This window comes from Scyliorhinus torazame, chromosome 3, assembly GCF_047496885.1.
Source record: "Scyliorhinus torazame isolate Kashiwa2021f chromosome 3, sScyTor2.1, whole genome shotgun sequence".
Lineage (NCBI taxonomy): Eukaryota > Metazoa > Chordata > Chondrichthyes > Carcharhiniformes > Scyliorhinidae > Scyliorhinus > Scyliorhinus torazame.
In genome coordinates, this window is record NC_092709.1 from 295,932,580 (window position 1) to 296,481,182 (window position 548,603).

Here is a 548,603-nt window from a genome sequence, read left to right on the forward strand (position 1 = left end):
TTTGGCATCTTTGAATTTGTCGATATATGTGTTTCTGGAACAGACCTCTGAGGAAGGAGCAGCGCTCCGAAAGCTAGTGACATCGAAACAAACCTGTTGGACTTTAACCTGGTGTTGTAAGACTTCGTACTGTGCTCACCCCAGTCCAACGCCGGCATCTCCACATCATATTTTGATAGAGACATGGAGTGGTGGGGAATGGAGGGTTCAGATTGTTTGGGCAATAGGTAGTAGGTCTAAATAAGGAATCTGGATCGGCACAGGCTTGGTGGGCGGAAAGGCCTGTTCCTGTGCTGGAATGTTCTTTGTTGAGTTCCTATAACATAGTGCAGGGGTTTATTTACAAGATGCTGCTCAAACAGGGTACAATGGTGAACTCCACAAAGATCTGGGAAATGCTCTGATGATGTCATTGCATAACACATGACATTACGCCAGCCAATGGTGTTACTCTGACGCAACACCCCGCCCTCTTTACACCTTTAGTGCCCCCGGCATTTTTACTCAATCAAACACTTTAACACAGATCCAACACATTGTGCCATAACTAACATTGTTATGTTACGGATACATATGTACGTTAGTAAGACAGTCTCTTGGGTAGATGTCTGATTAGTTTTGGAAGAACACGGCATTCAGGAATTTGGCTCTTAGGGGAACTCGTAGTGTTTTCCTGTAAACTGGTCAGTGTTAAATCTGGCAAAACCAACTCAGGAACTGACTTTGGTTGTGTGAATGATCCTGTTGTATCAGATTCTGTTATTTTGGCAGTGGAAGTCCTCAACTCGGGCATGTCACTGTCCATACTCTCTGTGGTGAAAACATCTGGTACAGATTCTGTACTGTCTCTGCGTGCAGACAATAATTGGTCAGAGTGCCGACGCCAAATTCTTTCATCGTCAGATTGTACAGTATATGAATTCAGACCATTTTTCTAACACAATTGCTGAAGTCCATTTTTCGCCCGAGGTGTAATTTCTCGCAAGAACATGTTCCCCACAGTCAAAGTCTCTGCTTTTGGAATATTGTTCCCTTCCAGCCACTTGGGGCTGATACTGTTGCCTGACTATCTCTGAAATTGAAGGGGGTGTCAAAAGGTCGACCTGTGGGTGCAGTTTCCTTTTGAACATCAGTATAGCCAGTGAGCTTTGTATTGTTGAATGTGCAGTGCTTCTGTATGTACATAGAGTACATAGAACATACAGTGCAGAAGGAGGCCATTCGGCCCATCGAGTCTGCACCGACCCACTTGAGCCCTCACTTCCACCCTATCCCCGTAACCCAATAACCCCTCCTAACCTTTTTTTTGGACACTAAGGGCAATTTAGCATGGCCAATCCACCTAACCTGCACGTCTTTGGACTGTGGGAGGAAACCGGAGCACCCGGAGGAAACCCATGCAGACATGTGGAGAACGTGCAGACTCCACACAGACAATGACCCAGGGGGGAAGCGAACCTGGGACCCTGCCGCTGTGAAGCCACAGTGCTATCCACTTGTGCTACCGTGCTGCCCTTAAATGTCATGAGAACACTATTGGCACATTTAGGTAGAGGGCCTTTATCCCTTGAAACCTTCACTGCATGTTTGAACAATTTTAGGAAATGTTCAGCTGAGCCGTTGGTAGCTGGATGTTAGGGGGTTGATTTGATATAGCGGATGCCACACCCCTTCAGGTAGTCCTCAAATTCGGCTAATGTGAACTGAGCACTGTTATTGCTCATGAGTTGTTTAGGCCTCCCAAATCTTGTAACTATCTCATCAAGCCTTTCTATGGTCTGTTCTGTAGTTGTCGATTTCATGATGGCAACATCCGGCCGCTTTGAATGCGCACCAACCAAGATCAAATCATGTGTCCTTCGACTGGCCCTGCATAAATGACATGGATTCTTTACCATGGCCTGGTAGGCCATTCCCATGGATGCAAAGGTTGTAGTGGAGGTACAATTCTTAACACAGCACAGGATTGGCATAACCCCACTGTCTCCTCTATTTGGGCATCCTACCCGGGCCACCAGAAGTACCTTCTCTCCAACGCCTTCATTCTGACTACACTGGGATGGCCCTCTGCAGCTGTCCCAGGATTCTACTTCGTACACACGGCGGAATGATTACTCGAATACCCCACAACAATACTCTACTTTGTATTGCCAACTCAAGATGCCTGGTAAATAATAATCTTTATTGTCACAAGTAGGCTCACATTAACACTGCAATGAAGTTACTGTGAAAAGCCCCTAGTTGCCACACTCTGGCGCCTGTTCGGGTACACATGGGATGAATCAGAATGTCAAGTAGGGCTTAAGAACATAAGAACTAAGAGCAAGTGAAGGCAATTCAGCCCCTTAAGTCTGCTCCACCATTCAACACAATCATGGCTGATTTCATCTCCACCTCAACTCCACCTTCCACAACTCATTCTCCATAACTCTTCAACCCATTACTAAATCAAAATCCGTCTTTCTCCTCCTTAAATTTAATTAAAGTCTGGATTCTTTCGGCGTTCTTGCGTTAGAGTACCTTTTGAATCATGTTCAACACCTTCCCCATCATCAGTTCAATTCGGGTAAATTTTCACACCTGAGAAGACATTACCGTCACATTTTCTACATGAAACAGATAGATTATGTCGCTGAAGTGTTCATTAGATTCATGCCTATCTTTTTGGTCTTGGTGATCTTGAAGCAGCAGTCGAGAAAAGCACCCATGTTTGTGTTCTGTTCACACATATGCTATTCAATTACAATTGCGTGCCAACAAGGTTAACACCCAATCTAATCGACTAGCAGCGAGTGAAGGGATCCCGGTAAGCGGCTCAGAGATTGTTGGTTTGAAAATTTTTTTTAGAGTACCCAATTATTTTTTTTCAATTAAGGGGCAATTTAGCATAGCCGATCCACCTACCCTGCACATCTTTGGGGTGTGGGGATGAGACTCCCAGAGACACAGGGAGATTGTGCAAACTCTACATGGACAATGACCCACGACCAGGATTGAACCCAGGTCCTCGGCGGCATGAGGCAGCAGTGCTAACCACTGTGCCACCATGCCACCCTCCAAAAGTTGTTATTAAGGGACGATAACCATTCTGTGCATGCGCAGAAGATTGTACATGCACACTTGAAAAAAGAGCGCACTCCGGACGACGATCAATTTGCGCATGCGCAATGGAATTCTGCACATGATGTCACTGACGTGATGATGTGTACGCGTTGTGGCCACGCCCACTTAAAGAAAAAATGCCCTAAAAATGCCCGGTAATCGGAGAACGATGTTTAAACTGAAGCAGACTGGATCATTTAGCCTCACAATGCACAACAGAGATGAAATTTAAACCAACAGCTGAACAAGAAGTTTGCAGCATAGAACAAGAGGAAAATCTTAACAAATCTAAACATGAAGAGTATAAATTCAATATCATCAAAGATAGATTTGGAAGATATATTCTATATGGATCTAATTGAAAGTGTAGACAAAGCTACACAGGAAATTTCAGATGCTGAAAAAGCCAACCCAATCCCAATTGTTCCAAATCTCAATAAATGGACAATTCCAGTGATGCTGAATGCCACATTAATCAAATGCAAGCTTGTCACAAGTGACAATTTCCTTAGCCTCCTGATTTGAACCGCTTGAGAGTTCAACCAACAGTTTAAAAAAAAAATATCGTGATTCAAATTTTCAACAGATTTTCAACAAAATCCACCCCCCCTGCAGAAAAAAACCCCCAAGAACATAAGAACACAACCCGCAAGAATGATACATAGAGTTTCCCCAAACTACAATAACTCCCCATAAAACAATAAAAACACAAATAGGGAAACACCCCACACTAACCCAAACACCACCTCAGAAGAACCGCCCCCCCCCCCCCCCCCCCCCCCCCCCCGGAATGCTGCTGACCTCCTCCTAACGCTCCGCGAGAAAGTCTAGGAACGGTTGCCACCGCCTGAGGAACCCTTGCACAGACCCTCGCAAGGCAAACTTTATCCTCTCCAGCTTGATGAACCCTGCCATGTCATTAATCCAGGCTTCCACGCTAGGGGGCTTTGCATCCTTCCACAGTAACAAAATCCTCCGCCGGGCTACCAGGGACGCAAAGGCCAGAATACCGGCCTCTTTCGCCTCCTGCACTCCCGGCTCGTCCGATACCCCAAATAATGCCAATCCCCAGCTCGGCTTGACCCGGGCATTCACCACCTTGGACATAGTCCTCGCAAAGCCCCTCCAAAACCCATCCAGCGCAGGGCACGTCCAGAACATATGGGCCCCCTGAGCATCTCACACATCTGTCCTCCACCCCAAAGAACCTACTCAACCTCGCCCCTGTCATATGCGCTCTGTGAACAACTTTAAACTGTATCAGGCTGAGCCTGGCGCAAGAGGAGGAAAAATTAACCCTACTCAGGGCATCAGCCCACAGACCCTCATCTATCTCCTCCCCGAGCTCCTCCTCCCATTTGCCCTTTAGCTCCTCCACTGAGGTCTCCTCCTCTTCTTGCAGCTCCTGGTAAATCACCGAGACCTTGCCTTCTCCAACCCATACCCCCGAGATCACCCTGCCCTGAATCCTGCGTGCTGGAAGCAGCAGGAATTCCCTCACCTGCATATACCTAAAAGCGTTTCATGGGGGTAGCCCAAATTTCTCCTCCAGCGCCCCTAGGCTCGCAAACGTCCCATCTTTTAATCTCTGCCCGATGCCAGCGCAGAAACCCCCCATCCATCCTTCCTGGGACGAACCGATGGTTCTCTCGAATCGGGGACCAAACCGAGGCCCCCACCTCACCCCTATGATGCCTCCACTGCCCCCAAATCTTCAGAGTCGCCGCCACCACTGGACTCATGGTGTACCTTGTCGGCGGGAGCGGCAACGGTGCCGTCACCAGCGCCCTCAGACTCGTGCCCACACAGGACGCCATCTCTAGCCTCTTCTACGCCTCCCCCTCCCCTTCCATTACCCACTTACGGATCATCGCCACATTGGCTGCCCAGTAGTAGCCACATAGATTAGGCAACGCCAGCCCTCCACTGTCCCTGCTACGCTCCAGGAAAACTCTTTTACCCTCGGGGTCTTATTCGCCCACACAAATCCCATGATGCTCCTGCTTACCCGTTTAAAAAAGGCCTTAGGGATCAGAATGGGAAGGCACTGAAATACAACGAGAAACCTCGGAAGGACTGTCATTTTAACCGACTGCACCCTACCCGCCAGTGAGAGTGGCAACATATCGCATCTTTTAAAATCCTCCTCCACCTGCTCCACCAACCACGTCAAATTGAGCTTGTGCAGGGCCCCCCAACTCCTAGCTACCTGGATCCCCAGATACCGAAAACTCTTTTCCACGCTCTTCAGCGGAAGCTCGTCTATCCCCCTTCCCAGGTCTCCTGGGTGCACCACAAAGAGCTCACTCTTTTCCACGTTAAGTTTATACCCAGAAAAGTCCCCAAACTCCCTAAGGATCCGCATGACCTCCGCCATCTCCTCCACTGGGTCGGCAACATACAATAACAGGTCATCGGCATCCAGCGACACCCGGTGTTCCTCTCCCCCCCGAACCAATCCTCTCCAGTTCCTGGACTCCCTCAATGCCATGGCCAGTGGCTCAATTGCCAGTGCAAACAACAAGGGTGACAGGGGACACCCCTGCCTCGACCCCCGGTACAGCCGAAAGTACTCCGACCTCTGCCGGTTCGTAGCCACACTCGCCACCGGGGCTTTATATAGTAGCCTAACCCAACTGATGAACCCCTCCCCGAACCCAAACCTCCGCAGCACCTCCCAAAGATACTCCCACTCCACCCGGTCGAAGGCCTTCTCCGCGTCCATAGCCGCCATTACCTCCGCTTCCCCCTCCCCGAAGGCATCATAATTACATTAAGGAGCCTCTGCACATTGGTGTTCAGCTGCCTACCCTTCACAAATCCCGTCTGGTCCTCATGAATCACCCCTGGGACACAGTCCTCAATTCTCGTGGCCAGAACCTTCACCAGCAACTTCGCGTCGACATTGAGGAGCGAGATCGGCCTGTACGATCCTTACTGTAATGGGTCCTTGTCCCGTTTCAAGATCAAAGAGATCAGCGCCCTGGACATTTTCGGGGGCAAGGTCCCCCGCCTCATTGAAAGTCCTCACCAGCAGCGGGCCCAGCAGGTCCACGTACTTCCTATAAAATTCTACCGGGAACCCATCCGGCCCCAGGGCCTTCCCTGCCTGCATTCTCCCTAGTCCCTTAACCAGCTCCTCCAGCCCAATCGGTGCCCCCAGCCCAACCACCTGCTCCTCCTCCACCCTCAGGAACCTCAGCTGATCTAGAAATTGGCGCATCCCCCTCTCCCCCGTCGGGGGCTCAGACCTATACAGATCCTCATTGAAGTCCCTGAATGCCTCGTTTATTCCTACCGCACTCCGCACCGTGTTCCCCCCTCTCTCCCTAACTCCACCAATCACCCTCACTGCCTCCCTCTTCTGAAGCTGATGTGCCAGCATCCGACTCGCCTTCTCCCCATACTCATACGCCGCCCCCTGCACTTTCCTCCACTGCGTCTCTGCTTTCCCAGTAGTCAGCAAGTCGAATTCCGTCTGGAGGTTCCGTCCCTCCTCGGGGGCCTCTGCATAGCTCATGTCCATCCTTATTATATCCCCCACCAGTCTCTCCCTCTCTCTCCTCTCTCTCCAACCGACAGTTTTTGATCGACAGAAACGGCTGATCGACTATAGTGGGAATGCGATTGAAACGTTAGAGATATGTAACCTAGAAGCATGGGTGCACAATCAAAGTCACACCATGCACATTGTGGACACAAAGCAAGAGTCCATATTGGGAGGGAATGCGTGCGTAGCCCTAAACATCGTTAAATGATTGCATGTTCCAGACAGTGTGAAGACAGAATATCATTGCAACTGCCCACGAGAAATGATACCGCAATCATCCGATGAGGACAATAATCTAACAAATGAACAACCAGAAAAAGAAGACTATGAAAGTCTATCCACTGTATTAGCCAGTAAGGACAACAGTGACGAAACAGATAATTAGCAACAAAATGATGGTCTATCCACTAACTAATGACGAATGATCACAAGTAGCATACAAGCTGTGCAGGACAAAAGCGAGACTGACAGATCTCAGCTGGACTGTACAAAGGCTGACAATCAGAGTGCAACAGTGAACAGATCAACTGAGAGCACATCAATTGTGAAGAGCCTACAACAAGAGCTCAATGATACATCAGATCATCCAGAAAGGACTAATGTCACGAAGCTCAACGGTGCATCAGATCAGCCACAGGAACCTGAGATCATAAAGCCTGACGAAATATCAGATAATACAAAGGACATTGATAGTATAAAGGTTGAAAATGAATCAAACAAGCCAGAAGTAACGTATCTTGAGCACACAAAGAGCAACTACGGAACAACAGACTGTACACAAAGGTATGGCTGTGAAACTGAAGGACAACTAAACAGCACAGTCCAATGCAATGACAAGAAAGTGTTTGAACTTGACAGACCATACTGAATGGAAAACAATCCATATGGCAACAGAGCAAGAGACTGCAGGACAGTGCGTGCAACACAGCTACCGGTCAAGGTAAAATGGACAAATGCATATGTAGACAATACAAAATTCACGCATAATGGCACCAATGTCAGGAAGAACAGGATATTGTCAAGACAAAAAAGAAGTCATGGCAACGAAGAGTAATAATTTTTCTTTAAAAAGAAAGGGGGATGTGGTATTATCATACATGAAGGCAATGCAAGGGTTAATGAAGTGTATACAGACAGCTACTAGAGGGAGCTAGTCCTATGAGTGTATAAGGGATGATGCTGAGCCTTGTGGGGCAGAATGAAGAGGACACAGACAGACAGAGGCGGCATGCGAGAGAGAGCAGTTGTGTACTTCAGAGTTCTGCAGGTAGAGATAGCATAGTTTAATACAGTAACCTTCTACTTTAGGAATGTGAACGAATCTTAGTTACTATTATAATTAGTGTAAATAAATTTATAGTTTTGTTCGTTAACTAAGTTTTGTGTTCTTTGTCCAACACTACGCATCCAAGCCACCCAGGTAAAGCAAGGCAGTAAACAACACGGGTTGCTGAGAAATCCATGGCCCTATCTGCTATTTATTATTTTGTGTGTTTGACCACAATTTGCCTATTAACTCAGTTACACCTCAAGCTAATTCTGAACATTAGAGCATAAGGTAGATATTTTAAATTATTTTATTTTTCTGGCTTTGAGGAGTAAAGTTTATTTTGATTTTAGAAACCATGGAATTTTGTGGCTTTCTCTATGTAAGTGCCTGGAATTTCAAACTTTGTCCACATTAAACAGAGGCTACTGGCCCCCAACTGGATCATTGCAGGTGTAGCTCACAGCACGATATGTTCCAATGAAGTTAATGTTTTTCTTGCCTCAGTAGAACGTAATTATTCTGTGTTGGTACAATGAGACCAAGAATATTACAGGGACAACATAAAAAGAAACACAATGTTATTCATTGACCTACGAGCACAGTCAGCCAGATGGATGATAAGCTATTATTGATCGATTGAAATTGAAAGACAGTTTGTGGTTGTTCTTGATAAGTCCCTGTCTAAATGCACAGCAGAAAGAAATCAGGAAATGTAGGTGAGATTGAACGTTGAGATTTAAGTTTGCTGAAGATGAAACTTAATTAAAAGATATTTATATAACTAATACATCTGTAATTTATAAAATTGATTGTTTTAAATCCATCTGCATCGCGAGACAAGCAAGTGCAAAAATGCATTTAGTTTATAAATCAGACCTTTACTTTAACTCTACCCATCAGGCAGACTGGGCAAGCAAGTAGTTAAAATGGCTACAATGACGTACCCCTCTGATTCTGATGCCATCCCGCAGGGTGTAACTTTTTTTCAAAAAAACATTTCAGGTATTTGTAATTTTATAATAATAACAATAACAACAGAAAAGAAAGTGAATCCCCACCACCCCACTCTTTAGATTTTTGCCTCTGCTGACAGTTAATTTTCCCCGAAGAAGTCTTTTAAAAAGCATTTAGATAGTTACATGGGTAAGATGGGTATAGAGGGTTATGGGCCAAGTGCGGGCAACTGGGACTAGCTTAATGGTAAAAACTGGGCGGCATGGACTGGTTGGGCCGAAGGGCCTGTTTCCATGCTGTAAACTTCTATGATTCTATGATTCTAAATGGCTGCCACCTCCTGACGAACCCTCGCGTTGACCCTCTACCCCAAAAAACTTGCTCATCCGGGCCATCGTCTTGTGTGCCTGGTGAACTACCTTAAATTGTATCAGGCTAAGCCCGGCACATGATGAGGATGCGTTAACTCTGCTCAAAGCATCCGCCCATAGACCCGCCTCTAACTCTCCCCCTAGCTCCTCTTCCCACTTGCCCTTTAGCTCCTCTATCTGCGTTTCCTCTGACTCCATAAGCTCTTTCTAAATGTCCGATACCTTCCCCTCTCCCACCCCCATTCTACTGACCTGTCCTGTATCCCCCGTGGCGGTAGGAGCGGAAAGGTCGAAACCTGCCTTCGCAAAAAATCCTGTACCTGCAGATACCTGAATCCATTTCCTGCTGGCAGTTCAAATTTCTCCTCTAAATCCTTCAAACAGGGGAAGCTCCCATCTATGAATAGATCCCCCATCCTCTCAATCCCTGCTCTCTGCCATCTCCCATCTCCGAAATCCCCCTTCCAGCCTTTCCGGTAGAAACCGATGGTTATTGCAAATCGGAGCACGGGCCGATGCTCCCTCCACTCTCATATGCTTCCTCCACTGCCCCCAGACTCTCAGGGCCACCATTACCACCGGGCTTGTGGAGTGCCAGGTCGGCGAGAACAGCAGAGGTGCCGTTATCAATGCCCCCAGACTTGTGTCCTTACACGATGCCGCCTCTACTCGCTCCCACGCCAAACCCCCCCCCCCCCCGTACCCACTTCCTAACCGTGGCTATATTTGCCGCCCAGTAATAGTTGTTAAAGTTCGGCAATGTGCCAACCCACCCTCCCCTTGACTACGCTCCAGCAACACTATCTTCACTCGCGGGATTTTATGCGCCCACCAAGCCCAAAATCACCTTATTTGCCCGTTTAAAAAAGGCCCTTGGGATAAAGTTGGGGACGCGCTGAAAAACGAGCAGAAATCTGGGGAGGACCGTTATTTCACTGTCTGTACCCCCGCCGCCAGTGATAGCGGGAGCATGGCCCACCTTCTAAAATCTTCCTTCGTTTACTCTACTCAATGGGTCAGATTTAACGTATGTAGTGTCTCCCATTTCCATGCCACCTGGATTCTCACGGAGCGGAAGCTCCTTCTTACCATTCTAAACGGCAGTTCCCCCAGGCTCCTCTCCTGCCCCCTCGTCTGTATTGCGAACATCTCACTTTTCCCCATATTCAATTTATACCCCGAAAACCGGCCAAATTCACCTAAGGTCTGCATAATCTCCCCATCCCCCCGAACAGGTCAGAAATATACAGGAGCAGGTCGTCCGCATACAGCGAGACCCTGTGTTCCACCCCCCCAGACCAACCTCTTCCAGTCCCTAGATGCTCTTAACGCCATCGCCAATGGCTATATGGCCAGAACCAACAACAGTGGGGAGATGGGACACCCTTGCTTTGTCCCTCGATGCATCTTAAAATAGCCCAACGTCAGCCGATTCGTTCGCACACTCGCCACCGGTGCCTGATAGAAAACCGAACCCAATTAATGAAGCCCTGCCAAACCCGAACCGCCCCAACACCTCCCACAAATAGTTCCACTCCACCTGGTCAAAGGCCTTTACCGCGTCCATCGCAACCACCACCTACATCTACCCCACGTCTGAGGGCATCATGATAACATTCAAGAGCCTTCTAACATTAGCCATCAGCTGCCTGCCCTTAACAAATCCCGTCTGGTCTTCCCCTATCACCTCAGGGACACAGTCCTCTATCCTTGAGGCCAATATTTTAGCCAACAGTTTAGCATCCACATTCAGTAGGGAGATTGGCCTATATGACCCACATAACTCTGGGTCCTTCTCCCGTTTCAGGATCAGTGAGATCGAGGCCTGTGACATTGTTGGGGGGAGGACACTCCGCTCCCTTGCCTCATTAAAGGCACTCACCAGCAGCGGGCCCAGCATCTCCGAGAATGTCTTGTAGAATTCCACTGGATAGCCGTCCGGTCCCGGGGCCTTACCCGACTGCATGGCATCCAGCCCCTCTACTATTTCTTCAATCCCGATCGGGGCTCCCAACCCCTCCACCAATCCTTCCTCCACCTTCGGAAACTTCAACTCACCCAGGAACTGCCTCATCCCCTCTACCCCAGCTGGGGGTTCTGACTCATATAGCCTGCTATAAAGCTCCTTAAACACCCTGTTCACCCCTGCTGGGTCCAAGACTGCATTCTCACCTCGGTCCTTCCTATCTCCCTGGCCGCTGCCCTTTTCCTCAGCTGGTGCTCAAGCATCCTGCTGGCCTTCTCTCCATACTCGTATAACGCCCCCCTCACCTTCCTCAAATGCTCCACCGCCTTCCCTGTAGATGACAGACCAAACTTCAGATGTAGCCTCTGCCGCTCCTTCAATAGCCCCGCCTCCGGGGCCTCCGAATATCTCCTGTCCACCTGGAGTATTTCCCAAACCAACCTACCCATCTCTGCTCGCTCCACCTTCTCCCTATGGGCCCGTATTGAGATTAGCTCCTCCCTAACGACTGCCTTCAGCATTTCCCAGACCGTTGCTGCCGAGATTTCCCCCGTATCATTTATTTCCAGGTAGTTCTGGATGGACTCCCACACCCGGCCGCACACCCCCTCATCCGCTAACAGTCCCACATCCAACCTTCATTGCGGGCGCTGCCCTCTCTCCTTACTCACCCGTAAGTCCACCCAATGTGGGGTATGGTCCGACACAGCAATCGCCAAATACTCGGTCTCAACCACCCCCACCAGTAAAGCCCTGAAGAATTAAAAAATTGATCCGGGAGTATGCTTTGTGCACATAGGAGAAAAAAGAAATCTCCTTCATTCTTGACTGTCCAAACCTCCATGGGTCTACTCCCCCTATCTGCTCCATGAACCCCTTTAGTTCCTTCGCTATGGCTGGCACCCTCCCTGACCTTGACCTCGACCGGTCCAACCTTGGATCAATGACCATATTACAGTCCCCTCCCCATGGTCAGCTTATGCGATTCTAGGTCCGGGATCTTCCCTAACACCCGCCTCATAAATTCCACATCGTCCCGGTTTGGTGCATATATATTCACAAGCACCACCAGCATCCCCTCAAACTCCCCATTCACCATGATATACCTGACCCCACGTCCGCCACTATTCTCCCTGCCTCAAATGCCACCAGTTTGTTGATCAGGATCGCGACCCCCCTTGTCTTAGAATCCAACCCTGAATGAAATACTTGGCCGACCCATCCCGTCGTTAATCTGGTCTGATCTATTACCCTCAGGTGTGACTCCTGTAGCATTGCCATGTCTGCCTTCAATCCCCCTAGATTCGTGAACATGCGAGCCCGCTTAACCGGCCCATTCAGCCCTCTAACGTTCCATGACACCATCCTAGTCGGGAGGCTTCCCACCCCCCCCCCCCCTCCCCCGCCGCTGATCAGCCATCACCCTTCATAGGCCAGCCTCCAGCTCGCATCTCTCGCCTCCGTGGACCCGCCCTCAGGCATCCACCGTCCTTGACCTCCCATTTGTCTCCCAGAAACAGTTCCTCCCCCGTCCAGGGTGTAACTTTTAACTAGTTCATGGTTCATAGTTAATGCTTTAAAGGTTATTTTTAGTTGTGGGATGATTCAAGTTTAACTCTGGAAAATGGGATGAATGCAACTGAAGCAGGTTGGAGTCTACTATACTTAAAAAGTTGGAGCCATGTTGACTTAAGGGGTAAACTGCTAGAAAGATTCTAAAACAGCATGTGGACTTACTGAGCTGGAGAGCAGGAGACACCATTTCTATACTGTTTGCAAAGAAATGCAATCCAGAGAGGTGTCTTGTTTTGGGAGTATAAGGGTCCTTCCTGTTTTTTCCCCTTGATTCCCTGATTTCCCCTTTCTTTTATTTTTGATCCAAGGATAATTTATGGCCATGTGTCTTTAAGGCATTTCATTCAAGCAGAAGGAAGCTGTGGCCTGTGCCTATAATGCAAGCAGAGGATTTCAGTAGCAGGAGAGATCAATGATGACTCGGTTTGATTGATTTGGCTTGTAGCCAATGAATTGGCCTAAAAGGCCGTGCTCTGCTCGGCAATATGTGCCGATAGGATCTGTTCCCACTGAAATGGTTCAGAGACCTAAACAGCTTTCAATTTCGCTTTGGCAGCTAAGGGAGAAGACCCTTTTTTTTCCCACCCTGTTTTATTCAGAAATAACCCACTATTTCTCACCAAGTGTTCACTATGGGAGCCAATTCACTCTGCAGAAAAGGCTGATGCAAACAGAATCCAGAGTCTCATAACTTTCCCTGTAGAACAGGCTGATATGAAGCCAGGGGCCTCCCCTGTAAAAGCTGTGAGTCAGATATTGATAACTGCAATGCAGATCATTACAGGCTGTAAACCAGAGACTTTAATCCACATTCATACTGTGAAGAAAGTGCACCAATGAACTCATCATCTGAAGCAAGGACTCTTACCTTTTGACCTTAATCTTTATTTTTTTTACCCGTTTCCACCCTTCTGTGTTTGTCTGTCTTATGTGTGTGGGTAGAGGGCAGTTAAAGGGAGAGTCAGGTATTAGCTTGTCTTTAAGCAGCTGTATTTATCGCATATTATGTATTTGTTCTTGTTATAAATAAACAGTAATTATGTTTAAACTTACAAACCTGGTGACTACAATTATTGGACAGCCAAGGGCCAAAGATTTCAGGCATTTTTATAAGAATTATTGGTTAATTAATTTGTGTTGTGACTCCAGGGTGAGTAGGGCTGGAATTGACTGCGCACTTGCCCAGGGTAGAAGTGCTTACCCTGTCGAACCAGTGCCCTCCATGATGGGCCTACATCACCACCAACATGGCTAGTCTTCACAACCACCCTCTTCATTCCAAAATTAAGTATTTATACATTCTGCTCATCATGTTTCCTCCTTTGTAGGATAATGCAGCCTTGGGGGAATGTGTTCTTGCTGAGATGAGGTAGCAACTGCAGGAGGTCGTTCCGGCATCACACGGCACACGACACAAGGTGCTAAGGCAGCCTACAAGAGGCAGGAGTGGCACTGCAGTCTTCAATGGAATCATGGCAGTATACCTTCAGTCTCTCAAACCATCTAGAGGAGATCCAACTGCTGCAACGGAACAGTGTCGAATGCATCACTTCTAGCCTTGGGCCAGGACAAACTTGGGGCAAGGCATGCAAGGATGTTCAATTGGTGCTAATACTTATGTAAAACACTCAGTCCTCAGAATGACCTTAAGCCAATTACATTGAGACCCACTACTTTCAGTTAGGGATGTAGAGCTGGTTAAGATCCCCTCCAGGCTCACCATCCTGACTTGGAAATATATCACCGCTCCTTCCTGTTGCGGGGTCAAAATCCTGGACAGCACTGTTGGTGTACCTACATCATACGTACTATAATAGTTCAAGAAGGCAACTCACCACCACCTTCTCAAGAGCAATTAGGAACGGACAATAAATGCTGACCTAACCAGTGACACCCACATCTCATGAATGAATAGAAAAACACTTACCCACAAACAGAGGGAGTGGTCCCAGACCAGAGGTGGGATGCCAGAGATCAGGGCCCTCACCTAGTATGAGGAGCATACAGTATACCTGGCTAGAGAGGATGGGATTGTGCCTGTAGTGATGGTGAGGTTGGGGGCGCATACCCAAGTGAGGACCCTGCACTAGCTGATCCTTCAGACAGCGAGTCTCATAGTGCAATGTTATGTCTTGGAGTCTGTTATCATGCACTATCTCTACTCTCTTTCAGAGGCACCATGGTCAAGTGCCCCAGGACACCAGGAGCCAGTCTCACATCTCCAGCCCTCAGATGACGATTTTGAGGACACACTTGTGGAAGACCATCACAGTGCTCATCCACACCCTGCTTGATGCAAACATATACCACGATGGGACCTAGATCTAGAGCAGGATTGGTGTCACAATCTTGTGAGGTTCTGGTCCACAGAAGGTGGAGGCAGAGACATTGAAGATCATCAACTGCTGGAGGACTGCTGGAGGCTAGGATTCTGCTCAGTCCCAATCAGGTGATAAGCCTGCGGACTTGTAGATGTTGGAGCTGCAACAACAGACACGGGAATATCAGGCAGGGTTTTCAGCTGCATTCCAATGATTGCAACATAGGATGGGGGAATCCATCTGCATTCAGTCTGAGGTAAGTGTACCAGCATGCCAGTACACCAAGGTCAGCACTGGTAGAATGGAGGACGGCACTGTGGCGCAGTGGTTAGCACTGCTGCCTCATGGCACTGAGGACCCGGGATTGATCCCAGCTCCAGGTCACTGTCCGTGTGGAGTTTGCATATTCTCCCCATGTCTGTGTGGGTCTCACCCCCATAACCCAAAGATGTGCAGAGTAGGAGGATTGGCCATGCTAAAATGCCCCTAAATTGGGGAAAAAAAAGAATTGGGCACTTTAAATTTATTTTTAAAAATGCTGGTTGAATGGCGGCCCTTCAGGAGACTAGGTTCAGGATACAGCACCTTTGCTGCTGTGGGAGCTTCAGCCATGGTTCTATTTAATGGCAGAGCAGGTTTGCGGGGCCAAATGGCCTACTCCCATTCCTATTTCTTCTGATCCTTTGGGAGCTGCACTCCATCATTGCAGACATGGAAAACATCCACTAGTGGCTTCGTAAGAGGGGGCCAGGACATCTCAACCTCATTTGAGGTGCCCCTTCTCCTCAACAGGTCAGCCATGAGCCTCAGCCACCCACAGGTATGAGGACCAGCAGCTAGACACTCCTGGTCCATTCACCTCGGAGTATCTGACCCATCCCATTCTCAAGTCAGAAAAGAAAATACTCATGGAGCTTCTAGATGCTTGCTCACGGTGCAAGGGTCCTGGTCCACAGAAGCTGCTGGTTCTTGAGTTTTTTCCATTTGAAACAGTGATGTTCATTCAGGATTCTCTTTAAAGAATTCCCACCATGCAACAATGAGGTCTTCTGGTGGATTTTCCAAATCACAAACAGCTCAGTTTAATGAGTGAGGTTTCAGAAGAAAGAGCGATGGGGGTGAAGGATATTGCCCCTGTGGCAGTCTCTATATTTTAAATCCAGAATCTATTTTTACATCCAGGAACTAGATCACACATCCTCTCTCTAAGGACTCCATAGACTCTTTAACTTGGATTTTCTGCTGCCCCCCACGCCTTGCAGCAGGTTTTCCAGTGGTGGAGGGCGACTCTCCATTGGCCGCTGGCAGGATCTTCCGGTTCCACCGGAGTCAATGGCCATTTGTGTTGCCTGCTGGCCATGCTGCTGGGGAACAGCTGTAGGGTGATTGCCTTCGGTGGGACAGATCCCACCGGCAGGAAGGGCAGATCCCACCGGCAGGAAGGGCAGGAAAATCCAGCCCTGTGTCTTTGCTTAGGAAAAGTGGTATTTTCAAAGAAGTTCAATATATATGTATGCCCAGCCAATGGCATTATAAAGTAATTGTTCAATGATTACATTTTACATTATTATGTATAACACATCTTCACGGAATGTTTACAGTGCAGATGGAGGCCATTCGGCCCATCGAATCTGCATTAGTTCTCAGAAAGTGCATTCTGCCAAATCCCTCTGCCAAATCCCACAAATCAGGCAGAAGATATTGAAGTCTGAAGACTCACACATCCAGACATAGGAACAGCTTCTTCCCCACAGCTACAAGACTCCTTAACGACTCCCCCTCGGACTGATCTGTTCCCTGTAAGAACACTATTCACGACGCCCTATGCTGCTCTTGCTCATGTATTTGCTTTGTTTGGCACCTTGTTCCGCACTGTAACCAATCACTGTTTTGTCGCTATACCATTTGTCAATGTTCTCTGTCGATTATTCCTGTGTCTACTATGTACGTACTGTGTACGTTTCTCGGCTGCAGAAAAATACTTTTCACTGTACATCGTACATGTGACAATAAATCAAATCAAATCAAAATCACTCCACTGTCTCTTGAGAGGCAACAGTTTCTCAGGATCTTGAAAACCTCTATCAAGTCTCTTGATGCTCTCTTGAGCGGGAACAGTTTCTCACTGCTTAACATGTCCACATTGCAGGATCTTGAATACTTCTATCAAGTCTCCTCTCTGCCTTCTTTTCTCCAATTAAGGAAAACAGTCCAAATCCTCCCAAACTATCCTCATAGCTATAGTTCTTTATCTCTGTAACCATTCTTGTGAATCTGGTCTGTACTCTCTCCAATGCCTTCACATGCTTCCTCAAGCCTGGCACCCACAAATGGACACAATGGTCCAGATGAGTCCTAACTAGTGTCTTATATAGGTTTAACATCACCTCCTTACTCTATTAATAAAGCCAAAGATTATGGGCGGAATTTACCAGCTGTTCACGCCGGTGGGAAATTCTGGTCCCACGCCGACGCATGGGTTTCCCATGACAAGGGATGCTGTGACCAGGAACTCCCGTTGACAATGGTGGGATCGGTAGAACCCGCTGAAATTTTAAATCATGTTCTGAACACCAAAGTCTAGGTCAGGGATTCCTAAACCTTTCGAGTTGCAGAAGCCCTAGTGACCTCCCAAGACCCCAAGCATTCTCATGATGTTGATGCCTTTTTTGCTGCGAACACAGAAATCAAACATAAACAAGTCTTTTCCAGCAATATCTGTGCAGATATTAGGAATTAGGAAGATGCACACCATCATAGCTACATTCACCAGCTACATGGCTCTCTCACATTAACCCTTGGCCAAGCCATCCACCCCATGCCCCTTAATGTTAACTCCTGGAAGTGGTAAGCACTTCAGGAGTGGGTAATCTGATAATAATTTAAAAGTTCTCTTTTTAAAAAATACTTAAGTTTTACCTTTTGCAATATTTAATGGGAGGAACGATGCTGAAATTTTCATATCGGACACATGCACCTCTCTCTCGCTGATATACATACACACACACTCACATCTCTCTCCACATCCACTCCACCCGCCCACACACATGAACACTTGTCCCCTCCACACACACACATATTCATCTCCCCACATACACACACCCACCTCCTTCTCTCACATACACACTTGCCCCCTTCTCTCACACACAATCACCCACCTTCTCTCACACCCTCCCCTCTCTCCCACGTGCCTCTCTGAGGCCCAAACCCCAACATGCACTCTCACACATGCAAATCCAAGGCACAAACCACCCCCCTCCATCTCTCACACACGCCTCTCCATGGTCTGAATGCCCCACCCCATATGTCTCTCCATGCCCTGTCCACCCTTCACACACCTCTCTGACCACTTCTTGCTGTCTCTTTTTCCCACAGCTCTATTCTCATGATGAATCTTTGTTGTTGGCCACTGGCTTTTCTGCCCAGCAACTGTGAGATGGATAAAATCATGTAGGCCAATTAGAGAAAAGCTTCTCAAATCACTGGATGCTGATAGGAGCCTATCAGCATCCAGTGATCCAAGAGGCTTTGTTCTGATTGGCCTATTTCATTGTTGTAATTATTTTTGAAATGGGTCGCTGGCTCCTTTTGAACTTGATTTTGGCAGTCACGTGATGGCCACCATTCCAGCCCCCCCCCCAAGACCCTTCATGGATCCCCCAGGGGACCTGGGTCCCCATTTTAGGAACTCCTGGAGTAGGACATTAAAATATATCAAGAACAGCAAGTGTCCCAACACAGAACTCCATTACAATCTTCCTGCAATTTGAAAAACAACTGTTTACCACTACTCTGTTATAATAATCTTTATTAGTGTCACAAATAGGCTTACGTTAACACTGTAATGAAGTTACTGTGAAAATCCCCTAGTTGCCACACTCCGGCGCCTGTTCGGGTACACTCAGGGAGAATTCAGACTGTCCAATTCACCGAACAAGCACGTCTTTCGGAACCTTGTGGGAGGAAACCGGAGCAACCGGAGGAACCCCAAGCAGACATGGGGAGAATGTGCAGACTCCGCACAGACAGTGACCCAAGCCGGGAATCGAACCCAGGTCCCTGGCGTTGTGAAGCAACAGTGCTAAACACTGTGCTACCTTGCCTGTCACTCATCCAATTTCTTATCCAAGTGCCTACTTTCGCTTTAATACCACAAGCTAGAACTTTGCTCACAGATTTGTTGTTTGGCACTGTATCAAATTCTTTTTGAAAACCCATATACACATCAACAGTGTAGCCCTTATTAATCTTCTCTGTTACCCCCTGAAAAAACTCCAGCAAATTTGTTCAACATGGTTTTCCCTTAATGAAATCATACTGACTTTCCTTAATTATCCTGCACTTGTCTAAGCGATTACTATTTTGTCCCGGATGTTAGTTTCCAGAGGTTTCCCTACCACTGAAGTCAAACTGACTGGTCTGTAGTTGCTAGCTTTATTCTAGCAGCCCTTTTTGAATAAGGTTGTAACATCACAATTCTCCAGTCATCTGGCACCACCCCTGCATCTAAGGAAGACTGGAAGATAGTCACTCGCACCTCTGTAATTTCCATTCTGACCTCCCTAGGTACCTTGGATGCATCTCATCCTGTCCTGGCACCTTATCAATTTTATGTAAAGATAGCTTTTCTAACAGCTCCTCCTTCTCAATTGTAAACTCTTCTGGTGTACCAATTACCGCTTCTCTCATCTCGGCCTGTGTAGCATCTTCCTCCTCTATAAAGATAGATGCAAACTATTCAGTTAATACTGCTGCTATTTCTCCTACCTCCAAGAGCAAGTCCCTTTTTAAAAACCTCTAATCAGCCCTACTCTTTCTTTTACCACCCTTTTGTTATTGACATGTTTATAAATTACCTTGGGATTCCCTTTTATGTTACCTGTCAGTCTCTTTTCATACACTCTCCTTACTTTTCTTCTTAGTTTCTTTCACTTCCCTTCTGGTCCTTCTATATTCAGCCTGATTCTCCATTGTATTTTCTACCTGACGCCTGCCAGACACACATTTCTTCCTTTTCAGCTTCATCTCTATCTCTCTCGTCATCCAGGGTGTTCTGGATTTATTTGTCCTCCCTTTCCTCTTCAAGGGAATATACCTTGATATTGCCTGCAACACTTTTTCTTTGAAAGTGGCTCATTGTTCAGCCATTGTCTTTTCTGCAAACATTTGATTCCGACTCTCTCGATTCAGATGCATTATCGTCCCATTAAAGTTGGCTTTCCATCAATTAATTATGCTCTGGATTGTTCCTTGTCCTTTTTCATGGTTAACCTAAACCTTGTGATACAATTGTCACTGTCCCGTTGTGCTCAATTGTGCTCTCCCGCTGATATTTGATTCATTTGGGCCAACTCAATGGCTACGAAGGTCATGCAGTGCTGGTCCGAGGAAACAGAAGAGCTCTTACGTGACTGCTTAGAGACAGTGGACTGGTCCATATTTAAGAACTCAGCGGCCAACTTAAATGAGTATGCCACCACCTTCACAGACTTCATCAGCAAATGTGTGGACGACTGCATGCCAAAGAAAGCAGTATGTACTTTCCCAACCGGAAACCATGGCTCAATCGCGAGATTGACTCCCTACTGAAGGACAGGTCTGAGGCGTTCAAGTCAGACGACCCCTCCTATGCAAGAAATCCAGGTACAACCTCCGCAAAGCCATCTGAGATGCCGAGAGAGAATATCAAACCAAGCTAGAGTCACTGACTCTCGGCGGTTGTGGCAAGGACTAAACTACATAACGGGCTACAAAGCGAAGCCGAGCAGTATCTCCGGCAGCAGCGTACCCCTCCCCAATGAACTCAATGCATTCAATGCTCAGTTCAAGCAGGAAATCAACAATCTGCTGTTGAGTGCCCCAGCAGCCCATAACTCACCCATACCCACCATCACAGCTTCCAAAGTCAGATCGGCCTTCCTGAAAGTGAACCCTCGGAAGGCGACGGGCCTGGATGGGATCCCTGGTGTTGCACTCAGAGCCTGCGCAGAGCAGCTGGCAGATGTGTTCGCGGACATCTTTAACCTGTCCCTACTCCACTCTGAGGTCCCCACCTGCTTCAAGAAGACCACCATCATACCGGTGCCAAAGAAGAGCCAGGCAATGTGCCTCAATGACTACCGTCCGGTGGCCCTGATTTCAGTCGTAATGAAGATACACCATAGAAAGCATCCTATCGGGCTGCATCACAGCCTGGTATGGCAACTGCTCGGCCCAGGACTGCAAGAAGCTTCAGAGAGTCGTGAACGCAGCCCAGTCCATCACACGAACCTACCTCCCATCCATTGACTCCATCTACACCTTCCGGTGCCTGGGGAAAGTGGGCAGCATAATCAAAGACTCCTCCCACCTGGCTTACTCACTCTTCCAACTTCTTCCATCGGGCAGGATGTACAGAAGTCGGAGAACACGAACGAACAGACTCAAAAACAGCTTCTTCCCCACTGTTACCAGACTCCTAAACGACCCTCTTATGGACTGACCTCATTAACACTACACCCTGTATGCTTCATCCGATGCTGGTGCTTACGTAGTTACATTGTATACCTTGTGTTGTCCTATTAAGTATTTTCTTTTATGTATTTTCTTTTATTTCCTTTTCTTATCATGTACTTAATGATCTGTTGAACTGCTCTTTTCACTGTACCTCAGTACACGTGACAATAAACAAATCCAATCCAAACTCATTCCCCAGCACCAGGTCCAACAGTACATGTCCTCTTGTTGGACCAGAAACATATTCTGCAGAAATTTATCTTGAACACACCCCAGGAACTCGCACCGCTCTTGTAATTTTGCACTATTCCTATCCAAGTCTATATTTGAATCACTGAAGTCCCCCGTTATAATTACTTTACAATTCTGTACCTCTCTGTAATTTCTTTGCAAACTTGTTTCTCTACATTCCTTCCATTAGTGGTTTATATGCTACACCAATCAATTCCTTACCTCTAGCCAGAGATATTCTGTCCTTGACCCCTCTGGAGCATCCTCTCTCTCCAGTACTGTAATGTCATCTTTTGTCAATACTGCCACAACCCCACTATGGTGTTCTTTGTGTTTCTTAATTCAGGATGGTTGGCGTAGTGTTCACAAAGACCACAAAATACCTTGAACTTAAACAATGCTATGAATTTATTAATACTACAAATTTGGATTCGACATGTATTCCTAAAGAATACACAGTTGATTATTAACATTTAAACTACACTCATCTGCAGCTAATCTTTGTACTGATATAAACTATGATCTGCGCTCGCTCGCACTATTTATACTTCTGACTCTCCAGCTAACTCCTGCACCCACTCCCCCACAAGGCTTAGCATCACTGAGAGTACTTGCAACTGTAGCTCCCTCTAGTGGCTACAGTAGACACTTCATTAACCCTTGCAGTTCTTACAGTTATACCGCACCACCGAGCCCCCTGCCCACCCCCACTCTACCCTCTTCCCTGTTTCTCTTGAACATTATCCAATAATAATTATATTATTTATAATCCAATATATTAACGGATATTTAACACCCGTCCTGTCCTTCTTTGAGCTAGGGCTCTGTTGTAGCAATAATAGCATAGTTCCATTTGTCAACCTGTGCCTGTAGCTGACCAATCTTATTAACCATACTGCATTCACATTAACCCTGATTTAGGTTTTTTTAACTTTCCGCTTTACTCTGACCCTATCTAATGACTTATTAGTAACCTGCTCTAATTCTATCAAATTCTCCGAGCATTTTATTTACTTTGATACTATTCTCTGATATATCCTCCTTATCAGGATGGGTGAGTAAATTTGCAGATGACACTAAAGTCGGTGGAGTTGTGGACAGTGCGGAAGGATGTTACAAGTTACAGAGGGACATAGATAAGCTGCAGCGCTGGGCTGAGAGGTGGCAAATGGAGTTTAATGCAGAAAAGTGTGAGGTGCTTCATTTTGGAAGGAATAACAGGAAGACAGAGTACTGGGCTAATGGTAAGATTCTTGGTAGTGTGGATGAGCAGAGATCATGTACATAAATCCCTGAAAGTTGCCACCCAGGTTGAGAGGGTTGTTAAGAAGGCGTACGGTGTGTTAGCTTTTATTGGTAGAGGGATTTAGTTTCGGAGCCATGAGGTCATGTTGCAGCTGTACAAAACTCTGGTGCGGCCGCATTTGGAATATTGCGTGCAATTCTGGTCGCCGCATTATAGGATGTGGAAGCATTGGAAAGGGTGCAGAGGAGATTTACCAGAATGTTGCCTGGTATGGAGGGAAGATCTTATGAGGGAAGGCTGAGGGACTTGAGGCTGTTTTCGTTAGAGAGAAGAAGGTTAAGAGGTGACTTAATTGAGGCATACAAGATCATCAGAGGATTAGATAGGGTGGACAGTGAGAGTCTTTTTCCTAGGATGGTGATGTCCAGCACGAGGGGACATAGCTTTAAATTGAGGGGAGATAGATATAGGACTGATGTCAGAGGTACGTTCTTTACTCAGAGTAGTAAATGCGTGGAATGCCCTGCCTGCAACAGCAGTGGACTCGCCAACACTAAGGGCATTCAAAATGGTCATTGGATAGACATATGGACGATAAGGGAACAGTGTAGATGGGCTTTAGAGTGGTTTCACAGGTCGGCGCAACATCGAGGGCCGAAGGGCCTGTACTGCACTGTAATGTTCTATGTTATCAGTTAATACTTCTCAACTTCCCACTGGCAGTTTTTCTCCCTTCCACTCTGAATTTTCCCTCAGGTTCCCATCCCCCTGCCAATCTAGTTTAAACCCTCCCCTACAGCAATTTGTACAGCTCATAAATCAAGCAGATGAAGGAAAACGTTTATGTTTTTTGAAGTCCCTATGATTTTTCTCCTAAAATTACTCACAACAGTGACCAGTAGAGTAATCTTTAAATCAGTGAAACTCGAAGGGACAATCTCGAACTGGACTTGACACGGACGAGAGTGGGTGGGGGGTGATGCAGAATCCCATCCCACCCAGGAGCCGTGGTGCTGGGGAAAGGGAAGACGCAGGCAGGGTGGGGAAAGAGTCTCACAACAACACTGTTCAGGTGGAATCGGCAGCAAAGACTGTCGCAGTACTGAACCAATTCCTGGTGCTGAGTCTCAAAACACGGAAGTCGCCAGCAGATGTCTCACCGTCAGTTCCCAGCGCCTTGGTGGGGGGGGGGGGGGGGGGGCTGGAGGCTGGGTTAGGCGACACCAGAGAATCTTGCAAGCAAGGCTTTTTTTTCCAACACAAAATAAACAAACACACAGGTTCAAACTGGCATTGCACGTTTCAAGAGCAATTTGTTATCCTTTGCTGTTTTAACATTCTGTACAATTTTATTTCGGATTGTTTTTAAAAGAGAGAGAGAAAAAAAAACCCATCCCATTACCAGGTAAGGGGAGCGGCTTAAAACCTGGGCGGAGATCGCGACAGCAACTTTACACCTGAGTGAAAGATTGCTGGAGAGAGAGAGAGGGAAAGATCGCAGAGAGCTGCTGAAAATGGCGACCAGGGAGACATCGCTTTGCCAATGTCCAGTTTAGATGGCAACTGAGGCTGTCCGAGGCGGCCACATCGATCTCTTCGTTTCTTCTTCGGCGGGCGGAGGAAGGCGGGCAAAGTGCGGAGCGACATGTCAGCCTCGGAACTTTACAGCAAGGTGCGTTCGAGAGAGAGTGTAACCATTTTAAATGTGTCCGTCTCCTGGATACCACACTGCCAACCTGTATCAAAATGTAACATCGAGCCCAATAATAACTAAAACATCGTACGCAATCCCATCAGCATTTTAAAAAAAAGTCTAATTTATATATTTTTTTCTTCAAAAATCGAGGTCTCTTCACCTGGCTGATTCTTTTCGCCCGTGTTGATGTTCGGAAGCTGCGGTAAACATTTGGCTTCCAAGCTCCGCTGTTGAGATTTAACGTCAAGGTGGTGCGGGGGTCGCTAAAGTTGATTTAATTTTCATTCTGGCGGTGCTTGTGTTTTAAAAAAAATGTAATGTTGTGCCCTCGAAGCTTGCAGTGCGGAACAGGTGTTTAGTGCAGTTTGGATGTGGGGAATAGGGAGTTCAGCAACATTGATAACAGGTAAAAATAATCACAATAATCTGAGGCTCGGCTACATTGAATTTAAACCCACCATCCAGTTCAACCTCCCGCAGTTGTAAAATTCAGCTTTCCGCGGTTGTCCCTTATTCGGGAAGGCGAGAGGAAAATAAATGTTGTCGATCCCTTTTTAATTAAACTTTGATTCGATGGAATAGTTCTTCATTGATCGGGTACAGTAGGAATCTCCTCCTTTGCTGACTTTGATTTGTTTATTTGTATCCGTGTATGGATTTCACAAGATCTTTGCAACTACTGACATGTCAGACATCATAAAACTGTAGAAACTGCCTGGATTAAAGGAAACATTTAAAAAAAACTTTTACTTTGCTTGGGCTGTTGTTGGGGTATCTCCATGGGGAACAGCAGCACAGTGGTAATATTATTGGAGGAATAAAACTCTGCAGACATGAGTTAAATTCCACCAAGGCTGGGGGAATTTTAAATTGAATTAATAGCATTTGGAATTTTAAAAAGCTGGTTTTTTAATGAGCATGAAATCACCAGATTGATGTAAAGCTCATTTGGTTCATTAATGCTCGAATGGAAGGAAATTTGCCATTCTTACCTAGTCTGACCTACATGTGACCCCAGACCCACCGTAATATGGTTAACTCTTAACTGCCCTCTGAAGTGGCCGAGCAAGAAACTCGTTGCATCAAACTGCTACTGATAAGATAAATATGAATAAAACAAGACTGATTACACACCATTGAACTAAAGCATTGAATACGACAAAGGCACACCCTGCCCAGTTAATCCTGCAAAATCCTATTCGTTAATATCTGCGAATTTATGCCAAATCCGAGAGAGCTGTTCTACCCAGCCATTATCCCAGACTCCTCCATTACTATCCCTTGGGTAAGTCCGATCCCACTGTCAGGCACTCCAACCAGGGATACAATGATATATGGTTGGAAGCAAGATGCTTTGGAAGCCCTCAATATTGACTCCAGACCCCGTGAAGTCTCGTGGCATCAAGTCAAACATGGTCAAGGAAACCTACTGTCCCATGGCAAATCAGTACTTCTCCATTTTAAAATTTATTGATCCACAGGATGAGGGTGTCGCTGGCTAAACCAGCATTTACTTCTCATCTATAATTGCCTTTTCAGAATCATAGAATCCTACAGTTCAGAAGGAGGCCAATCACCCATCAAGTCTGCACCGACTCTTCGAATTAACACTCAACCTATGTCCACCTCGCCCTATCCCCATAACCCTGTAACCTAATCTGGACATGGCCAATCCACCTAAACTGAACATTTTTGGACTGTGGGAGGAATCGAGGAAACCCACACAGAATGGGGAGAATGTACAAACTCCATGTAGACCGTGACCGAAGGCTGGAATTGAACCCGAATCCCTGGTGCTTGTGAGGTGGCAGTGCTAACCACTGTGCCACCCTGCTGCCCCAAGGTGATGGTGGGCCACTGCCTTGAACCACTGCAGTCCATGTGGTGTAGTTATACCCAAAGTGCTGTTCGGGACTTCCATGATTTTGACCCAGGGACAGTGAAGGAATGGCAATATAGTTCCAAGTTTTTTTTAATGAGAACTTGCAGGTGTTGGTAGTTCCATACACCTGCTACTTCTAAGTGGTAGAGGTCACCAGTTTGGAAGATCATTGGAGGAACCTTGGTGAATTGCTGCAGTGCATCTTGTAGATGGTACACATTGCTGTCATTGTGGGTCAGTGCTTGGGGCAGTGAATGTTTAAGGTGGTGGATAGGGTGCCGATTTAGTGGGCTGCTTTGTCCGAAATGATAATCTTTATTGCCACAAGTAGGCTTACGTTAACACTGCAATGAAGTTACTGTGAAAAGCCTCTAGTCGCCACATTCCAGTGCCTGTTCGGGTACACAGGGAGAATTCAGAATGTCTAAATTACCTAACATCACGCGGATCCTGTGATCCTGAGAATAAGTGAAATGACAATCGCTTATTGTCACGAGTAGGCTTCAATGAAGTTACTGTGAAAAGCCCCTAGTCGCCACATTCCGGCGTCTGTTCGGGGAGGCTGTTACGGGAATAAACCCGAGTCCCACCAGCACCGTCTACACTTGCTCTCAGCCGGCGGGAACTCGGCGTGGAAGGGTCCGGGGGGGGGGTGGCCTGTGAGGCGTGGGAGGGGAGTGTTGACGCCGTCAGAAACGCCGTCTCATTGCTCGACGGCGTCAACACGGCCTCAGGATCAGACATACAGGGGACCAGCACGGCACTGGAGCGGTTCACGCCGCTCCAGCTGCTGATCCCAGCGTCAACTGGGTGCACCGGCGCCAACGCGCACATGAGCAGTGGCTTCCTTCAATGCGCCGGCCCCGACGCAACATGGCGCAGGGCTAAAGGGGCCGGTGAGGAAGAAAGGAGGCCCCCAGTCAGAGAGGCCGGCCTGCCGATTGGTGGGCCCTGATCGGGGGCCAGGCCATATCGGAGGCCGCCACCTCCCCTCCCCCGCCTCACAGGCCAGCCCCCCCCAGACCCTTCCACGCCGAGTTCCCGCCGGCTGAGAGCAAGTGTGGACGGCACCGGTGGGACTCTGCTTTATTACGACGGCCGCTAGGCCCATCTCGGGCCGAGAATTGGCGGGCCGGCCGCTTAGAGCGGCCCCCGATCAGTGCCGCGCCAACCCCTGCAGAGAATCGTGTGCCGGCGGTGTGGCGCAACCCGCGCCGGTCGGGGGATTCTCCGGCTCGGCCCAGGACTGAGAGAATCCCGCCTCACGTCTTTTGGTACTTGTGGGAGGAAACCGGAGCACCCGGAGGAAACCCACGCAAACAGAGGGAAAATCTGCAGACTCCGCACAGACAGTGACCCAAGCTGGGAATCGAACCCGGGACGCTGGCGCTGTGAAGCAACAGTGCTAACCACTGTGCTACCATGCCGCATGTCAAGCTTCCTGAGCGTTAATGGAGCTGCACTCATCCAGGAAAGTGGAGAGTATTCGATCACACTCCTGACTTGTGTCATTTAGATGGTGGATAGGTTTGGGAGTCAGGTGGTCAGTTGCTCACAGAATTCCCAGATTCTGGCCTACTCTTGTAGCTACAGTATTTATATGGCTGCTCCAATTCAGTTTCTGGTCAATTGTAACCCCTTGGATGTTGGGAAAACCACTTGGAAAAGCACAGAATGTACCCTATTTGCCAACTTCAGTGGCCATTACCAAGAGTGGCTTAGTAGCACCACCAATGACTGAGCTGACTCAGTCCTGAATGCCATATTTACCAGACTGGGCCTGCAGCAGATAGTGTGAGCACCAATATGAGGGACAATTCTGATCACGTGACCTATTTTGGATGCACCTTCCCATGACAGTATTGGTAGAAGTGACCGCCATGTAGACATGTGCATCCAAAGTCCCATCTTCACATTGAGGACACCCTCCATTATGTTGTGTGGCACCATTGTGTTAAATGGGATAGATTCAGAACAGATCCAGCAGCTCAGAAACTCGGCATCAGTAAGGAACTGTGGGCCATCATAATCTGTGACCTCATGGCTTGGCTTATGCTCATTCTTTGTGGTAACACTTTGCTGACAAGCCAGAAAATTGTAGATTCAGGTCCCACTTCCAGTGACTTGAGCACAAAATCCTCACGGACACTTTCTCAGTGCTGTAATGTTAAACTGCCCTTTCAGGTAGATGTAAAATATATGTTGACGCAGTTTTGGAAAAGGTCAGTGAGTTCTCCCCATTGTTCTAGTCAGTACTTATTGCTCAATCAACATCACTATCTGGTCATTTGTTTCATTGGTGTCGTCAGTAAGTGTGCTGATCCCTTTTTCTTAATTGTAATGTATTGAGTGAAATATCAGTAAGTACAATGGTGGGTGTGTGAAATGGCCATTTTTGAGTCTGCATTGCAATGGAAGCAGTTCTCTGGTTGCTAAATATTTCCAGCTAGTGAATGTAATTACTACTGCTACAGAGTTTGCAACTTTGTCATTCAGGCTACAGACCACCAGGTGACAGAAAAATACATTTTGTGTTGTGTGAGGTAACACTTTTGCCTACAAGTCAGAAAATTGTAGATTCAGATATTAATGTATGTATTTATACTGGAATTGGTAGACCGTGGGCTATCACTAAACACAGCAGACCTATCTTGTTAAGAAATATGAACATAGATCAGAGTTGGAGTTACATGTTGCATTTGTATTACACTAGTTCCAGTGTTATATTGACCATGGACATTTTGGCACATGAGAGTTGATTTTTGACAAATATATTTTTTCTAGAAAAACTGTGTGAGACTTCGATAGGCATTACAAGCAATTCGGCTAATGTAAGAAGACCAGGGTAGCAAGTGAGTTACATACAAGGTTTTGATCTTGTACAGTTTATTTTGGATAGTCTAGGTGGATTCTTGGAAACACACGGGATACAGACACTTCCCTTAATCTCTGGGACCACTAAATATATCCAGCTTTATTAAATAAAAGCCTGATTTGGCTGTGATGGTCCTTTATGAAATTAGTTTGGAACAGTCTCAACTAGTTCCATGGCCACATAGGCATGGAACCATAAACATGATTATTTGGCACTGAATTGACAATTTCACTCCAGAATGGCTGGAAAGAAAAATGGAAATGTATAGAAGAGGTGCTCTTCTTCATTGTAGCTGAAGCAAATTATTGGGACAGTGGAGAAGAAGATTTCCTGAGTACTTGAAAGTGTAATCCAAGTGAAACCTGGAGTGACTAACTTGTATTTGGCCCTGCCTACCTCAGAAAATGGAGGTGGCCCGGGTTCGAATCCCGGCCCTGGGTCACTGTCCGTGTGGGGTTTGCACATTCTCCCCATGCCTGCATGGGTTTCACCCCCACAACCCAAAGATTTGCTAGTTAGGTGGATTGGCCACGCTAAATTGCCCCTTATCTGGAAAAGAAAAATAATTGGCTACTCTAAATTTTAAGAAAATGGAGGTGGCATATATTCGTGCTGTGGGTGGTGGGAAGGTGAAAGTATTCAAAAGACTGGGGTAAGGAGAGCTGTGCAACTCTAATTTAGTTATTTTCTTTGCAACATTTGTACATTTTTAATTGGAGGCACATCAATTGTGCAACTACAATATTAGTTCCTTTAGTTAAAATTATTTTTTAACATGCTACATTTGAAGAACGCTACCTCTTATCCTGGAAAAGCCAACTTAATCACAGGCGGTTCATTATATAATTTGGCTAAGTAAACCGGAGGCTGGTTTAGCTCAGTTGGCTGGTTATTGATGCAGAGAGAAGCTGGTAGTGTGGCATTATTTACCGCACCGGCTGAATAACCCCGCCTTCTCAACCTTGCCCCTTGCCTGAGGTGTGGCAATCCTCGGGTTAAATCACCACCAGTCAGCTCTCCCCCTCGTAAGGGGAAAGAAGCCTATGGCCATCTGGGACTATGGCGACTTTATTTTACTGTTTCATCCAGTGCCAACTATTAAGGTCAGATGTTTTTAAATCAAGAAGCTTGGTAAAGGAACCAAGGCCCACACTATGGAATACCATCAAATTTCAAAAAGGCAGAAGAGAAGACAAGGTAAAGTGAGAAACAATAACTAAATTGGGTTTTAAATGTTGAAAAGATTGAGGGAGGTACAGAGTTTCACAGTTTCAAGGCCTTAGAAAAGAACAAGTTAGTGCGGGTGAGGGTCTGTTGAATTTTAAGATGGTGCGGACACAGGGTGGAGAGTGAGTGCAAGTGTAGGATGATTTTAATAAATTATATTAAAGCAAAACATTTAACTTTTTCGTATTCTGCACCACGACACGAACTACAACTTTAGATAAACAAAAGAGCAAAGGAACACCTACTATAGTGACGGGGATGCGTAATAATGGCATGTGTAATAATTCTACAGTTCAACTGAATCCAACTAGATGTTACTCTGTTAGCTTGCACACAATTGTCACATGATGCATAAGAAAACTTCCCTTATCAACATTGTATTACCAGACTGTTTTGAAGGTTTTTTATGTATCCTTCAATGTAATAGAACATCCCAAAACACTTTGCCGAGGTATTATGAAACCGTATATGCCTCTGAGCCACAAGGATATTTTAGGACAGATGTTCAAATAGTTGTTCAAAGATTTAGGTTTAAAAGAGCACCTTTAAAGGAAAAAAGCAATGTGGCGAGGCAAAGAAGCTTAAGGAAGGAAATCCAGAATTCAAGGCCTCTGGAGTTGAATGCATTGTGAGGCTGGAGAAGGTTAAAGATGAGGAAGGATGAGGTCATAGAGGGATTTGAAAATGTTTAAGTTGTGGTGTTGTTTAATTGGGTTGCAGTGAAAGTCAGCAAGCACAAGGATAATGGATGAGTGGGATTTGTCGCGTGTTATGACTGGGATCACAATTTTGAATGACTCCAGTTTATGGAGGGTAGAATGTGGGAAGTCTGGCCAACAGTGCTTTGGAATAGTCAAATCTACAGACAAACTGGCATGGATGAGGGTTTTGGCAGCAAAAAAGCTGAGGTAGGTGCCAGATGGACAAGACTATCAAAGTGAAAGCCATTTTAATTTGAAATTGGACCATGATAATTGCTCCTTCTTCACCCTTTACATTTTAGAGTTAATCAAATCACTTTATGAGAATTGCATACAATATTGAACATCAGACAGCATCTTTTGATAATACTAGGAAAGTAACAGCATCATTGTTGCCTTGCTCAATAATTTCATTTATTTATTTTCAACTACTGTTAGCTCCAGGCTCTGGTGGAGGTTTGGATGATCAAAGGATCATCAACTGTGATGTAGTATCAGAGATCAGTCCTGCTTGCTGCAGCTGCTTGCAAATGTTCTGGGTCAGCTTCAACCTCTTCCAGTGCAGTATAAAGGGTTAACCGATGGGCTATAGTAATGTATGATATAGATGACGAGCAGCATTATTTTGGTTTTATAAGTAGCTAATGGTTTCCATAAAAGAGATTTGGGTGGTGATTCCTGAAAAGCTTATGGACCTCAGCTGAAGCTTGTACTTGGTAGCACGTCAAAGATGGACACGTTCCACATTTGTTAGGTGATAAATTTTAGGTTGTGCAAGGTAGTTATCCACGATGGTTAATGCTTTTCAATTCTCGCTCAGAATCTTCCGTCCAGAGATTAACTTTTACAATTAATGTACACTCAACGCATTCAGGAATGTCAATTAAAAAGTTAAAAAATGTTACCAGGGTCGTCCGTTGGTTAAAAAAAATGGAGCAAAAAGCAGGTGACTTCTTCTGTTCACAAAAATGGACAGATCTGAGAAGCTTCCTCTGAACAGCCAAGATGTTTCAAAACAATATCTTGCAGTGGCTGAAGGCACCAGTTTCCCTCCCTCCAGCATCCCCCAGCCCCAAAGGCAAAAGCTTACAGAAACTTCCGGTTTTAATGAGGGGGAACACTTTACAAAGCTGGCATTTTTGAAGTGATGCAAGCAGATTTGATGAAAGCCACCCTTTTCTGGGGTCACTTCATTAGCTTCTCTGCCCATTACCTCACAAGTTGCAGCAAGAACCATTTTCCATCACTTGTTTCAATCCCAAGTTGACTTTAGAGAAATCACTAAACGTGCCAACCTCTGTGATTCTGTTGGCTTTTTCCAGTAAAATATATTCTGAAATTTTGGGAAAATTGCGGTCAACCCTTGCAATGAGATATTTAGGACGTACAGTTTCAATGTTGTTGGCCTGGATTTTGGGTAGTAATCACAGTGAAACTCAACATTTGTCACAGTTGTTACTCTAAAACTGACAGCTTCTGGAGTCACATCTGTGCTGTTAAATACTGGAAATTCAGAAGTTGCTATCAGTTATTCTATGTTCTCCCATACTGTTAAGTGCTTTTGAAGGCTGCAACCAATTGGAAATCACGCGCCCTTTGACGCTATTGTTCTCACTGGTTTAAAAAAAACGTTGAAAAATATGTAACCTTGTTAGATGAGCTGTAACTCAGTTTTTAAAAATGTGTTAAGTTCATTACTACTGTTAAACAACCTCACTAGTCTCGAAGGATTAATTTTAATGATTACAGTTTTTTATTTGTGGAATGTCATATTTTCCATTCTGATAAATTCACATTAAAATTCCTTTTTAAGTTTGATATTTCTACTTGCACTGTAATCCCATGCATATGTTCCACTCATTCATTGCACTCTGTGTAACATTTTACTTCAAAGAGAACAGGAACAAAGAATAATACAGCACCAGAACAGGCCCTTCGGCCAATCATGATGCCTGTCTAAACTAAAACCTTCTGCACCTCCGTGATTCGTATCCCTCCATTCCCAAACTATTCATGTATTTGTCAAGATGCCTCTTAAACGTCGCTATCGTATCTGTTTTCACCACCTTCCCCGGTAGCGCGTCCCAGGCACTCCCCACCCTCTGTGTAACAAAAAAAAACTTACCTCGCATATCTCGTCTAAACTTTTCCCCTCGTAGCTTAAACCTATGTTCCCTCGTAATTGACTTTTCCACCCTGGAAGAAAAAGCGTCCTGACTATCCATTCTGTTCAAGCCACTCATAATTTTATAAACCTCTATCGGGTCACCCCTCTGCCTCTGTCGTTCCAGTGAAAGCAATCCAAGTTTATCCAACCTCTCCTCATAGCTGATACCCTCCATCCTGGTGAATCTCTTTTGTACCCTTTCCAAAGCATATGCATCGTTCTGGTAGTATCGCGACCAGATTTGTATGTGATATTCCAAATGTGGCCTAACTAAGGCTCTGTGCAGCTACAGCATGACTTGCCAATTTTCATACTCAATGGCCCAACTGATGAAGGCACGCATGCCTTATGCCTTCTTGACTACCTTATCCACCTGCATTGCCACTTTCAGTGATCGGTGGACCCACAACTCTCTGCCTGTCAATACTCCTAAGGGTTCTGTCATTTCCTGTACAACTCCCACTTGTATGATACCTTCCAAAATGCATTACCTCGCATTTGTCCGGATTAAACTCCATCTGCCATTTCTCTGCCCAAGTCTCCAGCCGATCTATATCCTGCTGTATCCTCCTCACTATCCGTGACTCCGCCAATCTTTGTGTCGTCTGCAAACTTATTAATCAGACCAGTTACATTTCCGTCCAAAATATTTATACATACTATGAACAACAAATCCCTGTGGAACACCAGTAGTCACAGCCTTCCATTCAAAAAAAGTACCCTTCCACCATTATCCTCTGTCTTCTAATACTGAGCCAGTTCTGTATCCATCTTGCCAGCTCACTTCTGATCCCGTGTGACTTCACCTTTTGTACCAATTGATTTGTGTCAATTGAAAAATTCAGTGCAGTTAGAGTCTGTGAGAATGCTTCAATGTTATTGGCAGGTTACTCTGCCTGATCGCATCATTGTTTCTTGATGCCTACCAATGCCCTTGACTTGGTGCCAGATTCAAGCTATGGTCAGGGAGGGAGAAATCCATGCCACAGAGTTGTTGGACCTTTATGGACAACTTTCTTCGAGGTCAGCAGCTTCGCAGTTGACTGTTAAATCCGGCCATTGCATTAAGAAGTGTGCAACAATTCATGTTAATTCTGCAATCTCCAACTCTTATCTTTCAAATCGGAATCACATTGCTGGTTGTGAATATTGCTGATGGCTGCTTGAGTGATATATACATTTGCAACTGAGGCAAAGGCTTGTTTTAGTGCTCTATTTTTTATGTATGTAATTCAGATTTAGTCTCTAATTCTGACATCTTGTTCAGTGCAGAAATAATTTTGTTCCTGTAGCTCAAACACAAATCTGTGTGCTTTTTAACAAAAAAACATTCATCAGGAAAATTGCTAGTGTTATGAATGCTAATATGCTGTACTGTAATAATTCTGTTAAATGAAGGCTGACACGGGGAGAAAGTGCAAACTCCACACAGGCAGTCAGTCGAGGCCAGAATTGAACCTGGGTCCCTGGCACTGTGAGGCAGCAGTGCTAACCACTGCTGTGCCACCATGCCGTGACTAAAATCAAAACATTTCAATCTGTTGTTCTTGCTTGTTCTGGTCTACATGTGACTCCAGGTCCATAGCAATGTGGTTGACTCTTAACTGCACCCTGAAATGGCTTGGCAAACCACTCCATTGTATCAAAATCACTACAAATTTGAGAAGGAATGGAACTGACCAGAAATGACAATGGCAAACTCAACCCTGTCGACCCGGCAAAGCCCTCCTACTGATATATTTGGGCTAGTGCCAAAATTGGGAGAGCTGTCCCATTGACCAGTCAAGCAGCAGCCTGACATCATCATACTCAGGGAATCATACCTTACAGATAATGTTCCAGATACTATGTCCCACTGGCAGGGCTGACCCTGCAAAGGTGGTGGCACCACAGTGGTATACCGTTGGATGGGAATCCTCAACATCGACTCTGGGCCCATGAAGTGTCATGGCATAAGGTCAAACATGGGCAAGGAAACTGCCTGCCAATCACCATGAAGTCTATCTTCACAGTGAGGATAACCTCGATTGTATTCTGTAGCATGGCCACCGTGCTAAATGGGATAGACTTTGAACAGATCTAGCAACTCTAGATTGGCATCCATGTGGCACTGTGGACCATCAGCAGAATTGTCGTCAACCATAATCTGTAACCTCATGGTCCGGCATATCCCACAGTCTACAATTGCCACCAAGACAGGGAATCGATGCTGGTTCAATAAAGAGTGCAGGACAGCATGCCTTGAGCAACACCAGGCACACCCAAAAATTACACATCAACCTGGTGAAGGTACAATGCAGGATTTGTACCTATGTGCCAAGTAGCACAAGCAGCAAGTAATTCCATAACCAACGGCTCAGATTTAAGCTGCTGTGCAGTCCTGCAAAATCTAGCCAGGGATGTTGGTGGCCAATTAAGGCTCCATAAATATCCCCATCCTCTATGATGAGAGACCCCAGCACGTTGGTGCAAAATATAAGCCAACCATCTTCAGCCAGAAGTGATATGTGAATGATCCATCTTTGCTTCTTCTGTAGGTCCCCAGCATCACAGATGTCAATCTTCAGCCAATACTATTCACAGCTAAAGGGAATGGCTACTGCAAAAGCTATGGGCTCTGGCAATGTTCTGGCAATAGCACTGAAGACTTGTGTTCCAGAACTTGCCGCACCCCTAGCCAAGCTGCTCCAATATGGTTACAACACTGACATCTACTCAGCAAAGTGGAAAATTGCCCAGGTTGATCTTGTATGCACAAAGCAGGACAAATCCAACCCAGCCAATCATTGCCTCATCTGTTTACGCTCAATCGTTGCCAAGTAATAAACTACTCACCGACCCTCAATTTGGATTCCGTCAAGGAAACTCAGCTTCTGACGTTACAGCCTTGGTTCAAACATGGACAAAAAGTGCTGAGCTCTAGCGGTGAGATGAGAGTGATTGCCTTTGACTGCAAGGCAGCAACTGACCAAATATGACATCAAGGTGCTGGAAGTCTATGGGAATTCGGGGGAAAAGTCTGCTGGTTGGGGTCATGCCTCGCACAAAGTAAGATAGTTGAGGTTGTTGGAAGTCAATCATCTCAGTCCTAGGACATCACTGCAGGGGCTCCTCAGGGGAGTGTCTTGGGCCCAACCATCTTCAGCTGTTACATCATTGACCTTCCTTCCATCATTAGGTCAGATATGGGAATGCTCGTTGATGGTATAATGTTCAGCACCATTCGCAACTCCTCAGATACAGGAACAGTCCACGTTCAAATGCAGCAAGATCTGAGAAATATCCAGGCTTGGGCTGACCAGTGGCAAGTAACATTCATGCCACAGAAGTGCCAGGCAATGACCATCTCCGACAGAAGAGAATCTAACCATTGCCCCATGTCGTTCAATGGCATTACCATCGCTGAATCCCCCCATGACCAACATCCTGGAGGATATCATTGACCAGAAACTGAACTGGACCAGTCATGTAAATACTGTGGCTACTACAAGAGCAGGTCATAGGTGAGGAATCCTGTGGTGAGTAACTCCCCTCCATGAAATACTCACCACCATTCACAGGGCACAGTCAGAAGTGTAATTGCATACTTTCCATTTGCCTGGATGAGTGCAGCTCCAGCAACACTCAAGAAGCTCCGTACCATCCAGGACTAAGCAGCCCGCTTGTTTGGCATTCCTTCCCCAAAAATACACTCTGGAAAAAGCAGCCGCTTGCTGGGCATCCCTTCCACAAAAATACACTCCTTCCATCACTGATGGAGTGGTAGCTGTGTGTACCATCTGCAAGATGCACTGCAGGAATTCACCAAACCCCTTTTTGTCAGCACCTTCCAAATCTACAACCGCTACCATCTAGAAGGACAAGAGCATCAAATACAAGGGCACGCCATCACCTGCAGTTTCCTGTACAAATCACTCGCCATCCTGACTTGGGAATATATCGCCGTTACTTCACTGTTGTTGGGTCAAAATCGTGGAACTCCCTCCCTAACAGCACTGTGGATGTACCTGCACCACAAACTGCAGTGTTTCAAGAAGGTAACTAACCACCATCTTCTGAACGTCAATTAGGGATGGGCAATAAATGCTGTCCTAGCCAGCCCATGAATGAATTAAAAAACAATTGTGTGTAGCTATAGGTGACTTAATGTTATGCAATAATAACAGCAAAATCTGGAAAATCCAGCTGGTCTGGCAGCCTTCGTGTAGAGATGCTGCCAGATGTGTTTGAGTTTTTCCCCAACATTTTCTGTTTTAGATTTCCAGCATCTGCAGTATTTTGCTTTTATTTTAATGTTCAGCAAATTTGACTGTGGCTTACAGTGTATCAAAGATTAAATAAAGCTGTGAATGATGTTTCCGGAAGGCGAACATGTTAATTAGACTATTGTGATGCTGTGCAGTTTCTTTCTATTGTATCCTGGGATAAGAGATCATGGTCAGATGTTTTTGTTTGTTCGTTTCCTTCTCGATGAAAGAGAAATCCACCGAGCATCAATTATGTCCATTAAAAATATTAGTAGCATTGTAGATCAAATCTACAGTCTTTTTTTAAACAAGTATACAGCTAACCCTCGGATCACCACTTGCACTGTTTAGTGAGAATGATTGAGATCATTAAAGGTTCCGCCCTCTATTCTAGGTTCTGGTGAGAGCCTTGACTAATTAGTGGAGGGAGCAAGGGTGATTAAAAACCATTCCAATATCTTCACGAGAAAGGAGAGAAACAAAATACTTTCAGATATCATAAACATGCAAACTTTAAAAAAATAAATTTAGAGTACCCAATTCATTTTATCCAATTAAAGGATGATTTAGCGTGGCCAATCCACCTACCCTGCACATCTTTGGGGTTGTGGGGGCGAAACCCACGCAAACACGGGGAAAATGTGCAAATTCCACACTGACAGTGACTCAGAACCGGGATTGAACCTGGGACCTCGGTGCCGTGAGACAGCAGTGCTAACCACTGTGCCACCGTGCTGCCCTGATAAACGTGTAAACTTACCAACAAATTTGTAGTACATCAGTTTTATTTTAAAAAAAAGGACAATCTTTCTGTAAAAGGATGGCACAGTGGTTAGTGCTTCACAGCTCCAGGGACCCTGGTTCAAATCTGGCCTCGGGTGACTGTGTGGAGTTTGCACTTTCTCCCCGTGTCTGCGTGGGTTTCCTCCGGGTGCTCCAGTTTCCTCCCACAGTTCAAAGATGTGCAGGTTAGGTTGGTATCCAAAAACAAAATGGTTAGGTGGGGTTACAGGGATAGGGTGGAGTCGTGAGCTTAAGTTTAAGTAGGGTGCTCTTTCCAAGTGTAGACCCGATGGGCCAAATGGCCTCCTTCTGCTCTGTAGGGACTCTGAAAAAGCATCCGAGGAAAGGAAAAATGTTATTCTATTGGTACAAATTGGCTGCTACACAATAGTGTCTTTAACTGAGAGCGGCAGCTTTGATCTTTACATTTGTTAATGTAATATTAATGCAGTTGTTCTGAAGTATTCGAGCATTAAAGATCCATCTTGTGAGCAACCCATGAGAAAAACAGGTTTTATAAATCTGCGTTTTTCACATATATTTTCTTCCAAATTTTTTTTGTTTATTACTTATGAAAAGTTTTTATGGAAGGGGTAGGGATGTTGAGGAAGAAGGTATTTTAATTTGAGGCGGGCACTGGAAAGTTGTAGGTAACATTATGAAAACTTCAACATATGTCCAGCCTACTGAATTTGTTCCTGGGAGGAGAGGATTGTCTTTTGATGAGAGGTTGGGCAAAATGGTGCTTATGCTGTCTGCAGGTTGGGAGAATGAAAGATAATTTTCATATTGAATGGTGGAGCAGGCTCAGGATGCATATCCTCCTACTTTGGCCTCTAACTAGAGTTGGCAATCCTATTGTGTATGTCACTTCAGGATTGGCCTCACAGTAGTTGAATGAGCTAATTGGCAATCACTATAAAAAATTGGATTTTCCTCAAAACAAGCAGGGTATAATCAATTGCGTTTCAGTTCTCATTATTATAATAATGCAATCCAAAATCCTCTGACTTGATGTTTCAGAACTCTATAACTGTAAATCTTGGTGTATTTTAGAAAATAGTTACACCCATTTGGGATCAATGTTAGCAAAGGCATGGATGAATGGTTGTGTGACTACTTATATAGGATAACAAATATGTCAAGCTCATACAAGCTGTATAGTATCCAGTTAACGTTGGTAAAGCGCTGTTTTTGTACGTCTAATGCTGTCGTGTAATGCATTTATCTTTTTTGAAGGGACAGTACGTTAACTGTCATTATTTTTCCTCATTTTCTTTTCCGTTTCATCTGTCTTAGTCATGCATATACCGTGACAAGCGAGTAAACATAAAATCTGCTCTGGGGCCTTCCCTTAAATTTGATACAAACCGACTTTGGAGGGATGAGTCTAATCAGGAATTACAGATTCTTTCTGGAAGAGGGGTGACAAGTGTCCCCTTGGCAACAGAATTAAGGGTAGTAACTGAGGGGAGCACCATGATTATAGAGGGGGAGAGTTTAAAACCTGCTTTCTACCACTCTGCGCAGTACATTGGAGGTAGAGTGCGCTGCACAGAACAAGGAACCGACAAAAGGAACTAGAAAATTTACAAGTTAAGAGTCAAATTTCAAGCTCAGTAAGGGGAAATTGGATTCTCTTGTACGAGAAAGTGGAGTCCTTTTTTAATGCATTTGTTTTGCATTGACTTCCCACCATGCAGCTTTGCTCTTGTGTACCAGCCTTTTGAAATTTGATATTCAAATATGGTTATTCATTATGTCACGACCTCGCATATGGAGATCTCCCAGTTAGCATTCATGCAATTTTTGACTCTCGGCATACTAACCATAGAATTATCATAGAATTTACAGTGCAGAAGGAGGCCATTCGGCCCATCGAGTCTGCACCGGCTCTTGGAAAGAGCACCCTACCCAAGGTCAACACCTCCACCCTATCCCCATAACCCAGTAACCCCACCCAACACTAAGGGCAATTTATCATGGCCAATCTACCTAACCTGCACATCTTTGGACTGTGGGAGGAAACCGGAGCACCCGGAGGAAACCCACGCACACACTGGGAGGATGTGCAGACTCCGCACAGACAGTGCCCCAAGCCGGAATCGAACCTGGGACCCTGGAGCTGTGAAGCAATTGTGCTATCCACAATGCTACCATGCTGCCCCATCTAAACATTTCTCTTTTTTTCCCTTTCGATTTCAAATTATTACCAATTTGTCAGTTGTTAAAAGAAAATCCACTTGGTTCGCTAATGTCCTTTAGGGAAGGAGATTTGTTGTCCTTGCCTTGTATGGTGTACACCTGACTCCAGACTGACAGCAATGTGGTAATTGCTCTCAAAGGACAATTAGGGATGGCAACAAATACTGGCCTATCCAGCAATGCCCACATCCCATGAAAGAATAAAATGAAGTGTATCACAAGAATAGGAATTATGAGTGAAAAACAGCAGGACGAATAGTCTATTTTTTTTTAAAATGTTGTGTTGATTTCTTTTTTTTTGACAGGCAGCTAAGGTCAGTGGATAGGGGACAAAGTCTATTTTTCTTTTCAAAACTGCTCTCCTGTTATCTGAATCCTAGGTTTAGAACTATCTCAGGTTTTATGAGAACATTTACCTGATTGTTCACAAATTATCCCTCAGTCACAAAAATAAAATTATGCTACTTAAAAAAAAAAAGAAAAGAAAAGTCTTTTACTCAATATTATGAGATGTGTATTTTTCTTTTTACAAGTTGCAGCCGATGTCTTCATCAGGAACTTATCATGTGTGAATCTCCCCTTTTGCTTCCCCCTCCTCTCCTCCCCTACCTGGGAAGTGGGTCTATTTATTGCCTCCAACTCAAAATGCTTCGAATTAGGTACTGGACCGACTGCCAACCATTACTGCTCCCAACACTTGTTAAGAATTGGGGCAAATTAAATTTGGATAAGATTAAATTTAAAAAGGGAGTTGATAAGGGCAGCTGTCTGAAGAGATTTAGATATGTGAATTAGCATATCAGTAAGAAAAGCAGATGTTTACTTATGTGACTAGAGGAACGCAATGGGGTGTAGAAGAGGAAACTTCAAAGTGGAGAGATAAGGAAATTGGCAAGTATGTGCTAAAAGCTGGATCCACAGGGTGGGTAATATCAAAGGAAAAGATTGATATATCCATAGCACACTAACTGGACAGAGAGACACACAGTAGCAGCAATTACCATCACAACTATATCGAGTTGCAGAAACAGTCTCCCGAGTTATTGCTAAACGGGTAGCCGGTTAAAATCTAAAACACAAACTGAGAAGATTTTGCCTTCGCTGAAACTGAGGACGGTTTTCCCAAATGTGGCCAAATAACCTGTGCATGGCAATTATCTGCTGGATTTATCTCAGAGTTATATAATATTGGTTGTTTTTTGGGGAAAAGGGGCATCTCAGAGTTCAGGAAATATAGGTAGTTGGAAGCCAAGGAGTAACGTCCGTGTAATACTGTGTGTGTAATTAAGTATTGTGTTGTAGTGTATTATAGTCCTTCATGTCAGGTGTTTTTTCCCTTTAAAGTTAATAAATATTCTTTATTAATTGTTCACACCCGATTGGACTATTCACCCTAGTTCACACATCTTTTCTCACAGTATACCAAATTGAAATTATACACCGTGAAAACCGGGGTTCCAGGTTACCCTTCTGGGTTTTGGGATACCCTCGCATTTAACATCAGCAGGGTTCTTAACACTAATTTTAGGGCAATCGCTCATTTAGTGGCACCAGGCTCCTATGGAATCAAATAATTCTTTAGTGGAGCAGCCTTGCTGCAAGTTGGTGAAATGTGGATATTTAATGTTGAAGAGGTAAATGTGGTTACCAGCTGGAGGCTATTAGGCTGACATTGTGCCCTGTAATTTCCAGTGATCTCTTTTTGTCTGATTTTGTTTTTGTGCAGTGCTAATCAGACACAATCTCTCCTGACTTTTCCTCATACTTTCCCTCATACTTTGCTTCCAATTGTCAATCTTGACTTCAACTACTCTGGGTACATATCTGGAATCCTTTCCCAAAATGTTACCACCTCCCTTTTCTCCTTTTTTAAAGATTTCCCCCTCCCCACCTCTTTTCCCAGGCCCCCAATATTTCCTTATTTGGCTTCCTGCCCATTTCTATCTGATTACACCCTGCATGAAATTATGTTATCAGTGCTTTATAAATAGATTGGACTCGTGTAAAATTTGCCCATCTCTGGACAGATGCTTTCGAATGAGGTGGCAATGACGCAAAATCATTCTCTGCCCCTGTTATCACATTTCATCTCATTCTGAATAATGCCATAACTGCCCAGGGTATGGGCAATATCTAAATTTAAAGGGATGAGTTTGCACATTTACAAGTGCTGTTAAAACCTTTATTATGACTGTATTATTTTTGTAGATTGAATTTTGCCATTTGTGGTTCTGCATTCCTCGATTCAACCAGCCAGCTGTAGTGAGCCTTTTGATACATTCCTCATTTTATTTGTTTTCATCCAAGGAAGTTGTTGATAAAGTGGCACCAGGCTCCTATGGAATAGTGGTGGGGAGAGGGATTTTTATAAAGGGAAAAAAGGGAGGTGATTAAGTTTTGTAAAAGGATTGCAGAGTTTGTGCCCTGAGTGGCTGAAGTCCAGTTGACAATTGGAAGCAAAGCATGAGGAAACATTAGGAAAAGTTGTGTGGGGTTCCCTGCCTGACTAGCACCACACAAAAAATAATTACTACCCGCCCTTAATTGCTCTTCATAGGTTATATTTAAGGTGCTTCAGTATCACCTTGAGTGGCTTGTTAAGCCATTTTAGACGGCAGTTTAAGAATTGCTGTGGGTCACATATTGGGAAAGAACAGTAGATTTCTTTCTCTAATCGATATTTTATTGTCACAAGTAGGCTTACATTAACACTGCAGAAAAGTTACTGTGAAAGTTCCCAAGTCGCCACACTCTGGCGCTTGTTCGGGTACGCTGAGGGAGAATTCAGAATGTCCAATTCACTTAACAGCACGTCTTTCGGGACTTGTGGGAGGAAACCAGAGCACCCGGAAGAAACCCACGCAGACACTGGGAGAAGGTGCAGACTCTGCACAGCCAGTGACCCAAGTGGGAATTGAACCCGGGTCCCTGGCGCTGTGAAGCAACAGTGCTAATCACTGTGCTACCGTGCTGCCCTGAGGAACAGATGGGTTTTGATGTCCACATTACTTTTATTCCAGGTTTTAAATGTAATTAATTAAACTTAAGTTCTCCAACTGCTATGGTAAGATTTGAACGTGCAACTTTGGGTCATTACTCCAGCAACATAACCACTGTGCTATCATAACTAATATGTGCCCAAGTGCTTCATGCTCCTCTTTTAAACACAAGACCCATCATCAGCAGGAGGAAACGCGACCTGACCATGTGATTAACAGTTCCACAAATTCCATCCCTGGTTGTTCCTGCTTGGTCTATAGATCAGACTTGCTGTTTGTGTAACCCACTCCGCTCTAGCTCGTTCTCTCCGCTCTAACTCTTTTTCTATTTCTTTCTGGGAGGTGTGATGCTTGCAAGGTCTTAAGTGATATTACACACCACAACGTCCTGGCAGAACTGATTGTTGTAGCTGTGACTCTTCCCTCCCTCTTATGCATGATCTAATATAATTACATTCTAGAGATCTGTTCTATTCTATTCTATAAAGAAGAATGCGATATTAGAATGGTTGCTGAGGTTCAAAACAAATGTGATATTTCAGTGGTAGAAGTGCCGTGAGAGTTTTTGATATAGTTACCTCATCAAAATTGAAGGCACAAAAGGATAGTAAGGAAGAAACAAAATATATCATGATAAACTTCCCAATTCCCCACTTTCTTGCCAGCTGGTCTTTAGACCATAAGACGTATGAGCAAAAGTCAGCCATTTGGCCCATCCAGTCTGCTCTGCCATTCAATGAGATTGTGACTCGCCTGATATGATAATCCTCAACTCCATTTTCCCACTTTATCCCCATAACCCTTGATTCCCTTACTGAGTAAAGGGAAATAGTTTTGTATCTTTAGTATGCCATTATCCTAATTCTGATCCGACCTGAACATTTATAAATTATCTTTGCATCAATCACTATTGGATCATAATATCTAGGCTACTCTGCCATGGTAGCCTGCGCAGCCTAATTTAGGTTCTGGCGGTGAGCTCTCAGAATGATAATTATCAGTTAGTCATTCAGAATGTGTGAACTGCCATGCTACTGCCAGATTTACGAACATGCATCAAATTGAAAGGGCAGAATAGTTTAATATTCACAATAGAGGTTCTTGCTCCAAGAATGTCCCCCAAGTTTGTGATGTCTGCAGGAGGCCCTTTGAGAATGACACTTGATATAGAATATTGGAAGCTGACATAAAGAACAACCCAACTGCAGTGACATGAGGTGGCCAGTGAACACACATTCCATGATTCCAATTTGTTAAAAGCTTAAAAGATATTTTCAGAGAAGGCACGGCGGGAACTTCCAACTTCACCCCTCTAAGCACACCTCCCACTTGCAATGCTCTCCCCTCGCACAATAGTCTAGTGTTTAAACTGTTTACTATCAGTGCCCAAAAGGCAGTACTGGACCCTTTTTACATCGTTTGGAAGAAGTCATTCCATTAATTTTGCAACAATCCCACTAATATTCTTGAGGAACCTTAATTTTCTGGTGCATGCATCCATCACCCAACATGGTTACTGCCTAATAACCAAAGGTAACTTGCTTGTGGCATCCTATGGGTGAATCTTCCGGTCTTGCCAGTAATGGGAAGCTTGGTGGGCAGGGGAACTTTATTTGGTGGGAGGCCAAAGATCGGTTTCCTGACGATGGCGGGATGAACTTTTCATGGGTCTTTAAAGGCAGGTCGAGCTTCCCAGGGCCAGCTTGCCAGAATTAAGTTCCCCCTTCAAATTAAGACGTGCCAGCGAGAAATTACACAAGTGACGTGCACCTGGCAAGGTTGACTTCTTCCATGGTTAATGGTGAGTTGCCGCCACTTTGTCCTCCTTCTAGCTGGTATTTACAGACATTCTGCAGTGCTTGAGACTGGGTGACGGTAGTGCAAGTTGTGTGGAGGTTGACCAAGAAAGAGAGTAAGCGTTAACAGGGGATGAAAGGGATTGTGGTGTTGGGTGCTCTGATGCACAGATGAACCAACACAGTTGTATTTGGTACAACTCTATTTTATTTTAACTTCTATATACAGTTCGTTCTGGATACTCTGCACGTTGTGTCTCCCTGAGTGTGTAGTGTAACAGGTCTGTCCTTGTCCTGGTCTCCAGCTAATACTGGCCACCAGGTGTCGTGTTTGTCCTTTTATACTGTCCCTGTCCTTGTCTGTGATTGGTTGTGGTGTTGTGTGTTCTGATTTGTCTGTTGGTGTGTCTATCATGATGTGTGTGTTTGAATATCATGACCGGGATAGTGCAGGCTGTTCGGGTGCTCCTCTTCAAATATGATGCCAGGACCTTTAAATGCCATCACTGTTTAAAAAAGGAGGTAGGCAGAAAGCGGGTAATTATAGGCCAGTGAGCTTAACTTCGGTAGTAGGGAAGATGCGGGAATCTATCATCAAGGAAGAAATAGCGAGGCATCTGGATGGAAATTGTCCCATTGGACAGGCGCAGCATGGGTTCATAAAGGGCAGGTCGTGCCTAACTAATTTAGTGGAATTTTTTGAGGACATTAACAGTGCGGTAGATAGCGGGGAGCCAATGGATGTGGTATATCTGGATTTCCAGAAAGCCTTTGACAAGGTGCTACACAAAAGGTTGTTGCATAAGATAAAGATGCATGGCATTAAGGGGAAAGTAGTAGCATGGATAGAGGATTGGTTAATTAATAGAAAGCAAAGAGTGGGGATTAATGGGCGTTTCTCTGGTTGGCAATCAGTAGCTAGTGGTGTCCCTCGGGGATCAGTGTTGGGCCCACAACTGTCACAATTTACATAGATGATTTGGAGTTGGGGACCAAGGGCAATGTGTCCAAGTTTGCAGACGACACTAAAATAAGTGGTAAAGCAAAAAGTGCAGAGGATACTGGAAGTCTGCAGAGGGATTTGGATAGGCTAAGTGAATGGGCTAGGGTCTGGCAGATGGAATACAATGTTGACAAATGTGAGGTTATCCATTTTGGTAGGAATAACAGCAAAAGGGATTATTATTTAAATGATAAAATATTAAAACATGCTGCTGTGCAGAGAGACCTGGGTGTGCTAGTGCATGAGTCGCAAAAAGTTGGTTTTCAGGTGCAACAGGTGATTAAGAAGGCAAATGGAATGTTGTCCTTCATTGCTAGAGGGATGGAGTTTAAGACTAGGGAGGTTCTTCTGCAATTGTATAAGGTGTTAGTGAGGCCACACCTGGAGTATTGTGTTCAGTTTTGGTCTCCTTACTTGAGAAAGGACGTACTGGCACTGGAGGGTGTGCAGAGGAGATTCACTAGGTTAATCCCAGAGCTGAAGGGGTTGGATTACGAGGAGAGGTTGAGTAGACTGGGATTGTACTCGTTGGAATTTAGAAGAATGCGGGGGAGGTGGATCTGATCGAAACATATAAGATTATGAAGGGAATAGATAGGATAGATGCGGGCAGGTTGTTTCCACTGGCGGGTGAAAGCAGAACTAGGGGACATAACCTCAAAATAAGGGGAAGTAGATTTAGGACTGAGTTTAGGAGGAACTTCTTCACCCAAAGGGTTGTGAATCTATGGAATTCCTTGCCCAGTGAAGCAGTAGAGGCTCCTTCATTAAATGTTTTTAAGATAAAGATAGATAGTTTTTTGAAGAATAAAGGGATTAAGGGTTATGGTGTTCGGGCCGGAAAGTGGAGCTGAGTCCACAAAAGATCAGCCATGATCTCATTGAATGGTGGAGCAGGCTTGAGGGGCCAGGTGGCCTACTCCTGCTCCTAGTTCTTAGTTCTTATGAGGTAATGGCAAGGATGGTGACTTCCTGCTTGCCCCCACTGGGAAAATCGGCAAGCTTTTTGTGGATCCACATGTAATGAGCTGAATAGTGGTGAGCTGTCCCACCCCACTAGTGGAAATTCTCCCACTTCTGCGCAAACCACCAAACGTAGACCCCAGAATGGAAGATTCCAGCCTTTGTAACAGAAGAGGCTGTTTATGCTAGCAGGGAAAGAATATCAACAGATGATGGGCACCAAATTTCTATCCTCTCACTTCCTAAGAGAAAGGGGCTTTGCAGATAATCGTCACAATATAAATCGGGCTGCCCCGGAATTGTGGAAGAGTTGGCCTATTGATGTGTAGGTGTGAATCACACTCTGCCATTTATCTGCTCAGGGTTTTAAGGAGCACAGTGGTTAGCACTGCTGCTTCACAGCACCAGGGACCCGAGTTCGATTCCTGGCTTAGGCCACTGTCTGTGTGGGGTCTGCACGTTCTCCCTGTGTCTGCGTGGGTTTCTTCCGGGTTCTCGGGTTTTCTCCCACAAATCCCGAAAGACATGCTTGTTAGGTCAATTGGACATTCTGAATTCTCCCTCTGTGTACCTAAACAGGTGCCTGAGTGTGGTGACTAGGGGATTTTCACAACAACTTCATTACACTGTTAATGTAAGCTTATTTGTGACAATAAAGATTATTATTATTAACCAGTCAGCGAACCGAGATCATTATGCTCCACTGTGAAGATCGTTTATGAATGGTCTGGCCCCATCAGAATTAGGATGATATCTGCTTTTATTCTTGCATTCTGCAATCATCTTTATGCAATATTTATTCTGTAGCTCCTGTTCAAAGGAACTTAATTGACACAGCATCAATCGCAGAAAACACAGTATGCCTACTGCTAGCTTCAGATGCTTACTTGGAATGTGCAGGTTTGCCTTCAGAAGCAGTAATAATATAAAGCAAAAGGAGAAACTGGAGATTAAAATAAAATCCTAAAATGTTGGATTGTTAGGTCTGTTGTCATCTTAGAAGGGAAGAGGTGTGCTCATGTAAATTAAGCTTAACTTGTGTTCCTCTGTCCAGGCTACTGATGGCTTTGCTGTCAATTTCTAGGATATTTGTATGATATTGATGAAATGACGTCCGTGCCTTGAGATGCACAGAGGTTAAGCAATGGCAACAAGGAAAATGATCAATTTATTCAGGTGCACAATTTTATGATCATGGATGACTGGAAATTTGCAGAGAGCTCAATTGACTTGTGCAGCTAGGCGATGTGACATTAACACCTTTATGGATCTTTCTCCCATATTAAACACTAACTAGCGTAATGTACATATTTTGTGCATGTGCTGGGATTTCTAATAATTTCTGAATTTGGCATGGACATAAATTGGATGAACTTATCACAATGCAGTATCAATGGGTTATGCATGCACAGCAGTAGATGTTAACTAACTGCAGTGCCTGGCTCCTGCATTTGCGATCTACCTATCTTTGTAGGACATTTCTATTTGGCAAGCGTTTGATTACATTGACTGCTGAGAGATTTAAAGGACTATGTCATAAAGAGACATTTTAATTAAGGATTCAGTCAGCATACAGACAGGATAATCTTTCCCTACTAATGCAGTCATCAATTAGGTTCATTTACGGTGGCTATAAGGCAGATAAACCGTAAGCTTTCGAGAAAGGGACACCAATGTTTGGATTGCATGACGACAAAGATGCACTTAGAGCAAAACACGGGGTAGACATGTTAATGTTCGCTGCATTATTAACCCAATGTTTAAGATATACTTTGTGGCAATTTAGGTGGGATACTGTTTATATTTTGCTGTTGAATAAAATTGCAATTCTTTCAGATTAAGCAACAGAAATAAGAGATTTCAATTTATTAACAGTACAAACAGGTTGATTGTCAATGCATGTAAAATTAACATTGCAAGGGGTGCTATTAATTTTCTAATTCCACCTGTTTACTGCACATAAACCTTCATGTAAAATTAATTTACATTCATGCTGCAAAAGTAATGGGCAATGACCATCTCTAACAAGAGAGACCCTTGACACTCAATGGCATTAACATTGCTGAATTTCCCACTGTCAAGATTCTGAGGGTTGCCATTGATCAGAACCTAAACTGGAACAATCACTGTAATACTGTGGCTACAAGAGCAGGCTTGGAATTCTGAGGTGGGTAACTTGCCTCCTAACACTCCAAAACCTGTCCACCATCTACAAAGCACAAATCTAGTGAGGTGGAATACCCTCCACTTGCCTGGATGTGTGCAGCTCCAATAACACAAGAAGCTCGACACCATCCCGGACAAAGTGGCCTGCTAGATTGGGTCGCCATCCACCAATTTAACATTCACTCCCCTCACCACTGATGGACAATAGGTAGCCATGTGTACGATGTACAATATACACAACAGCAACTCACCAAGGCTCCAATGACAGTACCTTACAAATCTGTGACCTCTACTATCTCGAAGGACAAGGGCAGCAGACAGATGAGAACACCACCACCTGCAAGTTTCCCTCCAAGCCACATACCATCCTGACTTCATATTATATCACTGTGGCTGGATCAAAATCCTGGAACTCCCTCCCTAACAGCACTGGGGGTGTACCTACTGGAGCTGTTCAAGAATGCAGCTCACTTTTAGATTTTCAAGGGCAATTAGAAATGGGCAACAAACACTGGCCTAGCCAGTGAGGCCTGCATCCCATAAAAGAATAACAAACATGCAAGAAATGAAGAAGTAAGAAAGGTGTGGAGATTGTTTCCTCTTTTGAGCTCAATAGAGAAAAACTGGGTTCAATATGGAAACTTGAAATTTGTATTGTTTATGCACATAATGTAAGCTGATGGTGCAATACAGGAAGGAGTGCTGTGCTCAAAGTGACTTTGTTGGCCCCTCAGGAGGCCATAGCTGATTCTGTGGAACTGTTTGAAGATGAATGGTGGACTTCCTCCAATTGTATGACAATATTGGTCCCTCAACAAATTATCTGGTCATTTATCTCATTGTTATTTGTGGGATCTTGCTCTGCACAAATTGGCTGTCACATATCCCTGTGCTTTTGTTTAAAGAAGTAGCCACACTTCAAAAGGTATGTTATTAGCTGTAAAGAGCTTTAGAACATCCTCCGGTTGAGGTGGAGAGTCAATCATTTGTTCTTTTTTTCTGACTTTTGAATTAGTAAAGCAGAAGGAAGCATGAAACACTAATCTGGGCTCCACACACCCCACTCGGCAGAAGGTATCCTACCCCCATATCCTTAGCCAAGTGGAAATAGTGTAGACCGCACCAAATAGTGCTGGAGGTTATAGACTTAACTCCTGACAAGTGATAATCTTTGTTTTATTTAAGGTATAAATTTAATCCAATTTCCATTCAATTCCGCTATGGAAAGTTAATGAGTGAACCTCTGTATTGGCCAGCTGTTTTAAAACGCTTTTTTTTGTGGGGGCGGGGGGGCTGGTGGGGGGAATCCTCTTTTTGGAAAGAATTATTAGTTTTATCTATGCCTGGTGATATGGTGGTAGCCTAACCTGCAGTCAGGATGCTAACGGAGGCCTTGATATCCTAAGGTTTGGTAAGATAAGAAAATTGGGCAGAGTTCTCGATTGAGAGACACCAGGCATCTCTGCTGAAAATTGCCTCAGTTGGACTTTGGGTAAAAGCAGGATTAGGCGTAACTGTGATGGTTTCCATGGTTGAATAGCCGGGTGGTACTTGGGCACATGAAGAATGGTCACTTTGATAGATATCAGGGTGTGCAATTGCACTTCTGGAGAGTTTTTGACTTCTGGGCCCTAGAGGAGAAAATTGAGAAACACTGAAGGAAAAGTGTTTTATATATCTAAAGCAAAGAGAGGGAGAAAATATTGGACAGAGCGTCCTCTTTTTTTTTTTTTGAGTAACTCCATGCAATCTCAAATGTTCACTTGAACAGCAGGCGAGGCTTGCATTTAGTGTCTTATTCAAAAGACATACAAAATGCAGGAGTTCTCAGCACTGGGTTGCGTGCTGAACTTCTCGGGTGGAGTTGGGAATAGAGGGATACGGACCCAGGAAGTGTAGAAGGTTGTAGTTTAGTCGGGAAGCATGGTCGGCACGGGCTTGGAGGGCAGAAGGGCCTGTTCTGTGCTGTACTTTTCTTTGTTCTTTGAGACCTTCTCACTCAAGTGGAAATATGACAAACTGATCCAAGCTGACCATTTTGCTTTTGATTTGCAGCGTGCTAGTTGTTGGATAGGAGATTGTGCTCGATCACCTCGTATGGTAACCAGTACCACCCCTCATTGCCACTGCTTCGTCCCACAGGAAGCTGTAGCTTCTTGGAGTTGCCCTTCTTGAAATCAACTCTCCCTTTTTCTCCATTTCCTCTTGTTTCATGCTTTTGTAATTTTTCTCTTAATGCTAACGTGGAGCTCGCTTAGTGCCATCGAGCCACTTCTCGTCTAATACCCTCATGCTGTGTTTGATTTGGCATTTCTCTTAGTATCTCCAGTAATTAAATAAAAAGGAAAGATGTAACCAAATAACTGCAAAATTTGAGAGAATGTGCCGATCACTAGCTATGCTTATTTTCTTTTGCAGCCCAGACTCCTTTTATGTTAGTAAATCTGCATTGTACATTTCTCTAGGCTATCACGCACATAAAAACATGGAAAGATTGAGAACACAGAAAGAGGCCAGCGTGCCGTTGTGAGAAGCCAAACTGCATGCCGTACTCCAGATGCGGACTGACCTTTATTTAATACCGAGACTTCATTCTTTTTCCATTAAATTACTATTGATGGAAGCAGTTGAATTGAATGTCTGGGGTCTATGTGGATTTCCAAACCTACACTTCTTGATCCATTTCTCTTCGACGCATCAAGGCTTTTCCCCTTTAAGGCAGTGTTCTTTTTTATGAGCCCAGTCTTTTCTATTAGGAAACAGCTCAACAATCCATGTACTTCATTTCAATTTAATTTTTATGGCTATCAATGCTTTTCCTTCCAGATTTTCTATGCCCTCAAACAGCTATTTTAGTGGGTATTGTACAATTCTGTCCCTATTATTGTTTGGCGGTTTATCTTATTTTCTGTTTATTTTATGATCCTAAAAAAATTCGACAAGCCTTTCCCCTGCCTTCTCCCTGTAAGATGTAAGATGTGCACATTCTTCATTTTCGGGTAATAATCCTTGTCAATGTCTCAAGTGAACCTGTCTCCACCGTGCTCTTGGGCGTCGCTTCCTGATCCTAACCATTCACTGAAGAGGTTTCTCCTGGCCTCCATTGCTTCTTTTGCCAATTATCCTCAACCACTGTTCTCTCATTCTTGACCCTTCGGTCATCGGGACCCCCATTGAGGGGTCTATTCTGTCCAGATCTCTCATCAGAACGTCTCTTAACCTTTGTTTCTCCAGGGAAAACTGTCCCAAATTCTACCCACATTTCTCATTTCCTTTCATTCCGATCAAAGGCCAATTACTTGAAGCGTTGACTCTGTTTTTCTCCATTGAATGCTGCCTGACCTGCTGAGTATTTCCAGCATTTTTTGTTGTTGATTTCCAGATTCTGCAGTATTTTGCTTTTGTATTATATATAATATAAAAGTGGTATCTCTTAATATCAAATATACGTTTTAGAGAGGGTGATAAATTTATGTAACTTGGCCGAGAAATTTGGAGATAATAGTGGACGAGTGCTCAACATGTTTGGATGAAATTCCTTTACTGCCAAAGTGAGCCAACATCACTGCAAACATATTTAATTGTGTTACATATTTACCCACTAATATTGGTAATGCTGATTTATGGGTTCTACTGATAACTTTTCTGTTGAATGTTTTCTGCTCCTATTAAATTGCTGGATAAATATACGCCTGTGGTTTATAAGTGTCTGAACTAACTGTAATCTGAAAGAAAGATTCAACTGCATACTGTTGGAGACAATTTCCCTCAATCCGCACCCCTACCCACAAACTCTGCTCTTGGCTCCTTTCCTGAGGCTGATGTCTCATGCTACCGTACATTCTTTCAGTGTCACTGTCCTCTGGATCGTGCATGAGTGACCAGACTTCACTTCAGGCAGTGATTGTCGTCTATTTGACTGTGGACAGCATTGCAGCTGAGTCAGAACCTGTCCTCCCCCGACATCTAGCTCACGAGTCACCAGGGGCAGCACGGTGGCACAATGGCTAGCACTGCTGCCTCACCGTTCCAGCGTCCCAGGTTCAATTCCGGCCTCGGGTGACTGTGTGGAGTCTATATATATTCTCCCCGTGTCTGCGTGGGTTTCCACTGGGTGCTCTGGTTTCCTCCCACAGTCCAAAGATGTGCAGGTTAGGTGGATTGGTCATGATAAAATGCCCCTTAGTGTCCAAAAGGTTAGGTGGGGTTACTGGATAATGGAGATGGGGTGGAGGCGTGGGCTTAAGTGGGTTGCAGACTCTATGGGCTGAATCACCACCTGTAAATTCTATGATCTATGATAATCAGATGGCCAATTGTATTATTGATAGTCCGCCTCCGTTGACGTGAACCAACTCAGGACTAAGGAGGTCTTGTGGCGAGTGGGTAGCATCCCTGCCTCCGAGCAAGAAGCTCTGGCTTTGATTCCCACCCCAAGACTTGATGGCCAAAGAAGGTGCATTCATAATGCAGTCAAACAGTTTAAGTGTCAACCTGAAAATCCTTCCAAGCACGCTAATGCTTGGTGGTAAGAGCGAAAGAGACTCCTGGTCCGCCACGCTATAAACCCCTGGCAGCAGACTAACGACCTGTTCCAGGAGTTACTATCTATGGAAACAGACAAAAGTCTGCTTCAGTGCACCACTAGGTGCAGGAAGAGAATTGAATTTGCAACTTGGTACTAAATGGGAGAGAAATAAATGGCAGAAGTGATATTATCAGGAGACAAAAGGATGAGAAAATATAAGACTTGTGCCAGTCCAGAGTGGCAGAATAGTTAGAAATGGAAGCTTAAAAGAAGCAGAACAGACTCCAGGGGCCTGGAATACTTGTGGGAGAAGGGTAGGAAATTACCTCCTGTTATGGTGGGTGGTCCCAACCTCCAGTACCAACTTACACCTTCCCCTCATTCTTCCCTCCCAACCCCCATACCAGGACTCTTATTGAACATTGACCGAGAGAAAGTGGGAGCTATATTTGCAGTTTGAAGTGGAAGGCTAAGAGAAGTTGGAATTGTTCCCTTTAGGGCAGTGTGTTGAAATTGAGTGATTCTGATAGAGTAAATAGGGAGAATTTTTTCACTTGGCAGTTGGGTCAGTGTCAGAGAGTACAGATTATAATAATCTTTATTAGTGTCACAAATAAGCTTACATTAACGCTGCAATGAAGTTACTGTGAAAATCCCCTAGTCACCACACTCCGGCGCCAGTTCGGTTACACTGAGGGAGAATTCAGAATGTCCAATTCACCTAACAAACACGTCTTTTCGGGACTTGGCGGGAGGAAGCCGGAGCACCCGGAGGAAACCCACGCAGATACGGGGAGTCGTGCAGACTCCGCACAGCCAGTGACCCAAGCCGGGAATCGAACCCGGTTCACTGGCGCTGTGAAGCAACAGTGTTAACCACTGTGCTACTGTTTGAGGTAAATTTGCGAAAGAACTGGATGGGGGAAGAGAAGGATATTTTATTATGTTCTGCAACGCACTGCTCGAAAGAAAACATAATGGTAACTCTCAAAATGGAATAGGGTAAAGAGTTTAAAAAGAGGTAAAAATGCAAGGCAATTGGGGAAAAAGCAGGGCAGTGCACCGTTCTTTCAATAATAACTGGCATAAGCACACTGGACTCGATAGGCCCCTGTGCTAGATGACTCCATGTTGTTAAAGTCAATGCTAAGGTTAAAATGCGTCTAGAAAGAGGAAATGCCATTCTTCAGGCCTGCATTGAGTTTTATTGGATTAAAGGGCAGAGAGGTCGGTGTGTGAATGGAATGGAGGATGCTTGTGCAAACTAAATTGTTCAGTAAGACAACCACCCAATCTGTATTTTGTTTCCTTGATTATATAGCAGATAGTACCAAAGTGGGGATACCTGATCAAAGGAAATGTTTGGTGGCCTAGATAGTGGCATGGGAGGAGCTAAATGAGAAGTTATTACATCGCTTTGCCTGGGATGGAGGGAGGATGGTAGGGGTGGTGGAAGAGTGAACCAGGATGCCATGAAGGAAATGCTGAAGGGGAAGGTGTTTTTGATGTTGGGATTGCATTGGAGGTGAATTGGTGGAAGATCTGAAAATTTTGAGGCTGGTGGGGCAAAAAGTGAGGATAAGGAGAATCCCAAACTGTTCTAAAAAGGCTGAGCTCAGAGGCAGAGAAACTGGGACAAACTCATTTGAGGGAGTTTGTTCACAAAATAGCACAACGTACAGATCATTTGAAAGTGACTGGTGTTGCAAAAATAATTAAAAGTTTATAATTTGGCAAATGAACAACTGCTCTCAATTGTCAGCCCACGCAGCAATGAAAATATCCCTGGAGAGTTCATCCCACCAGTGGTGTTTCTGCATCCATGAGAAGACGTGCGTTTTGCAGAAAAACATGCCGAAATTATAGCTTTTTAAATAGACACAGCAAATAAGGAAAGCGAGTGTCAAAAGCTAGCACCATGCCTGCCCATTAACAATTTGTACTGATTTGAAAGCAGAGAAGTTTCAAGTTTGTGTGAAACAGAACCAGCAGGTTCTGTGTTTTCTCCCAGGGATGGAACTCTGCTTCCTCAGGTGATCAATTTGAAATGCATAAATGCATAAGAAGACTGTAGTGTAATGAGTCATGTTAGCCCCAACCAGGTACTATATTGCTGATCAGATTATTGCAAGAATTTCATACTTTCCATTTATCGTGTGTTTCCATTTGTGTGGGAATACAGGGAAATAAAAGGAGTAAGATTGTTTGCAAGAAAAAGTGATCTCTACCTGAAGACATTCCCACATTGTGGAAGTGCTTCTAAAGTCAAATTTAGCCCTTGGTCTTTGCAAACTGAAAACTATGCGAGCTAGCCTCCAAGGAAGGATGTGCCGGCCTTGGAAAGGGCCCAGAGGAGGTTCACAAGAAGGATCCCTGGAATGAAGAGCTTGTCTTATGAGGAATGGTTGAGGACTCTGGGTCTGTGCTCGTTGGACTTTAGAAGGATGAGGGGGATCTTATTGAAATTTACAGGATACTGTGAGGTCTGGATAGAGTGGACGTGGAGAGGATATTTCCACTTGTAGGAAAAACTAGAACCAGAGGACACAATCTCAGGCTAAAGAGACGATCCTTTAAAATCGAGGTGAGGAGCAGTTTCTTCAGCCAGAGGGTGGTGAATCTGTGGAACTCTTTGCTGCAGAAGGCTGTGGAGGCCAAATCACCGAGTGTCTTTGAGACAGAGATAGATAGGTTCTTGATTAATAAGAGGATCAGGGGTTATGGGGAGAAGGCAGGAGAATGGGGATGAGAAAAATATCAGCCATGATTGAATGGCGGAGCAGACCCGATGGGCCGAGTGACCTAATTCTGCTCCTATGTCTTATGGTCTTTTGGAATTATTCATATGCTGAGGGTATTCCATCATGGTGGAATTAAAATTCAGCTAATAAAATCTGAAATTAAAAAGCTAATTTCAGTAATGGTGATGGTGAAAGTTGCATCGATTTTGTAAAAACTCATCTGGTTCACGAATCTACTTTTATGGAAAGAAATCTGCCATTCATACCCTGTCTGGCCTACATGTGACTCCAGAACCACAGCAATGTGGGTGACTCTTAACTGCCCTCTGAAATGGCCGAGCAAGCCACAAGGAGAACTAGGGATGGGCAATAAATACTGGCCGAGCCAGCGACACCCTCACCTTGTGAATGAATAAAGGAAAAATATTATTTATATTTGTTCTGGTTTTCATTTTATCACCTCTAAGTGATACTTCGTTTCAAATATGAGTTGAATCTCAGATCCACAGAACTCTAATCGGCTATATACATGCAAGTGATGGACAGGGAAATTAAGGGCCAGAATCAAGCAGGGCTACAGTGGAAAATAGTGGCAACAGGATAAGTAATGTTATAAAGATGAGCATTAAGGCTTTGTGCCTTAACGTGCAGAGTATTCACAATAATGTGGATGAATTAATCATACAATTAGACAAATGGATTTGATATAGTCGGGATTATGGAGACATGGGGCGAGATTCTCCGACCCCCCGCCGGGTTGGAGAATCACTGGGGGCTGGCGTGAATCCCGCCCCCGCCGGTTGCCGAATTCTCTGGCACCGTATATTTGGCGGGGGCGGGAATCGCGCCGCGCCGGTTGGCCCCCCCCCCCGCCACCCCCCCCCCCCCCCCCCCGCGATTCTCCGGCCCGGATGGGCCGAAGTCCCGCTGCTAGAATGCCTGTCCCGTCGGCGTAGATTAAACCACGTACCTTACTGGCGGGACAAGGCGGCGCGGGTAGGCTCCGGGGTCCTGGGGGTGGCGCGGGGCGATCTGGCCCCGGGGGGTGCCCCCACGGTGGCCTGGCCCGCGATCGGGGCCCACCGATCCGTGGGCGGGCCTGTGCCGTGGGGGCACTCTTTTCCTTCTGCCTTCGCCACGGTCTCCACCATGGTGGAGGCGGAAGAGACTCCCTCCGCAGCGCATGCGCGGGGATGCCGTGAGAGGCCGCTAATGCTCCCGCGCATGCGTCGCCCGGAGATGTCTTTTCCGTGCCAGCTGGCGGGGCACCAAAGGCCTTTTCTGCCAGCTGGCGGGGCGGAAATTAGTCCGGCGCGGGCCTCGCCTCTTAAGGTTGGGGCTCGGCCCCCCAAGATGCGGAGGATTCCGCACCTTTGGGGCGGCGCGATGCCCGACTGATTTGCACCGTTTTGGGCGCCGGTCGGCGGACATCGCGCCGATATCGGAAAATTTTGCCCATGGCTGCAAGATAACCAGGATGGGAATTGAACATCCAGGGGAATTCAGTATTTGGGAAGGACAGGCCTAAAGAAAAAGGTAGTGGAGTTACATTGCTGGTTAAGAGGAAATGAATGTAATAGTGAGGAAAGTTATTAGCTCCGGCGGTGTGGAATTTGTAAGGGTAGAATTGAGCAGCACAAAGGGATGAAACTTTAGTGGGGGTTATATACAGAGCCCCAAGCTGTAGTGTTGATTTTGGGATTGGCATTAAACAGGAATTTAGAGATACATGCGATAAAGGAACATCTGTAATTATGGGTGACTTGAATCTGCATATGGGGCAAATCAAATTAGTCACAATACAGTAGAGGAGGAATTCCTGGAGTGGAAACAGGGTGGTTTTCTGGACCAAAAGTTGAGGAACCAACTCGAGAAGAGGCCATCCTAGACTGGGTATTGTGTAATGAGAATGGAATCATTGGCAATCTAGTTGTGGGAGACCCCTTGGCGATCAACAATCATAATATACATAGTTGATTCTGAGACTAGGGTCCTGAATCTTAATAAAGTAAAGTACGATGGTATGAGGCAGAAGTTGGCTATGATGGATTGGGAAAAATTATTTGAAGGGATGACAGTGGATAAGCAATGACAAACATTCAAGAGTGCATGAACAATTATTTATTCCTGTCTGGCACAAAAGTAAAACTGGAAAGGTGGCCAAACCATAGCTTACAAGGGAATTTGGAGATAGTATTAGATAAAAGGATAAGGCATTACAAATTGGCCAGAAAAACAACCGACCTGAGAATTGGAAGCAGTTTAAAATTCAGCAAAGGAGGACCAAGGGGTTGATTTTAAGAAGGGGAAAATAGAATACGTGAGTAAGCTTGCGGGGAACATAAAAAAAACTGACTGTCAAGATTTCTGTCGGCAAGTGATGAGATAAAGACTGGCAAAGACAAAAATGTAGGTCCCTTGCAGTCAAAGACGGGGAATTTATAATGGGGAGCAAAGAAATGGCTGTCCAACTAAATACATACTTGGTTCTATCTTCACAAAAGAAGACACCAATAATGTACCAGAAATGTTGGGGAACACAGGGTTTAGTGAAAAGCAGGAACTGAAGAGTGGCCCTAGAAATAATGGATGCATTGGTGGTCATCTTCCAGGATTCTATAGACTCCGGAACAGTTCCTTCAGTGTGGAGAGTAGTAATGTAACCCCACTATTTAAAAAGAGATATAAAGAGTAAACAGTGAATTAAAGACCAGTCAGCCCAGTGTCAATAGTGGGGAAACCTCTGGAGTCCATTATCAAAGATTGTATAGCACAGCATTTGGAAAACAGTGGTAGAATCGGACAGAGTCACCATGGATTTCTGAAAAGGAAATCATGCTTGACAAATATACTGGAATTCTTTGAGGGTGTAACTAGTAGATTTGATGTGGGGATGCCATGGATGTGGCTTATTTGGATTTTCAGAAGGCTTTCAACAAATTCCCACATACGAGATTAGCGTGTAAAATTAAAGTGCACGGGATTAGGGATAACGCATCAAGATGGTTAGAAAACTCATTGGCAGGGACTTCCGGGTGCGGCGATGACCAGCTAAGTCGCACGTTTCGGCAGCTCCCGGTGGAACGGACTTTTGGGCTCTTAATGAGAGCCCCAACGGCAATTTTAACGGCTAAAAGCACTGTGCGGTAAACCAGAAGGGAATCCCCCCTGGACACGGATGGAAAAAGGAGAGGAAAGTGGCTGGATTGCAGTGGATCCTTTAGAGCAGCGGCAAGGAAGGCAAGCAAAAACCAAGATGGCGTCGGAAGGTGGCAGTTTAACATGGGGCCCTGAACAACAAGAGTTCTTGAAATGCTGCGTGGAAGAACTTAAAAAGGAGATGAAGAAGGAGCTGTTGGCCCCGATATTACAGGCGATTGAAGGGCTAAAGGATGAGCAAAAGACCCAGGAGCAGGAGCTTCGGGTCGTGAAGGCAAAGGCTGCCGAGAACGAGGACGATAAACAGGGCCTGGTGGTGAAGACGGAGATGCACGAGGCACACCATAAAAGGTGTGTGGAAAGGCTGGAGGTGCTGGAGAATAATGCGAGGAGGAAGAATTTAAGGATTCTTGGTCTTCCCGAGGGTGCAGAGGGGACGGACGTCGGGGCATATGTGAGCACGATGCTGCACTCGTTAATGGGATCGGAGGCCCCGACGGATCCGTTGGAGGTGGAGGGAGCCTATCGAGTTATGGCGTGAAGACCGAGGGCTGGAGAAATTCCCCGAGCCATAGTGGTGAGATTTCTCCGATATAAGGACAGAGAGATGGTCCTCAGATGGGCAAAGAAAACTCGGAGCAGTAGGTGGGAGAACGCGGTGATCCGCGTATATCAGGATTGGAGTGCGGAGGTGGCGAGAAGGAGGGCGAGCTTTAATCGGGCCAAGGCGGTGCTTCATAAAAGGAAGGTCAAATTTGGAATGCTGCAGCCGGCAAGACTGTGGGTCACACATCAAGGGAAACACCACTACTGTGAAACGGCGGATGAGGCATGGACATTTATTGTCGAAGAGAAATTGGAATAAGTGGGTTATATAAAAAAAGAACGTTTGAGACAAAGTGGTGGGGCGAATATGGGGGGCGAAGAGGGGGAAAAAAGGGGGGAGAGGAGAGATGATTTTTAAGTTGTTAATCCTGCGACCCGGTAACTTTTCTCTCTTCCCCTTGTTGTGGGGGAGGGAGGGAGGTGGAGGAGCTGGGGGCGTCGGCCATTGGGGGCGGGGCCAAAAGGGAAGCGCGGGCTACGTGGGAACCGGGTGAGGAGCTGGTTTAAAAAAAAAAAAAGGGGATGGCTAGTCGACAAGGGGGGTGGTAAAGAGCCCCCCAACCCGGCTGATCACGTGGAATGTGAGGGGGCTGAACGGGCCGATAAAGAGGGCACGGGTACTCGCACACCTAAAGAAACTTAAGGCAGATGTGGTTATGCTACAGGAGACTCATTTGAAACTGATAGACCAGGTCAGACTACGCAAAGGATGGGTGGGGCAGGTGTTTCATTCGGGGCTAAATGCGAAAAACAGGGGGGTGACTATACTAGTGGGGAAGCGGGTAATGTTTGAGGCAAAGACCATAGTGGCGGATAGTGGGGGCAGATACGTGATGGTGAGTGGCAAATTACAGGGGGAGGCGGTGGTCTTAGTGAACGTATATGCCCCGAACTGGGATGATGCCAACTTTATGAGGCGCATGCTAGGACGTATCCCGGACCTAGAGGTGGGGAAGCTGGTAATGGGTGGAGATTTTAACACTGTGCTGGAACCAGGGCTGGACAGATCGAGGTCCAGGACCGGAAGGAGGCCGGCAGCAGCTAGGGTGCTTAAGGACTTTATGGAGCAGATGGGAGGAGTAGACCCCTGGAGATTTAGTAGACCTAGGAGTAAGGAGTTTTCGTTTTTCTCCTATGTCCACAAAGTTTATTCACGGATAGACTTTTTTGTTTTGGGAAGGGCGCTGATCCCGAAGGTGACGGGGACGGAGTATACGGCTATAGCTATTTCGGATCACGCTCCACATTGGGTGGACTTGGAGATAGGGGAGGAAAAAGAACAGCGTCCACCCTGGAGAATGGACATGGGACTATTGGCGGACGAGGGTGTGTGCTTAAGGGTGAGGGGGTGTATTGAAAGGTACTTGGAACTCAATGATAATTGGGAGGTCCAGATGGGAGTGGTCTGGGAGGCGCTGAAGGCAGTGGTTAGAGGGGAGCTGATATCAATCAGGGCACATAAAGGAAAGCAGGAGAGTAGGGAACGGGAGCGGATGCTGAAAGAACTTCTGAGGGTGGACAGGCAATATGCGGAGGCACCGGAGGAGGGACTATACAGGGAAAGGCAAAGGCTACATGTAGAATTTGATTTGCTGACTACGGGTAATGCAGAGGCACAGTGGAGGAAGGCACAGGGTGTACAGTACGAATATGGGGAGAAGGCGAGCAGGTTGCTGGCCCACCAACAGAGGAAAAGGGGAGCAGCGAGAGACATAGGGGGAGTGAGAGATGAGGAGGGAGAGATGGAGCGGGGAGCGGAGAGAGTGAATGGCGTGTTCAAGGCATTCTATGAAAGATTATATGAAGCTCAGCCCCTGGAGGGGAAGGAGAGAATGATGTGTTTTCTGGACCAGCTAGAATTTCCTAAGGTGGAGGAGCAGGAGAGGGTGAGACTGGGAGCACAGATTGAAACGGAGGAAGTAGTGAAAGGAATTAGGAGCATACAGGCGGGGAAGGCCCCGGGACCAGACGGATTCCCAGTTGAATTTTATAGGAAATATGTGGACTTGCTGGCCCCGCTACTGATGAGAACCTTTAATGAGGCGAGGGAAAGGGGGCAGCTGCCCCCGACTATGTCAGAGGCAACGATATCGCTCCTCCTAAAGAAGGAAAAAGACCCGCTGCAATGCGGGTCCTATAGGCCTATTTCCCTCCTGAACGTAGACGCTAAGATTCTGGCCAAAGTAATGGCAATGAGGATAGAGGATTGTGTCCCCGGGGTGGTCCATGAGGACCAAACTGGGTTTGTGAAGGGGAGACAGCTGAATACGAATATACGGAGGCTGCTAGGGGTAATGATGATGCTCCCACCAGAGGGGGAAGCGGAGATAGTGGTGGCGATGGATGCCGAGAAAGCATTTGATAGAGTGGAGTGGGATTATTTGTGGGAGGTGCTGAGGAGATTCGGCTTTGGAGATGGGTATATTAGATGGGTACAGCTGCTGTATAGGGCCCCGATGGCGAGCGTAGTCACGAATGGACGGGGGTCTGAATATTTTCGGCTCCATAGAGGGACGAGGCAGGGATGTCCTCTGTCCCCATTATTGTTTGCACTGGCGATTGAGCCCCTGGCAATAGCATTGAGGGGTTCCAGGAAGTGGAGGGGAGTACTCGGGGGAGGAGAAGAACACCGGGTATCTCTGGATGTGGACGATTTGTTGTTATATGTGGCGGACCCGGCGGAGGGGATGCCAGAGATAATGCGGATACTTGGGGAGTTTGGAGTTTTTTCAGGGTATATATTGAACATGGGGAAAAGTGAGTTGTTTGTGGTGCATCCAGGGGAGCAGAGCAGGGAAATAGAGGACTTGCCGTTGAGGAAGGTAACAAGGGACTTTAGGTACTTGGGGATCCAGATAGCCAAGAATTGGGGTACATTGCATAGGCTAAATTTAACGCGGTTGGTGGAGCAGATGGAGGAGGACTTTAAGAGATGGGACATGGTGTCCCTGTCACACTGGCAGGGAGGGTGCAGGCGGTTAAAATGGTGGTCCTCCCGAGATTCCTTTTTGTGTTTCAGTGCCTCCCAGTGGTGGTCACGAAGGCTTTTTAAAAAAGAATTGAGAAGAGTATTATGAGTTTTCTGTGGGCCGGGAAGACCCCGAGAGTGAGGAGGGGATTTTTGCAGTGTAGTAGGGATGGGGGGGGGCTGGCACTACCGAGCCTAAGTGAGTACTACTGGGCCGCCAATATCTCAATGGTGTGTAAGTGGATGGGAGAAGAGGAGGGAGCGGCGTGGAAGAGATTGGAGAGGGCGTCCTGCAGGGGGACTAGCCTACAAGCTATGGTGACGGCGCCGTTGCCGTTCTCACCGAAGAAATACACCACAAGCCCGCAGCTCCCGATGCAGGAGATGCATGATAGAGTGATCTCAGAGACATGGGTGGGGGACGGTAAGGTGTCAGACATATATAGGGAAATGAGGGACGAGGGGGAGATCATGGTAGATGAGCTGAAAGGGAAATGGGAAGAAGAGCTGGGGGAGGAGATTGAGGAGGGGCTGTGGGCTGATGACCTAAGTAGGGTAAACTCATCGTCCTCGTGTGCCAGGCTATGCCTGATACAATTTAAGGTGTTACACAGGGCGCATATGACTGGAGCACGGCTCTGTAAATTTTTTGGAGTAGTGGATAGGTGTGCGAGATGCTCGAGAAGCCCAGCGAATCACACCCACATGTTCTGGTCATGCCCGGCACTACAGGGGTTTTGGGTGGGGGTGGCAAAGGTGCTTTCGAAGGTGGTGGGGGTCCAGGTCGAACCAAGCTGGGGGCTGGCTATATTTGGGGTTGCAGAAGAGCCGGGAGTGCAGGAGGCGAAAGAGGCTGATGTTTTGGCCTTTGCGTCCCTCGTAGCCCGGCGCAGGATATTGTTAATGTGGAAGGAAGCCAAGCCCCCGGGTGTGGAGACCTGGATAAATGACATGGCAGGGTTTATAAAGTTGGAACGGATTAAGTTCGTTCTAAGGGGATCGGCTCAAGGGTTCACCAGGCGGTGGCAACCGTTCGGCGAATACCTCACAGAAAGATAGAGGGAATGGAAAAGAAGAAGACAGCAGCGGCAACCCAGGGGTGGGGGGGGGGGGGGAGGGATCAGAAGGACTCTCAGGGATGTTATTGTATATGCATAGGTATTTGGTATATGTAATTGTATATTGGATTGTTGGATTGTATTTTTGGAGAGTATTTATCGTGGACAAGGCAGTTGCCATTTAGTTTTGTTTTTGATTTTGTTCATATATTATTTATTTATTTGTTTAAAACTGGCCATTGTTATTTATATTGTTTTATTGATGTATAAAGGAAACACTATGTACTGTTATGTTTGGCCAAAAAATCTTGAATAAAATATATCTTAAAAAAAAAAGAAAACTCATTGGCAGACAGGAAATAAAGAGTAGGAATAAATGGGTCAATTTTGGACAGCGATGAGGTGAAATTTCTTCATCCGGAGAGTGGCGAGCCTAAGGAATTTGCTACCACAGAAAGTAGTTGAGGCCAAACCATTGTATGTTTTCAAGAAGGCGTTAGATATAACTGTAGGGGCTAAAGGGATCAAAGAATATGTGTGTGGGAGGGGGGGGGGGGGGAGCGGGAAACAGGGTCAGGTTGCTGAGTTGGATGATCAGCCATGATCATGTTGAATGACAGAGCAGGCTCGAAGAGCCAAATGGCCTTCTCTTGTTTTCTATGTTTCTATGCGCTTGATTTGTATCTTTTTTTAATCTCTTAAATATTGCTGAGTTTTGTAGTCAATTTTTCCTTCCCTTTAATCTGAGCTATGTATATTATTGAGATAGTACAGTGAACAGCTTTTCAAAAAGAAACAAATGCATGGATGGTTTGCTGGAAAAACAAATTTCCGCTTTTTGGGGCAGTTACTTGCATCTTGCGTGTTACCTCTGACATTTAAACTATTTGAGTTTCAGTCAGTAATTTGAGATAACGCTGATTGATGTGATTTGTGATCAAATAGTTTTTTCCTTTTCCTTTTCCCCATCACTTCTAGTGCTTTGCTCTTCTTGGTTTCATGAATGTGACTGATGGATGATATTTGATTACCTTCTTTACAATAAAGCTCAAATAAACACCCAAAGGACCTGTTATCCTGGAATTACCGGTAGTCAATTATTCTGTGCAATGATCTGAACTAGAAAAGCTTGTCTTCTTAAAAGCTATTTTACAGACTTAATCAACATTTGAACAGTTGTTACCATTAATTTGTATACCTGCCTTTGTCTGAAATTAAAATGCTGTATCAGCATTAAAATACTCATTATCTTCAAGGCCCTCCTCTCTTCACACCCCTCCTCCAAATCTGCAACCTCTTCCAGCTTGTATCCTCCCATCGTATTTGGTCCTCTGATTCTCGCATTTGATGTACGTACTCCCCGCCCACCCCCCACCGCCGCCCCAATCTTGTGGCAGAACCTTCAGATGTTTTAGCCGTGCAATGCGGCCCCCACCTCAATATCTCCATTGTACTTCTCTCTCTGTTTATAAAAAATTGTAAACATGTTACCAACCAAGCTTTCAGCCAATTTTCTCAAATATCTCTCCAATCCATTTTAAATATATTCCCTTATCTACGGTTTCTACAGCATCATCCCATGATATGTCCTATTCCACAGCAGGCCCAGCAGAGATGGTGGCACAGTGGTATACAGTCGGGAGGGAGTTGCCCTGGGAATCTTCAACATCAATTCCTGACCCCATGAAGTCTTATGGCCCCCCCCGCTCATCTGATGAATCAGTACTCCTCCATGTTGAACACCACTTGGAAGCACTGAAGGTGGTAAGGGTGCAGAATGTACTCTGGGTGGGTGACATAATGTGCATCACCAAGAGTGGCTTGGTAGCACCACTACAAATCGATCTAGCTTAGTCCTAAAGGACATAGCTGCCAGATTGGGCCTGCAGCAGGTGGTGAGGGAGCCAACAAGAGGGAAAAACATACTTGACCTCATCATCACCAACCTGCCTGCTGCAGATGCATCTGTCTATGCCCTTGTGGAGATTAATGACATCCTTCATCGTGTTTCGTGGCACCGCCGTGCTAAGTGGGATACATTTCAAACAGATCAAGTAACCCAAGACTGGGCATCCATGAGGCACTGTGGAACATCAGCGGCAGAATTGTACTCCACTACAAACTGCAACTTCATGACCAGGCAAATCCTTCACTTTACCATTACCACCCAACCAGGGAGCCGATGCTGGTTCAATGAATGAGTGCGTGCAGGAGAGCAAGCCAGGAGCAACACCAGGCATGGTGGCACTGCTGCTTCACAGCGCCAGGGACCCGACTTCGAATCCGGTCTTGTCTGTGTGGAGTTTGCACATGCTCCCCCCGTGTCTGTGTGGGTTTCCTCTGGGGTGCTCTGGTTTCTTCCCACAGTCCAAAAATGTGCAGGTTAGATTGATTGGCCATGATAAATTGCCCCTTAGAGTCCAGGATGTGCCGGTTAGGTTACGGGGATAGGGTAGGGTGGGCAGGGGAGTGGACCTAGGTAGAGTGCTCTTTCGGGGGGTCGGTGCAGACAAAATGGGTTGAATGGCCTCCTTCTGCATTGTAGTGATCCTGTAATTCCATGATACCTAAAAAATGAGGTCTCAACCTGGTGGAACTGCAAAATAGGGCTGCTTTCAGCAATCAAAACAATTCCACAGCCAATCGATCCGATCCAAGCGTGAGTCCTACCACATCCAGCCATGAATGGTGGTGGGCAATTAAATAACCCGCTGGACGAGGAGGATCTATAAATATCCCCATGTACCATGATGGAGGTGACCAGCACATCAGTGCAAAAGATAAAGCTGAAACATTTTAACCATATTCAGTCATGAGTGTCGAGTGGATGATACATCTCTGCTTCCTCCGGAGGTCTCCAGCATCACGGATGTCAGTCTTCAACCAACTTGATTAACACTACGAATGTTCAGCACAATTTGCGGCGACTCAGATACTGAAGCTGTCTGTGACCAAATGCAGCAAGACCTGGACAATATCTAGTCTTGGGCTGAGAAGTGGCAAGTAACATTCGTGCCACAGAAGTGTCAGGTAATGATCATCTCCAGTATGAGGAGATCTAACCATCGCTCCTTGACATTCAATGGCATTATCTTTGCTGAATCCTCCACTACCTGCATCCTGGGGTTACCATTGACCAGAAACTGAACTGGACTAACCATATAAATACTGTGGCTACTAGAGCAGGTCATAGGCTGGGAATTCTATGGCGAGTAGCTCACCATTTGACTCCCTAAAAACTGGAGTGCAGCTCCAACAACACTCAAGAAGCTCGACACCATCCAGGACGAAGTAGCCTGCTTGATTGACACTATTTCCACAAACATTCACTGCCTCCACCGCTGGCGCACGGTAGGAGCCGTGTGTACCATCTACAAGACAAGATGCACTGCATGAACTCTCCAAAAGTGCTTAGACAGCACCTTTCAGACCCATGACCGCTACCATTCAGAAGGACAAGGGCGGAAGACACGTGGGAACATCACCTGGATGTTCTCCTGCAAGCCACCCGCTATCCTGACTTGGAAATATATCACCTTTCCTTCACTGCCGCTGGGCATAAGTCCTGGAACTCACTCCCTAAAAGCACTGTGGGTGTACCTACACCACATGGAGAGCAGTAGTTCAAGAAGGCAGCTCACCACCACCTTCTCCTGGGCAATTAGGGGTGCGCAATAAATGCTGGCCTAGCTAGCGACACCCACATCACACGAATGAATTTAAAAATATATAGAAATGATCACCGTGTGCTTTTATGACATTGAAATTTGTTTGTTATATGCTTCCATGATTTGTTTTGTGGATTAGGATCCAAAGTAAAAAAATACTTTCATAGTCTCTTGAGTTCCAAGGAAAGAAGATTGTAAGATTGAGAAAGTATGCAGTAAGTCCTGATTCAACGCAGGAAAGTGATTTTTAATTTTAAAAAATTCCTTCATGGAATGTGGGCGTCGTTGGCCGGGCCAGCATTTGTTGCCCATTACTGAGGGCATTTTAAGAGTCAACCACATTGCTGTGGGTTTGGAGTCACATGTTGGCCAGACCAGGTAAGGATGACAGCAGAGTTTCACTTGCACCTCTTCCAATCTGGTCCATTGCATTCGCTGCTCCCAATGTGGTCTCCTCTATATCGGAGAGACCAAACGCAGACTGGGTGATCGCTTTGCTGAGCAGCTTCGGTCTGTGCGCATTCAGGACCCTGACCTTCCCGTTGCTTGCCATTTTAACAAAAGACCCTGTTCCCATGCCCACACGTCTGCCCTTGTCCTGCTGCAATGTTCCAGTGAAGCACAACGCAAAATGGAGGAATAACATCTCATTTTAGGCACACTACAGCCTTCCGGTCTCAACATCGAATTCAACATCTTCAGATGATTAGCTCTACCCCACGTCATAAGAGCATAGGAACATAAGAACTAGGAGCAGGAGTAGGCCATCTGGCCCCTCCAGCCTGCTCTGCCATTCAATGAGATCATGGCTGATCTTTTGTGGACTCAGCTCCACTTTCCGGCCCAAACCTTTTAATCCCCTTATTCTTCAAAAAACGATCTATCTTTATCTTAAAAACATTCAATTAAGGAGCCTCAACTGCTTCACTGGGCAAGGATTTCCATAGATTCACAACCCTTTGGGTGAAGAAATTCCCCCTAAACTCAGTCCTAAATCTACTTCCCCTTATTTTGAGGCTATGGCCCCTAGTTCTGCTTTCACCCGCCAGTGGAAACAACCTGCCCGCAACTATCCTATCTATTCCCTTCATCATTTTATATGTTTCAATAAGATCCCCCCCCCCGCATTCTTCTAAATTCCAACGAGTACAATCCCAGTCTACTCAACCTCTCCTCGTAATCCAGCCCCCTCAGCTCTGGGATTAACCTAGTGAATCTCCTCTGCACACCCTCCAGTGCCAGTACGTCCTTTCTCGGGTAAGGAGACCAAAACTGAACACACTACTCCAGGTATGGCCTCACTAACACCTTATACAATTGCAGCATAACCGCCCTAGTCTTAAACTCCATCCCTCTAGCAATGAAGGACATAACTCCATTTGCCTTCTTAATCACCTGTAAACCAACTTTTTGCGACTCATGCACTAGCACACCCAGGTCTCTCTGCACAGCAGCATGTTTTAATATTTTATCATTTAAATAATAATCCCTTTTGCTGTTATTCCTACCAAAATGGATAATGTCACATTTGTCAACATTGTATTCCATCTGCCAGACCCTAGCCCATTCACTTAGCCTATCCAAATCCCTCTGCAGACTTCCGGTATCCTCTGCCCTTTTGGCTTTATCACTCATCTCATACCAGGGGCTGGTTTAGCACACTGGGCTAAATCGCTGGCTTTTAAAGCAGACCAAGGCAGGCCAGCAGCACGGTTCAATTCCCGGACATGCCTCCCCGAACAGGCGCCGGAATGTGGCGACTCGGGGCTTTTCACAGTAACTTCATTGAAGCCTACTTGTGACCAGAGATTTTCATTTCATTTCATTAGTGTTGTCTGCAAACTTGGACACATTGCACTTGGTCCCCGACTCCAAATCATCTATGTAAATTGTAAACAATTGTGGGCCCAACACTGATCCCTGAGGGGCACCACTAGCTACTGATTGCCAACCAGAGAAACATCCCTTAATCCCCACTCTTTGCTTTCTATTAATTAACCAATCCTCTATCCATGCTACCACTTTACCCTCAATGCCATGCATCTTTAGTTTATGCAGCAACCTTTTGTGTGGCACCTTGTCAAAAGTTTTCTGGACATCCAGATATACCACATTCTCCGTTATCTACCGCACTGGTAATGTCCTCAAAAAATTCCACTAAATTAGTTAGGCACGACCTGCCCTTTATGAACCCATGCTGTGTCTGTCCAATGGGACAATTTCCATCCAGATGCCTCGCTATTTCTTCTTTGATGATAGATTCCAGCATCTTCCCTTCCAACGAGGTTAAGCTAACTGGCCTATAGTTACCCGCTTTCTGCCTACCTCCTTTTTTAAACAGTGGTGTCACGTTTGCTAATTTCCAATCCGCCGGGACCACCCCAGAGTCTAGTGAATTTTGGTAAATTATCACTAGTGCATTTGCAATTTTCCTAGCCATCTCTTTTAGCACTCTGGGATGCATTCCATCAGGGCCAGGAGACTTGTCAACCTTTAGCCCCATTAGCTTGCCCATCACTACCTCCTTAGTGATATCAATCCTCTCAAGGTCCTCACCTGTCATAGCCTCATTTCCATCAGTCATTGGCATGTTGTTATTTGTGTCTTCCACTGTGAAGACCGACCCAAAAAACCTGTTCAGTTCCTCAGCCATTTCCTCATCTCCTATTATTAAATCTCCCTTCTCATCCTCTAAAGGACCAATATTTACCTTAGCCACTCTTTTTTTGTTTTATATGTTTGTAGAAACTTTTACGATCTGTTATTATATTCTGAGCAAGTTTACACTCATAATCTATCTTACTCTTTATTGCTTTTTTAGTAGCTTTCTGTTGCCCCCTCGACCTATTTGTTTTCATCCCACTTCATTTTAACTGTCTTTTACCATTTCTTTCTTTCTTATCTTTCTTAATATAAATTTAACATCACCCCATCTTACCCAGCTTTCATAGATTATCATAGAATTTACAGTGCAGAAGGAGGCCATTCGGCCCATCGAGTCTGCACCGGCTCTTGGAAAGAGCACCCTACCCAAGGTCAACACCTCCATCCAATCCCCATAACCCAGTAACTCCACCCAACACTAAGGGCAATTTTGGACACTAAGGGCAATTTATCATGGCCAATCCACCTAACCTGCACATCTTTGGACTGTGGGAGGAAACCGGAGCACCCGGAGGAAACCCACGCACACACGGGGAGGATGTGCAGACTCCGCACAGACAATGACCCAAGCCGGAATCGAACATGGGACCCTGGAGCTGTAAGCAATTGTGCTATTCACAATGCTACCATGCTGCCCTTTCCTTACCCCTTTGCGTCCCCTTCCCCTCCCTCTCTTCCCCTCCCTCTCTTCCCCTCCCTCTCTTCCCCCCCCCCCCCCCCCCCCCCCCGCCCCCCCCCCGCCATCTCCATCTCTCTGGGGGCTGCCATTAGCACTCTTTTCCTTTGGTTTCTGTGGCTATTAGCACCCGTTTCCCTGGGATTCTGTGGCGATGACTCGCCTTTCATTCTCATTCCACAGTATCAATATTTCCCACTATCTCTGTCTGTTAGCTTTGACAAAGAGTCATTGGACTTGAAACGTTAGCTCTTTTCTCTCTCTACAGATGCTGCCAGACCTGCTGAGATTTTCCAGCATTTTCTCTTTGGTTTCAGATTCCAGCATCTGCAGTAATTTGCTTTTATAATTATGACAGATTTCCTTCCCTAAAGGACATTAGTGAACCAGATGGGTTTTTACAACAATTGACAATGGTTTCATGGTCAACATTAGACTTTTAATTCCAGATTTTCTTTTATTGAATTCCAATCCCATCATCTGTCCTGATGGGATTCAAACCCATGCCTCCAGAGCATTACCTGCATCCCTGGATTACTAGTCCAGTGACAATGCCATTACGCCACTGCCTCCCCATCTTCAGAGATCTAAGAAGGAGTTGGCATTGATGAAATTCAGGAAGAACAAAGAAGAGTGCAATAGATTCACATATTGCAGAGCTCTCAAAACTGCTATTCGATTTCTGGGGTGTAATTTCCCACATGTGCCCCACCACCACAGCAGGTGTGTGGCGGGGACAATGCAGCCTGAGTCAAAAAGTTATTTTCTTGTCAGTGTATAATGACATGGGAATGTGTGTTCCCACCTGTCATGGGGGTCGCTATTCCGTCAGAGGCTGGCATGAAACCATTTTGCATCTTGTTAATGGGATGCAGATGAAGGCCTGACTGGAATCATTCCCCTGCCCCACTCAGCTGCGCTGTTGGCGAGTTTTCATGCTGATCCAGAACACATCTGGACCAATGTGATGTGCAAATGTCCGATCCACCTGCAAGAAGACATGAGTCAGCTCACCGAGATCAGAAGGGAAAGATGGGGGCCTGCCGTGACCTGACTCTGGAACATCACTTGCAGCAGTGCAGCATCTATGATGTGGATCTCCTAACTTCAGCACCTTCCAGGAGATGGACCTTCCTTCAAAGGTGGGTAGGTTGATGACTCTCTGGGCGCCTTTTAAATATGGCACCCGGATCTGATGGTGGGGAGTGAGCTATCCGCGCGAAACATGGAGAAACCCTCGATTACATAATTACTTAGGCCAGCATCGTGTGCTATGGTGCGAATTCCCACTGGCCTCCGCAGCGGGAAATGCTCCCCGATCCTACCCCGCCATGGGACTTAAACTCGGAATGTAAAGTTCCGCCCTTAGTTACACTCTAAAACCTTCTCAAAAGAAGAAAAGGTTGTCAATTGTATTTAAAAGGAGTGTCTGTGCATTAGGGGTGGTCTGGAGATGTTGCACTGAGCTGGTGACACTGACGCATTATGACCCTTTAAGGGAAGAATCATGTCAGACACCTCAATCATTTCTGCTGATCACAGCCAAACAATTATCCTCTTTGTGACCTCAAGGTGTGTCTATTCTAAGCAATTATATCTTGATTTTGAAAGGACCAGTCCAACTACATTACCACAGTATCTCTGCATCAGTGTATAATGCATTTTTCTGAAACGATTATACTTTTGAAAAGAATGTCAAATTTTAATAAGTCCATTGCTTTTGGAGGTTGCCCAATTGCATAGAAGGAAATAATTCCAGTGAATATAAAGTGGAAAAATATGAAAGTGGTACATCTGGGTAGGGGAAGAAAGGGTGGTAGGAAACCAAAAAAAACCAATATAAGCTTCCTTAACTTTATTTTAGGTGGGTATTTCAGCTGGCTGCAGTGAGTTTGTTTTGCTTTGTGGAAGATGTAACCTCCTGAGAAAATAAAAGGAGCATATTTATAGGTGCAGCATTTTCACTTTCTGATCATTAGTCAGTGGACCTCTCCAATTGCTTTTGCAGCAGAATATGTAAGGCCTGCTTAATCAAAAGCTACAGCATTTAACATACCAATGCTTAATGCTAATTTGCCTTATTTTCTGTATACATTTTTTCTCAATGACCTACTCGGTTCTGTATTGTTCAGCTTCTGAAACTATGCCCCCAACAGCAAATTAACAACTTTAGGAGGTGGCTGAGAAGGGAGACTGTGAACAGATAAAGGAATGGGGAAGAATAAAATCTTGGGGATAAAAAATTATGAAACTTGGATTATTGAGAAATGGAAGAATGCATAGCTTTCCCCCCCACCCACTCCAATATGAACCAGTGAGAACATGCAGGGAACTTTTATTTGAATAAAATATTAAGATTAGGATAGCAAAACAATCAAAGCTTTTCCTTCCAGTCCTGTGGTTGTGGCTGTGAATAGAGATATTTAGAAACCACAAGAAAAATGAAGTTATCTTATTTCACCAATGTAAAATATTAGTATTATACTAATAGTAGTAGATTTTCAGAATAAGATAATAAGTAAAGCTATTGACTGGAGGTGAAGTAATTCATATAAATGAATTAAAAGAACAATTTGGATATCTTCCTAGATAGAGAGGGGATTGAGAAACATTATCAGAAAATGTGTAGGAGAGGTTAATTGTCAAAATGGGGAACTTAGGTCAGTGACTTTTGTAAAGTTTATATCCTTATAATTCATGGGTACTTTGAGCAGAACCAAATTTATAGTACACTGTATTTTGGCCAATGATGATCTATTCATTTATCTTTACTGCAATAAGTGCAAATAGTTCATATTGACCCTTCCCAACAGACCTCACCATATCGACTGGTATGGAACAATAAAAATGTAGGATTTTCATGAGTTGGGATTGGTGGGCCTGTCCTGATCTGGAATTCCTGACTCCATTCCCAGGCTGTCTGATTTTCGGAAGTGCCTTCGAAGGATGTGGGCTGGGTCAGGTCAAAACCCTGACCTGACGAGCTGCAATGTGGAGATGGACATGTGTGACTGCTGTAATTTTCATCGAGTTGGGCAAGGATTTGAAAGAATTGTGGTTCACGGCCCCTCCGAGAAGTCATGAACCCTATTCTGCATGATGGGACCTTTTACAAGGTGAACTCAAACGGTCTTCCTCATTCCTTCTGTCGGGTAAGATCCCCATCTACATCCACATGGCCTCTCCTGCCCCCTATAGCAAGCTGAGCCCTTTCCACAAACCCCTCATGAAATCCATGCCAAGGAATTGCAATTCCCCCATGGCCCCTCATGCCCCATGCCAAGCTATCATTTCCATGCCCATTGACCCATTTTATACTATGTAGAACTAACGAACGCTATAGTGACAGTATAATAATTTTTATTAATGTCACAAGTAGGTTCACATTAACACTGCAATGAAGTTACTGTATAAACGACCCTTTCAGGTATAAATAACTTAAACCTGTGTAAATAAACATTGTGAAATTGTCCACAGCGATCAGAGCCAGAGCTGTCAATCAAGCTATGTTTTCTCTGGGGTTCAGGTGTTTTAGTACTCTAATGGATTTTTGGGATCTCCGCCAAGCCTCATTATGTATAATTAAAAACCGAAAATACTGGAAAATCTCGAAACTAGCCCTGATGAGGAGTTATACTGACTTGAAAAGTTATCTCCTAACCCATTATGTATACTTAGCTGAGAACCCAGAAATCTATTGCGCTTGTACATACAGCTGATATATGCACTATTTATTATTGTATATGATGTAATTGAAGAGGTTGAATGAAGAGCTAAAAAAGCATAAAGTATCCATAATTAATAAGGATGTAGAGTACAAGAGCAAAGAGGTGATGTTGAATTTGTATATGTGACCAGTTAGACCAGCTGGAGTATTGTGTCCAGTTCTGGGCGTCACTTTTCAGGAAGGATGTAAAGACAGGACAGATTCATGAGAATGACTCCTCCGATGAGGTGCTTCAGATAGATTGTAGTTATGAAGATAGATTGAAGAAGTTAGGTCTGTTTTCCTTAGAGGAAAGAAGGCTGGGAGGAGATTTGATAGATGTATTGAAAATCATGAGAGGCTGGACAGAGTAGATGGGGAGAAACTGAAACCACTCATGAAAGGATCGAGAATGAGAAGGCACAGATTTAAAGTAATTAGTAAAAGAAGCAATGGTGATATGAAGAAAACAATGATTAGGTACACCCTTTAGGGCTACAACCACTCTCTCTATGCAGCCCTACTGGTGCAAATTATTCATTTCCACCTTCACTACGAGATTCTGCCTTTCAAGTCTGGCACGTGAGAAGTGTCAAAACCCTTGGTAACTTGTATATTGATAATATTTTCACTTCTTTTGAGTCACTCAGGAATATGATCTTCCCCATAGTCTTTCACAACTTACAAACCAGAGGTTTTGCATGCAAACAAGTCGCTTAGCTATCGTTATTACCCCCTAAATCACCGATAGATATTTTATTGGAACTAAATCCTTTTGTCGTGGGTTCATTTCCAAACTGGGGCAGAGCCCGGATGCCGGGAGTGGTGCCAGGGACCATACTTGCCTGTGAGCCTCAGGTGGCTTCCCTTCGTCTGGTTCCCGTGTTTGAAAAGCAGCTATAAACCTTGCCGACGGGGGATTCCGAATATGGCAGGGAAGCCCGTTAATTATATTAACATTTATTGAGATGACGTTCCCAGCCTTCCTGGGTGGGAACTTTGTTATGTCTCTGGTGAGATGCAGGGAGAATCGGAAAACGAGATCTTTCCGGCGAGGTTCTCGTTTTACAAGTCTCTTGCGATCTTATGCCCAAGTTGCCATTTGCGCTCACGGCGAACGTGGGAGCAAAATCACGGCAATTGACTCGGGCAGTAATTTGTTTCTATGGCGTGTGGGTTAGGTGGATTGGCTTTGCTAAAATTGCCCCTTGGTGTCCACAGTTACGGAGAGGGTGCTCATTCAGAGGGTCAGTGCAGACTCTCACCGCACGGCCTTCTTCTGCACTGTAGAGATTCGATGACTAGAACAACAAATTGTTACGTTTATATGGCGCCTTTTCACACACAACTGCTTGATGCACTTCAGATAGCATAATCCTTGGTAGGCGAAATGAGTTATGCGATTTGGATCTTTCTTGAAAGGAGATAAATGTTAGGGTACCTTGTACTAAGTGGAAATAAATAGATTAATCCTAGCATTTTCTCAAATTAATAGACCAGTAAATTGCATGTTCAGGACTGGAAATACTTCTTCACACAAAGAATGATGAATACTTTCAATAGCTCTTCAACTGGGACTCTGAAGAAAGACACAAGAATCAATCGAAGGGTACTTTCAAACATTTCAAGGCACTCTATACATGGAAGTTTTTTTACATGCTTTTGCCTGAGGAAAAATAAGTCTTGTGTCTAAATGGAAGTCTATAAATTAATCCAATGCATTACAAATTGGAGTTCATCAATGCATATAAAATAAATGGTTGTAGTAATAGAAAGTGTGCCAAAACAATAAAACTAGAGGACAGGAAGCCTATTCAGAACTGGTACGAGGTAAAACATCTTCACTCTGATCAATGTTTGGAAAATAATGGAGACAAAAATATTGGTTAATTAGAATGGAACTAATGCAATAATAAATGGCAGCTTTCCATCTCGTCAGACGATGTGTAGGAGCCAACTCTTATAGCACAGCAGAGGGATGAGCAACTTAAGGCGGTGGAGCAAAATCACTGAACATTTTAAAGGCAGAAATAGTTAGATTCTTGTTTGGCAGGGGAATCGAAGGTTCTTGGGGGTAGATGGGGAATGTGGAACTCCACATAAACTGGTCAGCCACGGTCTCATTAGTGGTGGAGCAGGCTCAAGTAACCGAATGGCCTACTTCTGCTCCTATTCCGTGTGTTCGTATCACCTGGTCTGACGCGAGTCCCACTGTGGCATGGGCCCACAATAATAATAATCTTTATTATTGTCACAAGTAGGCTTACATTAACACTGCAATGAAGTTACTGTGAAAAGCCCCTAGTCGCCACAAATGTTGCAGGGGAAGATGGCGGGCTGAGAAGGTGCAGAATTCTCTGGCTGTGTTCTCTGGGCTTTCTTCTTGGCCAGCTGAGCTTTCCATTTCTGTTTCCCTTTCCAATACCCTTCCAAACAATCAGTCTCCAAAGGTCACGGTCATTGTGACTGTCTCCCAGTTGCCAGTGTGAATGTCTGTCATTGTCATATCTCATTATATTTGGCTTTATTAAAATATAACTATTAACTTGATTTGACAATCGCGGCTAATGCAATGCAGGTAGTGACAGTTTTAGGCATTTCAGAACAAATGGATGTTGTGTTTTCTCTTCATGGAGGAGAGGAGGTTATACAAAATAAATAATGTTTTGAAAATGCATATATTTCACGATCAGATTATGAATTATTCCATAAGGTAATTGGACAAATGATTCTGAAGTAAAATGCTGAAATGTGCCACCACCACTTACAGGTTTTGTGTCTGACCTGTTACTTGGATAGGTTTTTAACGTAACTTACAATTATGCTGACTCAGTTAATTTTTATATTTTATTGTCTTTCATGCATGCATTAACATTTCATCTTTTCTAATGAAATAATTGTAAGCCCTTCCATGATTGCAGTTGTAATGTTTCAGTAACAGTGGACTTTGAGAACTCCTTTATGATGGTATAAAACCCCAATACTGCATGAAATGAAATATTTCCGATTTAAAACCTGTTGTCCGAAAATACCACACTTCTGTATGTGGAGCTTTATGTTCCAGCACACATGACACTTGAATGCAAGTAGAAGATGTTTGTCGAAACAGGAACAGAAGATGTTTGTCAAAACAGGAATAGGCTCATTAAATGCAGGATTATCATAAATATAGGGAACAACATCCTTTCTTTGCCAAATAGTAACGAAAGAGGAGGCTTGTAAATGATGTCACATCAGCCAAAATGGTTTATTTACCCGGTGATACCTTCACCTCCAAAATTGGAATAACAAACATTGGCGAAAAGTAAGTTTTATTTTTTTAAAAATGGCAGTTCGAAATGAAGATATAATTTGATATTTGAAAAATGTTCATTTTTTTGGGGGGGCTAGTTCCATAGTGAATTTATTTTTATTAATCCATGAAATAGTCCTGTTCACTTGAAGCACACAAAAACATATATGCATAAACATTTGCCGTAGCACATTTTGGTTTCAGTGCATGTACCAATGAGTGTTCTAGGTTAATGTATTTAATTGAGGGCCGTTTCCCACTCGTCAGTTACTTGGACTGTGGCAGCATCTGTGGCAAGAGAAACTGAGTTAATGGTCACGATTTAACAGAAATGTTTCTGAGTATTATTTGTGGCGGGTTGTGCTGGGGGCTTCCCACCGCTCTGCCAGTGAGTTTCCCACCGCTATTCAATGACATTTAATCACTTTTTTGGGCCCTGAGGAGTTTCTCACCGGTTTAGCCCACACTTCGAATTCATCACTGGGGAGCTGAACTCCGAGATCGGGCCGCCATTTTGAAAGCATGCTCAGATCTCGAAGAGAGCTTGTAGGCCCCCATATACCCCATGCATGGGCAATGTCAACCCCCACAAACATGGGCATTACCCCACGCACCCCAAATGAGGGGTCGGGGGTGAGGGGTCTCTTCAGGCCTTCACCTTCCAGGACCCCCACCCTCCCAGAGGCCCCTTCTTGCCTGCCATGCTTCCTCCTCGCCCTTCATTCCCCCCCCCCCCTTCCACCCTCCTTTCATGGGCATGGCTCCCCTCAGGTCTTGACCATTGGCACTGCCACCCTGGAACCTTAGCAGTGCTCCTGTAGCTTGGCAGTGCCACCCAGGCTGTTTGGTAGTGCCAGGGTGGCAGTTCCATGATGGCCACTTTCCAGGGGAAGGGACCGGGGCCTGCCCTGCACTATCCCCGACTGCCTAGAGGCCTCTGATGGCCCGGGAGACTCCCCACCCGGGTGCTGTTCCACCTGGTCTACATTTGTATGGATCCATACTGAACGGAGCCCAGTTGTGGCCTCCCTGGGGAGGCCAATAGATCCCGGGAGGCCAGTAGATACCGGTTAAGTAGGTTTAAGGTCCAATTAAGCGAGCGCGGCTTGGTCCCACCCATTATGGGCAGGTTCCTGATCCTAATGCTAGCCGAACTTGGGAAGATCCTGCGAAGTGTTGTGGCTGTCGGGAAGCCCGCGGGAAGCTTCACCCAGGATCTACCGGCCACTTCGTGCTCCCATTGGGGTGTGAGGTAGACGGTAGATCACACCCAACGTTTTGAGTCCACCTGACGCTTCAGAATCTTGTTCCTCTCTCCGATAGGTATGCCAGACCTGCTGAGTTCATCCAGCATTTTCTGTTCTTAATAACAATTTCCAACATCTGTAATATTTTGCTTTAATTTGATATATTTAATAAGGTCTATTTGTTGTTTAGGTGGATAATGCCAAAATAAAGAGCGACTAAAACTTGCGGAAGGATTTCTAAGTGTTTCGGACCTTGATGGTTTAATTGTGGATGCCATTGATAGGATGAATAGTGAGTGGGAATGTACAAGGCCACATTTGAGCTTATGCCCAATGTCTTCACTCTGAGCTAATGATTAGTATTTGGTCACTTATTTGGGGAGGCAGTGACGTAGTGGTTCTGTCACTGGACTAGCAATCCAGAGACCCAAGATAATGTTCTTGAGACCTGGGTTCAAATCCCACCATGGCAGGTGGTGAAACTTGAATTGAATTTTTATTTTAAACTTGGAATGATGATCATGGAACCCTTACAATAAACATAAAACATCTGGTTTACTCATGCCCTTGTAGGGAAGGAAATCTATTGTCCTTACCTGGTCTGGCCTACATGTGACTCCAGGCCCCAGCAATGTAGTTGACTCTGAACTGGCATCTGAAATGTCCGAGCAAGCCACTCCGTTCAAGGACAATTAGGGATGTGCAATAAATGCTGGGCCAGCCAGTGGCACCCACTTCTCTTCCATGAATAGAAAAACAAAGCAGAGATCAGGTGGAATTTTATGCTTAAAGAACAGTATATTTGAGGCTGGTAAGTCAAGGTAAGAAGTTACGAGTAATAGCAATAGATGTAAGAATTCACAATCAACTTTGTGGCTTAATAACTTTTACAACCCTTCAACCTAGGAGCGAGCTGTGATTTTACAGAGCTTGGTGATGATAGGGCAGTTCAGTCTTTGAAGCTGCCATTCAGTAAAAATAGGTGAGTTAATGATTAAAGGCATGACCTTGGAGGAGATGCTACTACAGATTTGATGAATGCACTCCGTACTCACGTTTCAAAGCCAATTACTTTCTCTTCTTGCACAATTTGAAATGCCATTCTTGCATAGATTAAAAACAGTTTGAACCAGGCCTTGATACGACTCCATTGACAGTTTCACAAAGTTGGTTACGAATATTTTATTCCGGATGATTAATGGTTCTGATGCCAGGAGCACAAACCCAAAATGAGGAATCTCATAGGAAAAGAGAAATCGGTTGGAATTGTCTTAAACAAGAAACCACTGCGACATCCTGGCCCAGTGAAGTCACTCTCTTGCCTCTAAACCGGATTGCTGAGGGCCTCAACTCAGTCCAAAACCTGAGCACATAATTTGGTCTGATGCTGGCGCAGAACTGGGTTGGGCCGACAATGTCTTGAGTGCTGTCCTTCGGAAGATACATTAAACTGAGATGCTGTTTGCCTCTTAAAAGGAGCAGGAACATTTCCAGGTGTCTTCTCCTATCAAGTAGATTCCCATTTGGCTTATTGCCATTTGTGGCATCTCATTGCTGGATTTGCCTAAATTACAAATTTGGGGCGGCGCGGTAGCAATGGTTAGCCCTGTTGCTTCACAGCTCCAGGGTCCCAGGTTCGATTCCCGGTTTGGGTCACTGTCTGTGCGGAGTCTGCACATTCTCCCCGTGTCTGCGTAGGTTTCCTCTGGGTGCTCCGGTTTCCTCCCACAGTCCAAAGATGTGCAGGTTAGGTGGATTACCCATGCTAAATTGCCCTTAGTAGCCCCCCAAAAAGTTAGGTGGGGTTTCTGGGTTACGGGGATAGGGTGGAGGTGTGAGCTTAAGTAGGGTGCTCTTTCCAAGGGCCAGTGCAAACCCAATTGGACAAGTGACCTCCTTCTGCATTGTAAATTCTATGACCGGATGGGCTGCATTTCAAAGTAATTAAATGTGTGTGAAATGCCATCTGAGAAATATGTTGATGTGCGACATGACTGTGAATCTCTTTATTTTACCAAGCCAGGGATGCAGTATGAAGGTGGAAACTTGCACCGTGTATCTAATAATGGATTTTCCTGTTCTTCACTTTCAAATGTTCTTCTGAACAACATGACGCTGTGCTTGGCAGAGCCAAGATTGGAGCTGTGATCTCGATTGAATGAGAGCTCTAGATACAGAATCCTTCAATTATAGAGTCATTAGAGGAAACTACACTCCTAGGCAACACATAACAATGTAAAGGCCTCATCAGTTGCAGAATGGTTAGGTTTTGGGTCTTTCTAACTGCCCTTGAGGATGGTGGTGGTGAGTCACCATGTTGAATACATCTGAACGACTTGCTCGGCCGTTTGGCAGCATTTAAAAGTCACTCCTATTACTGTGAATTTTTTAAAAAGTAATTCTCGGGATGTGGGCCAGCATTTGTTGCTCATACCCAATTGCCTTGAATTGAATGTTTTGCTCTGCCATATCGGAGTGGGACAGTTCAGAGTCAACTGCATCGCTGTGTTGGTCTTGAATCACATGTAGGCCAGACCGGGTAAGGATGGCAGATTTCTGTTGTGTTAATCACACGGACTGAAACTGGATGCAGTTGCACTTGAAAGTAGACTCCAAACTTTGATGTAAGTTCAATACGCTTTATTGAACTTGTTAAACTGTGCACACAGTTCGCTGTGGGTTTGACACTCTACTAATCGAAGCGTGCTGACTATAACTAACTAGACCAGACTAGCTCTGAGCCACGTGTAGTAGGTGCTAACTGATATACACACCCTGACTGTCACTACAGTTGTCACCAGTGGAAAGAGGCAGAGTGCTGATGCCTCGTGTGTTTTATAGTGCGAGACCACCTTCTAGTTTTTTCAGTGGAAACGCCCCTGTACGTCTATTTCCTGAAAGGAGATTGTATCACGGTAATCCAACCTGATACAGACAAGGGTGCATTTCCCCGAAGAGCTAAAACCCAAAGAGAATGTGGTTGACGTTCATTTTCTGGCGTCCGAGACACATTGGATTCCCCAAAATCGGGGCATGCGATCGGGTGGCGAATAGCTTCCAACACTAAAATCGCGGCAGGCGCCGGCTTGACGCCAAATTGCGATGCTCCGTCACCTTAAACGGCGTCCATGCGATGCATGGCGTGCATACTTGAATCACTTTGCATATCATTAGTGGGCCGCCAGCGATTCTCCGCCTCCGATGGGCCGAGTTCCCAATGGCGCAGACCACGTGTGCTCTCTCAAATCGTGAACCTGGCTGCTGAAAGAGAGAGGGAGAGCGTACGAACATTGTTCGGCACCGTTGTACTTCGCCGACAGTCGTGCCGCTGGCTGGGGGGCTTCTGCCATTGTTTGGTAATGGGGGGTGGTGAGGAGGTGGGTTGTGGGGTCGGGGTGGACGTGTACGTAACACGAATACCGCAGTCATGCGGCTGCGCACGCTGCTGATAGCCCGCTTTAAACCTGGTGTCCTGGGTCATATAGGTGACTCCCTGGTGCCCTCTGGCCCCAGCCGACCCATCCGTTGTATGGGCACCCCAGCACAACCTGTCCCATCTTTTTGGCGTGTGTGTGTGTGTCCGCGGCTTGCCAGCCGCCTGAGTGTCACTCACGGACCCGCCCGCACCCACTTAACCCTAAGGAACTACCATGTTTGGCCACTACATCATCCACAGAGCATTCCAAATCTGCATCCACTCCTAAGTCATCATAACGTCAAACACAACAAAGAACAACGCCTGTGTGCACTGTCATGATATTCAGGTAAATATCATAGCACAAACATGCATACCTACTGATGGACAGATCAACGGACCAATCAACACACACACAACACCACAGCCAATCACAGGCAAGAGCATACACAGTACAAAACAGGGAACACGACACTTCTTGGGCATTCCAGCAGAGCTCACAGCAAGCCACTCCGACATCCACCATGTGCTGAGTGCCACTACAAGATAGTATTAGGAATAGGTCCACAGATTCTAGGGTTATGATCCTCAGTAACCAGTTTACCACTGTAAATAAATGATAGTAATAAAACTGAGTTGTACCATTCGCAACCGTGTTGGTTCGTTTGTGTAGCAGAGTACCCAACACATCATGCACAACCACTTTAGTACAGCTATAATATTAACCAAAGCTCACAGTATGTGTGCCTGGCACTTCTTACCACTAAGATAGTGTGGATTCATAATTTTATCCCTAATCTCTTCTGTTCTTTATGCTCCACCCGAGTCTCCTCTGGTCTTCCCTCACTTTGTCCTATTCTTTTCTCCTATCTCGCCTCTCCTTAGATGCATCTGTACCGTTTGTCTACCGTTAATGAGGCAGTAGGTTCCCCATTTTCATCACTCTGTAGCTTCTCCTGAAGTTTGATGGCCCCAATTTTTTTTCTTATAAATTTAGTACCCAATTAATTTTTTCCAATTAAGGGGCAATTTCGGCCCTCCCAGCCTGCGCCGATCCAGATCCATTATCTAAACCTGTCGCCATATTCCATTGCTCCTGCTTCAAGAATGGGGAGAGGTGCAGGGCACTTAGCAACTCTCCTATGTAGCATCAAGGACGTGGAAAGTTTCCATGTATTTTGTCTTCTTCAGCACCCCTTGTCCCTGCCCCTCACTTGTACAGTTTCCGTTGTTACTCATTGGACAGAAATACCATGAAATCTATTGAATCTCCATATTGAATGAGTAAAAATCCCACTTGTTTGCTGTGGGATCAGTATTTCTTTTTTAATCACTGGGCCTTGCTGGAGGTCTGGAAGCAGATAACCTTCTACGTGATCGATGCAGCAGAGCTATCAGTTTGAGCAATCATGGGACTGAATTAGTAAATTATATATGTAAATTCCATGATTTCGAAGGGCAACAGAACTGAGCTGATGTGTTGCTGCGTTTTTGAACCACCAAAAACGAAACAGCGAGTAGCCAAAAAGGTGAAGGAAAGAAAAAGTAAAAGTATTTATTGCCCGTCTGTAATTGCCCTTGAGAAAGTGATTGTGGTAGTATGTATTAGGGGTCATGTGGGACTGTGAAGCCGTGATGCTATTGGCTGACAGATCCCGGGTCCTGGTTGACTGCTGACTCCTGGCTCCGCCCTGAAGGCGGAGTATAAGAACCCGAGCTTCTCCCCGCCGCTTCATTCTGTTGCTGAACTGCTGGGGACAAGTCTCTCTTAATAAAGCCTGAATCGACTTCATCACTTCTCGTCTCTCTCGTAAGTCATTGTGCGCTACAATTTATTAAGCGAGCTTAAAAGACTATGGAGCTCCGGATCGCCCCGGAATGCCTGCGGATCAGCCCCCACGCAGCGAACTCGGCAGCAGTATTTAAACACTGGCAAGCATGTTTTGAAGGCTACCTCCGAACGGCCCCCGGCCGGATCACAGAAGACCAGAAAATGCAGGTCCTGCATTCGAGGGTAAGCCCGGAAATTTACCCTCTCATAGAAGACGCAGAGGATTTCCCGACGGCGCTCGCATTGCTGAAGGGCATCTACGTTCGGCCCGTGAACCAGGTCTACGCGCGCCACCAACTCGCAACGAGACGGCAAAGTCCCGGAGAATCGCTAGAAGAATTCTACGCCGCGCTGCTAATTTTGGGACGGGGCTGCAGCTGCCCGCCGGTGAACGCGATGGAACACACGGACATGCTAATTCGCGATGCTTTTGTGGCAGGTATGAACTCTCCCCAAATCCGCCAAAGACTTTTAGAAAGAGAGTCGCTAGGACTCTCAGAGGCACGGGCCCTTGCAGCTTCCCTAGATGTGGCCTCGCAAAACCCCCCCCCCTCGCAGGCTTGCACGGTTAAAGCGCCAGACCATCCCGGGGGGGCCCGCTGCTATTTCTGCGGGCAAACGAAACACCCCCGGCAGCGCTGCCCGGCCCGCGCAGCTATTTGTAAAAGCTGCGGCAAGAAGGGCCATTACGCGGCAGTGTGCCGGTCCCGGGGGGTCGCCGCAATCCCCGGAGAAGAATGAGCCCAGCATAGCCCAAACGCACCCCAACCCCCCCAGCGCCCCATGTGCGACCCACGGGTGCCGCCATTTTGGGTCCCGGGCACCACGAGGGGAGGATGGGCGCCGCCATCTTCTGACCCCCCCCAGCCACGTGCGATTCATGGGGGCGGCCATTTTGTCCACCCCCGGCCGCGTGCGATTCATGGACGCCACCATCTTGGTTGACAACAAAGGACCCCAGCATCGACGGCTCCACGGGGTCCGAAGAAGACGCCGCGACACTACTACCACGACTGGCTTCGGTGACTCTGGATCAATCACGGCCCCGGACTCTCCAGACGACGACAACAACGGTGCTGATCAAAGGACACCGATCATCCCCTCCCTACCACCGGCGCACCCCGCGACCGCCCTCTTCCCGGGAGGATCGCTCCTCCTCCCGTGCCCGCCCAGGAGTGAAACAGGAACAAACACCGAAACGCTCCCGGAGACGACAACGCCTGAACAAGCACCTGCACCACCACCGGGGCTGAGGCGATCGACGAGGAAGACCAGACCGCCCGCTCGACTCGTGGCATCCGCGTGACACCAAGAATGTTGTTGTATTGTAACCAAAAACATTTTTTTTTCTCTTGCGAATATTGTAAATAGTTTCGCAAACTTTGTACATAGCCCAGTGTAGGGCTAAAACTGTAGTAACATGTCCGAAATTTTCCTTCCAGGGCCAGCCTTGTAAACCCCTACCACCATGCGACCCACCACCCCGCCGGGTTCCTTTTTAACAAGGAGTGAATGTGGTGGTATGTATTAGGGGTCATGTGGGACGGTGAAGCCGTGATGCTATTGGCTGACAGATCCCGGGTCCTGGTTGGCTGCTGACTCCTGGCTCCGCCCTGAAGGCGGAGTATAAGAACCCGAGCTTCTCCCCGCCGCTTCATTCTGTTGCTGAACTGCTGGGGACAAGTCTCGCTTAATAAAGCCTGAATCGACGTCATCACTTCTCGTCTCTCTCGTAAGTCATTGTGCGCTACAGTGATGATGAGCAATCTTACTGAACCGCTGTCGATAATCTGGGGAACACTCACTGTGCTGTTAGGCAGGGAGTTCCAGGATTTTGACTGAGTGACCATGAAGTAATGACGATATAGTTCCAAGTTACGCTGGGTGAGAGTTCCAAGTCAGGATGGATTGTGGCTTGGAGGGGAAATTGAAGGTGGTGGTGTTCCCAGGCGTTGTCTGCCCTTGTCCTTCTTGATGGTAGAGGTTGCGGGCTTGGAAGGTGCTATCGAAGTGAGTTGCTGCAATGCATCTTGTACATGGAATACACTGCTGCCACTGTGATGGAGGGAGCGAATATTTAAAGTGGTGAATAGGGCGCCAGTCAAACGGGTTGCTTTCTCCAGGTTAGTGTTGAGCTTCTTGAGTGTGGTTTTACCACACTCATCCAGGCAAGTGGAGATTACTCCATCACATTCCTGACTTGTGCTTTCTAGATGGTTATTCCCCACAGAATTCCCAGCCTCTGAGCTGCTGTTGTCGACACAGTTTGCATTTGGTTGGTCCAGTTCAGTTTCTGGTCAATAGTAACCCGAGGTCTCCCTAAAGTCTGTCCAGCATCTACAAGGCATGAGTGAGGAGTGTAATGGATTTCCCTCCATTTGACTAGACAAGATTAGCTTCAAGAACACTCAGGAAACTTGAGTAGGGTTACCAGCTCTAGCTGGTTGTATTCCAGGAGATTTGCAGATGTAATGTCACAGACTGAGTTTCGGAAACCAATAACAACATTCGAATGCCATTTGCTTGAGATTCACCTGAAGGATTTCTCAATTAAATTGGGATTATTTTAAAGTAACAATTTAGAAGCAAAAATGAAAGGAATTTAGCAGATTGTTGGAGGCATTGGATTTTTCCTTATTTAGCTTAATTGCCTGGTGATTCAGTGCCAGATGGCAGGGCTGCGGCTCCCAGCCATGGAAGTGGAGCAAGATTCCATCTTGGCCGCTGCCCAGGAAGGGATGAGTCCGTACTGCTGTCACCCACTATCGTGAATCTGGCTTTCTCCTCTGCATGACACCAGAGTAAGCCACCTGTGGGTGCTCCCTTCCCAAAACCATGGCCTCTCACCCTCGGTCGTCTGCTTCCAACAGAGTGTCAATTCCCTTGCCCGCTCACATTGCACTGGCCCCAGGGGAGTTGCTGAATAGCCCGCTGACCGAGCAAACCAGTAGCCAGAGATATAACCGAGCAAACCAGCAGCTAGAGATACGACGGTCACCATTCTGTTACTCGAGTCACTTCTGCAACTACTCCTGCTGCAGCTCGTTCACCATGCCCGCTGAGGGATTCTTGGAGGGCGAGGGTGTGGCGGTTCATAGTTTGCAGAACATTTATTGGGTGCAATAAGGCAGCTATGAGGAGTTCCCTCTGACGAGAGACCAGTTGAGCAGGAAAAAAATGACAATCTGCTTATGAGTGCAATATGCATTCGTGATGCTAGTCTGTATCGGTTTATCTATTATCTCGGGCAGCGCTGTAGCACAGTGGTTAGCACAGTGGCTTCACAGCTCCAGGGTCCCAGGCTCGATTCCCGGCTTGGGTCACTCTCTGTGCGGAGATTGCACATTCTTCCCGTGTCTGTGTTTCCTCCCGGTGCTCCGGTTTCCTCCCACAGTCCAAAGACGTGCAGGTTAGGTGGACTGGCCATGCTAAATTGCCCTTAGATTAGGTGGGGCTACTGGTTTACGGGGATAGGGTGGAGGTGTGGCCTTAGGTAGGGTGCTCTTTCCAAGAGCCGGTGCAGACTCGATGGGCCGAATGGCCTCCTTCTGCACTGTAAATTCTATGATTCTATTATGTCATCATAGAAAGAATCATAGAAACCTTATACTGGAATCAATATTAAAAGTGGAGCAGAAGCTTTGTTTAAAGGCGTTATTTGGAAAACCTAGTCTGGAATTTGGAATGCAAACCACAGGGAAGCATAATTTAAAAAGAAAATTTGAAAATGTGGCTGTTGAAAGCGGATTTTCAAATCACTCGTGTGGAAGCCATGGTTCAGTGAGACAAGATGGCTCATGGTACAAGAATCAGCTGGGGGCATTTTGAGGAGAAATCCACAGGCATTCACTTCGAATCAGAGAGGTGTGTGTCTTGCCACAGTCATCTTGTGTGCTTGAAAGGGACTGTGTATTAATGAGACCATTGTAGTTTAAAATGTGCTTTGTAATCTGTGTTAATCCTAAAATCTGTTTATAATTGGTTACTAAGGGGAGGAAGTAAAGAAGTATCATCATCCAATTTTTTCATGTTTAATCTTTTTTTCCTGTTAAAATGAATTAGCGGTCCTGTGACTCAGTTCCTCCATGTTTTATTAAAATAGTAAAAGATAATGGACGGCACAGTGGTTTGCACTGCTGCCTCACAGCATCAGGGACCCGGGTTCAATTCTGGCCTCGGGTGACTGTGCGGAGTTTGCACTTTCTCCCTGTGTCTGTGTGGATTTCCTCCGGGTGCTCCGGTTTCGACCCACAGTCCAAAGATGTGCAGGTTAGGTGGATTATCCATGTTAAATTGTCCCTTGCTGTCCAAAAGGTTAGTTGGGTTTACTGGATTGCAGGGTAGGGTGGAGGCGTGGGCCTAGTCACGGTGCTCTTTCCAAGCATCGGTGTAGCCTCGATGGGCCGAATGGCCTCCTTCTGCACTGTAGGGATTTTACTGTCTTTTGAGTTAGGGTTCCATTCTGGGATCTTCCCATCCAGCTATAACATCAAATGGAATCGTAACACAAGATGCATTGCAGCAACTTGCCAATCCTCCTTCGACAGCACCTTCCAAACCTGTGACCCCATGATCACATGTAAAGGTTGGGGTGAAGGCTGTAATCTCTGGAGAACAAATTCATCCGAAGAGATGAAGGAAAGGTCTTGAGAAGCAAATAGACTTTGAAAACTGGAAGAAGTGGAATTTAAAGGGGTCATGAGAGGTATTGAGACATTGTCTGATTCAGCTTCATGTCGTAATTTGACCTTTGTTGCTGACACTCGAAAGTCTCTCGCAATCATTTGGTGCTCTGTTATGACACAAGGGCGTGTGCAGAAACCCCGATTGTAATATGAGTCTTCACATAACTGTGTGCAATTCGTTTCACTTTGTGGTTACCAAGTGTAGGAGCCACCAGTGAAAGCTGGTGTTAAGAAGAGCAAAGCCAGAAGAAATCAATAAAATTGAGATAATCCTATTTTTTGTTGGTTTCTCTTGTGACTTGAAAAGTAGGAATGCACTTGGGCCCCAAAAGGAAACATTGGACTTTCTCTTTCTCTGACGCCCTCCATTTCTTGCAATGGTGATTTCCTTGGGTCTCCACGCTAACCAACTCCAACTATCAACACTTGCCTATGCCAAGGACTTGGCTCTCATGTGCAGTAATCCCATTGTTAAAATTAGACTTTTCCTATCTGTAGCGTTTGTTCAAGTTGCTCTGTGAAAAAAATAGCAGATCATTGGGGCCGCATCTGTACAGCTAATCATACGAGTCTTTGTAAAAAAATTTGAATTATGGTGTATAAGTGACAGAAAGGAGATGGAAACCTTCAGAATAATTGTTACACAACTAGGGATGGTGAGTAGAGAGAATCTCAGGTTGTTGCTTGTTCAGCTTTTTGAAGCGAAATGTCGGGAAAGTTTTCAGTTGCAAACTGGACACCATAAAATCGTTAATCGCCAGGTGTATTCTTTTGAGAGCAAGAGAAAGGAGGAGAAAAACGTTTGTAAATCTGATGACCAGTCTGTGTTGGGAGTTAGGGAAATACCGCTCAGGGAGTTGGAGAAAGTAAAACCGAGCAAGGGATTAATAGAGACTAAAGCAGGAAGAGGGAAGAACACCCTAAGGTCAACAAATACAATCCACTGCTTTTAAACATGTTTGAAGCCTTTGCTGGAATTGTTACCCAGGGTGTATGGCTCTCAACTGAAATCTCACTTCTAAAATGAGTGTTGACAGCTCTAAAAGCCATTGTAAGATTTCGAGATGTGAAACACTTGTAATCAAAATTTCTAGGTTCACAATTCTTAATTTCAACACGAGGGCCCTCGGCTGTACTTGACCCAACGAGGAACGAATAACTAGAATTTATAAATCAAGTAGAATTTATTGAGCAAGATTTACATATAATTTGAAGACCATATAGAAGTTCCTTATCCCCAATCCTGCACCCCCCCCCCCCCCCCCACCTCCAGTTCCTAGAATTCCATGAGCACAGGCGATGTCTCTCTTCGAAGTGACGGTGTGTCCAGAAGAACCATACAGCAGATGTCATGGTAACACTGCCAGCAAATATTCCAGTTTTCCAATTTATCCCCACTTCTCATTATTCCAGAATCCATTATTTGGAAATGGTCCAAATTCATCTCTTCCTTTGGCTTAGGCTGCCAGTAATATTTTGTGTCACCCCACCTCTACAAAGTAGAGCCATGTAAGATTAAAGATAAATGTCCATCCCTTGGTTCCCGGAGCCCCCAGAGTTTACATTTCTAATAACGCATTTCCTTTACATACAGAGCAGTAACAAATCATATAACCCAAGTCCCACAGAACCAAAACCATTAAGAACACATATTATAAACACTTCCTACAACAATGTCAAAATAGAACAGTTCCCTCTAATACAAATATTCTACCCTACAAATATATTTAATCAATGCAAGGGATTTGATCATCCAATATTCAAACTATTTTCCAGTCATTTCTTCAAAGCTGATTTTTAAAAAAGCTCTTGGTTACAACAGACTCTTAGAAACTTTATATTTTAAAACAATTAAGTGTAGATTCTCACAAACCGCCCTCCTGTAAAGTACCCCAATTACCTTCACTGCCCATTACACCTGTCTCAGTAACAGAAATTCAAACTGAACCATTTAATTTAAAATGTGATTATAGAATAAAATCCATAGATGTTAGCGACCAACCACAAACCCTAAAAATTAGTAGCATTATGAAAATCTTACACCGCATAGTGGGGGAATGGAGAGAGGCTGCAGTATCGGTAGTAGTCAATAGTAATTCAGACAGATCAGACGAACTAGACCTTGGCACTCGCTGGCAAAATAATTAAACTAAAGCTGTTGGAAACCTTCCTGTTTTTTATTCTGAACAAAATCTTTCATGGGATGTCAGCATCTCCTGGGAAGACCAGCATTTCTTTTCTCTCCATCCTTAAATTCCCTTGAGAAGGTGGTAGCGGGCCGTGAAGTATTTGAAGCAATATTAATATTGCAAGGACTATACGGGAGGAATTTTCCGGTCTATCCCGCCCCAAAACCGGAAATCTTTGTCGAGGTCAATGGATCTTTAAATGGTCTCAATTTGTCCATCCCTCTCTCGATGATTCCTGTGGCGAGTGGAACCAGAAATTCTACCCTTGCATCATATTTTAGATGCCGCAAAAACATTTTCAAATTAGCTTTTACAAAAGTTAAATAAATCTCCTCACAGAAGCTTAACGAGTTTGTGTGGTACAAGCTGGCAGTTTTCCAGTAATTCATTGTTTGAGCTATACCAATGAATATAATGAGCACAATGCCCGCAATCATTGCAATATTGCAGCGCAGTGGTTAGCACAGTTGCTTCACAGCTCCAGGGTCCCAGGTTCGATTCCCGGCTTGGTTCACTGTCTGTGTGGAGTCTGCACGTTCTCCCCGTGTCTGTGTGGGTTTCCTCCGGGTGCTCCGGTTTCCTCCCACAGTCCAAAGATGTGCAGGTTAGGTGGATTGTCTATGCTAAGTTGCCCTTAGTGTCCAAAAAAGGTTAAGTGGGGTTTCGGCGATAAGGTGGATATGTGGGGAGAGGATGAAGATATGGGCTTAGGTAGGGTGCTCTTTGCAAGGGCCAGTGCAGACTCGATGGGCGGAATGGCCTTTTAAGATCAGCTCTTTCAACTCCTCCTCCATTGACATTGGTCCTAGTTCACATCCATTAACTTGGCATAAACCACGAATCAAAACCTAGACTGTCCAAATCTGGGTAAAACATTGAGCTATCAATGGAGCCCAGATTGGTGACTGCTTAATATGTAGAAGCTGAAAATGCCATTTATGGGGTTTTTTAAGCACACTGCTGTGAATCAGCATATACAACAGCTTAGCACTATTAGTGGGGTGAAATAGTCTAAGAAGCACAATTGGATAAAAATTGACACTTAAATAAAGGAAGAAGCTATTACGGCAAGTGTCATGAATGCTAAACTTTACAAGATATCTATGTTTTAAAATATCCACATTTTAACCTAAAATGAAGCAAAATAATTTGAAAGCTGGGATGGATATGTCACTTCTTCTGTTTGTAGACAGGCCCACGTGATCTGGTTAACACAGGGGAAAAACTCAAACAGAAACCTTTGAAATGTCAAGTGACAGTTTTTGTGATTTAAGGGAATATGAAAATGATGTACAAGTGTAAATAAGGAGCCAGGATGTAAATCAGCATGTGTTCAGCTCTTGGATTGTGCAGCTAAGTGTGTTGCAGTTGTTACTGTGAATAATGGTAGTTGCTGAATTGTTGGATTAGACCTGTCTATTGACCTGTCTTTTAACATATATGCCTGGGCAGCACGGTGGTGCAGTGGCTAGAACTGCTGCTTCAGCGCTGAGGACCTGGGTTCAATCCCCATCCTGGGTCACTGTCTATGTGGAGTCTGCACATCTCCCCATGTTTGCATGGGTCTCGCACCCACAACCCAAAGATTTGCAGGCTAGGTGCATTGACCATGCTAAATTGCTCCATAATTGGAAAAAGAATTGGGTATTCTAAATTTAAAATGTGTGTATGTATGTTAGTTGTAATCTTCAAATAAATTTATACCAATGCTGCATTTGTGATTTGTAAGTTTGCAGAAACGGACCAGAAATGCAACAAGTCTTTGCACCTTTTTACAGTGCCAAGGACAGCTCTTTTTGAGAGGTAGGGAATCAAAGAAGACAATCTTTCCAAGAAGCAGAGAAGGATTATTTTGTGTTAACAACAAGCAGGATACTATTGAGAGTTCTGTTCAAAAGGAACACAACAGTCGGAGCCCGTGGAGATTTAAGGAACAGGCAGTTGATGAGATGCTGAAAAAGTGGATCCAGAAAACTCTGGTTGAATGGAACAATTTTTGAAGGACACTCAAGTTTTCACCTTGCAGGGTGGAGAACAGTGAGACCGCTGGAGAGCTGAGAGTTACTGTGGAACTGTTGCTGTAATACTTTCGATCTGACAGAAGTGCAGCAAGACGTATCTCAATTGCATCAGTTAATTAGTTGGTGTATTAGGTGCCTGTGAAGTAATGTTTGCCCTATATTGATAGTTTATTTGTTAGAGTAAATGTCTTAAAACATGAAATCTTGTCCTTCGGACCTTTCTGTCAGCTTCTAGCAAATCCAACTCCTTTTTAAAGGTTTTTGGACTCTACAGAGGTTGTAACAAAAATGACTAAAAGCTTGGTAAAAGAGAGAAGTAGGAGGTAAGGATGGAGAGGCAGAAGGGTTTGTGGAGGGAAACTCCCAAGCTTAGGGCCTAGTTCTGAGGGTATGGCCAGCAATGGTGGAGCAAAGGTGCACAAGTAGTCAAAGTTGGAGTAATGTGTGAGGGTTGAAAGCTGGAGGTAATTATAGAGATGAGGAAGAATAAACATATTTTCTTTGCTCGAGAGTGTGTTAGCGCATTTATATCTGAGTCAGAAGGTTATGTTTTCGAGCTCACAGTCATACTTGAGAATATAATCTATGTTGACACTGGATTTGCAAGCTGTGCCAACCATCAGATTTTGTATCTCCCTTTACCAGGCCGCTGAAATCAATTGTAGTATTATTATCACTGACCCAGTTTATGAACAAATGGTCTGGAGATAGAACCCAGAATCATCCTTGTCTGTACGGATCAACAACTCATTAGATGAATTTGCAAAGTTATCGGGTGAGCTTGTTTCAATCTGAGTTCTTGGTTAGCTAGCTGTCACAGAAACAAACTGATACGACTGACTTGTCTTTGCTGTGCATCTGTTCAATATCTCCACCATTAAATAGCGAAGGGAAAAACATTAAATTATGTTCTCAAATGGAGCTTGTTAATTCTTATAGCATGTGCTGAGCTTATTTGGAGGCTGGAAGCAAATTTTACATGATGCTTTTTGAAGTTGAATTCTGAGAACTAGCCTTTGGCATTTAAACCACTAATTCATGAGAAATTGTATCTATGGATCTGCCGCTTGATTAAGGAAATTGGATTTGCCAGTCTAAATGCAGGGAGCCGGGTTATTATATATGCTGATCTCCAGGCATCCAACCTAAACAAATCGTTGAGTCACTCAATTAGTTTACATCCACTTTCCAAGCGGTGACAGCTTTGAAAATCATGAGTCTACTCCTATCAATCATCAAGAATAATATTTAATTTTAAAACTTGATTTTCATAATGCTTTAACACATAAAGATATCTTTGTCGCCCGGCAGGATCTACCGACCCTTTGCGCCGGCAGGGTCTTCCGGTCCCGCCAATGGCAACCCTGGCGGCAGGTTCCCCAGCGGGCGGGAAATGCAGGCCATGCAAAACCTGTAGACATTGGTAGAACCAGAAGATCCCGCTAATGGCAGATCAACACTGCCACTGGAAAACACACGGTGGGGTGGGGAGTCTTTCTCCCCCCCCCCCCCCCCCCCCCCCCCCCCCCCCCCCCCCCCCCCGCCCCTTAAGATCCACTTAGGTCTATTGGTGAGCCAATCTTTCTTCCAGTATCAAAATAATACATGTTAAACCAATCTCTTTTAATTTAACTTGAGTCTTGCCAACACCATAATGTTCTCTTATTCTTCAGTCACAATTAAAGTTGATTAGTCGTTTGTGATGAGATTAGCTGTGCTGGTTAGTAACTTGTGATGTAAATTATATTCCTTTGGGATCTTATCAAAGGGTGGGATTTAACTAAATGGGAATAAAGTCCCATAGCGAGCGTGCTTCCCGACTCTTGCAGCGCCGAGAAACACAATGTTATAAAACGGCACCCGAGTTAGATAGGGGGCTTCAGCGGGGAACATGTGGCTAAGGCCGTGCATAGCCCCATTTCGTGCATTAGGAGCTCTGCTTGCACCCCCCCCCCCCCCCCAACCCCAAACTGCCTCGCAGGGCACCCTCGGCCTAATCGCCGCTGTGCAAAAAATGGCAGCTTCCACCTTGGCAGTGCCAGGCTGGCAGTACCAGGCTGTCCAGGTGGCACCAGCAGTGCCAGGGTACCACCCTGCCCAAAGGGCATGTGCCTGGGGCCTCTAATGCCCTGGGAGACCCCCAACAAGTGTCGTTCTTTCTGGTCCCTGTTTGTGGTGACCAGTACTAAATGGTGCTCGCCCTAGGTCTCAACGTTTCGGGTACATCGGGAATCGGCACATGAGACAGGCTGTCTCACTTTTTAATAGACAGATTTGCCAAAAAGTAATCCCGCCCACAATGGGCAGGATTTACGTCACAAATGTCTGGCGAGATCACATTGAACCTTGCAAGGTGTTGTGAGCTGGGTAGATCCTGGGAGCGGGGTCTCCCAACCTCTATACAAAAGCATATTCATTTTTAATAACTTTTTATTGAATTATCAAATATAAACAGTAATATACAGATAGGCAAAGATATACACATGAATTTCATAAACAAAAAAAACCAACCGAATCAAAAAGTATGAAGGCAATTAACGAAAGCATTGGAACAAAGAACCCCTATTACCAAATGAACCCCCACTAACTCAACCCCCCTAACGTGTCCAGATCTTTAAAGAAGGAAATGAATGGCCGCCATCTCTGGTAGGACTTCCCCACCGAGCCTCTGATCTTTTCCACATGCAAGATCAATATCATATCTTCCACCCATGCGGATGCCTCTGGTGGTGAGGGAGATCTTCAGTTAAGTAATATTCGCCTCTTGTCTATTAAGGAAACCAAGTCAAGAACGTCCGTCCTCACTCCCAAGTAGAAAGATGGGAGTCCGAAACCCAAATATTGCGACCATCGGGCAAGGTTCTAGGGCTATCTGCAAAATCTTGGATATTGTGTCAGAAAAGGAAACTCCGTATCCAGCAAGCGTAGGACAAGACCAAAACACATGCATGTGGTTAGCCGGTGTAAGTGAACAGTGGTCACACTTGTTCTCCACGTCTCAAAAGAATCCACTCATCCTTGCCTTGTCCAATGCATTCTATGTAGCACTTTGAACTGAACCAAACTCTGATACAGGATGAAATGTAATTCATCCTGGAGAGGGCTTCTCTCCAAACCTCCTCAATGAGCACAGAGCCTAGCTGCTCCACCCATTTCTTGTATACTCTATCCAAAGGGGCAGGATCCGAAGATAAATGAGATTGTACAGATTAAAAATTGACCCTCTCCCCTGCCGTGCCAAGGCCAATACCTTTTCCAGCAGGGAAGGAGCAGGGGTCAGGAAGAAAAGAACTTGTGACAAATCCCAAATTTGAAAAAAACAGAAAAGGTTGGGACCAGACAGATTGTATGGAGTCCACCAGCCTTTGTCGTTCCTCTCTCTCCTTTTTCACAATGTGAGCTTTATATGAGATAATCTCAACCCCCACCCTCCCATGACAGCCTTTAGGGTATCCCATAGTGTTGATGGAGAAATTAACTCTGTTTTGTTGAGTTTGATAAGTCTGCTATAGCAGGAGACAATCATTCACAAAATTTGTCATCAAACAATAAGGTGGTGTCTAGTCCCCAGGGTGGGCCCTCGGGGGGCCAAAATCAAAGCAAAATTCCGCAAAATGAGGGGCATGATCCAAGATGACAATTGTCGAGTATTTGGCTTCACTGACTGAGGGGAGGAGGGATTTGTCAACAACAAAATAAATCGAATCGTGAGGCGACGCGGTGAACATACGATTAAAAGGAAAATTCTTGACTGTTTGGATGCAAAAATGCCACGGATCAACCCCCCCAATCCTATCCATGAAAGAGGTCAATACCCTAGACATCCGAATTTGGGGCTGGGATTTGGACATGGAGCGGCCCAGTTCAGGATCCAATGCACAGTTTAAGTCTCCTCCTAGGGTCATCCGATGTGAATCTAAATCGCGGAGGACATTCACCAGAGGGTTAATGCAGCTCGGTTCGTCCAAATTGGGAGCATAAATATTCACCAGTATGACCGGAGTGTTTTCCAGTGAACCATAGACAATATTGTAATGCCATAATCTAGGAGGGAGTAAATTGTATTTTTTTGAGGATTAGTACTGCCGTGCTTCTAGCCCTACCATTAAAGCCAAAATGAAAGACTTGTCCCACCCAATTTTTGCAAAGCCTTGTCTGGTCCTTCATCCGCAAGCGGGTCTCCTGTAAGAACACAACACCTGGGTTAAGACCCTTCAAATATGCAAGACCCTTGCCCACTTCACTGGTCCAGTCAAGCCCCTCACGTTCCAGGTTACAAGGCGGAAAGGAGACCCTCTACCCCTCTCCCACCAGGGTCAACAAATGCATATTCTTAAGAACAATTTTCCCATGAGAGGTTTTTCCTATTTATGTTAATCGAGATCTTTAATAGAGTGAATCATAGAATTTACAGTGCATAAAGAGGCCATTCGGCCCATCTGTCTACACTGCCCCTTGAAAGAACACCCTAAAAGAACACCCTACTTAAGCCTGCACCTCCACCCTATCCCCGTAACCCAGTAATCTCATCTAACCTTTGGACATTTAGGGGCAATTTAGCATGGCCAATCCACCTATGCTGCACATCTTTGAACTCTGGAAGGAAACCAGAGTACCTGGAGCAAACCCATACAGACACGGGGAGAAAGTGCAGACCTCAGTTACCAGAGGTCGGAATTGAACCCAGGTCCCTGGAGCTGTGAGGCAGCAGTGCTAACCACTGCACCACCGTGCTGCCCACCGTGAACAGAGACCATTTTCTTTCTGGTTGGGTGCTGAGAAGGCATGAATTATAAATTGTCCTAAAAATTTAGGAGCGAGATAAGGAGAAATTCCAGATGTTTCTTTGAGCATGCAATACTTTGCCACAGGAAAAACGAAAGAAAGTATACAAAGCAGATAAATGTACAGGATTATAGAGATGGTGAGGCAGTGGGATTAGTTTTGCATCAGTCTGGCAGTGTTGACACAGATCTAAGAGACCAACTGACCTCTGCCTTCATTTTGTTTTAAACGTCTGTCTTTGTACGTTTCCATGTGAGAGATGCTAATACATTGTGATTGCGATATTTTGCCATTTGGGCATGAATGCCAACTTCGAAAGTTATCAAAAGATGACACAGCTTAAGAAAAGCTGACATCTCATGAATTGCTTTTAGCATTTACACTTTTCAAAATTTATTTATTAATTCATAAGGTGTGGGCATTGCTGACGAAGCTGCATTTATAGTGCACCCCCCAGATGCCCTCAAAGGTAGTGGTGAGCAGCCTTCTTGAACCACTGCAGTCTGTTATGATCTTTTATAATTTTTTTTAAAATTTGGAGTACCCAATAATTTTTTTCCAATTAAGGGGCAATTTAGTATGGCCAAACCACCTAAACTGCACATCTTTGGATTGGATTCATCACTGGGAGAATGTGCAAATTCCACACAGATAGTGACCCAGGGCCGGGATCAAACCCAGGTCCTCAGTGCCGTAGGGTGCAGTGCTAACCACTGTGCCGCCCATATCTACTATAATCTTTATTATTATTGTTGCAAGTAGGCAAGGGAAGGACACAAATGAAATGTGGAACTTGTTCAAGGAACAGGTGCTACGTGTCCTTGATTATGTATGTCCCTGTCAGGCAGGGAAGAGATGGTCGAGTGAGGGAACCATGGTTGACAAGAGAGGTTGAATGTCTTGTTAAGAGGAAAAAGGTGACTTATGTAAGGCTGAGGAAACAAGGTTCAGACAGGGCATTGGAGGGATACAAGATAGCCAGGAGGGAACTGAAGAAAGGGATTAGGAGAGCTAAGAGAGGGCATGAACAATCTTTGGCGGGTAGGATCAAGGAAAACCCCAAGGCCTTTTACACATATGTGAGAAATATGAGAATGACGAGAGCGAGGGTAGGTCCGATCAAGGACAGTAGCGGGAGATTGTGTATTGAGTCTGAAGAGATAGGAGAGGTCTTGAACGAGTACTTTTCTTTTGTATTTACAAATGAGAGGGGCGATATTGTTGGAGAGGACAGTGTGAAACAGATTGGTAAGCTCGAGGAAATACTTGTTAGGAAGGAAGATGTGTTGGGCATTTTGAAAAACTTGAGGATAGACAAGTCCCCCGGGCCTGACGGGATATATCCAAGGATTCTATGGGAAGCAAGAGATGAAATTGCAGAGCCGTTGGCAATGATCTTTTCGTCCTCACTGTCAACAGGGGTGGTACCAGGGGATTGGAGAGTGGCGAATGTCGTGCCCCTGTTCAAAAAAGGGACTAGGGATGACCCTGGGAATTACAGGTCAGTTAGTCTTACTTCGGTGGTAGGCAAAGTAATGGAAAGGGTACTGAAGGATAGGATTTCTGAGCATCTGGAAAGACACTGCTTGATTCGGGATAGTCAGCACGGATTTGTGAGGGGTAGGTCTTGCCTTACAAATCTTATTGAATTCTTTGAGGAGGTGACCAAGCATGTGGATGAAGGTAAAGCAGTGGATGTAGTGTACATGGATTTTAGTAAGGCATTTGATAAAGTTCCCCATGGTAGGCATATGCAGAAAGTAAGGAGGCATGGGATAGTGGGAAATTTGGCCAGTTGGATAACGAACTGGCTAACCGATAGAAGTCAGAGAGTGGTGGTGGATGGCAAATATTCAGCCTGGATCCCAGTTACCAGTGGCGTACCGCAGGGATCAGTTCTGGGTCCTCTGCTGTTTGTGATTTTCATTAATGACTTTGATGAGGGAGTTGAAGGGTGGGTCAGTAAATTTGCAGATGATACGAAGATTGGTGGAGTTGTGGATAGTAAGGAGGGCTGTTGTCGGCTGCAAAGAGACATAGATAGGATGCAGAGCTGAGCTGAGAAGTGGCAGATGGAGTTTAACCCTGAAAAGTGTGAGGTTGTCCATTTTGGAAGGACAAATATGAATGCGGAATACAGGGTTAACGGTAGAGTTCTTGGCAATGTGGAGGAGCAGAGAGATCTTGGGGTCTATGTTCATACATCTTTGAAAGTTGCCACTCAAGTGGATAGAGCTGTGACGAAGGCCTATGGTGTGCTCGCGTTCATTAACAGAGGGATTGAATTTAAGAGCCGTGAGGTGATGATGCAGCTGTACAAAACTTTGGTAAGGCCACATTTGGAGTACTGTGTACAGTTCTGGTCGCCTCATTTTAGGAAGGATGTGGAAGCTTTGGAAAAGGTGCAAAGAAGATTTACCAGGATGTTGCCTGGAATGGAGAGTAGGTCTTACGAGGAAAGGTTGAGGGTGCTAGGCCTTTTCTCATTAGAACGGAGAAGGATGAGGGGTGACTTGATAGAGGTTTATAAGATGATCAGGGGAATAGATAGAGTAGACAGTCAGAGACTTTTACCCGGGTGGAAGATATAGGAGGGATATCAGAGGTAGGTTCTTTACCCAGAGAGTAGTGGGGGCATGGAATGCACTGCCTGTGGAAGTAGTTGAGTCGGAAACATTAGGGACCTTCAAGCAGCTATTGGATAGGTACATGGATTACGGTTAAATGATATAGTGTAGATTTATTTGTTCTCAAGGGCAGCACGGTAGCATTGTGGATAGCACAATTGCTTCACAGCTCCAGGGTCCCAGGTTCGATTCCGGCTTGGGTCACTGACTGTGCGGAGTCTGCACGTCCTCCCCGTGTCTGCGTGGGTTTCCTCCGGGTGCTCCGGTTTCCTCCCACAATCCAAAGATGTGCAGGTTAGGTGAATTGGCCAATGATAAATTGCCCTTAATGTCCAAATTGCCCTTGGTGTTGGGTGGAGGTGTTGAGTTTGGGTAGGGTGCTCTTTCCAAGAGCCGGTGCAGACTCAAAGGGCCGAATGGCCTCCTTCTGCACTGTAAATTCAATGATAATCTATGATTAATCTAGGACAAAGGTTCGGCACAACATCGTGGGCCGAAGGGCCTGTTCTGTGCTGTATTTTCTATGTTCTATGTTCTAGGCTTACATTAACACTGCAGTGAAGTTACTGTGAAAAACCCCAAGTCGCCACACTCCGGTGCCTGTTCGGGTACATTGAGGGAGAATTCAGAATGTACAATTTGCCTAACAGCATGTCTTTTGGGACTTGTGGGAGGAAACCGGAGTACCCGGAGGAAACCTACGCCGACACAGGGAGAACGTGCAGACTCCGTACAGACAGTAACCCAAGCCGGAAATCTAACCTGGGACCCTGGTGCTGTGAAGCAACTGTCCTGTGATAGGGTGCTCCCAGAGTGCTGTTAAGGAATGCGTTCTAGGATTTGGACCTGGCGACAATGAAAGGACGAAGAAATATTTCCAAATCTGAATGGTGTGAAAACGTGGCATGAGACTTTGTAACTTGAGCAGTAAATGTATCCAGTATCCCTTCACTGGTAATCAGGAAAGTAAATATACGACAGCCTGAAGGGAAAATCTAATTTTGAAGGGACAAAACTATTGCTGTATTCCTAGGGGCTCCAGGATCTGCTGTGTTTGGAATTTGGGAACTAAATATGATGAATTGTGGTTTGGTCAAGGTAAGATTAGAAATTTGCCTTTATGAAACAAGAAAAATAAGATCATTGATTTTTGGATTGATAACCGACAAGCCAGAGCAATACTCAAAAATTCACTCAACAGTCACTGTCTTGCATCTTACTCCAGTTCTCAGAAGCACCTTGCATGCTCTGGACCCACTTCACAGAAATGATGCACCCTATCCAATTTCCTACTTATTGCAGAGATGGTCTGGGCAGAAGTGGGGCAGCACGGTAGCATTGTGGATAGCACAATTGCTTCACAGCTCCAGGGTCCCAGGTTCGATTCCGGCTTGGGTCACTGTCTGTGCGGAGTCTGCACATTCTCCCCGTGTGTGCATGGGTTTCCTCCGGGTGCTCCGGTTTCCTCCCACAGTCCAAAGATGTGCAGGTTAGGTGGATTGGCCATGATAAATTGCCCTTAGTGTCCAAAATTGCCCTTAGTGTTGGGTGGGGTTACTGGGTTATGGGGATAGGGTGGAGGTGTTGACCTTGGGTAGGATGCTCTTTCCAAGAGCCGGTGCAGACTCGATGGGCCGAATGGCCTCCTTCTGCACTGTAATTTCTATGAAATCTATGAAACCCGGCAACAGGTTTAGAGTTGTGGTGGGCCATTTAACCTGGTGGAGGGTCTGAGTTGGGGACTCCACTGCCTTCCCATTTCTACCCGATTTTAAGTCTGGAGTGGGAAGGCTAGTGGGTGGCATTTCTGTCCAGATGCTAATTCTGACCCTCAGGTGAGCAATTAATTACCTAATTCAGGGCCCCTTCCTCCCACCACCGCTGATGTTCAACCAGCAGTGGGCTGGAAAGTCACCAAGCGGGGAGCCGATAAAACAAATCTCCATTGGGTTTGTTTGTGGACTTCCGGGATGCAAAGTGGTGGGATCTCCACCCCACACCCTCCCACTAGTTTTTACAACACCCATGTCATTTTGCACACAAACCATATAAGTGGCTTGTTGGAGTAAAGTTGAGACCATTTTATTTTTAGTTTATGATCTCTTGAAACAAAATTGAAACTATTCAATCTGCTTCAGACAAGAGGTGAGTATGGAAAAGTGAAGCTATCAGGAAATGTTTAACAAAGTGATCTTGTTTCTTTTGGATAACTTCAGGATGGTCGAATTAGAGTGATTTAGTGCAGGCAGTGCTTTTTTTTTAGTATGAATAACTGATTCAAATAGCAGAGGTGCAATTTTCAGAATTAGACCGGGAATAAGTCCGTGAACTGGGTGGAATTCCTTCCACCTACAGGGCAATACAGTTGTGCAGTTAGTTAACCAGAAAGGCTGTTGAAGCAGATGTCATAATTTGATTCTGGAGACAATTGATTGTGTTTTTTTTAGAGAGGAGATTCTGGGATATGCTGAGGTGATGGGGTTAATCTCTGGGAGAGAGACACACTCATTTTCTTGAGGCTCTTAGAATGATAAAGAAACAATTCCATCCTATCTGTCTGAGCTGGACTTGACACCAAGTCTCTCGATATGTTTTTCACTGAAGTGGTCTTCTACGACATAGCTTTGACCACTATCCTCTTTTTCTTTTAACGTGATATGTTAGGACCCAATTCTTCAGTAGGAGTGGAGGTGATTTTGAGGGAGACATTTGCTACAAGGATGATTTGAGTAGGAGTGATGTGCTGATCAGTTCAGGGTGGAATTTATAATGATGCTGAATTGGCATCAACATGAGTCATGCTCCCATGGTGGGTCTGGTTTGTGTTGCTAGTTTCAGCTTGTATTTATGGCAAAGCACGCAGTTAGATTTTAGGATGTGCCCCTTTTGAATAAAATCATTGAGGGTGGTGAGATGGGGGTGTTAACCTCTGTTTGCCATTGTGCCATTATTCATGCATGTCTAATATGGTGCAAAGAGCGCAGTACTCTGTGGTTGTCATGCTGTGAATAAAACCTTAACACAAAATCAGTAAGTTAATTAGGAATACCAGCTGGCACTTCACACTAAAATGCTCACTGGGATACGGTTTTGGTAATAAACCGCAGGTAATTACTGCATATTCAGATTAAGCCATGATCTGGAGCTATGATACCCTTTGAGTTCAGCATGGGTATTGAGGAGATCCTAGAAGGACAACTTTCTGCGTACAGATGGTGGTTCTGCTTATGTCTGCAAAGTAGCACATTTAAATATGTTTTTGACATGAGGGGTAAGGGCATGAAAGACAATAATGGACCCTGGTGTGCTTTTTGTTTTAAGATGGAGGATGTTGGGGGTTTTTCTGCTTGTCCTGTTGTCGTCTTTTTATTACCACCCATCATTGATGACTTAACTATTTGTATACTGCACATTAAAAGTCCATTATATATGGATACATTACTTGTTATAGTAATGAGTTTGTAATATTTCCCTCAAGTCTATGACCGGCAAACCTTTGAAACCTCACATTTGGCATTACCTAATTTCTGCTTCCTGATTAACATCACTTTCTCTAATACTCATTTCAACATGTTGTGCTGTTGTGCATATGGACATTGACCCATCGCCTAGCTGTGTCACTTGGTTATTCATTGTTAGTGAATACAGAAGGTTTTATTTTGTCCAAATGGTTTTAAAAAGTGCATATTTCCACAGCAAAAATAGAGGCTTAAAATGCATGTTTTGAAAGTTAATAAATAAAGTCCCTCCCCTCAGATATTTGAAGAGTTGATTCCATGGGACAGGAATCGTCTGCTGGCTAAATGTCTGGGGACGGTGGGGAACAGCCCCCTCACGATCCTGACCCCCTGTTCTACAGCAATTTAATGCTGGGGGCAATGTAAATTGCTTTAAGGTGCTGCTTTCACCCCTTTTCTCGAGAGGAAGTCCCATGTTAAAGAGTTGATGGTCAACCAAATGGCTGGCAGCTCTGTAGTCTTAGCAGTGGCAGCTGATTGTAGTTGCCCCTGCTGGGATTATAGGAGGTGCTTGGGGTCTTAGCGAGCGAGTGCAAGTTGTGGGTGAAGGTTTAAAGGGATTGAGATTGGGGGGGTGGAGGGTGGACTCCGATAAGCCCATGGAACCTGCAAAGGAATTTCACCTCCCACTTTCTTACCTGCCACCAGCGTGGCAAGCTAAAGCTACCAGGCTTCCCACATGGCATGGGGTTCCCCCTGCTTTGGGTGAAATACAAACAGCAGTTGGGTGAGGTCCTTAAGTGATCATTAATTTGCCATTTTAAAAGCCCCACTAGTTATCCAGGCCAATCAACGTCTCCCGTATAATATTTCAGAAAGGGCGGGTGGGCAATGTTAGGAATGTCAAAGGTTAACGAGATTAACAGTGAATTTGAGATGGAAACAAAATAGCAGCAAAGTAACAAGATTAGCAGGAGACTAGAGACAATGAGGTATGAATGGCGATATCAGAAACATTATTTACCTGAGATCAGTGGGGCTATACAAATTATAACTTCTAACGGCAAGGGGTGGGATTCTCCAATCCCGCGGCAGAGTGTCCACACCATCGTAAACGCCGTCGCGTTTTACGACGGCATGAATGGGCCGCTCCCATGACTAATTCTGGCCCCTACAGGGGGCCAGCACGGCGCTGGTGTGGTTCGCGCCGCTCCAGCTGCAGATCCCGGTGCGAACTGTGCACTGCGGGATCCGAGCATGCGTAGTTGCGCCAGCGCCACGAGGACATGCGCAGTGGCACTGGCGCCAACGTGCGCATGTGCAGTGACCTCCTTCAACGCGCCGGCCCCGATGCAACATGGCGCAGGACTACAGGGGCTGGCGCGTAGGAAAGGAGGCCCCCAGCCACAGAGGCCAGCCCGCCGATCAGTGGGCCCAAATCGCGGGCCAGGCCACATCGGAGGGCCGCCACCTTCCCGGAGTTGGACCCCCCCCCCCCCCCAAAAGGCCACCACCTGACCCTTGCACGCCGAGGTCCCGCCAGTCCAGAGCAGGTTAGAATGGCGCCGGCGGGACTCTGCACTTTTCTTATGGCCGCTCGGCCCATCCGGTCTGGAGAATGGGCGGGCCGGCCGTGTAGAGCGACCGGCGCTGCACCAACCACGCCGGCGCTGATTCGCCGCAGAGCGGCGTGGCCCGTTCATGGGGATTGCCCGGCCCAGGGCTGGGAGAATCCCGCCCAAGGAATTTCAAAGAGGTAGACACACAACCCACAGAGGGGAATATCAAAGCAACTGATCAGTATAACTGCGAGCACCCTCATCGGGGAAAGAGGCTGGTTCCCCATTGAACAGTCAGGCAGGCCAGTTCTATTTGTGATGTGAGCCACCGAGGCCTGTTCCATCTAACATTTAAGAGCCATGGCAGATTGCAGATATTCTCCTCATTTCATTTCAAAAGGTGCAGTTTTTGCCTTTTCTGAATCAGGAAGAGATGTGTTCCCAAACTTGGTCACCTAAGCGGTATTTTGTGGTAACTATTAACTGGATTTGACCTATAAAATTGGATGCTGCTTGGGCAAAGTGTGTCGCAATGAGTTCAGGGAACATGGGTATATTTTGGGAATAAGTGGCAACGTCAAATAAAACAAGGTGTTTTGTTATTCATGTACTTACGGGTCACAGTGTATATTAGTCTTTTGTTGTGTTTTTTTCTTTAATAAATATTCTTTATTAATTGTTTACACAATGACTGGATGGTTCCTCACGTTATTCCAAACAAAAATAGACCACTAAGAACCAGTATTTCATGTTATCATTCGAGGTTTTGAGACACTCTCACCGGTGGCGTCAACGAGTTTCTTGACATGAGGTGGTGCCTCGCATTCGTACCCCTTAACGGGCAGCATAAAATCCATCCCAGTGGTTCTATTTATATCCGTTGGAAGGTATGTATGAAACTAAGTTATTCAGAGACCTAAATTAGATACTACTTTAGAGTGGGGCTTAAATTCACAACTAGAGACACAAATGCATAACCTGGGCCGACACCACTTGCCGATTTTTCATCTGGGTGTGGAGGTGTGTTATGCCCATACTTAGTTATTGTTTGGAGGAAATCCAAATTTCCTCTGTTTTGCTGACAGCACCATTTTCCTTGGTTAGGAATGCCTAGTGTGCAAAATGCACATCTGTTCACACCCGAGGTCGGGTTCCCCATTTTTCATGCGGGACAAATATCGGATTTCCTTCCGCGCACAATTTTTGTCTGGTGGTGCGAGGTTTTGGAACCCCATTTCTAGCACACCGGATTTGACAATTCATGAAAAAAGAAATGTACAGTCTGCTGAGGAAACTGGAACAGTCTGACAGGTTAGTGTAAAGTGTTTTCACACCTTCGGATCCCACTATTTGATGTTGCATTCTGAGTTAGATGTGTCTTTTATGCTGTGGTTCATCATGGGGCTTTGATCTTTAAAGGTAAGTTGACCCTTACGTTAACCAATGTGTATTTGTTCACATGCATTACAGTGTTCATTCAGTGGAGAAAACACCAGAATGCAGTGAAAAATGTGACAAAATGTTGTGTTAGCCTGTGCTGTCATGTTTTCTCTTGTGATTTATATGGTGCTGGTTGATTGTTTTTGTTTTTTAAAAAAAGGTCCTGGTTTTGATTCTTGAAAAAGTCTAACCACCTGAAATTGATTGATTTAACAGGCACTTGCTTTGAAATTGTAATATTCCGTTCCATCCATCCGAGAGAAGTTTATGGTTTGGACAGCTGTAGGCATTATCAATGCTTGGTTTGAGTTTAAAATGCTAACGGGTTTCAGTACAGTAGGTGCTGAATTCAACTGAGAATGATTGACTGTTTCAAGTATTTGCAATAACAGATTGTCCCTTTGATTTCTGGTTTGTTGACACAAGCTAATATAATTACAAGTATTGCAAGTTTTTTTAATTTAGGTGGCAGACTGCATTTATTCCTCCGAATCAATGAAAGCTTTTAGTAGATGGCAAGAGGTTTATTTTTTCTCAAGATAATGGAAGATATTTTCCATTGATAATGCATGGAATCTGAAGATTGCAAATAGTGCATACCATGTGAATGGCTACATGGGTACATGGAGGTGGTGTAGGTGATCTGAGGGAGCATGGGCTGACATTTGGGGGGGGGGGGTACGTGATGGGGGTGAGAGAGGTGAGGTTTAAAGGGTTGTTGGGAGCTGGGATACTTTGTTGAAGAACTGCCCCTCCCCACAACTGCACTCCACCATGGATCACAAACTGCACTGTGAACCTCACCTCTGTGTGAAAAGATAAAAATAGTGTGAGAAGTCATCTGTGGGTCAGGTATGTAGTTTGCTAACCGCAAAAGTGAGTAGATAGGACTTTGCTGAGGAGGATTCAACCCACATTACGGCATTGAGGGTTGCTGCCTTGTCAGTGGTGCTACCTTTCAGATGAAGCATCAAGCAGGGATCCTGTCTACCCTATCAATTTGACTTAAGATCCCACTTTTTGAAGAGAAGAGGAATTCTCCATGTCCTGACCAGCATTGAACACTCAACGAATATAAATTTTGAAAACATAGATTATCTGATCATTTTTCATGTTTTGAGACTGCTGTGTGAAGATTATAATCCCCATTTCAATCAATGCTCTTTACAGTAGAGAACTGTTAATGTGTCTCCAATTATTTTTAATTTTTTGAAATCCAACTTGGCGGAGTATTGTTCAAGAAGGGCAACACGGTGGCACAATGGTTAGCATTGCTGCCTCTCCGCTCTAGTGACTTGGGTTCGATTCTGGCCTTGTGTGACTGTGTGGAGTTTGCACATTTTCCCTGCGTCTATGAAGGTTTCCTCCAGGTGCTACGGTTTCCATGCATGGTCCAAAGATGTGTAGGTTAGGTGGAATGGCCACAATAAATTGCCCCTTCGTGTTCAAAGGTTAGCTGGGGTTACAGGGGCAGGGTGGGGAAGTGGGCCTAGGTAGAGTGCTCTTTTGGAGGGTTAGTGAAGACCTGATGGGCCAAATGGCCTCCTTCTGCACTGTAGGGATTCTATGGTTCTATGAAATATACTCAAGATAAGGCCTTTATACCGAAACACTCCCTTGGTTCAGGAAGGTCTCTAGCTAGGTTCATGGAAGGTGCTAAGTTAATAAACCTCATCCATTGTGAATGCTGTAACTGCCTCATTGGCCTTGATGCCAAGTGAGAGTGTTTTGATATTACAGTATGGGGAAAGGGCCATTCATCTCAACCAGTCTGTGTTGTCATTTACCTTTCGTAGAAGTTAATATTTCTAATCACATTTCCGGACAGTCATCCTGATTTCCTTCAATTTCTTCCCACCCTGGGTGAGGACATGGCCAGGCTCCGTATTGATGGCACCCTTGGTGGCATAGTTTACCAATGGCCATTATCTCGCCTGGTATGAACAATTTGGTTATTTGAATGAGGCGAAAGCGGACTGGAAATGCAAAGACCAAGGACACGAAGGCCCATGAAGATGCAAATTTATTTTTGAATACTGTGAATTGACAATGCACACTGCAGATTAAAATTATTATTGAAAATACCTTTACACAGCATCTGCTTCTTGGTTCGTTTACTGTCTGCATGACATCATAACATGGACACTGTAGGAAGAATCTTTGATTATTTATTGACTAAAACCAGGGTCAGTCATTCTGTGAAGTCAAAAGACACTACAACCGCAGTAAAGAAGCTGCTGTTGCTCATCTTTTCTCTAATTCGCTCTGACACAATGAGGTTGAATAACTAGTTCAATTAAACCAGCTATTCAGGCACTTCCACCCCACCCTGTGTCACCATACCAACATAAAACAAACAATTCTATTATCTGCTGATACTTAAATAAGTTTTACCAACCTCAAGTTCTTTAGCCCACATGGAGGAGAAGAGCAAGTGTTCAGATGTGACCAGATTCCCCATTCAACCACTTTCTTTTCAGTGCGTCAGCTAATGAAGGGATGCAAAGTGAAATAATAGGCTGGATTCTTCCGTCCCGCCCGCCGCAAGAACACCACGGGTGAGACCCCACCAATGGAAAAATCCATTGACCGCGGGCGGGATTCTCCAGTCGCTGAGCAAAGGTGGCCGCAGAATCCCGCCCTGTTTCACCTTGTGTGAAAATCAAGATCCAGTCTAGCACAGGTTAACTTTCTTTCACTTGTTCTGTATTAATGTGTCATAGCGCAATATTTCCCTCGTTTCTAATCCATTTGTATCAGTAAAACAAATGAGAGATTCAGACCAGTTGGCTTTGCTTTAACTTCAAAGTCCCTGTGTACACATACACCGACAGCAACTTGCATTTATATAGTGCCTTTAACACCGTACCATCTTTAGGTGCTCTACAGGAGGGTTATCAAAATAAATTTGACATTGAGCTACATACGGGGATATTAAGACCGGTGACAAATGCGTGTCTGAAGAGGTAGGTTTTAAGGAACATCTTTAGGGAGGAAAGGGAGGTAGACAGGTGGAGTAGTTTACTCCCCACAAATAACTTAATTTCTCATATTCCCTCCTCCATGTCACATTTTTGTTGCTCCATAGCATTTTTATTTGGGGAGTCTCTGGGTAAGATTGCTTAGCAATCTTGGAAGGAGTCACTTCATGTTTATACTGGCAGATTGCATGAAGTCATCTCATTTAACAAACATTGAGTAGACGTCAATCAAACTTTTGAGTCCATCTCCAGCCTGGGTTTCGGTGAAAGAATAAATACTTTGGGCCGGACTCTCCGGCCCCCGGGGGGGGGGGGGGGGGGGGGGCGGAACCCGACCCCAACACCGATCTGCGGGCGGGCTTGTTCCGTGGGGGCACTTCTTTCTTCTGCGCTGGGCCCCTGTAGGACTCCGCCATGGCCGGCGCGGCGAAGAGAACCCCCCCGCGCATGCGGCAAAATATGTTGGTCGATCTGCGCATGCGCAGAATCACGGGCGGCAGATCCGCGCATGCGCGGAATCACGACGGCAAGTTCGCGCATGCGCCGTCCCTTCGCCGTCCACCTAGCTGTTGACGCCGGAGTGGGGACTTAGTCCCCGGAAGGGAGAATCCCGGCCTTTAACTTTGAAAGCCAACCTCTTTTAAGGACTTCAGGGATTGCAGAACAAAGAACAGTACAGCACAGGAACAGGCCCTTCGGCCCTCCAAGCCTGTACCGGTCATGATACGACCTTTGCTAAAACCCTCAGCACTTCCTTGTGCCGTATCCCTCTATATCCATCCTATCCATGTGTTTGTCAAGATGCCTTTGAACGTCGTTAATGTATCTGCTTCCACAACCTCCCCTAGCAACGTGTTCCAGGCACTCGCCACCCTCTGTGTAAAAAAAAAAAAAAAAAAAACCCTGCCTCGCAGACAGTTCAAGCAGGCTGCTCACCTCCATCTTCTCGTGGGCAACTCTGAATGGGCAATAAACCCTGGCTTAGTCGGCGATACTCACATCTTGAAATGAATTTTAAAAAGGAAATGCATTATGTTCAGCAGAGATTACATTGGTTTATTTGAACAAATTTGACCATTGTGCCATTTGCAGCCACTTCCCCTTCACGATTGTTGAATTGAATATTGGCAAATCCTTTAGGAAGACAAATTGTTATAAAACCGATGGTCACGCCAGAGTCATCCTGTACCATTACATTCCCAATATATTGGACAATTGAGTTGAGTAGCACTGGCATCACTGCAAATTGTCTTATGTTGTTTTTCAAGGAATGATGAATTATTGGTGACTATGATACATCAATTCACCAGTCACATTAAACACACTGACCATTATCATTTTAAACTTTTTTTCAAAGGTTTTCTCTCTAATCTTACCTCCTCCCCGCTACTCTATTCCATGTGAATTGACATTATTCCAGTGTTTTTCCACCAATACCACAATCACTTAACCATATTTAAGCCTGGGCAGTGAGTGTTGTTGAGTTATGGAATTTTGTGGACAACAGAGTTGAGCCCAGGCCATTGATCATCACTTCACCACTATTCTGTTCATTAGGAGTTACTCTAAATATTAATGAAGACTAGGGTTGTTGTTGTTGTTGAAACGTGTCTTTTACTGACATAGAAGCTAAGATGGCCTACCAGTGAAGTGCATCAGAACCACTACAAGGACTGTGAGGAACCAAAAGAGAAAATGCTGAAAGATCGCAGCAGGTCTGGCAGCATCTGCAGGTAGAGAAGAGAGCTAACCTTTTGAGTCCCGATGACCCTTTGTCAAAGCGCAACAGACATGTGGGCATGGGAGCATGGTCTTGTGTTAAAATGGCAAGCAGCAGGAAGGTCAGGGTCCAGAATGCGCACAGACCGAAGATGCTCGGCAAAGCGATCACCCAGTCTGCGTTTGGTCTCCGATATAGAGGAGACCACATCGGGAGCAGCGAATGCAGTAGACCAAATTGGAAGAGGTGAAAGTGAAACGCTGCTTAACCTGGAAATGAGTGTTTTGGGCCTGGGATGTTAAGCATGGAAGAGGTGATGGGGCAGGTGTTAAACCACCTGCGATTGCATGGGAAGGTGCCATGGGTGATGGGAGAGGAGTTGGGTATGATGGAGGAGTGGACTAGATTATCTCGGAGGGAATGGTCTCTGCGGAATGCTGACCGAAGATGTGTTTGGTGGTAGCATCATGCTGGGGTTGGCGAAAATGGCGGAGGATTATGCTTTGCATACGGAGGCTGGTGGGGTGAAATGTGAGAACGAGGGGGACTCTATCCTTGTTCTGGGAGGGAGTGGAGGGGGTGAGGGTAGTGGCGCGGGAAATGGACCGCACGTTGTTGAGGGCCCTGTCAATAACTGTAGGTGGGAAATCACGGCTGAGGAAGAAGGAACACATTTTCAAAGTACTGGAAAGTGGCATAATCGGAACAAATGTGATGGAGGCGAAGGAGCTAAGAGAAAGGGAGTCCTTACAGGGTGTAGTAAAACACCACTCATTTGGACTATGAGGATGCTGTCACATGCAGACCAACCTGGGGCTCAATGGAAGCACGAATAGCTGATATGGTGTCAACCCCCCCCCCCCCCCGAATAAATGGGTGAGGCCATTCTGTTTGAAATCTGTTAACGTAACATGAACAGGTGATCAGATCTGGGACCTGAAATGACAGTACCTCACTGGGTGGTGCATTTACTTTCAAAGCCTTCAGGGTCACAAAAATATTTTGCTCAAAACATTAAATGGTGTTTTCTCAAGCATAAATTTCTCCAGTGTTCAAAAATGCCTTTTAGCAAATTTGCTAGAGGCTGAATTACGTTTGAACTCAGTAAAATTTTGGATCATGTGTTTGGAAAATTCGGTTTTAAATTAACAACTTTTAGCAAAATTTCATTCAGCTCCCCCCCCCCCGCCCCCCAATTAATATATCTGTTATTGAAAGATTTCTATGTCTCTTCTAATATTGTAGGATTGTACTCTGCATGCAGCGGAGTTGATTTACGGATAACATTTCCGGTCCTATCCGCCACGGGAATTGTCATGGATGGGATGGAAAATTTGATGGACATTTTAAATGTTCAGTTGACCTCGGGCGGGAATTTCTGGTCTCTGGACTTGCGCAACCAGAAAATCCCACCCATTAGTCTGTGATATCATATGGTTAATATTGCTTCATAGGGTAATTGGCAAGACTGGTTAGGGTCATCTTCAATTGCAGTGATAGGACCTCATTCCCCTTCATGTAATCCTTCACACTGCCCATATCCCAAACCTTCCTTTGCTCCACTCCTATGCCAGTTTATGGCCTTGTCTTTGGCATTGAGCCACAAGTGCTCCAGCTCTGACCCTCTCTTTCCCACCCTCACGCTGCATCCACACTGTGGGTGCTCTAAGTCAGACTTTGCTCCCTCCGCCCACTCGGATGAAGCCCCAAGTAATGCAGCTCTGCAGTTTTGCAGTAGTATCAGGTATTTCCTACTGTCAGACCATGCATCCTGTCCTTATGACTCTGCTCAGCCCTACCCAGCTTAATCTCATCTTTCTGCTGTCCCACTATGCTGTTTAATATTTTGTTTCCTTCCTCCGAACTGTGCTGCTTCACAACTGACCTCTCTCTGACAGGAAGAATGTGATTGCTCGGCTGTGGGTTTCTCCTGAGACTCCAGGAATTAGATTAATCTCTGAGGCACTGCTGCATCAACCCAGGAGAATAATCATAAAGGCGTGTTCAATTTATTTTCTTTTGTAAGTGTTAAGAATATAGGATTGGGAAGAAAATAGTTTTCTGGGCAGTTGGAGACAAGAGACCAAATGAATATGTCCAACCACCATATTTGAAAGCTTCTGCCTGCTATTGTTGCCACTAATCAGATGCTAGTATTATCAAGTTCTCCGCCTGTGCTCCGATGCTATATTTAAAGGCCCTGTTGTATTTTGCTAACATTTCGACTTCATTCAACCCTGCTCCCTCAACAAGTCTCGGCTTCTGAATCAGAAGTTTGAGTGTTCGAGGCTAATTGCAGAGATTTGAATGCCGAAAGGAAGGGCGGTAAAAAGAGGGAAAATCGACCGTGGATATCTAAGGAAATAAGGGAGAGTATCAAATTGAAGGAAAAAACATACAAAGTAGCAAAGATCAGTGGGAGACTAGAGGACTGGGAAATCTTTAGGGGGCAAGAGAAAGCTACTAAAAAAGCTATAAAGAAGAGTAAGATAGATTATGAGAGTAAACTTGCTCAGAATATAAAAACAGATAGTAAAAGTTTCTACAAATACATAAAACAAAAAAGAGTGGCTAAGGTAAATATTGGTCCTTTAGAGGATGAGAAGGGAGATTTAATAATGGGAGATGAGGAAATAGCTGAGGAACTGAACAGGTTTTTTGGGTCGGTCTTCACAGTGGAAGACACAAATAACATGACAGTGACTGATGGAAATGAGGCTATGACAGGTGAGGACCTTGAGATGATTGTTATCACTAAGGAGGTAGTGATGGGCAAGCTAATGGGGCTAAAGGTAGACAAGTCTCGTGGACCTGATGGAATGCATCCCAGAGTGCTAAAAGAGATGGCTAGGGAAATTGCAAATGCACTAGTGATAATTTACCAAAATTCATTAGACTCTGGGGTGGTCCCGGCGGATTGGAAATTAGCAAACGTGACACCACTGTTTAAAAAAGGAGGTAGGCAGAAAGTGGGTAATTATAGACCAGTGAGCTTAACTTTGGTAGTAGGGAAGATGCTGGAATCTATCATCAAGGAAGAAATAGCGAGGCATCTGGATGGAAATTGTCCCATTGGACAGATGCAGCATGGGTTCATAAAGGGCAGGTCGTGCCTAACTAATTTAGTGGAATTTTTTGAGGACATTAACAGTGCGGTAGATAACGGGGAGCCAATGGATGTGGTATATCTGGATTTCCAGAAAGCCTTTGACAAGGTGCCACACAAAAGGTTGTTGCATAAGATAAAGATGCATGGCATTAAGGGGAAAGTAGTAGCATGGATAGAGGATTGGTTAATTAATAGAAAGCAAAGAGTGGGGATTAATGGGTGTTTCTCTGGTTGGCAATCAGTAGCTAGTGGTGTCCCTCAGGGATCAGTGTTGGGCCCACAACTGTTCACAATTTACATAGATGATTTGGAGTTGGGGACCAAGGGCAATGTGTCCAAGTTTGCAGACGACACTAAGATAAGTGGTAAAGCAAAAAGTGCAGAGGATACTGGAAGTCTGCAGAGGGATTTGGATAGGCTAAGTGAATGGGCTAGGGTCTGGCAGATGGAATACAATGTTGACAAATGTGAGGTTATCCATTTTGGTAGGAATGACAGCAAAAGGGATTATTATTTAAATGATAAAATATTAAAACATGCTGCTGTGCAGAGAGACCTGGGTGTGCTAGTGCATGAGTCGCAAAAAGTTGGTTTTCAGGTGCAACAGGTGATTAAGAAGGCAAATGGAATGTTGTCCTTCATTGCTAGAGGGATGGAGTTTAAGACTAGGGAGGTTCTGCTGCAATTGTATAAGGTGTTAGTGAGGCCACACCTGGAGTATTGTGTTCAGTTTTGGTCTCCTTTCTTGAGAAAGGACGTACTGGCACTGGAGGGTGTGCAGAGGAGATTCACTAGGTTAATCCCAGAGCTGAAGGGGTTGGATTACGAGGAGAGGTTGAGTAGACTGGGACTGTACTCGTTGGAATTTAAAAGGATGAGGGGGGATCTTATAGAAGCATATAAGATTATGAAGGGAATAGATAGGATAGATGCGGGCAGGTTGTTTCCACTGGCGGGTGAAAGCAGAACTAGGGGGCATAGCCTCAAAATAAGGGGAAGTAGATTTAGGACTGAGTTTAGGAGGAACTTCTTCACCCAAAGGGTTGTGAATCTATGGAATTCCTTGCCCAGTGAAGCAGTAGAGGCTCCTTCATTAAATGTTTTTAAGATAAAGATAGATAGTTTTTTGAAGAATAAAGGGATTAAAGGTTATGGTGTTCGGGCCGGAAAGTGGAGCTGAGTCCACAAAAGATCAGCCATGATCTCATTGAATGGTGGAGCAGGCTCGAGGGGCCAGATGGCCAACTCCTGCTCCTAGTTCTTATGATCTTATGTTCTAATGTAAGATGACATCTCGGTACAGTAGTGAGGGAGGTCTGGAGGGTCTTCTAACGAGGAGATACTAATGGGGCTTCATCTTCCTTTAGGTGGCTGTAAAAGATCCCATGCTGCTTTTTAAAAGAAGAGCGGGGGAGGGGTTTTCCTGTTGTCTTGGCCAACATTGATTCACCAATCAATGCCACAAACAAATTATTATCTAGCCATTTTTCTGATTGCTATTTTAAGGGTGGGATTTTCTGCGCAATCTGCCGTGTATTTTGCAGTGGTGGAGGCAGCCCGTCATTGGCCGGTGGTGGGATCTTCAGGTTCCGCTATTGTTAATGGGGTTTCCTGTTGAATGTGATGTGTTATGTACTCTGGGATAACACAGGCTGCAACTGGATGCAGCTTTAACCAAAAGATACTCCAGGCCTTGAAGTTAGTTCAATCTGATTTATTGAACCAGTAGCACAGTTCTGAGTTTGACTCTCTACTAACCTAAGCGTGGTTACTCTGTCTGACTGAACCAGACAAGCTCTTAGCCACGTGCTGGAGGTGTGATACTGTAAATACACCCTGACTCACTCTGTAGGTGTTCATCAGTGGAAAGAGGCGAAGTGTGAGTGCCTCGTGCCTTTTATAGTGAGATAGCACCCCTGAATGTCCTGCCTGCTCATTGGTCATGTCCTGTTCTCTGTGTTCACTATGCCTGTCTGTGTATCATTATCTGCATGTCTGCATATCATGACCGAATGTACCCCTGGCTGCTGGGAAACCCGCGCGCAGGTGCGTGCCGTTGGTGGGACCGGAAGATCCCGTTGGCATGAATGGCTGGAAAATTCAGATCAGAGGGTTGTATTTCTTTGCATTGCAGCATTTACAATGGTTGCACTCAGTGTGGCCGTGTGTTGGATGTGTTACTGAGGTATTTATACAAATAGACTGAGTTCAAATTCCAGGAACAATTATCTTTGAAATGAATCATCAGTTTTATCAAATTTGGAAATTAAATACTCCTATTCATAAGAAAAATGTGACCATGAAGCTGTCACACTGTTGCAAAACCTCAGCTCGTCTTAAAGAGAAACCCAAACTTGCAGTCCTGTCTTGCTGTATATGTCACTCCAGACTCTCTCCAATGCCATTTGAGTCTGAACTGCCCCTGCAGTGGCCTAGCAGGAAACTCTGTTTTATCATTGCCTTGAAAGGACCGTAAGGTGGCGCAGTGGTTAGCACTGCAACCTCACGGCGCCGAGGTCCCAGGTTCGATCCCGGCCCTGGGTCATGGTCCGTGTGGAGTTTGCACGTTCTCCCCGTGTTTGCGTGGGTTTCACCCCCACAACCCAAAGATGTGCAGGGTAGGTGGATTGAACACGCTAAACTGCCCCTTAATTGGAAATAAATGAATTGGCTACTCTAAATTTAGGGGGAAAAAAATTATTGCCTTGAAAAGCGCAATGAGAGATGAGAAACTGGCACTCACATCCCGATAATGGAGGAAAAACAGCTATATTGGCAGTGAACCTCTTTAGGATGTTCTGAGGTCATGAAAGGTATAAAGTGCAAGTCTTTCCTACCTTTCATCGAACCATCCATCCTTTTCTTAGCCTGAGCTTTTGGTCATGTTTCACTCATATCTACAGCTGCTTCTGTATCTCCCAGTCAGCCTTTCTCAAAGAATGGAACAAAAGCAGGACATATTTGCCAGAAGCGAGTCATAGTTTTATTTGTGTGTGATGCCACTAGAGATCAGCCAGTCTCTCGAACAATTGATATGTTTTTCAATGAAACACTTAGCTTTCTGTTGGAGAGCTGAAGCTGACATGAAACTGATCCTGCTCCTTGATTAAGGTTTGCTCAATACCTTTATTAGTACTATGTTGATACTCTGTTCCACGAACAACTCATCAGGACTTGTGTCTCAATGTGTTAGTTCCTCAGTTAATAAGTATTGGCTGGTACCAGTAATTGAGTAATGTCGAGGGTGTGCTTTACTACTAATCATGTTATTCCAAACCTGGTATATAATTGGAACCCACAGGAGTCATCAAGTGTAGAATCCATGCAGTTCTACACTCTTTTGTTTATGCAGTAGGATGAGGTGTCCATTGAATGAGTAACCTATTTGAACATGATTTTGACTAACTATGTTCTTTGCTGTAATTGGTGGGCAGAAGCCAATTAGGGACTGTAGTGGATTGAAGAGAAACTGGGCTGAACGTTGAGCAATGATGGACCTGGTTTGGAGAGCTGGCGTTTGGAGGTGGAATCTTGTTGAGGTGTCAGGGGGTCTTGCCTGCCAGTTGCCTCTTTTTGGGTTGGGAAGACCCCCCCCCCCCCCCCCCCCCCCGAACCACAAATCAATCAGGCAGTGGGGAGGCTACTGGCAGGCTCCAGTGACAGTGGCCCTGGGGTGAAGACTTGCTTACCAAGAGCTGCCAACCAATTGAAAGCCACAGCTCTTGTGCTCAGCAGTGCCATAGGAGAGGTCAAGGCTGCTGCAAGGACAGGTTTCAGTGTCCTGGCATTGGGGACCAACCCAGGTCAGAGAGCTGAGTGTTGGGGGTCACATGGAGAGTGGTGCAGAGCTGTTGGCAGCTAGAGCAGAGAGATGGGTGGCTCTTGGCAGGCTCACCCCTCCCAATGTTGAGTCCCTTGATTAGGAACCGAGTGCCTTTGATCCAGGGAACCTAAGCCGCTGGAGTCGGCATGGTTTTGGCAGCTGCGCATGCCACATGGTGACAGGCCCACCTGCAGCTGGGTTAATATTGCGGTGGTGGGATGTGACCCTTGTGTGGTCACTTAAGAGCGTCTGCAGGCAGTAGTGCGACAAGATCAACCATGGGCCTGCCCACCCAAAACCTAATTCTGGTGGAGGCGGAAAGGTGGCAGGGTTCTGTTATGCTGCTATCGCATCTAATTATACGCCCTTCCTGCCTTCAAACTCTCTACCTGTGAGAGAAGAAAACTCCACCCTGGGAGGCAGGATGGATGGGGCTGGTGTCTTCATCGGAAGGGAAGTCTTGAGCTGAAGTTTCTTTCAGCCGTTATATCTGATATGTTATTCCGGAACTGTATTCATGCCCTCTTCACCTCGAGATTCAACTATCCCAGTGGCGTCCTGACCAATCTCCCATTCACCACCCACGGTAAGCCAGCTGATCCAAACCTTGCTGAGTCTATCCCAGCTCTTGCCGACACGCACTCGCCCATCTCTCTTTTCCTTCCTGTTCTACATTGGCTTCTGAACATGTGTTTAAAACCCTTCATAACCTCTGCCTTCCTTTTGTGTAACCTGCACCATTTCTACAATTGCCCATTGCTCAGTTCACCCCTTTTCCTGCCTAACCTCTGACTCCAAACTCTTGCACAATCCCCCAAACTTAATCCCATGATTAACAACCATTCCTCCAGCCAGTTTGGCCTTGCCCTGTGGAAATCCCTCCCTTAAACACCTTCACCTCTCTTTCCTCTTTTAACACCTTCCTTGTAAAATTATTTATTTGAACAACCTTTTGATCTGCTGCCCCCCCCCCCCCCCAAAAAAAAAAAACTATATCCTTTGGCATGGTGTACCTTTCTTTAATCATGCCTCTGAATGGTGGAAATATTTTTACAAATTAAATGTGCTGTAAAAATGCAAGTTTTTAAAAAAAAAATTCAGGGGATGGGCATGTTGCTGTCTGTGCCAACATTTGTTGCTCATCCCCAATTGCCCTTGAACTGAGTGGCTTGCTTGGCCATTTCACAGGGCGGTTAAAGCGTCAACCACATTTTTAAGGAGCTGGAGTCACACGAAAGCCAGACCAGGTAAGGATGGCAGATTTCCTTCCCCGAAGGACATTAGTGAACCAGCTGGGTGCTTATGACAATCGATGATAATTTTGGTGTTTCTGGTGATTGAATTTAAATTCCACTGGCTGTCATAGTTGGATTTGAACCCCAGAGGATGAGTATGATTCTTCCAGTGGCATCACCTCTGTGCCATCATAGTTACTATTCTACTGCCATTATTATAACTACATGAAGGGTGTTTTTTACAGTTTCTGTTTTCAGCAATGAGTTCTCCAATATTTAGTAAAAGTGCTGGCATGTCATTTCACAATCCTCTTGCTGTGGTAATGTTGGCCAACTTTCTTGAAGGGATTGAATTGAATGAGCATAACACTTTGTTTTACCACAAGTCGTCCAACGATTTCCATTTAAGTTTGCCCCTTTGTTCTATTTTAGAATTACTATTGATTGAATTGCAAAATTTGCACAGGCTTGGCTCTGAATATATTGTCAACCTGTCTTTGTATGGCTCGATTGCCTGAATTGGCCGTGTCAACCACACTGCTCAAAATATTGGTACAGCACACTTTTAAATAGCTGACAATGCTGCACTGACACTTACATGCTTATTAAGGCACTAATACTTGAGACTGGTAGAGCACTTGGAGAGTGAGGAGTTTAAATCATTCAAAGTAGATGAAATCTACACCAATACTCATTGCTGCTTTTTGCTGAGGTATTGCAAATTGTGATTAAGTGCAAAGCATAATCTTGACCGAATGACTATTCACAGGCAGGAGTTTTCAAATGGTGGAGTTTCTTGCTCCGTCTCCTGAAGAGTTAGTGGGAATCACATCCCCCACTGATACTAGCTGTCCTGCAGCCATTTAATGCTCCAAGGAATGTTCATTGACTGGAGGTGGGTGGCCTGGAACACCTGTCAGTCTGAAAATTGACGCTGGGTGTGAAATGGCCTTAGGGCCTCAACTGGGGCAAGGCCTAGGCTTTGCCCATCCCACTATAAAATTATGGACTAGTTGGTGCGGGAGGGAGAGCAGTTGGAAAGTCATCTGGATCCAGATAATATTACAGGTAGAAACCAGTAAACCCAGTGGTGGGGAGTGTAAAATCTAGCCCCACCTAATCATGTTCCTGGTTACTTTCCTGTCCGCGAATTGGTTTGACCTCTTTCATTTCCACATTAAACCTCTGCTACAGCATCAAATGGAGCATTTGTGAATATTATTTCACTCCTGTTTGTCTAACATAGAACATAGAACATTACAGCGCAGTACAGGCCCTTCGGCCCTCGATGTTGCGCCGATCTGTGAAACCACTCTAAAGCCCATCTACACTTCCCTTATCATCCGTATGTCTATCCAATGACTATTTGAATGCCCTTCGTGTTGGCGAGTCCACTACTGTGGCAGGCAGGGCATTCCACGGCCTTGCTACTCTCTGAGTAAAGAACCTACCTCTGACATCTGTCCTATATCTATCTCCCCTCAATTTAAAGCTATGTCCCCTCGTGCTGGACATCACCATCTGAGGAAAAAGGCTCTCACTATCCACCATATCCAATCCTCTGATCATCTTGTATGCCTCAATTAAGTCACCTCTTAACCTTCTTCTCTCTAACGAAAACAGCCTCAAGTCCCTCATAAGATCTTCCCTCCATACCAGTCAACATTCTGGTAAATCTCCTCTGCACCCTTTCCAATGCTTCCACATCCTATAATGCGGCGACCAGAATTGCACGCAATACTCCAAATGCGGCCGCACCAGAGTTTTGTACAGCTGCAACATGACCTCATGGCTCCGAAACTCAATTCCTCTACCAATAAAAGCTAACACACTGTACGCCTTCTTAGCAACCCTCTCAACCTGGGTGGCAACTTTCAGGGATCTATGTACATGGACACCGAGATCTCTCTGCTCATCCACACTGCCAAGAATCTTACCATTAGCCCAGTACTCTGGCTTCCTGTTATTCCTTCCAAAATGAATCAGCTCACACTTTTCTGCATTAAACTCCATTTGCCACCTCTCAGCCCAGCGCTGCAGCTTATCTATGTCCTTCTGTAACTTGTAACATCCTTCCGCACTGTCCACAACTCCACCGACTCACCCATTCTTCTACGCCCTCCTCCAGGTCATTTATAAAAATGACAAACAGCAGTGGCCCCAAAACAGATCCTTGTGGTACATCACTAGTAACTGGACTCCAGTCTGGACATTTCCCATCAACCACCACCCTTTGTCTTCTTCCAGCTAGCTAATTTCTGATCCAAACTGCTAAATCACCCTGAATCCCATGCCTCCGTATTTTCTGCAGTAGCCTACCGTGGGGAACCTTATCAAACGCTTTACTGAAATCCATATACACCACATCAACTGGTTTACCCTCATCCACCTGTTTGGTCACCTTCTCAAAGAACTCAATAAGGTTTATGAGGCACGTCCTACCCTTCACAAAACTGTGTTGACTATCTCTAATCAAATTATCCCTTTCCAGATGATTATACATCCTATCTCTTCTAAACCTTTCCAAGATTTTGCCCACAACAGAAGTAAGGCTCACTGGTCTATAGTTACCGGGGTTGTCTCTACTCCCCTTTTTGAACAAGGGGACAACATTTGCTACCCTTCAGTCTTCTGGCACTATTCCTGTAGACAAAGATGACTTAAAGATCAAAGCCAAAGGCTCAGCAATCTCCTCCCTAGCTTCCCAGAGAATCCTAGGATAAATCCCATTATGCCCAGGGGACTTATCTATTTTCACACTTTCCTGAATTGCTAACACCTCCTTCTTTATGAATCTCAAGCCCTTCTAGTCCAGTAGCCTGAATCTCAGTATTCTCCTCGACAACATTGTCTTTTTCCTGTGTGAATACTGACGAAAAATATTCATTTAGCACCTCTCCTATCTCCTCTGACTCCACGCACAACTTCCCACTACTGTCCTTGACTGGCCCTACTCTTACCCTAGTCATTCATTTATTCCTGACATATCTATAGAAAGCTTTAGGGTTATCCTTGATCCTACCTGCCAAAGACTTCTCATGTACTGAGCAGTTGTCCATTAAATGCCACTGCAAATATAAATAATATAAATAAATCTTTATTGTCACAAGTAGGCTTACTTAACGCTGCAATGAAGTTACTGTGAAAAGCCCCTCGTCACCACATTCCGGCACCTGTTCGGGTACACAGAGGGACAATTCAGAATTCTCAGCTGGTACGGAAAATGAACCCACGCTGCTGGCCTTGTTCTGCATCACAAACCAGTTGTCTAGCCCACTGAGCTAAACCAGCCCGATATCAGCCTCAGTCTGTGTGGTGTCTTGTAGGCGAAAGGTGTTTTGTGAAACAGGTCAGTTATTCTTTATTAGATCATTTTAGAGTTTCCAAACTTCCTCCCAACAAAGCATATTGGTCACCAGAAATGGAAAAGTAGCACGATATGCCTCTCTCCCTTTTTATTGGTTGAATGCCGTAATGGATATGATTGAGCTACAAGAAAATAAGTGACAGTCTCAACTGTACAAAATGCCTCATAAACCCGCTGGCTAGAGAGGGCCATATGTAAACTGGAGCTAAGTATATCTGAAGATTCTGAATTGCTTATATAAGGCTTTTAAGGAATTGGGTTTGAATACACATTTCCCATCCCTAGGCTCATCTCTGAATAACAAACAGGGCACAGATTTGAATGGTCATTCAATTCACAGATGCAGATGGCTGTTTTATATCCATTGCACGACATGCCAGCATCAGTAGTTACTTTGCTAGCCTCTCCATTCCCATCCACAACAAATGCATTGCTGATTTGAGGAAAAACTACTTTCTGGTCTTTACCGTTTTGGGCTTTTAGCTGGAACTAGCATTTGAGAAAACTGAAATTGCTTTTCAGTTCTACAGTGCCAAACCTAATGATGTGGCAGCTTGAAGGAAGTCATGAATATAAGCTCAGACTCTGCTGCAAATACCCTATATGTCACAGCTTGCTTTTTCTTGCATAAGTAACTCTTATTCTGAATGGGTAGAGAATCTACATTCAGGTATTTGTCAATCACACTGTAATTATTCATTAAACTAATTGAGTGGCTGCCTCTCCACCCTTAAAAGTTTCCCAGACTCAATTATATCTTGTCGCTCACCATAGTCATTTGTTTAAATGATGAAAAGCATTCTGGCACTTTGGCTTGTTTTCTTTCAAAAGGGCAAAGCTTGCAATATCTCATTTCAAATTTCCAAAATTGAGAAAGGGTTTGACCAAAAAAGATTAAGACAAATTGCTTTTTATGATGAAGCATTCAAACTTTCAGGTAGCCCAATATGGGAAAGCCGGCAGGGAAATTGGGGCAGTATCTTACTTTGTAACAAATTATATTAATAGTTATTCTTGTAATGGGCCTGTTCTGATCCTAATCCAAGGAGAACAGCATCAACTAGGTGATGCCCAACACGTATTCTGCCAAATCCAGCTATGTTCACTCACTGGCTCTGTAGACCTGGAATTTTGTTGCTCTTGGCAGTAGTTTAATAAGGTTAGGAAAAAACAGAAGATTATTTCTTCCTGCACCACTGCAATCACCACCTTCCCCCAGCCAAATGGCTGAGTGATACAGGCTTATGACCTAAATGGAAAAGCACCTAGATCAGGTGATAGGAGTTGCCTGTAATACAATGACGTTATAAATTAGGCATTGGGAAAATTGAAGTAGCTCTATGTGAAATAATGGGCAGTGTGGATGGTTAAAGATTGATCTGTCTTGCATGGACCTTGTTAGAGGGGGGATGGACTTTGAATTTAGTTCTGCTTTTTGGGTGATTATTTTTCTAAAGTGATTGTTGCTTCACTTTTGTTTCTCCTGTTTGTTTACAGGGGAATGTGATGCTTTTAAAATGTTTATTCATGTGGGGGGGGGGGGAAGAGGAGAGTACAATAGGGAGACAGACTGCTTGATGCCAGGGGTGGGAGCTATTGAGTCTGCATGGGTCAGCTGACTCTCGGAAGTGCAGTGGGGGGTGGACATGTGTTAAGCTGGAGCTTGACTTGGGAGATTGGGTTGTTTCTGGGGGGGGGGGGGGGGGGGCAGGGGGGAGAGCTGCTTTGCTGACAGGGGAGGAACTGTTACTAGGGGATAAATGGGAGGTCGGCAATGGCGACAGCCCGAGTAGGGACTCGAGGAAACGGAGGGCGCAAACTCGAGGCTGGCCTAAAAAGGGTGATGGCTAGTCGGGAGGAGGTTTGGAAGCCCCCCGTCCAGGCTGATCACGTGGAACGTGAGAGGACTGAATGGGCCGGTCAAGAGGGCTCGCGTGTTTGCGCATTTGAGGGAACTGTAGGCTGACGTGGCAATGCTACAAGAGACGCACCTAAAGGTTACAGACCAGACGAGTTTGAGGAAGGGGTGGGTTAGCCAAGTGTTCCACTCAGGACTGGACTCAAAAAACCAGGGGGGTAGCGATCTTGATCAGCAAACGAGTGGCATTCCTTTTTTTCACCTGTGCACAAGGTATACTCTCGCATCGACTTTTTTGTTCTGAGCAGGGCGCTAGTACCGAAGGTGGTGGATACTGAGTACTCGGCAATTGCAGTGTCGGATCATGACCCGCACTGGGTGGATCTACGGGTTAGCGTGGAGAGAGGGCAACGCCCGCTGTGGAGACTGGGTGTGGGGTTGCTAGCGGATGAGGCTGTCTGTGGGCGGGTTAACAAGTCCATCCAGAACTACCTGGAAACAAATGATATGGGGGAGGTCTCTGTAGCGACGGTCTGGGAAGCTTTGAAGGTCAGAAGGGAATTAATCTTGATAAGGGCCCGCAGACAAAAAGGTGGAACGGGCTGAGAGGGATAGATTAGTGGAGGAGAGCCTCCAGGTGGACTCTGACGTGGGGCTACTGAGGGAGCGGCGGAGGTTACAGGTGGAGTTTGGGCTGTTGACTGCAGGGAAAGCAGTGGAACAATTGAGGAAGGCAAGGGGGGCATCTATGAGTACGGGGAAAAGGCAAGCCGAATGTTGGTGCATCAGCTCAGGAAAAGAGAGGCGGCCAGGGAGATAGGTAAAGGAAAGAGAGACGGGAATATTGTCCTGGGTAGGCTAGATGGTGGGTTCCGGAGTTGGCAGAGGGCAGGAATTAGAAGGATGGGGGATCTATTTATAGACGGGAGCTTTCCCAGCTTGAAAGCTTTGGAGGATAAATTTGAATTGCCAGCAGGGAATGGTTTTAGATATTTGCAGGTGCGTGACTTCCTGAGAAAGCAGGTGCCGGCCTTTCCGCTGCTGCCGCCTCGGGGGATACAGGATAGAGTAGTCTCCAGTACCTGGGTGGGAGAGGGGAAGGATTCGGATATTTACAGGGAGCTTTCGGAGGTGGAGAGAATTCCGGTGGAGGAGCTTGAGGGCAAGTGGGAGGACGACCTTGGAGGAGAGATAGAGGCAGTTCTCTGGGCGAATGCCCTAAGCAGGATTAATACCTCCTCATCGTGTGCCAGGCTTAGCCTGATACAATTTAAGGTAGTCCACCGGGCACACATGACAGTGGCTAGGATGAGCAGGTTTTTCAGGGTAGAGGATAGGTGTGCGAGGTGCGCGGGAAGCCCAGCAAATCATGTCCACATGTTTTGAGCATGCCCGAAGCTTAGAGGGTTTTGGCAGGGTTTTGCTGAGGCAATGTCCACGGTGCTAAAAACGCAGGTGGTGCCGAGTCCGGAGGTAGCGATCTTTGGAGTGTCGGAAGAGCCGGGAGTTCAGGGGGCGAAAGAGGCCGACGTCCTGACCTTTGCCTCCCTGGTAGCCTGGAGACGGATCTTATTAATGTGGAGGGACTCGAAGCCCCCGAGTGTAGAGACCTGGGTTAGTGACATGGCTGGGTTTCTCAGTCTTGAGAAGATAAAGTTTGCCTTATGAGGGTCAATGTTAGGGTTCTCCTAATGTTGTTCGTCGACTTTCTCGGGGAAAATTAAAAATGTCAGCAGATGCAGTATTCCAAGGGGGGGGTTGTTGTATGGTTGAGGTGTGTGAAGATTGGGCTGGGGGTGGGGGGGAGAAATGTTTATTATACCATGTTGAAGTCATTGTTTTTGTTACTGTTATAGAAATTTTCAAATACCTTAATTAAATATTATTTAAAAATAAATAAATTAGGCATTGGGAAATGAAGACAGCTGACTTTGTTCCTTTGTAGGAGACATCAAAGCTGCTGCAGATTACTCATACCTGTGACACACCTGCAAGTTTCTGAATAAAAGGCTTTCGTTTTCTGCCTGATGGCTTGGCTTGTTTAATAACTATATTGAGCAATTTAATGAGAGAATATCGAATAAGACGCGCTGTTACAAAATTGAGACTTCTGGAAGAGGAGGGCCAGTGTGCAATTAGATTTTTTTTAAATTGGCTTCTATTATCGACATTAGCAAGTCATGGTAGATGGTTGATTTTTGAACTGGAGGATCGTGAACAGTGGCATTCCCCAAAGATCAATGCTCGGATTAATGCTTTTCTATAAATGACTTGGATCTGGAATACAGAGTAAAATTAAAAAATTTGTTGATGATACCAAACTTGGAGGAGTAACAAATAGGGAGAATGACCTAAATTGCCTGCGAATGGCAGACAGAATTTAATGTCGAGAAGTGTCACAAGAGATGGTAGAAAAAGTGTGCAGGAGCAGAGGGACATGAGAGTGTATTTGCGTCGATTTTTAAAGGTGGCAGGTGGCAAAGGAGAGCACAGTTAGTAAAGTACACGAGATCTTGGGCGCAGAGTTGAGATTTTGGGAAAGAGATGCAGGAGGAATGTGAGGAAGAACATTTTTTATGCAGCGAGTGTTATTGACCTAGCTGCCCACTAGGTGGCGAAAGCGGAAACAATCAATGACTTCAAAAGGAAATTGAAGGAAATAAATTTGTCGGGATTGGGCACCGAGCACGTGGGTGGGACTTACTGGATTGCTTTGCGGAGAACTGGCATTGACTCTGACATGTTGGTTTCATGCGAATTTGGATAGAAATAGTCCTCTCAGAAAACCTAATGGGAAATGTACTACTAAGCTCCACATAGCCGGCAATCTTGGAATGCTTCTGTCCGGTTTTGAGTTAGATTATCTTCGCTTTTACAGCTATTGACTTTGTCACACTTGGTTGCAGGAGAACAGAAAATACTCCATGTTCTCACAAACAGCTGGCACACACAGTTCCGGGCCACTGTCTAGTGACAGTGTGCATGGATGGTCAACAGCTGAGATTAGTAATAATTTCCAGGGGCTGTTTTAGCACAGTGGGCTAAACAGCTAGCTTGTAATGCAGAACAAGGCAGCAGCGCGGGTTCAATTCCCATACCAGCCTCCTTGAACAGGCGCCGGAATGTGGCGACTAGGGCCTTTCCCCAGTAAATTCATTGAATCCCACTTGTGACAATAAGCTATTATTATTATTATTGTGGTAAAATTGCCTGTCAACACTTGTTTTAGCTCATGTTTGACCAGTGGCCCGTTGTGGGGAATATTGAAGAATCATGGAACTGCCTTCGAACATGAGTCAGTAACTCCAAGAGACAAGTGGAGGAAATTACAACAATAATAAACATTTTGTGCGCCAAAGCAATTAACCCGTGTGTTTATCCATCATATGTTGTCATGTGGCTCACACATGGCTGCGTGGCAGGTACTGGAAGCTTGCTGGTACCTTTGGAACTGTACTCCAATTTAGCAGAATTGGCTCTAGCACACTAATAATAATCAGAGTGACAGCTGAACTGGTTGGTAGATGTAATTAAGGTGCACATTCCCTTTCGTTCCTTTGTGTTGATAAAGATGAATCGTATGGTTTGTTATCGAATGCAGAATATGAGTTATTTCTTTTCCAGTCCATTATTTGAGAGCCATAGCTATTATTGTTATATTTGTAGCAATAATTCCATGAGTGGAATTTAGAGGGCCCGTTTGTCATGGGCACCAATCCTGCTATGGCCGCTAAATTTCATGAGAGGGTCATAATGGGATTTGCGCCAGTGAGATCTCAATTGAAGATCTTCCCCACCCACCGCTGGTGACGTGATCCGCTTCATGCTCAGAAATGGCATGAACCTGATTTCCATGACTTTTAATAAAATTAAATGTACTTAAATGGCTTTATGCTGTAGCATCTGCCCACGATGGATCCCCCTCCCCCGGCGGCGTGCCATCACGCTGGCACAAATCACAATGGTTCAAAAACAAAAAAAGTCGTGGTGACCATGCCTGGGATGCTGAGATGCCTGGAGGCTCCGAGGGTTGCGGGCCAAGGATGGGCATTTTCCACTGGCACTGCCCCCTGGTACTGCCAGGGGCACTGAAGTGGATACTGCCAAGTAAGCTTTGGCATGGTGAGAATAAACCTCCTCATCCATTGTGGGTTCGGGGGGGTGGGGTTTCCCCATATATGTGGCAGGGGGGTAGAGGGGGAGCCACGATGACAGCGTGATGGACTGTTGGTGAGAGGGAAGAGTCCCAATGGCAATGCGGGGGCAAGGCGGGAGGGAGGGGACATGTTATGCGCCGATACCTTTTGAGGTGGGGTGGGAGTTCGCCCCAAAGCTTGTGGACAGGTCTTGTCTGTGGAGGGAGGGGGAAAACTTATTTTAAATGCAATTCGGGGCGCCCTTTGAAGATGATGCCTTGATCTCTGTGGAGCCAGCCTTGGCAGCTCTATCAGGCCCTGATCGCCAGGGTGACGGTGAAAACCACGCCCCCAAACGTTCTTTGCACGAGTGCCAGGAAATCTGTTGTGAAAACTCAGCTGTGTTTCTCTGAGAGACACGCTGGTCTTCAGCCAGACCCTGGCACTTTGCCAATTTTTGTGAAAATAGGTTGTGTAATAGGGTGGGGCAGGAGAGAGAATTTGCTCCATTGTAGTAACTAAACCATGAGCAGAAATTGTATTTCCAATACACAAGTGCAGACAAGGTATTTGTATTTGTCATGAAATCCTTCTGCTGCCTGGTGTTTCCTTTTATACATTTCATCAGGGTCACAGCAGTCACGACTTTTGTCTCCCAAAAAGGAATAAAAAAAAAAAAAAATGCTCACTGACTTCATATTGGGCAACAATGCCACAACACTTCCCAGTGCCACTCGTATCTCATATTACACTAACCTAAATGGTGCATTGTGGTTCAGATTCCCCAAAGCAAAAATGGTGGTTGATTACCATCCTTTAGTTTACTCTATCCGCCGCCGCCTGTTGGACCAAGGAAGCGATAAATTCTGACTTTTTCGGGCATTGGGGAAAAGCTGCGTTTACGGTTTAAACTTTGGAATGCCAATATCATTTTATTGGGTGATTGCTATTTGAATAGATCACACTAAAATTCAGCTGCTGAGTTGACTGATGATGGCCGGGGTCGATGTCAATGCCAATCCTGGCTCGGGTGAAAGGAAATCTCAGGATGGCAGCTTCTGATTGTTACCCATCCACCTGTGCCAGAAATAGTATCAATATTGATGAAGGGGAAGGCAGGATCACCCTGCAGTGAGTGCTCCTGCTTTCTAACACTCGCTGCCTGGATGCAAACATTGTCACTTGCCAAGGTACAGAAAGGTTGCTGATGCACGCGGAGCAGCAGTCCAATTTCACAGATTAAATAAAGGTGTTTTTTTCATGCCCCCCTTTCCCCCAAACGTACTAATATGCGAAATTAACCTAGTGACAACAATTGAGATATTATAATTTTGTTAACTGGGGCTGGTTTAGCACACAGCTAAATCGCTGGCTTTGAAAGCAGACCAAGGCAGGCCAGCAGCACGGTTCAATTCCCGTACCAGCCTCCCCGAACAGGCGCCGGAATGTGGCGACTAGCGGCTTTTCACAGTGACTTCATTGAAGCCTACTTGTGACAATAAGCGATTTTCATTCATTCATGCCAACGATGAAGTCAAGTTGGATACATTGGGTGGGATTCGGGGGTTTCCAGGGTGGGGGGGTTACGTTGGTGTGGGCTGTCCTGAAGTCTGCTGTACGCGTGTTGTTTAAAAGTGCTTTTAGAGCTGTGTTAGTCTGCTGTCTGTGGCATGGGGCGGCTGCAGGCCACATGGGGCCAAGGAGTCAAGGAGCCGGGCCTAATGGGCTGGGTAAATGGCAACACCCCAAAAGAGAAGGCAACACCGTGTCCAGGTGGGGGGCACAACCGCTGGGAGTAACTGTCCAGGAATCTAAGTGTAGAGCCATGAAAGCAATGAGATCTCTGAATGATGCAGCCTGCGAAAGAAGGGTGCCTATAGGTTTGCCTATCCTTGAAGCATAAAGCAATTGTTCCTTCTAACATTCCTGAGACTCCTCGTCAAATTAATTAGCCATCAAGCGTTAACCCTTAACAATGTCAGCTGGCCACAGTCTCAAACTCAAGGAATGGGATGAATACCTGGGTTTTGGGCTCAACGCTTGGTTGCAGGGGATGAAGAGATACTGGCCTCGCTTCTCTGCCGGGCCCGCAATGCCTGCCAGTCAGGATCCATTCGACTTCAGGGCAGACATCACCGTCTAGTTGACCCTGCCCACCAGAAATTGCGGGAATATAAACCTCCTATCCTAACCCCAAGTTATATGGAGTGTAAGGGAGGGGAAAACCAGATTGCAGCCCATCAGCCTGTCTTAAGTAGTGAGGACTTAGACCGGAGCCCTGTAATAGAGATGGGAGGGCATCTGAGCTGTGAGTAAGCAGTCACTACCAGAAAGTCTGCGACTGGCTGCTTCCAGGTCAGGGAGGTCAATGGGTCGGGGGGGCCAATGATGTTAACCTGACTCTCATCCCTCGCAGGAAACCTATTGATATCAGTATGGAGCCAGTGGAGATTATTACAGCACTGGAGGAACACAGACTCCCAGCAGCAATGTGCGGCGGTACCCGAGGAAGATCCTGCGGCAAGAGGCAGCACTAACTGTGCAGGGACCCAAAGGCACAAAAGGAGACCAAGGGTGCATAGAACCTGAGTGCCCTTCATGGAGCTGTTGGGCAACATGTGTGGTAGAAGACTCAACCTCACCAGTGAGTTTGTGCAGTACCTCTGCAACACCTTTGCTGACTTGGGGCCACGTGGCAGCAAAGGACATCTGCTCCTTGTGGCCATAGAGGTCACAGTTGCTCTCAAGTTTTACGCTACAGGGTCGTTCCAGGATCCACGGGTGACCTGTACATCCCCTGTGGACTTTGCTGATGACACCAGTGAGGTGGCCTGAGACCACAGCAGAGGCTCAGTCAATGCAGGAGGCTAATAACAACTCTCGGTGAGGAATGCTCTGTGATGTTCCACAGTTTCTGGTTATGTCTGACTTCTGCTGCCAGCAGGCTGATTCCCTGGCTCATGTCCGACTGAGGTTCTGCCCTTTTGTCCCTTTGCTCTAGAGCGGGATTAGGGACTGGGATCCGGGTGCACTGAGTCATGCCCGAGTCCTATCACTGCGAATGAGAGAGACTAACCATCTGGCGGGCATGGAAGGCCAGTGAGAACAACAGTGTCCAGTTGGGGAGAAGCTCAATGCCACTGGTAGGAGCGTTAAAGAACATGAAAGGGAGTGAAGAACAATAACATTTAATTCTGTGATGTGCAGAGTGTAAAAGTGAGAATGCCCCCCTCCCCCCAACTACTGTTGCCTAACATCACCTGTGCCCACGCTGTGCTCTAAATTTCCTTCTGGACTACGTCTGGGTGTGTTCCCAGGATGCACATTAGAGATGGAGGTGGCTTTTTGCCTTCCACGCCCTATTGCCTGAGATGCCCTTGGTGGGTGTCCTCTGGAGGGCCTGGATTTGTAGGGCTGCGGACTTCTTTCGGGTGACACTGGTAATTGCTGCGTTACCCTGTTCTGCCTGCAGTGCCTGAGTTGCGCCGGTCTCCGGGAGGGAGGATTCCGATTGACTGGTCACTCCCAAGGTCTCCTGGGTGGAAGTCCACGGGATGCTCCAGCAGGTCCTTCTCCAGCAGACCCTCCTCCCTCCAGGCGCTGTAGGGCCCCTGGGTTACTCCATGGGACGGAGGGGCAGCTGGAGTGAGCTTCAGAAGCCTCAATGTCATCTGGCGCTGCCATTGTCTAAACCGTACAGTTGAAGCACTCAGCCATGGTCTTCGGGCACTGAGCCATGCTTCGAAGTTCTCCTTTCATGGATCTGACCTCTTGCCCCAGGCTTTCCACTGCAGACCCCACCCTTGCAGTGTTGGCCTTGGTGCCATGCATTGCAGGCACAATCTCCTCTGACAGAAGGCTTTGGGACTTCTCCATTTGGCTTTGCAGGCGCAGGACAGTTTTTCATCTATTGCTTTGAGGCTTGTGCTGTGATCAGAACAGTTCAGATAAATTAGAGAAGACTTTTTTTCCCTTTAGAGGATAATGGGCTAGACACTCAGAAGAAGTAGTTAATTGAGTTAATTGACATCTTTAAAATGGACTTGGATCAATATTTGTTGAGTGGGGTGATGGAGGGTTATAGAGATGTTAACGAAAGAGCTTGATTTATTTTCATGCTTTGTAGAGGAAATTAAGTGTATGGTGGGGATCGACTGGCAATGGTAGTAGGAGATGTGTACAATAATTATATCCTACATCAGTGATCATACATGGGCCGTGATTCTCCGAGCCTCAGCGCCGCAACGCGCTCGGCGCGGGGAATGGGGTGTCAGACCCGCGATCAGGTCCGACGCCTTCCAATGATTCTCCGGGGGCCGGCACAATGGAGATGGGGCCATTGAAGGAGGCCGCCGCGGTGATTCTCCGCCGGCAACTGGCCGGGTTCCCGCCGGCGTGGTTCACTCATGGTTCCACCTGGCGGGCACTCGGAGTGGCGGCTGCGGCCACAGTCCGTGGCCACCCTGGTGGGGGCGGGGGGGGGGGGGATCAGTCACTGGGGGAGGGCCTCCAGGATGGCCAGGCGCACGATCTGGGCGGGGGGGGGGGCTATTTTATCGGGGCTGGCCCACTGTGTGGGTCTGCCATGTAGCGCGGGGCGCCGCGGCCGGAAGTGCAGGGCTCCGTATCGGCAACCGGAGCTGCGTGGAATACTCCGGGGCTCTGCTAGCCCCCTTCAAAATGGAAAATCACTCTGGACTTTCTAGAAAAATAAGTCCAGAGTGATTTGCGCCTGTTTTCTCGTGGACGTGGGGACATAGCCCCATTAACAGAGAATTCTGCACATGGGCTCTGGGTTCAGTCATCTTGACAAGTGAAGTGGTCTTCTTGCTCTACAATGTATGCTTTTACTTCAGTGTCAAAGAGCTATTATTTTAGAGATACACTCGCTGAGAAATCCACAATGCTAAGGGCAGTAAAACATGCCACAAGTCCAATATCCTGGGAGGGAGGTTTTCTAGTACTCTTCGGGAGGGTTTAAACTAATTTGGCAGGGGAATGGGAACCGGATTTGTAGTCCAGCAACTAAGGTATCCGATGTTCAGGACACCAAAGCATGTGGTGAGGCAGTGGGGAAGGTAACACTGACAAAGGAGAGTACTTGCAGGCACGGAGATGGGTTGAAGTGTGTATACTTCAACGCAAGAAGCATCAGGAATAAGGTGGGTGAACTTGAGGCATGGATCGGTACTTGGGACTATGATGTGGTGGCCATCACGGAAACTTGGATAGAAGAGGGGCAGAAATGGTTGTTGGAGGTTCCTGGTTATAGATGTTTCAATAAGATTAGGGAGGGTGGTAAAACAGGTGGGGGGGGGGGGGTGGCATTGTTAATTAGAGGTAGTGTAACAGTTGCAGAAAGGCAGTTCGAGGAGGATCTGCCTACTGAGGTAGTATGGGTTGAAGTCAGAAATAGGAAAGGAGCAGTCACCTTGCTCGGAGTTTTCTATAGGCCCCCCCAATAGCAGCAGAGATGTGGGGGAACAGATTGGGAAACAGATTTTCGAAAGGTGCAGAAGTCACAGGGTAGTCGTCATGGGTGACTTCAACTTCCCAAATATCGAGTGGAAACTCTTTAGATCAAATAGTTTGGATGGGGTGGTGTTTGTGCAGTGTGTCCAGGAAGCTTTTCTAACACGGTATGTAGATTTTCCGACCAGAGGGGAGGCCATATTGGATTTGGTACTTGGTCATGAACCAGGGCAAGTGATAGATTTGTTAGTGGGGGAGCATTTTGGAGATAGTGACCACAATTCTGTGACTTTCACTTTAGTAATGGATAGGGATAGGTGCGTGCAACAAGGCAAGATTTACAATTGAGGGAAGGGTAAATACGATGCTGTCAGACAAGAACTGAAGTGCATAAGTTGGGAACATAGGCTGTCAGGGAAGAACACAATTGAAATGTGGAACTTGTTCAAGGAACAGATACTACGTGTCCTTGATATGTATGTCCCTGTCAGTCAGGGAAGAGGTGGTCGAGTGAGGAAACCATGGTTGACAAGAGAGGTTGAATGTCTTGTTAAGAGGAAAGAGGATACTTATGTAAGGCTGAGGAAACAAGGTTCAGACAGGGCGCTGGAGGGATACAAAATAGCCAGGAGGGAATTGAAGAAGGGGATTAGGAGAGCTAAGAGAGGGCATGAAAAATCTTTGGCGGGTAGGATCAAGGAAAACCCCAAGGCCTTTTACACATATGTGAGAAATATGAGAATGACTAGGGCGAGGGTATGTCCGATCAAGGACAGTAGCGGGAGATTGTGTATTGAGTCTGAAGAGATAGGAGAGGTCTTGAACGAGTACTTTTCTTCAGTATTTACGAATGAGAGGGGCCATATCGTTGGAGAGGACAGTGTGAAACAGACTGGTAAGCTCGAGGAGATACTTGTTAGGAAGGAAGATGAGTTGGGCATTTTGAAAAACTTGAGGATAGACAAGTCCCCCGGGCCTGATGGGATATATCCAAGGATTCTATGGGAAGCAAGAGATGAAATTGCAGAGCCGTTGGCAATGATCTTTTCGTCCTCTCTGTCAACAGGGGTGGTACCAGCGGATTGGAGAGTGGCGAATGTCGTGCCCCTGTTCAAAAAAAGGGAATAGGGATAACCCTGGGAATTACAGGCCAGTTAGTCTTACTTCGGTGGTAGGCAAAGTAATGGAACTGAGGGATAGGATTTCTGAGCATCTGGAAAGACACTGCTTGATTAGGGATAGTCAGCATGGATTTGTGAGGGGTAGTGTACATGGATGTTAGTAAGGCATTTGATAAGGTTCCCCATGGTAGGCTTATGCAGAAAGTAAGGAGGCATGAGATAGTGGGGAATTTGGCCAGTTGGATAACGAACTGGCTAACCGGTAGAAGTCAGAGAGTGGTGGTGGATGACAAATATTCAGCCTGGAGCCCAGTTACCAGTGGTGTACCGCAGGGATCAGTTCTGGGTCCTCTGCTGTTTGTGATTTTCATTAATGATTTGGATGAGGGAGTTGAACGGTGGGTCAGTAAATTTGCAGATGGTACGAAGATTGGTGGAGTTGTGGATAGTGAGGAGGGCTGTTGTCGGCTGCAAAGAGACATAGATAGGATGCAGAGCTGGGCTGAGAAGTGGCAGATGGAGTTTAACCCTGAAAAGTGTGAGGTTGTCCACTTTGGAAGAACAAATATGAATGCGGAATACAGGGTTAATGGTAGGGTTCTTGGCAATGTGGAGGAGCAGAGAGATCTTGGTGTCTATGTTCATAGATCTTTGAAAGTTGCCACTCAAGTGGATAGAGCTGTGAAGAAGGCCTATGGTGTGCTAGCGTTCATTAGCAGAGGGATTGAATTTAAGAACCGTGAGGTGATGATGCAGCTGTACAAAACCTTGGTAAGGCCACATTTGGAGTACTGTGTGCAGTTCTGGTCGCCTCATTTTAGGAAGAATGTGGAAGCTTTGGAAAAGGTGCAAAGGAGATTTAGCAATATGTTGCCTGGAATGGAGAGTAGGTCTTACGAGGAAAGGTTGAGGGTGCTGGGCCTTTGCTCATTAGAACGGAGAAGGATGAGGGGCGACTTGATAGAGGTATATAAGATCAGGGGAATAGATAGAGTAGACAGTCAGAGACTTTTTCCCCAGGTGGAACAAACCATTACAAGGGGACGTAAATTTAAGGTGAATGGTGGAAGATATCGGGGGGACGTCAGAGGTAGGTTCTTTACCTAGAGCGTAGTGGGGGCATGGAATGCACTGCCTGCGGAAATCGTTGAGTCGGAAACATTTGGGACCTTCAAGCGGCTATTGGATAGGTACATGGATTACGGTAGAATGCTGGGGTGGATTACGGTAGAATGCTGGGGTGTAGATTGATTTGTTCTTAATCTAGGACAAAAGTTCGGCACAACCTCGTGGGCCGAAGGGCCTGTTCAGTGCTGTATTTTTCCATGTTCTAAGTCATCTGAATTGGGTGCGAGGATCTTTCTAGAAATGGTGTGTGACTGTGTGTCCTGCACATACATATTTATTTAGAAGGAGATGGTGGCATCATGATGTCACTGGACCAGAAACGCAGGCTAATGCTGTAGGAACACGGTTTCAAATTCCACCATGGCCAGGTTGTGTGTATATAAATATAATATATGTAACACAAGAAAATCAATGACCATCATCAGCTGGATTGAAAATGGAAAGCAGAGAGTGCTGTTGATTGGAGGGAGATTTGTTTGCTGGGATATTGAGTTGGGAAGCTCGGCATTCTTGGTTTTGCACCACCCTTTTTTTTGCTGACATTTCCTCAAATGAGTTGGAGGACGGTGTTGGACCACTTTCTTGTTATTTTAATCATTAGAGTCGAGTATCAAATCTTTTATTGCGAAATCATGATTCACAATTCCAGGATGAATGCTGCTATGTAATGGTCCACTCACCTCTATTCTGTCCTTTTGAAATCTCTACACCCCATACATACCATCAACAAATCATTAGAGATCAAAGATACATAAAACAGAACAACTGAACCATCCGAATGCACCTGTCACTTCTCCAACTCTCCCAGTCATTTTATTACCTCAGTTATATTCTCCTTGCAATTGTTTCCATTTTATCGCCATGAATAAATATGATCAAATTAACCTATTCCAGACCATCACAAGCATGACTTGCACATTCCAAGAACCTCTTTTGTACCTGAGACATTTTTGCTTCAAGCCTGTTGACACAATGGATCCTAATAATAATAATAATAATTGCTTATTGTCACAAGTAGGCTTCAATGAAGTTACTGTGAAAATTCCCTAGTCGCCACATTCCGGCGCCTGTTCAGGGAGGCCAGTACGGGAATTGAACCCGCGCTGCTGGATTGTTCTGCATTACAAGCTAGCTGTTTTCCTACGATCAGCAGAAAGTTTAACTAATGAAGTGCTGGTCCCATAGATGGAGCTGGGCATAGAGATACTTGGGTAGTGTAAAATTTCATTCCAACGCCTTCTCAGAATATATTCTTTAAAAAATCTATTGATAAGCAAACTAGGAAAATCACACCAGGTGACTGGTTAGTATTCAGAGGGGTATTTTCTGTGTATGCCATGGTCATGCTCGGAGGGTGGATCTTCTTCAACGGTGCATGTAGTTACTCTGATTCATGTTCATTCAAGCAACATCTTTGTGTTATATTTCAATAAAACAGAAAAGGCAGTACTGGTTACTGTGGTGTACTCCCTGTAATTTGATGCTTTTTGTACACTAATCTGCCTGAATTTTATTTGCAGTACACAAAGGTTTGGATCCCTGATCCAGAGGATGTTTGGAAATCAGCAGAAATCACCAAGGATTACAAAGATGGCGATGAGGCCCTTCATCTCAAACTGGAAGATGAAATGGTCAGTATGCCTTTGGATTTGAAGGGAGGTGATGGGAGGAAAAGGGATATTTACTGTCATTTACCATACGTTGGGGGTTGAACATGTTGCATGTGAGGTGGCTCTAAACTTGTTAGCTTGAAAGGGAGAAAAGCTGAGGCTGCGATGCAACAATGTCATTTTCAAGTGACCTTACTCCAAGACTAAAACACAACATGACATACACAGGACATCCCATATTTCTGTGCAGAGGAAGGTAAACAGTCATGATGATCTTTGTTTTGATGTTTATGTTTGCCATCGTACAGTCAAATATCACCCATTTAACTTCGATAAAATGTATATGAACATGCTGTGAGATTACCTTGGCCCTCAACACAATTTTTGACTGGTACAACATAGGAAGCATCTAGTGAAGTAATCTTTGAGGTGTAGGGCAGCAGATGGGAAGCGAACAGAGAAGGAAGAGTCATATCAGAAATGATGTGCATTACTTCCTGATCGGTGCAAGGGTCTGTAGTGTGACATCTGTGATGGCCAATGGGCAGGCTTGGACATCCGCTAACCTGCTTTCAGCTATTTGGCGCAGCTGGTTAGTGTTCTGTGAATAAGTGGGGGGTCAGGTTCCACTCCAGAGATTGCTGATTTGTGCAAAGTTTACTGTTTCAGATGATATTAAATCAAAGCCTCCCCTTCCTGCCCTGGCAGGTGTTACCGATCTCAACTCGCTCTTTGAAGATGAGAAATTCGTTATCAGTGTTCTGGCCAGCAGTACCACCAAAATGGGGTTTATGGCACTTTGTGTGCCTATTAGCTGCCCCATTTGATTTCATAATAACAGTGACCGATTTATTGTCGATGAAGAGCTTTGGGACTTCCTGAGATCATAAAAGGTGTGAGATGAATGCAATTTTTTTTTCCTCTTCGTGGAGCATTGGTGTGAAGACCGGATGGAATTGAAAAGGTGAATAATTTTTGACAGCAACTATTGCTTTAAATGAAAGGTTTTTAAACCCAAATCTTTTCATAAAAATAGAAAATGAAGGAAATATTTTTTTTTAAAGTGCAGACTGATCAGCATGAGGAGAAAGGTGGGTAACTTTTTCAGATGTCTCCCTTCAGTCCAAAATTCAGGAGGCGTTTAGTTGAGAATCTTCAGGGTGAACATAAATCCAGCTAAGCCAGGCAGGTAGATAGACACCATCTAATTAATAAAGTGCAGTGTCTGGAGACCAACTTGGAGAATGGATAGAGGTGTATGGTATTTGAATGTCTATTTATGTTGAAACTGACACAACGGGTGCCAGGAAAATGAAATTCAGCAAAAGAATAGGTGGGTGGAAGCTGAAAAGTAGGAGAGAGATGGGAGTCTGATAAAAGGTCCCAAACAAAGCATTCATTTACTCTTCTATTTTACATGGTAACTAACTGCAACCGTTTTCTTTTTTCATGTGAATATTTTTACTGAACATTTTTTATGTATACAAAACAAATTAACTCCCCAAAGGAAAAAGCAATCCTCCCCCTAACATCTGACGGTGACCAGCTCCTTGAAATACATGACAAATGGCTGCCATCTTGTATAAGAGCCCCTCGGCGTACATTTAATTTTCTCAAGGTACAGAAACTCCATGGAATCCTCCAGCCACACCGAGGCACTGGGTGGAGAAGCTGACCTCCACTGTAACAGAACCCGCCTGCGGGAAATCAGCGAGGCAAAGGTTAAGACGTCTGCTGATCCGGCTGACCTGACACCCCGAAAACGGCCTCTCGGGAACCAGGCTCGAATTCCGTTTGTAAGATAGCCGACATGGTGCTGAAGAAGGATCCCCAGAAGTTCGCCAGCTTAGGACACGCCCAGAACACATGGACATGATTCGCTTGGCCCCTCCCACATCGCTCACACGTTTCCTCTATCCCTCAAACAACCGACTCATCCTAACCCTTGTTAAGTGCGCTCAATGAACCACTTTTAACTGTATGAGCCCGGGCTTCGTATAGAATGACGTGGCATATGTAGGGATTCACACCGCACCCCCTCCCACACCGCCCTCCCAACTGTTTCTCCCATTTGACCTTAATCCCCCCCCAGGATGCAACATCCGCCACCAAAATCCTCCTGTAAAATCCTGAAGTATTCCCCTCCTCCACCTCCACCAACGACAGGACCCTTTACAACACCGATGATGACGTCATCACCGGCAAAGTCGGGAAACCCTCTGAGCAAAATCCCTAACCTGCAAGTATCTAAATGTTTCGGACTGTGCAAAGCCATACTTCTCTACTAGCTCCTCCAAACTTGCAAACCGCCCCTCCAGGATTAAATACCTCACTACCTCCACCCCTTTCATCCCCCCCAACCTCTAAACCTGACATCCAATCTTGCAGATTCGGACAGGTGATTATCCCAAATTGGAGCTATCTTTGACCCTGTTCCAATTTAAAATGCTGCCATAAGTGCCTCCATATTTTTAATGTGGCCACCATCAATGGATTCCCCGAAAATCGTCCTGGAGAGAACGGAAGTGGGGCGGTCACTAGTGCCTACAACCTTGTCCCCTTGCACAACCTAGCCTTCACCTTCAACCAGACCTCCTCCTCACCCCCACATAAACTCAATACCTTCTCTGCCCAGTCAAAATAAATCCGGTTCGGCAGCACCAAACCCCCTGACTGCTGGTCCCTCTGCAGGACTAAACAAAAACAAAGAACAAAGAAAAGTACAGCACAGGAACAGGCCCTTCGGCCCTCCAAGCCTGTGCTGACCATGCTGCCTGTCTAAACTAAAATCTTCTACACTTCCTGGGTCCGTATCCCTCTATCCCCATCCTACTCATGTACTTGTCAAGATGCCCCTTAAATGTCACTATCGTCCCTGCTTCCACCACCTCCTCCGGCAGCGAGTTCCAGGCACCCACTACCCTCTGCGTAAAAAAAACTTGCCTCGTACATCTTCTCTATACCTTGCCCCTCGCACCTTAAACCTATGCCCCCTAGTAATTGACCCCTCTACCCTGGGGAAAGGCCTCTGACTATCCACTCTGTCTATGCCCCTCATAATTTTGTCGACCTTTATCATGTCGCCCCTCAACCTCTGTCGTTCCAGTGAAAACAAACCGAGTTTATTCAACTGCTCCTCATAGCTAATGCCCTCCATATCAGGCAACATCCTGGTAAATCTCTTCTGCACCCTCTCTAAAGCCTCCACATCCTTCTGGTAGTGTGGCGACCAGAATTGAACACTATACTCCAAGTGTGGCCTAACTAAGGTTCTATACAGCTGCAACATGACTTGCCAATTTGTATACTCAATGCCCCGGCCAATGAAGGCAAGCATGCCGTATGCCTTCTTGACTACCTTCTCCGCCTGTGTTGCCCCTTTCAGTGACCTGTGGACCTGTACATCTAGATCTCTCTGACTGTCAATACTCTTGAGGGTTCTACCATTCACTGTATATTCCCTACCTGCATTAGACCTTCCAAAATGCATTACCTCACATTTGTCCGGATTAAACTCCATCTGCCATCTCTCCGCCCAAGTCTCCAAACGATCTAAATCCTGCTGTAACCTCTGACAGCCCTCATCGCTATCCGCAATTCCACCAACCTTTGTGTCGTCTGCAAACTGACTGATCAGACCAGTTACATTTTCCTCCAAATCATTTTTATAGAAATATACTAGGAACAGCAAAGGTCCCAGCACTGATCCCTGCGGAACACCACTAGTCACAGCCCTCCAATCAGAAAAGCACCCTTCCATTGCTACTCTCTGCCTTCTATGACCTAGCCAGTTCTGTATCCAGCTTGCCAGCTCACCCATGATCCCGTGTGACTTCACCTTTTGTACCAGTCTGCCATGAGGGACCTTGTCAAAGGCCTTACTGAAGTCCATATAGACAACATCCACTGCCCTACCTGCATCAATCATCTCTGTGACCTCTTCGAAAAACTCTATCAAGTTAGTGAGGCACGACCTCCCCTTCACAAAACCGTGCTGCCTCTCGCTAATACGTCCATTTGCTTCCAAATGGGAGTAAATCCTGTCTCGAAGAATTCTCTCCAGTAATTTCCCTAACACTGACATGAGGCTCACCGGCCTGTAGTTCCCTGGATTATCCTTGCTACCCTTCTTAAACAAAGGAACATGTTTGCTATTCTCCACTCCTCCCGTACATCACCTGAAGACAGTGAGGATCCAAAGATTTCTGTCAAGACCTCAGCAATTTCCTCTCTCCTTCAGTATTCTGGGGTAGATCCCATCAGGCCCTGGGGACTTATCTATTTTAATATTTTTCAAGACGTCCAGCACCTGGGGCGTCATTCTCCGACCCCCCAGCGGGTCGGAGAATGGCCGTTGGCCGCCGTGAATCCCGCCCCCGCCGGTTGCCGAAGTCTCCGGCACCGGATATTCGGCGGGGGCGGGAATCGGGCCGTGCCGGTTGGCGGGCCCCCCCGCTGGATTCTCCGGCCCGGATGGGCCGAAGTCCCGCCGATAAATTGCCTGTCCCGCCGGCGTGGATTAAACCACCTTTTGAATGGCGGGACAAGGCGGCGTGGGCAGGCTCCGGGGTCCTGGGGGGGGGTTGCGGGGCGATCTGACCCCGGGGGTGCCCCCACGGTGGCCTGGCCCGCGATCAGGGCCCACCGATCCGTGGGTGGGCCTGTGCCGCGGGGGCACTCTTTCCCTTCCGCCTCCGCCACGGTCTCCACCATGGCGGAGGCGGAAGAGACTCCCTCCACTGCGCATGCGCGGGAAAATGTCAGTGGCCGCTGACGCTCCCGCGCATGCGCCGGCCCGAGATGTCATTTCCGCGCCAGCTGGCGGGGCAACAAAGGCCGTTTCCGCCAGCTGGCGGGGCGGAAATTCCTCCGGCGTCGGCCTAGCCGCTCAATGCTGGGGCTCGGCCCCCAAAGATGCGGAGCATTCCGCACCTTTGGGGCGGCACGATGCCCGTCTGATTGGCACCGTTTTGGGCGCCAGTCGGCGGACATCGCGCCGTTTCGGGAGAATTTCGCCCCTCGTCTTTTTGGATCTCAATGTGACCTAGGCTATCTACACCCTTCTCCAGACTCAATATCCACCAATTCCTTCTCTTTGGTGAACACTGATACAAAGTATTCATTTAGTACCTCGCCCATTTCCTTTGGCTCCATAGATAGATTTCCTTGCCTGTCCTTCAGTGGGCCGACCCTTTCCCTGGCTACCCTCTTGCTTTTTATGTACGTGTAAAAAGCCTTGGGATTTTCCTTAACCCTATTTGCCAATGACTTTTCGTGACCCCTTTTAGCCCTCCTGACTCCTTGCTTAAATTCCTTCCTACTTTCCTTATATTCCACACAGGCTTCGTCTGTTCCCAGCCTTCTAGCCCTGTCAAATGCCACTTTTTCTTTTTGATGAGGCCTACAATATCTCTCGTTATCCAAGGTTCCTGAAATTTGCCATATTTATTCTTCTTCTGCACAGGAACATGCCGGTCCTGAATTCCTTTCAACTGACATTTGAAAGCCTCCCACATGTCAGATGTTGATTTACCCTCCAACATCTGCCCCCAATCTGGGTTCTTCAGTTCCCGTCTAATATTGTTATAATTAGCCTTCCCCCAATTTAGCACATTCACCCTCGGACCACTCTTATCCTAGTCCACCAGCACTTTTAAAACTTACTGAATTGTGGTCACTGTTCCCGAAATGCTCCCCTACTGTAACTTCTACCACCGGGCTCATTCCCCAATACCAAGTCCAGTACAGCCCCTTCCCTAGTTGGACTATCTACATATTGTTTTAAGAAGCCCTCCTGGATGCTTCTTACAAACTCTGCCCCGTCCAAGCCCCTAGCACTAAGTGAGTCCCAGTCAATACTGGGGGAAGTTGAAGTCTCCCATCACAACAACCCTGTTGCTTTTACTCCTTTCCAAAATCTGTCTACCTATCTGCTCCTCTATCTCCCTTTGGCTGTTGGGAGGCCTGCAGTATACCCCCAACCTTGTGACTGCACCCTTCTTATTCCTGATCTCTAACCATATAGCCTCGTTGTCCTCTGAGGTCCTCCCGTAGTACAGCTGTGATATTCTCCCTAACCAGTAGCACAACTCCGCCACCCCTTTTTACATCCCCCTCTATCCCGCCTGAAACATCTAAATCCTGGAACGTTTAGATGCCAATCCTGTCCTTCCCTCAACCAGGTCTCTGAAAAGGCAACAACATCATAGTTCCAAGTATTAATCCAAGCTCTAAATTCATCTGCCTTACCCGTCATACTTCTTGCATTAAATCATATGCACTTCAGGCCATCAGACCCACTGTTTTCAGCAACATCTCCCTGTCTGCTCTTCCTCGGAGCCATACTGGCCCTATTCCCTAGTTCTACCTCAATGTTTTCACCTGCTGACCTATTGCTCCGGTACCCACCCCCCCCCCGCCATACTAGTTTAAACCCTCCCGTGTGACACTAGCAAACCTCGTGGCCAGGATATTTATGCCTCCAGTTTAGATGCAACCCGTCCTTCTTATACAGGTCACACCTGCCCCGGAAGAGCTCCCAGTGGTCCAGATAACGGAAATCCTGCCTCCTATACCAGCTGTTTAGCCACGTGTTTAGCTGCTCTATCTTCCTATTTCTAGCCTCACTGGCATGTGGCACAGGGAGTAATCCTGAGATTGCAATCCTAGAGGTCCTGTCTTTTAACTTTCTGCCTGGCTTCCTGAACTTGTGCTGCAGGACCTCATGCCCTTTCCTGCCTATGTCGTTAGTACCAATACGTACAACGACCTCTGCCTGTTTGCCCTCCCCCTTCAGGATGCCCACTACCCGTTCTGAGACATCCTGGACCCTGGCACCAGGGAGGCAACATACCATCTTGGAGTCTCTTTCACGTCCACAGAAGCGCCTATCTGTGCCCCTGATTGAGTCCCCTATGACTATTGCTCTTCTGCGCTTTGACCCTCCCTGCTGAACATCAGAGCCAGCCGTGGTGCCACTGCTCTGGCTGCTGCTGTTTTCCCCTGATAGGCTATTCTCCCCAACAGTATCCAAAGCGGTATACCTGTTCAAGAGGGGGACAACCACAGTGGATTCCCGCACTGAGTGCCTGCCCTTTCTGGTGGTCACCCATCTCTCTGCCTGCACCTTGGGTGTGACCACGTCTCTATAACTCCTATCTACGATGCTTTCTGCCACCTGCATGCTCCTAAGGGCATCCAATTGCTGCTCCAACCGAACCACGCGGTCTGTGAGGAGTTGCCATTGGTTACACTTGCTGCAGATGTAGTCGACCGGAACGCTGGAAGTGTCACAGATCTGCCGCATCTCACAGTTGGAGCACTGCATCCCCGCTGAGTGACATTTAACCATTAATGAATTAATTTAAAATAAACACTTGAATTATTGTTAGATTGAGTTACAATTAACTATATGGCCCTGGCGCTAGATGATTTTTACTGTAAAATTAAATGCTAAATACTGATCACTGCCCTCCAGTTTAGTTACTCCACTATCTAGTTAATCAATTAGATTTGTTTTGCATTATTTTTTTTTCAAATTTAACAGATTCCCAACCAGCCAATCAGGTCTCAGCTTTACTGTGATGTCACTTCAGTTTTCCCCCCTGCACAATTTGAAAAGGTAATAAAATCACTTACCTTCCCAGGATGCTCTCTGGTTCTCTCCCTGCAGATTAACAGTTACAAGCCAGAAGAAAGAAAACAAAACGGTAGGGAAAAAGCACCTTTTCCCACTCTGCATCGAATTACCTCACTGCACCAAATTACCAAGTTCCAATTCCCACTCTGGATGTGTCTCACTCACTCAGGATGTGTCTCCTTCACCTGCGCAAAGCTCCTGAATCCTCGCCATCTTATCTGCCCAAATGAACCACAAAATAAGCTGTTCCACCCCCACAAAGAAGGCCTTGGGCAGAAACATGGGAAAGCACTGAAATAAAAATAAAAACAAAAACCTTGGTAGGATATTCATCACCAACTGCACTTGTCCAGCCAGAGACCAAGGGAGACTGTCCCACCTCTGCAGGTCCGCCTTAACCTTGCTCACCAAACTTGTGAAATTCAGTTTCTTTCGCTGTGCCCAGCCCTGGGCCCTTCGTATCCCCAAATATCTAACATGAGAACTCGTCAGGCGGAACGGCAACACCCCCAAATTGGCTCCCTTCCTCAGTGGAGTGACCGGAAAACATTCACTTTTTTCCAAATTCAATTTGTATCCAGAGAGAGCCCCAAACCGCTTTACCAGCCCCATCATGGGAACTGGGTCCGTGATGTACTGCAACAAGTCATCAGCATATAACTGTATCCTATGCTCCTTATCCACCCCCCGACCTCCCCATTATACCCCTCCATTTGTCCGACTTCCTCAAGGCGATGGCTAATGGCTCAATCGCTAATGCAATTAGGAGAGGGGACATGGGGCACCCTTGCCTTGTTCCCAAAAATACCCCGAGCTTAGATTGTTCGTCTGAACGCTGGCCTTTGGTTCCTTGTACAACAACCTGAACCACCAACTTAGGTCCAGTCCGGAACCACTCCAACACTGCTGACAGGTACTCCTATTCTACCCTATCGAATGCCTTCTCCACATCTAAATCTACTATCACTTCTCCCCCCTCTGCCTGGGACAATACCACATTCAGGAGACGCGCACAGTGGAAGACAGTCGCCTACTTTTAACAAAACCTGTTTGAACTTCACCAACAACCTGCATGAGACACCCCTCCAACCCGAGTGGCAGCATCTTTCCCGAAGTTTTTGCATCCATATTCAGTGAGATTGGTCGGTATGATTCACACTCCACCGGGTTCGTGTCCTTTTTTAATAGGAGCGAGATAGATGCCTGACTCAGTCTCCAGGAGTGACCCGCGTGCCATCGAATCCTCAAATGCCTCCACCAATAACAGCGCCACCCGATCTGCAAACATCTTATAAAACTCCACCGGGAACCGATTAGGTCCCGGTCCTTCCCCCATCTGCATGCACACAATCGCCTTCCTAATTTCCTCCAATAATAATAATCTTTATAATCATCATCTTTATTGGTGCCACAAGTAGGCTTATATTAACACTGCAATGAAGTTATTGTGAAAATCCCCTAGTCGCCACACTCCAGCCCCTGTTGGGGTAAACTGAAGGGGAATTCAGTATGTTCAATTCACCCAACAAGCACATCATTCAGAACTTCTGGGAGGAAACTGGAGCACCCGGAGGAAACCCACGCAGACACGGGAAAAACGTGCAGACTCTGCACAGACAGTGACCGATGCCGAGAATCGAACCTGGGTCCCTGGCACTGTGAAGCAACAGTGCTACCCACTGTGCTACTGTACCGCCCATCCCCAAAGGCTTCAACCCTTCCCATTATTCTTCCTCCAACCTGGGACACTCCAATGCCTCCAAACCCTCCACCATATCTGACCCTTCCCTCGGCAGCTCCATGCTGTACAACGTCTTATAGAACGCCTCAAACACTCCATTCATCTCCTCTGGTGCTGACACCAGCTCCCTCGCCCGAACCAGAACAATTCTCCCCCCCCCCTCCTGAAATCTGGCTCAACCCCTCCCCTCCAATCACCGTCAGCCAACCTTCCCCTTCCCAGAAAACCCCCAACCACTTCCTGTTCAAACTGCCTCATTCCCCATTATCCCCCACCACCATTCACACCTCCAAATCAGGTTCAGCGTACCGTAGTCTCTCCCCAACCCGACCTCGCTCCCGTTCACTAGTGAACTGCAGCTAACTAGTGAGGGAGCCCCTCCACCGGAGTCCCCTTCTCCCCACTTCCAACAAGCAAACTAGATCAAAATCTCTCCATTCTCACCCAACTCCCCTGCCTCATCGAAAGTCCCCACCAAAAGCTAAACTCCCACCCACTTTCACCCCATCAACTACATTCACCATCAGCCTTAAGGGCACCAAAACCAAAACACCCCGATGAACCGAAACATAAAAATTTATCATAACATTTGTCCCCACCCAACCTGTGAACAGCAACAAAGTCTCTCTTCCACCATGCTCAATCCAGTCCCAGTCCTTCCGCCTTCGCGAACATCTCCGCCTCCTCCACTATCTCGAAGAAATAATCCCTCTAATTGTGCGTAACTTATAGCTTCGCCGGGCAGACCGCTCCGAAGCGCACTGCACTCTTGTACAATGCCGCCTTTACCTTGTTAAAGGCCACCCACCTCCTCGCCAAGTCCACAGTGAGATCCTGATATATCCGAATCCCAGCTCCTTCCCACCTCACCCCTCACTTCTGCTTGGTCCACCTCAGCACCTTTTCCTTCGACTGATCACTATGGAAGCAAACAATCACTACCCTCGCTGACTCATTCATGGTTTTGACCAGGGCGAGTGGTAGGCCCTATCCAACATCAGGGGGGAGGGTGGGGGGTGTTGTCATCCTCCCCCATCAACTCCTTCAGCATCGCCAACACAAATTCTGTTGGCCCAGGGCCCTCCGCGCCCTCGGACAGCCCCACGATCCTCGGATTCTGCTGTGGCAATCTTTCCCCAAGGTCCTCCACCTTGGGTCTCAGGTCCTTATTTCTGTCCTCTACCATGGCTGGTTCAGCCTCTAGCGAGGCGAGCTGGTCATTGTGCCTCGACAGTGCCTCCTCCATCCGTTCAGCGCCTCACCGTCCTCCTGCACCACCTCCGCTCTTCTTCCAAACGTCTCCCTTATCGGGGCCTGCAGATCCTCCACCGAATGTTTGAGCGATTCCAACATCTTCCTTGACGCTCAAAGTGCTTATTAAACCGACGATCAGATTCCACAACCATCACCTCTGTCAGTGTATCGACCGTTATAAAGGCACCCCTACCTGGCAAGCTTGACTCTGACAACCTTTCCCTGCGCTCTACCTTGCCGATGTGCTAGCACTCAAATCTTCCTCCCAGCAACTTTCTGTTGGCTTCTGGACATTCTTTACCAACTAAGTCTCTCTGGGGATTTCTCTCTCTCTCTCTCTCTCTCTCTCTCTCTTCCCCCCCCCCCCCCCTCAATTGTACCAAAACCCCAGGACTCTAGCAGGAGCTACCCAATGTGCAACCTCCTCTCACTTGCCGCCACAGGAAGTCCTGCTACCATTTTCTCAGAATAGTTTTGTGCCAGTGTCACAAAGTTGTAACTGAGCTTTAGGAGCTCATTATTCTGAATTATTGCAGAATCTGAGTTTGCCTTTTATATGTTAGGCCTTTGTCTCTTTTATTGATATTTAAAAATATTGAGATCTGTGATCCCAACCGCTCTGTAAATGTATTTTACAAGTGCTGATTTAAAAATTAGTTGGCGGCTTTATTGACTCAGCAACCCAGCACTTGGGAATAATGGTTTGCAAGCTGTGATTTAAATAAATACAGGGCAGAAAGTAAGTTTCACATTCAACAGTTGCTTGTTCTGCCATAAAAGTTGCAACGTGGATCTTTTTAGTTAAAGAAGAAGTGAAGAGGTATGCAGGGTGGCACGGTGGTGCAGTGGTTAGCACTGCTGCCTCAACGTTGCTGAGGATCCGGGTTCGATCCCGGACCGGGCCACTGTCTGTGTGGAGTTTGCACACACTCCACGTGTTTGTGTGGGTTTCACACCCACAACCCAAAGATGTACAGCTTAGATAGATTGGCCACACTAAATTTGCCCTTAATTGGACAAAAAATAATTGGGTACTCTAAATTTTTAAAGAAACAGAAGACCTGTGTTTCCATTCTGCCCTTTCAAACCTAGGTTTAAGTCTCATTTCTTTGAGTGTCAAATTCTACATGAGAACGAGCTCTCTGGTGGGCTCAATCCCTATCAGTCCACAATGCAGTACTACTCATTAGTTGCCAGTTACAGTCAGAAAAAGAAAAAAAATTGATAGTGTGAAATGCAGGATTATTACACAGAAGGTGTACTCTTCAAAGGTTAGAGTTGAGACACATTATTGAGGCAAAGTAAGGAGTCTGCTGGGTTGGCCTCGGAATGCTTGCGCTGCTAGAATAGAATAGGAAATCATAGAATTCCTACAGCGCAGGAGGCCATACAGCCCATCGAGTCTACGCCGACCCTCTGAAAGAGAACACTGTCTTAGTCCATTGCATTGTCCTATCCCCGTAACCTAAAACCCCACCTAACCTGCACATCTTGGAAACTTCAGAGGCAATGGTGTGTCGCTTGGAGGGGAACTTGCAGGTGATGGTGTTCCCATGTATCTGTTGCCCTTGTCCTTCAAGGTGGTCGAGATCACAGGTTTAAAAGCTGCTGTTGAAGGAACCTTGGTGAGTTGCTGCAGTGCATCTTGTACACCAGCTGCCAATGCACATCAGTAGTGGAGGGAATGGATGTTGAAGGGGTGCCAATCGTTATCCTGGATGGTGTCAAACCTCTCAAATGTTGCTGTTGCGCTCTTCCATGCAAGTGGAGAGTATTCCATCACACTCCTGACTTGTGCCTTGTAGGTGGTGGACAGGCTTTGGGGAGTCAGGAAATGAGTTATTGACTGCAGAATTTCCAGCCTCTGACTTGCTCTTGTAGCCATAGTATTTATATGGCTGGTCCAGTTCAGTTTCTGGTCAGTGGTTGTACATCTCTTGGGCTTGGTCTGAGTAATGTGTGCAGTTCTGGTCACCGCACTATAGGAGGAATGTGATTGAACTAGAAAAGATGCAGAGGGGATTCACCAGGATATTGTCTCTGCTGGAGCATTTCTGGTGTTGTTTCTCTTGCAGCAGAGAAGGCTGAGGGGGGAGCTGATCAAAGTGCACAAATTATGAGGAAAATTTGTTGGAGTATCAGGCTGTGACTGAAAACTGGTGAGTTTCTCTCCAGAAACATAGCCGAGTTCTCAGACCAGGTTTTCTGGCACTTGGTGTCCCCTTGGCACTGCTCACGTCATGTTCTCCTCGCAGTGCAGTGTCGTGGAGAGATGCTACGGTGTAAAGCTACATTCAAATTCATGGAATCACGTCACCGGGTTGTGGGGGGGGGGCGGGGGGCTGCGGGTACATCTAAAATTGAGATCTCGCCAGTGCAAATCTCCTGCGATTTTAGTGGCCATAATGAGATTTACGTCTGGTGAATGGGGTTGCTAGATCTCATCCTATGCCTAAGGGTGAGTAGCCAGGGAGGGTGAATCTAAAGCGTCCAGGATTTGCAGTTTATGGATCACCCAAGAGTTGCAGTGATGTGTTACTAGGATATTTAGATTTATTGTCACATGTACCGAGGTGAAAAGTATTGTTCTGCGTTCCTATTGTATTCAATGGATATTATTCTGCTGGCTGTGAAGACTCTTTGATTTATTATCACGTACCGAAGTACAGTGACAAGTATTTTTCTGCTACCGAGGAACGTATGGTACATCGACAAAACCGTGATTGGTTATAGTGCGGAACAAGGGGCCAAACAAAGCAAATACATGAGCAAGAGCAGCATAGGGCATCGTGAATAGTGTTCTTACAGGGAACAGATCAGTCTGAGGGGGAGTTGTTGAGGAGTCTTGTAGCTGCAGGGAAGAAGCTGTTCCTATGTCTGGATGTGCGAGTCTTCAGACTTCTGTACCTTCTGCCTGATGGAAGGGTCTGGAAGAAGGCAAAGCCTGGGTGGGAGGGGTCTCTGATAATGTTGTCTGCCTTCGTGAGGCAGCGAGAGGTGTATACAGAATCAATGTGGGGGTGGCAAGTTTGCTGAGTTCACCACAGTCTGTTTGTGAGAGTCGATGAGACATGCCAAATTTCTTTAGCGTCCGTCGGAAGTAGAGACGTTGTTGGGCTTTCTTGACTGTTGCATCAATGTGAGTGGACCAGGACAGACTGCTGGTGATGGTGACCCCCAGGAACTTAAAGCTATCGACCATCTCCACTTCGGAGCCATTGATGCAGACGGGAGTGTGTGTCGTGCTGCGCTTCCTGAAGTCGATGATCAGTTCATTAGTCTTTCCAATATTTAGAGAGAGGTTGTTTTCGGTACACTATGCAACCAAATGATTTATCTCCCTCCTGTAGCCTGATTCGTTATTGTTTGAGATGCGGCCCACCACGGTCGTATCATCCGCAAACTTATAATTCTGGTTACTTTTCAATCCTGGTTACTTTTTGGAGGACATCTCAATAATACAAAGTCTGTGCCACAATTTCCTGGTCCTTGGTTAACAAAACACTGTTTGTACAGCCTTTAACCACTGATGTTGCTTTGCCATGTACATTGTATCACATGAGGTGGAGGCACAGTGGTATTGTCACTTGACTAATAATCCAGAGGCATGGGATAATGCTCTGAGGGACCCAGGTTCGAATGCCACCACGGACGTAGAATGAATTCAGGGTGGGGGACTTCAGTGTCCATCACCAAGAGTGGCTCGGTAATGCCATCACAGACCGAGCTGACCGGGTCTTAAAAAACATAGCTGCTTGACTGGGCCTGTGGAAAGTGGTGAGGGAACCAACAAGAGGGAAAAACATACTTGACCTGATCCTTACCTGCCTGGCGCAGAGGCCTCTGTCCATGATATTATCGGTAGAAATGTTCACCGCACAGTCTTTGTGGAGACAAAGTCCCGTCTTCACATTGAGTATACCCTCCATCATGTTGTGTGGCACTACCACCGTGCAAAATGGGATAAATTTTGAACAGATCTAGCAGCTCAAAACTGGGCATCCATGAGGCGCTGTGGGCCATCAACAGCAGCAGAATTGTATTCAACCACAAACTGCAACCTCCTGGCCTGGCATATCCCCCACTTTATTATTACCATCGAGCCTAGTTCAATGAAGAGTGTAGGCGGGCATGCCATGAGCAACACGAGGCATCCCCAAAATTGTGGTGTCAACCTGTTGAAGCTACAAAACAGGACAGTTGTGTGCGAAACAACATAAACAGAAAGTCATAGACAGAGCTAGGTGGGCAGCACGGTAGCACCGTGGTTAGTACAGTTGCTTCATAGCTCCAGGGTCCCAGGTTCGATTCCCGGCTTGGGTCACTGTCTGTGCAGAGTCTGCACGTTCTCCCCCGTGTTTGCGTGTGTTTCCTTCGGGTGCTCCGGTTTCCTCCCACAGTCCAAAGATATGCAGGCTAGGTGGATTGGCCATGCTAAATTGTCCTTGGTGTCCAAAAAGGTTAGGTGGGGTTATGGGGATAAGATTAGGTGTGGTTACAGGGATAGGGTGGAGGTGTGGGCTTAAGTGGGTGCTCTTTCCAAGGGCCAGCGCAGACTCGATGGGCTGAATGGCCTCCTTCTGCATTGTGAATTTTATGATCACACAGCCAACAAATCAAATCTGAGCTGTGCAGTCCTGCCACATCCAGCTGTTAATGGTGGCGGGCAATTTGGAGGAGGAGGCTCCGCAAACATCTCCGTCCTGAAATAATGGAGGAGCCCAGCACATCTGTGCAAAAAATAAAGCTGAAGTATTCACAACAGTCTTCAGCCAGAAGTGCCAAGTGAATGATTCATCTCGGCCTCCTCTGCAAGTTCCCAGCCTCACAGTTGTCAGTCTTCAGGCATTCGATTCACTCCCATGTGATATCAAGAAATGGTTGAAGGCGTTGTATACTGAAAAGTCTATGGGCCCTGATAATATTCAAGCAACAGTACTGAAGACATGCACTCGAGAACTTGCAGCACTCCTAGCCAAGATGTTCCAGTACAGCTACAACACTGGCATCTACCCGGCAATGTGGAACATTGGCCAGGTGTGAAACAGGACAAATTCAACACTGCCAATTCTTGCTCCATAAATCTACTTTCTATAATGTGATGGAAGGAGTCATCAACAGCGCTTTCAGGCGGCACTGACTCAGCAATAACCTGCTCACGGACTCTCAGTTTGGATTTCACCAGCGTCACTCAGCTCCTGACCCCTCTTTTCTATTCATTCACGTGGGCATTGCCGGCTGGGTCTGCATTTATTGTCCATCCATATTTGCCCTGGAGTGCATGTCAGAGGGCATTTATTAAGAGTCAACTACATTGCTTTGTGTCACATGTAGGCTAGACCGCTGGATTGCTACCCCTTCCACAAACATTCAATCCCTCCACCACTGATGAATGTGGCAGCCATATATACCATCTATAAGATGCAGGAACTCACTAAAATACCTTAGGCAGCACCTATCAAACCCAAGACCACTACCATCTAGAAGGACAAGAGCTGGGAACACCAGCAGTTGGAGGTTCCTGTCCAAGTCATTCACTGTCCTGACTTGGAAATATATCGCCTTCCCTTTAGTATTGCTGGGTCAAAATCCTGGAACTCACTTCCTAACAGCATTGTGGGTGTACCTACACCCCAAGGACTGTAGCGGTTCAAGAAAGCAGCTCACCATTACCTTCTCTTTTTTAAAATATATTTGTTTTAAATTTAGAGTACCCAATTCATTTTTTCCAATTAAGGGGCAATTTAGCATGGCCAATCCACCTACCCTGCACATCTTTGGGTTGTGGGGGGGCGAAACCCACGCAAACACAGGAAGAATGTGCAAACTCCTCCACATGGACAGTGACCCAGAGCCGGGATTGAACCTGGGACCTCGGCGCCGTGAGGCAGCAGTGCTAACCACTGCACCGCCGTGCTTCCCTACCACCACCTTCTCAAGGGCAACTAGGGATGGGCAACAAATATCGGTCTAGCCTTCGACACCCACATCCCGTAAATGAAGTTTAAAGAATGAATGAGCGGGAGGGACATTTGGTGCTGATGTTCCCTATTATTTCAGCATTTGGCCTCAGGAAGTTTGTTTGTTTCTTGGGCCTAATGACTCCCTGTCTGTTTCCTTGTCTCCTTAACTCCTTAATAATAATAATAAACTCTCACAAGAATGAAGTTAACTGTGAAAAGCCCCTAGTTGCCACATTCCGCCACCTGTTCGGGTCAGCTGGTACAGGAATTGAACCCGCGCTGCTGGCCTTGTTCTCCATCACAAACCAGCTGTCTATTAAGTTTTATGGCTTGTGGTTTGCAGTTGGTTCCCACCGTGCTGGCTACATATGCCTGCAGTGTTGGTATATTTCCCATCATTTCTAGAAAGAGCTCTCATTAGTACATTTGTCCATAGTCAAGATTTGCTTGTGTGTCTTGATGTCAATCTCAGTATGAAATGTTACCCCACTTCAACTGAATGTGTTTTTTGTTCCTGCTTTGTTTCCTGCTTTTTTTTGTAGCCGCTTGAGTATCCCATCAACTTAAAGGCAGAGCAATTACCCTTCCTGCGCAACCCTGATATTCTGGTTGGCGAGAATGATCTGACTGCTCTCAGTTATCTTCATGAACCTGCCGTGCTCCACAACTTGAAGGTCCGCTTTCTGGAGTCCAATGCCATATACACTTATTGTGGTGAGTAAAATAAAAACAATCCCAGCAAGAATGACTGACGCAAGTAAGATGAGGGGCTGTGCCACGGACAGGAATAGTGACATGTTTGTTCACAATGTCACGCTGCAGATGTGTGAATTTAGCTGGCACTGTCTGAGGGGAGGCAGAGAAGTCGCGCAGAAACAAATAATTTTTCACCCCCTCAAATGACTCGTGAGTTTATATAGTAATTATGTGAGCCATTGTTTACCAAAAAGATTATAATCTGCTGTCTGGTAAATCAGCTCTACTCCGCACTCATCGTATTCCAGCTCATCCTAATTTGTCTTGGGTTAGGAAATAAATAATTGAGCAACATTTCAACTTGTAATAGCAATCAAGTGACTCCGGTTTTAAAATGGGCTGGTATTGATTTTGGATGTGGGCACAACTGACGTTGCTAGTAGTCACATAGCTTGCTCCTTTCCACCATCGGGGCTAATAATATTTATGTTCCTGGACTAGTAATCCACACATTTAGATTAATAATCTAGAGAATATCAAATCCTGCAATGGGGTCTGAGGACATGAATAAATCCAGAGGTTTAAAAAGAAAGCTGCGAACTGTAAAACTGACCATGAAACAATCTACTTTTCACAAAAGCCCAACTGTTTCACTGATGTCATTTATGGGAAGGAAACATTGAATCATTGCATGTGTATATTATTAAGATTTCCAATGCATTTGGGTACTAAAAAAGCAAAAGTCAAGAGCCACAATTCCTGCCTCTGATTGGTGCTGTATTTGGGCAAAGGGGATGCGCAGTCTTGTCTTGCATCTGTTTTAGACAACTCCGGCCCAGGAAGCTCCCTACGTATGACAGCGCAGTTTGGTGGAACAAGAGACACTGTTCTATTACAGCATCGTAATCCATTACTAACCAGGATGGATTTAGCAGATCTTGGTGGTCATTCAGAGATTTGCACGTATCCTTTCTTCCACTTGTGTCCATGTCAGATGACTGTCCATTTAAAGGTGTTTTCACACCGGTAAACTAGAATGTAATTGATGACATTGATTATTCACACATTAACAAAATGACAATGTATGTAATTACATTGCATTGGATCTTGCTAATGCTGCACAATGAGTTTAACAACAAATTGAGCGTCTCTAAAGCAACACTAACAGTGACTTCTTTGAAACAAATTAAGACATTTTCAGTCAATGTTATTTTCTTCTATTAGAAAAAATACTTTAAACCATTAAGAGTAGAGATACCATCACTGGAACTAAAACACTTATCCATTCTTATACCTATTATCACCAATCTCTCTCTCTTTAGATCCATCTAGCCAGCAGCCAGAGACTATTTTGGCTAATTGGGTTGAATGAGATTTGCATGCAGACTGTGGAGGTGAAACTGACAGTGGATGTGTTCCTTGGATGTGTTATAGTGACCTTCTATGTTTCTAGGTATTGTCCTAGTTGCTATCAATCCCTATGAACAGTTGCCAATTTATGGAGAAGATGTCATTCATGCTTACAGTGGACAGAACATGGGGGACATGGACCCCCATATCTTTGCAGTGGCCGAAGAAGCATACAAACAAATGGCCAGGTGAGTGGTCTCATGCAAATTGTCATTGACTTTCTTACCTTTTATGTTGTGAGATAAATAAAATTCCAGTGTTAAGCATTTTTAATACCTGTGCAAAAAAACTACATAATGTGAGCTGCTGATTGGACACATGAGGTGTGTAATCAAACTGCTATTCTATTGATGTGATGTTGGCGAGGGCATTGTGAGAAGTGAAAAGAAATGGAAGAAAATTATGCCTCGTGTTATGAAAGAATACCAGGGGCAATTTTAAACTGGGTGGTAACCAGTGGAGTGGCTCACTCTCCTAATGTAAAATTCAATTCAATTTCATTTCATTGAAAATATTGTGGGTCCCATAAAGGCGACCAACCGGATAGCCCTTTTGATCGAGGATGAATTACATCCATTCTGGGATGGCTGATCAGATAAATCCCGATGAGCGATATGCAGATTCTCATGTACTTGGGGCAGGTGGTGCTTAAAGGGTTAGATAGATGAGTTGGTCGGAGGTTTGTGCACTCTCTTCAATGCCTCAGCTTTGCCCCTCTGTGTTCCTGCCAAAGTGTCTCAATGTATTTGGTGTTTTCCTGAATAAACCTGCTCCATTTAGGTTGATCACAAGCCAGAGACTCCCACAAGTCAGTGGGGATGTTTGATCTCTTTGGGAATGTTTTGAAGAAATACCTAAAGCTTTCCCATTATTCTCCTGGGAGCCTCCGAGTTCCACGTCAGGCAGTTACATTGCGAGTCGGGTGTACAACGTGTCCCATCCAGTGGAGCAGGTTTTGGCGTGATACCGCACGTGTTGACTTGGGAGAGGATGCTGCTGTTGGACTGTCTTTCTTGCCAATGAATTTGGAGGATTTTGTGAAGGCACCATTGCTGGGCTGGTTTAGCACAATGGGCTAAATAGCTGGCTTGTAATGCAGAACAATGCCAACAGCGCGGGTTCAATTCCTGTTCCGGTCTCCCTGAACAGGTGCCGGAATGTGGCGACTAGGGGCTTTTCACAGTAACTTCATTGAAGCCTACTTGTGACTATAAGTGATATTATTATTGTTATTACTTCTCTAGTGCTTTGAGGTACAGGCTGTAGAGGAACACTGCTGCTTGCAAACCATGACCTTCGTCCCGGGTATGAGATCCTGATCCTCAAATACACTTTTCCTCAGTCGGCCTAAGGCTGAATCATTGGCACATTGGAGGTGATAATAAATATTGGCACCAATGTCTGCCTTTGTTGCGAGGAGACTCCTAAGCTATGGAAAATGTTCTGTAGGAGGACCATTTAGATCCAAAACATTAACACTGTTTCTCTGCACAGATGCTGCCAGATCTACGTTTCTGCAGCATTTTCTGTTTTTATTTCCGATCTCAGGCATCCTCAGTATTTTGCTTTTATTATTATGGGAAATAGTCCACCTTTACTTTTTATCGATGTGGAGGGAGTGTGTTGGGGGGTGGGGGTGGGGGTGGGGGGTGTAGTCTAATGTTGTGCCATAGGAGCTGTCTACCACCAAGATGTGCACAGTGATAGCATCTGTACTCTGGTAACAGTTGGAATTTCATTTCGGGGGGTGTGCTTTGATGGAAGATGCTGTGCTCCTTGCTGTAGTTCTTTTTTCTCCATCATCTGCTGACAGCCCGTCCTAATGTTGTGTAGCCACCTAAAATGGCTGATTCCCGATTAATTTGGCCAAACCCCGATGTAAAATGGCGAACTGAAAAGGCTGATGGGAAAATCAGCCAACAGGACTCAAACGGACAGCTGCAGACAGGACGGTGTATTCGGCTCTGGGGAAGTCGGCCCAGACCGATACCTGCAACCATTAGCAGCACATCAACCCAGCCATCTGCAGTTTAATCGGCTATCCCCGGGAACAATTGCTACAAATTAGCAATTGAAAGCCGATCCAGACCTCTCGGCGCCAGCAGTGGCCGAGACAAAGAAAGGTGAACTACCACCCCCCGATCAAGGAATCGCCCCATTATTGGATCATATCGAACCCAGTGATTGGGACCAAGTCCAATCACTTGGGACCAGGGTCAAGGTCCGCCCAGAGAGGCGGGAAGTCCCTGGGAACTATAAAGATAGGGGCCAAGTTCAGATCGACCCTTCTTCTCCTACTCGCAACCTTCGAGACCCTTCGACGAAAGAACAAGTAAGTCTTACTCCAGTGATCGCTACCAGATAGATGTTCCAGACTATCGACCCGTACCAGCCTTTTTGAATCCCGCAGGCCAGACCCAATTCGATAAGCCATTTGTTTCCCTGACCTGGTGGGCCATCACCAAAGTTAAGTATTGGCCTTTAGTGGTATGTAATAGTCTAGAAGTAGGATTATTGTATAAGTATTGATTGCTGTAGAGAATAAATGATCGTTGATTTAACATTTACTAAGCGGTGTGCTGTATTATTAATCATTACTTGAGCTTGAACCACGTGGCGGTATCAGAAAGATACCTGGCGACTCGTGAGCAAAGGTGACAGAATTAGAGCTAGTAAAACTAAGGCTAACAAGAGCAACAGTTGTATGAGCAGAATTTGGTGAATGTGGAAAGTTCAAGAATATTTTCTTAGTATGGGGGAGATATACTAATTTCCATTAATTTGAGAGTTTGTTAGTTCGTTCTCGCATTTCCATTTTAGTTTTGATAAAATCTTTAGGAGTTTCTTTGCAATCGTTCTTTTTCCCTTTCTGCTGCCACCTCTGCCTCCCACCACTCTAAAGAATGTTAATTTGGCCAACATCTAGAGGGGCTTTGAATTGGACACTAGCACAAGACCGGAAAGTTTGGGGAAGTTGCAGAAAATTGAATCCGTTTAAGGAGAAGATCGAGAAAGGGAAAAAAGAGGATTGTTGGCAGCATTGAATGACCTGGTGATTTCTGCTTCTCTCTTCCACTTCGCATTCTGTCTTGTCAAGGTTTCTGACCTGATTACAAATCAAATTGAAACCTGCTCTCGGCTACTAATTTTTCAAACTCTTTACCCACCTTTGTGACAATTCACCAAACCTTGGGTGCCAAAAAAGTAATAGTTTACATTGTGTTAGATGTATATCTATTAGGAATGATTATACTCGGAAAGCTTAAATCTTCAGTGCAGCCTGTCCAATAGAACCACATAGTGAATTCATTTGAAGATACCAGCTGAAAACATAAAATGCAACAAACTGCCGCAGTTATTTGTTCAGAGCCTTCATTCTGCAGTAATTTTCACACACATCTTCTACTTCTTTGGAGGCAGATAATAAATGCCTAGATTCACTTAAGAAGCACACATGCATTTTGAAAAGAATAAAAACCAGGAGAATAATATCGGATTCAATTAAGTTCTAGCGGTTGTAATTAGCACTGGCTTGAATTTGTTCCGCACAGATGGAGATATGATTTATGCCTGGTAACATCAGTCATCAGAGGACTGGAGGAGACTCTAATTATTTTTAACAGAGCAGCACCTTTTCTTTCATCCTCCTAGTTTATTTTTTTCAACTGGAAACATTGTTGTGTTAAGGGTCTGTGGCCAATGGCTTGTCCTCAAAAGTCTCCCCCACCTGCTGTCATCAGGGATATCCCTCCATATGTGAGCTTGGAAGTGAATGTTTGCAGGCTGTTTATTCTGGGAGAGGCAAGGGCTGCATCACAGACAAGCCTAATGTTGTTCTCATCAGTCAACAAAGACATGTACCTGCTTGTAATTGAATGCTGGCTGATACTTTCGAGCCCTGGAATGCTAACGCCATTTCTGGTACCCCTATCCCAACCCTGACTATCATCACCCGTGACATTCCGCACAGACCAAAGAATGGATTTGGGATCTAGTTTGTGGTTCCCGATTGGTTAATGTATTTGCCAGGCATTCAAAAAGGAAGACCTTTTTGGCTGTAGCTCAGGGTGGCACGGTAGCACAGTGGTTAGCACTGTTGCTTCACAGCACCAGGGTCCAAGGTTCGATACTGGCTTGGGCCACTGTCTGTGTGGAGTCTGCACGTTCTCCCGATGTCTGCATGGGTTTCCTCCCGCAAGTCCCGAAAGACGTGCTGTTAGCTAATTTGGACATTCTGATTTCTCCCTCTGTGTACCCGAACAGGCGCCGGAGTGTGCCGACTAGGGGCTTTTCACAGTAACTTAATTGCGGTGTTAATGTAAGTCTACTTGTGACAATAAAGATTATTATATTAGAAAGTATTCTTTCAAAAAAATTGAAACCATAAGAGCCAAAATGGTTGGTAAGAGATTAAAAGAGGAGGATTATCAGCCATAGTGTATTATGCTGCATCTATTGTTTGCCACATTCTGCCTTGATTAATAAATAGAGAATGTTGCTGTCATAATATCCACTCGTGTATATAATGAGATGCAGACAGGCAGTGATTGACACATCGGATGACCAGTAAGCACACAGCACAGCCAATCACCAGACAGGACACTACCACTATAAAGCCAGAGGGCACTAGGTTTCCCGCTCTCTCGGGATCCAGCTGCTGAGACAGTCAGAGTCCACGAGCTAGCAAGCACAAACACCATGCGGTAGCTAGTAAGTCTGGTCAGGCTACTACAAGGTCACTAGTCAGATCAGTATAGTGTCGACCCACAACTGAATATGTACAGCAGTTCATCTAGTTGAATAAAACAGTGTTGGATCTTCTCTTGTGTTAGACGTCTGTTTCTAACTTTACTGCATCGAGTGCAGTCCACATCAAACCAACCTGCCTAACACATCAGTTGCAATTTTGTTAAATGGTGACACTTTCTATACAATAGAATAGCATACTATAGAATTCCAACAGACTGATTATTACTTTGTTCGTACATCATTTGAGTGTTTAAGACCAATCTGAATGCAGAGGGGATGCCTTATCACAAGACTGTCTCCAGCAAGTCATGCACAACAAGGAACAGAAGGAGGATAAGCATGTAAAGCAGCCCCTTGGAGAAATTAAATTATTAACATATGAAACATTCAACAATCTGCCTTTTCTGTTTTGGGATGCATTTTTAGAGATTTAGATTTATTATCATGTGTACTGATACAGTGAAAAGTATTGATCTGCATACAGTCCTGGCAGATCATCTCATACATGAAAAAAACATAAGACATACAATAAATACACAATGTAAATACAGAGACACAGACATTGGGTGAAGCTTACGGAGTGTAGTGAATTAAGTTTTAAAAGATTAGTACGGTTGTAAAAGATGTAGGAAGAGGATCTGTGGGGGACAGCTCGCAGAGATCGCTGCGCTCCGTCGCCATCTTGCTGCAAGTCATTTGTCTGACATTGACCGAACGATCGAAAACTATGAGGACAAAGGAAAGAGATGCTCTTGTTACATGGCAGAGTTTAATATGAGATATTTTGGTCAGATGAGCAGAAAAATCTTTACCAACAAAGGCAAAGGGTCAACACCTCTTAATGTAGGCAGAGGCAAAGAGTTAATTCTCCTTCCACTTAAAATTATGTAGAAATGACTGGCTGGTTGGCACGGCGGCACAATGGTTAGCACTGCTGCCTCACAGTTCGATTCCGGCCTTGGGTGATTGTGTGGAGTTTGTTCGTTCTCCCTTTGTCTGCGTGGGTTTCCACGGGTGCTCTGATTTCTTCTCTCAGTGCAAAGATGCGCAAGTTAGGTGGGGTTGAAGCGCAGTGGATCATCGTAGAGTGCTCTTTTGGAGGGTCAGTGGGGACTCGATGGGCCGAATGGCCTCTATCTGCACTGCAGGATTTCTATGGATATTCCGACGTAGCTCTTGGCAGATTGTAATTAAATGTAATGTATATCATCTCTTTTAAATTAACAATTTTCACCATCATTCTTTCTCCCAGCCGCAATTTTCTATCGATTTATCTTGAAGGCATTGATCCACCTTGGTTATAGTTCATCAGTAACTGATGGCCCTTTCAGTACAGACACATGTCCCGGAATTTTGCAGGATGCCATGGCCTATGTAACACTTCCTCGTCAGTACCTTTATTTTATTAAGCAACTCACATGGCCCATATTCTTCAAAACGCAGCAGCTGGTTACCACTAAATAGATGATGATCAAGCAGCAGCACAAGGAAAATGTGTGAAATAAATCAAATTAGTCTTTAATTAGCCTCTGAGTGGCTAGACTCTGTCCACCAGCACACCGTGGCTGTACTATCTACAGGACGCACTGCAATAGCCCAGCACATTTATTCCAGAGTATTTCCCAATCTCAGGCCATTTTCCCAGGGTTGGCACTGCAATAGCACAGCGCCAGGGACCCAGGTTCAATTCCAACTTTTGGTGACTGTGTGGACTTAGTACGTTCACCCCGTATCTGCGTGGATTTCCTTTGGGTGCTCGTATTTCCTTCCACAGTCCAAAGATGTGCAGGTTAGGTGGATTGGCCATGATGAATTGCCCCTTAGTGTCCAGGAATGTGCAGGTTAGGTTATGGTGTAACGGGAATAGGGCAGAGTGATGCTCATTTGAAGGGTCGATGCAGACCCGATAAGCCGAATGAATGGCTTCCTTCTGCACTGTACAGATTCTATGATTTTACCACTGAGAAGGACAAGAGCAGCGCCACCATGGGAACAACTTTGCTGCAAGTTCCTTTCTGAGTATCACACATCCAAACTGGAACTTTCATTGTTCGTCCTTGAATAGACTCCGGATCAAAATCCTGACAATTCATGGGAGTACCATCAGCACGGTTCAAGGGGACTAGCCCACTACAGCTGCTTTGACTTTTCATCCAGGAGTCATCAATCAATGGAGCCATGCCTTTGTCGTCCACATCCTGAGAATAATTTCCCCCCACCAGTCATAATGTGCCTCAAAACGAGCTCCTTGCCAACCTTGGGATGTAGTCATTCTCATTAGTTAAGCTCTTGTGTTGTTAAAGGGACAAGTAAAATTAAACACAGCCCCACCTCGGCTGCAGAGTGAACAGCATAGATACCAACCTACAAAATATGGAAACACTAATGAACAGCTTCAAAGAAACTGATGAAACTCCAAAGGAAGCTGAGAGTTCTCAAACCAATATACAACTTAGAAATAGTGATGAATAAAGGCCTTTGACCATAGCCACTGCTTCAAAGCAAGTTAAAATATCCTTTTTATTTACAGATTTATGTCCGTATTTTCCAATCACATTCCACAATTCAGTTTGATTTTCTGTGAAAATTGAAACTCTTAATTGATGTCTCATTTGTTCTGGGGCTTGAAACCTCCTGAAGGCAGAACAAAAGGCTTTTTATGTGAATGCATCGCCAATGAGCTGCAAGAACTATGCACAATAAAAAGCTAGTTCAAAGTTACGCTTCAGAAGTAGGTCATTCGTGAAGCAAAAATAAACTGTACGAGCTGCATCACCAGCACCTAATATAACTTCTATCCCATTGATAGGAGTGGCACAGTGGTTAGCACTGTTACTTCACAGCGCCAGGGTCCCAGGTTTGATTACTATTTGGGTCACTGCCTATGCGGAGTCTGCACGTTCTCCCCGTGTCCGGGCGCTCCGGTTTCCTCCCACATGTCCCGAAAGATGTGCTTGTTAGGTGAATTGGACATTCTGAATTCTCCCTCAGTGTACCCGAACAGGCGCCGTAGTCTGGCGACTAGGGGATTTTCCTGGTAACGTCATTGCAGTGTTAATGTAAGCCTACTTGTGACACTAATAAAGATTATTATTGTAAGACTATTAGCGAGTGCAGCTTGGAATTCAGGTAGGTGTTTAAACTTGCCCCCAGGTTCCAGCGGCCTTCATTTTCAGGAGCGGGAGAGAGAGAGGGAGCCGGAGTGCAGTGAGTGCAGCTTGGGATTCAGGTAGGTGTTTAAACTTGCCCCCAGGTTCCAGCGCCCTTCATTTCCGGGAGCGGGAGAGAGAGGGAGCCGGAGTACAGCTTGGGAATCAGGTAGGTGCCTAAGTGTTTGATTTTGACCTCTATTTAAGTTGGGCGGCTGCTAAACCCGAGATGCTACACTTGGTAGTGTCTCCCACCTCCTCTAACCTAAGGGTGTGAGTGAATATCAGGTAAGCTCTATCTTTTCTTTTTCTTTTATTCTCAAGTTATAGCTTCAGATTTTCATTGGCGCAGTGGCCAGGGGTCTGTCGGGAAGGTAAGTTTACCCTTTAAAAAGTTACCTTGCAGGAGAAGCGGCCTTCAGATTTTCGGTGGGAGCAGTGGCCAGGGGTCTGTCGGGAAGGTAAGTAGCTGGGAGAAATTTAACTCTTCGTGGGTTGGTAAGTATTGTGATTGGTAAGTAAAATCCTTATTCCTTTCACTTATTCATTATTTGATATTATATTTGTAATCAGTTAAGGTAAAGTGTAAAAGTGGCAGGAGATCCCAGACCCTTGTTATGCTCCTCGTGCTCAATATGGGAGTTCAGGGACTCGGCCGATGCCCCTGACTCCTTCATGTGCGGGAAGTGTGTCCAGCTGCAGCTCCTGTTAGACCGCATGACGGCTCTGGTGCTGCGGATGGACTCACTTTGGAGCATCCGTGATGCTGAGGAGGTCGTGGATAGCACGTTCAGTGAGTTGGTCACACCACCGATTAAGATTGGTGAGGGCGACAGGGAATGGGTGACCAAAAGGCAGAGAAAGAGCAGGAAGGCAGTGCAGGTGTCCCCTGCGGTCATCTCCCTCCAAAACAGGTAATTGGATACTGTTGGGGGAGAAGACTCACCAGGGGAAGGCAGTAGTAGCCAGGCTCATGGCACCGTGGCTGGCTCTGCTGCACAGAAGGAAGGGAAAAACACTGGCAGGGCTATAGTCATAGGGGATTCAATCATAAGGGGAGTAGACAGGCGTTTCTGTGGTCGAAAACGAGACTCCCGAATGGTATGTTGCCTCCAGGGTGCATGGGTCAGGGATGTCTCAGATCGGCTGCAGGACATACTGAAGGGGGAGGGTGAACAGCCAGTTGTCATGGTGCATTTTGGCACCAACTATAGAAGTAAAAAACGGGATGAGGTCCTACAATCAGAATTTAGGGAGTTAGGAGATAAGTTTAAAAAGTAGGACCTCAAGGTAGTAATCTCAGGATTGCTACCAGTGCCATGAGACAGTCAGAGTAGAAATTCAAGAATAGTCAGAATGAATACGTGGCTTGAGAGATGGTGCAGGAGGGAGGGGTTCAGATGTTTGGGACATTGGAACTGGTTCTGGGGGCGGTGGGACTATTACAAATTGGATTGTCTATACCTGGGCAGGACTGGAACCAATGTCCTAGGGGGTGCTTTTGCTAACACTGTTGGGGAGGTTTTAAACTAATGTGGCAGGGGGATGGGAACCAGATTAGGAAGTTAGAGGTCAGTAAAGAGGCAGTAACTCAAGCCAATAAGGTACCAGATAATAAACTCAATGTGACTAAGGGGAAGAGTAGACAGGGAAGAGATGAAGAACGCAAAGGGACAGGTGGTCTGAGGTGCATTTGTTTCAATGCGAGAAGTGTAGCAGGTAAGGCAGATGAACTTGGGGCTTAGATTAGTACCTGGGAATATGATATTGGCATTACTGAGGACAAGACTGGCAACTAAATATCCTAGGGGATCGATGCTTCAGGAGGGATAGAGAGGGAAGTAAAAGGGGTGGAGGAGTTGCATTACTGGTCAGAGATGATATCACAGCTATGATTAAAGAGGGCACGATGGAGGATTCGAGCACTGAGGCAATATGGGTAGAGCTAAGAAATAGGAAGGGTGCACTAACATTGTTGGGACTTTACTACAGGCCTCCCAAAAGCGAGCGTGAAGTAGAGGTACAAATATGTAGACAGATTATAGAAAAATGTAGGAGCAATAGGGTGGTCGTGATGGGAGATTTTAACTTCCCCAACATTGAATGGGACTCATGTAGTGTTGGAGGTGTAGATGCAGCATAATTTGTAAGGAGCATCCAGGAGAGTTTTTTAGAGCAGTATGTAAATAGTCCAACTCGGGAAGGGGCCATACTGGACCTGGTATTGGGGAATGATCCTGGCCAGGTGGTTAAAGTTTCAGTCGGTGATTACTTTGGGAATAGCGATCACAATTCCGTAAGTTTTAGAATACTCATGGACAAAGACGAGAGTGGTCCTAAAGAAAGAGTGCTAAATTGGGGAAAGGCCAAGTAAAACAAAATTCATTAGGAGCTAGGGAATGTGGATTGGGAGCAGCTCTTTAAGGGTAAATCCACATTTGAAATGTGGAAGTCTTTTAAGGAAAGGTTGATTAGAGTGCAGGACAGACATGTCCCTGTGAAAATTAGGGATAGAAATGGCAAGATTAGGGACCCATGGATGACGGGTGGAATTGTGAGACGAGCTAAGATGAAAAAGGAAGCATACATAAGATCTAGGCGACTTAAATCTGATGAAGCTTTGGAGGAGTATCGGGAAAGTAGGACAAATCTCAAACGTGCAATAAAGAGGGCTAAAAGGGGTCATAAAATATATTTGGCTAACAGGGTTAAGGAAAATCCCAAAGCCTTTTATTCATATATAAGGAGCAAGAGGGTAACTAGAGAAAGGATTGGCCCACTCGAAGACAAAAGAGGGAATTTATGCGTGGAGTCAGGAAATGGGTGAGATTCTAAATGAGTACTTTGCATCGGTATTCACCAAGGAGAGGGACATGACGGATGTTGAGTCTTAGGATGGATGTTTAAATACTCTAGGTCAAGTCGGCATAAGGAAGGAGGACGTTTTGGGTATTCTAAGAGGCATTAAGGTGGACAAGTCCCCAGGTCCGGATGGGATCTTTCCCAGGTTACTGAGGGAAGCGAGGGAAGAAATAGCTGGGGCCTTAACAGATATCTTTGCAGCATCCTTGAGCACGGGTGAGGTCCCGGAGGACTGGAGAATTGCTAATGTTGTCCCTTTATTTAAAAAGGGTAGCAGGGATAATCCAGGGAATTATAGACCTGTGAGCTTGACGTCAGTGGTAGGCAAACTGTTGGAGAAGATACTGAGGGATAGGATCTATTCACATTTGGAAGAAAATAGACTTATCAGTGATAGGCAGCATGGTTTTGTGCAGGGAAGGTCATGTCTTGCAAACCTAATAGAATTCTTTGAGGAAGTGACAAAGTTAATTGATGAGGGAAGGGCTGTAGATGTCATATACATGGACTTCAGTAAGGCGTTTGATAAAGTTTCCCATGGCAGGTTGATGGAAAAAGTGAAGTCGTATGGGGTTCAGGGTGTACTAGCTAGATGGATAAAGAACTGGCTGGGCAACAGGAGACAGAGAGTAGTGGTGGAAGGGAGTGTCTCAATATGGAGAAAGGTGACTAGTGGTGTTCCACAGGGATTCGTGCTCGGACCACTGTTGTTTGTGATATGCATAAATGATCTGGACGAAGGTATAGGTGGTCTGATTAGCAAGTTTGCAGACGATACTAAGATTGGTGGAGTTGCAGATAGCGAGGAGGACTGTCAGAGAATACAGCAAAATGTAAATAGATTGGAGAATTAGGCAGAGAAATTGCAGATAGAGTTCAATCCAGGCAAATGCGAGGTGCTGCATTTTGGAAGATCTAATTCAAGAGCATACTGTACAGTCAAGGGAAGAGTCCTGGGGAAAATTGATGTACAGCGAGATCTGGGAGTTCAGGTCCATTGTACCCAGAAGGTGGCAACGCAGGTCGATAGAGTGGTAAAGAAGGCATACAGCATGTTTGCCTTCATCGGACGGGGTATTGAGTACAAGAGTTGGCAGGTCATGTTACAGTTGTATAGGACTTTTGTTTGGCCACATTTGGAATACTGCGTGCAGTTCTGGTCGCCACATTACCAGAAGGATGTGAATGCTTTAGAGAGGGTGCAGAGGAGGTTCACCAGGATGTTGCCTGGTATGGAGGGTGCTAGATATGAAGAAAGGTTGAGTAGATTAGGATTGTTTTCGTTGGAAAGACCGAGGTTGAGGGGGAACCTGATTGAGGTCTACAAAATTATGAGAGGTATGGACAGGGTGGATAGCAACAAGCTTTTTCCAAGAGTGGGGATGTCAATTACAAGGGGGTCACGATTTCAAGGTGAGAGGGGGAAAGTTTAAGGGAGATGTGCGTGTAAAGTTTTTTACGCAGAGGGTGGTGGGTGCCTGGAACGCTTTGCCAGCGGAGGTGGGCACAATAGCATCATTTAAGATGCATCTAGACAGATATATGAACGGGCGGGGAACAGAGAGAAGTAGATCCTTGGAAAATAGGTGACTGGTTTAGATAGCGGATCTGGATCGGCGCAGGCTGGGAGGGCCGAAGGGCCTGTTCCTGTGCTGTAATTTTCTTTGTTCTTTGTTATTACTCTAATTGACCAAACCTAGGCAATTGCAACCAGTGTGGATTCTTTTACCTATATGTTTAATCTCTATACACAAACATCATCACTGCTGTAACATTACAGAAAGTTCTGTAATAAATATTCACAAGGGAAGATAAGAGAAACGTGTCTTTCACAAACTGACTGAAGCTAAGTAAAGTTAATAATCTGATATAATGGAATGTGAGCCACTTGGGGTTGAAGTAACTACCTTCCAACAGCCTGAGCTATCTTCCTTTGCAGCAATACCGTCTATTCACTGGGTTTTTGTTTTCCTTTGACTCCCATTGGCTTCAGTTTTGCTGGGGCTGTTGGCTGCCGTATTTTGTTGAATGTAATTTTGATGTCTCGAGCATCTGCTCTCACCACTCCTCTGACATTCAGCTCCCGTGCCCATGTCAGTATCAAATTTACAATGTGGTCATGATGTCAAAGTGCTTCTGAGCATCAGTGAGCAGATCATTGATGAATACGTGTTGCTCGATGGCACTATTGATTCCTGTTGCTTTGAATTTACTGGTAATTATCTGGAGGCAATTGGGAGGAGAGTTGGGTGGGTTAGATTTGTGTGGATAAGACATATTGAGGCAAACTTTGCTGCTCTGAAGCACAAGTCATCCATTGTGACAGAGTACTGCTGTCGAAGTCTGCAACAATCAATCAGTTTAACTGTAGTAAATTAGTGGAAGTTACTTCAAGCTCAGAAATTACTGACATGATAGTATTATGGTCAGGTCCATATTTTAACAGTAACCCATTCACGAATACTGCAGAAAGTACAACAGCTAGGATCAGCTTCTTTCCAGAATTGGATATGATTCAACAGGTCATTGTACAGTTTGGAAAAAAGAACTTGCATTTCTTATATAGCCATTTCCAAGGTCTCCTACAGCCAATGACTACAGTTACATTTTACACCAAACGTCCCCAAACGTCCATCAACTAAATGACTCCAGTCAACATAAGTTGCTGTTTGATTATGGTCTGTTTTAGCCTCCATGTATCTGGATGAACATTTAGAACTTGTCTTCATCCTTTGCTTCATTGACATTCTAGGCGAGCCTAAGTGGAATTTTGAATTTTATTTATTAGATCAGTTCACTTCCAACATGAGACACCCAGGGAAAAGAGAAACATCTTTGGCTACTTAGAAGATCTTAACATCCCTCGTTAACTTACTGTTTGGGCACTTCGAAAGTGGCGATTTTAAAAGATTATAAAGAACATGCTTATGCTCTTCCATCATGTGTGGATTGTATTCTGTAATAGTCATGCAATGAAACTATGAATTTTTGCAAGATATATTTTATTAGAGCCATATTAATAAAGAATCTGCATTTATTTACTCCAAAGGTTCCATTGGCAGAGTAGAACCTCCTTGTGGTTAGTCATAAAACAATGTTGTTGAGGGACAACATTTAGATAACAAATGCAAGGGACCAAGGATGGATCCTTGGGGACACCAGTGATAATTGTGCCTGAACAGGAAGCAAAGCTATTGCAAGTGGCTGCTTTCACTTAATTAAGAATGAAACCAGTGAGAGTAGTCCCACCCAGCTGGACAACAGTGCGGGTGCAATGGAGGAGGTCGGTGTGGTCAGCCATGTCGAAGGCCTGTAGCCCATTATGTTGCTGAATCTTTGCTAGGACACGTTGAAATTATGAAAGGCACTATATATAAGCCAATGAAGTACTTTTGAGTGTCATAACTTTGTGTAATGTAGGAAAAGCGACAATCAATTTTTACAGAGCAAGTACTCTGGACCAATGAGATAATCAAATAATGTGTTCTTGTGATAATACTTGAGGGACAAATTGGCCAGGATTGGATTGGATTGGATTTGTTTATTGTCACGTGTACCGAGGTACAGTGAAAAGTATTTTTCTGCGAGCAGCTCAACAGATCATTAAGTACATGAGAAGAAAAGGGAATAAAAGAAAATACATAATAGGGCAACACAACATATACAATGTAACTACATAAGCACTGGCATCGGATGAAGCATACAGGGTGTAGTGTTAATGAAATCAGGCCATAAGTGGGTCATTTAGGAGTCTGGTGACCGTGGGGAAGAAGCTGTTTTTGAATCTGTTCGTGGGTGTTCTCAGACTTCTGTATCTCCTGCCCGATGGAAGAAGTTGGAAGAGTGAGTAAGCTGGGTGGGAGGGATCTTTGATTATACTGCCCGCTTTCCCCAGGCAGCGGGAGGTTTGGATGGAGTCAATGGATGGGAGGCAGGTTCGTGTGATGGACTGGGCGGTGTTCACAACTCTCTGAAGTTTCTTGCGGTCCTGGGCCGAGCAGTTGCCATACCAGGCTGTGATGCAGCCTAATAGGATGCTTTCTATGTTGCATCTGTAAAAGTTGGTAAGAGTCAATGTGGACATGCCGAATTTCCTTAGTTTCCTGAGGAAGTATAGGCGCTGTTGTGCTTTCTTGGTGGTAGCGTCGACGTGAGTAGACCAGGACAGATTTTTGGAGATGTGCACCCCTAGGAATTTGAAACTGCTAACCATCTCCACCTCGGCCCCGTTGATGCTGACAGGGGTGTGTACAGTACTTTGCTTCCTGAAGTCAATTACCAGCTCTTTAGTTTTGCTGGCATTGAGGGAGAGATTGTTGTCGCTACACCACTCCACTAGGTTCTCTATCTCCTTCCTGTATTCGGACTCATCGTTATTCGAGATCCGGCCCACTATGGTCGTATCGTCAGCAAACTTGAAGATGGAGTTGGAACCAAGTTGGAAACCGGGGTGGACTCTATATGCTCTGCGGTAGCACAGTGGGTAGCACTGTTGCTTCACAACTCCAAGGTCCCAGGTTCGATTCCCCGCTCGGGTCGCTGTCTGTGTGGAGTCTGCATATTCTCCCCGTGTCTGTGTGGGTTTCCTCCGGGTGCTCCAGTTTCCTCCCACAAGTCCCGAAAGACGTGATGTTAGGTAATTTGGACATTCTGAATTCTCCCTCCGTGTACCCAAGCAGGCGCCGGAATGTGGCGACTAGGGGCTTTTCACGGTAACTTCATTGCAGTGTTAATGGAAGCCTATTTGTGTCAATAAAGATTGTTATTATTCAAAATAACATTGGGGTATCTTTAATGTCACCTAACGGGTGCCTTGGTTTAATCTCCCAAAAAACAAAAGTGGCTGCTATGTAAGTGTAGTATCCCACAGTTCTACATTGGGGCGTCAATCTGGATTATGAGCTTCAGTCTCGTGAGTGGAACTTGAACCCACAATCTTCTAAATCAGAAGAGAAAATGCTAACACTGAGCTTTGGCTGACACCAAATCACCATACAGCCAATTGTAGTGTTGCTAGAATCATTGCTAGAACAGTCCAAAACCAAAACCTCAATCAAAATGTTAAGTGAGTTACAAATTCCATTACATGCTTTTTAGCAATTGAGACTAGGCATTGTGGAAAAGTGCATTGGGATCATTTTTGAGGTTGCGCTGCTGACAATGTTAACTCTGGAAAGCAGCTCTTTAGTTTATTTTGCAGATACTATTGACGCAGAGAAAGTTTGCATACGCCACTGAAATGGTTAAAAAGTAACTAAACTGTAATGCGAGCCTCGACTTTGGAAACAAATGCGTAATGAATATTCTCGTCATTCACGTTATATGTTTCTGAAGGACTTGGGTTCCAGTTTTAAATTATTTCCTGTGCTCTAACAAAGATTCAGACATATCCCCGAGTACAGCACTTGGAGCATCAAAACAATCTTATTTATTCTGTAATACTGAAGCCTGAAAGCATTTCACTAACCTTTAGCAAAGGGTGAACTCAAGACAGGGAGCCTTTCTCAAGAGTTTGGTCACATAATTTTAGTGTAGGGTTGACAACCCTTCAGGATTATCCTGGATTTTCTACAAATTCATAGAATCATAGAATTTACAGTGCAGAAGGAGGCCATTCGGCCCATCGGGTCTGCACCGTCCCTTGGAAAGAGCACCCGATTTAAGCCCACGCCACCATCTTATCCCCATAACCCAATAACCCCACCAAACTTTTAGACACAAAGGGCCAATTTCGCATGGTTAATCCACCTAACCTGCACATCTTTGGACTGTGGGAGGAAACCAGAGCACCCGGAGGAACTCCACACAGGCACGGGGAGAATGTGCAACCTCCACAGAGACAGTCACCTGAGAATTGAACCTGGGTCCCTGGTGCTCTGAGGCAGTAATGCTAACCACTGTGCCTCACAGCTCCAGGGCAGTTCAGAGTCAACCACATTGTTGTGGGTCTGGAGTTACATGTAGGCTAGACCAGGTAAAGATGTCAGATTTTCTCCTCTAATGGACATGAGTGAACCAGTGGGCTTTTACAACAATCAATGGTAGTTGATCTATCCCTGTGGCCCAGCAAATTTATTTCTCTCGAGTACCCATCCAACTTTCTTTTGAAATCATTGACCATCTCCCCCTTTCACCATTTTTGCAAGCATTAAAGGTTAATCTCCTAGGAAGTGCTTAACAACAAACCTGGAGAAAAATTATTCAGGACATTCAAATGTTTTTCTTCATTCTCTTCGAACACTCATTTTATTTTCAGTTTTTAACTATTTTGAAGGGAGGGAGGAAAAAGGTTACATGGACTATTTGGACTATTAATCAATCATTTCAAGGAAAGTCTGTTCGCTTTTCAATTGGCATGGGAAGGCAAAGCCTCTTGAGAAGGAATGTGCCCTGTAACCGATGCTGAAAGTGTGCCTGTTGCAGACCGGATTGGCATGTACCTGTGAGACTTTACGCAACCAAAGTTGGGAACCTTGGGAGAGATTCTCCGACCCCCCCCGCCGGGTCGGAGAATCGCTGGGGGCTGGCGTGAATCCCGCCCCCGCCGGTTGCCGAATTCTCCACCACCGGATATTCGGCAGGGGCGGGAATCGCGCCGCGCCGGTTGGCGGGCCCCCCCCTCCGCGATTCTCTGGCCTGGATGGGTCGAAGTCCCGCCTCAAAAATGCCTGTCCTGCCGGTGTAAATTAAACCACCTACCTTACCGGCGGGACAAGGCGGCGCGGGCGGGCTCCGGGGTTCTGGGGGGGGCGCGGGGCGATCTGGCCCCGGGGGGGTGCCCCCTCTGTGGCCTGGCCTGCGATTGGGGCCCACCGATCCGCGGGCGGGCCTGTGCCGTGGGGGCACTCTTTCTCTTCCGCCTTCGCCACGGTCTCCACCATGGCGGAGGTGGAAGAGACTCCCTCCACTGCGCATGCGCGGGAAAGCCGTCAGCGGCCGCTCCCGCGCATGCGCCGCCCGGAGATGTCATTTCCGCGCCAGCTGGTGGGGCACCAAAGGCCTTTTCCGCCAGCTGGCATGGCGGAGATTCGTCTGGCGCGGGCCTAGCCCCTTAATGTTGGGGCTCGGCCCCCAAAGATGCGAAGCATTCCGCACCTTTGGGGCGGCGTGATGCCCGACTGATTTGCGCCATTTTGGGCGCCAGGCGGCGGAAATCGCGCCGATACCGGAGAATTCCGCCCCTTATATTTAGTGGGTCTTTTCTAATTCCAAATGGCGCTGAGACCAGTGCGGAAGCTGACAATGTTTCTGAGTTGGGACTCTTGACGTTGGTGTACTGTCACCTATTCCATGCTGACTGATGTGAATTGCCAGGGAAAGCTCTGGGATTTTGTTCCATATGTTCTTAACATTTTTTTCAGCAGATTTAAACTTTGTCCTTTGCACCGAGAGGGGATTCATCTTGGAACAAATTGCAATAAAGAAATTGTATTTTAGAATTAATTATGTTTATGACGTTACTTTTTGAAACTGACCTGACCTTTGAGCCTTAATTTGTTTTGTAACCATGGCTGGCGACGCTCCGAGTTTCTGTGCAGCATGTGCTGTTCAGGGCCATAAAAATCAACATCACACATGCAGAATTTGCTTAGTAACAGCACTCTTGCCTTTAGGTCAGAAGCACATGGGTTCAAACAGAATTTGGGCACATAATCTCTGGCACCCCTATTCAATACCGAGTACAGCACTGTCGGTGGTGGCTTCTTTTGAATGTCCCCTTTGGGCCTAAAAGATCATGTTAATCATTGATAAGTAGCAGGGAAATGTCACATTGTCTTGGCCACTATTTATGTCTTAACCAACACTTAAGCCGAATCTGGAATGAGGATGAACCTGAGAGAGTGGTTCATGGGGGCTGAGGAGTGGGGGAGGGGATTGTGGGCATCTCCAAGTTGGCAGTGCTGATGCGGTTCAAGTCCCAAGGCAAAATGCAAGTGCTGGATCTTTGCCCCAAGCTCCCTGGAATGTTAGTAACCACTGCCTCCATGTCATATCCATTCTTGATATTCAAGTCTAATCAATGAGTATTGACCACTATTTGATTATAGCCATGTTGTCTGATTCTTGTTTTGCATAATGTTCAAACCTAAACAGTTACCACAGATAGCCATTGATAAAGATCAGAAGGTAATCTGTTTCTTGCCCTCATCACCTTGCTCAAGCACCCACTGAGCTATCAAAGTTAATTGTATTGTTGATGCCATTCATTCGTTCATTCACGTGTGCTTTGCTGGAAGGAAGGTACTTGACTCATGGTCTTCTGATGATTCTGGAGCCATTTACTTGGCAGTTTTTTTTAATGGTGATTTTGACATTGCCTATTGTTCGCAGGGGCAGGGTATTGGGACAAGTTCCAAATCTACCTTGCCAAAATGGGAACCAAACCCACATTATTCTGAACCACACACTTCTCTTGTGCTGAGATGTTTCTGGCTGTTGGGTGAATTCAGCCCATGGAACAAAAGGGTCAGTAGCAGCATGGCCACAACAGGAAATAGTGTGGAATTGCTGTTTTTTCAGACTAGAGGAATGTATATAGTGGGGTTCCCCGGTGGTTGGCGTTGGAACCCTGCTTTTTTTGATATATATTGCTGACCTAAACTTTGTGTCCAGTTCACCAATTTCAAAATTTGTGGATGATACAAAATTTGGAATTATTATGGACTATGAGGAGGATAGAGAAAGACTTCAAAAGGACAACTATGTGGCAGATGAAATTTAATTCGGAGAAGTTGTAAGTGATGCATTTTGGTAGGAGAGGCAATAAAAAGAATGTAGGAGCAGAGGGACCTGTGATAGATGTCCAGAAATTACTGACGATGGTGTGGCATGTTGAGAGCACGGTAAATAAAGAGAATGCCGGATCTTGTTCTTTTTAAATAGAGGAATAGAGTACAATATCAAGGGAGTTATGATGAGCCTCTATAAAACACTTATTCAGCCTCAACTAGTGTATTGTGTAATGTCTTTAGGAAGACATTAGAGAGGGTGCAGAAAAGATTAGCAAGAATTATTCCAGGATGAGAAATTTCAGTTATGTGATTAGATTGGAGAAGCTGGGCCTGTTCTCCTTGGAGAAGAGAAGACCGAGGGGGAAATTGATGGCAGTGTTCAAAAACATGAGGGGTTTGGACAGAGTGGATAGGGATAAACTTAGCATTGTTGGAAGGATTTAGAATGAGAGGACACAGATTTAAGGTAATTGACAAATTACTTTTTATTTTACTTAGCAAGTGGTTAGGATCTGTGTGTGGTGGAGGCAGATTCAAATGTAGATTTTCGGAAGAGATATTTGTGTGAAGCAAAATGATTTTGAGGGCTGCAAGGAAAAGGTGGGGGATTGGGATGAGGTAAATTGCTCTCAAAGACACAAGGGGCTGAATGGCCCCCTTCTGTGCTGTAATCATTCTGTAACTCTATGATTAATTATTCTTGCTCTTTTTACATGTGGTTGGTTACAGACAGGTACGTTTCTGTGGATATGCTTCTCTTTATTCAAGTGGAAAACTCCCCAGCAGTCTGAATCAGAATGAAGGAGGAAATGATATTTTCTTTGCAATTTTGAGAAAAACTTCCAAGATTCAAACAAAGATCTGTTCAATATTGTAAAACATAGAAATATATAGTGGTTCACATAGAATCTGAACGATAACTACTATAGCAATTCATGAGGACCTGTTATCTAACTAAATATCATAATTGTTGTGAAAATTCCCTTCAGTTGGACCATATGCTTCTACAGATGTGCAGCTTAGGGTAGGGGATAGGGCGGAGTGGGCAGGGGAGTGGACCTGGGTATGGTGCTCTTTTGAAGAGTCAGTGTGGATTTGATGGGCCGAATAGTCTTCTGTTGCACTGTGGGATTCAATGATTCTATGATAAGTCTTGTAATCATGTAAAGTAATATAGCGCCTGAAAGTTCTAGAAATATTACTGTGAGGCATAAAGAAATTGAGAAACCTCCACCTGTGCAATATTCTTTTTAAGCCATAACTCCTGTAATGCAGCTTATTTATATTCAGCTGCCCAGTGCTGTAAGAGTGTTGAAGAGTTGATGATGAATCTGTGAGGGATTTCCTGTGATTTGGCTAAGCATGTGTAAATGTAGTAGTTTAGTAATCAGCATGTCAATTCTTTTTGCTTTTTTCTCTTGTGTTTATGACCAAGCCAATTAGTTATGTGATAGAGACAGCAAAGAAACCCAAAACAAGTCAGATAGATGCACAGGGCTGCGGAAGGTAGTGTAATCAACAGGAAGCATGCGATATTTAAACTTGTGTTAAAACCAAATGAACGTATGAATTAGGAGCAGGAGTAGGCCATGCACCCCCTCGAGCCTGCTCTGCCATTCAAAAACGATGATGTGGAGATGCCGCGTTGAACTGGGGTGAGCACAGTAAGAAGTCTTACAACACCAGGTTAAAGTCCAACAGGTTTGTTTCGAATCACTAGCTTCCGGAGCACTGCTCCTTCACCTGATTCACCTGAGAAAGGAGCTCCGAAAGCTAGTGATTCGAAACAAACCTTTTGGACTTTAACCTGGTGTTGTAAGACCACCAGGTCTGTGTTCAAAAACAAATCATGGCTTATCTGAATCTAGCCTCAACTCTGCATTCTGCTAACCCTATTAACCTTTGACTCTGTTGTAACCTCCACGAAAACAACCCGATTGATCTCCTATGGGGCTCATGGAGTATGAGCTCCCCCTCTGTGGGTTGGGGGGGGGGGGAGGGTGGGAGGGTGGGGGCAACAGCGGGCTTGTTAATTCCCCAAAATAAAAGCCGGCTCAGGAAGGAGCCGGTATCTCAGGATGGTCCCGGCTGGGACTTGGACTGTTGCTTAGTTGCTGTATTTCCTGGCTGTGAGTAGGAAATAAACTACCTTTGATTCATCTTTTCGGGACTCCTCATTAACTACAATGGACTTGCTTGATAGTGAAGACTTTTTCTTACCTCTGCCTTAAAGATATTCATTGTCACTTCCTCCAGTGCTCTCTGAGGAAGAGTTGCAAAGATTCATGTCCCTTGCTGAGGAAAAATAATCTTCAGCAGCCACTTTTAAGATCCTTGGATGGAGTCCATCAGGACCTGGCGGCTTGTCAGCTTTTGGATCTAATAATTTTCTCATTATACTTTCCCTTGTGATTGTAACTGTGTTTTAAAAATCAATTTAGACTACTCCATTCTTTTTTTTCCAATTAAGGGATGATTTAGCGTGGCCAATTCACCTACCTTGCACATCTTTTGGATTGTGGGGGAGACCCACACAAACACTGGGAGGATGTGCATACTGGTGATTGTAACTGTTTTGGGTTCCTCCCTCCCTTTCACCTCCTGATTCACAATTAAATAGAACCATTGAATCCTTACAGTGTAGAAGGAGGCCATTCAGGCCATCGAGTCTGCACTGACCCTCTGAAAGAGCACCCTACCTAGGCCCACTTCCCCACCCTATCCCCGTAACCCCACCCAACCTACAAATCCCTGGACACTATGGGAGAATTTTATCATAGGCAATCCACCTAGCCTGCACACCTTTGGACAGTAAAAGGAAACCAGAGGACCCGGAGGAAACATGCGGGATATCATTTGTATCCTCTGCAGTGAAGACAGATACAAAATATTAATTCATCCACCATTTCCTTATTTTCAATTATTAATTCCCCATTCTTGCTCTGTAGAGGACCAATACTCAATTTACTCTTTTCTTTTAAAATATCTGTAGAAACTCTTACAATCATAGTTCTCGCTAGCTTTCTCTCTCATTCTCCCTCCTTATTAATTGTTTAGTTATTCTTTGCTGTTCTTTATATTCTCGCCAATCTTTTGCACTATCATTTATCTTTGTGGAATTATATACTTTTTCTTTATCTTTTTATCTTATCTTATCCCATCTTTAACTTCTTTAGTTAGCCATGGACAGTGTGTCCTTCCCTTAGAGCCTGTTTTGCTCATTGGAATGTATCTTTTCTGAATATTCGGAAATATCTCCTTAAATGTCTGCCACCACATCTCTACTGACTTGGGCAGCACGGTAGCATTGTGGATAGCACAATTGCTTCACAGCTCCAGGGTCCCAGGTTCGATTCCGGCTTGGGTCACTGTCTGTGCGGAGTCTGCACATCCTCCCCGTGTGTGCGTGGGTTTCCTCCGGGTACTCCGGTTTCCACCCAGTCCAAAGATGTGCAGGTTAGGTGGATTGGCCATGATAAATTGCCCTTAGTGTCCAAAATTGCCCTTAGTGTTGGGTGGAGTTACTGGGTTATGGGGATAGGGTGGAGGTGTTGACCTTGGGTAGGGTGCTCTTTCCAAGAGCCGGTGCAGACTTGATGGGCCGAATGGCCTCCTTCTGCACTGTAAATTCTATGATGACTTAATCCTTAACCTAATTTTTCAGTTCACTTCAGCTAACTCTGTCTTACTGCCCTTAATTAAGTTTGAAACTCTGGTTTTAGGTCCACTTCTCTCTCCCTCAAACTGAATGTGAAATTCAATCAAATTATGATCGCTGAGGGGTGCTGTTAAGAAAAACTGTCCAAAAAACATTTCAACTCATCATCCAGGCTGCCTTCATCCAATCCATATGTAGATTAAAAGTACCCAACATTTCTCAAAAGCCCCCATTATTTATTTGTGTACGCACCATCCTACAATGTGGCTACTGTTAAGTGGGCCTATAAACCACTCTCACTAATGACTTGCTATTTCTCATCTCTTTCCAAACTTTAAAAAAAAAAATTTTTTATTAAAGGTTTTCATAAAATATCAATAACAAAATGAGAAAGAAAAAAGAACCCAACAGGGTTAAGTACAAAACACAATCTAAAAAAGCAACCATCCAAACCCCTCCCATGCCCCCCCTGTACTTAAATAATAAATTAACATTAACACCCCGACTTAAGGAACAACAGGTGTATACACCCCCTCAGACCCTCCAGTGTAAATAACATAAACAAAAATAAAGTAACCCCCCACCCCCGAGCTGCTGCTGCCATTGACCAATGTCTATCGTTCTGCCAGAAAGTCTAAGAACGGTTGCTACTGCCTAAAGAACCCTTGTACCGACCCTCTCAAGGCGAATTCCACCCTCTCCAATTTAATGAACCCTGCCATATCACTGATCCAGGATTCCACGCTTGGGGGCCTCGCATCTTTCCACTGAAGGAGAATCCTTCGCCGGGCTACCAGGGACGCAAAGGCCAGAATTCCGGCCTCTTTCGCCTCCTGCACTCCCGGCTCCTCTGCCACCCCAAATATTGCGAGCCCCCAGCCCGGTTTGACCCTGGATCCTACCACCCTCAACACCGTCCTCGCTACGCCCTTCTAATATTCCTCCAGCGCTGGGCATGCCCAGAACATATGGGTGTGATTTGCTGGGCTCCCTGAGCACCTAACACACCTGTCCTCACCCCCAAAGAACCTGCTCATCCTTGTCCCGGTCATGTGTGCCCTGTGCAGCACCTTAAACTGTATGAGGCTGAGCCTCGTGCATGAAGAGGAAGAGTTCGCCCTCCCTTGGGCATCTGCCCATGTCCCCTCTTCGATCTCCTCTCCCAACTCCTCCTCCCACTTACCTTTCAACTCCACCACCGAGGCCTCCTCCTCCTCCTGCATCACCTGGTAAGTTTCCGAGATCTTCCCCACTCCCACCCCCCCCCCCCCCCCCCGAGAGCACCCTGTCCTGTACTGTGTGTGGCAGAAGCCGTGGGAATTCCACCACCTGCCGTCTGGCAAACGCCCTTACCTGTAAGTACCTGAAGGTGTTCCCCGGGGGAGCCTGTACTTCCCCTCCAGCTCACCCAAGCTCACGAACTTCCCGTCCACAAACAGGTCCCCCAACTTTCGTATCCCTGCCCTGTGCCACCCCGAAAACCCTCCACCTGTTCTTCCTGGAGTGAACCGGTGGTTCCCCCGTAATGGGGTCCACGCTGGGGCCCTAACTTCCCCCCTATGCCGCCTCCACTGCCCCCAAATTTTGAGGGCCGCCACCACCACCGGGCTCGTGGTATACCTCCTTGGAGGGAGTGGCAGCGGTGCCGTTGCCAGCGCCCCCAGACTCGTACCCACACAGGGCGCCGTCTCCAGCCTCTTCCATGCAGCCCCCTCCCCCTCCATCACCCACTTGCGCACCATTGTCGCATTGGCGGCCCAGTAGTACCCACAGAGGTTGGGCAGCGCCAGCCCCCCCTATCTCTACTCCGCTCCAGGAACACCCTTCTCACCCTCGGAGTCCCTCGCGCCCACACAAACCCCATTATACTCCTGTTAACCCGCCTGAAAAAAGCCTTCGGGATAAAGAAGGGGAGGCACTGGAACAGGAACAAAAACCTTGGGAGCACCGTCATTTTGATTGACTGCACCCTACCCGCCAGGGACAGCGGCAACGCGTCCCATCTCTTGAACTCCTCCTCCATTTGCTCCACCAGCATTGTAAAGTTAAGCCTATGCAGGGCCCCCCAGCTCCTGGCCACCTGGACCCCCAAATATCTGAAACTCCTCTCCGCCCTTTTTAGTGGGAGCTCGCCAATCCCCCTCTCCTGGTCTCCTAGCTGAACTACAAACAGCTCGCTCTTCCCCATATTGAGCTTGTACCCCGAAAAGTCCCCGAATTCCCTAAGCATCCTCATTACCTCTGGCATTCCTCCCACCGGGTCCGCCACATACAGCAGCAGGTCGTCCGCATAAAGCGACACCCTATGCTCCTCCCCACCCCGCACCAACCCCCTCCAGTTCCTCGACTCTCTCAGTGCCATAGTCAGGGGTTCAATCGCCAGTGCGAAGAGCAGGGGACACCCCTGTCTCGTCCCTCGGTGTCCCGCGCCTCCTCCTACTTGTGGCCACACTCGCCATCGGGACCTCATACAACAGCCTAACCCACCTGATAAACCCCTCCCCAAACCCGAACCTCTTCAGCACCTCCCACGGGTACCCCCACTCTACCCTATCGAAGGCTTTCTCAGCGTCCATCGCCACCACTATCTCCGTCTCCCCCTCCCTCGCCGGCATCATGATAACGTTCAAAAGTCTCCGCACATTCGCGTTCAACTGTCTCCCCTTCACAAACCCCGTCTGGTCTTCATGGATGATCTGCGGCACACAATCCTCAATCCTCGTGGCTAAGACCTTTGCCAGCACCTTGGCATCTACATTTAGCAAGGAAATCGGTCTGTAAGACCCACATTGCAGAGGATCCTTGTCCCGCTTCAGGATCAAGGAGATCAGTGCCCGGGACATCGTCGGGGGTAAAGCCCCCCCCCTCCCTTGCCTCATTGAAGGTCCTAACTAACAGCGGGCCCAACAGGTCTATATATTGTTTATAGAACTCGACCGGGAAACCGTCCGGCCCCGGTGCCTTCCCCGCCTGCATGCTTCCTATCGCTTTGATCAGCTCCTCCAGCCCAATCGGGGCCCCCAGTCCCGCCACCAGTCCCTCTTCCTCCTTTGGCAACCTCAATTGGTCCAGGAAACGGCCCATCCCTCCTGTGGGGGCTCGGATCGGTACAATTCCTCGTAGAAGTCCCTGAAGACCCCATTGATGCCAACCCCACTCCGCACCACACTCCCTCCCCTGTCCTTAACTCCCCCGATCTCCCTAGCTGCGTCCCGCGTCCGAAGCTGATGCGCCAGCATCCGGCTTGCCTTTGCCCCATACTCGTAGACTGCCCCCTGGGCCTTCCTCCACTGCACCTCCGCCTTCCTGGTGGTCACCAGGTTGAATTCGGCCTGGAGGCTGCGCCTCTTCCTCAACAATCCTTCCTCAGGTTTTTCCGCATACCTCCTGTCTACCCTCCCCATCTCCCCCACCAGCCTCTCCCTCTCCCCCCCCGCTCCCTCCGCCCCTTGTGGGCCCTGATGGAGATCAACTCTCCCCTCACCACCGCCTTCAGTGCCTCCCATACCATCCCCACTCGGACCTCCCCGTTGTCGTTGGTCTCCAAGTACCTCTCTATAATTCCTCGGACCCGCTCGCTCACCTCCTCGTCCGCCAACAGCCCCACCTCGAAGCACCACAGCGGGCGCTGGTCCCTCTCCTCCCCCATCTCCAAGTCCACCCAATGCGGGGCGTGGTCCGAAATGGCTATTGCCGAATACTCGGTATCCTCTACTCTCGCTATCAGCGCCCTACTCAAAATGAAAAAGTTGATTCGAGAATAAGCCTTATGGACATGTGAGAAGAATGAAAATTCCCTAGTCCCCGGCCTTGCAAATCTACAAGGGTCCACCCCTCCCATTTGGTCCATAGATCCCCTCAACACTCTAGCCGCCGCCGGCTTCCTACCCGTCCTAGACCTGGAGCGATCCAGTGCAGGATCCAACACCGTGTTAAAGTCTCCCCCCATTATCAGGCCCCCCACTTCCAAGTCTGGGATCCGACCCAACATACGCCGCATAAAGCCCAGACCCAGTTCGGAGTATACACATTGACCAGTACCACCCTCTCTCCCTGCAACTTACCACTTACCATTATGTACCTACCGCCATTATCTGCCACAATGCTCGACGCCTCGAATAACACCTTTCCCACCAAGATCACCACCCCTCGATTTTTGGCATCTAGCCCCGAGTGAAACACCTGACCTACCCACCCTTTCCTCAGTCTTACATGGTCTGCCACCTTCAGGTGTGTCTCCTGGAGCATAACCACAACCGCCTTGAGCCCTTTCAGGTACGCGGGCCCGCTTAACCGGCCCATTCAGTCCCCTTACATTCCAGGTTATCATCTGGATCAGGGGGCTACCCGCCCCCCTCCCCCGCCGACTAGCCATGACCCCTCCTCGGCCAGCCACGCGCCCGCACCCCACACCCAGCCCGTTCCCCACAGCGGCATACCCCCATCTCGACCCAACCCACTCGCTCCAGCTCCTCCTTGATCTTAGCAGCAGCAACTAGATTCTTGATTCCCCCCCCCCCCCCCCCCGGGCTAGGACCCATCCTAGCTGGTTTACTCCCCCCATTGCACTTCCGCAAGTCAGCTGACTCCTGCTGACCCCGGCCACTCCCGCCTCCCCTTTGACTCCTCCCATTGTGTGGCACACCCTCCTCTCCCGCTCCCCATTCACAGGCTCTCCCCCTCCGTTCTAAGCGCGGGAAACAATCCTCGCTTCCCCGCCCCCCCCCCCCCCCCAGTCTTCGGCGCGGGAAAAAATCCCACGCTCTCCACCTAACAGGCCCTGCCACCAACCAAAACAGTGCCCAACCCGCCCCATCCACCCTCCCCAACCCGAAAGAGAAAAACACAGAGAAAAAGAAACCCAAAACAATGCAAAGGCCCCCCCCCACCCGAACCAAAAATAGGCATAACATATCCACCGCAGTCCCCAATCGCCCATCCCGACCCTCAGTCTGTGTCCAGCTTCTCGGCCTGAACAAAGGCCCACGCCTCCTCCGGAGACTCAAAATAATGGTGCCGGTCCTTGTAGGTAACCCACAGTCGCGCCGGCTGCAACATGCCAAACTTCACCCGCTTCCTGTGCAGCACCGCCTTCGCTCGATTGTACCTGGCCCTCCTCTTCGCCACCTCCGCACTCCAGTCCTGATATATCCGAACCTCCGCGTTCTCCCACCTGCTGCTCCTCTCCTTCTTGGCCCACCTGAGCACACACTCCCGATCGACGAACCGATGGAACCGCACCAGCACCGCCCGCGGAGGCTCGTTGGCCTTGGGCCTCCTCGCCAGCACTCTATGGGCCCCCTCCAGCTCCAGGGGCCCCTGGAAGGACCCCACTCCCATCAGGGAGTTTAACATGGTGACCACATAGGCCCCCACGTCCGGCCCCTCCAGCCCCTCCGGGAAGCCCAGAATCCGCAGATACTTCCGCCTCGACCGATTCTCCATCTCCTCGAACCGCTCCTGCCATTTCTTGTGGAGCGCCTCGTGCGCCTCCACCTTTACCACCAGGACTAAGATCTCGTCCTCCTTGTCAGAGATCTTTTGTTGAGCCTCTCGGATCGCCACCCCCTGGGCCGTCTGTGTCTCCAGCAGCTTATCAATAGAAACCTTCATCGGCTCTAGCAGGTCCGTTTCAGTCTCTCTGAGGCAGTGCTGGATACCCTCCTGTTGCTCCTCCGCCCACTGCCTCCCCGCTGCCTGGTCTCCGTCCGTCGCCATTTTGTCCTTCTTCCCTCCCTTCTTCTGGTCCACCACCACCTTTTTTGTCACCCCGCTCCTAGTTAAAGCCATATACTGACGGGGAGCTATTATTAACTCCTTCCCACACCGGGAAACGTCGAAAAAGTGCCCTTGGGGGCCCTGAAAAGAGCCCAAAAGTCTCGAGAGGGAATCCTTTTGGCAGTGTTCGCTTCACCAATCTGCCCCAAAATGTCTGTGGTAACTCCTGAAAAAGGTCTAAGAGTCCGTTCCAGATGGGAGCTGCCGAATGCGCGACCTACTCCTCCATGGCCGCCACCGGAAGCCTCGTCCCCGCTTCTTCAGTGGCCTTGGTGAGATCTTTTCACAGTTGTTCCCTCTGCTGTTAGAATTCACTTTTGATAAAGGCCCTCATGTCAGTTTGCAGCTTTAAGCTTGCCCTTCCCCCGCTTGCATGCTGGAAGAGGCCCCGTTTATCCTGTTTGCAGCCAAATCTTCCACTGCTTCTGCTGGGTCTGGTAGCCAAAAGACATAGCACTCCTGTGGGACACCGTCAGGGGAGTGTTGCAGTCCTCTTGCCACACCGGGAAATGTCAAACAAATGCCGTGGGGGCCCTGCAAAAGAGCCCAAAAGTCCGTTCCAAGCGGGAGCTACCGAATATGCGACCTAGCTCTGCATAGCCGCACCCGGAAGTCCATCTCTTTCCAAACTTATTATACATCTTGACCTTCAGAACTAAGTTATCTCTCTCTGTTATACCAATGTCATCCTCAATTAACAGAGCTACCCCTCCACAATTACCTAGCTTCCTATTCTCCCTAAATGCCATGTACCTGTAGAACCCGAAAGCGAGAGACAAGAGGAATGCACGGTAGGGTAGAAATGAACAACAGGTTTATTATGGTATGCACAAAATAACAAAATTATGACTCCTCTCCCCGAAGGCCCATCCTCCCTGACCTGCATCCAAGTCAGGGTTTTTGTACTGAGTAGTTTCCCCTTGTTAAGGGGAAACCCTACCCCAATTACCATAGGGGTCGTAACAGTACCCTGGAATATTCAGGTCCCATTTTTGCTGTGCTTCAGCCATGTCACTCTAATGGTTATTGTAATGGTTATTAAATCCTACCACATATTTATTTCTATTTGTGCTATCAATTCATCTGTTTTGTTGCAAATGCAGCATGTATTCGGATACAGAATATTTTGTTCTGTCTTTATTTGTAACCTCTGGACTTATCTGCTGGTGCACACTTTAGTTTGTACACTCTGTCCCTTCCTGTTATGTTCTGATCGTTCCTAACCTGATCTTTTGCCTTGTCATTGTTTTAATTTATCACACCTTCCCAAACTTGATCCCCTCTATTTAGTCTTAGGTTCTCTTTGTTGCCCTACGTACACAAATTGTCAGAACATACCATAGAATCCCTACAGTGCAGATCGGCCTATCAGGTCTGCACCGACCCTCTGAAAGAGCGCCCCACCCAGGCCCACTTCCCCATCCTGTCCTTGTAACTCCCACCTAACCTGCAAATCCGTAGACATTAAGGAGCAAATTTATCATGGCCAATCCACCTAACCTGCACTTCTTTGGACCGTGGGAGGAAAGTGGAACACTCAGAGGAAACTCAAGCAGACATGGGGAGAAAGTGCAAACTCCAAGGCTGGAATCGAATCCGGGTCCCTGGCGCTGTGAGGCACTGTGCCCCCAAGCCGCCCAGAATGATTAGATGAAGACCATCCCAGTGGAACAGCTCCTGCTTTCTCCAGCATTGGTGTCAGTGCCCCATGAAGCAAAACCCATTTCTCCCATACCACTGGATCCTCTCCCTGCAAGTTCCTTTCCAGCCAAGAGCAGATGTCCCAAACCTTGGCACTGGGCAGGCAACATAGCCGCCTGGGCTTGGGCTGTTGGCTGTAGAGAAATGTGTCTATATCGCTGGATTTACTACCACTGCATTCCTATTCACTGGCCCACTTGAATGACTTCCTGCACCATGGTCAGTTCGTTCCATCTACTGTGCAGCCACCACTTTCATCCATATAGGCCGTAAAACCTAGAACCCGTTGGAGAATTGTTAAGGTTTCTCCACTTCTGCCTTGTGGGTTGTCATACTTATCTCACTCACAGTTACACCCACCTGTCCCTACCGCTGACCAAATCAGAAGACCACAACCTAAGGGTGTGACCACCTCCTGATACAAAGTGTCCTGGTAGCTCACCCTGATGCATCTCAGTGACTGCAGGTTGGCGTCTAGCTCAATGACTCGGTGTCAAAGCTTCTCAAACTGCAGATAATTGCTGTAGATATGTTGGCCCTGGATCACTTCAGGTGTCCAGGAACTCCCATATCCTGCAGTCGCAACACATCACCTGCCCTGCCCTCTTTATTATGTGTTAATTAATTTATTCCTAAATAATTAATAATGAATAAATGCTGCTCTGAAGAAAAGTCTTGTGGCGAAGTGGGTAACATTCCTGCTCCTGAGCTAGTTTTGAGTTCTACACCAGGACTTGATGGTCAAGGTACGTGTGTTCATAATGCAGTCAACAGTTTGACTATCAATGGAATGCAGTAAGAGTGGGGAATCTCCTGGTCAGCCATGATTGATGTGGAGTGGCCTGTTCCAGGAAATACTTGCTACTGTAACACGTGAAAATATGCCTTGTGCTCTACTAGGTGCAGGAAGAGAAACAATATCTCCCCAAAGACCTTTACTATTGCCAGTAAACCTTACTACAACTAATAAAACATTTCAATTCTAATAAATTTCAAGCATTTTGAAGATAAGCGAGTAAAATGTTCACTGACCAATCACTTACCTGTTTTCCTGTGATTTCGCACTTTAATTTCTTTCAGGACCCCAGCCGTTCTGCCCTGAAGCCACAGACTAGACTTAATTGGGTAGCTCTTCTCATGGTGGCTGCTGCCTCCAGGTCCTCTTTCCACCAGCTCTTTAAAAACTGTCTCCCTCACTTCCGGTTGCGGCGATGCAGAGCTAAGCCGCACATTTCGGCGGCTCCCGCTAGAACGGACTTTTGGGCTCTCCAGAGGAGGCCCAACGGAAATTTTTCGACCACTTCCCGTGTGGGAAGGTGAGAGCAAGGCCCCCCTTCCATAGTGTATGGAGGGGACCAGAAGTGGAGCAGGAAAAAAAGCGGCTTTGGAGCAGCGACAGAAAAGAGGGAGAAAAAACAAGATGGCGGAGGGCGGAGATCGAGCAGCATGGGGGCCGGAGCAGCAGGAGTTTCTCAGGCGCTGCGTGGAGGAGCTTAAAAAAGAGGTGCTGGCACCACTGCTGACGGCGATCATGGGGCTGAAGGAGACCCAGGAGGTAGAGATCCGAGAGGTGAGGGAGAAAACCATCGAGAACGAGGATGAGATCTTGGGCCTGACGGTGAAGATGGAGGCGCACGAGGCGCTGCACAAGAGGAGAACAGGTCGAGGAGGAAGAATCTTTGGATTCTGGGTCTCCCTGAAGGGGTGGAGGGGGCCGATGCCGGGGCGTATGTGAGCACGATGCTCCATTCACTGATGGGTGCAGAGGCCTCTCCGAGTCCCCTGGAGCTAGATGCGGCTCACCGGGTCCTGGCGAGGAGACCCAAGGCCAACGAACTGCCAAGGGCGATAGTGGTGAGGTTTCATCGTTTCGTGGACAGAGAGTGTGTCCTGAGATGGGCCAAGAAGGAGCGGAGCAGTAGATGGGAGAATGCGGTGATCCGAGTCTACCAGGACTGGAGCACGGAGGTGGCAAAGAGGAGAGCTGGTTTAAATCGGGCCAAAGCGGTGCTGCATAAGAAGACGGTGAAATTCGGAATGCTGCAGCCAGCGTGACTGTGGGTCACGTTTCAGCATCGACACCACTACTTTGAAACGCCTGAAGAGGCTTGGACCTTTATCCAAACGGAAAAATTGGACTCAAACTGAGGGTCTGTGGTTGTGGGGGGGATGTCGATTTTATACAGAGTTTTAACTATGCGTAAGGAATGTTCCACGGGTGGGGCGATGGATGGGGATGGGGAAGAGATTTGATGGGTAGACTGGGGGGGGGGGGGAGGAGAGGGGGGGAAATAGGGTTGCTGCTGCATTGGCCGAGGGGGAACTGAACACTGAAGAGGTGGTCGGGGCGGGGGTTCCCCGTCTGGGGGACTGGAGGGTGCGGGAGGCGCGGGCACGGGACTGGCCTAAAACAGGAGATGGCAAGTCGGCAGGGGGGGTGGGGGGTGGGAAGCCCCCAATCCGGCTGATAACGTGGAATGTGAGGGGCCTGAATGGGCCGGTTAAGAGGGCCCGAGTGGTCATGCTTCTGGAGGCGCATTTGAAGGTGGCAGACCAGGTCAGGTTAAGAAAGGGATGGGTAGGACAGGTATTCCATTCGGGGATGGATGCGAAGAATAGAGGGGTGGCAATACTGGTGGGGAGGCGGGTGTCGTTTGAGGCCAAGAACATAGTAGTGGACAATGGGGGTTGGTACGTGATGGTGAGCGGTAGGTTGCAGGGGACGTGGGTGGTATTGGTAAATGTATACGCCCCGAACTGGGACGATGCTGGATTTATGAAGTGGATGTTGGGGCGCATTCTGGACCTGGAGGTAGGAAGCTTGATAATTGGGGGGGGGGGGAGATTGTAACACTGTGTTGGACCCAGCATTAGATCGTTCCAGATCTAGGACCGGAAAGAGGCCGGCTGCGGCCAAGGTACTTAGGGGGTTTATGGACCAGATGGGGGGAGTGGATCCGTGGAGATTTGCCAGGCCTCTGGCTGGAGAATTTTCTTTTTTCTCCCACATACATAAGGCCTACTCCCGGATAGATTTTTTTGTTCTGAGCAGGGCGCTGATCCTGAAAGTGGAGGGAACGGAGTATTCGGCCATAGTCATCTCAGACCACGCCCCGCACTGGGTGGAACTGGAGTTGGGAGAGGAGAGGGACCAACGCCCGTTGTGGCGTTTGGATGTGGGACTACTGGCAGATGAGGAGGTGTGCGGGAGGGTACAGGGGTGCATTGAAAGGTATTTGGAGGCCAACAACAATGGGGAGGTGCAGGTGGGGGTAGTGTGGGAGGCGCTGAAGGCAGTGGTCAGGGGAGAGTTAATCTCCATCAGGGCTCACAGGGAGAAGACAGAGGGAAGGGAAAGGGAAAGGTTAGTGGGGGAGATTTTAAGGGTGGACAGGAGATCTGCAGAGGCCCCTGAAGAGGGACTACTCAGGGAGAGGCGATGTCTCCAGACGGAGTTCGTTGACCACAGGGAAGGCAGAGGCACAGTGGAGGAAAGCACAGGGGGCGACGTATGAGTATGGGGAGAAGGATGCTGGCACATCAGCTCCGTAAGAGGATGGCAGCGAGGGAGATAGGTGGAGTCAAGGATGGAAGGGGAACTACGGTGCGGAGTGCGGTGAAAGTAAATGAGGCATTTAAGGCCTTCTATGAGGAGCTGTACAGATCCCAGCCCCCAGCGGGGTAAGAGAGGATGCAACGTTTTTTGGACCAACTGAGGTTCCCGAGGGTGGAGGAGCAGGAGGTGGCTGGTTTGGGGGCGCCAATTGGGTTGGAGGAGCTGATTAAAGGACGAGGGAGCATGCAGGCGAGGAAGGCCCCGGGACCAGATGGGTTCCCGGTTGAGTTCTATAGGAAGTACATAGACCGGTTAGCCCCGTTGCTGGTGAGGACTTTCAATGAGGCAAGGGAGGGAGGGACCCTGCCCCTGACAATGTCTGAGGCAATGATCTCTTTGATCCTGAAGCGGGATAAGGACCCACTGCAATGTGGGTCGTATAGGCCGATTTCGCTCCTTAACGTGGATGCTAAGTTGCTGGCAAAAGTGCTGGCTACGAGGATAGAGGACTGTGTCCCGGGGGGGTGATTCACGAGGACCAGACGGGATTTGTAAAGGGCAGGCAGCTAAACACCAATGTGCGGAGGCTCGTGATAATGATGCCATCGGTGGAGGGAGAGGCGGAGATAGTGGCAGCTATGGACACGGAGAAGGCCTTTGACCGAGTAGAGTGGGAGTATCTCTGGGAAGTGTTGCGGAGGTTTGGGTTTGGGGAGGGGTTTATCAGTTGGGTTAAGCTCCTATATAGAGCCCCGGTGACGAGTGTGGTTACGAATCAGCGAAGGTCGGAGTATTTTTGGCTGCATCGAGGGACGAGGCAGGGGTGCCCCCTGTCCCCCCTGTTGTTTGCATTAGCAATTGAACGTTTGGCCATGGCATTAAGGGAGTCCAGGAAATGGAGGGGGGTGGTCCGAGGTGGAGAGGAGCATCGAGTGTCGTTGTATGCAGATGACCTGTTGCTGTATGTGGCGGATCCAGTGGAGGGGATGGTGGAGGTCATGCAGATCCTATGGGAGTTTGGGGACTTCTCGGGCTATAAGCTCAATGTAGGGAAAAGTGAGCTCTTCGTGGTGCATCCAGGGGACCAGGGAAGAGGGATAGACGATCTACCATTGAGGAGGGCGGAAAGGAACTTTCGGTACTTGGGGATCCAAATAGCTAGGAGTTGGGGGGCCCTGCATAAACTTAATTTGACGCAGATGGAGGAGGACTTCAAATGATGGGACATGTTGCCACTCTCGTACAGTCGATTAAAATGATGGTCCTCCAGAGGTTTCTTTTTGTGTTCCAGTGCCTTCCAATTGTGATCACCCAGGCCTTTTTTAAGAGGGTAGGCAGGAGCATTATGGGTTTTGTGTGGGTGAACAAGACCCCAAGGGTAAGGAGGGGGTTTCTGGAGCGTAGTAGAGATAGAGGAGGGCTGGCATTGCTGAATCTGGGTGGCTACTACTGGGCAGCCAATGTGGCGATGATCCGTAAATGGGCGATGGAGGGAGAGGGGGCGGCATGGGAGAGGTTGGAAATAGCGTCCTGCAAAGGAACGAGCCTGGGGGCGCTGGTGACGGCACCGCTGCTGCTCTCGCCGACAAGGTACACCGCTAGTCCGGTGGTGGCGGCAAAGCTAAAGATCTGGGGGCAGTGGAGACAACACCGGGGTGTGATGGGAGCCTCGGTGTGGTCCCCGATCAGAGATAACCATCGGTTTGTCCCAGGAAGGATGGACGGGGGTTTGAGAGCTGGCATCGGGCAGGGATTAGAAGAATGGGGGACCTGTTCATCGATGGAACGTTTGCGAGCCTAGGGGCGCTGGAGGAGAAGTTTGGGCTACCCCCGGGAAACGCTTTCAGGTACATGCAAGTGAGGGAATTCCCGTTCCTCCCGGCACAAGGGATTCAGGACAGGGTGCTTTCGGGTGTATGGGTCGGAGAGGGCAAGGTGTCGGCGATATACCATGAGATGAAAGAAGAGGAGGAGGCTTTGGTAGAGGAGCTGAAGGGCAAATGGGAGGAGGAGTTGGGGGAGGAAATTGAAGAGGGTCTGTGGGCTGATGCCCTAAGTAGGGATAATTCCTCTTCCTCATGTGCCAAGCTTAGCCTGATACAGTTTAAGGTGGTTCATAGAGCGCATATGACAGGGGTGAGGCTGAGTAGGTTCTTTGGGGTGGAGGACAGACGTGGGAGGTGCTCAGGAAGCCCGGCGAATCACACCCATATGTTCTGGTCGTGCCCGGCACTGGATGGGTTCTGGAGGGAGGGGTGTTGCGAGGACTATATCTAAGGTGGTGAAAGTCCAGGTCAAGCCAAGTTGGGGGCTAGCACTATTTGGAGTGACGGACGAGCCGGGAGTGCAGGAGGTGAAAGAGGCCGGTATCCTGGCCTTTGCGTCCCTGGTAGCCCGGTGGAGGATCTTGCTATTGTGGAAAGACGTGAAGCCCCCCACTGTGGAATCCTGGATAAATGACATGGCAGGGTTCATCAAGCTGGAGAGGATAAAGTTTTCCCTGAGAGGGTCTGCGCAGGGGTTCTTCAGGCAGTGGCAACCGTTCCTAGACTATCTCGCGGAGCGTTAGATGGAGGTTGGTCAGCAGCAGCAGCAACCCGGGGGGGGGGGGGGAGGCGGAAAGGGGGGGACGTTTCTTTCGGGGGGGGGGGGGGTAGAAATGTGGGCGGGGAAGGTTTTTTTTCCTAGGGGCACTTGAGTAAGGAAATACATAAACATATGGGAAAGTCGATATGTGCGGGAGGAACCCTTTGTACAAAGTTCTGTATTATGTTGAATTGATATGTTTATGTCTTGCTATGCAACTTTTCTTTTCTTTTTTTTTGTTACGGGGGGGGGGGGGTGTGAATGGGTGAAAATTTTTGTTGAAAAATTCTGAATAAACATATTTTTAAAAAAAACTGTCTCAAGTCTTCCGATGTGGATTTGTTTAAGCAAATCTGATGATCTGTATGTTGATTTGATATTTCAAACTGACTGGATTAGTACATCAGCTAGAGAGAAGGATGATATATTCTGAGCCATTGACCGATGCAGGCGAATGATTTCTTTTTTGGAGCTCTACTCACATATTTCTTGTGTTTCGAGAGCCACTCCTGTAATTGGTTGCTCATGCCTTATGAACTGGTGTTTGTTTATGTGTACAACGTTGTGTTTTCCAGGAGGAAATAACTTGCGTTTATATAATAAAGTGATTTTGACAACTTCAGAGTATTCCAAAGTGTGTCACAACCAATGGTCTACTTTAGAAGTCTAATTACTTTTGCAGTACAGGGAAATCCAGCACTGCAGGTTGCTACGCAGTCAGGTCCAACAAAGAGCAACGCGATAAGTGACTAATTAAACAGTTCTGGTAATGTTGGTAGAGGGAAAAAGATTGGCCAGAAGATCTTGGAGAACACCCCAATTCTCTTCAACCAGAAATGTGACTTCATCCTCGCTCCACAGAAGAGCGTAATGCCACCCAAAAACAAATGCACATACAAAATCTACCCATTGCAGTGAGTATGTCTGTAGCCTCTTCATTGAATCCGGGAAGTAGGGTGGCACGCTGGTGCAGTGGTTAGCGCTGCTGCCTATGGCGCTGAGGACCCGGGATCGATCCCAGCCTTGGGTCACTGTCCGTGTGGAGTTTGCACATTCTCCCTGTATCTGCGTGGATTTCACACCCACAATCCAAAGGTGTGCAGGGGAGGTGGATTGGCCACGCTAAATTGGCCCTTAATTGGAAAAAATAAATTGGGTACTCTAAATATATTTTTTAAAGAAATAGAATCCCAGAAGTATTATCAGTTGTTCTGGGACCCAACCTTGGAGATCCATTCAACAAAAACCACCTCCTCAGTGCAGTGACATATGCACCAGCCACAGGGGAAATTCACCCTTCCAACTGAATCCTCGCCACTACCCCAAATGCTAACAAACACCAGAATTCAGACCCCAAAAAACAACATTGTTCCCAGAGCAACTGGTCTAATATGGCATGATTTATAGGCAAGGTCAGCATTTATTGCCTATCCCTAATTGCCCTTGAGAAGGTGGTGGTGAGTGATGTGTTAGGCAGGTCAGTTCGGTGTGCACTGCACTTGATGCAGCGATGCGAGAAACAGACCTCTAACACTGTAGCAGATCCAACACGGTTTTATTGAACGATAGAACTAACATACATATTTAACTGTGGGTCGACACTATACTGAACTGACTGGAGACCTTGTACTAGCCTGACCAGACTTACTAGCTACCGCATGGTGTTTGTACTGTGCTAGCTCGTGGACTCTGACTGTCTCAGTGGCTGGGTCCAGAGAGAGCGGGAAACCTAGTGCCCCCTGGCTTTATAGTGGTAGTGTCCTGTCTGGTGATTGGCTGCACTGTGTTGTGTGCTTACTGGTCATCCTGTGTGTCAATCACTGCCTGTCTGCACTTCATTATATACATGCGTGTATATTATGACAGTGAATTGCCATCTTGAACTGCTGCAGTCCATGTGATGTAGGTACACCCACAGCATGTTAGGGAGGGAGTTTCAGGACTTTTACTCCGTGACAGTGAAGGAACGACGATATATTTCCAAGTCTGGATGTTGAGTGGCTTGGAGGGGAACGTCCAGGTGGTGATGTTCCCATGTATCTACTACTCTTGTCCTTCTAGATGGTAGCGGTTGTAGGTTTGGAAGATGCTACCTACGGAGCATTGGTGAGTTCCTGCAGTGCATCTTTTAGATGGTGCACACTGCTGCCACTGTGTGTCAATGATGGGGGGAGTGAAGGTTTGTGGAAGGGGTGCCAATCAAGTGGGCATCTTTGTCCTGGATGGTGTCAACTTCTGGAGTGTTGTTGGAGCTGCATTCATCTAGGCAAGTGGAGAGTATTCCATCACACTCCTGTCATTTTGCCTTGTAGATCGTAGACAGGTTTTGGGGGGGGTGCGGGGGGCGGTGGAATCGGGAGGTAGAATACTTGCCACAGGATTTCTAGCCTCTGACCCTCTCTTTTAGGCATAGAAATACTGTGGCTTTTCCTGTTCAGTTTCTGGTAAATGGTATGCCCCAGGATGCTAAATTGGGGGATTCAATGATGGCAATGCACTTGTGTGGCACAAATGTCACTTGCCACTTGTCAGCCCAAGCCTTGATATTGTCCAGGTTTTACCGCATTTGAAGGTGTACTGATTCAGTGCATGAGGAGTCGTGATTGATGCTGAACATTGTGCATTAATCAGCGAACATCCCCACCTCTGACCTTATCATGGAAGGATGGTCATTGGTGAAACTGTTGAAGACGGTTGTGCTGAGGACAGTGGTATAGTTCAGTTAGGATGAACTTCTTGAAGAAATGGTGAAAGAAGACATTTTCATAGAACCACCTTTCACTATGTCTCAAAGCACTTTGCATCCAATTAATTATTTGAAATGTAGTCGCTATTTATCTGCAAGTAAATATGCCAACCAATTTTTACACAGCAATGAAATATATGACCAATTAGCCTACTTTTTCATGGTGTTGCTTAAGCAATAAATGTTAGACAGAGACTGGGTGAACACTGTTTGAATTGTGCCATGGAATCTTTTGCAACTAGTATTACAGGTGCCTTGGCCCAAAGTACAAATGACTCTTCTGTATGAGAAATTGCACTCTTGTGAAACATCTGTGAATATTCATCTAGTTTATACAATTACCTCCGATATCTTTACAAGGGAATCTTTAATATAAAACAGGATTGGGAAGGGGGACTTGGATGGGGGCTGGATTTGTACTTGCAAAGTTTTAGGAATATGTGACAATTTAGTAGAATGTATTAAAGAAAAGCAGTTCTACTTTAATTCAAGGGCTGGTGGACCGCCAAGGTGGAACAATGTGGGAAAAATAGCTTGGTAAATCTAGCAGTATCGGTCCAATTATGTATTTTACAGGAAATCTTTGTATTGTTTTCTTGTGTATCTTCGAGATTGTTTGCCTACACCAACAGCCCCAAAGGGACTGCACTCTGTGCTCGTAAACAGGGCATAACCATAAAATATAATTGTGAACACATTCTTTTCGGAGAAAAATATCGCCTTTAGCTATCTTGCTGTTCTTGGTCGTCTTGTCTGAATAATGCCGCTGCCTGTATTAATTAACAGTTCATGAAAGAACCAAATGAGTATTTAGTTAATTCTTGGATTATATGTTTTGGTTCAATTACAGCTAGAAATTGATTTGGTTTTCACCAGAAATTTCAATGGACAGCTCTCTATCTCCCACTGTAACAAAGAACAAAGAAATGTACAGCACAGAAACAGGTCCTTTGGCCCCCCAAGCCTGCGCCGAACATGCTGCCCGTCTAAACTAAAATCTTCTGCACTTCCGGGGTCTGTATCCCTCTATTCCCATCCTGTTCATGTATTTGTCAAGGTGCCTCTTAAACGTCACTATCGTCCCTGCTTCCACCACCTCCTCCGGCAGCGAGTTCCAGGCACCCACTACCCTCTGTGTAAAAAAAACTTGCCTCGTACATCTCCTCTAAACCTTGCCCCTCGCACCTTAAACCTATGCCCCCTAGTAATTGACCCGTCTACCCCTGGGAAAAAGTAACTTTGGCTGAAGTTTAGTGGACACATGCAAATGTACAAATCAGAAGCAGGAGTCGGCTAGTTGGCCCTCAAACCTGCTCTGCCATTTGATAAGATCATGTCTGACCTGATTATGGCATCAACTGCACTTTCCTGTCTACCCCCTGTACCCTTTGACTCCTGTGTCAGTCAAGAATTTATCTGACTCCGCCTTAAAAATGTTCAATGACTCTGCCTCCGCTGCTCTTGGGGAAGGAATTCCATAGACTAACGATCCTCTGAGAGAGAATATTTCTCCTCATCTCTGTCTTGAATGGGAGTTGTCCCCTCATCTTTCATAAGGGGAAACATCCTCTCAATGTCCACTTTGTTAAGTTCACTCAAGAGTTCTTGTGTTTCAATAAGATCACCTCTCATTCTTCTAAGCTCTCAAGGACACAGGCCAACCTTTCCTCATAAGATCCCCTTCATCCCAGGAATTAGTCAAGTGGACCTTCTCGCACTACTGATGCAATTATATCCTTTCTTACCTAAAGAGACCAAAACTGTACACATCACCCTGGATGTGGTCTCGGCAATGTCTTGCGCAACTGTAACAAATCCTCCCTGCTTTTGTATTCCATTCCCCTTGCAATAAACAACAACATTCCATTTACCTTCCTATTCACTTGCTGTACCTGCAAACCAAATTTTGTGAAACATGTACTAGGACAAGACACCCAGATCCCACTGTACCACATTCCTCCATTTCAATAATATTATATCTCTGATTTAGAATTAACAACTGACCTAGCTCAAACTGCTGTTTGTGGGTGGGAGTACCAAACCTCTATGTTAACTATTCTTTCTGGTGGGTAACTGCTGAATTCCAAAATTACAGCTCGCGGTCAGGAGAGATCTGTGGAAATGTAATGCCTGTTTATTCCTGATGTTGGGCAAATGAGACAAAACTGACCTGTGTGCCATTGCCTTACATTTACACTTGGTTCCAAGCTCTGTGACGAGTTCGAACTTAGTAATGCTGAGAGCATTGTGATAGATGTAGGACCTGGTATGTACGAGCACCATGATGCAATATACTGAATTTACATTTATCAGGCTACAATGCGAGATTGTTATTCTGATGCATGTCACAGGATGCACAAAGATTTAGGTTTCCACTGATAGAAATGGCATTGACTATGGACTTGCAATAGAGGCATCAAGGGGATGATTGAATGCTTTGTGAATGATTGATTCTGGTTTTCTAAATGCAGTGAGGGGGGCAAAAATATGAGTACCTCGGTGGCAAAGTTAGAGCTTCAGGGGAACAGGAGAGGAAAGTTAAAAGGAATAATGACTCCAGCTGTGATAAAATAGGAGTAGAGAAGGTATAGGAACAGGAGTTGGCCATTCAGCCCCTCGAGCCTGTCCTGCCATTCAATGAGATCATGACTGATCTCTGACCTAACTCCATATGGCTGCCTTTGGCCCATATCCCTTAATATCTTTGCTTAACAAAAATCAATCTCCGATCAACTGTTCTAGTTTGTGGGAGAGTGTTCCAAACCTCTATCAAACTTTATGCGAAGAAATTCTTCCTAACATCTCTCCTGAACGGTCTGGCCCTAACCTTTAGACTATACCCCCTAGTTTAAAAATCTCCAACCTGGGAGTTTATCTTTATCTTTCCTGTCTTTTCCTGTTATGATGGAGAGGGACCAATTAAGTTGTGTGTGATTTTTTTTTTTTTTTTTTTTTTTCCCCCCCTACTTGTCAGAGATGAGAAGAACCAATCCATTATTGTAAGTGGCGAGTCTGGAGCTGGAAAGACCGTGTCTGCTAAGTATGCCATGCGTTATTTCGCTACAGTCGGTGGGTCAGCCAATGAAGCAAATGTTGAAGAAAAAGTACTGGCCTCCAGTCCAATTATGGAGGTAAGTGAGCTATTTTCTCAACAGGAAAGCTCTTGATCCAGCTACTATCATAGTTATTCAAAAGTAATTTATTTACTTTCCTACATACCAGCCTTCTTGTATTATCCATAGTCACAAGCAGGTTGACTGCTTGTTCTTGGGTCTCTCCCAGTTCCAATTGGAGATAGAACCAGGAGGTGTGAAAGGGAGGTTCCTGGATTATTTGCCATTTTGGGTTGTTCCTCTTTCCTGTGGATGAACTGCCTTGGTGCCTCTTTCAAATAGATGGCATGGGAATGGTCATTGTTCACACCGAAGAGTTGCATGGTCATATTCTGCTACGCTAGCATAACAGGTTCCACATGATGGCAGCAATTCCTGTTTGAACTGGGTCCAGATACCATTTGGGGAACTGTTTTATAGATGTTCCGGTCCATGGAGGAAGACATTGGGTGAGATCTGCAGGCTGATCACGCCGGCGGAATCTTCCAGTCCCACCAATGGCGTACCTAAGCCGGGGGTTTCCTGGCAGCTTGGGCTGGATTCAATGAGAAATCCCATTGACAGCAGTGGGACCAGAAGATTCTGCCGCTGGCCAATGGCGGGCTGCTTCCTGCCGACGAGAAACATGCCACAGGAAGGCCAGAGAATCTTGCCCCGGGTAACCAGACTGGAATGTGGTTGGTTGGTGCAGCAAGTTCCAATATTCACACATCTCTTGCTTTTCTAATTGCTAGTTTAACAAATGGCAGGAATTATTTGTAAAGAGTGGAGACACTTGTTAGGAGAATACCAAAAGCATGCATTTTTATGGAACTTTTAATCTTTAAAATACAAATTTGAAGGCACTTTGGAAAGGTTTCATTGGACAAAAATTGATTCCAAAACAATGAAGGATATGCTAGGAGGGATAACCATAAATAAGAGAAGCGAGGTGGAGAATCAGTGTTTAGTTCTGGAAGACTCTGGCAATGGGTTGGGGGAATACACAAAGGCCAGAGACCGAGAAATGGAGTTTAAGGGTGGGAGTGGTGAGTTTAGTGGCTGCGCAGGCGTTGGAGGCTCAAGATAGTAAATTTCCAAATCATAAAGGAATTTAAACATGAGCAAGAATTTTAAATCTCGAGTTGGGGGTACCTGGGATATGCAAGTCAGGACGAGCTATGGGAATATGAGTGGGACTTGGTGCTCGATAGTACAGAGGCAGCAGAGTTTAACCTAAACTGAAATTTATAGAGATGGGCAGCACGGTAGCATTGTGGATAGCACAATTGCTTCACAGCTCCAGGGCCCCAGGTTCGATTCCGGCTTGGGTCACTGTCTGTGCGGAGTCTGCACATCCTCCCCGTGTCTGCGTGGGTTTCCTCCGGGTGCTCCGGTTTCCTCCCACAGTCCAAAGATGTGCAGGGTTAGGTGGATTGGCCATGATAAATTGCTCTTCGTGTCCAAAATTGCCCTTAGAGTTGGGTGGGGTTACTGGGTTATGGGGATAGGGTGGAGGTGTTGACCGTGGGTAGGGTGCTCTTTCAAAGAGCCGGTGCAGACTCGATGGCCTCCTGCACTCCGAATGGCCTCCTGCACTGTAAATTCTATGACTAGGAGAGGGGATGGAACATTGAATTTAGCGGGCCTGAGGATGGCAAAACATGATTGAGAATTTCAGTGGCAGATAGCAGGGGACTGGCTGTAAAGAGTGGACATTTTTATAGATAGGATAAGCTGAGAGTTGATGTTACAGAAGTGGAAGTAGGTGCTGCTTGCGATGGGGAATATGTGGGATCAGAAACTTGGCTCATGGCTGAATTGGAGATTGTCTCAGGCTGAAGCTGAAAGCTTGCAATGACCAGGGAGCGAATGCAGTCAGAGGAGAGGTTATGAAGTCTGTTGTGAGGGCTCAAGATGACTGCTTCAGTCTTTTCAATATTGAATTGTAGAAAATGACAAAAGATGAGGGCTGGAATTCTCCAGCCGTTGGGATTCTCTGTTCCCGCTGGGGGTGCACCCCAGCCGGTGGGTTTACTGGTGGCGTGGGGTGGCTTCAATGGGAAATTCCATTGATGACTGGCAGGAAAAGAGAATCCCACCACCAGCGAACGGCATGCCGCTGAGAAGCACATGGCTGGGGGACCTCAGAATTCTGCCTTAGATACAAGATAATCAATCTGACAACCTGTATGCAGTCCAGGATTAGGGGAGATGGTGTAGAATTCTGAGTCATTACTGTATAATCTGAAAGCTGACGATCTGGTACACAATTTTGCATTTTTGACACATTTATTGGCATTGTATCCTTAATTTCCAAACTTTCAGTGACCAGGTGTAAACTGCCATCAAATTGATAACTATGTTCTCCGGGGCGATGGATCTACAAGTTTGTTTTGTTTTGCAGCATTTCTATTTTTTGTCTTTCTAATCTTTTAATCTTCCATTTCTCAGCTTTGACAAAAGGTCATCTGGACTCGAAACGTTAGCTCTTTTCTGTCAGCTTTGACAAAACGATCACCTTGACTTGAAACGTTGGCTCTTTTTCTCTCCCTACAGATGCTGCCGGACCTGCTGAGATTTTCCAGCATTTTCTCTTTTGGTTCCATTTCTCATTCTCTGTATTAGTTCAGGTAAAACCAAATTGACTGTGACCTACTTTGTTCCTGTAACTTGGTGCTCACTCTGAGGGGAAGTTGTCAACCTCATTGCTGATCGCCTTAAATTTGTGCCCTCTGGTTCTCAATCCTTCTGTCAAAGAGAACAGTTTCTTTCTCCTCCTACTCTGCCCAAACCTGTCATGACTTTGAACTCTCCTATCAAATCCCCTTCAAATCTTTTCTCCAAGAAACATACCCTCCGTATCTGTCCATGTAACTGAAGTTTCTCATCCCTAAAACCATTCTCGTGAATCTTTTCTGCACACTCTCTAATGCACTCCAGCAGAGGCAGAACCAATGTTTTGTATGGGTCCATCACAACTTATTTGCTTTTGTGCACTATGCCTCAATTTATTAAACCTAGGGTTCCATGTGCTTTATTAATAGTGTTCTCAATCTACCCTGCCACCTTCAATGATTTCTGCACATATACCCATGTGCCTCTGTTCCTGAACTCCCATTCAGGGGGCTGGCAGTTTATCATAGAATCCCCACAGTGCAAAAGGAGGTCATTCGAGCCACCGAGTCTGCACCAGCCCTTGCTCCGATAGAGCATCCTACCTAAACGCAATCCCCCGCTCCTATCCCCATAATCCCACCTAATTTTTGGGCAATATTAGCATGACCAATCCACCTAACCTGCACACCTTTGGACTGTGGGAGGAAACTGGAGCACCCGGAGCAAACCCATGTTGGCACCGGGAGAATGTGCAAACCCCACACAGACAGTCACCCAAGGTCAGAATCGAACCTGTGTCCTTGCCGCTGTGAGGCAGCAGTGCTAGTCAATGTGCTGCCTGCATCAGTTCTGAAGCCTCAGCAGCCCAGCAGCAGTGGTGGACATTGCTGAGGCAGGCTGGGATTGTGAGGATACCACAATATGGAGGTGCTCTGAGGAATAGAATAAAATAAAATATATTAACCAAAGCAGGAAAGTTGCTAGGCTACTCAAATTGGAAGGGAAACCGCTGTGAATTGCACAATGGGGCCACAGAGGTTGCCTTTTCTGCCCATGGCCCCGATACCATGTCTACGAACAGCCCCCAAGCTACTCCAGGAAGTCAGTTTCCCCATCCTGCGTGTAGCCACTCCGGTACTGGCAACATGGTCTCTAAATGTGGCCTTAATTATGCAAATTGCCTGCCCCCACCCCCCACCCCCCACTCCCCCAACCTCATCCCCTTTTTGTCTGTCTCTGTTTTGTTTTCCAACTTGGAAAAAAACTCAAATTAAAATAATCAATGCCCACCTTCGCAGATATCTTCAAGTTAATCTATAGTTATACACACTGAAATTAAAGACGTGCATTATTGTTGTTGGTCTAATGGTGAAATGGAAAAGGACAGAAGTTAGGTTATTGATTATTCAGAAGAAGAATCAGCCAGTTAACCTGCTGTTAAATGTAATCTGAGATTTATCGTAAAGGAATCTTATTAGAATCAAAAGAACCCAATTGCGATCAAATCTTAAATACGTGATCAGGAATGTAATTGAGGTCTGCAGGGAAACTTAAGGAGAGATACTCGAAGACCGTACAGAAGATGCCATATGCTAAGGCATTGCAACTGCCAAGAAAGACAAACAACCAAAGAATGATTTGAATTTATATTACACCATTCATGATCACCAGATGCCACACAATGCGTTGCTGCTAATGAAGTACTTTTAATATGTAGTACTGTTATAATGTAGGAATCAAAGATAAATATTTAAGCATCCTGGAGTTTGATCCGACCCTTGACTCCTCTGTAAATTACCATGCAATCCCCAACCTCCCTTTCCTCTCCAAAGCCCTTGAACGTACTGTCGCTTCCCAAATCCATTTTCATCTTTCCTAGCGCTCCATGATTGAAGCCCTCCAATCAGGTTTCCACCCTGCCACTGTACTGAAGCAGCTCTTACTGTATCAAGGTGTGACTGTACCAAGGTGAACTTTCGCTCCTCATCCTGCCTGCAGCCTTTGGCACTGGTGATCATACCATCATCCTCCGATGTCTCTCCACTGTCATCCAGGTGGGTGGGACTGCTGTCAGATGGTTCCATTCTAATCTATCTAATCATAGCCAGAAATTCACTTACAATGGCTTCTCTTCTTGTTCCAGTAATGTTACCTCTGGTGTCCCCAAAGATCAATGATCAATTCTTGGCTCCTTCCTAATTCTGATCTGTTGCCTCTTGGCAACAGCGATATCACCTGACGGCATGGTGTTAGTTTTCACACAAGCTCTGACAACACCCAACTCTACATCATAACCACCTCTCTCAATTCCTCCACTGTTTCTAAATTATCAGATTTCTTATCTGGCATCTGGTACTGGATGACCAGAAATTTCCCCTAATTAAATATTAGAAAGCCTGAAGCTAATGTTTTCAATCTGTGTTCCAAACTCTATTCCCTAACTATCAACTTGATCCCTCTCCCTGGCAACAGTCTGAGATTAAGTCCGTTGTTCGCAGACGGTGAAGGAGGAAACTAGACACCAATCTTTGACATAATACTAAATTTATTTACAGAATGCAGCATTAAAAATATTTGTCTCCTCCCTATCAATCCCCAGTCTCCTAGAAGTCTTTTTTTTAATATGTGGTCATAATACATAAGCGATCAATAATCCTTTCTACCTGTATATCCTTGACCTTATTATACAATTAAAGCACCATTAACAGTTCGTGTCACATTTTATCCTGGGATGATCTTCTGGCCTCTTGTATGTGCCAAATCTAAGACCACCTGTTTCCACCTCTGTAACATTGCTTGACTTTGCCTCTGCCTTCACTCATCTGCTGCTGAAATCTTCATCCATGCCTTTGTTATCTCTAGCCTTGGCTATTCCAATGCACTCCTGGCAAGATTCCGACATTCTACTCTCTGTAAATGTGTGATCATTAAAATTGTGCTGCACTTGTCTTAACTCATACAAAGTCCCATTCCCCTATCATCTCTGTGTTCGCTGACCTACGTTGGCTCCCACTCATTCACTGAATTTTAATTTCAATATTCTCATCCTTATTTTCAAATCCTTCCTTGGCCCGGCCTCTCCCTATCTCTGTAATCACCTCCAACCTTCCAACCCTCTTGAGACATCAGCTCTCCTTTAATTCTGGCTCTTGTGCATTCCTAATTATAATTGCTCCGCCATTGGTGGCTCGGCCCTCAGCTCTGGAATTCCCTCTTTCTTTCTCTTTACCCCACTTTCTTCTTTTAGGAAAGACTACCTCCTTTGATGAAGTTTTGGGTCGTCAGACCTAATCTTCCTTTGTGTCATACTTTGTTTTTATAATACTCCTGTGAAGGACCTTGGGATGTCACATTCAAGGTGCTATGGATATAAGTTGTTGTTGCTCCTCCAATGTGATCTTGGGAAATAAGGTTGGTTGGTCTGCAGAACGGGCTTGCAGCTGTACCGCATCTGTGGGAACGCAGTTGATTCTGCAGAATGCTGAGCTTATTACTGTGGCTAGTTTAGGACATCCTGACCAGGTTATAATAATTGTGTTTTCTTTGTTTCTAAACAGGCCATTGGTAATGCTAAAACAACAAGGAATGATAACAGCAGCCGCTTTGGGAAATACATCCAAATTGGTTTTGACCGGCAATATTATATAATTGGTGCCAATATGCGGACCTATCTACTAGAAAAGTCCAGAGTGGTGTTCCAGGTTAGTACAGATGTTTGCAGCAGAATTTACTGGGTCAACCACATCATAACTGATCAACTTTTGATTATTCTCTTTAAAACAAGAGGGAATGGAACAACTGTTGGCCCTCCCTTTCCTCTAACTTTTATAACCAGCCAGGAAGATAGAAACCCAACTGCTTCGCCTTCCCTAACCCTAGATCAGGGATTGATCAGCTGATCTCCAAATCAACTGGCTGCCGCCTTTCAGAAAGTGGGCTTTGCTGACGTAATTGAAACTACTCAAATTTATTGCATGCATATACGAGAATGCACAAATCATAAAGTGTTGAATTATAATCCACATTCCCCAAAACTCAATTTAGCTTAACAAATTTATATATAAACTACTTGAAATTCTCCCTTGGTTAAATGATCTATAATCCCAAGGCTTCATATTTAATAAAGCATGCTAGTGACACTCTGATTAGGTTCTCCCCCTACTTTTTTCCTTTTTTTTTGTCCTGCATCTTTGTCTGCTTTATCTGTGTATTGAGGAAGAGCCTAACAGAAACAGGTTTTAGCCACGCTGATAGTGAGAGTGCAATTGCCCAACAAAGTAGAGATAATAGTCATTTTGCTCTTGCTGCGTGTCATATGAGATTTATTTCCAATGTATGAAACTGACACATTTTCACCTTGAAGCAAAGCAGGATATTACCCTTCTATTAGTGCATTGGGCCTTTTGGAATGATGACTATAATTATTAATCTTTCTCGTGACAACTTTGGGAAGCATTCATCATCTCTACCACCAATTAGTGTACCATTATCATTCCATGTAGCTTGCCTGGTGTATTTTAACCAGTGTAATTATTGGTCTGAAATGATTGCAATCCTATTTACAAAAAAACACTGATTAATGGGTGACTCTGCTTATATGATTGAGAATTGCTGGTACCAATTAACTTCTATTGACATTGGAACAATGTATTTCTTTTCAAGCTGCCTAACTACAGTGGGATGATGCTGCGCCACAAAGCAGTAAAGTGTAGGTACATGTCTAGAATCTGTCATGAGTGAATTTTCAGATTCAATTAGAAATTGGGTTGAAATGGAAATTGGTGTACTTTGTGCAGTTTTGGTGTCCATATCTAAGGAAGGATATACATGCTCTGGAGGTGGTACAGCGAAGGTTCGTTCGATTGATTTTTTGATTAGATTGATGAAAGGGTTGTCCTATAATGTGAGGCTGAGTAAATTGGAGCTGTACTCTCTGGAGTTTAGAAGAATTAAAACTGATCTCATTGTTACATCTAAGTTTCAGAAGGGACTTTGTAGGGTAGACACTGAGGTGTTGTTTTCCCCTGGTTGGGGTATCTTGAACACGAGCACAGACTGAGGATAAGGGACCGATATTTTAAGACTGAGAGGAGCAGGAGTTGTGAATCTTTGGAATTCTCTACCTCAGAGGGCTGTCGGGACTCAATCATTGAAGAGCTGAGATTGTTAGATTTTTGGTCATTCAGGGAATCGAGGGTTGTGGGGAGTAGGTATGAAAATGGACTCGAGGTAGAAGGTCAGCTCTGATTGTATTGGATAGCAGAAGTGAATCAAGGGGCAGAATGGCTTACTCCTCTTCCTGTTTCTTTTGTTGTTATGTAGGCAAAGAGGGCACAGTACCAGAAAAAGAAGTGGGGCGGCGAGTCATTGGACTCAAATGTCAGCTTTCTAGTGCTTGCTTGACAGAGCTCAAAATTGTTAGTACCAATAGTCCATTCTCAGCTAACTGAACGGTACACTGCACAGGTTGAAAGGAGAAACGGAGCCAAATGCATGTCCCTACTCAACCTTATTCAGTAGCATTTTAAATTCATATTCTAAACACTCAAAACACTTGACATCTAATGAAATAAATTTTACAATCACTTTACAGTCTTGTTTTACTTTTACCATCACCAATATTAGACAATTGAATAAGATCTACTGTAACCAATTTTATGATTTTAAAATTGCTTTGTTGTCCCCTTCGAGAGGACAGCATTCCAGCAAATACTGTAAAATAGTTTGAGTTCTCACAATCCTCAAATTCAAGAATACGTACTTTTGAAAAGTGATGCCTTCATAAAAAGAAAAGCGAACCCATTGCAGCCTAGTTATAAAGTGCCCTGAAGCCCCCACACCCCTCTGAGAGTGAAGGGCAGAGCTCAACTGAGTTTTGATCACAGGTATGGCTTTGCGGAGAATAGTTCAAATACCTCCAGATACACGAGAAGAAAACCCATTAGAGAGAAATGTTGCCCTGGGTAATTCTAATTTCATCTCCCCTGTGAAGCATGGGAATGGGAGAAAAGAAACATTTTAAGAAGGGAGATTCTAACCAACAGAAACCATTTGTGTTTTTGTCTTCATTAGGCGGAAGATGAACGCAACTATCACATTTTCTACCAGCTGTGCGCCTCGGCCAATCGACCTGATTTCAAAGGACTGAACCTAAGTAAGTTTGCTTGTCCAACTCGTGTTATACTAATGCAAAAAGATGCAAACTCACTGTCCATTTGCCATTTGAATTTAATCTCAGCAAAGCCACTGTCCAGGGAACTTTCTCGCCATCATACTGGTTATTAGAAATCAAAGTGTTAGTCTGAGAAGATGTTTATTGGCTGCTGATCATTCAAGGAGCTGTTTAGCACAGTGCTAAATCGCTGGCTTTGAAAGCAGACCAAGGCAGGCCAGCAGCGCGGTTCAATTCCCGTACCAGCCTCCCCGAACAGGCGCCGGAATGTGGCGACTAGGGGCTTTTCACAGTAACTTCATTTGAAGCCTACTTGTGACAATAAGCGATTTTCATTTCATTTCATTTCATGTCTTGCCAACATATTTTGTCTTGGTTGTTTTTCCTCAATATTTTTTTTTTGAATTTAGCGTACCCAATTCTTCTTTTTTCCCCAATTAAGGGGCAATTTAGCATGGGCAATCCACCTTGTCTGCACATCATTGGGTTGTGGGGGTGAGACCCACGCAGACACTGGGAGAATGTATAAACTCCACACGGACAGTGATCCGGGGCCGGGATCAAACTCGGGTCCTTGGTGGCGTGAAGCAGCAATGCTAACCACTGTGCCACAGTGCCACCCTTTCCTGAATAAAATAAAGAAACCGCATTGTAGTAAGACCTGGGAATTATCCCAAGTGCTTTGCAGCTAATTAATGGAGTGCTGTCATTGTTCTTATGCAATACACCAGACAGTTTGTATACAGCAAGGTCCCATAAACACCAGTTACAAATTTTTCTTGGTGTCGTTGGTTGAGGGGTTAACAACGAATAGGGCATCCACAGGATTCCCTGCACTTATTCAGATACTGCTGTAAAATCTTTTACATGTTTACTTTATAGGTACCTTAAACTATCTTATTTAGTTTAAAAATAGAGAAACCCAGAGGTGTTTATGCACAAATTTTGAATTGGCAGGACGGGTTAACAAAAGAATTAATAAAACATGGGATCTAGGACTTTATAAATAGAGGTATAGAGTATAAAAGCCAAGAAGTCCTTCCACAGTTTGAAGATGTATATGTTAGGTGGATTGCCCATGTTAAATTTTCCCTTAATGTCTAAAAATGTGCAGGTTGAATGAGGTTATGTGGATAGGGCAGGGGAGTGCGCCTAGGTAGGGTGCTCTTTCAGAGGGTTGGTGGCGACTCGATGGGCCGAATGGCCACCTTCTGCATTTCTATGTTTCAATGATTCTAAATCATGCCAAATCTGTATAAAACACTAGTTTGATCCCAGCTGGAACATTTGGTCCAATTCTGGGCACCACAATTAAGATAGGCATGAAGGCTTCAAAAACATTACAGAAAAGATTTTCTGGAACAGTTCCAGGAATGATGGATTACAGTTACATGGATAGTCTGGAGAAGCTGGGATTGTTTTCGTCAGAGAACAATGAGGGGAAATTTAATAGTGGTGTTTAAAATCATGAAGGTTTTGTGGGCTAAAAAAGGAGCTGTTTCCAGGGGCTGAATGGCCAACAACAGAGGGCACCAATTTAAGATGATTGACAGAAAAAATGAGAGACAAAATGAACAAAAGTCTTTATTGCACAGCCAGTGTTTAGGATTTGGAATGTAGTGGCTGATTGTGTAGTAGATACAAATTCAATAGAAGCCTTCAGAGGGGAATTGAATAAGTACTTGAAAATAAATTGCAGTGATATGTGGAATGGTTGAAGGGTTACGACTAACTGGATTGCTTTTTGAAAGAGCCAAAGCAGATTTGATCTGTTCAATTCTCTGATTCTATAATAGGAATGAAATCTGACTTTGGTAGCACAAAATGAGCTCTAGTGAATTGGCAGCTATTCTGAGAATAAAAGACACAGTTGATGTGATGTTCCACATGTAGATAAAATCATACATAGATGCAGACGTAAGTGTGATTATTTTAAATTGATTTTGTTTCCCCAGTGGACAGATGGCATTAGATTGAAGGAAGTACAGTGTTAGCTGTGTCTCTTCTGGGTACCATTCTCTCCTCTGAGTTGCAACGTTGTAGGTTCAATTCCCACTTGAGCACAAGTCTAAACTGACAGTCCAGACTGACTGAGGGAGAGCTGCATGGTCAGAGGTACCAGTTTTGGTATTAGACATTACACCAGGGCCCTGCCGACTCTCGGGTAAACATACAAGATGGTGCCATTTCTAAGCAAGTTATTTATCCCCAGTATCCTGGACAATATTCATCCCTCAACCATCTTCACTCTAAACAGATTATTTGGTCATTTTTGCAATATTGTTTGTAGAACCTTCCTGTGAGCAATTTGGCAACTGCATTTCCTGTGATATAGCAGTGACTGGACTAAGATATTTCAGTGGCTCTAAAGTGCTTTAGGCCACCTGAGGCTGTGCCAGGCACAATATGGAGGTCAAAAAGCTGTTCAACAATGCTTGGTTTGGGTTTTGCCACTCAAACCCAGACCCCATTACAGCTAATTCATCAATGATCCATCATAAGCCAGGAGTGAGAATGTTTATTAATGAGTGCACAGTGTTTAGTACCGTACACAGTTCCACAGATACTGAAGGAATCTGTATCTGCATGCAGCAAAATATGGACAACATTTAGGCTTGGGCTGATAAGTAGAAGGAACAGTGCACTCAATGAAAGTGCTAGGAAATGGCCATCTCCTACAAGAGAGTGTCTAACGACCTCCATTTGACATTCAGAGACATTGTTATCATTGAAGTCCAACTCCGGCATCTCTATATCACTGAAGTCCCTATCATCTACATTCTGAGGATTACCATTGACCAGGGACATAATTGAACCAGCCATTGTGTCGCACAACAGCAGTTCAGAGCAAGGGGGGGGTAGTGGATTTTTGTTTTAAATTTAGAGTACCCAATTCATTTTTTCCAATTAAGGGGCAATTTAGCCTGGCCAATCCACCTACTCGGCACATCTTTGGGTTGTGGGGGCAAAACCCACACAGACACGGGAAGAATGTGCAAACTCCGCATGGACAGTGACCCAGAGCCGGGATCGAACCTGGGACCTCGGCGCTGTGAGGCAGCAATGCTGGCCACCGTGCTGCCCCAGGGGGTGGAATTTAATGAAGCCCACAGAGTAGGACATGTGGTTCGCAAGTTGGCATAATTAGGTGGGAAGCTATGTTTCAAAATATCTGACGGGGAGTTGAGATGCAGCAGTAAAGACAGCAGTGTCTTTGTGGGGAGGTGGCAAAAATTATGCTGGCCTGTATTGGCTTCTTACTTGTAATACATTTGCATGCAATGAATCCGTATTCACATGAAACAGTTTTTGCATTTAGTGATACCTTCAAGATAAAGTCAGTGGCGCACGCGGCTCTCGTGGCACCTGCTTCACAATCATTCCAGGGTGGCATACACCAATTGGCTTTGTGCAATTGTGATTCAGGCAAGTGGTTAACCATGTTGAATCCTGTGGCAAAAGGGTAGGATGGAGAGAGGGTGGTGTTCAGGTGCAGGACTGTGAGGAAAGGAAGGGAGGGTGGACAGAGTGGGGTGTTCGGATGAAGGCATGTGTGGAGGAGGTGCCTAGCATCTTGGGTGTGTTGGGAATAGGGGTAGACATTGGTGAGTCGAGCAGGGATTGAAGGATGGATGAAGGACCTTAAGAGGGGATGGCGCTGTCAATGATAGGGTCCTGAGGGTTTGATTCTGGGTACTGGAGGGAATGGCTTTGGGTGACTGTGATGGACATTCTCTGGAGCGGTGGGGTCCTGAGGGCACAAGTCTCCTGGGGGTCTCCTGCAGTCATGCAGGGAAATGCCCACGGTCTCGCCTACTGGAACTATTGGGGTCCGAGTTGATGGGAAAGAGGAAAACCTTAGGGTGTTGTATGAGTCCTTCCTGTTTATTTCCTTTGTTTCCATTTACTTTATTATATTGATCTGTGGGCCCATTATTGGGATGTGCCTTTAAGCAAAAGACTCAAAGATGTAACATTCTGCTTGCCAGGACACTATGTTCCCAAGTTTTGTATTTTGGAGAGAGGAAGCCAGATTCCTTGGCACCGAGTGGATCTTAGGAATCTGGTTTGGAGGCAGCCGGTTAACTGGAAACTGGTGGGTTGGCCAGGACAATGTACTGCCTGACGATGGTTACTGATTTTGGTCACGGTCATGACTTGCTGTACTCTTTTGTGTAGAGATTTCTTGGAAAGACTGTTTGGAGAGTGAGAGCGAGAGGCTGAAGATCCCTCCGTCTTTATCAGACTGCAAAATACTACAGCCAAAATTGCTTGCTACTGACCTGGCTCCTCCCATTAATTACATTATCTCTATCCCATTCATGTCCCATGACTGACTTACCTAAGTCTAAACACAAATGGGTATGATCTAACTGTTTGTAAGCTGCAGTACGAGTGAGAAATATGTATAACTAATTGCTCCAGTGTGAGTGGTTCGTATGACTTATGAACTTGATGCCTGACAATTATAGGAAAAAAATACTTTAAAGGATATTCATGAAACCGCGTTCCACATTTGCGGATTAAAAAAGTTTGCCAAAACGATTAGGTAAACCTTATCCAATACAATAGATCTTTACTACACTAACATGTGCTGCCATTAATGATGTTTGTCTCTCCTCAAATTAACTCTCTCTTTGATGAACTTGGTTGCGTTTTAGTGTCTTGTAATGTAATTATGGAGGTTATTTGAGGGAAGAACTGAGAACAATTACAAGGAAAGTCTTCATTACATATTGGAGTATAACATATATCAGTGTAGTGAATACAAACCTTGAACTGGAAAGCTATCTGGTTATCAAAATGGTGCAATTTCATTGGGGGACAGTGGCATTGTACTGATGTTACTGACCTGTAATCCAGGGGCCTGTAGCATTTGGGTCCAATTAATTTTTAAACCTGGAATAAAAAGCTTGCCCAAGTCATGGTGACCACGAAGTTACTGGATTGTTGGAAAAACCCATTTGGTTCACTAATGCCCTTTCGGGAAGGAAATGTGCCGAAGGGCAGGATTTTCCATGCAACCCGCCGAATGTTTCGTGGCGGCAGAGTCGGTGCAATATTGGCTGGCGGCGGGATCTTTGCCTAGAATTCACCCCTTACCGCTGGGAATCCTCCGGTGGGGGTGTGCTGTCGGCTTGGCTGGAAGGTGCCACTGGTGTATAGGTTGGCATTGCTAGGGGGTGGTGCCGAGGCAGTGCTGGGGATGAGGCAATGCCAGGGGGTGAGGCCAGGGGCAGGGTCTCTAGGGCACCCCATTTGGGGGTGGGTGGGGAGGTTTTCCCTGAGAATAGGGGGATTCCCTGATGCCATCGAAGATGGAGGGGAGGGGGGGCCGTCTGGTCGGTTTGGATCACCCTGATGCCTGCGTGGTGTGGGAGGGGTGACCAGACCGTTGACTGGTGGGGGGCGAAGGTTCGCCCTCTGCTTTCGAGGGTTGGGGCCTTCCCCTTGTCTGTCAAAGATCCTGTCTCGGGAGCCTTTAACTGCACTTTGCGATTGGGTCACCCTTTAAGAAGGATGCCCGGATCTGTGTGTAGCCAGGCTTGCTGGCTCTATCAGGCTCTGCCCCGCCACTGTTACGGCACAAAATATCCAGATGTATATTGCTTGCGGTTGGTCAGACATTTCTGGCTTCAACATCGATCCAGTGAGAATGCCAGACAGATTCTTTGCATTCCTGGGATTTAATTGTACATTGTCCTCATTGTTTAATTTATATGAATCCTAGGATTTATATATTAATGCTTTTTTATTCTTCTTTTTTATCACCTGGTGTTGAAATCAGTACCTATAGTGAATCATCTCTCTGAAACACCTTTGTCGGCCTCCTTCCTAATCTGCAAAAATCAATATATTAATCTCCTGCTTTACAAAGAAAATAAACCCCTTTCCTGATGATTTAAATTGCCGGCAGCCCTTCAGTGCCTCACCTTTGTCCACTTCTGTACCATCCCAAAGACAATGTTTGATTATCCAGGTTTATTTCTCTTGACAAGTTGTGTGGGAGAACTGGATGCTTTGTAGAGAGGAGAAACATTTTTGACTAGCTGCTCAGTGCTAGAGAGGGAAGGATGACAACTAACAATGAGAACAACGTAATTCACTTTAGTGTAGCATATAAGTTATATAAGAAATGCCTGAATTGTGCAATTTGATCAAAGCCCAAGTGATAAACTGTATCATGAATCTCTCAAAAAAACGCAAGTATTGGAATGAGCGAATATCAGCTTAGCGTATGAATCCAAGGAAGTGATTGTAACAGTGATGTTTTGGAATGCTGACTGACTATTTTAAATATGGTGGACAGTGCTGAATGTAAAAAAAATGAGGTATTTTGAGAAGGGAAACAAAAATGGGTTGTAGGTTTTTGTAACTGAATTACAATGGGGAAACTAAAGGAATATTTTTGGAGGGGAGAGCTGGAAGGAAAGCTGAGTTTTTGATTTTTAACTCACTTTTCATAGATTCATAGAATTTACAGTGCAGAAGGAGGCCATTCGGGCCATCGAGTCTGCACCGGCTCTTGGAAAGAGCACCTTTCCCAACCGCACACCTCCACCCTATCCCCGTAACCCAGTAACTCCACCCAACACTAAGGGCAATTTTGGACACTAAGGGCAATTTAGCATGGCCAATCCACCTAACCTGCACATCTTTGGACTGTGGGAGGAAACCGGAGCACCCGGAGGAAACCCACGCACACACTGGGAGAGCGTGCAGACTCCGCACAGACCCAAGCCGGGAATCGAACCTGCGACCCTGGAGCTGTGAAGCAATTGTGTTAATCGCTATGCTACCATGCTGCATTCGGAGCAGGAAACTGGAAGTCGGCCATGGGGAGACCTGGGAAGGTTTGTATTTTCTTTAAAAAGGCACTTGCCTCCGAGATTTCGGCCTCATTCTTCCAGCGGAGAGGGGAGCGATTTTTGGAGGAGAGAGCTGGAAGGTAAGCTGAGTTTTTGATTTTTAACTTGCTTTTTCGGAGCAGGAAACCGGAAGTTGGCCGTGGGGAGACCAGGGAAGGTTGTATTACCCAATAAATTTGAACGGTGAGGAAACGCAAGACACTACACGTGTAGTGTCTCCCACCATCCCTCCTCCTCTAACCTTAAAAAACAAAGACTCAGTGCTGTGAGCAGGTAAGTTATTACTTTTTTTCCCCTCTTTTTTACTGAGAGACTAAGTAGAGGTGATGGCAGCTAGGGCAATGGAATGTTCCTCCTGCAGAATGTTCGAGGTAAGGGAGACCACCGGTGTCCTTGCTGACTTCACCTGAGGGAAGTGCAGCCATCTCCAGCTCCTCACAGACAGTGTTAGGGAATTGGAGCTGGATGAACTGAGGGTCATTCGGGAAGCTGAAGGGGTGATAGATAGAAGCTACAGGGATATAGTTACACCTGAGAACAAAGGTAGCTGGGTAACAGTTAGAGGTGGGAAGAGGAGGAAGCAGTCAGTACAGGGATCCCCTGTGGTTGTTCCTCTCAACAATAAGTATACCGCTTTGGATACTGTTGGGGGGGATTACCTAGCAGGGATAGGCTGCAGTGACCGGGTCTCTGGCACGAGGTCCGGCTCTGGGGCTCAGAAAGGAAGGGGGGAGATTAGGAGAGCACTAGTTATAGGGGACTCAATAGTTCGAGGTACAGACAGGCGGTTCTGTGGGCACGGGCGAGACTCTCGGCATTGTTAATTAGAGATAGTATAACAGCTGCAGAAAGGCAGTTCGAGGAGAATCTGCCTACGGAGGTAGCATGGGTTGAAGTCAGAAATAGGAAAGGAGCAGTCACCTTGTTGGGAGTTTTCTGTAGGCCCCCCAATAGCAGCAGAGATGTGGAGGAACAGATTGGGAAACAGATTTTGGAAAGGTGCAGAGGTCACAGGGTAGTAGTAGTCATGGGTGACTTCAACTTCCCAAATATTGAGTGGAAACTCTTTAGATCAAAATAGCTTGGATGGGGTCATGTTTGTGCAGTGTGTCCAGGAAGCTATTCTAACACAGTATGTAGATTGTCCGACCAGAGGGGAGGCCATATTAGATTTGGTACTTGGTAATGAACCAGGGCAAGTGATAGATTTGATAATGGGGGATCATTTTGGAGATAGTGACCACAATTCTGTGACTTTCACTTTAGTAATGGAGAGGGATAGGTGCGTGCAACAGGGCAAGGTTTGCAATTGGGGGAAGGGTAAATACGATTCTGTCAGACAAGAACTGAAGTGGAAAGGTTAGGAACATAGGCTGTCAGGGAAGAACACAATTGAAATGTGGAACTTGTTCAAGGAACAGATACTACGTGTCCTTGATATGTATGTCCCTGTCAGGCAGGGAAGAAATGGTCAGGTGAGGGACCCATGGTTGACGAGAGGTTGAATGTCTTGTTAAGAGGAAGAAGGGTACTTGTGTAAGGCTGAGAAAACAAGGTTCAGACAGGGCGCTGGAGAGATACAAGATAGTCAGGAGGAACTGAAGAAAGGGATTAGGAGAGCTAAGAGAGGGCATGAAAAATCTTTGGCGGTTAGGATCAAGGAAAACCCCAAGGCCTTTTACACATATGTGAGAAATATGAGAATGAATAGAGCAAGGGTAGGTCCGATCAAGGACAGTAGCGGGAGATTGTGTATTGAGTCTGAAGAGATAGGAGAGGTCTTGAACAAGTACTTTTCTTCAGGATTTATGAATGAGAGGGGCCATATTGTTGGAGAGGACAGTGTGAAACAGACTGGTAAGCTCGAGGAGATACTTGTTAGGAAGGAAGATGTGTTGGGCATTTTGAAAAACTTGAGGATAGACAAGTCCCCCGCGCCTGATGGGATATATCCAAGGGTTCTATGGGAAGCAAGAGATGAAATTGCAGAGTTGTTGGCAATGATCTTCGTCCTCACTGTCAACAGGGGTGGTACCAGGGGATTGGAGAGTGACGAATGCCGTGCCCCTGTTCAAAAAAGGGAATAGGGATAACCCTGGGAATTACAGGCCAGTTAGTCTTACTTTGGTGGTAGGCAAAGTAATGGAAAGGGTACTGGGGGATAGGATTTCTGTGCATCTGGAAAGACACTGCTTGATTAGAGATAGTCAGCACGGATTTGTGAGGGGTAAGTCTTGCCTCACAAATCTTATTGAATTCTTTGAGGAGGTGACCAAGCACGTGGATGAAGGTAAATCAGTGGATGTAGTGTACATGGATTTTAGTAAGGCATTTGATAAGGCTCCCCATGGTCGGCTTATGCAGAAAGTAAGGAGGCATGGGATAGTGGGGAATTTGGCCAGTTGGATAACGAACTGGCTAACCGATGGAAGTCAGAGAGCGGTGGTGGATGGCAAATATTCAGCCTGGAGCCCAGTTACCAGTGGTGCACCGCAGGGATCAGTTCTGGGTCCTCTGCTGTTTGTGATTTTCGTTGATGACTTGGATGGGGGCGTTGAAGGGTGGGTCAATAAATTTGCAGACGATACGAAGATTGGTGGAGTTGTGGATAGTGAGGAGGGCTGTTGTCGGCTGTAAAGAGACATAGATAGGATGCAGTGCTGGACTGAGAAATGGCAGATGGAGTTTAATCCTGAAAAGTGTGAGGTTGTCCATTTTGGAATGACAAATATGAATGTGGAATACAGGGGTAACGGTAGGGTTCTTGGCAATGTGGAGGAGCAGAGAGATCTTGGGTTCTATGTTCATAGATCTTTGAAAGTTGCCACTCAAGTGGACAGAGCTATGCAGAAGGCCTATGGTGTGCTAGCGTTCATTAGCAGAGGGATTGAATTTAAGAGCTGTGAAGTGATGATGCAGCTGTGCAAAACCTTGGTAAGGCCACATTTGGAGCACTGTGTGCAGTTCTGGTCGCCTCATTTTAGGAAGGATGTGGAAGCTTTGGAAAAGGTGCAAAGGATATTTAACAGGATGTTGCCTGGAATGGAGAGTATGTCTTACGAGGAAAGGTTGAGGGTGCTAGGCCTTTTCTCAATAGAACGGAGAAGGATGAGGGGCGATTTGATAGAGGTTTATAAGATGATCAGGGGAATAGATAGAGTAGACAGTCAGAGACTTTTTCCTCGGGTGGAACAAACCATTACAACGGGACATAAATTTAAGGTGAATGGTGGAAGATATAGGGGGGGATGTCAGAGATAGGTCCTTTACCCAGAGAGTAGTGGGGGCAAGGAATGCACTGCCTGTGGAAGTAGTTGAGTCGGAAACATTCGGGACCTTCAAGCGGCTATTGGATAGGTACATGGATTACGGTAAAATGCTCGAGTGTAGATTGATTTGTTCTTAATCTAGGACAAAAGTTTGGCACAACATCGTGGGCCGAAGGGCCTGTTCTGTGCTGTATGTTCTATGTTCTATGAATATAATTTATTCTCTTGGGGGGAAAAAAGCTTAAATAGAAAGCGTAATGGTGATTTGTAAAATATAAAGAATTGGGCAAAGGGTGAGAGTGGGGCAGATGCATGGACAGTTCTTCGCACAGTGTTATTTTCCTGTTGAGGCCTGCTCAAGTAATGCACCAGTTTTTGGGTTAGAAGTACTAACAGGTTTATCGTACCACTTTGAGGCATATCACAGTAGCCGATGTCCACTTTCCCTCTAATTTTCCTTGATTCCTGTGTCAATTTTCCACTGGGCCTCTTTTTGTTTTCTGTATCTTCCTCGACGCCGTGGCTGTGATTTGAAGCCCTGCCAACACCGATCATTCTTACTTCAGTCAAGTTCGTAGGAACTAATATACTAAGTGATTCCGTCTTTCTGTAAGTGCACTAATTTGTGACATTTATGGATTTCAGCCAAGTGATGTGTGGGCTCCAGAGATTGATCTCACACATGAGGCAAATCTCAAATAATACCATGGACAGATGTCTGCAATCTCTGATTGGCAATGAAAACTACATTGACTCTATTCTCATTAGCACTGCACACTTAATTATTAATTTGATTATATGTAGTTATATTATGGTTTGAATCTTTTGATATTCTGAGCACTGAAAGCTCTCCGGTTCTCATTTGTTGGGAAATTTAATTCCCAGCCCTGCACTCCAAAGAATTTGCTGATCACTCACAGGATTGCAGATCTGTGATCAAGTTTCTTTATTCTTTCATGGGATGTGGGCGTCGCAGGCAGGGCCAGCATTTGTTGCCCATCCCTAATTACCCTTGAGCTGAGTGGCATTTTAAGAGTCAACTACATTGCTGTGGATCTGGAGTCACGTGTAGGCCAGACCAGGTAAGCACGGCAGATTTCCTTCCCTAAAGGACGTTAGTGAACCAGATGAGTTTATACGACATCCGCAATGGTTTCATGGCTATCGTTAGACTTTCAATTCCAGATTGTTTTTTATTATTGAATTCAAATTTCACCATCTGCCATGTTAGTATTCGAACCCGGATCTCCAGAGCATTACTCTGGGTCTCTGCATTACTAGTCCAGTGACAATACCACTACACCACCACCTAGAAACCGAGAGGATTCATCTGATATATGTAATCAAATAAGATCTGATTCCAAAACATGAGAGCTTGGGACATGAATGAGCCAATCAGATCATCAAATCCCCTTTTCAATTTGATCATATTACATGGAATTTAATGCTCACCCACAAAGTGAGTTTGGAGGCAAGTGTCACCTTCCTGCCTCTACCCCAACTAAGTCCATGGTGGAAAGCCTTATGGACAGCCTTGCTCCCTGGCTACCAACTAAGGCCCTTAAGTGGGCTGTTAATCTCCACTTAAGGGCCTTATTCTACTGCCGTTGATATCATCCTGTTGAGGGTGTAGGTGGGCTTCCAAGGGTGGGGCATGTCCCTTATTCCAGAGCTCACTCCGTGCCTGTTGGAGGAAACTGGCATTGGGAAGGGGGAAGAGTCAGCTGAGAGCCTGCCACCTTCCCATGCTGCCAACCTGCCACCACTCACCTGAGCCTGAGTCCCTCAGCAATCCTAGGTCTGGAATGGATATAATACCTGCAACAGCCACTACCTCTTCAGTGGCAATGCTAATCTGTTGGCTGCAAGGGCTCTCAGCAACCCCCCCCCCCCCCTCCCTCCTGATGTTAGGTGCCTAGATGAGGCACTGAATGTCTTCGAATGAGCTGATCCCTGCCCCCCAGGAACCCCCAAGCAAAGGGTTTGCTTTTTGGGCTTCCCACATTAATTGCCCACTTAAATTGGCGGCAGGGCAGGGCCTTCCTGCCGTGGCCTTAATCAGGGCACTGATCAATCCCTGGTTAATTTCTGTAATGTACTACTTTAAGATGGGGACAGGTTTCAGCCAAGTGATATGTGGGCTCCAGAGATTGATCTCACACATGAGGCAAATCTCAAATAATGAAGGTCCTGCCTTCTCAACCTTGCCCCTCGCCTGAGGTGTGGTGATCCTCAGGTTAAATCGCCACTAGTCAGCTCTCACCCTTCAAAGGGGAAAGCAACCTATGGCCATCTGGGACTATGGCAACTTTCATTTTCTACTCAAGTTGTCCCAGATACACTCTAGTAACTCGTTTTTCAGGCTAGCTTTGTCGATTTCATTTGTCCAATATACATGTAGATTAATCATCTTTGAATCAATGTTCTGATGAATGGTCATCGACCTGAATCAATAATTCTGTTTCTCTTCACAGATGCTCCCTGACAGAGCATTTTCCAGCATTTTCTGAGTCCGTTCAAAACACTCTAAGAAGTTTTGATTAAATTCTTTGCAATAATGTTTATAGTGCATTGCAAAAATGTGACTGCTTAATACTTCACAGCGCAAGTTCATACACATCGTGAAAAAATAAGCTGATGTACTTGTAAAAACAGCATGCTGGTAACATGTCATATTTCATTGTAAATCTCATGTTGCTGTCTATCATATTGTCTGCCCCACCACTTATTTGAAAGGATACTTTTGACCTTCGAAACTCTTCGTAAGACAAGTAAAAAGATGACAATGGGAATACATTTTGGCCACCATTTAACATGCAGAATACGGGTACCATTTGGGTGAGTATAGTGGGCGCCTGCAGCGCCGAGAACGATCCTGCAATCAATGGAACTTCTTTTTCTGGCCTTGGTTGGGAATGCGCCGCCGAGGCTGCCCTTGTTTCACTTTGCCAGTGCAGGAAGAGATCGGGACGCCATTTTTAAACGCTGCCCCGATCTCTCGACACCCCACGGACACCACACCCTGGCCTCAGGCTCCCTTCCCCCCCCCCCACCCCCCCATCCTACTGCCCCAACCTCCCTCTTAGGGGGTCCTTGAACACCCCCTCACCCAACCTCCTAAGGGTAGAGCACCCCTAGGCAAGGCACCTCTGGGCTTGATCCCTGGCACTAACAATCTGACAGTGCCACCTGGGCGCAGTGCTGGGGAGCCCGGGTGGCAGTGTCAGGGTGCCCAGGCGGCAGCGAGTGCCAGGGTACCACCTTCTGGAGACCCTGACCGCCCGGGGTCTCCAATGGCCTGGGAGACAATTCCCAGGTGCCATTATGCCTGGTCCATGTTTGTGTGCACTGGTGCTAAATGACACCATGTGGTCTTTCAGCAGGAGACTCACTTGCGGGTAAGGGACCAGACTAGGTTGTGAAACGGGTGGCTGAGTCAAGTATTTTGCTTTTCGATGGTAGGCCTGGGGGGCAGCGATTCTGATCAATAAAAGGGTTCAATTTTCGACTGCTAAGATCTTAGTGTATTCTCATGATAGATATGTGATTGTGATTGTGATTTTGGACCATGCTCCACATTTTATGGATTTAGCCCTAGAATCAGGTCCGTCCCAATGCACGCCATAGAGGTTGCTACGGCACTGTTGGCAGACGAGGGATTTTGCGAGTATGTCCGCCGCCATTGGGGACCAATTTCAAATGTAATAAAAGCGAGTTTATCTCACCTACGCTGTGGGAAGCCCTTAAGGTGGTAATTAGTGGGAGATCATTTCCTACAAAGCACACGTGGAAAGGACTGCGAGGGTGCTGCAGCAGAGGCTGGTGGACTCCATCCTTGAGGTGGACCGTCAGTACTCATTTGCCCCTACCCTGGAGTTACTTGCGAGTCGTAAAAAGTTACAGACACAGTTTGATTTAGGATAGACCATTTAACTACCATCGGTGGTTGAGGGCCTTCACGTACTGGCCAACATCTTGACAAAGAATCTCATCGGAAATGCTTAGCATGATCTAGGGATCTTACTTCATATTGTTTGCTTTTTGGAACAGGAAATCTAGGCTGACACTCCAGTAGTACTGAGCGAGTGCTGCAATAGTAGAGGTGTCATTTTGTGGTTAAAACATTCAACTAAGACCCCATCTGCTCTTTCAGGTAGATGTGAAAGATCCCATGACATATTTCAAAGGAAGGGTAGCGGAGCTATCCCCAGTGACCTGGTAAATGTTTGTCCCTCAATCGACATCGCTAAAACTGATGATCTGGTTATTATCACATTGCTATTTGTCAGAATATGCGGTGCACAAACGGACTGTCACGTTTCCTACGTTACAGCAGTGACTGTACTTCAAAAGTAATTAATTTGATGTAAAGCCAAGAATTTAGGGGTGTCCTGTGGTCATGAAATGTACTGAATAATGCTGTTTTTTCTTTATTTTTTCTTTCTTTAAAACTGACAAAGTTTTATTTGATATCTGTGACTGGAAATTTAAACAGTGTTGACACACAAATCTTGACAGAAGGAGTGTCATTTTTGGAATCCTTCTGTCATTGTCAATTAACTGCCCGATACAGACTGCTCGCTATTTCACAATGCTAGTAGTTCTAGAATCCATTGTATTACAGCCTTTTACTCAATCTCTTTGTCACAGGGTCAGATATCCTATTTGATCCACATTGACGCTTGATCCACCTCTTGTGTATAAATTAGTTCACTGATATGCTCCTCTCAACCTTTCTATGATCTTCTCCAATCTTCCAGCTTTCCAAAAACTCTGAACCCCCACCCCAAGCACAAATTGATATCTGAGCCTTCAGCCATCTAGGCCATAAGTTTTTGAATTCCCTCCGTAGACTTCCCTACACACCTTTCCTTCTTTAAAATGTTCCTTTAAAACTTACCTCTTTGACCAATATTTTGGTCACCTGTCTTAACGTTTGCTTCATTTTCTCGTGTCACAATTTGTTTGATAACGCTCCAGTCTCAGGAAGTCTTACTGGTGTAAATGCACGTTGTTGCTGCTTTGGTTAATAATTCAATGAACATTGATCATTAACAGATGCCTCAAGTTGTACTTGAATTTAAAAATCTGATCAGCTTTATAATCCGGGCTTGTTTTGTAGGCTTCAGTTTCCTATTTGCTACACTACTATACATGCCATGGGAAACAGGAAATCCGTGAGAAATCTAACTTTTTTGACATCATGGACTGGGTTTATAAGGATCTATGGAAAGGAACTATTCAATCTATTTAAACATTCAACCCCGTTTGTGTTGGTCTGTTTTTGATGTTTGTACTGCAGTGTACCTTCCTGATTTTGCGTGTTGTATGTAATTTTTTTCAGGACATTCGGGAAGTCTTCCAGCTTCCCTGAATTGCATCAGCTCCCCACTGCCCCCTTCATCAGTTCATTCACTAATATTTTGTTGCCAGATTTAAAATTCAGGCCATAAGGGTGGAGGTTATGCTAAACTAGAAGTGGGGGTTGTGCAGGTGGGATTTATGGGATTTGAGAGGGATATTCAAAAGCGTGAAATGTTTTGATTGAGTACGTAAGTGAAACTGTTTCCAGTGGGAGAAAATTCGGCGGCCGTGACACAGATTTAAGGAGTGTTGACGAAAGAATTCGAGACAACATGTAAGAAAGCATTTTTGCACAACTTTGTTGATATGAATGGCGGGCTGCCTCAAAGCCTGGTGGAAGTAGATACAATATTAAATTTCAAAAGGAGTTTGGATTAAATACCTAAAGGGGAACAATTTGCAGGGCTTTGGGAAAGAGTAGGAATGGGACTAAGTTATCGGTCTTTCAAAGAACTGCAAAACACTCTGTTGTATCACTCTTATGTGGTGTTGTGGTATTTTTCTTATGATTGCATTGAGGAGAGGATGTGGTGGGCACTGAACATGCTCTACTACAAGTGACTTGACTTGAATATAGGTTAATTCTTTCACTTGGACTCTTATTATCCCCTGTCAGCAGGAATAACTTTGGTTTCTGTACAAAGGAAGACCCTTTGTGGTGAATAGGATAAATGGGGTGGTGGGGTGGGGAAGGTCCAAATTTTAACATTTCAATCAGATATGGGCTGACTCATGAACTCCCTGTCCTTTCTCAGATCTTCCTGTTTTTACTTGAATTTTCAGCATTTATGCTTATTGATTTAATCTGGAATCCCAATCTCTGTGGCAATTAATCAGAAATCACCAAGGAAAGGGTATCTAAATAATTGCACAATCTTGATTACAGTGAAACCATACATATGGGTGGGCTGTAACAATTTGAACAAATTGACTGCGGTGGGTGTTGTAATTTTATGTAAAATATGTCAGAATACTAATTGTAATCTAGAATCAGTGTAAAATTGCAATAAAAAATTCCATCCTCTTAGACTTTAACTTCTGTCTTAAACATGCAGATTAACTCAGTTGCCGTGACCTTTTTATTTTCCAGCAGTAAAATGTTATCTTGATGAACTTGCAATGACGCAGCACAACAACATTATCTTCCAGAATAGAACAACAATGTACACTCCTGAGCTGCTGTAAATTTGTAATTATAAATAACTGGAATTTTGCTGTCTTTCAGGCAGTGCAGAAGACTATTTTTATACTACACATGGCGGTGACACTTTAATAGAGGGAGTTAATGATGCTGAAGATTTTGAGAGGACATGGAATGCCTTCACACTTCTTGGTAAGGGCAAAGGTCAGGGATTTCAAATGATGAATTCATTTCCATTATATCTCTAAAGGTCTTGCTCTTGATGTAACTTTAAAGTGGTGATGCTTTCATGAAAGTGTGTGTTGATGGTGCGTGAGAATTGATCTTGGTGTTCTGAGGTCAAGGAGGGGAAAATATCAGGTAGAATTTCCACTTGCAGTCGCCGTCCAGGCAAGGACGTGATCAGGCTTAAATGCAATTTATACCATGACTGAAAGGCTTGCCTGCATTTCCTTGTTTGCAAGTGAAGAATGGCTACTTGAGTGAGGATTGCAGGCATCTGGGGGACCAAAACTCTCTATAAATCAAAGTCAATGCCATGGCAGGAGAAATAATGGATGAAGGTGTATTTATAAAAGTTGGAAGACTTAATTCATGAGAGTAGTTGGGTTTAACATCTTTGTGTTTGGAATTTCATGTGGAAAATGTTAGTTGAGGAAAAAGTGGTCACCAGGTATTGTTTTGACTTTAGAACACAGTTTAAATGAATTGTATTTGGAGTTGCTGTCTAAAGACTTTTGTACACTTGCGACTGAAACTGGTAAAAATGCTTTTTTTTTTTCTTCAGGTGTAAAGGATGCACATCAGATGAACATTTATAAAGTAATAGCTTCAATTCTCCACCTGGGAAATGTGGAAATCGTATCTGAACGAGATGCAGACTCTTGCTGCATTGCTGTAAGTTAGACACAGAGCATTTACTCCAATTAAAACTTACTCAAAAGGGTTTGGTTAGTGGCTGTACCACAGACATTAGTGCTTCATCAGTGTAAAACTAATAATGAGCAGTAGGACAATATACAAAGTGGATGTAATCTAATCTCATGAGCATGTGATATACTGCCAAACCAAACTTCACCAATTTATATCCATTGCATGAACTTTGACATTATATTATGAGCTTTTAATTATCCCCTCGCCGTGTGCATTTTCCTTTTACATTGTGAGGTAGATTAACCAAAAAGCAGGTGTGCAATGGGGAATCGCAGGGTTGATAGATCAGGTCCTGAATCCATTTCATACTTGGCTGCAACAGCGTTCCTCTTCATTTAGTGATGCAAAGGCATTTCGTACCTTAGCCCCATTTCATGCAACACGTGGTTGAGAAGTATTCGGCTATGATATGGCTAATTAGCTGTCATTTCTCTCAACCTGAAGCCCTTCCTCGGTGCAAGGATGTGATCATGTTTGATGCTCAAATAATTTAATGTGTAAAGCCCTTGCTTGATATTGGAAGTTGCAGCTTGACTGTATGGGTTGCATAAGGTGTTGTGGAAGAGTTCCAGGTTGTCCAAGGGATTGGCATGAAGTAGCATTAAATATGGAACGACATCAACATTTTGGGATCATCATTTATCAACATTTAATTGCACAGGCGATATCAATATTGTGACTCAAGGTGCAGGGCAGTGTCGGGGATGCAGTGAAATACTCATAATTTGCCTTGGTGTGTGCCCCATCAAACTGCTTGGTGGCACTCCGTGTTCTGGTCCATCCATGGAAAATGATATCTTGGATTCAATGCTAAAGGACTGTCAGCATCTCCGGAAATATCATCAGTCACAGCATTAAGAAAAGTTGAAAGGAAAATGCATTGATGTTGCCAACATCCCCATGGGTTCCTGTAAAGTAGGTATCCTTGAAACAAATCTTCTTTTGAACATCTATGCCTTCAAGTACATCACCCGGAGAGAAAGAAAAAACTGTTTCGGTATTTGCATGTTTGCAGTGGAGACGGAGATTCTGCAGAATATCTTTTTAATATAAACGGTGACCTCTACACCATTGCGCTCGTCCTTGGACCTGTAAATAGCAGGAGCAACTACTACCATTTATAAACTGACTCATAAAATTAAGTTTCTCACCTTCTAATATGAAGCAGAGTAGATTGTGTTGAACTGCGATCTGTTCAGTGAATGATGTGTTTTCATTTTTTAAAAAAATAATATTTTATTAAAGTATTTGAATTTTTTTTATTTAAAAAAAAAATTAAAACATTTTTTATTAAAGGTTTTCATAAAATATCAATAACAAAATGAGAAAGAAAAAAGAACCCAACAGGGTTAAGTACAAAACACAATCGAAAAAAGCAACCCCCAAACCCCTCCCCGCCCCTGTACATAAATAATAAATTAACATTAACACCCCGACTTAACACAACAGGTGTATACAACCCCTCAGACCCTCCAGTGTAAATAACATAAACAAAAATAAAGTACACCCCCCCCCCCCCCACCCCCCGGAGCTGCTGCTGCCATTGACCAATGTCTATTGTTCTGCCAGAAAGTCTAAGAACGGTTGCCACCGCCTAAAGAACCCTTGTACCGACCCTCTCAAGGCGAATTTCACCCTCTCCAATTTAATGAACCCTGCCATATCGCTGATCCAGTGGTTGTTATAAATTGGGATCCAAATCAATGCTCCCTCCACTCGCATATCTCGTCCACTGCCTCCAGATCCTCAGACCCGCCACTACTTGTGGAGTATCGGGCCGGCGAGAACGGCAGAGGTGCCGTTATCAATGCTCCCAGACTGGTGTCTTTGCATGACGCCGCCTCCATCCGCTCCCATGCCGACCCCTCCCCCACTACCCACTTCCTGATCATGTTTATATTAGCCGCCCAGTAGTAATTGCAGAAGTTCGTCAGCGCCAACCCACCCTCTCCCCGACTGCGCTCCAGCAACACTTTCTTCACTCGCGGGGTTTTACTCGCCCACCCAAAGCCCAAAATAATCTTATTCAGCCGCTTGAAAAAGGCCTTGGGGATGAAGATATGGAGGCACTGAAAGACTAACAGAAATCTGGGGAGGACCGTCATTTTCACGGTCTGTATCCTCCCTGCCAGTGATAGCAGGAGCATGTCCCATCTCTTAAAGTCCCCTTCCATTTGTTCTACCAACCGGGATAGGTTTAACTTGTGTAGTACCTCCCATTTCCGGGACATCTGGATTCCCAGATATCAAAAGCCCTTCCCTTCCATTCTAAGCGGCAGCTCTCCCAGTCTCTTCTCCTGCCCTCTTGCCTGGATCGCAAACATCTCGCTTTTCCCCATGTTCAATTTATACCCTGAAAAGTTGCCAAATTCCCTCGAGATTTGCATTAATTCCCCCATCCCCTCCAACGGGTCCGAAATGTACAAGCGCAGATCATCTGCGTAGAACGAGACCCAGTGCCCCACCACCGAACCAGCCCTTTTCGATTCCGAGAGGCTCTTAACGTCATGGCCAATGGCTCTATGGCCAGAGCAAACAGTAACGGGGAGAGGGGGCACCCTTGCCTCGTCCCTTGGTGTAGTTCAAAATACCCCGACCTCAGCCGCTTCGTACGCCCACTCGCTACTGGTGCCTGATAGAGCAACCGCACCCAGTCGATAAAGCCCTCACCAAATCCAAACCATCCCAGCACCTCCCACAGGTAATTCCACTCCACCCGATCAAAGGCCTTCTCCGCATCCATCGCTACCACTACCTCCGCCTCCTCTCCTTCTGAGGGCATCGTAATAACTTTTAGAAGCCTTCGAGCATTGGCCTTGAGTTGCCTGCCCTTAACAAATCCCGTCTGGTCTTCCCCTATCACCCTGGGACACAGTCCTCTATCCTGTGGCCAGTATCTTAGCCAGCAGTTTGGCATCCACATTCAGTAGAGAAATCAGCCTGTATGACCCGCATTGCTCCGGATCCTTCTCCCGTTTCAAGATCAATGAAATCGAGGCCTGCGACAGTGTTGGGTGGAGGACTCCCTTCTCTCTTGCTTTGTTAAATGTCCGCACCAGCAGTGGGTTCAATATCTCTGAAAACTTCTGATAGAATTCCACCGGGTAGCCATCAGGCCCCGGGGCCTTGCCCAAATGCATGCCCTCCAGCCCCTTGATTATTTCCTCAATCTCAATTGGGGCTCCCAGCCCCTCCACCAGGTCCTCCTCCACCCGCGGGAACCTCTACTGATCCAGAAATTGCCTCATCCCCTCCACCCCAGCCGGGGGTTTCGACTCATATAATTTACGATAAAAGTCCTTAAACACCTCGTCCACCCCTGCTGGGTCCAGGACAGTATTACCGTCTCTACTCTTGACTCTACCTAGCTCCCTGGCCGCCTTTTCCTTTTCCTGAGCTGGTGCACCAACATTCTGCTTGCCTTTTCCCCGTACTCCTAGATCCACCACCCTTTCCTTCCTCAACTGTTCCACTGCTTTCCCTGTGGTCAACAGCCCAAACTCCACCTGTAACCTCCGCCACTCCCTCAGTAGCCCTGTGTCCGGGGCCTCCGAGTATCTCCTGTCCACCTGGAGTATCTCCGCCACCAGTCTATCCCTCTCAGCCCGTTCACCTTGTCTCTGTGGGCCTGTATCGAGATTAATTCCTCTCTGACTACTGCCTTCAAAGCTTCCCAGATCGTCGCTGCAGAGACCTCCCCCGTATCATTTGTTTCCAGGTAGTTCTGGATGGACTTGTTAACCCGCCCATGGACCGCCTCATCCGCTAGCAACCCCACATCCAGTCTCCACAGCGGGCGTTGTCCTCTCTCCACACTAACCCATAGAACCACCCAGTGCGGGGCATGATCCGACACTACAATTGCCGAGCCCACCCCTCATCTGTTACCCTTCAATTCTTTTGCCGCAGCCGGTCTCCTCCCTGTCCTGGATTTTGACCGCTCCAATTCCAGATCAATGACTGTGTTGAAGTCCCCTCCCATGATCAGGTTATGTGACTCTCAGTCTGGGACCTTACCTGACTAACACCCACCTCATAAATTCCACATCGTTCCAATTCGGAGCATACATGTTCACAAGTACCACTCGCACCCCCTCCAGCTCCCCACTCACCATTATGTACCTACCCCCTTGTCTGGCACAATTCTCCCTGCCTCGGATGCCACTCGTTTGCTGGTCAAGATTGCTACCCCCCTGGTCTTTGAGTCCAGTGATGTGTTTTCATTTACCAACTCAAATAGGTTTCTATTTATTTGCACAGCACTGTCAATCTAAATTTTTTTGAGGTTGTATTAGGAAACCAAGATAGTTTTAAAGGATTTATATTTGTATTGGTAAACATTAGCAATAAGGTGTAGTTTTAAGTGGTTTTAATTTAATATTTCTGTGCCTGGAAGGGCAAAACCTATAGCATAGTGGACAAAGAGGCCATGGGAGGTGGGGGGCATGAGTTGGCATGGAGGATAAGAGAGACCAATGGGGGTGCGGGAGTTAATGAGGGGATGAATTGGCATGGAGACTATCGGGTGCAATGTGGGGGTAGGTGGGGCTATGAGTTAGCATGGAGTTTCTGAGGGGTCATGGGGTTAGGTGGGGATCTGTGTTGGGGTATGAAGGATGAGGACTAGAGGGCCTAATATATAACCAAACAACTGGGATAACGTTGAACAGAGAACCGAGGCAGGTCTTTTAAACAAACAGCTTTGGTAGGCAGCAGCTCCTTTGGTCACTTCCGATATGTGCCTGAGATTGGTGGGCCTGACTCCATCCCACAATGGCTCACCCGGAGCAGAAAATCTGCCATTCGGGATACTTGCTGGTCAAGAAAGCTCCAAGCTTAGAGGTTTATCCCTCATTGCGGCAATGTGACATTTCTCCATTTGACACTGCAGCAACCCTGTGGCTTCCCTGGGCCATTTTATGATGATGCCAGAATCTTGCTGATGTCACAGTGGCCGCCTTTCCCCACCTAACTCTGTGGAGAGGCGTCCTCCTGATGGGGTGACCTCTTTAAATTCAGCTTCCAAATGTAGTTTGAATTAGGGCACCTGGAACTGGATTAAAGCTACCCAAGCTAGTTTCCTGCAGACAGAAGGAATAAGTATTTTTGTGAATATTTTCAGGAAACTCCTGCATAAAATTGACCACTGTTTCTCCCCTTGATCTCTGTCTGATAACCATGCTGGATGTGCATATGTGTGGACAGACAAGACATTATTTTTATTCGTTCATGGTATGTGGGCGCCGAAGACTAGACCAGCGTTTATTGCGCATCCCTCGTGACCCTTGAGAAGGTGACCGTGATCTGTCTTCTTGAACCTTTGTAGTCCCTGAGGTGTAGGTACACCCACAATGCTGTTAGGGAGGGTATTCCAGGATTTTGCCCCAGCAATAGTGAAGGATCAGCAATATATTTCCAAGTCAGGGTGGTGAGTGACTTGGAGGGGAACCGCCAGGTGGTGGGGTTCCCAGGTATCTGCTACTATTGTCCTTCTAGATGGTTGTAGTCCTAGGTTTGGAAGTTGCTGCCTGAGGAACTTTGATAATACATGTTTTAATAAAGTTTTCCAATGAACGTTTTTACATACGTTTTACATAATAAACAATAACAATAAATATATCCCAAAGCTTACAATGAAACTATTTACACAACAGAATTTAAAAAAAAAAACAGAACAAGGTGGGTTTTGTCTCCATGCCCAACTCACAGTGTATCAACAGTACCCCCCCCCCCCCCCCCCAGGATGCTGCTGCTGACACTTACTGCTACTGTTTACTCAATTGCAGTGCCCAAACTCTTGACCTTTTTTTCTCCCCGCCTACTTCCTTATGAAGCTGTTGACTCCTTTATTGAAATAAGGTACCAGTGGCACTGGGTGGAAGCCTTGATAGTAAGTAACTGGGGAGATTTTGTGTATTAATATAGCCCCACAGCTATTGTCACAACCACTAGACCTTCTTTTCAACTTTGGTGTGTGGGTTAAAATGGGTGGTAGCAGATTTCCTGCCAGCTGATGCCCCACCCAGTGGAAAGGAAAACCAGGCGAGGTGTAAAATGGGCGGCCAATCCACTAAGGACCATTCTACAGATTAGTTGAAGCATTCAACTTTAATAGAAACATCCAACTTCAGCCTATCATCCCATTTTATTTTAGTATGCAAGTGACTTGTAGTGAGGAGAAGGGTTTTGACATTGAATAGACAGAAAGCAATTGTTAATGCGCTACTTGTTAATTTTTGTGCTTTCAGCAAAAAGATCAGCACTTGAACTACTTCTGTGATTTACTGGGAGTAGAGCACGATCAGATGCAACACTGGCTGTGTCACCGGAAGCTTGTCACAACGTCCGAAACCTATGTCAAGACTATGTCCAAACAGCATGCCATCAATGCCAGAAATGCACTGGCCAAGCACATTTATGCTCAGCTTTTCAACTGGATTGTGGATCACATCAATAAAGCACTGCACACGACCAGCAAACAGCACTCATTCATTGGCGTGCTGGATATTTACGGGTACAGACTGGAATGGGGTTACCACAAGATTGAGCAATGTATAGCTATAGCTGCATTTTCAAACTCTGACCCTTTTGTGCTGTTTCTCTTACTTTTTATTTGTCTTTTTCTCTCCCAAATCCAATCTTTCTTTCCATCTTCCACTTCTGGTGCCTTTTTTGACAATGATTTCCCCCAATGTATCGTCCTTCTCCGTCTCTGTTTATTTCTCATTAATTAAGGGGATAGAGTATTGTTCCCATCGTTATCCAAAGATGCACTGCTGCTTTTGTATTGTTATCTGCTTGGACTGTCAATTTGTTTGATGCCTTCCTCCAGAAAATTCTGGACTACTGTTCCTAGTTACTCCCTTGTCCCTTAATGTTACCACTAAGACCAAATTGATTGATTCACAGAAGTGATGATGTCTTTCTTCCCTATCTATTGCAGGTTTGAAACATTTGAAATCAACAGTTTTGAACAGTTCTGCATCAACTATGCCAATGAAAAACTGCAACAGCAATTTAACCTGGTGAGACCACTGAACTATGTACTCATGTATGTGCTAAAACCTTTCTTTTGCTACTGGTACATTCAATTCTAAAGGCAGCAGGTCAACTTGGTCTTTGAATTTGGCTTGACTCAAATGTTACTCTTTAAATGGTGGATGAATAAAATGGAGGTTGCCAGTAATAGATGTCTTTTTAACAAAACTACTGTTTGTTGATTGCTTTCAATGTTTTTCAGCATGTCTTCAAACTGGAACAGGAGGAATACATGAAGGAACAAATACCATGGACACTCATTGACTTCTCTGACAATCAACCTTGCATTGACCTTATTGAGGCTAAATTGGGCATTTTGGACTTGTTGGATGAAGAATGCAAGGTAAATGCGTTATTGCAGAATTTTTTATTACTTTATCAGAGTTACAAAGCCAGAGCTCCGTGTGGACAGGGGCAAACCCCTAATCCAGCTCCTCGCCTGCTCCAAAGACCAATTCAAATTGAAATTAAATCCAATTCATGGTCCCCACAAGAGGGACATGCCAGATCCAGGCATTATACCTGCCATCACACTCATCTTAGCCAAAAGGCCGAGTAGCAATCATTATTGCAGATTTTAACTCTTGCCCGACTTAGTTTTCTTTTAATTGAGGAATAATGATCCGATGATAGTTGTCCTCTAATTTCATAGTAAGGTTGATCAATTTCTTAACACGTGATAGCCCTGCTGCTCAGTGAAGGGGAAAATCCAACACGTTTTTAGACTGGGAGAGGAGGCAGACAGGTTGGATTGTGAGATTGAGAAGGCGAGTAACTGTTTGGGATTTTGCTAAAATGGTTTGGCAAATTTACATATTTTTTGAAGTCTTAAAACCTGGAGTGACCTACACAGCTTATTGGAATATCCAAGGAAATATTAAGGCAATGAACATCCTTGAACGTGAATAAGCCACCATGGTTGGATGAAATCATCCCAGGCTGTTAAATAAAGCCAGGGAAGAAATATTGGATGTTCTGACCATCATTTTCTAATCCTCACTGAAAGCATGTGTGGTGTCACAGGATTGGAGAACTGCTAATGTTGTACCTTCATTTATAAATGGAGCAAGGAAATTACAAGCCAGTCAGTCTAACCTCGGTAGTAGATAATGCATCGGAATCAATCCGAAGAGACCGAATAAACTGCAACCAAATAAAGTTACCAGGGTTTGTTATTCGCAGATTGTGTCTGACTAAATTGATTAAATGTTTTGAGAATGTAGCTAGGAGGATTGGGGAGACCAAACACAGACTGGGTGACTGCTTTGTGGAATATCTTCGCTCAGTCCACATGTATGACCACCAACTTTCCTGTCAATTGCCATTTAAACTCAACATCTTGGCCTGATGCCCACATGTCTGTCCTTGGCCTGCTGCAATGTACCAGTGAAGCCCAACACAAAATGGAGGAACAACATCTCATCTTGCCATGAGGCACATTGCAGCCTTCTGGACTCAACATTTGAGTTCAACAACTTTAGACAGGAAACTTCCTCTGCCATCTTGGCCCTGGGAGTGATTTTGAGCCCGCTCTCACCGCCTGTGAGAAACTTGGAGCGGGCTTAAAATCCAGAGAGAACCGAAAAACGTAATTCACTCTGGCCCGATTGGCTATTGAAATCTCCACCCCTGTGCCAGTGGAATAGTCTGAATCGGGGGGTGGGGGGGGTGGGGGGGGGGGGGGGGTGCAAGATATCACTAGCAGGACTTGGCTTCCATTCACTTCGGGGCACCCCTTGATTTAAAGGCATCTGGAGGTTGGTTTCCTGTGTCCTCCTTACTTGGATTATGGCCAAATCACTGCTGAGGGAGTTCCCATCCTTAGTGGGGGCTGGAAGGTGGATGGCAGGAGGTGAATACGGAGGGTCAGCACTGGTGGTGATTGTGAAGTTACTGGGTGGTCCCCTGAGGGGGAAAACTGTAAGGGCAGAGTGGCCACCTCGGAAATGGCTCGCATCCTTGCTTCATGAGTAAAGGAGACGCTCTCACTTGGGGAAGCACAACTGAACTGTGCATAGATACCCCCACACTCGGGCAGCACTCTGAGGACCAAGGGGTTGAGCTCTATTGAATGTTCAGGAAGTTTGTCTCTCAGGAATAAGTGTGTAGGGCTGTGAAATGCGAGAATGAGGGTGCTCTCTAGATTGTGTGCTTGCCATGCTCATTGCAGGCAATGCTTTAATCAGCTGTGCCTCATTTTAAAATGATTGAAATTCAATTTGACCATTCATAGGCAACTCAACAGTGCCAATAAGATATTCAAAACTTACGAGAACTGCCACTGATGAGTCCCAAGCATTGAACCCTCATGCTCAACCAAGAGTTTATATCATACAAGAGACACTGATGTGGTCCTCAAAGCAAGGCTTCATGGTGAAGTCTATCATCACTCACCTCCTGTTACATGTCACAATGGGGATATTTCTGAGGTGCCCCCTCAATGGGGAATGCAGAAGCGGGTCCCATGCATGCACTGAATAGTTCTGTCACCTCACGCAAGGATTTGGGGGAGGGGTGTTGTTGCAGATTGGCCTTGTTAAATGTGTCAGTGAGACTCTGCAGTGTCCAGGCACGCAATCCTGGTGAACTTAAAAGGGAGAGGAGTGAGGATATGCCGATGTGAGAGGGGAGGGTGTGAGGCTTAGTGAAGAGGTACTCCTGAATGGGTGTGAGGCATAGTGGAGACCCCAGAGGAGTAGGGGGCTGAAGGGCAGGCCCATCTCCAGAATCCTCACTGCTCACTTTGGTTTCCTTCTCTTTCCAGTGCATGATTCTGGAGAATCATGGAGTCTGTCGGGTTGGCGTTTCTACTCATTGCGATAGGGATGGTATGATGACACAATGGTTGTCACAGCCTCACAGCACTAGGACCCAAGTTCAATTCTGGCCTTGGGTGACTGTGTGGAGTTTGCACTTTCTCCCCGTATCCGCGTGGGCTTCCATGACTGCTCTGGATTCCGCCCGTAGTCCAAAGATGTGCAGGTTAGGTGGATTGGCCATGACCAATGTGCGGGGTTGAGGGGATAGGTCGGGGGGAGTGGGCCTAGGTAGAGCGCTCGTTTGGAATGTCGTGCTGACTCGATGGGCTGAATGGTCTCCTTCTGCACTGCACAGATTCAATGGATCTATGGGTTCTATGCATAGAGCAGGAGCAGAGACAGAGATGTGCTGCGGCCAGGACCAGCGCCTTGCTGAGGAGGGCGAGCCCGGGCCCTTAGCTGCACAGGGGATAGCACCAGAGAGAGATTGGATTGGATTTGATTTATTGTCATGTGTACCGAAGTACAGTGAAAAGTATTGTTCTGCGCACAGTCGAGACAAATCATTCCATACAGGGCGTGGCACGGTAGCACAGTGGTTAGCGCTGTTGCTTCACAGTGCCAGGGACCTGGGTTCGATTCCTGGCTTGGGTCACTGTCCGTGCAGAGTCTGCACATTCTCCCCGTGTCTGTGGGTTTCCTCCAGGTCCTCCGTCATAATATACACCAGTATATGATGGTGCAGATACACACACACTGATGGACACACAACAAGACCAATCAACACACACAACACCGCAGCCAATCACCAGTTAGAGCACACGCACTATAAAGACAGAGGGCATCAGAGTTCCCGCTTATTCGGAATGCAGCCTCCGACAAGGACAGAGCTTACAGCTTACAGCACAGATCCTCACCATGTGCTGAGTGCATAGACTGGTTCGGACAGGCATAGGTCTTTAGTTTAATCTAACATCGTGTTAACACACAGTGAAAGTATGTTCAACAGTTTCTAGCTTAATAAAATAGTGTTGTATTATTTTAAGTGTTGGTGGCCTGTATGTGTTCCACGGATCCAGAGCACCCAACACATCACTCCGGTTTCCTCCCACAAGTCCTGAAAGACGTGTTTGTTAGGTGAATCGGACATTTTGAATTCTCCCTCTGTGTACCCGAACAGGCGCCGGAATGTGGCGACTAGGGAATTTCACAGTAACTTCATTGCAGTGTTAATGTAAGCCTACTTGTGACAATAATAAAGATTATTATTATTACATGAAAAAAAAGAACATAAGATAAATACACAATGTAAATACATAGACACAGACATCAGGTGAAGCATACAGAGTTGTAGTACTACTCAGTCGAGAAGATGTGTAGAGGTGGAGAGATTAGTTCAGTCCATAAGAGGACTGGTAACAGCAGGGAAGAAGCTGTTTTTGAACCTGTTATTGCGTGTTCTCAGACTTTTTAGCTCCTGCCCAATGGAAGAGGTTGGAAGAGAGAATAACCTGGGTGGGAGGGTCTTTGATTATGCTGCCCACTTTCCCAAGGCAGTGGGAGGTGTAGCCAGAGTCAATGGATTGGAGGCGGGTTTGTGTGATAGAGTGGGCCGTGTTCACGACTCTGTAGGTTCTTATGGTCCTGGGCCAAGCAGTTGCCATACCAGGCTGTGGTGCATCCGTAAAAATTGGTAAGAATCAATGTGCACATGCTGAATTTTCTTCGTTTCCTGAGGAAGTACAGTGCTCTGAAGCTTTCTTGGTCGTAGCATCAATGTGGGTGGACCAAGACAGATTGTTGGTGATGTGCACACCTAGGAATTTGAAACTGTTAACCATCTTCATCTCGGCACCATTGATGCAGACAGGGGTATGTACCAGAAGTCAATGACCAGCTCCTTAGATTTGCTGACGTTGAGGGAAAGATTGTTGTCATTACACCACTCCACTAGGTTCTCTATCTTCCTCTGACTCATCGTTGCTCGCGATCTGACCCACTATGGTCGTGTTATCAGCAAACTTGTAGATGGAGTTGGAGCCAAATTTTGCCAACACCGTTGTGTGTGTGTATAGGGAGTACAGTAGGGGGCTAAGTACGCAACCTTGCGGGACCCCAGTATTGAGAACTATCATGGAGGAGGTGTTGGTTTTTTATCCTATGGGTCAGGAAGTCCAGGGTCCAGTTGCAAAGGGAGGAATCAAGTCCTAGTTTTGGAGTTTTGATATGAGCTTGGCTAGGATTATGGTGTTGAAGGCAGAGCTGTAGTCATTGAATAGGAGTCTGATGTACGAGTCCTTGTTGTCTGGATGCTCCAGTGATGAGTGTGGGGCCAGGAAGATGGCGTCTGTTGTGTACCGATTGTGGCGGTATGCGAATTGCAGTGGATCAAGGCGTTCTGGGAGTATGGAGTTAGAACATAGAACATTACAGCGCAGTACAGGACCTTCGGCCCTCGATGTTGCGCTGACCTGTGAAACCACTCTAAAGCCCATCTACACTATTCCCTTATCGTCCATATGTCTATCCAATGACCATTTGAATGCCCTTAGTGTTGGCGAGTCCACTACTGTTGCAGGCAGGGCATTCCACACCCTTACTACTCTCTGAGTAAATAACCTACCTCTGACATCGGTCCTATATCTATCTCCCCTCAATTTAAAGCTATGTCCCCTCGTGCTAGACATCACCATCCGAGGAAAAAGACTCTCACTGTCCACCCTATCCAATCCTCTGATCATCTTGTATGCCTCAATTAAGTCATCTCTTAACCTTCTTCTCTCTAACGAAAACAGCCTCAAGTCCCTCAGCCTTTCCTCATAAGATCTTCCCTCCATACCAGGCAACATTTTGGTAAATCTCCTCTGCACCCTTTCCAATGCTTCCACATCCTTCCTATAATGCGGCGACCAGAGGTGCACGCAATACTCCAAATGCGGCCGCACCAGAGTTTTGTACAGCTGCAACATGACCTCATGTCTCCGAAACTCAATCCCTCTACCAATAAAAGCTAACACACCGGACGCCTTCTTAACAACCCTCTCAACCTGGATGGCAACTTTCAGGGATCTATGTACATGGACACCGAGATCTCTCTGCTCATCCACGCTGCCAAGAATCTTACCATTAGCCCAGTACTCTGTCTTCCTGTTATTCCTTCCAAAATGAATCACCTCACACTTTTCTGCATTAAACTCCATTTGCCACCTCTCAGCCCAGCGCTGCAGCTTATCTATGCCCTTCTGTAACTTGTAACATCCTTCCGCACTGTCCACAACTCCACCGACTTTAGTGTCATCTGCAAATTTACTCACCCATCCTTCTACGCCCTCCTCCAGGTCATTTATAAAAATGACAAACAGCAGTGGCCCCAAAACAGATCCTTGTGGTACACCACTAGTAACTGGACTTCAGTCTGAACATTTCCCATCAACCACCACCTTCTTCCAGCTAGCCAATTTCTGATCCAAACTGCTAAATCACCCTGAATCCCATGCCTCTGTATTTTCTGCAGTAGCCTACCGTGGGGAACCTTATCAAACGCTTTACTGAAATCCATATACACCACATCAACTGCTTTACCCTCATCCACCTGTTTGGTCACCTTCTCAAAGAACTCAATAAGGTTTGTGAGGCACGACCTACCCTTCACAAAACCGTGTAGACTATCTCTAGTTGATGTGTCTCATGATCAATCTCTCAAAGCACTTCATAATGATCAATGTCAAGGCCACTGTCATTGTGGCATGTTGCCTAGTTCTTCTTTGGCACCAGTATGATGGTAATCTTCTTGAAGCAGATGCGAACCTCGGGAACGGAGTCGGGAGTTTGAAAATGTCTGCTAACACACCTGCCAGCTGGTCCGTGCAGTATCTGAGTTCATGACCAGGGACTCTGTCAGGATCCATTGCTTTCTGATTGTTCACTTTCATGAAGGCCGATCTGACGTTGGAGGCTGTGACGGTACGTATGGGTGTGTCCGAGGCTGTTGGGGCAGTAACAACGGTTTGGTGGTTTCCTGCTCGAAACTAGCATAGAATGCATTGAGTTTATCAGTGAGGGGTGGGTTGTTACTGGAGATTCTACATAGCTTTGCTTTGTGTTATGTTGTTTATACCTTGCCACAACCAAGGAGAGTCCGTATTGTTAGTCTGTGACTCTAGTTTAGCCTGGTATTGTCTCTTGGCTGATGGCTTTGCGGAGGTCGTATCTGGATTTCTTGTATAGGTCAGCATCGCCTGTCTTGAACGCCTCAGACCTGCCTCCAGTGGGGAGTGAATATCCCGATTAAACCATGGTTTCCAGTTGGGGAACGTACGTACTACCTTCTTTGGCACGCAGTCTTCTACACACTTGTTGATGAAGTCTGTGATGGTGGTGACATACTCATTAGGTTGGCCACTGAGTTCTTGAATATGGACCAGTCCACTGACTCAGCAGTCACGTAGGCGCTCTTCTGTTCCCTTGGACCAGCACTGCACAACCTACGTGAACAGCCCTGTTTGAGTCTGTACCAACCAAGGGCCTTCCGACACCGGTCTTCCTATCTACAGATATCGGAGGAACAGTGCCGGAGAAGACTGCGTTGGAGGATGGTGGACCATCTTTACCGTGTGCTGCAATAGCTGGCACCATATGGGATACTCTTCAAGTCATCGCAGCTCTGCATGTCTGTGTAAATGGCTCATTTCAGGCTATCGCCGGTGGTCTGTGTGGCATCTCCCAGTCAGCCGCACACAAGTGCAATAGGGAGGTGACAGATGATCTTTAGTCGAGGGCCCACTTGTATCCAAACTTGGACCGAGACCAGGAGAACCAAGACACCAGAGCCATGAGCTTCTTTCGTTTATCTGGCATGTCCCAAGTACAGGGGCTGATAGACTGCACCTACATAACCTTGCGGTCCCCATGACATCATGCGATACCATTTATGAACAGCAAGGGATTCTACTCCCTCTACGTCCTGATCATCTGTGACCACACGCTGAGAATCATGCAGGTGTGTGCCCGTTTCCCAGGGACGGTCCAAGATAGTTGCATCTTGCAGCGCTCACAGAACCAAGATGTATTTGAGGGAGAACAGCATCTGGAGTGATGGCTCCTCTGGGAGGTGGCTGATGACACCAGTGTGGAGGCCACTGGCCGGAGACTCGCTACAATGAGGTTCATGCTGCAACACGCATGCTGGTCGAGCAGACAATTGGACAGTTAAAATGTGGTTCCAGTGCCTGGACTGGTTATGGGGTGCTCTCCAGTATAGCCTTCAGAGTGTGACCCACATAATAATGGTCTGCTGCGCTCTCCTCAACTTGGTGCTGCAGAGGAGAGACCTCCTGGACCTGGAGGAGTGCCAAACCTCCTTGGATGAGGAGGGCAGCAAGTGGAAACCTGTGGAGGAGGAGGAAGGATCTCGGGGCCCGCTTGGGCCGTCGGGCTAGGGACACCCTCCTACTCTCTCAGTTTGGGGACGAGCAGGACTAGGGGTGAGGAAATCTCCTACCGCTGGGACTGCTATATCAGCATTATTGTGATGCCAGTGGTAGGTCTCTATCGTGGTGCTCGATTCCATGGGCAGGGCGCTAAAGCCATTGGAAGACAGGGAGAATGATGATGATGCCTTGCATTGAAGACAGAATGATGCTCCTCTCTTCCTCAGTAATATGTCTGAGTCCTGCCTGACAGAGAGCTGAATGTGTGCTGCCAAGGAATGGGCTCATGGGGTTCAGAGACATGGGATGAGCTCTTATCTGTTATAGCCCCCTTTGAGGGCAGTGGTCCTGGTGCATTACTCCAACTCACCTCTGGGGTGGGTCAGCCACTCTACACATTGTCAGCCCATGGCATCCTCATCACTGAAGAAGCCTGGCTGCAATGGAAGGCCTGAGCATTGATGCGGGGGGCGGGGGGGGTTGTGGAGTGTTTCCTGCAGCAATGCGGACAATGCGTCTTCACTGAGTCAACAATGTAGGAGCTGGCAGAGACATAGCACTCTACTCTCACACTGCACAGAGATGGAACATTGAGTGTGCGCTCGGGTTTGTGGAGCATAGCACCATGAAATGACTGGGTGGAGAATCTGGTGGTGAACAGAGTGATGTTTATTTATAAGTGCCTATTTACATGGTGAGCTGCATGAACTAGTGCCTATGCTCACCCATGCCCACAAGGTGCCAGTTTCCTACTTTTCCTCACCCTCTCATGACCTCTAGGATTTTTGTGCAGGATCCACAGCTTGAGGGTGAGGCGGTCTGCTGTCTTCCAGTTGCCTGAGATCACTTTGGCAGGAGTCCCCTGGAGGGGCCTGGACTTTGAGGATCTGGGCAAACTCTTGAGCAGCAAGGGGTTGTGGGGCTCGAGCAGTGTCACTCATGAGGGGGTGTCCAGCCCATCTCCTGCATGCAGGGTCCTCGGTTGTGCTCCTGTCGATCCTCTTCCCATCAGATACCTGGGGACCCCCATGGGATAAATAGGGCAGCTGAAGTGAGATCCAGAAGCCCCACTGTCCTCTGGCGACAGATACTCGTGGATTCCCACCAGTGCCTGCAGGATGCAGGTGAATCCCTCAGCCATGGAGCGAACATTCCCCCACTATAGACTACACGCCCTGTGCCAAGGTCTCTACTGCAGATGCCACCGCCATGTTGCGTTGCATTGACGTCACCATCTCCTCAGACAGAAGGCGATTGGATTCCTCCAGTTGGCCTTGCAGTCTGAGGAGGCTTCTGTCGTCCTGATGCTCCCAACTCTGCCTTTGCAATTCTATCAACTGGGGAAAACCAGACCCAGGGACACGTCATCAACCAGGGGCTCAGCAGTATTCCTCTGAGTGCTGGATCTCTGCCTCCACCTCCTGTGGATTATCAACTGTGAGGTGCACACGGTGAGCTGACTGGGTAATCCGACCGAGGTGGTGGAGGGTGCGGGCGACACCCCTTCAATGGTTATAGATATCTCCCTCACAGCTGCTCGGACGTGGTGATTCCAGGGGGCGGGAGGATAGTCTGGGCTGCTCGTCTGATTGCCTTGCAAGGGAAGGCGGATGGCATTAGTACATCGGGGGGTGAATAAATGATGCAACATGTTTACTCACGTGAGGTTTGAGGAATGCTGTTTGTCCTTTGGGTTCTCATTTTTGCTCGCTGCGCGCACTTCACCATCAGCACAGGTGTAGTTCTGCTCCTCCCCGGTCAGCTCAAGGGCCCTTTCCTCATGCGGGGCCAGGTTCCGGAACCCCCACATGACACCGATGGCTGTGCCCTCTTGGGCCGAATGTGCTCAAGTTTTTCCTGCGGAGACACAGATAGTGTATGCAGGAGTCTTGCCAGTTCAGATACTTAAGTGGCATGCTTGGGACTGGAGTGGGAGCAGTCCTGTGAGGAGCCAGAGTTAAGATTGGGGAGGGCAGCATGGGGGGTGGGTGGGGGTGGGGATAGAAGAGGGCCTTGCCACCTGTGGGCAACCCACAAGGTGGCTTGCTGAGCGATCACCTTGGAGGTGCAAGGGGTGGGTGAGGGGGTGCAGTGAGAGACTGGATGTGGCAGACTAACCCTTGTCGCACGAAGATGATCATTAACCTGCTTCCTGAACTGCTGTCTCGTCCTCTTTTGGAGAGTGATGGCACTCACCAACACCGTTATTGCCTCTCAGGCAGGGGTGGAAACCCTGATGGTACGTTGCCTCCCGGAATGTGGGTACAGGACTTCCGCCTCTGCTGCACACCATCCAGGGGTCTGGTCAGGGCTCCCTCTGTGAAACGCAGTGCTGGTTTTCATGCTACCATCCCCTCTCATGTATCTGAAACAAGTGTTGGGGAAACGTTCAGATGGAGTTCCCAGTGATTGCAGTGATTACATTTCTCCAGGGAGCGGTGTGATTCTTGTGGAGAGAAAAACCTTTCTGTAAGAGGCTTAAGATTCCGTGAGAAATCCCACTGACTCAGGACTGGTAATTAAGATTTTCGTAGGATTTCACCCCTGACTGAGCACTGACTTTTGTTTTCCTATTAATACATTCTGCTATCTTACCTTTATGCTGCCATTAAAGGCAGCACGGTAGCATAGTTGTTAGCACAAGTTGCTTCACAGCTCCAGGGTCCCAGGTTCGATTCTGGCTTGGGTCACTGTCTGTGCAGAGTCTGCACATCCTCCCCGTGTGTGCGTGGGTTTCCTCCGGGTGCTCCGGTTTATTGGCCATGCTAAATTGCCCTTGGTGTCCAAAAAGGTTGAGTGGGGGTTGCGGGGATGGGGTGGAGACATGAGCTTGAGTCGGGTGCTCTGTGTAAGGGCTGGTGCAGACTTGATGGGTCGGATGGCCTCCTTCTGCACTGTAAATTCTATGATCTATGATCAGCAACTTCACTGTCACTCTGGTGCGGCAGGGCCTAATACTTCAGGCAATGCCAGCTCTACAGAGGTAGGGGCACCATCTTTAAAGGGCTGGAATTAAATCCTCTACGGTCATGGAGGAACCCGCATCATTTATTTATTAATTAAAAAGACAGGATGATTTTAAATCTGTTCTGCTGATGCTTGCTCTTTTTATCGAGGGAATTTATTTATTCTAATTAACAACCAAGTTCAGTTGTGAAAGCCTTGATAGGGTTTCTCTGAGTGTGTTCAAGATAGAGACCAATAGATTTCTAGCTATAATAAGCCAGCAAGGGATAGGGGGATAAACTGGGAAAATTACAATGAGGTGGAAGATGAGCCCTGATCTAATTGAATAGTGGAGCAGGCTCAAGGGGCTGAATGGCCTATTCCTCCTATTCCCTTTGTTCCTATTGCAAATAAGCAGCAGCAGTGCCAATGCTACTCCAGCTAATGTCCTGTGTGCACTAATTTCTGCAGTAAGTAGACAATAGTGAGTTACAGACCTGATGCATTGGGTCGTCAGTGGTGTTGCATTTCCTGGGGAAGCCCGTCGATACTCTCAAAGCTCCCACCTGAAACAGGATCGGGGTATTTAAATTTCATGTTTATGTTGCAGGAGACATTCTGTAATGTCTTGCACATCATTTTCCAGCAGTTTTGGCAGGCAGCCACATGGAAAGGAGATCACCCTTGGAAAATCGCTGACTGCCTGTCTAAATGGCAGGGAAAATGTGATTTTATATGGTGCGGTGACGGGCCTTCACTTGTGTGTGAGTTTGCAGGAAACAGCAACCAGAGTGCAAAATGGATTTCTTTCTTTCTGTAGGCATTCAAAACTTGACTTTCCTTGCCCCTTGGTTTAAAGCAAGTGCCGTGTCCTAGCATTACTTATATACTACCTATATACTTAAAATTGCCAAACCAAGAAGAACAGTGCGGTTCAGTTAAGGTCAAGGCAGGCGCTTGCCTAACGCTCAATTTTCGAGTTGCACTGGGTCAAGGGACGAAAATGAAAACGGCTGAATTATACTGGAGCAAGGTCCCCACACCCTCATCCAGCTAAAAATAATTTGGAGGTGGGGGGGGAGGGGTCATGGCGAGATAGCCACCCAAGGGGAAGAACCACCGAGTCAAGAGTTTTTAACAGCACAGAAAGTGGCCCTTCGACCCATCATGTCCGTGCCGGCTGTCAAGCAACGATTTCCTCTAATCCCATTTTCCAACATTTGGCCCATAGCCTTTTATGCTATGGCATTTCAAGTGCTCATCTAAATACTTCTTAAATGTGAGGGTTTCCACTGCTACCATCCTTTCAGGCAGTGGGTTTCAGATTCCCAACACCCTCTGGGTGAAAACGCTTCCCCTCAAATCGCCTCTAAACTTCCTGCCCATTACCGTAAATCTATGACCTCTCCATTAAGGGCAAATGTTCCTTCCTACCCACTCTATCTATGCCCCTCATAATCTTATGCACCTCAATTAAGTAACCCCCTCCCAGCTTTCTCTGCACCAAGGAAACAACCCCAGGCTGCCTACTCTCTCTTGGTAGCTGAAATAGAGCTGCAGCCACTTAAGGCCAAATAGTCATTAATAGTCTGGAGATGGGATTCCTACTCCTCGGGGACAGAGGCCAAGAGCTCTCCGGCGATTTGGGCCAGGAGAAAGTGTGTGGTGATGGATTGGAATTGATGAGTGTTTGGATGCCACGTTGGGTGACAAGCTGGCATGACTCTGGGGGGCTAGTTAAAACGAGATTACCTGACACTCACCCCATCCCTAATCACCACTAACCATGGTGTGGGCCTCCCCCCATCCTTGGTTAAGTGCCAACAGAATGGGGGTGAGGCAATTAAATGGTTAAGGCCTCACTTGGCCCAATGGAGGCCAGGCCACCCACTGAATTTAACATGCCTTCCTGCCTTCAAACCCGTTGGCAATAGTGTGTTAAATCCAGCCTGATATGTCCACAGACTTATAATTTGGAAAAGAGAGGACCATCTGTGTTACAGTCATCGATTCTCAAAAGATGCTAAAAAGGTTTTTCTGCCTGCTGTTTCCCAAATGCCACATTCAAAAGCTTTCTTACTGGTGAGATATAATTAGTTTCTAAGTCAAGTTGGTTTTGTGCCTCCTTTCAGATGCCAAAAGGAACAGACCAGAGCTGGGCCCAGAAGCTCTATGACCGCCATTCAAACAGCCAGTACTTTCAGAAACCACGAATGTCCAACATTGCTTTTGTTATTATACATTTTGCTGATAAGGTAGGTAACAAAGTAGTGATTATTCCACACATTGGGGTTTATATCCACACATGCTTAGCAAACTTGCTCATTTTGCTTTCAGAATCTTTAGTTTAAGAGTTAAGAGGGTGAACCAGAGGGTGGCATGGTGGTACAGTGGTGAGCACTGCTGCCTCACAGCGCTGAGGACCTGGGTTCGATCCTGGCCGGGGTCACTGTCCGTGTGGAGTTTGTACATCCTCCCCATGTCTGGGTGGGTCTCACCCTCCCAACTAAAAGATGTGCTGGGTAGGTGGATTAGCCACGCTAAATTACCCCTTAATTGGGAAAAAAACATTAAAAAAAAAAAAATAAATAAATAAATATGGAGAACCAGAAATGAAACCGAGAAACTTAAATCTACAGTAATGATTGGAAAATAAAATGGATCCAGACTCTAGTAAACCATGTTTTTGTCACCTCCTGACTCAACTATTCTGGTCCTCCCCTGTCCAATTTCCCAACCACTGTAACTTTCAGATCTTTCAAAACTCTGCTGTCCATGTTCTAACTTATTCGATGGGCAGAATGGCCTCCTTCTGCACTGTAAATTCTATGAAATTCTATGAAACCCTGCTGACCTATTACCCATGTGCTCAGTGATGTACATTGACTCCTGATTTTAAAATAATCATCCACAACGTCTGATTCTTCCACAGCCACCCCCTCTCGATCTCTGTAATTCTCCCCCCCCCCGGTGCTCTGGTTTCCTCCCACTAGTATCAAAAGACGTGCTGTTGGGCAATTTGGGCATTCTGAATTCTCCCTCTGTGTACCCGAACAGGTGCCGGAATGTGGCAACTAGGGACTTTTCACAGTAACTTCATTGCAATGTAAGCCTACTTGTGACAATAAATATTATTAGTATAACTTCTCTCTCGTTCACTCTCTTTATTTTCTTCTCTACATTGTCATACATTTCCTTCACTCCTTCATTGTCTGTTGCTTCCTCTCCTTCATTGCTCTGCATTTTTCCCTTTTCCCTTTCCTTTCTATTCCTTTCCCCCTCCCCCTCCCCCACCCTTTTTCCCCACAACACTGGTCCAACCTGAGTTCCTGAAGTGATTGTGGGTGGCTACATACTGTAAACAAGAATATCTGCCCATACTGTATAACTGCTGGGACAATTTTCAACATCGCAAGACTTGGGTATGTTTGGCTAAGCAATGATTTGCCTGGTCCATGTTGATTTTTCGTCAAAAAATGCTGACGTGGACTGCTGCTCCAAAGTATTGACAGTTGACATATAAAAACTGAAAGTTCACGGTTTTCAAACCATAAATGCCTAACGGCCTGGATATATTCAAGCTGCAAAATGATTGAACATGCCAAGACAACTTGCTCTGCAGTGAGAGTGCCACCTTGCTATGGCAGGTGGAAATGCAGTAGACATTTGCTTATGAGAGAAAAAAATAATTCAAGTCCACATTGAAAGAAATCTGATTCTGCACTGGAATGTGATAAAGCAGAGTTTACAAAGTACTTACAATTTCAAATTATGTACACATACATACGTACACACCACATGTGGCCCCAGGTATTGGATGCAAAGCACTCCACATACAATTCGGAGGAAAAGTTGCTTTTTTGCCACTGGAGTCCTAACCACATTACATGATGACTATCCTGGTGATGAGGAATGTTTTTCATTTTCCTGAAAATTTTTTTGCAAAGGTGGACACCCTCCAAATTCAGAAGTTCAGCAAATGAAACCAACCCAGCTGAACCCAACTTAGTTAAATGGCTCAGAATTTTTGTTTGTCCTTAATTGTCAGTAAGAGGATTCAAACTCTGTTCCCCATCGGAGAGGTTTTGCAGAAGTTTCAGACTTCTCACAATTTTCAGACAATTACCTCAAAGACTAAACAAAGAGTGATGAGCTTACTAGTCCAATTTTTTTGGAAAATGTTGACGAGAGTATGGAATAACTCCTGTTTTGAAAAGTACTTCTGCAACTTCCCAAGGACCTAGTTGGTAAATGCACTATTAGCCATGTGGAGCTAAGCTTTATTGATCAAGAAAGCATTAGGTTCCCAGGTCATTGTACATTATGAATTGCATGGTGAAGGTCATATATAGTTCTCTCCATGTAAGTGGGTCTAGCTTCAATCCCAATCAATTATATTGGGATAGATGCAAGTGTACTTCAATTAGTCTCATGTTGTCTTGGGAGAAACAAAATCAATTTTGTCACTTGGTGTCAAGTACTTGTGGCACCATATTCCAGCTCGGTTCAGTGTTAATGATGAGAGAATATTTGAGAGGCGTGTGTGTGGAGAGAAAATTAGCCTTCTGGTTTGGAGAAACCCAATTTACATCAGCACATTATGGCTGATTATGACTTACTTCCAGTGTTCAGTGATTCTGTGGCACATGTCTGTGTACATGTTATAAATGCGCACACATGCATCATGTGCTTTTTCCATCTTTCTCTCTCTGCTGTTTCTATTTCTCAAGCAGTAGCTCAACTTGATGCAATTCAATGGGTATCGGCAGGTCTCTTGTCTGAGGCTTTACAGTGAACATGGCAGACTATTTGACTGTGAAAAGCATCATCGCTGTTTGCATTCCTGCCTTTGCACTTGCAATGGGAATCATAAGTGTTGATCTTCCTGCAGTGTACAGAGCATTTACTAACCAAACCATTGTACCTTTTTAATGATTCTGCTCAGTGATATCTTCCATATATTTATGACAAATTAACTCTTGCATAGACTTGTAAAAGTAGCTTTATAGAAGTGTGTTTTTGTAGGTTAGTTATCCAGTGGATGTTGCCGCCTAACAGAATATGGTTGTTATCCTCTTCTGTAGGTGGAGTATCAGTGTGATGGGTTCCTGGAAAAAAACCGAGACACAGTGCACGAAGAGCAGATCAACATACTGAAGGCCAGCAAGGTATGATGGTGCAGCTTAGAATGCATTTACTTTATGTCTGCACTGTAATCCAAGGTTGATGCAGCTTGCTCCATATTAGGCATGTTCCCAAGCAATGCCAGTTGTCGTGTTCAACCAACTTAATTCCTGCCATGTATATCTTCCCACGTGGAATGCCACTTGGAAATTTGTAATCTGGGAAAATCCTGCGAGCTGAGAGAAGCTAAAAGTAAATGACTGCAGATGCTGAAATCTGAAACAAAAACAGAAAATACCGTGCAATCTCAATGGGTCTGACGGCATCTGTGGAGTGAGAAGGGAGCGAACATTTGGAGCGAGCTCTTTGTCAAAGCTTAGCTGAGCTGAGAAGCAGTTATTTCACACATGCTTCACAATTGTAAGTTATCAGCGTCATGAATTAACTGCTGAAATTTGGCTCAAGGCAGAGTAGAAGTTATCTTTCCTACAGTAACTATCACATTAAAAAAAAAACAATTACTCAATCCTATTTTCTTCTTTCCTCTCCTGAAAACATTATAGGCTTGATCTAACCAAATGGGAACAGAGTTGCATAGCGAGCACGGCGCGTTTAGCCATGTGTTTCCCAGCGCTCACAGTGCCAAGAAACATCCCGCTATCTAACGCCCATCTGTTAGATACGGGACCTCAGTAGGGAATGCGCACCCGAGGCCATTCTATGCACTGAGAAGCTCCGCTCACCAGCAATCCTCAGTGCAGTGAGAGATCGGGAAACCGTTTTTAAATGGCATCCTGATCTCTTGAGCTCCCTACGCAACTGTCGTTCCCCCCACCAACCCCCAACTCACTATAAGGGGCTCCCAGGCCCTCTTGCACCACCCCAATATCTGCGCTGTGCACCCCCCATCTTGATCACCGCACAACAAAATACCAGCATGTGTAAGACATTTAATGCAAGTGGTCTAAAATGATCTGTTTATTCAACTTTTCACATTTATTTTCTATATTTTTAGTGTATATAGTGAGGTGCCTGTGATCTGTATCTTGAACATACTGACTTTGCAGCAAAGTCATTTGGACAAGTTTTTCTTGGGGGTGGTTGGCAAGGTGTGTATGGTGGCATGATTAATCAAAAATGAAAATAGAAAATAATCAGGTAAAAAGGAGAGTGCATAGATTATATAATTATTCAATCTGGATGAATGACTGATGTCGACAATACACTCTACTGGCACATGGTTTTTGTATCAAATTTATATGCTCACCTCTATTTCCTCAATAATCTTCAAGTTATATCATTGTCATTTAGTTGTATTCACTGTAATGATGCTGCTGCTATGGAATGTGTTAGTATAACCCTGTATTCAGCATTCAAATTCGACCTTCCAAAATGAATCACTTCACATTTATCTAGGTTGAACTCCATCTGCCACTTCTCAGCCCAGCTCTGCATCCTGTCAATGTTCTGTTGTAACCTGCAACAGCCCTCGACACTATCTACAACTACAACTATTTATAACATGTTGCACATGTTGGAACCTTTTCTCCTGTAAAACCTGGCTACTGTGAATGACATGATTGCTGAAGAGTTAGCAGTGGACTCAATGTAACCACAGGATCACCACTGCCTTAGCTTCTGGTGGACTCCCATAAACAGCTCTGCTTGTTTGAGATTGTGATTGGGTTGGTTTCTGACATTAGGCATTTACTGTCATGTGTGGATATATTTTCTACAATATAATTATGGAGTATTGAGCACCAACTGTTCACAAAGTCAGTCCCACTCCTTCAGCAAGATTTCTCCATGATTTCTTCTCTGAGAGCACTGAGTCTTATGGCGGCGAGTTGTGAGAAGAGCATGGAGAAGTGAGGAGAGATGACAGATAATTTTTGATTTTGTTCTCGCCCGCATATTTACAAGTGCAGTTTCCGAGGAAAGTCAGCTTGAACACAAACATGAGTGGGTACCCGAGTGGCTGATTTTGACCACCCAACCCATCGGTTGCTGCCCCATCTGATACCAATCTTGGCAGGGACCCACTCATTTAATTTTGGATCTTCCAAATCTATAAATCCCGCTGCCTCATCACTAAGGCACTGGCAGAGCTTCTCTGTGACTTGTGGGTTTTTTGTATTCTCTTCAATTTATTGTTGAAATCTAACTACTTCAGGTCGTGAAGGGCCAGCTATAAATAACTTGAACCCTGTGGAGAAAAGAAAACAGATACTCAACACATGAGTCTTTAATAATCTCGCCGTGAGAAGAATCCCTTTTGGGAAAACAATAGTTTTAAGGGTGAATTCCTTTCAGGCTCAATTGTTGAAAACCATTTTTTTCTGAACTGAAGAAAAGATCTCATGAAGTTTAGTCATAAAGTTTATTAGTTTCCCAATAAAGTAAAATTAATTCATCGTATTTTTCCCCAAGGTTTTTATCAACCGCTGGCAGCTGGTTCAATAACCTTTTCTGTCAATTGACCACTCCGCACCAGTGAGTTGATTTCCCACGAGCCACTTGTCAGGGCTTTCCTTCTGTATCGGTAGACATCGGTCACACGTAATGACTGCTTTTAAAAGATATCAAAAAATGAAGAGTTGTCATTTAAACAGAGAGCTTGTTTATCCCTTGCGGTCTCGACGGGAAGGTAGGATAACGTTTTCACCTTTTTACTTCAGCAGAGACAAAGCATTATTCATCCAACACTACATTAAACATGACTGGACTGCTGTATATACGGGGCAGCAGGTGAAGTGAATTGCAGAATTCTGGAACTGCTGTTGCACCATTCCAGCTGAGTTCAACGATAGAAGTGTGTCCCTCTCCTAAACGCAGCATGTTCTGCTTTATTATTTTGGCTTAACTGAAGTGAGGAAGAAAAATTCTTCCCTGCTTTCTCAAACGATTTGGAGAAAAAAAATCCATTGTATGGTGTGGTACTAATCATGAAGCTCTCTGTTTCAACCCATCGATCATTTCAAACAGTAATAAAATTAGGCCTAGTGACCCTCATGAGAAAAAACAATCAGCCAGGATTCCTGTGCCTAGAATTGTAGAATGTCGTGGACAGAAGGAAACCATTCAGTCCACCAAAAGTGCTCGCTCTTTCAAAGAGTAACCCAATTAGACCTAATCTCCCGGTCTTTCCTCACATCCACGCAATTTTATACTCCAGTTACTTATCCAATTCCCTATTGAAGGCTGATATTGAATCAATATCCACCACTCTTATCAGGCAGTGCATTCTAAATCCTAATCACTTGTTGCCTAAATTCATTTTTTCTAAAATTTTAATGTTCTTGAATAGGGTGTCAACATTGTTGGCTCGGCAAGCATTTGTTGGCCATCCCTAATTGCCCTTGAGAAGGTGGTGGTGAGCTGCCTTCTCTTAGTTCTGCAGACCATGGGGCCTGAGTGCAACCAAAGTGATGTTCAGAAGGTGGCACCACATTTTTGACTAAGAACGGTGATATAGTTCCAATTCAGGGTGATGTGTGGCTTGGAGGGGAACTTGTAGGCCCTGGTGGGGACTCCCATGGGTCTGCTGCCCTTGGCCTCCTAGGTGGTAGAGGTCGCGGGTTTGGAAGGTGCTATTAAAGGAATCTACTAAGAAGGGTAGATGAAGTGAGAGATCTTGGCGTACAAGTACACAGGTCCCTACAGGCTGCAGTTCAAGTAGGAAAGGTTGAAAAGTAGGCATATGGAATGCTCTCCTTCATTGGCAGAAGTATAGAATATAAAAGTAAGGATATAATGTATAAAACACTGGTGAGACTACAACTGGAGTATTGTGTGCAGTTCTGGTCACCACATTACAGGAAGGACTTAATTGCTCTGGAAATAGTGCAGAAGAGATTTACAAAAAATGTTTCCAGGGCTAGAAAAGAGTAGCTACAAGGAGAGATTTTATAGTTTGGGGCTATTTTCGTTGGAACATAAAAGGCTGAGGAGTGACTCGATTGAGGTGTACAAAATTATGAGGGGTAGAGATAGAATGGACTGGATAAAAGTTTTTCCCTTGACAGAAAATTCTAGCACCAGGGTTCATAGATTCAAGCTAGGTGTAGAGGGGACATGAGAAAGCATGTTTTTACACAGAGTGTAGTGGGTATCTGGGATTCTCTGCCCAAATTGGTGGTGGAGGCAGAGACCCTGAACTCTTTTTTAACAAGTACCTGGATCTGCACCTTAAGTGCTGTAAACGACATTGTTATGGGCCGGATGCAGGAAGGTGGGATTAGAATGGGTACCTGGGTGCCTTCAGGCTGGCAGGGACAAGATGGGTCAAATGGATTCTTTCCATGCTGTAACTTTCCTGTGGTTTTAAGGGGCCTTGGTGAGTTGTTTCAACGGATGATACACATTGCTGCTCCTATGTGCAGGCGATGGAGGTAGTGAATGTTTAAGGTGGTGGGTGAGGTGCTGATCAAACGGGCTGCTTTGTCGTAGATAATGTTGAGCTTCTTGAGTGTTGTTGGACTTGCATTCAGCCAGGCAGTGGAGAGTATTTGATCACACTCCTGACTTGTGCCTTGCAGATGATGGATTTGTTTTTGGCAGTCACAAGTTGAGTTACTTGTTGCAGAATCCCCACCCTCTGACCTGCTCCTGTTGCCATTATATTTATGAGGCTGGTCTAGTTAGGTTTCTGGTGGATGTTAACCCCAAGATATTGATAGTGGCTAATTCAGCAATCATGGTGCTGTTGAATGCCGAGGGTTGATATTTGATTCTCTCTTGTTGGAAATAGTCATTACCTGACACTTGCATGGCACAAGTGTTACACTTATCAGCCCAAGCCTGAAGTTGTTTTCTAAGTTATTTTACAAGAACATTAAGGTTAACTCGGGAAAGCATAGGGCCCATTAAAGACCACCGTGATAATTTGGGTGTGGAGCCAGAGGATATAGGTAGGGCTCTAAATTAATATTTTATGTTGGTCTTCACTTGTGAGAAGGATGGCATAGGTATAGAAATCAGAGATAAAATTAAAGAGATTAACATATACAGAGAGGAGGTTCTGAGTGGTCTGGCAGGCTTAAAGTAGAAAAATATCCATACCCAAATTAAATGTATCCCAAGCTGTTGAGAGTGGCAAGGGAGGAAATAGCAGAGGCACTGGCAATAATTTTCAATTCCTATCTGGTCACAGGGGAGGTGCCGGAGGACTGGAGGATAGCCGTTGTGGTATCATTATTTAAGAAGAGAGGAAGGGATAAACCAGAAAACTACAGGACAGTCAGTCGAACTTCAGTGATGGGGGAACTATTGGAAGCAATTCTGAGAGTCAGAATTGATCTGCATTTGGAGAGGCAGGGATTAATCAAGAACAGTCAGCCTGGTTTTGTTAAGGGAAGGTCATGTCTGACCAACTTTAAAAAAAATAATAGTAATATTTTTATTCTCCTTTTTCACATTTTCTCCCACATTTACACCCATCAACAATAAACAATAATCAGCAAGATATGTCAATCCCCATAATAACAACGATCCCATCCGCCCACCAACCCCCAAACATCAGCCCGCATGTTTCCATAAACAAATGACAAATAGGAATCAGGGATTACCCAGAGTCACCCTTAATCTACACAGCACCCCCCCCCCCCCAAACTAATGTTCGATGTTATCCAGTTCTTGAAAGTGCATAATAAATAGTGCCCATGACTTGTAGAACCCCTCCGAGCTTCCCCTCAGTTCGAACTTAACCTTCTCAAGGGTCAAGTATTCCAACAGGTCCCCCCCGCCACGCCAGGGCACTGGTGGAGAGGCTGCTCTCCATCCCAGCAGGATCCGCCTTCGGGCGATCCACGATGCGAAGGCTATGATATCTGCCTCCGCTCCCGTTTCCAACCCTGGCTGGTCCGACACCCCGAATATGGCCTCCTGGGGACCCGGGTCCAGTTTCACACGCACCACCTTGGAAATTACCCTAAACACCTCCTTCCAGTACTCCCCTAGTTTTGGACAGGACCAACACATATGAACGTGATTAGCGCCCCCCCCCTGTAACGCTCACACACATCCTCTACTCCTTCAAAAAATCGGCTCATCCTCGCCCTGGTGAGGTGCGCTCTATATACCACCTTCAGCTGTATCAGCCCCAACCTCGCACATGAGGTGGAGGCATTCACTCTCCGGAGCACCTCACACCAGACCCCCTCCTCTATAACCTCTCCCAGCTCTTCCTCCCACTTTGCTTTGATCCCTTCCAGTGGTGCCTTATCCTCTTCCAAAATAGCTCCGTACACCGCTGACACTGCCCCCTTCTCCTGTCCCCTTGTCGTCAACACCTCTTCCAGCAATGTGGAGGTCGGTTCGTCTGGGAAGCTCTGTATCTCCTTCCTGGCAAAATCCCGAACCTGCGCATGTACCTAAACACTTCTCCCTGCTCTAGCCCATACTTCGCTTCCATCTCCCTCAACCCTGCAAACCGACCCCGAAGAAACAAATCTTTTGGTGCCTTAATCCCCTTATCTTCCCATTACCGAAAACTTCCATCCCACCTCCCTGGCTCAAATCTGTGGTTCCCCCGAATCGACATTTCCCTTGACCCTAAACCCAACCCGAAGTGTTGGCGAAACTGCCTCCAGATTTTCAATGAAGGTATTATTACCGGACTCCCTGAATATTTCCCCGGAGCTATCTGGAGCGGCGCTGTTGCTAGTGCCTTCAGCCCCGACCCCCTGCACAAACTCTCCTCCATTCTGACCCACTGGGAATCAACCCCTCTGACCCAGCTCCGCACCTTCTCCACATTCGCCGCCCAGTAGTAATACAACAGGTTCGGGAGACCCAAACCGCTGCCTGCCTTCCCCTCTGTAGCAGCACCTTTCTCACTCTGGCCACCTTCCCTCCCCATATGAATGAGGTAATCCTTCCCTCAATCTCCCTGAAAAAAGACTTTGGCAGAAAAATCGGTAGGCATTGAAAAATAAACAGGAATCACGGCAACACATTCATTTTAACCGCCTGTACCCGACCCGCCAGTGACAGAGGAAGGCCGTCCCACCTTGCCAGATCGGCTTTCACTCTCCCCACCAAACTAGTGATGTTGTACCTGCGAAGCCTCCCCCCTCCCGGGCAACCTGCACCCCCAGATACCTAAAATGCGTCCCTGTTCTACGGAATGGCAGCCCCCCCTCCCCTGCCCCACCCCCGGCCAGACACCACAAAATTCTCACTCTTGTCCAGGTTCAGCTTGTACCCCGAGAAAGACCCAAATACCCGCAGTAGCTCCAATATTCCTCCTATCGACGCACTCGGTTCCGACACATACAGCAGCAAGTCGTCGGCATATAAGGACACCCTATGCTCTATCCCCCCACCCACACTATTCCTTTCCATGCTCCTGAACTTCTCAATGCGATGGCCAACGGCTCAATCGCAAGTGCAAACAGCAGGGGGGACATAGGACATCCCTGTCACGTCCCACGGTGGAGAGAAAAGTATCTCGAACTGATATTATTTGTGCGGACACTCGCCTTCGGCTCCTTATATAATAGCTTTACCCAGTTCACAAACCTTGGTCCAATCCCAAACCGCTCCAGCACTGCCGTCAGGTACCCCCATTCTACCCGATCAAATGCCTTCTCGGCGTCCAATGCCACAACAACCTCTGTTTCCTTCCCTTCCGCCGGTGCCATAACAACGTTCAAAACCCTCCTAATGTTCAAAAACAGCTACCTCCCTTTCACGAACCCCGTCAGATCCTCCGCTATTACCTTCGGGAGCCACCCCTTCTGCTTACCCGCCAGTACCTTCGCCAACACTTTTGTGTCCACATTCAGAAGTGATAAGGGCCCATACGACCCACACCCTGTTGGATCCTTATCTTTTTTTAGCAACAGTGAAATCGATGCCTGCCCCAAGGTTTGCGGCAACACCCCCTTTCCTATCGCCTCCTCAAACATCCCCACCATCAGGGATGCCAACCTATCCTTAAATTTTTTTATAATATTCCACTGGAAACCCATCCGGCCCTGCCACCTTCCCGACTGCATCCTCCCAATCGCATCCTTTATCTCCTGCTCCCCTATTGCTCCTTCTAATGTAGGCCTGTCCCCCTCCCCTAGCCTCGGGTACTCCAACCCATCTAGAAATTCCTGCATCTCACGGTCTCCCCCGGGTGGCTCTGACCTGTACAACCTCAAAACTCCTCAAAAACCTTGTTAATCAGCTCTGGAGCCACCACCAACTTTCTTGCCCTATCCTTCACCTGAAGAATTTCCCTTGCCGCTGCCTCCCTCTGGAGCTGACCTGCTAACATACAGGTTATCTCAATGTTCATAAACTGCACCCTTTGCTCGTCTCAGTTGGCGCACCGCCTTCCTGGTGGACAGTCGGTCGAAGCTCGCCTGTAGTTCCTTCCTATTTTCCAGCTTCGCCAGGTCCCCATCCTCTGCATACCTCCTATCTACCTCCAACATCTCATCTATTACCCTCTGCTGCTCCAACCTCTCCTCTTTATCCACCCTGGCCTTAAACAAAATTACCACACCCCTCACCACCGCCTTTGGAGCCTCCCAGACGACTGCCTTCGACACCTCGCCCGTACAGTTGAAACCTACATATTCCTTAATTACCTTTTCAATTTTCTCACAGAACACTTGGTTCCCCAAAAGCCCCACATCCAGTTTCCACCCCGGTCTCTGCGCTGCCCCCTTCTCCAGCACCATATCCACCCAATGTGGAGCGTGATCTGACACTGCAATTGCAGAGTATTCCGACCCCTTGACTCCAGCCAGCAAAGCCTTCCCCACCACAAAAAAGTCGATCCGCGAGTATACCTTATGGACCGCTGAGAAAAACGAATACTCCCGTTCCCTTGGGTGCAGGAACCTCCAAGGGTCCACCCCTTCCATTTCCACCGTTAACCCAGCCAGCGCCTTCGCCCCCCCCCTGATGGGACCAGCGAGCGCGGCCATGATCTGTCCAACCTTGGCTCCTGCACCAAGTTCCAGTCCCCCCCCACAATCAGCTCATGCGTATCCAAGTCGGGAATAGCCCCAAAACACCTTCCTCGCGAATCTCACATCGTCCCAGTTGAGACTGTATATACTTAACAGCGCCACTAATCTCCCCTCCAGCGCCCCTGCCACAATCACATATCTACCCCCCCTGATCTGCCACCACCTCTCCATCTCCTCTGGAAGCGTACCCTTTTGCTGACCAACAGCGCTACCCCTCGAGCCCTTCCATCAAATCCGGAGTGAACCCGGCCCTTTTTAAGTCTCACCTGGTCCTTCACCCTCAAGTGAGTCTCCTGCAGCATTGCTACATCGGCTTTCAAACTTTTAAGATGTGCAAGCACCCTTGACCTCTTGACTGGACCTCCTAACCCTCTCACGTTCCACGTGACTATCCTTACTGGGGGTCTCTCATCTCCCCCCACCTTTCTTATCCACCATCTCCATACCACCGGGCCCTGCCCCATAAGCCTGACCCGCCCCTGTCCATTGTTAACATCGAACCCCTTCCCACCCCCCTTCCCAAGAACCCCCCCTACAAAAACAACCCCCAACATCCATCCCCCACCCCCTCTTGCTCGCCTCGTAGGCCCATTGAAGCCTGCTATCCAGGCTCCAACGTCCGCAGCCCTCCTCTCACCTCACCCCCGTTCACTAACTGACTTTCGTTAGCTAGCACGGGTGGCTTCCCCCGCCAAGACCTCTCGCCCCCTTCCACCCAGTCCCAGAGAAAGAAACTCCAAAACAAACCCAACAATCCAACCCCTACTATTCACTAACATAACATTTAACCGTCGCAACACAGAACGGCATTAACTAGAACTCTGTAACAATGCAAAGAGAAGTAAATTTCAATACAAATCAGTAAAAAGAAAGTTGTAACGTTTGTACATTTTCCAGCCGCTCAAACACAGTCCACCGTCTCTCTTCCAGTTCCACTCTTCACATCTGTCCCAAGCCTTCTGCCCTCACGAACGCCTCAGCCGCCTCCACTGTCTCAAAATAAAAGTCTTTGGCGTTATATGTTACTCTCAACTTCGCCAGGTACACCACACCAAATCGCACCCCCTTCTTGTCCAAAGCCGCCTTCACTTGCCCAAACGCCGCTCGTCTTTTTGCCAACTCCACCGTCAAGTCCTGGTAGATCCGAACCGCAGTACCATCCCAGAGCACCTCACGCTCCTGCTTCGCCCAGCTTAATACCTTCTCCTTCATGAAAACTTATGGAAGCAGATAATTACTGCCCTTGGCGGCTCGTTCACTTTGGGCTTCGGCCTTAATGACCGATGAGCTTGGTCTAGCTCGTACAGGGTGGGGCTCTCACCCTCCCCCATCAGCTCCGCCAACTTCTTAGCGAAGTATTGCGTTGGCCTAGGGCCCTCTGTCCCTTCGCGCAAGCCCACAATTCGTAAATTGTGCCGCCTTGAGCGGTTTTCCAAGTCTTCCAGCTTTGCTCGGAGCCCTCTGTTAACCATCACCACCCTCCACAGCTCGTCCCCCATCGAGGTGACCTGGTCGCTGTGTCGTGCCACGGCCTCCTCCACCTCCTTCATCTTCTCTCACCTCGGCCGTCGCCTTTGCCACCTCCACCCTCATTGGGCCGATTGCCTCCTCCAACAATGACCTCAACACGACCGCCGTCTCCTCAAGGCCTCCATGTGCCTCACCAAATGTTTTTCCAGCTCCTGGGGAGCTGATCTCCATCAGGGCCCATAAGGGGAAACAAGAGGGTAAAGAAAGGGAGAGATTGTTGGGGGAGATTTTGAGGGTGGATAGGCAATATGCGGAGGCTCCAGATGAAGGGCAACACAGGGAAAGACGGAGATTGCACACGGACTTTGACTTGTTGACCACGGATAAGGCGGAGGCACAATGGAGGAAGGCACAGGGAGTGCAGTATGAATATGGAGAGAAGGCGAGCCAGCTGCTGGCCCAACAACTTAGGAAGAGGGGGGCGGCGAGAGAGATCGGAGGGGTTAGAGACGAGGAGGGAAAGATGAAACGGGGAGCGGAGAGGGTGAACGGGGTGTTTAAGGTATTTTACGAGAGGCTATATAAGGCTCAACCCCCGGAAGGGAGGTTTCAGGTGCGTCTCCTGAAGCATGACCACGTCTGCCTTTAGTTTCTTTAGGTGTGCGAGTACCCGTGCCCTCTTAATCGGCCCATTCAACCCTCTCACATTCCACGTGATCAACCGGGTTGGGGGGCTTTTTACACCCCCACCCCCCCCTCGTCGACTAGCCATCCCCTTTTTTAGACCAGCTCCTCACCCGGTTCCCACGCACCCGCTTATCCCCCGGACGGTGCCCTCCCGTCCCGACCATCCCATCCCGTAACAGCTCCCCCTTCCCCTTAGCAGCAGCAACCCAGTTAACCCCCCCGCTAGATCCCGCTCTAGCTTAGTTGCTCCCCCCATATTGCTTCCGGAAGTCAGCAAACTCTGGCTGACCTCCGCTTCCCCCGTTTATCCTTAGCCTCCCATTATGTGAGGCCCCCTCCTTCCGGCGCCCCCTTTTCCCGCCACAATTTCCATAGCGCGGGAACAAAGCCCTCTTTCCCTCTCGGCCCCGCCCCTGATGGCACAGCTCCCTCTCTCCTTCCCCCTCCCCTTCCTCACTGGCGCCCACATTTCTTCGTGTCCCCCCCCCCCCCCCCTTCGAGGGGAAAGAAAATTTGCCCCCATCTGATTCACAGTCCCTTGCCACCACCTCGCTACTTCATTTCAAACACTCGTTCTCAAATCTCGTCCAACATCTCCTCTTCAATAAATGTCCACGCCTCCTCTGCCGTCTCGAAGTAGTGGTGTTTACCCTGGTGTGTAACCCACAGTCTTGCCGGCTGCAACATTCCGAACTTCACTTTCCTCTTGTGGAGCACCGCCTTGGCCCGATTGAAACTCGTCCTCCTTCTCGCCACCTCCGCACTCCAATCCTGATACACGCGGATCACCGTGTTCTCCCACCTGCTGCTCCGTGTCTTTTTCGCCCATCCAGGACCATCTCCCTGTCCTTTTAGCGGTGGAACCTCACCACTATTGCTCGAGGTATTTCTCCTGCCTTTGGTCTTCTCACGAGGACTCGGTACGCTCCCTCCACTTCCAGGGGGCCCGTCGGGGCCTCAGCTCCCATTAAGGTATGGAGCATCGTGCTCACATACGCCCCAACGTCCGCTCCCTCTGCCCCTTCGGGAAGACCCAAGATTCTTAAGTTCTTCCTCCTCGAGCTATTTTCCAGGGCTTCCAGTCTCTCCATACACCTCTTATGCATTGCCTCATGCGTATCCGTCTTCACCACCAAGCCCTGTATCTCGTCCTCGTTTTCGGCAGCTTTTGCCTTCACTCCACGGAGCTCCATCTCTTGGGTCTTCTGCGCCTCCTTTAACCCCTCAATCGCCTGCAGCATCGGCGCCAGCACCTCCTTCTTGAGCTCCTCCACACATCGCCGGAGGAACTCCTTCTGTTCCAGGCCCCATACCAACTGGCCGCCCTCCGCCGCCATCTTGCTTCTCACTTCCCTTCTTTGCCGCTGCTCCAGAGGATCCTCCACAATCTGGTCGCTATTATCTCTTCTATCCATTCACATCTGGTGGGACTCCCTTCTATGTCGCCTCACAGTGGGTTTAGCCTTCGAAAATTGCCGCTGGGGCTCCCGATAAGAGCCCAAAAGTCCGTTATAACGGGAGGTGCCGAAACGTGCAACTTAGCTGGTCATCGCCGCACCCGGAAGTCCTCATCTCTGTTCTAAAGTGACTCCCTTTTATTCTAAGGCTGTGCCCCCGGGTCCTAGTCTCCCCTGCTAATGGAAACAACTTCCCTATGTCCACCCTATCTAAGCCACTTATTATCTTGTAAGTTTCTATTAGATCTCCCTTCAACCCCCTAAACTCCAATGAATATAATCCCAGGATCCTCAGACGTTCATCGTATGTTAGGCCTACCATTCCTGGGATCATCCGTGTGAATCTCCGCTGGACCCGCTCCAGTGCCAGTATGTCCTTCCTGAGGTGTGGGGCCCAAAATTGCTCACAGTATTCTAAATGGGGCCCAACTAGTGCTTTATAAAGCTTCAGAAGTACATCCCTGCTTGTTGGAATCCTACCAACTGTCCTGGTTTGAGACAATTCACATCTCTTTAACCTGGGATTACTCCTCTCTCTGGATCTGTAAAGACTTAATTACCTGCAAATGCTCGCATTCCAAGATTGTCTTGCATCTTTGACTTTGTCTATATATATGTTTCTGGAACCTACACCTTCATTCACCTGAGGAAGGAGCAGTGCTCCGAAAGCCAGTGATTTGAAACAAACCTATTGGACTCTAACCTGGTGTTGTAAGAGTTCTTACTGTGCTCACCCCAGTCCAACGCTGGCATTTCTACATCGATGCCAAGGTGTACAAGGCTATGGGCCAAGTGCTGCAAAATGGGATTAGAATAGTTAGGCGGTTGTTTTTGACCGGTGCTGTAGACCTTTATGACTCTATGAATGATGTTCAGGTCTTGCTGCTTGTAGGCACAGGTTGCTTTAGTATCTGAGGAGTCACAGACGGTTTTGAACACATAAGCAAGCATTCCATTTCTTACCTTGCGTTGGAAGGAAGGTCTTGGATAAAGCAGCTGAAGATGCTGGTGTCTAGGACAGGATCCTGAAGAATCCCGGCAGCAATGGCCGGGAGATTGAGATGCTTGACTTCCAGCAACCATAGCCGACTTTTTTGTGCCATGTATGACTCAAACTAGTGGCGAGTTTAGCTCTGATTCCCATTGACTTGAATTTTGCTAGCGCTACTTGCTTGGTGATATTCTGCCTTGATAGTGAGGGCAGTCATTCTCACTTCACCTGTGGAATGCAGCTCATTTATCCATGTTTGGACCAAAGCTATAATGAGGCTGCCGCTGGTTTTTCTGCCTGATTGCTGATGGACAGTGTACATATGGATGTTAGACGAGGACAGAATTAGACTTGACTGTGGCACCAGCAGCATGCACCACCCATTACCCACATCCTTGGTGAGCATTTATTGCCCAGACTTTAACACAAATAATATTGACTTGTCTGAAAGGCTTGAAGGGTTGTCAACAGTTGTGGAATTTCTTTATATCTCCAGGATACAAAGTGGAGCAAAAGGGATCTTTTTACTTGGGGGTGGAAGTGGGGGTGCAAATCGCTTCAACTGTTAGTTCTGTATATCTTGAGGATTTTTTCAAATCGTCTCCTTTCATTTTTGCTTTCAGTATCAGCTGGTGGCCGATCTGTTCCAGGATGAGAAGGAACCTGCTACTTCCAATGTAAGGTTGAAAGGTTCAAAAATAACCATTCGACCACTCAAACCTGCCATGAAAGCCCCCAATAAAGAGCACAAGAAAACCGTCGGACATCAGGTACATGTTTTATTTTGTTCCCTTTCCCACCAAACTGAATCCACTGATTTTCTTGGAACAGCAATCCCGAGGTACAATAGAAGTAAAGTCCGCTTCTTTTTTGCTAATTTTCCGTGTCTATATTCCCCCCTCCTAAAGAGCTGATTTTCATTCTTTGCTGCAAGATATGCCACTGTTTTTCCCCATTGCAAGTTTTTTCTTGTGGCATGCAGAGCTTTTGCTTTAGTGTTCAAATTCATAGGTGCACACTGGAAAGGGCTTTCTCTGGCATAAACATGCAAACCAGGATCCAAATTGTTTGGTAGATTTGTGGAAAATAAAGGGAAGCAGTTATCGGGAGGGAGGGCCTCAGTCTATCACTGATATGGAAGTCAGCTGAAGCCTGTCAAATGAAGATCTAGATTAAACCAATTGTGATTAGTAAGTACTAGGCTTGGATGTCTGGAGTAGCAAGTGGCTGGTGCAATGCAAGTTTATTTTGTATAGGTCATCCCACTATACTGGGGATAGATGTTCATTGTATACCTGATGAGAGGACCTTGAGACCGTAGTTAGCTGCTGAGAGGCGTGACATGCAAACTTAATCTGAGAAACCATACTTCTAAGTCCAAAGTTCAGGATCACAGGCATGTATACATATATGCATGTGTACATGCACGAGAAAGTTATGTACAGAGCTTAAGTGGAAAACAAGGAATGGTTAGATGGCTGAAGTGATATAGTCATGAGACAATAGAAAGCATAATGAGAGACACATGTGGCATAGTGAATGAATAGCTGAAGAAATGGAAGATGAGACATATGGAATTAGAAGCTAACTGATCTCCAAAGCAGCCTGGATTATTGTCCACGCTATGCTTCCATTTGATTCTCCTAGAAGCTCCATCAAATATGTTCTGCTCTGATGATGCTATGTTCCATATCAGAGGTTTCACCATCAAACACATTGCACTGTAGTGGACAAAACCCTTACCCAGGTCCATTATGTTGCCATAAAAGAAAAATAGTGTGGATTCTGGAGGTCTGAAGTAAAAACAGAAAATGCTAGAAAAGCTCAGTAGATCTGGCAGCATCTGTGGAGAGAGAAAGAGAGTTAACGTTTTGAGTCCAATACGAGTCCTCTTCTTTGGGTTCCCAAAAATCCCAAATCCTGAAGAAGAGTCATATTGGACTCAAAACGTTATAACTCTCTTTCTCTCTCCACAGATGCAGCCAGACCTGCTGAGTTTCTTCACATTCTATTTTTATTCCATCTTATTGTCCATGCTTGTGTACTCATCCCTTCCCTCTCTCACAACCTTTATAGAATTCCCTTGTCCTCACCTTCTCTTTCCCCTTTAACCTGACCTCCTCCTGCCCCATCTTCTGAATTTGACAGATAAATTATGCCACCTCTAATTGATTCATCGCCATTTGCATTTTGCCAATCTTTCAGCATTCTGGTTTGAACGGAACCATTATCAGACCTTACTCTTACATCACAACTCCTTGCTCTTCAGCTGATATTGTCCGTGGCAGGAAATGTGATAGCTGCCGATTCACCACCTCCCACCCCGCTGTCCAGGCCCCCAGACACTCCTTCCAGATGAGAAATCAGTTTACATGTACTTCCTCTAACACAGGCCATTGTATTCTCTGCTCATGCTGTAGATTCCTCTGCACTGAGGAAACCAAGAAGGGGGTAAATGAACATTTTACTGAATGCCTCCTTTCTGTCTGCAAATATGACACAATGATCCCTGTTGTATACCGCCTTAATTCTGTAGCCTATTCCTAATCTCACCTGTCTATCTTTGGCCCTCTACACTGCTCCCAAGCAAGCTTTAGGAGCTCTGCAACCTCCTGCATTTACCATTGTCTTGACTAACTTCAGAGCTTATCTGTAGCTCTCACTTTCTATATTCAACAGAAACTGCTGATAATCCCAAGGAGAGCCGTAGTGCTGTTTGTCCTCTATGCTGGTCTGATTTGGTGCTAACTTACATTTATCTTCAGTGGGAGTGAAAAGCGGATGTGTGTTGTGTGTGTGCCTGCTGTGAAAAATCTGTTTCTTTCTCTCCAGTTTCGTAACTCGCTGCATCTACTCATGGAAACCCTGAATGCTACAACACCACATTATGTACGCTGCATCAAGCCAAACGATGAGAAATCTGCATTCTCGTAAGTACGATATAGATTGACCAGGGTGGTAATATTCCACAAAACACTGTGCCAGGGCTTCGGACAGCTGCTCGGGGCTGGAGAGGAACTTGCAGTGGAAGGGGAAGGATCCAATGGTCGTGATCCATGTAGGTACCAACGACATAGGCAGGACGAGGAAGGAGGTTCTGCATAGTCATAGCATAGCTAGGCAATAAATTAGGAGCAGAATCTCATCGGTAATAATTTTGAAATTATTACTTAAGCTATGTGCAAACTGGAATAGAACAAATAAGATTAAATAAATTAATGTGTGGCTCATAGACTGGTGTTGGAGAAGTGAGTTCCGTTCGTGGGGCACTAGCAACAGGACGATGGAAACTGGAATCTGTACCGTTGTCACAGCCTACACATGAACTGTGCCGGGGCTGTTGTTCTAGTGAGCTGCATAACAAAGGACGTAGAGAGAGAGCTTTAAACTGAATAGTAGGGGCAAGGGATCCGAATTGGGAAGATGTGGTATACCAGAGAATGGAGACCAGACAAGAGAAAAATATACTAATGTGGGAAATGATAAACGGACCCTGAGTGGACGGGGTAAAGAGTGAGTCAGCAGACAAGGCTAGATATGCAAAAAATAATAAAAGGGCAAAATAAAGGCTCTGTATTGAAAGCCATGTAACATTTGAAACAAAACCGATGAACTGATAGAAATAGAAATTAATAAGTACGATCTGATGGCCATTACAGAGATATGGCTACAGGATGACATAGATTCAGGGTAGGATTTACCAGCCAGCAGGAAATTCCAATCCCAAGCCGGAACACGCGTTCCATGGCGACGAGTGGTGCAGTCAACAAGAAATCCCGTTGACAACGGCGAGGTTGGTAGATCCCGCTGGCGGGCAGCCTCTGCCGCTGAAACACACGCGGCGGGGTGACCAGTAAAGCCCACCCTAGGTGTGACATTAAGGAAGGACAGGAAGTTAAGAAAAGGTGGAGGGGTGGCTCTGTTAATTAACGATAGTCTTCGAACAATAGAGATGGGTGACCTAGGTTTAGGAAGCCAGGACGTTGAAGCAGTTTGGGTTGAGATAAGAAATGATAAAGGCAAGAAATCACTTGTGGGAATGGTGTACAGACCTGCTAATTGTAACTACATGATAGGACAGAGTATAAAAGAGGAAATGGTGGGAGCTTGTTGTCATGATATGCAGCCACACACATAATGATATACAGACAGGGAGCTAATGGACACAGAACAGGACATAACCAATAAGCAGGTAGGACACTCAGGGGTGGGATCTGACTATAAAAGACACGAGGCACTCACACTCCGTCTCTTTGCACTGATGAACAGAGTCAGTCAAGGGTGTTGTTACAATCTCACACCTCCACCACGTGGCGAAGAGCGACTCTGGTTCAGTCAGACAGAATAACCACACTTAAGTTAGCAGAGAGTCGAACTCACAGAGAACTGTGCTATTAGTTCAATAAACCTGATTGAACTAACTTCAAGGTCTGGAGTATTTTTCTGATCTACGCTACATCCAGTTGCAGCCAGTGTTAGACCAGTGTACCCAACACAACATGATACCAGGAGACTACTAATTTAAGGTGGCTTACCTCAGTCGGTTCCGTGACAACCAGCAAATGTATCCCGGCACCATGGAGAAAATTCAGGCTCCTCACCAGCTCAGGACCTCCGGCAATCTCAATGCCAACTGGCGGATATTCAAGCAAAGGTTTCTGCTGTACATCGCAGCCTCAGACCTCGAGGGTGCGTCTGATGCAAAAAAGATTGCGCTTCTCCTCTCAACAGCGGGTGATCAAGCCATCGAACTCTTCAACTCGTTTAACTTCATCGAAGGCCAGGACAAGACAAAGTTTCAGACCATCCTGGCCAAGTTTGATATTCACTATGAAATTGACACCAATGAAATCTTCGAGCACTACATATTCAAACGTCTTCAAGGTAAAGATGAATCTTTCAATGCCTTCTTAACGAACTTCCGCCTGCTAGCGCTGTCCTGCAACTTTGGTGATATTGCTGACTCCATGATCAGAGACCAAATCGTGTTTGGAGTTGACTCTGATCCTCTGAGAGAGCAGCTCTTAAAAATCAAGCATATGACCCTGCCAGTCGCGATTGAAACATGTACAGTGCATGAGCATGGAAAAGATCGGTATTCCCAATACAAATCACCTGAAAATGAGAAACTTGCCTCCCACGAGGCAGTGAGTGTGCAGGCCATCTCCTGGATGCAGCGCCTCAGCATTGAAGACAGCGGTCATGTTGTGCACTTTTCCCGGAGCCCCACGCATGCGCAATGCGAATGGGATAACAAAGCGGCTGACACCCACACTGCGCAGGTGCAGACGTCTGCCGACCGCACTGCGCATGTGCGATGACGTACACCGCGTCACAACGCCGACGTTATGACGTGCCCGAACTGTGGCAACGCCCACTTAAAGGGACACTGTCCTGCAAGAGGCAGGCGATGTTTAAACTGCGGGAAGCCTGGACACTATGCAGCCTTGTGCAAGTCTGCACCACCAGTCAGAGGCCAGCGCTCCCAATTCCGACGACTGCGCGTCCAGAATGTGCAATGACAATTACAGGATTCTGATCCTGGCAGTACAACGGACCCAGAGGACGAGTGCCTGGAGTCCGCCTACCGAGTGGGCATCATTACTACACATGAACATGCCACACCTAACTCATCTCGCATTCAGTCCATCCTCGCTGTGGGTTCAGAGGACGAATGACGTGCAGTGATGCAGGTCAACCACTGCTCCATCCAGTTCAAGCTGGACACAGGTGCTTCTGTCAACCTCCTCTCACAGGCAGACTTCAAACGCATCAAGAAGCCCCCCAAGGTCCTTCCAGCAGCCTGCCAGCTCCTGGACTATAATGGTAATGCAATCACGGCACTGGGGTCCTGCCACCTACTCTTCTCCAACCGGAGTACCCATGCACAGCTAAGGTTTGAAATTGTCAAGCCAGACAGGGCATCCCTACTGGGCGCGCTTGCCTGCAAAAAGCTAAACCTGGTGCAGCAGGTTTATTCAACGACATCCTCCAACGTGGATCTTCAAGCTGGCATTGACGACATCCTCACTCAGTATCCAGATGTGTTTGACGGGATGGGCACTTTGCCATAGCGGTACATAAGAACATAAGAACTAGGAGCAGGAGTAGGCCATCTGGCCCCTCGAGCCTGCTCCACCATTCAATGAGATCATGGCTGATCTTTTGTGGACTCAGCTCCACTTTCCGGCCCGAACCCCATAACCCTTAATCCCTTTATTCTTCAAAAAACTATCTATCTTTATCTTAAAAACATTTAATGAAGGAGCCTAGACTGCTTCACTGGGCAAGGAATTCCATAGATTCACAACCCTTTGGGTGAAGAAGTTCCTCCTAAACTCAGTCCTAAATCTACTTCCCCTTATTTTGAGGCTATGCCCCCTAGTTCTGCTTTTACCCGCCAGTGGAAACAACCTGCCCGCATCTATCCTATCTATTCCCTTCATAATCTTATATGTTTCTATAAGATCCCCCCTCATCCTTCTAAATTCCAACAAGTACAGTCCCAGTCTACTCAACCTCTCCTCGTAATCCAACCCCTTCAGCTCTGGGATTAACCTAGTGAATTTCCTCTGCACACCCTCCAGTGCCAGTACGTCCTTTCTCAAGTAAGGAGACCAAAACTGAACACAATACTCCAGGTGTGGCCTCACTAACACCTTATACAATTGCAGCATAACCTCCCTAGTCTTAAACTCCATCCCTCTAGCAATGAAGGACAAAATTCCATTTGCCTTCTTAATCACCTGTTGCACCTGAAAACCAACTTTCTGCGACTCATGCACTAGCACACCCAGGTCTCTCTGCACAGCAGCATGTTTTAATATTTTATAATTTAAATAATAATCCCTTTTGCTGTTATTCCTACCAAAATGGATAACCTCACATTTGTCAACATTGTATTCCATCTGCCAGACCCTAGCCCATTCACTTAGCCTATCCAAATCCCTCTGCAGACTTCCAGTATCCTCTGCACTTTTTGCTTTACCACTTATCTTAGTGTCGTCTGCAAACTTGGACACATTGCCCTTGGTCCCCAACTCCAAATCATCTATGTAAATTGTGAACAGTTGTGGGCCCAACACTGATCCCTGAGGGACACCACTAGCTACTGATTGCCAACCAGAGAAACACCCATTAATCCCCACTCTTTGCTTTCTATTAATTAACCAATCCTCGATCCATGCTACTACTTTCCCCTTAATGCCATGCATCTTTATCTTATGCAACAACCTTTTGTGTGGCACCTTGTCAAAGGCTTTCTGGAAATCCAGATATACCACATCCATTGGCTCCCCGTTATCTACCGCACTGTTAATGTCCTCAAAAAAGTCCACTAAATTAGTTAGGCACGACCTGCCCTTTATGAACCCATGCTGCGTCTGTCCAATGGGACAATTTCTATCCAGATGCCTCGCTATTTCTTCCTTGATGACAGATTCCAGCATCTTCCCTACTACCGAAGTTAAGCTCACTGGCCTATAATTACCCACTTTCTGCCTACCTCCTTTTTTAAACAGTGGTGTCACGTTTGCTAATTTCCAATCCGCCGGGACCACCCCAGAGTCTAGTGAATTTTGGTAAATTATCACTAGTGCATTTGCAATTTCCCTAGCCATCTCTTTTAGCACTCTGGGATGCACTCCATCAGGGCCAGGAGACTTGTCTACCTTTAGCCCCATTAGCTTGCCCATCACTACCTCCTTGGTGATATCAATCCTCTCAAGGTCCTCACCTGTCATAGCCTCATTTCCATCAGTCACTGGCATGTTATTTGTGTCTTCCACTGTGAAGACCGACCCAAAAAACCTGTTCAGTTCCTCAGCCATTTCCTCATCTCCCATTATTAAATCTCCCTTCTCATCCTCTAAAGGACCAATATTTACCTTAGCCACTCTTTTTTGTTTTATGTATTTGTAGAAACTTTTACTATCTGTTTTTATATTCTGAGCAAGTTTACTCTCATAATCTATCTTACTCTTCTTTATAGTTTTTTTAGTAGCTTTCTGTTGCCCCCTAAAGATTTCCCAGTCCTCAAGTCTCCCACTGATCGTTGCTACTTTGTATGTTTTTTCCTTCAATTTGATACTCTCCCTTATTTCCTTAGATATCCACGGTCGATTTTCCCTCTTTTTACCGTCCTTCCTTTTTGTTGGTATAAACCTTTGCTGGGCACTGTGAAAAATCACTTGGAAGGTTCTCCACTGTTCCTCAACTGTTTCACCATAAAGTCTTTGCTCCCAGTCTACCTTAGCTAGTTCTTCTCTCATCCCATTGTAATCTCCTTTGTTTAAGCACAAAACACCCGTGCTTGATTTTACCTTTTCACCCTCCATCTGTATTTTAAATTCCACCATATTGTGACCGCTCCTTCCGAGAGGATCCCTAACTATGAGATCCTGAATCAATCCTGTCTCATTACACAGGACCAGATCTAGGACCGCTTGTTCCCTCGTAGGTTCCATTACATACTGTTCGAGGAAACTATCGCGGATACATTCTATAAACTCCTCCTCAAGGCTGCCTTGACCGACCTGGTTAAACCAATCAACATGTAGATTAAAATCCCCCATGATAACTGCTGTACCATTTCTACATGCATCTGTTATTTCTTTGTTTATTGCCTGCCCCACCATAATGTTACTATTTGGTGGCCTATAGATTACTCCTATCAGTGACTTTTTCGCCTTACTATTCCTGATTTCCACCCAAATGAATTCAATCTTATCCTCCATAGCACCGATGTCATCCCTTACTGTTGCCCAGATGTCATCCTTAAATAACAGAGCTACACCACCTCCCTTACCATCCACTCTGTCCTTCCGAAAAGTTTGATACCCTTGGATATTTAACTCCCAGTCGTGACCATCCTTTAACCATGTTTCAGTAATGGCCACTAAATCATAGTCATTCACGATGATTTGCGCCATCAACTCATTTACCTTATTCCGAATACTACGAGCATTCAGGTAAAGTACACTTATGTTGGCTTTTTTACCTCTGTTCTTAATCTTAACACCTCGATCAGTAACCTCTCCTAAGTTATATTTCCTCTTAACCTTTCTCCTAATTTTCCTTGTCGTTGAACCCATATCTTCCTGTAACAACCTGCTGCGTCGCTTACCATTAATGTTTTCACTTCCCGTTTTATTTCTTTTAGTATTCCTGGTCCTATTCACTGAGCTCCCCTCAAGATCCTCCTGTAACCTGATGCCAAGCCAGTGGTCCATGCACCACGCCAGGCCCGGGCTCCGCTGGAGGAGCGCCTGAAGGAACAGCTCAGGGAGCTGCAGCAGCAGGGGATCATTTCCAGGGTAACCGAACCGACTGACTGGGTCAGCTCGATGGTGGTGGTTAAAAAACCCTCTGGAGACCTGCGCACCTGCATTGATCCCAAGGATCTCAACCAGAATATAATGCGTGAACACTACCACATCCCTAAGCGGGAGGAACTCACCAGTGAGATGGCACATGGACGGTTTATCAAGAAGTTAGATGCGTCACATGGATTCTGGCAAATCCAGCTGGATGAGTCCAGCAGAAGGCTCTGCACCTTCAACACACCATTTGGCAGGTATTGCTATAACCGTATGCCGTTCGGCATCGTCTCGGCATTGGAGATATTTCATCGCATCATGGAGCAGATGATGGAGGGCATCGAAGGAGTTTGTGTGTATGTGGACGACATCATCATATGGTCCACGACCCCCGAGGAGCATGTTTCCTGTCTCCAGCAGGTATTCCGCCGTGTCCACGCCAATGGCCTGAAGCTGAACAGGGCCAAATGTTGCTTTGGCATGTCGACACTCAAGTTCCCAGGAGACCAGATCTTTCAGCAGGGCGTGTGCCCCGACACAGACAAGGTCAAGGCCATCGCAGCCATGAAGGTCCCGGAAGACAAGAAGGCGGTATTGCGCTTCCTGGGCATGGTCAATTTTCTGGGCAGTTTCATCCCAAACATGGCCTCAACCACGGCCCTACGAAACCTAGCGAAGAAGTTGATGCACTATCAATGACCACTAAAGCGAGGTTGTAGTCCAACTGAAGGCTTTAATAAGCTAGAAGTTTCCCCCAGCAGCTCAGGTACAGAATGAAGGCTGCTGGGGCGGCACTGGTTCTTATACCCCGCCTAGCAGGGCAGAGCTATCATACATTCTAACCAATAGAAAGCATACAGTTTCCACCAATGGTGCTTTAGCCTATCAGGTACCGCAATATCTATAATACCACATTCATCCCCTGTTAAAAAAGAGTCCGGCGGGGGTGGTGGCCTGAAACTACAAAACATGGCAATGTGGTATAATTAGTTATGGGGGTACCGTAATACCTCCGTACAGTGTTTAGTAACTATTTACAATTCTGATAGCTATGTACATTTGATGGTTTATGTTTACAGTTTACAATTAAAATGAAGCAATCAGTCGATCGGGGGCCCTGGTCGTCCTCTGTGATCGTCGGAGCTTCGGTGGTGACTCTGGTGGAGGCTCGGGAGTCTGTGACTCCGGGAGCGTGGCTTCGATCTCCATGGCAGCTTCGGCACCCCTAGACGGTGCTGGTGGGGAAAACGGTTGACCTGGGTAGGGAGCGCCTATGGGGTGCATCGGTGGGTGGGGGGCCTAGACGGGGCCGGCGCATGGACCGATCCTCCTGTAAGGTGCTGCGGTGGAGGGAAGGGTGGGACTGGTGGCTGGGAAGTGCGTGGAGTTCCAGCGGGCACCAGGTCCCGTAGGGAGACCGTATCTTGTCGGCCGTCGGGGTACGCCACGTAGGCATATTGGGGGTTAGCATGGAGCAGATGGACCCTCTCGACCAACGGGTCCGACTTGTGCGCCCGCACGTGTTTTCAGAGCAGGATGGGTCCGGGAGCTGCCAGCCAGGTTGGGAGCGAGGTCCCAGAGGAGGACTTCCTGGGGAAGACAAGGAGGTGTCTGGTTGGTGGTGGTACAAAGCAGTGACCGGATCGAGTGGAGGGCATCCGGGAGGACTTCCTGCCAGCGGGAGACTGGGAGATTCCTGGACCGGAGGGCCAGTAGGTCGGTCTTCCAGACAGTTCCGTTCTCCCTCTGTACCTGTCCGTTACCCCAGGGGTTGTAACTGGTTGTCCTGCTCGAGGCGATGCCCTTGCTGAGCAGGAATTGACGCAGTTCGTCGCTCATAAAGGAGGACCCCCTATCACTGTGTATATAACCCGAACAGTGCAAAGATGCTATGGAGGGCCCTATGATGGTGGTTGCGGCCATGTCGGGGCAGGCGATGGCGAATGGGAACCGGGAGTACTCTTCAATCACGTTCAGGAAGTACGTATTGTGGTCGGTGGAGGGGGCCTTTGAAGTCCATGCTGAGGCGTTCAAAGGGACGGGAAGCCTTTATCAGGTGCTCGTTCTCTGTTCGGTAGAAGTGCGGTTTGCACTCCGCGCCGATTTGGCAGTCCCTGGTGGCTGACCTGACCTCCTCGATGGAGTAGGGCAGTTTGCGGGTCTTGAAAAAATGGAAAAAGCGAGTGACCCCCGGTTGGCAGAGGTCCTCGTGGAGGGCTCGGAGGCGGTCCACTTGTGCGGTGGCATATGTGCCATGGGATAGGGCGTCAGGAGGCTCGTTTAGCTTCCCGGGACGATACAAGATCTCGTAGTTGTAGGTGGAGAGTTTGATCTTCACCGCAAGATCTTGTCGTTTTTTTCTTGCCCCGCTGTGCATTATCAAACATGAAAGCAACCGAGTGAATCTCCTGCCGGCCAGGTAATGCCTCCAATGTCGCACAGCTTCTACTATGGCCTGGGCCTCCTTTTCGACTGAGGAGTGGCGGATTTCGGAAGCATGGAGGGTACGAGAGAAGAAGGCCACAGGTCTGCCCGCTTGGTTGAGGTTGGCCGCCAGAGCTACATCGGACGCATCGCTCTCGACCTGGAAGGGGAGGGTCTCGTCGAATGCATGGATTGTGGCCTTTGCAATGCCTGCTTTGATGCGGCTGAAGGCCTGGCGGGCCTGTATCGACAGGGGAAAAGCTATGGATTTGATCAGGGGACGGGCCTTGTCCGCGTAGTTGGGGACCCACTGGGCGTAGTAGCTAAAAAACCCGAGGCAACGTTTCAGGGCCTTGGAGCAGTGAGGGAGGGGGTACTCCATAAGGGGACGCATGCGTTCAGGGTCGGAGCCTATGACTCCATTTCGCACTTCGTAGCCGAGGATGGCTAGGCGGTTGGTGCTAAACACACATTTGAAAAATGAAATGAAAATGAAAATCGCTTATTGTCACAAGTAGGCTTCAATGAAGTTACTGTGAAAAGCCACTAGTCGCCACATTCCGGCGCCTGTTTGGGGAGGCTGTTACAGGAATTGAACCATGCTGCTGGCCTGCCTTGGTCTGCTTTCAAAGCCAGCGATTTAGCCCTGTGCTAAACAGGCCCTAATCCTTTATCCTTTATCCTTGTTGTATGTAAAGTAAAGGATTTTAGTGGTCTGGAGAAATTTTCGGAGGTTGGTGTCGTGGTCCTGCTGGTCGTGGCCGCAGATGGTGACATTATCGAGATATGGGAATGTTGCCCGTAAACTGTACCAGTCAACCATTCGGTCCATCTCACGCTGGAAGACCGAGGCCCCGTTGGTGACACCGAAGGGAACCCTTAAGAAGTGATAGAGCCGCCCATCTGCCTCGAAGGCAGTGTATTTGCGGTCACTAGTACGGATGGGGAGCTGGTGGTAGGCAGACTTGAGATCCACCGTGGAGAAGACCTTGTAATGCGCGATCCTGTTTACCAGGTCGGATATGCGGGGGAGAGGGTACGCGTCCAGCTGCGTAAACCTGTTGATGGTCTGACTGTAGTCGATGACCATCCTATGCTTCTCCCCGGTCTTTACCACTTGAGCTCTCCAGGGGCTGTTACTGGCTTCAATGACACCTTCCCTCAGTAGCTTTTGGACCTCTGACCTAATAAAGATCTGGGGCGAAATTCTCCGACCCCCCGCCGGGTCGGAGAATCGCCGGAGGCTGGCGTGAATCTCGCCCCTGCCGGTTGCCGAAGTCTCCGGCACCGGATATTCGGCGGGGGCGGGAATAGCGCCGCGCCGGTTGGCGGGCCCCCCCCACTCGATTCTCCGGCCCGGATGGGCCGAAGTCCCACCGCTAAAATGCCTGTCCCGCCGGTGTAAATTAAACCACCTACCTTACCGGCGGGACAAGGCGGCGCGGGTGGGCTCCGGGATCCTGGGGGGGTCGCGGGGCGATCTGGCCCCGGGGGGTGCCCCCACGGTGGCCTGGCCCGCGATCGGGGCCTACCGATCCGCGGGCGGGCCTGTGCCATGGGGGCACTCTTTCCCTTCCGCCTCTGCCACGGTCTCCACCATGGCGGAGGCGGAAGAGGCTCCCTCCACTGCGCATGCACGGGAATGCGGTCAGCGGCCGCTGACACTCCCGCGCATGCGCCACCTGGAGATGTCATTTCCGCGCCAGCTGGCGGGGCACCAAAGGCCTTTTCCGCCAGCTGGCGGGGCGGACATTCGTCCGGCACCGGCCTAGCCCCTCAATGTTGGGGCTCAGCCCCCAAAGATGCGGAGCATTCCGCACCTTTAGGGCGGCGCGATGCCCGTCTGATTTGCGCCGTTTTGGGCGCCAGTTGGCGGACTAAGAGTTCCGTGTGTTCGCTCGCCGAATCTTGCGGGCAGCTGCATCTTCTTCCCAACACCAGGAGTGCACGGTAGAATTCCTTCAGCGATTCCCCAGGGGTTTGTCGCCTTGTTGCAAGCAGGTGACGGGCGTAGACCTGGTTTACCGGGCGAATATAGTGTCCTTTTAGCAGCTCTATTGCTGCATCGAAGTCTTCCGCTTCCTCGATGAGGGTGTAAATGTCCAGGCTCACCCTTGAATGCAGGACGTGCAGTTTCTGCTCTCCCATGGGTGCGTTTACGGCCGTCCCGAGATACCCTTTGAAGCACGCCAGTCAGTGCTTAAAGATTGCCGCTGAGTTCGCAGCGTGGGGGCTAAGTTGCAGACACTCCGGATTGATTCAGAGCTCCATACTTTCTTCTTTTAAAAAAAACCCAACTAGCTTATTAAATTTATGCACGATCAATGACCATGAAAGCGAGGTTGTATTCCAACTGGAGGCTTTACTAAGCTAGATGTTTCCCCCAGCAGCTTGGTACAGAATGAAGGCTGCTGGGGCGGCACTGGTTCTTATACCCCACCCAGCTGGGCGGAGCTATCATACATTCTAACCAATAGAGAGCATACAGTTTCCACCAATGGTGCTTTAGCCTATCAGGTACCGTAATACCTATAATACCACAGAAGTCCACTGCCTTCGAGTGGGAGGTGGCCCATCAGGCAGAGTGGTTGGAGCTGAAAGCCAAGCTCACCACTGCACCCGTATTGGCATTTTCCGACCCAGACAGGGAACCTAAAATCTCGACAGATGCAAGCCAGGATGGCATCGATGCGGTCCTGCTGCAACGCGATAACACTTCATCCTGGTTGCCTACGCATCAAGGGCAATGACGCCCACCGAACAAAGGTGTGCACAAATCGAGAAGGAATGCCTGGACCTTCTCACTGGCATTCTCAAGTTTCGCGACTCTGTCTACGGCCTGCCGACATTCACAGTCTAGACGGATCACAGCCCCTGGTCCACATTATCCACAAGGACCTTAATGACATGACGTCCTGGTTGCAGCGCATCCTCCTCAAACTCAGAATGTACGACTTTGACCTGGTCTACACACCTGGCAAGGAGCTCATCATTGCCGATAAACTGTCCCGCTCCATCACCGTGCCTAGTGAACCGCTGGAAATCATCCGGCAAATTGAGTCACAGGTTGAGTCACAGGTGCAGCTGTGTGCTAGCACCCTCCCGGCATCTGATGAGAAGGTGATTCGTATCCGTGAGGAGACAGCCAAAGACCCCATCTTGCAGCGTGTTATGCAACACCTAGCCAATGACCTGCAAAAAGGGCAGTGCCCTCAATTTTTCAATGTAAAGGACAACCTGACGGTGGTTGATGGTATCCTCCTCAAATTGGACCGGATTGTAATTCCACACAGTCTCCAGAGCTTGGTGCTCTGTCAAATCCATGAGGGTCACCTGGGTGTGGAAAAGTGCAGACGCAGAGCCAGGCAGGCTGTCGACTGGCCCGGGATCAGCCAGGACATCGCGAACATGGTCCTTAACTGTGCGACCTGTCATGCTTCCAGCCAGCGCAGAGTAAGGAGACACTTCAGCAGCATGAAATCGAAACCTCTCCATGGTCCAAGGTCGGCATTGACCTCTTTCATGCAAATGGTCGTGATTACGTGTTAATCATTGATTACTTTTCCAATTACCCTGATGTCGTGAAGCTCTCAGACCTCACATCTCGGACCGTCATCAAGGCCTGTAAGGAGACTATCTCCAGGCATGGTATCCCACTCACTGTCATGAGTGACAATGGCCCGTGCTTCAGCAGCCACGAATGGTCCCTGTTTGCCCAGTCGTATCAGTTCAAACACATCCCTTCCAGCCCACACTATCTGTGGAAAAGTTGAAAAGGGGTGCACATCTGCAAGGCCGCGGATTCTGCGTCTGACATTCACCTTGCGCTGCTTGCGTACAGGGCAACCCCACTGTCCACTGGCATGTCGCCGGCTCAACTTCTGATGAACAGGGACCTGCGAACGACACTTCCAGCCATACACGTGCCCAACCTGGATCACCTCCCGGCCCTGCAGAAGGTGCAGCAACTCGGAGACCGGCAAAAACAGGGCTATGATGCTCATGCCACCGATTTGCCCGTGTTATCCCCGTCAAACACTGTTCGGGTCAAGATCCCTGATGGAGGCTGGTCAGCTCCAGCTGTCGTTATTCGACTGGCTGCCCCCCGCTTGTATGTTGTGCGTCTGGCTGATGGTTCTGTTGTGAGACGAAACAGACGGGCACTGCGCAAAGTTGCCTGCCCGCAACCACATTCTTCTCCGTTTCCTTCTGTTGTTTTGCCACCTTCTGGTACCACGACTCACGAGGCCACCAGTCAGGCTTCACTCCCGCCCATCAAGGCGCTGTTGTCCCCACTACCACCTCTCCGGCAGTCGGCCAGGATCAGACGCAAGCCACCGAGACTGGACTTATGAACATTTGTTCTGTTTGCTATGTTCTGTGTTCTCGCATTAGACAGCTGTTTTCACATGTACATATGTTCACATCCACTGCATGTATCTATGTTAATATTGGCCTATTCTTGTAAATACATTCACATGTGTCATCCAAACATGAAAAAAAAAGGGAGATGTCATGATATGCAGACACACACACACAATGATATGCAGACAAGCAGCTAATGGACACAGAGAACAGGACATGATCATTAATTAGGCAGGACACTCAGGGGTGGGATCTGACTATAAAAGACACGAGGCACTCTCACTCCGCTTCTTTCCACTGATGAACATCTAGAGAGTTAGTCAAGGGTGTTGTTACAATCTCTCACCTCCACCACGTGGCTAAGAGCTAGTCTGGTTCAGTCAGGCAGAGTAACCACACTTAAGTTAGCAGAGAGTCGAACTCACAGAGAACTGTGCTATTAGTTCAATAAACCTGATTGAACTAACTTCAAGGTCTGGAGTATCTTTCTGATCTAAGCTGCATCCAGTTGCAGCCAGTGTTAGACCAGTGTACCGAACACGACACTTGTCAAACAGGTATGGTGATAATCTTGGGGGAATTTAATCTGTGTAGAGATTGGAAAAATCAGATGGGGAAAGGTAGCGGAGATGAGGAGTTCATACAAAGTTTTTGGGATAGTTTCTTAGAACAGCACATTCTGAAACCAACCAGAGGGTAGGCTATACTAACCCTGGTATTGTGCAATGAGATAGGATTAATTAATGACCTCAAAGTGAAGGCACCCCTAGGCAGCGGCCATCATAATATGATTGAATTTAATATTTAGTTTGAGGGAAGGAAGAGTGCATCCAAGACTAGTATATTGAACTAAAATAAGGGCAATTATGAGGGAATGAAAGCAGAGCTTGCAGAAGTAAGCTAGAAAATAGAGGTTCAGTGGCAGACATTTAAAGGAATACTACAGAATAGACCCATTCCAATGATAAAGAGAAACCCCAAGGGGAGGGCCGATCATCTGTAATTAACTACAGAAGGTGAAGATAGTATTAAACATAAAGAAAATGCACATACTCATGCAAAGATGAGTTGCCGGTCAAAAGATTGGAAAGAATACAAAAGACTTCAAAGAATGATAAAAATATTGATAAGGAGAAGAACAACTAGAATACAAGAGAAAGTTAGCTAGTAATGTAAAGATGGACAGTTTCTATAGATATTTAAGTAAGGAAATAATTAATAGTGTTAATGATGGTCCAATCAAAAGTACATTTGGGGAATTGATAATGGAAAGTAGGGCTATGGCAGATGAATTAAATACGTGTTTTGCATTGGTCTTCACAATAGAGGACACGCGTAACATCTCAGAAATAGCTGTAAACCTGGAAAGAAAAGGGAGTGAGGAACTCAGGAAAATTACAATCACCAGGGAAGTGGTAATGAGCAAATCGTTCAGACTGCAAGCTGACAAATCCTCGGATCTGGATGGACTTCACCCTAAGTTTCTGAAAGAAGTGGCTAATGAGATAGTTGATGCATTGGTTTTAATTTTCCCAAATTGCCTAGATTCAGGGGATGTCCCATTAGATTGGAAGATAGCGAATTAAACTCCTTTTTTCAAAAAGGGAGGAAAGCAGAAAGCGGGGAACTACAGGCCAGTTAGACTGACATCTGTCATTGGGAAAATGTGGAAAGATATAATTAAAGATGTTATGGAAGGGCACTTAGAAAAATTCAAGGCCAGCCGGCAGAGTCAATAGGGTTTTGTGAACGGAAAATCTTGTTTAATCAATTTATTGGAGTTGTTTGAAAGAGTCACGTGTGCTGTGGATAAAGGGTAACTGGTGGGCGTACTGTACTTAGATTTGCAAAAGGTATTTGTCAAAGTGCGACATCAAAGGTTAGTGTAAAAAGTAAAAACTCATGGTTTACAGGGTTACTATTGGGAAAGATTAAAGATTGGCTAGTTAACAAGTTGGCATAAATGGGTCATTTTCTGGTTGGCCGGATGTTGCGAATGGTGTGCCACAAGGATTAGTGCTGGCGCCTCAACTTTTGTGCAATTTGTATGAATGACTTGGATGAAGGGATAGTTGCTAAATTCGCTGACGGCACAAAGATAAGTAGGGAAGTAAATTGTGAAGATGACGTAAGAAGGCTACAAAGGGATGTGTAGATAGGTTATTGAGTAGACACATATTGTCAAATGGAGGCAAATGTGCAATTGAACATTTTGGCAGGAGAAATAAAAAAGCTTATTATCTAAATGGTGAGAGATTATAGAGCTGTGAGGTGCAGAGGGATCTGGGTGTCCTAGTGCATGAATCAAAAAAGGCTAATATGCATGTACAGCAAGCAGTTAGGAAAGTTAATAGAATGTTATCATAATATAAAAGCAAATTACTGTGGACGCTGGAATCTGAAACAAAAACAGAAAACACTGGGCAATCGCAGCAGGTCTGACAGCATCTGTGAAGAGAGAAGGGAGCTAATCTTTCGAGTCTGGATGACTCTTTGTCAAAGCAATAGAATGTTATTATTTATTGTGAGATGAATTGAATACACAAGTAGAGAGGTTATGCTTCGATTGTACAGGGCTTTGACAAGCCCATACCAGGAGTACTGTGTACCATATTGGTCTCTTTATTTAAGAAAAGACGTAAATTATCAGGGGTCAGCAGGAATGTAAAGTTGAAGTTACAACCTGATCAGATCGGGGAGGCAGTGGCGTAGTGGTTTTGTCACTGGACACTAGTATTCCAGGGACCCAGGATAATGCTCCAGGTTTGAATCCCACCACTTCAGATGGTGAAATTTGAATTCAGTAAAAAATCTGGAATTAAAAGTCTAATGACCATGAAAGCATTGTCGTAAAAACCCATCTGGTTCACTATTGTCCTTCAGGGAAGGAAATTTGCCATCCTTACCCGGTCTGGCCTACATGTGACTCCGAACATCGACCATAATTCCATCACTCATGATGGGATGCCTTGTATGCGAGGACAGCGGACCACATCAGTCTCCAAATGGATGCCACTAGACAGGACTAGAGGGCTGTCAGCTTCATTTCCATGGCAGGGGCCGTCGGTTGCAGGCTGTGATCGACTGCACCCATGCGGTCATCAAGGCCCTGTCGGACCAGCCAAGTGTATTTGTGAACAGATGGGACTTGCATTCCATTAGCATGCAGTTGGTGTGCGAGCACTGCCAAAGGATCTTGCAAATGTGTGCGATGTTTCCAGGCAGCTACGATGACTCCTTCAAACTGAGGCAGGTGCCTAAACTGTTCGGGCCACCAGCCAGCCTTCGTGAGTAACTGCTGAGTGATGAGGGATATACTCAAGACATGGTTTATAATGTGGATTCCCAACATGGAGGCCCTCACGAGAAGCCAGCCAGCACACCATGCCCAATTAGAGGTTCCACTGAGGCCTGTGCTCATTGGTCTACATGCCAGGGAAATTTGGGGCGCACTCCCCCGAATTTGAGGCTTCATACACTTTACTCTTGGTACCCGAACCCCTGCGGCAGAAGTTGAGCCCACAAGTGGAAAATACCATAAGAGTCTCTGATCGAACAAATCAACACACTGCCCCTCCCACTTGATCACTGTGTCCTATGACATTCACTGATATCACATTCGCTCTGCACCAAACAGTGATTGTGCAATAGAGCAATATGAACCACATGAGACTTGTCTCTTAGGCAAGGTAAACAGTTTCATTCCAGTAAACCAAATCAAGTTGACAGTGGCATAAAATAATTTATAGAATTTACAGTGCAGAAGGAGGCCATTCGGCCCTTTGAGTCTGCACCAGCTCTTGGAAAGAGCACCCTACCCAAACTCAACACCTCCACCCAACACCAAGGGCAATTTGGACATTAAGGGCAATTTATCATTGGCCAATTCACCTAACCCGCACATCTTTGGATTGTGGGAGGAAACCGGAGCACCCGGAGGAAACCCACGCAGACACGGGGAGGACGTGCAGACTCCGCACAGACAATGACCCAAGCCGGAATCGAACCTGGGACCATGGATCTGTGAAGCAATTGTGCTATCCACAATGCTACCGTGCTGCCCTTAAGAACAAATAAATCTACACTATATCATTTTCCCGTAATCCATGTACCTATCCAACAGCTGCTTGAAGGTCCCTAATGTTTCCTACTCAACTACTTCCACAGGCAGTGCATTCCATGCCCCCACTACTCTCTGGGTAAAGAACCTACCTCTGATATCCCTCCTATATCTTCCACCTTTCACCTTAAATTTATGTCCCCTTGTAATGGTGTGTTCCACCCGGGGAAAAAGTCTCTGACTGTCTACTCTATCTATTCCCCTGATCATCTTATAAACCTCTATCAAGTCGCCCCTCATCCTTCTCCGCTCTAATGAGAAAAGGCCTAGCACCCTCAACCTTTCCTCGTAAGACCTACTCTCCATTCCAGGCAACATCCTGGTAAATCTTCTTTGCACCTTTTCCAGAGCTTCCACATCCTTCCTAAAATGAGGCGACCAGAACTGTACACAGTACTCCAAATGTGGCCTTACCAAGGTTTTGTACAGCTGCATCATCACCTCACGGCTCTTAAATTCAATCCCTCTGTTAATGAACGCGAGCACACCATAGGCCTTCTTCACAGCTCTATCCACTTGAGTGGCAACTTTCAAAGATGTATGAACATAGACACCAAGGTCTCTCTGCTCCTCCACAATGCCAAGAACTCTACCGTTAACCCTGTATTCCGCATTCATATTTGTCCTTCCAAAATGGACAACCTCACACTTTTCAGGGTTAAACTCCATCTGCCACTTCTCAGCCCAGCTCTGCATCCTATCTATGTCTCTTTGCAGCCGACAACAGCCCTCCTTACTATCCACAACTCCACCAATCTTCGTATCGTCTGCAAATTTACTGACCCACCCTTCAACTCCCTCATCCAAGTCATTAATGAAAATCACAAACAGCAGAGGACCCAGAACTGATCCCTGCGGTACACCACTGGTAACGGGGATCCAGGCTGAATATTTGCCATCCACCACCACTCTCTGACTTCTATCGGTTAGCCAGTTCGTTATCCAACTGGCCAAATTTCCCACTATCCCATGCCTCCTTACTTTGTGCAGAAGCCTACCATGGGGAACTTTATCAAATGCCTTACTAAAATCCATGTACACTACATCCACTGCTTTACCTTCATCCACATGCTTGGTCACCTCCTCAAAGAATTCAATAAGATTTGTAAGGCAAGACCTACCCCTCACAAATCCGTGCTGACTATCCCGAATCAAGCAGTGTCTTTCCAGATGCTCAGAAATCCTATCCTTCAGTACCCTTTCCATTACTTTGCCTACCACCGAAGTAAGACTAACTGGCCTGTAATTCCCAGGGTTATCCCTAGTTCCTTTTTTGAACAGGGGCACGACATTCGCCACTCTCCAATCCCCTGGTACCACCCCTGTTGACAGTGAGGACGAAAAGATCATTGCCAACGGCTCTGCAATTTCATCTCTTGCTTCCCATAGAATCCTTGGATATATCCCGTCAGGCCCGGGGGACTTGTCTATCCTCAAGTTTTTCAAAATGCCCAACACATCTTCCTTCCTAACAAGTATTTCCTCGAGCTTACCAATCTGTTTCACACTGTCCTCTCCAACAATATCGCCCCTCTCATTTGTAAATACAGAAGAAAAGTACTCATTCAAGACCTCTCCTATCTCTTCAGACTCAATACACAATCTCCCGCTACTATCCTTGATCGGACCTACCCTCGCTCTAGTCATTCTCATATTTCTCACATATGTGTAAAAGGCCTTGGGGTTTTCCTTGATCCTACCCGCCAAAGATTGTTCATGCCCTCTCTTAGCTCTCCTAATCCCTTTCTTCAGTTCCCTCCTGGCTATCTTGTATCCCTCCAATGCCCTGTCTGAACCTTGTTTCTTCAGCCTTACATAAGTCACCTTTTTTCTCTTAACAAGACATTCAACCTCTCTTGTCAACCATGGTTCCCTCACTCGACCATCTCTTCCCTGCCTGACAGGGACATACATATCAAGGACACGTAGCACCTGTTCCTTGAACAAGTTCCACATTTCACTTGTGTCCTTCCCTGCCAGCCTATGTTCCCAACTTATGCACTTCAATTCTTGTCTGACAACATCGTATTTACCCTTCCCCCAATTGTAAACCTTGCCCTGTTGCACGTACCTATCCCTCTCCATTACTAAAGTGAAAGTCACAGAATTGTGGACACTATCTCCAAAATGCTCCCCCACTAACAAATCTATCACTTGCCCTGGCTCATTACCCAGTACTAAATCCAATATTGCCCCTCCTCTGGTCGGACAATCTACATACTGTTAGAAAAGCTTCCTGGACACACTGCACAAACACCACCCCATCCAAACTATTTGATCTAAAGAGTTTCTTTAATGTTCCAAATAAAAATATTTGGGAAGTTAAAGTCGCCCATGACTACTACCCTATGACTTCTGCACCTTTCCAAAATCTGTTTCCCAATCTGTTCCTCCACATTTCTGCTACTATTGGGGGGCCTATAGAAAACTCCTAACAAGGTGACTGCTCCTTTCCTATTTCTGACTTCAACCCATACTACCTCAATAGGGTGATACTCCTCGAACTGCCTTTCTGCAGCTGTTATACTATCTCTAATTAATAATGCCACCCCCCCACCTCTTTTACCATCCTCCCTAATCTTATTGAAACATCTATAACCAGGGACCTCCAACAACCATTTCTGCCCCTCTTCTATCCAAGTTTCCGTGATGGCCACCACGTCGTAGTCCCAAGTACCGATCCATGCCTTAAGTTCACCCACCTTATTCCTGATGCTTCTTGCGTTGAAGTATACACACTTCAACCCATCTCCGTACCTGCAAATACTCTCCTTTGTCAGTGTTCCCTTCCCCACTGCCTCATTACATGCTTTGGCGTCCTGAATATCGGCTACCTTAGTTGCTGGACTACAAATCCGGTTCCCATTCCCCTGCCAAATTAGTTTAAACCCTCCCGAAGAGTACTAGCAAACCTCCCTCCCAGGATATTGGTGCCCCTCTGGTTCAGATGCAACCCGTCCTGCTTGTACAGGTCCCACCTTCCCCAGAATGCGCTCCAATTATCCAAATACCTGAAGCCCTCCCTCCTACACCATTCCTGCAGCCACGTGTTCAACTGCACTCTCTCCCTATTCCTAGCCTCGCTATCACGTGGCACCGGCAACAAACCAGAGATGACAACTCTGTCTGTCCTGGCTTTCAACTTCCAGCCTAACTCCCTAAACTTGTTTATTACCTCCACACCCCTTTTCCTACCTATGTCGTTGGTACCAATGTGCACCACGACTTCTGGCTGCTCACCCTCCCCCTTAAGGATCCTGAAGACACGATCCGAGACATCCCTGGCCCTGGCACCCGGGAGGCAACATACCTTCCGGGAGTCTCGCTCGCGACCACAGAATCTCCTATCTATTCCCCTAACCATTGAATCTCCTACAACTATTGCTTTTCTATTCTCCCCCCTTCCCTTCTGAGCCCCAGAGCCAGACTCAGTGCCAGAGACCTGGCCGCTAGGGCCTTCCCCCGGTAGGTCATCCCCCCCAACAGCATCCAAAACGGTATACTTGTTTTGAAGGGGAACGGCCACGAGGGATCCCTGCACTGTCTGCCTGTTTGTTTTTTTCCCCCTGACTGTAACCCAGCTATTCTTGTCCTGTACCTTGGGTGTGGTTACCTCCCTGTAACTCTTCTCAATCACCCCCTCTGCCTCCCGGATGATCCGAAGTTCATCCAGCTTCAGCTCCAGTTCCCTAACACGGTCTTTGAGGAGCTGAAGTTGGGTGCACTTCCCGCAGGTATAGTCAGTGGGGACACCGGTGGTATCCCTCACCACCCACATCCTACAGGAGGAGCATGTAACTGGCCTAGCCTCCATCCCCTCTTACCTGACAGAATATAGCTGCTGTGTGGACTAACTAGATCTCCGCCCTCCGACTCTGCTCCCAGTCAGCTACACTTCCTGTAAACTCCTGGCTCTCTTCTCACTCTTTGCGGAAATGTCGGAAACAAAATGAAAGGAGCACCTTACTCCCTCCTCACCTAACTCCCTCGGTCACCAAACTCTCACTATCGCACTCAAAAAGCACCAAATTCAGCACTCCCTCGGTCACCAAACTCTCACTATCGCACTCAAAAAGCACCAAATTCAGCACTCCCTCGGTCACCAAACTCTCACTATCGCACTCAAAAAGCACCAAATTCAGCACTCAGTGCAAACAAAGTCTGCACTGTAGGGGATCACGTTTATACTGTGAATCTAGCCTCTGTGAAGTCTGCCATCCTGGCAGCAGCAACCAATGCCTTTTCAGATTGGCCGGCATCTCCAGGAGATGAGACATCTGTCCCATCGAGTCGGTCGTCCCACCTGCACCTCCGTGATCTGCCCTGCAATGCTTTATGGCTGCAAAGCAGGTCAGCATGGAGCATGCTGGTTCCACATCGATACGGTTTCAGGGGTAGCTAAAATATAAAATTCTGAATTTGAACCTTGTATTAGGGCAAAATGTAGTTTGTTGCAATTGGTGCATTCATTTTCTTTCCTGGGATTTTGAGGAGGGTATTCGTAACACCTTCTCTCCCTTTCAAGAAGCAAAGAAGGATTAAACATAATTCTGAACTATCCCTGAAACTTGCAAGGGTCCATGATTCTCCTGTAAAATTTCATAACATTGCAAATCAATAAAACAGTGCATCACTTGAAGTTTTACAGCTTGTTTTTCTTGTAAAGTGTGCCAGAAATTACCGATAACACAAAGGTTTGGGAATGGTGATCCATGCAATGTTATCTTTTTTTTGCTTGATTTTTGGAAGTTGATTTCATTTTGAAAATATAAAGAATCAATATATCTTCTGCTCTGTAGACTTGTACAAGTTTTTGTGGCTGAAGCAGGTAGCTAATCTATAACTGTCAGTATTATCACCAGCAATAAAAGTGTAATTGGTTCTATTTGGATTGATCCCAGTTGGTTCTCTCGCTGCAGTGTTTGCAGCATTCTGCTTGAACTCTTTTGACTGCATTATTGCATAATGGATGCATAGAGGTTAGACACCGAGCACGCCTCCCCTCTTTAAATCCCTTGAGGTACTCTTTCAGCACCAGTTTGACTTTTCTATTTTGTGCACTCGAATAAGCATTTTCAGCTTGCTTTATTATCCGTGGAATATTCAGCCCTACAAATTCCATTCGAGCATAATACCCTATTACATGACATTGATTGGGGCCCCATCTACCACCTTAAATCACTGGTGCATTGTGGCTGCTGTGTGTATATCACCTACAAATTACACTGCAGTAACTCACCAAGGCTCCTTCGACAGCACTTTCTAAACCCTCAACCTCTCCTACCTAGAAGTACAAGGGCAGTAGCTGTATGGGGACAACATCACCTGCACGTTCTCCTCAAACTCACACATCCCGCAACCTGCCCACCCACCCTGAGCTCACTCCCATAATCTGCAAGGGCAGCCGGATCCAAGGCCTTGGGATTCATTCTTTTCCAGCCATCCAGCCATCCTGGCAGCAGCAACCAATGCCTTTTCAGATTGGCCGGCAGCTCCAGGAGATGAGACATCTGTCCCATCGAGTCGGACGTCCCACCTGCACCTCCGTGATCTGCCCTGCAATGCTTTATGGCTGCAAAGCAGGTCAGCATGGAGCATGCTGGTTCCACATCGATACGGTTTCAGGGGGAGGGGAGGGGGCAAAGCGTGTGTGAGTGGGCCATGCCATGCCCCCTCCTTACCGCCCCAGCGATTTTATGTTGAAAAGCTCAATGAGATAGGTTCCTGTGGCAAAGCAAATTTCCCACCCTTTATGGAATCCATCGAGTTTTCATTGCTGGAGGAAGGTCTTTATTAGTGACCTTGCATGGGTAGGGTACAATTTCAGGAGTTGAGGATAACCTAAAACATGGAAGTATTGTGAACAATGCGAAGGATACTGATAGACTCCCGAAAGATGTAGATAGTTGATGGAATGGGTGGACATGTGGCAGATTAAATATAATACAGTAAAATGTGAAGTGATATATTTTGGTAGGCAATATAAAATAAAATGTACAATTCCAAAGGGGCTGCAGGGGCAGAGGGACCAGGGGTATATGGATACAAATCATTGAAGGTGTTGGAGCAAGTTGATGAAGTAATTAATACGGCAGGAGGAATCTTGATTTTTATAGATAAGAGTACAAAAGTGAGGAGGCTGTTGTGAACCTTTCTAAGACACTGGTTTGGCCTCAACGAGTGTCCGATTCTGAACACCACACCCCAGAAGGACTTAAAGAAATTGTAGAGGGTGCAGAAATGATTTACAAGCATGGTTCCAGAAATGAGGGTCTGGATTCTCCGCCGGGGGTTGCTCCGCTTTGCCGGCAGCCCGAGAGTTTCCCGTTGGCGTGGGACTGCCCCACAATGGGAAAACCCATTGATCAGCCAGCATAACGGAGCATCCCGCCGGCCGGGGCGGAGAATCCAGCCCGAGAGACTTGAAGCTACGTTGGGAGATTTGATAGAGATGAGAAATCTGGAAAGATTTAATGGCGAGAAACTGTTCCCATTGAGGGAAAGGTGGAGAATCGAAGGACACCAATTGAAAGTGATTAATTAGCAAAAGAACCAAAGGCGACATGAGGAAAAACGTTTTTACACACCTACATACATATATATATATATATATATATATATATATATCATAATTTGATAATTTACTCCTTCGACAGCTCCTTCCAAGCAGATGCATGGGAACACTGCCACCTGCGAATTCCCCTCCAAGCCACTCACTATCCTGACTTGGAGATATATCGCCATTCCTTCACTGTCCTGGTGTCAAAATCCTGGAACTCCCTCCCCAACAGCACTGTGGGTGTACTTGCACCACAAGGACTGCAACAGCCCAAGAAGCCCGCTCAACACCTCCTTCTCAAGGGCAATTAGGAATCGGCAATAAATGCTGGTCTAGCGGGAGGTGTGGGGAGGCCGAGGTTCCCCTTATAAAAATGGCGTCCTGATCTCTCCCTGCACTGAGGAACGCCGCTCGCATTCCCCGCTGAGGCCCACGATCTACCCAGGTGGGCATTCGATAACATGTTTCTCGGTGCTCTGAGCACCGGGAAATACCTGGCTAATTGTGCGCTACGGGACTCTGTTTCCCCATTTAGGTCAATCATGCCCATAGTCACCCGATTCTACCACACATTTGCAGTTCCAGGAAATATTCTAGCTGTACTTGCATCAATTTAATTTTTATTTTTGCAGAACAATTCATCTTTTATTGTCCTTCTCTGTCATGTTATTAGATGAGTAGCTGCAAAGGGTGTCAATGCATATAGATCACCTAATCCTGTTGCGTTGGTATGTAAAGGAATTTAAAAAGGCTAAAGGAAGTTGGTCTTCATTAAATATAAAAGTGAGGAATGAACCCTGATCAGATTGCAGGCTTGGATTTTCATCAATGAAGCAGGTTGCGGTGCTTGTGAACATTCCCAGCTTGACCTGCCCGACTTGAGAGAAAGTACCAGTAAATGTGGGATCTTCCTTGCAGGAGAGAGGGGGTGGGTTATGTGTGGCACGTGAACCTTAATCTTATTTTAAAAGGGACATAGGGAGTCCACACCGAGTAAAATAAAGAAAGGTAGTTTTATTTACACATAATATTAACATTGCCCAGTAGATCCCTACCAGATTCCTGTTCTGGTCAGTGCCTTGTTGGCTTACAGAGGTTAATAGAGATCCCCCTCCCCTAGCGGGGGTGCTCGTAGTCAACAAGGACGATGAGAAGGATGATCATTTCCACCCTGTAGGCACTATGTGGGTTATTATGTTTATGTAAATAAACATTGTAAAATTGACAGCAGGGATCACAGAGCCAGAGTTGTCAATCAAGCAATGTTTTTTCTGGAACTCAGGGGCGGAATTCTCTGAGGCTGCGTCGGGTCAGAGAATTGGCGGGGGCGCGCGAATACCGCCACGCCGCTCCGACAGCGGGCCGCTGATTCTCCGGTGACGGGAGAATCGCCGCCAATTGCGCTGGCGTGGTCGCCACAGTGCCGGTCGGGGGCCATTGAAAGCGGCCCTCGCGGCGATTCTCGCACTCGACGGGCCGAGTGCCAACTGAGTCCTGCCGGCGTTGTTCGCATATGGTCCTACCCAGCAGGACCTTGGCATTCTGGCTGCGGGGGCCGTCTTGGTGGGAGGGCGGGGGGAGCCGACTCCGGGGGTGGGGGGCCTCCATGGTGGCCAGGCCCGCGATCGGCGGCTACCGTTCGGCGGGCACGCTCATTCCGGCGAGGGGGGCCTATGTTCCCCCGCGCCGGGCCCCTGTAGGGCTCCGCCATATTTCCCAGGAACTGGCGCAGAGACGGCCGTGGCGTGCATGTTTGGACCCGCACCGGCCGTGTAGGGCCGGCTTTCGGCGCCGGAACAGCGCACAGCGTCAACACTAGGCCGGGATTTGGGAGAATCCCGGCCCAGGTGTTTTCATACTCTAATGGATTTCTAGGCTCTCAGCCAAGCTACCATCCCATACCAGCCTCCCCGAACAGGCGCCGGAATGTGGCAACTAGGGGCTTTTCACAATAACTTCATTTGAAGCCTACTTGTGACGATAAGCGATTTTCATTTCATTTTTCATTTCAAGCTATGTGTGGAATGGGCATGGAAGTATTATAGATGGGCATGGAGGAGCATCAGGACCATAAGAGTTTTACTGAGGGGACCCTTACACGATCACAGAATTGTTATTGGCATGGGGCACACGCGACACCATAGGGGTTGTTTGGGGGGGACTTACCTTGGTATGTGGGCATGAAGGGCCATCCAAGGTGGTCAGGGAGGATATACCTTTGCATGGGAGGGGCATGAGGAGGACCATTTGAATTTCCCTATTAAAAGAACCCCTCACACTGACTATCATTTACTGAGGGGCTATGACTCACGGGTCCTTTAAAATCTGAAGTGACTCCATGAAAATTGTGGAGGGCCTGGACATCCCTAACCCCACAATGGAGCTGGCCAGGAGTGGGGGTGTGGGTTTTTGACCTGAACAGCCCGCACCCTGACAGGGCATTTCTGAAAATCTTCAGCCCAGGAGTATGGTTGGAATCCTGGAATAGGGCCTCATCAGCCATTTTTGAAGTGCTCCCAAGTCATACTGAGAGGTGAAAATCCAAACCATTGTGGTTAGTTTTGGGTTGAAAATTTCTGGAAAGGTATATTTGCCTTGCAAAGCAGGTTCACCGGAATGATAACAGAGCTTAATAGGTTAAGTTAAGAGAACTGATTGCATAAACTTGGTTTGCAATCCCTTGAGTGTAGAAGATTGAGTGGTGTTTAATCGAGGTGTTGAAAGTAATTAAGAGATTCACTCAGGTACATACAGCGGACCTATTTCCTCTGGTGGGCAAATTCAAAACAAGAGTCCGTAATATTAAAATCAGAAAGCATCTCACACAAAACAGTATGCAATTTTGACTGTGTATATTTATTTTAACTCTGTAATGGTATTCATTAGATTAATTAGTATTGTTAGCCTGCTTTGCACATCCTGATTTTTATTCCAATGGAATTAAAATTCAAGAGAGATCTAAATTGGACTGTCAACTCGCTATCACTCTTGTTTATATTATCATATACAATCAAAATTTGAAGCTCCCTTTGAGAAGGCCATGGCTGTGGATCAACTGAAAACTGCAAGGCTCAGTGATATATTTTCATTAGGTAAAGTGTACCAAGGGCTCTGGATTTAAAGAGGGTAAAAGGAGATGCAATACAAATCGGAAGTGATCAAATTGTTGATTGAGCCTGCAGGCTGACAAATCCCCCAGTCCAGATGGATTTCTCCTTGTGGATAATGAAATAGTTGATGCATTGGTTTTAATTTTCCAAAACGCCTTATATTCAGGGAAGGTTCCATTTGATTGGAAGATAGCAAATTTACTCAAAAAGGGAGGTAGAGAGAAAGCATGAGTACAGGCCAATTAACCTAACATCTGTTGCAGGGAAAATGTCAGAAACCATTCTTAAAGACGTTATAGCAGGGCACTTGGGAAAATTCAAGGCAATCGGGCAGAGTTAACCTGGTTTTATGAAAGGGAAATCATGTTTAACCAACTTATTGCAGTTCTTTGAAGGCATGTGCTGAGGATAAAGGGGAATCAGTGGATGTGCTGTCCTTATATTTTCAGAAGGCATTTTACAAGGTGCCAAGCCAAAGATTATTGTGTAAAATAAAAGCTCATGGTGTAGGGCGAACATTTTGGCACGGACTGAAGATTGGCCAGCTAACAAGAAACCGAGTTGGGGTATAAATGGGTCTTTTTCTGGTTGGTAGAATGTGACGAGTGATGTACCACAGGGATCAGTGCTGGGGCCTCAACCTCTTACAATAAATGACGTGGCTGAAAGGATTGAAGTATGATTGATAGATTTGCTGACTATGCAAAGCTAGGTAGGCAAGTAAATTGTGAAGATGACATAAGGAGGCTGCATAGGGATATATATAGATTAAGTGAGTGGACAAAAATCTGGCAAATGGAGTATAATGTGGGTAAATGTGTAATTTGGCAGAAGAATAAAAAAGAAACTCTATAATGTCTAAATGGTGAGAGGTTGCAAAGCTCTCAAGTGCAAAGGGATGTGAATGTCCTCGTGCATCAATCATAAATGTCCAGCACAGAAAGTATTTAGAACTTTATTGTGTATTGTGAGGTGGATTGAAGATTATGGGTGGGGTTTACGAGTTGCGTTGCTCCCGAATAGCAGCGTGCGTAGCACAAAGTGACCGGTAGATGCCAGGAGATCCCACTTCTGGGATCTACTCGGCTCGCCACGTGCGCGGGATCTAACGCAATGTCGCAGGATCACTTCCTGGCCAATCTGAATATTAGTGTGAGACAGCTAGACTCATTCTAATATGCATTCCCGAGATCTAACCAAGGCATGGAATCTATCTCCCTTGCATTGGAGACCTCAGGCGAGCGCCATTCAGTCTCCACAAACGGGGACCAGACAGAATGGTACATGTGGGGATCTCCCAGAGGATTGGAGACTTCCAGGTGCATACCCTCCGGGCAGGGTGACACCCTGGCAACTGGCAATGCCTCCTGGGTGAAAGCCTGGCACTGTCAAAGCACCCAGGTGGCACTGCCAGCTGTCAGGGGCACTGCCTGGGTGCCAAGCTGGCATTTGTTTGCGTGATGGTGAGCAGGCTGGGGTATGGGAGTGGGGGGAGCATCAGGGGAACTCCTTCTAGTGAGTTGGAGCTTTGGGGGCGTTGCTTCGGGGGCCTGGGGGATCGGGACGCCATTCAAAAATTAGGCCCCAATCTTTCGCTGCACTGAGGAGTTCCGCCAAGCAGAGCCCCTCAGTGCAGTAAACAGGGCAAAGTGCGGCCTCATCCCTGCTGAGGCCCCGGATCGATTGGATGGACGTTGGATTGCGGGGTGTTTCTCAGCACTTTAGAGGCAGGAAATACCCAGCTAATCTCGTGCCGAGGGACTCTTGTCCCCATTCGGGTAGATCGCGCCCTGTAGTTCAGTTGCACAGGGCATTGGTGAGACCACATCTGGAGTATTGTGCACAGTATTGGGTGGCACAGTGGGTAGCACTGTTGCTTCACAGCTCTAGGGTCCCAGGTTCAATCCCGGCTCTGGGTCATTGTGCGTGTGGAGTTTGCACATTCTCCCCATATTTGCGTGGGTTTCACCCCCACAACTCAAAAGATGAGCAGGCTAGGTGGATTGGTCACGCTAAAAAAATGAAGTGGATACTCTAAATTTATTTTTAAAAAAGGTTTGTATCCACTAGAATTCGGAAGAGTAAGAAGTGACTTGATTGAAAACCTTTAAGACAGTGGAGGGTCTTGACTGGGTGGATGTGGAGAAGATGTTTCCTCTTGTCGGAGAACCTAGAACTAGGGGGTCACTGTTTAAAAATAAGATGCCACTCGCTTAAGACCAAGATGAGAAGAAATGTTTTTCTTTCAGACCGTTGTGACTCTCTGGAACTCTTTTCCTCAAAAGGCAATGGAGGCAGTATCTGTGAATATTTTTACAGCAGAGCTATCTAGATTTTAAAAATAAATTTAGAGTACCCAATTTTTTTTTCCAATTAACGGGCAATTTAGTGTGGCCAATCCACCTAACCTGCATATCTTTGGGTTGTGGGGGTGCAATCCACGCAGACATGGGGAGAATGTGCAAACTCCACACGGACAGTGACCCAAACAGGCACCGGAATGTGGTGACTAGGGGCTTTTCACAGTAACTTCATTGAAGCCTACTTGTGACAATAAGCGATTATTATTATTACATGGCGCCCTAGCTTACTAGATTTTTGATTACAAGGGGGTGATGGGGTAGGTAGGAATGTGAGGTTGAAGTTACAATCAGATCAGCCATGATCTTATTGAATGGCGGAGGGGCTCGAGGGGCCGAATGGCCTACTCCTCATTTGTTTGTAAGTTCTTTTTCCTATCTCTGACATTACTTTCTCTTCACTTTCAATGACTTTCATAACCATGTATTGGTCCAACTACTTCTTAAAAAAAAGTTTGTTACCATGACAAAGGAAGGCTTATGCTCTTTCAATTGTTAATCAGTTTGATGGGTGTTCGTAAACAGATGATTTAATCATATATTTGACACAAGCTCAATATTTAAACAGCTCTGTGAAAACCGTATGGCAGCAATTTGTTTGTTTCCCACACACCATCTGACACCATAATGCCAGCCCTAAGAATGTTGTCAACACCAGATGCTTATAGTTGAATTTACTTCATGAAAATATAGGGAAACTATGGCCGTTTGTAATTTCAAAATTGTTTGCTTTGCTGACGCGGGCTAATGTTCCAGACCGAAGGCTGAGCCTGGGATCTTCTTTTTCAGTGTGGGGAGATGGTCGCGTAGTGGGAATGTCACAGTCCAGTAATCCAGGCAGGGTTTCCCAAAGCTTTGGAGCCGTGGAACCCCCTAGTGACCTCGCAAGAGCATCGGGAAACTCCAAACATTGTCATAATGTCGATGCCTCTTTTTTTGCCGCAAAATAGGTGCAGACAAGCCTTAGCTAGCTATATCTAGCCACATATTACCAATAAAACATTATTATTTTATTCAACAAAGAACTGAAGGCTGACCTTCCTGTCTTCCATAGTGAGAGGAGTGGTGGTGCCTCCTTTGCTCCCACATCTGTTTGATGTCGGAGGTGATGTTAGAGAGCTGGATTCTCATATTAGGTGTGGAATTCAGTCTGCTTCTGTGTTTAACTTTTGTAGCTGTGATTACATAGATTACATAGAATTTACAGTGCAGAAGGAGGCCATTCGGCCCATCGAGACTGCACCGGCTCTTGGAAAGAGCACCCTGCCCAAGGTCAACACCTCCACCCTATCCCCATAACCCAGTAACCCCACCCAACACTAAGGGCAATTTTGGACACTAAGGGGCAATTTATCATGGCCAATCCACCTAACCTGCACATCTTTGGACTGTGGGAGGAAACTGGAGCATCCGGAGGAAACCCACGCACACACGGGGAGGATGTGCAGACTCCACACAGATAGTGACCCAAGCCTGAATCGAACCTGGGACCCTGGAGCTGTGAAGCAATTGTGCTATCCACAATGCTACCATGCTGCCCTGTATATGAGGAGAAACCACTTTCACACATATATATGCTGAGGCAAAAGGAAGGAGCTCACAGACTGCTCTCTTTGCCACATGTGGTACCCTCAATAACGACGCTTAGAGTGTAAACAGTAAAGAAGGCTTTAATAAACTAAAAACTAGGCGAGAGCCGAGACGTGTGCTAATTGCTGCACTGCCCACAAGGCGGCCCCTTATATACGGCTCACAGATGGGCGGAGCCGGAGTTCCCCAGGGTTCCAAGCCCGGTCTTAAAGGCGTCATCACCTTGCATGATGACAAGGGTACAGTGTTACAGTAACCGTTCATCACATTCACCCCCTGTTTAAAAAAAGAGTCCGGCAGGGGTGAAGTGCCACCATAGGTCCATCCGTCTCAGAGGCCGGATCGTCCTCATCGACATCCTCAGTTCGGGCGGTGGTGCGACGGCCGGTGGTGCGGCGGACACGGACGTCCTGGTTGAGGGTACATCTGGGAGCACGGCGGTTGGAGCTTCGGGTCGGGGCAGGGGAACAGGGTGCAGGGAGACTAGGCGGGGGCCGGGAGTAGCGGTGCCGGTGGGGTGTGTAAAGGGGGGTCGCTAGGGGGGGCGCGTGGTAGGTGTTCACCAATGGGAGGTGGGGCCGGGAGGGGGTGTGTTGTAGGGGGCGACGGGTCCTGCAGGGGAGCGGCGCGGGAAGGGGCGTCTGTAGTGGGGGATCCAGCAGGTGTCAGATCCCGGAGGGAAACCGTATCTTGCCTGCCGTCGGGGTACTCCACGTAGGCATAACTGGGGTTGGCGTGGAGTAATCGGACCTTTTCGACCAGGGGGTCCGTTTTATGGCTTGTCGCGTGCCTCCGGAGAAGAACAGGTCCCGGAGCCATCAGCCAAGGTGGAAGTGAGACCCCGGAGGTTGACTTCCTGGGGAAGACAAACAATCGGTTGTGCGGGGTCTCATTCGTGGCCGTGCAGAGGAGCGACCTAATGGAGTGTAGGGCATCGGGCAGGACCTCCTGCCAGCGGGTAGTTGGCAGACTTCTCGACCATAGGGCCAGAAGGACAGCCTTCCACACTGTCGCGTTCTCCCTCTCCACTTGCCCGTTTCCCCGCGGGTTATATCTGGTCGTTCTGCTCGAGGCGATGCCTTTGCTGAGCAGATACTGACGCAGTTCATCGCTCATGAACCATGTACCCCGGTCGCTGTGGATATAAGTGGGGAAACCGAACAGAGTGAAGATGCTGTGCAGTGCCTTAATCATGGTGGCTGAGGTCATGTCGGGGCAGGGAATGGCGAATGGGAAACGGGAGAACTCATCGATAACGGTGAGGAAATAGGCATTACGATTGGTGGATGGGAGGGGCCCCTTGAAGTCCACGCTCAGTCGCTCAAAGGGCCCCGAGGCCTTCACGAGCCGAACCTTGTCTGGCCGATAGAAGTGCGGTTTGCACTCCGCACAGACCTGGCAGGCCATGATCATGGCCTTGACCTCCTTGGCTGAGTAAGGTAGGTTGCGGGACTTGATAAAATGGACGAGCCGGGTAACCCCCGGGTGGCAGAGGTCATTGTGGATGGCTTGCAGGCGGTCGTCCTGCGCGTTGGCGCATGTGCTGTGGGACAGGGCATCTGGGGGCTCGTTAAGTTCCCCTGGACGATACTTGATATCGTACGTGTAGGTGGAGAGTTCGATCCTCCATCTCAAAATTTTATCATTTTTTATTTTGCCCCGTTGCGTGTTATCGAACATAGAGGCGACTGACCATTGGTCGGTAACGAGGGTGAACCTCCTACCAGCTAGGTAGTGTCTCCAGCGCCACACAGCCTCCACACTGGCTTGTGCCTCCTTTCGACTGCAGAGTGTCGAACCTCGGAGGTGGTGACGATCCGGGAGAAGAACGCAACTGGTCTGCCTGCCTGATTGAGGGTAGCAGCCAGGGCGATGTTTGATGCATCGCTCTCTACCTGGAAGGGCATGGTTTTGTCCACCGCGCGCATAGCGGCCTTGACGATATCAGCCTTGATGCGGTTGAAGGCCAATTGAGCCTCAGCCGAGAGGGGAAAAGTGCTGGTCTATATGAGTGGGCGGGCTTTGTCCGCATATTTGGGGACCCACTGGGCGTAGTAGGAGAAGAGCCTCAAGCATCGTTTGAGGGCCTTGAGGCTGCGGGGGAGGGGGAGTTCCTTAAGGGGGCGCATGGGGTCGGGACCTAGGACCCCGTCTTCCACGACATAGCCGAGGTTGGCTAGCCGGGTTGTGTGGAAAACACATTCTTCCTCATTGTAGGTCAGGTTAAGGTCTCGGGCGGTCTGGAGGAACTTTTCGAAGTTAGGGTCATGGTCCTGCTGGTCATGGCCGCAGATGGTGACATTGTCCAAGTACGGGTATGTAGCCCGCAAACCGTACTGGTCCACCATTTGATCCATCGTCCTTTGAAAGACGGAGACCCCATTTGTGACGCCGAAGGGGACCCTGAGGAAGTGGAAGAGCCAGCCGGCTGCTTCGAAGGCAGTATAGGGACGGTCTTTCGGTCGGATGGGGAGCTGGTGGTAGGCGGATTTGAGATCGACCGTGGAAAATACTCGGTATTGGGCGATCCGATTTACCATTTCCGCAATGCGAGGAAGGGGGTACGCATCAAGCTGCGTGAATCGGTTTATGGTCTGGCTATAATCCACGACCATCCGTTTCTTATCCCCGGACCGGACTACCACCACTTGTGCTCTCCAAGGGCTGTTGCTAGCCTCGATGACCCCCTCTCCCAGTAAACGCTGGACCTCTGACTTGATAAAAGTCATGTCTTGGGCACTGTACCGCCGACTCCTGGTGGCGACGGGCTTACAGTTGGGAGTGAGGTTCGCGAATAGCGAGGGGGGTGCGACTTTCAGTGTCGCAAGGCAGCACACCGTGAGGGGGCGCAAGGGTCCGCAGAACTTCAATGTCAGGCTTCGGTGTGTGCACTGGAAATCCAGTCCGAGCAGCAGGGGGGCACAGAGGTGGGGAAGGATATAAAATTTGAAACGGGTGTACTTGGCGCCCTGGATCGAGAGATCCGCGATACAGTACCCCTTGATCTGTACCGAGTGGGACCCGGATGCGAGGGCTATGGTTTGCGACGCGGGATGGGTGCGCAGGGAGCAGCGCCTTACCGTTTCAGGATGGATAAAGCTCTCCGTGCTCCCGGAGTCGAAGAAGCATGCAGTGTCGCGCCCGTTGACCTGGACCTGCATCATAGAGTTCTGCAGGTGTTTTGGCCGATTTTTGTCGAGGGTGACTGCACCCACTCGCGGGTAGTCAGAGTCCTCAGCCGAGTCAGACTCATAAAATGGCCGCCGCTGGCTGCGTGTGTCGGGTCGAGAAGGTGGCCGCCGACAAGATGGCCGCTCCCATGATTCGCACGAGGCTGATGACGCGTCAGAAGGGGGCTTGTCGGGTCGGTGCGCAGCCTCATTGCGAGGCCTGCAGGCCTCAGAGCCTGATTTTCGGGCCGGCTGTTCTTTGTTCTTCTGGCCCCTGGGTCTGGCCAGGCAGACCTTCACAAAATGCCCTTCTTCCCGCAGTCGCTTCGGATCGTGGAGCGGGCTGGGCAGCGTGGGCGTGGGTGCTGTCCCTGGCCGCAGAACTAGCTGTGCCCCCATGGTGAGCGGGTCGCTGCTGAGTCTGAGGAAGTCCGGGGGGGGGCTCGCAGAGTCCACGGGGTCCGTATCCAAGTTATGTCGGGCCATCTCCAGCGAGGAGGTGAGCGCTAGCGTGTCCTGGAGGTCTTTTGCCCCGTTTTCGACCAACCGCTGCCGGATGTAGGTCGAGCAGATGCCGGACACGAAAGAGTCTCTGATGTGCAGGTTCGTATGGACCTCCCCTGTCACATCCTGGTGGTCACAGTCCCTGGCAAGTTTTTCGAGGAATTCGTCCAGCGATTTCCCCCGAGCGCTGCCGGCAGGTAGAGAGCAGATGCCTGGCGTGCACCTCGTTGATAGGCTTGACGAACTCTCTGTTGGAGGGAGGTATCCCAGCAAAGAGGACTGCAAGCCATCCCGGTACTGTGTAACCTCTGAAAATATCTTCCTCAGGGTTGGAATTAACTTCAGTGAGAAAGTCACTCACTGTGGGAAAGCAGTGGGAGGTCTTATTTTTTATGCACTCAGTCCAGAAGCACAATTTCCTCATTAGTGATGAAATCTTGTCTCTTGCAGTGAAGATGTTAATTTCTTTGCCCTGTGACAGGTTCACTTCATTTAGCCTTGTAAAAATATTTGCAAGATATATGTGAGTCTCGGAAGCCATGAAGTACTTGTCGACAATTCTGAAAATTGACATTTCTGATCTATACGAAACACCAAGACTTCATGACAAAGCTCAGAAAGTCTTATAAGCACTTTGCCTCGCAACAGTCTGTAGGAGCAGCAATGTGTGCTCACTGCCCATTTTGTCGCACTGCATTTTAAACGGTCTCGATTTCAGCGAACGAGCTTTAATGCTATTGATAACTTGAACTTTTTAAACATTTCTTCATTTTTACGGGATAGAGGCTTCGCTGGTTAGGGCATTTGTTGCCCACCCTTAATTGCCCTCGGAAGGTGGTGGTGAGCTGCTTTCTTGAACCTCTGCCATCTATGTGGTGTAGGAACACCCATAGTGCTGTTAGGGAGGGAGTTCCCGGAGTTTAACCCAGCAACAGTGAAGGAACAGCGATATATTTTCAAGTCATAATGGTCATAGAATCCCTCCGGTGCAGAAGGAGGCCATTCAGCCCATCGAATCTGAACCGACCCTCCGAAAGAGCACCCCACCCAGGCCCAAGCCCCCACCCTATCCTTGTAACCCCACCTAACCTTTTGGACACTAAGGGGCAATTTAGCATTGCAACCTAACCTGCATGTCTTTAGACTGTGGGAGGAAACCGGAGGACGCGGAGGAAACCCACGCAGACAAGGGGAGAACGTACAAAGTCCACACAGTCAGTCACCCGAGGTCAGAATTGAACCCGAGTCCCTGATGCTGTGAGGCAGCAGTGTGCTGTGACTTGGAGGGGAACGTCTAGGTGGTGGTTCCCATGTATCTGCTGCCTTTGTCCTTCTAGAAGGTAGTGGTCGCGGGTTTGGAAGATGCTGCCTAAGGAGCTTTGGTGAGTTCCTGCAGTGCATCTTGCAGTTGGTACACACTGCTGTTACTGCTCCATCCAGCACATTTTGTTTTAGAGTTGTCGGCATCATCTTAACAGCGAGTGCATGTCTGTGGAGGACACCATGACTGTTCATGCGGTGTGGTGCTGCAGCTTTGATCTGGGCGACAACACTTGCTGCCTTCCCAACCATTGCCCTGGCACCATCAGCGCACACATCAACACACTTCTCCCAACTAATTCCATGTTTTTCCATGAAGTTGTTGATGCAGTGGAATATTTCTTCCCCAGTGGCATTGCTCTGCAGAGGATCACATAGCAGCAGGCCATAGAATCATCATAGAATCCCTAAGGTGCAGAATGAGGCCATTCAGCCCATCAGGTTTGCACTGACCCTTCAAAAGAACACCCTACAAGGAGGCATTTTATTTATGCTGTCAGATAGTGAAAACACAATTGAATACTTGCCCCTCCTCTGATGCCGCCACTGTATCTCCCGCTCCTCGGATGCCACTGTCGCTCTTCATGCTCCTTGGCTACCACAACTTGTCCTTATGCTCCGAATCGACACTTTTACACCCAGCGGGTGTCTCTCAGAACACCGGGGTTCTTCGGAATGGTGGCCACGACAGTTATATCATCAATGGTTGTAAAACCCCATCTGGATCACTCATGTATTTTAGGGAAGGAAATCTTCTATCCTTGCCCTGTCTGGCCTGCATGTAACGGCAGATTCACAGCCCTCTGAGCTGACCTCAGCAATGGCCTAGCAAACCGCTTTGTTCAAGGACAGTTGGGGATGCTGCCCTTCCCAGTGACACCTACATCCCAAGAAAGAATAGAGGAAAATAGAGGATCCCATGCCATGTGGTTATGACTGCAATACCAAGAAATTAAAAGTTCTCCTTGAAGAAAAGAAAATCAAAAGTTCGAGAACGCAGAATTTCCTCAGCTGCAATATTTGCTGGTGGTGAGGCAATCCTGTAGTTTCTGCAGGTATTCTTTTCAAAACCATTTGGTGCAATGAAGCAGAAGAGTTGCGCATTTCTTAAGGTCAAGAAACCTTTAGATCAACATTAGGTTTTGTGAGAGTGTAGCATAATGGAAATCAATATCCGCTCAATTTGATTTATGAAAAATAACCTTGTTATGTTCCAGTCGTTTGTGCTGAACATCACCTGTTATATTAATCATCTTTTAATAAATGTTCTTTGCACTACAGGTCTGAAGTTAAGGGAATAAAATATGGATCAATATCCTTTAAATATTTATGGTACCTGCTTTTCTTCATGCTTTGTAATCTGTAGCACACACAGTTCCCAAGCCAACTGCTTGGCATTTTCTCTTGAGCCAGTCATTATTAAGGGCTGAAGTACTAATGCTGCTATTCTGCCCTTTTCACCTTTTTCACCCAGAGAGTGATTAGAATATGCAACTCGCTGCCACAATGTAGTAGAGGTGAAAATCATTAATGAAGAAGCCAGACAGCATATAAAGAAGAAAGGGCGAGACGCATACGTTGGTAGGGTTAGATGAAGTAGGACAGGAGGTTTTATGTGGAGCAGAAACACTTGCATGGGCCTGGTGCATAAAAACCAAAAGTATTTCAGGCTCGGTATTACTACATTTCAAACATGAAGAGTATTCGGTGGGTAGATAAGGATGCCCATTACAAGCGGGGATACAGTGATGAACCTCTGAGATCCGTTCATTCCATATACTTTCTCGTGCCCTGTCTTGTGATGTCTAAGAAAATCCCTGAGAATAATAAAAAAAAACAATTTTGTGCTGTACGCACTACTTCAAGAAACTGGTTTTACAACTGCAAGATTGTACTTCAAAACACAATGAAAGCTCTTCTCGAAAGGCTACTGCATACATTTAAAGCAGTGGAGATTCAGCGTAAAAACCTGGGAATGGATAATTAATTGTTTAACAATTATCCACTGTTTTCTACCTTAAGTGTCAGCGTAAATAGCAAGGGAACTGCTTTATGAATTGCTACTCCGTTTACTTTGAATTAACATCGGATTCAGAGGTTCTGTGCAAAATGAATGCAAAGTTTGGGGTTGGTCTTGACTCCATTTCTACTGGGCATGAAGCTGCAGCACAAAATGGTTAATAAATTGGCACTCTCATGGAGCACGACTGTTAAAATCCCATTGTGTTAAAAACAGAATATAATAATTTATTCATTCAAGGGATGTGGGCTTCGGTGGCTAAGCCAGCATTTATTACCCATCCCTCGCTGCTCTTGGGAAGGTGTACGTGCTCCCTTTGCCCTTCTAGATGGTAGCGGTCATGGGTTAAGAAGGTGCTTTCTCAGGAGCTTTGGTATGTCCCTGTATGTTCCTGCAATGCATCTTGTAGATGGTACTCACTGCTGCCACTGTGCGCCAGTGATGGAGGGAATGAATGTTTCTGGATGAGGTGCCAGCCAAGCGGGCTGCTTTATCCTGGATGGTGTAGAGCGTCTCGAGTGTTGTTGGAATCGCACTCATCCAAGCAAGGGGAGAGTATTTCACCACACTCCTGACTGTGCCTTGTAGTTTGTGGATAGGCTTTGGGGAGCAAGGAGGTGGGTTACTCGCTGCCGGATTCCTAAGAAAAATGGGCGACAAAGTTTTAATTGGAATCTTTTAACTACTTATTTCTCTCTTGCAGATTTGATCCAAAACGAGCTGTACAGCAGTTGCGGGCCTGTGGTGTGTTGGAGACCATCCGGATCAGCGCTGCAGGATATCCATCTAGGTAGGTGTGTGGTTTATGCCACTGTACAACCTTGATCTAAAACATAGAAATAGATGAGAGGTGTAATCTGGATTCTATCATAACTGAATGCAAAATATAAATAAAACAATTTCAGGATCAAATAACCGTATTTCCAATCTGCGTCAGCTCGGAGGGGGCACGAGGATTTCCATTACAGACATCAATACAGTGAAGAACTTCTGAGATCCATTCTAGTGATCTCTGAGAAAGTCCACGAGGATAATAAATACTGAACCAAAGTGTGAGGTAGAGTAGATGCAACATCTGCAGCAATAATGCAACTCATTTATAAAGCATACTGTGTCTTGAAAATTACCTCAATGCAGCAAAAAGTAGACCACTTTGTACAGATCAATCCCCTCTACCTGTCTTATAATTATTTCCCTTCATTCCTTCTCTCGAGAATTACATCCACTGGTCTCTCGATAAAAATAAACAAATATTATCTGGTGATCTATTCCTATTAATTGCTTTACTGAGAAGTCTAGCTGAAAGGATGGGCTGGTTTAGCACAGTGGGCTAAATAACTGGCTTGTAATGCAAAACAAGGCCAGCAGCGTGACCGGCCTTCCTGAACAGGTGCTGGAATGTGACGACTTGGGGCTTTTCACAGTAACTCCATTGAAGCCTACTTGTGACAATAAGCAATTTTTAAATATATAATTGCACTTGAGAGTGAAAATGTTTCTTCTGACTTCTCATAATCCCAATTTATTTTTGTTTTTTCCTTTTATCATTATTAATTATACTTGCCTACAAACTGAACTTTTGTATGGATCAGCATCGCACTGTTCATAGATATGGTTTTATGTGTAAATTTTTATTGATTTAGTTCTTTTTTAAAACATTATTTATTCTCGTGTCTGCCTACATCTAATGTGCTTCCACTGCAGCTTTCTGAACATGTGACCTTAGGAAGCAATTAAATATTAGGAAGCCGAGTTGTCATAATACCTGACACCAATCTTTTGATAGGTGGACGTACCATGAATTCTTCAACCGATATCGAGTCCTAATGACAAAGAAGAACGTAATGTTAAATGATAAGAAAGAAACTTGTAAGAGGCTTCTCGAGGTCGTTGTCAAGGTAATAATTTGATGTTCTTTGTAACTGATGTAATTGAGGGAGATTGTCTGTCAGTAGGGAGAGAGAAAAGTACTACTTGTCAATTTTGCATGATGGTCAGGCCTGCCAACAACACTTTGTGGGTGTTTCTTTTTGTGCCAATGTATGTATACACTGTTCTTGTACTGATGGTAAACTATACCATTCAATCACTCATTAAAACACTATGTTCTGTTTTGTCAGGATCCTGATAAATTCCAGTTTGGGCGATCCAAAATCTTCTTCCGTGCTGGTCAGGTGGCGTACCTGGAGAAGCTCCGAGCTGATAAGTTCCGAGCTGCATGTATGATGATACAGAAGACCGTCCGTGGTTGGTTACAGAGAACCAAGTACAGACGGATGAGGAAGGCTGCCATCACTATACAGAAACATATCCGGGGCTACCAAGCTCGCAGGTAGGCACAGTTCTCAGGACTTGATTACATTATTCGGGGCAGAAGTGATCACATCATACATGCCAACTTGGAAAGTTTTTTTTCTTAAAAAAATTTTTTTTTAAGAGTACCCAATTAATTTTTCCAATTGAGCAATTTAGCATGAGCTTGCACATCTTTGGGTTGTGGGGGCGAGACCCACGCAAACACTGGGAGAATGTGCAAACTCCACACAGACAGTGACCCAGAGCTGGGATCGAATCTGGGACCTCGGCGCCGTGAGGCAGCAGTGCTATTCACTGTGCCACCGTGCTGTCCCTTAAAGTTAACATATTCTGACTAGCCTATCCCATGACTAAAGCTTTTATTAACTGCGCTCGCTACCTGTCCTGCCACCTTTTGTGATTTATGCACATATATACCCAGGTTCCTCCGCCCCTTAAAAATTGTACCCGTTATTCTCTATTGTTTCTCCATGCTCTTCCTACCAAAATGCATCATCTTACACTTCTCCACATTGAGCTTCAACTGCCACCTATCTGCCCACTCACCAACTTGCCCAAGTTCTGTTGAAGTTCTACATGGTCCTCTTCACAGTTTCCAATTCTTCCAAGCTTTGTATCATCTGCAAATTTTGCAATTGCATCCTGCACATTTGATCTCAATCAGGAAAAAATAGGGGGTCACAATACCGACCACTGGGGAACTCCGGTACAAATCTTCCTACAGTCAAGAAATATCCATTAACCAGAGAATCACTACAATAAAGAAGGAGACCATTCAGCCAATCGAATCTGCACCAACCTCTGAAAGAAGACTCTACCTAGGCCCACTCCCCCACCCTACCCCGTAATCCCGTGAATTGATCATGGCCAACCCACCTGATCTGCACATCTTTGGACTGTGGGAGGAAAATGGAGTGCACAGAGAAAATCCATGCAGACACTGGGAGAATGTGCAAACTCCACACAGTCTCCCAAGGCCATAGCCGAACCCCAATTCCTGGCACTGCGAGGTAACCGTGCTAACCACTGTGGCACCATGCCGCCTATTGCTCAGCCAATTTTGTACCCACATTGCAACTGTTCCTTTCCTTCCATGAGCTATAACTTTGCTCACATGTCTTTTTTGAGGCACTGAATTCAATGTTCTTTGGAAGTCCATGTGCACCACACCAACAGCATAAGACATAGGAACAGAAGTAGGCCATTTGGCCCATCAAGTCTGCTTGGTCATTCAATGAGATCATGACTGATCTGAAATGATAATTCTCAACTTTCCCACCTTATCCCCATAACTCTTGATTGCTTTACTGATTAAAAATCTCTCTATTTAAGCCTTTTACATACTTAACTCCGCTTCTACAGCCCTTTTAGATAAAGAATTCCACAGATTCACTAACCTCTCAGAGAAAAATGCCTCCTCATTTTTGCCTTAAATGGGGATCCCTTACTCTGAGATTATGACCTCTGGTCCTGAACTCACCCACAAGGGAAACAACCTCTCAACATCTACCCTGCCAAGCCCCCGAGAATTCTATATGTCTCAATAAGGCTGTCTCTTGTTCTTCTAAACTCCAATGAGTACAGGCCCAACATACTCAACTTCTCCTCATAAGAAAATCCCTCCATACCCAGGAGCAACCTAGTGAACCTTCTCTGGACTGTCTCCAATGCCAGTATATCTTTCCTTGGATAAGGGACCAAAATGGAAGGGATGGCAGAGAGGGCAGTGCAACGTTCCTCCTGCAGGATGTTCGAGGTGAGGGACACCGTCAGTGGCCCTGTTGAGTTCACCTGCGGGAAGTGCACCCATCTACAGCTCCTCAAAGACCGTGTTAGGGAACTGGAGCTGGGTGAACTGAGGATCATTTGGGAGGCAGAATCGGTTATAGATAGAAGCTACAGGGATGTAGTTACTCCTAAGAATGAAGGTAGCTGGGTAACGTTTAAAAGGAGGTGGAAGAAGCAGTCAGTGCAGGGATCCCCTGCAGTTGTTCCCCTCAATAACAGCTATACTGTTTGGGGGATGGGGGGGGACCTACCAGAGGTAAGCCACGGTGACCAGGTCTTTGGCACTGAGTCTGTCCCTGTGGCTCAGATGGGAAGGGGGGAAGAGCAGGAGAGCATTAGTTATAGGAGACTCTATAGTTAGAAGTACAGATAGACGGTTCTGTGGCAACGATAGAGGCTCACGGTTGGTGTGTTGCCTCCCGGGTGCCAAAGCCCGTGACGTCTCTGATCGTGTTTTCAGAATCCTTAAGGGGGAGTGAGGAGCAGCCACAAGTCGTGGTACACATCGGTACCAACGACATAGGTAGGAAAAGGGACGGGGATGTAAAACAGTAATTCAGGGAGCTAGGGTGGAAGCTGAGAGCCAGGACAGACAATGTTGTCATCTCTGGTTTGCTGCCAGTGCCACGTGCTAGCGAGGTGAGGAACAGGGAGAGAGTGCAGTTTAACACGTGGCTACAGGGATGGTGTAGGAGGGAGGGTTTCGGTTACTTGGATAATTGGAGCACACTCAGGGTAAGGTCGGACCTGTACAAACAGGACGGGTTACACCTGAACCAGGGGGGGCACCAATATCCTGGGAAGAAAATTTGCTACAGCTCTTCGGGGGGGGGGTTAAACTAATTTGGCAGGGGGATGGGAAACTGATTTGTAGTCCAGGAGATAGCTATGCTGGAGTTCAAGAAGTTGAGGGTAGTGCAGTACTGCGGAAGGTACCAAAATCACAAGAGTGGACCCGCAGGCATGAACATAGAACATAGAACATTACAGCGCAGTACAGGGCCTTCGGCCCTCGATGTTGCGCCGACCTGTGAAACCACTCTAAAGCCCATCTACACTATTCCCTTATCGTCCATATGTCTATCCAATGACCATTTGAATACCCTTAGTGCTGGCGAGTCCACTACTGTTGCAGGCAGGGCATTCCACACCCTTACTACTCTCTGAGTGAATAACCTACCTCTGACATCTGTCTTATATCTATCTCCCCTCAATTTAAAGCTATGTCCCCTCATGCTAGACATCACCATCGAGGAAAAAGGCTCTCACTGTCCACCCTATCCAATCCTCTGATCATCTTGTATGCCTCAGTTAAGTCACCTCTTAACCTTCTTCTCTCTAACGAAAATAGCCTCAAGTCCCTCAGCCTTTCCTCATAAGATCTTCCCTCCATACCAGGCAACATTCTGGTAAATCTCCTCTGCACCCTTTCCAATACTTCCACATCCTTCCTATAATGCGGTGAATTGCACCAGAGAATTGCACGCAATACTCCAAATGCGGCCGCACCAGAGTTTTGTACAGCTGCAACATGATCTCATGGCTCCGAAACTAAATCCCTCTACCAATAAAAGCTAACACACCGTACGCCTTCTTAACAATACTCTCAACCTGGGTGGCAACTTTCAGGAATCTATGTACATGGACACCGAGATCTCTCTGCTCATCCACACTGCCAAGAATCTTACCATTAGCCCAGTACTCTGTCTTCCTGTTATTCCTTCCAAAATGAATCACCTCACACTTTTCTGCATTAAACTCCATTTGCCACCTCTCAGCCCAGCGCTGCAGCTTATCTATGTCCCTCTGTAACTTGTAACATCCGTCCGCACTGTCCACAACTCCACCGACTTTAGTGTCATCTGCAAATTTACTCACCCATCCTTCTACGCCCTCCTCCAGGTCATTTATAAAAATGACAAACAGCAGTGGCCCCAAAACAGATCCTTGTGGTAAACCACTAGTAACTGGACTTCAGTCTGAACATTTCCCATCAACCACCACCCTTTGTCTTCTTCCAGCTAGCCAATTTCTGATCCAAACTGCTAAATCACCCTGAATTCCATGCCTCCGTATTTTCTGCAGTAGCCTACCGTGGGGAACCTTATCAAATGCTTTACTGAAATCCATGTACACCACATCAACTGCTTTACCCTCATCCACCTGTTTGGTCACCTTCTCAAAGAACTCAATAAGGTTTGTGAGGCATGACCTACCCTTCACAAAACCGTGTTGACTATCTCTAATCAAATTATTCCTTTCCAGATGATTATACATCCTATCTCTTATAAACCTTTCCAAGATGTTGCCCACAACAGAAGTAAGGCTCACTGGTCTATAGTTACCGGGGTTGTCTCTACTCCCCTTCTTGAACAAGGGGACAACATTTGCTATCCTCCAGTCTTCTGACATTATTCCTGTAGACAAAGATGACTTAAAGATCAAAGCCAAAGGCTCAGCAATCTCCTCCCTAGCTTCCCAGAGAATCCTAGAATAAATCCCATTCGGCCCAGGGGATTTATCTATTTTCCCACTTTCCAGAATTGCTAACACCTCCTCCTTTATGAACCTCAAGCCCTTCTAGTCTAGTAGCCTGAATCTCCGTATTCTCCTCGACAACATTGTCTTTTTCCTGTGTGAATACTGACGAAAAATATTCATTTAGCACCTCTCCTACCTCCTCGGACTCCAAACACAACTTCCCACTACTGTCCTTGACTGGCCCTACTCTTACCCTAATCATTCGTTTATTGCTGACATATCTATAGATTGTTTGAAGTGTGTCTACTTCAATGCGAGGAGCATCAGGAATAAAGTTGGTGAACTTGAAGCATGGATTGGTACCTGGGACTACGATGTTGTGGCCATTACGGAGATGTGGATAGAACAGGGGCATGAATGGTTGTTGGAGGTTCTGGGGTTTAGATGTTTCAGTAAGATTAGGGAAGGTGGTAAAAGAGGTGGAGAAGTAGCATTGTTAATCAAGGATAATATAATAGCTGCAGAAAGGTGGTTTGAGGAGGATCTGTCTACTGAGGTAGTGTGGGCTGAAGTTAGAAATAGGAAAGGAGCGGTCACTTTGTTAGGAGTTTTCTATAGACCCCAAACAGTAACAGCGATGTGGAGGAAAAGATTGCAATGCAGGTTTTGGATAGGTGCAGTAGTCACGGTAGTTGTCATGGTTGACTTTAACTTTCCAAATATTGATTGGAACCACTATAATTCGAATAGTTTGGATGGGCTGTTTTTATCCAGTGTGTGCAGGAGGGTTTCCTCACACAATATGTGGGTAGACCGACAAGAGGCGGGGCCACATTGGATTTGGTACTGGGTAACGAACCGGGCCAAGTGTTAGATTTGGTTGTGGGAGCGCACTTTGGAGATAGTGACCACAATTCGGTGACTTTCACTGTAGCAATGGAGAGGGATAGGAACATACTGCAGGGCAAGGTTTATAACTGGGGAAAGGGCAATTATGATGCGATTAGGCAAGAATTGGGGAGCATAAGATGGAAACAGGAACTGTCAGGGATAGGCACAATTGAGATGTGGAGTTTGTTCAAGGAGAAAATACTGCGTGCCCTTGATATGTATGTCCCTGTCAGGCAGGGAGGAAATGGTCGAGTGAGGGAACCGTGGTTTACAAAAGAGGTTGAACGTCTTGTCAAGAGGAACAAGGGGGCTTATGTAAGGATGAGAAAACAAGGTTCAGTTAGGGCACTTGAGGGATACAAAATAGCTAGGAAGGAACTCAAGAAAGGACTTAGCAGAGCTAGGAGGGGGCATGAGAAGTCCTTGGCAGGTAGAATCAAGAAAAACCCCAAGGCTTTTTACACTTTTGTGAGGAATAAAAGAATGACTAAGGTGAAGTTAGGGCGGTCAAGGGCAGTAGTGGGAACGTGTGCATGGAGTCTGAAGATATAGGAGAGGCCCTAAATGAATACTTTTCTTCAGTGTTCACAGAGGAGAGGGGCCATGTTGTTGAGGAGGATAATGCGATACAGGCTGGTAGGCTGGAGGAGGTAGATATTCGGAAGGAAAATGCGTTAGAAATTTTGAGAAGCCTGAGGATAGATAAGTCCCCTGGGCCTGATGGGATATATCTTAAGATTCTTTGGGAGGCGAGGAATGAGATTGCAGAGCCTTTGGCTTTGATCTTTGGGTTCTCACTGTCTACAGGAATAGTGCCAGAAGACTGGAGAGAGGCGAATGTTGTCCCCTTGTTCAAGAAAGGGAATAGGTATAACCCTGGGAATTATAGGCCGGTTAGTCTCACTTCGGTCATAGATAAGTTATTGTAAAGGGTCTTGAGAGATCGGATTTATGATCATTTGGAAAGATACAGCTTAATCCAGGATAGTCAGCACGGATTTGTGAGGGGTAAGTCTTGCCTCACAAGTTTGATTGTATTCTTTGAGGAGGTAACTAAGTACACAGATGAAGGTAGAGCAGTTGATGTCGTATACATGGATTTTAGTAAGGCGTTTGATAAGGTGCCCCATGGTCGGCTCATGCAGAAAGTAAGGAGGCATGGCATAGAGGGAAATTTGGCCGATTGGATCAGTAACTGGCTATCACATAGAAGATAGAGGGTGGTGGTAGATGGTAAATTTTTATCCTGGAGCCCAGTCTCCATCGGTGTACCACAGGGATCAGTGCTGGGTCCTCTGCTATTTGTGGTTTTTATCAATGACTTGGATGATGGAGTTGAAGGTTGGGTTAGTAAATTTGCTGATGACACCAAGATTGGTGGAGTAGTGGATAATGTGGAGGGCTGTTGTAGGCTGCAAAGAGACATTGAAAGGATGCAGAGCTGGGCTGAAAAGTGGCAGATGGAGTTTAACCCTGATAAATGTGAGGTGATTCATTTTGGTAGGACAAATTTGAATGTGGATTACAGGGTTAATGGCAGGGTTCTGAAGAATGTGGCGGGGCAGAGAGGTCTCGGAGTTCATGTCCATCGATCTCTGAAAGTTGCCACCCAAGTGGATAGAGCCGTGAAGAAAACCTATAGTGTGTTAGCATTTATTGACGGGGGGATTGAGATTAAGAGCTGTCAGGTTATGCTGCAACTGTACAAGACCTTGGTTAGACCACATTTGGAGTATTGTGTGCAGTTCTGGTCACCTCATTATAGGAAGGATGTGGAAGCATTGGAAAGGGTGCAAAGGAGATTTACCAGGATGCTGCCTGGATTGGAGGGTAGGTCTTATGAGGAAAGGTTGAGGGAGCTAGGACTTTTCTCATTGGAGCGAAGGAGGATGAGAGGTGACTTAATGAGGTGTAGAAAATAATGAGGGGGATAGATAGAGTGGACGTTCAGCGACATTTTCCTCAGGTGGATGTAACTGTTACAAGGGGGCATAACTATAAGGTTCATGGTGGAAGATATAGGAGGGATGTCAGAGGTAGGTTCTGTACTCCGAGAGTGGTTGGGGCGTGGAACGCACTCCCAGCTATGGTAGTGGAGTCGGACACTTTAGGAACTTTCAAGCGGTTATTGGATAGGCATATGGAGTGCACTAGAGTGATTGAGAGTAGGTTGATTTGATCTTAGTTTCAGATTAGTTCGGCACAACATCGTGGGCCTTGGGGCCTGTACTGTGCTGTACAGTTCTATGTTCTATATATTCTAAAACTGTTCACAGTATTACAGGTGTGGTCCAACCAGCACTTTGTATAGTTTCAGCAAGATGTCCCTATTTTTATACTCCATTTCCTTTGAAATGAATGGCAACATTCCATTTGCCTTCCCTATTACCTGCTAAACTTGCATGTTAGCCTTTTGTGATTTCATGCACAAATTTCTGCAAATCCCTCAGAGCTGTAGTTTTCTGCAGACTTTCTCCATTTAAATAATATCCAGCTTCTTTATTCTTCCTACCTGCCAAAGTGCATTTCACATTTTCTTAATTATATTCCATCTGCCAAGTTTTTGCCCACTCGTTTAACCTGTCAATATCTCTCGGTAGACTCTTTGGTTGTAATCTTATGAGATTTTGGCAAAGTGTTAGGCTCACAGAAAACTGATGTGTAACTCTCCAGTTGCACAGACCAGTTTTTGCGAGGACTCTTGAGGTGCTTTGCCCCCCAAAAATGAGTGGCCGTGGTTCACACCGCCACTCTGGCCGGGTAGGGCCTCATAGTGCTGGGAACCGGCTCCAAAGAGAAAAAGGGCACCTTGACCAGCGTTGCAGCCTAACACCCCACCAGCCCATATCATTGTGGTCTCGGGAGTTGTCTTCCTCCACGTCACTTTCTCCCCCCCACCACACATTGACGCAACCCCCCACCACAAGTACACAGTGCCCAGGCATGTGCCTCTACCCTTGGGGGGTTTACATAATTTTGCCCCCCCACTTGGGATCCCCTCAACTGCCTCACGCCTGGCCAAACTTGTTGTACACGTTGGCAAGGTTTCAATATTCTGTGATGGGGGATCATTTGGATTGGATTGGATTTGTTTATCGTCACTTGTACGAGGTACAGTAAAAATTATTTTTCTGTGTGCAGCTCAAATAGATCATTTAATACATGAAAAGAAAATACGTAATAGGGCAACACAAGATATACAATATAAATACATAGTGTTATGGGCCAGGGTTTAGAGAACCCCAAAGTGTATCATGGAGTTCACCTGACCCATGACTTTTATTAGATTGTAGTATGGGGAGCACACGGCCCACTCTACAGGTGTGGTACTTCAGAAATGGAAAAGTATTTTTTAAAGCAGAACAATGTTTATTCTATGAACTCAAGTTAACCTTTCTAAAACAAACAGTGAACATCTTGGCAACCATCAATTCAAATACAACCCCCCAAAGAATACAACACTAAGTAATCTGTATGCTGTCCTTTTCACCCAGAAGACTTAACAAACCTTTAAACAGAAGCACATCAGGGTTTACATTCAATACTGAAAACATCACCAAATTATTAAGAGATAGTCCTTCATGGCAGAGAGCTCCACAGTACAGCTGCTTTGTCTGACTTCAGCTGCAACACACTGAAAAACGAAACCAAAAAGACAGACACACCTAAGCTTTTCGCAAAGTGAAACTAAAAAGCAGAGCCAGAGCTCAGCTCCACCCACACTCTGACATCCCTGCAGTAACATGAGCAGCTAACCATTTCTTAAAGCGACATTCTCATGACAATAGAGACCAGCATCGGGTGAAGCATACAGGAGTGTAGTATTAATCACATCAGTCATAAGAGGGTCACTTAGGAGTCTGGTAACAGCGGGGCAGAAGCTGTTTTTTAATCTGTTTGTGCGTGTTCTCAGACTTTTGTATCTCCTGCCCGTGTATATAGAGTCAATGGATGGGAGGCAGATTTGTGTGATGGACTGGGTGGTGTTCACGACTCTCTGAATTTTCTTGCGGTCTTGGGCCGAGCAGTTGCCATACCGGGCTGTGATACTCTTGATCATCAGTAAATTGATGGAAAGGGTTCAAAGCAGTGCTTTCAAGCAGCACTTGCTTAGCAATAATCTGCTCACTGCAGCTCAGTTTGAGTTCTGGCAGGGCAATCAGCTCCTCACCTCATTATAACCCTGGTTCAAACATGGACAAAAGAGTTGAACTCCAGAGGTGAGGTCGGAGTGACTGCCCTTGACATCAAGGCAGCATTTGACTTGAGTGTGGCATCAAGGAGCCCTCGGAAAACTGGGGTCAATGGGAATCCGGGGGAAAACTCTCCTGGTTCGAGTCATACCTAGCACAAAGGAAGGTGATTGTGCTTATTGGAGGTCAGTCATCTCAGTCCCGGGATATCACTGCAGAAGTTCCTCAGGGTAGTGGCCTAGGCCCAACCATCTTCAGCTGCTTCATCAATAACCTTCCTTCCATCATAAGCTCAGATGTGAGGATATTCGGTGATGATTGCACAATTTTCAGGACCATTCGCAACTCCTCAGATACTGAATCAGTCCATATTCAAATGGAGCAAGACTTTGTATAGTATGGTATACTACTATAACCTATGGTATACTTGCCTTTATTAGCCGAGGTATAATGTTTGAGAGCAGGGAGGTTATGCTGGAACTTTATGAAATGTTTAGGCCACAGCTAGAGTATTGTGTTCTTTTCTGGAATCCACATTACAGGAGGGATGTGATAGCACTTGAAAGGGTGCAGAGGAGATTTACCAGGATGTTCCCTGGGCTGGAGATTTCTAGTTATGAAGAGAGATTGGAGAGACTGGGGTTATTTTCCTTGGAGCAGAGGAGACTGAGGGGGGACATGATTGTGATCTATTAAATTATGAGGGGCATAGATAGAGTAGACAGGAACAAACTTCTCCCCTTGGCTGGAGCGGTCAATGACCAGAGGGCATAGATTAAAGGTAAGGGCAGGAGGTTTGGAAGGGATGTGAAGAAAAAGAGGGTGGTGGGAGTCTGGCACTCGCTGCCTGAAAGAGTGGTGGAGCCAGAGACCCTCATAATATTTAAGAAGTATTTAGATGTGCACTTGCAATCCCAGAGCATGCAAGGCTATGGGCCAAGTGCTGGGAAATTAGATTAGAATGGTTAAGTGGTTGTTTTTGACCTGCAGACATGATGGGCTGAAGGGCCTTTTCTGTGCTGCAAGATTCTACGACTCTATGACTTGGACAATATCCAGGCCTGGGTGAAAAGTGGCAAGTAACATTCGCATCACACAGGTGGCAGGCAATGACCATCCCCAATAAGGGAGAATTTAACCATCGCCCCATGACATTCAATGGCATTTCCATCACTGAATCCCCCACTTCAACATCCTGGGGGATTATCATTACTAGAAGCTGAACTTGACCAGCTATATAAAAACTGTGGTTACAAGAGCCAGTCAGAGGCGAGGAATTCTGCAGCGAGTAACGCATCTCCTGATTCCCCAAAGCCTGTCCACAATCCACAAGGCGCAGCAGTGTGATGAAATACTCTCCCCTTGTCCGGATGTGTGCAGTTCCACCAACACACAAGGAACTGTGACTGGGTCCTGGAGCTCCCTCCCTGACAGCATTGTGGATGTAGCTACACCACATGGACTGCAACAGTCCCAGAAGGTAGCTCAGCACCATCTTCTCAAGGGCAATTAGAGGTGGGTAATGAATGCTGGCTTAGCCAGTGAAGCCCACATCCCTTGAATATGGGAGCACCTGATGTTTATACTGGGCTTGACATGTTTCAGTGTCCCTCTCCATAAGCATAAAAGTTACTTTGCAGAAACGTAATAAATAGAATCGCATTTTGATGCAACTATTTTGCTCCTCTCCTGGAGAGGCTGCCTCATGCCGAGGTTCAGTTCTCTAAATACCAACAGTTCCTTGTTACTTCTCCAAATGATTGTTTGTTATCCTTGGAACTAGATAGCAATTCTTTGCAAGCTGTTTGACTGTAGTAGTATCACAGCTGAGCCTGGCCTGATTTTACCACCTCTGTCCTAATAGTTTTATGAGGGGAGAAATGGGTTCCAGCTTAAGGATGATCATCAGAATGAATAGAATACATGATTTATATAATATAGACTTGTTTCTTCCATCTTCATATTTGATACACTTTATTAATAGAAAACTCCCTCACCTGGTCTCCTGAAGGTGTTCTTCCATGTTGAGGAGTATAGTGTCCCAGGTATCGGGATCTTGATGGCATTTTGTCCTTTATTTCCTTGTTTCTGAACAGTAAGCAGTAGAAGCCTATTCTACACAAGAAACATTACCATTGCCGACACCATTATTCAACCACCTCCTCTCACTTTGAGTCCCAATCCTCTGACCCAGTGCTCGACTTTCTTTCCCCATCTCCTTCCTCTTCCCTCTGCACCATCTCCCAGTGTCAATGTCTCCCTCTCTTTCCTCACCAAACCGTTGAGCCTAACTTGATTTCAGAGTCCCCTTGATTGCAGATATTAAAAGACACATTTTCAGATCTATCGGATCACTTGCATCCATTTTTTTTTAACAAACAATTTTATTGAGGTATTTTAGGCATATAGAAAAAGTGACATTGTACAGTACAAAAAATAAGAAGTCAAGACACAAATTAAACATAGTGCAAACCACGGCTCTGTTCACGCAAGGACCTGCCTCAATATCCCCCTACTCTACTCTACCCTAGCCCCTCCCCCACCCCTGCTGACGCTTACTCCTCTGCGAAGAAGTCAATAAATGTCTGCCACCTTCGGGCGAACCCTAGTAGCGAACCTCTCAAGGCGAACTTGACTTTCTCTAGGCCAAGAAAGCTCGCCATGTCCGATAGTCATACATCAGCCCTTGGGGGCTTTGAGTCCCTCCATGCTAACCGTATCCGTCACCGGGCTACCAGGGAAGCAAAGGCCAGAACGTCGGCCTCTCTCTCTTCCTGGACTCCCGGGTCCTCCGAAACCTCAAAGATTGCCACCTCAGGGCTCATTACCACCCCGGTTTTCAATACCCGGGACATGACATCTGCGAATCCCTGCCAGTACCCCCTGAGTTTAGGGCACGACCAGAACATGTGTACATGGTTAGCCGGGCCTCCGGCGCATCCAGCACACTTGTCATCCAGCCCGAAGAATTTGCTCATCTGGGCCACCGTCATGTGGGCCCGGTTCATGACCTTAAACTGGATCAGGCTGAGCCTGGCGCCCCCCCCCCCCCCCCGTGCTCCTGTTCCCACTTAAGCTTCAGGTCCACGTCTGCATATCCTCAGCTCCCATTAGTTCCTTGTAGACGTCTGAGACTCTACCCTCTCCCACCTCTCCCCTAGAAACTACCCTGTCCTGCCTCCCCTTCGGCGGGAGACATGAGAAGGACGGCACCAGTCTGCGTACAAAATCCCACACCTGTAAGTATCTAAAGTCGATCCCTCTCGCCAGCCCAAACTTCTCCTTCAGCACCCTCATGCTCGGAAAACAGATCCCCCATCCTCACAATCCCCGCCCTCCTCCACAGTCGATACCCCCCGTCCATGTTCCCCGGGGCAAATCGGTGGTTGCCGCATATTGGGGTCCACACCGATGCTCTTACCTCCCCTACATGCCTCCTCCACTGGCCCCAGATCCGAAGAGCCGCCACCACTATCGGGCTGGTGGAGTACCGTGCCGGCGGAAGCGGCAGAGGCGCCGTGACCAGGGCTGCTAAGCTAGTCGCTTGCATCCAGTTTTATCGGCAGGCTTGTCCTTGTGCTTTGTTGTTTTCACTCACTGTTCATCTTCGTTCATTCTTTTCCCATCCTCAGGCTGGTGGATTTCATATGGAAAACAAGAGCCGCGGTAATTTTCCAGAAGCAGTACAGGATGCTTGCTGTGCGGCGTGAGTACCTGCAGGTTCGCAATGCAGCCATCACGATTCAGGCTTACGCTCGTGGAAGGTTTGTCAGGCAGGTGTACAATGAGGTAAGTGTTTCACACTCCTGGGCCTAGAATCTCATGAAAAACTAGGATTTAATTGTCAAACTTTTCAAAAGCGGGGAACAGGGAAGCCACAGAACCATGTGTTTTCAGGCCAATACATTTCGTTCTAGTCCTGAAAGACATGCTGTTAGGTGAATTGGACATTCTAAATTCTCCCTCTGTATTACCGAACAGGCACCGGAGTGTGGCGATTTTCACAGTAACTTCATTGCAGTGTTAATGTCAGCCTACTTGTGACACTAATAAAGATTGTTATTATAAAAAAAATTATATTCCATCATTGAAGGTGGAGGTGATTGGTTTTTCAACATTATCACAACACCAGACTACCTGGGGAATTGTGTATGTAGGTACCCCCAAGCTGGTTATTTTATTTAAGCTTCTCATTTGGCACACTGTGGGGCAGAAATTTGTCTGGGGTTACCATCAAAAACAGAATCAATGCTGGAACTGTCTGTCCTGCCAGGGAGGCCTAGAGTCAGCCCAAAAATAAATAACTGAGGCATTACAGCCTCCACAGGTAGCTTACCATTTCAGAAGATGAATTTCAGGCCACTGGTTGCACCGAAAGTGACTCTTGGGTAAGTGGTGGAAAAAGCGAAGATGTTGACTGTGGCCAGCAGCAGCCAACGGGAATGCTGCGAACCGGGAAAAACACTGCTCATTCTGCCTCTTCTTTGAATTTAATAATAAAGTATGAACTTGGGTAAGATACACCATTTGGAGACTAAGGCCGCGATTCTCCAACCTCGATGCGCTCTCGCTTAAGTAAAACGAGACCCATGAATAGCGGGAAGCGCGCCAGGCATCAAACAGTTTGTGATGCAACTGGACCACTCCCGTAGGAGAAATCAAGATCTCGCCGTAGCGAGGCGAGAATCCAATAATCACCACTTAAGCCCTATTTCCATACAATTAACGGGAGCGACCCCATATCCAACGGCCTCCCATGATTCAGCGGACTCCCCAGCAAGTGCTCACACTGGCGCCGATTAGTACTCCTTTTGAAAAATGTGAACCTAGTGGAAGGGCTTCTGTGGGGAGTCGAGGAGGTGAGTAGCTATCTTTACTCACAGGCAAAGAATCCGGGACGCTGGGCTTGCTGCCCCTGTGCTCAGGGAAGGGTGGGGACCCTTGGCTGGGGGTGGGCTGCCATGGGAGGGTGGGGGGGAGGCGCTGGGGTGTCAACCGGGGCGCAACCGCTTGCAGCACCACCATGCAAACCCCTGGATCATGTGTACCCGTTCCGGGGACAATTCTTGTCCCTGGCCGTCTGCCCCAATGATCATCCATAACCCCCGCTGATTGCCGACGCCTCTGGCTTTGCAGCTGAAGGCTATTGCGAATAGGGAATTGACAATCGTGGTTAAGTGAGCAATTCATGCAACCCAATGGATCCCCGTGGGTGGGTCGGCCATGTTGCATGTGGGACTTATTGCCTAGCATCCCAATCAGGCCGCAATGCCTGGACACTGTGCCTGAACACTGCAGGAGGCAACACCACACACGCAGCAACCAACATCCAAACACCCAGGGATGGGACACAGCTCTGGGGACATGCCCATAGTCGGAGGATAGGTGAGTGCCACGGGGAGGGGTCCATCACCAGCTCCAGGTAATGTTACGAGCGGGTGTCCGGGGTACAGGGTCTGGGGCCCGGTGAGGGGGGACCCGCTGCGGCAGGATGTGCATGGATGGGGGGGGGGGCAGGGTGTACAGGAGTCGCTGGTCATTCGAACAGATGACAGACAGCGTGTGCCGCAGGAGGCTCCGCCTCAACAAGGAGACAGTGCGGCACCTGTGCCATATCCCCACGCACTTGCCACCTCCTGGTGGCTGTCAAGATCACCGTAGCCCTGAACTTTTACACCTCTGGGTCATTCCAGGGCGCGAGCGAGGACCTGTGTGGCATCTCGCAGTCCACAGCCTAAAAGGTGCATCCGACATGGGATGCCCTGTATGCCCAGGCAGAAACTACATCGTCTTTCACATGGACCAAACCCAACAAGATGCCCGAGCTGCAGGTTCCTCCACCATCGCTGGGATGCCCCAGGTCCAGGGGGTCATAGAAGCCGTGCATGTTTCCCTGCACTTACAGGGCCAAATGGGGGTGCCCTATGTTAACAGAATGGGGTTCCACTCCTTCAACACATAGCTCATGTGCGACCACCAGATGAAGATAATGCACGTGTGTGCATGCTTCCCAGGGAGTGTCCATGACAACTAGGTCCTGGGGCAGTCAGTCATCACGGCCTCTTCGACGAGCAACCCAAGATGGACGGCTGGCTCTTGGGTGATAAGAGGTATCCACTGAGGACCTGGCTAATGACGCCAGTACAAACTGAAGAGGACACCCGGTACAACGAGGCTCATATGGCTACTCAGGCTGTGATCGAGTGGTGCATCGGACTCCTCAAGATACGGTTCCGATGCATTCATCGTTCTGGTGGTGCACTGCAGTTCACCGCCCGGCGGTCACCCGCTTTGTGGTGGTCTGCTGTGCCCTCCACAACCTGGCACAGCAGCATGGTTTCGTGCTGGAGGTTGGTGATGAGGAACATGTGGCCACCTCTGAGGAGGACAAGGATGATGAGGTGGCACTGGACCAGCAGAGGCTGGAGGACGAGGCCGTGAAGGAACCGGAGGACCAGCCAGAGGCTGCAGGACAGGCGGCAGCGGAGAGGGTCCGGCAAGCCCGGAGGGCCAGCGAGGTCCTCATACTCACCTGATTCACTTAGGACGTGGCCTAGTCCGTCGCCCCACTCCCATTTCCCACCCTCCCATGGTATGTGTCACATCACTCCAGGGTGCTGGGACTGTGATGGCACTGTCAGTGGGTCACTGTCGAGGGCAGGGGGTGTGCCAGTGTTCCTCTATCTATACCATAGTGTGACCCCTGCCTGTCTGGTGAGTGCTCACACACATCCATCACCTGCACGCAGTGTGCCTGGGAATGGGGGTGGGGCGGTGCCTGGAGAGATGGGCCAAGGGATCGGAGGCCGGCCCGCATTACGGAGGAAAGCGACAGATATATTGATTGTACAGAAGGGTATTTAATGTGTAATACAACTCCCCACTCTCGCTATGTTGCCGCCCCCCGCCCCCTCACCTGGGGGGTTCATGCCTCCATCGGATGTATATCAGCAACAGTGTGATGCTCACCAGATTGTGCCCCCAAGCCTGACCACTAACATGTCCCGCTGAGGTTTGTGTATCTGCTTTGGTGGAGGATGCGGTGGCAGCTGCGCCGCGACTATTATGGTGGCATCCTCGGAACTTTCCTCTGAGGTCGTCTCCTGGGAGACTGGAAAGTGTTCTGCCAGGGATGGGCCAGCGCCGTCGGCTGGGGAATTTGCGGGGGAATGGACATGTGGTCAGTGGGAACGATGGTCAGTAAGGCAATAACAACTCGTGTTTGACAGATCCCCCTGGTGGAACCCGGTGGTTCCTCACCTCTGCGGCATCCGCCAGCCTGTGTGTGTGGGGTGTGTGTGTGTGTGTGTGTCTGCCCTGTCCTCGGCCACCCCAGTCACCTCAAAGGCACGGTCCTTGAAGGAGGTGAGGATTCTTAAGTCTTGCACACCACCGCCAGTCTGGGCCCTCTCCCGGCGATAATGGGAGAGGTTTTCCTGAGGAGACACAGCGAGGGCATCGTTAGCCACATGCATGGTTCACAGAAGCTGGAAGCTAGAAAGCAGTCCAGAAGCGGAAGTGAAAAGAATGACTGCTTTACCACCCATCTGAGCAATACAGCTGCTGGCTCAGATACTGGAAGCAGCACCTGTCAATTCCTGGAAAGAGAAAACCAGTCACTTGCGTTTAAACCCCCTCAGGTCTTTGATCTGCAAGCCATTCATTCATTTCAATTTGATATTGATTTTACTCGGCTGTGATTGATAGCTTCCATGCACCCCAGTTGTCCGCATTACTCCATCATCTTCCTTCACAGTTGAGTAACTTTGAAGTGTCTAACCACAATGGTTATAAACATCAAGAAAAATCGACTGTTCCTGGACCACTTCCAACAGAGTTAAGTGCTGTCATTTTCTAGCTGATCATTTCAAAGTCACTCAACCATGAATCATAGAATAACTAAATGCAGAAGGAGGCCATCGAATCTGCACCGACCCTCCCAAAGAACACCCCACCAGGCCCACAACCCATCCCATCCCCGTAACTCAATAACTGCACCTAACCTTTTGCATACTAAGGGGTAATTTAGCATTGCCAATCCACCGAAGATGCACATCTTTGGACTGTGGGAGGAAACCCATGTAGACCCAAGGAGAACGTACAATCTCCACACAGACAGTCCCCCAAGATGGGAATTGAACCTGGGTCCCTGGTGCTGTGAGGCAGCAGTGCTAGCCACTGTGCCACCGTGCCAGAGGTGATTGGAAAGGACCTAATTCTGTTTGAAGTCTCCCAGGCCTTGCTGAACGTATCACCGACTCCAGCCTGCCAGTGTAGCAGACAGCTTTGTGTCTGCGGAATAAGGAGGGCTGGGGAGGGAGGTAGATCTGAAACCACTGCAACAACAACTCTCGCTGATCTTGTCTTGGGAACACTGTGGGATAAATAGATCATCCATCTTCCTTCCCGAGCTTACTCTGCACCCAGATCACCGGAGATGAAAAATATAAACCATTTTGTTATTAATCGAGAGCGGGATCTGAGAACATAAATGAACAACTCATAAACTGGTCAACCACCATTACACCATTACAATAATTTGATCTTTTTAAAAAATGTTTCCAACTAAGTGGCAATTTAGTGTGGCCAATCCACCTTTCGGTTGTGGGGGTGAGACCCACGCAGACACTGGGAGAACGTGCAAACTCCACACGGACAGTGACCCGGGGCCGGGAACAATAATTTGATCTTTGACTCCCTCATGTATCTAATTTCAGTTTGTACATCAATTCTAATGAGTAAATCTGATTCACTTGACGTCATTTTGCATAAAGATGCATTTTTCAAGAACGCAACAACGACATTGAGTGAGGGATTACTGTAGTTCTATTTGTGATTGATTTACTCCTTGAAGCTTTGTATTAATTGAATTTTGTGGGCCTAGATGTTGAAAATTGTGTTTTTTAGGCCTGTTACCGAAAGGACAAATCCTAAATAGAACTCTAGGATTGGCAGGGTTAGATATTTGCAAATACATGGAATGTGGATTTATATCTGATCCTTGAGGCTTTGTAGTTGCATACATAAGCGGGCAACAAAGTCAAGAGCTTTGACACTCTGCCATCTACCTTTTATATTCTCTACATCTTCCATTACTCTCTCTTGTTAATCATGTAATTTTTATGTTTAATTTTTCCACCTATTTTTATTGAAAACCCAATCTGCCTTGAGTGCCTCAGGTCTATCTCATTAAAATTCAATTTGTGATTAGAATATATATTTTTTAACTCACTGAAGACTCATGGTCATGTTACGCGAGTGTTGGATAGCACCTTTTCAATAGTATTTTTCGTGGCACACAGTAGAATGCAGGAAGAGTTGAATCATTCACATTTGTAAGCGAATGTGCCAAAATGATGCATCTTATTGCAGTGCACAGTGTTAGTCGGGTGGTTAAATTTTAATTGAAAATGAAAGTCATAGCAATAAATGTGGTCTGTAGTACAGCAAAGCCATTACACAACTGATCCCCTGACAATGGAATGGTGAGGAAAATCAACGGGGTTGTAAGTACTCTCATCTGGACGGATTGCTCTAAATCTTGAGGAGGATGTTGAAATTCATTCAATTCTTTATAATGGCTTCATTTTTAACTGCCCATTTCCTTCTCGGATAAATGAGCATTGGGGGCTGGTTTAGCTCAGTTGACTGTTCAGCTGGTTTGTGAAGCAGAGCGAGTGCCAACAGCACTAGTTCAATTCACGTACTGGCTGAGATTATTCATGAAAGCCCCGCCTTCTCGACCTTGCCCCTCACCTGAGGTGTGGCGATCCTCCGGTTAAATCATCACCAGTCAGCTCTCCCCCTCAAAGGGGAAAGCAGCCTATGGTCATCTGGGACATAAATGTTTGTGTTTTTCATAGAAATCATAGAATTTACAGTGCAGAAGGAGGCCATTTGGCCCATCGAGTCTGCACCGGCTCTCGGAAAGAGCACCCTACCCAAGCCCACACCTGCACCCAATAACCCCTCCTAACCTTTTTGGTCACTAAGGGCAATTTATCATGGCCAATCCACCTAACCTGCACATCTTTGGACTGGGTGGAAACCGGAGCACCCGGAGTAAACCCACGCACACACGGGGAGGATGTGCAGACTCCGCACAGACAGTGACCCAAGCAGGAATCGAACCTGGGACCCTGGCGCTGTGAAGCCATAGTGCTAACCACTATGCTACCGTGCTGCCACAGTTTCTTTTAACTGTGTAGGACTGATTCTATTTACTTTGTATTTTTACTTATTTACAATGATTTCAGGTTTGCTGAATAAGATTGGTCACCTGATCGAAGCTTCCATTTTTATTTTCCTCATTGCTCGTCTCCAATTTTATTGCTTCGGGTTCCTTTCCACTCCTCTACTGGAGGTAGTGGGAATTGCTGGGGTGCAATTCCTGGAGAGCTTACCCACCGACCAAAGTGCGACCCTGATAGTAATTGCTGACAAATTCAAAATGGGCTCAATCCAACACTCACTACTGCAGCTGAAATCAGCAGAAACCAGGAATCAAAACTTGTGTCTACTTGGTTTGTATCACTCCTTGTTCTGACCCACTTATCGATCAGTGGGGCTAAACTGCAGTGTTGTCTTATTGGAACACGTGGTGACATTTTGTTCCCTATCATAGAATCATAGATACATAGAAGATAGGATGAGGCCTTTTGGCATTTCGAGCCTGCTCTGCCATTCATCACGATCATGGCTGATCATCCAACTCAATAGCCTAATCCTGCTTTCTCCCCATAGCCTTTATCCCATTCTCCCCCAAGTGCTACATCCAGCCGCCTCTTGAATATATTCAAAGTTGTAACATCAACTACTTCCTGTGGTAATGAATTCCACAGGCTCACCACTCTTTGTGTGAAGAAATGTCTCCTTATCTCTGTCCGAGATGGTTGAATCCTCTGACTGTGACCCCTGGTTCTGGACACACCCATCATTGGTAACATCTTCCTTGCATCTACACTGTCTAGTCCTGTTAGAATTTTATAAGTCTTTATGAGATCCCCCCTCATTCTTCTGAACTCCAGCGAGTACAATCCTAACCAAGTCAATCTCTCCTCATGTGACAGTCCCGCCATCCCTGGAATCAGTCTGGTAAACCTTTGCTGCACTCCCTCGAGAGCAAGAATATCCTTCCTCAGAGAAGGAGACCAAACTGCACACAATACTCCAAGTGTGGCCTCACCAAGGCCATGTACAATTGCAGCAACACATCCCTGCTTCTATACTCGAAACCTCTTGCAATGAAGGCCAACATACCATTAGCCTTCTTTACCGCCTGCTGCACCTGCATGCTTACCTTCAGCGAATGGTGCCCAAGGACACCCAGGTCCCGCTGCACACTCCCCTTTCCCAATTTACAATGATTCAAGTAGTAATCTGCCTTCCTGTTTTTGCTTCCAAAATGAATAACCTCACACTTATCCAAATTATACTGCATCTGCCATTGGTTTGCCCACTCGCCCAACCTGTCTAGATCTTGCTGTAGGATCCCTGTACCCTCGTCACAATTCATCCTTCCACCTAATTTGGTATCATCTGCAAACTTTGAGGTGTCATATTTTGTTCCCTCATTCAAATCATTAATATATATTGTGAATAGCTGGGTTCCCAGCACCGATACCTGTGGTACCCCACTAGTTACTGCCTGCCAATTTGAAAAGGACCCATTAATCCCTACTCTTTGTTTCCTCTCTGCCAACCAGTTTTCTATCCACCTCAATACATTTCCCCCAATCCCATGCGCTTTAATTTTGCACAATAATCTCTGATGCGGGACTTTGTCAAACGCCTTCTGAAAGTTCAAATATACTACATCGACTGGCTCCCCCTTGTCTACTGTACTGGTTACATCTTCAAAGAATTCCAACAGATTTGTCAAGCATGATTTTCCTTTCATAAATCCATGCTGACTCTGACTGATGCTGCCACTGCTTTCTAAATGTTCCGTTATAAAGTCCTTGATAATGGATTCAAGCATTTTCCCCACTACCAATGTTAGACTTACTGGTCTACAATTCCTTGCTTTCTCTCTACCTCCCTTTTTGAATATCGGAGTGATGTGAGCTACCCTCCAATCTGCAGGGACAGTTCCAGAGTCTATAGAATCCCGGAAGATGACCACCAATGCATCCACTATTTCCAGAGCCACCTCCTTAAGCACTCTGGGATGCAGATTCTCAGGCCCTGGGGATTTATCCGCCTTCAATTCCATCAGTTTTCTCTACTAATGTTGATCTCCCTCAGTTCTTCCCTTTCACTAAACCTTTCATTCTCCAACATTTCTGGGATCTGATTTTGTCCACATTTGTGAAGACAGAACCAAAGTATGTATTCAATTGCTCAGCCATTTCTTTGTCCCTTATTATGCATTCCCCTGTTTCTGTCTGTCGGGGGGCCTACATTTCTATTTACCAATCTCTTTCTCTTCACATATCTGGAGAAACTCTTAGTGTCAGTCTTTATGTTCCCTGCAACCTTCCTTTCGTACTGTACTTTTCCCTTCTTAATCAATCCCTTCGTCCTTCTTTGCTGAATTCTAAACTGCTCCCAATCCTCAGACCTATTATTTTTCTTGGCCAATCTGTATGCTTCTTCCTTGTATCGGATACTATTTCTAATTTCCTTTGTAAGACATGGATTGGCCCTCTTACCACCTTTGCTTTTGTGCCAGACAGGGATGAACAATTGCTGTAGTTCCTCCATGCGTTCCTTGAATGTTTGCCATTGTCTATCCACTGTCATCCCTTTAAGTAACTCTCCCCAATCTATCAAGGCCAACTCACGCCTCATATCCTCATAGTTCCCTTTATTAAGATTCAGCACCCTAGTCTCCGAATCAACTACTTCATTCTCCACCTTGATAAAAAATTCATGTTATGGTCGCTCATCCCCAAGGAGTCTCGTACAGCCGGATTGGCAATGATTCCCTTCTCATTACACAGTACCCAGTCTAAGATGGCCTGCTCTCTAGTTGGTTCCTCCACATATTGGTCAAGAAAACCATCCCGTATACACTCCAGGAATTCCTCCTTTACAGCATTGTAGCTAATTTGATTTGCCAATCTATGATCACCCATGATCACCGATATTCCCTTATTACATGCATCTCTAATTACTTGTTTAATGCCATTCCCAACCTTACCGGTGCAGTTTGGGGGTCTATATATGACACCCACTAATGTTTTTTGTCCCTTGGTATTTCTCAACTCTACCCATACAGATTCCACATTGTCAGAGCTAATATCCTTTCTCACTATTGTGTTAATTTCCTCTTTAACCAGCAGTACCACGCCACCACCTTTTCTTTTATGCCTGTCCTTCCTAAATACTGAGAGCCCTGGGACATTCAGTTCCTATCCCTGTTCACCCTGCAGCCATGTCTCCGTAATCGCAATTATATCATACCCATTTATTGTCTATCTGCGCGATTAGTTCGTCCACTTTATTGCAATTGCTCTGTGCATTAAGGCACAGAGCCTTTAAGTTTGTCTTTTTCACAATGCTTGTCTTGCTCCCAATATTTTTCTCTACTGCCCTGTTTGAATTTTGTCCTTGGTTTCTCCACCTATCACTTATTCACGTTGCTACCTTTTGCTTTTGTCCTTGGTCCCTCTTTCTCTGACTCCTTGCGTAGGTTCCCATCCCCCGGCATATTAGTTTAAACCCTCCCAACCGCTCCAGTAAATAGCCCCCCTAGGACATCAGTTCCAGTCCTGCCCGGGTGTAATCCGTCCAGTTTGTACAGATCCCACCTCCCCCAGAACCGGTCCCAATGCCCCAGGAATCTGAAACCCTCCCCCTGACACCACCTCTTCAGCCACGTATTATTCGTGGAACTTATCATAGAACTTACAGTGCAGAAGAAGGCAATTTGTTCCATCGAGTCTACACCGGCCCCCAAAGAGCACCCTACCCAAGCCCACACCTCCACCCTATTCCTGTAACCCAGCAGCCCCACCTAACATTTGGACACTATGGGGCAATTTAATGTGAGCAATCCACCTAACCACATCTCTGGACCGTGGGAGGAAACCAGAGCACCTGGAGGAAACCCACGCAGACACTGGGGAACGTGCAGACTCCACACAGACAGTGACCCAAGCTGGGAATTATACCCAGATCCATGGCACTGTGAAGCAACAGTGCTAACCACTGTGCTGCTGAGGGGATGTCGTGGGGTGAGACCCACGCAGACAAATTATCAAATTAACTTGAAATATTTACATGTTTCCTGTGTATTTCTTTTAGAATTATGCACATTAAGGAAACATATTTTTTGCTCCAGCAATTCGTATGTTAGCAATCAATAAAATGTGCATGATCATTAAGAATTATGTGGGGACTGCCCAGCTTGCTTCACAATGTACAAATTCATTGCTGTTTTTCCGACACATCATTGGATGTAAAGTGCTAGGGGACAACTCGAGGTCTTGAAAGTCACTTATAAATGCATATCTATCTTTGGAAGATACCTTAACATCCAATCAATTGAGGCAGGATTTAAACCTTGTTCTAGAGCTAAACCAGTATTGTCTGAACCACTGCAGCTTTCTTGAATGGGAAACTTGCTGTCTTGGGAATTGTAGCTATGAATCCAAAACCTGTCATTTTGTGGTCTTGCGGCTGTATTTAGATGTCCTCTCTTCTGCGTAGGTGATTGAGTGGTGCCGGGTTTTTCCTAATCTTTCTATGTCATCTAATTCCCACAGTTACTACGGCAGCACAAAGCCAGTATTATTCAGAAGTGTGTAAGGGGCTGGATGGCTCGAAAGCGGTTCTGCCGGATACGCAATGCGGTTATCTATCTCCAGTGCTGCTACCGGCGCATGAAGGCACGCCGTGAGTTAAAGACGCTGAAGATTGAAGCAAGGTCAGTAGAACACTACAAGAAACTCACCAGCGGAATGGAAAACAAAGTGGTTCAGCTTCAAAGAAAGGTGGATGATCAGGTAAGAATGGCCTCAGTCTAATTTCCAAGTTCAATATAAATTTAGGAAGTGCTATTAAATAAAAGTGGGAACGGATGAATAATGCTCCCATTTGTATATTTGCTTTACTGTGTCTAAGTAAGTGAAATTCGAAGTGTGGAATTTTGGGCAATCGTGTCTAATTTTGAGTGGAAACACCTATTCATTTGAATAATGAACGCAATTTTTCATCCTGATTTTCCTCCCTTTCTTACAATTTTCTTTAAACTGTGCTTCCCAAATGTTTTCCTGATGTGACCCCGTTTTAATGCCTTAGACTTTGTGTAACCCCAAAGTGAAAATTGGGGAGTGGGATGAGTGGGGGAGTGGGGGGGGGGGACACACACCAGATTTCATCTCTGCACAATATTACATTACTGAACAATAATCATAATGTATTTTAAAACTTTGCAGTTTCATCCCAACAATACATAGAATATAGCCCGCGAGTGAGCTGTTGCCATCATTTGTGCCCATCAACGAAGCTTCTGTTCCATTTTAGCTCAGTCTCCAATTCATGGCCTCCATTCACATCTACCACTTGTTGGATATTAGTAGCACTGCGTTTTCCTTTTCCTATGTTAGGAAAAGAAGGCATTCTACTCACCTTCCCCAAGCCCCACTTAAATGAAAGGCTTTATAATAGAACATTTGTCACTCTCTTTGTAGGAAAATGTTCGGCATCCACTTTAAGATCTCCCATTGTGAGATGTTTTTTAATTCTCTGGGGTATGGGCCTTGCTACCAAATCTGACATCTACTGCTAATCCCTGGTGCCTCTTGATGGGGTGGCGGTTGTGTGCATTCTCGATCCAATATAGAGAAAACTCCACATAGCACCACATTGAAGCATTCCTGAAAATTGCCTTTGAGCAAAATTCTGTTTAGGATAATAGCCTTCAGTATAAAGTTCATGAAAACAGTGTTCTAGATTGAGTAGTGGATAGAAACCTCCCAGGTTTTCAGTAATATTTGAAAATGTTCTCAATTGGGAATCACCCACTTGGGTTCATCTTTATAAGAGAGAACTTTCTGTTATGTGTTTGTGAAGTCCAGATTTTATCCATACAGTTGATCCATGCTTATGATCCTTTCCTTAGAACAAGGAGCACAAGACGTTGACCGAGCAGCTAATGGCAGTGACCTCGGCACAAGCTACCGAAATCAATAAGCTGAGCAAGGAGTTGGGCCGATGTCGGGAACACCAGGGAGATGAGAACCGAGCAACTAGTTTACAGGAGGAGATTGAGAAACTCCGCATGGAACTTGAGAAATCCCAGGCAGAACGCAACATCCTGGTTGACACCCACACCAGAGAGAAAACGAAACTTCAGCAGGTAACTGAAACCTGGAAGTAATGTTAAGCCAGTTAATAACTGAAAATCACTTGACCAACTCCAGGTCATTCCGTTCAAAAAATAATGTTGACATAGCTTGCTTCAATATCTTCCCACTTGTTGGATAATAAATTAAAAGGGCATATTGTGATTGATTGTTTATTTCACCAATGTTGGACATATCAGAGAATGACATATATACGTATTCAGTGCTCATACTCGGTGTATGAACCAGCTCCTGCTGGCTTCAGCCCTCAGGCGTTGATGGAAACCCGTTGTAAAATGATTGCTGTGAGCTTTTCTTGGAGATTTCTTTAAAAGTCTCTGTGCTCTTGTGTTTGTGATTAATTGTTACCTGGATGCTGTGGGCATTCAGATGTCCATTTTGCATGGGGTTTCTGAATTCACACGCACCAAACTATCCATACGAAAAACATAAGTAACACCATAGGAACAGGTCGTGCAACTTGCCTCACCTCTAATGGTGCTTGTTCATCAACCAGAATTACCTACATTCACTGTTCTTTTCCATATTCAGATTTATAATTTTTCCTTCAGAATTCAATGAACATTTATTTTGAAGTGCATTTCTAGTCTCTGCCTCAGTAGCTACTCGGTAGTCTCTGCAGAGCTTTTTGGAATTCTTCTAACCTCCCTCTCCCTATTCCCCCAGTGATATCTGCAAATTTTCTATTGATTCATCAACAGCTGGAATCAATTTTCCCGATTTAGTTTTTTTTAAACCTTTCATTGTACATAAGAAAAACAACTTCCAGTCTATTCTTTTATTTAAAAAAACTGGGATGAAATTCTCCCAAAAGATTTCTGTGTGTGGTCTCCGGCAGGAAATGAGGTGTGATTCCCGCCAGGTGGTTGGGTGCGATCCGGATTGTAATCCACCCACATTTAGAATTTTTTTGGGATGAGGGCAAATTTTGCACCAGGACTGTGAGGGGCGGGGCCTCAACATGCCAGCAAGCACGCTTCCTGGAGATGAATGGCAGCCCAATCTCAAAATAACTATGATGTGGAGATGCTGGCTTTGGACTGGGGTGGACACTAGCTTTCGGAGCGCAGCTCCTTCATCAGGTGAGTCTCGAGGAAGGAGTTGTGCTCCGAAAGCTAGTGATTCCAAATAAACCTGTTGGACTTTAACCTGGTGTTGTAAGACTTCTTACAATCTCAAAATGACTGTAAAGGCCATGCAATGGGGGTCACCAAATGACCTCCGACTTCATGCCCCCCTTTCAGCCCCCCACTTCATATGCATGTTTCAGGCACCCCCTCCCCCCCTCCCATTTCAGTACCCCCTTCTAGCCCCGCACCCTTTCAGTGCCAGGTTGCCACTGTCGGGGTGCCAGGGCTGTCCCGGACCACCTGGGGGCTCCAATGTCCTCTGAGCCCCCAGTGCAGTCAACACTTCTGGGGCTAGATTTCCCATTGAGAACCACCGCCCCCTCCCCCTACGACTGCTAGTGAGGACAGAGAATTTTGCTGCGCTGATCGCTGGCTGCGGGATTCTCTACTCCCACCATTTTCCAGCAAACGGCCGGAGAATTCCAGCCCTGCTGTCCAGTGGTGGAGACCAGTTGTAATTCCACCTGGCTTCTCGCTGCGCCAGTGGGAGGGGAGGGAGAATACCAGGAGCTGGGAGAATCTGGCTTCAAGCTGTCCCGGCATATTTAAATGGGAATTTTGATGTGCAAATATGAACATGAATCAGATTATGCCAGCTGCAAACTGGGAGCATCGCACATTGTTTGGTGCCCGATGTAAACCCCATTGAGGGGCACTTCCGCTATTCTCCTGACATAGTGGGATGTGCGCCGGGTGCAATGCAGCCAGAGAATGTCCGTTACCCCCCCCCCCCCCCCCCCCCCCAACACCACCACCCCCAAGTGTTTCTTTTCAACTATAATCTTTCATTCTTATGAATCTTCGCTGTATGGCTGCAATATTTTTCCCAAAAAGGGAAGCTGAAGTTTACACAGAATACTAATGCATGACCTATTTCCTTTCTTTATATTCAATGCCCACTACATAACATAATAGCCCTGTTTGTCACTTTATTGTATTTCCGTGCTGCAAGGTCACCTGGAGTGAAATTCTTAATAAAAGGATCTGGCCCTTTACAAAGTTCTACTGAAATCCTTTAACTATTTTTAAGTTCATATTTAAAATATCAGTTCATCTACCAGGAGAAATTATTTTTGGCTTGGAAGGCAAATTTATTCTTGGCTGTAAAATGTGCCAAATGATGTATAAAATCATTTTCCCCATTTGGAATATAAATCTCATGCCTTCAGGTTTAATTCCACTTGAGTAAGTTCTAAATCCACCGATACTACAAACTGCACTTCTGTGTATTTCAGTTCATCAACGTGTAATGAAAGTGTTGAGTACAGAGCTATGTCAGCATTTGTGAAGTTGTTGGTCAGTTTTTGCTAATTTTCTACATTAGCATGGGTGAGGATGCTTTTTAAAATTAAGATTATGACACTATTTGGGCAGTGTGGATGGGATACAATGCAATATCTTACTGGAACTATTCGTGACCTGAAAGTGGTTGAAACTGACAGTGGAAAGAAGTGGGAAAATGTTATATTCTCCAACATATGCGTACACGAGTGATGAAAAAAGCTATCGGAGGAGCGAGGCCTCTAATGCAGAAAATTGTGCTGCAAATATACTGATATTTTGCAGCATAATTTGCACACCATGGTGCTGTTTGCCTCAGTAGTTGATTCAGATCATCCCATTAATGCTGTCTGTGTAAACAGAACTAAAGGACCATGCCTTTGCTTTGCATACATATTACCTGAGAACGAGAAATCAATCACTGCATCAAGCCCATGTACAAAGTCTGATGTTTCTGTGAACCACTGATAAACTCCATGGAATTCAATTAATTTCTGTCTGCTTAGTTTGATTATAGCTGTAAATTATAGCAATTGAGTAATCGGGCTGGATTTTACATTCCACCATCGGTGGATTTGAAGGCGGGGTCACGTAAAATCTAGCGGCTGGCTTTTGCACCAGCTTCCCGCCAGGGGAGGGGAGTGATCAGGTAGCCTGCCCATAATTTTCCTGGGGGGGGGGGGCGCGGGGGGATACACCATGTGGGATGCCCAGCAACTTTGTTTGTGCAGCTGGTGTTGGGGGGAAAGGGGGAAATTCACCTCCCTTATGAGTCCCCTGAGCCCATCAGAGGCGTTCTTCCCTGCTCCCAACCTTTTTGCTGTGGAAGTCACATCGGGGGCGGTTTTCGCCGTGCCTGCCATCAGTGAGAGCGGTGATGCGGGCGCAAACTCTCGCGAGAATCCGGAAACTGGAATCATGCCAGCAGGGTCTCGTTTCCCGATTTTCCACCCCTGTGACATAATAAGATTCACGCTCACAATGGGCGAGAACCTCATTTTAATGTTTTTACATACATTTTAATATCATCAACCGCCACGTCACATGATTCCCCCTCTCTGAATATTCTTGCCGATGTTCCAATAGCTGTTTAAAATGTGAATAAGTATTGTATCCTAATCCATGTTTTCAGTATTTTTCCCCACCTCGAACGCAAGCCACTTATTGACCAACATCGCCACTTCCTTCATCTATATATCCAGCCCCGAATGAAACACCTATTCCTTTCTCAGCCACTTCTGGTACGACTCCTGCTAAAAAGCCACATCCGCCTTCAAACTCCTCAGCTGTGTAAACACGCGCGACTGTTTGACCGGCCCGTTCAACACCCTCCCATTCCTCGTGACTAGCCTGGTCGGGGGGGCTCCCTACCCCTTCCCCTTTTATAGCCAGCCCCCGGCCCACTTCATGTGACCGTCCAGGCGTGCCCTCGAATGTCCACCGTCATTCCCAACTGCGCCACACCAATCACACCCATGCCAGCAACTTCCTCCCCCACCCTCCAACACACAACCAACCTCCCCACAATGCCTTCCTCCTGCCAACCACGCCCGAGCCCTCCAATCGTCCTTCCTCCCTCTAATTGCCCCAGCCCTAACCAACCCAACTATCCATCCCTAAAGAGTAACAAAAGGCACACTCACCATCATGCTCCCCCATGAAAACCGACCTCCAAAAACCCACCACCAAACACTTTAAAGAGCACACAGAACTCCGCCAAAGTTCAATGTCCTCCCAGTCCATTTCCCCTCGCCTCCTCTGGCATGTCGAAATAAAGCTCTGCCTTCTGGAAAGTCACCCACAGGCGGGCCGGGTACAATACCCCAAACTTTACCTACTTTTAAAGAGGGCAGCCTTAATCTGGTTAAACCCGGCCCTCCTCGTCGCCAGCTCCGCACCCAGGTAATGTTACACCCGCAGCTTTTTCCCTCCCCGGTACATTTTCTGGTTTGCTTCTCCCATCGAAGGATCTTCTCCTTGTCCAGAAAGTGGTGCAACCGCACCACCTTCGCCCTCGGCGGCTCGCCCACCTTTGGCCTCCTCCTCAGCACCCTGTGCGCTTGGTCTGCCTCCAGGGGCTGATCGAAGGCCCCCTTCCCCCATCAATCTCTCCAGCATCCTTGCCACACACACCGCGGCCTCCACACGTTTGATGCCTTCAGGCATCCCAACAATCCTTGGGTTTTGCCTTCTGGAGCGATTCTCCAAATTCTGCACCTTCTCCCTCTGCTTTTTCTGGGTCTCCCGCATCACCCATACCTCAGCAACCAACGAGGCCAACTGCTCCTTGTGCTCCCCCACTGCCTCCTCCACTTTCTGGATCGCCTGATCCTGGGACACCGGCCTCTGCTCCACTCGCTCGTCCCAGATCTCTGCAATTCCACAACCTTGGCCTCTTTTACTGCTGCTGAAACGTATCAATCAAGAACTGCACCAACTGCTCCATCGACCACTGGGCCGGCAGTGCAGCCCTCTTTGGCCTCTGCCATCTTTACCTGTGGTGCACCACGAATATTCTCCTGCTCCCGCAGCTCTTTCTTCCGTGCACCACTCCTTGTTTGTGGATCCAGATGTGCTTGTCAAAGTGAAAAATGTCAACGCTATGAAGTGGAACTTGGGCACAAATTTGCACAAAATGTTAGTGTTAAGCACTCTCGAGCTCTAGACTAGATTCAGATTCAGCACAAATTTAGAAGTGTATCCTCTATTACACGTTTGTCAATGCTGCATTAACAATCCTTTTGTGTTTATATTTATCTTTCCTGGCTGCATGCTTTTTTTCCTCTCACTGCAGATTATTTTTTTCTCTAGCTTTGTCCATGAGATAGTTCTTCCTGTGGCCATTCTTGAGTGTCTGAAATTAAAACATTGCGGACAAAACTTGGTCGGTCCTTCCACATCTGGATATTGGTTTGTTAGAAAAAAGGCCTTTGATTGAATTTTCACCCAGAGGTTAATGTTGGTCCAATTTCCAACAAGAACAGTACACTAAGGGCGAATTAAGTTTTTGTGAAGTTTTTTAGTTTTCCAAGGGGTAAAAAAGAAATGGAAATTACACAGTACTCAATTTCCCCGGTTTCATTCCTCGAGTGGAAATATCTTCCCTATGTTTGCTCTATCGAAATGTCATAATTTAAAATACTTTAATCAGGTCATCCCTTCTTTGGAGGCCGAGTCAATCTTTTTGACTTGATTTTCTCTTGTTTAACCTGAGGGGAATGTAGTTCCTTCAGCATTTCTCCAGCTGAACGCAGCTAATTCTTCAGAGTTTGGGATTTTTTCCCCCCAGGGTTTATTAGTCACCCCTTGTTGCCTTTGGAAAGTGGTAATGGAACTTTTTTGTTGAGTAGTAATTATTTGCACAACTGAATGGCTTGGTAGACCAATCCAAAAGGTATTAAGAATTAATCACATAGGGTAGATGGGGAGGGGGGGCGTGCTCCCAGGGGATCGGAGGCCCACGGGTCGTTGTCCTCTGGGCAGGCTGGTACCCTGGCAATGCTGGCGCCACCTGGGCACCCTGGCAGTGCCACCTGTGTGTCAGCCTGACACCGCTACGATGCCCTAGGCTGGCCGGGGGCCGGGTCCAGGGATGCCCTGCTCGTATGAGGTGGCAGGGTGGGGGGGGGAGGACCTCCTTATAGGTGAGCTGGGGCTTTGGGGTGTCTGAGGATCATGTCGGGGGGAGTGGGTGTCGAGAGATTGGGGCGGCGTTTAAAAATTGCATCCCGATCTTCTCCTGCACTGAGGAGGTCTGGCGAGCAGAGCTCCTCAGTGTAGGAAACGGGACTATATGCAGCCTCGGCAGGGTGTTTCCCACTGAGGTTGCAGATTGCAACAAAGTCCTGTTCGATTGCGTGTTTTTCCTCGGCGCTGCGAGTGCCGGGAAACACCCGGCTAAACACATGACTCTTGCAATTCGGTTCGATCGTGCTCTAGGTGTTTATGTCCACATCTTGAGGTGCCAAGTTACTGACCTGAACTGAGAAATCCAAATTATGAACTTTGCATTATTTCACAGGCAGGGAGCTGCCTTCATGATACACCCTGAAGCCAAACGTTGTTAGTGCCATTCAATCAGTGATGTGATGTTCCATATAAAGCAAAAGCTTCACCCATTAACTTTGCACACCCTAAAGAATGAGCACTGTGACTTCTCAATCAGACTGCAGTCAATTATGTTGGTGCCAACCTGGCAATATTTTGTTGAAGGGTTTCACACCAATGGTCATTATTAAGCCAAAGGCAATTACTCGGGCTGTTTCAAAGAATATTGCAATGTTTTATTGCTGGATACCTAATAAAGTGAAGGGAGTCAATTTTCTCTCAGGTTTTCAGAGCTTTCTGTTTGTTCAAATTAGTGTCAGAGTGAAAAATCTCTAAAATAGAAGTATGTTTAGAAATTGAAACTCAATGCCTTCTGATGGAATTGCACTGAATAAATCAGACACCATTTCTTCTGAATTGCAAGAAAGATCCTGTGTAACCCTTTACTTTCAAAACAGGAATTGCCATTGGTACCATATGATTTTAGTGATTCTAACTTCATCTAAGCACCTTCTTGGCTCAGTCACTTCTCTATTCCAAAATCACCTCTTAGTGTCTTTCCAAAGGCCTTCAGTGATAACTTAACGTACTCTCTCATTTTAATTTCACTTTTCTCCTAAATGTTATGACCGATTTTAGAATTTATATTTGTGGGAAAGTCCAAAACTAAAGGTCATACATAGTTGCTAATAAACCTAATAATTAATTCAGGAGAAACGTCTAGAGCGTTGAGACTATGGAACTTGCTGCCACATGAGTGGGTGAGGCAAATAGCATAGGTATATTTAACGGGAATCATAGAATCCTTATGGAATCCCTACAGTGTAGAAGGAAGCCATTCGGCCCATCGAGTCTGCACCGACCCTCTGACGAGGGTCCACTCCCTTATTCATTCCGCCTTAACCTCGTAACCTAACCACATCCCTGGACACTAAGGGGTAATTTAGCATGGTCAGTCCACCAGCATATCTTTGGACTGTGGGAGGAAACCGGAGCACCCTGAGGAAACCCACTTAAATGTGGGGACATTGTGTAAACTCCGCACAGATATTCACCCAAAGCTAGAATCGAACCCAGGACCCTGGTGCTGCGAGGCAGCAGTGCTAACCGCTGTGCCACTCTGCTATTAAAGAAGTACTGAGGACGAAAGAAATGGAAGGATCTAGGGTGGGATCAAGTGGACTGGTAAGAGGAACATGTGGAGCATAGACTGTTTGGACGAAATGAATGCAGCGGTTTTCAGAGCTTAATAATTTACTGATGCTGATTGCCAAGGATGACCACAAATCACAGGAGTATGGCAGACTGTTGTTGAAATATATAACAGCACAAGGCAACACTCCCGGGCGTTTAATATTTTATGCTATTTTACCCAAAGCAAGCGTCATTTTAATCAGTAACTATGTGATAAAGTGGTTGTTTTTAATTTTCTCTTGCTAGCATGTGCTGAATCTGGAGAAGGAGAATGCAGTGCTGAAAAATGAGAAAGAGGAGCTGAACCAGAGCATCAAGAATGAGTCCAAGGATCTAGCAGGTCCGATTAATTATAATAATAATAATCGCTTATTGTCACATGTAGTGGAGTTACTGTGAAAAGCCCCTCGTCGCCACATTCCGGCGCCTGTTCAGGGAGGCCGGTACGGGAATTGAGCCCGTGCTGCTGCCTTGTTCTGCATTACAAGCCAGCTATTTAGCCCACTGTGCTAAACCAGCCCCAAATTATTCTGATGGTACCAAATTCCCCTAGTTTTGCCTGTGCCCCTCTTAAACACCTGTGATTTAGAGACATAAGAATGAGATATCTCTGTGCTAATGGTATTCCCAAACATAGGAGGAATCTGTTTGGATTCACCAGTACTACTGTGGGCAATCTATTCGGAAGTGTTAGTGAAAGCTCTACCTTATGAGACATGTGAAATTGTCGAATTTGTTTTTAAAGACTACCTTTCCATGCCTTAATACTTCTATTATCACCTCAATGTGCATTAAATAATCCTATTCTATTCTATGGTTCTTTCCTAGTGCTATAAACAATGAACGGCTCCTTGTTTTGTTCAATTGTAGGCTTTTTTCCCCCATTGTTCCTTGGATGTTTGTAATATACCCAAAATGCATGCATGCTGGAACTCCCATTGAATTGCAAAACAAACCAGAGGGGCTATCTGGCCTACTCCTGTTTCTATGTTCCTAAATAATGCCAATTGTGAATAAACACCGCAAACCAAGTATACAGGGAGCATGTGAATCTGATTAGCAACATTTATTTTCTGCCTCAATCCATTGCCTATAACAGGATTGCACTGTATCTACAGAAAAACTTACACAGAAGACAGCAAAGGAAAATGAGCTGGCAAAGAAGGAGCTGGATGAAGAACGCTCTCGTTATCAAAACCTCCTTAAAGAGTATTCCCGTCTGGAGCAGCGCTACGACAATCTGCGTGATGAAATTACCCTAATTAAGGTGATGTTTCTAAACCTATATGTGCTAATTAGTTTTTTTTAAATGTATACTGTGAAAATGCACAATACTTAAGACTGAGCAGGACGTATGTATATTTCTGAATATGGGTGCAATTTGTACCATGAAACGCCCAGAATTAAGGCCAATTTCCATCTCTGTTGCATTTTAAAAAGTGGCCACGGGCAGGGTGCACATCAGTATCTTGGGTAAATGTTAGAAGCTCACAGACAAAGCAGATGAAAAGAGGGCATGAAAGTCATTTATTTCATTTCCCAGCTAACAAGGGTGCTGGATAACGTGAGCTTACACCTGGAATGGATCTGAGGGGCAGGGCTGCACTCAAACACAAATGAGTTTTGGATACCCAGTGCCAAATCCTCCGTTTCATGTTTCTAAAGCGCCACATATGATTCTCATCGCCGCGTGATTTGTGTTTCAATAGCCCACCAACGAGGAGTGTTAAGAGTTGTGTTTCAGGCCCACAAATTAAGCCAGTCATATCTTCCAGGTTGTTGGAAAAATAGGAATTCCGCCTATGTTGCTCTGTTTACCTGCTATAAATATGGCGATTAATAAGGTCGCCTTTCTTAATCCTAATTATGAGTATGCTTTCAGAGTCGCCAGGTATCTCTCGATACCGCCACAAGGTTCAACCCAAATACCGATCAAAGAGCCAATACACCAGTTAGTTAGTTCAAAGACAATACTACTTTATTTACACACAGTATGATTTACTCATGCACAATATCACTACAGGCTAAACTATATCTATCACTAACACCTATACTTAACTTCGGGTTCCCACTTAAGTCAGAGGAACAATGGCCGTTGTTCGGATCTGAGGCTGTTGGGTTCGAAGAGGTAACAGGAGTACAGCTAAGGTCGTCCATCTGGTAGCGAGTGTTGAACTTGAATTTACTTGCTTCTGGTGGTGCTGGTGGAAGGGTCTCTCCGCTTGAGAGCCAAATCTAAGAGAGCAAACCTTTCGCGGGGGTTCCTTCTTATACTTGGAGGGGCTTTGCGTGCTTTTAGGCGGGCCTTAAACTTGGTCCCAATTAATTGGGCTGCTTCTTGGTCATTGTCATTGATCTAAGCCAATAAAGGAATAAAGGGGTGGGTGCCTTGATGGCTGGGCGTGTCCTAGGTGGCCGTTGGCCTTGCTTTGTTTGTGTCTTCTGGTTGGGGTAGTGGCGCCAGAATGTCTGAGACAGTATCGGCTACCTGAGCATTAGTCCTTTGTTCCTCGGAGATGGGCCATCAATATGTAAATCGATCCAGAGTTTCGGTTCCGTCTGCTGACTGCCTTTCAAATATACATTCAGCCTGCTTGTTGCTTTGTATTGTCCATTTTTCCCTATAGGCTCTGCGGGTGTCCATTTTGTACACTGAAAGTGGCCATCCCAGATGGCTACACCTACGACAATAGAAAAACAGTGTGATACATAAATATGGTTACCCCCTCAATTCATATTCTCCCCTGAATCTGTTAATAAACTGGGTGTTTGGCAACGGCAGTCCAATAATCACACTATCGAAAGCCCATTCTTCTTATGTGATAAGCAATTTGAATTTAGACAGGATATCTTTGGAAAGCATCACAGCCAAGTTTATTTCTGGCCTCATCCTAAGTTTATGCACCCTCGGTCAGGACTGGGCAGAATAAGCTACATTCAGTATTCTCCACCATCGAGCAAAGACACAAGTCAGTTGCACTGGCAACTCTATAGCTCTAAATGAAATTAACTAAATATCCAGATGATGGAATTAATGTAGGATCCACTGGTTTGCGTGGCTCAGTTCACTTTGGAAAATACCTTTATCTAGTATGTCATTTGGGGAGCTCTCATAGAAAACACTTCCCTCGGGGAGGCAGTGGTATTGTCACTGGACTAATAATCCAGAGACCCAGGGTAGTGCTCTGGGGACCCGGGTTTGAATCCCACCAGGGCAGATGGTGGAATTGGAATTCAATATAAGAAAAAATCTGTAATTGGAAGTCTAATGATCACCATGAAACCATTGTCGTAAAAATCCATCTGGTCCACTTATTATTATTAATATTAATGTCCTTTAGGGAAAGAAATCTGTAATCCTTACTTGCTGGGGCCTACATGTGACTCCAGATCCACAGCAATGTTGTTGGCTCTTGGATACCCTCCGGGATGGACAATAAATGCCTAGCCAGCGACACTCACATCCCATGAACAAATTAAAAAACAAAGTGGGCAGCACAGTGGTTAGCACTGTTCCATTCCGGCCTTGGTGGCTGCCTGTGCGAAATTTGCACTTTCTCCCTATACCTGCGTGTGTTTCCTCTGGGTGCTCCAGTTTCCTCCCAAAGTCCAAAGATGGATTGCCATTTGGTGTCCAAAGATGTGCCGGCTAGGTGGGGTTACGGGAAAAGGGTGAGGGAGTGGGTCTGGGGACGGTGAGTCGGTGCAAATTCAATGGGCCGAATGGGTCTCCTTCTGTAGGGGTTACTGTGTTACAGGAATAGGTTGGAAGTGTGGGCTTAAATGGGGTGCTCTTTCCAAGGGCCAGTGCAGACTCGGTGGGCCGAATGGCCTCCTTCTGCACTGTAAATTCTATGATTCTATGTAGAAGTTCTGTGGTTCTAAGTCATGTTCACTTCAGATAAGGATATCAACATTGCATGACATGGTGGCACTATAATGTTATGAAGTTCAAAAGGTTCTAATTTCTAAAATTATTCCAGCACACTCCAGGCCACCGGAGAAACCCCTCCAATCAAAGCAGTCTCGGATCAGATTCTAACTACCCTTCCATTTCTACATCTGAGGTTGGGGATACAGAGGATGTAGTCCAGCTGGTGGAGGTGAGATACATGACAGATTTGGAATTCTGTAACATCACGGCACAAATACTTACAATTCAGCAAGAAACAATGATAAAAGGGCCAACAGTGCATCTAAAAATAATCAGATGTATGCTATTTTTCTCATCATAGAATCAGATAGTGCAGAAGGAGGCCATTTAGCTCATCAGGCTCTTTGGAAGACACCTCTAATTAACGCCACTTCCCTGCTCTTTCCTGCAAGTCTTTCCTTTTTTAAATGAATATGTAGCCAACTCCCATTTGAAAGTTATTCTCTTTCTACCACCCTCTCAGACATGCATTCCAAATCATTACTCACTGTTGTTCTAACTGTCCTAACATCATGCTAAGCATGATGAAAGAATAACACTGGCTATCTGGCTGGCTAACTGTCTCCATCTCCCATTGTTTTCATAGTTAGCAGAGAGTCTATTCGGTAGGTTTGATCTGACCCTCCACCAAACTTTTGTGAACTATGATTGTGCGAATGGTTCTCTGTGATGTCACTTGATTTAAAATCTCGGAAGCAAGAAAGGTGTGTTAGCTTAGCACGGTAGCACAAGTGGCTAGCATTGAGGCTTCACAGCGCCAGGGTCCCAGGTTCGATTCCCCGCTGGGTCACTGTCTATGTGGAGTCTGCACGTTCTCCCCATGTCTGCGTGGGTTTCCTCCGGGTGCTCCGGTTTCCTCCCACAGTCCAAAGACGTGCAGGTTAGGTGGATTGGCCATGATAAATTGCCCTTCGTGACCAAAAAGGTTAGGAGGGGTTATTGGGTTACGGCGATAGAGTGGAAATGAAGGCTTAAGTGGGTCGGTGCAGACTCGATGGGCCGAATGGCCCCCTTCTGCACTGTAAGTTCTATGTCCACAGACCATGTGCCATCCACTTCCATTTTCAATCTCTTCCCATCCCAATTGATTTCCCTCGGGAGAGCTCTGCAGATTTGTTTCCTTGCTTCCTCAACTCCCTCATTCCCATGGTAAAACAAGCAAAACCTATAATAACTCTCAACTCTAGACCCTACATCAAACCAGTTTGACCTCCTTTACTTTGCGAACAGTATATCCTTTTGCTTCAGAGGATTTTTTTGCTAAAGGAAAATAAATTAACGAACAAGCACACAAAGCTTGCTGACTACACCTGATAATGATGAATAGCTACACGTGAACTTTGTGACTCCATGAGCCGAAATGCCTGTGTATTGTGCAGTCACCATGGTGTAATGCATAGCTATTTTTGTCATTGTATCGATACATTTGATGACAAATCCTCGTGAGACAATTGAGGAAGCGGGCTTTCATGGAAAGTTCCCTGGTTTGGTCTATTTCAGATCTTTTTTTTCTTCACAGGAAGCTGGCTTGGAGAATGCTGCCATGGATATGACTATATTCCTGAAACTGCAGAAACGAGTGCGGGAACTGGAACAAGAAAGAAAATCTCTGCGTGCCGAGGTTGAACGAAAAGGAGCTGCAGAAACAAAGAAGGTGGTACAGTAATAAATGAACTCTGAAACCATTTGTGCATGATCTCGCTTGAAAATATAAAATTCACCAAGCTTCACGCCTCAATGCCAACTGTATTTACAATATCACAGGCAACATTTTTGTTATTGAATGATAATGGAGGCTTTCCTGTCAAAAAACAATCCCTCCTCAGTAGCGCATGGATAAAATGTACCCTATGATGTATTACAGAGCCATACAAATCAGGAAGTTTTGGGATTCGGTTCCTGCTCTGGTTTTAGCTGCAGCAGCCACAGGGGTCCTATACTTGGCCTCCTCGCCTATTGACTGGTTATCTCAGGTGTGGATTTTGGTTAAGGCCCAGATGATGTTAAATGGCTGAAAACGATCACTGTCTAGCAACAGCATCAGTGGCTTGAGCAGGATGGCAACAATTTTAATGGAGCCACAGCATCCTTCCTTCATGAGAGACAGGGTCGAGAGTGAGAAGGAAAATTAGTCCTCACACAAACCCACAGCAGGAAGAAATGTGTCCCATGCTTAAAGAACATCTTATAAAAGCAACATGCTGAAGAGGGAGACAATGCCCTTAAAATATCATCAAATTATGCTGTCAGAAACATTGGCCACGATTTTGTGCCTGCGCTCACCGTGAACGTAAATGGTGACCTGGACACAAAATATCACAACAGTCAGAGTACGAGAATCTTGCTGATGAAATCTCATTCTCTGGCTTTTCCCCACCCCTCGCCAATAACGTAACAAGGTTCCCACCCAGAAAGGCCGGGAACCTCATTTCAATACATTAACATCGCATCCCCACCGTCTTGTCCCCCCACATTAGAAATGCCCTCTTGCCGGCATGAAGTCGTGTTGGTGAAGTTTATAACTGGTTTTGTAAAAGGTGAAGGGTGCCCGCCAGAGTGCACAGGTAACTACGGCCCTGGGAGGAGACGACATGCCCAGGCAGTAACCTGGCACTGACCCTTGGACCATGCTGGGGGCTGAGCTAAGGGTGCCCTTCTGGGAGATCCATTTATAAGGAGGGGGGGGGGGGGGGGAGTGAGAGAGAAAGATTGCCGTTTTAGCTCAGTTAGCAGTTTGCTGGATAGCTGGTTTGTGATGCAGAACAAGACCAACAGCGCGGGTTCAATTCCTGTACTGCCCAAGGTTATTCATGAAGGTCCTGCCTTCTCAACCTTGCCCTTCGCCTGAGATGTGGCCAACCTCAGGTTAAATCACCACCAATCAGCTCTCCCCCCTCAAAGCATCCTATGGTCATCTGGGACTATGGCGACTTTACTTATTAGAATCATAAGAGTACAGAAGGAAGTAACTCAGCTCATCATGCCTATGCCAACTCAATGAAGAACTATCCAATTAGACCTATTTCCTTGCTCTTTTCCCATGGACCTGCAGTTTTTTCTTTCAAGTATATGTCCAATTTTCTTTTGAAACTTGCTGTTGAATTTGCTGTTACCACCCTTTCTGGAGTGCATTCCAGATAACAGTGCGTAAAACATAATTTCTCCTTATTTACCTTTGCTTCTTTTGATATTAATTCTTTGCCCTTGGTTACTGATCAGTGGAGACACTTTCTCCCTGTCTACTCTATCAAAATCCTTTAATAGTTTTGAACACAGTTATTAAATTAGCCCCTAACTTTCTCTGCTCCAAGGAGAACAACTCCAACTTCTCTGGTCTCTCCATATAACTGCATATAACTCCTCATCCCTGAAATAAATACAAAATAATGCTGGAAATACTCAGCAAGTCAGGCAGAATTGGTGGAGTTAACGGATGGGTTTTAACTAAATGGGAACAAAGTCCCATAGCGAGCGCATTTAGCCACGCATTTCCCGGCACTCATAGCGCCATGAAACACATGCTATAAAACTGCACGGGTTAGATAGGGGGTCTCAGCGCGGAACACGTGGCCAAGGCTGCACATAGCCCTGTTTTGTGCACTGAGGAGCTCCTCTAGCCGGAAGTCCTGAGTGCAATGAGTGATCGGGATATTATTTTTAAATGTCGTCCCGCACTCCCCCAAACACCCGAGCAGGACACCCCGGCCCGATCGCCACTTCACAAAAAATGCCAACTTGGCACCCTGGCAGTGCCACCTGGACACCTTGGCAGGGCCAGGCTGGAACCGTGGTGGCATTGCCAGGATGTCAGGCTGGCACTGCCAGAGTGCCTGGGTGGCATCAGCAGTGCCAGGGTACTATCCTGCCCAGAGGGCATGCACCTGGGGGCCTCCAAATCCCTGGGAGACCCCCACGAATGCCTTTCCATTTGGTCCCCGTTATCGGAGACCAGTACTGAACGGCGCTTGCCCGAGGTTTTGAGGCGAAGGGGATAGATCCCTACTCCTCGGGTACCTTGGGATTCTGTACTAGCTGTCTTGCAGATTTGCCAAAAACTGATCCCATGGCAAACTGCTTTTCAGGCATAGCTAGGCCGTTCGGTCGTGCTCATCATTTCAGGTTGGGATGGCCTTTCATCCGAACCTCAACCTGAAACATTGGGCAGGATTCTCCGTTCCCCGACGGCAATTTCATAATTAGCGATCGGGCAGAGAATCCCTTTTTCCGACCGAATCGGGTGCAGTGCCTGTGAAAACAGGCACCGCCCCCTCCAAAACGGCTTCATCGGGGAGTTCGCTGCATTCCGTTGGGTTGGCCTCAGGACATTACCTTGTTGCAGGGAAAAAAGTCAACCTGAGTCAGAAGTTTGAATCGCAAGACAGGGTTTATTGTCTGAAGCTCCAGGGAGAACAGCGGGCCGGAGTTAAAAGACAGCACGGTCCACACTGAACTCAAAGTACATACAGAAAGGCTTCATCTTATATAATACAGATTTCTTACAAGTTTTGGTGGGCTTTTGGGTTAATGCATATTTACAGTTTTACCCTGCAGACATGATTCTTGGCGGGCTTATTCATGAAGGTATTATCGTAGGTTAGTTTCAGTGGGCCATTACTGGTTCCCACTTCACAGCCCATTCATTCATGATTTCATTCATAGTTTTCGCGGGCTTCCTGGCTCTGACGTCAATACCATGCTTTTTAATAGGATTTATTTAGGTTCACAATAGAGCTCCCTTTTTCTAGATCAAATAGTGATGGCTTTTGGCTGGCGGTTGAGATATGTTCCGGGTTTCATAACGAGGTGTTAAATGCAGGCTTTGTATTGATTGGGAATACTTTATTGTCCTGATAGGATCTGTGTCTGTGCTTTTTAAGTGTGGTCTTTCTGTGCTACCCATCTGATTTAACCCTTTGCCTGCCTGTTTCTGATACAGTGTCAGCCATGATTTATGGTCTTGATCCGTTTTCCCGAATTTTCCCCTTACAACCTGAAGGCCCTCCCCCTGGCTCTGCCCCCAATGGGCCGAGTTCCCGACGGCACGGAATATGTGTGCTCTCCGTTTTCATGAACCTGGCATGGCGGCTGCAGACTGTGTCCAGTGGCGCCACAGCAGTGTCCAGCGGTGGGGAGAGTCGTGCCCTGTCGGGGGGGCGAAGGCTAGGGGGACAGGTGAGGGGTGGCCCGGGGGTGGTGAGGGGAGGTCCAGGGGGACATTATCTGGCCCCTCACCGGTCGGAGGATCGGTGCTGGGGCCTCGACGATTTTTTCATCATGGGACTAGACACTTCTTCCGGAAATAGGGCTGGACTCTCCGTCCCGCCAGGTTTCTGGTTCAGCACGCCAGCAGAATGCTCTGTTTCGCCGGCTGGTCAATGGGGTTTCCCATTGTGTGGCAGCCCCACACCATCTGGAAGCCCCCAGGCTGACGGCAAAATGGAGCATCCCGACGGCGGAGAATCCAGCCCGCTGCCTCAAAATCTGAGAATCCAGCCCATTAACTCTGTTTCTCTTCACAGTTGTTGCCTGGCCTGCTGAGTATTTTCAACAGTTTCTGTCTGTATTTCAGATTTCCCGCATCTGCAGTATTTTGCCTTTCCCTCATCCTTTGCATCACTCCAGTAAATCTTCCCTGCTCCCTCTCCAAGGCCCTAAAATCCTTTTTTTTTTTTAAAAAAAACCTTAATTTTATATTCTCTAAAATACCATGGAGTGTTATTCTGTGTCATGAGATGGCTTTTATTCCCAAATGTTGCTGAAGGTCACTTCTCATACTAAAAAGTGAGAGAGTTGTATTGTGCAGGTAAAGTGCCTGCATACCATGGATAATCGAGTATTTTTCCTCTCACTGCGGAATATGGAAATCTAAGTACCCATTGGAATGAAACTGCTGTTCAGAAAAAATTGCATGCTCTACTTGGCAAATTATTGAAAATTATTTTGTTCTCCCCGGGTACACTTACCACAAGTGATGTTTTCAGCTTCACAGAGAACTGCAATGTCATTGTGGAACTGTGCACAACAGAGAATCCTACATTTAATCCCTTATCTATATTGCGTTCCTTATATCACTTGAACAGCAGATGGGGGCTGCAAATAACTTTGACGTCCTTGAGCTATGTGTGTCACTCAGTGTCAGTCAACATTAACTAATGTGGGTGGACAAAGAAAGTGTTAGCTATGTTGAGCCCTTGTCATCAAATACTTGTCAACACTCTAACTAGGGCCACATAACAAAGAACAAAGAAAAGTACAGCACAGGAACAGGCCCTTCGGCCCTCCAAGCCCGTGCCGACTATGCTGCCCGACTAAACTACAATCTTCTACACTTCCTGGGTCCGTATCCCTCAATTCCCAGCCTATTCATGTATTTGTCAAGATGCCCCTTAAATGTCACTATCGTCCCTGCTTCCACCATCTCCTCCGGTAGCGGGTTCCAGGCACCCCCTACCCGCTGTGCAAAAAACTTGCCTCGTACATCTCCTCTAAACCTTGTCCCTCTCACCTTAAACCTATGCCCCCTAGTAATTGACCCCTCTACCCTGGGAAAAAGCCTCTGACTATCCACTCTGTCTATGCCCCTCAACCTCTGTCGTTCCAGTGAGAACAAACCGAGTTTATTTAATCGCTCCTCATAGCTAATACCCTCCATACCAGGCAACATTCTGGTAAATCGCTTCTGCACCCTCTCTGAAGCCTCCACATCCTTCTGGTAGTGTGGCGACCAGAATTGAATACTATACTCCATGTGTGGCCTAACTAAGGTTCTATACAGCTGCAACATGACTTGCCAATTTGTATACTCAATGCCCCGGCCAATGAAGGCAAGCATGCCGTATGCCTTCTTGACTACCTTCTCCACCTGTGTTACCCCTTTCAGTGACCTGTGGACCTGTACACCTAGATCTCTCTGACTTTCAATATTCTTGAGGGTTCTACCATTCAATGTATATTCCCTACCTGCATTAGACCTTCCAAAATGCATTGCCTCACATTTGTCCGGATTAAATTCCATCTGCCATCTCTCCGCCCAAGTCATCCAAACAATCTAAATCCTGCTGTATCCTCTGACAGTCCTCATCGCTATCCGCAATTCCACCAACCTTTGTGTCGTCTGCAAACTTACTAATCAGACCAGTTACATTTTCCTCCAAATCATTTATATATACTACGAACAGCAAAGGTCCCAGCACTGATCCCTGTGGATCAACACTAGTCACAGCCCTCCAATTAGAAAAGCATCCTTCCATTACTACTCTCTGCCTTCTACGACGTAGCCAATTCTGTGTCCACCTTGCCAGCTCACCCCTGATCCCATGTGACTTCACCTTTTGTACTAGTCTACCATGAGGGACCTTGTCAAAGGCCTTACTTTTAAAAAAAAGTATATTTATTAAGAATTTTAACACAGTTTTTCACCCTTACAAACAAACCCCCCCCCGTAACAAAAAGAAAGAAAGCACACATAGCAAGTCATGAACATGGTAAATCGATATGATACAGAGTTTTGTACATTGGATTCCTCCCGTACATGTCAGTTTTCCAGCTCCTTCATGTATTTTCTTGCTCAAATACCCCCCAAATAACCCCCCCCCCCCCCCCCCCCCCACGCAAGACACCCCCCCCCCTGGGTTGCTGCTGCTGCTGACTGACCTTCATTTAACACTCCGCGAGATAGTCTAGGAACGGTTGCCACCGCCTGTAGAACCCCTGCGCAGACCCTCTCAAGGCAAACTTTATCCTCTCCAACTTGATAAACCCTGCCATATCATTTATCCAGGCCTCCACGCTGGGGGGCTTCGCCTCCTTCCATATTAGCAAGATCCTTCGCCGGGCTACTAGGGACGCAAAGGCCAGAATGCCGGCCTCTTTCGCCTCCTGCACTCCCGGCTCGTCCACTACTCCAAATAGTGCTAGCCCCCAGCTTGGCTTGACCCGGACTTTCACCACCTTAGATATTGTTCCCGCCACTCCCCTCCAGAACGTCAAAGGCCTCACTGATAAATAATTTCACATATAAATTATAATAATATAATACATATAAATAATTTCCACTTGGATTGGATGATGTTCAGGAAGGCTGCCTCGATCTGTGTATATTATACTCTAAAACGAAGTCAATATTTTTAAGAACAAAATTGAGTAAATGCTGAGTATTGCTTTTTGCGAGGTATTATTTTTCCTGGTATGCAAAAATAACTTTGTTTTCCTTCTGGGCAGGTGAATGAGTACAACAGCATCTCAGACAATGAGCAAGCAGCGGACTTGGCCTATGACAGTTTAAAGGTACGAGTTGAGCCAATTGGGATATTAGTTACAAAGTAAGGTCATTGAATGCATGTTTCCCAAGAGTAAGAATCAAGTTCCAGGAGGTCCTACGCCCTTTCTCTGTGATGACCCAATGCAATTTTTAAAAATTAATTAATTAATGGGATGTGGGTGTCACTGGCTCGGCAGCAATTGTGGCCCATCCTTAAATGCCTTTGAGAAGGTGGTGGTGAGTTGCCTTCCTGAACTTCAGCAGTCTATGTAGTGTAGGTCCACCCACAATGCTGTTGGGGAGGAAGTTCCAGGATTTTGACCTAGCAACAGTGAAGGAACAGTGGTATAGTTCCAAGTTAGGATGGCGAGTGACTTGGAAGGGAACTTCCATGGGATGATGTTCCCATGTGTCACGGCATGGTGGCACAGTGGTTAGCACTGCTACCTCACAGCGCCAGGGACCCGGGTTTGGTTCCAACCTCGGGTGACCGTCTGTGTGGTGTTTCCACATTCTTCCTGTGTCTGCGTGGCTTTCCTTTGGGTGCTCCGGTTTCTTCCCACAGTCCGAAGTTGTTCTGGTTCGGTGGATTGACCATGCTAAATTTCCCCTAGGTAGGGTTATGGGTGGGGTATTGGGCCTACGTGGAGGATCAATGCAGACTTGATGGGCCGAATGGCCTCCTTCTGCACTGTAGGGAATCTATGTGTCTGTTCTCCTTGTCCTTTTAGATGGTAGTGTTTGTAGGTTTGGAAGATCCTGTCTCAGGAGCTTTGACGAGTTCCTGCAGTGCATCTTGTAAATGGTACTCATGGCTGCCACTGTGTGTCAGTGGTGGAAGGAATAATTGTTTGTGGTTGGGATGCTAATTAAGTGGGCTGCTTTGTCCTGGGTGGTGTCAAGCTTCTTGAGTGTTGTTGGAACTGTAGTGATGCAGGCAAGTGGAAGGTATTCCTTCACATTCTTGACCAGTGCTTTGTAGGTGGTGGACAGGCTTTGAGGAGTAAGGAGGTGAGTTACACAATGCAGGATTCCTAGTCTCTGACCTGCTCTTGTAGCCACAGTATTTATATGGCTAGTCCAGTTCAGTTTCAGGTCAATGGTTATCCCCAGGATGTTGATAGTGGGGGATTCAGTGATGGTAATGCCATTGAATATCATGGGACAATGGTTTGATTCTCTTATTGGACATGGTCATTGCTTGGCACTTGTGTGTCACAAATATTACTTCCACTTGTCAGCCCGAGCCTGGATATTGTCCAGGTCTTGTTGCATTTAGGCAGGCACTGCTTCAGTATCTGAGGAGTTGCAAATGGTGTTGAGAATTGTGTAATTATCAGTAAATATCCCCACTTCTAACCTTATGATGGAAGGAAGGTCATTGATAAAGGAGCTGAAGATTCTTACGTCTAAGACATTACCCTGAGAAACTCCTGCAGTGATGACCTGAGCTGAGATGATTGACCTCCAACAGCCACAACCATCTTCCTCTGTGCTAGGTACAACTCCAACCAGAGAAGGGTTTCCCCCTGATTCCCATTAACCATTGTTAATATAGTTTGCAATTTCTCCTCTAAATCCTTACCCCTTACTCTTCAGTAATATTCCACCTGGAACTTTGTCAAAAAGATTTTCTACAGTCCATGTACTCTACATCTACTGCAATTTGTCCATCTACGATGCCTGATAGCTCCTCAAAAAGAGAGCAGCCATGTGGCATTTGATGACCATGGCACATGTCCTGTCAGTGCTGCAGGCCAAAATGGGCCAGAGCAAGTGGGGGCTTCCACTGTGGGTGCTGCTACTTGAGGAGTTTGCGTCACTGGCAGAGTTGCCAGGAGAGCTTGGGCTACACTTGTAGAGGGGGCAATTTTAGTTTTTCAGCTAGTGCTCTTCACCCCTCTCTGCCTGATGTGGCGCCTACCTGCTTTCTGCAGGTGGAACTGATCTAGGAAGGATGACCAAGGGCACTGTCCACCTCTCACTGACCCAATGCTCTTGTCATGGTGCTAACAATGGTCTGCGGTTGGTGCTATCATCAGGCATTCTGGTGTGGTTTCCTGGCAATGTCTATCCATGATGGTTGCCAAACTCTCCATGGAGCAAGTGTTATGACACCCTGGACTAGAGCACAGTCAATTCCAGCCCCACGTGACCCAGAGTCACAACACAATTTAATTATTTTCTTAGAAAAATACCCAAAGTCTTTGGCCCTTGGCTGGCCAATAATTACAGTCACCAGGTTTATAAGTTTAAACACAATCACTTTATTTATAACAAAATCTATACTGAAATACACAGCAAAACAGCTGGCTAACTATTATCTAATTAATCACAAGACAGATAAACACGGGGGGGCAGAAGCAGGGTTTTTAAAAAAGTAAAAGAGAAAAAGAGTCTTTGCTCCAAATGGGTGTGTCCAGCACCTTGCTCCTCTTCAGACTTGCTTTCCGTTCGAGGTTTTTACTGTAGATTCATTCAGGCCTCTGTAGTTTCAGGAATACGTCACTCACAGCCTTTCTGGGGGGGGGGGGGGGGGGGGGGAGGGAGAGAGAGAGAGTCCTGGGGCATGATTCTCTGCCCTCGTTGCGCTCTCGCTCAAGCAAAATTAGGCTTTTGCGGCACTGCTCCCAATCTCACTGCTGACCTATGACCTTGCCTCTTTGACCATTCGAGATGATCTCTTGTGGCTATCTGATGGAAAGAGTACTCTCACCACCTGTAGGAGGTCTGTCACTTACTGACCCAACTTGTATTGCAGACTTATGTTATGGAAGGTTACCTAAATTGTAATTTAAACTTTCTCACAATTAGACAATCCGATCTACTCAGCAGTCAAAATCCTGGAACTCCCCCACTCACAACACTTTGGGTTTACCTACACCACAGGGACTGCAGTGGTCCAAGAAGGTAGCTTACCACCACCTTCTCAAGAGTAGTTAGGGATGGACAATAAATGCTGGCCTAGTCTGCAATGCCCATATTCCATAAAAGACTAAAAAACATATTTTTAAGTCACTTTAACTTTGGTAGCGTGGCTGCCTCCAAAGTGGCTCCAGTGCCTGGGTCAATTGCTCAGAAGGTTGCATGTTCCCCGGCATGACATCATGTCACTTCTGTTAATTGGACAGCCGATGCATGATTGTGTTCAGCCAGCTGCAGATGATGCCAGAGTACCACTGTCCTTCCGACCCTATGTTGCCATGAGTAAATTCATCCATAGAATCGCTACAGTGCAGAAGGAGGCCATTCGGCCCATCGAGTCTGCACTGGCCTTGCGAAAGAGCAGCTTACCTACTTCTACTCCCCCACCCTATCCCCGTAACCCCATAATCCCACCTAACCTGCACACCTTTGGAAACTAAGGGGACATTTCAAGCATGGCCAATCCACCTAACCTGCCCATCTTTGGACTGTGGGAGAAATCCAGGGTTGAGTTGGTGATAACTGGAGTCCACACAACCACTACCCGCCCCCAACGGATGCCAAGTCCCAAAGCAGGCTGATTGAAAGGCCCGTTTGGTATTCTGGGGTTTAGGCCCAGTTATAATTAAACAAACAAAACAATAAAAATTAGCCCTCTAGCCTTCACACCTCATGCCGAATGCCCCTTCTATGCTATCCCATGCCCAACACCCAAACCCATGGCCCTTCCTACCCTCCATGCCAACACATGCCGCCTCACCCATGTCCCTCACCCCACTACCCGTTGTCTTTAAACCCTCTCATTCATAACATTGAAATCCCTTCAAGTATGCAATCCCCCATAAAACATTTACTTCAGGTATTTATGAGAATAAACATTTGTATTGATAGTCCCACATGAAAGACCAGTAATCTCTTTATAAACAATCGGAGCTGCCATCAAGGCATTAAAGGCCCCCTTACTGTGATAATGATAGGTTGCGGAAGCAGTCAAGCAGCACTAATCCTATAATTATGACCTTCTGACTTGCGTCAACATACCATGAAATAGCAAGCATTGATTTTTGTTCAACTGCAGGCTGGACTTTTTCTCCTCCAAAATCTAAAAGGACCAGGCGATTTAAATTTCACAGAGCCTATACACTGTTTGCTTTGCATGTCTACTGTTAACAATCTGAAAGGAACACCTCACCTCCTACTCCCCAACCCCCTTGTGGCGCCTGGCCTCTTCATCCCCCCTCCCCCAAATGGGCACCTCGCCTCATTTCTCCCCCACCCAAAATGGCTCCTGGTCTTGAATCCCCACTACATGGGCACCTGACCATGTCTCCTCTCCCCACCCCCCCACCCCCAAAGGGGCACCTGGTCTCGTCCACCCACCCCCCCCAAGAAAAGGGCACCTGGCCTCATCTTCCCCTCCTCCTTCTCCCAACACCCCCCCCCCCCCCCTCCCCACCTGCCAAAGGGGCATCTGTCTGGCTTCCCCAAATGTCCCTTAGCTGTAGACCTTTCCTTAAAACTCTAAAGCCCACCAGTCAAGTTTTCGACATCCAAGTAATAAAAATTGCTTCTGTTCGAAGGATGCTGTATTTTAAAGTTTCCCGATGCCTCTATGAAGTGCAGGTGTGTAAAATACAACCTGCCCACTCCTGTGAAAAAGGTGGGTGGCAGGTGCGGGGGCAAGACTTCCAGAAACTGGGCACCTGCATTTTTGGCTAAGGCATGGGAGCCCTTCCAGCTCTGTGACACTCCAGGCAAGATACCCAAGGCCATAATTGGAGGAACGCAAAGTTCTCTTGAAGATAGAAAAAAAAAATGGTGGAGATGGAGAAATACAGTGTCATTCTGTGGGAATTGATCAATTAGTAATCACAAGGGTGGTGGCATAGTGATAATGTCACTGGTCTAGTAATGCAGAGGCCCAGGCTAATGCTCGGGTACTTGGGTTCAAATCCCACCATTGCTGATGGATTTTAAATCTAGTTAGTAAAATATGGAATTGACATCTAGTCTCAGTAATAGTGACCATGCTCATAAAAAAACATCTGGTCCACTAATCTCCCTGAGGGAAGGAAATCCACCATCCTTATCTGGTCTGGCCTACATGTGATTCCAGACCCATGGCAGCGAGGTGGACTCTTAACTGCCCTCTGAAATGGTCTGGCAAGCCACTCGGGTCAAGGGCAAGCAGGGATGGGCAACAAATGCTTGTCTTGCCAGCGATGCCCACATCCCATGAAGGAATAAAGAAAACGTACGCCCACCCGTGTTGATAACTTGGACAAAATCCTTGCCAATCATTTTCCAACAATAATGCCTGAGTCTTTTTTTTTTAAATACTTCCTCTTCTGAAGATAGTGGGTCACTTTTGGTAAATGATTTCAAAGGTGCTGGCACCCTTTGGTTTCTTGCCCAAGTGTCAGTTCTTTCATGTCTGAGCCCAGTCAGCTTGTTATCATGGAAGGCACCAGAGCTAATCTTGCCCATGAACAAGCAGTTTCTAGCAGGAGTAAGGACGATTGCTACTTTTGCCCCTTTCAAATCTCAAGGATCCTGGAAGAAATATATGAGTAACAGACCATGGAAAATACTACAAGAGTCGACAATTCAACCCCTTGAGTTGGCACGGTAGCACAGTGGTTTGCACTGTTGCTTCACAGCGTCAGAGACCCGGGTTTGATTCCCGGGTTGGGGCGCTGTCTGCGGAATCTGCACGTTCTCCCTGTGTCCACGTGGGTTTCCTCCGGGTGCTCCGGTTTCTTCCCACAGGTCCTGAAAGACGTGCTGTTAGGTGAATTGAACATTCTGAATTCTCCCTCAGTGTACCCGAACAGGCGCCGGAATGTGGCTACTCGGGGCTTTTCACAGGAACTTCATTGCAGTGTTAATGTAAGCCTACTTGTGACAATAATGATTATTATTGAGTCTATTCTGTCACTCAAAAATTATCTTGATTGATCCAAGTCTGAACTCCATCAACCTTAATGCCCTTGCCTAATTAAAAAATTGATCGATTTCAAAAATTGAAATTTTCAATATGTAAAACAGTACACACTAATTGAATTAATTTATTGCATAATGTATAATGACACTCACCAATTATTTACACAGCGACAAGAGTTGGAATCTGAAAACAAGAAACTGAAGAATGAACTCAATGAGCTGAGAAAGTCTATAGCCGAGAAGGCAATCGGGGAAAATCCAACTGATGATTTGGAAAATGCTTACAGTGTATTGCTGAATCAGCTGAGGATGGCTACTGAGGAGTTAGAGGTGCGCAAGGAGGAGGTTCTCCGGCTGAGAACTCAAATAGTTGATGCTGCTCACCAGAAGGAGGTGACAGGAAGAGTGGTAATGTACTTTGTATTGCTACAACTTATCTTTTCTTTATCCACCCATCTTCCCCATTTTCCAGGCTCCCTATTCTCCTCTGCCATTTGCTTTTTCGTATTCTCAGCCTTTTTTATTGACCTGTATTATATGGAATCTTTCGTCAATATACCTCGCCTGCAAAGATGGGTTATGAGCACAGACATAAGCAGTGACTAGTTTGAATTTAACAATTGGATTTGATTGGAAGAAACTGCGGTGAGATTTTGCTTTTGATATTTTTTGTCAACATGGAAACTCAATTATATCTTTGTAATTAAACTCTGTGGTCTTAGGCTTCCCTAGTATCTGATAACAAAATTAGTCCGGGGGCTGAAAAGGGACACTTGCAATTGGATTTTTATTTTTTATTTTTACTTTTATTTTTTAAACTAAAAATATTTTTATTGCCATTTGGAATTAGAAAAAGTTTTGCATGTAAATAAGATACAACAACAACGGTAATGGTAAGTAACAAAATAAAGAGGACAAAACAGGAGCCCTTTCGCTGTCACCATAACCGTGACTGCAGTCCCAACCTAGTTTCCCCCTTGAGTTTCAATTACTGAGGGGAGGGTGCGTCGGCTTGTTTCCCCAGTTCAGCCCGTGTAGAAGAGTTTTGCGTTCCATTCCTGGGTGACCCTCCTCCACGTTCCTTCTCTGTTCTTTGCGAGCTTCCAGTTAACATTCCCCCCCTTTTCTACCCCCCCCTTCCTACCTTCCCTCCATTCCCTAGCTATCCCCCCCCCCCCCCCCCCCCGGGCACCCCTGGGTAGGCTGCTGGTTATGAACAGGTCAGTGAATTTATTCCACGTGCCGTGGAATCTCTCCTCGGTCCCTCTTATCTCAATTTTTTTTTTCTCAGCCTCAGGAATTCGGCCAAATCTGAGAGCCATTCCGAGGCCCTGGGTGGTGCTGTCGACTTCCAGCCTACCAGAAGTCTCTGCCTGGCGATCAGTGAGGCGAAGGCCAGTGCGTCTACCCCCTTCCCTGTCCAGAGTTCTGGTTGCTCTGACACCCCGAAGATCGCCACGGATGGGCACGGCTCTATCTTGACCTCCACCACCCTGGACATAGCGTCGAAGAAGGCCCAGAATCTGGGGCAGGATCAGAACTTGTGGGTGTGGTTGGCCGGGCCCCCCTGATAGTGCTCGCATTTGTCCTCCTCCTCCGGGAAGAACCCACTCATGCGTGCTTTGGTAAGGTGCGCTCTCTGCACTATCTTGAGCTGCATCAGGCTCAGTCCGGCGCTGGAGGAGGTGGAATTGACTGTGCAGCACCTTGATCCAGAGTCCTCCCCCTAGCCCCATGCCCATTTCCTCACCCCATCTCCGTCTGATCTCGTTTACTGCGGTCCTGACTTTTCCAAACGCCATATAGATTTTGCAACACTTGTTGTCTCTAAACCAGTCCAGCCCTATCATTAAGCCCAGAAATGTGTGTCCAGGTCTCTGGGGCAACGGTTTTGTCCCCTTGCTGAGAAAGTCATGTAGCTGCAGGTACCTAAGCTCATTCCCTTTCGGGAGTTGGACCCTCTCTGTAAGTTCCCCCAGGGTCGCCAGGCTGTCGTCCACGTACATGTCCTTTACTCTCAGTGTCCCTCTATCCTCACTCCATGTCCTAAATGTGGCATCTATCCTCACCAGTGCGAACCGGTTGTTGCAGATGTTGATTGTGGGGGATTCAACAATGAACATAGAACATACAGTGCAGAAGGAGGCCATTCGGACCATTGAGTCTGCACCGACCCACTTAAGCCCTCGATTCCACACTATCCCCGTAACCCAATAACCCATCCTAACCTTTTTTGGTCACTAAGGGCAATTTATCATGGCCAATCCACCTAACATGCATGCCTTTGGACTGTGGGAGGAAACCGGAGCACCCGGAGAAAACCCACGCAAACACGGGGAGAAGGTGCAAACTCCGCACAGACAGTGAACCAGCGGGGAATCGAACCTGGGACCCTGACGCTGTGAAGCCACAGTGCTATCCACTTGTGCTACCGTGCTGCCCACAAAGATGGTAATGCCATTGAATGTCAAGGGGTGATGGTTAGACCCTCCCTTGTAGGAGAAGGTCATTGCCTGGCACTTGTGATGCGCAAATGTAACTTGCCACTTGTCAGCCCAAGCCTGGATACTGTCCAGGTCTTGCTGCATTTGGACATGGACTGCTTCATTATCTGAGGAGTCACAAAACCACAATACATTCAGCCCTCTTTGTGACTTCACCAAAGGACTTGATCAAGTTATCAAGCATGATTTGACTTTAACAGGTTTATGTTAGCATTTAGTCTATTCTCTCTGCTTTCAATGTTCTGCTTCATTCTCTAAGGTATTTACTCTACAATTATCATAAGCCTCCTTTTTCCATATAACTTTAGTATCGTCAGTCAAGCAGGATGTTGTAACTTTGGATACCCTGCCCTCGAAGAAATGTGTCAGTGACCTCACAAAAGAAGCTAGCATTCCTTTTTTTTTTAAAAGCCTGTAGATGTTTTGGGATAATTAGTTTCGCTGGATTTTAATGTCCAGCTACAGTTTTGCTCACCAACTTTTGATTCAAATCCACTTGGGCCCAATCCCTTTCAACTCATTGACTTTAGCCAACCTCAAGTTAAGTATTTTTGATTGCATTTTGTCCTGGTATAATTGGTAGCCACTCATCTCCATCTACCCTAATCAAACCAGGACATAATTATGAAGAGCTCTTTTCTTTTCCAGGGGAAAAGGCCCCAGTCTTAACTTTCAGGTTAATCCTTGTAAATTTGTTTGCAACATTTCTAATGCCTCTGCATCCTTTTACTAATGTACCAATAGTATTTTTACATTCCATGCTTTCTTGCATTCCAAATGGATCCCACATTTCTGCTTGTGTAATTGGACCGAATACAATATGACAGTAGATAAAACTTGAAGTGACTGTCGTTTTGACATGGTTAGAATTGGAACTAAAACTTCCTAATTGTTCCCATGTGAGCACAGAACTCAAGCGAGACAGGTTTAAAATTTAACCAATTTCCAAGTGAAACTAGGGTTGAGGAATTACCCCAATCCCATTCTCTGTTTCTCTAACTGAGCTATGGTAGAATATGTATAAAATATGTCAGCCATGGCTGGGTCAATTCATTCTTGGAAGAAAGATCTGATTGTGAACAGGCTTGGAGATTCTATGGATATGTGTGAACTGAGATGAACAAATTCTGCACAGGGTAGGATTATTCTTCACTGTTGGGGGGGGCAAACCAATATTCACCGTTAAAAAATGGGATTGGATGAACATTCTGGAGTTTTATTTCATTGCCTTTAATTGCATTAAAGGTCGATATGACCTCCTCAGTCCTGGGTGTAGATGGTGATGATGGGCGGGGGGGTGGGTCGTGTCGGAAAGGGAGCCGGTTCAGAATACCCGCGTTTACGATCTGCATGCCTGGGCAATGCTCAAAGACTTAATTGTACGTCGGTAACAATAGGGCCCAGCGCTGTTTCTGGGCAGATGGCAGAATCGCCTTGTCCTCTTCTTAAAAATACGAGCAATGGCTTGTGGTCCGTTATGATGGTGAAACGACACCCATATACATACTGGTGGAATTCCTTCACCCCAAAAACGACATCCAGCCCTTGATTCTCAATCTGAGCATAGTTGCGTTCCACTGCGGCCAAAGTCCGTGCTGCGTAGTCTCTCAGTTCCGTCGTCTATGTGGTGGGATAACACCGCCAAGATTCTGTATGGGCGGGCAACACAAGGGGCTTTGAGGGGTTATAGTGGGCCAACACCCTGATGACAACAGTCGCTCATTCACCTTGGCGAAGACTTCTTCTTGCAACGCTCTCCAGGCCCACTCCATGCTTTATCAATAGTGCAAGCAGTAGCGTGATGATAGTCACCAAGTTAGGGATGCAATTCCCGTCATAATTCATGAGTCCTAAGAACGACTGCAATTCGCAGGTCTGGGGGTTGTTCGATTGCTCGATTGACACGGTATCCTAGGTATGTTGTCTCTTTTGCATAAAAAAATAATTTTCGGCTTTTAAGGCAGACTCCTGTCTCGGAAAATCAGCGAAGGACTTCTTCCAAGTTCCTCAGGTACTCCTGTTCGGTGGCTCCTGTGACCAGGATGTTATTCAAGTAAACTGTCACTCACGGTAGTCCTTGGAGAATGTTCTTCATGTCTCTGGAAAATAATAATAATCGCTTATTGTCACAAGTAGGCTTCAATGAAGTTACTGTGAAAAGCCCCTAGTCACCACATTCCGGCACCTGTTCGGGGAGGCTGGTACGGGAACAGCGCAAAACAGCGCAAGCTGATGACACCGCGAATGGCAACTTGTATACTCGTAGAGGCCTCTGTGGGTATAATGGTAACAAATTTTCTGGTAGCCGTGTCTTGCTCTGGATTGTATGACTCCTGTCGAGTTTAGAAAAAAGTGTCCTCCAGCATGCTTTGCGTAGAGGACTTCAATACTCTGCATTGCGTAACAGTCCAAATGAAAGGCTTTGTTCATTGTTAGCTTGTAATCCCCACACAGGCAGACGTTTTCAGTACCGGGTCTACAGGCACGTCCCAATCTGCAAATTGTACCATCCGGATGGTTCGTAGGCTTTCCAAGCAGTTGAGCTCATCCTCTATCTTTATCAGTAATATGTAGGGAACTGGGCGGGGCCTGAAGTCCTTGTGGAAAACGTCCAGTACTTTCCCAGGACTTCTTATAATCCGCTGCCAATCCAAATGGAGTCTCTGCAGCCGATCACGCCCAGCAGACACGTGCCAGAATCCCGTACTATTATCAAGGGCAACCCGATGGACTGCTGTCCGTTGGCAACTGGGATCATTGTTGTACCCGTGATGGCTAGTGGTTCCCCTGTGTAGATTGCCAACCTCGCCCCAGTGTCCCGCAAGTTCAAACGCTGGATTTCTATCCTGATCTTTTCAAAGATCTGCGATCCTATCACTGAGACAATAGCCCTTGCGTCCAGTTCCATTATGAGTGGTTGGCCATTCACTTGAATGGTGACTTTGATGGGGCAATGCGCAGCGATGCAATACAACTGCATGCACTCATCATTATTGGGTTGCTCCAGATGGAGGGTCCTGCCTCTAGGTCGGGCTTCTCACAACCAGGGCGACGCGCTTGTTGGCTGACCTGGCAATGCTGGTCCCTGCAGTTTCTCCGGCTACAGGTGCTGCACATCTCTAAGTCCTCCTCCACTGGTGCAGGGGAGAAGTCTCGCCTGGCTGCAATGGCCCTCCGCTAATGGACCCGACCCCGATGGTGTTCAGGCAAGGGGTGCATCTCAGAGGTTCTGTTGTTAAGGGCACCACTCGTCTGACGCTATTCCTCTCCATTTCTGATGTACCCTGAAACTCCTGGACTCCTCCATGCTCTGCCATGCGAGGGAGAACTCGATGGCCTTTTTTAGGTCCAAAGATGGTTCGGTCAGCAATTTCCACCGCGTCACCATTTTGTTAACTCGGCACACAAGATGATCTTGCAGCATCTCTGGTAGGGATGGCCGTATTGAATTGGTATCTTTTGGGCAGTGACCGATGACTTGGGGCTCATAGTGGTTTCTTACGAGCACCATCACTTCATCGGGGACCCACAGGCGGTCAAAAGAATCCCCTCTGGCAGCCCTCCCCAGTAATAGCATTCGCCCTGAGAAAATAGCACATGTGCTCCACATATCGAGCCTAGTCTTCCACACTCATGCCTAAAGCATTCTATTGAAGAGCGGCATTTGTTCAACTTGCTCCTCTGTGTTGAGATGCAGTCATGGTCTGGGTGTCCAGCAGCGCCACCTGTGGTTCCATTTTATCCACATCGCCAATATTGTAATTGACGAGGAACCCCGAAAAGGTGAGTCAAAGGTAGTTTATTTCCTATTCACAGCGAGGAAATGCAGCAAATAAGCAACAGTCCAAGTCCCCTCAGCAAGGGAGCTCGTACTTCATGAGCCCCAAGGGGAGATCGATTGGGTGGTCCTCGTGGGGGTTATGACAGGGGGGGAAAGAGTAACGTGTCTAACTGGAGGGGGGGAAAGGGGTTGGACAGGGAGGGTCGATATTAGATCAGGAATGTTGGCGGGGGGGGGGGGGTGGGGGGGAGGGGGGTCAGACTGAAAGGGGGCTCTCTGGTGGGGAAGCACCATAGGGGTGGGGGATCAGACTAGAGGACGTATCTGGTTGAGTCGCACCAGAAATGGTTGAGTCAAACCAGGAAGCAGGAGGGGTCAGTCCGGGATCGGGGGTGGGTGAAAGAGGGTGGCTTCATCAGGTCAGACTGGGGAGGGTGGGGCAGTTGGAAATCAGCTGGGGTGTTGTGTGTGGGGGGTGTCCTATGCGAGGCTGGTTCTGGATAATTAGACCATAATACCATAAAGCATAGGAGCATAAATAAGCCACTTGGCCCATCGAGTCTGCTCCGCCATTCAACTATGGCTGATATTTTTCTCATCCGCATTCTCCTGCCTTCTCCCCATAACCCCTAGTCCCCTCATTAATCAAGAATCTATCTATCTCTGTCTTAAAGACACTCTGGAATTAGAACTGATTTTCTTCTAACTCTTTCAGAGTAACTATCAGGGTAAAACTGGCAGGACCATCTGAAGTTAGCGGTTTAAATCGCTTCTGTCAGACAGTTCCCAGCCCAGCGCAATTGTCCAGGGAAGTTAGCACTTCAGGGCTGTTGCCAGATTAAACCCTTACGTGGGAACCTCCTTGGTGTGACACTGGGGAACCAGGAAGCTATGGGCCTATGTCATTTTAGTTGAACATCTAGAATTGCTTCTTTAAATATCTCTCACTGTTTATTTAGAGCCATACCTTTCAAATGTCTATTTGCACATTCAGCCTGAACCAGTTCTCCACTCCTACCTATGTAATTGGCTTTGTTTAATTTTAAGTTCCTTGTTTGTGATTGGACTGGGTCTCTTTCAAGATTATTAGTTACTAATAAAGGGCGGCACAGTAGAACAGTGGTTAGCACTGTTGCCTCACAGCGCCAGGGACCCAGGTTTAATTCCTGGCTTGGAGTCTGCACGTTCTCCCCGTGTCTGCGTGGGTTTCCTCCGGGCGCTCTGGTTTCCTCCCACAAGTCCCGAAAGACGTGCTGTTGGGTGAATTGGACATTCTAAATTCTCCCTCTGTGTACCCGAACAGGTGCCGGAGTGTGGCGACTAGGGGATTTTCACAGTAACTTCATTGCAGTGTTAATGTAAGCCAACTTGTGACACTAATAATGATTATAATTAATCCAGCCTCATTATGCAATACTAAGCCTAAAATAGCTTTGTCCCTAGTTGGTTCCATAACGTATTGCTCCATAAAATCTCATAAGCATATTCGACAAGTTCATGTCACCCTTGCCAATTTGACTGATCCTTCAAGATTGATGTCCCTCACAATGATTACATTGCATTTGTTATGTATTTAAACAGTTTCTAGTTAGATGCTCTGTCCAATTGTATAACTGTTGTTAGGGGTCCTAGAACATTTTATAATTCATTTGTGCGATATGGGTGTCACTGGCTAGGTCACCATTTATCACCCATCACTAATTATGTACTGATGAATCCGCTTTACATCAGATACGAACGCCAGGCCCTCTTTTTCGATTTGAGCATACTTTTAGCCGCAACCGACGTCTGTGAGGCAAAGGCAATCGTTGATTCATGGCGATCGCTCATCCGAGGAGACAGGATTGCTCTAATCCCATATGCTGATGTGACCAATGATAGTTTTGAAGGGTCAAAATGCGTCAGCACCCCCGAAGCGGACAACCTCATCCTGGGCCTTGCTCCACTCCCATAATCTGAGATTCTACAAATGTTCCTGGTCCGTGTGACTAGCACGTCGTCTAAGTAAACCGCAATGCATGGTAATCCGCGCAGGATGTCCTCCATGACGCGCTGGAGGACTGCACATGCCAAAGATGCTCCGAACAGGAGCCGGATTTTTTTCTCGAAAAAGACCACACATGCTGCGCTGGTGCCGGCACATAGCTGCTGAAATAGAGAATCCAGCCCAGTATCTTTGAACGACTATTGGTGGGGCCGGGTTAAAATACTGTGCCACAGGTGCCACGAGTTGGTTGAACGATTGCATATCTGGCGCCACCTGGTATGTGAGACTCTGGATCACCCCTAACGGGTGCACTCTGCAGACTGTCAACAGTATAACCGCTTGGCGCCCGTTCTCTGTGATGATGTTAGCCCAGAAGAAATAACGCATCCTATTTACGTGCTGGTTCTAGTCTTCAACACGAGTCAAATGTGTCTAATCACCCAAACAGAGGCATGGCGAAATAATTGGCTCCAACCTGGCTCCAGAAAAATCAGGGAGGTGGCTCAGACGAGTAGGTCGCAGCGTTAACAGCAAACCAGTTACTCCTCATCGCCAGTTTAACAAGCATACGGGGAGTCCACACCGAGTAAAATAAAGAACTTAGATTTATTTACAATAATGATATGTACATTATCCAGTAAATCCCTACTGGGTATCTTATCTGACCGCTATCATACTAGCCGACCTTTTATGCAACGGTTAATTGAGTACCCCGCCCCTCGCAAGGGAGCTCATACTCCGCGAGGGCCATGGGGAAGATAATCAGTCGACAACATAAATCCGGTGCGGGATAATTACAGTTAGATTCTCTCTTATTCGAAATGGTCATTGCCTTGTGTGCAACTGTTACTTGCCACTTGTCAGACCAAGTGGGACTATTGTCCAAGTCATGCTGCATTTGGACATGGACTGCTTCAGTTTCTGAGGAGTCGCTTTCTGAATCTTGCTATTCCTCATCTCCACCCATTCTGATTCTACCTCGCAATCTTCTGCGGCCTCAGTAATGCATTTGCCATCCTTCAACATTAGGGCTACCCTTCTCCTTTGACCATCCTGTCTGTCTTTCTGAAATATTGTGTATCCTGGAATATTTATTTATTTTCATTTATTCTTTCATTAGCATCACTGGCTAGGTTGGCAGTTACTGTCCATCTTTAATTGCCCTTGATAAGGTGACAGTGAGTAGCCTTCCTGAACCATTGCAGTCCATGTGGTGTGGGTACCCATGTGCTATTAGGAAGGAAGTTCCAGGGTTTTGACCCAGCGACAGTAAAAGAAGATCGATTTAGTTCCAATTCCGGATGGTGTGTGACTTGGAGGGGAACTTTCAGGTGGTGACATTAGTATGCATTTGCTGCCCTTGTCCTTCTAGGTAATAGAGATCATGGGTTTGGAAGATACTGTGAGAGAAGCTGTGGTGAGTGCTGTAGTGCATCTTATAGATAGTGCATACTGCTGCCACCAGTGCATCAATAGTGGCGGGACTACATTTAATGGTGGTGGATGGGGTGCCAATCAAGCAGACTGCTTTTTCCTGTTTGTCCTGATTGGTGTAAAGCTTCTGGAGCGTTCTTGTAGCTACACTCATGCAGGCATCCTTGTAGATGGTAGACAGGCTTTGGCAAGTCAGGAGGTGAGTTCCTCACCACTTAATTCCCAGCCCCTGACCTGCTCTTGTAGCCAGTATTTATATGGCTAGTTCAGTTGCATTCCTGGTCAATGATAAACCTCCAGGATGTTGATAGTGGGAGAATCGGCAATACTAATGCCATTGAATGTCAAGGGGAGATGGTTAAATTCTTTCTTGTTTGAGATGGTCATTGCCTGGCACTTGTGTGTCTGTTACTTGTCACAGGTCTTGCTACATTATGTACATGGACTGCTTCAGCATTTGAGCACAGCAAGAAGTCTTACAGCACCAGGTTAAAGTCCAACAGGTTTGTTTCAAATCACTAGCTTTCGGAGCACTGCTCCTTCCTCAGGTGAATGAAGAGGTGGGTTCCAGAAACATATATATATATATAATATATATATATATATATATAGACAAAGTCAAAGATGCAATACGATACTCAAAGTTACATCTGGTGCAAATCATTGTCTTATGAGACAGAAGGCTGCCACTGGTCACGATATCAGTCGCTGTAATGGTGACGAGATCTAAACCATTTATCTCTCTTTCTGCTGCTAGTTCATCTATCTCATTCAGGATGTTTTATGTCTTTGGCTAAAGACTCTTTAATTTCATGTTTTTTGCTACAATTCCTTGCATGGATTTTAATTGAATTTAAACTCCACCAGCCATGTCTGGTGACATACCGGTAGACCAGCCCCTCCCCAGATGCGGCTGCTGCTTTCCAGCTCGAAGTTCAGCTCTCGGCACTTTAGCTTTGAGAGCTTGCCCACCTTCCTTAATTGGACGGTGAGCTCCCTCTCTGGCTTTTAAGGAGCAAATCACAGGCAAGTGCCTGTTTCCCACTCGGTGCGGGCTTCTGACCCCCGTTTGAGCCTGTCAGTGGGATCTTAAAGCTCGCAAATAAATCTTGCCCATGGTCTGCTAACTGTGGCCTTGTTTTGTCTATAGATTTTTTTTCTCTTGTATGCCAAACTGAGCCCACGTTTCTGCATGTTTGGATCATTTCACTGAGTTTGGTCACATCAAATAAAGTCATTTATTTCTCCCATTGCAGGACAATGTGACTGAGGAATACAAGTGGATAAATAGTAATGAAAATACCGAGAAAGATGATGTCATTGAGGCTTACAATGGTATATGCGAGACCAACAGGTAAGTTGGTGTTTCTTTGATCTATACACCATCGCCCTGTCTCTACGCTATTGATTTCCCATTGTAAATCACATCTCCACAAGTTTTCTACTTTAAAACGACAGGAACCAGGTGAAGTAATTTGATCTGGACCTGGTGTCTCACAGACGTCTGACCAGTATAATATACTGGTGTTTGCACAATACATGTTGTACTCCAGTGTGAACAGAGTTCGGGCTGATGGGACGATGTTAGTTCTCTTTACTGCTGTGAGAATTCGTAAGTGAATTGGATTTCAGGAATTGGAAGCAGTTCCTAGATTTATAGGTGGAATCTTGAGCCTCGTCACCCATGGGACTGACGGCGAGGATGAGAATCGGGAAACATGGTTCTCACCGGAGAGATTGGGGTTCCGATTTTCTTCGCCCCTTGCCCACGAGGTTCTGAGATTTGTGCCCACAAAGAGTGTGAATCTCATTTAAAATTTAAACTTTAAATATTATTAGCAGACCCCCCCCTCCCCGCCAATCCCGATGAGATGCTCCGGTCTCCTGCTGGGGGCGGCATCAAGGTTCCTGCCCCAGCCGGCGATGGGTTGTCAATGGATCATTTGAACCCATTTGCATCCTGTTAATGGGCTGGACACTGGAGTGTCCACGCATCCGTGATGCTCTGGCCCTCTCGGCCAGGTTGGATAGAGGATTGGTTAACTAACAGAAAGAAAAGAGTGGGGATAAATGGGTGTTGTTCTGGTTGGCGATCAGTGGCTAGTGGTGTGCCTCAGGGATTAGTGTTGGGACTGCAATTGTTTACAATTTACATAGATGATCTGGAGCTGGAGACCAAGTGTAATCTGTCAATGTTTGCAGATGACACTAAGATGAGTGGTACTGTAAAGTGTGCAGAGAACACTGAAAGATTGCAGAGGGATATAGATAGTTTAACTGAGTGGGCAAGGGTCTGGCAGATGGAGTACAATGTTGGTAAATGTGCGGTCATCCATTTTGGGAGGAATAACAGCAAAATGGACTGCTATTTAAATGGTAAAAAATTGCAGCGTATTGCTGTGCAGAGGAACCTGGGTGTCCTTGTGCATGAATTGTAAAAAGTTGGTGTGCAGGCGCAGCAGGTAATTAAGAAGGCAAATGGAATGGAAATGAAAATTGCTTATTTTCACAAGTAGGCTTCAAATGAAGTTACTGTGAAAAGCCCCTAGTGGCCACATTCCGGCGCCTGTTCGGGGAGGCTGGTACGGGAATTGAACTGTGCTGCTGGCCTGCCTTAGTCTGCTTTCAAAGCCAGCGATTTAGCCCTGTGCTAAACCAGCTCCTATTTTGTACTTCATTGCTAGAAGGATGGAGTTTAAAAACTGAGATGTTATGTTGCAGCTGTATAGGGTGCTGGTGAGGCCACACCTGGAGTACTGTTTTGGTCTCCTTACTTGAGAGAGGATGTACTGGCACTTGTGGGGGTGCGGAGGAGATTCACGAGGTTGATTCCGGAGTTGAGAGGATTGGCTTATGAGGAGAGACTGAGTAGACTGGGACTATACTCATTGGAATTCAGAAGAATGAGGGGGGAACTGATAGAAACATATACAATTATGAAGGGAATAGTTAAGATAGAAGCAGGGAGGTGGTTTCCACTGGTGGCTGAAACTAGATCTCTAGGGGGCATAGCCTCAAAATAAGGGGGAGCAGATTTAAGACCGAGTTGAGGAGGAACTTGTTCACCCAAAGGGTTGTAATACTGTGGAATTCCCTGCCAAATGAAGCAGTTGAGGCTACCTCGTTAAATGTTTTTAAAGCAAAGGTAGATAGATTTTTGAACAGCAAAGAAATAAAAGGCTATGGTGAGCGGGTAGGTAAGTGGAGCTGAGTCAATAAAATATCAGCCATGATCTTATTGAATGGCAGAGCAGTTCGAGGGGCCGGATGGCCTACTCCTGTTCCTAGTTCTTATGTTCTTATTCACACGGCGTAGATTTGGTGCAAGTATTTGCCCACATGGCTGACGCAGTGGACCTTGCAGTGGGCCAAGGGGATTAGTATTTAACGTAAGTGTCCCCAAAGTCCATCGGAGGGGCCCCCCGACAATACACATCCTGCCCACCCCACTATCCCATCAGACTACCTCTATCAGACTTCCCACCCCCCCCCCCACCCCAAATCAGACACCCCCATCAAAGATCCCCCTCCATATCAGAAACCCCCTCATCTCAGAATCATCAAGGAGTTAAGTGGTAATAACCTAGGTAGTAATCTCAGGATTGCTACCAGTGCCACAAGCTAGTCAGAGTAGGAATGTGAGGATAGATAGGATGAATGCATGGCTCAGAAGATGGTGCAAGAAGGAGGGATTCAAATTCCTGGGGCATTGGAACCGGTTCTGGGGGAGGTGGGACCAGTTCAAACCAGATGGTCTGCACCTGGGCAGGACTGAAACCAATGTCCTAGGTGGGGTGTTTGCTAGCGCTGTTGGGGAGGGTTTAAACTAATGTGGCAGGGGGATGGGATCCAATGTAGAAAGTCAGAGGGAAGTAAAATGGGGCCAGAAACAAAAAGCAGTAAGGGGGAAAGTGTAAGGCAGAGAAGCCAAAGTCAAAAATCAAAAAGGGCCACAGTGCAGGGTACAGTGACTGAGGAGAGTGTGAAAATGGAGGTGGCCAATGCAGGATTGAGGGTGTTGTACCTAAATGCACGCAGTACACGGAACAAGGTAATTGAGCTTGTCGTGCACATTGAAATTGGCCGGTACGATGTTGTGGGCATCACAGAAACATGGCTGCAAGGGGATCAGGGCTGGGATCTAAATATCCAAGGATATATGTCCTATCGAAAGGACAGGCAGATGGGCAAAGGGGGTGGGGTTACATTGTTAGTAAGGAATGAAGTTAAATCGATAACAAGGAGCGATATAGGATCAGAAGGCATAGAATCTCTGTGGCTAGAGTTGAGGAATCGCAAAGGTAAAAAGACCCTGATGGGAGCTATGTACAGGCCCCTAGCAGTAGTCAGGATGTGGGGCAGAAAATAAATCAGGAGATAGAAAAGGAAAAAGGCAATATTGCAATAATCATGGGGGACTTTAATATGCAGGTGGACTGGGAAAATCAGGTTGGTAGTGGATCCCAAGAAATGGAATTTGTGGAATGTCGAAGAGATGGTTTTTTGGAGCAGCTTGCGACAGATCCTACTTGGGAATAGGCAATTCTGGATTTGATGAAGTGTAATGAGGCAGACTTGATTAGGGAACTTAAGGTGAAGGAACCCTTAGGGAGCAGTGACCACATTATGATAGAATTTACCCTGCAGTTTGAGAGGGAGAAGCTGCAATCAGATGTAATGGTATTACAATTAAATAAGGGTAACTACAAAGACATGAGGGAGGAGCTGGCCAGAGTTGATTGGAGAAGGAGCATAGCAGGGAAGACAGTGGAACAGCAATGGCAGGACTTTTGGGGGGGTTATTAGGGAGGCACAAGGAGGAGGAGGAAACATGCTAAGGTGAGGGCAAGGCATCCATGGCTGACGAGGGATGTCAAGGACAGCATGAAGGCTAAGGAAAATGCGTACAAAGAGGATTAGTGGGAAACCAGAGGATTGGGAAGCCTTTAAAAGCGAGCAGAGGACAACTAAAAAAGCAATAAGGGGGGAGAAGATGAAGTACGAGTGCAAGCTGGCTAGTAATATAAAGGAAGTTGCCTAATCAAGTCTGCCTCATTACACACCAAATCCAGAATTGCCTGTTCCCTAGTAGACTGTCACAGGAAGAGATATTTTCAATATATAAAAGGTAAGAGAGAGGCAAAAATAGACATTGAACCACTAGAAAATGTGGCTGGAGAAGTAATAATAGGAAACAAAGAAATGGCAGACGAACTGAGTAGTTACTTTGCATCAGTCTTCACGGTGGAAGACACCAGTGGGATGCCAGAGCTCCAGGAGAATCAGGAGCAGATGTGAGTGCAGTGGCCATCACTAAGGAGAAGGTTCTGGGGAAACTAAAAGGTCTGAAGGTGGATAAGTCACCTGGACCGGATGGACTACACCCCAGGATCCTAAAACAGATAGCTGAGGAAATTGTGGAGGCATTAGTGATGATCTTTCAGGAATCACTGGAGGCAGGAAGGGTCCCAGAGGACTTGGAAGGTGGCTAATGTAACACCTCTGTTTAAGAAAGGTGGGAGGCAGAAGATGGGAAATTATAGGCTGGTTAGCCTGACATCGGTCATTGGTAAGGTTTCAGAGTTTGTTATTAAAGATGAGATTGCGAAGCACTTGGAAGTGCATGATAAAATAGGACTGAGTCAGCACGGCTTTGTCAAAGGGAGGTCGTATCTGACAAATCTGTTAGAGTTCTTTGAGGAGGTAACAAGGAGGCTAGACAAAGGAGAACCAGTGGACGTGATTTATTTAGATTTCCAGATGGCCTTTGACAAGGTGCCGCAAAGGAGACTGTTAAATAAGTTGAAAGCCCATGATGTTAAGGGTAAGATCCTGGCATGGATAGAGGATTGGCTGACTGGCAGAAGGCAAAGAGTGGGGATAAAGGGGTCTTTTTCAGGCTGGCAGCCTGTGACTAGTGGTGTGCCTCGGGGGTCTGTGCTGGGACCACAACCTTTTACAATATACATTAATGATCTGGAAGAAGGAACTGAAGGCACTGTTGCTAAGTTTGCAGATGATACAAAAATTTGTAGAGGGACAGGTATTGAGGAAGCAAGGGGGCTGCAGAAGGACTTGAACAAGCTAGGAGAGTAGGCAATGAAGTGGCAAATGAAATACAATGTGGAAAAGTGTGAGGTTATGCACTTTGGAAGGAAGAATCTAGGCATAGACTATTTTCTAAATGGGAAATGCTTCGGAAAGCAGAAGCACAAAGTTACTTGGAACTCCTTGTTCACGATTCTCTTAAGGTTAATGTGCAGGTTCAGTCGGCAGTTAAGAAGGCAAATGCAATGTTAGTATTCATATCAAGAGGGCTAGAATACAAGACCAGGGATGTACTTCTGAGGCTGTATAAGGCTCTGGTCTGACCCCATTTGGTGTATTGTGAGCAGTTTTGGACCCTGTATCTAAGGAAGGATGTGCTGGCCTTGGAAAGGGTCCAGAGGAGGTTCACAAGAATGATCCCTGGAATGAAGAACTTGTCGTATGAGGAATGTTTGAGGTCTGGGTCTGTACTCGTTGGAGTTTAGAAGGATGAGAGAGGATCTTATTGAAACGTACAAGATGCTGCGAGGCCTGAATAGAGTGGACGTGGAGAGGATGTTTCCACTTGTAGGAAAAACTAGAACCAGAGGACACAATCTCAGATTAAATGGACGATCCTTTAAAACAGAGATGAGGTGGAATTTTTTTCACCCAGAGGGTGGTGAATCTGTGGAACTCTTTGCCGCAGAAGACTATGGAGGCCAATTCACTGAGTGTCTTTCAGACAGAGATAGATAGGTTCTTGATTAATTAGGGGATCAGGGGTTATGGGGAGAAGGCAGGAGAATGGGGATGAGAAAATATCATCCATGATTGAATGGCGGAGCAGACCCGATGGGCCAAGTGGCCTAATTCTGCTCTTATGTTGTATGATCATAAGGGTCTAAGTGCTTTCACGTCCTCTTTCTCTCAGCAGAAAGCACTTAACTGCTTTTGACATGGTCAATAGGCCATGGGGCGGTACGGTGGCACAATGGTTAGCATTGCTGCCTTATCGCATCAGGGACCCGGTTTCAATTCCAGCCTTGGGTGACTATGTGGAGTTTGCATATTCTCCCCATGTCAGCATGGGTTTCCTCCGGGGGCTCCGGTTTCCCCCCACAGTCCAAATATGTGCTGGTTTGGTGGATTGGCCTTGCTAAATTGCTGCTTACTGTTCAAAGATGTGCAGATTAGATGCGTTACAGGGATATCATGGAGGAGTGTACTTATGTGGAGAGCTCTTCTGGGGGTTTGATGCAGACTCGATGGGCCAAGTGGTCTCAAGTGAAAGTGAATAGAAGCTTCGCAGATCAAAGGATCTGGGGTTTTCGAGCCTTGAGATGTGGTTTTGTCTTTCTATGAAGTAACAGATGCTGTTTTTTACCCTCTGTCTGAGGCAGCAGGTGTAAGGGACAGATAAATGAAATGCAGTTATTTTTTACTGTTTCTCCTGGACTGCTGTTCAGCTTTTAGGCAGGGGTGACTGAGTATGGGGTGGGGGTCTCTGTTTGGGGATTAGTTTTTAGGGTGTCTCTGGTGGGGGGGGGGCGGGGGGGGGAGAATCCTCAGACATACTGTGGAGAAAGATGACCAAGCAATTCCCGTGGTGGGGGAGAGGGAGATGGAGACTATGCCCCTACATGTCATTGGGGGGGCGGGGTTGTTTGGAGGCAGGATTCGTGTATTGGGGCGAGGGGGGCCTGCCATCGACCTCCGTATTGGGCCAACAACTCCCTTGAGGAATCCCTTGAGCTCTCCACTGTGTATCAATCTGCATGATTAGGGAGAGGGAATCACATCTGGTGCTTTTCCTAGCACCACTGCAAACCAGAAGCGATTCACTCCCAGCGGAAGGACATAGGGCTGGATTCTCTGGTCGCTGACACCAAAATCGAGTTCAGCGAACGGCCGGAGAATCACATTTCCCGACCGAATCGGGGCGCCGGCGCTTTCGCGATGTACGGTGCGCCACCTATTTATGGCCTCAGGCCATTGTCTGAGCACCGCCTCCCCCCGATGCTCCGCCCCCCACCAGCTGAGTTCCCGACGGTGCGGGGCACGTGTGGTCTCATCCGTCGGGACCTCAGCGTGGCGGCTGCTGACTCAGTCCAGTGCCACCACATCAGGGAGGGCTGAGCCGTGGACAGGGGGGGGGACATTATTCGGGGCTGGGGGCACTGTGGTGGGGCAGTCCAGGGCACGCGAGCCAGCCAAAGGGGGCGACTATTTCGCGGGCCAGGTCCGCGAGCGGCCGCCGCCGTGCACATGTGCGGCCACAGACGCGGCAATTCTCCGGAGTGTATCCGCAGCTAGAGCCCGGTGATCTACGCTGCCGTCCTGCTAGCCCCCAGCATAACAGGGAATCGGTGGCTGTTTTGCACCAGTTTTCCTGACTTAAAACGCCACCGTTCCCATGCCAGCGTGAGGACATAGCCCCAGAATCCGAAAATCCAGCCCATAGTCTCCCAAACTGAGAATCCGGCACATGGTGTTCTCTCTTAGAGATGCAGAATACTGAATTTAACGTTTGTATTTTAATTCTATAAATATTGGCAAGCAATGTTGCCTTTAATCAGTATGACCAGGCAGTAACCTGGAAATTTGAATGCAGGCCATGCACAAGTCAACCCCTTTGCACACTCACACCACCTGTGCACTCCATGAAAAGAATGGGAGAGAATGTTATTGGCAAGTACTGTTTGGCAGAAAGGAAACGGAAGGGAAGATATCTTCAAAGCTGGAATCTTACCCATAGATCATGTTGAAAACAAGTCAAGTTATTATACTTCCCTTGGAGAGAAAGGAAAAACACAAGAATGTTGTTACTTATTCCTGTTCTCTATTTAACTCTTGCTTTCTATGTTATTACTGTCTTTGTTCTTTCTGAATTACCCTTTTGCTTTTCTCTCTCTTTTATTCCCGCTTCCTTTCTTCTCTCATTCATTTCCAGCCAGGCTGAGGACTGGCGATACCTCAATGAAGATGGCGAGCTAGGCCTGGCTTATCAAGGCCTAAAGGAAGTTGCCAGGTCAAATCTTTGTTTGCCTTTTGTTTTAAATATCTGCAAGATGTGAGGGTGTTGGGAAGAATTTGATTTCTGCTTGATGCTATGAAAATAAATGGTTATTATATTTTTGAAAGCATTTGGGATGTCTGGAAAACTTTGCACCTCACCTTTGCTATTCAGCTTTGGCACTGCTAAACAAAAGGGATAATGTTCATGTGGTTATTTACTGTGCAGTACTTCAGGGTGTTCCTAATCCCACAGGAGTTTTGAGGGATAGTGAAATATTTTAAAAGATCATAATACTTGCATTTGCCACGGTTATTTCACGGTGTGGAACTGAGCAAGCGGACCTGAATTGAATAACAGTGGTACTTGGTTATCCTGTAAGCGTTAGTGGATAGTTTGCAATGTAGCAATATTGGTGAAGAGCAGGATTGGTTTCACTTGCAGTGCCTATCACAGTAGGATAACCTGTTGATGAAAAATATCGAGGGTCATGCATGAAGACTGACCACTTGGGCAATGTACCGTAGTGTGGACACAACTGTGGAACTGAGGGGCTGGCGGGTTCAATTCCCATACTGGCCTCCCCGAACAGGCGCCGGAATGTGGCGACTAGGGGCTTTTCACAGTAACTTCATTGAAGCCTACTTGTGACAATAAGCGATTTTTAATTAATTAATATTAATTACTATTTAACTAGAGGGTTTAACTTTTTTTAAAAAAAATAATGGCTGAAAAACAGCCATTTGTAAGATTTGAATGGCTTGTGTAATGAAGGAATAGAATCATAGGATTCTAGATTTTGAGAACAGAACGAGCTCTTTGGCTTATCAAAAGCATGCCTGTTCTCTACAAGAGCAATCCAGCTAATCCCACTCCCCGCCCTTTCCACATAGCCCTGAAAATGATTTTATTTTAAGTACTTTTCTAATTCCTTTTTGAAAACCACAATTGAATCGGCCTCTGTCAAGCTGGCAGTGCATTCTAGGTTCTAACCACTTGCTGTGGAAAAGATTTTCTGCATATGTTGCTCTGGTTCCCTTGTTAGTCACCATGTGCTCTCTGGTTCTCTACCACTCTGCCAATGGGAACAGTTTTACCCCCTTTTCTGAGGCCCCTAATGGTTTTGAACACCTCTGGCAAATCTCCTCTCAACTTTCTCTGCTCTAATGATGCCTATATTGTTTCTAAGTGCTGTGTCTCATCTGTTGTCGAACCAGATTTAATAAGACCACTGCTAATACTTGGTTGATTTCAACCAGGATATCACTAACATGTTCTACAATTTGCTTCAGTGCCTATGACTTAAAAAGAAGAGCATTGTTAATGGTTTCTGTTTCTGATGACTGTAAGTCACTTTCCTGTCATCTTGTCAGATAGTAAAGGGAGAAAGAAAGGGAGAAATACATGTGAATTTTAGTTGTATTTTATGTCGCAGAAGCATATCAAAATGGTCAATCAACTTATCTGTGGTTGAAAAATGTCCTATTTGTCCAGCTGGTCTGCTCCTTGAGAAGATCATGAGAAGATGGTGGTGTAGTGGTAATGCCACTGAACTAGTAATCCAGAGGCCCAGACTAATGTTCTGGCGATACGAGTTCAAATCCCACCGCAGCAGCTGGTGGAATTTAAATTCCGTTAACAAAATCTGGAATATAGAACTAGTAATGGTGACCGTGGGGTGGCACAGTGGTTAGCACCGATGCCTCTCTGCTCCAGGGACCCCGGCCTCAGGCACTTTCTCCATGTGTCTGCGTGGGTTTCCACCAGGTGCTCCAGTTTCCACCCACAGTTCAAAGATGTGCAGGTTAGGTGGATTGGCCATACTAAATTGCCCCATTAGTGTCCAAATGTTAGATGGGGTTACTGTGTTACAGGGATAGGGTGGAGGTATGGACTTAAGTAGTGTGTTCTTTCAAGGGCCGGTGTAGACTTGATGGGCTGAATGGTCTCATTCTGCACTGTAAATTCTATGATTCAATGACTCTTAACATTGATTGTTCCAAAAACTCATCTAGTTCACTAATGTCCTTGGGGGAGGAAATATACCATTTCTACCTACATGTGACTCCAGAGCCATAGCAATATGGTTGACACTTAACTGCCCTTTGAAATGGCCCAGCCTGAGGCCTCTCAGTTCAAGGGCAGTCAGGGAAGGACAATAAATGCTGGCCACATCCCCATGAAAGAATGAACAAAATAGAAACTAATCAATCACTGCAGATCACCCAACCTTTCACATTGTAGTGGCATTTAAGAGGCAACCATTTGGCTGTGGATCTGGATGACAAATTTTCCTTCCCGAAAGGAGATTTGTCATTTAAAAAAAAAAAAACTATTGACAATGGTTTTATGGTCATCATTACACTTCTAATTCCAGATTTTTACTGAATTCAAATGTTCCCATTTGCCATGGTGGGATTCATGCCCACCTCCCTGGAGCATTACCCTGGGTGCCTGGATTACAAGTCCAGTGATAATACCACTACGCCTTGTGATACAGTAAATTATTAGTGCACTTAGATGTGAAGTTAGAACTGGTGTTCCCCCAGGTTAAGTAACACAAACTCACAATAATGAGTCAAAAGCTTTATCTATTCTGATAAAGAAAAAAAGGTAGTGTTTTAAGAAAGAAACCCTTGGGACCAATGTTTCCAGGTGGCGTTTTCTAATTTGATGCTATTGTGTCACAGGCTTCTGGAGGCACAGTTGCAGTCTCAAATCAGGCAACATGATGAGGAGGTGGAAAGAATGCGGGCTCAGATCGAAGGTCTGAAGGAGGAGATGGAAAAGCAGCAGCATGTCCTCACACAGACACTACAGATGTCTCCAGAAGCACGCATTGAATATAACGTGCAACAGGAGATCACTCGCCTCACCAATGAGAATCTGGTAAGAGTGTCAGCCCTGGTGCCTGCAGTGGCCTTCAGACTTATACTTACATTTAAGTAGACCATACTACACTCTGGAGTATAGTATATTTCTGTTAGTTTTGTGTTAATTTAAACAAGTGTTACTCAGTAACTTTTAGTTTGGGCCACAATCCCAAGTAACGTTTTTCTTTTTTTTTTAATAAATATTTTATTGAAAATTTCTGGTCAACCAACACAGTACATTGTGCATCCTTTACACAACATTATAACAATACAGATAATAATGACCTTTTTTTTATATAAACAAAAAACAACAAATAAATAAATATTAAATAACAAAAATGAAAGCTAGCCCTAATTGGCAACTGCCTTGTCACAGGGTACTTGCATGATTCCCTAGTTAAACCTGTATTTTTGTGGGTTATGTGGAACACTCCTTGTTCCACCCCGCTCTCCCCTTCACATAGTCCATTTCCAACATTTCACTTTCCTTCCTTAACCTCTCTATCTCCATTTCTGGTGATAGACTGACCACCAATATTCATTACGAATATACCGATTCCCACTGCTACCTCAACTATAGCTCCTCACTCCCTGCTTGCTGTAAGTTATCCATCCCGTTCTGCCAGTTTCTCCCCCTCTATTGCATCTGTTCTGATGATGCCATCTTTGAAAATGGTGCTTCTGACATGGATGCTTTTTCTATTAAACGAGGTTCTCCCTCAGCTGTGGTTAACAGGGCACTCAACTGGGTTTGGCCCACCTCCCATAGATCTGCCCTCACCCCTTCCCTCTCCCTCCCGGAACCCTGATAGGGTCCCCCTTGTCATGACTCCTCACCCCACTCGTCTCCGCATTCAAAGCATCATCCTCTGTCACTCCTGCCAGCTCAATCACGATGCTACCATGAAACATATAATTCTGTATTCTAGGACCTTAAAGAGCTGGTAGAGAAACAGGAGAAGAATGAGAAGAAGCTGAAGAAGCAACTCAAGATCCACATGAAGAAAGTTCAAGATCTTGAAGGTATAACTGAGTTTAAAACATTATTGTCTGTGATCAGATCTGGGGGATTCCTGAACTGTGTGGTCCCATTCTGTTGTGCTGGGCAGGATTCAATGCTCCCCTGCCAATGGGTTTAAGGACGGGTGGGGTGGGGGGTAACATTAAACCCATTGGGCAGCCTGCTCACCACAATTTTACTGGTGGCAGTGTGGGCCTGGGCAGCTTGCACCTCAGGGTGCTAATTGAGGCTCTTGGGTGGTATGCCTACCTATGGGCCTCGTCCTGCTGCTGCTGGGATTGTTGACCATTAAATTCTGAAGGGAAACCATTCTTTCCCCACAGACCTTTTAGCCTTGGTGGGGGTCGCACAGCAGGAACCATGTTGTCTCATATAGTTCAGCTTATGGTTACCAGCTGAGCTAGTTGGGGAGACCTTTAGGTCCAGCTGTAGATATATTCTCACTCTTGCAGCAGAAGAAAAGAGCTACATAGTTGATTGCATCATTTTGTAAGGAGTATGCACATTTAGGGCGTCATTCTCCGACCCCCTGCCGGGTCGGAGAATGGCCGTTGGCCGCCGTGAATCCCGCCCCCGCCGAAGTCTCCGCTCCCGGAGATTGGGCGGGGGCGGGAATCCGGCCGCGCCGGTTGGCGGGACCCCCCGCTGGATTCTCCGGCCCGGATGGGCCGAAGTCCCGCCCAGGAATTGCCTGTCCCGCCGGCGTAAATCAAACCTGGTATTTACCGGCGGGACCAGGCGGCGTGGGCGCGGGGCGATCTGACCCTGGGGGGTGCCCCCACGGTGGCCTGGCCCGCGATCGGGGCCCACCGATTCGCGGGCGGGCCTGTGCCGTGGGGGCACTCTTTCCCTTCCGCCTCCGCCACGGCCTCCACCATGGCGGAGGCGGAAGAGACTCTCCCCACTGCGCATGCGCGGGAAACTGACAGCGGCCGCTGACGCTCCCGCGCATGCGCTGGGAAACTGACAGCGGCCGCGGACGCTCCCGCGCATGCGCCGCATTTCCGCGCCAGCTGGCGGGGAAACAAACGCCATTTCCGCCAGCTGGCGGGGCGGAAATCCCTCCGGCGTCGGCCTAGCCCCTCAATGTTGGGGCTAGGCCGCCAAAGATGCGGAGCATTCCGCACCTTTGGGCCGGCGCGATGCCCGTCTGATTTGCGCCGGCTTTGGCGCCAGTCGGCGGGCATCCCGCCGTTGGGGGAGAATTTCGCCCTTAATGTTTATTTGTTGACTCATTTTAATTGCTTTTGAGTTCCTTCTATTAATTAAATGTGGTGTTTAATGTGTTATTAGCAAGAAACTCAGTGCAGAAGGAGCCAAGGCCCGAACTAACCAGGCAGGTTACTGTGCAACGGAAAGAGAAGGAATTCCAGGGAATGTTGGAATATCACAAGGAGGATGAATCCCTGCTTATTCGCAACCTCATCACAGGTACTCATCACTGGGATTTCAGGCTGACTGCAGCTGTACAAGAAGGCAGCTCAGCACCACCTTCTCAAGGGCAATTAAGGGTTAACAATATATGCTGGTGTTGCAGTGATGCCCACATTCCAATGTTCCAAGTACGTGGAAATGGTGGGCGAATTTTCTCTCAAAATCCCCCGAGGTTTCCGAGGTCTTGTGGGACAATGGGTAGCATCCCGACCTCTGGGCCAAAAGCTCCAATTCAAGTCCCACTTAAGGACGTGATGACCACGGAAGTTGCGTTCATAACGTGGCCAAACGGGTTGAATATCAGCCAGAAAATCCTTGCAATGTGCCTGATGGCAGGCAGTGAGAGTGAGAGCGTTACCTGGTGAGCCGTACTGCAGCAGGCAATGGCAACTCACTGCAGAATTTGGCCAAGTATAATCATAGACCAATGAAATGGAAGTCCGTGTTCACCGACACCCACTTAGTGCATGGCACCTGAAGTAGGAGAAGGATACAAGGCCATCGACCTGAAACATTAACTCTGTTTCAACTCCACAGCTGCTAGCTAACCTGTTGAATATTTCCAGCATTTCTTGTTTTTTCTATTCCATTAAATACAGCCCTGGTTTGTGTAATCTCTGCTAGTCATTTAATCCTTGGAATCCATGTATCATTTTGCTAAAACTATGGGCGAGATTCTCCACTCCTGCGCCGGTTGGGAGAATCGCCTGGGCCGCCAAAACTTCCCGGGGGCTGGTCCAACGCCCTCCCGCGATTCTCCCAAGCGGCGGGAACGGCCCCGTCGAGTTCCGCAGGCCGGAGAATCGCCGGAGACACCCAAAATGGCGATTCTCCGGCACCCCCGCTATTCTCAGGCCCGAGCGGCCAGGCCAAAACGGCAGGTTCCCCCCGGCGCCGTCCACACCACCTGGTCGCTGCCGTCGGGAACAGCGCAGGAACGCTGGGGGGGGCGGCCTGCGGGGGAGGGAGGGGGGATCCTGCACCGGGCGGTACCTCAAATGTGGGATGGCCCGCGATCGGTGCCCACCGATCATCGGGCCGTCGTCTCTGAAGGAGGACCTCCTTCCTTCCACGGTCCCACAAGATCCGTCCGCCATCTTCTTGCGGAGCAGACTCGGAGAGGACGGCAACCACGCATGCGCGGGTGATGTCAGTTATGCAGCGCCGGCCGCGTCATGTATGCGGTGCCGCCTTTACGCGGCGACGAGGCCTGGCGCGTGTAGATGATGCTGCCCCGATCCTAGCCCATTGTCGAGGTTTGAATCGGTCGGGATAGGGGCCGTTTTGCACTGTCGTGAACCTCGACAGCGTTCACAATGGCGTGGGCACTTCGGCGCGGGAGTGGAGAATCCCGCCCTATGTGTTTCCCTTTTATTTGATTTTCAGTCCAACCCCCCCCCCCCCCCCACAACCGTGTTAACTGGCTCATCAACAAGTGAAAATAATTTTTTACTGTTCGCCGATTCATAACCTTTCAGAATTTTGAAAATCTATTACATCCTCTTAAATGTTCTCTGTTTTCGTAAAAAAGTGTTCCTGATAATCCTTTCCATCACAGCAGTTTCCTTCATATAATCAGATGGCTAGAACTGTATGTAATGATCCGATTGCGTTTCCCAATTTCGGCGTGAGCCAACGGAGAATCCCACCCCATATCTATCTGCATTTTTACCTTTAAAGATCTATGCATCAACATCCTTCGCTATCTCGCTTCTTTCACTCTTAATCTTACCATTGTAGATGGATTTTCCATTAGTGCAAATCTTTTACTGCTTCATCTCTGCATTGAACTACATGTGTCCACTTCAGTAACCTGTCAGTTTTGACTGGTATCACCATGGTGCAGCATGCATCCTTTTTTGAAATAAGCTGTATTATATCATGAAAAAATAAACCAAGAAATAAATTATATCTCACTCTCTACTTTTTCCCAAATTAAATACCAGCAGCAATTTTTAAACTGTGAGGATGGTGGGGACAGAAACTGGATTGAATAACTAATTATTCCAGTCTTCTTCTCAATAGGCCATGTGTCAACACTGTCGGCACGATTGTTTTTTAATTCTCTCATGGGATGTGGACATCGCCAGCATCATAGAATCCCTACAGTACAGAAGGAGGTCATTCGGCTCATCGAGTCTGCGCCAACCTTCGAAAAACCACTCCACCTAGTCCCAAACCCCAATCCCCCGCCCTATTGCTGCAACCCCACCCTCAGGGGCAATTTAGTATGACTAATCCACCTAACCTGCATATCTTTGGACTATGGGAGGAAACACACACAGACACAGGGAGAATGTGCAAACTCCACACAGACAGCCACCCAAGGTCGGAATCGAATCCGTGTCCCTGGTGCTGTGAGGCAGCAGTGCTAACCACTGTGCCACCGTGCCGCCCCCCAACCCAGAGCACAACTAAGCCAACTCCCCCACCCTATCCACGCAACCCAACCTAACCTGCACAACTTTCGACACTAAGGAGCAATTTAACATGACCAATACACCTAACCTGCACATCTTTGGGCTGTGGGAGGAAACCTTAGCACCTGGAGGAAACCCACGCAGACACTGGGAGAACAAGCAGAATGGGCATGTGTTGCCAATCCCTAAATTGTCCTTGAGCTGATCGACTTGTTGGACCATTTCAGAAGGCAACTAAGAGTCCACCACATTGCTATGGATCTGTAGTCACATGCAGGCCAGAGCTGACCAAGGATGTCCTTCCCTAAAAGGATATGAGTGAACCAGGTTGAGTTTTTATAACAATTGATGATGACTGTCATTGTCACCATTACTGATGGCCAACTTTATATTCCAGATTTAAGTAATTGAATTTACATTCCACCAGCTTCTGTCGTGAGATTCGAACCCATGTTCCCAGATTGAACTGTACTGTATTTGCTTCTTCTCACCCATTTCTAGACCTCAAGCCTCAAGCAGTCTCTGCCACGGTGCCAGGCCTACCAGCATACATCCTCTTTATGTGCCTTAGACATGCAGATTACATTAATGATGACCAGAAGGTCCATTCGCTCCTCACTAGCACCATCAATGGCATCAAGAAAGTGTTAAAGGTAAGGGATTCATTTCTTCAATCCAGCCAGTGAATGTTTCCAGAGTAAGCTTGGAGTTAAGTGAGATTCTGTTGATTTAGACATTACTTAGAATTTAGTACCCTGTTGCACATTTTCATAAAGTAATAGGATTCAGTAATAGGAACCAGGGGCTGATTTAGCACAGTGGGCTAAATAGCTGGCTTGTAATGCAGAACAAGGCCAGCAGCGCGGGTTCAATTCATGTACCGGCCTCCCCGAACAGGCGCAGGAATGTGGCGACTCGGGGCTTTTTGCAGGAACTTCATTGAAGCCTACTTGTGACAATAAGCGATTATTATTATTATTTAACCCCTCCATCCCTGAAGCCCGTTTATAGTTTCATGGAAATAGCCATTCACCCATGCAGCCTTCCTTGCCCTTTGCGGGTAAAAATGCAGTAAGTGTCAGCAGGCCACACAAGAGCATTACAGTTGAGGTTGTTCCCAACTACACAGAGATTATTTCTAGCAGGAATCATTGGATACCATGGGCAGGGCCTCTTGTATATTTTTGTTTTCTCTTCCTGGTCATTACACTTGAGCCCAATTAGAGTAGCTCAGCTAATTCAGTGCCCACTGGAAATTACAATCTGTTACCTTCCTGGTCTAACCTAGTTTCACAGTTGATCATGAAGGAAACCACAAAGATTCTATTAAAATGTCAAGTATACCAGAGGTTATTTCTATATTTCAGTTGTTCTGTTGTTAATCGTAATTTTTGTTACTTATTTTTCAGAAACACAACGCTGATTTTGATGTAACGTCATTTTGGTTGTCCAACAGTTGCCGCCTGCTACACTGTTTAAAACAATACAGTGGCGATGAAGTAAGCCTGGTTTATCATTTCTACTCAGCAGCAAACCATGTTTTGTGTATTCTTTCTGAAAACAAAATAGAATATTGTTCAGCAAAAGAGGAAGTCATTGCTGGAGAAAGTGAGACTTTTTCTGCCCATCAAGCACTCCCAGACCAAGAATAGCAGAGTCAGCTGGAGCAAAGGTTCCCTCTAATCATTCCCAATGACGTGCCTCATCCCAGCCTCGGAATAACACCACCAACGCAATGTAATTGGGAATTTTTAGGTTGCTACATCAGCAACCTCTGAGTGAGATTACCACTTCGGGAGAATCATTAAAGGCAGTTTTGTGTTTTGGAAGCAAGTCCACAGGGATTAATACATCATTTCATAGGCAATGATTGATGAACCCACAGTACAAAATGATGAGCCCCAATTGGATATCTTACTGAGCTGAACTGATGAAAATTGCCAAGCTTCTGGAAAGGTGTGAGACAAAGGGAAACATGCTTATTGCACATTGCTGGTGATTTGCTAAAAACCTTGTTTATTTCAAGAAAAGAATGATGGAGCAGAGAAGGAGTCCATTCAGCCCTTTGTGGTAGAGCTGTCCAATTAGTTATTTGGGTATAATGGTCTTGTAAATATGAAATATCTGCTACATTTGCAGCATAATTCCACTCTGATTTTTATAATTAATAATGTGATTTTAAGTCACTTACAAAGCTAATCTCCAAAAATATTGTGGGACTTATAAAGGAAACTTTCAAAATATTAATACAATGCTGAAAAACAAAAAACTGGAAATACTCAGCAGGTAAGGCAGCATCTGTGGAGAGAGAGGAATAGAGTAAATGGGTGGAATTATAGTTAAAACAAAGGAAGATTCACCAGACTGATATTGATGCATTCCCCTACCCCCAGACAACGGTTTGAAGACGGGAGCATTTAATTGATTGAGAGCTGAGGTGCTGGAACCCTTCCAACGTCCCACTTCTGTCCGATTAAGTCTGATTAAGGTTTATGGATGTCCTTCCTGCATGGATACAGATAGAGACCCACATAAGGGCCTCATCCCACCACTGCTAGTGGGAAGGTTGCCATATGGGAAGCCCGAAAATCAAATCCTCCCTCCTCTGAAATCCTTCCACGACAACTTCAATCTTGCCCTTACGCACATTTTTCCTACTTCCTTTATCTTTGGCCTCTGGTGGGTGAATTGCTGGCAGATTCTTCCACTTTGATGGATGAAAAGCTGGGGGAGCAGAATTCCTATCCCTGAGGTCTTAATACCGAGAAGGCATGTCACTGGCCAGTGAAATGCCTGATGGGCCTTCCTGGATTGAAGCACTGCAGGGTCCTGTTGGTTCCCTGGCCAACAGGTGGAACCTTGGTTATAAACATTAGATTTTACCCACTGTGTCCTATTTTTTCAATGCCTTGAACCTCAATTTGAATCAAATAAAACTTTTAATACTTATAATCATACAAAAGTACAACACAAAGGAGGATATTCAGCCTAATGCATCTGTGCTGACTCTTTGAAAGAACTATCTAATTTGTCCCACTCCCGACCTCTGTCATCGTAGCCCTATAACAGTTTCCTTTAAGGTTTATATCATTCAAGATATGTGGGCTTTGCTGGCTAGGCACTGGCAGTATTTATTGCCCTTGAGAAGATGGTGGTGACCTGCCTTCTTAAAGCACTGCAACCCATGTGGTGTAGGTACACCCATAGTGATGTTTGGGTAGGAGTTCCAGAAATGTGACCCAGCAACAAGTCAGGATGGTGAGTGCCTTGGAGTGGGGGCTTCCAGGTGGTGGTGTTCCCCGATGCCTCTGTGGGAGGGTGGGCTAGGAACCATTGAGTTTCAGTGCTGATCGGGGCACCCTTTGTAGATATTGCCCTGGTCTCTGTGGAGCCAGGTGCCAGCTCGATCAGCCCCGGCCCCACCAGAGTGACACCGTAAATCACGGCCACTCATTTTTTTCCCTTTAAAGACACTCAAGATCTGTAGAGAAAACTGGCCTGTACAACTGGGGAATTACACACTAGTTTTCAGTCTGAGCCTGACACTTTGCCATGTCAAATTCTGACAAGATTCTGCCTGTGGTTCCCAATTCTGTGAACCCTCATCGTGTGTCACCAATCCTTTGTGTCAACCTATCTGTGCACCTGCAGCCCCTCTTCCTTGATACCATGATAGTAAATCTCTTCTACCCCTTCGTTAAAGCCTTGCCATTTTCCTAAAATGTGGTCATGAATTGAACATGATACTCCACCTGAGGTCTAACTGGTGTTTCATCAAAGTTGACAAACTTACTTGCTTTTTTACTGTTAAGGCCTCCGTAATTAAAACTTTTTAAATAGTTTGCTCAACATTTCCTACTGCCTTAAACGATTTGCACACATCTATCTCTCCGGTCTGTCTGTTCCTGAACCCCCTTTAAATTGTACTAATTAGTTTATGTTGGTTCTCCTCAGTCCCCCTACCAAAAATGAATTACTTCACACCGGTTAAATGTCATCTGCCATGTGTCTGACCACTTCACCTATCTATTTCCCCGTGACGTCTGTTACTTTCCTCCTCTTGTTTACCATTTTTCTGAATTTTGTATCATCGGGCCAAGCTTTGAAATTCAACCCTGTAATTCTACCAAGTTCAGGTCATTAGTGCAGTGGTCCTAATACCCTCCCCTTGGGAACTGCACTGTTTGCTTTACTCCAGTCTCGGGGGGGGGGGGAATTCACCACTCCCTGCTTACTGTGCCTTTGCCAATTTCGTCCCTTTTATCCCTGGTCTTTAATTTTGTTGACAAATCTATAATGTGTTACTTTGTCAAACACCTTTTGCAAGTTCATGCATGCACCAATCACACAAGCCTCATTAATCATCTCCATTAGTGCACCCAAGAACTCAATCAAGTCGGTTAAACTCAATTTGTTTTCTTTAATTACCCCATACTTAAAGCAGTTTTTCTTTCTCTGACACTGATGTGTATTATTCGCCATGTTTCATTTTGATATTTATTTGGGAAATTAGAAACCATGCACGACAGCGTCCTTGCAGGAAGAGATGAAATGGGGAAAATCAGTTCCCCTTTTTTGGATATGCTGAAGGCATGATAAACACGTTAGTTTGTTTTTCCTGATGCTTTGAAGAAATTTATAAAGATGTGACTATTTTCTTGAGTCTTTTTATTAGGCTTTTGCGGAACTGTTCATTACTGGTTTGATTGCTTGTGAAAATAAGTCAAATGCAAGGACAGAATATTATTTTCTCACATCCCTTCTCAATTCCTTCAGGATTTTATGAAGCAAAATAATACACGACAGAATGAGCACAGCCTCAAGAACTTTGACCTCACGGAGTATCGTCAGGTTCTAAGTGACCTTTCTATTCAGATCTATCAGCAGATTATTAAAGTTGCAGAAGGCTTCCTTCAGTCCATGATAGGTAAGCTTCTTATTGCTAAATACTTTTGTTTAAATGAGAGGGAAGTACAGCTCCACAAGCATTAATAACCTTTGTTATTCTAATGGCCACTCTTCATGTATGAGCTTGGACAGTGAGGGTTGGCGGTTTATTTGGAATGTTCAGTATTGTACATAGTGTCACGGTTGAACTTGATATGGACCTCGCCTATTATCCACATCTTCCACACAAAGGTGATTAAATATTAATCAAATGTGTTCCAGGTGATTTCTCCTCTTCATCCCCACCCCAACCCCACTTTCCCGTCTGGGCATAATTGTGCTGAAGCTCGTCATAGCAAACCAACCTACAACCCACATGAGATCAGCTAATTCCACATTGATTTGAGGTTTTGTAGTCAGCAGCAGGAAACTGGAGTTGGTACGGTTTCTGGATTCCAAACCTACTTCAGGGAAGCGGGCATCAATTAGATTTTCATGGGGGCAACCATTCAATTGGCATGGAAATAGATTCTCAGTCCGATTAAGGATGATGAGCAGGATCTTGAAGCTGGAGGGCCAGTTGGAGGTCTTTCTGCTTGACAGGAGCAGCAAGCAACCTGCAGTGGATAGTAAGTAACTGAAACGGCATGACAACACAATGGGTGCGGTCAGCTATGATGGAGCAACATCGGAATCCTTTGGGAAGCTCAGTGGGTTCAAACAAGGTTGTGTTCTGTCACCGACACTCTCTGGCATATTGCTGCTGTCATATGCCTTCAGATCATCTGATTTACCTCAGGTATCTGGTTCCTCACTTGTTTCTTGGAGCTGTCTCTTTAACTCAAAGCATTTTTCTCTGCCTTTTACTTGAATTCCAGTCAACAGTTCCTTGTTCAAATTCCAGTTCCTTTTGTCCCTCTGACTTCAGTCTTTCTGGGGCCTCTCTATTCTGGAATGATCTGTTCTTTAGTTTCTGGGACTTATTTTCTTCCCATTACTTAATTATTCTGTTTCATGCAGAGCTGTGAGGGTTGTTTCCTAGAACAACGAAAAGTACAGCACAGGAACAGGCCCTTCGACCCTCCAAGCCTGTGCCGATCATAGAATCATAGAATTTACAGTGCAGAAGGAGTCCTTTCCAAGGGCCGGTGCATTGTGTCTGCACCGGCCCTTGGAAAGAGGACCCGACGTAACCCCACACCTCCACCCTCTCCTCTAACCCAGTAACAGATGCCCTAACTAAAAAAAAAAAACCTTTTGTCCTTACTCGGTCTATATTCCTCTATTTTCTCCCTATTAATGCACCCATCCAGATGTCTCTTAAATGTTGCTAATGTGCCTGCTTCCACCACGTCCTCTGGCAGTGTGTCCCAGGCACCCATCACAAAGCGGGCAGCATAATCAAAGATCCCTCCCACCCGGCTTACTCACTCTTCCAACTTCTTCCATCGGGCAGGAGATACAGAAGTCTGAGAACACGCCCGAACAGACTCAAAAACAGCTTCTTCCCCACTGTCACCAGACTCCTAAATGACCCTCTTATGGACTGATTTCATTAACACTACACTCTGTATGCTTCATCCGATGCCAGTGCTTATGTAGTTACATTGTATATGTTGTGTTGCCCTATTATGTATTTTCTTTTATTCCCTTTTCTTCTCATGTACTTAATGATCTGTTGAGCTGCTCGCAGAAAAATACTTTTCACTGTACCTTGGTACACGTGACAATAAACAAATCCAATCCAATCCAACTCTCTGTGAAAAACGTACTCTGCAAATTTCCCTTAAGCTTTCCCTCTCTCGCCTTGAACCTGTGCCCGTGTAATTGACACCTCCACCCTTGGAAAAAGCCTCTGACTATCCACCCAGTCTATGCCTCTCATAATTTTGTAGACCTCTATCAGGTCTCCCCACAGTCTCCGTCTTTTCAGTGAAAACAATCCTAGTTTATTCAACCTCTCCTCATTGCCAACACCCTCGAGACCAGGTAACATCCTGCTGAACCTTCTTTGCACTCTCCCCAAAGCTTCCACGTCCTTCTGATAATGTGGTGACCAGAACTGCACGTACTACTACAAATGCTGCTAATAAAGGTTTTATATAGCTGAAACATGATTTCCCAACTCCTGTATTCAGTGCCCCGGCTGATGAAGGCAAGCATGCCATATGCCTTCTTAATCACCTTGGCCACCTGTGTTGCCACTTTTAGGGAACTGTGGACCTGCACACCCAGATTCCCCTGTATGTTAATGTTCTGAAGTGTTCTGCCATTCACAGTATAATTCATAGCTGGATTTGATCCTTCAAAATGCACTACCTCAAATTTGTCCGGATTAAACTCCATCTGCCATTTCTGTGCTCAAGTCTCCAATCTATCTATCTTGTTGCATCCTCTGACAATCCTCAACGCTATCAGCAACTCCGCCAATTTTCATGTCATCCGCAAACTTACTAATCAGACTATCCACATTTTCCTCCAGATCGTTTATGCATGCCACAAATAACAGAGGTTCCAGCACTGATCCCTGCGGAACACTACTAGCTACAGATCTCATTTTGAAAAACACCCTTCCACCGCTACTGTCTGTTTTCTATAACCAAGCCAGTTCTGTATCCATCCAGCAAGCCCACACCGAATCCCATGTGATTTTAGTTTTTGTACTAGTCTGCCATGTGGGACCTTGTCAATCACCTTTCTAAAGTCCATATAAACTATATCTACAGCCCTTCCCTCATCAATTTTCTTTGTCACCTCTTCAAAGAACTCAATCAAATTGGTGAGACATCACACAAAACCATGCTACCTGTCACGAACTCGTCCCTTTTCCTCCAAATGTGCACATATCCTGTCCTTCAGTATCTTTTCCAAAAGCTTCCCCACCACTGATGTCCGGCTCACCGGCCTATAATTTGCTGGATTATCCTTGCTTCCTTTCTTAAACTAGGGAACAGCATTGGCTATTCTCCAGTCCTCTTGAACCTTACCTGTGATCAAAGAGGATAGAACATAGAACATAGAACATAGAAAAATACAGCACAGAACAGGCCCTTCGGCCCACGATGTTGTGCCGAACCTTTGTCCTAGATTAATCATAGATTATCATTGAATTTACAGTGCAGAAGGAGGCCATTCGGCCCTTTGAGTCTGCACCGGCTCTTGGAAAGAGCACCATACCCAAACTCAACACCTCCACCCAACACCAAGGGCAATTTGGACATTAAGGGCAATTTATCATTGGCCAATTCACCTAACCCGCACATCTTTGGACTGTGGGAGGAAACCGGAGCACCCGGAGGAAACCCACGCAGACACGGGGAGGACGTGCAGACTCCGCACAGACAATGACCCAAGCCGGAATCGAACTTGGGACCATGGAGCTGTGAAGCAATTGCGCTATCCACAATGCTACCGTGCTGCCCTTAAGAACAAATAAATCTACACTATATCATTTTACCGACATCCATGTGCCTATCCAATAGCTGCTTGAAGGTCCCTAATGTTTCCGACTCAACTACTTCCACAGGCAGTGCATTCCATGCCCCCACTACTCTCTGGGTAAAGAACCTACCTCTGATATCCCTCCTATATCTTCCACCTTTCACCTTAAATTTATGTCCCCTTGTAATGGTGTGTTCCACCCGGGGAAAAAGTCTCTGACTGTCTACTCTATCTATTCCCCTGATCATCTTATAAACCTCTATCAAGTCGCCCCTCATCCTTCTCCGCTCTAATGAGAAAAGGCCTAGCACCCTCAACCTTTCCTCGTAAGACCTACTCTCCATTCCAGGCAACATCCTGGTAAATCTTCTTTGCACCTTTTCCAGAGCTTCCACATCCTTCCTAAAATGAGGCGACCAGAACTGTACACAGTACTCCAAATGTGGCCTTACCAAAGTTTTGTACAGCTGCATCATCACCTCACGGCTCTTAAATTCAATCCCTCTGTTAATGAACGCGAGCACACCATAGGCCTTCTTCACAGCTCTATCCACTTGAATGGCAACTTTCAAAGATGTATGAACATAGACCCCAAGATCTCTCTGCTCCTCCACATTGCCAAGAACTCTACCGTTAACCCTATATTCCGCATTCATATTTGTCCTTCCAAAATGGACAACCTCACACTTTTCAGGGTTAAACTCCATCTGCCACTTCTCAGCCCAGTTCTGCATCCTATCTAGGTCTCTTTGCAGCCGACAACAGCCCTCCTTACTATCCACAACTCCACCAATCTTCGTATCGTCTGCAAATTTACTGACCCACCCTTCAACTCCCTCATCCAAGTCATTAATGAAAATCACAAACAGCAGAGGACCCAGAACTGATCCCTGCGGTACGCCACTGGTAACTGGGATCCAGGCTGAATATTTGCCATCCACCACCACTCTCTGACTTCTATTGGTTAGCCAGTTCGTTATCCAACTGGCCAAATTTCCCACTATCCCATGCCTCCTTACTTTCTGCATAAGCCTACCATGGGGAACTTTATCAAATGCCTTACTAAAATCCATGTACACTACATCCACTGCTTTACCTTCATCCACATGCTTGGTCACCTCCTCAAAGAATTCAATAAGATTTGTAAGGCAAGACCTACCCCTCACAAATCCGTGCTGACTATCCCTAATCAAGCAGTGTCTTTCCAGATGCTCAGAAATCCTATCCTTCAGTACCCTTTCCATTACTTTGCCTACCACCGAAGTAAGACTAACTGACCTGTAATTCCCAGGGTTATCCCTAGTTCCTTTTTTGAACAGGGGCACGACATTCGCCACTCTCCAATCCCCTGGTACCACCCCTGTTGACAGTGAGGACGAAAAGATCATTGCCAACGGCTCTGCAATTTAATCTCTTGCTTCCCATAGAATCCTTGGATATATCCCGTCAGGCCCGGGGGACTTGTCTATCCTCAAGTTTTTCAAAATGCCCAACACATCTTCCTTCCTGACAAGTATTTCCTCGAGCTTACCAATCTGTTTCACACTGTCCTCTCCAACAATATCGCCCCTCTCATTTGTAAATACAGAAGAAAAATACTCATTCAAGGCCTCTCCTATCTCTTCAGACTCAATACACAATCTCCCGCTACTGTCCTTGATCGGACCTACCCTCGCTCTAGTCATTCTCATATTTCTCACATATGTGTAAAAGGCCTTGGGGTTTTCCTTGATCCTACCCGCCAAAGATTGTTCATGCCCTCTCTTAGCTCTCCTAATCCCTTTCTTCAGTTCCCTCCTGGCTATCTTGTATCCCTCCAATGCCCTGTCTGAACCTTGTTTCCTCAGCCTTACATAAGTCACCTTTTTCCTCTTAACAAGACATTCAACCTCTCTTGTCAACCATGGTTCCCTCACTCGACCATCTCTTCCCTGCCTGACAGGGACATACATATCAAGGACACGTAGCACCTGTTCCTTGAACAAGTTCCACATTTCACTTGTGTCCTTCCCTGCCAGCCTATGTTCCCAACTTATGCACTTCAATTCTTGTCTGACAACATCGTATTTACCCTTCCCCCAATTGTAAGCCTTGCCCTGTTGCACGTACCTATCCCTCTCCATTACTAAAGTGAAAGTCACAGAATTGTGGTCACTATCTCCAAAATGCTCCCCCACTAACAAATCTATCACTTGCCCTGGTTCATTACCCAGTACTAAATCCAATATTGCCCCTCCTCTGGTCGGACAATCTACATACTGTGTTAGAAAAGCTTCCTGGACACACTGCACAAACACCACCCCATCCAAACTATTTGATCTAAAGAGTTTCCACTCAATATTTGGGAAGTTAAAGTCGCCCATGACTACTACCCTATGACTTCTGCACCTTTCCAAAATCTGTTTCCCAATCTGTTCCTCCACATCTCTGTTACTATTGGGGGGCCTATAGAAAACTCCTAACAAGGTGACTGCTCCTTTCCTATTTCTGACTTCAACCCATACTACCTCAATAGGGTGATACTCCTCGAACTGCCTTTCTGCAGCTGTTATACTATCTCTAATTAATAATGCCACCCCCCCACCTCTTTTACCACCCTCCCTAATCTTATTGAAACATCTATAACCAGGGACCTCCAACAACCATTTCTGCCCCTCTTCTATCCAAGTTTCCGTGATGGCCACCACATCGTAGTCCCAAGTACCGATCCATGCCTTAAGTTCACCCACCTTATTCCTGATGCTTCTTGCGTTGAAGTATACACACTTCAACCCATCTCCGTGCCTGCAAATACTCTCCTTTGTCAGTGTTCCCTTCCCCACTGCCTCATTACATGCTTTGGCGTCCTGAATATCGGCTACCTTAGTTACTGGACTACAAATCCGGTTCCCATTCCCCTGCCAAATTAGTTTAAACCCTCCCGAAGAGTACTAGCAAACCTCCCTCCCAGGGTATTGGTGCCCCTCTGGTTCAGATGCAACCCGTCCTGCTTGTACAGGTCCCACCTTCCCCAGAATGCGCTCCAATTATCCAAATACCTGAAGCCCTCCCTCCTACACCATTCCTGCAGCCACGTGTTCAACTGCACTCTCTCCCTATTCCTAGCCTCGCTATCACGTGGCACCGGCAACAAACCAGAGATGACAACTCTGTCTGTCCTGGCTTTCAACTTCCAGCCTAACTCCCTAAACTTGTTAAGATGTGAAGATATCTGTTAAGGCCCCAGCTATTTCTCCTCTTTGCACCTGCAGTAACCTGGTATGGATCATCTGGCTGCAGGGACTTATCTACCTTAATGCAATTTAGGATACCCAACACTTTCTCCCTGTCTTGCAACTAAGCTTGAACTGCCTTGAATCCAGTTAAAACTAAACTCAAAAATGTCTTTCTAACTTTAAGGTTGCCCCTGGTTGCTAAGCAACAGCTCAGTCCTTCTCTAAGCATTGTTTGCTTTACACATCATAAACTCTCAAATCACAACGTAGACACAGTTTGAGATTAAACCAAACCTCATGGATGCCATCACCTTAGTTTATCATGAATCTAACTAGAGCTTAAACCCTTTTTTATACAGAAACACTAAATTAAACTCATTTAAATCTAAACCTTATTTACAATATCCAACAATACAAACATGGGTTAATTAAAACTAGTTCTGCTTCCTGACACCTTTAAATTAAATACAAGATGATTCATTTGTATTTCATTGTGAATTGATTTAGGACATTTTATCCAGAGCTATTTGTATCTTGTATGATGTATGTCTTGTTTAGTTTGTATTAATGCTGGCTTTTGTTTTTAAGTTTCTGCTATGTTGGAAAATGAGAGTATTCAGGGTCTGTCCAGTGTGAAACCCATGGGCTACAGGAAACGTTCTTCCAGCCGAGTAGACGGAGACAACAGCTACACACTCGAGGCCATGCTACGCCAGCTTAACCAGCTATACAACACTGTGTGTGAGCATGGACTAGATCCTGAGATTATCCAACAGGTCTTTCGGCAGCTTTTCTACATCATCAATGCAGTCACACTTAACAACCTGCTGCTGAGGAAGGACGTGTGCTCATGGAGTACTGGGATGCAGCTTAGGTATGATTGCTGGAGAATGACTGTCTCTCATACCCCAGGGTATTCTTGTATCGTGGAATCCCCAAATGGCACACATCCACAATGCCCAAATATCAAGATGCAATCAGTTAAATGTGATACAAATGTACAAATTAGGAGCAAGCCACTCGGTCCCTCGAGCCGGTTCCACCATTCAATAAGATCATAGCTGATCTGATTCCAACCTCAATTCCAGATTTTTGCTTACCCTCAATAACCTTTCACTCCCTTATCTATCAAAAAACTATCTAGTTTTACCTTTAAAATATTCAAAGACCCTGCTTCCACCGCCTTGAGAAAGAGAGTTCCAAAGACTCATGACCCTCAAAGAAAACATTTCTACATGTCTCTGCCTTAAACGAGTGACCACTGATTTTTAAACCATGACCCTAGTTCTAGATTCACCTACAAGGGGAAACAACCTCTCCACATGTCCAGACCCCTCCGGATCAACGGTTTTAATCAGTAGTCACAGAGTTTTATAGCACAGAAATATGCCCTTCAGCCCAGTGTCTGTGCTGGCCATCAAACACCTGTCTATTCCCATTATAATCCCATTTTTCAGCACTTCTGGTGCATAATATGCTATGGCATTTCAAGTGATCATCTAAATCCTTCTTCAATGTTGTTAGGGTTCCTGCCTCTACCAGCCTTTCAGGTAGTGAGTTCCAGATTCCCACTACCCTCTGGGTGAAATAGATTTACCTCAAATCCCCTCTAAATCCCCTACCCCTTATCTTAAATCTATGCCCCCTGGTTATTGACCCCTCTACTAAGGAGAAAAGTATATTCCTATCTACCCCATCTATATCCCTCATAATTTTGCACACCTCTGGATGAGATGCCCCCTCAGCCTTCTCTGCTCCAAGGAAAACAGCCTCAGCCTATCTGGCCTCTCTTCATAGATGAAATGCTCCAGCCCAGGCAACATAATGGTGAATCTCCTCTGCACCCTTTCTGGTGCAACCACTTCCTTCCTATAGTGTGGCGACCAGAACTGCACATAGTACTCCAGCTCATGTTACCGCTTACTCTTCTGAACTCCAGTGGATACAACCTAAGCCTGTCCAACCTTTCCTCATAAGAAAACCTGCCCATTCCCTGTATTCGTCTCATAAACCTTCTCTGAACTGCTACTAATGCATTATTCCTTCCTTAAATAAGGAGACAAATACTGTACACAGTACTCCAGATGTGGTCTCACCAAATCCCTATATAATGGAAGCATAACCTCGATATACTCAATTCCCCTCACAAACAATAACATTCTATTAGCTTTGCTAATTACTTGCTGTACCGGCATACTAACCTTTTGTGATTCATGTGCTAAAACACCTAGATCCCTCTGCAATCTCTCACCATTTAGATAATAAGCTTTTTAATTCATTCTGCCAAAATGGACAATTTCACATTTACCCTCATTATACTCCGTTGCCAGATCTTTGCCCACTCAATTAACCTATCTATGCCACTTTGTAGCCTCCTTCTGTCCTCTTCACAACTTACTTTCCTACCTATTATTATGTCATCAGCAACTTTAGCAACCATACCTTTGTCCCTTCATTTAAGTCATTTATATAAATTGTAAAAAGTTGAGGTCCAGCACTGATCCCTGTGTCACACCACTTGTTACATCTTGCCAAGCAGGAAAAAAAACCCAATTATGGCTATCCTCTGTTTCCTATTAGCTAGCCAATCTTTTATCTATGCCAGTGTCTTACCCCTTACACTAGAAGCTTTTATTTTCTGTAACAACCTTTGATGGAGCACTGTATCAAATGCCTCTGGAATTCATAAGTACAGCACATTCACCGGTTCCCCTTTATCCTCAGCAGTTGTGACACCATTGAAAAACTCCAAAAATTAGTTGAACTTGATTTGCCTTTCACAAAACCCTGTTGACTCTGCCTGATGGTCTTGAATTTTTCTAATTTCCCTCCTATAACATCTTTAATAATAGCTTCTAATATTTTCCCAATGACCGTTGTTAAACTAACTGCTCTGTAGTTTCCTGCTTTCTGTCTCCCGCCCTTTTTGAATTAAGAAGTTACATTCACTCTTTTTCAATCTAATGGAACCTTCCGTGAATGGAGGGGGTTTTGGAAAATTAAAACCAGCACATCAACTACCCATGAGACATTTCTTTCACGACCCGGGGAGACTGCAGCTCCAACAATTTGCTCAATAGCACTACCCTAGTGATTGTAATTTTCCTGAGTTCCACCCTCCCTTCCGTTTCTTGATTTCCAACTATTTCTGGGACATTACCTGCATCCTCCATAGTGAAGACCCGTACAAAATACCTGTCAATTCATCTGCCATCTCCTTTTTTCGTTATTGGTTTCCCAGATTTATTTTCTACAGGGCCAACGCTCACTTCTTTAACTCTTATTTAAATATCTATAGAAACTCTTACTTATGTTGATTACCGAAGGTTCATGGCTTCATTAGCAACCTGAAAGCAATTTTAGAGTCATTCAGTTGTCTACATTCATTGAAAAAAACTCTCATTTGATCAAAAGTGTAGGTGGTCTCAAATCATCACAACAAAATTATACAGGAGACTGTACAAAGGAGCTTTGATATATTCATCAAATGACAATGGATAGTGAGTAAGTTGGATGTAGGGAGTCAAGATTACCTTTGTTTTCGACAACAATTCAATGGTCCATAAACTCAGACCAAAGACTGAGGCTCATGTATCCATCCAAATTCCAAAGGCACATAAAATCATGTTTGTATGGATTAGATGGAATTCTACTTCAGAGCCCTGAGAAAATATTAATGATTTTTTTCATCTGCATGTGTAATAATTTTCCATTAGCAAGCAGACCCAGAAGGCAAATCTCACCCTTGTCTACAGACGAGAGGGAGATAATGTTCATTCAGATGGACTGCATCATAGAATTAATGACTGGTTAAAAGCAGCTCAGTAGCCCCTATAAAAGAACCCTCTATCTACATGCTCCATAGCAAGATATTAAATTAGATCCCCCGCTTTCACTGTGATTCCCATATTTTCTCCCGACAGCCACGATTCTACTGAACAGAAATCAAACATTCCAATTTATTTCTCTGTTTCAAAAGTGCATCCATATTTCTTTCCTCAGGATTGACCTTTGATGGTATTGAGGCTGTTATTTACTTTCTAATATCCTGCTCTAAGTGTCACTTCACTGGGAGGCGAAAATGTTGTAATATGCCAGTGCTCCTCATTGGAGATTCACTGACTAATCTATGAAGACGTCTGCTTCTGTTGTGTCATGAGCTGCCCTTTCCCGACTGCTAACCTATTGCCATCTCTGCATGTTGACCACTGATGTTCCTTTTCTCAGCCTCTTTTGCAGTTCTCTGAGTGGGCTGGCTGAGAAACGTTTTCTCACCCTGAGAGGTGAATTTATTCTTTCATTCATAGATTACAGTGCAGAAGGAGGCCATTCGGCCCATCGAGTCTGCACCGGCTCTTGGAAAGAGCACCCTACCCAAGGTCAACACCTCCACCTCATCCCCATAACCCAGTAACCCCACCCAACACTAAGGGCAATTTTGGACACTAAGGGCATAAACAACTTCATGACCAGGATATTACGGCCCTGCCACGGCAGCTATTTATATTGCCATTTTCTTCGGCAGGACCCACAATGAATAAAGGCCATTTGTAGAATTAAAACTGCACCCAAGTCACTTCTGCTTATTCGCAGGTGCACGTGCTCTTGACAGAGACGTGGGAACATGCATGCTGTCCATGTCTGGGAATTGATGAGATTTTTGTGGTGAGGGGAGAATTGATCAGAAGGACAAAAGCTAATGTAAGATTGGATTTTGCAAAAATTAATCTACAGCTCTTATTTCTGACTTGTTTGTTTGTACAGATACAACATTAGTCAGTTGGAAGAGTGGCTTCGAGGAAAAAATTTAAATCCGAGCGGAGCTGTGAAGACGATGGAGCCTCTAATCCAGGCTGCACAGCTCCTTCAAGTGAAGAAGAAAACGAGTGACGATGCTGCAGCTATCTGTTCTATGTGTACAGCTCTTAACCCACAGCAGGTAAATGATCTTTGGCTATCTTACAGTAATGGGAGAAAACACCACCTTTGGACAAATTCTAGATGTGAGGTTTTCAGAAATACATTACGGGGGCGGCATGGTGGCACAGTGGCTAGCACTGCTGCCTCACAGCTCAAGGGACCTGTGTTCAATTCCGGCCTCGTGTGACTGTGTAAAGTTTGCACTTTCTTCCCATGTCTGCGTGGGTTTCCACCAGGTGCTCCGGTTTCCTCCCACAGTCCAAAGTTGTGCAGTTTAGGTGGATTGGCAATCATCAGTTGCCCCTTCGTGTCCAAAAGATTAGGGGATAGTTTAGGTTGGGTTACTGGGTTAAGGGGATAGGGTGAGGGTGTGACCCTAGTTGGGTACCCTTTCAGATAGTCGGTGCAGACTCGATGGGCTGAATAGCCTCCTTCTGCACTGTAGTGATTCTGTGATTCTATTCTATGATGTATCAGAGCCATGGCCTTACCCCAAATATTTCCTCTGTCTCCCAACAATCATGTCGGAACTTCTAATAGCAGTGAAATGTTAATGTGAATGAGGCAGATTACAAACTCTAGTCACAGTCATAGCCACTAAATACATTGAGCTTATTTTTCCAAGTATGATCAATCAAAATTAAATTTGTATCCAAATGAAATAAACACAAAAGCAAAATACTGCAGTTGCTGGAAATCAGGAATAAAAACAGAAAATGTTGGCAAAATTCAGCAAGTCTGGAGCTTATGTTTCAGGTCTGTACAAGGTGCACCTTTGACTTTTCATCAGAAGAGTAGAACTGAAAGGTCATAGAATCATAGAAGTTTACAGCATGGAAACAGGCCCTTCGGCCCAACCAGTCCATGCCGCCCAGTTTTTACCATTAAGCTAGTCCCAGTTGCCCGCACTTGGCCCATAACCCTCTATACCCATCTTACCCATGTAACTATCTAAATGCTTTTTCAAAGACACAATTGTACCCGCCTCTACTACTACCTCTGGCAGCACATTCCAGACACTCACTACCCTCTGAATGAAGAAATTGCCCCTCTGGGCCCTTCTGAATCTCTCACCTTAAACCTATGCCCTCTAGTTTTAGACTCCCCGACCTTTGGGAAAAAATGTTGACTATAGGCTTGAATATTCAAATGACTAGTGAAGACACCAGAAAGATAAACCCACCTGTCACATTCCTTTTTGTAGACATTATTCTTGTATCCCATCCATTTTTCTTTTTAAAAAGTGTCCCTGGATGAATCCAAATTCAATTAAATATTTGGTGTGGTTGTAAAGCTCTGGTTGTGGTAAATGGCAATTTCCTGTTCTAGTCTCTTCCTGTTTTCTCTACAATGCCACTGCTTAAACCAGACTGAGGGAACCTTCACACTGTTAGGCATGCACTTTGAAACTGTGCTAACTTTAGTCATTTGCTCATAATTCTTTTCCTCTACTGGATGTGGAATAATTTTTAATCTCTGTGGTAAAACTGCTCTTACTCAGTAGACTTGTCTGTACCAGGTGCACAAAACTTTGCTGCTAAACAAAATTACCTTCCTCTCCTGAGGCCTGCCAAAATTCAGTGACAGATACCCTCTGTTAACTCTTTGAACTGACCATTCTTGTGTGAGCTTAAACACTGAGTATTAAACATGCTGTTCAGCTGTGTGGTACATCCATACACATGTACTTTCTAGGAGGGATGACTGAATAGCAGTTGATTTAAGATGTCTGGCAGATAGTTTGTGTTTACCCTTCCCGAGGCTCCAATTGTCCAATCTTGATGATCATTAGCTTTTCATAGAATTTACAGTGCAGAAGGAGGCCATTCAGCCCATCGAGTCTGCACCGGCTCTTGGAAAGAGCACCCTACCCAAGGTCCACACCTCCACCCTATCCCCATAACCCAGTAACCCCACCCAACACTAAGGGCAATTTTGGACACTAAGGGCAATTTAGCATGGCCAATCCACCTAACCTGCACATCTTTGGACTGTGGGAGGAAACCGGAGCACCCGGAGGAAACCCACGCACACACTGGGAGGATGTGCAGACTCTGCACAGACAGTGACCCAAGCCGGAATCAAACCTGGGACCCTGGAGCTGTGAAGCAATTGTGCTATCCACAATGCTACCGTGCTGCCCCTCAGCTAACTCAGAACATGCTCTTTTGAACACTGGAACCTTTGATTTTGTCAAGTTTTTGAAATAATTGGATGTTAATTGGATATTAAATTCTCTATCATTGTTATTATTTTCCACAACAGATTGTCAAGATTCTAAACCTCTACACACCAGTGAATGAGTTTGAAGAACGTGTGACAGTAGCCTTTATTAGAAATATTCAGGTATACTCTTCAAAGCTAAAACAGCAAATTACGTTTTTTTTCGAAGATACACAGATTTCATAGATTTCATAGAATTTACAGTGCAGAAGGAGGCCATTCGGCCCATCGGGTCTGCACCGGCTCTTGGAAAGAGCAACCTACCCAAGGTCCACATCTCCACCCCATCCCCATAACCCAGCAACCCCACCCAACACTATGGGCAATTTTGGACACTAAGGGCAATTTAGCATGGCCAATCCACCTAACCTGCACATCTTTGGACTGTGGGAGGAAACCGGAGCACCCGGTGGAAACCCACGCACACACGGGGAGGATGTGCAGACTCCGACAGACAGTGACCCAAGCCGGAATCGAACCTGGGACCCTGGAGCTATGAAGCAATTGTGCTATCCACAATGCTACCGTGCTGCCCCATCCTGTCCCATTTACTCCCATTTAAGCTGATGGCCGATGGTTCCCAATTTCATAGTCAATATTCTGTAAATAAGGGACGTGATCTATCAAAAAAAAAAATCAGTGTCCGTTCTGGGCGGGATTAGCGGTTCCGTTCTTAGCGCTTGTAGCTCCGGGAACAACCCCACTATCAAATGGCACTCTGTTGCTATTTCGTTGCTATTACTGGGAATGCCCCCACCCTCCGAGCATTATTTCCTTGTAGGGAATTTAAAAATGTCGCCCCGACCACCCAACGTGACCTCCGGACCAATGCCCCAACTCGAGGGGGTCCTTGGGGCTCCCTGCACCCACCTCACATGGGCAGGGTACCCTTGATGTGGGCAAAATGCCATCTGGGCACCCTGGCAGTGTCAGGCCAGCACCTGGGTGACACTGCCAGGGTGTAGGCTAGCAGTGACTGGGTGGCACCAGCAGTGCCAGGGTGCCACTCTGCCTGGAGACCGACCACCCGGCGACCTCCAATCACCTGGGAGACTCCCCAAGTGCCCTTCTGCCTGGTACCCGTTTGTGGGGACTAGTGCTAAACGGCATCCGGCTGGGATCTCCTTGGTGAGGCCGAGATATGCCAGGTGGCTTTGGCATAATGATTTTTTTCAGCAGTACTCAAGTTCTGCACTAACAAATAAGAAATCCACGAATCTCTTCTTTTGCCCTTTTTGATCCTATGGTTCACAGATACATAGATACAAAGAAGATAGGAGCAGGATGAGGCCTTTTGGCCCTTCGAGCCTGCTCCCCATTCATCACGATCATGGCTGACCATCCAACTCAATAGCCTAATCCTGCTTTCGTCGCATAGCCTTTGATTCCATTCTCCCCAAGTGCTATATCCAGCCGCCTCTTGAATATATTCAATGTTTTAGCATTAACTACTTCCTGTGGTAATGAATTCCACAGGCTCACCACTCTGTGTGAAGAAATGTCTCCTTATCTCTGTCCGAAATGGTTTACCCTGAATCCTCAGGCTGTGACCCCTGGTTCTGGAAACACCCATCATTGGTAACATCTTCCCTGCATCTACCCTGTCTAGTCCTGTTAGAAACCATTCAGGTAGTAATCTGCCTTCCTGTTTTCGCTTCCAAAATGAATAACCTCACACTTATCCAAATTATACTGCATCTGCCATTGGCTTGCCCACTCGCCCAGCCTGTCCAGATCTTGCTATAGGATCCCTGCATCCTCGTCACAATTCACCCTCCCACTTAATTTGGCATCATCTGCAAACTTTGAGATGTTACATTTTGTTCCCTCATCCAAATCATTAATATATATTGTGAATAGCTGGGGTCCTAGCACCGATTCCTGTGGTACCCCACTGGTTGCTGCCTGCCAATTTGAAAAGGACCCATTAATCCCTACTCTTTGTTTCTTCTCTGCCAACCAGTTTTCTATCCACCTCAATACACTCCCCTCAATCCCGTGCGCTTTAATTTTGCACAATAATCTCTTAAGTGGGACTTTGTCAAACGCCTTCTGAAAGTCCAAATATACTACATCGACTGGCTCCCCCTTGTCGACTGTACTGGTTACCTCTTCAAAGAATTCCAACAGATTTGTCAAGCATGATTGTCCCTTCATAAATCCATGCTGACTCTGGCTGATCCTGCCATTGCTTTCTAAACGTTCCGCTATAAAGTCCTTGATAATGACTTTTTTCAGCAATACTCAAGTTCTGCACTAACAAATAAGAAATCCACAAATCACTTCTTTTGCCCCTGTCAATAATTAATAATCTTTATTGTCACAGTGTTACATTAACACTGCAATGAAGTTACTGTGAAAAGCCCCTAGTCGCCACATTCCGGCGCCTGTTTGGGTACACAGAGGGAGAATTCAGAATGTCCAAATTACCTAACAGCACGTCTTTCGGAATGTGGAATGCTTCAGGGAAACTTCCTTTAAAGATCTTCTAAGAACATTGTCCAGTAAACAAAACACCTTTAGGCTGGAAAGGTTCTACCCATCTTCTAAAATTCCTCAATCGTTTCTCATAACTTAATTTTCTAAAAGCCAAAGGGAAGTTAAGAATCAACTATTTTAGTGTGGACTTGAATCACGTAGGCCAGACCAATTAAAGAATGGCTTTCCTTCCATAATATATATTATCAAACAAGTTGGGATTTTATAACAGTCCAACATCTTCATGAGAGTGGATTTTACATCCCCCTGGAGGTGGGTTGGCAGGCAAAGGTACTTGTAAAATTCCTTGAATGCTATGCCCGTAGCCTACCTGCCCACCTTGTCTCCTACCATTGGAAGGAGAGGCTTTGGGAGGCCCACCTGCCCATTGGTCAGTTGGCTATTTAAAGGCCTCATTGCAACACCACTGGGATTTAACCATTGGCAGGAGAGACCCCCATGGCAAGGGTTCAGCGTGGCAGCATTCACTGCGCAGGCTTGTGGCAGAAAACGGATGGGAGTCCTCCTTAACGGACTTTCCTTTAACTCCAGCTACATAGCTCCTCATCTTTGGGGACTAGGTGCAGTCACAGCAGTGGCCTATAGTCCTGGTGCTGCTGCTGGGACCAGAGAGCAGTCAGCCATTTGCAACTGTGAAGCAACTGCAGAACAAACTGCAACCTGGGTGTGGACTCGCTGGGAATGAGGGTTGCATGGATACTTGTACACCGTATAGTACACCGTAAAATCCAGCTCGTGGTTACTTTTCACTGATGCTGGCTTTTTGTAAAAAAATAGTTTAAAAGTCTCAATCTGTGACTGTGGAATTTGAATTTGCATTCTCTGGATTACCTTTCCAGCAGCATAATCACAACACACAACACAAATCACAACACTTCTGCACTGTAGGAATTACTATACTGATTCGTATCAAAAAAGTATAAATGGGTACGCCTATTCAGCTGTATTTATCATTGTTTTTTCTTCATTTAGTCCTGTTTACAAGACCGCAATGAACCTCCTCAACTATTAATGGACTTCAAGCATATGTTTCCTGTTATCTTTCCATTCAACCCTTCTACACTCAACCTGGACACCATTCATATCCCAGCAAATTTGAACTTAACTTTCCTCAGCAGAGTATAGAACAAAATTGTGTGACTGTGGAAAGACAGATGAAGAGAGAAGAGAGCTGAATCTTGGATAATTGCTGCCTTTCAATAAAAAATCTACCATGGAAAGAAATGATTGCTCAAGATGAATTCAAAATCTGACTGAAAGCATAAATAACCTATTACCACCATTTAAAAATACATGTCTACCAGAGGCCATTTGAGAAGTATACAGAGGGGAACAGCTGGCATTAAGTGATAGGCCATGGTTTATTCTTTAAAATTTAAAAATGCAATGACTATTTATTGGTTAGAATGTAAAAAAAACTCAAAGCAGTTGTGTTATGAATTTCGTAACCAAAAGAAAACACTGGGATTCATATGTGCTCTCTCTGCATGTTTAATAGCTCAAACCTGCATTATTTTGGCTCCCTTGCAAAGTTCAAGCATGAAGTGAAATCCTACTTTTGTATTCATAGTTGGTGTGGGCTCTTTCTATAGATACATAATGAACTGTGTAGATAAAAGGAAATGACTGAAAATGCAAGTAGAGATGGGCTTAGGTTCTGCTCAGTGTACAACCAATTTGGAGCAGACATCACCTTTCTGCTAGACACACAAATAATTCACTATTCCTGCTCTGACTTTAGCTGAGAACTTGTTGAACACTTGTGTAATTTATTACTTCAGTTATTAATTGCAGTGCCTTTATCACTGCTTATTTGACTCTTGGACAGAGGAATTTTGAGCTGGTTGCTGCACACTTGCATTGTGGGCATGACTCTTAAATGAGGAGCCATCTTAGCTTTGAAATTCTACTTGACTCTTAAGGGATATTGAGTTCATAGCTTTGGTGTACCCAGTTTGAGTTCAGTGGTGTACCCAACTTTTCAGATAGTGACAGCACAAAATTGCTGGTGTTCCTGCTCTTGTGGATAAGAAAGAAATTAGCTTTATACTTATTGTCAAATTGTAATTTGTACCCATCTTAAAAAGCAAGATGATGATTTGCATTAATTGTAAAATCATGTAATGTTTGACACATCCCAGAACTACTTTCAGAAATAGTCTTCCAGTGCTGAGACAGCAAAGACTGGCAAAGTCAGTGCCTTGCTGAATATTTAAATCTGGCAAACATTTTGGTTATGTTTGGATATAAGTTGCTTGTTGTTAATGGTCAGTTACCTTTGGATTTATCACTCTCCCCTCCCACCGCCTTCGATATCTAGACAGTTTGTGCCAAGACATCTCTGTTGACTGAAATTTAAATTCAGGGCTCCAAAAGTGAATGTTAGATCACTTCAACACTTTGAATTGATGTGTAGCCTTTCCGATCACACATTCCTAGTTAGCTGTAGGATTAACAACTCCTCTTATTGATTTTTCTTACCCACATGTACAGTTGTAACGTGTTGAACACATTGAACCTATCAGCCTGCAGTATGAACTACAGATCATCAATTTTCATGATCTAGAACCAAATTCTAACATGACTTTTTCCCTTTAACCACTGATCCCCATTGCATGAACCCAACTGCACCATTTCAGCACATATCTTAGTGTATCCACACGCTTGCCGAACTGGAAACAAGATATCTCATCTTCAGATGCATCATCTCTTCCTGTTCCTCTTTCTCAGCTAGTTTTCCCATCTCCACCCTGAAGCAATAAAGTGGTAAAGTATTAAACCAGTGCTTTCCGGCTATCCAATAAGTGTAGTGCTTGCTAATGGAAATTGGTGAAATAATTAAAGTAATTTGGTTATGAAAGACGACGTACATTAAAATGCAGTGATTAGAAGCTAGAACATTGCATATCGTGGCTGGGTTGGTGTAATTTTTCTTAATAAATTTAATTCAGTTGGTCTCTGTATGGTTGAAAATGATCATTTGTTTTTGATTGAGATTCATGGAAACAAAATGATAGGGCAGAAGTAGATAAATATAAGGTCCGGTTAAGATACATGAAACATTGATAGTTTCAGCATTATGATCTGATATGGTCAGGAGAGAGGAATCAAGCACAAAGGATGTAATTAAAGGCAGTTCTGTCCAAGGACAGTAATTATATTGTATGAAATGTCACTGCATGCCTTACCAACAATATGACTCATTCATCACAGTGGGATCATTGTAGAATAAATCAGAGTTCTCTTGATGACTGGGTGGTTAAATGCATCACATGCTGCATTAAATCATAAAGACCACATCCAGTCAATGATCAACTGAGTTAGCTATATCAACCAGATGACAGTGGAGGTACTACATCCAATCCCAGAAAAGGGTTAAAACTCAGCTAGGGTCCTATTGGTAATAGGCAATGACCCCCAATCAGAACATATTTGTGAGCGATGTCATTCATTGTCAAGTAGGCGTTTACTTTCGCTCTCTGGACTGACATGTGGTGAAAGTCCACACAGTAAAGGGCTGCAAGTTACCTGTGGATTCCTATCACAACAAGAGCTGGTACTTTTAAGAGGAGGTTTTTCACACATTTGAGTTAAGATCTGAAATGTACTATCGGAAAGAGTGCTGGGAGAAGATTCAATAGTAACTTTCAAAAGGAAATTGGATATATACTACAGAAATTACAGGGTCAAGGAAAAGAGCAAGGGAGTAGGGCTAATCAGATAGCTCGTTCAAATATCCAGCACAGTCACAATGTGCTGAATGGCTATCTCCTTTGCGAGGAGATTTTGATTATATTTTTTTTAATTGGAGAAGGAAAGGTAAATCGGCATAACAGTTTCATCCATTTTGGCATGATTCAGTCTCATTTACCCATATCTCACCATGATTTACTCTCACTTACCCATATCTCACCATGATTCACTCTCATTTACCCATATCTCACCATATGATTCACTCTCACTTACCCATATCTCACCATATGATTCACTCTCACTTACCCATATCTCACCATATGCTTCACTCTCACTTACCCATATCTCACCATGATTTACTCTCACTTACCCATATCTCACCATGATTCACTCTCACTTACCCATATCTCACCATATGATTCACTCTCACTTACACATATCTCACCATATGATTCACTCTCACTTACCCAAATCTCACCATATGATTCACTCTCACTTACCCATATCTCACCATATGATTCACTCTCACTTACCCATTTCTTCTCACCATATGATTCACCCTCATTAACCAAATCTCACCATGATTCACTCTCATTTACCCATGCCTCATCATGATTCACTCTCATTTACCCAAATCTCACCATATGATTCACTCTCACTTACCCATATCTCACCATATGATTCACTCTCACTTACCCATATCTCACCATATGATTCACTCTCATTTACCCAAATCTCACCATATGATTCACTCTCATTTACCCAAATCTCACCATATGATTCACTCTCATTTACCCATACCTCATCATGATTCACTCTCATTTACCCATACCTCATCATGATTCACTCTCACTTACCCAAACCTCACCATATGATTCACTCTCATTTACTCATTTCTCACCATATGATTCACTCTCATTTACCCATATCTCACCATGATTCACTCTTATTTACCCATATCTCACCATAAGATTCACTCTCATTTACCCATATCTCGTCACGATTCACTCTCATTTACCCATATCTCACCATGATTCACTCTCATTTACCCATATCTCACCATGATTCACTCTCACTTACCCATATCTCACCATATGATTCACTCTCACTTACCCATATCTCACCACGATTTACTCTCACTTACCCATATCTCACCATGATTCACTCTCATTTACCCATATCTCACCATATGATTCACTCTCACTTACCCATATCTCACCATATGATTCAATCTCACCCATATCTCACCATGATTCACTCTCATTTACCCATATCTCACCATATGATTCACTCTCACTTACCCATATCTCACCATATGATTCACTCTCACTTACCCATATCTCACCATGATTCACTCTCATTTACCCATATCTCACCATATGATTCACTCTCATTTACCCATATCTCACCATATGAATCACTCTCATTTACCCATATCTCACCATATTTCTAAGTCTCTTTTATGAATTTGTGATGTCACCCAGTCAGACCTGATAGAAATACAAATGATGTTGCTGGCTTGCATGTTTCATTGAGATGAGCAAATTTGCCAGATTGTGATAGAACTCAAATCTGACTGCTCATAGTGGCTGAATCACTGGATATTAAAAAGCTTGAGGATTTTTCAGATGCACTTACACAGGATCATGGCACTTTCATTGAAAACTCTCCCCTCTCAATTTCATTGATTATTTGATATAAGGTGCCTCTATTACTTCTGAATGATGAATTTCTGAGTTGATTGAACATTGTGTATGATGGTAAACATTGACCAGGACATTCTATTCAGTTGGTGTTTGATGACATATGCACTGATCAACTGAATTTACGAATTAATCACTGCAACCTTATTTGATTTTAAACTGGATGTATTTGTTTCCTAATATATTTGAAGCCAGAATTATTCCATCAAATGGTCTACAGAAATGGTAAATCACAGGACCCATTTAGTGCATAATGAACATGACAAAATTAATTACTTCCTTTAAATTGTCAGAATGTAATAATACATGTTCATTAGGCGGCAAGGTGGTGCAGTGGTTAGCACTGCTGCCTCACAGCACCGAGGACCCGGGTTCGATCCTGGCCCCGGGTCATTGTCCATGTGGAGTTTGCACATTCTCCTTGTGTCTGCGCAGGTCTCATCCTCACAACCCAAAGATGTGCAGGGTAGGTGGATTGGCCACGCTAAATTGCCCCTTAATTAAAAAAATAATAATAATGTATGTTCATGTGCAATTGGAATGACTGATGGTGGATCAGATTAATGGAAGGTTCTGGTGGTTGACCCTTTTCAATAAGATATTCTTTTAAAGGAGCAACGTCTTTGTGAAAACGAAACAGTTTTGTACTTGAGGAGGAACAACCAGGTGACATCATGGTAATGATGACCTATTTAATCAGTATTTATATTATCACACTGTATCTACAACTAGCTAGGGATAGATCTCCGATGGTGACCCTAACACCCGTGAAGGGCAAAAAATAGTTAATTTATTCATAGTTTTTCTGTAATTCCACAAAGACAACATACACAAAGTTTGTCATCTCCAAGTGATTATCTGATGTCATTCTAGATCTGAATTTTGGACATTAGGTTGGAGTCAACAGCTGTATTGAAATTTCAGAATTAAGTGACTATTTTGAAATTGGCATCCATTTTGTGTAATTAAAAATCAAGAATTCATGTAATTCATGAAAATGAGAGATTCATGGTAATTTGCAAAAGTGATGCCCTGTAAATGACCACTGGGCACCTTCATGGTTCAGTCTTCCATGAAGGAAGCTGAAAGAGAACTTGGTGTAACTGTACAGTAATTTATCAAAGTTATTTTACACTTAGTCGATATTTAAGTCTATCAAACTTACTGGTCAGTATAGGGTTGGTTTGGGTGGCTGGGGGATATTAGAATGTTTGTATAGTGAGGATTGAAAAGAATAGGAATTGCTTCTCCCTTCCTTGATGATTCAACAACAATAGAAAAATAATGTATCCAGAAGAAAATTATAGGGTGAACTTTATAGCCCTTTCTGATACTTTTGTCTTTTTTTTTTTTGCACTAGTTTTTTTACTTTTTGTCAAACAAAAAACATGTACAAATCTTGGAAGGGAGAGGTGACTATCACCAGTATTGGTAACCGTTGGTACACTTGGCTGATTATAGTCAATAATAAAGGAACAGCAGTAAAATACTTTTTAAGTGAATATAAATACTTGTAATGATGGTTAAGACTCTAACAAGCTACTTATGATGTATAACTAATGAATCGTGAAATGTAAAAATGATCAATGATGAATATTCTGGTCAAAGTAATTTTTACATTTTGAATAAAAACTGTAAACTACACACTTTATTATAACTGAAATACTTTTAAATAGTGAAAGAAGCTATGTCAAATAAAGAATTTTGAATATAAAAACTCATTGTACTTATCTTAACCTCCAATCCAATTTCAGACACTTCCATATGCAATGGCCAGGATTTAGCGGCTGCGTTAGCTGTGGGCACAGATCCTGCAATGACCGCTAAATCTCACAAGAGGCCAGCAAGCTCTCTGAATAATAATAATCTTTATTGTCACAAGTAGGCTTACATTAACACTGCAATGAAGTTACTGTGAAAAGCCCCTCATCGCCACGCTCCGGCGCCTGTTCGGGTACACTGAGGGAGAATTCAGAATGTCCAATTCACCTAACAAGCACGTCTTTCAGGACTTGGGGGAGGAAACTGGAGCACCCGGAGGAAACCCACGCAGACACTGGGAGAACGTGCAGACTCCGCATAGACAGTGACCCAAGCCGGGAATCGAACCTGGGACCCTGATGCTGTGAAGCAACAGTGCTAACCACTGTGCTACTGTGCCGCGTTCTTCCCAGCCCCCCTCTAATGACACAATCAGGTTCATGCCCACAAAGGTCGTGGAGCTGATTAGCATACATTAGCATTTATTATCAAGCGTTACAACACATTGACTGGAAAAGATATAGTTCGAGTACATTAGATGGGTCGTTTTTTGTACAGTGTGTGCAGGAGGGTTTCCTGACACAGTTTGTTGACAGGCCAACAAGAGGCGAGGCCACATTGGATTTGGTTTTGGGTAATGAACCAGGCCAGGTGTTGGATTTGGAGGTAGGTGAGCACTTTGGGGACAGTGACCACAATTCGGTGACGTTTACGTTAAGGATGGAAAGGGATAAGTATACACCGCAGGACAAGAGTTATAGCTGGGGGAAGGGAAATTATGATGCCATTAGACGTGACTTGGGGGGGATAAGGTGGAGAAGTAGGCTGCAAGTGTTGGACACACTGGATAAGTGGAGCTTGTTCAAGGATCAGCTACTGCGTGTTCTTGATAAGTATGTACCGGTCAGGCAGGGAGGAAGGTGCCGAGCGAGGGAACCGTGGTTTACCAAAGAAGTGGAATCTCTTGTTAAGACGAAGGAGGAGGCCTATGTGAAGATGAGGTGTGAAGTTTCAGTTGGGGCGATGGATAGTTACAAGGTAGCGAGGAAGGATCTAAAGAGAGAGCTAAGACGAGCAAGGAGGGGACATGAGAAGTATTTGGCAGGAAGGATCAAGGAAAACCCAAAAGCTTTCTATAGGTATGTCAGGAATAAGCGAATGACTAGGGACAGAGTAGGACCAGTCAAGGACAGGGATGGGAAGTTGTGTGTAGAGTCTGAAGAGATAGGCGAGATACTAAATGAATATTTTTCGTCAGTATTCACTCAGGAAAAAGATAATGTTGTGGAGGAGAATGCTGAGATCCAGGTAAATAGATTAGATGGCATTGAGGTACGTAGGGAAGAGGTGTTGGCAATTCTGGACAGGCTGAAAATAGATAAGTCCCCGGGACCTGATGGGATTTATCCTAGGATTCTCTGGGAGGCCAGGGAAGAGATTGCTGGACCATTGGCTTTGATTTTTATGTCATCATTGGATACAGGAATAGTGCCAGAGGACTGGAGGATAGCAAATGTGGTCCCTTTGTTCAAAAAGGGGAGCAGAGACAACCCCGGCAACTATAGACCGGTGAGCCTCACGTCTGTAGTGGGTAAAGTCTTGGAGGGGATTATAAGAGACAAGATTTATAATCATCTAGATAGGAATAATATGATCAGGGATAGTCAGCATGGCTTTGTGAAGGGTAGGTCATGCCTCACAAACCTTATCGAGTTCTTTGAGGAGGTGACTGAACAGGTAGACGAGGGTAGAGCAGTTGATGTGGTGTATATGGATTTCAGCAAAGCGTTTGATAAGGTTCCCCACGGTAGGCTATTGCAGAAAATATGGAGGCTGGGGATTGAGGGTGATTTAGAGATGTGGATCAGAAATTGGCTAGCTGAAAGAAGACAGAGGGTGGTGGTTGATGGGAAATGTTCAGAATGGAGTTCAGTTACAAGTGGAGTACCACAAGGATCTGTTCTGGGGCCGTTGCTGTTTGTCATTTTTATCAATGACCTAGAGGAAGGCGCAGAAGGGTGGGTGAGTAAATTTGCAGACGATACTAAAGTCGGTGGTGTTGTCGATAGTGTGGAAGGAAGTAGCAGGTTACAGAGGGACATAGATAAGCTGCAGTGCTGGGCTGAGAGGTGGCAAATGGAGTTTAATGTAGAGAAGTGTGAGGTGATTCACTTTGGAAGGAAAAACAGGAATGTGGAATATTTGGCTAATGGAAAAGTTCTTGAAAGTGTGGATGAGCAGAGGGATCTAGGTGTCCATGTACATAGATCCCTGAAAGTTGCCACCCAGGTTGATAGGGTGGTGAAGAAGGCCTATGGAGTGTTGGCCTTTATTGGTAGAGGGATTGAGTTCCGGAGTCAGGAGGTCATGTTGCAGCTGTACAGAACTCTGGTACGGCCGCATTTGGAGTATTGCGTACAGTTCTGGTCACCGCATTATAGGAAGGACGTGGAGGCTTTGGAACGGGTGCAGAGGAGATTTACCAGGATGTTGCCTGGTATGGAGGGAAAATCTTATGAGGAAAGGCTGATGGACTTGAGGTTGTTTTCGTTAGAGAGAAGAAGGTTAAGAGGAGACTTAATAGAGGCATACAAAATGATCAGAGGGTTAGATAGGGTGGACAGTGAGAGCCTTCTCCCGCGGATGGAAATGGCTAGCATGAGGGGACATAGCCTTAAACTGAGGGGTAATAGATATAGGACAGAGGTCAGGGGTAGGTTCTTTACGCAAAGAGTAGTGAGGCCGTGGAATGCCCTACCTGCTACAGTGGTGAACTCGCCAACATTGAGGGCATTTAAAAGTTTATTGGATAAACATATGGATGATAATGGTATAGTGTAGGTTAGATGGCTTTTGTTTCGGTGCAACATCGTGGGCCGAAGGGCCTGTACTGCGCTGTATTGTTCTATGTTCTATGTTCTTCTATGTACCGAAGTATCTTCCCACCTATCAGCATTCTTCCAAGGAGATGTGACACAGCTGTGTCCTCCGCCGACATTTCCTTGGAAGAATGCTTGTGAGTTGGTAACGGATCCCTGCTGGTGTATGGGCCGGGCTGCCTTGGTGAAAATCCTGGAAGGGACATGGCAAGGGCAAAGTTTGGGACACAAGAACTCACTTGGGTTTGGTCAGATGGTTGAGGTTTCCTCAAGAAACATTGGTGATCAAAGTTTACTCTCAGAGTAAAGCACTTCATTGCCAAAGTAATATAAGAATTCACAACAAGAGGAAATCAAAATAGTTGGTGTTTTTTGAAGAGATCACAGAAAGTGTTGAAGGTGATGCTATTGATGCAGTGTACATGGACTTTCAAAAGGATTTCGATACAGTGTCACAAACTAGGGGCTGGTTTAGCACAGGGCTAAATAGCTGGCTTGCAATGCAGAACAATGCCAGCAGCGCGGGTTCAATTCCCGTACCGGCCTCCCCAAACAGGCGCCGGAATGTGGAGACTAAGGGCTTTTCACAGTAACTTCATTGAAGCCTACTTGTGACAATAAGTGATTATTATTATGAAACAGATTTGTGAGAAAAGATGTCACTCATGGAATAAAAGGGACAGTAGCAACATGGATACAAAAATGGTTGAATAATAGGAAACAGAGCAATGGTCAATGGATTATTTTCGGGTGAGAGGAAGTGATGTCCCCTGGGGATCTATATTGGGACCCATGCTTTTCCTGATATATATTAATGATCTCAATCTTGGTGTGCAGGGGGAAATTTCAATGTTTGTGGATGATTCAAAACTTGGAAGTATTTAAACTGTGAGGAAGACAGTGTAGAACTTCAAGTTGGTGGAGTGGGCAGATCGGTGGCCGATGTCGTTCAATGCAGAGAAGTGTCTTTTGGTAGGAAGAACATGTGCAGACAATATTAAATAAGGGGTAAAATGGTTAAGGGAGTGCAAGAGCAGATGGAACTGGGTGTATATGTGCATAGATAATTGTGGCTGCAGGACAAGTAGAGAGCAGTTAATAAATCATTCATTATCCTGGGTTTTATTAATTGGGGTACAAGTGCAAGGATATTATTCTGAACATATACAGGGCACGAGCTCGACCTCAGCTGTGGTATTGTGCAGTTCTGGGTGCCAAACTTCAGGAAGGATATGAACACATTGAAGAGAGTGCAGAAGACATTTACAGGAATGTTTCCTGCAAAGAGAAACTTCAGTTATGAGGATCGATTGGAAAGGTTGGGATTGTATTCCTTGGAGGAAAGAAGGCTCAGAGGATATTTGATAGGTGATCAAAATCATGAGGAGGCTGACAGAATATATAGGAAGAAACTTCTGCCGCTCATAAGGATCAAGAATGCGAGGGCCCAGATTTAAAGTGCTTTGCAAAATAAGCAAATGTGATGTGAGAAAAAGCGTTTTCACACAATAAGAGGTTTGGGTCTGGAATGCACTGCCTGGAAGTGTGGTGGTGATGGCAGGGTATAGGCACTAAGTCAAAATGCTAGTTTGGGTAGTCGGTGCAGACACAATGGGCCGAATGGCCTCCTTTTGCACCATAACAATTCTGTGATTCTGAACTATGTTGTCCTATCAACAGTAATGTTACAACACCCTGCCAGCAAGTTCACTCTGCTACTATTGTATTCAGATTGTCACCCACTCTCGCCGCCTCCAGGGTGAGTTTCCACTGATTGAATGTCTCCTGTCATAATATGCACCCATGCACATCATGAGGTAAAAACAGGCAGCGACAGACACCCAGGTTAGCCAATCAACATACAGGACAGAACACCAGAAGGGGGGCTTCCAACTATAAAACACACGAGGCAGCAGCACTCCGCCTCTTTCCACTGGTGACAACTGTAGTGACGGGGTGTATATATCAGTCAGCACCTTCTACACGTGGATCAGAGCTAGCCTGGTCTAGTAAGTTAGAGTTAGTACACTTAGAGTAGTAGAGTGTCAACCCCCAGCCAGCTGTGTGCATTGTTGCAGAAGTTCAATAAATCGTATTGAACCAACGCCTACGTTTGGTGTGTGCTTTACAGTTCATCTGCATCCTGTTGCAGTCCGTGTTACCCCAGGGAGAATAACATGAAATTATACCAGGAGTCTACTTCATCTAAGTAATTTACGACCAGCAAGTGCCTTCCAGCGGCATGGAGAAGATCCAGGCCCCTCCACAGCTGCGGATCTCCAGAAATCTCGGCGCCAACTGGTGGGTCTTCAAGCAGAAATTCAGTCTATATATTGAGGCCTCGGGCTTCGAGGATGCCTCCAATGCCAGAAAATTCGCGCTGCTCCGATCAACTGCGGGGGACCAGGCCATCCAAATCTTCAGTTCGCTCATTTTTGCCGATGGCGAGGCCAAGACCAAGTTCCAGACCGTGTTAGCCAAATTCGACAGTCACTGTGAAGTTGAAACGAACGAGAGTTTTGAGCGCTATGTCTTCCAGCAACGCCTTCAGGATAAGGATGAGCCTTTCCAATCCTTTCTAACTCACCTCCGCATATTGGCGCAATCCTGCAACTACGGTGACATCGCTGATTCCCTCATCAGGGATCAGATCGTGTTTGGGGTTCACTCCGACGTCCTGCGGGAGCAGCTCCTCAAAATAAAAAACTTGACCCTGCCAGTAGCCATCGAGACGTGTAAGTGCATGTACAGGCGAAAAGTCGCTACTCCCGCCTTCAATCGGCAGAACAGGACCAACTTGCCTCCCACGAGGCAGAGAGTGTGCAGGCCATCGCCCGAATGCGGCGCGTTAGCATCAATGAAGGTGGCCATTTTGCGCGCTTTTCCCGGGGTCCCACGCATGCGAACCACAAACGGGAGAATGAAGCGGCCGAAGACCACACTGCGCAGGTGCGAGCGGCGGCTGACCTCACTGCGCATGTGCGAAGACGCACAGAATGTTACGACATCAATATCATGACGTGCCCGAACTGCGGCACCGCCCACTTAAAGCAGCAATGCCCTGCAAGAGGCAGGCGATGTTTAAATTCAGCAACACGCCTGCCCATCCTCAACGTGGATTCTGCGGACGAATGGCGTGCTGTCGTACACGTTAACCAATGCAGCATCCGGTTCAAGCTGGACACTGGTGCTTCAGCCAATCTCATCTCTCAAGCAGATCTTGCTCACATCCAAAGGCAGCCAAAAAGTCTTCCGCCGGAAGCTGCTTGATTATAATGGCAATGCCATTACTGCGTTAGGGTCTTGTCACCTGCATGTCTCCAACAAGGCCATCAAAGCCACACTGCGATTCAAAATCGTCAAGCCTGATAAGGCTTCCCTGCTTGGTGCCCATGCATGCAAGCTACTCAATCTCGTCCAGCGCGTACATGCCATGTCCTCTGCCAATATGAATCTTCAGGCTGACATTGACAAAATCCTGTCACAATACCCAGTTGTGTTCAGTAGGATGGGCACGCTGCCGTACCGCTACAAAATCTTACTCGGGCCTGGTGCCACGCCTGTGATCCAAGCACCATGCCGGGTGCCGGCTCCTCTGAAGGACCGTATAAAGGCGCAACTGCAGGAGCTCCAGGGTATAATCTCTAAAGTGACGGAACCGACTGACTGGGTCAGCTCGATGGTCTGTGTGAGGAAGCCCTCTGGAGAACTGCGCATATGTATAGATCCCAAGGATCTTAACCGAAACATAATGCGGGAACACTACCCGATCCCGAAGCAGGAGGAACTAACCAGTGAGATGGCACGTGCCAAATTCTTCACGAAGCTAGATGCATCGCGTGGCTTCTGGCAAATACAACTGGACGAGTCCAGCAGGAAGCTCTGCACGTTTAATACACCTTTCGGAAGGTACTGTTACAACCGCATGCCGTTTGGTGTTGTTTCAGCCTCTGAAATCTTTCACAGGATCATGGAACAGATGCTGGAGGGCATTGAGGGTGTGCGGGTTTATGTTGATGACGTCATTATATGGTCCACGACCCCAGAGGAACACATATCTCGTCTCCAACAAGTCTTTAGACGCATACATGCCAACGGCCTCAAATTGAACAAGGCCAAATGCTCCTTTGGCATGTCATCAATCAAGTTTTTGGGTGATCAAATATCCCAGCAGGGCGTGCAACAGGACTCGGACAAAGTCAGGCCATCAACACCATGAAGACACCGGAAGACAAAAAGGCAATACTCCGCTTCCTGGGTATGGTTAACTTCTTGGGAAAGTTCATTCCCAACCTCGCATCACACACCACGGCTCTCAGGCATCTGGTGAAGAAGTCCACTGCCTTTCAGTGGCTACCCACACATCAAGCAGCGTGGCTCGAGCTAAAGCAAAGCTCACCACTGCTCCGGTACTAGTGTTTTTTGACCGTTTTTGACAGTGCGGGAGACAAAAATCTCCACGGACGCCAGCTAGGACGGCACTGGTGCGGTGCTCCTCCAAAAGGATGACTCCTTGTCCTGGGCTCCAGTGGCCTATGCGTCCAGGGCCATGACTCCCTCTGAGCAGAGCTTTGCTCAAATAGAGAAAGAGTGCCTGGGCCTCCTCACCGGTATTGTAAAGTTCCATGATTACGTCTACGGTCTACCAACCTTCACAGTAGCGACTGACCACAGACCCCTAGTCCATATCATTCACAAGGACTTGAATGACATGACGCCCAGGCTTCAGCGCATTCTCCTTCGACTCCGCAGGTATCATTTCGAATTGGTTTGCACACCGGGCAAGGAGCTAATCATTGCGGATGCCCTGTCTCGCACCATCACCTCGCCCTGTGAACAGGTGGACTTCATCCGCCAAATTGAGGCACAGGTGCAACTGTGTGCCAGCAACCTCCCGGCCTCAGACAAACGAGTCATCAACATTCGAGAAGAGACTGCCAAAGACCCTCTTCTGCAGCTGGTCATACATCACCTTGCAAATGGTTGGCAGAAAGGGCAATGTTCTTTAATGTCAAGGAAGACCTAACAGTTGTCAAGGGGCTCCTCCTCAAGCTGGATCGTATCGTTATTCCTCGCAGCCTCCAGAGTTTAGTGCTCAAACAGATTCACGAGCGACACCTCGGTATCGAGAAATGCAGGCGCAGGGCCCGGCAGGCTGTCAATTGGCCTGGCATCAACGAGGACATATCCAACATGGTCCTCAATTGTGCGACTTGCCAGCCTCAGCCCAAAGAAACACTCCAGCAACACGTGATCATGACCTCTCCGTGGTCTAAGGTGGGAATCAACCTTTTTCACGCCAATGGGCGTGACTACGTGCTTATAATTGACTACTTCTCGAGTTACCCCGAAGTGGTGAAACTGTCCGACCTCACATCAAGGACTGTCATTAAGGCCTACAAGGAGACATTTGCCAGGCATGGTATTCCGCTCACGGTCATGAGCGACAACGGTCCCTGGTTTTTCAGCCAAGAGTAGTCCAACTTCACGAAGCTATACCAGTTCAAGCACATTACCTCGAGCCCGCATTAACCACAATCTTACGGGAAGGTCGAAAAAGGGGTCCATATCGTGAAGCAACTGCTCTGTAAGGCTGCGGACTCGGATTCTGACTTTAACCTTGCGCTCCTGGCGTACAGGGCAACCCCTCTGTCCACCGGTATGTCTCCGGCACAACTCCTTATGAATCGTGACCTGCGGACGACTGTTCCGGCCATTCATGTACCTGACCTGGATCACCTCCCAGTGCTGCAAAAGGTGCAGCAACTCAGAAACCGGCAAAAGCTGACATACGATGCTCATGCTACTGATTTGCCTGTGCTCTCTCCGGAAGATGCTGTTCGCATCAAGTTGCCTGGTGGAGGCTGGTCAGCTCCAGCTGTTGTTGTTCGACAGGCTGCTCCCAGGTCGTTCGTGGTTTGCATGGCTGATGGATCCATTGTCAGGCGCAACAGAAGGGCACGACGCAAACTTGCCTGCCCACCATCGGATCTCACGTTCCCAGCTGTCGTTATGCCTTTTCCAGACACCTCGCTCCATGAGGCCACCAATCTGGCAGCAATCCCACCTGTCAAGGCGCAGTCGTCCCCGCCTCCACCTCTCAGGCGGTGGACAAGGATCCGACGCCAGCCCCAGAGATTGGATGTCTAAGTATTTCCTTTGTACATATTGTTCTGTATCTGCACGCTAGACACCTTTCATGTACATATGCCTTCACTCACCATTTGCTGTAAATAGTTATATCTGTAAATATGTCGTGTATGCTCTAAGTAACCAACATTTTTTTTAAAAAGGGGGATGTCATAATATGCACCCATGCACATCATGAGGTAAAAACAGGCAGTGACAGACACCCAGGTTAGCCAATCAACATACAGGAAAGAACACAACCAATCAGACAGAACACCAGAAGGGGGCTTCCAATATAAAACACACGAGGCATCAGCACTCCGCCTCTTTCCACTGGTGACAACTGTAGTGACAGTTAGGGTGTATATATCAGTCAGCACCTTCTACACGTGGATCAGAGCTAGCCTCGTCTAGTAAGTTAGAGTTAGTACACTTAGAGTAGTAGAGTGTCAACCCACAGCCAGCTGTGTGCATTGTTACAGAAGTTCAATAAATCGTATTGAACCAATGCCTATGTTTAGTGTATCCTTTACAGTTCATCTGCATCCTGTTGCAGTCCGTGTTACCCCAGGGTGAATAACAAGACATCTCCCAGGCAAGTATCATCATGGAAGGGAGGCAGTTGTTGCAGTATTTGAGCAGATTATGCCACGTTACAAGAATTTCTTTGTGCCTCCTAAGAAAAGTAACCCATTTATAATGTGGAACTGTTCAATGAAAGCACATCCACAAGTATTTGAAAGGCTGATGGTGCTCTGAATTTACCCAGTTTACATTGTGGGGCAGATTCAGCATATGGGTAGCAACACAAGCGACCATCCATGTCCAAGGTGACAAATAAACAGTTACAAAGTACTATTCCCGAAATTATGTTTCTGTCTCCAGATCTGCCACATTAATAACCAAAGGAAAGGAGGGAGGGAAGAAAGCAAAAACTATACTACTGTGGAGGTGAACTATAAGGTTAACAAGATGCATTTCCAGCACTTTCTCTTTTAATGATTCATTTTATATGGGTATAATCTTCGTCAAATTCACTGTGGTAGCTATTACATTTTCCAATTCTAAACACACATTTTTTCTCCACAATATCATCAGCGCCTGACTGCACTGAAGACAATTAATGGGATTTATTTATTCAATCTCTCACTCATCAATCGTCATGGTTGAGCTTACTGCTCTGATGCTTACTTTTAACCTGTACAAATATCCCATTAAATTTTGACATGTTCCGCTGTAAATCCAGTCAACCATAAGACAAATGAAGAGATGCTTGACATTACAAGAGTAAAAAGAACACTCAAAGATGACATCTGGAACATAAATTGTCAGTAATCTGGCAGTTTGATCAGGAGTTGAAATGCTACAGAAGTCTCTTCCAGAAGGCACATTGGAGGCCAACAGTAAGAAGGGTTGACCGAGGTGTTGTTCGATGATGGATGTCACAGAATAGTTTGAGGCAAGCTACAGAGGATGGTACTAGACAGGCATTGATGTGACATACATTAACAGCCGATCTTCTGGGAGGAGTAGCTCCAAGCAGCAGTAGTTCTAGATCACAGATCATGATATTTAAAGATTCGCAAACATTTCCTGATAAGGAGATGTCGCCAAAAAAATGTAAGGTGAAATTAACAATGCAACAAATCGTGATTGATGTGCTGGGTGTTCTGGATCCGTGGAACACATACAGGCCACCAACACTTAAAATAGTGCAACACTATTTTATTAAGTTAGAAACTGTTGAACATACTTTCACTGTGGGTTAATACGATGTTAGATTAAACTAAAGACCTATGCCTGTCCGAACCAGTCTATGCACTCAGCACATGGTGAGGACCTGTGCTGTAAGCTGTAAGCTCTGTCCTTGTAGGAACCAGGAACGAGTGGTGAGCCACCTGCCGAAGGACAACAGCGGTCACAGACCAGCACCCATCCGGAAGATGGACACGGACGTTGTCATCTGGAGCCAGAGCAGGGAGATCAGCTGCACGGGAGTCATGAGACGCCTTGTGCTGTGCACGAGACAACTGCATCCTTCAAAGGACCGGAACATGGACGAGGTCTGGGACATGGATGGACGGCACCGTCGTCCTCAGGGTGCAACTCATGAGTAACTGGGCTGGCGACAGGCCAGTGGACAGCGGGGCGGAGCAATAGGCCAGCAAGGCAAGGTGGAAATCGGACCCAGCATCGGCAGCCTTGCACCCGTTTGACTATATGTACTCCCTTCTCCGCTTTGCCGTTGGATTGGGGTACAGGGGACTGGATGTCACATGGGCAAAATTATATCACCTGGCAAAGTTGGACCATTCCTGGCTGGTAAAGCAGGGGCCATTGTCCGACATAACCATGAGTGGGATGGACTTCCGGGTGCGGCGATGACCAGCTGAGTCGCACGTTTCGGCAGCTCCCTGTGAAACGGACTTTTGGGCTCTTGATAGGAGCCCCAACGGCAATTTTAACGGCTGAAAACACCGTGCGGTAAACCAGAAGGGTGTTCCCCCTGGACACGGATGGAAAAAGGAGAGGAAAGTGGCCGGATTGCAGCGGATCCTTTGGAACAACGGCAAGGAAGGCAAGCAGAAACCAAGATGGCGTCGGAAGGTGGCAGTTTCATATGGGGCCCTGAACAACAAAAGTTTTTGAAACGCTGCGTGGAGGAGATAAAAAAGGAAATGAAGAAAGAGTTGTTGGCCCCGATATTACAGGCGATTGAAGGGCTGAAAGAGGAACAAAAGACCCAGGAGCAGGAGCTTCGGGTCGTGAAGGCGAAAGCAGCAGAGAATGAAAACGATATACAGGGCCTGGTGGTGAAGTCGGAGATACAGGAGGCACACCAGAAACGATCTGTGGAGAGGTTGGAGGCACTGGAAAATAACGCAAGGAGGAACAACTTGAGGATTCTTGGCCTTCCTGAAGGTGTGGAGGGGGCGGACGTCGGGGCATATGTGAGCACGATGCTGCACTCGTTAATGGGAGTGGAGGCCCCGACGGGTCCGTTGGAGGTGGAGGGAGCATACCGAGTTATGGTGCGAGGATCGAGAGCAGGAGAAGCTCCCAGAGCCATAGTGGTGAGATTTCTCCGTTTTAAGGATAGAGAAATGGTCCTTAGATGGGCGAAGAAAACTCGGTGTAGTAAATGGGAGAACGCGGTGATCCGCGTCTATCAAGATTGGAGTGCGGAGGTGGCGAGAAGGAGGGCGAGCTTTAATCGGGCCAAAGCGGTACTTCACAAAAAAAAGATAAAGTTTGGAATGCTGCAACCGGCAAGACTGTGGGTCACATATCAAGGGAGGCACCACTACTTTGAGACGGCGGATGAAGCGTGGACTTTTATTGTAGAAGAAAAATTGGAATGATTGGACTACGAAAATGAACGTTTGGACAAAGTGGTGGGACGAGTGGGGGGGGGGCGAAGAGGGATTGTATGATTAATCCTGCGGTATGGTAACTTTTCTTTCTCCCACAGGTGGTGATGGGGGGAGGTGGGGAGGGAGAGGAGATGGGGCGTTGGCCATGGGAGGCGGGGCCGAGGGAGAGGCGCGGGCTTGGTTCCCGCGCTATGATAATTATGGCGGGAATAGAGAAGCAGGAAGGAGGGGGCGCCGCACGGGGCGAGCCGTGATCACGGGGGGAAGCCGAGGTCAGCCAGAGTTTGCCTACTTCTGGGAGCAACATGGGGGGAGTAATTACGCTAGCGGGGGGTCTAGCGGGGGGGGGGGAGGGGGGAATTACTGGGTTGCTGCTGCTGGGGAAAGGGGGGAGTGGGTACGGGAAAGGATGGGCGGGGGGGCACCGTCTGGGAGAAATACAGCTGCGTGGGAACTGGGCGAGAAGCTGGAAAAAGATGATGGCTAACCGGCAAGGGGGGGGGGGTGGGAAGCCCCCCAACTCGGCTTATCACGTGGAACGTGAGGGGGCTTAACGGGCCGATAAAGAGGGCACGAGTACTCGCACACCTTAAGAAACTTAAAGCAGATGTGGTCATGTTACAGGAAACGCACCTGAAACTGATAGATCAGGTTAGGTTGCGCAAAGGATGGGTAGGGCAGGTGTTCCATTCGGGGCTGGATGCGAAAAACAGGGGGGTGGCTATATTAGTGGGGAAGCGGGTAATGTTCGAGGCAAAGACTATAGTGGCGGATAACGGGGGCAGATACGTGATGGTGAGTGGCAAATTACAGGGAGAGATGGTGGTGTTGGTAAACGTGTATGCCCCGAATTGGGACGATGCCAATTTTATGAGGCGAATGCTAGGACGCATCCCAGACCTAGAGACCGGAAAGCTGATAATGGGGGGAGACTTTAACACGGTGTTGGAACCAAGGCTGGATAGGTCGAAGTCCAGGACTGGTAGGAGGCCGGCAGCAGCCAAGGTGCTTAAGGATTTTATGGAGCAGATGGGAGGGGTGGACCCGTGGAGATTCAGTAGACCTAGGAGTAAGGAGTTCTCGTTTTTCTCCTATGTCCATAAAGTCTATTCACGCATAGACTTTTTTGTGTTGGGTAGGGCATTGATCCCGAGGGTGAGGGGAACGGAATATACGGCTATAGCCATTTCGGATCATGCCCCACACTGGGTAGACTTGGAGATAGGGGAGGAAACAAGAGGGCGTCCACCCTGGAGAATGGACATGGGACTAATGGCGGATGAGGGGGTGTGCTTAAGGGTGAGGGGATGCATTGAAAAGTACTTGGAACTCAATGACAATGGGGAGGTTCAGGTGGGAGTGGTCTGGGAGGCGTTGAAGGCGGTGGTTAGGGGGGAGCTGATATCAATAAGGACACATAAAGGGAAGCAGGAGAGTAAGGAACGGGAGCAGTTGTTGCAAGAACTTTTGAGGGTGGACAGACAGTATGCGGAAGCACCGGAGGAGGGACTGTATAGGGAAAGGCAAAGGCTGCATGTGGAATTTGACTTGCTGACCACAGGCACTGCAGAGGCACAATGGAGGAAGGCGCAGGGTGTACAGTATGAATATGGAGAGAAGGCGAGCAGATTGCTGGCACACCAATTGAGGAAAAGGGGAGCAGCGAGGGAAATAGGGGGGGTGAGAGACGAAGATGGAGAGACGGAGCGGGGAGCGGAGAGAGTGAATGAAGTGTTTAAGACATTTTATAAAAAATTGTATGAAGCTCAACCCCCGGATGGGAGGGAGAGAATGATGGAGTTTTTGGATCGGCTGGAAATTCCCAAGGTGGAAGAGCAGGAAAGGATGGGATTGGGAGCACAGATCACGGTAGAAGAAGTGGTGAAAGGAATTAGGAACATGCAGACGGGAAAGGCCCCGGGACCGGATGGATTCCCAGTTGAATTTTACAGAAAATATTTGGACTTGCTCGCCCCACTACTGACGAGGACCTTTAACGAGGCAAAGGAAAGGGGACAACTGCCCCCGACTATGTCAGAAGCAACGATATCGCTTCTTTTAAAGAAGGAAAAGGATCCGCTACAATGCGGGTCCTACAGACCACTCTCCCTCCTCAATGTAGATGCCAAGGTCTTGGCCAAGGTAATGGCAATGAGAATAGAGGAATGTGTCCCGGGGGTGGTTCATGAGGACCAAACTGGGTTTGTGAAGGGGAGACAGCTGAACACGAACATACGGAGGTTGTTAGGGGTAATGATGATGGCCCCACCAGAGGGTGAAACGGAGATAGTAGTGGCGATGGATGCCGAGAAAGCATTTGATAGAGTGGAGTGGGATTATCTGTGGGAGGTGTTGAGGAGATTTGGGTTCGGAGAGGGGTATGTTAGATGGGTGCAGCTGTTGTATAGGGCCCCAGTGGCGAGTGTGGTCACGAATGGACGGGGATCGGCATATTTTCGGCTCCATAGAGGGACAAGGCAGGGATGTCCTCTGTCCCCATTACTGTTTGCACTGGCGATTGAGCCCCTGGCGATAGCGCTGAGAGGTTCCAAGGGATGGAGGGGAATACTTAGGGGAGGAGAAGAACACCGGGTATCTTTATATGCGGATGATCTGCTACTATATGTGGCGGATCCAGCGGAGGGGATGCCAGAAATAATGCGGATACTTGGGGAGTTTGGGGATTTTTCAGGGTATAAATTGAACATGGGGAAGAGTGAGCTGTTTGTGGTGCATCCAGGGGAGCAGAGTAGAGAAATAGAAGACCTACCGTTGAGGAAGGTAACAAGAGACTTTCGTTACCTGGGGATCCAGATAGCTAAGAATTGGGGCACATTGCACAGGCTAAATTTGACGCGGTTGGTGGAACAGATGGAGGAAGATTTCAAGAGATGGGATATGGTAGCATTGTCAATGGCAGGGAGGGTGCAGGCGGTTAAGATGGTGGTCCTCCCGAGATTCCTCTTTGTGTTTCAGTGTCTCCCGGTGGTGATCACGAAGGCTTTTTTCAAAAGGATAGAAAAGAGTATCATGGGTTTTGTTTGGGCCGGGAAGACTCCGAGAGTGAGGAAGGGATTCTTACAGCGTAGTAGGGATAGGGGGGGGCTGGCACTACCGAGCCTAAGTGAGTATTATTGGGCCGCTAATATTTCAATGGTGAGTAAGTGGATGGGAGAGGAGGAAGGAGCGGCGTGGAAGAGATTAGAGAGGGCGTCCTGTAGGGGGACCAGCCTGCAGGCTATGGTGACAGCCCCATTGCCGTTCTCACCAAGGAACTATACCACGAGTCCGGTGGTGGTAGCTACACTGAAGATTTGGGGACAGTGGAGACGACATAGGGGAAAGACCGGAGCACTGGGGGGGTCCCCGATAAGAAACAACCATAGGTTTGCCCCGGGGGGAATGGATGGGGGATATGGAATGTGGCAAAGAGCAGGTATAACGCAATTGAAAGATCTATTTGTGGATGGGAAGTTTGCGAGTCTGGGAGCGCTGACCGAGAAATATGGGTTGCCCCAAGGGAATGCATTCAGGTACATGCAATTGAGGGCTTTTGCGAGGCAACAGGTGAGGGAATTCCCGCAGCTCCCAACACAAGAGGTGCAGGACAGAGTCATCTCAAAGAAATGGGTGGGGGACGGTAAGGTGTCGGATATATATAGGGAAATGAGAGACGAAGGGGAGACTATGATGGACGAACTAAAAGGGAAATGGGAGGAAGAGCTAGGGGAGGAGATTGAGGAGGGGATGTGGGCAGATGCCCTAAACAGGGTAAACTCGTCGTCCTCGTGCGCCAGGCTAAGCCTGATTCAGTTTAAGGTATTACACAGGGCACATATGACTGGAACACGGCTCAGTAAATTTTTTGGGGTGGAGGATAGGTGTGCGAGGTGCTCGAGAAGCCCAGCGAATCATACCCATATGTTTTGGTCATGCCCGGCACTACAGGGGTTTTGGATGGGGGTGACAAAGGTGCTTTCGAAAGTAGTAGGAGTCCGGGTCGAACCAAGCTGGGGGTTGGCTATATTTGGGGTTGCACGAGAGCCGGGAGTGCAGGAGGCGAAAGAGGCCGATGTTTTGGCCTTTGCGTCCCTAGTAGCCCGGCGCAGAATATTGCTAATGTGGAGAGAAGCCAAGCCCCCGGGGGTGGAGACCTGGATAAATGATATGGCGGGGTTCATAAAGTTAGAGCGGATTAAGTTCGTCCTAAGGGGGTCGGCTCAAGGGTTTACTAGGCGGTGGCAACCGTTCGTCGAATATCTTGCGGAAAGATAGATAGGGGAGAACAAAGAAGGCAGCAGCAGCGGCCCAGGACTTGGGGGGGGGGGGGGGGGTGGAGGGACGGGGGGGGATGGGGGGGGTGTGGCCTGAGACAAGGCAGTTGCCAATTAGGGCTAGTTTTTATTTTTTGTTATTTAATATTTATTTATTTGTTGTTGTTTTTGTTTAAATTTAAAAAGGTCATTATTATCTGTATTGTTATAATGTTGTGTAAAGGATGCACAATGTACTGTGTTGGTTGACCAAAAATTTTCAATAAAATATTATTTAAAAAAAAAAAAAAACCATGAGTGGGATGCCGTGGCGAGCAAATGTTTCTTTACATGCACGAATGACGGCAGACGAGGTGATGTCATGCAACCGTATCACCTCCGGGTAATTCGAAAAGTAGTCCACGATCAGGACATAGTCTCTACCCAGCACGTGGAACAGGTCGATGCCCAACTTGATCCAAGGTGACGTGACCAACTCATGGGGCTGCAGGGTCTCACGTGGTTGGGCCGGCTGGAAGCGCTGACAAGTGGGGCAGTTGAGCACTGTGTTGGCTATGTCCTCATTAATGCCGGGCCAGTACACTGCCTCTAGGACCCGTTGGAGGCACTTTTCCACGCCAAGGTGGCTCTTGTGTAGTTGTTCCAGGACAAGTTCGCTCATGCTATGCGGGATGACAATGCGGTCCAGTTTTAGAAGAACCCCGTCTACTACCGCCAGATCATCTCTGACATTATAGAACTGAGGGCATTGGCCCTTGAGCCACCAGTCCGTTAGGTGGCGCATGACACGCTGTAGCAAGTGGTCAGCCGCTGTCTTGCGGCGAATTTGGACGAGGCGTTCATCCGTGGCATGTAGATTGGAGGCCGCGAATGCCACATGGGCGTCAACCTGGCAGACAAATCCCGCTGGGTCACATGGTGTGTTGACTGCCCTGGAGAGAGCGTCAGCAATGATGAGGTCTTTGCCTGGGGTGTATACCAGCTGGAAGTCATATTGCCGGAGACGAGGCGTCATATTGTTCAAGTCTTTCTGTATTATATTGACCAGCGGGCGATGGTCGGTCTCGACGGTGAATTGAGGAAGTCCGTACACATAATCGTGAAGTTTAACCACACCGGTCAGAAGGCCCAGGCACTCCTTTTCTATCTGCGCGTAGCGCTGCTCCGTGGGGGTCATCGCACGTGACGCATATGCAACGGGGGCCCGTGATGAGGCCTCATCACATTGAAGGAGCACTGTCCCAATGCCGGATTGACTGGCATCGGTCAAAATTTTCGTCTCCTTTGCTGGATCAAAGAAGGCTAAGACCGGGGCCGTGGTCAGTTTTGCTTTGAGTTCTCTCCATTCGCGCTCGTGGGCAGGGAGCCATTGGAAGTCTGTCGTCTTCCTGACCAGGTTCCTGAGAGCCGTGGTACGAGAGACAAGGTTAGGGATAAATTTCCCTAAAAAATTGACCATGCCCAGAAATCGGAGGACCGCCTTCTTGTCCTCTGGTGTTTTCATAGCTGTGATGGCAGCTGCCTTGTCCGCATCCGGCTGCACACTCAATTGGGAGATGTGGTCCCCGAGGAACTTGAGTTCCGTCTGACCAAAAGAGCATTTGGCCCTGTTGAGGCGGAGGCCCTGCTCACGTATACGTCTGAATACGCGCTGGAGGCAACTAACATGCTCCTGCGGGGTGGTGGACCAAATGATTATGTCATCGACATAGACGCGAACACCTTCAATGCCTTCCATTATTTGTTCCATAACATCTGATGCATCCTGTTGTAACGGCATCCTGTTGTAACAATATCTGCCAAAGGGGGTATTAAATGTGCAAAGTTTCCTGCTGGATTTATCGAGCTGGATTTGCCAGAATCCTTTTGAGGCGTCGAGTTTGGTGAAGAGCTTGGCACGAACCATCTCACATGTGAGCTCTTCGCGCTTGGGAATTGGATAATGCTCCCTCATGATATTGCGATTTAGATCCTTGGGATCAATGCAAATTCTCAATTCGCCGGAAGGCTTTTTTACACATACCATGGAACTGACCCAGTCGGTCGGTTCCGTGACTTTGGAGATCTCTCCTTGGTTCTGGAGGTCCTGCAGTTGCTGCTTGAGGCGGTCCTTAAGGGGTGCGTCGAGCTGCGCCCTGAAGTCGGTGTCCTGAAAGGCAGACGCGTCAGCGGGAGAGAGAGAGTGAACTCTCTGAACTAGGTTCAACAGCTTGAATGCCTGAGCGCCAAGCAGGGAGGCTTTTGAGGAGCCCACGATTTCAAAGGGAAGGATGGCTTTGCGTGACTTGTGCGTTACTTCGAGCTGACACGAGCCACTGGCAAGCAATGGCACAATCTAATAGCTGGCAGGCTGATGGGAGGATGGCCGGTTTGACACAAAGGCTTTGGAGGTCAGACCACACAATGAGATTGGCAGAGGCACCAGTGTACAGGCGGAAACGTATTTGGGACCGGTTGACTGTAAGGATGGCACACCACTCATCGTCTGGATCGATGCTGTATACCGATAGAGGCTGGATTCTTTGCTTCGGGGACACCTTGTTTTTTGTAACGATACCAATTCAAAAAGGTGTCTTCGGGTCCTCGGTTTCAATATCGGGTAGCAAGTCCGAATCGGGCTCGGTGATCGTGGGTTGAATGGCCCGGACATTCCTGCGAGTCTAGCTGGAGCGATACGAATTGGCAGGCCGAGCTGATCTGCATAAAGCAGCATAGTGTCCAAGTTTGCCACATTTCAGGCATTGTCGGGTTTGGCAGGGCATTGCCACTTTAAGTGGGCGGAGCCGCAGTTGCCGCACGTTGTAGCGTCAGTACGTTCGCTGCACCACCGCGCATGCGTGGTGCGCACATGCACAGTACGTTCGTCGACGTCGCCGTCCCCTCGTTCGGTGCGCACGAGCGCGGGAGTCCGCGAAAAGTGCGCGAAATGGCCGCCCTCATCCAGGCTGAGGCCCTGGAGTTGCTCGATTGCTTGGATCCGTTCTGCCTCGTGGGGACCTTGCCGCGCCGTTTCAGCCGCTTGGATGTGGGAATACCGACTAGTGGCATGTTCATGTACCACGCAGGTCTCGATAGCGGTCGCTAGGGTGAGCTGCTTTACCTTGAGGAGCTGCTGGCGTAGGGGGTCCGACTGAACACCAAAAACGATCTGGTCGCATATCATGGAGTCGGAGGTGGGCCCGTAATTACAGGACTGCGCAAGGATGGGGAGGTGGGTGAGAAAGGACTGGAAAGGTTCATCCTTACCCTGCAAACGCTGTTGGAATAAATAGCGCTCGAAACTTTCATTCACCTCTATGTTGCAGTGAGTGTCAAACTTGAAGAGGACCATCTTGAATTTTGATTTGTCTTCGTTATCAGCAAAGGTGAGAGAATTGAAAATGTGGATGGCATGTTCCCCGGCTGTGGATAGGAAGAGAGCGATCTTCCTGGTGTCCGAGGCATCTTCCCGGTCTGTGGCTTCAAGGTAGAGCTGGAAGCGTTGTTTGAATATCTTCCAGTTGACCCCTAGATTACCGGTGATGCGGAGCGGCGGCGGCGGGCGGACGCTGTCCATTTTGCAGTATGGCTGTATGCTGGTGGAAGGCAGATCACTTGCAGGTAGGTCTAAGAAGTTCCAATATCCCTCAACTCCTGGTATCATGATGTGTTGGGTGCTGTGGATCACATTCAGGCCACCAACACTTAAAATAGTGCAAAACTATTTTATTAAGTTAGAAACTGTTGAACATACTTTCACTGTGGGTTAACACGATGTTAGATTAAACTAAAGACCTATGCCTGTCCGAACCAGTCTATGCACTCAGCACATGGTGAGGATCTGTGCTGTAAGCTGTAAGCTCTGTCCTTGTAGGAGGCTGCATCTCGAATGAGCGGGAACTCTGATGCCCTCTGTCGATATAGTGAGTGTGCTCTAACTGGTGATTGGCTGCGGTGTTGTGTGTGTTGATTGGTCTTGCTGTGTGTCCATCAGTGTTTGTGTATCTGTACCATGATATACTGGTGTATATCATGACAGTGAACATATCAAGTCTTATGTTCTACAGGTTCACTGTCAGCTTGGCTCATTTTTAGCATTTTCACCTCTGGTAGACAGTTATAAGTTCAAGTTTCATTCATAATCTAGACTAATCTTCTTCAGTGTTTCCCTCCCTACCTCCTCCTCTAACCAAAGAAAAAAGACAATCACTGTAAGGATCCCAGCCGAGTAACGATCAAGAGGGAGACTCGAGGGCAGGTAGAAGTGGAAAGAAGTTGAACTGTGACGTCACAGCCTGTACTGAAAGAGCGCGAGGAGAGCAGCGGGGATGCAGTGAAAGAGCGCGAGGAGAGCAGCAGGGACACAGCGAAAGAGCGCGAGGAGAGCAGCAGGGACACAGCGAAAGAGCGTGTGGAGAGCGGCGGGGACTCAGTGAAAGAGCGCGAGGAGAGCAGCGGGGACTCAGTGAAAGAGCGCGAGGAGAGCAGCGGGGACTCAGTGAAAGAGCGCGGGGAGAGCAGCAGGGACACAGCGAAAGAGTGTGTGGAGAGCGGCGGGGACTCAGTGAAAGAGCGCGAGGAGAGCGGCAGAGACACAGTGAAAGAGCGCGAGGAGAGCAGCGGGGACTCAGTGAAAGAGCACGAGGAGAGCGGTGGAGACTCAGTGAAAGAGCTCGAGGAGAGCGGTGGGGACTCAGTGAAAGAGCACGAGGAGAGCGGTGGGGACTCAGTGAAAGAGCGCAAGGAGAGCAGCGGGGACTCAGTGAAAGAGCGCGAGGAGAGCGGTGGAGACTCAGTGAAAGAGCACGAGGAGAGCGGTGGAGACTCAGTGAAAGAGCACGAGGAGAGCGGTGGGGACTCATAGAAAGAGCCCGAGGAGAGCAGCGGGGACTCAGTGAAAGAGCGCGAGGAGAGCGGTGGAGACTCAGTGAAAGAGCACGAGGAGAGCGGTGGGGACTCAGTGAAAGAGCGCGAGGAGAGCAGCGGGGACTCAGTGAAAGAGCGCGAGGAGAGCGGTGGAGACTCAGTGAAAGAGCGCGAGGAGAGCAGCGGGGACTCAGTGAAAGAGCGCGAGGAGAGCGGTGGAGACTCAGTGAAAGAGCACGAGGAGAGCGGTAGCGACTCAGTGAAAGAGCGCGAGGAGAGCAGCGGGGACTCAGTGAAAGAGCGCGAGGAGAGCGGTGGAGGCTCAGTGAAAGAGCACGGGGAGAGCGGTGGAGACTCAGCGAAAGAGCACGAGGAGAGCGGTGGAGACTCAGTGAAAGAGCGCGAGGAGAGCGGTGGGGACTCAGTGAATGAGCGCGAGGAGAGCGGCGGAGACTCAGTGAAAGAGTGCGAGGAGAGCGGCGGAGACTCAGTGAAAGAGCGCGAGGAGAGCGGCGGGGACTCAGTGAATGAGCGCGAGGAGAGCGGCGGAGACTCAGTGAAAGAGCGCGAGGAGAGCGGCAGGGACACAGGATAAAAGGATCCCAGCCGAGTTACGATCAAGAGGGAGACTCGAGGGCAGGTAGAGGTGGAAAGAAGCTGAACTGTGACGTCACAGCCTGTACTGAAAGAGCGCGAGGAGAGCAGCGGGGAGCAGTGAAAGAGCGCGAGGAGAGCAGCAGGGACACAGCGAAAGAGCGTGTGGAGAGCGGCGGGGACTCAGGGGAAGAGCGCGAGGAGAGCGGCGGAGACTCAGTGAAAGTGCGTGAGGAGAGCAGCGGGGACACAGGATAAAAGAGCGCGTGGAGAGCGGCGGGGACACAGGATAAAAGGATCCCAGCCGAGTTACGATCAAGAGGGAGACTCGAGGGCAGGTAGAGGTGGAAAGAAGCTGAACTGTGACGTCACAGCCTGTACTGAAAGAGCGCGAGGAGAGCAGCGGGGAGCAGTGAAAGAGCGCGAGGAGAGCAGCAGGGACACAGCGAAAGAGCGTGTGGAGAGCGGCGGGGACTCAGGGGAAGAGCGCGAGGAGAGCGGCGGAGACTCAGTGAAAGTGCGTGAGGAGAGCAGCGGGGACACAGGATAAAAGAGCCCGAGGAGAGCTGCGGGGACACAAGATAAAAGAGCATGAGGAGAGCGGCGGGTCACAGGATAAAAGAGCACGAGGAGAGCGGCGGGGACACAGGATAAAAGAGCACGAGGAGAGCGGCAGGGACACAGCTGCCGGAGAAGCGGCCTTCAGATTTTCGGTGGGAGCAGTGGCCAGGGGTCTGTCGGGAAGGTAAGTTTTCCTGTTCAAAAACTTTACAAACTTACCTTGAAGAGTGACATCCACAGCAAAGCAGTGACCTGATTGGCTGGTAAGGAAAGTGCTCCAATTATCTGTAGCTGGGAGAAATTTAACTCTTCATGTGTTGGTAAGTATTGTGATTGGTAAGTAAAATCTTTATTCCTTTCACTTATTCATTATTTGATATTATATTTGTAATCAGTTAAGGTAAAGTGTAAAAATGGCATGAGATCCCAGACTCGTGTTATGCTCCTCATGCTCAATGTGGGAGTTCAGGGACGCGGCCGATGCCCCTGACTCCTTCATGCACGGGAAGTGTGTCCAGCTGCAGCTCCTGTTAGACCACATGACGGCTCTAGAGCTGCGGATGGACTCACTTTAGAGCATCTGCGATACTGAGGAGGTCGTGGATAGCACGTTCAGTGAGTTGGTCACACCACAGATTAGGATTGGTGAGGGAGACAGGGAATGGGTGACCAAAAGGCAGAGAAAGAGCAGGAAGGCAGTGCAGGTGTCCGCTGCGGTCATCTCCCTACAAAACAGGTATACCGTTTTGGATACTGTTGGGGGAGATGACTCACCAGGAGAAGGCAGTAGTAGCCAGGCTCATGGCACCGTGGCTGGCTCTGCTGCACAGAAGGGTGGGAAAAGACTGGCAGGGCTATAGTCATAGGGGATTCAATTGTAAGGGGAGTAGACAGGTGTTTCTGTGGTCGAAAACGAGACTCCTGAATGGTATGTTGCCTCCCAGGTGCACGGGTCAGGGATGTCTCAGATCGGCTGCAGGACATACTGAATGGGGAGGGTGAACAGCCAGTTGTCGTGGTGCATATAGGCACCAACAATATAGGTACAAAACGGGATGAGGTCCTACAATCGGAATTTAGGGAGTTAGGAGATTAGTTAAAAAGTAGGACCTCAAAGGTAGTAATCTCAGGATTGCTACCAGTGCCACCAGTCAGAGTAGAAATTCAAGAATAGTCAGAATGAATACATGGCTTGAGAGATGGTGCAGGAGGGAGGGGTTCAGATATTTGGGACATTGGAACCGGTTCTGGGGGTGGTGGGACTATTACAAATCGGATGGTCTACACCTGGGCAGGACTGGAACCAATGTCCTAGGGGGTGCTTTTGCTAACACTGTTGGGGAGGTTTTAAACTAATGTGGCAGGGGGATGGGAACCAGATTAGGAAGTTAGAGGTCAGTAAAGAGGCAGCAACTAAAGCCAGTAAGGTACTAGATAATAAACTCAATGTGACTAAGGGGAAGAGTAGACCGGGAAGAGATGATGAACGCAAAGGGACAGGTGGTCTGAGGTGCATTTGTTTCAATGCGAGAAGTGTAGCAGGTAAGACAGATGAATTTAGGGCTTGGATTAGTACCTGGGAATATGATGTTATTGGTATTACTGAGACTTGGTTGAGGGAAGGGCAAGACTGGCAACTAAATATCCCAGGGTATAGATGCTTCAGGAGGGATAGAGAGGGAGGTAAAAGGGGTGGAGGAGTTACATTACTGGTCAGAGATGATATCACAGCTGTGATTAAGGAGGGCACGATGGAGGATTCGAGCACAGAGGCAATATGGGTAGAGCTAAGAAATAGGAAGGGTGCAGTAACATTGTTGGGACTTTACTACAGGCATCCCAAAAGCGAGCGTGAAGTAGAGGTACAAATATGTAGACAGATTATAGCAAGATGTAGGAGCAATAGGGTGGTTGGATGGGAGATTTTAACTTCCCCAACATTGAATGGGACTCATGTAGTGTTGGAGGCGTAGATGGAGCAGAATTTGTAAGGAGCATCCAGGAGAGTTTTTTTAGAGCAGTATGTAAATAGTCCAACTCGGGAAGGGGCCATACTGGACCTGGAATTGGGGAATGATCCCGGCCAGGTGGTTGAAGTTTCAGTCGGTGATTACTTTGGGAATAGCGATCACAATTCTGTAAGTTTTAGAATACTCATGGACAAAGATGAGAGTGATCCTAAAGGAAGAGTGCTAAACTGGGAAAAGGCCAAGTATAACAAAATTCGGCAGGAGCTAGGGAATGTGGATTGGGAGCAGCTGTTTAAGGGTAAATCCACATTTGAAATGTGGGAGTCTTTTAAGGAAAGGTTGATTAGAGTGCAGGATAGATATGTCCCTGTGAAAATGAGGGATAGAAATGGCAAGATTAGGGAAACATGGATGACGGGTGGAATTGTGAGACTAGCTAAAATGAAAAAGGAAGCAAACATAAGATCTAGGCGACTTAAAACTGATGAAGCTTTGGAGGAATATCGGGAAAGTAGGACACATCTCAAACGGGCAATAAAGTGGGCTAAAAGGGGTCATGAAATATCTTTGGCTAACAGGGTTAAGGAAAATCCCAAAGCCTTTTATTCGTATATAAGGAGCGAGCTGGTAACTAGAGAAAGGATTGGCCCACTCAAAGACAAAAGAGGGAATTTATGCGTGGAGTCAGAGGAAATGGGTGAGATTCTTTTTTTTAAAAATATTTTTTTATTCTACATTTTCACATTTTCCTTCACAAATTTACACCCCACCCACAAACAGTAAACGGTAACAAATACAAAATCAATCCCCTTAACAATACCAACGATCCCATCCTCCCACCACCCCAAACAACGGCCCACCTGTCAATATATGCATCCAATAAACCAAACCCTCCCACGGTGGAAACAAAAAACAAAACAGAAAAAGAAAAAGGAGTCCGGGACCGCCCATGGTCACCATTAACCTATAGAGTCCACTCCCCCTCCCCCCCCTACACTCAATGCCATCCAGCCTCTGAAAGTGTACCGTACATGATGCCCAAGAGTTGTACACCACCCCCCCCCCCCCCCCCAAGTCTCCAGCTCCTCCCGTCCACTGCCTCTTGTAAAACTCCTCCTCCCAACCTCGGTTCCTTCCCCCCAACTTTCCACCCCGGCTAGACCACTCGGACCCTGTTCTGCCAGGCTCCGATGGCCGCAGCCCCGCCCCCCACCTCACTCCCGTTCACTGGCCGGCTTAAACCGGCCAGCGTGGAGGCTCCCGCCCCTTTCCCCCTTGCCCGGCCCTAGGAAAGCCCAGAGATCCCCTTTTAGCACACAAACCCCGCATATCCACCTACACCCCAAAGAGCCCTCATTTCGAGTGAAAGTCCCATCACTTCCCTTGTCCAAATATATACAACATTGGCTCCTTTAGCCCATACACCCGCACGCAGTGATACAAAAAAGAAGAAAATACAGTCATGAGGTTATATCGGCACATGGCCATTTCTCAATTTGTCAGTTCTGCCACAGTCCTTCTGCCTTTGTAAACTCCTCCGCTGCTTCCGCCGTTCCAAAATAAAAGCCCCTGAGCTTATAAGTCACCCTCAGCTTCGCTGGATATACAATGCCACACTGCACCTTGCTAATGTACAGTGCCCTCTTCACCCGGTTGAAGGCAGCCCGCCTCCTCGCCAGCTCCACCGTAAAGTCCTGGTATACACGTACACCAGCTCCAGCCCACTGCACCACCCGCTAAATGGGTGAGATTCTTAATGAGTACTTTGCATCGGTATTCACCAAGGAGAGGGACATGACGGATGTTGAGGTTAGGGATGGATGTGTAAATACTCTAGGTCAAGTCGGCATAAGGAAGGGGGAAGTTTTGGGTATTCTAAAAGGCATTAAGGTGGACAAGTCCCCAGGTCTGGATGGGATCTATCCCAGGTTACTGAGGGAAGAGAGGGACAAAATAGCTGGGGCCTTAACAGATATCCTTGCAGCATCCTAGAGCACGGGTGAGATCCCGGAGGACTGGAGAATTGCTAATGTTGTCCCTTTGTTTAAGAAGGGTAGCAGGGATAATCCAGGGAATTATAGACCTGTGAGCTTGACGTCAGTGGCAGGCAAACTGATGGAGAAGATACTGAGGGATAGGATCTATTCACATTTGGAAGAAAATAGACTTATCAATGATAGGCAGCATGGTTTTGTGCAGGGAAGGTCATGTCTTACAAACCTAATAGAATTCTTTGAGGAAGTGACAAAGTTAATTAATGAGAGAAGGGCTGAAGATGTCATATACATGGACTTCAGTAAGGCGTTTGATAAAGTTTCCCATGGCAGGTTGATGGAAAAAGTGAAGTCGTATGGGGTTCAGGGTGTACTAGCTAGATGGATAAAGAACTGGCTGGGCAACAGGAGACAGAGAGTAGTGGTGGAAGGGAGTGTCTCAAAATGGAGAAAGGTGACTAGTGGTGTTCCACAGGGATCCGTGCTCGGACCACTGTTGTTTGTGATATATATAAATGATCTGGACGAAGGTATGGGTGGTCTGATTAGCAAGTTTGCAGATGATACTAAGATTGGTTGAGTTGCAGATAGCGAGGAGGACGGTCAGAGAATACAGCAAAATATAGATAGATTGTAGAATTGGGCAGAGAAATGGCAGATGGAGTTCAATCCAGGCAAATGCGAGGTGATGCATTTTGGAAGATCTAATTCAAGAGCGGACTATACGGTCAATGAAAGAGTCCTGGGGAAAATTGATGTCCAGAGAGATCTGGGAGTTCAGGTCCTTTGTACCCTGAAGGTGGCAACGCAGGTCGATAGAGTGGTCAAGAAGGCATACAGCATGCTTGCCTTCATTGGACGGGGTATTGAGTACAAGAGTTTTTTATGCAGAGGGTGGTGGGTGCCTGGAACGCTTTGCCAGCGGAGGTGGGCACAATAGCATCATTTAAGATGCATCTAGACAGATATATGAACGGGCGGGGAACAGAGGGAAGTAGATCCTTGGAAAATAGGTGACAGGTTTAGATGAAGGATCTGGATCGGCGCAGGCTGGGAGGGCCGAAGGGCCTGTTCCTGTGCTGTAATTTTCTTTGTTCTAATGCTTTGATGCACTGAGGAAAGGCTGCATCGTCAGAGGTGCTATCTTTCAGATGAAATGTCAAACCTAGGTGGATGTAAAAAATTCTATGGCTCCAAGTAGAGAGAAGTGGCGATTTCAATATCCAGTCAATATTTATTTCTCAGGCAATCCCACCAAAACATATTAATGAGGCATTTGTCTCCGTGTTATTGTGTACAAATTGGATGCTATGTTTTCCTACATAGTAACAGTGAATATACTTTGAGAACAAGTCTTTAGTTTTGAAGGCCTTTCAGACGTCCCGGGAAGAGAGATAGAGCTTTGATAGTACAAGAGAAAGGAATTTTAGCTAGGAGCAGACTAGGAACACAAGGACAGGTTTAGAATGCATATGCATAAACTCTTACAAAGTGCGGTGAATAAAGTCGGTGACTTACAAGCACAAATAGCTGGCGATACGATATCGTGTCAACAACAGAAGCATGGTTTAAAAATCTTAATGACACAGCATGTAATATTCAATGATACAAAGTGTTCAGAAAAGATAGAGAAGATAAAAAGGGAGGTGGGATGGCAATACTGATTAGGGAAGACATTGTGGGCGGGATTATTTCGCCCCGCCCGTTTCAAGATCGTCACGGGCGGCACGCAGACAATGTAAAGGTTCATTGGCCTCAGGCTGGAATTTCCAGTCGCCGGGCAACCGCAGCCGGAGAATCCCATCCTGTATTGTTGGAAAAGGAGGATGTCCTTAAGAAAGCAAAGACAGAATCCATTTGGTTAGAATTGAAAACAAAAAGTGGTATGGTGATAATACAAGGGATATTGTGTAGTGAGAGAAAGATAGAGAAATAAGTCTGCAGGGAAATCAGAGAGATGTACAAAAGCTATAATGTAGTGATATTGGGCAACTGTAGTTACCTGAATATCAATTGGGATAATGCCAGAGTAAAAAGGTAAGAAGGGAGAAGAATTTCTGAAATGTGTTGAGAAAACGTCCTTGAGCAGTATGTTCTCGATCCAACTATGAAGGAGACATTGCTGGATATGGTGCTGGGAAATGAGGTGGACAATTGAATCAAGTGTCTGTGGGAATACACTCGATGAAGCAATTTTATCGTATCATAAGGTTCAAATGAACAATACTGAGAATCAAGGGACAATTTAAAGTGGACGTGGAGAGGATGTTTCCACTAATCTACAGCCTCAGACAATATGGACGATCCTTTAAAACAGAGATGAGGAGGAATTTCTTCAGCCAGAGGGTGGTGAATCTGTGGAACTCTTTGCCACAGAAGGCTGTGGAGGCCAAATCACTGAGTGTCTTTAAGACAGAGGTAGATAGGCTCTTGATTAATAAGGGGATCAGGGGTTATGGGGAGAAGGCAGGAGAATGGGAATGAGAAAAATATCAGCCATGATTGAATGGCGGAGCAGACTCAATGGGCCGAATGGCCTAATTCTGCTCCTATGTCTTCTGGTCTTATGATTGAGATGTATAAAATTATGAGGGGCATTGATAGAGTAGATAGCAAGAAACTTTTCCCCTTGGTGGAGGGATCAATGGCCAAGGGGCATAGATTTAAGGTAAGGGGCAGGAGGTTTAGAGAGGATGTGAGGAAAAACCTTTTTACTCAGAGGGTGGAGAGAGTCAGGAACTCACGGCCTGAAAGCGTGGTGGAGGCAGAGACCCTCATAACATTTAAGAAGTATTGAAATGTGCACCTGCAATGCCAAGGCATACAAGGCTATGGGCCAAATGCTGGAAAATGGGATTAAAATACTTTGGTGGTTGTTTTTGACCAGCACATATGCGATGGGCCAAAGGGCATTTTCTGTGCTGTCGACCTCTATGACCTCCCGAGTCCTGAAGTCAGAGCCTGCAGCAGGTGGTGAGAGAACCAAAAAGAGAAAAAAAAACGACTTCACCTTTTCCTGACCAATCCGTCTTTCGCAGATGCATCTGTCTGTGATCTTCTAGTCACTTTGATGGAGACGTCACTTTGCCTCCATAAGGATGGTCATAGGAGTGACCATCTTTATGGAGGCAAAGTGACGCCTTCACACTGAGGACACCCTCCATCATGTATAGTACTGCCACCCTGCTAAATGGCATAGATTCAGAACAGATTTTGCTGTTATGAACTGAACATCCATGAGGTTCTGTGCACCATCAGCAGCAGCAAAATTGGATTTAACCACAATCTAGAATGGCATATCTCACTCTATCATTACATAAAGCAAGGGACCAATCGTGGTTAAGTCAGGTGTGTAGGAGAGCATGCCAGGAGCAACAGCAGGCATTTCTAAAAAGTGAGGTGCCAAACAGGTGAAGATACCAGGCTACATGCATACTATAAACAGAGTGAAGTGATCCCACAACCAATGGATCAGATCAAAGCTCTGCTACCCTGTCGCACCCAGTACCATTCATTATGGACAATTAAACAATTAATTGGAAAAGGAGGCTCTATAATTACCTCCATCCTCTGTGAGGGTGGAGCCCAGGTCAGAGCAACAGAATAGGCAACCAACTTCAGCCAGAAGTGCAAGCAGATGATCCATCCTTGCTTTCTCCTGAGGTCTCCACCAGCACGGATGTCAGTCTTCAATTCACTCCCTGTGATGAGAAGAAATCACTGAAGGTGCTGGGTGCAGCAAAGGCTCTGGCCCCTGTCAATACCCAAGACTTCTGTTCAGAACTTGCTGCACTCTTGGCTAAATTGTTCCAATATCGCTACAAAATGGTATCTACCCAACAATATGGGAAATTGCCCAGGTATGTCCTATATACAAAAATCAGGACAAATCCAAGTGTATACTCAATAGATTATCCAAGTTCAAGTAATAGGTTTCGAACATTGTTTGTTCTATATTACATGATGTCTGCCACAAACTCAACCTTTCTCATATAATGCTTGCATATCTTTATGATCCCCAGGGCCTTGTTCTGAGCAAGTGAAAGTGATGGAGTTGACAAATTTCTAATGGCAACTCCCAGGTGTGAAAGGACCTGGAATGTCTTCCTCCACTGTTTCACTTGCTGCTTCTTTGCTTGGTGTTTCTGAGAAGACAAAAGATTATGGCCGGAAATCTCCGTTTGCACTCATGCTGGGAGCACAAATCAGAGGCGATTCATCATCCCTTGCCATGCAAATTTATGCATAACAGGGGTTGCGGGGGAGTCCGTAGAAATCCTGCTATCGGGCTGCCATTTTGAGTGGGTGGTCCAATAGGAAGGTCCAGCGCTGGCCCCTCGCCCCCCACAATGCAATTCCGCCCCAATCTATCGACATGGGAATTTCTGTGTCACCCCGCCCCCCCCCCCCCCCCCCCCTCCACAGTACGATGGTGACTCGACTGCCCCGCCAACCCATATTACAGAGATCCCCACCAAAGAACCCCCTCGCTGTTATAACCTGCCTGCTTACCACTGGCTGGGGACTAATGGCAATCCCACAATCCTTTGGGAGTATGAACTTCCCCAACGAGGGGGGCGGAGAAATCATTAGCAGGTCCCTAAATAAATAAAGCTGGCCAGTATAGAACCAGCTAGAGAGCAGTGAGCAGCAAGGGAGTTACTGCTGCTGTTGTATATATATATGTATATATGTTATTGTAAATAAATGTTATTTCTTTCTATTCTGTGGGATTCTTCGTGGCCCTCACAAAACTGGCAACGAGGGTTAAAGTTGATTGCTGTCTACGCTGCTAAAGCCACCTCCCTGGACTTTTGTTGGATACAGGTTGGAAGGTTTTTTTCCTGTTGCACCATGCAGCTTTATGGGACGTTTGGATGTCTTTGATGCTGCGCTGGGAAGTTGGAACCAGTACGCACAACGGATGCGTTACTATTTCCGGGCAAACAACATCACCGAAACCGAGTGCCAGGTGGTCATTTTGCTCACCGCCTGTGGCCCGCATATGTTTGGGGTGATTAGGAGCCTTACATACCCATCTGCGCCGGACACCAAGACGTTTGATGAACTTGTGAACTTAGTGGGGCAACATTTTAACCCAACCCCATCCACGATAGTCCAACGTTACCGGTTTAATACCGCTGAGAGGACCCCAGGAGAATCCCTTGCAGAGTTTCTATCCAGGCTACGCAGGATTGTGGAGTACTGTGACTATGGTGAGACCTTGTCAGAAATATTACGCGACCGTTTGGTTTGCGGTATTAACAATGCGTCCACCCAGAGAAAGTTGTACCTTGGGCGGAGCAGCGTCCAGATCGACGCCAATGGCTGCTGGACGTTCCTCCCCAAAGGGAACCTTCTCCAGAACCAATGGATGAGGAGCCATGTCAGTGTCAGACTTGTGGGCACCAACCCCATCGTGGACGCCGGACCTGGGGGCGCCGGAGGCGCCGTCTTTCCGACAGAAACTGCCGCCAGCCCAGGGGCCGTACCTTCCATTTGGATGAACCTTCGGCGACTACTCCCGAGGATGTGGAGGCGGAGGACGACTGCCTGCAGCTGTATTGTGAGGCAGCTCCCCGTGTGGCCCCCATTAAGGTGACAGTATGGGTCACTGGTCACCCGCTTGAGATGGAGTTGGACACTGGGGCAGCCAGAAGTGCAAGCAGATGATCCATCTTTGCTTTCTCCTGAGGTCTCCACCAGCACGGATGTCAGTCTTCAATTCACTCCCTGTGATGAGAAGAAATCACTGAAGGTGCTGGGTGCAGCAAAGGCTCTGGCCCCTGTCAATACCCAAGACTCTGGGTCTCTGTTCAGAACTTGCTGCACTCTTGGCTAAATTGTTCCAATATCGCTACAAAATGGTATCGACCCAACAATATGGGAAATTGCCCAGGTATGTCCTATATACAAAAATCAGGACAAATCCAATCACACAAACATATGAATTAAGAGCAGAAGTAGGCCACACGTCCCCTCGAGCCTGCTGCACCATTCAATAAGATCACATCTAGTCTGGATTGTAACCTGAGCTCTACATTCTTGTTTACCCCCGATAACCTTTCACCCCCATGATAATGAAGAATCTATCTACCTTTGCCTTAAAAATCTTCAAAGACTCTGGGCGGGATTCTCCACTCCCACGCCGAAGTGGCCGCGCCGTCGTGAACGCCGTCGAGGTTCACGACGGCGCGGAACGGCCCCGGTCTCGACCGATTCAGGCCCTGACAATGGGCCAGTATCGGGGCCGCGTCATCTACATGCGCCAGGACTTGTCGCCCGCGTAAAAGCGGCGCCGCATAGATGACGCGGCCGGCGCCGCATAACGGACGTCATCCGCGCATGCGCGGGTTGCCGTCCTCTCTAAGTCCACCCCGCAAGAAGGTGGGGGACGGATCTTGCGGGGCCGCGGAAGGAAGGAGGTCCTCCTTCAGAGAGGACGGCCCGGCGATCGGTGGGCACCGATCGCGGGCCACCCCACATTCCAGGTGAAGCCCGGTGCACGATCCCCCCTCGCCCCCCCACAGGCCGCCCCCCCAGCGGCCATGCACCGCCCACGACTGCAGCGACCAAGTGTGGGCGGCGCCGGGGGGGAACCCGCCGTTTTGGCCTGGCCGCTCGGCCCATCCGGGCCTCAGAATAGCGGGGGTGCCGGAGAATCGCCATTTTCGGTGTCTCCGGCGATTCTCCGGCCTGCGGCCCGTGAAACTCGACCGGGCCGTTCCCGCTGCTTGGGAGAATCGCGGGAGGGCATCGGACCGGCGTCCCCGGAAATTTTGGCGGCCCAGGTCATTCTCCCAACCGGCGTGGGAGTGGAGAATCACGCCCCCTGTAGTCACTGCCTTTTCAGGAAGAGTTCCAAAGACTCGCACCTCTGAGAAAAAAAATCTCCTTGTCTTTGTTTGAATGGGCGATCCCTTATTTTTAAATAACATCCCCTTAGTTCTAGATTTCCCCCCCAAGTGGAAGCAGCCTCGCCACATCCACTCTGTCAAGACCCCTCAGCATCTTAAAGATTTTAATCTAGTGCCCTCTTACTCTTCTCAACTCCAGTGGATACAAGCCAAACCTGTCCAATCTTTCCACGTAGGACAACACAACCATTCCTGGAATAGCTCCTCAACTGTGTTCCACGGGACCCATACAGAGGTTCTGTGGTTGATTGACCATAGGTCCTGAGAAGAGCCAAGTCCAAGGGGCCCAATGATAGCCAAGGCTGAGAGGCCCGGGAAGAGGAAAGGTCAAGGGGGCCAGAAAGGAGCTGAGGCGAAGGTAGCCCGAGAGAAGGGTGACTGGGTGAGACTAGAGGCGGGGGAGGTTGTGGGTATGGGTGGGGGAGTTGTTGAGGGTGCGTGTGGGTGAGAGTGGGTTATTAGGTGAAGGCGAGAGTGGGTTAGAGAGTGAAGATGGGTGAGGATGAGGCTGGATTAGTGGGTGAATAGTGGATTCTAAGCTTTTATCAATGTTTCAGTGGGCATTAAAAATCTCATGCCACTACATCACAGAATTGTTACGCTGCAGGAGACCTTTTGGCCCATTGTCTCTGCACTGGCTCTCCAAACGAGGATCATGGATTAGTGCCATTCCTCTGGCTTTTTTATAATAATCTTTATTGTCACAAGTAGGCTTACATTAACACTGCGATGAGTTTACTGTGAAAATTAACGAGCCGCCACATTCCGGCACCTGTTTGGATACACATAGGGAGAATTCAGAATGTCCAAATTACCTAACAGCACGGGCATCATTCTCCGACCCCCCGCCGGGTCGGAGAATGGCCGTTGGCCGCCGTGAATCCCGCCCCCGCCCCCGCCGAAGTCTCCGCTCCCGGAGATTGGGCGGGGGCGGGAATCCGGCCGCGCCGGTTGGCGGGACCCCCCGCTGGATTCTCCGGCCCGGATGGGCCGAAGTCCCGCCCAGGAATTGCCTGTCCCGCCGGCGTAAATCAAACCTGGTATTTACCGGCGGGACCAGGCGGCGTGGGCGGGCTCCAGGGTCCTGGGGGGGGGCGCGGGGTGATCTGACCTCGGGGGGGTGCCCCCACGGTGGCCTGGCCCGCGATCGGGGCCCACCGATCCGCGGGCGGGCCTGTGCCGTGGGGGCACTCTTTCCCTTCCGCCTCCGCCACGGCCTCCACCATGGCGGAGGCGGAAGTGACTCTCCCCACTGCGCATGCGCGGGAAACTGACAGCGGCCGCTGATGCTCCCGCGCATGCGCTGGGAAACTGACAGCGGCCGCTGACGCTCCCGCGCATGCGCCGCATTTCCGCGCCAGCTGGCGGGGAAACAAACGCCATTTCCGCCAGCTGGCGGGGCGGAAATCCCTCCGGCGTCATCCTAGCCCCTCAATGTTGGGGCTAGGCCGCCAAAGATGCGGAGACTTCCGCACCTTTTTGCCGGCGCGATGCCCGTCTGATTTGCGTCGGCTTTGGCGCCAGTCGGCGGGCATCCCGCTGTTGGGGGAGAATTTCGCCCCACATCTTTCGGGACTTGTGGGAGGAAACCGGAGCACCCGGAGGAAACCCACGCAGACAGAGGAGAACGTGCGTACGCCACATAGACAGTGACCCAAGCTGGGAATGGAACCCAGATCCCTGGGGCTGTGAAGCAACAGTGCTACCCACTGTGCCATCGGGCCGTATCCCCGCACATTGTTTCTATTCAAGTAATCATCTAATGTCCTCTTGAGTGCCTCGGTTGAACCTGCCCCCATCCCACTTTCAGACAGTGCAATCCAGACCTAAATCACTCATGTGGAAAAGTTTTTTCTCACACCACATTTTATTTGATGATCAAGAAATAATGCCAGTAATCTGATTAATCTTCCTCCCCGGGGAGGTGTGATAAAATACTTAATAAATACAAGGAATGAGTACAAAGTGATATTATCTCGAATAAAACTAAAGCTTTGATGTATGAGTGACTCACCTGATGAAGGAGCAGCGCTCCGAAAGCTAGTGATCCCAAACAAACCTGTTGGACTTTAACCTGGTGCTGTAAAACTTCTTAATGTGCCCACCCCAGTCCAACGCCAGCATCTCCACATCACGGGCGCGATTCTCCCATGCCGCGCTGTACCGGAGAATCGATGTTTACGCCATTTTCCCGCGCGACGCTCGTCTGACACCGTCCCGCCATTCTCCCAACCGGCGGGAATGGCTTCATCGTGGTCTGTGCCGCGCATGTCGGAGAATCCTCCGAGAGGACAATCGAGGCGCTTCACACAGGCCCCCGCTATTCCCCGGCCTGGATGGGCCGAGCGGCCGCTACGACACGACAGGTTCCCGCCGGCGCCGTCCACCACTGGTCGCTGCCGGCGGGAACTCTGCAGGAACGCTGGGGGAGCGGCCTGTGGGGGGGGGGATGGGGGCTCCTTCACCGGGGGGGCCTCCGATGGGGCCTGGCCCACGATCGAGGCCCACCGATCGGCGTGCGGGCCTCTCCACCCCCCCCCCAGGCCTACCTCCTTCCAGGACGGCCCCAGAACACCGGCGCCATGTTGGTGAGGTGCCGTCGCGCGTAAGAAGTTCCCCGCGCATGCGCAGGATGGCGTGCCCCAACTGCGCATGCACAGAACTGGGCTGCCCCAACTGCGCATGCGCGGGTTGACGCGGTGCCCATTTGGTGCCGCGTCAGGACGCTGGAGTGGCAAGAACCGCTCCACCGCCATGCTGGCCACCTGTGGGGGCCAGAATAGGTCGTGCCCGGGCCCTGTTCGCGCCATCGTGAAACGCGACAGCGTTCACGACGGCGCGAACACTTAGTCTCCATTTTGGAGAATCGCGCCCCTCATCTTTTTCATAAATGAGTAGTAGAAATATGTAATAAACTCTTATCAAAATTCACTAAAGAAAAACGGATTCTAAGCAATAACATTTATGTTGACAAATGTGGACCAAGATGATAAAATACCCCTCGGAAAACATAGTTTCTGTGGGAACATGAGAATATCAAATGTGGAATGCAAATATTCATGTTCCGAAATAGGTTTAATTTTGGAATTTTTACGTGACATACAGAAATAATTCCAATTTTCTTTGTAATTGACTTCCCGATGTGGAGGAAATTAGATAAGCTGAGTTTTGGGAGGGTGGGGGGGCTGCAAGGAAGAAACATTCACGCTCCTCCAGGTCCACAGGCAGTGCTGGAAAGTCATTTATCTTCTCTGTGCAGCAGACCTCACCTCCCTTCAGCTGCCCAGACAACTTTAAAATGGAAATAAAATGGAGGTGTACAACCTCATTAAAACATAGAAATGACCTATTCTCCTTCCAGAAGCAGGTGGATTGCCCAACTCGCGTCCTGTCTTTGTAAAACTGAAAGTGGGCAGATTCAACGTGGGTTGAACTCAGATTTTTAAAACATTTTTACATCCCACCTGACCCAAACCCAGCCATTTTTTAAAGATAACATTGCTCTTATTGTTTTTATAATAGTTACCATGAAGAAAGTAGAGGTTACTATAGTGAAATCATTCCTTCCTGGGTCATTGACACATGCTTTCATTTAATAATTTCAAGGCTCAAACAGATCTGTTTTTGTCAGCACATGAAATGAAAAGAGCATTACCTTTAAACTACATTTGGGAACAACACAGCAAGTGCCATGGATATTTGGTGACATGGTCCAATTTCATCTCTAACTACACAGAACCTTGTGCGTGAACACGGTTCACCATTTTGAACTTTGCAGGTCAAAAGATGTGAATACTTCTGGGAGACCATTGCTTCAGGTACATGACGCCCACAGCATGTACATTTGAAGATTTAAGCAGAGATTAAATGATAATTTATAAAAGAAACCTGCTGTGATAGAAAGAAGAAATAAACTATGTGAATAAACCTGTTATTTACTGAGCAGCCTAATTATAAGGTAGGTGAAGCAAATTGAACTGCAAAGTCGCTTTCAGGAAAATTAAAGTTAATTACATACTTGTCAAGCTTTACAAAAGAAGAATAAAAAGCCATCTCCACTGAAAGTGAAAATGATCCAGAGGGATATTGGAGAAACCCTCCCATACATACAACCACCCCCAAATGACTGATTTTAGCAGAATTCGGTTTATGTAATGGCTTGGAGAAAAGTTATATGGAACAGCATGGACTCTCAATTACACTGGCTAAGAATGGAAATAATGCTCACAGTGTGTTACTAATCCTGATCACCAGTAAACAAAACCTCGATCTCAGTCATCCCTGTGTGGACATTAGATAAGAACAGGGTGGCACGGTGGTTAGCACTGTTGCCTCACAGAGCCTGGGACCTGGGTTCAATTCTAGCCTTGCGTGACTGTGTGGAGTTTGCACTTTCTCCCCGTGTCTGCGTGGGTTTCCTCCGGGTGCTCTGGTTTCCTCCCACAGTCCAAAGATGTACAGGTTAGGTGGGGTTATGGGAGTTACGGGGATAGGGCGGGGAAAGTGGATCAGGGTAAGGTGCTTGTTCAGATGGTCAGTGCAGACTTGATGGGCTGAATGGTCTCCTTCTGCACTGCAGCAATTCTATGGTACAATTCTAGGATTGGACATGGCTGCAATAGCCATCACGTTTGACCAACTCAATGACACTAGACCCTGAAATGCCATTGGAAAAGGTGCCAGTGCCATTGTTTGTGTCAGTGTCCTCCAACGATGGCTCTAAAAGGACTTTCCAAGGATAGTGGGAGGGCACCTCTTTAGCACGGGGCTAATGGTCATTAATGCCTCTTGCGACCATTCTGAGGTGTTTATCTGCCTTGTAGATGTCCAGTGATGAGTGGGGATGTAGCTGGACAGAGCAATCCTTGGACTCTACCATTGCACTATTCAGCTCCTGAATGAGGGGGCAAATCTAAACATTTAAATATAAAGTTCTTTTTCTGGGATTCAGACTAATTATCAGACACAGGACCAGTGTTGCTTTAAGCTGTGCAGGAGAGCAGCTGTGCTACGTTTGAGAGAGCGCCATGCAGAGGTAAAACATAGTTCCATGAAAGTGGCAATGCAGGTGGATAGGGTGGTCAAGAAAACATACGGCATGCTTGCCTTCATCGGCCGGGACATTAAATACAAGAGTGGGCTGGTCATGTTACAGTTGTATAAAACTTTAATTAGGCCACATTTGGAATATTGCGAGGAATTCTGGTCGCCACATTACCAGAAGGACATGGATGCTTTGGGTTTACCAGGATGTCGCCTGGTCTGGAAGGTGTTAGCTATGAGGTTATGCTCCTGGGTGGCGTCCTCTGGGGGCTCTGGGCCGGATCGTCCCAACTCACTTGTCGGTGGCGCATGCACAGCTATTCCACCCTGTCCAGTGTGCTGGCATGCTCTGCAATGCCTCAGCCATGCCCACCTGTAACTGGGACAAGTTCTGCAGCGCTTCAGCCATTCCTATTTGAGAGCAGGACATGTCGCGCAGAACATCATAGTGAGGCAGACATTCTGCCGAAACCCTCGGCCACGGCCGTCACCGACTGCGCGACGCCTTGGACATCTTCCCTCATGGTGTCAACATTGGACACCAGGCCCACCACTGCTTCACCACCCCAGCAGAGTTGGCCTTGGTGCCACTCACTGCCAGTGCCATCTCCTGCACCCCTATCCTCTGGGACTCCTCCAAGTGGCTATGGATCTGCTGGAGTGATGCTGGCATCCCCCTCTGAATATCCAAGTTGGTCCCTCTCATCTCCATCAGTTCTGGGTACCTTTGTACTACAGGCTCAGCATCAGGCTGGGACCCATCTGAGTCCTGGGATCCAGCAGCCCTTTGACTGCTGTCTCGCCTGGGGGGTTCCTGTCTCCACCGGATGTGCATCATCAGCAGTGTGGTGCTCACCATATTCTGTCCCCGAAGCCTGTCCACTAACATTTCCCTTCGAGGTGTGTGTACCTGCGCTGGTGGAGAGTGGGGATGACAGCTGTGCCGCGACTATAACATTTGCATCCTTGGAGCTCTCCTCCGAGATGTTAACCTCGGAGTCAGCAGAGGGGCCCGCCATCGGCTGGAGGACCTGCAGAGAATGGACAGGTGGTCAGTGGGAGGGATGGGTCAGTCAGGAAGGCAATCACTACTCTCATGTGTCTGATTCTCCGGGATCCTCGGGGCGGAACAGGACATCCTTCCTGGCCTCCACAGCGTCTAGCAGCCTCAGCATCTCCAAATCTTGGGGCCGGTCTCCTTGGGGCCATTGTTGCGAGCAGGCTGGGGTTGGCTGAGCAGGTGCTGCTCGACCTTGTTAGCTGGGGGCTGGCGACCGCGGTGCCGGTGATTCAGCTGGCGAGCCTTCATTTGCGACGAGGAGCCCGTGAGGCCTTGTTAAGTGAACCAACTAACGTTGAATTGCGTTGTCGGCCTTGCTGGGCCGAGTGCCGGGAAGCTCGCGGCATTTCCTGCTCGCAACCTCACTTGGAAGTCTTTCTGGAGAATTGCCCCCTAAGGATCTCAGCCACTTCCTCTGACTCCACTCCTTCCTTTGTCCTTGTGTGGGCCAACTCTTTCCCTGCTACCCTCCTTGCATATGTCCTTATATAGCTGCCTATCAATGATATGCAAAGTCCTGATCCAGGGCTTAGAGTAGATTTCCTGGTTTAGGCCCACCTTCAGCCCTGCCACCTTCCTTGCTTTGCAAGGCAGTGCAGCAGTTGTCAGAAGCAGTGGAGTCCGATGTCAGGTTCACCCGTTTTGTTGACCTTTTTGTTTCCAGTTTCCTCCTGAGCTGGGAGCAGCACAGTGATAACGTGGGGTACAAAAGTGTTATTTTTTGTGTAAGTGAACAAATGTTTGAGACAATTAGGTTTTGCCCTATGTACATTGAATCCCAAATTGGCTGTAATTTGAAGGCAGGAAGAAGTGTATACTCAATAGATTATCCAAGTTCAAGTAATAGGTTTCGAACATTGTTTGTTCTATATTACATGATGTCTGCCACAAACTCAACCTTTCTCATATAATGCTTGCATATCTTTATGATCCCCAGGGCCTTGGTCTGAGCAAGTGAAAGTGATGGAGTTGACAAATTTCTAATGGCAACTCCCAGGTGTGAAAGGACCTGGAATGTCTTCCTCCACTGTTTCACTTGCTGCTTCTTTGCTTGGTGTTTCTGAGAAGACAAAAGATTATGGCCGGAAATCTCCGTTTGCACTCATGCTGGGAGCACAAATCAGAGGCGATTCATCATCCCTTGCCATGCAAATTTATGCATAACAGGGGTTGCGGGGGAGTCCGTACAAATCCTGCTATCGGGCTGCCATTTTGAGTGGGTGGTCCAATAGGAAGGCCCAGCGGCTGGGCCCCTCGCCCCCCACAATGCAATTCCGCCCCAATCTATCGACATGGGAATTTCTGTGTCACCCCGCCCCCCCCCCCCCCCCCCTCCACAGTACGATGGTGACTCGACTGCCCCGCCAACCCATATTACAGAGATCCCCACCAAAGAACCCCGTCGCTGTTATATCCTGCCTGCTTACCACTGGCTGGGGACTAATGGCAATCCCACAATCCTTTGGGAGTATGAACTTCCCCAACGAGGGGGGCGGAGAAATCATTAGCAGGTCCCTAAATAAATAAAGCTGGCCAGTATAGAACCAGCTAGAGAGCAGTGAGCAGCAAGGGAGTTACTGCTGCTGTTGTATATATATATGTATATATGTTATTGTAAATAAATGTTATTTCTTTCTATTCTGTGGGATTCTTCATGGCCCTCACAAAACTGGCAACGAGGGTTAAAGTTGATTGCTGTCTACGCTGCTAAAGCCACCTCCCTGGACTTTTGTTGGATACAGGTTGGAAGGTTTTTTTCCTGTTGCACCATGCAGCTTTATGGGACGTTTGGATGTCTTTGATGCTGCGCTGGGAAGTTGGAACCAGTACGCACAACGGATGCGTTACTATTTCCGGGCAAACAACATCACCGAAACCGAGCGCCAGGTGGTCATTTTGCTCACCGCCTGTGGCCCGCATATGTTTGGGGTGATTAGGAGCCTTACGTACCCAGCTGCGCCGGACACCAAGACGTTTGATGAACTTGTGAACTTAGTGGGGCAACATTTTAACCCAACCCCATCCACGATAGTCCAACGTTACCGGTTTAATACCGCTGAGAGGACCCCAGGAGAATCCCTTGCAGAGTTTCTATCCAGGCTACGCAGGATTGTGGAGTACTGTGACTATGGTGAGACCTTGTCAGAAATGTTACGCGACCGTTTGGTTTGCGGTATTAACAATGCGTCCACCCAGAGAAAGTTGTACCTTGGGCGGTGCAGCGTCCAGATCGACGCCAATGGCTGCTGGACGTTCCTCCCCAAAGGGAACCTTCTCCAGAACCAATGGATGAGGAGCCATGTCAGTGTCAGACTTGTGGGCACCGACCCCATCGTGGACGCCGGTCCTGGGGCGTCTTTCCGACAGAAACTGCCGCCAGCCCAGGGGCCGTACCTTCCATTTGGATGAACCTTCGGCGACTACTCCCGAGGATGTGGAGGCGGAGGACGACTGCCTGCAGCTGTATTGTGAGGCAGCTCCCCGTGTGGCCCCCATTAAGGTGACAGTATGGGTCACTGGTCACCCGCTTGAGATGGAGTTGGACACTGGGGCAGCGGTCTCCGTGATCGCCCAGAGGACATTCGACCTCATCAAACAGGGTATACAGACCCTTACCTTAACCAACACACAGGCCAGGTTGGCCACCTACACGGGGGAACCATTGGACATTGCAGGAATTACGATGACCCCTGTTGTTTATGGATGCCAGGAGGGGCGTTTCCCACCTAGCGTGGTGCGCGGCCACGGGCCCAGCCTGTTGGGTCGGGACTGGTTGCACCATTTGCGGCTGCAGTGGCAGCACATCCTTCAAACAGGTTCTGGAGGGTTGACGGACGTACTAGGATGGTACCCAGATGTATTCCAGCCTGGTTTGGGGAAAATAAAAGGGGCCGTAGCCCATGGGCAGCACGGTAGCATTGTGGATAGCACAATTGCTTCACAGCTCCGGGGTCCCAGGTTCGATTCCCGGCTTGGGTCGCTGTCTGTGCGGAGTCTGCACATTCTCCCCGCGTGTGCGTGGGTTTCCTCCGGGTGCTCCGGTTTCCTCCCACAGTCCAAAGATGTGCAGGTTAGGTGGATTGACCATGCTAAATTACCCTTAGTGTCCAGAATTGTCCTTAGTGTTGGGTGGGGTTACTGGGTTACGGGGATAGGGTGGAGGTGTGGACCTTGGGTAGGGTGCTCTTTCCAAGAGCCGGTGCAGACACGATGGGCCGAATGGCCTCCTTCTGCACTGTAAATTATATGTATCCCAGTCAAACCAGGAACCACGCTGCACTATTTCCGGGCGCGCCCGGTGCCTTACGCCTTGCTCGAGAAGGTAGAAGGGAAGCTCACTCGTTTGGAGTCCTTGGGTATTATCAGGCCGGTCCGTTTCGCTGACTGGGCAGCACTAATTGTACCTGTAATGAAGCCAGATGCCACAGTTCGCTTGTGCGGCAACTATAAACTTACAGTGAATACGGCTTCCCGGCTCGACCGATATCCAATGCCTCGCATAGATCTCTATGCGAAGCTTGCAGGTTGACTCTTGTTCACAAAATTAGATATGAGTCATGCCTACCTACAGTTGGAGCTGGACCCTGCCTCCCGGCCATAGGTAACTATTAATACATACCGGGGCCTGTATGAATATACGCGGTTGCTCTTTGGGGTATCCTCTGCCTGTGCTATCTTTCAACACGTCATGGAGGGCATTTTGAGAGGTTTACCGCGTGTCACTGTCTACTTAGATGACGTTTTGATTACAGGGACATCGGAGCAGCAACATTTGGAAAATTTGGAGGCTGTCCTTAGACACTTTTCGGAGGCTGGAGTCCGTTTACGTCGCACAAAGTGCGTATTTCAGGCAAAGGAAGTAGTCTACCTGGGTTATCGGGTGGACCGCGAAGGTTTGCATCCCATCGCAGAGAAGGTGCGCGCAATTCAACAGGCCCCCGCCCTGACTGACACTTTGCATCTTCGTTCTTTTCTCGGCCTCGTAAACTATTACGGGAAGTTCCTCCCCAATCTGGCAACTACGCTGGCCCCGTTGCACCTTCTGTTAAAGAAGAATCACACCTGGGTTTGGGGTCAGCCGCAAGAAACCGCTTTCCGGTGGGTAAAACAACAATTGTCGTCGTCTGGATTACTAACCCACTATGATCCTGGAAAGCCTTTGCTCATCACGTGTGATGCAACCCCATTTGGTATTGGGGCCATCATGTCCCACAAGATGGAGAAAGGGGCCGAGTGGCCGGTAGCTTTCGCCTCCCGCACATTGACTGCAGCGGAAAAGAAGTACGCGCAGATTGAGAAGGAGGGCCTGGCAGTGGTCTTTGCGGTGAAACGATTCCACCAGTATGTGTATGGCCGCCACTTCACTATCCTGACTGATCATAAGCCTCTGCTGGGACTTTTCCGAGAGGATAAGCCAATACCGCCCATTGCTTCCGCACGGATCCAGCTCTGGGCTTTGTTGCTCGCTGCCTACGAGTATTTTCTGGAGCATAAACCAGGGACCCAGATAGCGAATGCCGATGCACTCAGCCGATTGCTTTTGTTGACCAGCTCCATGTCGACCCCCACGACCGGTGAGGTGGTTGCAACCCTAAATTTTATGGACTCCTTGCCTGTCATGACATCACAGATCCGTGAGTGGACCCAGACGGAGCCAGTCCTGTCAAAGGTTCAGCACATAGTCCTGTATGGTGGGCAACATAAACAGCTCCCAGGCGAGTTGTGGGCATTTTCCTCCAAGCTGTCAGAATTTAGCATGGAATACGGTATCCTCTTGTGGGGGACGTGTGTGATTGTCCCGGAAAAAGGACAGGAGCTGATACTAGGGGACTTGCACAATGGGCATCCGGGTGTGACCAAAATGAAAATGTTGGCCCGGAGTTATGTCTGGTGGCCAGGCCTCGACACCGACATTGAGAAGGTGGCCCAAAACTGCTCCATTTGCCAGGAGCATCAGAAGCTTCCGCCGGCCGCGCTCCTACACCACTGGGAATAGCCAGGGTGGCCTTGGGCGCGTTTGCATGCGGATTTCGCCGGCCCTTTTCAAGGATCCATGTTCCTTCTATTAATCGATGCCCAGTCTAAATGGTTAGAGGTGCATAGGATGGTAGGCACAACGTCCTGCGCAACAATTGAGAAGATGCATTTGTCTCTCAGTAATCATAGCCTCCCCGAGGCGCTGGTGGGGGGTGCGTGGGGGGTACGTGTGCGGAAGGGGGTGGTGGAGAGGAGAGGGTGGGTGTGACACACATGCCATGGGGAACCACAGCTCAGCAGGATCGCTCTTCCTCGCCCGATGCCGTCCGCCGCCTCAGCAACTTCCCTTTCTTCGGGCTTCCCACCATGTCCAGTGGTCTCTGGTCCGCTGCAGTGGGGGGGTGGGTAGTTGGTGGCTTCAGTGGCCAGGGCACCCGGCCATGGCGGCCGGTATGGGTGCCGGCATGTTTCTGATTTGATTTGATTTATTATTGTCACATGTATTAGTTTACAGTGAAAAGTATTGTTTCTTGCATGCTGTACAAACAATGCATACCTTACATAGGGAAGGAAGGAGAGACTACAGAATGTAATGTTACAGTTATAGCAAGGTGTGGAGAAAAGATCAACTTAATACGAGGTAGGTCCATTCAAAAGTCTGATGGCAGCAGGGAAGAAGCTGTTCTTGACCCAGGGTGGGGGTTCGGCTGCCCTCCGGGTTGGGGGTGGGGGGCTGGTGGTGGTTATGGGGATTGGTGCCAGGGACACAGTGCTGCCTACTCACCCTGGCCGTCCTGAGGACATCATGCAGTTTCTTACGGCATTGCTGCCCATTCCTGTGGTGTTGCCTACAGCACTGATGACCTCTGCCACCTGCGCCCAGGCCAAGCGAAGGGCAGCAGCTGGCAGCCTGCTTCACACCCCGGGATACAGGGTCGTCTGCCTCTCCTCCACGGCACCCAGCAAGGTCTCCAGTTTTCCATCTGTAAACCTTGGGGCTGTGTGTCTTTCTGCCACCTTGTTAGCCGGGATGGTGAGTGTGGGGAGTGAAACATGGATATGCAGCTTGTTAACCTCCTGAGTGACAATGCCGAATCCTGCACCGTTTCTCATTGGAATCGATCGTGGACCACACGGGGCCGGCGCTGGCTCCTGAAATCTCATTGAATTGGTTCAGATGCGACGCCAGTTGTAGAACTCCAATAATCCTGCTCTGGCATCAACACTTAGGGAGGGATTCTCCGTTCCTCGACACCAATTCCGTAATCAGCGATCAGGCGGGGAATCCCTTTCTACAATGGAATCGGGGGCGGCGCCTGTTTTCGGATGCTCCGCCCCCTCCAAAACGGCATCATTGAGGAGTGCGTCATACGGCATTGGGATGGCCTCAGGACGTCACCTGAAGGCCCTCCCACGATGCTCCGCACCCAATGGGCCGAGTTCCCGACCGCGCGGTTGATTCATGGTCTCAGCCATCGGGAACCCGGCGTGGCAGCTGCAAACTGAGCCGCCAATAGTCGGACAGGAGCCATGCCGCTGGCTGGGGGGGCTTCGGCGAGGGCTGGAAGGACTGGTAGGGGGTGGCCAGGGGATGTCCAGGGGGGAACTATCTGGCAGGTCGGGTCCGCGCACAGCCGGTGCCATGCTGTACGGCGGAACCGCTGTAGGTCATCTCCATGCGCATGCACGGCCACAGACCCAACAATTTTCCATGAGTTTATATCGGGAAGGCTGTGCGTTTTACGTGGGGCGGCTGCTAGCCCCTCATCGGTCGGAGGATCGGTGCTGGGGCTGCGCCAACTTTCCCCACGTAAAACGCCACAGATCCTCCGGACACAGCCCCAAAATCAGAGAATCCTGCCCTCAGTCTCAGGAATGGAGAATCCGGCCCCTATCTTTTCAATGGGTCTTGTTGCTATGACGGTGCTGTTGACTTCCTCTGCCACATTTTCTACATTGCACAAGTTATTGTATTAACTGGTCTCTTAAAGCAGAATTTCCACCATCTCACACACTTTTTCACACTGTTACTTCTATGGTGAGTGCCATAGCCCTGTCTCCTCCAGTGGCCTGTGTCGTGTTGGGTGTTCTGGTGTACAAACGATCCAACACGGCTGGAGATGGTGTAACTCAATTTTATTTACTACTTAACTATAACAGCACACTGCTAACTTGGGTACGTGCATTACCAGCTAATCTGTGGACCCTGTCCTATTACTATCTGGGTGAGGCACTCAGCACATGGCGAATGTCTGAGTGGCAGGCTCTGAGCTCGGTGCTCTGAGCTGGCTGCTGCTGGAATGAGCGGGAACTGTAGTGTCCCCTGTTTTTATAGTGCGTGTGCTCTCACTGGTGATTGGCTGCGATGTTGTGTGTGTGTTGGTTGGTCCTACTGCATGTCCATCAGTGTGTGTTTGATTGCTCCATGATATGCTGATCTAAATATCATGACATCCCCCCTTTTCGCAAAGAATATGTGCCTACATGATAATAAATAAAGAAGTGTGGTGAGTGTATCTAATAATGTGTGTGCAATATTTACAACAATATGTACATGTGGTTATACTATATACACAGGAAGGTGCCAGGTGCAGAAACTAACTATGTTACACCAAGAACGAAATCAATGTCATTAACAAACAATAACAAAATCTTAAACAGTGTGGCAAAAAGTCAAAAACAGTATGTCAGAACAAGTCAGTGAGTCCAATATGAAAAGGTTCATAAATTAAGTCTCTCAGGTGGGCGACGAAGTCGGGTTGACCGCCAAAAGGGTGGGTCAGGATCCACTGGCTGAGGAACGGGCCGGGCGATGGTCGAGTGAGGAGGATGCAGCGTGTCCGGATGATCAACAAAGTGCATGGAAGGGACAACAGAAGGGCGTGGCACCGGTGCAGGATCACGTAGCGAGCGCGGAACCAGACGAAGGGCGTGCCGATTGCGGCGGCGAATAGAGCTATCAGGCAGACGAACCAGGAACGAGCGGGGAGCTATCTGTCGGAGAACCTCAGCAGTTGTCGACCAGCTGCCCCTCCGGAAGGTGTATGCGGACATTATCTCCAGGCGCCAGGGCAGGAAGATCAGTCGCCCGAGCATCATGTGTCGCTTTTTGTTGCTCACGCTGCTGCTGCATCCGCCGAAGTACCGGAGCATGGTCGAGGTCTGGGACATGAATGGATGGCACAGTGGTCCTGAGTGTGCGACCCATAAGCAGCTGGGCCGGCGATAGGCCCGTGGACAGTGGGGCCGAGCGATAGGCCAGCAAGGCGAGACAGAAGTCAGATCCTGCATCAGCAGCCTTGCAGAGGAGCCTTTTAACGATATGGACGCCCTTTTCTGCTTTGCCATTCGACTGAGGATGCAGAGGACTGGACATCATGTGTGTGAAGTTGTATGAGCTGGTGAAGGAAGACCATTCCTGACTCGCAAAGCAGGGGCCATTGTCTGACATCACGGTGAGCGGAATGCCGTGGCGAGCAAAGGTCTCTTTGCTGGCCCGGGTGACAGCCGATGACGTGGTGTCGTGCAGGCGTATGACCTCTGGATAGCTGGAAAAGTAGTCGATGATGATGATGTAGTCCCTGCCGAGCGCATGGAACAGGTCCACGCCCACCTTCGACCAGGGGGACGTGACCAACTCATGGGCTGAAGGGTCTCACGGGGTTGTGCCAGCTGAAAGCATTGACAGGTGGGGCAATTGAGCACAGTGTTAGCAATGTCCTCACTTATTCCCGGCCAGTACACAACCTCTCGGGCCCTCCGCCGGCCCTTCTCAACGCCGAGATGGCCTTCGTGCAGTTGTTCTAAAACAACCGGTGCATGCTGTGTGGGATCACGATGCGGCCCAGCTTCAGGAGGACACCATCAACGACTGCCAAGTCGTCCCAACGTTGTAAAACTGTGGGCATTGTCCCTTGAGCCACCCGTCCGTCATGTGGCGCATCACACTTTGCAGAAGGGGGTCGGCCACAGTCTCACGTCGAATGTGGGCCAGGCGTGCATCAGTGGCCGGCAGATTGGCAGAAGTGAAGGCTATATGTGCGTCGACTTGGCAAATGAACCCCTCAGGGTCGGACGGTGTGTTGACTGCCCTTGACAGAGCGTCTGCTATGATGAGGTCCTTACCCGGGGTGTAGACAAGTTGAAAGTCGTACCTCCGGAGTTTGAGCAGAATGCGCTGGAGGCGAGGAGTCATATCGTTGAGGTCCTTTTGAATGATGCCAACCAGCGGGCGATGGTCAGTCTCCACGGTGAACTGGGGAAGGCCATACACATAGTCGTGGAACTTGGCAACGCCAGTCAACAGGCCTAGGCACTCCTTTTCAATCTGCGCATAGCGCTGCTCTGTGGGAGTCATGGCCCGTGACGCATAAGCGACTGGGGCCCATGATGAGGCGTCATCCCGGTGCAGGAGGACCACCCCAATGCTGGACTGGCTGGCGTCAGTCGAGATTTTCGTCTCCCTTGCAGGATCGAAAAACGCCAGTACCAGGGCGGTGGTGAACTTGACCTTGAGCTCCTCCCATTCACGCTGGTGGGTGGGAAGCCACTGGAATTCAGTTGTCTTCCTGACAAGGTGCCGGAGAGCTGTAGTGTGGGAAGCAAGGTTGGGAATGAACTTCCCTCGGAAGTTGACCATTCCGAGAAAGCGTAGCACCGCCTACTTGTCTGTGGACTTCTGCATGGCCGTGATGGCTGCCACCTTGTCGGCATCCGGCCGCACTGTAGGCAGTTAAAATGGCTAACTCCCGATTTAGAATGGCCAACCCCGATTTAAAATGGCGAATGGAAAAGGCTGATGGGAAAATCAGCCAACAGGACTAAAACAAGCAGCTGCAGGTAAAACTGTGTATTCGCCTCTAGGAAGGCCAGACAAGATCGATACCTGCAGCCATCGGCATAACAAAACACCAGCCATCTGAATATTAATGAGCCATTCCCGGGAACAATCAGCAACAAATTAGACACACAAAGCCAACCCAGACTTTTTGGCGCCAACAGGAGCCAAACCAGCGGGAACCAGGTACAGGGTCCGCCCCGAAAGAAGGGAAGTCCCTGGGGACTATAAGAATAGAGTCCAAGTTCAAATCGACCCTTCTCCTCTCTGCCACACTTCTGCAACCCCTTCTGGTGACCTTCTGCAACAGCCGCTCAAATCGTAAGTTTTACTTCAACGCTCGCTACGAGATAGGCGCTCCTAGCTATCGATCTGTACCAGCTTCGAATCCCGCAGGCTCAGAACCCAAACGAAAGGCCATTCGTTTCCCTGACCTGGTGGGCCATTTCCAAGTTAAGTATTGGCCTGTTAGTTGTAGGAAGTAGCTTAGAAGTAGAATTTATGCATGAGTATTGATTACTCTATAGTATAAATGTGCGTTGGTTTAACTCTTACTAAGCGGTGTGTTGGATTATTGATCATTACTCGGACTTGAACCACGTGGCGGTATCAGAAAGATACCTGGCGACTCAAGAGCAAAGGTGATAAAACAAAGCAATTAAACTAAGGCTAAAGTTAGCAGCAACAGCACCCCCAGCTGGGAGATGTGGTCCCCCAGGAACTTCAGCTCGGTTGTCCAAAAGAGCATTTGGCTCGGTTAAGATGCAGGCCCTGGTCCCGTATCCGTTTAAAGACGCGCTGGAGGCGACTGATGTGCTCCTGCGGTGTGGTGGACCAAATAATAACGTTGTCTACATAGACGCGCACCCCTTCGATGCCCCCCATCATCTGTTCCATGATGCGATGGAACACTTCAGAGGCCGATATGGTGCCAAATGGCATCCTATTGTAGCAGTATCTGCCAAATGGAATGTTGAAAGTGCACAGCTTCCTGCTGGACTGATCCAATTGAATCTGCCAGAAGCCCTTTGAGGCATCAAGCTTGGTGAATATTTTTGCCTGAGCCATCTCGCATGTGATCTCCTCACATTTCGGTATGGGGTAGTATTCACTCATTATGTTGCGATTTAAGTCTTTCGGGTCTATACAGATCCGGAGCTCGCCGGAAGGCTTCTTGACGCACACCATGGAGCTGACCCATGGAGTCGGCTCCGTTACCTGGGAAAGCACTCCTTGGCCCTGAAGGTCCTGCAGCTGCTGCTTGAGGCGGTCCTTGAGGGGTGCTGGGACCCTGCGAGGTGCGTGAATACCGGGGTGGCATCCTGTTTAAGCCGGATTTTGTACGTGGAGGGCAGTGTGCCCATGCCCTGGAAAACATCCTGGTTGTGCGTGAGGATTGAGTTGAGCTGCGCCCTAAAGTCTGCATCTGGAAAATCGTACGTGCCTTCTGGAGAGAGAGAGTGTTCACGCCGAACGAGGTGGAGGATTTTGCACGCCTGTGCGCCTAGCAGAGAGTCCTTTGAGGAGCCCTCGATTTCGAATGGTAGTGTGGCTTTACGTGATTTGTGTGTCACTTCGAGCTGGCACGACCCCGTGGCGGGGTGACGTTGCCATTATAGTCAACGAGTTGACAGTTGGATGGCAGAATAGGTGGTTTAACCTTCAGGGTCTGGAATGCTGACCATGCGAGGAGATTGGCTGAGGCACCAGTGTCCAGGCGGAATCTGATCTGGGATCGGTTGACCGTCAGGGTGGCACACCACTCATCGTCCGGATCAATGCTGTGCACTGGCAGCGGCTGGTGCATTCGACTCGGGGACAGCTTGTTCTTGTTTTTAAAAAATATATATTTTATTAAAGTTTTCAAACACAATGTTTCCACTTTATAAATCAACATGAAAAATAACACAATAGCTAATAAGTAACATTATTTAAATAAAATAGTGAACTAACAAAGTAACAAAAAATAGTGCTCCCCCCCCCCCCCCCCCCCCCCCCCCTCTGGGCTGCTGCTGCTGACGATCTATTTTCCCTTAACGTTCCGGGAGATAGTCAAGGAACGGTTGCCACCCCCTTGAGAACCCCTGAGCCGATCCTCTCAACGCAAACTTCATTCGTTCCAGTTTTATGAACCCTGCCATGTCGTTTATCCAGGCCTCCACGCCGCGGGGTTTCGCTTCCTTCCACATGAGTAAGATCCTTCGCCGGGCTACCAGGGACGCAAAGGCCAGAATATCGGCCTCTTTCACCTCCTGCACTCCCGGCTCTTCCGCTACCCCAAATATAGCTAACCCCCAGCCTGGCTTGACCCGGACCTTCACCACCTTTGAAATCACTCTTGCCACTCCCCTCCAGTACCATCCAGTGCCGGACACGACCAGAACATATGTGTGTGGTTCGCCGGGCTTCCCAAGCACCTGTCCTCCACTCCGAAGAACCTGCTCAGTCTTGCTCCCGTCATGTGTGCTCTGTGTAGAACCTTGAATTGTATCAGGCTAAGCCTGGCACACGAGGAAGAGGAATTTACCCTACTTAGGGCATCCGCCCACAGCCCCTCCTCAATCTCCTCCCCCAGCTCTTCTTCCCATTTTCCTTTCAGCTCCTCTACCAGCGCCTCCCCCTCGTCTCTCATCTCCTGATATATTTCGGACACTTTGCCCTCCCCGACCCATACCCCGGAAATCACTCTATCCTGGATCCCCTGTGTCGGGAGCAGCGGAAATTCCCTCACCTGTTGCCTCGTAAACGCCCTCACTTGCATATATCTGAAGATATTCCCTGGGGGCAACTCATATGTTTCCTCCAGCGCTCCCAGGTTCACAAACTCCCCATCAATAAACAAGTCTCTCAATCTCCTAATTCCTGCCCGATGCCAGCTCTGGAACCCTCCGTCCATCCTTCCTGGGACAAACCTATGGTTATTCCTGATCGGGGACCACACCGAGGCACCCGTCATCCCCCTATGTCGCCTCCATTGCCCCCAGATCCTTAAGGTTGCCACCACCACTGGGTTTGTGGTATACCTTTTCGGGGAAAGCGGTAGCGGCACCGTCACCAGCGCCTTTAGACTCATTCCTTTACAGGACGCCATCTCCAGCCTCTTCCACGCCGCCCCCTCGCCCTCCCTCATCCACTTGCAAACCATCGCCACATTGGCGGCCCAGTAGTAGTCGTCCAGATTCGGCAACGCCAGTCCCCCTCTGTCCCTGCTGCGCTGCAGGAACCCCCTCCTTACCCTCGGGGTCTTCCCTGCCCACACAAAACTCATAACACTCCTGTCTATTTTCTTGAAAAAGGCCTTAGTGATCAAAATGGGGAGACATTGAAACACAAAAAGAAACCTTGGGAGGACCATCACCTTGACCGCCTGCACTCTGCCCGCCAGTGAGAGCAGCAGCATATCCCACCTCTTGAAATCCTCCTCCATCTGCTCCACCAGCCGCGTCAGATTGAGTTTGTGTAGAGTTCCCCAGCTCCTGGCTACCTGAATCCCCAAATATCGGAAGCTCCTTTCCACTCTCCTTAACGACAGGGCGTCTATCCCTCTTCCCTGATCCCCAGGGTGTACTACGAAAAGCTCATTCTTCCCCATATTTAGCCAATATCCCGAAAAATCGCCAATCTCCCTCAATATCTGCATAACCTCTGTCATCCCCTCTACAGGATCCGCCACATATAGCAGTAGGTCATCTGCGTAGAGTGACACTCGGTGTTCCTCTCCCCCTCTAACCACCCCCCTCCATTTCTTAGAGTCTCTCAATGCTATGGCCAGTGGTTCAATTGCCAGCGCGAACAGTAATGGGGACAGGGGGCACCCCTGCCTTGTTCCCCTATGTAACCGAAAATACTCCGATCTTTGCCAATTTGTGACTACACTTGCCACTGGGGCCCCATATAGGAGTTTGACCCAACTGACAAACCCCTCCCCGAACCCAAACCTCCTCAACACCTCCCATAGATACTCCAACTCTACCCTAGCGAATGCCTTCTCTGCATCCATCGCCACCACTATCTCTGCCTCCCCCTCCGCTGGGGGCATCATTATCGCCCCCAACAGCCGTCGCACGTTGACATTCAGTTGTCTCCCCTTTACAAACCCTGTCTGGTCTTCATGCACCACCCCCGGGATATAATCCTCGATCCTCGTCGCCAGCACTTTTGCCAGCAACTTGGCGTCCACATTCAGGAGCGAGATAAGCTTGTTCTTGTTGATGACAGCCACGCGGAAGGGTTCCCTGTCCTCAGTGTCATTGGTCTGTGTGATGTCGGGATTGGACTCGGTGAAAGTGGGTTGAATTGCCTGAACGTTTCTGCGAGGCTGGTTAAATGGGTACGAGTTGGCAGGGTGAGCTGCTCGACAGCAGGCAGCGTCGTGGCCCAACCTGCCACAGCGTAGGCATTGTCGCGCTTTGGCAGGACAGTGCCGCTTTAAATGGGCGGAGCCACTGTTGCCGCACGTTGTACGTCAGTGCGTTTGTTGCACCACCGCGCATGCGCGGTGCGATCTTGCGTAGTGCGCACCTGCGCATCGCGTTCCTCTGCGTCAGCGTTCCCTCTTTTGGTGCGTACAAGCGCGGGAGTCCTCGGAAAGCGCGCAAAATGGCCGGCCTCCTCCAGGCCGTGGCCCGGGAGGTACTCGATCGTCCGGACCCGCTCCACCTCGTGGGGCCCGTGCTGCGCTGTTTCGGCCACCTGGATGTGTGAGTACCAGCTGCTGGCGTTCTCATGGAGGACGCAGGTCTCGACGGCAGTCGCCAGGGTGAGTTGCTTGACCCAAAGGAGCTGCTGGCGCAGGGTGTCCGACATGACTCCGAAAACTATCTGGTCCGTATCATGTAGTCAGAAGTGGTCCCATAGCCGCAGGACTGCGCGAGGATGCGGAGGTGTGTAAGTAAGACTGGAAAGGTTTGTCCTTACCTTGCAGGCGCTGCTGGAACAGGTATCTCTCGAAGCTCTCGTTTACTTCAACGCTGAAGTGTTCGTCGAACTTCAGGAGCACCGTCTTGTATTTGGTTTTGTCCTCGCCGTCCGTAAATGTAAGGGAGTTAAAGATGTGGATGGCGTGTTGCCCCGCCGTGGAGAGAAGAAGGACAATCTTCCTGGTGTCCGATGCATTCTCCCTGTCTGTGGCCTCGAGGATGAGTTGGAAGCGCTGTTTGAACAGTTTCCAATTGACCCCGAGATTGCCAGCGATTAGGAGCAGCGGCGGCGGGTTGATGTTCTCCATGCTGCAGGACGGCGGATTGCTGATGCGTTGCAGGTAGGTCTCACAGGCGCTGGCTTGCGTCCACTTCTGGTATCATGTCGTGTTGGGTGTTCTGGTGTACAAACGATCCAACGCGGCTGGAGATGGTGTAACTCAATTTTATTTACTACTTAACTATAACAGCCCACTGCTAACTTGGGTACGTGCATTACCAGCTAATCTGTGGACCCTGTCCTATTACTATCTGGGTGAGGCACTCAGCACATGGCGAATGTCTGAGTGGCAGGCTCTGAGCTCGGTGCTCTGAGCTGGCTGCTGCTGGAATGAGCGGGAACTGTAGTGTCCCCTGTTTTTATAGTGCGTGTGCTCTCACTGGTGATTGGCTGCAATGTTGTGTGTGTGTTGGTTGGTCCTACTGCATGTCCATCAGTGTATGTTTGATTGCACCATGATATGCTGATCTAAATATCATGACAGCCTGGTCCTGCTAACCAGATGCTAATCTTTAAATCTTGCTCTTGGCCTACTCCTCCGCATTCCCAACTCCGTTTTCCTGGCCACCCTGGTTGAAACTACCCGATTGCTGGAGTGAGGGATAGTTTGTCCTGTCCAGCATTATTCTACTGAACTGACTCCAGGATTTCCAATGTGGTCAGGGCCCTATATTTCTGGCAACATTACACTTCAATCGGCGGACCACATTTGCTGGTGTCTTTCTTCTCATCCACCACCCTTATAATTATCTGTTTGTTGTATTTATTTCCGACTCCCAGGCTGGAATCAGAAAAAAAATGGGGGGTAGGGTCAGGTCCCCAGGGTGTTTGGGGGGGGGGGGGGGGAGAAGGTTGTTGTAGGGTGGTCTGGATGTAATTGGGAGGTTGACTTGGGTGTCAGTTGTATAATTACCCAGCTGTTCAACTAGGTTTTTATCTGTCTAACATTTCCTGGGTAACTACCCAGGTAAGGACTGCGGAACTGTCCGAAGTTTCAGTCGCTAGCTCGGAACATGGGATTTCCCCATGTTTAAACTTCCTAGGCAATTCACATCGCGGTCAATGCGTCAGGACTTTAAGATCCAGAGACCAGAAGGTTTGGCCCATAGTTCATTGAACTCTATTTTGTAAAATTCTAATTGATTTCGTTTTTTTGTCATTTACACACTCCTCAGCTTGTCGCCCTCAATACTGTGTATTTCTGTCACCGTTGTTTACCTTCAACGATTGTTGTCCTACACTGACACTCCTGGTTAGTCGGGGAACTGCAGCAAACATTCTGTAGTAGAATTTTCATGGGGATTCTCCCAATTTCCCACTGTAACTTAGGTGGGTGATCAACTGAAGTGCTGGAAAAGCACCTTTACGCTGTTCTTCCATGGATCCAACCAAGTGATATGTGGTAAATTTGGAAAACTCAGAACTTTCTACATCTCTGTAGAATTACATTCTGTGTATAGTAACTGTATAAAACGTTGGCTCGGCCACAATTAGAGTATTGTGTGCAATTCTTTCTGGAATCCACACTGGGAAAGGGTGCAGAGGAGATTTACCAGGATGTTGTCTGGGCTGGAGACATTTAGCTATGTCAGGAGATTAGACTTGGATTGTTTTCCTTGGAGCAGAGGAGTCTGAGGCCGGACATGATTGAGATTTATAAAATTATGAGGGGCATAGATAGAGTAGACAGGAACAAACTTTTCCCCTTGGTGGAGGGATCAGTGGGCAGGGGCATGGATTTAAGGGGCAGGAGGTTTAGAGGGGATGTGAGGAAAAACGTTTTACCCAGAGGGTAGTTGGAGTCTGGAACTCACTGCCTGAAAGGGCGGTGGAGGCAGTGACCTTCATCACACTTGAGACGTATTTAGATGGGCACTTGCAATGCCAAGGTATACGAGGCTGTGGGGCAAGTGCTGGAAAATGGGATTGGAATAGTTAGGTGGATGTTTTTGACCAGCACAGAGACGATGGGCCGAAGGGCCTTTTCTGTGCTTTATGACTCTCTGACTCTCCCTCAAAGTGCTTTAATTTTGTTCCTGGACTTTGGATGGAGCTGTTCAAAAATATACAAGCTACTGAATTTTTTTTTACATCTATATATTAGAAGTCCTCGGCAGATGTAAATATATATGGGGCGCAAACTAAGTGTGGTAGCGAGTCGGAACAGGCGGATGCTTCCCGACGACCGACACGGCAAGTCCGTCACTGGTATATGACGTTAATTATGGCACTTTATGATGTCCCATGGGTTTTACGCCAGAATAGACTGTCCCATCAACTGATTCACCGGGACCGCGCTCACCAACAACCACTAACGAGGGGGAGCAGGTCTTAAACTGATCCTGCAGAGCGAACCCCAGACAGCACACAGCCATGCCACCGTGCAGACCAACCCCACAATTCCAAGATGCCAACCTGGCCAGACTATTGGACACGGTAGAGTCCAGATTGGATGCACTCCGGAGAATTTTCCAGTCACTGGGAGCCGTGTCCCTGTCACAAGTGGACCTCGCCGGGGCATTCAGGGGCATGTCACAGACCCAGATGGGTATTCACGCGACACTGCAGAGTATGGCCGTACACAGAAGCACATCACTGAGGGCGTCAACATCATGATGCAGACAATGGGGAAGCACCAGGGCTGACAGAATCAGATTGCACAGGGGCCCCTAGAGCTCAATCCAGCTGCCCCTCCATCCCAAGGTGACCCGCAGGGCCCTATGGGCACCGGCTGGGAGGAAGGAGCGCTGGACAATAAACTGGAGATGCCCTACGGGGAGACGATGACGGTCAGCAGCTCTTCCGAGTCCCCCCTCCTTACAACGGCACGTCTTAGGGTCAGCAGCCAGAACAGGGCGGCACTGCGAGGCATGTGCCACTGGCCCCAGGTCCTCCAGAGGATGCCCACCAGGGGCATCAAAGGCCACAGGGTGCGGTAAGCAGCAGGATGCCTCCACCCCCGATGTGCATACTGGAGACGCACCTAGACATAGCGGCAGAGCACGGAGGACTAAGAAGTTTTAGGATCACTGAAAGGGCACGGGGGGAGGGGGTGCGGCACCATTGGCAGTCAGAGACAGTTAGGTCACGATTGTACACCATTAAAACATTTTACACGGCATGTGAAGCCTCCGACACGTTATTTCGCACTGTGGACCAGCCTGCAGCCCCCTCCTCCATTCGCCCTCTGCCCTCCCCCCGGCCCCAGCCCCAGCCTCCTGAGCACAGTGGTCTTGGATCTGGCCCTGCGCCCCAAAGCATACCATGTTCGGGTGAAGGGTGTGAGTGCGCTGTCAGCAGACAGCCAGAAGTCAGACTATGGCAACAGATCTCAGCTCACAGTGGGTTTTCATCACCCTCCTGTCTTGTATATTGATCCGCTGACAGTGCCGACACAGACCCATCACCCCGGAGAGCAGAGGGAGAGCCGGATCAGGTGGGGAGGGGAGGAACGGTTGGTGGGATGGGGAAAGGGAGTGAGATGACGGATGAAGCCATGTCCTATCAGAGGCAGGCGAGATTGGTATTTCAGTGGCTGGCCTGCTGGTAGGCGTTAGCAAATTGTCAGGAAGAAGTCACCATGACGTTCAATGTTGATCATCCACCAGCCAGCCCTCCTCACCACCGTGAGAACCTGTGCCCTCCCAAAATCCAGATAGCATCTAGCCTCCCTCAGCTGCCCATCATTAATGAGATCCCAGCTACATCTCAAGCTCAATATCCAAGCATAGCTCAGTGGACTCAGAAGTCAAAGGCAGGGCATGAGCCACGTGGACATGGATACGCACAGGGGCGTCCGCTATCACTGTACATCACTCAGGGAATTAAGGGAGGGGTCACCTCGACCGGAGGCAGTTGTAGAAGCAAACTGTTTTCTTTTTTTTAAAAAAATATATTTTATTCAAGATTTTTTGGCCAAACATAACAGTACATAGTTTTTCTTTTAAACAACAATAAAGCAATATAAATAACCGTGGCCAGTTTTAAACAAGTAAATAAATAATATATAAACAAAAATAAAACTAAATGGCAACTGCCTTGTCCAAAATAGTTACTCTCCAAAGATACAATCCAACAGTCCAATATACATTACCTATAACAAATGTCTATACATATACAATGACTTCCCTAAGAGCCCGCCCGGATCCTCCCCCCCACCCCTCCCCTACCCCCGGGTTGCTGCTGTTGTCTTTCTTTCTTTTTCATTCCCTCTATCGTTCTGTGAGGTAGTTGACGAACGGTTGCCACCGCCTGGTGAACCCTTGAGCCGAACCCCTTAATACGAACTTGATCCGTTCTAACTTTATAAACCCTGCCATGTCGTTTATCCAGGTCTCCACGCCCAGGGGTTTGGCTTCCTTCCACATAAGCAATATCCTGCGCCGGGCTACTAGGGACGCAAAGGCCAAAACATCAGCCTCTCTCGCCTCCTGCACTCCCGGCTCTTCTGCAACCCCGAATATAGCCAACCCCCAGCTTGGCTCGACCCGGACCCCCACCACCTTCGAAAGCACCTTCGCCACCCCCACCCAGAACCCCTGTAATGCCGGACATGACCAGAACATGTGGGTGTGATTCGCTGGGCTTCTCGAGCATCTCCCACACCTATCCTCTAACCCAAAAAATTTACTGAGCCATGCTCCAGTCATATGCGCCCTGTGTAACACCTTAAATTGTATCAGGCTTAGCCTGGCACACGAGGACGATGAGTTTACCCTACGTAGGGCATCAGCCCACAGCCCCTCCTCAATCTCCTCCCCCAGCTCTTCTTCCCATTTCCCTTTCAGCTCATCTACCATGATCTCCCCCTCGTCCCTCATTTCCCTGTATATGTCTGACACCCTACCATCCCCCACCCATGTCTCTGAGATCACTCTATCCTGCACCTCCTGTGTCGGGAGCTGCGGGAATTCCCTCACCTGTTGCCTCGCAAAAGCCCTCATTTGCATATACCGAAATGCATTCCCTTGGGGCAACCCATATTTTTCCGTCAGCGCTCCCAGACTCGCAAACGTCCCATCTACGAACAGATCTCTCAATTGTACTACCCCAGCTCTTTGCCATGCTCCAAATCCCCCATCCATTCTCCCCGGAACAAACCTATGGTTATTTCTTATCGGGGACCGCACCGAGGCTCCCGTCCTTCCCCCATGCCGTCTCCACTGCCCCCAAATTTTCAATGTTGCCACCACCACCGGGCTTGTTGTATATTTCTTCGGTGCGAACGGCAACGGTGCCGTCACCATTGCTTGTAAGCTGGTCCCCTTGCAGGACGCCCTCTCCAATCTCTTCCACGCCGCTCCCTCCCCTTCTCCCATCCACTTACACACCATTGAAATATTGGCGGCCCAGTAGTAATCATTTAGGCTCAGTAGTGCCAACCCCCCCCTATCCCTACTACGCTGCAAGAACCCCCTCCTCACTCTCGGGGTCTTCCCGGCCCACACAAAACTCATAATGCTTTTCTCGATTCTCTTAAAAAAAGCCTTCGTGACCATCACCGGGAGGCACTGAAACACAAAGAGGAATCTCGGGAGAACCACCATTTTAACCGCCTGCACCCTACCCGCCAGTGACAGGGACACCATGTCCCATCTCTTGAAGTCCTCCTCCATCTGTTCCACCAGTCGTGTTAAATTAAGCCGGTGTAAGGTTCCCCAATTCTTGGCTATCTGAATCCCCAAGTATCGGAAGTCTCTTGTTACCTTCCTCAGCGGTAAATCCTCTATTTCCCTGCTCTGCTCCCCCGGATGCACCACAAACAACTTTTCCCCATGTTCAAGTTATACCCCGAAAAATCCCCAAACTCCCCAAGTATCCAGCACGGTAGCCTTGTGGATAGCACAATTGCTTCACAGCTCCAGGGTCCCAGGTTCGATTCTGGCTTGGGTCACTGTCTGTGCGGAGTCTGCACATCCTCCCCGTGTGTGCGTGGGTTTCCTCCGGGTGCTCCGGTTTCCTCCCACAGTCCAAAGATGTGCGGGTTAGGTGGATTGGCCATGATAAATTGCCCTTAGTGTCCAAAATTGCCCTTGGTGTTGGGTGGGGTTACTGGGTTATGGGGATAGGGTGGCGGTGTTGACCTTGGGTAGGGTGCTCTTTCCAAGAGCCGGTGCAGACTCGATGGGCTGAATGGCCTCCTTCTGCTCTGTAAATTCTATGATATCCGCATTATCTCTGGCATCCCCTCCACCGGGTCCGCCACATACAACAACAAATCATCCGCATACAAAGATACCCGGTGTTCTTCTCCTCCCCTAAACACTCCCCTCCACTTCCTGGAACCCTTCAGTGCCATGGCCAGGGGCTCAATCGCCAGTGCAAACATGAACGGAGACAGGGGACACCCCTGCCTCGTCCCTCTGTAAAGCCGGAAATAATCAGACCCCCGTCCATTCGTAACCACACTCACCATCGGTGCCCTATACAGCAACTGTACCCATCCGATATACCCATCTCCAAAGCCACATCTCCTCAGCACCTCCCACAGATAATCCCACTCCACTCTATCAAATGCTTTCTCGGCATCCATCGCCACCACTATCTCCGCTTCCCCCTCTGGCGGGGGCATCATCATTACCCCTAGCAACCTCCGTATGTTCGTATTCAACTGTCTCCCCTTCACAAACCCAGTTTGGTCCTCATGAACCACCCCCGGGACACAGTCCTCTATCCTCTTCGCCATTACCTTGGCCAGAATCTTAGCATCCACATTTAAAAGAGAAATGGGCCTAAAGGACCCGCATTGCAGCGTGTCTTTTTCCTTCTTTAGGAGGAGCGCTATCGTTGCCTCTGACATATCGGGGGCAACTGCCCCCTTTCCCTAGCCTCATTAAAGGTTCTCGTCAGAAGCGGGGCCAGCAAGTCCATATACTTCCTATAAAATTCCACCGGGAATCCGTCTGGTCCCGGGGCCTTCCCAGCCTGCATGCTCCCAATCCCTTTCACTACCTCCTCCATCTCAATCTGTGCTCCCAGTCCCGCCCTCTCCTGCTCCTCCACTTTAGGGAATTCCAGTTGATCCAGAAAGCTCATCATTCTCTCCTTCCCTTCCGGGGGCTGAGCTTTATATAATCTTTCGTAGAATGCTTTGAACACCCTATTCACTCTCTCCGCTCCCCGCTCCATCTCTCCCTCCTTGTCTCTCACCCCCCCTATCTCCCTCGCTGCTCCCCTCTTCCTCAGTTGGTGGGCCAGCAACCTGCTCGCTTTCTCCCCGTATTCGTACTGTACACCTTGTGCCTTCCTCCATTGTGCCTCTGCATTACCCGTAGTGAACAAGTGCTGCCTTTTAATCGGCCCGTTCAGCCCTCTGACATTCCACGTGATCAGCTGGGTTGGGGGGCTCTTTACCCCCCCCCCCTTTGTCGACTAGCCATCCCCTTTTTTAATCCAGCTCCTCACCCGGTTCCCACGTAGCCGTATCTCCCCCCGACGGCGCCCTCCTGCCTCGACCACCCCACCCCGTGGCAGCTCCCCCTTCTCCCCAGCAGCAGCAACCCAGTTAACCCCCCTCCCCCGCTCGATCCTTTTCTAGCGTAATTGCACCCCCCATGTTGCTCCCAGAAGTCAGCAAACTCTGGCTGACCTCGGCTTCCCCCCGTGACCTCGGCTCACACTGTGCGAGGCCCCTTCCTTCCTGCTTCCCTGTTCCCGCCATGATTACCATAGCGCGGGAACAAAGCCCGCGTTTCCCACTTGGCCCCACCCCTAATGGCCGGCGCCCACAATTCCTCATCCTCCCCCCCCCCCACGACATGGGGAAGAGAGAAAAGTTACAGGGTCGCAAGATTAACAACTTGAGAGATCATCCCTTCCCCCTTTCCCCCCCCCTTCATCCCACGTAAACACCCCACCACTTTGTCCCAAACGTTCTTTTTCTGGCCCGCCTATTCCAGCTGCTCCTCCAGAATAAATGTCCACGCCTCTTCTGCCGTCTCAAAGAAGTGGTGCTTCCCTTGGTGTGTGACCCACAGTCTTGCCGGTTGCAACAGTCCAAATTTGACCTTCCTTTTGTGAAGCACCGCCTTGGCCCGATTAAAACTTGCCCTCCTTCTCGCCACCTCCTCACTCCAATCTTGATATACGCGGATCACCGCGTTCTTCCACCTACTGTTCCGAGTTTTCTTCGCCCATCTGAGGACCATCTCTCTGTCATTATATCGGAGAAATCTCACCACTATGGCTCGAGGTATTTCTCCAGCCCTCGGTCTTCGCGTCATAACTCGATAAGCTCCCTCCACCTCCAACGGGCCCGTCGGGGCCTCCGATCCCATTAACGAGTGAAGCATCGTGCTCACATATGCCCCGTCGTCCGCCCCTTCTGCACCTTCGGGAAGACCAAGAATCCTTAAATTCTTCCTCCTCGCATTATTTTCCAGCACCTCCAGCCTTTCCACACACCTTTTGTGTTGTGCCTCGTGCATCTCTGTCTTCACCACCAGGCCCTGTATTTCGTCTTCATTTTCAGCGGCCTTTGCCTTCACGACCCGAAGCTCCTGCTCCTGGGTCTTTTGCGCCTCCTTTAGCCCTTCAATCGCCTGTAATATCGGGGCCAGCAGCTCCTTCTTCATCTCCTTTTTAAGTTCTTCCACACAGCGCCGCAGGAACTCTTGTTGGTCAGGGCCCCATACTAGACAGTCACCTTCCGACGCCATCTTGCTTTGTGCTTGCCTTCCTTGCCGCTGCTCTAGAGGATCCTCCGCAATCCGGCCACTTTCCTCTCCTTTTTCCACCCGTGTCCAGGGGGAATTCCCTTCTGGTTTACCGCAGTGTTCTTAGCCGTTAAAATTGCCGTTGGGGCTCCTATTAAGAGCCCAAAAGTCCGTTCCACCGGGAGCTGCCGAAACGTGCGACTTAGCTGGTCATCGCCGCACCTGGAAGTCCCAACAGTTTTCTAACACACCTAATAGGTAAAAGATAGCTAAATATGAAAAAATGAAATGAAAATTGCTTATTGTCACAAGAAGGCTTCAATTAAGTTACTGTGAAAAGCCCCTAGTCGCCACATTCCGGCGACTGTTCGGGGAGGCTGTTACGGGAATTGAACCGTGCTGCTGGCCTGCCTTGGTCTGCTTTAAAAGCCAAAAGCTCCTGTCATACTTTTTTTTAAAAATATGTATTTTATTAAAGTTTTCAAACACAATTTTTTCCCTTACAAATCAAATCAAATAAAAATAAAGTGATAACTGCAATATAACATTGTGTAACCAACATGGTAAACTAACCAAATAACACGAAGTAATACTCCCCCCCGCCCCCTCTCCCCCTCCAAAAACCCAAACAATTTACCCTCCTGGCACACGAGGAAGAGGAATTTACCCTTCTTAGGACATCAGCCCATAAACCCTCCTCAATCTCCTCCCCGAGCTCTTCTTCCCATTTTCCCATCAGTTCACCCACCAACTCCTCCCCCTCTTCTCTCATCTCCCGGTATATCTCTGACACTTTGCCCTCCCCGACCCACACCCCCGAAAGCACCCTGTCCTGGATCCCTTGTGTCGGGAGCAGCGGAAATTCCCTCACCAGTTGTTTCGTGAACGCTCTCACCTGCATATATTTAAAGAAATTTCCCCGGGGCAGCTCATACTTTTCCTCAAGCGCTCCCAAGCTCGCAAATGTCCCGTCTATAAATAAATCTCCCACTCTCCTGATTCCTACCCGGTGCCAGCTCTGGAATCCTCCGTCCAGCCTCCCTGGGGCAAACCTATGGTTGTTCCTGATCGGGGACCACACCGAGGCTCCCAGCACACCCCTCTGTCGCCTCCATTGCCCCCAGATACTTAATGTTGCCGCCACCACTGGGTTCGTGGTAAATTTTTTTGGGGAGAGCGGTAGTGGCGCCGTCACCAGCGCTTTTAAACTCGTCTCTTTGCAGGACTTCATCTCCAACCTTTTCCACGCCGCTCCCTCTCCCTCTATCATCCATTTACGAATCATCGCCACGTTGGCGGCCCAGTAGTAGTCGCCCAAATTCGGCAACGCCAGTCCCCCTCTGTCTCTGCTACGTTGTAGGAACCCCCTCCTTACCCTCGGGGCTCTCCCTGCCCACACAAAGCTCGTGATGCTCCTATCTATTTATAGGGAGACATTGGAACACAAATAGTAACCTCGGGAGGACCATCATCTTAATTGCCTGCACTCTGCCTGCCAGTGACAGCGGCTGCATGTCCCACCTTTTGAAATCCTCTTCCATTTGTTCCACCAGCCGTGTCAGATTGAGTCTGTGTAAGGTTCCCCAGCTCCTGGCTATCTGAATCCCCAGGTATCGGAAGTTTCTTTCCACTCTCCTTAGCGGTAGGCCATCTATCCCTCTACTCTGGTCCCCAGGGTGTATCACTAAAAGCTCACTCTTTCCCATGTTAAGCCTATATCCCGAGAAATCTCCAAACTCCCTCAATATCTGCATGACCTCTGTCATCCCCCCCACTGGGTCCGTCACATACAGCAGTAGGTCATCCGCGTAGAGTGACACTCGGTGTTCCTCTCCCCCTCTAATCACCCCTCTCCATTTTCTGGAGTCTCTCAGCGCTATGGCCAGTGGTTCAATTGCCAGCGCGAACAGTAATGGGGACAACGGGCATCCCTGTCTTGTTCCCCTGTGTAGTCGAAAATACTCCGACCTTTGCCGACCTGTGACCACACTTGCCGTTGGGGCCCATAGAGGAGTTTAACCCAGCTGACAAACCCGTCCCCGAACCCGAACCTCCTCAGCACCTCCCATAGATACTCCCACTCCACCCTATCAAATGCCTTCTCTGCATCCATTGCCGCCACTATCTCTGCCTCCCCCTCTGCTGGGGGCATCATTATCACCCCTAATAGCCGTCGCACGTTGACATTTAGTTGTCTCCCCTTTACGAACCCTGTCTGGTCTTCGTGCACCACCCCCGGGACACAATCCTCTATCCTCGTTGCCAGCACCTTTGCTAGCAACTTGGCGTCCACATTTAGCAGTGAGATAGGCCTATAGGACCCGCACTGCAGCGGATCTTTATCCCGCTTCAAGATTAGCGATATCGTCACCTCCGACATTGTCAGGGGTAGGGTCCCCCCTTCTCTGGCCTCGTTAAAGCTCCTTACCAGCAGCGGGGCCAACAAGTCCACATATTTTCTATAGAATTCCACCGGGAACACATCTGTCCCGGGACCTTCCCTGCCTGCATGTTCCCCAGCCCCTTGGCAACCTCGTCCACCCCAATCGGCTCCCCCAGGCCTTCCACCTCCTGCTCCTCCACCCTCGGGAACCTTAATTGGTCCAAAAACTGCCGCATCTCCTCTTTTCCCTCCGGGGGTTGGGACCTATATAGTCTCTCGTAAAAGGTCTTAAACACCTCGTTTATCTTCCCTGCTCTCCGCACCGTAGCTCCCATTTCATCCCTAATTCCCCCTATCTCCCTCGCCGCTGTCCTCTTTCGCAGCTGATGGGCCAACAGGCGACTCGCCTTTTCCCCATATTCATATCTCATCCCCTGTGCCTTCCTCCACTGTGCCTCTGCCCTCCTTGTGGTAAACAGGTCGAACTCCATCTGGAGTCGTCGCCTCTCCCTGTATAGTCCTTCATCCGGGGCCTCCGCGTATTCTTTATCTACCCTCAAAATCTCCCCCAGTAGTCTTTCCCTTTCCTTGGCCTCTATTTTCCCCTTGTGGGCCCTGATGGAGATCAGCTCTCCTCTGACCACCGCCTTTAGTGCTTCCCATACTACTCCCACTCGGACCTCCCCGTCGTCATTGGCCTCCAGGTACCTTTCGATACATCCCCGCACCCTTCCGCAGACTCCCTCATCCGCCAGTATTCCCATATCCAGTCGCCAGAGTGAACGCTGCTCCCTCTCCTCTCCTAGTTCCAGGTCCACCCAGTGTGGGGCATGATCTGAAACAGCTATGGCTGAGGACTCAGTTCCTTCCACCCTCGAGATCAGTGACCTTCCCAAAACAAAGAAATCTATCCAGGAGTACACCTTGTGAACATGGGAGAAGAAGGAGAACTCTTTGGCCATCGGCCTAACAAATCGCCACGGATCCACTCCCCCCATTTGGTCCATGTGGTAGTATGCATTAGGGGTCATGTGGGACTGTGAAGCCGTGATGTCATTGGCTGACAGATCCCGGGTCCTGGTTGGCTGTTGACCCCTAGCTCCGCCCTGAGGGCGGAGTATAAGAACCAGGAGTTCTCCCCCGCAGGCCAGTCTGCTACTGAACTGCGGGGAACAAGTCACGCTTAATAAAGCCTCATCGACTTCATCTCTATTCATCTCTCGTGAGTCTTTGTGCGCTACAATTTATTAAGCGTGCTTAAAAGAACTATGGAGCTCAGGATCATCCCGGAATGCCTGAGGATCAGCCCCAACGCAGTGAACTCAGCAGCAGTTTTCAAACACTGGCAGACTTGTTTCAAGGCCTACCTCAGAACGGCCCCCGGCCGGGTCACAGAAGACCAGAAACTACAAGTCCTGCACTCGAGGGTAAGCCCGGAAATTTTCCCTCTCATCGAAGATGCAGAGGATTTCCAGACGGCGTTCGCAGCACTAAAAAGCATCTATGTTCGCCCAGTGAACCAGATCTACGCACGCTACCAACTCGCAACGAGACGGCAAAGTCCCGGAGAATCGATAGATGAATTCTACGCTGCGCTACTAATTTTGGGACGGGCCTGCAGCTGCCCGCCGGTAAACGCGGTGGAACACACGGACATGTTGATGCGTGATGCTTTTGTGGCTGGTATGAACGCTTCCCAAATCCGTCAAAGACTTTTAGAAAAAGAGTCGCTAGGACTCTGAGGCACGGGCCCTTGCAGCCTCACTAGATGTGGCCGCGCGAAACACCCGCGCCTACGGCCCCGACCACACGGCAGCCCCTTGGGCTCCGTGGACCCCCGTCGCGACAAACCCCCCCCCTCCCCCCCACCCCACAGGCTTGTGCGATTCAGACGCCAAGTCGTCCCGGGGGAGCCCGCTGCTATTTCTGCGGCCAGGCGAAACACCCCCGGCAGCGCTGCCCGGCCCGCGCAGCGATTTGTAAGAGCTGCGGGAAAAAGGGCCATTTCGCGGCTGTGTGCCGGTCCCGGGAGGTCGCCGCTGTCCCCGGCGAACAAGGATTCCTGCGCGCTTCTAACGCTCCCAACCCCCCCAGCGCCTCATGTATGACCCGCAGGCGCAACCAGTTTGGGTCCCGGCCACCGCTGTCCAGCGCCCCATGTACGACCCACAGGCGCAACCAGTTTGGGTCCCGGCCACCGCTGTCCCCGAAGAACAAGGCGATCTGCGCGTTTCTGACGCTCCCCAACCCCCCCAGCGCCCCATGTGCGACCCGCAGGCGCCGCCATTTTGGGTCCCGGCCACCACGAGGGGAGGAAGGGCGCCGCCATCTTGGGACCCCCCAGACCTGTACGACGCATGGGGACGGCCATTTTATCCACCCCCGCCGCCATCTTGTGACCCCCCAGCCATGTGCGATGCATGGGGGCGGCCATTTTGTTCACCCCCGCCGCCATCTTGGACGGCAACAACGGACCCCAGTGTCGACGGCTCCACGGGGTTCGAGGAAGACGCTCCAGCACTACGATCACGTCTGGCCTCAATGACGCTGGACCAAGCACGGCCCCGGACGCTCCAGACGACGACAACATCGGTGCTGATAAACGGGCACGAGACACCATGCCTGGTCGACTCCGGGAGCATGGAAAGCTTCATCCACCCCGACACGGTAAGACGCTGTTTTTTGACCATCCGTCCCAGTGCGCAAAAGATTTCCCTAGCTGCAGGATCCCACTCCGTACAGATTAAAGGCTTCTGCCTAGTGACCCCAACGGTGCAAGGGAGGGAGTTTAAAAACTACAGGCTCTACGTCCTTCCCCAACTCTGCGCGCCCACATTACTGGGATTAGATTTCCAGTGCAACCTGCAGAGCCTAACGTTTCAATTCGGCGGCCCAATACCCCCCACTCACTATCTGCGGCCTCGCAACCCTCAAGGTTGAGCCCCCATCCTTGTTTGCAAACCTCACCCCGGATTGCAAACCCGTCGCCACTAGGAGCAGACGGTACAGCGCCCAGGACCGGACATTCATTCGGTCCGAAGTCCAGCGGCTACTGAAGGAAGGCCAGCAACAGTCCCTGGAGAGCACAGGTGGTAGTAGTAAAGACAGGGGAGAAGCAAAGGATGGTCATAGACTATAGCCAGACCATCAACAGGTACACACAACTAGATGCGTACCCTCTCCTCCGCATATCCGACATGGTCAATCGGATTCTCCACCGTGGACCTCAAGTCCGCCTACCATCAGCTCCCCATCCGCCCAAGTGACCGCAAGTACACAGCCTTCGAGGCAGACGGGCGATTATACCACTTCCTAAGGGTCCCATTTGGCGTCACAAACGGGGTCTCGGTCTTCCAACGAGAGATGGACCGAATGGTTGATCAACAATTCACTAGATGTGGCCGCGCGAAACACCCGCACCTACGGCCCCGACCGCGCGGCAGCCCCTTGGGCTCCGTGGACCCCCGTCGCGACAAACCCCCCCCTCCCCCCCACCCCACAGGCTTGCGCGGTTCAGACGCCAAGTCGTCCCGGGGGAGCCCGCTGCTATTTCTGCGGCCAGGCGAAACACCCCCGGCAGCACTGCCGCAGATGGCCACGTTCCCGTACCTCGACAACGTAACCATCTGCGGCCACGATCAGCAGGACCACGACGCCAACCTCCAAAAATTCCTCCAGACCACTAAAGCCTTGAACCTCACATACAACGAGGACAAGTGCGTGTTTAGCACAAACCGGCTAGCCATCTTGGGATATGTAGTGCGCAATGGGATAATAGGCCCCGACCCCGAACGCATGCGCCCCCTCATGGAATTTCCCCTCCCGCACTGCTCAAAAGCCCTAAAACGCTGCCTGGGGTTCTTTTCATATTACGCCCAGTGGGTCCCCCAGTACGCAGACAAGGCCCGCCCACTAATACAGACTACTACCTTCCCTCTGTCGACAGAGGCTTGCCAGGCCTTCAGCCGCATCAAAGCGGATATCGCAAAGGCCACGATGCGCGCCATCGACGAGCCCCTCCCCTTCCAGGTCGAGAGCGACGCCTCCGATGTAGCTCTAGCGGCCACCCTTAACCAAGCGGGCAGGCCCGTGGCCTTTTTCTCCCGAACCCTCCACGCTTCAGAAATCCGCCACTCCTCAGTGGAAAAGGAAGCCCAAGCCATAGTGGAAGCTGTGCGACATTGGAGGCATTACCTGGCCGGCAGGAGATTCACTCTCCTCACGGACCAACGGTCGGTAGCCTTCATGTTCGATAATGCACAGTGGGGCAAAATTAAGAACGACAAGATCTTAAGGTGGAGGATCGAGCTCTCCACCTTCAACTATGAGATCATGTACCGTCCCGGAAAGCTGAACGAGCCGTCCAATGCCCTATCCCGCGGCACATGTGCCAACGCACAAATTAACCGCCTCCAAGCCCTCCACGAGGACCTCTGCCACCCGGGGGTCACTCGGTTCTACCACTTTATAAAGTCCCGCAACCTCCCCTACTCTGTGGAGGAGGTCCGTACAGTCACAAGGAACTGCCACATCTGCGCAGAGTGCAAACCGCACTTTTTCAGGCCGGATGGTGCGCACCTGATCAAGGCTTCCCGTCCCTTTGAATGCCTTAGTCTGGATTTCAAAGGGCCCCTCCCCTCCACCGACCGCAACATGTACTTCCTGAACGTGGTGGACAATCACCCCCTCCCTGCCACCGGCGCACCCCGCGAGCGCCCCCTTCCCAGGAGGATCGGTCCTCCTCCCAGGTCCGACCAGAAGTGAAGCTGAAGCAGAAACCGTAAGGCTCCCGGAGACGACAACACGGGAACAAGCACCACCACCGGGGCCGAGGCGACCGACGAGGACGACCAGACCACCCGACCGACTCGTGGCATCGATGTAAGACTACAATGTTGTGGACTTTAACGAGAACTCTTTCCCTTTCCCCCTTTTACTGTAAATAGTTCAAAACAAAAACAAAAAAACTTCTGTACATGCTGTGATGACATGCAAACGTTTTCCTGCCAGGACCAGCCTTGTAAACCTTTACCACCATACGAAGCACCACCCCGCTGGGTTCATTTTTAACAAGGGGTGAATGTGGTAGTATGCATTAGGGGTCATGTGGGACTGTGAAGCCGTGATGTCATTGGCTGACAGATCCCGGGTCCTGGTTGGCTGTTGACCCCTAGCTCCGCCCTGAGGGCGGAGTATAAGAACCAGGAGTTCTCCCCCCCCAGGCCAGTCTGCTACTGAACTGCGGGGAACAAGTCACGCTTAATAAAGCCTCATTGACTTCATCTCTATTCGTCTCTCGTGTGTCTTTGTGCGCTACAGTCCATAAACCCCCTAAGCACCTTGGCCGCTGCCGGCCTTCTTCCGGTCCTAGATCTAGATCTATCTAACCCTGGGTCCAACACGGTGTTGAAGTCCCCCCCCATTATCAGGTTTCCTACCTCCAGGTCCGGGATACGTCCCAGCACCCGCTTCATAAATCCCGCATCATCCCAATTCGGGGCATTTACGTTAACCAACACGACCTCCATTCCCTCCAGCCTGCCACTCACCATCACATATATGCCTCCGCTGTCTGCTACAATGTTCCTAGCTTCGAATGACACCTGTTTCCCCAACAGTACAGCCACCCCTCTGTTCTTTGCATCCAGCCCTGAGTGGAACACCTGTCCCACCCATCCTTTCCTTAACCTAACTTGGTCCGCCACCTTCAGGTGCGTCTCCTGAAGCATGGCCACGTCTGCCCTCAGTCCTTTCAAGTGCGCGAACACTCGGGCCCTTTTAATCGGCCCATTTAGGCCTCTCACGTTCCACGTGATCAGCCGAACTGGGGGGCTGCCTGCCCCCTCCCCTGTCGACTAGCCATCACCCTCTCTAGGCCAGTCCCACGTCCCGGTTCCGCGCACCCACCCGTTCCCCAGGCAGCGCATTCCCGCCCCGACCACCTTTTCTTTTACCAGTTCCTCTTCGATCTCTGCAGCAGCAACCCAGTTATCCCCCCCCCCCCCCGCTAGATCCCCATCTAGCATGATTACTCCCCCCATATTGCTTCCGAAAGTCAGCTGACTTCAACTGACCCCGGCTTCTCCCGCTCTCTCCTTGACCCCCCCCGTGTGGGGAACTCCCATCTACCTTGCGCCTATCTTCCCGCCGTCATCTTTCTGGTGCTGGAACAAGAACAATAAGCCCCGTGTTCTCTAGAGCCATCCCGCCCCTTGTGGCGCAGCTCCCTCTGCCGCCCCACTCCCATTCCCCATCCCCGCCTATGTCTCTTCTTCCCCCCCACCGGCACCCACATTTCTTAGTGTCCCCCCCTCCCCAATTTACACCTCTATATACATCAGCATTGTCGTTTCCCCTCCAACATCGGTCCCTCAGTTCTGATCCAGTTTCTCGTTTTTAATGAAGGTCCATGCTTCTTCCGCCGTTTCGAAGTAGTGATGCCTCTCCTGGTGCGTGACCCACAGTCACTCCGGCTGCAACATCCCGAACTTCACCTTCTTCTTGTGTAGCACCTCCTTGGCTCGATTAAAACTCGCCCTCCTTCTCGCCACCTCCGCACTCCAATCCTGGTACACCTGTACCACCGCATTCTCCCATCTACTACTTCGTACCTTTTTGGCCCACCTCAGAACCACCTCTCTGTCATTGAAGCGATGAAATCGCACGATCGTCGCCCTAGGTGGTTCTCCCGCCTTTGGTCTCCTCGCAGGGACCCGATGGGCCCCTTCCACTTCCAAGGGGCCCGAGGGGGCCTCAGCTCCCATTAGCGAGCGTAGCATCGTGCTCACGTAAGCCCCGCCGTCCGCTCCTTCCACTCCCTCGGGGAGACCCAGGATCCAAAGGTTTTTTCTCTGTGATCTGTTTTCTAGGCCTTCAATTTCCAGGCCTTTCAATGCACTTTTTGTGGAGCGCCTCGTGCGTCTGCGTTTTGACCGCCAGGCCCAGGATCTCGTCCTTGTTGTCCGTCACCTTCTGCTCCACCACGCGGAGCTCCATCTCCTGGGTCTTTTGTGCCTCCTTAAGCCCCTCAATTGCTTGTAGCATCGGGGCCAGCACCTCCTTCTTAAGCAGCTCCACACACCGTCTCAAAAATTCGTCTTGGTCCGGCCCCCATGTCGCCTGGACTCTCTCCGCTGCCATCTTGCTCCTTTTTCCTTCTGCCCCTGTGCTCGAGGATTCTTCGCGATCTGGCCGCCGCCGCCGATATTTTTATTTTTCGTTGGGGGGGACTCCCTGTTGTCTCACCCCACACCGGGTTTCGTCCCGAAAAAATTCCCCGTTGGGGCTCTTAAAAGAGCCCGAAGGTCCGTTCGAGCTGGAGCCGCCGAAACGTACGGCTTAGCTGGTCATCGCCGCAACCGGAAGTGTCGCTCCTGTCTTACTAAATACCCATTTTAAATTCACTTATTATCTCTGGTCATCTCAAAACACATAACTTACAAAACAGCATGACACAGCACAAATTCTACAACAAATAAACACATAATTCAACAGAAACACAGAAGAACCTGATAAACTAAAACAAACATTTTGACAAGACAGTGTCCAAGGACAGGGCAGGCTCCATGGCAACAGCATAGCAACGACATGGTAATATCAAGGCACCATTGTTCTTAATGTTGATAACAGCTAAGTCAGCAAGAAGTCAGTTCAAGCCAGTTGCGATAACAGCATAGAATCGCATTCCATAACACACACAAGAATTCATTTATGAAACATTTCAAGTTAATGTTGCACATTAAAGACTGACAGCTAACCGTCAAATCAAAGTCATTTGATTTAAACCCAAACCAATTAGGATTACATAGGGATGTAGATAGATGGCTAAAGACTGATATGATTTAGTATAACCGTTATAGTCCGTACAGCCATCTTTATCCTGGATCATTCCACACTTTGATCTAACTTACTCGCTGTCTCTATTTTTCATATTTTCACTTTTCCACTCTAACTCTTGAAGTAAATGCAAGCTGTTTGCCGTCGGCAAGAAAATCATTTCTGTATCATTTGAAAGTTAAATTGTGTACGAATTACTTCTCTTTGAGTCCTTTTGCATGCCGGACTTATTAGAGAATAAGATTTAAGTGATTCTCAATTGTGATCAAATAGAAGACAATAAACGATTCTTATTTGCACCTGAGAAGTGTTAACTCAAATTTCTACTGCGTTTTAGTGTTCGCAAGTGCCACTAGATCCGTGTGGTAGATCTCTTCAACTGGCGTAGTTCGGCAAAAGGGGAGGAGCTTTGAGACGAAATCGGACGACATCGGACAAAATCGGAGAGGTTCGGAAACCTTCGGAATGAGTCGGAGACGATCGGGGAAAATACTTCAGAAGACGAACAATCGTACCCCTAACGGAAGCCCAGAAGGACGGAAAACCCAAAGAAAAACGGCTAGACTGGGGTAAGAAACAAGTTTTTCACCCATTAAAAGTCTTAAAGCCGCATCAAGCAGTGCTTCGACCCTAGAAAGGACATTTTTATAGACTGTGTTAATTCAATCGGGTGCCGGTCGTTGAAACTAAAATAAAACGGGGCTGAAAAAATAGTCACGGTAGTGTACACAGATTACACACAGTTGGCGACCAAAAACTTTTGTGTAAGATTGAATTTATGGCGGAAATCAATCCTAAAATAGATTCAGAACCTTTGACCGGCGGAGAACTACTTCCCACAACTTCCAAGGGAGGTAGCGCTGTACCGGATGTCTCTATTGACGATATATTGGGTGATTTTGGATCTTTGAATCGTAGACAATTTGGACTATGTGAAATTTCAAGAAAAATTGAATCAAAATATGATATCCCCAGAGGACAGTGGTCCCTCGATAATGAGGGCATGGGGAAAAACCACACACTTGCACGGTGAAGAACGTGGAAAATGGTCTCTTGCAATTCTTGCAATAATGGCACAGCTTCACAGACAGCAAAAAGTAACTGTTAAGAATAAAAGCGATCATGACCTTAAGTCCACTAAAGATCAACTATCCGCAGTTGTTGAGGAATTACGAGATGCAAAATCTAAACTTGAGCATTATGATCAGATTAAAACATTACTGGAAAATGAAACCTTTAAAGTTCAGCAACAATCTTTTCAAATTAGAGAATGGCAACGTAAAGTTATTGAAACAGAGTAAAAAAAAACAAGTTACAGACAAAAACTGAGCGAGTCGAAATTGAAATTTGCAAGTTAATCGAAGAAAGAAGGTGAAATGAACAATTTTAAAGGACACTGCTAAATCTTGACAGATAGCCTTGCAGCTTATAATTAAACCGAAGCACAAACGTGAATGTTAGTTCTGATGCTGAAGTAAGTACTCTAAGCAACACAGTTCCAAATCCAGTTTCACCTCCAAATTCAATTCAATTTCACAAACAATTCCTGTTTCTCAAACAGTTGCACAAACAGCTCCAATTCAACAAGCAGCCCCAGTTGCACAATCAGCTCCAATTCAACAAGCAGCCCCAGTTGCACAATCAGCTCCAATTCAACAAGCAGCCCCAGTTGCACAATCAGCTCCAATTCAACAAGCAGCCCCAGTTGCACAATCAGCTCCAATTCAACAAGCAGCCCCAGTTGCACAATCAGCTCCAATTCAACAAGCAGCCCCAGTTGCACAATCAGCTCCAATTCAACAAGCAGCCCCAGTTGCACAATCAGCTCCAATTCAACAAGCAGCCCCAGTTGCACAATCAGCTCCAATTCAACAAGCAGCCCCAGTTGCACAATCAGCTCCAATTCAACAAGCAGCCCGAGTTGCACAATCAGCTCCAATTCAACAAGCAGCCCCAGTTGCACAATCAGCTCCAATTCAACAAGCAGCCCGAGTTGCACGATCAGCTCCAATTCCACAGCCGAGATCAAGTGTCAGGACTAAATCAAAATCTAAATTTTATTTGCCAGTTTAATCAGATGAACATAGTGATGAAACAAGTTTTCCTAGGATGCAAAATACTAAATTGATTTGAAACGCAAACGGGATAAAGTTGGAAGCAAAGAAGTAGACGATGAAGGTACTGTTATCACTAAAACCATATTTGACCACCATTGGGTTCATGATGTAGCAGACCCTGAAAAAATTGACAGATGGTCTAAAGATCTTCAACACCCAAGAAGGGGTGGTATGAAGTTGGGATCAACTTCACAGATTGCAATCCATTTACCATCTCCACTCATTTGATGGAGTACAAATTCTGACTATTATGGTAGGCACTCATGCCAGTGCAACTCTTGGAACAGAGGTAGAAGTTGCCCTTGGAGATGATTTGCAAAATTTAGAAGCTGGTTGGCTAGCAGTCAAGAATTGGCTATTAAAATTTTGCCCTCCGAGAACCGATTGGTCTAAAATCACATCTTGCATTCAAAAATATACTGAAGATATTCAGGATTTCGAAGAAAGATTTTTACATGTTTGGATAGAATACTCAGAAATGACACACTGAAAATGAAACCGACACTTGGGACACAAGCACTTTAGGTCCAATTAAAATGGCTTTTATGGCCGGTATTAAACCTGAAGTTTCTAATGCCTTGAATTTGATTTTACCAACTTGGGCCACAGCTGGTACCGATCGCGACATAGTTGACAGATGCATTCAGATAGATCGCGGTATGCATAACCAGGCAATTTATAACACTGCGGCTGCTCAAGTGCAGCCTGTGGTACCTGCCCAAATGCAGCCTATGTTACCGTCTCAAATGCAGCCTATGTTACCTGCCCAAGTGCAGCCTATGTTACCTGCCCAAATGCAGCCTATGTTACCTGATCAAATGCAGCCTGTGTTACCTGCTCAAATGCAGCCTATGTTACCTGCTCAAATGGAGCCTATGTTACCTGCTCAAATGCAGCCTATGTTACCCATTGCCCAAATTCAATCTGTGTTACCTGCTGCTCCAGCGGCAGCTGTTGCAGCACCTGCAGGAATATCATCAGTAACTACAATTTCACCAGAAGCGTCAGGGCAAACATGTACCCTTGCTCCATTAAAATCACGAAAGAAAATACCACAATGTCTTTTCTGCGGTAAAGTAGGACATTGGATGGCAACATGCTAACATAAACAATGGATCGAGTCACGAGATTGTGGTGATGTGCATCACTGTAAATACACAAGGGGTTAATGTAAATACATGTAGGCTAGCTAGACACTAGAGGGAGCACCAGAGGCATCACACACACACACTCAACCAATAGATCAGTTAGATAGGACACGACCAATGGGCATTCACGATACACACAGAGGTGACACGACCACAGGAGAGCATATATAAAGGACACCGCACACATGGTCTGCCTCTTTCCAGTGGAGATAGTCAGTGAGTACAGACACAGGGTTGATTCAATATCACTCCCACCATGTGGATTGTAGCAGACTGGTTAGTCAGTCTGGGTAGCTATAGTTGGATTAGCAGTAGTGTCGAACCCGAGTAATAGAAGTGTAAATAGTTTAATAAACGTGTTGAAGGTATCTCCACGTCTGAACCTTCCTTTGTTAAGTGCACCACAAGGAAGCCGCTTATGCTACACCTAGAGCATAACAATACAGAGATGACAAAGAAGCAGGCAGTGATCACTACAATACGTATCCACCTCGTGGACAATCACGTAACGTACACAGACAAGAAGCCCCTATTGTTACGTTCCAACAAGATACACCCAGACTTGCGTACAGGGATTCTAGATCCTCCCAGCCGTTCTCACGTAGGGATGAGCCGTACACACGTAGGGACGAGCCGTACCCAAGTAGGGACGCACACGATGACGACAATGCTATGAACGAAATGTTAAACGGCTGTACTGCAGCTCAAAGACATTGTATGTTTGATCATTCAAAAAACTATTGAACCCCACACTTGATGATTCGTTCCATATTGCTCTACATGCACTTTTGGAACAGAAAAATGATGGACTATATTTTGGACTATATATGGAAAAATTAACGCTTTTACTGCAGGAGGAGATTCTATTACTCTTCGAAATTTGGACCACATCAACTGATGGCATCAATATGGGTAGGTCCGGTAACACAAGCACTTCTAGGTATGGCCATCTTATCACAACTAAATTCTTCACTCAATTTCAATAATGGAAAAATCACCTGGTCCGTTAGACACATCGAAAAAGATGAAAAATAATCCAATTTGGGCAAAAGATAAAAATGATTGTGGCCTTTTGAAAATGGAACCAGTCACTTTTATGGGATCCACTCCACCTTGTATCAAACTATACCCTGTTAATAAAACTTCAATTCAAGGCATTCTACCTATAATAAAACAACTTGAAGAAAGGGGTATTTTAGTGCACATTCATAGCTCATCAAACAGCCCTGTATGGCCTGTAAAAAAGGCTAATGGCACATGGCACCTTACTATTGACCACAGAAGAGCAAATCAATTCATTGTCAGAAAAGCTCCTTTAGTGGCAGATCCATCTACAACCTTTAACTCTTTAACTCCTGACCTTCAATGGTTTTCAGTCATTGACATGGCAAATGGTTCCTGGTCAGTACCACTAGCTAAGCAAGTACTGTGGTGTTGGGTGCTCTGGTGCACAGATGAGCCAACACAGTTGTATGTGGTACAACTCTATTTTATTTTAACTCTTATAATACAGTTCGTTCTGGATACTCTGCACGTGCTGTCTCCCTGAGTGTGTTTGGTAGCAGATCTGTCCTGGTCCTCCTCTGCAGCTAATACTGACCACCGGGGGTCGTGTCTGTGCTTTTATATCTTTCTGTCATTGGTTGTGGTGTTGTGTGTTCTGATTTGTCTGTTGGTTTGTCTATCATGATGTGTGTGTTTGAATATCATGACATCCCCCTTTTTTACAAAGATATGTGCCTACGTGGTTATAAATATAATTGTGTCGTGAGTGCATCTAAGAGTGTGTGTGTGTGTTGTGTACAGCGTGTGTATATGACGTAACTATTTACATGGGGCGATGTCGGGTGCGTCACACTAACAAGGTTGTACCATAACAAAACATGGATGCGAGAGAGAAAAAAAAACTTGAACAGTGGTCCGGTCAGACGATATCTGGAACAATAAACAACAACAGGTTATAATACAGAAGTGTTTGACTTTTTGAACGTATGAACAGCGTTATAAGTCCAGTCTAATGGGTGACCGCCTCAAGAATGGGCTGGTCCTCAAGCCGGTTCAGCTGTGGAGATTTGTGGTCACACTGGTTCACCTTGGACTGTTGGAGGTGATGCTGTTGCCGAAGTCTCTACTTTACCATTTGTTGTACTTCGTGCAGTGCTTGGTTTTTTCATTCGCGCAAATATAACATTCAACATCTTTGTTAGTGTTGCCTTGGCTGTGGTTTGGTTCTGGTGGCGATGGAAGGGGCATGATCCGTGGCATCTCCACAAAGTCATCCTTGGGAACCAGTGGAGGAGCCGGCGTGTGCGTACGGTGCAGTTGCGAGCGTGGAAGGCGGCACAAAGCCCGCTGATTGCACCTACGCACCAATCCATCCGCCCTGCATGCCAGGAACAAGGTGGAGTCTTTTTTCTTTTTATGTTTGTGGTGGACGGCATCTTGTAGCCGATGGGTCGTTGCCATCGAAGTAGCACCATCACTAATATCATGCAAGGCGATGACTGTGCCAGATGTGGAAGTTGGCCGAGACCGTGCACGCTGGTTCCGGCCACCTGCTGTGCCGGAAGGGCGACTCCGCAGAGAAACGTCGAAGCATGTCGCCTTGGAGAGAGAATTGTTGCTCGCATCAACGTCTGGCGATGGCGCGAATTGGTGTGTCCATCTTGGACCGCCGGTGCTGGTTGCCACTGCCGACCCAGTGGGACTGCCACGCGATCCATTCCCTGTCGCCGTGGCATCCGCCGTCACCCTGAGCGTGCCATCACCGAGGCCGCGACACTGCCCGTCCGGAGCAAGGTCTGGCGTGCGCGAATCAGAGTCGGCGCTTGGCTGCTCCCCATCTGGAGTCCGGTCTGCCTTCCGTCGATGCCCCCCGTCCGGAGTCCCAACAGGTTCACTGGAGGCAGCCGAGATTCCCTGAAGCTGCACTTCTGGAGTTGGAACATGCAGGAATGCACCAACCAGTGGAGAGGCTCGAGCCATCGAGGGTGGAAGCGGTGCGCCGCCACCGCAGTCTCGTCAGTGCTCCCACCGTGATCGTCGAGTGCCTCGGTACGCACTAGGCGAGGTCTGTCACCTTGCACCTTTTGCATGGGAAGTGGGATGCTGTCGTCACTCGTCTCACATCCCGTGGATAGATCGTCATTAGCAGCTTGCTGTTCACTAGGGTTGGGTAAATTGTCAGAGTTTTCATCTGGTGGTGCACACCATGTCGGTGGACTGTCATTGTCTTGCCGTTGTCCTTCATTTGGGCTTTTCTTCTTTGGAATTCTAAATCGTCCCCCAGACATTGCAGAACCTTGTTTATTATCCCCAAATTCTCCCATATGTATGGTCTCGAATATCGGATCCAATGTTTCTATCGACATTGTACTATTTTCCAAAGAACATTCCGTTTCACTTTTCTTCTCAGGTACCTCATATGTATCTTTGTCTAATGTACATGCCTTCATGGTCTCTGGGTCTGATTTTGCTGGGACTGGCATGGTCACAGTCTCTCTTTTACTGTTCTCAATTGCCCACATTATACTCCCCATACATAACTGCTTAATCACTGGGGTTAGTGTGGTACAATGGATAATCGGGTCGACCTTATCTGCATCTTCACCATTAGTGGAAAGCACACTTGGTTCACTTGAAACTGCTGTGGGTTTTAAATTCGTTATCTGGCTACTCGATGTCGGTGTCCTCAGGATTCTTGCTCCAATGTTCTGCTCATTTATCAGTGGAGTGTGTATAGGTTCAATGCAATTAATGTTCCCCTCAAAGTTTGAAGAGTCATTACTGACTAACTGCTGGTCTCCGAAGTTGGGACTTTGCGGCGTTGTGTTGAAGGGAGACATTTGTCCCTGCTGTAGATATGATTCAGGTTGTGTTATCTCCATTAACTGAGGATCAATGCCTTGTCCATTTTTTCGATCCGTACTAAAACACTGGCAATTCTCAGTCTGCTCCTTGCAAGTTAAACATTCAATTAATTTCTTTAGCAAATCCTCAGCATCCTTCTGTGGCCGTGCAGCATTATTCATCTCTGTTCGGCTATAATGATCCTGAAGGTCAGCGCATAAACCTTTTTTCTTCGGGCTTGGACGAGGCGATTCCTTTGGCTTGTCTTCAGTTGGGCTTGAACAGTCTTCAGCGCTGTGCCCTTCATTGTAGCATGAGAGACCGTCATGGTCATGCTGCTGTGTAGTGGAGCATGGTAGGCTGTTATAGCCTTCTTGCTGTTCACGTGAGCATGGCAGACTTGCATCGTCTGCCGCTGGTTGGTCAGGAGAGGTTGCTAGACCCTCATGGTCATGTTCCTGCAAGGACGGCACTCTGGAGTCTTGCGTTGCTTCTATCGTGGAGGCTGTCCACGAGCTCCCTGTGGAGGCTTGTGACTCTGGAGTCACTTCTTGTTCATGCAAGGACTGCGCTCTGGAGTCTTGCGTTGCTTCTATCGTGGAGGCTGTCCACGAGCTCTCTGTGGAGGCTTGTGACACTGGAGTCGCTTCTTGTTCGTGCAAGGACTGCCCTCTGGAGTCTTGCGTTTCTGCAATTGTGGAGTCTGTCCACGAGCTTGCTGTGGAGGCTTGTGACACTGGAGTCACTTCTGGTTCATGCGAGGACTGCGCTCTGGAGTCTTGCATGTCTTCTTTCATAGAGTCGGGAACGTTGAGCGGGACATGGACCACGCTCTGTGTGGCAGCAGGGCGCTCTCCGTGTGCTTGCAGCGCTCCCTGTCTGTTAATGTCAGGCTGCAGCATCATCCGGTACTGATAAGTTGGGACGTCATATCTGCTGGATTGAAGATCCTCAAATCCAAAAAATGAATCCGTATCTGCGTCGGATTCAATGTGGGGGCCGCCAATGTGCAACACGAAAGGTTCGTCCGAGTCATAGTCGTATAGGACCACGGAGCTATCATTGGGCTCGCGAGGTCCGGAAACACTGTAAAGATCGTCATCGAAGTATTCGAGGTCGGAATCATCGGCTTGTGCGTAGGTAACTGCTTGTCGGAGGGTTCTTCGGAGGTCAAATTCATCTCCTGGGTCAATTTGTGGCAATGTGCTGTCATTCCAGGTGAGGGAAGGTTGTTTTACAGCTTTAACAGATTTTTGTTTTTTTGATTTGGGACGTTTCCCTTTTAAATTGGATTTGGGACGTTTCCCCTTTAAATTGGTGCAGTCTGGGGCCTCTGACATCCTGACGCTCGGTATGTAGCACGTAGGAAGCGACTGCGCATGCTCAGATCGCTGTTCCTTTACCGATGGCCGTTTTCTTGACTGCGCATGCGCAGCATCTCGCGCATGCGCAAACGAAACTTCCGGTTCTGCGCACTGCTCGCGCAACTGTGCTAGCGTGATACCTTTAGCAAGATGGCCGCCGACCTCGACCCAGCCCTCTCTCAGGCCCGGGATTTCGGCCTCTGGGAATTCGGGCTCCGGGATCCCAGCCACGAGGTGAGTACTGCAGCTTTTCTTACCTTTACTTGCCGATTGGATTGCGTTTTCTTCACAGTACTTGGAGAATTTGTCCAGGACTGCCTGGTAATCGTACCTTTGCTGCCTCCTGAAGAACCTGAACCTTGTGAATATTTCTCTTGCCCTTGCACCGGCGATGGTGAGGAGAAATTCAATTTTTTCGCTATCATCCAGGTCTTGGAGTTCAGCTGCCAGCAGGAACAATTCGAACCATTGCCGGAATCGCCGCCAGTTTTCGCGGAGATCGCCGTAGCACTGGAGCGGCTGCGGAACCGGGAGCTCTATCATTTTGCCTGGGCACTGCTGGTTGTCTGTGTACACTGAGGTATGCCGGCAGGTATCGATCCACTCCTGTACCATGTGGTGTTGGGTGCTCTGGTGCACAGATGAGCCAACACAGTTGTATGTGGTACAACTCTATTTTATTTTAACTCTTATAATACAGTTCGTTCTGGATACTCTGCACGTGCTGTCTCCCTGAGTGTGTTTGGTAGCAGATCTGTCCTGGTCCTCCTCTGCAGCTAATACTGACCACCGGGGGTCGTGTCTGTGCTTTTATATCTTTCTGTCATTGGTTGTGGTGTTGTGTGTTCTGATTTGTCTGTTGGTGTGTCTATCATGATGTGTGTGTTTGAATATCATGACAAGTACAACCATGGTTTGATTTTACAGTTAATCAACAACAGTACACATGGACTAGGCTACCGCAAGGTTTTCACAATAGCCCAACTGTTTACCACATGGCTCTGCAGAATCATCTCAGGCAACTGCCTGATCTGCCTTCCACCATTATCCAGTACGTAGATGATGTTCCGATAGCCTCCATCAATAAAGATGATCATGAGAAAGATCTACGGGTGGTCCTGAACCACCTCAGTACTAATGGTCACAAAGCTAGCTTAGCCAAAGCCCAGATTTCCCAAGAAGAAGTTGTCTACTTAGGTCAGAAAATATCAAAAGGACAAAGGGAACTTACTCAGTACAGAACGGCTGTCATCATAGCAGCTAAAGAACCCTCAACTGTACAGATCCTTTTTGGGACTCTGTAATTTTAACAGAAGTTGGATTGATTCTTACACTCAGTTATCCCAGCCATTGAATGATCTTTTAAAAGGAAACAGAAAATCAAAGGATCCAGTTAATCTCAATTCAGAACAGATGCAAACATTTATAAATTTGAAAAAGGTCATGTGTTTAGCACCAACCTTAAGTATTCCAAACAACAGAAAACCTTTTACCATGTTTGTTCATGAAAAAGATGGTTACATGACTGCAGTATTAGCTCAGGAACATGGTGATCTGTTAAGACTGGTTGGATACTATTCCCTTAAACTTGACAGTGTGGCACTAGCATTTGGCAGCTGTTTACAAGCCATGGCAGCCACATGTCGAGCTGTAATGGCAACATCAGGGCTTGTCCTAGACCAAAAGTTAACTATTAAATGTCCACACTCAGTCCATTCTCTCCTATCCATGAACAGAGTGTCACAAGTTACATCAGCTAGATTGACTAGATGGACAGCAGTTTTGGAAGCTCCCAATCTATATTTTCACAAAGCCAGTCCTGTAAACCCATCATCTTTGCTCCCGCTTCCCGAGGAACAAAAGGGAGGAGAGGGAGAAGGGCATGACTGTGTGAAAATAATAGAGGAAATGGAAGAAGTACGCTTGGTAGAAGAAGAGCCACTACAGAACCCAGATTTAGTCCTATTCACTGATGGTTCTTCTTTTATTGACAAGGGTATCAGAAATGCTGGGTGGGCAGTCACAATATGAAGTATTAGCTGAAGGAAGTTTGCCCCCAGGTACATCAGCTCAGCAGGCCGAATTAAAAGCACTTCCACATGAAGCATGTCATGTGGAAGAGATAAAACTGCTAACATCTATACTGACTCCAGATATGGTTTTGGAGTAGCACATGATTTTGGCCATTTGTGGAGAAAAAGAGGATTTTTCACAACAGCAGGTACACCTATCCGAAATGGAGAGGAAATACGAGATCTTCTAGAAGCTATGGCCTTACCAAAAGAAGTATCAGTTCTCAAATGTAAAGCCCATACTCATGAGGACACTATGGAAGCAAGAGGAAATGCTCTTGCAGACCAAGCAGCAAGGGAAGCTGCCTCCCTTTGTGCCTCCCAATGGCATCAGGAATTCAGTCACATTTACAAATTGGGAATCTTTAACTTATGGGATCTTAACCTGTCGAACTATGCCAAGTTTGGGGGAAGCTTAGTTGATGAACCAAAGTCCTGGCGCAATACGACAAGTTGTAAGATTTGTACTATTTCTGGACTATGCCAAGTTGTTCGATTCCTTGTATTATTCGCCTATGTAACGTTGAAGGAATTTATATTATCTCTGCTATTCGGTTATTTGCAGTTAAAACTTCTCAGGTGCCAAAAAGAATTGTTTTATTTGTAGTCGCTTGATTACAATTTGAAAGTCATTTAAAAGGCAATTCGTAGACATTTCGAAGCTTTCAGAGAATTACAGACATTATCTTTCTTTGCTTAGGCAGACAGCTCGAAAGTAACTTTTAAAAGGTCAAAGTCTGGCAATGAAACATGAAAAGAGAGAGAGAGCTAATCTTCAGCTAAACTCAAACTCAAAGTCAAAAGTGGACTAACATCACTGACACAAACTGATAGTCAGACAGAACCCCCAAAAGACAGAAATTAAGGACAGAAAACACCAAAAGACAACACAGCAAAACACCAAAATGGCGGGCGGAAACTTTTCAGTTATACACTTTCATATCTGTCTTAAGTCATCTAATCACACCCCAATATAATCCTAATTGATTTGGGTTAAACTCAAACACATTTGATTTGATGGCAAGCCGTCCATCTTCAATGTGCAACATTAGCTTTTCTGACCTAGCTGTTATCTGCATTCTGAACAATGGTGCCTTCATGTTGCTGTGGTATTCAGCCCTTGGCCTTGACAATTAGCACAAGCAGTGTCAAATTGTTTTGCAACTGTGCTGTTTTAATGTCACACTGTCTTTGAAAATATGCATTTGCCAGAACAACGGACTTCAGTAAAAGTGAATTATGCTGTATAAATGGGTATTTAAAACTGGGGCCTAATATTTATGCTTAAACAGCTATCTTTTACCTATACTAGTTGTATTCGAAATACCTGGCTTCTACAGTAACCACCTTATTACATGATTTATGTGAAATGCAGAATGATTGCACAATGGAAGAAAAATGGACATGGTTAGAATCAGGTATTCAGCCATATGATGATGAAATTTGGAGAGATCTTCAAACTTATAAACCAGTCGCATCACAATCACTAATGCCCTTCTTAGCTCAACAAATTCATTCATGGGGACATCTATCACCTCAACAAATGATGGATCGATTCCATAGAAGTTGGTGTGGTAAAGGATTCAAAAGAACATGCACAATTAGTATCAAACCGTTGTGTAACCAGTCAAAAGAATAACTTGGGTCCTATAACATCAATACCTCAATTAAGAGCTCCTGCTCCCGCAGGCCCATTCCAGGATATACAGGTAGATTATATCACCCTTCCTAAATGCCAAAAGTACAATGACGTCCTTGTAATAGTGGATACATTCTCCAGATGGTTGGAGGCTGCTCCAGCTAGAAGAGGGACAGCTGGCCATACAGCCAAAGTGCTATGCAAAGACTTTATCCCCAGATGGGGAGTACCAGCTAGCATTGACTCAGACAATGGATCCCACTTTACAGGTGCTGTTTGTAAGGAAGTCTGTAGATTACTAAACATTGACTGGAATTTACACTGTCCTTATCATCCACAATCATCGGGACAAGTGGAACGTATGAATTGAACTTTGAAAGAAAGACTGTCTAAATACAGCCAGGAAGGCATGAACTGGGTCCAAGCTTTGCCAATAGTATTATGCAGTATTAGAGCTACACCAAACAGAACAACAGGCCAGAGTCCATTTGAAATCATCACAGGCAGACCAATGTCTCTGCCTGGAACTATTGATTTGCGGAAAGCAGACTGTCATTTAATGAGTGGTGCTTTGCTGACTTATAGATTTACCTTGCAGATCTAGCGGCACTTGCGAAAAATAACACTCAGTAGAACCGGAGGCAGTGGATGAACATTCGGGGACATGAGACAGTGTAAGTGATCAAGCTAGATTCCTATAGTGACCACCAGCTCTGTAATGTTGCGCAGGATGCCGGGAATGGTGAGGGTAGCTCAGCAGTCATACACAGATGAGCATGGGATCTGGGAGGGAGGAGCAATGGATTGTCACGGGATGCATGACCTTGCTGACTGTCTCTCTCTCTCCCTCCCTCCTACCCCTCACAGATATGGAATTCGGAACACAGTCCACAGTCCACGAGGCATGCTGTCTACCTGGCCACTGCTGCCATCGTGGATGAGTGGTGGCAAGAGCGCAAGGGCCAGCCCAGGCAAGACCCTGCACGACAGGAGCCTGCTCCAGAACAGCAGGGGTGAGCCAGTGAGGCTCAAGTGCCAGCCATCCATCAGGCCAAGGAGAGGGAATGAAGGTGGGGCAACTGTAGGCCCCGTGTCTATCGTTGGCACTGTTCCTTCGAGGAGGCACCGGAAACCATGTGCCAACAACGACTCTGCCTAAACAAGGAGACAGTGCAGCACCTCCAGGTGGTGGCAAAATTGGCATCATGAGGAGTAGGTGGAGAGCACCCACTCCCAGTGGCTGTCAAGTTAACAGCTGCGCTCAACCTTTATGTCTCTGGTTCCTTCCAGGGCTCGAGCGGGGACCTGTGCAGGCTTTCCCAAATATGCAAGCACAGGTGCATCTGCAGTGTCCAGGAGGTCTGCCTCGCGGCATTCTGAGGGGTTGGATGGGTGGGAGAGGGACGGGGATGGGGGAGGGGGTGCATTGACCCTGGACGCCCTGGTCTTATCTGATGGAGATCTGGTGGAATACAAAGGACATGAGGTCAAAGTTTGAGTGATACTGGGCTGGATTCTCTGCACGCCGACGCCGAAATCGCGGCTGGTGGGGGGAACGGAGCATCCATTTTCTCTCATGGAATCGGGACCTGCGCCCGATTCTGCTGTCCCCGAAAAGCCCGCCGCGCCACCTAGGACCTACCTGGGGCCATTGCTGGAGGCCCGCTCCGCCATTCTCAGCCCCCGTCCGGCGGAAGTCCCGATGGCGTGGATCTAATGTGGTGCAGCCGGTCAGGAAACCAGCATGGCGGCTGCGGACTCAGTCTGCGGTCATCCTGGTCGAGGACGGGCCGATCGGAGGGCAGGATGGGCCTTATACGCGGGAAATGTTTGTGCGGGCGGTCCGGGTCGGGCGCGTGGCCGATCGGAGGAGTCTATTTTCAGGGTCCAGCTCCGCAGTCCGAGTCTGCCATGGAGCACGGCGCGGCAGCTGGAGGCCGCCGCCATGCGCTTGCGCGTCCTCCGACCCGGAAGGGCGGGGCCCGAATCTGCAGCAAAAGCTGCGAGATCTACTCCGGGTCCATGCTAGCCCCCTGCAGGGCTGGGAATATGTGGCCAGAAAAACTGGCGTGAAACTCCACAGTTTTGACTCCGGCGTGGGGACATAGTCCCAATATTGGAGAATCCAGCCCACTATTCTAACTCGCAGGATTGGTTTAGCCTTTTAGCAGATCCTACGTATAAAGTAGAAGAGACAGTGGGTAGCGTCCCTATATCTGAGACAGAAGCTCTGGGCTTGAGACTCATCTCAGGACTTGATAGCCAAAGAATATTCTTTCACAATATGGCCAATCAGGTTGGGTATCAATATGAAAACCCTTTCAGCACATGGGCAAAGAGAACCGGAGGAATTCCTGGTCAGCCACCTGATGGAAAGAATGTTGGAGGCTCTGCCATCACTATCCATAACTCCAGACTGCAATACGCATGGAAAAATGCATGTTGCCACAGCAACTCAGACTTCCTGAGTGAACTGTAATACACCACCAACAGATATAAAGGGAGAAACTCAGATCTATCAATCCACTCAAGAATAATAATAATAATCTTTATTGTCACAGGTAGGCTTACATTAACACTGCAATGAAGTGACTGTGAAAATCCCGGTATGGGGTGCAGTGTGGGGGTTTGGACGCCCTCTGGGAGGAATTGCGGAGTGAGGGTGGGGGTGTAGGGGTACTGGTGTATGGGACAGGGGTTGGTGCCAGGGGAAGAGTGCTGCCTACTCACCCTTGCCGCCCTGAGGAGGTCATGCAGTTGCTTTCGGCATTGCGGGTTGGTCCGTGATTTGTTATGTTGTTGGTGTAACATAAGCGGCTTCCTTGTGCACTTGACAAAGGAAGATTCAGACGTGGAGATAACTTCAACACGATTATTAAACTATTTACACTTCTATTACTTGGGTTCGACACTACTGCTAATCCTACTATAGCTACCCAGACTGACTAACCAGTTGCTGCAATCCACGTGGTGGGTGTAATATTGAATCAACCATGTGTCTCTACTCACTGACCGTCTCCACTGGAAAGAGGCAGATCATGTGTGTGGTGTCCTTTATATATGGGTTGGTGCAATGCCCTCCTGTGGTGGTGTCACCTCTGTGTATCGTGAATGTCGATTGGTCGTATCCTATCTAACTGATCTATTGGTTGAGTGTATGTGTGTCTAGTCTCTAGCTAGCCTACATGCATTTACATTGATGCACATCACCACATCCCCCCCTTTTTCATATGTTACATTTTTCAGTACACTTTGAGAAAATTGAACAAAGAACTGATAGATAAGGTAAGGTATATACAAGTCATGGGATTAAACAATAAGTCCAAATCATTTGTGTGAGTCCAAAAACCATCAATCATTATGGTCAAATGTCTCTCTTGGTTATGAACGCCGTCAACGTCCCTGTACCACAGGAACCAAGAAGTGGTCAAATCACTTTGCTGTCTGATATGGAGTCCCTTTCTTTTTCGATATTTGTGATGGTGCTGTCGGATGGCATCTTGTAGCTGATAAGGTGTTGACGTTGAAGAGGTACCATCAACAGTATCATTCGAGGACATGCATGTGCCATATGTTGAAGTTGGATAAGACTGTACATACTGGTTCTCCACATGCTGTGCTGGAAGGGTGATCCTGCTGAAAACCGTTGAAGCTTGTCGAATTGGAAACAGAATTGCTGCTCGCATAAATACCTGGTGATGGTGTGAAACTAGAACCTTGCATCTGATAGGAATATGCCGTCTGGCTAGGCTGGGGTGCAGCAGATCCTGGGCTGTAACTAAGGCATCCAGTCTGTAGTGCAGATTGCGCGTGCGGTAGTCCTCCGTCGGTTTTGATTCCATCGAGGCAGCATCGGATGCCAGAAAGATCGCGCTGTTCCTGTCGACTGCGGGGGATCACGCCATCCACATCTATAACTCGCTTACGTTTGCCAATGGCGAAGACAAGACAAAGTTCAAGACAGTTCTGCTGAAATTTGACAGCCACTGCGACATTGAGGTGAATGAGAGCTTTGAACGGTACATCTTCCAACAGAGGCTTCAGGGTAAGGATGAACCTTTTCAGTCCTTCTTGACCCATCTTTCCATCCTAGCGCAGTCATGACTCGACGACTGATTCCATGATCCGGGATCAGATCGTTTTCAGGGTCCAGTCCGACTTCCTGCGGGAGCAGCTCCTCAAAATCAAACAGTTGACCCTCTCCGCCGCCATCGAAACGTGTGTTGTCCATGAGCTTGCCAGGAATCTCTACTCCCGCATCAGGGCGGCAGAAACTGCAAAACTGGCCTCCCTCGAGGCAGAAAGGGTGCAGGCCACAGTGAAAATGCAAGGCCTGAGCATCGAGGAGAGTGGTCAGTTTTGCAGTTTCTGCCGCCCTGATGCGGGAGTAACGATTCTCAGGTCCCCACGCATGCGCGCCACGACTGTGTGGACGATTAGGCCGAAGACCCTGAGGCGCATGCGCGATCGTCGGCCGACCACACTGCGCATGCGCGATGGCGCACAGAACGTGCTGACGCCAGCGTCATGACGTGTCCGAATTGTGGCTCCGCCCATTTAAAGCGGCAATGTCCAGCCAAAGGCAGGCGATGTCTACAGTGTGGAAAGCCTGGCCACTACGCGGCCTTCTGCAGGACCACTCCACCGAACAACAGCCAGCGATCCCAGCTGCAGTGCAGACGTGTCCGCTGCTTACAACAAGGCATGCAGGATTCTGATCCAGGCAGCCCAACGGATCCCGATGCTGACTGCCTCGAGTCTCCAGAGAGGGTGGGCACCATCACCACACGCGAGTTGGTCTCTACTGTGCCTGCCAACCACCTTTCGATCCTCAGTGTGGATCCTGACGACGAGTGGTGTGCCGTCATCACGGCCAACCAGTCTCGCATCCGATTTAAATTGGACACTGGCGCGTCTGCGAACCTCATATCACAGTCGGACCTCAACAGCATCCGACACCAACCTAGCCTTCTTCCATCAGCCTGCCAGCTCCTTGACTACAATGGTAATGCCATAGCTGCCAGTGGGTCGGTCAGCTCGGTTTCTCTCACAAGGAAATCAAGGCGACGTTGAGATTCGTGACCGTCCGGCCTGACAAGGCATCCCTGCTCGGTGCTCGCGCATGCAAACTCCTAAATCTGGTACAGCGAGTTCATGCCATGTCCTCGACACTGGCGACGGCCTCGCCCAATGCGAATCTCCAGGCTGAGATAGACGACATTCTCACACAAAACCACAGTGTGTTTGATGGGATGGGCATGCTCCCATATCGCTACAAGATATTGCTCAAGCCGAATGCCACCCCAGTCATCCATGCACCACACCAGGTACCGGCTCCTCTCAAGGATCGTCTGAAAACGCAGCTCCGAGAGCTCCAAGACCAGGGCATCATCTCAAAGGTCACAGAACCCACAGACTGGGTCAGCTCCACGGTCTGCGTCAAGAAACCCTCTGGTGAACTCCGCATTTGCATTGATCCCAAAGACCTGAATCGCAACATCATGCGAGAGCATTACCCAATCCCGAAGCGTAAAGAATTGACCTGTGAGATGGCTCACGCCAAATTCTTTACCAAGCTGGACGTCTCCCGTGGCTTCTGGCAAATTCAGCTGGACGAGTCCAGTCGGAAGCTGTGCACGTTTAACACTCCGTTCGGCAGGTATTGTTACAACCGCATGCCTTTTAGTATCATATCAGCTTCCGAAGTATTTCATCGCATAATGGAGCAAATGATGGAGGGCATCAAGGGGGTGCGAGTCTATGTGGACGACGTGATTATCTGGTCCACGACGCCCGAGGATCACATTGCTCGCCTCAAACAGGTTTTCCAGAGGATTCATGAAAATGGCCTCCAGCTCAACAGGACCAAATGTTCGTTTGGTCGGTCCGCTATCAAGTTTTTAGGTGACCACATTTCACAGCAAGGTGTGCAACCTGATGCCGGCAAGGTACTGGCAATCAATGCCATGAAGACACCAGAGGACAAAAAGGCGGTCCTCCGCTTCCTCGGGGTGGTACATTTTCTCAGAAAATTCATTCCCAACATGGCATCCCACACCACGGCCCTCCGGCATCTCATTAAAAAGTCGACAGTGTTCCAGTGGCTTCCCGCACATCAAGCGGAGTGGCTTGAGCTGAAGGCGAAGCTCACCACAGCCCCAGTACTGGCGTTTTTTGACACAACCAAGGATACCAAGATAGCTGCAGACGCAAGCCAGGACGGCATTGGGATGGTGCTCCTCCAGCGAGACGACTCCTCGTCCTGGGCTCCAGTGGCATATACCTCCAGGGCCAAGACTCCGACCGAACAACGGTATACCCAGATTGAAAAGGAGTGTCTGGGTCTCCTGACAGGAATAGTCAAGTTTCATGACTACGTATACGGTCTGCCGAAGTTCACGGTGGAAACAGACTACAGGCCTTTAGTCCACATAATCCAGAAAGATTTAAATGATATGACACCTCGGCTGCAGCGAATTCTTCTTCGTCTCCGCCGATATGACTTTGAACTCGTCTATACACCGGGCAAGGAGCTGATCGTCGGGGATGCCCTATCCCGATCCATCACCACGCTGTGTGAACCGGGCGACTTCATTCGCCACATCGAGGCACAGGTGCAGTTGTGTGCCAGCAACCTCCCAGCCACTGATGAACGAGTTGTCCAGATATGCAAAGAAACTGCCAAAGATCCTCTACTGCAGCGCGTGATGCAACACCTTGCCCATGGCTGGCAAAAACTGCCCCCAGTTCTTCAACGTTAAGGACAAGTTAACGGTTGTCGAGGGGATCCTTCTTAAACTAGATAGAATCGTCATTCCCCAAAGCATGCAAGCCATGGTGCTCAGACAGATCCATGAGGGTCACCTCGGGGTCGTAAAATGTTGACGCAGAGCTCGGCATGCAGTCTACTGGCCTGGCATCAGCCAGGACATTGCCAACACGGTACTCAACTACACAACAAGCCAGAAGTTTCAACCAGTTCAGCCCAAGGAAACACCGCAACAGCATGAGATCGTGACTTCTCCGTGGTCCAAGGTGGGGATAGACCTCTTTCACGCAAATGGGCGTGATTACGTGCACTTGATCGACTACTTCTCCAGCTACCCGGAAGTGGCGAAACTGTCGGACCTTACGTCCAAGTCAGTGATTAAAGCCTGCAAAGAGACGTTTGCCAGGCACGGCATACCACTCACGGTAATGAGCGACAACGGCCCATGTTTCTACAGCCAAGAATGGTCCGACTTTGCACGATCCTACCACTTCAATCACATCACATCCAGTCCCCATTACCCGCAATCAAACGGGAAGGCCGAAAAAGGGGTCATATTGTCAAGCGGTTGCTATGCAAGGCTGCAGACTCAGCCTCGGACTTCAACCTGGCGCTGTTGGCATACAGGGCAACCCCTATGTCAACTGGTTTGTCTCCGGCGCAGCTGCTCATGAACCGCAACCTGAGGACAACTGTTCCAGCCATCCATGTTCCAGACCTTGACCGCCTCACGGTGCTGCAGGAAGTGCAGCGATCCAGGGACCAGCAGAAGATCACGTATGATGCTCATGCCAAGGATCTACCTGCGCTGGCTCCAAACGATGTTGTTCGCATCCAGTTGCCTGAGGGAGGTTGGTCAGCCCCAGCTATTGTCATCAGGCAGGTCCTTCGTTGTCCAAATGGCTGATGGCAACATTCTACGGTGCAACAGGAGGGCGCTACGAAAAGTTCCCTGCCCACCACCTGGCCGCACTTCTCCGCATGTCATCATGCCTCCTCCAGACATCTCGCACCACGAGGCCACCAATCTGGCAGCGATCCCGCCTTCCATGAGGCCACGAACATGGCAGCAATCCCGCCTATCCAAGTGCCGGCGTCCCCCCCTCCACCTCTGAGGCGATCGACAAGAATTCGTCACCCGCCACAAAGACTGAATCTATAGACTTAAATCTTGTAAATTTTGTTCAGTTTGCTCTGTATCTGCACGATAGACACCTTCCCATGTACATATGTTCATTCACTCACCACTTGTATATAATCATGCATGTATATATATCGCCACGTTCCAAAATCTACTTAAAAAAGGGGAGATGTCATAATATCCACTCATGTATATAATGAGATGCAGACAGGCAGTGATTGACACACAGGATAACCAATGAACACACACGACACATAACAACCAGACAGGACACCACCACTATAAAGCACACAGGGCATTAAGACTCTCTCTCTCTCTACAGGATGCAGCTACTGAGATAATAAGAGTGCACAAGCCAGTGGGCACTATCACCATGAGGTGGAGAGTTGGTCTGGCCAAGCCAGTAGGAGGTTATCAGTTAGATTGATAGAGTGTCAACTCACAGCAGACTATGTACAGCATTCAGGAAGTTCAATAAAAACAGTGTTGGACCATCTCCTGTGTCAGAAGCCTGTTTCTAGTTTCACTGCATCCAGTTGCAGTCAACGTTGAACCAACTTACTTAACACATCATCCGGTTGGATTATTATTTGGGTCACTGCCTGTGCGGAGTCTGTACATTCACCCCGTGTCTGCGTAGGTTTCCTCCGGGTGCTCCGGTTTTCTCACACAGTCCCGAAAGACGTTCTTGTTAAGTGAATTGGACATTCTGAATTCTCTTTCAGTGTACCCGAACAGGTTCCGGAGTGTGGCGACAAGGGGATTTTCACAGTAACTTCATTGCAGTGTTAATGTAGGCCTACTTGTGACACTAATAAAAATTATTATTATTATTCTGTGAAAACAAGAGCAGGACAGAGGCTGGGATTTATTCTGTGGCAAGTAACGCACCTTCTGACTTCCCAAAGCCTGACCACCATCTGGAAGATACAAGTCAGGAGTGTGCTGGAATATTCCTTACTTGCTAGGATGAGCAAAATTTGCTCTCCTGTTGTTCTGGCTAACTCTCACAAGTTTCTTCCTTACGTTCGCTTTGTTCTTCTAATACCTTTTCAGTCACGACTGTTTCTTGTACTTTCTTCTGTGTGAAGGACTATTGTTCAATTTTTTATTTTTCTGTTCTCACCCTGAAAACAGTTTTATGCTCGGTCTGCACTCTTCACCATGGGTAGGGCAAGAGGGCACGTTCTAAATCCACTTCAGGATCAAACCTCCTGCTGTTGGCACCAACCTGATCCTCACCGGCCGTCCAACCAACTAAGCCAACCGAGTTCCTATGACAACATGCACTTTTATATGTGTTTTGTAACCTGGAGCTATAGATGTCAAAAAAGACATATTCCATAGAGAAAGAAAGATTCTAGGATGAAGAGGCACTATTCCTGGCAAACTAGTTATAGCGGGTATAAAACTGAAAGAAAAGGCATACAGCACTGCGGCCAATGTGGTAGGTCAGAAAATTGAGAGACGTTTAGAAACTAGCAAAGGATGACAAAAAAATAATAAAGAGAGAGAGAGAGACACTGCAGTACAGACGGATCTGGGTGTCCATGAATCACTGAAGGTTAGCATGCAGGTACAGCAAATAATTATGAAGGCAATCGAATGTTAGCCTTTCTGCCAGGAGATTGGAGTATAAGATGGAGTGTTAAAGTGATTTATGAGGTACAACCCGTTTGAACTATTCAATAAATCCCCAACTGAATTCGATCATCTGGTTTTATACGACTCAACCACCGGCAAGAATTAACACTTTAAATGGTAACTAAAAAGATGTATTAACCATTAAAAGGTAGAAAGTTAAAAAGATAAAAAGCAGCGTTTCAATTAACAAGTAAGAGGAGAAAACTCATCTTAACAATTAAACAGACTTCTCACAATTTTTGTGCGGTTGATCAGACCAAAGAGGTGGAATGATAACTGTCTGCTCACTCAATACATGGATAACATGCTAATAAAAACTTCATACTATAATAATTATAATAATCTTTATTATTAGCTCACATTTTCTTATCTCGAGTTAGCCTCACTGCCAAACAATAATTGGTTAACTTAGTTGCTTGCCGATTTATGATTCGCTTTTGACACCTGGGAGCATCTCCTGATGTTACTACTCATAATGTTTCATACTTGGATAGTATCCAATTCATTACCCACCTTAATGTAGTCATGAGAGTTTCAGTTCAACGTCTGGTCTGAGAGACACATCTTATAATTTACAGACTTCTCCTAAGTTTCAATTAATGCATTTAAAATCAAGTGCCAATTATATGTAATTATATAACATAAAAATTGCAGTTTGTTGCAGATTATATTACCAACTCTACCAATACATGTATTGATTAATTACTTAATCTCCAACTGTCCAACAGTGAGGTACACTGCACTGGCTGGTTTCCAGTAATGCAATAACTGGGTTAGGTTTTAACATGTCTTTGAGATATGTAGATACATAGAAGACAGGAGCAGGATGAGGCCTTTTGGCCCTTCGAGTTTGCTCCACCATTTATCACGATCATGGCTGACCATCCATCTCAATAGCCTAATCCTGCTTTCTCCCCGTAGCCTTTGATCCCATTCTCCCCAAGTGCTATATCTAGCCGCCTCTTGAATATATTCAATGTTTTAGCATCAACTACTCCTGTGGTAATGAATTCCACAGGCTCACCACTCTTTGAAGAAATGTCTCTTCATCTCTGTCTGAAATGGTTTACCCTGAATCCTCAGATTGTGACCCCCTGGTTCTGGACACACCCATCATTGGTAACATCTTCCCTGCATCTACCCTGTTTAGTCCAGTTAGGATTTTATAAGTCTCTATGAGATCTCCCTCATTCTTCTGAACTCCAGCGAGGATAACCCAAACTTAGTCGATCTCTCCTCATATGACAGTCCCGCCATGCCTGGAATCAGTGGTAAACTTCCGCTGCACTCCCTCGAGAGCAAGAACATCCTTCCTCAGAAAAGGAGATCAAAACTGCACACCATACTCCAAGTGCGGCCTCATCAAGGCCCTATATAATTGCAGCAACACATCCCTGCTTCTGTATTCAAGATTAATACAAAGTGACTACATATCTCAAGGTTAGCACAAAAGGTTATTTTAACCTTGTTAGCTTGCTGTACTAAATATTTGTCTTGAATCAGACTGCAAAATGCTCAATTCACTTTAAAATTATTGATTTTAAAACTCGAGACGTAGCAACACCTTGTTACAAATGTACAAGGAGTCAGTGAGACCACACATAGAGTACTGCACACAGTTCTGATCTCCTTACATATACTGGCATTGGAGACAGTTCAGAGAAAGTTCCCGTATGAGGAAAGATTGAGCAGGATGGACTTATACTCATTCGAGTTGAGAAAATTAAGAGGCAATCTTATTGAAACATGAAAGACTCTGAAGGGGGTTTTATAGGGTAGATGTTGAGAGAATGTTTCCTCACATGGGACAATCTAGAACTAGGCGCATCAGTAGAGGGAATCATTTCAAGGAATTTCTTCTCCAAGAGGGTCGTTAATCATTGAAATTCTTTACCCCAGACAGTAGGGAAAGTTGGTTCATTGAATTAGTTCAAGGCTGAGTTAGACAGGTTTTTGATCTACAAGGTGTCAAGGGTTTTGAGGTCAGGCAGAAAAATGGTCTTTGATCTTATTAAATGGCAGGGCAGACTCAAGGAGCTAAATGGCCTAGTTCTGCTCCTATTTCTTATGTTCGAACCATAGAACCTCTGCAGTGCAGAAGGAGGTCATTCGGCCCAATGAGTCTGCACCAACCCTCCGAAAGAAAACCCCACCTAGGCCCACTTGCCCATCTATCCCCGTAACCCCAACTAATCCTTTGGACATTAAGGACCAATTTAGCATAGCCAATCCACCTAACAGCACATCTTTGGACTGTGGGAGGAAACCAGAGCACCCGGAAGAAACCCACCCGGACCGGGGATAACATGCAAACTAAGAAAGTCACCTAAGGCAGGAATCGAACCGGGGTCCCTGGCGCTGTGAGCCAGCAGTGCTAACCACTGTGCCACTGTGCCGCCCTGTTGCAATTGTAGATCTCCTCAGTAAACTAATTGCATTATAATTGGATATTATATACATATCCTTGTATGTTGCAGACAGCTACACCAGGTTCCCTCTCAGACAACTGTTGCTGATTATTTCTACAATTTAAGCCTAAAATTTAATTTTTCCACCAGTTTCAAAGGAACAATCTCATGTTGAGATGGTGTTTCTGATTGCATTCTCCAAGGACCATAAGACCATAAGACAGAGGAGTGGAAGTAAGGCCATTCGGCCCATCGAGTCCACTCCACCATTCAATCATGGCTGATTTCAACTCCATTTACCCGCTCTCTCCCCATAGCCCTTAATTCCTCGAGAAATCAAGAATTTATCAACTTCTGTCTTAAAGACACTCAACATCCCGGCCTCCACCGCCTTCTGTGGCAATGAATTCCACAGACCCACCACTCTCTGGCTGAAGAAATTTCTCCTCATCTCTGTTCTAAAGTGACTCCCTTTTATTCTAAGGCTGTGCCCCCGGGTCCTAGTCTCCCCTGCTAATGGAAACAACTTCCCTACATCCACCCTATCTAAGCCATTCATTATCTTGTAAGTTTCTATTAGATCTCCCCTCAACCTCCTAAACTCCAATGAATATAATCCCAGGATCCTCAGACGTTCATCGTATGTTTGGACATTGCCATTCCTTCCTTCCACTGGGAACACATGACCTAAAACTTATTTTAGGAATCCAGTCCGACTATTGTTCACATCTGCTGCTCTACCATTAGCTAGGCAATACACTGGGGAATTCACTTCATCTCATTAAACAGGTTCATTAAAGCCTGCTGTCTGTGCAGCACACTCCAGTGGCTTTTCCAATCTCCATTCGAATGCATGTTCACTGCTGCTTAAGGATTAGATACCAGTCAGAATTGTGTCCTAGCCAAGCCCTGATGTTGGCCCTTGCTCAACATTGGACTCATTAGACTTTGGCACTCGCACAGATTAAATCTTTTCACCATGATTGACGGAATAAGACAATTCCAGCTCTTACTTTTTGGAAAGAATATTTTATTCCTAACGAAAACATGACATGAAGACCACATTCCAACAAAACAGAGTTAACAGTTCGTACACTTTTCCCCTTTTAATTCCTCCCCCCTCATCTCCCCCCCCCCCCCCTCCCCCACTGCGATGATATAAATATCGTCATGAACGGCTTCCACTGTAGCTCAAAGCCCTTCTCTGACACCCTTAAGGCAAACTTCATCTTTTCCAACCGGAGAAACTCGTACAGGTCACCCAGTCAATCTGCAACCCCCGGTGGCGTGTCCGACCTCCAATTCAACAGAATCAGTCGCCGGGCAATCAGCAGCTCCGGCACCTCCGAAACCATTACAGGCAATTTAGCAAAGCCAATCCACCTAACCTGCACATCTTTGGACTGTGGGAGGAAACCGGAGCACCCGGAGGAAACCCACGCAGACATGGGGAGAAAGTGCAGACTCTGCACAAACAGTCAGCCGAGGCTGGAATCGAACCCAGGTCTCTGGCGTTGTGAGGCATCGCCATATCAACCACTGCGCCATCGTGCCTCCTCAGCTGATTCCAAATCTTACTTCATCACCGGACTCCCCGTAAATTTCCTCGGGGCTAACGACAACGGGGCCGTCACCAGGGGCCTCAAACGTGAGCCCCCACAGGACTCCTCCTCTAACCTGATCCACTCTGTCCCCCCACCAACACCTCACCTTCTCCACACTTGCTGCCCAATAGTAGTGCATCAGATTTGGGAGCGCCAACACTCTCTATGCCTCTGCCTTTGTAGCAGAGCCCTTTTCACCCTTGGTGCCATCTCTGCCCACACATAGACCAGTGCCTCCACCTTCTGGATAAAGGCCTCGGAGAAAGATCGGGAGGTACTGAAAAACAAACAGGAACTTTGGCAGCACATTTATCATTGCCACCTGCACCCTCCCTGCCAAAGTCAACGTTTTAAAGTCCCCCATAACCACTTCCACTAACACTGTCACGTTCACCTATGCATTGTGGCCCTCTCATGCATTATCTGAATCAGCTCCCTTGCCACCTAAAATGGTAGCGCCCCCAGGTTTGCCCCTTGCCCAGCCAAGTTCACCAGGAACATCTCACTCTTCCCAATGTTCAACTCAGAGCCGGAAAAAGCCCCAGGTCTCTCCAATAAGGCCATAATTCTGCCATACTTTCCAACGGCACAAACAACAACAGGTCGTCTGAATACAGTGATACCCGGTGCTCCCTACCGCCCCCCCCCCAACAACTTCTCACCACTCAGCCAACCCTCGAAGGGCCATCGCCAAGGGCTTGATCGACAAGCAAATAACAATGGCGACAGTGGGCACCCCTGCCTCGTTCCCCCTATCCAATCCAAAATATCCCAAACTCGCCTCGTTCGTTCGAACACTAGTCATAGGGGACACATACAACAGTCGAACCCATGCCACAAATTTTGGTCCAAACCCAAACCTTCCCAAAACTTCAAACAGGTACCTCTACTCAACTGCCTTCTCCACATCCATGGACACAATCACCTCTGGCACTCGTCCCCCTGATGGAGGCATAATTACCTTCAGCAACCTCCAATGTTACACGAGAGCTGGCTTCCCTTTACGAAACCCCATTGGTTCTCAGAGACCTACTCTGGGACACACCCCTCCAGCCTACACGCCAGCAATGAAATGGGCACTCCAGTGGGTCCTTCCTCTATTTCGGGATCAACAAAATTGACGCCTGCCCTAATGTAGCCAGCAACTCCCCCTTTTTCACTGGCCCACTAAACATACCCAACTAGAGTTGGGGGAAGGGCAACTCCATCGCAAACTGCTTGTAAAACTCCGCTGGAAAGCCGTCCGGCCCTGGGGCTTTCCCCCACTGCATCCTACTGATACACTACATCACCTCCCTTAACCCCAATGGCTCCTCCAATGTCTGCCTCTTCCCCACCTCCAACCTGGGCGCTGTCAGCGGGGGCGGGGGATTGTCTCAGTAATTTATGGGAGGATTCTGGAGGAGGATAAGGTATCCATGGAGTGGGTTAAGGCGAAGTGGGAGGAGGGAGTTGGGTGTGGCGTTGGAGGAGGGAGTGTCGTGTGAGGTGCTACGGAGGGTGAATGCCTCGGCTTTGTGTGCGAGGCAGGGGCTGATACAGCTGAAGGTGGTGTAAGGGCGCACCTCACAAAGTCAAGGATGAGCCGGCTGTTTCAGGGGGTGGAGGATACACCGCCAAGGTTATCTCTCACCCAGTCACCTCGCGGGTTTCCCACCTGTCATGAGGCCCTCATCCCCGCTTCCCAACTCAACTCTGCTCCTCACGCCCCTGCTCCCACTCCAGTCCCACACATGCCACTCATTAACTATCTGAACTGATAGGGTTCAGATCTACACTCTGTGGGTGGGATTCTCTGAAAACTGGCGCGATGTCCGGGACCCAGCGCCAAAAACGGCGCGGATCACTCCGGCGTCGGGCCCCCCAAAACAACGCAAATTCTCCGGCCCCGAATGGGCTAGCAGCGGCGTGACGCCATTCACGATGGCGTCACCCGGTGTGGACGGTGATGCCGTGCGGTGTCAATGATGCCGCACAGCGTGACGGCTCAAAAGACGCACCCCCCCCACCACCCCGGAAGACACGACAAGATGGCCGCCCGCCGCACAGCCCCGAGGTTCCAGGACCGCGACATCGAGGCGCTCCTGGACGCAGTGGGTGAGAAGAGGGAGTCCCTGTACCCCGGACACGGCCGCAGGGTCGCCCCACGCCTCAGTTGGCATCTGTGGAGGGAGGTGGCAGCGGCCGTCAGCGCTGTGGCTCTGACACCACGGACAGGCACCCAGTGCCACAAGAAGGTGAACAACCTCGTCAGGGCAGCCAGGGTGAGTCCCCCCCCCACCACTCCCTGCCCGATGTGCGGCACACCTCCAGGTGAAACCAACCCTAACCCTAACCTCTGCACTATACACGCTACCGATGACGTGCATTCATATACCTGTCTACCACTGTTGCCCTGTACCCCTACCACCCGCCCCCCACAGGAGAAACGCGCACACAACAATAGGGAGCATGAGAGGACTGGAGGAGGTCCCGCTGATGAGAGGCCACTGACCGTACATGAGGAAAGGGCCCTGGAACTGGCTGGCGGACCTGAGAACCGGGAGGTTGCCGATGCAGAGGTCGGGGGCCCACCAGCAAGTGAGCCATCGACAGCCCGTCCCCATATCCCCCCTCCCCCATATCCCCCCTCCCCCATATCACCTGATCACCGCCTGCGTGTCTAACCATGCATGCTTTATTGAGTATTGCAGGAGCAAACATCCAGGCACCCATCCCCGCAGATGCCGACCGCCCACAGGATGCCCCAGGGCGATCACGGGATACGGAGAGACCCGGACCCTCCGGCATGCGACGCCCGCAGGATGCCCCACGGCGACCATAGGAGACGGAGAGACCTGGAGCAATAGGGAGACGACGCCCCTGTCTCGTGAGGGTGTGGCGACGCAGGCGTGTGCCACCCAGCGACGAGGGGGGCAGCCACATGCTCCCGTCGCAGCCGAGCCACGACACCACTACCCAGGACAGCCCTACCCAGGACACCCCAACCCAGGACAGCCCTACCCAGGACACCCCAACCCAGGACAGCCCTACCCAGGACACCCCTACCCAGGACACCCCTACCCAAGAGACCCCTACCCAGGACGCCCCTACCCAGGAAACCGAAATACAGGACAGTGACACAGAGTGGATGGGTGGAGACGAACCGCCACCCCAAAGTGCCATGGACTCAGAGTCGGACGATGCGCACGACACAACGCCACTGCTGTCACCAACACCCCCTACAATCGCAGAGACGCTCACCTCGGTTGGGCACTTTAGTGATGAGGCATCTGGTACACTCACTGGTGCGCACAACACAGCCGGACAGGTACAGCAGGTGGAGGTAGGAGCAGCAGAGGGGCCGGGAGGTCAGAGGGCATTCTGGCGCAAGCGAACATCTGCCGCCCAGATGGATCCCGGGTTCCTGGAGTTTCCACACCCACACATAGATCCGATGCAACCACCGACCCGGAGACGAGCGAAGAGGGTGACGGCCGGCTTGCAGCGGCTGCAGTCACAGGTGGAGGAGTCCACCCGCGTCCAGGAGCTGGCAGTGGTGCCGGTCATGCGTGCCAGGACGTCCCAGAAAGCGGCCGCCAAAGGGATCCCAAGTCAGAGGGCAGGAATCGCAGGAGTCCACCTCCAGTTTTGCTGTACCGTCTGAGGAACCACCTAGGCGGAGTCAAAGGGCCCGTAAGGCCAAACAATTAGACACTGAGTAAGTTGGCACGGGTGCAGGGCACAGATGGGTTTTAGTGGCTAGGGCACGTGTATGCACTGTTTGTTATTAAAATCACTTTAACACCTACAGAAGCTGCCTTTGTGCTCTGTCCGAAGCGTGCGGGGGTGTCATGTAAGTTGAGCGCCAGTGTGTGTGTGAGGGGTGGTCTTGCGTCGGCCTCAGGTGAGTCTGCCCCCTTCCCCCTGGGCCGCCATCAACATCCCCCGGGCAGAGGACGGGACCGTGCGCTGCAGTGTCACAGCCGCATGCAGGGATAGTCCGGGTGGATGGTGGTACTGTGGCCATGGGTCAGACATAGTCCAACGATGTGGAGCCAGGAGCTCATCGCAGGGCGGGTTGTCATCATTCTCCATGGCCTGCAATAGACACGCTTCCACCGGCGCCCGTGAGAGCGCAATGATGCGGCCGACCCTATCTGACGGATACTGGAGGGCGCCCCCAGAGAGGTCCAGGCGCCTGAAACGCATCTTCAGCACGCCAGAGCACCTCTCTATCACTCCCCTTGTCGCTATATGGGCATCATTGTAGCTGTTCTCCCCCTCATTGCGTGGCCTCCGTATAGGCGTCATCAGCCACGACCGCAACGGGTAATTCCTGTCGCCCAGCAACCAGCCCCTCAGCCGGGAGTGGCGTCCCTCGTACATGCCGGGGATGTAAGACCGCGACAACACATATGAGTCATGTACACTTCCCGGGTACCGGGCGCAGATGTGCAGGATAATCATGCAGTGATCGTAGACCACCTGGATGCTCATGGAATAGGTCCCCTTCCTAATGGTGAACATGGCCCTGTTATCTGCAGCTGGCCGCACGGCGACGTGCATCCCATCGATTGCGCCCTGGACCATGGGAAACCCGGCCACAGCAGAGAAGCCCATGGCCCGGGCATTCTGGCTGGCCCGGTCCACAGGGAAGCGGATGTAGCGGTGTGCCATGGCATATAGGGTGTCTGTCACTGCCCGGATGCACCGGTGCACCGATGTCTGCGAGATGCCGGACTGGTCCCCACCTGGCATCTGGAATAACCCCTTGGCATAAACGTTCAGGGCCACCGTAACCTTGACGGACACGGGGAGAGGGTGTCCCACCCCCAAGTGCCACGCGGTGCCAGGTGTGCCAGCAGGTGGCAGATGGGTGCCACGGTTTCCCGTCTCATCCGGAGTCTCCCCCTGCATTCCCGGTCCGTGAGGTCCTTGTACGACAACCGGGGCCTCCTCGGGTGCCTCCGTTGCCGTGGCGCCGCGATGTTCTCCTCCCCCTCCTCGTGTTCCTCCTCCACTACGTGCACCCCCTGCTCCTCCTCCTCGTCCTGTCGGGCGGGTGTCCCTCCAGCCTGGGCGGCTGCCGCCTGCCCCTCTGCAGCATGCTCCTCTGCGGCAGCCTGCGCCGCCTCTCTGGCACGCTCCTCCTCCTCCTCCAGGTCAACGTGGAGAATAGCGGCTGCCGCCACGGCGGCCAACATCGCTGGCTGATCAGAAAACATGACGGCCTGCGGGGGGGGGGGGGGGGGGGGGGGAGGGGAGACGACGACATGTCATCATTGCCCATATACCCCCTCCCAGCCAGGTGGCATGGGCTGCATGGACTGGGAAGAAGCAGTCAGTGCCGGGATCCCCTGCGGTCGTTCCCCTGAGAAACAAGTATACCGCTTTGGATACTTGTGGGGGGAGGGACTTACCAGGGGTAAGCCATGGGGTATGGGCCTCTGGCACGGAGTCTGTCCATGTTGCTCAGAAGGGAAGGGGGGAGAGGAGCAGAGCATTAGTAATTGGGGACTCGATAGTCAGTGGCACAGATAGGAGATTTTGTGGGAGCGTGAGAGACTCACGTTTGGTATGTTGCCTCCCAGGTGCAAGGGTACGTGATGTCTCGGATCGTGTTTTCCGGGTCCTTAAGGGGGAGGGGGAGCAGCCCCAAGTCGTGGTCCACATTGGCACTAATGACATAGGTAGGAAAGGGGACAATGATGTCAGGCAGGCTTTCAGGGAGCTAGGATGGAAGCTCAGAACTAGAACAAACAGAGTTGTTATCTCTGGGTTGTTGCCCTTGCCATGTGATAGTGAGATGAGGAATAGGGAGAGAGAGCAATTAAACACGTGGCTACAGGGATGGTGCAGGCGGAAGGGATTCAGATTTCTGGATAACTGGGGCTCTTTCTGGGGAAGGTGGGACCTCTACAGACAGGATGGTCTACATCTGAACCTGAGGGGCACAAATATCCTGGGGGGGAGATTTGTTAGTGCTCTTTGGGGGGGTTTAAACTAATGCAGCAGGGGCATGGGAACCTGGATTGTAGTTTTAGGGTACGGGAGAATGAGAGTATAGAGGTCAGGAGCACAGATTTGACGTCGCAGGAGGGGGCCAGTGTTCAGGTAGGTGGTTTGAAGTGTGTCTACTTCAATGCCAGGAGTATACAAAATAAGGTAGGGGAACTGGCAGCGTGGGTTGGTACCTGGGACTTCGATGTTGTGGCCATTTCGGAGACATGGATAGAGCAGGGGCAGGAATGGATGTTGCAGGTTCCGGGGTTTAGGTGTTTTAGTAAGCTCAGAGAAGGAGGCAAAAGAGGGGGAGGTGTGGCGCTGCTAGTCAAGAGCAGTATTACGGTGGCGGAGAGGATGCTAGATGGGGCTCATCTTCCGAGGTAGTATGGGCTGAGGTTAGAAACAGGAAAGGAGAGGTCACCCTGTTGGGAGTTTTCTATAGGCCTCCAAATAGTTCTAGGGATGTAGAGGAAAGGATTGCGAGGATGATCCTGGATAAGAGCGAAAGTAACAGGGTAGTTATTATGGGAGACTTTAACTTTCCAAATATTGACTGGAAAAGATATAGTTTGAGTACATTAGATGGGTCGTTTTTTGTACAGTGTGTGCAGGAGGGTTTCCTGACACAATATGTTGACAGGCCAACAAGAGGAGAGGCCACGTTGGATTTGGTTTTGGGTAATGAACCAGGCCAGGTGTTGGATTTGGAGGTAGGAGAGCACTTTGGGGACAGTGACGACAATTCGGTGATGTTTACGTTAATGATGGAAAGGGATAAGTATACACCGCAGGGCAAGAGTTATAGCTGGGGGAAGGGCAATTATGATGCCATTAGACGTGACTTGGGGGGATAGGTTGGAGAAGTAGCCTGCAAGTGTTGGGCACACTAGATAAGTGGAGCTTGTTCAAGGATCAGCTACTGCGTGTTCTTGATAAGTATGTACCGGTCAGGCAGGGAGGAAGGCGTAGAGCGAGGGAACCGTGGTTTACCAAAGAAGTGGAATCTCTTGTTAAGAAGAAGAAGGAGGCCTATGTGAAGATGAGGTGTGAAGTTTCAGTTGGGGCGATGGATAGTTACAAGGTAGCGAGGAAGGATCTAAAGAGAGAGCTAAGACGAGCAAGGAGGGGACATGAGAAGTATTTGGCAGGTAGGATCAAGGAAAACCCAAAAACTTTCTACAGGTATGTCAGGAATAAGCGAATGACTAGGGTAAGAGTAGGACCAGTCAAGGACAGGGATGGGAAGTTGTGTGTGGAGTCTGAAGAGATAGGCGGGATACTAAATGAATATTTTTCGTCAGTATTCACTCAGGAAAAAGATAACGTTGTGGAGGAGAATGCTGAGACCCAGGCTATTAGAATAGATGGCATTGAGGTACGTAGGGAAGAGGTGTTGGCAATTCTGGACAGGCTGAAAATAGATAAGTTCCCGGGGCCTGATGGGATTTATCCTAGGATTCTCTGGGAGGCCAGGGAAGAGATTGCTGGACCTTTGGCTTTGATTTTTATGTCATCATTGGCTACAGGAATAGTGCCAGAGGACTGGAGGATAGCAAATGTGGTCCCTTTGTTCAAAAAGGGGAGCAGAGACAACCCCGGCAACTATAGACCGGTGAGCCTCACGTCTGTAGTGGGTAAAGTCTTGGAGGGGATTATAAGAGACAAGATTTATAATCATCTAGATAGGAATAATATGATCAGGGATAGTCAGCATGGCTTTGTGAAGGGTAGGTCATGCCTCACAAACCTTATCGAGTTCTTTGAGAAGGTGACTGAACAGGTAGACGAGGGTAGAGCAGTTGATGTGGTTTGTATGGATTTCAGTAAAGCGTTTGATAAGGTTCCCCACGGTAGGCTATTGCAGAAAATACGGAGGCTGGGGATTGAGGGTAATTTAGAGATGTGGATCAGAAATTGGCTAGCTGAAAGAAGACAGAGGGTGGTGGTTGATGGGAAATGTTCAGAATGGAGTTCAGTTACAAGTGGCGTACCACAAGGATCTGTTCTGGGGCCGTTGCTGTTTGTCATTTTTATCAATGACCTAGAGGAAGGCGCAGAAGGGTGGGTGAGTAAATTTGCAGACGACACTAAAGTCAGTGGTGTTGTCGACAGTGTGGAAGGATGTAGCAGGTTACAGAGGGACATAGATAAGCTGCAGAGCTGGGCTGAGAGGTGGCAAATGGAGTTTAATGTAGAGAAGTGTGAGGTGATTCACTTTGGGAGGAATAACAGGAATGCGGAATATTTGGCTAATGGTAAAGTTCTTGGAAGTGTGGATGAGCAGAGGGATCTAGGTGTCCATGTACATAGAACCCTGAAAGTTGCCACCCAGGTTGATAGGGTTGTGAAGAAGGCCTATGGAGTGTTGACCTTTATTGGTAGAGGGATTAAGTTCCGGAGTCAGGAGGTCATGTTGCAGCTGTACAAAACTACGGCCGCATTTGGAGTATTGCGTACAGTTCTGGTCACCGCATTATAGGAAGGACGTGGAGGCTTTGGAGCGGGTGCAGAGGAGATTTACCAGGATGTTGCCTGGTATGGAGGGAAAATCTTATGAGGAAAGGCTGATGGACTTGAGGTTGTTTTCGTTGGAGAGAAGAAGGTTAAGAGGAGACTTAATAGAGGCATACAAAATGATCAGGGGGATAGATAGGGTGGACAGTGAGAGCCTTCTCCCGCGGATGGAAGTGGCTGGCACGAGGGGACATAGCTTTAAACTGAGGGGTAATAGATATAGGACAGAGGTCAGAGGTAGGTTCTTTACGCAAAGAGTGGTGAGGCCGTGGAATGCCCTACCTGCAACAGTAGTGAACTCGCCAACATTGAGGGCATTTAAAAGTTTATTGGATAAGCATATGGATGATAAGGGCATAGTGTAGGTTAGATGGCTTTTGTTTCGGTGCAACATCATGGGCCGAAGGGCCTGTACTGCGCTGTATCATTCTATGTTCTATGTTCTAACTGTTGGAGGATGGCACCTGGCCAGGCGGACAAACTCCATTGCCCTCGCACCCCCCTCCCCAGCACTCACCCCTCCGTCCCCGGCACTGTCACCCCCCTCCCCGGCACTCACCCCCCCCCCCCGTTCCCGGAACTCACCCCCCCCATACCCGGCACTCATCCCCCCATACCCGGCACTCATTCCCCCCGTCCCCCTTGCAGGCACTGACCCCCCTGACCCCCCGTCCCCGGCACTCACCCGTCCCCGTCCCCGGCACACACACCCCCATTCCCGGCACTCACCCCCCCGGCCCCGGCACTTACCCCCCCGTACCCAGCACATCCCCCCATCTCCGGCGCTCACCCCCCCCCCCCCACCCCGGCACTCACACCCCATCCCCGGCACACCCCCCTGGCCCCGGCACTTACCCCCCCGTACCCAGCACATCCCCCCATCTCCGGCGCTCACCCCCCCCCACCCCGGCACTCACACCCCATCCCCGGCACTCACCCCCCCGTCCCCGGCACTCACCCCCCTGTACCCGACACTCACCGCCCCCCCCCCCCCCCCCGGCACTCACCCCCCCGTACCCGACACTCATCCCTCCGTACCCTTCACTCATCCCCCCGTCTCACTCGCCGGCACTCACCCCCTCACCCCCCCAACCCCGGCACTCACCCTCCCCCCCCCCCCCCCCCCCCCCGTCCCTGGCACTCATCCCCCCCGTCTCCCTCGCCGGCACTCACCCCCCCCTTCCCCGGCACTCCCCCGAAGCCCACTCCAGCCCCCCCCCGCACCCACACCCACACGCACCTCTCCCACGCACACACAGACTGCGGCCACGCCATCGCCTCTCCTGCGGCCACCCCCCAGGCCGTGACCTACCTCACGCTGGACGGTGTCAACCATCAGCACTGGTTGACTCCATTAAAAAGGTGTTTTGATTGACGTCGACGTGACCCGTGCTCTCCCTTCGCTTTTTCTCCCATGACACCTTTGTCCTTTAATCTCCGTATCCTCTAACCTATCTCTGACCTTCTCTTTCATTCCCCCTGACTCCCCTCCCTCTTTTTCAACAACATAAAACACATTACATTTTTACTTCTGTTCATTTCAAAATAAGTCATATTGGACTCAAAATGTTCTCTCTCCACATATGCTGCCAGATCTGAGTTTTTCCAGCACAATGTTTTTATTTCATAATCTAAATGCCACTATTTTGAGCAATGTAAGAGTAGCGAAACCTATGGGTGCATCTTTGAAGATGGTAGGTCACGTTGATAAGGAAGCTACGAAAGCAGATGAGATACTTGGCTGTGTCGATGGGGTACTGAATACAAACAAGGGAATATTGCTAAATGCAAAATTCTGGCATCGCACTTTAAGAAGGATGTCAAGGTCTGGGAGAGGGTACAAGGAGGTTTACCAGGATGATACATACAGGGAAGGTGGAGAACCACAGAACCATAGAATTCCTACAGTGCAGAAGGAGGCCATCCTGTCCATCAGGTCTGCATCGACGTTCTGAAAGAGCACTTTACCTAAACCCACTCCCCAAGTCCTAACCCATCGTCCGACCTAACCTGCACATTTTTGGACACTAGGGGGATATTGTTCATGGCCAATCCACCTAACCTGCACATCTTTGGACTGGGGGAGGAAACTGGAGCAACAGGAGGAAACCCACGCAGACACAGGGAGAAAGTGCAATCACCACACAGACAGTCACCCAAGGCCGGAATTGAACATGGATCCCAGGCGCAGTGAGGTAGTAGTGCTCACCACTATGTCACCGTGCTGCCCGAAGCTGGGATTATTCTCTTTAGGGAAGGTTGAGGGGAGGCCTAGAATAAACTACTTATAAAGCACCTTTCATGGCCACAGGATGTCCCAAAGTGTTTTACAGCCAATAAAGTACTTTCTTTTTTTATTAAATGTTTTATTAAAGTTTTTCCAATCAGCGTTTTTACATAACAAAAATAGAAATACAGATAGTAATAAAAAATAACAATAAGCATAGCCCAAAGCTTACAATAAAACTAATTACAAAACAGAACAAGGTGGGTTTTGTCTCCATGTCCAACTCACATTATATCAACAGTACCCCCCCCCCCCAACCTGAAACCCCCCTCCCCTCCCTCCCCCCAGGATGCTGCTGCTGACACTTACTGCTCCCCTAGAAAGTCAAGGAAAGGTTGCCACCGCCGGGAGAACCCCATCAAGGACCCTCTCAAGGCAAACTTTATTCGCTCCAAGCTGAGGAACCCCGCTATATCGCTAACCCAGGTCTCCACGCTCGGGGGTTTTGAGTCCCTCCACATTAACAAAATCCGTCTCCGGGCTACCAGGGAGGCAAAGGCCAGTACCTCGGCCTCTTTCGCTTCCTGCGCTCCCGGTTCCTCCGCCACCCCAAATATTGCTACCGTTGGATTCGCCTTCACCCGAGCGTCCAAAACCCTAGACATCACCCTTGCAAACCCCTGCCAGAATCCTTTAAGCGTCGGGCATGCCCAAAACATATGGGCATGATTCGCCGGACTCCTTGCATACCTCGGGCACCTGTCCTCCACCCCAAAAAACCTACTCATTCTTGCCGCCGTTATATGCGCCCGATGCACCACCTTAAACTGGATTAATCCAAGCCTGGCACATGATGAGGAGGAGTTCACCCTGCCCAGGGCATCGGCCCACTGGCCCTCATCCAGTTCCTCACCCTGCTCCTCCTCCCACTTATCCTTCAACTCCCCCACTGAGGCTTCCTCTACCTCCTGCAGCTCCTGATATATGTCCGACACCTTCCCCTCCCCTACCCAGATGCCAGACACCACCCTATCCTGGATCCTACGTGGGAGCAGACGCGGGAATGTCCCCACCTGTTTTCTGAGGAAGTCCCGAACCTGAAGGTATCTGAACGCATTCCCCGGGGGCAGGCTGAACCTCTCCTCCAGCGCCTGCATGCTGGGGAAAGCCCCGTCTATAAACAGGTCCCCCATCCTCCTGATACCTGCCCTATACCAGCCTTGGTACCCCCCATCCATCCTACCTGGAGCAAATCTGTGGTTATTCCGTATCGGGGTCCACACAAAGGCCCCCTCCTCTCCCCTGTGTCTCCTCCACTGCCCCCAGATCCTCAGTGCCGCCGTCACCACCGGACTTATGGTGTTTCGTGCCGGCGAGAACGGCAGCGGAGCCGTAACAAGTGCACCTAGACTGGTGTCTCTACACGACGCCGCCTCCAGCCACCCCCACGCCGCCCCCTCCTCCATCACCCATTTCCTAATCATGGCCACATTGGCCGCCCAGTAATAACTGCAGAAGTTCGGCAGAGCCAGTCCTCCCCCACCCCGGCTACGCTCCAAGAATACCCATTTGACTCGCGAGGTTTTATTCGCCCACACAAATCCCGTAACAATCCTATTCACCCGCTTAAAGAAGGGCTTGGGGTTGAAAATGGGGAGGCACTGAAATACAAAGAGGAACCTGGGGAGAACCGTCATCTTCACAGTCTGCACCCATCCCGCCAGGGAAAGCGGGAGCATATCCCACCTTTTAAACTCCCCCTCCATCTGCTCCACTAGCCGGGTTAAGTTCAGCCTGTGCAGGGCATTCCCAGTTCCTGGCCACTTGTATCCCCAAGTACCGAAAGCGCCTCTCCACTATCCTGAGCGGGAGCTCCCTCAGTCTCTCCTCCTGGCCCCTACCATGGACCACGAACAGCTCACTCTTCCCCAAGTTCAACTTATACCCCGAGAACCTCCCGAAGTCCCCCAGGATCCGCATGACCACCCCCATCCCCTCTAACGGGTCCGAAATATACAACAGCAGGTCATCCGTGTAGAGGGAGACCCGGTGCTCCTCCCCTCTGCGCACCAGCCCTCTCCAATCCCTCGAAGTCTTGAGCGCAATGGCCAACGGCTCAATTGCCAGGGCAAACAGCAATGAGGACACCCTGTCTCGTCCCCCGGTGCAGCCTGAACTATTCCGACCTTAGCTGGTTTGTGGCCACACTCGCTACAGGGGCCTGGCACAGCAGCCTGACCCACCCTATAAATCCCTCCCCAAATCCAAACCCGCCCAGCGCCTCCCACAGATACTCCCACCCCACCCCGCCAAAGGCCCCCTCCGCGTCCATTGCAGCCACCACCTCCACCTCCCCCCCCCTCCGAGGGCATCACGATGATATTCAGGAGCCTCCTCACGTTCGTGTTCAGCTGCCTGCCCTTAACAAAACCCGTCTGGTCCTCCCCAATCACTCCTGGGACTCAGTCCTCCATTCTGGTGGCCAGAACCTTTGCCAACAGCTTAGCATCTACACTCAGGAGCGATATCGGCCTGCAGGACCCACACTAAAGCAGATCCTTCTCCTTCTTCAGGATGAGCGAGATCAATGCCTGCGACATAGTTGGAGGGAGGATCCTTTTCTCCTTTGCCTCATTGAAGGTTCTCATCAGGAGCGGGCTCAACAGCTCCGAGAACTTCTTATAAAACTCTACAGGGAAGCCGTCCGGGCCCGGAGCCTTGTCCGTCTGCATGCCTGCCAGCCCCCTGACTACCTCCTCCAACCCAATCGGGGCCCCCAGTCCCTCCACCCGCTCTGCTTCCACCCTTGGAAACCTCAACCGGTCCATGAACTGCCTCATCCCTTCCCCCTCCCCAGGGGGTTCTGACTCGTATAACTTCCCGTAGAACTCCCTGAAGACTTCATTGAACATCTCTGGACTCAGCACCATGTTGCCTTCCCTATCCCGCACTCCCCCAATATCTCTGGCCACCTCCCTCCTGCGCAGCTGGTGCGCCAGCATCCTACTCGCCTTCTCCCGATACTTATAAACTGCCCCCTTTGCTTTCCTCAGCTGCGCCTCCACCTTCACTGTGGTCAGCAAGTCAAACTCCGCCTGTAATTTCTGGCGCTCGTTCAGCAGCCCCCCCTCTGGGGCCTCTGCGTACCTCCTATCTACCCTGAGTATCTCTCCCACCAGTCTCTCCCTCTCCGCCCTCTCCTTCTTCTCTCTATGGGACCTAATGGAGATTAACTCTCCCCTAACGACCGCCTTCAGAGCCTCCCAAACCACTGCCACTGTCACCTCTCCTGTGTCGTTCGCTCCCACATAATTCTCAATACTCCTCCTTATCCGCCCGCACACCTCTTTGTCTGCCAGCAGCCTGCCAATAAAGTACTTTTGAAGTGTAATTACTGATAAATGTAGCAAAACTAATAGAGGTGTTCAAAATTTTTATGGGTGGTTTTGCAAGTGAGGAGAAACTGTGGTAAGTGTGTCAGTGACAAGGGGTCATAGATAGAAATAATTGTCAAAAGAACAAGAAGAAAAAGATGATTTTGTTTTCACGCAGAAGGTGTTACGATCTGGAATGCACACCCCAAAAGGTTGGTGAATCAGATTCTGTTGGAGCATTCAAAAGATAATTGGACATATACTTGAAAAGGACTAATTTGCAAGATTATGGAGAAATAGCTGGTGTGGGACTAATTTGGAGAAAGAGCTGGCACAAGGCCAATGGGCTGTGTTGTTAAGCTTCTTCGTGTAGCATAAGCTGCTTCCTTGATGTATGCTCTGACAAAGGAAGGTTCAGACTTGGAGATAGGTTTAACACATTTATTGAACAGTTAACAATTCTCCTACTTGAGTTCGACTCTCCTGCTAATCTTGCTGTAGTAACTCAATCTAACTAACCAGTCTGCTCGAATCCACGTGTGGGTGTGATGCTTCCGGTGTGCCCCTGTGCTTCTCTCTGAGTGTCGCCTGTGGAAAGAGAAAGAGCATGTGTGCCCTGTCCTTTTATATGGGTTGCCCCCTTGTGGTAGTGTCACCTCTGGGTGTCTTGACTGCCCATTGGTTGTGTCCTATTCTATGTGTTCATTAGCTGTATGTCTGCATGTCATGATGTCTCTGGTGCTCCTTCTAGTGTTTACTCAGTCCTAGTGTATCTACATTAACCCCTTGTGTATTTACAGTGATGCATATCACCACAGGCTGAATGGATTCTTTCTGTGCTGTGAGATTCTAGGACTCCCAATCAATGCAGTCTAGTTGACAATCTTCGTAAAAATACAGGTTGGGAATGAGATTGCAAGTTCTAAGAGTTGCTGGATAGGAATGATAAATGCTGCATGGGAATCAATACTTCTGCTGTTGTGCTCCATTGATGCCAAAAGTGGGGAAGTGGCTGATTCTGATCCTTTACACAATTGTCTTTGGAGATCATGGCGCATTTATGCAGAACTTTCTTCTGGGCATCAAGTAGGGTGAAGCATATGATATGTTGAAGAAGTATTGGATGGACTAAATTATTCTTCTCTCAATCCATATTTTATATTCATTATACTTTTTCAGAGATATGTATTCCCTCTCTTCATAGTCAAATAATAAAACTACCCTCTCTATTGGGAATGGGAGACTCTGAACTTTTGCCTGAATTCCAGTGATTACGTGGACTCACAGTCCAGCTGACTTTATTAATTTAACCTTTGCAGTTTGAACACAAACAAGTTTAAAAAAACACAAGCAGCACGTATGTATTTACATAACCTGTAACTTGGTCTGTCTTAGTTAATCTAACTTTCAAAAATTAGGACCTTTGTTGATGATTCAATAATTTTTTTAAAAGGTCTTTTAATATGACCATTAAAAAAGTGTTACGATGGGTTTGGAGGGATATGGGCCAAATGCAGGCCAAATAGGGCAGCACGGTAGCATAGTGGACAGCACAATTGCTTCACAGCTCCAGGGTCCCAGGTTCGATTCTGGCTTGGGTCACTGTCTATGCGGAGTCTGCACATCCTCCCCGTGTGTGCGTGGGTTTCCTCCGGGTGCTCCGGTTTCATCCCACAGTCCAAAGATGTGCAGGTTAGGTGGATTGGCCATGATAAATTGCCCTTAATGTCCAAAATTGCCCTTCGTGTTGGGTGGGGTTACTGGGTTATGGGGATAGGGTGTGGAGGTGTTGACCTTGGGTAGGGTGCTCTTCTCCAAGAGCCGGTGCAGACTCGATGAGCCGAATGGCCTCCTTCTGCACTGTAAATTTTATGATAATCTATGATAAGTGGGGCTAGCTTAGTGATAGAAACTGGGCGGCATGGACCAGCTGGGCCGAAGGACCTGTTTCCATGCTGTAAATATCTTTGACTCTATGACTCTATGACTCCCTGGCTGGGGCACGGTCAATTTCAGCCTCCTTGACCTGGAGTCACAACACAATTGAATTAACCAATAATTTCTTAAGAAAATACCCCAAATCTTTGGCCCTTGGCTGCCCAATAATTAGTCACCACATTTGTAAATTTAAACAATTTATTTAGAACAAGGACTATAATGAAATATGCAGCAAAAACAATTGGTTAACTATCATCTCATTCCTAATCACCTTACTTTAACTTGCCACCACCCTCTACACACACACACACACACACACAAGACAAACAAACACAGAGGGAAAGAGAGGGGTGAAAAACAATAAGTAAAATGAAAAAGCGTCTTTGCTTCAAACACCATAAGAAACAGGAAGTGGAGTAGGCTGTTCTGCCCCTCGAGCCTGCTTTGCCAATCAATAGGATCATGGCTGATATGACATTCCTCAGGTCCACTTTCCTGCCCTTTCCCCGTAACCCTTGATTCCCTTACTGATTAAGAATCTATCTATCTCAGCCTTATATACACACAGGGACTCTTTGCCACAGAGAGCTGCGGTGGTGGAGCTCCACGGTTCACAATCCTCTAAGTGAAGATATTCCTCCTCATCTCGGTCTTAAATTGGCACTTCTTTATTCTGAGACTAAGCCCTTGTAGCCACGTAAAATGGCTGCGTTCCGATTAATCTGGCCAAAACCCAGTTTAAAATGGCTAACCTGAAAGACTGCTGGGAAAAGCAGCTAACGAGACACAAGCAGGCAGCTGCAGACAGTATTGCATATTCGGCTCTGGGGAAGTTAGCCCAGATCGATACTCAGGGCTATCAACAGCCCATCAACCCAGGTATTTGCAGTTACATTCAGGACTGTTTGCAGCCCATCTATCCAGGAATTTGCAGTTAAATCGGCTATCCCCGGGAACAATTGCAACATATTAGCAATTGAATACCGGGCCAGACCTATCGGCGCCTGCAGTGGCCGAAACAAAGACAGGTGAACGACCACCCCCCGATCGAGGAATCGCCTCACCATTGGACACATCGACACCAGGGATTGGGAACAAATCCAATCACTTGGGACTCAGGGTCAAGGGCCGCCCCGGGAGGCGGGACGCCCCTAGGCCCTATAAAAGTGAGGGGCCAAGTTCAGATCTCTCTCTCTCTCCTCTTTGCCTGCTCGAGACCTTCGCAAGAACAGCAACCGGCAACAGTAAGTTTGAATCCAGCGATCGCTATCCGGTAGAGACACCTAGCCACCGACCTGTAGCAGCCTTTTGAATCCCGCGGGCCAGATCTGATTGGACAAGCCATTTGTTTCCCTGACCTGGTGGGCTCTTCCTAAGTTAAGTATTGGCCAGTAGTGATAGGCTTATTATATAGATAGTAGTATTAGTGTATTAATATTGCTCGTTGTATATAATAAATGACCGTTGTTTTAATCCTTACTAAACGGTGTGCTGTGTTATTAATCATAACCTGAACTTGAACCACGTGGCGGTATCATAAAGATACCTGGCTACACGTGAGCAAAGGTGACGTAATCAGAGCCAATAGACTAAGGCTAAAAAGAGCAACACCCTCCGGTCTTAGACTCTCCCATGAGGAGAAACATCCTCTCAGCATTTACCCTGTCAAGCCCCTTAAGAATCCTATATCTTTCAATGAAATTGTCTCTCATTCTTTTAAATTCCAATGAATAGAGTCCCAACCTGTTTATCCTTTCCTCATAAGTCAATCCCTCCATACTGGGGATCACCTTAGTGAACCTTCTCTGAATCGCCTCAAATGAAATCATATCTTTCCTTAAATAAGGGGAACAGAATTGCTCACATTTCTCCAGTTGTGGTCTCACCAGTGCTTTGTACAGTTGCAGCAAGACTTCCCTACTCTTATACTCCAACCCTCTTGAAATAAGGGGCAACACTCCATTAGCCTTCCTGGTTACCTGCTGCACCTGTGTGCTAGATTTCTGTGTTTCAAGCACATGTACAAAGTCCCTTTGTGTTATGGTTTGGTGCAATTTTTCTCCATTTAAATAATACTATTCTTTTATTTTCCCTTCCAAAATGAACAAATTCACATTTTCCCACATAATTCTCCACTTGCCAACTTTTTGTCTGCTTGTTTATCCTATCAATATCTCTGCAAACTGCTTGTAACCCTTTCGCAACTTGCCTTTCCATTTATTTTTGTGTGGTCTGCAAATTTAGCTATGGTACACTCACTTCATTCCTCCAAGTCATTAATATAAATTGTAAACAGTTGCGGGTTGCAACATCATTGTTATGGAGCATAGGAAGTTGATCAAAAAGATGGTTGAAAAAGGATATGACTCCGAAGTGCCCGAAGCTGAGCAAAATGCTTGGTGGCTAGGGCAGACTAAAAATAAGGCAGAGATGGCAGCAGTAATACTTGCTGCTCTGATTGCCATTGAGGCAGAGCAGAAACAAGCAGCCTCTATCAGAAAAGTGCAGGAAGAGGGACTTAACAAACCACAGGGAAGGATGGCGCCCAAGACACTATAATCCCTCCCTCCCTGAGGAGGAAGGAGAACAGGGTAAAATAGACGGGGGATGATTCACTGACGAAGCAGTCCAGTATAATGACTATCCACCCCAGTATAATTCAAAAATCTCATCCGCTCCCATGGCACCAATTCAAACTACATTCAAAACCGCCGGGAGCGGGGAGCTGAATGCAGCGGAGAAACAAATGTTCATGGACAAACTCGGTCCATTGCGCTGAAACCACACTAATTCAGCCTTTTGGGAAACCATGGATGAATTAAGGGAAACCCACGATCTAACCCTGGATGATGTGAGACTGTTAACAAAGGGGAAATTACCTGGTTCGGCCTGGCAGATGTTACTTGCCAATGTACAAAGCAGGGGCTGGATAACGGCTGCCGGCAGAACAGACCAGCAGAAACATGAACATTTTAAACGGGACCTCGGGTGAGCCTTAGGACACGGTAGTGCTAATTGGACAAAGGTGACACTCGTTAAACAAGGTCCCAAAGAAACAGCAGACGAATACGGGGAATGGAAGTTCCGAAGTTATGTAGATGGGGGGGGGGGGGGGGGGGCGTATAGTCAACCCCCAGAAAGATGATGAGTTTTAAAAATATATGTTAAAGGATGGTTTCAGTCCAGCCCTAACTAAAATAGTAGAAATGGGTCTCCCAGTAGGAAATACGTATCAGGAAATTATGAATTGGGCCATGAAAGCTGAGGCAAATTGCCAGAAAAGCTCCAAATTAGCCGCAATTCCAACCCTATGTGGGAGGAAAGCACTTTGCGAGGGAATGTCAGAATGGGGCCGCCGGGAGGGTAATTTGATGTACTAACTGTCGGAGGAATGGCCACGAGAAACGGGACTGCTGGGCGAAAGGGGGAGGAAAGGAAGGACAGGGACCCAAACAATCAAAGACTGGCACAGAGCCCCTCCCTAGCAACCTCGTCTCAGCGCAGCCTCAGCCAGTGATTCAAATCACAGCCTCCGAATTGCAGAAGTTGTTGGGACAGAAATGACAATTAGCAGCCCTGGGAACCCAGGGCAGGGACCCCCGGGTGTATGTGGACGCGGTGTTGGGGGGTCAGCATTGTACAATGCTGATTGACACCGGGGCAGCCGTGTCCATTACAGATTTACCCTTGCCGATAACTAATCATGTCATAATATACACATCAGTATATGATGGTGCAGAGACACACACTGACTGACACACTGCAAGACCAATCAACACACACAACACAGCAGCCAATCACCAGTTAGGGCACGGTCACTATAAAGACAGAGGGCACTAGTTTTCCCGCTCATTCGGGATGCAGCCTCTGAGACAGACAGAGCCCGCAGTCAGTAGCACAAACATCCACCATGTGCTAGCAGTATAGGCTGGTCAGGTTAAGCATAGGTCTTCAGTCAACCTAACATAGTGTCGACCCACAGTGCAAGTATGTTTAACAACTCTTAGTTAAATAAAATAGAGTTGTACTATTACAAGTGTTGGTAGCCTGTCAATGTACTGCTAAGGTAAACGCAGTCTCCACAGATCCAGAGTACCCAACACATAATGGTACCAGTAAGTGATGTTAGAGTTTAATAGACCTACCTTCAAGTGATCTGCCTTCGACCAGCAATCAGCCATCCGGTAGTATGGATAGCGTCCGCCCTCCCCCGCCGCTCCGCATCACCGGTAACCTCGGTGCGAACTGGAAAATCTTTAAACAACGATTCCAGCTATACCTCGAAGCTACAGACCTGGAAGCTGCCTCAGACGGCAGGAAGATTGCTCTCCTCCTTTCCACGGCCGGGGACCACGCCATCCATATCTTCAACTCTCTCACTTTCGCTGAAGGTGAAGACAAGTCCAAGTTCAAGACAGTCCTGCTCAAATTCGACAGTCACTGTGACATCGAAGTTAATGAAAGTTTTGAGGGCTATGTCTTTCAACAGCGTCTGCAGGGTAAGGATGAACCTTTTCAATCTTTCCTCACCCACCTTCGCATCCTCGCGCAGTCCTGCAATTACGGCTCCACCTCCGACTCGATGATCCGTGACCAGATCGTTTTCGGTGTGCAATCGGACCCCCTACGCCACAGCTCCTCAAGGTTAAACAGCTCACCCTTGTGATAGCCACCGAGATCTGCGTTCTGCATGAACACGCCACTAACCAATACTCGTACATTCAAGCGGCTGAAACGGCACGGCAAGGTCCCCACGAGGCAGAACGGGTGCAAGCCATTAAACAACTCCAGGGCGTACGCCTAGATAAGGGCGGCCATTTTGCGTGTTTTTCGCAGGCTCCCACGCATGCGGAATTGACCGAGGGGACGGCGAGGCCGACGGCCGCACTGCGCAGGCGCGCACTACGTACGACCGCACCGCGCATGCGCGGTGGCGTACCGAACGTTCGGACGTCACGACGTGCGGCAACTATGGCTCCGCCCACTTAAAGCGGCAATGTCCTGCAAAATCCCGACGTTGTCTCCAATGTGGCAAGCTTGGCCACTATGCTGCCCTATGCAGGTCTGCTCAACCTACTACCTCTCATCGCTCCAAACAGCCATGCAGGATGTCCGAACCATCCAGCCACCGGTCACCGATTCCGACTTGATTCCGGACCTTGACACCAAGACCATAAAGCACCATTTTGAGTGGGCATCATCACCAAACACAAGATGCTCCAGAATACAAATGCCAAGTATCTCCCAGCATTGATCCGGATGATGAGTGGTGTGCCACCCTCACGGTCAACCGATCCCGCATCCGATTCCGCCTGGACACCGGCGCTTCAGCCAACCTCATTGCGCGGTCTGACCTCGAAAGCCTCCATGTCAAGCCTACCATCCTGCCATCCGCCTGCCAGCTTCTGGACTATAATGGTAATGCCATTGCTGCCAGTGGCTCTTGCCAGCTTGAAGTGTTGCACCGGTCATTAAAGGCTAACCTGCCATTCGAAATAGTGGGATCCACTAAATCCTCCCTGCTTGGTGCTCAGGCGTGCAAACTTCTAAACCTTGTCCAAAGCGTTCACTCCCTGTCACCCGCTGACGCTTCCGCATCTCAGGATGCTGACTTTCGGACACAGCTGAACGCCATCATCACCCTATACCATGGTGTATTCGAGGGTATGGGCACACTCCCATACACTTATGAAATCTTGTTAAAACCAAATGCCACGCCTGTGGTGCACGCACCTCGCAGGGTACCAGCACCCCTCAAGGACCGCCTCCAGCAGCAGCTGCAGGACCTCCAGGACCAGGGCGTAATTTCGAAAGTTACAGAACCGACTGACTGGGTCAGCTCTATGGTGTGCGTGAAAAAACCATCCGGCGAATTACGCATATGTATTGATCCCAAGGACCTCAACCGCAATATTATGAGAGAACACTATCCCATTCCAAAGCGCGAAGAACTCACCTGCGAGATGGCTCGCGCCAAATTTTTCACCAAGCTAGATGCATCCAAGTTGTTCTGGCAGATCCAACTCGCGCATCCAGTCGGAGGCTCTGCACCTTTAACACCCCATTTGGCCGATATTGCTACAACCCGATGCCATTTGGCATCATCTCTGCATCGGACGTGTTCCACAGAGTAATGGAGCAGATGATGAAAGGTATCGAAGGGGTTCGCGTATATGTGGACGACATCATTGTCTGGTCTACCACCCCACAGGAGCATATTGATCGCCTCCAAGGCGTCTTCCGATGAATCCATGAGCATGGCCTCTGCCTCAACAGGGCCAAATGCTCCTTTGATCAAACAGAACTTAAATCCCTCGGAGACCACGTTTCACAGCGTGCAGCCGGATGCTGACAAGGTATCTGTCATTTAGGCCATGAAGACACCGGAGGACAAGAAGGCGGTCCTCCGCTTCCAGGGCATGGTCAATTTCCCTTGCCGACGACTAATCATAGTATGCAACTACAGGGAGTGACTGGAGGAACACGAACAGCAATTTTAAGTGAACCAATCGTTTTAGAAATAGGGCGTCAGCAGAACAGGTTCAAATTTGGAAAAGCTCGGCTTGGAAAGCCAGCATTCTGGGGATAGATTTATTAGAACAGCTGGGGGCTGTAATTGACACAAAGGCAGCCTCCATAATATGGAACAAATCCTACAGACAGGGCCGGTGGGGGCAACGGAAAGGATGTACTATCTCCCGGGTTTTTGAATCTGTTCATGCGTGTTCTCAGACTTCTGTATCTCCTGCCCGATGGAAGAAGTTGGAAGAGTGAGTAAGCTGGGTGGGAGGGGTCTTTGAATATGCTGCCCGCTTTCCCCAGGCAGTGGAAGGTGTTGATGGAGTCAATGGATAGGAGACAGGTTTGTGTGATGGACTGGGCAGTGTTCACGACTCTCTGAAGTTTCTTGCGGTCCTGGGCTTTCTGGAAGTCAAAAAACAACACATCTACTGGATCCCCGCGGTTCGCTTTTACTTGCTTTTTGCCTCCATTCCATTTGTCGTGGGTCAGGGTTTAGAGAACCCCAAAGTGTATCATGGAGTTCACCTGACCCACAACTTTTAATAGATTGTGGTATGGGGAGCACATTATTTCCCGTTGTGTTGAGGGTATTGGAAACTCCTCAAGGAAAGTGATTTGGGCTTTTCCAAATTCACTTTTGGCTAGGTTTATCACCAAACCCGCCTCCTGAAGTCGATCGAATAACTCCATCAGATGTTTTAAATGTTCTTTCCATGTCTGGCTGAAAATTACCAGATCGTCAATGTATACTGCACAATTGGGTAATCCTGAAACAACTTTGTTAGTTCAGATGGTTTAGATACCATCACTATGGGTGAGCTCCATTGGCTGCAGCCCACTTCAATTATGCCATTTTTAAGCATACTCTCAATCTCTTTGTTAACCTGTGCCAATTTTAAAGGGTTAAGTCTATATAGATATTGTTTGATTGGATCAGCCACATCTACATCATGTATAGCCATTTTAGTACTTCCCAATTTATCTCTACAAACTTGCCCATGTGATATCAATAACTCTTTCAGGTCAGTTTGTTTTTCCTCTGGAAGGTAACTCAACAATTTATCCCAATTTTTAAGAACATCCTCGTTTTCCAATTTAATTTGAAGTATGTCAAATTCCAAGTCATCTGGATTTGGTTCATCACCTTGAGTTAGAATCATTAAAACCTCCTCCTTTCCCTTTCCTTCCCTTTCAAAGTACCTTTTAAACATATTCACATGACACACCCGGTGAGTTTTCCTTCTATCTGGCGTTTTTACCACATAATTCACCTCACTTAATTTACTTTCAATCTGATAAGGTCCACAAAACCTTGCTTTTAAAGGTTCACCTACCACTGGTAACAACACGAAAACTTTATCTCCAATGGCAAAACTACGAACTTTGGATTTCTTGTCCACTACCCGTTTCATCACATTTTGTGCGACTTTTAAATGTTGTCTAGCCAATTCACCTGCTCTATTTAATTGTTCCCTAAAATTTGACACGTAATCCAATAATGTAATTTCCGATTTCTCACTCACCAATATTTCCTTAATGAATTTAAGTGGTCCTCTTACCTCATGACCAAAAATTAGTTCAAAAGGACTAAATTTGGTTGACTCATTAGCTGCATCCCTAATTGCAAACAGTACGAATGGAATTCCTTTATCCCAATCCTCTGGATAATCTTGACAATAAGCCCTCACCATTGTCTTTCATGTCTGATGCCACCTTTCTAATGCTCCCTGCGATTCTGGATGGTACTCAGTAGATATAAATTGTTTTATTCCTAAGCTATCCATAACGTCTTTGAATAACCTGGAGGTAAAATTTGATCCTTGATCCGATTGTATTTCTGTGGGTAGTCCATATCTAGTAAATAATTAGGTAACTCCTCCACAATCTTTTTAGCTGTAATATTACGTACTGGAATGGCCTCTGGAAACCTAGTAGACACATCCATTACCGTGAAAAGATATTGATTCCCATTTTTTGTTTTAGGAAGCGGTCCTACGCAATCAATTAGGACCCGTGTAAAAGGTTCCTCAAATGCTGGAATGGGTATTAAGGGCACAGGTTTTATCACTGCTTGAGGTTTCCCTATTACTTGACATGTGTGACATGACTGACAAAATTTAACTACATCTTTAGGTAGTACAGGCCAATAAAAATGTTTTTGTATTTTAGCTTGAATTTTCCTGATTAACAAAAATCCTCCCACTGATACCTCATGTGCAACTCGCAACACCTCCTTTCTATACCCTACCGGCAATACTACTTGATGACCTTCTGCCCACTTTTCATCCGCCTGCATATGTAAAGGTCTCCATTTTCTCATCAAGACATCACTTTTACGGTAATAACACTCTAGTATACACTCAGATTCCTCTTCCGTGTATGCTTTCTGATACATCCGTTTTATTTCTACATCTTTCTGTTGTAACTCCGCCAATTTTCTTGAACTAAAAATATCTGCCTCATCCTCCACCTGTTCTTTTCCAATCCAGCTATATAATTTCCCAAGATAAACTTTATTCATGGACAAGATAGTTTCTCTATTACTCCTACTACCACTTCACCACTCTTCACTGGACTTTCCAACCTTACCTTATATAATGGAACACTATTCCTCTCACCCTGAATTCCACATATTAACATCTTTTCTGGCAATATTCTTCCCAGATTACATAACTCTTCATCTCTTACCATTAAAGATTGACTATCTCTTAAAATTGTGACTTCTTTACCTGCTCCTCCTGATACACATGAGTAAACTTTACCCACACAAGTAAATTCTTTAAAAAGATCTGGCACCTTCTTATCAATCACCTCTTGATCAGGCTGTACAATCTTTTGCACCTCCTTCGCTTCACTTGGGCTTTCCTTTACCACTTTAACAAACCCCACTGTCTTATCCTGTTTTACCACATCAGCCTTCCCAGTGCTTTTCTTCAACCACCAACACTGTGACTTTACATGGCCTAGTTTATTACAGTGAAAACATTTAAAATTGTTCATTTCTTTTCCACCCTCCTGGATTTCTTTTTTAATCTGAGGTACACTCTCCTTATTATCTCCCATCAGATCACCTTTACCAATTGAGTATTTCTCATGTCCCGAGTTTCTATCCCTCACAGGCTGAAACTGATGTTGGAAACCAAGCTTTAATTTATTAACTAATTCATAATCATCTGCCATTTCTGCTAGCAACCTCACAGTTTTAACCCTCTGCTCTTCCACATGAGTTCTCACTACATCAGGAATTGAATTTTTAAATTCCTCCAAAAGCATAATTTCTCTGAGAGCTTCACACGTTTGGTCTATTTTCAAAGCTCTTATCCACCTATAAATTACTCTGTTTGAGCCTTTCAAACTCCAAAGAATCCAACACTAAGTAATCCTTAATAACTTCTCAAACAACATCCAGAAGACAAAAGAAACACCTTTAAACAGAAGCACATTCAGTTTACATTCACTACTGAGAACATTTATAATTCTGAATTCACCAAATGATCAAGAGATAGTCTGTTCATGGCAGAGAGAACAGCAGTACACCTGCTTTGTCTGGCTTCAGTTCCAAAACTGAAAACTAAACTAAAACACACCCTGCAGCAAACAGCCTAAAACGAAAGTAAAAATCTGACAGACAGCCCAGCTCCACCCACACTCTGACATCACTGATAAACACCCTTTCTTAAAGGTACATTTCTTAAGCACCCATTTCTTAAAGCTACTCTCACATGACACTTTTTGAATAAGGATGTCACATTGGCAGTTTTCCAATCCTCCGGTACTTCTCCAGAATCCACAAATGTTTGGAAAATTACAAGCAATAAATCCACTACCTCTGTAGCTACTTCTTTTAAGACTCTAGCATGGAAGCCAACCTGGCCAGGGGAGTTATTTGCCTTTAGCCCCATTACTTTATCTTATACTACTTCTCTTGTGATGGTGATGGTATTTGATTCCTCCCCCATATCTTTCAGTATTAATGGGATGTTTGAAGTGTCTTCCACCATAACGGCTGATGCAAAGCATCTGTTTAACCCCTCTGCCATTTCGTTTACAGCATAACTACCTCCCCAGATTCATTTTCCAAGGAGTCTATGTTCACTTTGACCTCTCAGTTCCTTTTTCGATATTTAAAGAAGCTCTTGTTGCAAGTGTTTATATTCCTTGGTAGTTTTCCCTCGTAGTTTATTTTCTCACTCTTTATTATCTTTCTAGTTCTCCTTTCCTGAATTTTGAATTTGTTTTTCAGCTTGGGGTGATTAAGTCATTGCTGGGTGGAACCAAGGAACGCAGAGACATATTTCGAAAGGTTTTAGAGAGGCAGCTTTTGGAGACCTTGCTATGTGCACATTGTGGCTGAGTTCCCTTCATTACAATAATGGCTGCATTTCAAAAGTGGCTGGGGATGTCTTGAGATTGTAAAAATCACAGTGGAAGCCAAATTTTTTTTAAACTTGAGTCGTCACTGTTGTGGCCTATACAGATCCAAAAGCATAAAACAGGTCCACACTAAATTCGATCGCCTCTAAAAACAAGCAACAGGATTGTGACATATGATTAGCACATGCTCGCTGACTGCAACTTAGTGCTGTCTTTCAATGATCAGTGTTAACTCTCTTGTTGATAGGATGGACACTTTTTTAAAAATTGATTGGATGTGGGCATTGCTGGCTGGGCCAGCATTTATTACCCATCCCATATGCCTTGCTAGGCCATTTCAGAGGGCATTTTTTAAAGAGTCTGGAGTGACATGCAGACCTGACCAGACAAGGACGGCAAATTTCTTTCCCCAAGGGGCATTAGTGAACCAGTTGGGTTTCTATGACAATCGCAGGCGGCACGGCGTCACAGTAGTTAGCACTGCTGCCTATGGCGCTGAGGACCCGGGTTCGATCCCGGCCCTGGGTCACTGCCTGTGTGGAATTTGCAGATTCTCTCCGTGTCTGCGTAGGTTTCAGCCCCGACACCCAAAGATGTGCAGGGTAGGTGGATTGGCCACGCTAAATTGCCCCTTAATTGGAAAAAATAATTGGGTACTATAAATTTATAAAAACAAAAATATGACAATCGTTTTTATTAATAATCACGCAAACCCTTCTAACTTCCAAAGAATACAATCCTAGTTTATGTGATCTCTCAATCTAATTTAACCTTTGGCATCCAGGTATTATTCGGGTAAATCAACGAGAGGTGGTGGTGGAGTGGTGTCACTGGACTCGTAATCCAGAGACCCAGGGTAATGCTCTGGGGACCCGAGTCTAAATCCCACCATGGCCGATGGTGAAATTTAAATCCAGTAAGAAATCTAATCATAGAATTTACAGTGCAGACGGAGGCCATTCAGCCCATTGAGTCTGCAGCAGCCTTTCGAAAGCACACCCTAATCAAGCCCATGCCTCCACCCTACCCCAGTAACTCCATCTAACCCTTTGGACACTAAGGGTCAATTTATCACGGCCAATCCATCTAACCTGCACATCTTTGGACCATGAAACCACTGTTGACTGTTGTAAAAATCCATCTGGTTCACTCATGCCCTTACCTCACCTACATCACCTGTCCATCTGTAACCATTTGAGGGAGAGAGCTGACTGGTGGTGATTTAACTTGAGGATCACCACGTTTAAGGCGAGTGGCAAGGTTGAGAAGGCTTCATGAATGGACTGAATCTGAATCAATCTCACCATGTGAAGTTAGCACCACTGGAAGAGTGAATGAAACAGCATTGGTTTTCAACCCACTGATCTCCACACAGGAATACCTAATTGGACTTTGATTCTGGACTTGCACGAGTGAACCAATATTTAATTTCTCTGTGGCCTCTGTCCTGTAAATTCTTCTTTTTCTCTGTTCCTCGCTTTGATGTGAGTGTAGAAGAGATATTCTAACCCTCCTCACATTTTTTGTTTGATTATGTGACAATAAACTAACCTTCTAAGTTCATCTTATTTTGAGTTTGTTGTGGAAATTGGATCACAGCTAAATCAAGGGGTTGGGAAATACACCTCCGCCTATAAAGAGGGAAACAAATCAAAATCATCTTTACTTATGGATGGGTGGTGAGAGGGGAAATTAATAAGACATGGAGCAGAATTAGGCCATTTGGCCCATCGAGTCTGCTCCACCATTCAATACTGGCTGATATGGCTGCCATCCCCATTCTCCTGCCTTCTACCCATAATCCCTGATCCCCCTTTCAACCAAAAACCTATCTATCTCTATCTTAAAGACATTTAGTGATTTGGCCTCTACAGCCCACTGCGGCAGAGTTCCACAGATTCACCACCCTCTGGCTGAAGAAATTCCTCTTCTTCTGTGTTTCAAAGGATCGCCCCATCAGTCTGAGGCTGTGACCTCAGGTTCTAGTTTTTCCTAATATTGGAAACATCGTCTCCGCGTCTGCTCTATCTAGGCCTCTCATTATCCTGTAAGTTTTAATAAGAAGTCTTACAACACCAGGTTAAAGTCCAACAGGTTTGTTTCGATGTCACTAGCTTTCGGAGCACTGCTCCTTCCTCAGGTGAAAGCTAGTGACATCGAAACAAACCTGTTGGACTTTAACCTGGTGTTGTAAGACTTCTTACTGTGCTCACCCCAGTCCAACACCGGCATCTCCACATCATGGCTGTAAGTTTTAATAAGATCCCTCCTCATCGTTCTAAACGGCAACGCATATCATCGAATTTACAGTGCAGAAGGAGGCCATTCAGCCCATTGAGTCTGCACCAGTCCTTGGAAAGAGCATCCCAATTAAGCCCGTATCTCCACTCTATCCCCGCAACTCCACCCAACCCTTTTGGACACTAAAGGCAATTTAGCATGGCCAATCCACCTAACCTGCACATCTAAGGACTGTGGGAGGAAGCCGGAGCACCCGGAGGAAACCCGAGGAGAACGTGCAGACCCCACACAGACAGTGACCCAAGCCGGGAATTGAATCCCGGTTCCTGGAGCTGTGAAGCAACAGTGCTAACTATGCTACCGTGCCACTAGGAGTACAGACCCAGAGTCCTCAACCGCTCTTCCTATGACAAGCTCTTCATTCCAGGGATTGTTCTTGTTATCCCCCTATGGACCTTTTCCAAGGCCCACACATCCTTCCTTAGATATGGGGCCACAAACTGCACACAATAGACCAAATGGGGTCGGACTAGAGCCTTACACAGCCTCAGAGGAATATCCCTGGTCTTGTATTCTAGCCCTTTCGATATGAACGCTAACATTGCATTTGCCTTCCTAACTGCCGACTGAAGCTGCACGTTAACCGTAAAAGAATCTTGAACTAGGACTCCTAAGTCCCTTTGTGCTTCTGATTTCCTAATGCTGTTCAAATATCCCCCCTCCTGTCCATAACACTTGTCATCAATGGGAAGCTCTTGTCTCTTGCTTTGCTGTGGTGGCTGAAATGCAGCTGGCACCATGGACTGCCACACACCAAACACATCATGACTCCTGCCAGAATATCAGGATGCTTCTCTGCCTAAGATCACACACTAGCAAGTGGAAACCCTTTTTAGTTCTAGTATAAGGCAGAATAGACATGCAGCACCTGCCACCCGAAGTTCATGCATCATACACATCAGGAATCCTGCAATCCGAGCAATGATGTAGGTTTCCTCCATCTGTTTCTTCTCTCCAATAAGAATCAACACTCTTAAATACCCTAGCAAGCCACTCAGTTCAAGGGCAATAAATGCTGGCCTAGCCTGCAATGCCCACATCCCATGAACAATTTTTAAAAAGTGCTGTGACTACACAAGGTCACATCTGGGAATTCTGCAGCGAGCAACTCACTTCCTAACTCCTCAAAGACACAAGTCAGGAGTATGGTGAAATACTCTATACTAGTCTAATGAGGGCAGCTGTAACAACACAAGCTCCACACCATCCAAGGCAAAGCAATGTTTGATATGCAGCCCAATCCACCACCTTCAACATTCACTCCCTCCAATGCTGGTAGTGTACCATCTCCAAGATGCACAGCAGCAACTCACCAATGCTCCTTCAATGGCACCTTTTAAACTTGTGACCTCTACACCTAGGACAAGGGCAGCAAGCACATGAGAACACCACTACCTCAAAGCCACAGACCATTCTGACTTGGAATTACAGTCCCGTTTCACCATCACGGGATCCAAATCCCAGGACTTCCTTCCGAGCAGCACCATGGCTGTATGTACACCAAACGGATTGCAGTAATTCAGGGCGGCGACTCACCATCACCGTCTCAAGGTCAATTTTGGATGGATAACATATGCAGGCATTTTTAAGAGGAGGTTCGATTGCTCTGGCAGTCTTGAAAGTAGATAATCTCCAAAGACAGATGAATTATATACCAGATTATTGAGTGAGGCAAGAGAAGAAATAGGGTGGGGCAGCAGAAGGGGGGGGGGGGGGGGGGGGCTGGCAATAATTTCCAATCCCTCGCTGGTCACAGGAGAGGTGCCAGAAGACTGGAAGATAACCAATGTGCTACCATTATTCAAGAAGAGAGAAAGAAATAAACCAGGAAACTAGACAAGTCAGTCTAACCTCAGTGGTGAGGAAAACTATTAGAAGCAATTCTGAGACAGAATTAACCTGCATTTGGTGAGGCAGGGGTTGATCAAGAACATTAGGATGGTTTTATTAACGGGAGGTCATGTCTGATCGACCTGATTGATTTATTTCCAATGGATGATCAGGTGTGTAGATGAGGACAATGTATTTAGTTACTTGGACTTCAGCAAGGCTTTTGATAAGGTCCCACATGGGAGAGTGATAGTGAAGAGTCCATGGGATCCAAGAAAATTTGGTAAATTGGATCCAGAATTGGTCGATTGGCTGGAAGCACAGGGTGATCATCAAGGAGTGTCGTTCTGTCTGGAAGCTTGTGTCCAGTGGGGTCCCGCAGGGATTCAGTGTTGGGGCCCTTGCTATGTGGGTTATACAAACGATTAAGACTTGAATGTAGGAGGGTTGCTCAGTTCACAGATGATACCAAAATTGGGGAAGTGGGAAAATGAGGGTAGCCTTAACTTATAGGATATAAACAGGCTGCTCAGTGGCAAATGGAATTCAATCCGGATAAGTGTGAGGTGCATTTGGGCAGGACCGACAAGGGAAAGAATAAATGATGAACAGCAGGACCCTGGGAAGCACTGAGGATCAAAGGGACCATGGGTGTGCAGATACACAGTCCCTTAAGGTAGCAGAGCAGGTGGCTAAAGTGGTTAAGAAGCCACAGTAGGTAGGGCGGGAGAGGCTAGGGTCAGCTGACATACGGGAGTGTCATGGGGGGAGCAAAATGGCTAGATCAGGATCTTGCGGGGGGTGGGGGGAACTGGGTTGCTGCTGCATTGGCCAAAGGGGAGCTGGAAGTAGGAGAGGTAGTCGGGGCGGGGGTCCGCTGCCTAGGGGACTGGAGGGTGCGGGAGGCACGGGCACATGGCTGGCCTAGAAAAGGAGATAGCTGTCGGCAGGGGGGGGGGGGGGGGGTGAGTAGCCCCCTGATCCGGCTGATAACTTGGCCTGAACGGGCCGGTCAAGAGGGCCCGGGTGTTCGCGCACTTAAAGGGACTGAAGGCAGACGTGGTTATGCTCCAGGAGACACATTTGAAGGTGGCAGATCAGGTTAGGCTGAGAAAGGGATGGGTAGGACAGGTATTCCATTCAGGGCTGGATGCGAAGAACAGAGGGGTTGCAATACTGGTGGGGAAGTGGGTGTCGTTCGAGGCACTGAATATTGTAGTGGATAATGGAGGTCGATATGTGATGGTGAGTGGTAGGTTGCAGGGGGTGCGGGTGGTACTGGTGAACGTATATGCCCCGAATTGGGATGATGCCGGATTTATGAAACGCATGCTGGGTCGGATTCCAGATCTGGAGGTAGGAAGCTTGATAAAGGGGGGGGACTTCAACACGGTGCTGGACCCAGCACTGGACCGTTCTAGGTCCAGGACGGGTAAGAGGCTGGCTGCGGCCAAGGTGCTCAGGGGGTTTATGGACCAGATGGGGGGAGTGGATCCATGGAGGTTTGCCAGGCTGCTGGTCAGGGAGTTTTCCTTCTTTTCCCACGTCCATAGAGCCTACTCCCGGATAGATTTTTTCATTTTGAGCAGGGCGCTAATCCCGAAAGTGGAGGGAACGGAATATTCGGCCATAGCCACCTTGGACCACGCCCCGCATTGGGTGGAATTGGAGTTGGGGAGGAGAGGGACCAGTGCCCGCTGTGGTGCCTTGATGTGGGACTGTTGGCGGATGAGGGGGTGTACAGGCGGGTGCGAGGGTGTATTGAAATATATTTGGAGGCCAACGACAATGGGGAGGTGCAGGTGGGGGTAGTCTGGGAGACGTTGAAGGCGGTGGTCAGGGGAGGGCTAATCTCCATTAGGGCCCACAGGGAGAAGAGAGAGGGGAGGGAGAGGTTGGTGGGGGAGATTTTAAGGGTGGACAGGAGGTATGCAGAGGCCCCCGAGGAGGGGCTACTTAGGGAGCGACGGAACCTCCAGACGGAATTCGACCTGTTGACCACGGGGAAAGCAAAGGCACAGTGGAGGAAAGTGCAGGGGCGACGTATGAGTATGGGGAGAAGGCGAGTCGGATGCTGGCACACCAGCTTCGTAAGAGGGAGGCAGCGAGGGAGATTGGTGGAGTTAAGGATAGAGGGGGGAATACGGGGCGGAGTGCGGTGAGAATAAACAAGGTATTTAGGGACTTCTATGGGGATCTGTACAAGTCTGAGCCCCCAGCGGGGGAGGAGGGGATGCGACGATTCCTAGATCAGCTGAGGTTCCCGAGGGTGGAGGAGGGGGAGGTGGCTGGTTTGGGAGGCGCCGATTGGGCTGGAGGAGCTGGTTAAAGGATTGAGGAGCATGCAGGTGGGGAAGGCTCCGGGGCCGGATGGGTTCCCGATTAAATTCTACAGGAAATATGTGGACCTGCTGGGCCTGTTGCCAGTGAGGACATTTAATAAGGTGAGGGGTGGGGGGGGGGGGGGGGGGGGGGGCCTTGCCCCCGACAATGTCCAGGGCACTGATTTCTTTGATCTTGAAGCGGGACAAAGATCCATTGCAATGTGGGTCGTATAGACCGATCTCGCTCCTCAATGTTGACGCTAAGTTGCTGACTACGAGAATTGAGGACTGTGTCTCGGGGGTGATTCATGAGGACCAGACGGGATTTGTGAAGGGTAGGCAGCTAAATACAAATGTGCGGAGGCTCCTCAATGTGATTATGATGCCCTCGGTGGAGGGGGAAGCGGAGGTAGTGGCAGCTATGGATGCGGAGAAGGCCTTTGATCGGGTGGAGTGGGAGTATCTTTGGGAAGTGTTGCGGAGGTGTGGGTTCGGGGGGGTTCATCAGTTGGGTCAGGCTGCTATATAGAGCCCCGGTGGCGAGTGTGGCTATGAACTGGCGGAGGTCGGAGTACTTTCAGCTGTACCGGGGGACGAGACAGCGGTGCCCCTTGTTGTTTGCATTGGCAATTGAGCCGCTGGCCGTGGCACTGAGGGAGTCCAGGAAATGGAGGGGATTGGTTCGGAGGGGGGGGGAAGAGGAACACCGGGTGTCGTTGTATGCCGATGACCTGTTGTTGTATGTTGCGGATCCATTGGAGGGGATGGCAGAGGTCATGCGGATCCTTAGGGAGTTTGGGGACTTTTCGGGGTATAAACTCAACGTAGGGAAGAGTGAGCTCTTTGTGGTGCACTCAGGGGACCAGGGAAGGGGGATAGAAGAGGGCGGAAAGGAGCTTTCGGTACCTGGGGATCCAAGTAGCTAGGAGTTGGGGGGCCCTGCACAAGCTTAATTTGACACGGTTGATGGAGCAGATGGAGGATGATTTTAAAAGGTGGGATATGCTGCCACTCTCACTGGTGGGTAGGGTGCAGTCGGTAAAAATGAAGGTCCTTTCGAAGTTTCTCTTTGTGTTCCAGTGCCTTCCCATTTTAATCCCCAAGGCCTTTTTCAAACGAGTAAGCAGGAGCACCATGGGATTTGTGTGGGCGAATAAGACCCCGAGGGTGAAGACGGTGTTTCTGGAGCGTAGCAGGGACAGTGGGGGGCTGGCGCTGCTGCATGTGTGGCCATTATTGGGCAGCCAATGTGGCGATGATCCGTAAGTGGGTAATGGAGGGAGAGGGGGCGACGTGGAAGAGGTTAGAGATGGCGTCCTGTGTGGACACGAGCCTGAGGGCGCTGGTGACGGCACCGCTGCCGCTCTCGCCGACAAGGTACACGAGTCCGGTGGTGGCGGCGACGCTGAAGATCTGGGGCGGCAGTGGAGGCGACACAGGGGTGAGGTGGGAGCCTCGGTTTGGTCCCCGATTCGGGAGAACCATCAGTTCGTCCCGGGAAGGATGGATGGGGGGTTTCGGAGCTGGCAGCGGGCGGGGATTAGAAGAATGGGGGACCTGTTCATCGATGGGACGTTTGCGAGCCTGTGGGCGTTGGAGGAGAAGTTTGGGCTACCCCCGGGAAACGCTTTCAGGTACATGCAAGTGAGGGCGTTTGTGAGGCGGCAGGTGAGGGAATTTGCGCTGCTTCCGGCACGTGGGATTCAGGATAGGGTGATTTTGGGTGTATGAGTTGGAGAAGGCAAGGTTTCGGCGATTTATCAGGAGCTGCAGGAAGACGAGGACTCGGTGGAGGAGTTAAAGGGCAAGTGGGAGGAGGAGATAGATGAGGGTCTGTGGGCTGATGCCCGGAGTAGGGTTAATTCTTCCTCCTCTTGCACCAGGCTCAGCCTAGTACAGTTCAAGGTTACTCACAGAGCGCATATGACAGGGGAAAGGTTGAGTAGGTTCTTTGGAGTGGAGGACAGATGTGGGAGGTGCTCGGGGAGCCCGGCAAATCACGTCCATATGTTCTGGTCGTGCCCGGCCCTGGATGGGTTTTGGAGGGGTTTTGCGAGGACTATGTCCAAGGTGGTGAATGCCCGGGCCAAGCTGAGCTGGGGATTAGCATTATTTGGGGTATCGGACGAGCCGGGAGTGCTAGCCTTTGCGTCCCTGGTAGCCCGGTGAAGAATTTTGCTACTATGGAAGGATGCGAAGCCCCCTAGTGTGGAAGCTTGGATCAATTACATGGCAGGGTTTATCAAGCTGGAGAGGATGTTTGCCTTGCGAGGGTCTTTGCAGGGGTTCCTCAGGCGGTGGCAACCATTCCTA

The 548,603-nt window shown here is 47.2% G+C and overlaps 1 protein-coding gene across 2 annotated transcripts; it reads left to right on the forward strand.

The window, feature by feature from the left end:
• The first annotated feature begins 24,319 nt into the window (after positions 1-24,319).
• Positions 24,320-413,573, forward strand: myo5b (myosin VB). Of its 2 annotated transcripts, XM_072497425.1 has the most exons (40): positions 24,320-24,753; positions 139,585-139,695; positions 156,814-156,985; positions 158,421-158,565; positions 200,869-201,025; positions 207,163-207,306; positions 209,678-209,759; positions 226,505-226,612; positions 227,208-227,317; positions 233,602-233,867; positions 234,297-234,378; positions 234,594-234,734; positions 247,658-247,780; positions 250,610-250,693; positions 264,847-264,993; positions 267,056-267,153; positions 305,786-305,872; positions 306,869-306,980; positions 307,203-307,414; positions 320,384-320,540; positions 331,463-331,702; positions 332,821-333,057; positions 340,963-341,056; positions 341,835-341,983; positions 344,700-344,819; positions 346,170-346,304; positions 352,871-352,936; positions 358,947-359,186; positions 369,741-369,838; positions 377,465-377,542; positions 380,218-380,416; positions 381,330-381,423; positions 382,715-382,852; positions 385,777-385,928; positions 386,685-386,774; positions 390,052-390,202; positions 397,407-397,692; positions 401,583-401,757; positions 404,004-404,084; positions 407,433-413,573. In XM_072497425.1, the coding sequence occupies exons 1-40, from the start codon at positions 24,727-24,729 to the stop codon at positions 407,583-407,585; spliced, it is 5,541 nt and encodes a 1,846-aa protein (XP_072353526.1). In that variant the 5' UTR covers positions 24,320-24,726; the 3' UTR covers positions 407,586-413,573. The 2 variants fall into 2 exon arrangements, with proteins under 2 accessions (XP_072353526.1, XP_072353525.1); XM_072497424.1 differs by lacking the exon at positions 377,465-377,542 and having other exon boundaries at positions 24,321-24,753.
• The last annotated feature ends 135,030 nt before the right edge of the window (positions 413,574-548,603 follow it).

Bases quoted from the DNA above. Each gene is read 5' to 3' on its own strand.
- myo5b (XM_072497425.1), top strand. From the start codon at position 24,727: ATGTCAGCCTCGGAACTTTACAGCAAG. The intron at 201,026-207,162 runs GTAAGTGAGCTA...GTTTCTAAACAG, and splicing joins CCTCCAGTCCAATTATGGAG to GCCATTGGTAATGCTAAAAC. The intron at 369,839-377,464 runs GTAAGTTGGTGT...ATTCATTTCCAG, and splicing joins GGTATATGCGAGACCAACAG to CCAGGCTGAGGACTGGCGAT.